General features: G+C 45.7%; 2 protein-coding genes, 1 long non-coding RNA gene, 1 other non-coding gene and 2 pseudogenes across 4 annotated transcripts; 2 read left to right on the top strand and 4 right to left on the bottom strand.

Moving 5' to 3' along the window:
- Window positions 1-894: 894 nt before the first annotated feature.
- CACNA1E (calcium voltage-gated channel subunit alpha1 E) lies at window positions 895-397142 on the bottom strand. The gene is made up of 50 exons (XM_059068042.2): window positions 397031-397142; window positions 375482-375923; window positions 309504-309770; window positions 281092-281197; window positions 280100-280239; window positions 215359-215462; window positions 213871-214023; window positions 212533-212714; window positions 148439-148542; window positions 92727-92842; window positions 87793-87846; window positions 87051-87140; window positions 85894-86103; window positions 85001-85113; window positions 83272-83384; window positions 82796-82927; window positions 82250-82322; window positions 81268-81385; window positions 79149-79216; window positions 77576-77673; window positions 73150-73206; window positions 71385-72038; window positions 70656-70969; window positions 68469-68613; window positions 67164-67293; window positions 66413-66472; window positions 65576-65682; window positions 52043-52054; window positions 50307-50403; window positions 47724-47884; window positions 46843-46980; window positions 45821-46022; window positions 44829-44993; window positions 44101-44211; window positions 40274-40357; window positions 39398-39523; window positions 35588-35653; window positions 31482-31573; window positions 30564-30729; window positions 25499-25626; window positions 20269-20365; window positions 18089-18194; window positions 16874-16981; window positions 15537-15637; window positions 15158-15264; window positions 11048-11159; window positions 8281-8409; window positions 7077-7257; window positions 5935-6125; window positions 895-4142 (listed from the first exon to the last, which is right to left on the bottom strand). The coding sequence occupies exons 1-50, from the start codon at window positions 397116-397118 to the stop codon at window positions 3600-3602; spliced, it is 7461 nt and encodes a 2486-aa protein (XP_058924025.2). The 5' UTR covers window positions 397119-397142; the 3' UTR covers window positions 895-3599.
- Window positions 131783-132587, top strand: LOC131759361 (large ribosomal subunit protein eL8 pseudogene; annotated as a pseudogene).
- LOC131759347 (large ribosomal subunit protein eL34-like) lies at window positions 274220-274632 on the bottom strand. Its single transcript, XM_059068306.2, has one exon. It carries the CDS (start codon window positions 274605-274607, stop codon window positions 274254-274256), a length of 354 nt encoding a protein of 117 aa, XP_058924289.1. The 5' UTR covers window positions 274608-274632; the 3' UTR covers window positions 274220-274253.
- LOC136793961 (uncharacterized) lies at window positions 311522-323853 on the top strand. Its single transcript, XR_010840067.1, has 4 exons — window positions 311522-311781; window positions 320580-320642; window positions 321221-321572; window positions 323708-323853. It is a non-coding gene; the product is annotated as an uncharacterized lncRNA (long non-coding RNA).
- A 69688-nt stretch (window positions 397143-466830) lies between the features above and the next one.
- Window positions 466831-466902, bottom strand: TRNAE-UUC (transfer RNA glutamic acid (anticodon UUC)). The gene has a single exon. It is a non-coding gene; the product is annotated as a tRNA-Glu (tRNA).
- Window positions 466903-515678: 48776 nt separating this feature from the next.
- LOC131752561 (antizyme inhibitor 1 pseudogene) lies at window positions 515679-517026 on the bottom strand (annotated as a pseudogene).
- Window positions 517027-576716: the final 59690 nt, after the last annotated feature.

The raw sequence follows: 576716 nt of genomic DNA on the forward strand, positions 1-576716 counted from the left end.
GCCCAGATTAGAAACAGATTCCTCAGCTAGAAAAGCACACAGCCCCACATTGGGCAGCTATGTTCATGGCTCATGTTGAGCCTGGGGGACCCTCAAGGGTACCGTCCCTTCACAGTGTAGGTAAGTCTATCCTGACCCTGGCTCACAGGGCACCTTGGCCTAGAGCCTAGAGCTCTGCCCCCTTGGTGGCTGAGACAGGCAGAGGTACACACATGTGCGTACACGGAAAGAGAGATGAATTCCCCACCAGAAGTCTGTCTGGAGCCTTAAGTGAAAAGAGGAGTATCTAAACACAAACCTAGTTAGAACATCTCTCTGCCTTGGTTTCTTTTCTTTTCCTTCTCCTTCCTTCCTTTTCCCCTTCCTCTCCCCACTACCTCCCCTTTTCTTATTTTGAGGGGATCCTGAAGGCTCATATTGGCAAGGGAAACTGGACATACAGCTAAAGATTCTTCTGAGGGGACCTACAGTGCTGAGTTTGATCACGGTGTGTATCTCAAACACTGGTGGTGTTCCTGTTTTGCTTGGAATTTCTCAAGATGCTGCCATACTTTTTAATCCAAAGAGAAGCACAGGTTTTGAGATTTAAAGGTGGCGGGGGGGAACCTCTTTTCAAGGGAAAGAGGCAGAATCTGACACCTAGGAATGGATCTCCAGGTTGGCCATGGGGGGAAGGTTAGGGTTCATATTTATTCAGAGGTGGAAGGAGACCATTGTAAGATTATGCTAATGCGTTCCGTGACTTCATAGAAAATTGTCTTTTATTCTCTGGTCTTAATAGAAGGGTAAATGCAGGCTAAGGGGTTAGAAACCTGATTTCTCGGTCAGGGGGAGTTGAATTAAAGAGACGAGTTCATAAGTTCATGGGTACTAAAAAAAAGCCCAAGGAGTTCGTCAGGGGCCTGCATCTACGGTGCAGTACGCCACTTTATTCAGGACTCAAGTGCTTGTGTGGATGTGAGTTTAAGGAGTTCAGATGTCCAGGAAGGTTTCCTGGCACAGCAAATTGAGTGTCTGTAATGTTGTTTGCAGGCAAATCCCACTTCTGGTAATTGCTCTGCCAGCCTCAGTGTCTCCTGTTGCAATGGTGTAAGACGTCACTTCAACACCCATTCTCAAAACACAATGCAATAGACTCGCTGGTGCAGAATGGCCGTCCCGTGTCAGCCTTTCCCTCAGGAAAGCTGCATTTCCGAGGTGGAAGAAAGCAATTTTGTGCGAAGCAGCCCATAGCAGCACTTTGGCAGGAAATGACACGGAGCAGGGGAAACCTTTAAGACCGCACAAGGCCCCGAGTCTGAGTCTCAGGTGACAGTCCCGCCTGTTAGGATCAGGGTGTTACAGAGTCACACTCCCAGTTACCCCTGAGCACACACACGTGTGCTGAGTGGGAGAGGAAAGGGAAGAAAGACGAGGGTTTCAGAGTGGGAGGCCTACGTCTCTGCCTCACTGGTCTCCTGCCCCAGGACTGCTTTGGTTTGGGGGCTGACTCTGGGCCGTGAAGCTCCATCCATGTCTAGGACAGAAGGCAGGGCCATCATCACAAATGATTTTTTAGCCACAGGGTTGAATCTGGCTTTACAGAGCTGATACGACGATGCCTTATTTCTATTTCAACAACAACAACAAAACAAAAAAAACCCGAGTTCATAAGAAAAATAACAGCCACTGACCGCTCCTACCCAAGACGTGAAGTCGGCCTGGGCTGGAGGAGAATAAAGAGTGTTTATCCGCTGCGATCTCAGTTGGGGGCCTCTGAGCCGCCCCGTGGAGGGTCCCGGGAGGCAGGCTTCATCTGCAGGCTGGGCGAGGAGGGCCCTGCCTGGTAACCCCTCCAGGAAATCCTTCCACCTAACGGTGATGGTGCCGGAGGACTGGAGAGGGACGTAAGGGGGGTGGTGTGTTTCCACCAAATGGATAATCGATACAGTGAAGGAGAACTGATCAGCCAAGAAAGGGCTGTCTTTTTCTCAATGCTTATGAGTTTTGGGGGGTTAGGAACAACGTCCTGAGGTTGTCTTCTGCTCAGCCCCTACTTTAAGGATGGGGAAAGCCCAGGGCAATACTCAGGGACCACTGGGGCCCCAGGCCTGTCACCTTGCGTACTGAGGCCCCACTGGAGCCTGCTTTGCTAGAAGGAGCAGCCCAGGTCTAAGCTGAGGTATATTTTACTCATCACCTTAAAGTACCCTGACAAACTGACCCTCTATCACAAACTAGCTGCAGAAGCTGCCCGTCCGAGGGTCCCTCCCTCACGGGAGCTCCTCAGCAAACTCAGAGGGACTGTCTCATCGAAGCTTCTCTGGTTGCAATCTGTTGGCCTTTCTCATCTCTACGGAAGAAGTCCCCTGCCAGGTGATGTGTAGCTCACCCTGGATATGTGTGTGCTGCCCTCTCGGGGAGTGGCTGGGAAGTCGAGGCCACTGGCACTTGGGCTCACTGGCCTTGGCACGGCACTGGCCTTGCTGCTGGGCAAAGAGGTCCTCTCTGCTCCTGGCCCAGAGTCTGGGCTGACATGCAGCCGGTATGTGCTGGGCCGGCTGCAGCACCGTTCCACATACTGAATTACCTCTGTGCTGGCTGGAAAACGGACTCTGCCTGAACCCCTTAAGTGCCCCCCTGCCACACTCAGCCCACCCTCGGGGCTCCCCCGTGCCCGGCATCTCCCGGGCTAAGTAAGGCCTGTCGTGGCATGGGGCGCCAGCGCTAAGGCGGGACTCCACTCTCATCAGCTGGTGCCCTGGTCACACGCGTGGTTAAATACTTGGAAAATATCACCCTTACCAGAGCCTTCGGCACCTCCCCGGACCTCAGGGGACCTCCCCGGCCTATCCTAAATGAACACAGCACCTACTGAGTGGGTGACAGGCCTCAGATGGGACTGTAGCAACCAGCACCGACAGCTCTCCGCTCCTTTGCCCCCCTCCGCTATGGTGAGGGCTGCCGGACTCTGGCTCTGCTCACCCAGACCAGCTCTCGCTGCTGCCACCACAGCGTCGCGACCCCTTCCCCTTTCTCCTCCCTCTCTGCCTCCTACCCTGGACATCCAATGCTCCTGAACTCAGCCTGTGCTTCCTCTGGGGACGCAAGCCACAGGATAACGCATGAGATGCCATCGTGGTTGGCCTGGTGGCAGGGGTGCTGGCCGAGGAGGAGGGGCTGGCGAGGGAGGAGAGTCCTCTCCCAGGGTCTCTGTGACTCCCCAGTTAAGAGCCAGAATGTCTTCCAGGCTTCTCAGGGCAACAGGCATAGCCACAGGCCGGCCCGACATCCCCACGGCTATAGAAAAGTGGGAAGGGGCAAAAGGGGAAGCAAAGCCGTCCTCGTGTCCCTTCTTCCCTGGGAATAACCCTCCATGTTCTTGTCTGTTCTTTCCCCAGCAAAGAGGCAGAAGTATGGCAGCGCCCATCTTGCCAGGGGAAATACAGCGATTTGGTGGGTTTGACCGGTTTCCCTTCTGTCCTTCCCTTCCTCTTCTCTGAGAATGCACAGTGTCCTTCTATCTTCTTCCTCCCCCCCGGGCCGCACTGGCTTCCCAGTTGGGGTCTTGGTTTTCTCCGTGTTGAGAGAAGAGCATGCATCGGAGGGGGGAGCGGCCTCTAGCACTTGTCGTCTTCTTCCGTATCGCTCAGAAGGTCGCTGACAGCTCCACACATCACGCCTGGCCCAGGCCCCCCGCGCCTCCGCCGCCGATAGTGCCCATTGGGCATCTGCCAGCTGTGCCGCAGGGGCGGGGCGGAGCCGATGGTGTTGGACCGGCCGAGGCTGGTCGCCACAGCTGCTTCAAAGGTGAGCGTCTCCTCCTCGCCACAGTCCGAGGCGTGGGAGTCTTCGTGCAGGGCCAGGTAGGGCTCAGAGATGTAGCGCTGTGGGGAGGAGGGGTGGCCCCGCTGTACGTACCGGGGGTTGGAAGACTCGGGCAGGCTGGCGTCATTGCCCTCGAGAGCTTGGGAGGTCAGTGGGGAGCCACCCTCGCTCCCATCGGCAGGTGGGGAGATGCTCCCAGGGTGTCTTATCAGGGAGCTGTAGGAAAGGAGGGGCCGAGGCTTTGGAGGGACAGGTGGGAGCTGCCGACGACTTCGTCTTGGGGTGCTGGTGTCAGAGACGGAGGGGATGGAGCTTTCACTGAGGGACCCTGTGCCCTGTGTGGCAGGAAAAACATGGCATGTTAGCCTGGGTTTGGCATAATTCCTACTTGGGACCTAACCAAGGTCCCTAACCCCTCCTACAGAGAGCCACCAGAGTCCTCTCTGCTACCAGTCACATCCACTCGGGGACGCAGAGATTACAGGAGACTCAGGAGCCAGTACCATCGAGACCAGGGTATGTCAACTTTCAATATGCTTATGCAACTCTGGGGTCTTGTTAAACTGCAGATGCAGCTCAGAAAGTCTGGGGTGGGGCCTGAGATCCTGCATTTCTAACAAGCTCACAGGTGCTGCCGGTCCAGGGAACAAACACGTTGAGTAGCAAAGATCCGGAAGCTCACTCTCTCTAGCACATGGCAGGTTGAAAGAAAGACTTGAAGCTTTTGGAAAAGACAACTATATGAAAGGTAAACGAATGCTCTAGAGTTGCTCTGTCTGGGGAATGTTCTTGGGAATTGGATCTAAGGGCATGGCGAATACCTTCCCTCATCTTCTCTTTTTGCATCTGTGTTTTCAGTGGCGTGCTAAGACTAACTTGGCTTTGACACACCCCCCCCCCCACTCATCTCCTGGTTCAGGCCTGACTTGACCTGCTCACCTATTCCCAAGGGTCTCTGAGCCCAGGGGTTGGTAAATGGACCTCCAGCTCGGCGTTGAGGCTTAAGGTGTGCGTGTAACCTAGGAACCACATGCTCAAGATCTCCTGGGAGATTCTGGGGTCCTTCCAAGTGCAGATTTCTGGGTTCTACTTTACAGCGGGTCTCACTACTGAAGCAGAAGCCTTGAGGTCCCAGGAACGTGCACTTATAACAAGCCCTAGGTGACTCTGTTCTGCACTAAACCTCGACACCACTGCTCTAGAAGTAAACTTCTCAACTGCGTCTAAAAGTTGGCTGTGGAAGCCCTTCCTGTTCCCCTCTGCTCACTGCTGATGGGTCTCACATCTGGACTCCGAGAGTATTGGAGCCAGGTAGGGCAGGGAGTGAGGGATGGTAGGAGGAAAACAGGGCCAGAGAGTGTTTTCACACAGCTCTGGTAGTTATATCTTAGACCTAGGCTGATGTTTCAGCAACAGACCAGAAGGAGAGATGCTGTTCCTCTTGGGATGGCTGGAAGCTAGATAGATGAAGTTGAATCGATCTGACTTTTGAATCCTGTGTTGAGAGAGGAATCACCATTCCAACCAATACTAAGGGTCACGTGACTGGTCAAAACTTTTCTGGCTAAAAAACCATCCTTTCGGGCTTCCCTGGTGGCGCGGTGGTTGAGAGTCCGCCTGCCAATGCAGGGGACACAGGCTCGTGCCCCGGTCCGGGAAGATCCCACATGCCGTGGAGCAGCTAGGCCCGTGACCCATGGCCACTGAGCCTGCGTGTCTGGAGCCAGTGCTCCGCAACGGAAGAGGCCACAACAGTGAGAGGCCCGCGTATGGCAAAACAAAAAACAAAAAACAAAAAAAACCCCAACCATCCTTTCCTCTGAAATCTGCCTGAGATATTTATGAACTTATTTGTTGTGACTTCGTAACTCTGGATTCTGAGAACCCAGATGGAATGACCCCTAGACATCACTGTCTTTCTTGGGGGACTCTTTGGTTTCCTGTGATTTCATATCATTTCTGAGTACACAAGTGTTAAGTAAAAAGCTAAACCTCTATGCACAATGGATGCAGTTTCTTGTGAAGCTGAGGTCTGTGTGGGTGCTGGATGCCCACATTTTGCACCTAATGTTAACAGCCCGCCCCTCCCTGTCTTCTGCAGAGGCTCAGCTTCCCCTCCATGCTCACCGGTCTGTTGGGGGTCTGTGACCTGCCCTCGCTGGGAGACCGGGACTGATGACGTTCTGGGGACTCCCAGTCGGCCTGGGTCCCTCGCTCCTCGGAGTTGCAACGGGAGACGTCGGGAGAGAGAAGATGCTTTCGCTCTTTCGATCGTCCCCGCTCTCTGCCCCCTGAGCGGTGGGTGTCGGACTTGTGGCCTGTGAGAGATGACAAAAGCAGCTATCGTAACCCTGCCCATCCTGGCCGCTGAACACAAAGGTAAGTCTTACAGCTTGGGACCAGGCCCCTCAAGGACCCTGGCTTCTGCAGGCATGTCAACAGGTGATCTCAAAGGAGAGAAGGAGAGAAAGACTGGAAAATTACCCTTTTGTGAAGAGGTAAGTGTGCAAGCTGCCACTGGAAAGACTTGCAAATTCCAGGATGCAATCACTCTCTTCTTCCATTTATGCTAGATACAATTAAGGTAGAATCTCTGCCAGCAATGTGGCCCAAGAATCCTCTATGACCTAAACATGGGTGTGTAACTTTTTAGAGGGAAAATGGCACTAGGAGAAGGGAATTAAGAAGTTGCTATGAACAAAGTAAACACAGTTACTGTAATGCCCTAGGACTGAAGTCAAAGGATTTCACTTCTAGTCCCCTGTCTGCCACCTGCTGGCCCTATGATATGGGACATGTCACTGCTTTTTTATCTTTGTTTCTTCACTTAGTAAAATAGTTGGAACCAGACTAGTGATTTTGTTTCTATCAATATGACCCTTTTCCTTAAAAAAACAAAACTCAAATGCATAAAACAATTCCAGGTAGCACTGTCTGGGTCGAAGTGCAGTTAGTGGGTAAAGCTCCGCCCTTGCCAGGGGGTCTCTAATGCATCCCTAAGGCAGTGGAATGGTTTTGTGGAAGGCCCTTGGGAAAACTCTGTTTTAATGATGTCTATAGCCCTGCTCTGGAAGAAAGAAATCTCATCAGCCTTTGTGATGACTAGAGAGGGTTTTGTTGCTGTGTTTCATGATTTGAGTCAGACAGGAAACCCCCTTTGTTAAGGAGCATTCTTCCTTCACTCTCCGCAACCCCATCTTTATCTGGATTCTGTTCCTGTGATTTTCAGTTCTTGTCAGAAAAGAGGCAAACGGTGAAGACTCCCTCACCTGAGTCAGAGTTCAGGCGGTGGGCTGACAGCCTCAGGGAGGAGTGGTAACTCCGGCGACGCGACTTGTAGGTGTTTTCGCTGCTTCGCTCCATGGAGAATTCCTCCAGCCAAGAGGAATTTGAACGCTTTTCCCGAATAGTGGAAAATGAACGTCTCATGGAGCTAGGGTCTGTCACCACCTGGAAACATGAGCCCCCAGAAGAACACAAGGTATGGATTAATTACTGAAATGGTCAAAAAGTAAGGAAGATGTAGGACTGAGATTGTTGAAGATTGCAAACTGTCACCTCCCATAAATCCCCCTTGCTCGGACCTTAGCTGGAGGAGGCTGTTCCAGAAAGTGTCTTTACGTTAGCATAGTCACTGGGCTGGTGCAGGGCTCCTCTTCACGCTCAGGAAAGCAAGGAGCTGAGGGTCCTGTGCAAGCTGCCCATAGAGCCATCTGCCCTGGAGACTCAGCCAGGACCTGCCATGAACCTTGAGCCACTTTGAAATAAGTGAGGGCAACTGTCAAAAAGTCTCCACCAGGAAAGAAGCACGGCTTTGCCTTTTGTTTTTTGCCCTCCTCAGAGAAGGCGCCACCCTATAGCGCTAGAGCTTAGGAGAGCTTGTAAACGAATAGCTCCTGAGAATGCACTGCTCTCTCTCGATCAGTCCCACCCCAGCTCCACCTTAAACTCTGGCATTTTGACTTGCCACAGATGTTAAAACAGACCCACAAAAACTTCTTGTCTCTGTCAAAACTTGATGTAAGACAAACAGACAGAAAAAAGAAGCCAGGAAAACAGACAAAGAAATGAGGCGTGGCCTGCGCTGGTTAGGACAGACAGTCCTGACACAGAGCTGTGTGTGTAAGTAACTGCGTATGTGCTAGAGGAACCAGGAAAGGAGAAAAGGAAGGAAAAATACACAGGGGAAATCCTGGAAAATATTTCTTGCATGGCTGGTTGAGTCTTGAGGATGTTGAGCCCATCCGGGGGCCTGCCCTTTTGCTGGCTAGGCTGCTGTGGTTAGGGTTTCATTGGAAACAGTGTGAAGGAGCAGGCTCTGTAGAGAAAGCCCATGAGCCAGGTTTTGCTTATAGAGAAGGGGTGGGGGCAAGTCAAGGGCTCACCTGAAAATATCAGATGTTTGTTCATAACCCACCAGTTCAATACAGCCCAGGATGCCACTGCATATGGTAGGTGGTGGTTGCGTTTTACCTGGGGATCCATAGTCAGGCGTGGCATAGAGGATGCCCTCCCGGATCCCGCATGCTCCTGGGTGTCCGAAGGAAGGTAGATGCCATGGTTAGAGGGCTGCACGCTTTTTAATTCACTAACCTCTGGCTCCTAGAAATAAACACACAGCCAAGCTTGTGGGACTTGATTCCATCCCATTGCTTCTCACTTCCAGTGGATGATTCTGCCTCCTCCATGTGAAGAACGGCTTTCAGAAGAGACACTTGCATCTCTAAGGTCTCAGTTGTATGTGTATGTACGTTTGTGTCTATGTGTGCACATATGTGGTATACCAGATGTCCCAAACAGAAAGCTCTAACTAGGACTGAGGGATAAGGATCACCTTTTCTATGTAAGTATCATCTTAGTTATCACTGAGCAATGCTTCAGATTTTATAGCTTTGTAAAATTTACCTTCTGCAAGTTGACAGTATGGGGTTTATTCTTGTAATCTGAAGAAGCCATCTGTCAATTAAATAGAAACCACTGTTTTAAGGAAAGTCACCAATTTCTGGTGTCAAGTGTATCTTCTGAAACCTTAAGACACGTGATTTTAAGAGCTTTCTTATGATTGAAACCATCCAATAATGGGGGTGGGTAGCCATCTTTCAGGAATGCTTTGGACTAGTGCAGTCTAATAGAAATATAACACAAACCACTTATGTAACTTTAAATTTCCTAGTAATTACATTTGAAAAAGTAAAAAGAAACATGAAATTTAATAATAGATTTTACGTAACCCAATATATCCAAATATTCTCATGGCAACATGTAATCAATATAAAAAATTAATGAGATATTTTACATTTTTTGGTACCAAGTCTTTGACATTGGTATGCATTTTACACCTATGGCACATCTCAATTTGGACTAGTCACATTTCAAGTGCTCAATTACTGTATGTGGGCAGTGGCTACTGTATTGGACCATGAGAGCGCTTGAGAGCTTTATGAAGGTTGGACTGGAGATCTCTAGGGTCGTGCCCAAATCATTTAATTTTCCTGGTTAAAGAATGTTAGTTTGGCAAATGTACATGCTCTGTATAGACAGTTAGTGTCACTGTGCAAAGAGTAGAGCTGCTTTAAAAATGTTTACGTGGGCCACCCAACAAAGAGACCTAGGAATATCTTGGACATCTGGAGATTATACCAGAAAAAAAGCATTTTACATTTAGGAAATGACACCTAAACACATGGGTTTATGAGTAGGGTACTATTAAAGGAAAGGGGGCCTGAGACATCCCCTTGGCCTCAATGATCATTTGGCTGAGTGGTTCCTGGTATGAACGGGAGGACAGCCTTCAAAGGACATGATGTGTGCACCTGAAGAAGTTACAGTGTTTGCAGTATGTGCTTTATATAGCACCCAGGTCTGACTCAAAAACAAGATGTGGTAACAACAACTGCAGTCAACGGGTATCAGAGGTGGTGCAAGACACGCCCACACACACAAATCATGGCCATGTCCCAGGACGTTGAGCAGGGGGCCCCAAAGGATGGGCAGGAGTACACAGTGGTGAGTGTACAGCATGGGCTGACACCTGAATTGAATTACAGACACCAGGATTGACAATGAGATGAACATATATCCAAAAAGTCCTGGCACTACAGCTCAGCCCTGGGAAACCTGCAGAAAGGATGATGTAATAAAGCCTCCCTGTGAAAGAAAGGACACATTATTGAGATTTTTCTCACCAGACAGACACATCACCAGGCAAGCCATACAATGATGACAGGCCCTTTTAAAAATTAAACTATCTGTACCAATTAGTCCCTGGGCTTTGGTGCTTATCTCCTCAGACAGGAAGGCAGGGAATTGCTCCAAGCATTCTTACCCACTTTACCAAGAACACCCTCAGGCCACCACTCATACACTGGGAGGGGGGAGTATGGCTGTCTCCCCAATACAACTGTGTATAATTCCCTGTCTCCTCAGTCACAGGAGATGGAATCACTCATTTGCTGGAGTTACTGAAGTGCTTTTTCCCCTCTGAAGGGTACCCGTTCCATCAGACATGCCCTCCACGAGCAGGCCACACCCGCACTCCACCCACACAACCATTCAGGAAGGCGCTGGGGTACACTAACAGTGGGGAGGGGTCAGGGAAAAAATGAAGGGGAGAGAAGAACACAGGTGAATTAGAATCAAAGTGACATGGAACTCACGTAATACAAGCTGTCTATATAGACTATTGCAAAGGTTGGGTTTTATCCTTTTTCTTTCCAGACCAATAACCACCTAGACTTTAATTCTAAGCTCCAGAGGGAACTTGATCTCATGGCTCCTAAACTAATAGTAAAGTCCATCACCTCTGGGAGTCCCATTTTAGCTTTGTATTATCAAAATCTAAAGTTCCATCTGTCATCCATTGGTGCCATCCATTCTTATGATGATTCATCCTAAGGCTCCCTCTCAAAGGCAAGATTTCATTTGTGACTCCTGCCTCTCCATTTGATGCCCAGGGGCATAAATTAAGAGGGCTTGGCCTGAAGCATTATAAGTTCCTGAAGCAGGTAAGGAGCCTCTGGGGTTGTAAAACCTGAAGAGGGAGCATTTGTCAAAGAACATGAGAAACTCAGCTATGAAAGGGGAGATGGCAGGAAACTTTCAGGGTAATTGGCTGGACTATCAGAAAGGTGTTTTTTTTTTCCTGACGGAGCAAGGCTATGGAATAAAGTTTGAAAATGAGAGTGGGAGGAGTCAGGAAACCAAGGAAGTATTTTTGAGGTCATGTAACTCATTCATTCACCAGAGATTGCTGTTCCTGGAATTGTCCATCATCAGCTGGGTCCATACAGGCCAACTGGAATATTTCCTGCGGGGAGAGTGGACTCATCGAAGGGTATCCACTCCGGCCACTCCTGCAAAGCAATGCCAAGTTCAGAGGTAATGTGTGCATGAGAGAAAGAGACACAGTCATGACGTAGTTGTCATTACCAATTCCCACCCAGACAAGACTTCCTTCCCAGCAAGGGCAATACCCTTTAGCCTTGGCTGGCTTGCAAGCCTGGTAAACTTACAGGTGGCTAGCCCTAGAATAGAAAATTTTTAAAAAAAAGCACTGGAAAAGAGGAACCACTGTTTTCAACCTGCATTTGGAACCATTCATCATTTTGCTGGCGACTAGAATATCTGTGACAAATGACATCATTTGTCACACTCAGCCATATGGAAGACCAATGCTAGATTGTAAACCTGTTTCTGCTCAGTTTCTCCATTCGGCAGAAAAATGCCATAGTTTAAACAGTGAACAGTTTGTTTAAATATTAAGCAGTCATGGTCTTTTACAAAATTTCCTCCACTCTCAGTAAGAATATTGGTTTTATTGTGCCAACATCCCTGGCCAAGCCAAACAATTCAATGCCATGAACATCTATTGAAGGACTGCTCTGTGCCAGACACTGTCTGTTGGCGTATGAACTGAATGGAACGATCTCAGAAGAGGTGAAAGAGGTGACAACGTCTGGGTCGACGGCTATGTAGGAGGATATGCTTCAATGGTGATGAGGTAAAAGGACAGGGGCAGAGTTGGCCAAGTGTTTCGGGGCCTCTGAATGAAAAGCATGGAGAGCTGTTGCAGTGTGCCTGCTATTAAACCACGGTTTGGTCCCTGAAAGACACTCTCAGCCAATGGGACCCACTGGGCTGGTTAGGAAAAACAAGAGGCAGCCAATCTTTCCTGGGAATTTGGCGGCCGCCGCCACACATGGCTACTAGTACAGTTAACAGTTCCTCTTTGACCTAAGCCAGCATGCAGACTGAGCTTCCTGATCACGGGAAGAGGAAAGTGGTCAGTGACTGGGGCAGCAGCTCCCTCAGTGGGGGGGTGGAATTAGGAGGGTGAAATGGGACGCCGTCTCTGCCAGCGTCCCATCTGCTCCAGAGAGAGCCACTGCAGAGTCTGCTGCTAATGACTGTGAATCCAGTGGAAAATCTGAGACCTAAGCAAGGATTTGCCAGTTACCGAAAAATAATCCATTAGACTGGGCTCATAGGGGAAAATCTGAAGAGCACACTTTTCACCCAACCTGTCCCCTTGCTGCTAAGTGAGGGCTTTCGCTGAATTTTTACAACTGCTAGAGAGCAGTCTGCTGTTTAAACGACTGCTTAAAAGAAATGTCAATCATCTTCTTCTGTGTGCCTTGGCCTGAGAACCGTGGTAAACAAGATAAGCACTGCTCTATAGGAAATGGGCCCCCTTTTGTCCTGCAGAAAATGAGTAACTCCAGGATCCCCAATAGGTAGAGAGGACACTTAAAAGCACTGAACAACCTTATAGACTTGAAGAAATTGAACCCTGAGTAACCTCTTACTTTGAAAACCTTGTCTGGCTTCTCACTGTTACTAGGAGAGAGTCCAGAGGCCTCTTTCATGACCCACTCCCTACCTGGCCACCCTCCTCTTGCATTACTTTCCCTTATTCCCTGAATTCCAACATGCTGGGCTCTCTCAGTTGGTTGAATGTGCCAGGCTCCTTTCTGCCTCAGGACTTGAATAAAGGCTGTTCCCGGAGTGCAGGATGCTTCTCAAACACCCGGTCCCTTGCAAACTCTTTTTTGAATTCATCCTTCAAAATTCTTCTTAAAAGTCACTTCCTTATGGAAACCTTACCTGATAAACTCGTCAGAGGTCTCTCTCACATGCACTCAGATCGTAATGCATTTTTTTCCCATCCTAGCACTCACCAGAACTGTGATTAAGTCATCAAACATGACAAGTTTTTTTCTTTCTGATAATTCTGTTTCATGTTTGTTTTTCTACCAGCTGTAAGCTCAATGAGAGAGGAGCCCCGTCATGTTCACCACGCTACCTCCAAAGCAATCTCTGCTTGAACAATTCAGGGCTCTGGAAACACAGATGGTTCCAAAGAACCAGCCTGCTGCTCCACCAGCATCTCTGTTTCAGGAAATGGACCAATATCCACCTAGAAGCTCAAACCAGAAACCCGAGGGTCATCTTGGATTCCTCCCTGTCCTTCACACCATGTAGCAAATCAATCAATCACCAAATCCTATCCCGTTCTGTGTATTAATTGCCTCTCAAGTCTGATTCTCTCCCCCCATTTCAATCCTGTTAGTCCAAGCCACAGTCTCATAATATTCACAATTGCAGCCACGTACTAAATGGTGTTCTGTCCCTCCAACTGCTTCCCTCCAATCCACTGAGCCCACACTGGATTAAAGAATGATCTTTGGAAAGCCCAAACCTGATCGTGTCACTCTGATGATCGTGTCACCCATTTTCCTTGGATGACACTAAAATCCTGCCTGTAGACTTCTGTATCCCTACATCCTGGCCCCTCCAAATCCATCACGTGCCACATCCCCTGATAGCTCTGTGCTCCAACCATCATGACAGTTCTTAGGTTCCTTAAACTCACCATACTTTATTTCACCTCTTGAAGTGCTTGGTTTTGAGTCTCACTCAAATGTTACTTCCTCAGGGAAGCTTCCTCAAATCCTCAAACTACGTGAGTTGCTTCCTTTACACAGAGTCATAATAGCCTACCCTTCCACATTTTAACCTTTATCACTCTTGTAATTTCTTTTTTAAGAACTGTGTCCATGGGGACTGTGATCATCTTGACTGAATCCCCAGTGTCTGAGCCAGTTTTGGGGTCACACTGACTCTCAGTAAATATTGGTCAAATCAATGAGTAAATGAATTAATAAACATATGGGAGAGAGGCTGGAATAGTCCAATAACGGGAGTTAATTGGTACAGCAAATTGTTGTGGCTAAAACAGATCTAGATGGTGGAGGGTGTCCTCTATTTCTAAGCCAAAGACCCTTGAAGAGCACTGTAAACTCTTCCACGGAGGCAGTCCTAGAACTCTAATCATACCTCTTGACCACCTTCCTGCACAGACCAAAGATAAACATGTACTTGGTTTTTTTGTAGACGGGAGAATGCATACCTGCTACTTTAACACCTCACATGTTTTGTAAAAATGACCGACAGCCTTGGTCGCTTTTCTTCTTTTCCAAATGCGTTGGACTGTGACCTTTGAAAACAATGCTTTTCAAAAACAGGTCTCCAGCGCCACAGGCAGAAAGAAACTTATGGCGTGAGAGATTCCAAATGGTATTCTGACTGAGGGCTCGTTCCTAAGCCTGGGATTTCGCTCCTCTGACAATTACTGAAGTTGTGATATTTAGTGATTTACTGGTTCCACGAGAGCTAGACTGGAGAAAAGTCACTAATCATAACCGACAACAACGAGCCATTTACGTTGGGTAGAGCGACCCTTTGGGTACATCACTTGTGATGAGAGAAAGAAAGCGTTAAAATGAAGTATGTATATGATGTTAGATCCTTTATGGCTAATTACCACATTGGGGCTAAGGCTATTGGCACATTCCTTAATTAGGGTTTCGTTTCCACACTCTCAATATAGAAAATTAACAAAAAAATTGTTTTGCCTGATTTAAGGTTCTTTTTGTTCATTACAGATAACACAGTGTAGTGGGAAGACTCTAGGCTTGGAAATAACCGACTTAAATTCCAATTCAGCTTCCTACCAGCCATATGGCTTTGGGCCACTTAGTGAACCTCTCTGAGTTCACTCTAAAGTGATGATACTAATAGAGCCCCTTTCTTCCTTTGTCCATTCACAGCGCTCCCTGTCTCTCGAGCTGCCCACAGCACCAAACACGCCCAGTCTGCTTTTCTATTACCCCTGCTGAATAACCATCTTAAGATACAACATGTTGTCTTCTCACCCTCAGAGAGGGGATCATCCATGCATCTCAGCGTTAGTATTAGCTCGGGCACTTCTAGGCAATGAGTTTCTGGGTCTGCCTGATGGCACACGTGATAATGCAAGCAGGGGAGTCATGGACCCTCTGGTTATACTCACAGGCCTGAAACGGGGTCCTGCTGGAGATAAGGCAGGGCTTTGGCATTAGCAATGATCTCCTGAGGCAGAGATGACGGCTCCATCCGCTGGAACATGGGTGCGTTTTTCTGTGTTAAAAGTGGAAAGGAGGAAAAAGGAACTCAGATGACTGTGGGGGAAAAATACCATTTGAGTAAAACAGGAATATGACTGATACCCTGTTTGACTCTCTGAACCTCTGCCCCACTTGGGTTTCTAATCCCTTGATCCTAGGGAGGTTCCTGGACCCTGCAAAGCCTGACCTCTGCTTCTAAGCACTTGCAGGGCACTGTGCCCCCGGGATGCACAGGCCTGTCCCTTCAGAGGCCTACCCACCCACCACGCTGTCATTGACCTTCACCTGTTCCTCGAGCTGCTGCCTCTGCTTCTTCACCTTGCTCTGTTTATAGTAGTCCATGATCATCATTGCTGCATAGATTTTGCCCACAGTCAGGTCGGAGGCTGAAGACACAAGTGTGGCATGGAGGGGAACAGGGAGAAGACGGGGCGGGGGGCGTAGAGTGAGGACACCTAGGAAGCAGGTTTGCCCCTTCGGCCACCCACCCGTCCAACATTTATTGAGGGTTCCATCTGTGCCAGGCACTGAGGCTACAGAGTGAATAGGTCCCCATGTCTAGCCTCAGGGAGCTTCCACGGCCACCCAGGGAGGGTGATGTTACCAATGATGTGGAACACATTAGTAAGCACCTCCCCACCCCCAGAACGGTCTAGGTTTCCATCTCTTAGTAACACCACCTTTCCCCCAACGGCTTGAAGGTTTAGCTGAACTGTGTTATGTGGAAGGACAGAGCTGTGTAGCCAAGAAGTTTCATCCACAACCACAGTGACCTAGCTTAAGAAACTGTTTTCCAGTGTGGAGGTTCCTCAGAAAACTGAAACTAGAACTACCATGTGATCCGGCAATCCTACTCCTGGGCATCTATCCAGACAAAACTCTAATTCAAAAAGATACACACACCTCAGTGTTCATAGCAGCACTATTCACAATAGCCAAGACATGGAAGCAACGTAAATGTCCATCAACAGATGAATGGATAAAGAAGCTGTGGTACATATATACAGTGGAATACTACTCAGCCGTAAAAAAGAACAAAATAATGCCATTTGCAGCAACAAGGATGCAACTAGAGATTATCATACTAAGTGAAATAAGTCAGAAAGAGACATAATATATGATGTCACTTATATGTGGACTCTGAAATATGGCACAAAATGGAAACAGACTCACGGACATAAAGAACAGACTTGTGGTTGCCAAGGGGGAGGGAGGGTGAGGGAGGGAAGGATTGGGAGTTTGGGGCTAGTAGATGCAAACTGTTACATATAGGATGGATAAACAACAAGGTTAGTATAGCACAGGGAACTATATTCAATATCCTGGGATAAACCATAATGGAAAAGAATATAAAAAAGAACATATTTATGTATATAATTGAGTCACTTTGCTATATAGCAGAAATTAACACAACACTGTAAATCAACTATATACTTCAGTAAAAGAAAAAGAAACTTTTCGATTAATGACAAAAGGAAGTTGAGAAGTGAGGGATTTTTGTTTCCTAAGAATAAAAGAGCACCCTTCCCTTATCTCCTTGATCATTCTGTGTTCCCCCCAAAGGTGTGGGCTTGGCGTGCTGGGCCCACAGTGACAAGGATACCCTGGAGGAGACCCCACACCTTTGGGCATGGGCACAAGCAGATCTAACATCTTCTGGGACAGGTGAGGCCAGATGGCCAGGGTCTCCTTCTGTAGCTCTGAGTCTAGCTGCTGCCTGTCCGCACCACCTAGGGGAAGATAAATTTATTAATAGCGCAAACAGAACAGACACAGAAATAACAAGGATGGAGGGAGGAGGTGGGGCAGGAGCTGAGTCAGCATGGCACCTTCTATTCTCAGAGGGGATCTTGGTACTTAGTGATAGTGAACCTTGCAATACTGGGTCTTTCTGCTGAAGAAGCAGAACACATTTTGGCTCCGTTTTCAGTGACTCAGGGATATCCTGTCACAGCGAGCTGAGGCCCTGGGACCAAGATCAGCCTCCTCATTCATTCGCAGAGGCTCCCAGCTGCTCAATATATCAGAAGGGGAAATGCAGAGAGCCATGAGCCAGCCTCCTCTGCCTTTATACGTGTATCCGTTCTTCCAGAGATCTGACTCCAGAGTCTGAGTGACCTGATTTTTTTTTTTTTTTTTTTTTTTTTTTTTTTGCGGTGCGTGGGCCTCTCACTGTTGCGGCCTCTCCCGTTGCGGAGCACAGGCTCCGGACGCGCAGGCTCGGCGGCCATGGCTCACGGGCCCAGCCGCTCCGCGGCACGTGGGATCTTCCCGGACTGGGGCACGAACCCGTATCCCCTGCATCGGCAGGTGGACTCCAACCACTGTGCCACGAGGGAAGCCCGAGTGACCTGATTTTAAAAAGGATTTGGGTCAGGCAAGAGCAGGAAACTGGAGGCCCATCTGGAAGTAGTAAACGCCTTCTCTCCTAAACCACTGAATTAGAAATCAAGAGGAAGAAAATACTGCCATGACAGCACCTGCCACAGAAGCCTTCCAAGTTGTTAAAGGCACCACATAAGGAAAAAAAAAAAAAGAACTAAATTAAAACTCATTTGTTCAATCAACAAATATTTCTAAAATGCCTACTATGTGCCAGATACCAAAGACCACATACTGTTGAGGTCAAAAGGAGGCTTAGTGATTATCAAACCATTCATTTCACCAAGAAGAAAGGGCAAATATTATAGTTATTGTAGCTCAGAGGTGAAACAGGGACCCTACTATTTGATCTCCAGGTCACTGCATCATCAGATGGATGAAAGGTCAAACATTTCCATCCTGCGCCACCCTGTGTGAGTTGTTTCAGAATCTTTTTCCTTCCTAAGCTTACTGACCTTTGGCGATTTTAATGTCCAGAGCTGTCCGGATCAGAGCCATAAGCGTGGAAGTGAAGTGGACAGTCATGTCCTCAGCCACCGGCATATTCATCAGGACTAACCTCTGTGTGAAAGAGAGAAAAGAAACAGCAGGAGGAAAAAAATATATCGAGAGAAACCTTGGTGAGAAGGGAGGAAAAGTGCAGAGGTCAAGTGCAGAGACAAAAAAGAAGGGCAAGGATACCCCTGTCCCCTGTCCCAGTCCTGTCCTCTCCCTGCTTCTCACTTAAGGCTCATTGGCTGCTGTTTTGTTTTGCTTTGTTTATTTCTAGGGAATGATGCCAAATTCCAAGGGAAGACGGACTAATCATTCTGTAGGACTCCTTCACAGTCCTAAGAATGTCTTTAATAGGGATTCCTAAAAGCAGTGGCTCAGGGGAAGGAGTGAGCTCCGTGAGGTGACTCCATTCCCTGTTTCAGGGCTGCTCTACAATGCCACTTGTCCCATGAATACCCCCAAAACTCACATGGGGGAGATTTTGCTTTGCTTATCTGACTTGAAAGATGCATCCTGATGCCCCCTTTTTGAGTCTTTAAAAGATGAAATTTGCCAGCACATGGTTGAACATGCAGAAGTCCAGCTTATCCAAAAGATGAAGTGGAGCAGAATGGAAAAGTGGGAGAGTGCAAACAAGGTCTAGGGGAAGAGGGCTGGGGAGAGCAGAGAAGAGAAGGGTGACCAAGGCAGGAGCACAGTGGGCAGGCCTTGTTCCCCTCACCCAAAGGAAGGGGGGGTCAAACTGAAATGGCCAAATCCACTTTCCAGAGAGTATCTTGCTTTTGGAATTCTTTAACTTTTCCTCCAGTCCCCACACCCCTTCTCCCATTGAGCTTCACCCGAGAAATTCAAAGAACTTAGGGCCACATTCCACCACCTGGTACCGTTAGATGTGGAATCATGAGCGAAAAGGATGCCAGCCCCTAAGCTGCAAAGGAGGAGCCATGTCGTGGGGTGGATAAGGGTCCCTAATGGGCGCCCCGCCCCATTCCAATGAGATGCTCTCTGGAGCTTTAAACTTGGAGGTAGCAGCAGGAGAAGGTCCTCCAACAGAACCACCAGCCTAGCAGGAAGGCAAGTGTTTCTTCCCAAGACAGGGTTTCTAAAATTCCATTGGAACATCTTGCTTAATGTGATGCCACAAACACGGTGTCTTAGAGTGTAAGGCCAGTTTCTTGTTTGTATCTGACTTCCATCTCTCTCCCACTTCTTTAGGCTTCTAGAGAAGTGGCGACATTGCTAGGGTGTATTCCTAGGTGAATGAAAGAGCTCCAGAGTTCTGGGTCAGTCTAAACAGCAATGGGGAAGTAACAGTAACTATTATTCATTGTGGAGAAAACGTTCAGGCCCCAAGGCTCTGAGCACCCCATGGCAGTTGACTCCCAATGTACAATGCTGTCCTAGGCAAGCTGAGGGGAATCCACCCATAACTCAGTCATGCCAAGAAGGCAAATCTAATGCTGAATGCAACTTGTGTCCATCGTCACCCTTTCCTTTGATGGCCAGGAAAAACGGGTAGCTGGGCTAATGGGGAAGGGAGCTGCATCCTTCATCCTATATCATGGGATGGAGGTTGTTGTTCCTCTTTCTTTTCTGGTACCTAGAAGGAACCATGCCATCATTCCTCCCTACGTCATGGAGGAAGAAATTTGTTAAGAGTTTTCCTCTCTCCTAAAAATTTCTTCTTGAACCATGTTTAGAGGAATTTCTGCATTCTTTCCTTAGCGTATCTGACTGAAGATTTTTTTTATAAGCTCTGATAGCTGTCTTGCTGTAGGCTTTCTTCTTGCCCATATATGCTTTTTCACAGCCCACCACTCTGCCTTCTCTAGAAGGAAACATGCTACTTAACACTTCCTTTCTAGCAACCCACTCACAAGAAGCCACACACTTGTAGAAACAGAATAACATTAAAAAAGAAAAAATCCACGTCGAATAGTCTAACACACCCCCTTGTGTATCGATTCAGGACTTCATCCTTCTGTGAAGCTTCATGACCTCTTCATCTCATCATTCGTTTTTTCCTTGGTTCCCTCCTCTCCCTCCCCAGCCCGGCTTCCTCCCCACGTTCTGACCTCCCCACAGCTGGCGCCCATTTCCTGCTGGTCACTAGCCCAGAACAAAGGAAGGGGTGGTCTACCTTATATGCCACCTTGGAGGGACATCTCTTGCCGAGGCCTAGCGGTGGTGACATGAGAGTCAGCATTTCATACATCTCAGTGTAATGGATGCGGCCACTGCTCATGGAGGGGTGGTAAGTGGGGATGGGGGCAGGGTGGCAGGGCAGGGAGGGTGGCAGGGAAAGGATGCAGACAGGGAGGAGAGGAGAACAGGCATTCCCGGGGAGCCAAAACAAACAAACAAAAGAGTACAGAAAACAGGAGAAGAAAAACGAAACAAAATGGACAAACAGGAAAAGAACAGGAAACCCGTTAATCAAGGCAAGTCGTACACGTGTCTCCATCCTGGTGTGGATTTATAGCACACCCAACACAGACCCGGGAACGTGGCAGCAACCTTTGGTCTCTCTGCGCGGCTGTCACAGGGACCAGTTTTCTCCTCCAGGATGAGCACCTCTCTGTTCACTCATCCATCCCCCATACAACACAAGCTCGTCTTCAATTCCCAGGGCTGTGTGAGAGTGGTATAAACCAGATAGACGGTGTTCCAGCCGTGGGTTAGGATTTCTGGCCCCGGCCGGGGACGGGGGTGCTGGCCTGGAAGTCAGGCCTTTCTCCTGCTCTGAACCCGCAGGCGGAGCATCGTGTATCCCCGTGTGGTGTGAGTGCAGCAGGAGACGGCGGCTCGCGCTGAAAGTGGCGCGCTATGGCTGCTGCTCAGAAGTCGGCCCGTTGCTTCCACCTGGCTCCGGTGGCAAGAGTGCTCTTTGTGCCCCGGCATGCCCCGGGGGCGACGGCATGCTGGGGACAGAAGAAACAAAACCAGGAGGAGGAAGAGCATCTCGCATGCCATGCTGCCCTCCCCGGCTCTCCCACATGCGGCTGCAGGTTTCACCAGGGTGGAGTTTAAAGAGTCTCTGCAGAGGCAGCTGTTTGGCCTCCTGAGTATGGGAACCACTTGTCACCAACCCAGGCCAGCTCCTTCCCATCGCCCAGCCTGGCATCTTCCTGGGCCTAAGTCGTCTTCCAGCTGCCAGACTGTGCTACGCGCCCGCCCGGGAGCCTGCGCATCCCTCCTGTAACACCAGGAGAGACTTCCTTATCTAGTGGGCTTGGCCTTGGACAGGGGCTGGGTGGAGCCACTGTGCTAGTTGCAGAGGGAGGTCCTCTGTGACCCTGAACAATGTCCTTGGTCTCACAAACAGTGACTCGGCAGTTACAACAGAGCCCTCGGTGCCTCCAACAATACATGGCAGGACCCTCAGGCAAGAAATCTGCTCCGAGCCCTCCGTCCTCTGCTGAGACCTTCCCAGACCCTCTGAGCTATTAAATTCTCCCACCGACTCTATCCTCTTTGCCTTCTTGACTTATCCTCCCCTCCTGCCCTCATTTAAAAAAATTATTTCTCACCTCCCTTTTGTCCTATAGCTTTTATAATCACTTGTGGGCAAACTATCCAGAGCTGGACAGAGGTAGGCATGGCTAGAATCACACTTTTCTACACCGTATATGGGATGATGCTACCAGTTTGCTAAAAGGAGGCTCTCTGTCTCCAGGGAAAAGAAACCAGAACTCCTTGCTGGATTCAAAAGATTTCTGCATTCTCTGGAGGAGGGAGAAGTCCCTCTGGTTAAATCCACAGATTAAGGTGGAGTGAGAAAGAGAGAGAGGAGAATGTGTGTGTTATACGTGCACGAATGAGTGTGTGCATGTGAAGAAAACAGAGGTCAAAGCAGCCTCCGTTATTAAGTCCTTAACTCTTTTTTTATCCGCCTTCCCCCCAAAACGTGCCCTTCTTCCTTGTGTAACAGCTGCTGGTTCTGGGAGGGTTTGGACCTCTTTAAACTCAAAGGAAAGCAACATGAAGGTTCCCTCATGTGGCGCAGTGGTGGTGGAGCAGAACGGAGAGGAGGGGGGTTGGAGGCTGCACCCCGCCGCCGGTCACGGTCATGGTCATGGTCACAGCTGGGGACCGGAGGCAAACCTTGCAAGCCACCCTGTAGGGGCAGTTCTCTCCCAGGCCCAGAGGTGGCGAGATCACCCGCACTAATTTGTACATATCCTTATACGGGATCCTGCCGCTGTAAAGGAAGCACAGGTGGGTTAATAGGACACTCAGAGAAGGGTAGGAGAGAAATGACAGCCTAGCCACGAAGGGGATGGCTGGAAGAGGAAGGGCGGCTTCTTTCCTTGGGCCCGGCAAAGCCAGATTAGGAGAGACTGAGGACGAAAAGCATCACAGAACCACCACCTTGCAAACAGCATGGTAAGTATCAGAGAACCATCACTGCAAACTGCACTGCCTCCAATTTTCTAAGGAATCAGAGCTCATTCAACGCCTAGTGGCCACGAGCACCCAGAGATATCTGTTGGGCCTATACCTGGCCAGATGCAGAAAATGGAGCCTGGCTCCAGCTAGGCCTCTAAGAACAAAGCCCACCAATTCACAAATACCTCTGACTGCCACCAAGAGCAGACCCCAGGCTGCCGTGAAGCAGGCTGCAGAACCCTTTGCTTTTCACAGACACTGATTACAGTCAGTTACTCAGACCCGCTTGTCAGGGCAGTGGGAAAGTCAGCCTCCTTCTACAGACTGCGAGAAAGAAATTTCCCATTAGGCTAATTAGCAAGGAGCACAGTTGGCATGAGGGAATTCGCAAAGGGCTTTGCTTCTCTTTGTGGTAGATTTTTCCCCGAGTTCTGCTTGGGCAAACTCTTCTCAATTTGGCTGGAGCCTGCCGGGATCTGTGCTCAGAAAGCAGCCTGCAAGGGAGCCGAAATGCTCTCCCGCCAGCCCTGCTCCTGCAACCCAGCCCGTAGGCAGCTTGGTCAGATCTAGTCAGAATTCCAGGAACACTGTGAACACTATCTTATCACTCCCCTTTCACAGAGCCTGCTAGAGAATTCTGATTTCCTGTGTAAAGGACAGACTCAACAGTTGATTCATTTTCAGTGGCTAAAGCATCTGCTCCCTCAGGGGCCAGAACAAGTCAGCAACGGCCAGGGATCTGAGGATCTGGACACATCCTGGTACAGACCAGAGTTTCCACCGGAAATGATAAGCACGCATTCGCCACCTCCAACCATCCAATCCTCGCCAGTGATGTCGAGACTACAACTTTGCCCCAGTGTCACTCTTCCTAATCTTTTCTTGATTTTGCTGTTGATTCCTCCTCTTCTTCCAAATAGCAGCGCAGCCGTACTTCCAAGTCTCTTGACTCTTGAGGAGAGGTTCATTTTACCATGTGTTCTTTTGTTTCTTATTGTGGATGGGACGTGGGTGTGTTGGTCCTGCTGTCTACAGGCTGATGTGCTCTGCAACCTGTCTCCTTTTTGAAGACGTTGGCTTACTTTACCTTGGTTAGTTTCCCCTCTCATCTCATAGAGAAGGCCAGTAAAACTATAACCAGGACAAGTTACGATGTGAATTTCAAAGTAGACACAAGAGGTTCTCCTTGGTCTTTTTGTTCTCTCGCAGCTCATGCGACTGAGTCCCGTGATTAGTTCTCGTGGAATTGTTCTTCCCAGCAGATGGAAGAACTGGGGAGCAGCATGTTTAATGCCCAAGGCACTTGGGTCCCCAAATAATGTGAACCCCAAGAAGCTGGGGTTTCTGAGAGCCAAGGGCACCTGACTGAGGCTAGGTGAGCAATGAACTCCTTTGCTAGCAGCTGCTTTCTCCTCTCTCAGGTGAGTGAAGAGGTCCCTTCTTGGTCTCCCGATCCCATGGCCATCCAGCTTTACAGACACCAGTTTTTCATATTTTCTTTCCCATATGGTAATTAATTGTAACATCAGTTACACACGTGATTTAATATATTCTTCACAACCAGCCTTCAAGGTAGGTAGGATCATTACCACTATTATACAACAAATGTGGAAGCTCAGAGTGGTTGAGTGACTCGTCCAAGGCCACAGAGCTGACAAGATACAGGCCTGGCTGCATTCCCCTGTAACACAGTGCCCACTGCATTCTAAGCAGCCTATCCTGCTAGAAAGAAGGCCCAGAAAGTAAAAGCCATTGCTCAGCCATTGTAACAGGAATGGATTTAGAGAACTCTGTGCTAAGTCATTAATAATTACTGAGGGGAAGAGGAATTCTGATTCACTCTTTCAACATCTAAAGCAGTGACCCAAGTTCAACAAGCCTCATAGGGGAGGACAGATTTGGGAAGAGTCTTAGATTATGAAGTAGTTCCAGGTGGAAGCAACGTGGTCCATTCCCGTGAAGGATGGAATTTCTTGTAGTATTTTCAGAGGGGGACCAGAATGGACAGATTGGTGAGATAAGATCCTAAAACTAAGATGACTTGGGACAGAAAAGTTCCCATGGAGTGAGTGCTCACAGCACGCTTACCCTGTCTTCAACTGTGAGGACCAAAAGACTGCCTTTGAACTCTAAATCAGGGATTAGCAAACTTTTTAAGTAAAGAGTCAGATAACACATATTTTTGAATTTGAGGGCCATGCTGTCTTTGTCACAATATGCAGCTCTGCCTTGTAGTGTGAAAGCAGCCGTAGACAGTACATAAATGAGCATGGCTGTGCTCCAATAAAACTTTATTTGCAAAAATAGACGGCGAGCCACATTTAGCCCATGGGTTATAGTTTGCCAGCCTCTGCTTGAAAGCCCAGAAGGCACAATATCACTTGAGAACTATTGGAAAGTGAAAAGGACCTAGGGAGGTCATTCCCGCAAATTCCTGCCATTTAACTCAGTTCCATGCAATAAAAATCCACAAGTATTTAAGCAGTCAGTTAGAAGAATAACTTGCTTGCTTTTTTATATAATCTCAGCGTTATCTGAAACTCTACCTTTTGAGAGGGATGAGAGAGAGAAAAGACTAATGTCACTGACCATGGTGGCCAGATGTCCAGCTGGCCCCCAAAAGCCCTTGTCAACCTCCCTGGTGACTCAGAGGGGTCCACTAACGATTTTGGAAGCTCCTCTAGGGACTGACTCAAATACTCTGAGGTGCAGACTGTGTACTGAGATAGGCAAAGAAAGGGAAAAGCCTGTCACAGAAGGAAAGAGAGGACAAAGGAAGATAAAGAAGCTAAGTGGTCCAAAACTGGCTTGATCCCAGAGCCAGTCTGCGGACCTGGCCTCTTCCACGGGCCACAACCAAGAGGAATCTCCTCTCCTTCTCTAACAGGCAAGCATGGGTGGCTCCAATTCCAACCTCTTCCTTGAGAACTCCAGAGGCCCTTGATATGGGCCTCACGGGGGGCGCCGAGAGGCCTACGCACCATGCCGCTCTGTCATACTCTGCCCAGACACGGACAAACTCGTCCAGGTGGTGAGGCCCCAGGATGGATGAGTCCCGAGTCAGGTACTCAAAGTTGTCCATGATGACGGCCACAAACAGGTTGAGCATCTGGAGGGCAACGGGGGAGAAGAGGAGTTAGGAGGGACCCAAAGCAGGAAAACAGGCTTCAAGGCAAATAAAGAATTCAGAGGTTTGTAAGGCTGAAGCTCCTAACCAAAGCACTGTTGACCCTGCTGAAGGCAACGTAGCGTTTTCACTACGGAACTACACATGTCGTTCTGCGTGCATCATGATTTCACTTTCCTATGCCGCTTTGTATTTGCAAAGTACTCCTCAGTCGCTTTTGTTATCTATTAAATTTCTTTGTTAGTGCAGCAGCAACACGTTCTCAAAGGCTAGAGGAAGTCAAGACCCGACACCAAGCCTCCCTTCCAGCTTTGCTCCCCAACCCTTGCTCCCCAAAGCGGCCAATGAGAGAACTGGTGGGATGCCTTATAGCGGGTGAAGGGCTCACTGTGCGACAACTGGAAGCTGTTCACAGCTCTTAAGTGCTTCCAAGACCCTGTTCTCCCTGCTTATTTGTCCAACGACATTTATTGTGCACCTACTATGTTCCAGACAGAGCTCCAGGTGCTGGGGGTGGGAGTTAAGAGAGGTCTGGTCCGAGATACATTTCCATAACTAGCACGGTGCTTAAGGCAGAGCAGGCGTTCACTAGATGTTGTTACCTGAATATTCTTAAAGACATTTAGTATTTAGCAGAGACTGTGATGTGTTGGAAACATACAAATGTTACAGATTTTTTTAAGAGCCATGAAAGAAGCATGTACAGCAGGGACATAAAAGAGTATGGGTTCGAATTTCATATAATTTTCATGTCATGAAATATTATTCATCTCTTGACTTTTTTTCTCAACTATTGAAAAATGTAAAAATCATTACTAGCTCATGGGCCATAGAAAAACAAGTGGTAAACTGGATTTGGCTTGTGGGCTATAGCTTGTGGAGCTCTGTATAATCTTATCCAGATTATACAGGAAGCAACAGGAGCCCCTAAAGGGGTTTAAACTAGGAGAGAGACCAAGGGCTATGTGCATTCAGAAAGAACACTTGGTCGCAATGTGGAAGGTGTGGAAGGTGGGTAGGAGACCAGGGGGAGAGTTTTGCGATGTTCCTGAACCAAGCCAGTGCCAGGACAGCAGCCTGGATAGAGAGTTTAAGGAGGTGGATTCAACAGGCCTCGACCACAGTGAACAGCACTTCTTTGTTGTTTCCTGGCCATCCAGCACCCATGTACTGTACTTCCGGTCTCCTGGGGACACACCCCTTACCTATTCCCCAGTTAATATGGCTTAGTGGGACACCACCATGACCCAGGCCTCAACCAGCCATTGAATCCCATCCCCCTGGGCTACAATGACTGGTGAGCCAATCAAGGCCAAGAAAATGGCATTGAATCTTCCGAGCAAGAGACTTGTTCTTCCTTGCTGGCCTTGCATATGTGGGGAGTGAGGTATACAGCTGCTGCTACAGCCGTCTTGGAGCCAAGGACTGGAGGTGTTGGAGAAAAGAGCTCACATGAAGAAGCCAGGGGAAGAGATCTGTCAATAAAGAAGGAAACCTGGTCCTGGGGATGTCATCTGAGCCCCAGATCCAGCTTGCTTAAGCCTGTCCTGCCAGACTCTTCATTTATATGAGCCGATAAAATCCCTTTTTGCTTAGGTTGGATGCAGCTGGACTTTCTCCCCTTGCAAGTGAAAGAACCTTGCCTGACAGAGATGAATTGTCTGTGAAGGTGAGCGAATAGGAGCCTCTGCTGCTGATTCCCAGGTTAAGTGGCTGGGTGGGTGGAGGTGCCAGATATGCAGACAGGAGACACAGGATAAAGAGAAAGTCTGCAGGGTGGAGTTGCTGGGAGTCTTCTCTTTAACAGAGACTGCTGGCTGCATCCAAATAACCAGTCTCTTCTCTTCCTTTCTCCCTTCCTCCCTTCCTTCATTCTACTGCCTAGAATGGAAATGGATGCCTGGAATCCAGCCATCCTCTTACCATGAGGCTGAGGGACACTCCCTGGAAGTGTGGGAGCAAGAAGAGGGACGGGGTCTGGGGCAGCAGCCACTCTGTGGAGCCACTGTAACCAGACTCACTGCCTCTTTCCAGGCTTCACTAACATGCCGGGAAAATAAACATCCCTCTTGGTGAAGCTACTGTTATTTGAGGAGCTCCGTTTCAAGCAGCTGAACCTAATCCTAGCATGGACTTTTCTTTCTGTCACTGTGAGTGGAGCCACAGTGAATTTACTCAATCACTGTCCGGGTTATAAAGATGTTTCCATATACAATCACCCCTCGGCATCTGCTGGGAATTAGTTCCAGGACCTTCCCAGATACTAAAATGTGCAGATGCTCAAGTCCCTTATGTAAAATGGTGTAGTACTGGTAATTCTCTTGTGGTCCAATGGTTAAGACTTGGCGCTTTCACTGCGGGAGCCTGGGTTCGATCCCTGGTTGAGGGGACTAAGATCCCGCAAGCCATGAGGCGCAGCCAAAAAAAAAAAAAAAGGTGTAGTATTTGCATATAACCTATGCACATCCTCCTGCATACTTTAAATCATCTCTAGATTGCTTATAATTCCTAATACAATGTAAATGCTACGTAAATAGTTGCTGGTATGCAGCAAATTCAAGTTTTGGATTTCAGAACTTTCTGGAATTTTTTTTTTTTTTTTTTTTAACATTTTCAATCTGAGGTTGGTTGAACTCACGGATGCAAAACCCGCGGATAGGGCCGACTGTATCCACACATTTTCTTTACACTCCTTTCCGGATACCTATTATTAATGTTAACAAAAACTATTTGTATTATTATTGCTTTACATTTGCATAATCTTCTATAGCGTTGTGTGCGTACTCACACCTACCATACATTTAATGCTTGCTCTAACCTTTTGTGAAGCAGGTTTAATTACCACCAGCCTTTCAAGGACACAAGTGCTTCTTATACACATCTGTGTTCTTTAGCTCCAAGCACATAGCCGGGCACATCCCAAAGCATCGGTAAAGCTTTCTAGAGTGGTTGGCTTGAGTTGAGAAGCTGTGTGACTTGCCCAAGGTCACAGAGTCAGTGTAGGGCTGAGATTTGAAAGCAGATCATCTCATACTGAATATAGCCTCTATAAAAATAACATTAATGTGAATTATGCAGTAGCCTCCATCTCAAAATTCTAAAAGTACATTTAGAGTCGCTAATTAATTTTCCAGTTATATCTCTGGTTTCTTTTAAAATATTTATTAAACACTTAAATGATGCAGGATAAAATGGAGATGTCTGCATGGCCTTCTGTATGCTCCACTTTCCCCTATGATAAGCGCTGATACTCCTGTACGAGTTTCACCTTTCAGTTCTAGGTAACAGATGCACTGAAACTCACTGATGGCTTCACCCCAGTGTCTAGCTCAGTGTGAGCCTTTTAATGGCCACTCAATAAAAATGTGCTGAAAGTGATGAATACAGGAATGAATAAACAAAAACTCCAATTTATATCATCATTCTAAATTTCCTTGCAGTTATTTTCATTATAGATTATACTTTCCTATTTCTAAATAAGATAATATTTTCTGTTCTTTTTTCATCAAACAACCTTTCACATCCTTGAGAAGGAACACATGTATCAGCTCACTATACCGATAATACTCTTCTCAGCAAGTACTTTTTCTTCCCATTTTACAGAAGCCGCAAATGGGAAGGTGCCTTGGCCAAGGCTAGAACAGCAACAACGCCAGTGTAGGCTCCCCATGTCTCTGGTCAGTTCAACCCCTGCTACATCGGCCTGCCCACCACCCTTACCAGTCTGTTAGCCTCTTCCCCACACGCGATAGCTGGACACATGGCAAGTCCCCTTGGGATCACTTTAAAGAGGGAGAAATTCCTGGACACCAAACAATTCACTTTGGGATTCTCAGCCATTAAGCTGACCACTTTTAAGTGGCATTGCTTTAGTTTTGGATTTTTTTGTGTAGCCGGTGGCATCAGCAGTGAAGCCGAGCTGAGGGACGTCCGGGTGGCCAGAAACGCCAGACTGACCCTTTCAGTGATCTGGTAGCACCTCGCCTATTATTCTCTTTATCACCGCTTGTGTGATCGTGCAGGGTAGAGATTTCTGGATGCTGCTGTGCCGAGCCATGTTTTCTCCCAAAGAAAGAATTAAGAAGGCACCTAGGGGCTTCTCTGGTGGCGCAGTGGTTGAGAGTCCGCCTGCCAATGCAGGGGACACGGGTTCGTGCCCCGGTCCGGGAAGATCCCACATGCCGCAGAGTGGCTGGGCCCGTGAGCCATGGCCGCTGAGCCTGTACGTCTGGAGCCTGTGCTCCACAACGGGAGAGGCCACGGCAGTGAGAGGCCCGCGCACCGCAAAAAAAAAAAAAAAAAGAAGGCACCTAGGGCTTCTCACTATTTTATGGGGGGGGGGGCGTGTGCCACGTTTATTACTCAATATTTACTAATGCCCAAAGCAGTCATATCCTTTCATGTCTATCAAGCTGGCCAACTGTCACCAAACGTAGCGACATAAGAGAGAACCGCATCTATTACATTGTATATTGTCATCATCCTACTCTGATTAATGCTATCCCCTTACAGTTTCAAAGTACGTTTTCTCAAACAGTTCAAAGGTCTCCAAAACAGAGATAAAAGATTCTGAGCCCTGCTTGTGAGATAAAACACTGGAGATACAGAAGAGAAGGATTCACTCTGGGTCACAACTGATTCCACGTGATATTCAATACTCTATTCACTGAACCCTACCTACTCCCCTGATCAGCTCTTCTCACACAGTCCTCGCCTAGAAGCAGCAGAGACATCTCTCAGCCATGGAAAGTCACCCACCCTGGCCTGCAAGAGCCTCCTTGAGGAGGACTTATTTCTCATCATGGGCTGGGGCTTGTGGCAAAACGTACACCGACGGAAACCTCTCGTCTGTTTATCAGAGGCGGGGGGTGGGGGGGACTGGGCCACGTCTCAAGCCAAGAGCACAGTGTGCTGCTCACCAAGAAGGAACAAAAGAAGATGAAGGAGACGAAGTACACGTAGGCCAGGTCGGTGCCACAGCGCTCGCTCTCACTCTGCCCTGAGGGTGCGGTGGTGTCAGGCTCACAGCCCTTCTCCCCGAGGCACGACAGCATTATCTCCTGCCAGGCCTCACCCGTGGCACTCCTGAGCCCAAAAGACAACTCGGTTAGTAGCAGCAGGTCTGGTCCTCCGCACTCTTCCCGACCCACCCATCTAGGCCCCGCTTAGGCTCAGCCTCCTTGCAGTGCGATGGGAAGCACCAGTGAGGTCTCTCTTGGGCTCTGCCACCTCACCCACGGCCTCTCCATCTTCTGTTGACAGTGGCAGAGAGGGCGGTAGGACTCTCTAAGACCCCACGTAAACCTGGTCATCCGTGGTTCCAGCCCTTACATGGAATCTGGCCTGCAATCCATCCTCACCTTCCCCCTCTCAAAGCCCTGGAGGAGGGCTTCCCTGGTGGCGCAGTGGTTGAGGGTCCGCCTGCTGATGCAGGGGACGTGGGTTCGTGCCCCGGTCTGGGAAGATCCCACATGCCGCGGAGCGGCTGGGCCCGTGAGCCATGGCCGCTGAGCCTGCGCTCCGCAAAGGGAGAGGCCACAACAGTGAGAGGACCGTGTACCGAAAAAAAAAAAAAAAAAAAAAAAAGCCCTGGAGGATGTGCTGAAACTGCATTTTGCAAATTGACTACTGAGTCAAAGATGTGGCGGAAACGTTCTAAAGCCAAGTCATCGGAGCAGTGTTTCGGAGGTCCTGCCCCCGCTTCCGCCCCCATCACACTGTCTATCCTCATAGGAGGAGAGCGAGCAGAGACAAAGGGGAACGGGCGGAAGGGGCAGGCTGACTGTTTCTCTCTCTCGCAAGAGAGCTCCAGCCACCACAGTTACGGATCCAGGTACCTGAAGAGTAGCATGAGGGACCCAAAGAAACTCCGGAAGTTGTTGTGTCGGTTGATGTGACTCTCCTCATCTAATTTTATGTTTCCAAAGACCTGGATGAGAGAAACAACAGAAAGCCCTGAGCATTATCGAGCAGAGTGGGATGTGGCCAGCGCAGGATATTAGACGCACCTGCAGGCTTGGTGAATTCACACGCAGGGCCCCTCCCGCTGGCCTAACCGTGAAGCAGACAACTCAAAACCCAGGCAGGCTGGTAGACCCCACGTTCTTGGCCTGATATGCGGGAAGAGTTATATTCTCCAGTGCAGCAAAGAGGATGAATGCTTGCAAGGACCACAGAAGGCAAGATCTTTGAAAGCCATTCTGCTTAGATGTAGTTCCTCCCACACCTAATTGGGTCTTTTTATTTCTATGATACCTATTCGCTATGGTACTCAAGCAGTCTGTCAAAGACATTACCCTATAATAGGCATGCAGGGGACGAGTTACCCACTCCTCTTCCTGTCTCAGCTGGCAATGATGAGAACACTTGTATTCGCAGAAGATGTGATTTATCCCTTATAAAGGATAAATAGGCAGATGCTGCCCTGGAATTTGCAAGCAGTTTAAGTCAGAGAGGGGTATCTCTCTCTTCCTTGGATACGTTCCCATCCGGAGAGTCACATCTCTGAAGTGTGATACATCTATAACCCAGAGTCCATGAGAATGAACACACACCAAGTCCAGGCCAATAGGATGAAGAAAGTCTGGAAAACTGGATACTTGGAAAAGGAAAAAGAAAACGGATTTGGGCAGATCTGGCTAGAGAGTGAGTTTACTAATCTGCTGTGGGTCTCTGGGCTTAGAATGAGGTCACTGTGCAACTTCATGTGAAAAAAACGAGGGAAAAGTCAGAGATCTTTATCTACAGTGAATAATGATGAGCTCTCAGACACAGTGCTGTTTGGAGCCAAGGTCGATCCCATGTCTCTCTAGATGGGAAGGGTGCCCTTACACGGGTACTTTCCTCCCCAGCCATGATTCAGATCTCAGGATCTACTCTCACGAGGCAATGTTTGTACAACCGAAGGCTTACAGGTCACTTTTCTGGCCTTTTGAGATTATTTTCAGCCTGTATTTAACATGCTTCAGTTTACCTAATATGTGCTAAATGGAACACCCCCCCCCACTCCAACAGTATCTAGAATGTGCAATTGAAGAATAGTCTCTGCTATTTTGCTCAAATAGCTCCCACGGACACCTACTTGGGGAATTTGTTCTCAATGCTGATTTTCAAAACCTAAATACTACTTGTCTCTCAGGGAGAATGGAGGTGGCAAGCTAGGCAGTGCTGGGGAGGAAGGGAAGGAGGGAGATAAGGCTGAGGGCTCCGCGTCAGACAAATAGTAGCACTGAAAAAAATCCCACCCAAACAATCAAACCTAGTTCTGGCTGCCCCTGGAGGAAACTGTCATATATCCTTGCCCATGTTCACATCCCCTTCTGTCTTTCTTTATACCCACTTCACTCAAAATCCATAATTTATCCCTGATTCATCACACACACACAACTTACAGTGTACTTCCTCCATGTGACACTCCTGAAGCCATCATCAGTTGTCCTCTTTATGATATTCTCGAATACCTTACCCAATCGTGAACTAGCCGGAGGGCACACTGTGATTTTACAAAAGTTTTGTGTGTAATAGTCAAGGAACTACTGTCCAGCCAATAATGTATATTTATTATGAAGGTGGTGTTTCAATTCTTCCACCTTTTAAAAAAGCTTTTCACTTAGTCCTTGTCATTAACCCAAATCTCCTACATCAAAAGGAAAGGTTATGGAAGAGAAAGAAGGTTTGATGAGACCCATCGGAATACTTAATGTAAGTATAGGCTTAAATCTGTTTCACTTGGGATTACAGAACTTTAGAACTAGAAGGGACCTGCAAAGCTATCTATCCAACTCCTCTACTGCACCGGTGATGGGGTTAAGGCCCAGAGAGGTTCAGTGACTTGACCAAGTTTGCACAGCTGGTCAGTGGTGGAGCTGAGGCTGGAAGCCTGTAGCCCCAGGACTCTCCCAAACCCAGCAAGTTACTCCTTCCTTCCATCTTCAGATTTCTCTGCAAAGCTCTCTTCTTCTAAGAAGCCCTTGAAAGTTCAGAATAATGGTGCTTCTCACAGATACCTCCTATTGCTATTTATATCTTTCCAATGTTTGTCTACTTTCCTTTTGCTTTTCTGTTTGTATGGATCCCTCTTTTTTGTTATGACTGTATGAGACACAACCTTTCTAGGTACAAGCTAGCTGTCTGCTTTGTGCACGGTGTGGGGTCTCTGTCATGGGACAGGATGAAGATGGCCAGCTAAAGGTAAGTCACAGTGGGAATGGCATTCATGTCTTGGTGGAATGGAAACAGTGATCTTACTTTTTTGGAAATAAGTCTAAGGGCAATAAATTATTACACATTGTGGTTATTGTAAATATCGCAATTTCACAACTGAAGAACTCTTATCTCCCACTAAAGGGTCAGAGAAATACTTGTGTTTGCTTGTTGGTGGGAGGAGAGACAGTGCAGAGAACTTGCAGTACAGTAGGAACATGGGCTGCAGAGCAGACAGAGCTGAGATTTAAACCCAGCTCTCCCGCTTACTATCTGAGATCTTGAGTGCGTTACAAGTTACTTAACCACGCTAAGCAACAGTGGAGACAATGAAACCCACATACAAACATTTTCACATCACTCCTGAACACATCAGTCATGTATCTTGCATGTGTGTGTGGTCTGTGTGTGTGTGTGTGTGTGTAATATATATATATTTGCGGGGAGAGAGAGAAAGTGAGAGAGAGAAAGGGAGGCAGGAGTGGGTAAGAATATCTATTTAGCACAGTGTCTGGAACATTCAGGAATTCAAGTGATGGTAAACAGTATATCATCATCATCAGTAGTATTACTAACGGGTTAGTAGTAGAGAGGGTGTTATTCTAGTTTATTTTGCTGGAAGATGAAAAGGGGATAAGAACTATTTTAAGCATGGACCAAAAAAAAAAAAAAAAAAAAACCATAATTTAATCAAGCTTCATTTGGCCGTTCAAGAACATTTTAATTCTAGAATCAAATATTTGAGAGTTTGGATGGACTTAATAGAAGTCATCAAGCCAATCTTCCACTTCAGCTGGGATTCAGCTTGCACCCACCTCTGACATCATCATTAAAAGCTCTACCGAAATATCCTCTGTGAAGGAGAACTCATTACTTTTCAACCAAATCTCACATTTTTTTGACACTTGACATTCTATTGTATTTGGGGAGAACAAAACTCTCCAGTAATGGGATCAGAAGATGAACAAAATTTGGAAGTGCAGGCAAGAGAGAGGAACAAAAAGAAGACGTTTCAGAGAAGCGCTCGAAAGGGCTGCTGATATGGCAAGCCCGGGGGATGCGTGCAGTGGCTCCAGATGGCAGCCACCATTGAGAAGGCAGCTGGCCATTCAAAGGCAGCCAGACCACCTGACTGCAGAGACTCCCACTTGGCTGAGGTCGTACGCTGGGGTTTAGTCTCCAAATCTCCAAGTCAGAAAATCAGCCTCTCGGAGCCCAGCAGAGAGCCTGTGTATCCAACTAGACAGGTGCATGGGTCCCAGGAGTGGGTCTTAGGGCATCAGTCTCAGCCATTTGAGATGTAACTCGCATACACTTTGTGTTGCTGTCTGCAGAAGAACAACCACCTGACCTTCTTTTAGGTCTGGCTCAAGTATGGGAGGGTCCTGAGATATGGATCATCACGAGCCTCACCCTATTCTTAGTCTCGTGGGGGGAACCCCTCTGGCTAAGAACAGCGGTGCCATCTTCACTGGAGTCCAGCCGCTTATGAGGCAGCACCAAGACCTGACAACCTCAGAGGAAGCCCCTGTATCAGACCGCCCTGACCATCTGGGCAACCCAAGTGGGGAACCCTGCACATGTGAATTCCCAAGGTCATATTGCAACAAGACCTTGGGAGCGAGCCTCAGGGCAAGAAGGGATTCTTTAAAGGACCTCAATCCTGTAGGCTCAGGCTAGAAAGCCAGAGACAACCTGGCCAACAACTGTCCCCCACCAGAGCCCTGATGCACCCTCTCACCTGCATCCCAATGATGGCATAGATGAAGAAAAGCATGGCAATCAGAAGGCAGACGTAGGGGAGGGCCTGGAAAGAAAGCAGAGACACGACCATGAATTTAAAGGCAGGCAGCTCCGGGGTCAACAACCTGCAGCACGGGCAGTAGAGGAACTCTTGTCCTGAGACTGACTTAAAACACAGGGCTGGGGCTTCCCTGGTGGCGCAGTGGTTGAGAATCCGCCTGCCGATGCAGGGGACACGGGTTCGTGCCCCGGTCCGGGAAGATCCCACATGCCGCAGAGCGGCTGGGCCCGTGAGCCATGGCCGCTGAGCCTACGCGTCCGGAGCCTGTGCTCCGCAGCGGGAGAGGCCACAACAGTGAGAGGCCCGCATATCACAAAAAAAAAACAAAAACAAACAAAAAAAAAACCACAGGGCTGGGGCTCTCTATTCCCCCAGGATGTTCTATTTTGGGATTCCATACTTCTGCAGATGTCCACATCCTCTGACAGATATGTAAGCTGGTGGCCCCAGAGAGGCTTGTAATTTCCCCTCTGTCGAGAATATTCCCTGACCCACAAGTGTGTGGCCCATATCTCCAAGGGAGAGCTGGGAAAACTTCTTGGGATTGGGATTCATCTCACTCTCTATGCAGAATATTAATAACCTGGGCAGTTGTGATGCAAATTACACAGCAAGCATCTAGCTTTGGCTCCCAAATCCCTTTATTACCCTTCCCAACCCTCGCTCAATGTGAGGTTCATAACGGAGCATTTGGAAGCAAAATGAAATGGCTGGCGTCGTTTCTGGTCAGTTCCTAGCAGGCTCCTTCAAGCTCTGATGAAGCATCTTTTTCCGATGTTTAAGCGTCCTGACCTTTCACTCTGTGTCACGCAAAATTCCAAAAAGGCTTTCAAAGTGTGATCCATCACAAAACCCTGCCATGAAGCCACACGGCACAAAATTCCATCCTGTGCAAGCTAACTGCCACCCTGGGATGACAACACTTTACTGATGAGGGTGAAAGGGGGAGTGGAAGAGACAGAAGGCAGGGAACTGCCCTTGGTGGCTGGGGGAGGATGGAGACATAGGGCAGTTTGGTTTGGAGGCCAGGGTGGGCATTATAATTCTGGGATGATCTCAGTGCTGACATGGAAGCCCCTCTTCTTCACCACCCAGGAAGCCTCCCTGGCAGTTCATGCAACTCCGAGTCTCCACCCTCTCTCGAGTGTGTACAGCACAACTCCCTGGAGAGCAATTGAAGGCTTTCAGACTGCACGAACCAGGCAGAGCTTATCAACAGAGCTAACTAAATGAAGAGCCCTGGGAGACTTCCACAACTTGAATAAAGAATAACATTAAAATGCAATAGAGCGGGCTTCCCTGGTGGCGCAGTGGTCGAGAATCCGCCTGCCGATGCAGGGGACACGGGTTCGAGCCCCGGTCTGAGAAGATCCCACATCCCGTGAGCCATGGCCGCTGAGCCTGTGCTCCGCAACAAGAGAGGCCACAACAGGGAGAGGCCCACGTACCACAAAAAAAAAAAAAAAAAAAAAAAAAAAGCAATAGAGCGGTTTCCCTGGTGGCGCAGTGGTTAAGAATCCGCCTGCCAATGCAGGGGACAAGGGTTCAAGCCCTGGCCCAGGAAGATCCCACATGCCGCAGAGCAACTAAGCCCGTGCGCCACAACTACTGAGCCTGTGCTCCAGAGCCCGCAAGCTACAATTCCTGAGTCCACGTGCCGCAACTACTGAAGCCTGTGCGCCTAGAGCCTGTGCTCCGCAACAAGATAAGCCAACACTTCTCACAACAATGAGAAGCCCACGCACCGCAACGAACAGTAGCCCCCGCTCTCCGCAACTAGAGAAAGCCTGAGCAGCAACGAAGACCCAACGCAGCCAAAAATAAATAATTAAGTAAATAAGTTTATTTTTTAAAAAATGCAATAGAGAGTTGGTGGGAGAATCCCTTCTCCAGTGGAGTGCTGATTCTCAAGATCTGTGAGAGGAGCTACTACATCCCGAGGGTGCATGTGAAGACACCATCTGCTGAAAGGAGAGAGCAGGGAGGCAGGTTTCTCTCCCAGCTTTGTGGAGAGACCAAAGAGTCATCCTGATCTCTCTTCTTGTCATGCTGTAAATTGCAACACAAAATAAGGAAAAGAGAGCAGAACTGAGTAGGGGTCAGTGGTGGAGAACTGGGTGATGTTCAGGGTGGGGAAGGGAAAGGTGGAGGCAGAGGCAACGCTGTTTACACAGTGTTACTTTCGGCTGTGTGTGCGCAGAGGCGGCCTTTGTTAAACCAGCTTCAAGAAAACAACTTCTACACTGTCTCCCAGGGCTGCACCCATCCATCACAGTGTCACCTGGAGGCAGATTCAGCTGTCTTCACTATTCTCTCTCTATTCACTGGAATAAGCCAACCATTTGGTCATCAATTTTTGACATGCTTTTCTTTGCCCTCGACAGTATACACTCTTACAGAGAATCAGTGATCATGAGAATAGGACAGGCTGACACATATTTCTTAAGAGACTCACTAACAACTGTAACTTGTTGCACAGGCCTCTAAAAAGATTTTAAGACCATCTTGAGTTTCAAATTCTAAATCCAGATCCACCCGAGACTCAAATGGTAAATTCTTGCTAAGGTTTTTGATTTCTCCTCTGGCATTGAGCTTTGGAGAAATAGTTTTCATTGAGGTGACACCTCTGTGGGAGCCATAGCACCAAACAATTATCTGGATCCAATAAAAGTGTCAAGGTTGCTCGTGGGACCCTGAGCATCCTTGCCTCACATCTGAGATCCCCAGGACTTTGCTGAAGAAGTAAATCAGTAATGATGGTGTGGCATGAAGTCCCTTTCAAGTGACAAGAAACCATGAATTCACCGACAAGCTTTCTTTAGTTCAATTTGCAATTAAAATGTACAAACGATTAAAACAAAGAAGGCAATTCAATAAATTCATGATTTTTCATCTTTGAATCAATTTCATCAACTATATTTTTAAAGTACATTCATTGAAAGACTCTTTTTTATAGGAGGAAAATAGTAGGCTTTTGAGCAGCAACAATGTCCCCCAAAGCTGAAAAACAAACTAATTATATTTGCTAGAGCTTGAAGATATTGAAATATGTTTGGAAAACTTCTTTTACTGGACGTCTCTGCCATTAAAGTGGATCTCAGGTATCACTTTTTAACTTGTTTATTACATATACATCTCTGTATGGCTCCATGAGATCATTCAAAAGAAGCTCACCATATTAACCTTGCCCAGATACCCTATTGGTTTGTGGGACGCAGAGGTGACCATTAGCATGACATAAATTCAGTGGTTCAGGAAATACACACTAATGATGACATGGGTGGGACTGGTATGAGTCATCTTGTTATAAAACACAAGTCAAGGAGTCCTTTGAAAAACCGTTCTGTGAAATAAAGCCATGGGCGAATCCCTGAAAAATGCAGAGGATATGTGACTACAGGTGGCTGGCTCTTGTCCGTGGATGGGATTGGCCAGGGCATATTGAAATACCTTGGGAGGGAGCACACCTCATAAAACGAGCCCCTGCCTCAGTGGACAGAGAAGGTAACTGAGTTACAAAGTTGGGGTGATTTTTTAGCATGAGATTCTAGCCAATTAGTCATAAGCTAATCGCTGCCTGGCCAAGTTGTGTTGTAACTAAGAACTGCTGTGTTTATCTAACGCTTCTGACAAACGCCCATCCCCAGAGGCGAGGGGACTTGTGGAATCATGCTGCGTTGCCTGGTGTGCTGTCTGATGTGACAGGGCCGCTGCAACCCTCAGAGGGGAGGAGCTTGTGCCCTTTACCTTAAAGGACTGCACGAAGGTCCAAAGTAAAATACGGATGGTGTAGCCTTGACGCAGAAGCTTGATGAGGCGGGCGGCTCGGAAGAGCTTCAGAAAGCTCATATTGAAGCCACTGGTGTTCACCAGCTGGTGGATCAAAAGGAAACATATCATTAGTGACATTATGGTCATTTAGAACATCTAAGCACTGGTATTTGTGTATTTGTCTCTCATTCAGATCATAGAATGGAACATGGATGCTGTCTTTTGTTTTTAACCCCATTTTCAGCTGATGGGCCAGTGGGGACCATCTCTCAGAGCCTCCCCAGGCCTGCCCTCTATTCCCAGAAGGAAGGCATGGAAGTACCACAGACGGATGCCCCGCATACAACTGACAAAACTGGCCTCCCCAGTCTTCTCTAAGTGCTCCTAACTCTGCACTTGGATGCCAGAGGGCAGACCTAACAATCTCTCTTGCACATGATGGCCCTCCAATATTCAAAGACTTGTGATGAGCTCTCCAAGTCTTCCTTAGGGTGAGCCATTTCAGGGAAACAGTTCAGGTCTAACAACTCTGAGGGAGAAGACCCTGTGCCTCTTTTGTGTCTCCCAAAGAATCTAGCAGGACACTGTGCACACTTGGCCTCTCCTGGGCCCTCTATCCCATTCACCCACATTGGATGGCTGCTACCTGAGTCGTGCAAATGGCACCAAGCCTTGCATGAGATCCAGCGCCATCCAATGTTCCCATTTTCTGGCAAAAGCTCAGGAATGAGGAAATGAATAGGGGGCTGCACATTGGGTTTGTGAAGTTTAAAATGGACTGAATGTGCAGAGAATTTTTTTTAATGCAACTCCAGGGCCAAGCCTAAAGAGAAGGATCAAGGAGCCATTCACCTTGCTGTCTGTCAGAATAATTTCTGTGATACTGCCGATCACGGTGATGAAGTCAAAGATATTCCAGGTGTCTCGGAAATAGTTCTGCCAAATGAGTTCAGCCATGGGAGCATCAGGGGGAAAAAAAAGAAAAGAAAACACGGGAGAAAATGGAAAAAAGACATCTTTCATGACATAACTTTGTCACTTGGAATTAAAACTTGTCAATTCCAGGACACGTTCATTCTAACTTTGGCTTTAGTTTCCTATTTCTAACCAAAAATGCTGTTTTTCCTTCACTAATTTGAGAGTTTCTCATTTGGGAAGCAGTTTCATCACTATTTGGAGACCTTGTTTTTGAAGCTGTCACAAAAAAGCTACATTTTAAAAAGTGTAAGATTTTTTTAATGTAATATTACATAAAAATATGTAAGAAAGAGATTTGTGGCCTAGAACATTTCGATGTCCAAAAATGAAAGATCATAATTGTCACCTACAAGACAATAAAATTATTTACAGTCTTACTCTAAGGTTTTCTATAACTTTAAAATTACTATTTATATAGTATCATGTGACCCTATAAATATACAGTTCTGACTTTCAACTAACAATAAAAGTCACAGAGGCGTCCTAAGTGACTAAAGATCAAAGATGTGTCAAAAATCTCTTCCTAACTCCACTGAGCCTTTTCACACCAACTGCTGATTGGCAATAGGATGAACAAACTCATCTTTCCCCTCTTCCCCTGCTCTGTTACACCTTTCGAGGAGGTGTAACTAAATAAATACAAGGAAGCAGTAATAAAATGAGTGGGTTAAAGGAAACGAAGAAGTAAAGAACCTGGATAATGCATCAGCCATCCAACGTTAAGCTTAATAGAGAAAGTGGGCTCTGTTCCCATCTCCAGTACTCCGGTGAAAACAGACCTTGGACTATATTCCTTAAAAGAAACAGAACGGGGCTTCCCTGGTGGTGCAGTGGTTGAGAGTCCGCCTGCCGATGCAGGGGACACGGGTTCGTGCCCCGGTCTGGGAAGATCCCACATGCCACGGAGCGGCTGGGCCGCTGAGCCTGCGCATCCAGAGCCTGTGCTCCGCAACAGGAGAGGCCACAACAGTGAGAAGCCCACGTACCACAAAAAAAAAAAAAAAAAAAAAGAAAGAAACAAAACGCCTGGGACTCCAAAACGTTACCCACTTGCCCTTGGGTGGCACTTCCCGTAAGAGACCCTCAGAGCACTGCAAAATACACCCTCTTCCATCCCTACAACTGGCATTCATGAATCCTTGATGCACATGCCAGATTTTGTGCCAGGTCCTCCCTTGGCATTTTTTCAGTTCGTTTATTCCTCCCATGGATGCTATAAGTAGGTAGTGATAAATACCGCATAAATTACTGAGTTGTAGGGCTAGCAAGAAGAATGGGTAGAGATATGCGATAAAGAGAGAAATGTTCTCGGGAGAGAGAAGGGACATTTATAAGCACCTACTCAGGACTAGCCACCTTAGGTATATTCCCCCATGGGACACACACACACACACACACAGTATCTAAGGCTATATGGCAGCTATTGTTATCCTCCTTTTACGAATGAGAAAACTGAGGCTTAGAAAAGCCTGTCTGATTCCAAAGTCACAGGCACCTGCCAGGCATGTACAGAAACTAAGCACACAGCCTCACAAACTCACTGCTGTTAAGGGTGACTACCTCAGGAGTGGGGTCAAGTTGAGTCTCTGAGCTCCTCAATTCTCAGTGCTCTCCTATTACCATCCTGGGGTGAGCTTCCTGATTCTTGGTTAGGTCCCTATATAAGAGCTAGAATATAAAACTAGTTCTCAGGGGGACAGAAGCCCTAGATGCCAGTAGAGGAGGCCTTACAATACAGTATGGTAGAGCACAGCATAGCACAGTACAGACTAGTAGATTATAGTGGACAAAGTGTGGGCTTTGAAGCCAGAGAGACCAGGATCTGAACACTGGCTCTGCCTTTTAGTAACCTTGTGCAAAGTACTGAATCTTCTTGAGCCCTAGCTCATCCGTATAAGAAGAAAACCATAATGGCCATCTAATAGAGTTCTTATGAAGCGAAAATGAATAATACATAAAGCTTTTGGTACTTAGTAGACAACCAATGTATGTCAGTTCTCTCCCTCTTTCTTCTTCCTCTTCCTTCCTTTTCTATTCCCACCCCACTTTCCAATTCTGCTGCCTTTTATTCTGTAATCTTCAAAAAGCGACACAATTTTTCTGAATTTCAATTTCCTCATTTAAAATAACAACAACAACGATAATGACAGCTTCTGCCATGCCTATTTCAGAGTCACTGAGAAGATCTGACAAAAACAGTGTATATTAGGGCGTTCTGAAAAATCTACAGTACTATATCAATGAAATGACTTATTTGGGACTAGTGGTGCCTTTTATAGTGTGAGAATGCTTCTAGACCTTGAAAGAAAATACGGGGGTGAAGGTGGGAAGGAGGCAGGCTTTGGGGCCGAATCATCTAGTTAAGCCTGTAAGCATGTATTCGGCATTCACCATAATTTGACACAGCACTGGGGACTTAAGTCACAGCCGATGTCAATCCGACATGCAAATAATCAAGATGCAGAGAAAAACTTTCCCTGTTTTTACACAGGCTTCCCCCAGCCCCTGCTCAGGGCCAGACTGTATTATAATGGCATCTTTGTTGCTGGTAGTTTACTTTTCTTTATTTCTCCAAGACTCAGAAGGGAGTCAAACAACCAACAATACAGCCACCTGCCGTGGGTTCCCTTCAACTCTCCTCCCCAAACCATCAAATCAATGACTTTTCAAAGAACCACCAGAAAACCAGAAGCAATCTCCACCATCAACACTCACAACCATCAAGCCGAGGCCAGAGTCCCTGTTCAAGCTGCCACCAGACAAACCCATATTCAGATAATCAGCTGAGTTTCTCTTCTTGCAGGGAAAGCCATATACATATAATTTGAAATGGTAGCTCACACACAAAATAAGTGTGAAACAGCTGTCGGGTGGGTTTATCTGCAGCCCACTGATCTCGCTGTAAACACTGAGCCAAGGGTGGCAGAGAGGATTATTTTGTTTACAGGACACTGAAGTGAAGGGCTAGGTTTGCTTAACACTCTTGATGGCAGATGCGAGAATCTGCCAAACAACTATAATTAGTTGAGGAGAAGTAAAAGGAGGACTCATGCCAGAAAAACTCAAGCCAACCCTCCCCAAACCAATTCCAGAAACTGCCCCCCACCGACCCCGCACTTTCTCTCTCTCTCTCTCATACACACACTTTAAAGGCCATTAGCCTTTGAAAGCTTAAGTACTAAACGTTTAATTTTTCGTGGCAGAAATCACTCTTCACATAACTAAAGGGAGGAGGACTATACTAGGTAAAATCTATTATTTGCTATGTTGGAGGCTAAGCGGGACAGATATTTTCCCATTTGAGTTATAAGATTTTAAACCTTTCACCACTAAATAAGCACTCAGGTTTATTCGTCCAATCCTTGTTTTGCTCTTCCTGACAGATAAATCTTACTAAGTTCTAGTAAGACTCAATGATTGTCGCCCCTTGACAACTGACAGACTTTGACAAGAACAGAGCTGATGGTAGATGGGTACGGAGCTGGGCATCTGGTTCTCTTTCTTTTCTCCTAACACCCTCACACATCATCCTGTCTCTATGGCAGTTTTTTGAGCAGTCGAAACAAGCCCACAGTTGGGTGGGCAAGTGTGCGAACTCTTTCTGGAATGGCGGTGACCGCCCTCCCTCCCAACAAAGGCTGGAAATGTACCCAAAGAGAAGGGAAGACAAGAATGATGCCGGGATAAATTCCATGACGTACCAAGAAGCCAAACGCAATGATCTTTAGGACACATTCCAGGGAGAACACCATGGTGAAGGCGATATTCAGGTACTTCAGGGCCAGTTCATAGGTACAGGGAGCAGAGTAGTACTGTCAGGAAGAGAAAAGAGGAAAGAATCAAACCCCTAAAGGTGAGAGGGTCCATGAGACAGGCTGGCCATCTCGCGTCCCTGCCCTTGGGGGACATTCTGGCGCATGATGCAGGAGGATGGTCATCTAGGGCGAGAGAGGAGAAGCACACATCCTACGTAGCAAAACAAAACGGGAAAACACAGGTCTTATTAGCAAAATGGCCAGTCTTCCTAGAGTTGAAGGTGAGAAGGGCAGAAACATTTCCTAGAGTTCATTACTTTACCATTTAGCATGAAGATCCTCTTCCGACACTCTTTTAGAACCCCATGATCATCTCCATCTCCTGACATTTCCACCCTTGTCTGTGTCTGATTGCCATCACCCACCTGTGCTTTCAGAGTTCCTGGACCGCTACTATATATTTCACTGCATTTTGCCCCAAAGACCCAAAGGCTGGGCTGTTGATGGAGACACGATGAAAGAGAAATTCCACGATGGAAAAGTAGGTAAGGAGGCAACAGACTGGTAAGCTGGAGTGTTTCCTCAGTGTCTCGGGCACACACGCAAGTGCTCTGCGAGGGGACAGTTGCCGAGGCTCAGCCTGCCCGAGCACCTCCCAGCCACCGCCTTCTCACCTTCATCATCAGCACGACGGTGTTCAGGGCGATCATGGCCATGATGGTGTACTCAAAGGATGGAGACACCACGAAGTGCCAGACGCGGTACTGGAAGGTGTGCCTGTTCTGGGGCATGTAGCGGGTGAGTGGTTTGGCACTGATGGCGAAGTCGATGCACGCCCTCTGCAGGAGAGTCACACTGATTAGCCAAGCTCAGATTCCCTAAACCTCGCACACTGGCGAGCTCTCTGTTAGATGGTTAGAAGAGGAGGACAGTGTGTGAGAAGAGGCTAGGGCTGGGCAAGCAGAGGTAAAAGCAGCAAAAGAAATTATCTGGACAAAGCTACAGGTGAGATGTCACCTTAAATGAATACACAGAGCTAGAAGGGTTCCGTCCCATGCGGTAAGGACTTGATGGTTATTAATAATGTCCTCTTACACAGCACAAGACTTAGATATTTGGGCAGGAAGCTCACAGTCAGAAGCAAAAATCTATCTCCCTGTGCATTCCCATAGCACTTTATTTGCATTTTTCTTATAGACGCTAACAATTTCTAGTTCAGTTCCAGGATAAAAACAATGGACCCGACAATGTGCCAGAACTACACTTGTTCCTACAAAAGCAGTAATAAGTTAGACAGGTTCCCTGCCCTTACAGCAAATATACACCATTGAGGGATGCAGGAAGGGAAGCAGTCGTGTTAACGTTATAATGTTGGCTCACGTCTTTCACCCCCACCTCCAGATGATATGTGCCGCATAAACGTAGGGGCTGCATCTTAAACACCTTACATCCTTCCCAGTTCTGTGTGTCTCACACCTGGGCTTTAAACAGAGCGGATACTCCAAAAACATTTATTTAATGACTGGCTAATACATTCCCCTCCCCCCAATTCTCTCTCTAATTCACAATAAAGTGGAGAGCATCCTGTCTTCCTTCTAACACCGATGGTCTGAGAGTCCTTTCCAGAGCCGCCCCCCTGCCCTACACTCCAGACCCCTCGTTTCACCTCGTTCTTCTCCAGGCTGCACTCCTCCATCATCTTGTCCCCTTGCTCCTGGAAGGTGATGATGATGAGAGCCACAAAGATGTTGACGAAGAAGAAAGGAAAGACCACAAAGTAGACCACGTAAAAGATGGACATCTCCATGCGGTTGCTGCGGCTCGGGCCTCGGTCTTCCTCTGTCACATCGACAGAATGCTGCAAAACTCTGGGGACAGAATGAGAGGGCACGGATGGTGGACGGAGATCTTGGCAGCTGCTGTGACTCAAGGCTTCATTAGCAGATGTGCCATCTACTGTATTTTCTTATCTGACTTTTTAAACTTTGTGGATCCTCCGTGAATTTGGGGCTCCACAACCAAACTGGTGGAGGTCCAGTGACCCCCAATCCACGGCTCTTTCTAGCCCCGGTGCCATCATGCATCCAACTCCTAAACACCAGAGTGACATTACTTTATAGTTGAGGTTGTCATAACATACCAAGAGACTCCTGAATTTCCCTTTGGCATTTTGCTGCCACCAGAAAGTGGTGTCTTGGTTACTGCCAAGTCTCTGAAAAAATAAGCCTGCAGCTACGAGCAGCATAAAACCTGCATTCTGTTGTCTATGACCACAGAAAGCATCTCTGGGTTCCGCCACCTCATCCTTAACCCTTGACCCTCATGTCTAGGGCCAACTCGGAGGATACATCTGTCTAAAACAGTCCTCAGGGACTCTCCTATGGTGTGGAGAGCTGTTCAAAACTCATTTGTTCTGTAGGAATCAGATGGCTCTATTCAACTCCTTGATCATCGGCTGAAACATTGTGATTCACATATTCGCCTGACCTCGTCAGCTCCCTCCTGATTCCTGCCTGAAGGATTTTCATTCTTCCTCTCTCCTGCCCGTCTCACCTACTCCTACCACTTACTTTCCTTGGTACAACAACAAAGGGTTAGCCTTGTTTATCTCGAATCAACTTCTCAAGGCAAACACATGGCCCTAGCCCAGCTCACAGACAAGCATGCCAAGCCAAACCCATCACTCACTGAGGCCATCCTTCCCCCGTGGAGACGGTGAAGAGGGTCAGCAGGGCCCAGATGATGTTGTCATAGTGGAATTCATGGCGCTTCCATTCTCGGCCTTTCACCTCCATCTTGTTTTTCTCATGATCTACATAGTTTCCTCTAAAACCAGAGCAGACGTGAACCAGAACCTCTTCACTATAGCTCATGGAAGAGCAAAGAAATTCTAGGGACTTCGATAATGTACAATAGTAATTATCAGCATTCAAGCGCAAGCAAGAGGGGACTTTACTAAGGCAGTGTATTATCATGGAACAAAAATGAGATTTGGGGGCTTCCCTGGTGGCGCAGTGGTTGAGAGTCCACCTGCCGAGGCAGGGGACACGGGTTCGTGGCCCGGTCCGGGAAGATCCCACATGCCGCAGAGCGGCTGGGCCCGTGAGCCATGGCCGCTGAGCCTGCGTGTCCGGAGCCTGTGCTCCGCAGCGGGAGAGGCCACAGCGGTGAGAGGCCCGCGTACCATAAAAAAAAAAAAAAAAGATTTGGTGCCCAACAGACATGGAAGGTTAAATCCTAATCCTTTCACTAGTCACTGTGTAACCTTGAGTAACTTCCTTAAACTTTCTGTGCCTAGGCTTCCACACCTATAATGTGCAAATAAAACTTATCTCAAAAGGTCATTAGAAAAATTTAAAATTAAAACCTGATACAAAATGCTATGTTCCATGTCTGACATAAAAGAGGTACTCACTCAAAATGTAGCAACTTCTTATTTTGCTTTTTTTGCCAAAAGAGGAACGGATTTAAGAAAGGGAGAAAGAAAAGACCTATCTGTAAAGGGTTACATGGACCTTGGCAGAACACACTTTAGCAGAAAGTGAGTGGTATGTGCTGGTGGCGCTTACATGCACTCCTTCTCTGTGTCCTTGGAACTGTCTGTGCAATAGAAGAACTTGCCCTTGAAAAGCTGAACTGCGATGACAGCAAAGATGAACATGAAGAGCTTATAGACAATTAGTATGTTGAAGACATTTTTCAAGGAGGTGACCACACAGTCGAAGACAGCCTGTGAACAGAAAAAAAGAGTCCTGGTGTGTGAATCCCTGGAATGGCCTGTGTCTTTGCCTACAGATGAGTTGGACCTACACTACCACCAGCCAGCCCACTGAGAAGGTGCCCCAGGAGATATCACCCTAGTGAGAAGTGACACTCATGGGATTCGGACCCGTTTTCTAAGCTGGTCATGACTGCAGGAACCTATAATTTAGGAGGGGAACACATGTTCTGAATCTGAAAGGAAACCCAAAGCAGTAGAGACCAGATGGTATCAGGCAGTGGAGGGAGTCCTTTGTGGAATCCTATTACATGCATTCCACGTAGTGTGAAACAGGAATTTATTCCAGAAAAGGGATCCTTGAAATCATTTAGCCTGTTTTAGCATTAAATAGCTTATCCGTAACTTCATCTATTTGGGGCACATTCTTAGATTTGATTTATATACTGAATATGTATTGTTTTCTCTTAGCCTTTCTAAATAGATCAGGGAATGATAACAAACTATCATCTTTGTTCATTGTAATGACATTTTATAATAAGTTCACACATTTACCCCAATTACATTCCACACTTCACGTAAATGTTCTCTAGTTTAAAGCTGGCTGTGCTGGGGATGAAGATTCAACAGGTGATGTGGGAAGGGCTAAGAGCCGCCCTCTCTTAGAGATGGGAGGACCAGATGGACAGAATCAGGAACTTGCATTTCAGTTCAAGGCAGTGAATCTCCCTCTGAAGAATCCATTGTAGGCCCTAAGCCACGAAGAGTTACATGGGAATTCAACACATTTCAAACCACGTTTAGGTTATTTTCTAGGTTTGTAGGTTTAGCTCACTGGAGAGTCTAGCCCCACAGTGGCGCTGCATTTGAGCGGTTGCCTCTTCACAGCGCTGGGTGAACACTGCTGGTTTAATGAGTTCAGCATTGCAGGGAATGTGAGTGACGTGCAGCCTCGTGGAATGATCAGATCTACCTACATTTCCCTCAGGTTATGGAGCTGCAGAGCGAAGAGCCAGCCCTTCCTAATTAGTTGGAATTAACCAAGGTTGGGTCGCCTTCTTCAGCCTGTTAACCAGTCTCATCATCCTGTCCAAGCTCTTCTCAGGACCCCAACATAGCTCAGAGGAGGAGACCAGTGGACCTGGGCTGCAGCTAACAACATTGGTTAGGGCCCCAGGCCTCCCGGCCATAATCTTCTGGGAGTGAGGCAGAAAGGAATGAATGTTCACAGGCACTGACCCCAGCCAGGCCCTGTGCTGGGGCCCGTCACCAGGTGGAGGGTTATAATGAACAGCATGTGAAAGATTTCCCGATACCGTGGGAGCTGCCTGATCCAGGAGGGAAGGCAGGGCAGTGGAGGAGGAGAGCAGGCAGTGAGGGACACTTCCTTTGGAGCGTGAGTACCTCTCCTTGGGAATCCACACAGGAGGCCAGGGTCCTGGGCTCTGAGAGGAAACCATATCTCAGCCACTTAGGGGTCTTCCCCAAAAGACTTTCCTGCGGTCTTAAGCCTTTGATCAACCTGGTTGGTTTAACACCTCTCTGCAGAGCCAGAGGGCTCAAAGGGAAGCTGTTGGGGGCGGTGGTGGAGGGATTGGTGGGGAATATCGGAGGTGATGCAGACCTAATGGGAAAGAGGAACTGGGGAGCAGGGGAGTCCCTTGTTCCCTCCCTGGTGGTGGCTGGCTCTCATTCACAGGAATTCAGGAAGGAAGAACGTTTCCCCCCATGAGGCTTCAGCTTCCATAACAGCAACGGATGTGTGTGGGAGAGGCGGGTTCCACAAGCCAGCAACCTGAGGGCAGGAAGGCTCAGGGAAGGAGCTCAGGGTGCGTGAGCAGGTCAGAGGGCAGGAGAACCCAGATAATGGACCTATGAAGACACAGGTCCTGGCAACAGGGAGAACTTAGTTGTGTGAGCTCACTTCCCCATTTCTTCTCTGCTTGTGCCAAAAATGACTCTGTGTCCTTGGGCAGGTTACTGGCCTCTAAAATATGAAGGGTCAGGGCTAGAAGATTCTTTCTTTCTCTAGAATCAGGAGGAAAGAAACCAACGCAGGTGACTTGGTCTGACCTAGTATGCGGACCACAACACGCAAGGCTCCTGCTCCTTCCCTTCTGGCGTCTGACCCACCTTAATGACACAGGAGGCTCCAGGATAAAGCCACACAGACTTCTTCCTATGACTTCCCACAGAGGGTAGAACATCCCTCCTGGGTTTGGACTCAAGGGGCAAAAGTCCTTAGAGATAGATTTCTTAGGATATTGGTTATTTTCCTTTGAAACTCAGACCCTTAGTTCAAGCAGATGCAAAGAATCTCAGTCTCTGTGTGAGCAAAAAGAACATCCCCAGAAATAATTCTCCAAAAGCAGGCCACCTAGGCTTCTCTCTCTAGATGAAGGGGAGCTGAGGGGAAGAGATCGGCGAACGTTACCTTGAGCTTGGGCAGGCGCTTGATGGTCTTTAGCGGTCTCAGCACACGCAGCACCCGCAGGGACTTGATGGTCTTGATGTCCCGGCCCTTGTTGGTTCTGCAGGGAAGCAACCCCGGGAAATCACAGGACAGGGGAGAGTTAAAGGGACAGTCACACCACTACGTTAACAACAACAGGGAGAAGGGGGAAAGAGGTGGGCAAGAGGCCTGAAATTGGGTCAGAGTAGACCCAACACTCTCTGGGAAAATTTTCCAATCACTCTCCAGTGTGCACACACTCATATGCACGCACGCTCATGCATACTCACAAAGAGGAAGACACAGGCACACCACAGAGGCACCCATGCACACACGTTAATCAACACTTCCTACCCCTAACAGCTGGAGCAATGCTGCTCATGACCACACTGACCAAATGGAAATGGAGGATCAGTCGACGAGGGAACATGACCACAGCCCATTGTGGACCAGCATGGTGCCTAGCCTAGGGAGTCTTCAGTAGAAGGCTCTCAACTAGTATTTACTGAACTGAATAGGGAGCCATGGTTGAGAGCAAGTCTCATCAGGGGACTCAACCTAGTCCTTCCTTCAGCTCTAGGTTTGTCACCTCTGCACAGTTCATGAGTTCAGGGGAGATCAGGGTAAGGAAGGCTGGTGGGGACATGACACCCGTGCTGTGCTGGGCTGCTGGCTCAGAGAAAGCATGTCATGCAGGCTTCTAGCCAGGACTTTGGCTCACACTCTGATTATCTCTGTGCGAGCGGCTCTTCCAGCAGTCCCTTCCCATTTCCAGCCCTCTGCACCTAGCACAAGCTGCAGAGAGCATGCAGTTGGAGGAGGCCCAAACTGCAGCACCCGCCCACCTTTATCCTTGCCCTACAGCTAATGACCCTCCCTCTTCAGCTTCTCGGAAATGTTTGCTCCTAGTAGACAAAATGCATCTTTCTATTTTTAGGAAGGAAATGAATAAATCAACCTGCATTTCTCTCTCCACCCTGCCCATCCCCTGAGATCTTTGCATTCAAGTCAAACAACTGCAATTTGTACAACATGCAGATGGTAGAAAATGAGACTAAATAGTGAGCCCAGGTTCTGGTTCTTTCCTCACATTGGCCCAGATCACCATGACACCAACTATCGGAGAAAATGGGATCCATCTAGAACATCAGATGGGAACTAAAAGGCTTCTGCCTGCTTTTCACCCTGTCCTTCCTGCCATACCCATCCTCCAAATAGGGAGATCAAAGGCCATCCATTCCTTCATACAAGGCAAGGTAGGAAGACATTTAATGGAATGCTGACTGCCTAGAATGTGAATTTTGAGACCCTCTTAAATGGTTACAATCCATGATCTGTAAGTGGCTTTTACTCAGTTCTAGATCTGAATATATATAACCCAAAAGTATCACATTGGTATCAATGGCCTCTTGCATCCATGGGCTTTGTATATTTTATAAACTCTTTTACTTTAGTAGGTTCGTCTATCTACCTTTCTAAAAAGGCAACATATAGGCCTAATACATATCCAAACCAATAAGAATGATCATTTCCCAAGAAGGCTTGGTGACTCCTAGTTTTTATTCTCTTGGATATCAATGAAAACACACCACTCACATAAACTCACCACTCCTTTCTTAGTGAGCCAGTTCCTTCCCTCTCAACCATACTTTCTCCCTCCTCCAACCCACTCCCCATATTTTTTTACTTCAAAGAAAACTGAAGAAAAAAATATTTACCCCAAGGCATTCCTATGGAGGATCCAAGCAGAAAGCAGTAAAAAAAAAAAAAAAAAGGAGGAGAGGTAATGGAGAGAAGGGAGATAGTCAGTAAATTCAGGGAGAAAAGAGAACTTCAGGACAATGGGAAATTGGAAATGCCCAGACCCTAGAGCTCCCTCTTACAGTCTTGGCACTTGCAGAGTCCACACTCTTTGTGAAGGAAAGGAAGGGCCAGCACACCATCGCTCCACACCCAACTCTCCACCCTGCAAAGGCAAAGGACCTCTGCAAGCGTTAGGGACGCTGCCTCTAACTATATGGCATTCCCCATGTGTACTTTATTCCATGGAGCCTTGCTGAATTGAAGTTTTCTAAAGGTAGTCTTTCACTTCCACTTCCTTAGTAGCCTTCAGACAAACTCCTTCTGTTTCCAGTGAATTTATAAGAAGCCAGGCTAGAGGAAAAATGCCTGCTCTGGGCCAGAAACTGTCTTGGAAAAGGCGTTTCAAGACATAGTGGCATACTTACGCTTATGAAGGAGTTCATTTGAAGAGGGAGACACAATGTCCAGGAGAGGGCTACTCTGACATCTCTCAAAAGCACAGATGGGCCATACCATAAAACCACCTTGAAATATGGGGGAAGGCATTGTTTATCAAGGTCCTGATGTCACATAAAGGGATGTCTTTTGATAAATTAAATGACCACCCGTCCTTTGTGAGCTATTTACCATGTAGCTTACAGACAAATCATCCCAGTTCTATTGGTGAGGCTTAAAAATGACAAAAATAAAGATGGAGAGCATAAACATGAAACATTTGAGATAGAAATAATAAAAGCTAACTTTCTGAATATTTATTCTTGGCCAGACTCCGTTAAGCACTTTTAGTGCAACTCTTTATTCGGACGTCCTAATAACTTTCGGACAAAGGTATTATTATCTCCATTTCACAGATGAGATGCCGAGAGGTTAAGTGCCCAGCAGTGGCAGGGCGAGCTGGGATTTGAACCCAAGTCTGTATGATGCTCAGAGCTCTTGCTCTGCACCATTAAGCTTCTGTGCCAGCAAGTTTTTGGTTCTAGGCTCTGTCAAACAGCTCACCAAATTCTAGAGCTGGAACAGATCCTTGAAATCCACTTAACTGCAAACAAAACTGCAGCCCGAAGAAGGTGTGCCTTGCATAAGATCTCAGTAAGTGAGCCCCAGTGCCACGGGTGAACAGGCCGGCTGCTATGAAGAAGTGCCTAAAATTCAGCCTTTGCTTCTTATTTGACAGTTGGCTGTGAAGGGTACTTTTCCTTCCTTTCTTTTAATTTTTTTACTTACCACAAAGCTATGTTACACCACCATATGCCACAAGCAAAGATTTCCAATGACCATTTTATTCAGTGAATGATCCCACATTCAAAATTATACTAATTTTCACTGTAAATGCCAAATGAATGGTGGTTTGAGAATTAAACCTAAGGCCTTATAAGCCTTAAATCCCTCATGTGATAATCTCCAAATGCTCAGAAGGCAGAAGAAATATCTTCCCCTGAGTTATAACAGTGTCTTCTCATGCATGAGACTGGGCATGTGGTAAGTCAGCCAAATATACTTTTATCCATTCATATAACAGCACTGATGGAGTCCTTAATAAATGTCTGGCACTATTCTAAGTACTGACTACACAGTTGTGAACAAAAAAAATGAGGTCCCTCCCTAATCTAGGAGGGAAGACAGGTCTTAAATAAACAAGCAAAGAAATGAAGGTATAATTGCAAGCTAAATGCTTGGGAAAGATGGAATCATTTGATTGAAAATTTTGCCAGAACAACTACATAGGTCACCATCTATTCCCCAGGCTACATTCATCTTTAGCAAAAGCTCAGGGAGAATCTTCCAAATCCTTGAAATGAGAGAACAAAGTGGGATCAGTGGATGGACAGGTGGTCCAGGCTTTCACCTTCCATTAGCCCAGGTCCTTAACCCCAAGACCTTTATATCCAGTAGAGTCTAAATGGGTTCATACTCACAGATGCCCATTGTATTGAAGGAAAGTTCAATAACTTTTTCTCCTCCTACACACCCAGATAAAGGACAGAATTTGCTCTCTACAATTAATTTTGTCCCAGGATCCTAGTAAAATGTCATGCTATGGAACAAAGGGAATCTCTGACGTGTGTGTGTGTGTGTGTGTGTGTGTGTGTGTGTGTGTGTGTGTGTGTCGTGGTTTGGGAAGTGGAATTCTTCGATGGTACACTCTGATCTTAACAGCTGACTGTGGTTGCCAAACTACTGGGCTATTAGTCCCATTCTGACTCCTATAGAGTTGAGCCAAGGATAGTAATCAGACACAGGCCAAAAGTAAAATAAAGATTAGTCATTGCTCTGCACATCTTTCAAACAAGTCTGTAGAAGAGCCACTGAAAAGCTAGGATTTTGAGTGGCTGCAAAAAAGCATGCTTGGGTTCTCAGTTTTGATAACATACATTCAGTATGAACTTGAAAACTGTCATTTGAAATGAAAGGAATACTGGCTAACAAAGCCACAGGGTCAGTAAAAGCATCAACAACGTAGTCCCCATTAATTAAAATATATCATAAATTTAACATGGTCTAGGCTAAACTACCTCTCCCAAATCCCTGCATACAAGAGTCATTTAAGCCATTATCCAAGTCAACAAGATTGCAAGGGAGTGGTTTTATCAAACCAAGAGAACAGACTCTTCAAGTACTTCAATTGTGGCATATTGTTTAAAAAAAATTCATGAGCTTTTTACAGCTCATTTAAATATAATAATTTGATAACACTTTGCTACACTTTGTTACTAAATGTATAAGTAGATTTTTTTTTACACTGCCTTGCTAATTGGTGAAATTTTATCAGGTTTAAAATTGTCTCTAGAAGTTTTAGCCACAGCAATCAGAGAAGAAAAAGAAATAAAAGGAATCCAGATCGGAAAAGAAGAAGTAAAGCTGTCACTGTTTGCAGATGACATGATACTATATATAGAGAATCCTAAAGATGCTACCAGAAAACTACTAGAGCTAATCAATGAATTTGGTAAAGTTGCATGATACAAAATTAATGCCCAGAAATTTCTTGCATTCCTATACACTAAAGATGACAAATCTGAAAGAGTAATTAAGGAAACACTCTCATTTACCATTGCAACAAAAAGAATAAAATACCTAGGAATAAACCAACCTAAGGAGACAAAAGACCTGTATGCAGAAAATTATAAGACACTGATGAAAGAAATTAAAGATCATACAAATAGATGGAGAAATATACCATGTTCTTGGATTGGAAGAATCAACATTGTGAAAATGACTCTACTACCCAAAGCAATCTACAGATCGATGCAATCCCTATCAAACTACCAATGGCATTTTTCACAGAACTAGAACCAAAAATTTCACAATTTGTATGGAAACACAAAAGACACCCAATAGCCAAAGCAATCTTGAGAAAGAAAAACAGAGCTGGAGGAATCAGGCTCCCAGACTTCAGACTATACTACAAAGCTACAGTAATCAAGACAGTATGGTACTGGCACAAAAACAGAAATATAGATCAATGGAACAGGATAAAGCCCAGAGATAAACCCATGCACATATGGTCACCTTATTTTTGATAAAGAAGGCAAGACTATACAGTGGAGAAAAGACAGCCTCTTCAATAAGTGGTGCTGGGAAAACTGGACAGCTACATGTAAAAGAATGACATTAGAACACTCCCTAACACCATACACAAAAATAAACTCAAAATGGATTAAAGACCTAAATGTAAGGCCAAACACTATAAAACTCTTAGAGGAAAACATAGGCAGAACATTCTATGACATAAATCACAGTGAGAGGGGTTCCCTGGTGGCACAGTGGTTGAGAGTCCGCCTGCCGATGCAGGGGACACGGGTTCGTGCCCTGGTCCGGGAAGATCCCACATGCCGTGGAGCGGCAGGGCCCGTGAGCCATGGCCGCTGAGCCTGCGTGTCCGGAGCCTGTGCTCCGCAACGGGAGAGGCCACAACAGTGAGAGGCCCGGGTACTGCAAAAAAAAAAAAAAAAAAAATCACAGCAAGATCCTTTTTGACCCACCTCCTAGAGAAATGGAAATAAAAACAAAAATAAATAAATGGGACCTAATGAAACTTAAAAGCTTTTGCACAGAAAGGAAACCATAAACAAGACGAAAAGACAACCCTCAGGATAGGAGAAAATATTTGCAAATGAAGCAACTGACAAAGAATTAATCTCCGAAATATACAAGCAGCTCATGCACCTCAATACCAAAAAAACAAATAACCCAATCCAAAAATGGTCAGAAGACCTAAATAGACATTTCTCCAAAGAAGATATACAGATTGCCAACAAACACATGAAAGGATGCTCAACATCGCTAATCATTAGAGAACTGCAAATCAAAACTACAATGAGGTTATCACCTCACACCGGTCAGAATGGCCATGATCCAAAAATCTACAAACAATAAATGCTGGAGAGGGTGTGGAGAAAAGGGAACCCTCTTGCACTGTTGGTGCAAATGTAAATTGATACAGTCACTATGAAGAACAGTATGGAGGTTCCTTAAAAAACTAAAAATAGAACTACCATATGACTCAGCAAGCCCACTACTGGGCATAAACCTTGAGAAAACCATAATTCAAAAACAGTCATGTACCACAATGTTCACTGCAGCTCTATATACAATAGCCAGGACATGGAAGCAACCTAAGTGTCCATCAACAGATGAATGGATAAAGAAGATGTGGCACACGTATACAACGGAATATTACTCAGCCATAAAAAGGAACGAAATTGAGTTATTTGTAGTGAGGTGGATGGACCTAGAGTCTGTCATACAGAGTGAAGCAAGTCAGAAAGAGAAAAATAAATACCGTATGCTAACACATATATATGGAATCTAAAAAAAAAAAAAAAGGTTCTGAAGAACGTAGGGGCAGGACAGGAATAAAGATGCAGACACAGAGAATGGACTTGAGGACACGGGGAGAGGGAAGGGTAAGCTGGGACAAAGTGAGAGAGTGCCATGGACTTATATATACTACCAAATGTAAAATAGATAGCTAGTGGGAAGCAGCCACATAGCACAGGGAGATCAGCTCAGTGCTTTGTGACCACCTAGAGGGGTGGGATAGGGAGGGTGGGACGGAAACACAGGAGGGAAGAGATATGGGGATATATGTATACATATAGCTGATTCACTTTGTCATAAAGCACAAAGTAACACACCATTATAAAGCAATTATACTCCAATAAAGATGTTAAAAAAATTCATTAATTAAAAAAATTGACTCCAATGTTAAAATCTGAGGTTAATTTCACATGCGAGTATGTACTGGCCCTACTTTAATTGGGGCTCAATTGGGCTAGCCATTTTCCCATTTATTTCCTACTTATTTGTTAAGTTCCTGGCTGCTCTCCAAAAAAAAAAAAAATTGCCACATTTCTCTTATGTCTCATCAGTAAAAGATGAGAATCTTCCAGCTCAGTTGTCAAGCTGCCCTTCAGATCTTTCATGTGTAATCACTCATCATTCCCTGTAATCTTGCTTTTCATCTTCTATGTCCCCCCTTTCTCAAAGGATGTGCTTTCAAATTGATTTCTGCTAGGAACTGACTCTCCTTCCATGGTGGGAGGCGTGTGCTGGGGGGCAGAGCCAGAACATCAGTTTCTGAACAGTCCTTCCCTCTTTTAAGTGGAATGGTCTTCTTCTTCCCTTCCCCATGAGCCCAGGAGGGAACAGCACAGGGATTTTAAGGAATCTCTTGCATTGGAGGAATAGACAGGCTTGCTGGAATGTAAAGGGGGTGGCGGGGTTATGCTGTGAGGAGCCTTGAACCTTGCTAAAGTGTCTGGACTATTATTTAGTAGTCAATAATAACTATCACTTATTATGTACTTACTAAGTGTTTGGCACTATACTGGACACAATATATTTTACCTTAGTTAATTCTCATAAGACCAAAATAGAGGGGTTTTTTTTGTTTGTTTGGTTGGTTTTTTGCGGTACGCGGGCCTCTAACTGTTGCCGTGGCCTCTCCCGTTGTGGAGCACAGGCTCCGGACGCGCAGGCACAGCGGCCATGGCTCACCGGCCCAGCCGCTCCACGGCACGTGGGATCTTCCCGAACCGGGGCACGATACCCATGTCCCCTGCATCGGCAGGCGGACTCTCAACCACTGCGCCACCAGGGAAGCCCTAGAGTTATTTTTATTTTTTACTTACAGATGAGCAAGTAGAAGTTCAGAGAGTTAAGGTAGCTAATAATTAACGGTGCTAAGTTTACCTGACTCTGAAACCCAGGCTCTTATTTATGACGTTACAATGCCTTTCCACGTGGGAACAAATGGAGGGTTTTAACCAAAGAAGGAAATGGCAAAAGAAACGAGCAGTTCCTGAGCTCAAATACTGAGCCATCTATCCTAGTCTTCTTCATCAGTCTAGGGCCTGTGAGGGTTCATGGGAAGAAAAAGATACAGATGGAACAGCAAGATTGACAAAGTCAGGGATGCCTTCTCCATTTGGTCCATAGGTCTTGTCTGTTTCCAGGCAGAGACAGAGGATATGTGGGATAAGGAGAAATCCATACCAGGCCACTACTTTTGAGTTTACAGAGGTTAATGACTTGGAACTAAGTTGAACATCAGAGGTAGAAGGGGGCTTAATGTAATGGAGAAAGCCCTGAACTTGAAATCAAAATGATCAGTTGTTTAAGAACTGGCTTTGCTACTTACTAGTCAAAAGAGTCAAACTAGTCAAACCTCAGGTGATCCGTTTCTCAACTGTGAAATAAGACTGTAGAGTGACAAATGAAATAAAGGGTGTGAAAGCACTTTACAAATTCTGAAGCCCCATGGAAGTGAGGAGGAAGTTTCCCCCTTCGCATTGGCCCTGCTTGTCTCTGGAAACCGAACTCTCTAGGCAAGGCTAGTTCATCTGCACGAAGAATCTAAATCCAGCACTTTGACCTTGTCACTGCTTGGCTGCTGCCATTTGGGGATTATTTCTCTTCCTGACCCATACCTCAGCATCTCTTGGGATCACCCAGGGGCCATAAATCCTTTGGGACTCTGCCATCTTTGCTCTGTGACCAGAGCACTAGTTCTATGCTAAGCGGTTAGCGCGTAATCCTTTTCTTCTTGCATATGGACTTCAACAAACTCCCTGTAACACACTCATCATTGCCTTTGCAAAGTTTCTCCTTTGCAAAACTCGAGCACTATACTCTTACTGGAAGATATTTTTGTCCAAGCACTGGGAAGCAGCAAGATAGCAAAGCATTCTATCGCCTAGCAGTTCTGTTGCTCATTCTGGTGAACAGTGACCTGATTTGTCTTGCTTCTTAGTCTTCCTAATCTAAACGTACCCCAAGACCCCTCATCTGCTGATCTTTTTAAGAAGACCTTCATAGCAGCTGAAGTCCAGCCCATCCACTCCCCCAGCTGGAGACTAACTCATAATGCTAGCCTGTGCCTCTATGAGTGTGGATTAAGCAGACGGCTGGCAGGTCACATGATCTGAGCAGATACTTCCCAAGTCTCATCATGAAATCTTCTGACCCAAATTACTCTAAAACCTACTTTTAAACCTGGAAGGCACTGTGATGAGTTTCTACTAATCCTGCAGAACTGGGCTCTTCCCACAGCTGTGAAGCCTCACCTTTCTGCGCCGGGTGCTTTTACATCTGAGTCTCGTTAGCCGAATTGTCAATTATCACGTGGACTGGACCATTTCATTTTGCTTGGTTCTGTGGCCAAAGGCTGAGATCCTATTTACAACCAACCATCTCCCCAATTTGTGCTTATTAATAAAGAGAAATATTAAGATGTTCTCACTCACTGTCTCTATGTGATAAAGGTCCCCAAGCGCACATTCTACAGCGGGTTCCCCAGCAGCACCAAGGGCATTTGTCACAGAATGCATTTTCCAGTGTTCATCAAAAAACATGCATGCTGGGGCTTAAAGACAAGAACAGGTAGACTGGGAACTTCTGTCTTTCTTTTAGACACTTCCTTCGTGTGGCTGCCACTACGACCCTCCTTTTTCCCTCCCAAACCCTGTTCGCAAGGCAGCTAGGGTGTAAAATACAGCAGTGGGAATCCCAAGAGTCCATGGACATGAATCACCTTTAGTGTCCCTGCTGGGGTCCAAAGTCAGATAAAGTCACTCTTGGGGTGACTCTTAAGGCTGGAGTCTCAAGCAACGACATCCTTCTATCTGCTCCCAGCTGGAAATTTCCAATTCCAGCTCAGCTGGCATCCTAAATCCTAAATCCACAGTTAATGGGCTACCTGACGGCTAAATTTAATTTTAATCCTTCATTCTCTTCCACAGAGCAGTGGAACTGGATGTACTGTCTGGCTCAGTGGTAATTGGGTCTTCTTTGCATGAAGCAGGACTCTGTCCACCCTTCTTCCCCCTACAAGATTAATGAGTAGTCATAGCTTCCTGTGGGAGACACCCCTCTCACTTTTAAAAGAATGGGGGCTGTCAAGAAAGAAGCCCCAAAGGCAAAACTTGAGGTTTGAGGGGACTGCCTCAGACACAGGCAGACAGCAAAGGACGGGAGAAAGGGTCAGGCAGGTGTAAGGTGAAATGTCAGTTCTATTATTACCAAGCTCCGCTGAGTGTGAACACGTACCAGCATTTCAGTTCTCAGCTGTTGTCACTCCTTTCTCATGTATGCACACTCCCACCTTCACAAACACAAAGCCTCAAATGCAAAACCAGAACCAGAGTACCATTTGCAAGTCTAAAATTGTCTGTGCTTGTGTATTTCGCTGAATGAATTCAGAACCAGCTCTGCTGCTGTGGCTGGTTCTGAATGCGTTCAAAAGACCTTATCCATCTTAGAGACTAGGGCAGACTGTCAAGTGTCAGGAAAGTGACATACTTCAATGAAAAAGAATGTATTAAAAGCTAACGTGGGAATTGCGGTTCCTTCTGGCATCAAGAGGCGACTGACTCATGCTTCTCTTCTCTGGCTAAGGACTGAATAATGAAAGGCCAAGTGCAGCTGTGATCCAGATCCCCTGCATGCCAGGCAGTCCTGACCTTACCTCGTGCCCTGCTATGATGGAAAATGGTAACGGGAAGCTTTGGCGTCAGCTGCCTGGGAGCCTGCATGACTCTGACTGATGTACACACCCATGCTGGGGAGGAGGTGGGAGCTGAATTGCTAGTTAATTTTCTTTTTAACTGTTTGTGTTGAGAAGCCATCATAAGCTGCGAATTTACTATTTAGAATCCAACCCAGGACAGCTCACCTGGTGACTTGACTTGAGCTGGTCAAGTAACATGTTGATGAGCAGGAGGGAGGGGCCTGGGCTGGAGCGCAGGCTCACACCCTTCCCGTCCTCCCCTGCGGTCCCTACTGAGGTGCTGGCCCGGCCCCGCCCACCTGCCTGCCAGAAGCCCTTCACTAAACATGGAAGACAGGAAGCCTGAGGGCCAGACAGCATCGCCATCAATAGGCAGGATCCCATAAGGTTCATGTACTCCACCTGCACAGTGGACACATGACCCCCCTACAAGGCAGCCGACTCTGGGGGGTGCCCCAAAGTGAGGGGGTGTGTCCAATGTGCAGATACCCAGAAATGCCAAGGCTGGAGCCATCTCTGCTTTCCCACCCAGCAGACCGGGAAGCAGAAGTGATGGCAACAGGGTGTGAGAAAAGTGGGAAAAGCAGTTTCTGGTCTTTCAGAGGACAATAATTATCAAACAGAAGAATCTCTCTTTTTCAAATAGAAAAAGATAAAAGAGAAAGGTTTCACAGGCCCAGTCACTCACCAGACTTTTCTTGAAACCACAGAGAGGAAAAGGCACAGTCAGGATATTTATAGTTGGCAAACACTCTGTGTCCCCACGTGGCCCAGAAAGCGGGCTGTTGTGAGGGCAGGTAGGGATGAGGGAGAGCTGTAGCCACAACCTCTGTCAAAACTCTGCCCCCCTCTACACAGGTATCGGGCTTACAGAGGGAGACCTGAGTGTTCTTATAAATGCTTTATAACGGAAACGTGGGCTCGGAAGAACAGGAAGGGTGCGATACAGGTATCTTTCCATTTATTTTCTTATCCCTTGCTATGCCCACACTCGGAAAATAAACCTCCTTCCCCTCCTCCTCAAAAGTCAATAAAGTGCCCCCATGGAATCTGTCGAGTTAACATGATAAAGAATCCCTTCACTTCACATATGCAGCTATAAAGAGAGATCCCCTTTCAGCCAATACATAAACAACATACATGCGCCTAGGAAATATACATGATGGCAGGTGCAGACCGCTGCCGCAGAAGGGCTCAGCCTTCTCTGAGAATTCAGCTAGAGGCCATTTTCCACCTCATTTGGGGTGTTGCTCCTGGGACTTGGGCTGGGTTCTGAGAAGGCTCGGGCTGCCAGTGGTGGAAGAGACACCAAGTCACTTCTGATTTCTGAGGAGCCACGGAAAGGTATGACCGTGACAATCACCATGAGTTCTGCTCAAATTGAGCAATAACCTTTGCAGAAGTCTCAGTAAAACAAGGTTCAGTTTCAAGGAGAGAGAGAGAGATAGGGCAGGAGTAAGGTTATATGAATGGTGGACATTCTTAGGGGCAAAAATATGGGATATGACAACGAAAGTTGTATCCACAGGGAGGGAGGTCCTTGACAAGCCTACAGAAAAACTCACATGTGGTTCTCTTGGCCTGAGCCCCTGACCGCAGCCCCGCAGGGGGACTAGGCCTTATTCCGATGTCAAGCCCTTTCAGGCCAGGCCCTTGCTTTGCTGGCAGGGGAAACCCTGGCTAACCCTACCAAAGTGATGGGAGAGCTGAATTCTCTGTGCCCTTAATGAGGAAAGGGAGAGAAAGGAGTTGGAAAGCATGAGCATACGAGCAAGAGAAAGCATTACCTGGACCTTGGCAAAACGTGATGAAGGCCAGAGGAGGGGGGTGTGAGCCTGTCCCATGAGCAGGAGGAAGGGGAGAGGAAATGTGCACGGCAAGCTTAGAATGATGCTAACAAAAGAGAGAGTGTGGATGGAGAAGGATGAGCAAGTACCACTTACATTTTGGAGAGAAATGAATAAAAAGCTCAAGAAGTGAAATCACTAAAAGCAAGCCATGGATCATAACGCTCAATCCATCACAATACGCGTGGACCCCAGAACCAGGGGATTTCTGGGATACCCTGCACTGTATCTGGTCTGAGGACCAACAGAGAGGCTTCGGCTCCAGGGCTGTTAAGGCTTCCCCCCGCCACAAACACCAGAGCTACCACTGCCATGTTTCAAAGGGCACAAAGAAGGAACAAGACAGAGGACAACCCTCCAGCCCGTCGTCACTGCTCTGGATCTGAGGAGACACAGCTGGACTGTGGACAGGGGGCAGGCATGCAGAGGCTTCCTTTAACACACACTTCCTTCCCACTGGCACCAACACAGGCCAGGTGTGTGTGCACAACAAACAAGTCTTGGAAACCAGCCTGCGTTCAACTTTTTGTGTACGTTATGTCTCAACACACATTTTGTTCCATATTCGGATTTCATGATGTGATGGAGAATCGTAAGGAAGGGAATTCACGTTTACTGATCTCTCACACTGGGTCAGGCTCTGGGCTAAGCCCTCGACACACATTATTTTGTCTCCATGTCAGAGATGAGAAACGGAGGTTAAGAGGTGTTAATACTTTGCTATGTTGCTCTAGGCCATGAAACTGGTAAGTGGAGGAGCTGGGCCTTCCTGACTCCACAGCCCACTCCCCTTCCTCCCACTCTGCCCTGTGACCCCAATGAACTCCGTTCTTCCTCAAGATGAGGTGGCTCCTTTCCCATATGTTCCTCTCTCCTTGTCCTTTATTTCTTCAAAGAGAGACAACGTATTTTACTGAGATCAAAGTAAGGGAGAAGAACAATATGGTGAACAATGTACACAAATGAGTTGGTAAAATGAGACGGGAACTTGACTTAAAAAACTCAAGGGTTAAGATTTATCTCTAACATAAAAAGGTGGACCTCCTTAGGATGAAGGCAGACTTTGGTGCTTCTTTCCTTGAAGGAGGAGGAAGAGGAGCTGGGAGTCCCCTTACTAGAGCCAGAGTTGCCTTTGTTTTTATCTTGCTATGAGAGTCCATACAGGGACCAGATGCTTGGAAAAATGTCATACTTTTGTGAAATCTCCTTGGGAACAGTTCAGAAACGTCTGATAGGAGGTTTCCTTGTGAGGGGCACAGGTGACTCCACGTGACTCTAATGGGGTCAATACACTGGTGCACGTAAGGACAAAGGACACTGGAACTGTCCTGACTGCCAGCTCAGGGTCACAAGTCACATTCAGCCTGGTTCTCCTTTGGAGGGTCCCCCATGGCTGGGGCAGCAATGGACACAGTCTACTTCCAGGTTCTGGGAGGTCTCAAATTCTTAGCATAGCTGGGGACCTTTCATCTCTCCTCCCACTCTTGGCCACCTGAGGAACATTCCTTCTTAACTCTTACCCCATTTCTTTCTCTGCCAGACGGATAGGGACAGAAGCGGACAGTGTCTGGGGAGGAGGTGGGACAGACGATCCCTACATGACCACTTGGATCTGGGAAGGTCAAGCCTATGGAGGTGTTTTGCTCCTACCCTTCTGTAGCTGTCATCAATGACAGAAGCTCCCCAATGCTTCCCTTGTGCCCCATCGCACAGTGTAGGCCGTCTTGCCTAGAAGACTTGGCTTTCTCTAGTACTCAGAAGGCTGGAGGGCATTCTACTGTGCCATGCGGCAAAGGGTGAAGCTGCTCCGACAGTGGAACAAGGTACAGGCAGAACCCAGAAGGCTGTCATTCATCTTCTGGGGCCCTCTACCTACCAGCTTAGGGAAAATGCTCTGACAATATGTCTACTTCCTAGCTACACCCTGGAGGGCTAGGAAACCCCTTCCCTGGATCAGTGTTCAGAAAAAAAAAAAAAAAAAAAAAATCCCCCTAATGTAATAAACATGGTTAGTCACCTGCATGGTTTAAGACGGTTTTCCTAAGTGTGTTACCGAGGAAAGTTGGGAAAGTCTTTCCTTCTGGAGTTCATCGTATTAACATGCTTCTTATGTCCTTGGACTAGCTCTGGTATATTTCTGCTCATGAGCAGAGGATATCCCCACAGCCAGGATTCAGTGATTCTCCAGCTCTGCTCTACCCGCTGCATTCTTCTTTCAAGCTGATCCTTGGTTTGACAGAGTCAAAAAATGAAAGGTACCTCAACTGTCCCTGGGTCCCGCGCTGAGCCCACGGGGGCACGCAGGTGAGTGCCTGCCCAGGCTCACTCGTCTCGAAGGGAGGAATGCCAAGGCCTTTGACTTCTCCCTAGAGACTTGCTCTGCTTCTCCTTCACCAGTCCCATGACTCAGGGCGTGTGAGCTGAGGCTGTAAGGCTCTCAGGAGCTCTGTCGAGGGGCAACTGGGAAGCAGACTCCCAGGGCAGCGTTCATGGGCACCGCTGAGTGAACTGGCCCTGGAGAAGCCCTCAAATCAGCCGTCTCAGGAAGGAGGGAGGGAAGGGAGTTGAACGAGAAAAAAAGAGTCACTTACGCCAGAGCAAAGGCCACCAATGCACCAACCACCACCACAAAGTCGAGGATGTTCCACAGGTCTCGGAAGTAGGACCCATCCTGCAGGATCAAGCCCTGGTCTATCATCTGCAGGAGGAGGATGGGAACAGCCACCAATGAGCCCAGGAGGTGCCGGTCATACGTGCCCTGAGCTCTGGGCTCCCCATGGCAATGCCCCCGCTGCCATTGCCTCTGAAATAGCAACCCCACACAGGGACCCAAGGAGCAGGAGGACAGGTCCCACAGGCTCTGTCCACCTAACTGTGAGGCCCAAGGCCCTTCTCATAGCCACCAGGGTTCACTTAGACTCCCTGGCTCCTCGAAAGCCGCCACATCCCTCCTTACATTAGTGGCTCAGAGCCCCAGGCATCGCCACATATGCGCAGATGAGAAAAATCTCAGATGGGTGAGACTGCGAATGAGATGGTAACATGGGGTGTTATGGTGGCAGGCCAGGAAGACATCCCTACCTAACCCTCTGCCTTGGCAGGTACCCAGGCTCAAACCAGGAAGCGTGTTGGGGAGGTGAGAACAGTCCCCACGCCTGGAGCACCTCTCCTGCCTGCCTGAGAGGGGGCCTGCCTTCTCCCCGGGCCATGGCCACAGGTCTGCACCAGTCTAAACAGATCCCCGCAGTCAGGTCCTGCTACGACAGACCTCGCTGGGATCTGAGGCCGGAGGAGGGGTCAGTAGAGGTACCGCCGAGGTTCTGTCATTGATCAGGAGGTGACAGTCCTGGGGAAGGGCACCAGACTAGAGAGGCAGACAGGTGGCCCATCCAAGCCCCAGAGCCCAGGTTTGCTCTAGAGGCTCTTACCTTTATAACCATCTCAAAGGTGAAGACGCCAGTGAAAACATAGTCAAAATACCTCAGCACCTGTAAGACACATAAGGTAGAGACCACCAGGCTACACACACCCCTCAAACACGGGCTCTCCTGCACGCCCACCCCAAGCCCCGCTCATTTCTACCCTGAAACAGAAGCTCGGAGTTGTAACTGCTAATCAGATGCAGGGAAGAGAGGAACCGTGGATACTGCTGGGGCCCTGTGACCCGCCGGCCAGTCCCTGGCCCTTCCCTCCCCTGTGGTCAGAACTTAATGTCTTGGGTCCAAATTGCCCACAGATCTCTCCCTCCCTGGGATCCTTGTCCGTTCCAATCCTCCCCACCCTCTTGACCCCACCCTGGCCCTCCAGGAGGTGCCTCAGCTCCCTGGGAGGGGCTGCAGCGCCCCGACGTCACCCACATCACCCATGCCCCTAGGTCAGACCCCACATCCAACCCATGGGTGACTGTAGACCCCCTTTCAAAGCCCTGGCTGGCTCTGGGTGTAAGGCCCGCTGCTGAGCATAGAGGTAAGCAGTGTGGTTAGGGTTGGCATTGGGGGTGGGGATCGGCCTTGAAATGCTTCACGCTTTGCCCTGAGGAATGGGACCAGGCAACCTCTCAAGCCTCTCTCATTCTCCAGGAGCCTTCCTTAGCTCATCTCCAATGTTGGGATGGGAGGGGCTAGGATGAGGTGGTACCAGGGCACGACGGGGGCTGGCAGTCAGCCCCCATGCACCCACTTTGTTGCGCTCCGAGTTGGTTAGGACGGGGTCCTCGGCCGCCAGGGCGATGCTGCTGGCTGCAATCACCAGGAGGATGCACATCTCAAAGTAGCGCAGGTTCACGATGTAGTGGCAGGCCCTGCGGATCCTGTGGGGTGGCGGATGAGCCCGCTGAGCCGGCCCCCCTTCCCTCCCATATTCCCATCTTTCCTCCCCACCCCCACGCACATCAGCCTCTTCCAGACAGCCAGGCCCTGGCCAGAAGAAGCCAGGGGGAGAGCCATTTAATTTCTCAGGCCCCGCCCTTGATTTACAGTCCCGGTTGGGGAAGGTAATCAGATTGGTTAGAGGCTGCAGTACGCAAGCCAAGATACATTATCTGCAAGCACATCTGAGCTGTGGGGAGTACCAGCCAGCACCAGGTGACACACGCTCGGGGCGCTACAAGGTGCCTTCCACTGGGTCTCAATGTCTACTCCCCAACTGTACAGAAACTGGGGCACAGCAAGGAAATCCTAAGAACCAATCAATGTAAGGACAGACCTTGATCCTAAGATGCCTGATGAAAGCAGCAACAGGCTTCCCTGAGCCTCAGGTATTCTGATGAAAGTGACTGTTCTATAGACAGCATCCTGGCCTCGGTTGGCCTGACATCTCTTAGCCCCGGTTCCTTCCTTCCCGGGGCCGTGCCTGAATACTGCCCACATGGTCACTGAAAGCCTTCTCACCTGCCTAGACTCAGAAGCTGGTCTACGTGTACATCTTGCTCCTTTCCAGGGTGGAAGGCAGCTTCTCTTTCACAATTCCATCTTCCCTAAATCTAACCTTCCAGATTCTTCCTCGCCAACCCCATCTCATGCCCTGCCTCTGCTCTGAGGGACACACCCACTTCAAAATTCACACGTAGGGCAGCCAACGGATGACCTAGTTATCCTAGGCTCCCTATTCTCAGCTCTGTCCACCTCTGGAATATTTGGTGACACATCCCAAGTCGATTTCCTTCCTTCTCACCACGTCCCCCCACCCCCCAAACTGCTAACCAGAGAGTAGGTGAAGGGCCCTTTCCTCATGACATTTCTCATTGTGTACTGTCTTAAATTACTCTTTAGACTACGGGCACAGAGTTCCGAGGCCGTTCATCAATTCCATGACTCACCTCAACTAGTGAGCACCCTGGAGGCTTCAGATGTCTGGCCACATTCCAGCAGGAAGGCTCAGGAGGAAGACTGGACCCCCATCCCTCCTTCTCATCACCCCGCCCTGGCTCAAACCATGGCTGTTTACTGCAGCACCAAAGGGAGGTGGCAGTGGAGGGTGTCTTACGGGTTGGTGGTGCTGAAGATGAACATGGAGCTGTGAGGCACCATGGCTTTGCCCGTCTCCCGCTTCTCCTTCTCCACCTCCTCCTCATCCTCTTTGATCTCTGACTCTTTCAAGGGACTGGCTTCTCCATCAGTCTTGCTGCTGACTGCAAGAGGAACGTGTTGAAATCCTCAGAAACCTTGTTACGTGCAGAACGGGTGCCCTTTGTTTTCCACTGGGGATGGGATGGGGGTCATGGGAGAGGGAGCTAGGGTTGTGCCTGGCAAGGCAGCTGAAAACATCGGGGTGTTTGCTAGATTATACTGAGTTAAGCCCTGCTCTCTTCCTAGCTTTACCCCTGCCCTGATTTCAGGTGGTATATCCTTTTTTTTTTTTTACAATATAAATGATAATCATGTTTCCCTGGGTAAAACAGAACGGTTGTTTCTGTTGTAAAGTTTACAAAGTTTATTTCTATCTAAAATCTGGACTCTTTGTATACATTCACTTATGGTAGTTTTCACATCAGTACACCCTGGACGGCATACATTATTATTCCCCTTCTACAGATGGGAAAACTGAAGTTCAGGGAATTCAAGGAGTCAAGGTCATGCAGCTGGTATGGGTTCCCAATTCCCAATTCTTTCTCCTTTCTAAGAAATCACACTGCAATGGAAGATTTTAAGAAAGCATTACTCTGTTTGTGGCTGCCTTTCTGGCTGTGCTTTTCCCTGTCATGATTAACGTAGAAACAAGGATGCAATATTCACACGAAGATAGGTCCATGACTTTATGCCAGGATTGAGAGGATGAAGAAGCAGAGACAGAGTGGGGCTGCTGGACCACTACTCTCTGTTTCCTTACACAAGTCCCAGCGCGGGGTGAGTGGCAGAGAGGATGAGGCTATCAGAGTGGGGCAAAGGAACGTCTCCCCCATTCCCATTCAGTGAAGGCTTCTGCCCTGGAACCTTGTGTAAGTAGCAAACCTCTGAGGTCCTGACCCCTTCCAGGTCCTTCCAAAAGGTAAGTCATCCAAAGTGTCCAAAACCCTCTGATGACACGCTCTTACCTACGACCAAGGACAGGGACTAGCCCCAGAAAGAGAACAGAGGGGGGGTCAAACTTTCTTAATGTTGTGTCTCATAAAGGAGGGCCCCCAGAATTTCATTATTAGAACATAAAATTAAAAAAGACAGCAAAAAAAGGTTGTGAGTCTGAGATCCTGAGACATGCCCACTCAAGTCAACCCCAGGGGCACCGGATATGCGAGATGGCACTTTTTAAAGTCGTACTGGCACTTTGCAGAATAACTCTGAGACATTTTCTTCACTTTGAGAAGGTGATGAAATGGAGACAGAGAAGTGGGAGAGAGAAAAACAGGGAGAGAGGACTGCTCCGTGAAAAGAGAAAAATATGGGGAAAGAAAGAGAGGATAAAAAGCCAGAGTGGAATCCTGTGGTCACGATCCAGTGACGATAAGGTAGAGGGTGGGATAATGCAGAGATGGGTGGGGTGTCAGGGCAGGGATGGGTGTGGGTTAAGTGCTTTCGGGTTGTTTCCATTTAAGGTCTCGCAGGTGAACATCCATTGCCTTCAGGAGCTATGAGAGAAAGTGTGACTAAGAGCTCCTAGGAGAAAAAGAGTAGATAAGAGTAATAGATTCATAAAATGTCAGCACAGGGAAAGATCTCAGAGGTCATCTGGTTTGATGCCCTCACTTCACAGATGATAAACTGAGGCCTCGAGAGACACAAGGTTTAGGAGGTTACACACTGAGCACAGCCAGTGCCGGCCCGAGCCCACCTGCCATCTTCTGTCCCAGCAACGGTCCCCAAAACTGTCAAGTGGCAGAGCACCTGGGGGGTCCCAGAGAATGCCATCAGATATTCATACAGTAAATCAAAGAGCTCAATATACAACTGGGTAAAAAATCACACGTGATCTCTCTGAAGACTCTAGGATGGTCAACAGGGGCCAAAGGCCTAAGGAGGTTTTATGGGCAAAACTTAAGGCTGAGAAAATTCTAACTTATTTTTCTTGCGAACTGGGACAAAACCGCTGCTATGTTTTTTACATGTTGAAGAGCGATTTCATCCCACTGGTGGGGTTTTCCATGCAGCTTTCCAGGGATGACTCCAGAGCCATGACTCCCCCAGCCCCGGGCACAATGGGCAGTGGGGGCGAAGGCGACAGGAACTGCGTTCTCACTGTGCACCACGGTCGAGTCCACCAAGGGGCCCACGTCGGGGATGGCGACGGTGACGCTGGTGCTCTCGGTGGCAGCCTTGTCCGTGTTGGCCGTGACGCAGGAGAGGTCGGGCTCACTCTGGCTGATGACCCGGCCCATGTCCAGCTGCACGTCCCCCAGCAGGGCTTGCTCACTGCTGCCCTCCGGCTCTTGCTCCATCAGCACTGCATCCTTCTCCGCTTCCAGCTCCGGTTGAGGCAGGACGAGGGGTGTGGTGGCCTCGTCGAGTGCTCCTGCCAGCCCGGAGCCTCTGGGCATCATCAGACTATTGGTCCTGTGAAGAGAGGAGGGGGACGCAGCTGGTGCTCAGATCGAGAGGCTGTTCCGCAACGGCTGATACGCCTGGCGAGAGGGAGAAGTGCGGGGAGCCAGAGCAGCCCTGCTGGAGAGCACGTGGCATCCGGTGCCTCCCATCCCACCCAGCCAGGCAGAGGAGCTAAGGTCCACGGGCAGTATCCACTGCCTTTACTCCTATCCATTCATCCACTACCCACTCCCAACAGGAGATGCCCTGGTTTTCAGAGGGGTAGACGCCATCGCCGTCCTCTTTACACATGCCTCGTAAAAGGGGCATTAGCATCACCTCCGTTTTACTACGGGGGAAAGCGAGGCTTGGAAAGGCTGACGTCGAGGAACCCCGGATGCCAGCCGCGCGACATGCCTCCAGCACGCTCCTGTGTCTAATGTACCTCCTTAAGTCCTGGGAGCGCCCTTCTTCCCGGATGGCGGGCTCCTTGCCCCCGTGGCTGTCCCTGGGCTCGAGGTTCCTCTCCCCCTCACCGGGCACAGTTTCATCCAGACTCCGCTCCTGGCTGGCAGACCTGCTCCTGGAAGCGGAGGAGGACTCCTTGCCCTCCGTCCTGACGCGGCGGTGCCGGCTGCGCCGCTGGCTCTGCCTGTGCCTGGCCCGGTCCTCGAAGGCCACCACGGTCTCCCCGCCCCCGGCCTCCTGCTGGGTCGGGTCACAGTTCCCATGACAGGGCCTGGCCAGCCAGGGCGGCTCCCGTTTGCCCAGGGACAGGGGGCTCCTCTGGTTGTCCAGGGCACTCGACAGGTCCCCTCCGTCCCCCTGGAGGGACCCCCCGCGGCTGACGCGCTCTTCCTCACACTTCTCCAGACCCAGGCCCAGGGCCGGCCCCTCGATGGGCCTGGGTCTCCGGTAGAGGCTGGGGTGGGCATTGAGCGGGTGGAGGGAGCTCAGGGGGTTGAGGGGGTTGAGGGGGTTCATGGGCGGGGCCTCCTCCTTGTTGAGGGCCTCCTGGCTGGGCATCTGCATGTGCCTTCTCAGCTGGCTGGTGCGCTGCTCCCACACCGACATGTGGTGTCGGCGCCTTCGCTCCCTCCTGGCAAAGGGGAGAGGGCGAGGGCTTGGTCAGAACTGATGGCTACGGGCCAGGGAGGGCAGCCACGGGGCAGAGGCCAGCCCTCGGTGGCCGTGGCATGGGGGGGACACACAGTGCGGGGAGCGAACGGGAGAGCCCAGGACCTGCAGACAGGGTGCACAGAAAGACGCGAGGGGCCGAGGGGGTGTGGTCAGCCCAGGACTGAGTCCCGGTCCCCAGGACAGTAGTACGAAGGCTTACCAGATCTCCACTCCCCCAGCTCCCCTTTGCTTTCAGGGCATCAGCCTGTACCTGCTCTGTGCCCACCAATGGCCCTTAGTTCAAGGTGAGAGGCCTTTCTTCCTCCTCCTCTCCCTCTCCTGTTTCCCTTTCCGAGGACAGCCTGGGAGAGCCAGGGCTGATAACTACAACGGTCAGGTACTATCCAAGGGTGACGGATGACAGTGGCGAGCAGACCCATGTTACACGAGGTCTTGGCATCACTCTTGCAGTGATGCGGTGGGGTCTCTTCCACGACCACTAATAACATCCACGGGACTCTATGTCCAGGGATTACCGGCAACTCATACTCAAAACAACCACTGAACAGTCCAGCTCAGGGGCCTGGCTGAGCATTCACGTGGCAGTGGGAACACACAAACGTGACACAGAGAGTGGGGGTGGGGCTCCCACAGGAGGGGGGAGGGGGTGGACGCCTATGCCCACACTCACACACGCCTGCGGGCGCACGCCTAGAGCCCGTGCAGGGCATGCTCACATGTGCCCACACGCATCCTCACTGGGGCCCACACGTGCTGTCCACAAGTGCCTGCGTGAAAGGCACCCCACCGGCACTGACGACCCACGCCGACACATGCCCACTCACAGGCCACACGGAAGAGCAAACTGCACACGGGGTCACATACCTGAGACGCACACTGAGATAGGCACATGGTGAGAGGTGCGGAGGGGCAGATCCACACACCATGTGCACGGAACGCCCACGCACACACCATGGCACACACCGACACGTGCACGCCCGGTGCCACTCTGCCCACGGCAAGGACAAAGACACGGTGTCCCCGCACCCACACGTAACCACTCACAAACACGCAAACCGGTACACACATACAGGTGGCTGCTGCGTGGCTCCCACATCGACATGTGGTGTCTTCTCCTTCTGTCTCTTCTGGGGAAGAAAAATGGACAGGTTCAGTTCATCCTGACCTCTAGGACCCGCAAGCCCCACGGCCACCAGCTGATCTCCAGGGAGAGGTGCAGAATCCCCTACGTGTCTGCTGCCCTCTGTAGACTCCCAACCTTCAGCTCTCCAGGGGAGCGACCTTGGTTCCTTGCTGTGTGCAAACACAAGGATCTAGTACTGAAGCAAACATGCAGGCACGCAAAGGGTCTATTGTTTCCCAGAGGTGACAGCTTCGGATACTCAGTCATCAAGCCCCACTGGCACTCACGCTTTCACCTAAATATCCTTCAGAGACCTCTTTTGGAAGCCCTGTAAACTTGGACGAAGAGTTGTATTTCCCCCTGATCATTTCTAGGATATTCACAAGGGTGTGACTCCCCAGCTCATCACTCCAATCTCACACAACATGCAGGGAACAAATGCACTGCCATGCACATCATCGAGGCCACCAAGTAGCCCACGGCCAAAGGCGGGGCCGCCACTCCATGGGCTGCTGTCCACATACTTCAGGATGTAAGCAGTGTCCTCTGCACGCGTGCAGTGCAGTGGCCCTGACCAGAGGCCTTGAATGTTCAGTCTATTGAGTTGGGTAAAGCACAGTATTAACCTTCCCGGCCTTGCACAGGGAAAAATCTCTTCTTCACAGATCTCTTCTTCCATCTGTATCTTCACAGATACACATGTGTTGTGTCCTTTCAAACCCAAGGAAGGTCAGAATGGTAGGGTCGAGGCATCACCCACAAAGGCTAACAGGAAAAATGAAGCTGTCAGTGCTCAGGTGGAGGACTATGCGTCTTGGACACCTGTGGAATGAGCTTGCCCCGGTTCCTGGGCTGACAAACCCAGTCTGGCCCAATGGGCCCTGCCTGGACCTGGGAGGTTGGCAAATGCTGCTCCTTCCCTGATGGAACTGACACCCACCAGGTGCCACCACGCAGGCAAACTAGCACTGTTCAAACACCATGTCCACGTCTGCAGAGAAGCGTGGTCCAGGGCAGGCAAAGGGAGCAGCGGCAGCTGGTCTGAGCCTGAAGAGGCGCAATGCACATAAGCACCCATGGAATGGATGTGGGTATCGCTGTGGAGACACCTGAGAGCTCCGCAAATGAATGCACCCCTCAGCATTGACGGCTGCAATGCACGTAGAGCAGCCATGCCAAGAAGCGTGGGCAGCACAGAGAAAGAGAAGCACACACTCTAGACGGGCAGCATGCCCTCCCACCAGGAAAAGCACCTTCCACTGGCTATTTGCAAATTCTCAAATATTCAAATGCCAGCCCTCCAGAAGCACATGTGTAAGAGTGTAATTACATGGAAGAATTCTCTCTCTCTCTTACATGCTCACGTGTGCATACCCACATACACGTGCATGCGCACACACGCACGCACACGCACGCACGCACACACACACACACACACACACACCAGGCAAAAGAGAGAACCAACCTCTAATTTCCACACAAATCAGATACACACTTCAAACTTCACTTCTCCAATCGCGCATACAAAGATCAAGATTCACATCCCATCACAACCATTAATATGTCTTCATACCTAAAATCACAGAGAAGCATCTCTCCAACTCATGCATATATGACCTCACATACACCCTGCAAGGACCCTGTGGATCAGGAAGGGTGGTTGGTATTCTTCATTTCGAAGATGAGGAAACAGGGATTCTGAGATGCCAGGAGGTTCCCTCAGCGTGTGAGGGACCGAGCTATGACTAGCACTTGGGCCTTTTAATTTGTAACAATGTTCTTTCCACGTTTCTCTATGGACGCCACGTTCCCACTTAGTTATACCGTAGCCCGGAAGTCAGGGCTCTGGCCTGCAAGCCCAGGCAGCGCACACACACCCTGACAACGTTCCACCTGCAGCACCCACCTCGCAGCACAAGCACCGCACCCAAAGCCTGGATCTCTGCTCATCTTGGATGGTCACAGCACCTCTCCCACCTCACTGTGCCTGGATACGCACACAGCTCAATGCCTACTGCCATGTGCCTACCAGCATCTCATTCATTCTTTCATTCCATAAATAGTGATTTTCTACTCTGGGCCAAGCATCCTTCCCCCGCGTATCTCTAAACCCACTCCTCCTCCAGGCTTCCTCATCTCAGTAAATAGAACCACCCACTGCGAAGTGACAGCCAGCCCTACCCACCAGCATGTTTGGATACCTGTGTATAAGTATTTTTAGGCCAGACTCATGAGTGCAGGGAAAGTGGAGTAGAAACTGCTCAAGGCCCAGAGAATGCTCTTGGGAGGAAGGAGCTGTTTCACCTTTCTTCATCAATCTTTATTTTTTTTATTTATTTATTTTTTTTTTTTTTTGCGGTATGCGGGCCTCTCACTGCTGTGGCCTCTCCCGTTGCGGAGCACAGGCTCCGGATGCGCAGGCTCAGCGGCCACGGCTCACGGGCTTAGTTGCTCCGCGGCATGTGGGATCTTCCCGGACCAGGGCACGAACCCGTGTCTCCTGCATCAGCAGGCGGACTCTCAACCACTGCGCCACCAGGGAAGCCCTCTTCATCAATCTTTAAAAAATTTGCCGGGGCAGGGAGGGGAGTTCTTTTCTCAAGCAGGGGAGGGAGGTCCCCACACATAACTCTGGAATATTCCTACAGGGCAAGGCCGAGGACATTCACAGGCTTTCACACGAGCTCTGGGCAGAGAAGGGCTCCTCCCTGATCAGCTTCAAGTAATAGATGACAGGGTCTGGGGCCAGGATAGAAGTCCAGCTGCCAGGGGTCTCAGACCCTCCCCAGTGATACCCCAGGACCCCTCACTCAGTCCTCAGGAGGGCCAAGAAGCCACAACAGGAATTCCGTGGTTCTGTGGTCACTTCTCAAGGCCCTTCTCCAAGCACCATACAGTGGTCAGCCCCCCGACGGGGCCCATGGCCTGCCGGTTCCACCAGCAGCCACAGGGCCAGGCTGGATCCTCAAAGAGAGTCTACACTCGCCACTCTAATTTATCACCTCCCATTCTCTCCCTAATCCGCTCCAACTGGATTCTGTTGCCACTGGGCCACTGAAACGGCTCTCGGGAAGGTCGCTAACAGCGTTCCTTTTGCCAAACCCAACACTCCCTTTTCTGTTCTCATCTTACGTGATCTTTCAACGGTCCTGAGCTCTGCCGTCCACTCCCTCCGTCTGGAAGCGTGTTCTTCTCCACGTCTCCAGGACACCACGCTCCCTTGTTCTCTCTCCCACCTCCGGGCTGCTCCCCGTCAGTCTCCTCGCGGGTTTTCCTCGAGGCACGGAGCGCTCTGGCCTCTGTGCTCAGCTCCTCGCTTCTCCAGCCCACCTCTCCCCGGCTCAGCTTCGCCCGGGCTGACAGCTAAAATGCCATCCAAATGCGAATGCTCCCCCAAATCCTTATTTCTAACCCCGACTTCTAAACTCCAGACTCACAGGCCAACAGCCCGTTCAACATCTTCACTCGCATGTCTTATAAGCACCTCAAGTTTAACGTGGCCAAAACGAACCTTGGATTTCCACTGTTCTCCAGGCTAGCAGTAAATACCACCATCATCTACCCAGTTGCTTAGGTTCAAACCTACAAACCTGGGAGAAACGTTTCTTTTTTTTCATCTCCACCTTCATCACGTTTATTCCATCAGCTCATCCTATTGGTTCTCCCTCCAAAATACAGACCACGTGGGATGACTTCTCATCTTCTCCATTGCTACCATGGTCTAAACCACCACCAGCTCTCACCTACTTTACTCTAAGAGCCAACCTCTGTCTTGCCGGCTCCGGTCTGGGCCCCTACAGTCCGTCTCCACAGAGCACGGTGACCTTTTAAAAGTGTAAATCCTAACCTATCCATCCTTCCCCTCTAGACCCTCCTATGGTTGTAATTAGAACAAAAGCTAAAGTCCTTCACCTGGGCCTTCAGGACCTCCTGGCCGTGTCTCCTTCTCTTCCCCCTTGCTCCCTTCATACCAGCCACACTGGGCCTGGCTGGGCATGTTCCATCTTTGTAATGTCACACGACCATCTTCTACACATTTAGGTCTCCGCTTAAATATCATCTCTTCAGAGAACCCTTCCCAGATCACCCGAAGGTACTCCACCCAATTCCTGTTCCTCTGCCTTAGTACCCTGTTATATTTATTTTACAGCTATTCTCACTATCTAAAATTATTTCTGTGTATTTATCAGCTATCTTACTCACTGAAATAAAAGCTCTGTGAAAAAAAGAGACCCTGTCTTGCTCACTGCTGTATTCACAGGACGTTTCCTGGCATGGAGCAGGCACCCTCCGAGAGTTCACAGCTTTGGAATTGAGCAACTGGCTGTCAGCACAGGAGCCCAGGGGTCTGTGAAGTGGGGACAGCGACTCACTCGATGGAAGGCATGTTGGGTGCAGACATCGGGCTGACCTCCTTGGCCTTCTGCAGCGCGTGTTTCTGGTTGAAGGCCTCCTCTTCTTCTTGTTCATCCTAGACACAAAGCAGAGAGGGCTTTGTCTGGGATCCTCGTGAAGGACAGCAGCTCCCTTGGCTCTCCCCAGAAGGCGTTCTGGAGACCAGGCGAAGCGAGACAAGCAGGGGAAGAGGTGAAACAAGGCAGAATGAGGTCAGGTTGGCTCACCGACCTCAGGTGGCCAGCAGCCAGCCTCCTTGAGACAGCAGCCTCCTGGCCAGCAATTCTGACCTCCACCCTGCCCCACCTCCTCAGGAGAGCTGTGCAGTTCTACCCCAAGCCCAGTCCTCAGGGGAGCTGGCCGGGGAGGTCAGAGGCCAGAGCCGACACTTCTCAGATGCTCTGCAGTGTCTGGAAGTGATGGAGGGGGACCTTCCAGGCAGAGCCCCTGAAGTAAACACCACGCTTCCCATCACGCCCTCTTCCCTGCACAGCTAAGTGACCCCACCCTGGGGCTCAGGCAGGGACCTCATCTCCTCACCCACATTCCTGCTCATAAATGTCCCTCTATGTGATGGCACCAAGGAAAGCCGGTTCAGGTAAAATGACTAGAGCTACTAAGAATACATACATCTTCACAGCCTGATCTGGTTTTCACACACTTCATTTTACTTGATCCTTGCAGTACTCCTGTGAGATGTGCAAGGCAGATATATCATTCCTTTTTTTACAGATGAAGGAAGCGATGCTAATGGAGACCAGGGGTCAAGCACAAGCTAAAAGAGCCAGTAAGTGGTAGATGCATGACTCACAGCCAGCTTTTCAGATACTAGAGCTGGTATTTTTCCCTGCCTGCAGATAAGAAGACCCTCAAGGACGTAGGGAACAGCAGTTACGGAAACGTCACCAGGTTGCTATGGGCTCTGCCCCAAACCAAATTTGTATTATGTGGGGAGAAGTTTTCACTCATCTCCCTAGACTATCCCACTGCAATCAGTATTGCCTCCACCCCTGAAGAAATGACTCCAAGGAAAGAAAGGAACAGTTCTTTGAGCAATGTAGCAAGTAGCTTCATTGAAACTTCCTTCAAGATGACCATGGCCACTGGAATACCCCAGGAGACACAATCTAGGAACAGAGATGCTCCTGGACCCTCTCACCCCCAAACCCAGAAGTGTAAACGCACATGATTGAGGTCACACAGCCACAGGTCACAGGAGCAGAGGTGGGACTTCAATCCAAGACTTTGGTGCTTTCTTTATTTTCCAGGGCATAATTTTGCAAAGGATATCTTTGGGAGTTTGCAGTGATTAAGTGATTATCTTCTACATCCCATGAGAGATCCAGTCTGCTCCAAGGCTCAGCAAACTCAGTGAAAGTGAACCAGGCTCCTTTCACGGATGTGTGGCTCTCCAGCGGTCCACAAGCTCCCAGAAGGGGCCTTCCTGGCAGGCTTGAGCCAGGCAACGCAGACTTTTGGAAGCAGCCCCAAAGCCCAGCAGGCACCCAATGGCACTAGAGAACCATTGGATCCCCGGAGAACAATGCTTACCTTGGTCAGCTCCTGGGCATTGGCCAGATTGTCCACAGCAATGGCCAAGAACACATTCAGCAGTGTGTCTGGGGTGATGAGTTAAGGATGGGCAAGTAAGAAAAGCAAAAGGCTCCAGCAAGGCTGAGAGGGCATCTCCAGGCCTTTCCTGCCTGGGACACCAGCAGGAACAGAAACCAACCCAAAGAGTCACTTAAGCAGGGGCTGTCGGGGGAGGGAGAGAGATGTTATGCAACTCTGTTTGATGGAGAATATGTCTTCTCTCCTTCCACATGTCATCTCTTTGTACAGGACAAAGAAATACCTGAATCAAAGCTCCCAGAGGGCAAAGTGAGCTACTTTGTGACAAACTGGCCTTCCATTTCTGTGACTTACTGCCTAGCTTTCTTTTTATGGATTTCTCATGTTTAGTTTATAGTCTGCTCTGGCCCCTAGAAGTTTTCAGGGCAGAAAACTTAAAGGAATATCACTGTTCTGTGAGACTATGGAAAATGCAAAAATATAGCTGCATCACATGACCGTCCCTTTTCATTCTAGCAATCCCAATTCAAGGCAAGTTCCACCCCCCAAAACTTCTAATGATCGTGTAGAAGTTTGCAGTTTACAACGTAACATTCAAGCAAATTATCTCATTTACTATTCATAACCATCAAAGGAGAGAAGATATTGCTTCTTCCTTTCAGATGTGAAAATTAGAAGCTGAGAGAGATTAAGTGACTTTCCCAAGGCCACACAGCCGGTAAACAGAGTTGCTGGGATGAAAACCTAAATCTTTCTGGTCTAGAGCCCATGACCAGCCATGGATTTTGGAATTAAATGCGCTTAGTTTCTAGTCTCCCTTCACAACTTAGTAATTGTTTGACTTTGATTAAGTTATTTCCTCTAAGTCTTATAAGGTAAGGATTAGATGCAATAGTGCCTGGAAAGCATTTAGTACAGGGTCTCATGAATAGCACAAGTATGATAAATGTTAGCTATGCTCAGTAGTATCAGCATTAATCATAATACTAATATTTTTGAGAACTTACTATGTGGAAGGCTCTGTTCTATATTAACATATAGAGCTGCCGTATGATCCTGCAATCCCACTCCTGGGCATATACCCTGAGAAAACCATAATTCAAAAAGATACATGCACCCCAATGTTCATTGCACACTACAATAGCTAAGACATGGAAGCAACCTGAATGTCCATTGACACATGAATGGATAAAGAAGATATGGGATATATATACAGTGGAATACTACTCAGCCATAAAAAAGAATGAAATATTGCCATTTGCAGCAACATGGATAGACCTAGAGATTATCATACTAAGTGAAGTAAGGCAGACAGAGAAAGACAAATATCATATGATATCATTTATATGTGGAATCCAAAAAGCATGATACAAATGAACTTATATACAAAACAGAAATAGACCCACGGACAAAGAAAACCAAGCTTATGGTTACCAAAGGGGAAAGGGGGAAGGAGGAATAAATTAAGAGTCTGGGATTAACATATACACAGTACTATATATAAAATAGATAACCAACAAGGACCTTCTGTATAGCACAAGGAACTATACTCGATATTTTGTAATAACCTATAAGGGGAAAGGATCTGAAAAAAATATATATGTGTAACTGAATAACTTTGCTGTACACCTGAAACTAATACAACATTGTAAATCAACTATACTTAAATTAAAAAGTCTTTTTTAAAAAAGTAAAAAAAAACAACCATATAATTAATTCATTAGTATTATCATCTTGTCACTATTTCAGCCCATAGCGATCTCTGTCCTTTCTTATTTTTCCCAGCTCATAGTATCTCCAACCATTTACTATAGCAGACTCATGTTTTTATTTGTGATGATAATCTGATAACTTGGATATTATGATACCTGATAATTTAGATGATACTCTATCTCGTTTATATTTATCTTCTTTACCCAACTAGCAGATGTTTCTTAAGATCGGGATCCTTGTGTCTCTTAGTACACCTAGCAATGGTCACACCCCAGTGCTACCCCCACCCCTACTATTACCACCATCAGCACCACTATGATCACCTCCTCCTCCTCACATGCTGGGCCGTTCAGGCGGCCCAAGAGAAGCCTTTTAAAAAGGATACAGTTTCCAAACAAGGTGAGCACAATGAAATAGATAGCTGACCACATGCCGGAGCTGACCCCACCCTGGGAGCGGATCCCATTGTACATCACCTCATTCCAGTCCTCACCCGTCAGGATCTACACAAAGCAAACAACAGGCAAATCAGAGACCTGGGTTGGAGGAGAAAATGGGGTCAACAGAAGGGGGAAAATTCTGCGCCTGGGTCTTTTCCATCCACCCCTTGCTCGATTATCCTGCCAGAGAGAAAAAAAAAATGTCACGCCCATGAATAATCCTCAGCTTTCTTCTGATATGTAAGAGACACTGCAAACAGAAGGAGAACATCAAAAGGAAAGATTCGATTCCTCAAAATATAGAGTCTCCCCACCCTGACCCAAACCTCAGCTTTGCCCGGCCTGTGGGAATCACACAGATGAGGTGGTCTGGTCACTGCCTGACTGTCCCCAGGAGCTGCCAAGATACAGTTCCTGAGGCAGCAGGATTACTGGAAAGGGCCTCATGGGCTCCAGTTCTGGAAGCCTGGGTTCTGGTTCAGCCTCAGATTCTGGTGAAACAGTGTTCTCCTTTAGCTCTTAGACATTATTGATTTTGAGTTTCCCCCATGATTTAAAAAAAAAAAAATTGGCGGGAGTGGGGGGTGCGTGGAAAAGATACTTCTTTAAATGGACACGTGGGTTTGAAGATACTTCCAATTTCATAAAACCAGAAATGCGATGTTGCTGGATGACTGACTAACATCCCTTGCAAACTCACCAGTGTAAGGAGAAAGCCAATTAGGTCATCACAATAGAGATGTTTCATTATTGGTAAGGACATAGCTATAGAAATTCTAGGAATTATAGTGGTGATGATTACTCAATAAGCAAGAGTACCCAGCTGCCTGAGAGGAGCTTGGAGAGGAAAGGGAGGATTCTCTTAACACATCATTGTGTAGTGTGTGCACCAAGGGATCCCAAGTAACATTTTTTAACATCTCATACCTGGAATACAGTCATGATGGCTGCAGGGAAGGTGTCAAAGTTTGCTGAAGGAGTCCCATCGTTAAAGTTGAACCTGAAAAAGGAAATTCAGAGAGAATGAAATGAAAATCTCACACACCAAGTTTTCCTTTCCCGAGATTATGCCCTTTTCATCACTACTTTTCCCCTTTCTCCACACCCCCCTCTGCCCTACTCTCCCCTCATTCCAGTAACTTATGAAGACAGTTTTAGTGACTACTACTGGGGGACTGTGCACTTGAAGGGCCCTGGTAATGGGACGGGGTCTGGGCTGATACTGAGTTACAAAGCCCCAGGCTGTGCCTTTCAGGGACAGCTCCAGAGAGAGGGGTCCCCTCAATAAGAACCCTATACAGTGTGAACGGATTAAAAACAGAGATATTTGTTCCACACACATGCTCGTGGTTGATTTGAGCCAGAGACACGATTGCCATAGTTAACATGGCAATCAGATTAGTGACCCCAGCGCTCACAGGTTGAAGTCTAGGATTTGAGGCTCCTTTGGATGCAAAGTTCATTGGTGCTTACCTGCCTCCAAACAGCTGCATTCCTAGGAGAGCAAAGACAACGATGAAGAGGAAGAGAAGGAAGAGCAAACTGATGATTGACTTCATGGAACTCATCAAGGAGACCACCAAATTCCGCAGGGATGCCCAATACCTACAAAAACCCAGACAGCATTACAGCAGTGAACACTAATACCAAATTATCTCCATGCACAGCTGGGCATCTGCCTGGTGGTCTGTGAGATAAGCCGCATCTGCATACTTGTAGGAAGGAGAGATGACGGCAATAATGTGGCGCCCCTTGGGAACGTGGCACAGGATATGGCATCATGGGCATTTTTCTGGTTTAATCTTCGGAGAAGAAGAGGAACTGAAGAATGGAGTGGGGGATGGAGTCGGGAAGGGCATGTGGGGATGGAAGGAAATAAATATAATAAGGCAGAGAGAAGCGTCCACTCTCGAAGGTGGTTGCGAAGAGTCTAGATTCTGATCACTTACTTGGTTATTTTAAATATTCTTAGAAGCCGGAGAGCTCGCAAGACACTGATTCCAAAAGATGTACCAGGTCTGAAGATCGCCCAGACCACTTCAAAGATGCTGCCCACTGTGACCTAAAGAGCCAAACCCAGCCACGGTGAGAAGAGGAAAAGGAGGAGGAGGTGAATGAGGAGGAGGAGAGAGGAGCAATCTTGTATTCCGCAACCAACAGTTCTCACTGGGCCATTGTGAAGTTCAAACCCTCCCTTCCCCCAGCAGGACCACCTGTTCGTGAAGGCTGCCAAGGAAAAACAAGACTCTACCACCTCTCTCCCCACTGCTCCCCACTCCCCTTGCTAAATTTCCTCCTGCATACTATAGATTGCTTTACTGACTGCTCTTCTGTCCTTTGTGAAAACTGCAGTAGTCATTCACCACTTCTGCACACATTTGACAGCCATGCTGTTCTTAGAACACCTTGAACAGACAAAAGAGTGGTCCTCAAATGAGAAAACAAGTTTAAATTAATACAGGTTGCATTCCAATATAAAAACCTCTGAGAAGATCCACGTTCTCTCATTGTCCTAGAATTTAGTGCTAACAACGTTTCAGTCACCTGTACATGAAATATCTTTCAGTCACTCAGGACCTCATACCCCAACGTGATGGTACTACTTGGTGACATAGAATCTGACTGCTATAGAAATACCAATGTCAGATTAACCATCCAATTTGCTTTACGCTTTAATTATATGTTTATTGAAAGCCTACTATGTTCCACACATTGCACTAGGAGAAAGAACAAAAATTTATTCTTACAGCAATGCTGAAAAGTATGTATGTAAGGGAACTAAGGTGAAAATGGTCTTTCACTAGTTATTATGCCTGAAAATTGCCTGTACCCAGAAGCATATGTTCCAAGTTAAAATGCAGATTGGCAAGGGCTCGGAATCGTTAGCACCTAACTGGAGATTTGGCAGAAAAAGAAGTAGTTTTGGCAGAAGGAGAGGTGGTTCAGGAACCCAAAGTTTTGCAACCTACTTCTGCTGCTAACTGGCTGCGTGAACTTGCACACGAGGTCTCCTATTTACTCATGTGTAAACGGGCGGCCTAACTCCCAACACCTAGTTTCGTGGACGTCGGACCCCTGCAAGCCGTGGAGGACGAAAATGTATGTGAAAGCACCTTGAAGACTGTTAGTAACGCACACATTTATATATCAATATTATTTAGGTAAGTGGGCACTGGGTGAAGTAGTCTATGTGGGGACTTGCTAACGCACAAGTGTGTATGTGCATATGTGTATGAATGTTTAAGGGTATGCCCAGATAATGTCCCCAATTTTAAACTGGACTCAAAAAATAAATATATAAGTTTCTCATTTTTGATTGAACCACCTTCTGGAATCAAGCCTTTTGTCCTTCTCCCCCAGGCTTCCCCCAAGATAATAAGTGGTTCAAAACTTTGGCTACGGGTAGCTTTGTAAAATTTACTGAAGTGCTCACTCTATGGTATGTGTGTTACCATTCAGTAAAAACATTAAAAATAAAAGAGCATTTTAAAAACCCAAACAAACCCTAGTACGGCAAGGATTCACTCATTCCTGGCCTCCCTTTTGCTAATCCTATCTATTCCCCTTTTATAAATTCTGATTTCAGTGCTCCACACCGAGCCCCGGAGCAAGCTGCTTATCTCAAACCACGGCATAGCAACACCTGACAGAAGGATGGGCGGGCTCCAGAGCACTTACCCCAAAATCAAAGCAGTTGAACGAAGAGTGAAAATAAAGGCGAGGCCCCATGCCGTACATCTTCAGGGACATCTCCAGGAGGAAGAGTCCCAGAAACAAAAATTCTGCATAGTCTGAAAGCATTAAAGGCAGAAGCGTTGGTTCCATGGATGGCACGGGCTTCTGCCCTCCCCGGTCCAGTCGCCCCACCTACAGAGGAACCCTCAACAGCAGCAGGACCTACACAAGCGGGACTTTCAGTGACCATGCCAGCTCAGTGCCAGGCAAAACCTAATGATGTCTGAAAGCGCTCAGACCCAGAATGAGTCCCAGGCACACTCCACAGGTCAGCTTTGCTCTCTTGACAGGTGGCTTTGTCATTGCCCTTTAAATGGTAGATGGCTCTCAGGAGAGAGAGAAAGGGCTTAAGCATGGCTTTGATGAAAGAGCTGGATTCGCTCTCCACACTCCGGGCAGTGACAGCCTCTGGGAGCCCCACTCGCACCCAGGGGCAGCCTTACTCAGAGCTGACCTATACGTTTCCTTTCTGGTCTACTGAAGGTATCCATTTCCCTAGGAACTTCTTCCCTAGGACTTTGGTGACCAAGACTCCCTACATCACTGAGCCTACTTAAGGCACTAAGCTGGCCTTAGACTACCCAAGGTGTAACACCATCTTGTTGACTCATCAGCAAAGATTTGTTGATCTGATTCAATAATGAATGGCAGCTAGGAATGGTCATGGGATAACCCCGACCCCTGGAGGACAGCTCTGGCCTCGGTCACAACGTGGTGGAGAGGTAGAACTCTGGATGGGCAGGACCGCTGCCAGGCCCACGCGACACCTTGCTCTCTTGACATTCACACCCCAATCGAGCTGCTGCCGTGAAAGCCAGTAGTCACCATTCACTTACAGAGAAGGTGGGTGAGCCACTGGGGCTGGTTGTGATGGACGATGGCCACACAGGCGGTGTTGAGAGCCACAAGGCTCAGCACAATCCAGTAAAACACCTGGGATTTAACCATGTGGCGGATAGAGATACGCAGAAGCCGCTCCTTGTGCCGGAAATAGGAGGCCCCGTCCACCTTTGTACTCTTGATGCTGGCTCGGGCGAGGGGTGTGCCTAAGTGGGGAGAAGTAAGGAGGAAGAATGAGGCTGCAAAAGAGATCACCCTCCATGGCGAGCAGGTATTCGCAGGGCAAGGTGGGCAGCTTTGGTCCCAGGGCTAGGGTACAGCCACGTGTTATGAGCTAAGAGTGTCCACAGCACAGCAGGGAACCCTGCTTTTCCTCTGGGCACCCTCAGTCCTAGGAAACGGAAAGATTCCCCAGGCAGGACACCAGGCATCCAGCCGGTATCTTGAATCCTAACAGGATCGTGTTTATGTCTGTAACAGATTGGGCTTCTCTCTGGCTTTTCTTTTTAAATATGCTTCAGGCACTGGTATCATCCTGCCGCATTTGTGATTTTTCTGCCACTGGAAGCCTAAAGCAGCGATGAGCTCTGTACGCCTCTTCTGCTTTTGAGGATGAAGTCAGACCCTTCCCTTTTATCTGGGGAGGAAAAAATCTGCCATCAGCCAGAATCTCTAAGGGAACCTGAGGTTGAACACCAGTCATGTTAAAGGGTTGTCAGTAGGAATTTGTTTAAGTATCACATGGAAGCAGGCGATGGAAGTAGGTAGATGCTACTATGATTAAGCAAATGATTGCAGGTTCTCAAATGGGTGTCCTCAGGATCCTTTGAGCAATTTCCCAAAGTGGGTTCTCATTATCACATCCAGGAGAGATAGGATATATATGCCGATGGGATACATCTGCCACACTTGAAGAATCTGGGTTGGATTCTTGGCCCTAAGCCCCATGTTTCACATAACAGTATCCCCTGGTCCATCTTTTTCTGTAAGTCATTGTCAACTAGATTAGATTCCAACGCCTTTTCCTAATTACATCCCAAAGTTCTGGATTCTTTGGCCTCCCTTCCTCCTGGTGGTGTTTCTCCAAAGACAGGATGTTCCCTTTCAGAGGAGGTTCAGAGCAGTGAAAGGAGATCTGACAGCCTCCACTCACCCACAGAGGAGATGTCGACACAGTGCTCGTCACTGGAGTCCCGCGTCATGGCCTCTGTCCGGCTCCTTTTGATGGTTGCCCTTCGGAGCACTACACCAGGGAAGGCAGAGGCCAGGGAGAGGACACAAGAACAACCGGATCAGTCTGGTCAGAACTGAGGACTGTGGGCAAAGAGGCCCCGCTGACACAGGCGCCTGCCTTTAAATACCCGAGCCAGGGTCAGTGAAGTCACAAATGTCTATGGAAACATGGCTCCCATGCTCAGCAGCACCTCTGACACACGAGGCTCTTGAATCCCATGGGACAAGGCTCCCGAATCCTTGCTAGAGCTTATCTAAATGCAGTAGGTAACAGGTACTCCGTATCTATTTGTTCTGGTTCTTCATAAACAATGTCACTTCCTGCCAATGAAAGTGGTCCCAAGATGATCCCCACAAATTGTCAAAGAAGATCCCTTTCTGTGCCATTGGTTGTACGATGGCTTTTTCACTGCCCGTATCAATCACACGCCCTGGAACAAAGCAACTCTTGGATTTCATTTTCATCACTTTAAAAAACATTTAAATCCATGACTCAATTCCCTTCATTTTAAAGCATGAGGAATTTTATGACAGAGAGACTTGCGTTTCAAATCCCAGAGCGCCCCTCTTTTACTTCCTTCTCCTCTTTGGATCGAGAGAGATTGCCTCTGCAGAAGAGGGGGCAAATGCGAAAGGAATGAAACCTTGGAGCACTTCCTTACCTTCTAAGGCTGACGTTCCAGCATTTTTATTTTCTTCAGCGAGCATGACTTCCTCTATATGGAAACAAATGGTTTAGTAAATTATCGGTAAATGCCAAATTATTCTGCAAAATGAAAATCCCTCAGGAACGGCTCTGGCTCCAGGGCAACAGAGAGAGAGGAAAAGAGTTCAGAGCTGGTCACAGGCATCAGCAAGACATCAAGGGTCATGGAGGGGAGCACCCGAACGTCAGAATAGAAAGGAAGGTCTTCAGTGAGGGGGTGTTGGGGGTGATCGGTGAGATTCAGCTCTGTCTCTGATACACTGTTTAGGAGAATAGCCCTGGGAGCGAAAGCTGATCTTTTTAACGAAAATCCCCTAAATTGATAAGAACGACACATTTCCTTTTCTGTTTTTTCTTTTATCCAGGTTCCTTAAACCTTTTCTAGCAGCAGGAGCTCCCTTAGTTTTGCTTGTCTGCAGCCCCTAGGTCATAACGCCTACCCCTTCATTCTGAAGGTGAGACCATGTTTTGGGTTCTAGACTACTTCTTTAAGGAAGGGGAGGAGGAAGATGCTCACAGCCACCCCAAAGAGAGGAGCAGGGCTTATGGGCTTGCTTTCTCTCCCCGCCACCACTTCCATCCTGCCTAGCTGAGCAGAGCCTGAGCTGAAGAGGCTAGGGCCCGTCATGAATTTGTCCCTGTGATATAATAAAATATAAATATTTGGTTTCTGTCCACCTTCCTGGCACAGAGCTTCCAAACCCTTGGAATTTACTGTCTTTTGTACGCTAATGAGACGACTCACTGTGGGAGAGGCCTAGTTAGTGTAAGGATGGGGGCTGGTCCCCCCCAAAAAACCAACCACATGATTAGAAGGTTGTAACTTTCAGTCTCATCCCCATCCCACCTCGCAGGAGGGGAGAGGGTCTTGAGACTATTCAATCACCAGTGGTCAATGATCTAATCAATCATGTCTACATAAAACCTCCATAAAAACGCTACACGACGGGGCCCGGGTTGCTTATGGGAGGGTTAAGTGCCTGGAGAGGGCATGTAGGATCTGCACGCCCCCGCAAACCCCACCCTCAGACCTTACCCTATGTATCTCTTCCATTTGGCTGTTACTGACTTGTATCCTTCATAAGAAACTGGTGGTAGTTCTTCCTGAGTTCTGTAAGTCATTCTAACTAATTATCAAATCTGGAGGCCTCTGAAGTTTTAGTCAGCCAGGAAGAGGTGCAGGTCACCTGGGGACCCCACCGTGGCTGGTGTGTAAAGTAGAGGCAGGCTTGTGGGATTAAGCCTTTCACCTGTGGTGTCTGCACTAACTTCGCGTCAGAATTGAACTGAATTGTCGGACACCCCAACTGGTGTCAGAGAGTGGAAGGCCTGGTTGGCACTGGGACGATGTATTTGGTTGTTGGCATTTGGAAAACAACCACTTAGTCCCCTGGACGCCCCTCTTGGCCTCCCCAGGAGCAGCCTGTACTCCACAGCGGTGTCATCAGCGGCAGGAGACTGTTTTTTGCTAAGACTTATTAGAATGTGCCTCACTGACATCCCTCCAAACTTATCAACGAAACAGCCCTTCTGTCCCATGTCTGCTGGGATTCTGAGCCCAGCTTTTGGGAGTGGTGTGGAGGAGTTCCGATCCTCGCCCCTGTCTCAGCCACAGGCGAGGGAGCTGGAGACCCCAGCAATCATTCCCTAAGATCCCAGCTGCTGGGGAAAAGCTGGCAGCAGGGTCTATGAAGCAATGGTTTAATTTAAGCACTTCTAACAAGTAAAAGGACAGGCATAAGAGGGTAAAGTTATTACCATAATTCCACCTGCATATAAAACTGAGAGTATATAATGTATATAATTTCCCAGGGAGGGGAACATTTTGAGGCTCGGAGGGTACCATGCAGGATGGCCATTATAAAGTCATAACATTTAGCTTTCTTTTTTAAGTACAGCCCTCCGGCAAAACTCAGTTAACAGGTTAAATGTTATTGGTGGGATGCTCCTTGATGAGGACAAAGAGGGTTTTAAAGTCATGAATAGCACTTGCTTTTGGAGAGCATCCTTTTAAAATTAGGTACTTGTTAAAATACCTCATAGCAACATGAATGACCTCAGCCAGAGAGTCTTTTTCGCTCTGTGCAGTGTCGGGGCTTTGGGATCAGCAGATCTGAGGACCCCCAAGGCAGCCGGAGGGTGTATGGTGCTGCTGAGTACCTCTGGGAAGCGCTCGAGGCCTCTGGATGGGCTGGAACGGCCCTCCCATCCCCCCCATGCCTTTTGCCAAGTTCGCTTTCGAACTTGAGCATGTCTTTCCAGGCAAATGTAACCCATATGTCTCTGAATCACTCACGCTCCACTTGTAAAGGGAAGGGCCAGGAAGCACAATTTGACGTCGCAGTGTGTCTTTTTTTCTTAGAAGGAGAAGAGTGCTGGCTTTGCCAACTGGAAGAGAGTGGAGCCTTGGGATTCTGCAAGCGATTGAAAAGCAGAGCTGCAAAGAGCAGCATCCCGGGCTGCCTGACCCTGAGCAGGGCTGTGGCAAGGGTAGGGAGAGTCGTCTTCCAGCTCTGCTGCCAGCCTACTCCCTAGGGTGGTCTGTCAGACGGCTCCCCTGCCCAGGAAGCCAAGGGCAGTTGGGGACTTCAAGCTGCCGGCCTGGCCTGGAGGCAAATCAGCTGAGATACTGTTCCTGGGAAGAGGGAGGGAAGATTCACATTCACCTCCACTCAAGAGCCTCAGAGGAAAAAGGGCAAAATGGAAGTACAGTCACCACTCCCACGGCTCTTGCTTCCAGAAGCAGCAAAGGAATGCAGATAGTCCCAAATGAGACGTGGCTTTTATCTGGCTTTGACATGGCACTTTCCATCACACATGCCCTCTCACCCCTGGAAGATAATCCAAAGTTGACTCCTGAACTGCGAGAGCTCTTGTGTGCTGTGATCTGAATAAGAGTCATAGCATCATTTCAATGCTTAGAGAAGAATAATGATCAGGCACCTACGTATCCAATCCTATTCCAAATTTTTCCAGAGAGACCTCTTTGTTCTCTGCTTTCTACCAGGAATAGAGCAAAGATGCTGGCTATCATGTGTATTTTTTTTTTTATTAAAAAAATTTTACTCTTTTGCTCAGGAAGATATACAACACCAATGCAACGCAACCTTTAAAATAATAAGGGAATCAAATACATCCTTTTTACTGACAGATGTGGGGTGATCGATGCCCCTCATAAGCAGCAGAGCCACAGTCAAACTTGCATCTGGGGTCTCTGTGGGTTAATGAGATCGGGATAAACCTGGACCTATCCTCAGGGCTGGGCAGGAATTTTTCCCAAGGCTGAGCCACAGAGTGAGGAGCTGATCACAGTGCAGGGAACAGGGAAAACCAATTCTCACCATCATCTATTAGCTGCCTTACTGCAGTGGCCTCACAATCAGTCTCCCTGCCTCTGGCCTTGTCTTCCTACTATCTGTTCTCAGGGCAGCAACCAAGCGCTCCTTCAAAATCTTAAACCGAGGGCTTCCCTGGTGGCGCAGTGGTTGAGAATCCGCCTGCCGATGCAGGGGACACGGGTTCGTGCCCCGGTCCGGGAAGATCCCACATGCCGCGGAGCGGCTGGGCCCGTGAGCCATGGCCGCTGAGCCTGCGCGTCCGGAGCCTGTGCTCCGCAATGGGAGAGGCCACAACAGTGAGAGGCCCGCGTACCGCAAAAAAAAAAAAAAAAAAAAAAAAAAAATCTTAAACCGAGCGTGTCCCTTCTCTGCTCAAGGCCCTCCTGTGGTTCTTGCCTTATTCACCGGAAAGCCCCAAGCTTTACAATGGCCCGTAAAGGTAATACACAATCTACTGTCTCTGCCCCCAGCACAGCTGCCCTCATCCTTACTCCTGACACCTTCCCCTGCTATTCCTGGAGGGCTCCTGGCCCCTCCTACATTAGAGCCTGGGCACTGGGGTTTTCTTCCCTCAGAGCTCCTTGTGGCTCATGCCCTCATCTCTTTTGAATCTCTCCTCACACAGGTCTACCCTGACCCTCTTATTTAAGACTGCAACCGGGCTTCCCTGGTGGCGCAGTGGTTGAGAGTCCGCCTGCTGATGCAGGGGACGCGGGTTCGTGCCCCGGTCTGGGAGGATCCCACATGCCGCGGAGCGGCTGGGCCCGTGAGCCATGGCCGCTGGGCCTGTGCGTCCGGAGCCTCTGCTCTGCAACGGGAGGGGCCGCAGTGGTGAGAGGCCCGTGTACCACAAAAAAAAAAAAAAAAAAAAAGACTGCAACCTACCCTAAACCCCTAACCCTACCTTGATCTGTTTTCACTGTACTTATCACCTTATCAAAAGTTATTATTTTGTTCATCGCTGCCTTCCCCAGCTACAGGGTAATGAGTTCCACAAAAGTAGAGCTCTGGGGGAATTCTCCGGCAGTCCAGTGGTTAGGACTCAGCGCTTTCACTGCGGTGGAGGGCCTGGGTTCAATCCCCGGTTGGGGAACTAAGATCCTGAAAGCCACGTGGCATGGTCCAAAAAAAAAAAAAAGTAGAGCTCTGGCTCATTGCTGTATCCTAAGTGCCTAGAACAGGACTTGGCGTCAAGTAAGCTCTCAATAAATATTTGTGGGATGAACAGACTGTTATTATTAGTAGTAACAGTAGTAGTACAGAATGTCATCAGCCCAAACTCAGCTCTAGCACTGGGTTGTTTTACCTTTTACTCAGTTCACCTCGCTAAAATGCCTGCCTCGTGAAAGGCGTTTGGCTGAAGAACAGGGACAGACTCCAGAGGGAGAAAAAGGGACCAGTGGGGAATCCAAAAAGCCAACAAGTCATCTCGAGCTTCTCTCTGCTCTGGTCTAGGCTGCCCCCTTGAATGGAAGTATTGGAGTGGGAACTGGGGCAGGTCCCTGATGTCTGGGCAGCCCATCGCCAACCTCCTCCAGCCCCCAGGCCTTACCTGCTTTGTCTATCCAGGCGCGGTACCCATTCAGCTCACGCTCGATCTGCTGCTGGCGCCGCAGTTTCATGAAAGCTCTCCGGTTCTCCACTCTCTCTCTCTCTTTGGCAAATTCCCTGTGGACAAAGCAGATAAGATTCACTAGGTTTGGGCAGTGCCATGACTAAAAGAAAGGGTGAAACAAGCAGGAGAGAGAGCGTGTTTGAACAGGCACTGTGTATACCCCATTTCCTTTGTCCCAGGCTGCAACGGGGATCCCCTTAAAATGTTGCACAGAAATGCACTTCGTTCAGCCTCCTGCAGGAAGCCTTCGCGGATCAGTTTCATTCCAGTCAGCACTAATGCTCTCTGCTTGCTCTATTTTGAAAGGTATTGACTTAGTAATGTGACCAGCTAGCTTCCAGAATGCTATGTTATGTCTCTCCGGCTACAATGGAAGCCCTTCGCCCTCTGAGGGGCCCAGCTACCCTTTCTGCCCTTAATAACAACAGTGACTGATGTACATTGACTGATGATTACATGCCAGCCTATATGAAGTTTTTCATACCCATTAACTCCTTTAATCCTCACAATCACCCTATGAAGTAAAGCACTATTAAAATTCCTATTTAACAGATGGGGAAATCAAGGTTTAGGGGAGGGAAGTAACTTGCTGGGATCTGAACTCTACCCATAATGCTGTGCTTCCTCTGGTGGCCTGTATCCTGTGATGCTCATACGGGCTGCCATGGAAGACCACGACACTGAGGACTGGAAGGGCTGAAATGCTGTTTGAAGATGGCTGGTCGAGATTAAACAAGAAAGGTAAGGACACAGGAAGGGCACATGGTTCCAGTAGAAAGACAGTAGGAAGACGGGGTGGTGTGGAGGGGAAAATGAGGCAGACGGAAAAAGCCAGCATGAGAGTCAGAGATAAGACAGAGTCCACTAACAGGCACAGGGGACCAGAGCCACTCTGTGGCACAAGATGATTAAAAAAAAACAAAACAAAAATGAAAGCTCCATGGGAAAAAGAAGACAGAAGAGGAATGAGGGCTCCCTGGCAGAGAGGAAGATGATCAGATTCAACAAGTGAGCAAATGGGGATCAAGAAATATTCATTTGGGCTTCCCTGGTGGCGCAGTGGTTGAGAATCCGCCTGCCGATGCGGGAGACACGGGTTCGTGCCCCGGTCCGGGAAGATCCCACATGCCGCGGAGCAACTAAGCCCGTGAGCCATGGCCGCTGAGCCTGCGCATCCGGAGCCTGTGCTCCGCAACGGGAGAGGCCACAGCAGTGAGAGGCCCGCGTACCGCAAAAAAAAAAAAAAAAAAAGAAAGAAATATTCATTTGCTAACAGGCCCCTCCAGATACCGCCTCTGCACCAATGCCCGTCTCATCACCAAACACCCTTCCAGCCAGAACACCCCTTGCTAGGTAGTGCCTCCCAGCCACGGCTCACGCTCTCTCCTACTGCCCTGGAAGCTGTTGCACTTATTCAAGGTGTTCCCCGTCAATAAAGGGCAGCAACCTGAAGATAAGAGAGTCTAGCACCCACTGTGGGTTCTGCCACCTACTCCCTCACGTCCAGGGAGGAGAAAATGAGCCAGGGGCTGAGGGACGTGCCCAGCCCCGGTGCAGGGAAAGGAGAGGTGCCAGTCTACCGTGAGGTAGAGGGATATACCGGTTTGGGTCTCCTACAGCCCCTCCTTCCAAGACAGAGATGGATTCCTCGGGCACAGACACCTTAGAATGGTCACAATCAGGCTAAGGGCATGGGCATAAGGCACACGGGCAGGGGAAGTTCTCCTGGGCTTGGTTTCCAGCTCAGTGGGTTCTCCTAAGGCTGCTGTGGGGGAAGGAAGAGTTGAGCAGGGCCAGCGAGAGTCAATGTAACAGAACTTAAGCCCTGGGACACCTCCTTTTTTCACCTGCCCTTCTGGATTTAGAAAGTAACAAAGAGCTAGCTTGGTTCATGGCATCACCATCTACCAAAGTTCTTACCTTTGGTTCTTTGTCTTCTTTCTATCCTTCCTGTATGATTAATGCCATTGTTCTGTTGGTTCTATCTTCAGAATGGCACTTGGATCCACCCTCCCTCTTCATCCTTACTGCCTCTTGGTCCACAACCTCATCCTTTCCTGTCTGGACAACTGCAATAGCACCTACTTGGTCTCTCAACCACCTGTCTCTCTTCCCTTCATTTCACCTATTTCACAGTTATTCCAGTTAGCTTTCTAAAACATGTACTGGATTTTACCACTTCCAAACTGAAAATAATAATCACGGTGAGTGATATTTATGGAGCACTTTCTAATTTCCAGCACCTTCATCCATTTTGCGCATTTAATCTTTACAACCAAAATGAGAAGAAGGTAGAACATGTATTTTCAGCCTCAATTTAAAAGATAAACAACTTGCTCAGGTTCAGGTAAGAGATGAAGCCAGGTTTGGAACCCAGGCCTGTCTGCTCTAAGAGCCCAGGCTCCCCACATATCTGCCGGCCCAGTGGCATATTTATATGCTGCTTTCTTTATCTTTTCATATGTATGTGACTTCATCTCCCAACTATGCTCTAGGGAAATCCAAGAGGGTTTTGCAGGAGGCAGTGTTTTGAGCAAGACATTGAACAAGGAGAATTTAAGCAAGCTATGAGCAGGGGAACACAATAATCTTTTAGCATCTGCATTTGTACCAACATCTCAATTTTCCAGCTCAGAAAACTGAATCTTGGTAGTGGTATGAATTGGGAGGTTGGGATTGACATATATACACTAATATGTATAAAATAGATAACTAATAAGAACCTGCTATATAAAAAATAAATAAAATAAAATTCAAAAATTCAAAAAACCCCACAAAACCCAAAAACTGAATCTAAGGGGAGTTAAGTGGCTGGCCACTAAGAGGAACCACGACCCTCAGATCTTCTAAATTCCCTCTTCTCTCTTCTCTAACCTCCCCTCCTCCACAGTCTCCTCCACCATCTGCTAAACACCTAACAGACCCTTCAAAGGCCTTCACGGCTGGATCTGAACCTTTCATTCAAACCTCACCTCCCATCAATCTGATCTATCTCTTGCCTACTTGCAGCCCACCACGGCCATGCTCGAAACACAGCGCACTTCCCACAGTTCCTGAAAAAGCAGTGAGGGATCCCAAGGTTTAATTCACACTGCCCAGAATCCGTTCTTGCCTGAGTCTTTTAAAATCCTTCTTCAAGGCCAGGTTGAAATGTCACCTCTAAAGTTTAGCTTTCCCCTCCCCCTCTCCCTTGCCCCCAGTCTTCTGGCCTCCTTTCTACCTTCCCTCTATCTCTTCACAGCTCATGTTACAGCCAGACCTCTACTGTGGTGAGTTGTACATGTGACCGTCTCTTTCCCTCTATGTGAGCTTTTTGAAAATATTTTGTCTTACTCAACTTTGCATCTTCCAGGACTAGACTAGGTCTGGCATATAGTACTTACTCAATAGATTTTTAAATTAAAGATACCCAGGCTGACTTGAGGAGCACACTGATAGCTCTGACCTGATTCCCAAAGGCTTAAATGAAGGGGCGCAGCATCTCTTCACTGACCCAAATGGAGCCAGGTGAACTAGCAGGAATTTAGCAGTTGCCAGGTAACTCCTGGACACTGCCACCACTATTTTTCTTTGTTTGGCGCCACTAAAATCTCTGTAGCATTCATCTATGAAGTATGCAGTGTGGCACCTCTATCTGACCCCCAGGATGACCACGTGGCTCGATTTCCGGTGGGACAGCCCAAGACACCGCAGCCTAACCTCCCTGTATATTTGGAAGTTTCCTGGCTCCAGTCTCACCAGCTGGCTTCCTTGCTCTCCTCTGCCACTGCAGGCCCCCATTTCCTCCCACCCTCCCACCTGGCATCTTACAGGCCCAGAGCCCAACAAATCTGGCTTGGTGGCATGGACATATAGACACTACCAAACGTAAAATAGATAGCTAGTGGGAAGCAGCCGCATAGCACAGGGAGATCAGCTCGGTGCTTTGTGACCACCTAGAGGGGTGGGATAGGGAGGGTAGGAGGGAGGGAGATGCAAGAGGGAAGAGATATGGGAACATACGTATATGTATAGCTGATTCACTTTGTTGTAAAGCAGAAACTAACACACCATTGTAAAGCAATTATACTCCAATAAAGATGTTTGAAAAAAAAAAAAAGAAGAAGCCTCTTGGCTAAAAGAAATAAAGAGTATGCACCAACGGGGCTACTTCCTAAGCCGCTCCGACATGTCAGTGGGGGAAAGAAGGGCTGTGTTTGGGGTTCTTCTGTACTATGTTTATCATTTGGCTTTCTGTGTTTCTTTGGTTTTTTTTTCATCTTTGCTCTTATTTATTTATTTATATTTACAAAAATTGGATCATAGCATACTGTCTATAGCACATGGCCTTCTGTGTTTTGTTTTGCTTTGTTTTGTTTTTCAACTGGGAGCCTAGGGCAGAAAGTCTGGCACCAGTGTCTTTCGTGACACTTCTTAACCCCCTCCCTTGCCATCACAGTGTTTATGCCCATGGCTTCTCTCTGACTAATCTGAAGGTTCCATGAGGCCAAGTAGAGGCTGAATCATATCACATTCTATCAAAGACCAATGAAGTTTAACCCACAGCCTAGTATTATAGTAGATTCCATAGACTATAAATAAAATATTAAGCTTTTTAAGCCACATTTGTAAAATTTTTATTTTCTAAATCACTTCCATGTAAATGATTTCATTTAGATTTGCAAAAACCCTGGGAGATTCAGAAAGGTTACTTCCCCCAAATTATCAGGAGGCAGAGCCAGAATTCAAATGAAAGCCTTTTGATTCCAGATTAAGTGCTGTTTCTACGAGGCCTGAGTTGTCTTCCATGTTATGTAGCAGTCAACATTTAAAATCCACAAGAGGGATTTATTTTTCAGCCAAAGGTTGAGGAAAGTAAGGACATAAAAAGAGAGTTTTGTGTTTTTTCTAAAAGGACTATCTTTTTAATTGAGAGAGCAGCATAAAAATCCATTGCTCTGTGTTGGGTTAATAAGGACTTAGTATCAATGCTATTAATTTGTAGCATTAGTCAAGCTAGTGATGTGCTGCTTGATTTTGTGTCTATATCACGGTCATCATTTATTTATACACATATTGCATTCTGGAGAACACAGGGACAAACAGGATTCGGCTCTATGACCTGCCAAAAATAAGTGATTATTCTAACCTTAGATTCAACATGTCTGCCAGTCTCGTGAGTATATATGTAGCCAGACGGAAGAAAGGGAAATGTGTTCCTTCCACTGGTCCCTCTCTTCCCTGAGGACCGGAGTACTCTCTCCTCTTCACAGAGGATTATCCTGGGGTTATTCAGATGATGATGCTTTTGCAAAGATAAAACATATGGCCATTACCTTACTTAGCCATCTAGATGACCACTGCCTAACTTCTTAATGAAAGGTGCCTCAAGGAGTGGCCCTATGGATATCTCAATTTATCTAGTTTCCTTGGATCAAGCAACAGGAAGTTCAAAAGGAGAAAAATCTGGCTTACATTAGAAGAGTGCTCATGTCCCCTAAGAGCACTTGGCATTAGCCTGTGGCTCAAGGTAAGAGGATGGGTAGTCAGCTCCTTTTCATTTGCTCCATCCAGTGTTTCTACACCACTAGATGTAACAGAACTCAAGCTGGGATGCATCCAGACACTCAGGAAAACAAAAGTAAATCCCCACGTGATGTGGCATAAATACCACCAAGTCAATTCTCAGAGCTAGGTACCCAGGTAACCTTTGCTGCTAATAAACTGGGCAGTAAACCTCTCTGTCTCAGTTTCCTCTTCAGCCAGTGTTGCCATTAGAAAGACACAAAAACCCCCTACTCATAACCAGAGCAGGAATAAATCTGTTTTAGTCTGGAAGTCCTGAGTGGATTCTTGTAAGAGACTGTAAAATGATAAAAATTCAATGAAATGGCAACCTATGGAATGAAAAGGCAGCCTATGGAAAGGAAGGAAATATTTGCAAATCATATATCTGATAAGGGGTTAATATCCAAAATATATAAAGAACTCACACAACTCAATAGCAAAAAAAAAAAAAAAAAAAAACCATTATAAAATAGGCAGAGGAGCTAAATAGACATTTTTCCAAAGAAGACATACAAATGACCAACAGGTGCATGAAAAGGTGTTCAACATCACTAATCATCAGAGAAATGCAAATCAAAACCACAGTGAGATATCACTTCACATGTATTAGAAAAGCTGTTGTCAAAAAGACAAGAGATAACTGTCAGAATGTGGAGAAAAGGGAACCCTTTTGCACTGTTGGCGGGAATATAAACTGGTGCAGCCGCTATGGAAAACAGTATGAAGGTTCCTCAAAAAATTAAAAATAGAATTACGATATGGTCTAGCAATCCCGCTTCTGGGTATATATTCAAAGGAATTGAAATTACTCTCAAAGACATTATATACCTCCGTGTTCACTGCAGCATTATTTACAATAGCCAAGACATGGAAACAACCTAAGTACCCATCAAGAAATGAACGGATAAAAAAATGTGTGTATACACACATATATACACATGAACACAATGGAATATTATTTGGCCATAATAAAGATGGAAATCCTGTCATTTGGGACAATATGGATTAACCTTGAAGGCATTATGCTAAGTAAAATATGTCAGACAGAGAAAGCCAAGTACTGTATGATCTCACTCATTTGTGGAATTTTAGAAAAACTGAACTCATAGAAACAACATTTTGGTGGTGGTCAGGGGTGGGGTTAGGGGGTGGGGGAAATGGGTGAAGGTGGTCAATAGGTACATACTTCCAGTTATAAGTAAGTTCTGGAGATGTAACGCATAGCATAGTGACAGTAGTTAACAATATTGTGCTGTGTATTTTGAAGTTGCTGAGAGAGAAGATCTTCAAAGTTCTCAGCACAAGAAAAAAAATGTAACTATGTGAGGTGACGGATGTTAACCTACTGTGGTGATCATTTCACAATATATACAAATATTGACCTAATACAACTTAAACTAATACAATGTTATCTGTTAATTATATCTCAATAAAACTGGGGGGAAAATCCATTGCATTTCATTCAAATATTTCTTACCCAATTCTGCTATCCATAATTTTTGGCTGTCTTTTTTTCTTTCCTGGGAGGAGAAATGGCAGTTCCCCTCAAAACACAGCTGTCACATAGATGGAAGGATGATGATGTGGAGATGAGCACAGCTGAGCCTCTATTCTGGTTGTCTCATGTGTATGCAAGGTTTGGGATTTTAAACTTCAGTTACCAGAACAAAGAAGGAGGCTGATCTATCTCCCCATACTGCACGGTTACGTACAATTTTCTTCTTACATCTGACTTAGTGAATTTACATTTGTGACTGCTTTTGTTTTTTAGCAGTTTACATGAGAGGCATAATTTGTACAAAATCAACTATTCATACATAGCCAGTTCCATATTATTCACAATTAGATAACGTGGAAGAATATGATGTAGATAATCTCAGACAAGCTACAACATCCATGTGTGTTTTATCATGTTTGACTGGGGGGCGGGTGGTGGGGAGGAGGTAGAGTTGTCTTTCAAGTCATATTTAGGTCAATATTAAAATTACTTTATAGTTTATGAACTTCTGAACCTATAAAGGAGCCATAGGTAATTCACAAAGCGGCTCATCTGTATATTGATAAATTAAAGTGATTGGTTTGGGTCCATAGGGTGATGGGAGGGGCTTGGAACACTCACGTTGCTAGAATTTATTACGAGATGACTAACTGTTGCAGATTAGGAGTGAGGTTCGCTGAAGCCTTTGCTCCAATTGGAAATTCCTGCCCGTGTTATGTCACCTCCGGATCACAGCGCACCTGAACAGGTATCTCTATATTTACCTAGTGGCGAAGATGTTCTGGTAGGTCTGCTGTGACAAGAAATGGGAATAAAGACACAGACCTACTAGAGAATGGACTTGAGGATATGGGGAGGGGGAAGGGTACGCTGTGAAAAAGTGAGAGAGTGGCATGGACATATATACTCTACCAAATGTAAAACCGATCGCTAGTGGGAAGCAGCAGCACAGCACAGGGAGATCAGCTCGGTGCTCTGTGACCACCTAGAGGGGTGGGATAGGGAGAGTAGGAGGGAGGGAGATGCAAGAGGGAAGACATATGGGAACATACATATATGTATAGCTGACTCACTTTGTTGTAAAGCAGAAACTAACACACCATTGTAAAGCAATTATACTCCAATAAAGATGTAAAAAAAAAAAAAAAAAAAGAAACACTCTGTCGGAGGATTAGATGGCTCCCAGTTTTGGCTTCTAGCTCCAGACCCCTCCTCCCGGTTCGGTCCACATAGGGAGCTTTGTTTAGGGATGCGGAGGCCCTCGCTGTTGTCATGGCAACCGAAAAGGAAGACAAAGCCCACCAGGAGGGGCTGGCCCCTGTGACTCAAAGACCTGTTTACCCACACTCCTGTACACACTTGTACACTTCGTCACACACACACACTGGCACAAACGCACACATGCTCACACTGGCACGCAGAAGCACATGTGGACAGACTGCCAAGCTCACAAATGGCCACGTGGTCATATTTCTATTAATCTTCAAAGCCCATATTTCCAAAGTGCTTCACTGCCCCAGTGGAACCTTGCCAGTCTTCCCGTAACATGGTTGCTTTAGGAAAGAGGAATCTGGGTTAGACATCAAAAAAAAACCAACCCCTTTGACCCTAACGGTTCTAAAACTAACAAAGGAATTGGGGGAGGTCAGATAGGCAATTGTGTGTTGGCAGTGTTTTCATTTCGATTTCATTGGAGAATGGCATGGGTGTGGTGGGGTGGAAGGGGGTTGTAAAACAGTCTTTCAGTGTACTTAGGAGCCTGGGGAACATTTTCTCCCATTTTTCAGAGGAGCAAACACAGCCCAGAGAAGGTAAATACCTTACTGAAGGTCACACAGTTCAGCTGTATTACAGTTATTTACACCTTATCCCTTGATTTGTTCCAGAAAGGATTTAAGGAGACTTAGGTTGTCAATAAAGGCCAAAACAGCACCCGGTCCTCTAAATGCCATCCAGTGTTGACTCTAATAAGCAGAATGGATGGGCATAGAGGAGGGTGAGGGATGCATTAACGCAGGCACTGCATCATACCATGTCGCTTCCCCTTAGAGATCAGGGGGCTCCAATGAGCAGAAGTCCTTCCCTAAAGCAGTGAAGGCAAATGAATGGCCTTACATAGAGGACTACTGCCCACCCTCACTCCTCCACGCTATACCCACAGCAATGAAAGAAAGGCCACGAGTCTCACAGGCCAGAATATCATGTGGGAAGGACCTCAGAGACCACTTCCCCAAGTGTCGCCTTTTACATGCAAAGAAACTAAGGCACAGAGGGGTCAGAGGGCTTGCTGGCCCGAGGCTGACGGGGTGCTCGGAGGCTGACCTGGAGCATCACTTCAATCCCCAGGTTCCAAAGCCAGTGCCATTCCACATCTTCATGATATTTCAGTCATGAGACCTCAAAGAGGCAGATTCTTTTAGGATCTTGGGAAATTTGCTCGGTCTTTTTTTTTTTTTTTTTTCCTTGTTCTTGTTGACATTGAGATCTTGTTTATTTATTTGTTTCAGTAGATGCAGGGGAAGGACTGGCAACTAACATAAAGGAAATAATGAAGGAACTATGTTTCCTGTTTTGCCTTTCAACCTTGAAGTTGGTATAATCCAGACTCTTATAGCATAATGATTAAAAGTTCTGAGATGTGACCGAACTGGGTTTCAATCACGGCTCTGTCAGGGACCTGGGGCAAGTTCTTAACCTCTCTGAGTGTCACTTTCCTCATTTGTAAAGTAGGAATAAACACTGTACCTCTCTCAAAGCGTTGTGAGGATCAAATTAAATAATAGATGGAAAGTGCAAAGTATAGTATCCAGCACAGAATAGGTATTCCAAGTGTCTATTTTAAGTACTGCTGACATTCCTAAGAATGTATCATAATACACACAAACTACTATCAAGGTCTCTATCTATCTATCTATCTATCTATCTATCTATCTATCTATGTATCTACTTATTCTGCTTCCAAAATATAATTTATTGAGTGCATACTATATGGTTGGCATTGCTTTAGCATATGGGGATACAGCAGCAAACATAAAAGTAATAATCCTTGGCCTCATGGAGCTTACATTCCAGTAGAGGAGACAGACAATAATAACAAAGATAAGTACAAATACAAAGCATGTTATATACTGATAAGTGCTGAGGGGAAAACAAAGCATGAAGAGGAATAGTAAATATGGGGGTAGGGTCTGGGCTTTGGGGTAGAGTGGCTGGGAAAGGCTTCGCTGACAAGACTTGAGAAATGACAGAAGTGTGACATGCAGATTTCTGAGGAAGAGCATTCCAGAAGAGGCAACAGCCAGGGCAAAGCTGTGGGGCAGGAACATCCTGAAGGAGCTTCCGAAGAACTGAAAGGAGCCAGTGTGGCCGCGCTGGATGGAGATGGGAGGCTAGACCAGGTAGACCATGGATAATAACCTGACTTTCACTTGGTGTGATCTGGAAACCATGGGGTGGGGGGGGCGGGCGGTTCGCAGCAGAGAACTCATGTGACCTGATTAAAGTTTTCAAAGAATGTCTCTGATTGCCCTGTTGAGAACAGACTGACGAGGGCTAAAGGTAGAAGCAAGGAGACCTCCCAGGTTATTTCCCAATCATGACTGCCTTGGCCGGAGTGGGGACACTGAGAAATAGTGGGATTCTGGGTATATTGTGAAGTAGAGCTAGGAAGACTTGCTGACACATTGAATGTGGAATATAAGAGAGACATGAGTCAAAGATGACCCTCAGGTTTTTTAGCTTGAGCAACTAGAAGGATGGAGTTCAAAAAACTGAGATGGAGAAGAGCAGTTTCTGGGGGGCAGACCAGGAGTTCAGCTGTGTATCAAGTCAGCTGGACATCCTGACACGTTTATATGAAAGATCATTGGGCCCAATAGCACCAATTCTCTGTTATCCACACGAGATCAGCCAGCTGCTTCAAAAATCATCTGCTGTGAATGAAAGAGCCATCCTAGACTCCTTCCACACCCTGCTTTCTCCTCCACTGCCCGCAGGTGCCAGAAAGATGTTAACTGATTTTTCAGCAAGATATAATCAAGAAATTGTTTTAGGGCTTCCCTGGTGGCACAGTGGTTGAGAGTCTGCCTGCCGATGCAGGGGATATGGGTTCGTGCCCCGGTCCGGAAAGATCCCACATGCCGCGGAGTGGCTGGGCCCGTGAGCCATGGCCGCTGAGCCTGCACGTCTGGAGCCTGTGCTCCGCAACGGGAGAGGCCACAACAGTGAGAGGCCCGCGTACCGCAAAAAAAAAAAAAAAATTGTTTTAGCTATTGCTGCAAATACAATTCAAAACAAAACCCTGCACAGATTCTTAAATGCTGCACTATTTCACTCCAACTAGTTTTATCATTTCCTTCTATCATCAGAGATGACCATGGAGTAGCAGGTACTAAGAACACAGTGAAAAATTTTGAGTTCTCACAAGCTTGTCCTTACAACTTTTCAGGAAGGAAACTAAGGGACCCTCACACTTTTACCCCCATTTTTCCAACTGGAAAAATAAAGCCCTGAAGGATCAACTGACTCTTTTTTTTTTTAATGAAAAACAGTTTAACGTACATATTGTGCCTTAGTTTCATCTAAAGAAATAGTAAGAAAATGCAAAAATTCTTTCCAAAGTCTACTTTTTAAAATATACAAGCATGTCAAAATAACCATCTTTACTGTGTATCTAATATAATCAATGACCACTACCTTTCTTTGTAAAAATGAAACCCCCTAGATTAAAAATTGTTGTAATAATAGAAACACATTTTTAACATATTCAATGTGTTCTATGCCACAGGCATTGTTCTAACTGCTTTACTTCTATTATTTCATTCATCTTCACGACACTTTTAGGTATATACTATTCCTATCTTCGTTTCCAGATGTGAACATAGAAATATTGCCAGAATTTATGTTGAGGAATGTGTTCATTCTTCTTTAAAACCTGGGATAGAGGCTAAATCAGTTGAACGTGACTCTTGGAGAGGCACAGGGTTACAAGGCAGAATTCTGATCTCCCTACTCTGTTGAATTTCCCCACAGGCTGTACCCTCTCACTTTAGCACATAGACACCATGGAGGCAGAAACTCAGGGGCACACATGTTGCTTTCTCCCTCTCTGTGGGAGAGGGAGAAAGAAACACACACATATAACAGTGTGTGTTTCAGTCACAATATTTCAGTGAGTCCAAAGCCCTGCGGTGCAGGAAGAATAAGCCGCGAGGGGAAGAAAGAGCGTTTCATATTCCTCCTTCTCCCCCATTTCCACCCCCCTACAGCACTCTAATTACAGTATGAAAGAGGCATCTTGACAGAGAACAAATGGCTGTGTTCTTTTCAGAGACACTTTCTGCATTTCTCTCAGAAGCTGCCGCAATCAGTACCCTCCCCGAAAGATTCTGAGGCGCGTGAGGAGTGGGTGCGGCTGGGTTCAAGGGAGTGGCTGACAGTTTATTACCAAGTTTAGCCATTATACACTGAACTCTGTGTGGGCACTTTGAATTTCCCAGAATCCTTTGTTCCACCTCCCCAGATCATTTAAACATTAAAGATGCCTCTCAGGAAGGTCAAATCTTCTTGGTTCAGCATCAAAGGGTTCTTCTCTGTTAAAATAAGCCATTTCTTCTGCTTTGGGATGGACAAGCAGAACCAAAGAGAAGGCCCAGAGCTGACAGAACAGCAATGGTGAAGGGTGAGGAGAGGAGCAGACATCTGAAGGAAAAGTTGGAGACTTGCTGTAGGCTAACACACCAAACGTGAGCTCACCACACAGAGAGGCTGACCAGGCCTCCCCACTCACTGCCATTTTAGATGTTCCACGAGGGGCTAGACAGGAGTTTTCATTCACACATCCATCCATTCACATCCTCGGGGTATATTAGAAAGCTCCTCAAACTTAGTTCCATTTCTCAGATGGAAAATCAGGGCTTAGAACAGCAGCTATACTTGCCCGAGTCTCACAGTCTATACCAAAAAAAAGCTGTACCTCAACCATTTCTGTTCATTGTAATTGTCCACTTGTTGGTGACCCTATTACATTATAAACTCTCTGAGGGGAGGGGCTGTGTCGAACTATTCTCATTCGGTGTTACAGCCATGGTGCCAGCACAGATGGGCTGCTCAACAAACGTTTACTAAGTGAAGGAAGGGCACCACACAGTAGAGGCAACCACTGGACACAGAGCAGGTTTGGATTTTGGAACAAGAGGCAAGACTGGGTCCAGTGGAGTGAGTGGGGCCTGTTCTGTGTCTCAGTCCCTGGGTCCTGGATGTGCAGGGTCAACAAAGGGTGGGGGGCATGTGTGGGTGTGTGACTCCAGCTTATTCTTTCAGGAGAAAGAAACTTCTTCTCTTAGGCTTCTCTGCTTTGCTTCTTCTCCATCTCCTTCCTTCTCCTTGACACATGGGAATTCCTCAGCATCCAGGCCTAGGTCTTCTCCTCTAGCCATTCTCCCTCCAGACGATCCTGTACAGGCCCACGGAATCAACCTCATCTCTATATTATCAAAACTATAGCTCCAGCCCCAACTCACCAATGAGCTCCAAACACGTTTATGCAACTGTCTACTTGTGATCAGCAACTGGGATGGCAAACAGGCATCCCAAATTTAATATGGCCAAAATTGAATGTTTGATTTCTCCCCCAAATCCCTACTCCTCTAGACTGTCCCACCTCAGTAAAGAATATCAGCGAAGCTAGGAGTCACTTTCAGTTCTTACCTTCTTCTCACTGCAACCCCAATCCAATCCAATTCCTAGCCATCCAATTGCCTCTCTCCAACTCCACTGCTGTCCCCTGAGTCCAAGCTACTCTGCTCTCTTGCCTGGATGCTTCCTTCCTTTGGTGGCCTAAAGTAACCTCTCTAACTCACTTCTTGTTTCTACCCTTGCCCCAATCCCCCTATTTCCCTCATAGAAGAAAAATAAGGAGTGACTTTTAAAATAAACCATGTTACCCTCCTGCTTAAGACTCTCCCCTGGCATCCCACAGTTGTCTACGAGACCCTACATGAGTCTGACTCTTGTCTGTCTCCTTGACTTCAGGGAAACTTCTCTGATCACAGAACCAAAATTAGTAATCCCACGACCTGTCACACACTATTACAACTGTTTGATTTTATTAATAACATTTGTTGCTAAACGATTACCTTGTTCAACTATTTGGTTTTTTGTCTTCCCATAAGAATGTCTTATGGGGAAAAAGGGGGTCTCTTCTGCCATGTTCACCATTATATCCTCAGTGCTCAGAACAGTGCCTGGTACTTAGAAGGAACTCAACAGATACTTGTTGAATGAATGAATAAAGGTATTAGAACATGCAGAATTATACATTCTTTTCTCTGGAGGTAAGTTACCATTATGAGTCATGACCATTACATATCCTATCTACTGGTAGTGTGATCAGTTCCTCAGCCTCCAAGAATTAATTCTCAACCAAATCTAAAACTAAAATCTGCACCTTTTCTTAGAACATGAACTTTCAAAACCACTCCAAAGCTGTAAAGCATCAATCATGGCAGGAAATTCTTTAGTGTATTCTACTTAAATATTTTCTACTGCAATTGAGACCTTATCCTTCTGCAGTCTCACTTAAGTTGATGGTTATCATCTTTTATTCAGAAATCTTTCTCAAGTTGAGGATATTTAATAAATCACCATCTTCTTTAGCTTGTCTTATAGTTAAGCGGGGTTCTTTGTGAAAATGTAATTAATTATTACCTCATTGAAAATTTCAATGTCTCTTAGAGACAAATGCTACAAAAGTAGGTGATGTATAAGCAAAGATGTTCTCCTGTAAGGCTGGCATGTGGTGGACATTACTGTTTAGGACTATGTAGGCTATGCACTTTCCAACGAGGACTCTGTAATAATACGTACACAACCAAAGAAACAAGATGTTCTGAGAGATAAACATGCACTATAGTTTAAAAGAACTGTATTTAGACTCAGTACACCTAGCTTTGAATCATAGTCCATGGGAAAGTCATTCAAGCTCTCTGAGGCTTGATTTCCTAATAAATGGCACTGATAAAAACAACCTCACTGAGCTGTTGTGTCAATGGGCTCAAAAGAGCAAAGGTACCCATCATGGTGTGGAGCGTGGTACATCTTAAATATACACAAGCAGAATTTGAATCTGAAGCTCCAAAGTAGCTAGTTCACTTAAAGTATAAAGCACTGTGAGTGGATGACTCTCGCTGTTGATATTTTATCACCTTGGGATATTAACTCAAAGCAGGTATTTGGGTCAAGAATAATATAAATCAAAAAAAAAAAAGAATAATATAAATCAACACCAGAAAGGAAGGAATACCAGTGAACTTCAGAGAGGAGAAAAGTACGTCTTTTGACAAGGTCTATGTTACCAAACATTAGTAAACTATTTGGCTACTTCTCAATTCTAACTGCTCATCTCATAGATTTCTGGATAACTCTGCCACCTTCAGAAGAAACCACTCCTGCATAGGACATTTTTTTCTTTTCTTTCTTTTTTTTTTTTTTGCGGTACGCGGGCCTCTCACTGTTGTGGCCTCTCCTGTTGCAGAGCACAGGCTCCGGACGCGTAGGCTCAGCGGCCATGGCTCACAGGCCCATCCGCTCCGCGGCATGTGGGATCTTCCTGGACCGGGGCACGAACCCGCGTCCCCTGCATCGGCAGGCGGACTCTCAACCACTGTGCCACCAGGGAAGCCCGCATAGGACTTTTTGATGAGAATTTCCTTTGGAGAAGACATTCCAGAGTTTGGAACAATCAGGATCATGTGTGCAAATGAATGCATTAATCGGGGTTGGGGGGAGCTGCCAGCTTGGATCATAACCCCTCACCCTAGCATAGACTTCTAAGAACTTCCAACCCCTTCCCTTACCAGAGTTTATCCTAATATGTACATAGCCATCTGCTCCTCACAGAGCAGTGGTGCTCAAAGTGTGGTCCATGGACCAATGCCCATCTGCACATTGTTACTAGTTCATGATAAAATAAATTCAGAAATTAAAAGTGCTTAGTAACTTCTATAACAATTTGATAGATATTTTATGTCAATCAAATTTAAGAATAAAATTTAGGGCTTATATTTATGTCTCTGTGTATTTTTATTTATGATGGTAATCCATTTTTGTTACAAATGCATTTCACAAAAGTATCCATACACACTAGACTGGGAATGTTAAAAAGTGATTTTTCACTACAGATAGTTGTAGAAGCACTGTCTGTAGCAAAACGATTTTTTTTGCAGCTAGAAGATGTGGTATTGAGATCATAATACTAATTACCATTTATTTTGGGTTTATGATATAACAGAAACTCCGCTAAATGTTTTATAAGCACTGTATCATGTAATTTTCATAAAAACACAAAATACACTCTATCATCTCACTTTTAAAAAGAGGCCAAAGGATATTAAAAAACCTGTTTGAAGTCATAAAATGAAGCAGTGATGGCACCAATATTCTTTTGACCACAAATAGCTCTAGAGAGGCAGATGAGAAGCCAGGAGGCTAGTGCCATTGATGCCCTTATGATTATATTGGTAGCATTTAGTCACATCTTTTCAGTGTATCTTTCTCTTCTTTCTTTTTTTTGCACCCTCCTCTGCTTTTTGTTTTTCTTCTTTTTCATTCTTTTCTTTTCTGTTTTCCCTTCTGTCTCTCATCCCTGAGGATGGACTCAGCCAAAAGGATAGAGCCTGAGGTCACAAAATCCTCTGAACTCCACTACAGGATGTCCCTGCCCTACTCTGCTCTGTGTGGTTGAGCCGTTGAAGCCATAAGGAGGCATGAAATTCACATTCTCATCCTGTGCAGAAAGTATTATCAAATGGTAGTTAAGAGAAACAAATTCTCATTGAAAGCACCAATATTCAATAGCATAAATCATAGCCACATCCTTTTGTAAGTTAAACCTGTTCTGCTAATAAAGACTAATCATTTTTTCACATATCTTGCGTCCAAATATTACAATGAATTCTAAGTTTAAGTTAAAATATTACTTATTTCCAAATCTTCATTATTACCAGAAAATACACCTTATTTGAAAACACTATCTGTGAATACATGTGGCTACAGTCATGAAAAGGTACATGCACACAATGGGTCTATACATAACACGTGTATAGCCAGAGCCCCACATATAGGAAGGCTCACACCTCAAAACATATACCATGCCGACATTACTTCCAGAGGTTAACCTACTGCTTTGCAGTCATGCGTCCTACCTGGGGAAGCAGTAAGTACAGGCTTTATGTCTGAAGGGGTAACTAGATAGGTTCTGACTAAACAATTTTGCTGAAGTGTGAAGTAAGGTAGTCACATCAATGCTAGAACTGTATTTCCACCTCATGCTGCTCAGGACACTGTTGTATCTCACAGGTAATCTGAAAAGTAAAAACACTGACTTCTACTTCTGGCAGACTCATGCACTAATGTTCTGAAATACATTTTACACAAAATATCCAGATGCTGGATAAATTACAACACGCATGCTAATTAATACATTCCTAAGCTTACAGGAAAGTAATAGAAATCTCTAAGGTTGAAAAGATAAAAATGATACATATTATGTAAGTATTGTCCCCGGTCTCATCTTTTGTCAGATTGGTTCCTAGATGTTTGATTTTTTTTTTTACTTTAAAATTCTTCATTCCTCTTAATTGATTTCAGTTGAAACTGAAGTATTTTCAGTTGAAATTGAAGTACACTGCAAATATTATTAACCTGATTAAAATTTTGAATTTGACCTATGTCCTATGATCTTGCTAAATTTGCTTATTAGCTCTAGTAGTTTGTAGATTCTATTGTTAGATTTTCAAAACATGCAATCATATTGTCTGTGAAAAAATTACAGTTTTACTTCTTCCTTTCTGACCTATGTGTCCTTTATTTCTGTTTCCTACCTTTATTAAAATGGCTCGGATCTACAGAACAATGTTGAACAGAAGTGGTGAAAGTGAAAGTTCTCACCCATTTCTGGATCATAAGGGAAAAAAGAGACTCATATTTCACCATTAAGTATGACATCAGCTGTAGGTTTTTAGATGCCCTTTGATCAGACTGAGAAAGTTCCCTTCTATCACTAGTTTACTGTGAGTTTTTAATCATAGAAGATTATTGGATTTTGTTATATTCTTTTTGGGCATCTACTGAGTTGTCACATGTGCTTTTTCCCTTTAATACTGTTAATGTGGTATATTACACTGCTTGATTCTCAAATGCCAAGCCAACCCTGAACTCATGGATTAAACAACATTATCCTTTATAGTTTGCCAAATTTGACTGATAATATTTTGTTAAGGAATTTTGCATCTATGTTCATAATGAATATTATTCTGCAATTTTCCTTTCCAATTATATGTTTGTCAGGCTTAAGTACTGGGGTTATGCTGTCTACATCAAATGAGTTGGGAAGTCTATCCTCCTCTATATTCGAAAGAGTTTGTGAAGGTTTGGTATTATGTTTGGTAGAACTAACTGATGAAGCCATGTGGACTGGAGTTTTCTTTGTGGGAAAATTCTAAATTACGAATTTGATTTCTTTAATAGATATGGGTTTAATTAAATTTTCAATTTCTTGTATAAGTTTTGGCAATTTATGTTTTCAAGGAACATGCCATTTTCTCTAAGTTGTTGAATTTGTTGGCATAAATTTATTCATACTATAGCCCTATTATCTAATGTCTGTAGGATCTATAGTGATGATCCCCTTTTTGTTCCTAATGTTGATAATTTATTTCTCTTTCTATGAGATTTAAATTTCAAAGATAAGTTATACAGTAAAGCAGACAGCATTGAAAGAAAAAGGCAGTGAACTGTAAAGAGATAGGAAAGATGAAAGGGAGGTTAATACAAATGTTAGGCAGGATAAAGATCTTAAATAGGTCAAGTCAGAGTTCCACAAAAATAGAGGAGATAGAAGAAGAGGAAATATTTGAAAAGATGCCTGGATTTCTCAGAATTGATGAAATACTCAAATATATAGATATAGTAAGCACAATACATATAAAAGCAGGATAAATAAAAAGCAACCCATAACAAGAACTATTAGAGTAAAACCATACAACACCAAGGACAAAGTCTTTAAAGAAGCCTAAGAGATTTTTAAAAATTATCATTTATTAAGGGATGTCAATTAGGTCTCATCAGTAATGTTGGAAGCCAAGATATAGGGATTATATGTTTAGAATGCTGAGACAAAATAATTGTCGCCTTTGAATAATGAATCCGGACAAACAGACTTTTAAGAATGAGGGCAAAATAAAGATATTTTTCAGATAAATAAAAACTGAAGGAACCTGCACCAAAAGATCTCTGCCAAAGGAAACTCTGAAGGATGTACTTTAGAAAGAAGGAAAACAGAGTATTGAGTTGAGTTCCCTGTGCTGTACAGCAGGTTCTTATTAGTTATCTATTTTATATACAGTAGTGTGTATATGGGAAAAGAATCTAAAAAAAAAGGTGGATATATGTATATCCACTTTGCTGTACACCTGAAACTAATGCAACATTGTAAATCAATTATACTCCAATAAACATTTAAAAAATAAAATAACATGTTGAAAAACTAAAAACAAAAAGAAAAGTTTACAGTGGAAGAAAGAATGGTAAGCAGAAAATGTGGTAGACATGCACGTAAATCTAACAAATATATTTGTTTAAAATTGTAAAGATTATATCTAAATTGTTTAATTAAAAAATTAGAACTTCATATTGACCAATAATAGTTTATAAGCCAAAAATCAGGTAATACAAGTAATTGAGCTTTTATGTTATGAGGTAGGAGGGTTAAGGCATTGAGTTTACAAAAATTTCATTAATTTAGAATGCCTGGAAAAAATTAAAATTTATCCATGAAAAGAAAAGAAATAGAATGCTACCTTCACATCTGATAGAAGGTATAAAGTAGACTAAGTGGAAAAAAGAATTTAAAAGCTATGTGGGGCTTCCCTGGTGGCACAGTGGTTGAGAGTCTGCCTGCCCATGCGGGGGACGCGGGTTCGTGCCCCGGTCCGGGAAGATCCCACATGCCGCTCCGGCTGGGCCCGTGAGCCATGGCCGCTGAGCCTGCGCGTCCGGAGCCTGTGCTCCGCAACGGGAGAGGCTGCAACAGTGAGAGGCCCGCGTACCGCAAAAAAAAAAAAAAAAAAAAAAGCTATGTGATCTTTGGATGATAATACTATGCACTGAAAACCCCAAAGGAGCTACATATAATCTAATAGAATTAAGAGAGTATAACAATATTAATGAATACAAATGATCAATTTCCAGAAATCAATGAAAACTAGATACCAGAGCAATTAGAAAATTAATAATAAAAAGTTACTATTTGTAACAGCAACACAAATCATGAGGTACCTAGGAATAAATCTAACAAAAGATGTGTAAGATCTTTCTGGAGTTATGAAATTATATTGAAAGACATTAAAGAAGGCACAAAAAAATGAAGATATCTATATGTTCGTGGATAGACTTCTTATTGTAAATATCAGTCTCCCTAAATCGCACTAGAGGATGAGAAGCATTCCAATAAAAACCCTAACAGATATTATCTTGGGACCTGATAAGGATGTTAGAATTTATATGGAAAAGAAAAGCACCAAAAAGAGTAAGCTGTTTTCTTATAAGTGGTAGGTCCCTAAAATGAAAGTGGGTCTGTTTCCCAAATCATTCTCTCTCTCTCTCTCTCTCTCTCTCACACACACACACACACACACACACACACACACATCTAAGTCAGTTAAAGACTTACATGTAAAAAGCAAGATTTTATAAAATTTTTAGAATAGAAAAAAAGAATATCTTTATAACCTTGAGGTAGAGAAGGATTTTTTTAAAACAAGTTTTAAAAAACATAAACCATAAAAATAAGACAAAGAAATTAAAACTTCAAACTTCTGTTCATAGTTAGGACATGACAGAACAAAATAATGATGTGCTACAAGCTGTGAGCAGTTACTTCAAGACAAAATACTAACAGCAACAAAAGTAATGTTTACCTAGAGTATACAAAGAACTCCTAGAAAAAGACAAATAATTCAAAAGAAATATAGACAAAAGATGGAAACAGGTAAAATACAAATTGGCAATGAACATTTGAAGATATGCTCAACCTCATTAGGAATCAAGAAAATGCAAATTAAAACCACAAGATGCTATTTACACACATTAAGTTGACATAAAATCAAAAGTCAAAAAGTTTAAGTGTTAACAAGGATGGCGGAAAATCAGGACCTCTTATAAGCTGCTGATGAAATTGTAAACTGGTACAATCACTTTAAAACATAACTACGCATTGTCTCATAGAGTTGAAAATGCATATGACCTATAACCCCAGAAAACCACTTCCAGAATCTTCATGGCAACATACTTGCATTAGCAAAAAACTAAAAGGACCCACCAACAGGAGAACGGATAAATAACTTGCAGTACATTTACACAGTGGAATTCTACACAGCAATGACCCAAGATGAATAAAAACATAACAGTATGTTCCAATTCATATAACCAAACAATGATTTATTGTTTAGGGAAACATCCATAGGTAGCAAAACTAATGAAAAGCAAAGGGATAATAAGCACTACCCTTGAGGGGAGGTGGGAGAATATTTTGGAGAAAGGCCATTGGGCTCCACAGGTACCAGTAATAATGCTCTCTCTCCAGCTTCATTGTGAATACCGACACTCATTTCATTTATGTTTGTAACACATATATGGTACTAAACCTTATATAAAATTACATGTATATTTTTTCTTTTGTGTATATGAAATATTTCAGACAGAAGGGTTTTTGTGAGTCAATGAACCATGAGTCGCGAAAACACATTGCTTCATGGTTATGAGAGTGTTGAGTTACCTTGAATAATAAGAAAAATAGCACTGACTAGAAGGAGAAGAGCTGGTTTCCAGTCCCGACTCTGACATAGCCTAACTGCGTGACTCTGGCTAAGTCAACAGTCTCTGTTTCTTACAAAATGGGGATAATAATGTCTCTTGAAGTTATGGTGCAAATAAAAGAATAAAAAATATATACAAAGGTGTTCTGGAAAAGGTAATAAGCCATATATATATATGAAATATATATATATCAAAAGACCCTAAAAACACATGCAGGAAATAACTTTTCTTCCAGTTCAAGAAACTGTGTCTGTCAGCTGCATTCTTTCATAGTTGACCCAATGCCCCTTCTTATAAAACTGTATGTGGCAGTTGGAAAGCACGTTAATATTTACCCTCACCAAGTTCAGCGGGGAGCATCTGGGCTCTCAGACCCAGCTGCCTGTGTTCACTTAAACAGACCCTTTGGCATGCCTTTCTCCCAAGCCTGTGGCGACCCACCTTCTCAAAGAGCCAAGCTCCAGCCAGCTGAGGTTGGGCTTGACAAGCCAGAAGAGCTGTGAGGAACCCCAGGCCATTTAAGTCCCTAAGTAACACACCTGATTTCCCAGCACATCACCCTGAGCGACTTTCCAGAGCAGACTGTCATAGATTCCAGAGTTCATTAAAGGAATATTAAAGATCAAGACAGAAGACAGGAAACCCCCAATGGAAGACTGTGAAGGCTGGGGCGAAAGTGCCATCTGTTCTCCCTGCCCCGGCACCTGCTTCCCTGATAACTCCAGGGTCTCTGTTCCCATCTGGCTGCTGGGGGTTAGATGTCATACTTCTTCCTTCAAGGGGAGCCCTTCTGTACCCACGCCAACCACCTCTCTTGAAATCTGTGAATTAAGGGTAGCTTGTTGAAACACCCCTCCCGTCCCCGGTCTCATGTTCCCAATCAAGCCAATCACATTTCTCTTGCCAAGGAGATAGCAAAAGACACGCAGCAGCCGTAGTACCAATAGGCAGAACAATAAAAATTAGCATCACAAGTCGCCCAGGATCTCCACCCCTCTTTGAGGGGAGCTAGAGGAAAGTCCATTTTAGAGTCTTTTTAGAATTCCCTTTGCCCCTCCCCCACAAGCCTGCTTTCCTAAACACCTCCACACAAGAGAACTCTCCAAAGGAAAGTCCTGCTAGCATCCCCACCTTGGTCCGTCCCCTCTGGCATGTCCTCCCTGGATTAGGAGGTCCTTATGATTCCTACTAGCCGCAATCCGAGCTGCAATATCTGGATAGCAATAAGGACTAAAGGAGGCTCATCATCTTGCTACCAGCCTGAAAGGCCAACACTCAGAGACACGAAGCTTAGAAACCTGGGTTCTTATTGACCTCCAAGGCTCTGCAATCAATTTAATATGGGATGAAAGTGTGGTCCTCGGCACCAAATGAAGGGCTGGGGATAATAAGGATGGAAGTCAAATATCAAAAGGCACATCTGACAAGGGCAGATAGACAATAAACATCAAAGAGGAGTCAAGGGGCCTGGATTCCAGCCTTACTCTCACACTTGTCACCTCTGGGTCTTAGTCAAGATAATTCATGGGGTGGAGGTGACTCTATGACCTCAGCCATGAAACATTCTCTAAGGTCCTTGCTAGCCTGAGCACTTTCAGATTATAACTCAAATGAAACCCAAGGTTAGTTACATGTGATGCTCCCAGGAAGTGAAATTTACAGAACTAGGATGCAGGGTCTGAAGCATATGAAGAAATAGTCCAAGTTATATAAAAAGCAAAACAATCAGGGTACAAAATGAGTAAACGCTAGAAACCAGGGATAGTAAAACAATGAGATATAGGTGAATTATTCTAAACAGTCTTGGAGATAAACTTTGAGAGGGTCTCTTAAAAGTAGGTATAGTCATGCTTTTCCCACAGAACTGAACATAGCACCTGGCTCATAGTAGGAACTGTATTTATGCATTGAATGAATGAGACCAGGATGGAGAAAATCTGCTGGAGAGGGAAACACCTGCCCAAAACATGGCAATTTAGAACATTAAAGGAAAGACTTAAGATCCTTCCAGAAGTAAAAAAGAGGTATCCAAGAGAGTCTGAGTCAGAAGGGGTAAGGGGGCTGACCCCCAAGGAGGAAGATGGTACAATGCGCTGCTGTTGGTAGGAAGTAGACGGTGTTGGGTTAGTCATCCACAGGGTCCAGCTGTGTTCCCCTGGAGACTTGTACAAGGCCTTCAGAACACAGCACTGACTGACTTGAGGGGTACAGTTTCTGGCTGCAAAACAGCTTGTCATGAGGACAACATGAAATAATAGACGTAAAAACAATTTGAAAAATGAAAAGTGAGCTATGTACAACCCAGTTAGGCAAGGAAATATCTTCTTTGTAAGCATGCACCTAGGGGGAAAAAGTCTTCATTTGCTCATCAAATTCTCATTCAGCATCTATCATGCACCAGACATGATGCTGGATGATAAGTAGAATATAACATTAAGTATACTACTTATAACAGTATGTTACTTTACAGTTTGTAAAAAACCTTCACACAGGGTATCTCAAGAGTAACTCAGTCTTCGACTTTCCTAGTGGTGCAGTGGTTAAGAATCCGCCTGCCGGGCTTCCCTGGTGGCTCAGTTAAGAATCTGCCTGCCAATGCAGGGGACACGGGTTCGAGCCCTGGTCTGGGAGGATCCCACATGCCACGGAGCAACTAGGCCCGTGAGCCACAGCTACTGAGCCTGCGCATGTGGAGCTTGTGCTCCGCAACAAGAGGCCACGACAGTGAGAGGTCCGCGCACCGCGATGAAGAGTGGTCCCCACTCACCACAACTAGAGAAAGCCCTCACATAGAAATGAAGACCCAACACAGCCAAAACTAAATAAATAAATAAATTTAAAACGGAAAAAAAAGAATCCGCCTGCCAATGCAGGGGACACGGGTTCAAGCCCCGGTCTGGAAAGATCCCAAATGCTGCGGAGCAAATAAGCTCATGCGTCACAACTTCTGAGCCTGCGCTTTAGAACCTGCAAGCCACAACTACTGAAGCCCACATGCCTAGAGCCCCGTGCTCCGCAATAAGAGAAGCCACCTCCATGAGAAGCCCACGAACTGCAACGAAGAGTAGCCCCCCACTCACCACAACTAGAGAAAAGCCCACGCGTAGCAACAAAGACCCAATGCAGTCAAAAATAAATAAATAAATTTATTTTTTTAAAAAAAAGAGTAACTCAGTCTTTGCAAAACATTAAGCCCCCAAAGCCATGTAGAATCCTTTAATTCAGGCTGTCAAATTGCAAAGTAGAATTAATCTATTTCTTTCCTGTAGAATGATCCTAAAAGGGCAATAAACAAAACAAAAACTCAAAAACGTTTGTTTAGGGGCTTCCCTGGTGGCGCAGTGGTTGAGAATCCGCCTGCCGATGCAGGAGACACGGGTTCGTGCCCTGGTCCGGGAGGATCCCACATGCCGCGGAGCAACTAAGCCCGTGAGCCATGGCCGCTAGGCCTGCGCGTCCGGAGCCTGTGCTCTGCAACGGGAGAGGCCACAACAGTGAGAGGCCCGCATACCGCAAAAAAAAAAAAAAAAAACAACTTTTGTTTAGGGAGAACACCCATCTAGAATAAGAAAGTGGTATTATCACCAAATGAGTAACAAAGCAAATTGGCAAACCTAATGAACAACAGAGGAGGAAAATCTGATAAGAAACAGTCTCCTAAACCCAAGAATAAGCACATGGTACACAATTCTGTAAGAGACTAAAAAAATTACAAGCTGAATAAAATTCAGTAGAAAGTGGGAACAAGAATCAGGAGTCTTAGGTTTTGGTACCAACTCTTGTCTGTTTGTGTGGCTGCGGGAATTGTTTTTGTTTCCGGTCATTCAGACACAGAATCTTATCCAGTGGCACTGGATAAAGTGCCGCATGTTAGATTGGAAAATACAAAGATGTATAAGATACCATTCCGTTACTCAAGTAAATCCAATCTTCCCAGAAGACATGCAAGTAAAACAATAAAAAATGGCATATGCTATAAATGAGACATGGATGAAACAGGGAAGAGAGAGGCTCCAATTCTATGGGAGTAACTAGGGAAGGTGTCCAGGGAAGAAGAGATGTTTTGAAAGATAAGTCAAGAATAAATGGTAACACCAGCCACTGAGAAAACACGGGTTGAATGGTGGGATTTGCTGGCAGAGATAATGAGGGCTCAGGATGGACATGCTGAGTCTAAGATGCCAGGGAGCACTAGGTGGGGATGTTTCACCCTTCTTGGTCCTTCAGTTCCCTCATCTGTGATGAGCAGAACTGGCTAAAAGATAGTTTGCATTCCTTCTAGTTAGAGTATCTTTGAAGGTCAGTTCTTGTCTTAAAGTCCTTGACATACTTAAAACTATTGTGTCCCATCCTCTTTGGAAGGAGGCTAAGAAAAACTTGACAAGGTTGACTAACTAGTGGTCCCATGGAGTCTTTGTGTCAGAGCTTGATCAGGCAAGGAGGCGATCCAGAGGCCAAGGGTCTAAGGTAACTGCTATGGGGTAATGGAGCAGTCATTCAAGCTGCTCACATCATGTTTTTGGCTTTCTGCCTTCTTAGCCCCTGAGGCTGGATATGGTCATACGGCCAGTTCTGTCAAATATGTTTGAGGACAAACACTTCACTGCCAGGATTAGAGACTCCAGAGCTCTCTTTCCCCTCGTCATGGTGTGAGGAGGTGGCTGAAGTATAGTAGGCAGAGGGGGAGGCGGAGGGGATGAGGTCAGAGGATGGCTGCTCCATCAGCCCAGGTTTGAGAGGAAGCATAATAACAAGCCCCCAGCCAGCTGGATGATGGACATGAACATGAGCAAAAAATAAAGCAACCCTGTGCGGTAGGTATTATTATCTTCTTTTTATAGGTTGGAAAACTGAGAATCAATGAGATTAAATAACTTACTCACAGCTAGTAGGTGGTAGACCAGGATTCAAGCTCTTGTCGGTCTCTGTTCAAATACAACTCCGTTCCCCTCAAAGAGTTGATGTGATTTACTTTATTCTGTGGGTCGTAGGAAATTCTCAGAGGTTTTTACATAAGGGAGCAACACAGTTAGATCTATTTTTAGGAAAATCGCTATGTTTTTGCCAAAGACTAAAGATGAGGAAGAGACACTATTTAGTAGACCATGGTGGGAATCTGGGCCTGACGTGACCAAGGGCATTGACAATGGAAAGGAGGATGGATAGGCCAACAGACATTTCACAGAATAAAAAGGAATGTGTAGACCAGACAAGGAAGAGCCAGAAATTTCAAAGGCCCCCAAGATGGCTAAGTGGGTGTGTGAGCAGAGAGAGGAGGTGGGGAGTTTGGTATCAGAAGTTCATTTGGTTTGCAGTATGATGAGCTTAAAGAAATTCATTCAGATCTATCACACAATTGGGAATATGGCTTTGCAGCAGAGGAGAGAAGCAAAAGTTGGGGATGTGGATCTAAGGGTCAGAAGGACATGGAAGGCTTATAGCTGGGGGAGTAAATGAGACTTCCCAGGAAGGGCAGGGCGATGTGTCTCAGAATGGCTCCCTATGGGGACCCAGTGTTTCACCAGGACCTAGAAAAAAAAGGCCAGCAAACAGAGTGAGGGAGACATTACTGACAGTTCTCCTTGACTTCCGGGCACATGCAGGACTGCTCATCTTCCAACTTTGACATTAGGCCAGGCTATGTGACAGGTTCTGACCAATGAAATGTGAGAACTGTTGGGTGGCACTTCTGTGCCAGAATATAGAACTGTCAGCCTGAGTCTCTGAGAGGCATCTATGATATGCAACCTCGACCACGTAGCTTGAGTAAAAAATAAACTTCTATTATTTCAAGCTACTGAGATTTGGGGGTCGTTTCAGCCACATAGCTTAATCTCTACAAATACTGAGAGGGAGCGGTCAGAAATCTAGGCAGTGAAAAAGAGAAACCTAAGAGAAGAGGAAAGGTCTCCATGAAGTCATCAACATTTTCAAATGCTGCAAAGCGTGGAAGAGTTTCATGACTGAAGAGACTATTGACTTGGCAATGGGGATTCCCTGGGAATAACTAGAGACAGGTACAGGGTGTGGTGAAGTGTGCGGTCAAGTGGACCGATGTCTGGAAAACTGTAGAAACCACTATCAGGAGGTTTTCTTTCTTTTGGCTCTTCCTTTCCAGACGCGGGGAGCCTGAGAGGCAGGGCGGCCTGGGCTGGTTTGCACGTGAATCAGAGAACACCCGGTTCCTTGATCGGCTTTGGCCCTGTTGGTTGGCAGCCTACACACTTCTCACTGTGGCAGTTTTCCTTCGCTCTAGTCCATTGGGTTGCCACATCCTTGGCTTGTGCTCTCACCCCAAACCACATTCTTTTGCCACTTCCCCGCCCCTGGGGTGAGTTTCATGCATGATAGCACATCAGATCTGGCTGCTTGAGAAGTGCCCAGCCTGCCTTCACAAGGAGGACAGAGAAACCACAATAAAAGCCCACTCTCTCTGCCCATGGAACCCTTCCAGAGCCACCTCCCCCAAACCGTGTTCATTCTCCTCGCTCACTGACCCCTCCTACCCGCTGGGTCCTCCAGCCTGTATCCTGACTCCTGTTCTCTCCGTAGCTCCTTAGATTGGGGACCCAGATGTAGAACATCAGCCCTCACTCTGACTTTGGTCCCCTTCTGGGCATGGATCTGTGTGTCAACTCCGCACACTATTATGCTAAATAACGAATGGCCTGCCTATCCTAAGCTCCCCCCACCGCCGGCCACTGCCCACTCAGACCTGCTCCTTGCCCAGCCAGGGAGAGGAGACAGATGCTGAGCAGCACCTCTCAGAACCCCAACCCTGCTGCACTGTCCTGATGGGTGATGTGCCTCGGGAGTGTGGACAGGGGCTCACTCTGTCTCCCCCGAACCAAGCCAGCCCTAAGGGACACAGGAAGTAGAAGCTGTGAAAGCATACCTTTCCTCCACTTTCCCCCATTTCCCTGTTAACAAGTCTACCTCTTTCACATCTTTACACTGGCCCCTTTGGCATTATGCCCTTAGCCTCTCCTTGGCTTCCCTGGGACCCTTGGCCCCCCGAGTTTGCCTTCTTCCAATAGGCATCATCGCTCTGTGTATTTCCCAAGGGCCAGCAGAGTACAGGACAAAGCACACAGTCTTTGGATTAAGAGAGCCCTGAGTTCAAATCCTGGTCCCTCCACTTGCTAGCCGGGGATCCTTGGGCAAGTTACTTAATCTCCTGTAGGCCACATTTCCTCATTTGTAATATGAGGAGAACACAGGCTGCCTTACTGAGTTGTTATGAGGATTAAATAGATAATATATAAAAATTATCTACCATATTGTGGTTACTCAATACATCTTGTTTGGAACAAGATGTTTTAGCTTTTTCCAGACTCCTTCATCTTTTACAACTCCATTCCCCAACTATTAAAATGATTCTGGGACTTCCCTGGTGGCACAGTGGTTAAGAATCTGCCTGCCAATGCAGGGGCACGGGTTTGAGCCCTGGTCCGGGAAGATTCCACGTGCCGCAGAGCAACGAAGCCTGTGCGCCACAACTACTGAGCCTGCGCTCTAGAGCCCACGAGCCACAACTACTGAGCCTGAGTGCCATGACTACTGAAGCCCATGCGCCTAGAACCCGTGCTCTGCCACAAGAGAAGCCACCACAAATATCAAATGTCCATGCACCGCAACAAAGAGTAGCCCCAGCTCGCCGCAATTAGAGAAAGCCCACGCACAGCAACGAAGGCCCGACGCAGCCAAAAATAAATAAGTAATAAATAGATTAGAAAAAATAAGTAAGTAAATAAATAAAATGATTCTGTCCTGCCTAGGTACCACTCTTCTGGGGCTCTGTTAGTCTAAGATGCTAATAAATGAGTCATGCAAAGCTGATGAAGGAGTATGAGGGAGAAAATGTGTAACTTTCACTATGTATTGTGTGTTAGTGATTTAGAGGCTCTTACAAAGCCTCAATTCAAAGATACAGTGGATAATAGAAAAATTATGTTTCCACAGGAGGTTACTTAAGATGCCCTTAATAATAATAGCTCCATGCTATTGAACATCCATTATGTGCCAGGCACTGTTTAAAGTTCACTGCATTTATTATCTCATTTAATCAATGCCAAAAATAATTCTATGAAGTATTACGATCCCCACCTCAAAGATTGGGAAACTGAAGCTTACAGAGGTTGGAAAATTTGCCCATCATCTTACAACAGTAAAATGAAGAGTTGGGATTTAAACTTGAGCTCTCCAGTTCCAAAACCACTATGCTAGACAGTCTCCTAGTTTTGGTAAGGGACTCTTCGAAAACATTCCCATCAGGAGTTGCCTTTTTTTGTCTGTATTTACCCCCAGCACTGTAAAATCCTAATGAGTGTTCATTATGTCCTTGTTAGAAGCATATATGTTAGAGATGCCCAAACACAGTAAGAAAAGCCCTAACACTCAGTTAACACTTTATAAACAGGGGCTTTATTATTACTATTACTGTTATGACATACAGTCCTTTGCTACAGCTCCTAGATGTGTGTGTTTACAGGGGAATGGTGACTATTATTTCTGATTTTTCATTTATCTTTAAAAAAAGGCCTTTCTTTTGAAACAATGTGCTTCCTCACATGTAACCGCAAATCTCAAAGCCATGGTCTCGGTGGAAGGAATGCTCTTTCAGTCCTTTCAGAAGCATCCTAGCCTACCTTCTGTGCCCGGCCTGTTTTTCACAGTGCAGAGTGGCTGACAGAGGGACACAGCCATAGTACTCCTGAGAGACAGCTCAGAGCTCCTAGAAGATGAAAGAGTCGGGGAGGTGTCAAAGGAACTAGATAAGCAGGAGTCCTTGCCCACAGGACAGGTCTATAAGTCCATCTTCCTAAAATACTATGTCCCACATGGTCATCCTGTATCCTCCATCCAGTATACACAATGACTCACCCACCTGGCAGGATCAAACCTAATCCCCTCTTTTGTGAGCCCTGCCATCATCTGGCCAGACCCAACTATAAGCCAACCTTGTTTGCACCACTGTCAAATGCAATGTTCTCAAATAAATTAGGGCCTCAAAGCTGGTGCTCATCCTATCCCTCCAGCCTGAAATGCTCCTTCCCCCCAACCCTACTCCACACCGTTCCTGGCTTACCTAAATTTTAGCCACCCTTCAAAGTCCAGCTCAAATCCCCCTTCTTTCCACAAAGCCGCTCTTCTGATAGAAGCCATGGTTGATCCCCAGCCAGAGAACGCCTGTTACGGCGATGGCCAACATGAAAGAACGGCAGGTTTAAGCTTCTTGGGGAGGACGTAAGTCCCAAGAGAAAGAACCAGTTCTCAGACTTCTCTTTCATTCGCCTATTTTTGGTGATCAGAATGTCATACACCAGTCACGTGTGCTATAAAGATAATTTCTGTTCTGTAACTATGCTTTCCCGACTGACCTTCAATATAAATATCTAAGGGATGCACACTGAAATTTCTGGATTCCTTGAATGTGACAAAAATCGCATCTGAGATTGTACTGTGTCATTTTAAATTGCATGTTTAAGGGGGGAAAAAGACTTTCCGATCAAGCCTAACAACAGGACTGTGGGGATCAATATATTTCTTCTCCTCCTGATTACGGAACCAACTGAGATAAACAGAATATGCAGGCGTCTGATACAAGAAGACAAAAACATCAGCTTTATTTCGGATCCAGCCCAGTGGAGACATGACTTCAGCTCCATCTCTAATGTTGGCTTCCGAATTTTGAGTCACCCAGTCATAGGCACAAGCTACGAGTCTAAGCCCGCCCTATTACAGGGTGCTATCCTTGTAAGCCAAGCGCCAGAAGAGGCGAGGACACCCACACCTGGAGGGCAGGCCGGCCCTAAAAAAAGAGAAGAAGATTGAGGGAGCCATACCCAGTTCTTTTATTCTTACCAGTTATGAGTCGGAAGGAATGAATGAAGGGTAGGGAGAGAAATGTAGTGTTTTCTGGAGGAAGGTCCTCCGCGTGGATACATGAAGCCAGAGAAAAAGGAGGTTCCCTCACTAATAAATGGGTCTAAAATATAGGAAGTGCAGTGCAATACTAACAATGTAACTGGTTAATATCTGAAAGGGAGATTGGTAGATTAGTCTCTGCTGATCCAAAGAACTCACTCAGTGTGATTTGCTAATTTCAATGGCATTGCTGTCCTTCTTAGGGGTACAGGGGCTCACCTATATGTCGTCTGTTGAGCTTGATGTGCATTATGGCCAAAGAGCCCTTTGTTAGAGTCTGGCCAGAGCACATATAATAAAAAGGGCCTGAAACCTGAACCAGAATCAGGCACTCATTCATTCATTCAACAAACATATATTAAGTAATTATATTATAGTGTGCTAGCTACTGTGCTTGGCAGCAGAGATATAATAGCATACAGACTAATGGGTACCCATGTCAAGCAAGCACAAGGTGGCAGCAGGATCCCCAATTTCACCCAGTTCTAAGAACAAGGCTGTTAATTCACTGATTGGTTCAAAATGCTGTAAGATAATCGCTGATTATACGAGGGAAGGATATGTATTGAAATGTCCACAGCTATTCTAATGAGAAAAAAAATGAATGATATTTGAACAAGGATAAGAGAACACCGAGGGGTTGCTTCATTAAATATACCTTTTTAAAGAGTAAACAATTCTAAGGTGCTTTGGGTGCATTTCCAATTTGAGTATGGTAGACAAACCAACCATTACCTACATACAAATCCTTCTCAGCCCTCACATTTTATGCTTCTCAATGCTGCCTTCTTTTGTCTGAACCCTACACAGTTCTGGGACTGGGGAGAAGAGCTTTCTAGTTATAATGAGTGCCCCGTGATGGAGACTTTCTGTTCTAAACTGTTGTGGTGAGAGGGATACAGCGCACACCGTCACTTGAGTGCCAGGGAACCCACTGCAAGGAGGAACGCTGAGAGGGGGGCAGGTGGGAGGAGAGGAAGGGGCAGCAGAGCAGGACGAGAGCCCGGCATTCAGAGGCTTCTCCCCCCAACAATATGCCTCACACACAATGCAGTTTCCTTTGTCAGAATCTCTTAGCCTAGCATTGTCCGGAGCCCAGGAGGTTGCGGGAAGCATTGTATGCGGCCCGGCAATCCCCGCAGTCTCTGCCGCGCTCGGCCAGGGGCAAGCAGCTCCACAGTCCAGGTACCCAGAGAGTGGCAGGATGTGTTAAGAGCCTCTTCAGACGTGTCCTTGGCCTCATGATCACTGCTTTATTATTTGTATTATTTAAATTCTTTCCTTCTGGGCTCCCCTGCCTTCCCCTGCAAAACTAGTTCAGAGATGCCATTTTGGAGCTCATTATGTTGTTATGGCAACTAGAATTCTCAAAGTTTATTTCTCCTCCACTTCTCCCTTCCATGAACTCCTTTTCCCTCTTCCATCTCTCGCCGCGTATATGTTTTGCACATGAAACAAAACATGGAAGAAAATACAACCAATATCACCGCCAGGTAAATTTTCTCACACACTTTCTACTTCAGCACTGCTTGTCCCCCTGGGTATTTGAAATTGCCCGTGTTCTCACAATATCCAATTAATATTCTTAGGCTTCAAATCCCTGTGATGTTTGGGAGCAAGGCCTTGGGTTAACAGCCATCAGCTGGCCACTCTCTTCTCTCTTCCTTCTCTCTTCCTGCAGAGAGAAGCAGATTTATTCCTCCCTGCTTACATAAACCATGCACATGCTGTGTCTTATTTATCATTTGTTAGCCCTTGAAAACAGCATTTTAAAAGAGAAACAGCCACAACTGTACATGAAGGAAAGCGAAAACACCTTGCATGTGGGCTCTCTGGAGATCAAAGGAGCTACCGTTGCCAAAAGGAAAGGAAAGGCAAGCCCCAAAGAAAATTTGCTACATTGATTGTTTAATTATAACATTAACCTTTGCTATGAAGAACCAGATGGAGACAGAGAGGGACAGGAAACCAAAGCGGGGAGGAGAGAGCCTTAACTCCCACACTGAACACAAGCCATCGCGAGAGGCTGGCACTTGCTCCCACCTGCTTCATTCACTCGTGAGGAGGAAGCTCTGAGCTCTGGCATGCTGGGGCACCTGTAGGTGAAATGGTTGTTTGGGCCACACTGCTGCTAAAGGAGCTGTCACCCCAAGGACTCATGCTCTGGTTCTCTGCGCTGGGGTCTGGGTGACCCAAGAGAGGTGATCAGGACAAAGTACACCCACGAACTCCTTCCTCCTGACAGCCCCACGCCTCTGCTGCTCTCCCCACTGGGGAGAGGGAGGATGACTGGGCCAGAGAACATAGGAATTCTAGGCTGAGGGGGCTACGAAACTGACAGAAGGGGCCTGACCCAGATTATGGGACAGTGTCCTGAGGCTCTAAGATTGAATGACCCTCTGGCTACTGAGACCCAATATTTTAAATCCACGGGCCAATTGAGTTCGAGATTAGACTTTGTGACATCACCAGTGATGGATGAGTATTTTAATTGAGACTCTGCTTACTTATTATATCATTCATCACTGTTAACAGAAGGAGATCCCCACTTGCTTAAGTCATAAACGCTCCAGACTCCAGCATTGCTTAAATTGGCCCATAACAGGATTAGCTGTGTAGATGAGGGAACTAAATAATGATAAAGGGAATACTGTACTTCACAGAAAGGGGAGGGGAGGGTGAAAAGGGAAGGAAGGCTGAGTAGGACAAACGCATGTTGGGATAAACTGGAATGGTGGGTGTGTTGGGGAGAGGAGAAGGCAGAGAGAGATGGGTAAGGAGGAGAAGCGTGGGGTCACGTTGACCTCAACTTTCAGGACTTGGGTTGGCCTTGTGGGATATGACAGGGGTGTCCTGCCCAGCCCATGGCTTCTAAGCAGCACACCTACCCCCAGAGCACCTGTCTCCTCCCCACTGAAGGATGCTCTTATTCTGGGCAGTGGACCGACCACCTGCTCCTCCAGCCCACTCCATACCTCAGACTCTATTCTCACTCTGCTTCTTTTAACTTACCTGGACATTAACCTCAGAAATACTGTTCCTGGCACATAGTAGGTGCTCAACAAATGCTGGATGAGTGAAATATTCCTTGAATGGGCAGCAAGCAGTGTATGCTTTGGATGGCCCATTTCATATCCCCTCAGGTCCCCTCTGAGTTGTCCTGAAACTGCGGTGGACGGGTCCTGCGCTCTTTGACAAATGTGACAGCCCCCCCCCTTCAAGTGCCCACATCTTTCTGTTCCTCTGCCTGAGGGATTTCTCCAGTCCCCCAGGGGCTTGATCAGCCCACAAGCAGGGCAGCCCCAAAGTGTCATCATTCAAGGAGGGCCAGGGATTAAGGGAGATTATATGTAAATATATATCCCAATGGCTCAGTCCTCAGTCGAGCAATTCTGAAATATATCCTATATGGTCCCTTAGAAGGTTCCCAGTGGGTTAAGCCTCAGCAACCCATACTAGAAACTTTCTCAATTAATACATATTATTTGGCTTTTCCACTTCTGTCTCAATTTCCCCATTCTTTCCCTTTTGCAGCTAGAGATCACTTCCCAAATAAACTACCTAGCCCCAGTCCTTTTCTTAGGATCTTCTTTCAGAGGAACCCAGCCCCAAACACTACCTGTGAGCCAGTTAGTCCAGCAAATCACTTTCTCCCTGACAAAAGGATGGGAAAAAGGAACGGGTGACATTAAACTTGGGGAGAACAAAGGTATGTCATCTCAAGTATCAATGCCTACTTTTCAAATTTTGCCAGGACCAAACCTTGACCAGGGTTGAAAGGTTATATACATGGACCAGAAATTCCTAGAAAGAAAGGTTAATTTTTGTTTAACTCATCTGTAAAAATGACCAACCTAGAGATAGCTATTTGTTACTGCTTCTAAGGATAGTGCTGAGAAAAGGGGCCAGAAATGAGTGACTGAATGAATAACATCCTTCTTCTCTGGGGAGTAGACAATCTGGGACATGACTTGGCCTTGAGGTTCCCTCTGACTGTTTTAGACTTTTCCTATTCATAGGTGTATGCAGAGGGAATGTAGAAGGCAGAGATATCAATAAAAGCATAGTCCTGGATGCCGGCTCATTATCTCTGGAAGGAATATTAAGTTGCTTGACCCACTGGGGCATCTTTCACTGATGGTTAACACAGAGGCACCCTTTTTAACCCCACTGAGTGCAGAACAGGGGGTGCCCCACACAGATTAATTAACACATTCATGATACTACTGCTTGGTAATTTTTTGTAGCCCCATTGGTTGGGAAGTAACATTTTCAGAATAACAGACACTGTCCTTCTAGAGCAAAACACATGCCATCTCTCCAGTGAGGGAGCTCTTGTGTCAGGCTGAGAAAAGTATGTCTACAGATCTGACACCTAGGTCAGACCCATGTTCTCCCAAGTCTGACGTTTTTCATCCTAAGACAAGAGTTAGAGCTGTTATTTAAAGCCTGTTCATTTTCTTCATAACATGTACCATTAATATGGAGCTACTTGCTTGTTTTCTGTCCTGGCCATTAGAACTTCATGACTATGAAGTTCATGAGGGCTAGGGATTCCACTTCTCATCCACTATCAAACACAGGCGCTTAATAAATGTGTGCTGAAAAATAACCTTCATAAATCATTCAAATGGGTGTTTCTTCTCCTTGCGTTCCTCTACTTAAAAAAATTATCTCGTATCTCCTTCTCTCAGTTCTGGGTCTCAGATACCTGCTGGCTGAGGCATTGATGTCTGCTAATAAGATCTTCCCTCCCTTGTGTTATATCTGACCATTGGGTATTGTTCTAAAGGAAGAGCATAATGTGAAAAAGCAGGAGCAAGGTGATGGAAGAGGTACTTCTCTGTGTACAGCACACAAGGTTGTGGGAGGAATGGAGAAGATTCGTGTCCCATTTTACTGCCATTTCAGTCAACTCTGGTGAGGGTCTCCTCTGGTCTGGTCAACTTGAGCTTATGGATTTGTCAGCTGGTAAACAGATTGGTTATCAAGTTTAGTTTAACATGGGTAAGAGTAATGTGGCCCCTTTAACAGGCTTTGGGGTCCCCTCCTGTACTCTCAAAGCTCTCAATAGCTGTTCATTTCCTGGGTTCTCTATGGAACACACCGTCTCCGTGTTCTCCCTGCGTAACAGAGTTTGCTTCTTCACCAGGAAAGAGGAATTTCAATATTTTTGCTAAATGAGGAACGTCTAGGGATGCAACGATAATTAAGTGTTGAGAATGTGGTGATGCACCTGACACAGAGGGGAAAAAAAGAACTCTTAATTCAACTACAACTCTAACGGCATTGGAACTTAACAGCTAGAAATGCCAAGCACCCAGTATATAACCAAGTTATAAAGACTGTGATTATCAACCGGGGAAATTGGGAGGTATTATTTCAGCCACCTCAGTGTGCACATGTCTGCAAGCACACAGAAAACATGTCTAATTATAGGCGCTTGACTGTGGGCTTAAGCTCAGAATGAAGTGAGGCTCTAATACTATTACAAATTTCTATGTGGTGAAATTGGTTACTATGAGATTCCACAGACCAGAAAAAGAGACATTGGTTCAAGCAAAAAAAATTTTTCTAATGTTGAAAAGACTAAGATTTTGGCATAAAAGCCACAGTGAGATGAGCATATGGGATAAATTTTGTCAGCAAAAAAAAATCTGTTTAAAAGCCCCTCAAACAGCAGTGATTTGATACAGTGGCTTATGTCCATCACTCTGATAATGACAAATGTTCCCTCCTTCTCCCTGTAATGGAGAAGGTCTAAGCACAATTCTTAGAGTTGTTCCTTGACACCAGCAAAAGAATGGAGTTCTGCTACAGTCACCTGTGCTCCGCTCTTCAATTAATGTTCAACTTGGGTTTCAGGGAATTATAGCCACTGAAAACAGTGCCCAAAATCTCAGGAAAATTTCTAACAAATGCGGACATCCCATACACAGGAAGACGGCCTTTGATTTGTTCACTAGAGGGTATCTACTGGGAGCCCACCGAATGCTTGTTAATTACGCTTGCCAAGTGCTGGAGAAAGGAAGGTAAGCTCACCATGGTGCCTGCTTTCATAACCCTATGAAAGGGGCAGAGACCTCCACAAATAGCTATAAAATAAGACAAGTGCTCTAATAGAGGATTACCTATAGTGCAAGAAAAACACAGATGAGGGTACTTAAGGGGAACCTGACCTTGAAAGATGAGTCAGAGTTTCCTAGTCAAATAAGGCAGGTGTGTGAAGGGGGGGATATGGTGGTTCTTTCTAGGCAAAGGGAACAAAGGAATGGAGGTGTGTGTACCTGGGACATCCAGGAACAGCGAGTGTGTAGCAGGGCTAAAGGAGAGGGAACATAGCATTGAGGCCAGAAAAGTAGGTTGGGCTAAGCTTTGAGAAGTTTTGCAGGACAAGGACCATTTCTTTGGACATTTTAATAAATTGATGATTAAAGAAGCTAGCAGTTGAAGATGTGTTTGTGATTATCCTGTTTTAAAGCCTTTAACTATTAAAATTAAAAGTTATTAACTCCATATTCGTCTTTCCAACCCATCCAATGTTGGTTTTGTTGTTGCTGTTTATTCTCTTTTTATGAGAACTTCCTGGTCCATAATGTTTAAAAACATGATCTATCTAATAATCATTGGTTTACATTACTTATATTACCTTAAAATTTCCACAAAAATTGTGATATTTTTTAGTGTTCATTGTATATTATTATTTAATTTTTAAAATCCAGCCAGTGAGGACAAAGAAAAACCAGAATTCTCACTTTTGCTGGCAGGAATGTAAAAGGATATAGCCACTCTGGAAAGCAGATTGGCAATTTCTTATAAAACTAAACACACACTTACCCTATGACCCAGCAATTATACTCCTGGGCATTTATCTCATGGTTACATTCACACAAAACCATGTAGGCAAATGTTCACAGCAGCTTCATCTGTAATAGCTCAAAACTCAAAACAACTCAAATGTCTTCCCAAGGGGTGAATGGATAAACAAACCACAGTACATCCATACCACGAAATGCTATTCAGAAACAAACAGGAAAAAGCTATTGATACGTGCAAAGATCTGGATGGATTTCAAGGAAACTATGCTGAGTGAAAAAAAAGTCAATTTAAAAAGGTTAGCTTTTTCTTTCTCCGCCAACCGTTCAAGATGCCGAAGGGAAAGTAGGCCAAGGGCAAGAAGGTGGCCCCGGCCCCTGAGGCCAAGAAGGTGGTCAACCCCTTGTTCGAGAAAAGGCCCAAGAATTTTGGCATTGGACAGGACATCCAGCCCAAAAGGGACCTCACCCGCTTTGTCAAATGGCCCCCACTATATCCGCCTGCAGCGACAAAGGGCTATCCTCTATAAGCGGCTGAAAGTGCCTCCCACGATTAACCAATTCACCCAGGCCCTGGACCGCCAAACAACTACTCAGCTGCTTAAGTTGGCCCACAAGGACAGACCAGAGACAAAGCAAGAGAAGAAGCAGAGGTTGCTGGCCCGAGCTGAGAAGAAAGCTGCGGCCAAAGAGGATGTTCCCACCAAGAGGCCACGTGTCCTCCGAGCAGGGGTTAGTACTGTCATCACCTTGGTGGAGGACAAGAAGGCTCAGCTGGTGGTAATCGCACATGACATGGATTCCATCGAGCAGGTGGCCTTCCTGCCTGCCCCTACTGCGTCATCAAGGGGAAGGCCAGGCTGGGGCGTCTGGTCCACAGGAAGACCTGCACCACCGTGGCCTTCACACAAGTCAACTCGGAAGACAAAGGTGCTCTGGCTAAGCTGGTGGAAGCCATCAGGACCAATTACAATGACAGATACGATGAGATCTGCCGTCACTGGGGAGGCAACGTCCTGGGTCCCAAATCAGTGGCTCGCACCGCCAAGCTTGAAAAGGCAAAGGCCAAAGAACTGGCCACCAAACGGGGCTAAGTGTACACTATTGATTTTTCTGTACATAAAAAAAATAATAAAACCCTCTTCTTCAAAAAAAAATAAAAATTAAAAAATCAAAAGGTTATATACTGTATGATTCCATTTAAATAACATTCTTAAAATGACAAAATTAGAGAGATGGAGAAAAATTGAGTGGTTACCGGGGGTTGAGGAGTGGAGGACAGTGGGTGTGATTATAAAGGGGTAGCATGAGGAAGTCTCATGGTAATGAAATAGTTCTGCATCTTGATTATGGTGGTGGTTACACAAATCTACACTTGATAAAATGGCATGGAACCACACACACAAACACACACTTGCACACACACAGGAGTGCATGTAAAACAAGCTAAATCTGAATAAGCTCTACAGATTGCACCAATGTCAATTTCCTAGTTTTGGTATTGTACTAGAGTCATGCAAGATGTTATCATTGGGGAAACCAGGTGAAGAGGATACAAGTCTTCCCTGCACTTTTTTTTTTTTCAACTTCCTGTGACTCTATAATTGTTTCAAAAAAAAAAAAAACTTTTAAAAAAAGCTAGCCAGGTCTTCCACATTGAAAACTTCAACAGCTATTTTTTAGTCATCTTTGTATTGACTCTATGATTCATTCAGCATTTGGGATTTTCTCATTCCTTTTAGAAATCCTGTATTTCTTTGCCCTCTATGATGTGATGCTTTTGTGGATATCCTTATGACCAATCTTGATATTCTAATTCTTTAATAGCTAGTGTTCTAGAAGTCTTTATCCTTGGCTCTGTCTTTTCTTCTCTACATGCCCTCCACAGATAACCTTATCTATTTGTGCCATCTTCTCTACTATGTTCTGAGAGTGTGTCGCATCTGTTCTCCCTCTGTTCTCAAAACACAGATATTGGCCGATCCTATCTACTTGTTAGGCCCTCCTGAACCTCAAACACTCTCTGTCTGAAATTGAATGCATATCCCTCCCAGAACAGAGATGTTTTTCTTCCTATATTATTCATCTCAGTAAATGGAAAACCAAAGTTCTCCAAGACATTTGCAAGTGAATCTTGGGATGTATCCTAAATGATCTTCCCTCACCCATTACAGCCAATCATTTATGTTGTCCTGACTATTTTACCACCTAAAATCTTCACTTCTGTTTTCCGTTTTTCATTTCAGCCATCAGTGCCTAAGATCCTCACTTTCTATCCACAGCTAGAGCTTTTCACAGTCTTATTACTAATCAATCACCTTTTTTTAAAAACCACCTTCCCTAAACCTCAATCTAAAATTCAAAACTAACTCAAGTTTTGTCTTTTGATCTTATTAATGAATTATGGTAGTCAGCACATTTTTATTTTTACAAATTCAATTTAACAATTGTTTCCTTAATGGCTTACTGATTTGTATCATGCTTAGAAAGGCTTTCCCCCTTAAAGAGTTTTAAACAGTCCATAATCTTTTTGAATATTTACAGTTTCTTTTTTTTTTGCGTTACGCGGGCCTCTCACTTTTGTGGCCTTTCCCGCTGCGGAGCACAGGCTCCCGACGCGCAGGCTCAGCAGTCATGGCTCATGGGCCCAGCTGCTCCGCGGCATGTGGGATCCTCCCGGACAGGGGCACGAACCCACGTCCCCTGCATTGGCAGGCGGACTCTCAACCACTGCGCCACCAGGGAAGCCCTATAGTTTCATTTTTAAAACATGTGTACTTGCTCCACCTGCAATTTACTTTGGTATAAGATATAAGAGATGGGGAGCCAATTCAACTTTTTCTTTACAAGTGACTGGCCAGTTATCAACACCATTCATTGAATAATTTCACCAATTTGAAAGTGACACATACACTGTAAATTCATATATATATATATTTGAATCTCATTTTGGTGCTCCTATTCCTACATCAGGCCACACCATTTCAATTACTGCAGCTTTGGAATACATTTTACTACTTGGAGAAAAGTCCCTGTTCCTCACTGTTCTAAGAAATGTCTTGGATATTCTTATATACTATAGTTATCAGATAAATTTCCACTTAGTAAAGTAAAAATCTTATTTGCATTTATTAATATTCAAGTTAAAGATGAAACTAGGGAAAACAGACATCTTTGTCATCTGAAGCATTCCTTTTCGAGTACAGTATTTGTCTTCTTATTTACCTAAATGAGAATAAACAACTTAGAATCTCCCCATGTTGGAATTCAAGCTCCACAAGGGCAGGACTTTTTGTTTTGTTCTGTACTATATTCCCAGTTTCTAGAACACTTTCTGGCACAGTAGAAGCACAATACCTATTTGTTGAAAAACGGAACAAATGAACACATAAATTATTCTATTATTTAGGCAATAGAAAGCCATTATAAATAATTAAGGTACACAAACTGTGTAATTAGATGTCTAGTTAGGAAGGACTGCTTTGATCATGAAGAGCAGGCTGGATTAGAGTAGGCAGAGCACTTAAAGAGGCAACTGCTACAGTCCAGGATACAGCTCATGAAACCTTTCAAAGGGGGAATCAGTAGGTCTTGATGAGCAACTAGATGCAGAGAATAAGTAAAACGAAAGGACTAAGGTTAACTAAGGTTACTATCTTGGATAACTAAAGTGATAAAAGATAACAGAGGGAGAGTATGGAAGAGTAGTGGGTGTTTTTAGTGGTGGAATAGGGGAATGAGGCAGTTTAGAGCATCCTAAGTTTGAGACACATAAGGGATACCCAAGTGAAAATATCCCTTTTGGAGCTTAGTAGCAGATGGGTAAATTAAATCCAGGCTGGCCTGGTAATAAGCCATCTTCTTAAATATAACTTTATATTATATTATTTTATTAAACACAAATTAGCTCCTCCTCTGAAAAACAGATAACTTAAATGGGATTTTAAGACAGAAACAGTCTTAAAAGAGACTTAAATATAGTGTGCAAGTGTGCAATACAGTGTACACTGTATAAGGCAAATTCAGAGAACGGTATAGTCACCTACGGGGTCCTTAAGTACTTCATGGAGGAACAAAAACTGGAATACAGCATGTATATAAAGTTTGAGCATGAATATAAGCATCATGTACATGTGTGGAAATATGTGTATGTGTGTATGCATATAAATATGTGTGTATATTTGTGTGTGTGTGTACAAATGTATGTATGTACACACACATATATAAATAAAGGTATCAGAGTGTTCGAGAATGAATCTCAAACCTAGTTATTCAAGTTATGGCAGAGGAGATAACAGTATTGTTGCAGCCACCTAAGAACTTGGCCAACGAAAAATTTAATGCATGAAAAATCCTTCAACAGAGAATGGAGGCATTTTTATATTTAGCTCTAGTCTTCATCACCAAAAAGGCACCTAATGAATTCCAGGTCTAATTGTTCAAATTGCTCTAGAAAAAGTATGGGTCCATGTAAAACAGTACCTTGTTTTGATGATTTATCTTGACTGTCCTACTCACTGATTTCTCTATTCCTTTTCTGTTAACACTTTGACCCTGCCTCTCGGAGTTGATCTTTCTTGATAAGATCATTAGCTTCTACCAGATATGACTTCACTGCTCCATCCCCACCACATACATATTCAGACAATGATCCTCCCACCTTGGTCCAGGCCCTCAGAACCATCTATCCCAGTGCAGCCCCTGCTCCCCCAGATAAATCAAAGAGTGCACGAGAGCTTGACTTTTGAGAGGGAACCAAATTTTAAACAATAAAAGAGACCTAGAGCCTTTTTCTTCTCAAAGCATTACATTTCACATTCACAATCTCAGCCCATAAAGTTATCAACAAGGGTGATTTCAGGGTACTGGCACTGATTATACTTCTTCATATTAGTACATCTTAAAATGGGGAGTAATATTCTAGAAAAGAGAGATTACATGTGCAACACAAAAATATAAGTTACACGTGGGGAGGAATTTTTCAATTCCAGCATCTAGAACAGTGTTTGGCACATAGTAAGTGCTCAATAAATATTTGTCAACCTAATGACTAAATTCAAAAGAGCATTTTGTGGTTTGTTGGAGCATGTATATAAACCACACCGCTATGTCTTGAATAGAAGCTGAGCAGCAAAGATTCTACTGGCAATACCCAACTCCAGAATGGGAAAAAGTGTTTTGTGTAACCAGGAGCACTGGACTAAGGGTCAGAACACCACACTCTTAGATTTAGGATTTAAGGCATGTCTCTTGCTCACTTTTGAACTTCAGTCTCCTTAGTTGTAAAGTAACAGCACAATTCCTAGAGTCACTATGAGAATTAAACAAATGAATACCCATGAAATGCTTTCTAAATGAAGTGCTCTACGGTTAAAAAAAAAAAAAAAAAAAGAAAAGAAAGAAAAAGAAAAGAAAAGAATAAAAGAATAACTGCTTTAGTCTTTCTGTGCTTCCAACAGACTTAGTTGCCCACAATTCTCACTAGGATGACAGCTTGAACTCTCCTTAAGTGACTGTTCCCTAAATATTTGCCACATGTGATATATATGGATTAATAGCCTCACTATATAAATAGAAATTTCAAGTTCATGTGAAAAAGATAAATATGGCTAGAGGAAAATGGGCAAAGGACATGAGCAATTAACTAAAAGAAAAAAAATCAATAGCTATGTGAAAAAATGTTCAGTATGTGACAATTTCATGTTTGTAACACCCATGAGATGCAAGCAGGGACCACCACTCTGCAAAGTAAACAGCCTCTCTTGAGCTTTCCCCTGGATCTCCAATGCTAGTGATTGTGCTCCTGACTTTCAAGATACCAGCGTCTTCACAGTACTCTGCAGTATTATTCTCCAAAATGTCACAAGGGGGTAAGAAATCTTCTAAGAGGGGCCTGGTGTTAGTTGGTTTCCCTTCAATTCAGCAAGTATATACTGAGCACAAGATAAGGCACTAAGATGTTAAGAGAGGTCCAATTATGTGGAAAGCCATCTCCAACATAGGAAATAAAACCTGGACTTCACACACACACAAAAAAAGCTGAGAGCTCGTCCTCTTGTTTGGGCCTCCCTGATGGCGCAGTGGTTGAGAGTCCGCCTGCCGATGCAGGGGACGCGGGTTCGGGCCCCGGTCCGGGAGGATCCCACGTGCCGCGGAGCGGCTAGGCCCGTGAGCCATGGCCGCTGAGCCTGCGCGTCCGGAGCCTGTGCTCCGCAACGGGAGAGGCCACGACAGTGAGAGGCCCGCGTACCGCAAAAAAAAAAAAAAAAAAACAAAAAAAAAAACCTGGACTTCCCTGTGGCTAAGTGGTTAAGAATCTGCCTGCCAATGCAGGGAACACGGGTTCCATCCCTGGTCCGGGAAGGTCCCACATGCTGTGGAGCAACTAAGCCCGTGTGCCACAACTACTGAGACTGCGTGCTGCAACTACTGAAGCCCACGTGCCTAGAGCCCGTGCTCTGCAACAAGAGAAGCCACCGCAACGAGAAGCCCGCGCACAGCAACGAAGAGTAGCCCCCACTCGCAGCTACAGAGACCCAATGCAGCCAAAAAAAAAAAAAAGAAAGAAAGAAAACCTAACAGGTGACAGGGACATACATAACTCTAATACAAGGAAGACAGTGCATCCTGGGCGGGACAGGAGAGTTCTGCCCCCTGATAACAGTCATATTCAAGACTCAAACTTTCTCAGCCTCCATTTCCTCATTTATTATAAAATGGGGTTAACAATACTACCTTACTCATGAGGCTGTTATAAAATTAATCAAAATAATGTGTATAAAGTATTTAGCACAGTATCAGGCAGATAACAAGCGTTCAATAAATGTTAGCTCTTTTCTTTAGCATTATTATTATTATTAAATGCCATAACAAAATAGTGTAATGTTATACTGAGTAATAGGTTCTAATGGACAGGTACACAGTGCTATAAGAGCATATGGGAGAAAGATTTTAATCCTAACTGCAGAATGCGGGTGGTGGTATGGATCTGGAAAGATCTCATGAAGCAAGTTAAAACTGAAACAGGTGATGAGGGATGAGCAGGAATTCAACAAGGAAAACTAAGGGGGCAAGGCTTACTCCAGACCACAGGAGCAGAGGGCATTGCTAAGAAACTGCAAGAGGTATAGTGTCCAAGGTGATGGCCACATGTGGAGGTACAGGGGGGGTGGTCCAATGATCCATCATTACTATTCCCTCTAGGGAATAGGGTGCCATGGATGGTCAGCCCTACCAGTGGTATCTGAAAACTTCCGAGTTGATACTAATTGACTCAATGGGGGGACTTGGTAAGTAAAAATGACTCTTTCTCAGCCCTACCTACTGAGGTGTAAACCAAGGTCTGGAGAGAAGAAATCTGCTACTCAGAGCTAATACTGATTAAGTATTTACTCTCTCCCAGGTACTGAACACTTAACATGAATGATCTGATTTAGTTTCCCCAACAATTCTACATGGTGGATCCTAGAATCTTTGTTTGCAATCAAGTAATCGAGGGTATAGAAATGTGGAGCAACTGGCCTAAGGTCATGCAGGTGACAGTGATGGACATGGAATTCGAACCCAGGTACGCTCTCTATAGAGTCTATATTTTACTACTAAGCTATCCCCATTGTGCAGAGGAAATAAGCACTCTGAACAGGGAACCAGAGGACTAGGCTCTAGTCAAGATCTGCCACTAAATAGCTGCGTATGACTTCAGGAAGTCTCTCTCAATTTTTTTTTTTTTTTTTTTTTTTTTTTTTTTTTTTGCGGTATGTGGGCCTCTCACTGTTGTGGCCTCTCCCGTTGCGGAGCAGAGGCTCCGGACGCGCAGGCCTAGCGGCCATGGCTCACGGGCTTAGTTGCTCCGTGGCATGTGGGATCTTCCCGGACCAGGGCACGAACCCGTGTCTCCTGCATCGGCAGGCGGATTCTCAACCACTGCGCCACCAGGGAAGCCCCAGGAAGTCTCTTGAGTCTCTGGTCAGATTTCTTCGGTTATAACATGGAGGCCAAGAGTAAACTACACTTACAGTCCCTTCTGCCTCAAATAATTTTTATCACACTCTAAGGTACAACTCTGACAACTGATACGCAAAACGGCTTCTTGGGGAAATGCAGACTCTTTCCACAAACCCTCATAGCTTTATGTGGGAGTCTCATGGGAAAGCAACTCATCCAGGAGCATGTTTCCAGTCCAGATGGGAATTATAAACACTCTACTCTGGTCATTACAGGTGTTTGACATGAAATCTCTGTCTGCAGGACTGGAAAGCTCTATGTGTCCCACCAGCCACCAAGGGCCCCTTCATTTCCATCGAGTTCTGCGATACTAGATCCCAGATAAATTCCTTTTAACAGGACATTTAAACTATATGCGAGATGTATTTGGGTCTGGCCAGACCTCCATCCAAATTCTGAACCTGCTGTTTTGTGGCCTCAGGCAACTTACCAAACCTTCCCATCACAGCTATCCTATTTATAAAAGATAGTAATAACTCAAGGGTCATGGTGAGCATTAAATGAAACAATGTGTGTCATGGGATTAGCACAATGCTTGGTGCATACATAGCACAGTCTCAATAAATTACAGCTTAAAAAAAAATCAACCTAAAACAAACCCTACACTACTGCTGTGAACTAGCCAAAGGTGTAAAATGCGTTACGCTTTCTCAAACCCTAGAGGTACAAAACCTAAACTCTTTCCCTCAAAACCTCTTTGTCCTGTGTTCTCCCTTGGCCACCTAGTGGCTCAATTCAGAATGAAAGAGACTCACAGACAGAAGACAAACTTAGGATTACCAAGCGGGGAAGAGGAGTTACGGGAGGGATAAATTTGGAGGCTGGGGTTAACATATACATACTGCTATGTATAAAATAGATAATCAACAAGGACCTACTGTATAGCGCAGGGAACTATACTCAATATTATGTAATAACCTATAAGGGAAAAGAATCTGGAAAAGAATATATATGTGTGCATGTGTTTATATATATATATATATATATATATATATATATATATATATATATATATATATATATATATATGCTGTGCTGCACACCTGAGACTTACACGATATTGTAAATCAACTATACTTCAATAAAACTTTTTTTTTTAAATCTAGAAGTAGTCCAAGACACTTCCCTCTTATTTCCACCCCCAGTACACACTCAAACACACCCACACAGTCACCAAGTCATGCAGATCCCATCCCACCAACACCTCCTGGATCTGGTCCACCTTCTCCATCACCACTCCCCTCTGCCTCACTGCTTCTCTGCTTCTTTCTTCATCTGTTGCTCCAAACATGTCTCCCTGCCTCTAATCTCGCTTCTCCAGGGTAATCATCTTCAAATGCAAACTGGCTGTCTGCCCCGCTAAGCTTGAGAACCACCCCCACGAGCTCTAGGGGTCAGGTTTGAACTCAGGTTTAGCCCACAGGAGGGGCCCTGCATGATGAGCCTCTGCCTCTAGTTTCACGTCCTCTACAGCCCCCGACATGTTTCACTCCAGTCACTCACAATGGCCTCTCATTATACATCTTCCTGACTACCGACCTGCTGGAAATTCCCTCTTCCCTTCCTCTTGCTGGCCATTACTCATTCTTCAAAAGAATGCATCAATGTCACCTTCTTCAGGTGGCCCTGGCTGATCCTTGCCCCCATCTAATATAAATGCTCACCTTGTGCTATCTCTCTACCTCTCCACCTAGACTATAAGCTCCCCGAGGGTGGCAGCTCTCTATCCCTGTCTGATCTCATTCCCAGCCCCAGGAGCAAGTGACATATAGCAAGCACTCAGGAACTGCTCGCTGAATTTCTCCCAGTTGATTCCAGTGTTGGAATCCTGGCAGGAGAATTACCGTGTGGTTCATGCACACGCTTATTTTAGCCAGTCTCCTTCGAAGTCAGTCTGCCTCGGGAAGATCACACACAGGCCAAACTGATACCCACCAACCCCCTCATCTGGACCACTGATCTGGGCGTGAACAATTTCCTTCTTAAGACCACCAGCCATTCCTATCTCAAGTCAGGCCTGGGAAATGCTCGGGTGCCACCTCCTAACATCCAGAGGGAAGCAATGGCAGGTGACTCAGGATATCCAACATTGAATATTGAAGGTACATTCATTAGCCTCTTCCCTGTGGACAGGACCTAGGTCCTACTAACCTTTGTATTCTCAGCAATGCTTCACAAGATAGTAGGTGCCCAAAATACATGACATACGAATCTTTAACTTTTGATAGGGCTAGAATTCTGGATCTATTGAATTTAGACACCATTACATGTATTTTGAATGATTTCCTTAATTAACCTACAATCTCTTTTACTCATCTTTGTAAGCTCAGAGTCTAGCGCGGTGTCTTAAGCATAGTAGCCACACAATCAGCTTTTGCTGAATTGCACTGAATCGTCAAACCTACCCAGCAAAGGAGGTGGTGGCAAGACAGACAGACCACAGTCATCTTGCCAGTAATGGGAGCCACTCCACTCATTCAAGAGATGCAACCAGAAGAATTCCTCCTCTTACACGGACAGTCCACCACTCCCCATTAGTCTTGAGGGCAAGAGGACCTGGACAGTGGGCCTTGGCATCTTCTACCTTGTATGTACCAGGTCACATTGCGTACTGAAGACCAGTGTATGAGAATAAGTATGTGCTTCAATGTAGGTACAGATTAAAACTCGTACCAACATCTGTATGGTCAGGATGATATTCTAGGTTAACCACCGGCCAACTTGCTCTAGTTGTGCCACATTGGGTGCCTTCCTGGATGGAGGCCACCTGGTGTAGGTGTATTAAAACAAGTCCCTAACCAGAAGGTGGGAAATTATTACCTCTGGCCACACCTCTGCCAGCAACTACTTGGAGGATAGCACCTCTAAGCCGCCCTCTTCCCATCTGTAAATAAAGATGGTGTCTACCTAAGCAAAGGTGCTCTGAAAACTATGACACGCTTTACATACACTCTCCCTGTGTGCCTGCGTAAGCAACCCCCTGGCTTGGTTGTCCCTGCCCTGGTTTGGAGACAGCACAGCTGCTCCCCCAAGCCTACCTCCCTCTCTCCAGAAGACCTGGGAGCAGAGAGTAAAGGCGATGGGATAAGGGTCATTTTCTGTTTGCCTGAGACTTCTGCCCTGTAGCCCCTGACTGCACTTCAGGATGTGCTTAAGCAGCCCTGTTTGTTTCCATGGAGACAGGAAGCTCCGCTTCTCTTCAAGCCTAAACTAATGGGTTTCATCAAATCCCATTTCCTCTGAGACAAGTAAAAATGCCACAAAGCGTCTATCCACACTTCCTGTTTAAATACACGGAAACTGACAAACATACCTCTGAGCCCTCCTTCCACTCAGGCCCATGCTCCTGGGACAGGTGCATCCATCACTTCCACACTTGGTGGGCCATAAGCACCAGTGTGGGCTGCCTGCCCGCACTCACTGGACTCTTCTTCACTTGCCCAACAGAGGGGTTCCTCCCTCCATTGCCTTCTCCCTGCTATAGGAAACCTCGGTACCTAACGTTCAAACTGCCTGCAGGTCACTGGGAACGTGTATCCCAGAGATAAAACCTTCAGAGCTTTTCCCTGGCTTATGAGTGCAACTCCCAAGCAACCTTTTACTCGAAGGAGAATGCCTCCATCCCTTCCAGGGGCATGTGAGAACCAGGCAAAGCAGGAGAGAGAGCCCATGCCCCAACCCCGCCCAACCCTGTACACAGAACTAGCTGCTGCCGAACCCTCTGCAGACACCAGTGAAACCCAATACATGTTGAGCATCAGGAGGAGAAAAAGAAACCAGGACAGAAATATTTCAGCCCCAGCCTGTAAGGCCCCTATTGTTAACACTCTTTTAAATGTTGGAATTTATTCACAACAGCTGTTCCCAGCTGCCGCTGTCCCTTCCTAGGCTTCTCCAGAAGTGCTAAGGAGGCATATGCCATGCAGTTCTGTTTCATCTCCCAACCTCCCATGCTTTCCCACCCAGAGAAGGATGTAGGAGAATTCAAAGATGCAATTCCAAACTAGAGCTAGTCCATCAGAGTGGACACGGTCAGACAGGAATTGTGTTTCAGGGCAGTGCTCTGTCCCATTTCCAGCTCTGTTATGACACATCCTCAACCCACACTAGAACCTTATCTGGAACATCAATGACCTGTTTTTCAATATTGACAATCCGACTTGAATTTTCTCAACTAAAACATGGACAAGACAAGTAAGGACAAAGAATGTCGGATAAGATTATACAAACAAGAGACTATCCCCTCAGTAGAAATACAAGAAGAAAGAAGTCTATGGTCAGGTCCCTCCTGGGCAGTCACTGAGGTAGAGCAGGTGAGTTGCAGCTATAGGCTATGTGGAGAGAATTACCTATTGAGCATAAAGGATGTCAATAAATGCTCACTGAATGAGTACATACATAAGAAATCACATTATGTCTTATGACTCTCCACTCAAGATACACAATATTAAGAACTTCTTCACACTGTCTCTTGCCCTTCCTTCATAACCATTTCACAAGTCACCCAAGGCTCTTAGTACCACAGAGTTGACTACTATGGCTGTTTCCTCCTTAATCCTCCTGTATCTGGTCTCTCTCCAGGCCAATCTTCCCCCCACGATGCTAGATGAATAGTCTTATACACTCCTTTCATCCTACACTTTTTGTGTGTGTGCAGTAATTTTAAAATTTAATTTCTATTTTTCTCCAAGTCATGCATGTTGAGATTTAAAGTCAAAAATTTTTAAAGCGTGTAATGAAAAAATAGCAGCCCACTGCCTCACCCCTTCTCACCCCTGAATCTGACTTCCCAAGGCAACCACTTATAACTTTTTTACCTGGTTCTTCTAGTATTCATTTACAATTTTATAAATATTACACTTACACAACTGTTCTTTCTTGATATTCCAGTTTTAGTTATCACTTAAGGACTTCCCCACTGTGGAACCTAAGATTTTAGTCTTTGACATTCCCTTCTCCTCCCCCATCCTTATTGTCCCCTATCCTCTTAAGGCAATTATAGCACCATAGGGGCTATCTCAAAATCCAGTGTGAACAATGTACATCTGATTGACAGCTGAGCGGTATGGAGTACTTACTTTGCTTATATTACTTTAGTGGTAACACTTCTGTATTTTGTGGAATTAATTGCTTAGATTGGTGTGTGTGTGCAAATACATATAAATATTTATATATTCATATACATAGTTTTAGAAAAAATTAAACCCTTGTAGGTAGAATAATACACATTGGGAAACATATTAACTTCATTTTTTTCTTAAACATATTTTTAGAGCCCTCTGTCATCCTACTCAAATCTGAACTTGCTGCTCACTAGGCCTTCTGACAGTTATTATCCTTAAGTTCCCTTCCTCATCATCCTGGAAATCTCCTTTCTTTCTCTCTAATGAATCCCTTGTTTCCATGAGTCTCGGGTCCTTCTCTGTCTTCAATTAATTCTTTATTTTTAGTGACTCACATACTCCAGTAACTTCTTCAGAGAAAGTGTCTCAAACTATTGCTATTCCATCTTCACAAATAACTGCTGTTTTGGCTAGGTATAAGCATTCTATCTTGGAAATATTTTCCAAAAAAATTTTTAGGGACTTCTCTATTGGTTTCTAACTTTCAATGTCATGGAGATGTCCAAAGCCATCCTAATTCCTGATTCTTTATAGATAAAATTCATCTCCTTGCTAAGCACCAGAAGCTTGCAGAATATTATTTTACTCAGATGCTCTGAAATGTCATGATTTATCTTGTAGTCTCTTCTCAACTGTTGTGTTGAGTGCTCAGTTGGCATTTTTATTATTAATTCACTTGTTCCCTTTTTTCTCCACACCCACCTCCCATCTCCTTGCCATACAAACAACCGTTACAATACATTCAATGCATAGTTTTTATTTGAATGAATTTTTACAAACTGTATATTATGTGTACATGTGTTTTTTTAATTTATATGGATGGTATTATACTGTTTCCTTCTTGTTTTCACTAAACTCTTTTTTTAACGTGTACATGGTCTTTGTTGCTCCTGACTGGCACATAGTATGTCATCCAACATACACCTAACTACTCTCCTAGTTATAGGTACCCAGGTTTTCTCCAAGTCCCCACCATCAAAAACTAATGCTAGAAAGAATATCCTTGCACGTGTCTCAACAGATCTTTTAATCGGGCGGTATGAGTTTATTAGTTCTGAGAACATTTTTGGTATTTTTCTTTGTTAATTTCTTCCTCTCCATTTCCCTATTTTCTTTACGGAATTCTTATTAGTTCAATGTTGAACCAATCCTCTAATTTTCTTATTTCTGTTCTACTTTCTGGGTGATTTCATCAACTTTATAATCCAACCATTTACTATTTATTTTTATTACATTTTAATATTTTTACATTAATATAAATTTTACACTAATTATTTTACATTAATTTCCAAGAGCTCTTTTTAACTGCTAAATGTTCTCTTTTTTTTAATAGCAATCTGCTGCCTTGTGGATAAAATAATTTCTTTTCTATCTCTGTTGATATCAATTATACTTTTAAAAAGTTATCTTCCGCTCCCTGCATTATTCATGTTCCCTCAAGTTCCTTTTTCCTATTTATTATTTTGATTTTGTCTTTTGTGTTGGACCTTTTCTTTGAATGCTGATGACCCCTAGCTGTGTGTTTATATTTAAGAGCAAAGTACAAAAGGCTTACTGGAAACTCCTGCATGAATGGTTGGGGATTGTAGGATGCTGGGTGTAGTGGTTTGACTGGTGCCCCCCTCCCCCAAAGATAGGTCCACATCCTAATTCCTGGAACCTGTGCATGTTCCCTTATTTGGAAAAAGGATCTTTGCAGATGTAACTAAGTTAAGGATCTTGAGATGAAGAGGTCATCCTGGATTATCCAGGTGACCCTAAATCCAATGTCAAGTGTCCTCATAAGAGAGAGGCAAAGGGAGATTCTAGACAGAAGAGAAGGAGGCAAGTTGACCATGGAGGCAGAGACTGGAATGACACAGCCACAGCCAAGGAATGCCTGGAGCCACCAGAGGCTAGAAGAGGAAGCAAAGAAATTCTCCTGTAGAGCCCTTGGAGGTAGCATGGCCCTGCCAGATTTTGGATCTCTAGCCTCCAGAACTATGAGACAATTTCTCTCACACTTTTTCGTTGTGGAGCACAGGCTCCGATGCACACGCTCAGCGGCCATGGCTCATGGGCCCAGTCGCTCTGCGGCATGTGGGATCCTCCTGGACTGGGGCACAAACCCACGTCCCCTGCATCAGCAGGTGGACTCTCAACCACTGCGCCACCGGGGAAGCCCTCTCTCACACTTTTAAGCCACCTAGTTTGTGGTCATTTGTTGGGGCAGCCTCAGGAAACTAATATGGTGAGACTCACTGAAGGTGAGGGATGGGACCATTTCTCTGATTACCCTCAAATATCAGGATACAGACGTCTTTTCTCTTCAGATGGGTAGTTCTCCCATAGAGGAAGGCTGTGAACTACCACATTGCTACATTTTTGAGAGCCAAGCAGTAGAAGTGGACTGGGAGCATGACATTCAGTTTGTGGACTTTCATGTAACACTCCTGTTTTCAGTACAGAATATCAACCCCACCCTGATGTTACTATTCCAGCCTCCTCAGAGAGGAAGTCTTCTAACTTTGGCTGGTGGGGGTGGGGAGGGTTGGGTGGACAGGCACCTGTGAGCAGTGTCTCGGGGAAGAAATCTAAGGTACCGGGGAGAATGCATCTAGGAACTGGGAAAAATCCTCTTGTTCTAGAACCACCCCCCATACCCCAGCTTTTAGACATACCTGGTGCCTCAATTCCCGACCCTTTCTAGGGCTCTCATTTTGCTTTTTTCTTGGCATTCCTCGCTGGAGGCAGTGTAACCTCCACTTTCGTGCCACTAGATTAGTTACCATTTACTGTCTTCAAAAGTTCTGTTGACATCTCTCATCTGTTTTCATACCCTCTCCTGTTCTCTTTGTCACTGTGTCCTTTCAATATTTACTTCCTGTGTTAGTGGACTTATAAGAGATGTCCAACTTGGTTCAATCTGCCACATTTAAAGAGAAGGACCACCTTATAAATTTCCATTTCAAGAATGTGTGCCATTCAGACAAGAGATTATGTTCAATTTTGCTTAGAAAAAGGAAAGACTCTCTAAGGCCCTGTTTTAGCCCTCCTATTTTATCCTTTCAATTCCCAAATGAAATTTCCACTCAAGTTAAATTTGGTAGCATTCTAGTCTCCTCACTCTCCATGACGAATCCCATTTCTTCATGTTTGCTTATGGTGTGGTGCTCAACTTCCTGGAATATTCATTCCCATATATTCTGTCTTATTCTATTACATATTTTGTATCCCAAGCAAAATCCCAATCCTTTATGAAACCATTTCTGATAGCTTCAGACTATATAGATTTGTCCCTTCCCCCAAACAAATGAACTGTATCTTATATTAGTCAGTAAAAGAACTCCTGTTCCTTGTTTCAAGTGTCTGTGTTGTCTCCTCAGCAAAACGTAAGTTTCTTAAAGGCAGAAACCGTGCCTTGTACTTTATGTGCTCTTTGCAATAGCATTGAACATTCAGTATTTGTTAACTGATGTATACTAATTCAAGTCACAAATATGGAATTTGATGTCCAATACACAGTAGAGTAAGAACCTTCTGAGGGTAAAGCCTGTTTCTTATTAAACATTGTATGTCTATCAACCAGCACCGTGTTTGACACAGAAGGTCTCTGTTGAGTGACAGAATGAAAGGATGGATGGATAAATGGACTCTCATTAGCTACCATGTTCAAGGTTGTACCAGTCTAAAGATTTTTTGATTCCTAAGAATACTAAAGATGATTAAGACGACGGTTCACGACTGCATTCCCCAAATCTAGAACAGCTTTTGGCACATAGGGGCTGCCCAGTTGATGAAGGTTACATGAATGAATCTGCAAGGAGTCAGGAGCACTAGTTTATCGTTAGAAAGAAGAGGAGAGAGAAACATTTGGCTTACCCAGAAAGCACTCCCAGGACGAGGTTGAGAACAAAGAAGGATCCAATTATGATCAGGGGGATGAAATACAGCCAATTCCAGGTGGCTCCTAAGGCATCATTGGTCTGAAAGGAAGAAAAATGGTTCCTTAATACTTCATCAGAACCATCTGCCAGGTGAAGGCCCCCGTTCCTGCAGCACATATAGGGTGATGAAAAAGCGCAGTGCAATACAGTTAAACACTGCCTCACTTCACTCCCAATTTAACGTGGCTATAGATTAACTCGTGTTCTCCATGTACACTGTGAAGGGCACCGTGTGAGCCACACATAACATCCTGAATTGGAATTGGTCTAACACCCTCACTCAGCAGGTAACTGAACCCAGCAAGGTAAAATACTTTTCTAAGAGCATGCAAATCATCACTGGTTTTACAGTGTTTGGTGATGTGGGTTCTAAGCCTTTGTACTCGAAACTGGGCAAGTTCTCAAAAGACAGAGGCAGGCCGTGTCCATCACTTTATTCCAGGGATGCTGGCAAACACCTTGACAGGTTGCTTGGGAGAGATTAATGTCATCCACATCCTGCTCAGCTCGTGACCCTGGGCTCTGGCTTTCCTTCTTCCATCACAGTCCAATAGTACAGAGCTGGATCAGGCCTGGCCCTGGGAAGGCTCTGGTAAAAGAAGGAATAAATCTAGATTTGAAGAGTGATCCCTTGCTCTCTCTCTAATGTAAACACACAGTGAACTAAAAACTGCATGGATTCTGGATTCTTACACCACAAGTGAGATGCAAGGCCCTTGAATGGTAGGGGGCTGAGGATTATACGATGTCTTAGCCAAAAAAAAAAAAAAAAAAACCCAAAAAACATAAAGCAACTGTCAGTAGGATGTCTCATTAAGGACCTTTAAACAGTTTTGGAGAATTCTGAAAAGTCCTAACACATGGACCTCTCAACTAAGCTTTGCCTTGACTCTCTCTCCTCATGATATCAACCCCAAATCTTCCTAACAAGCCCACCTGAATTGCATTTTACATGTACAGAGCTTTGAACCCCCCCAATCCCACTCCACCCCTCACACACAAACTTTAATACCTCTTTGAAACTCAGAAGTTTCTGGAAAGATATTTTATTCCCAATTCACTGGAGAAACAAGGCCATCCAAATCAAATGCCATGCCTAAAATTCGCATGCTAAATTAGTAAAATGAAGATCGATCTGAACTCGGAATTTCTATTGCAAAGTGTTTCTTATCCCCGTGATTTACCTTTTTCTCCCTCTCACTACTAACTTTGCAAACATATTTTGATTCTTTGTCTTCCTGCTTCCCATGGACTTCTATGACATTCTATCTTGTTTTTCCCCAAATTATCTCATTTTCCCTCTGCCTCCCATTCAAATATGTCAGTCTATAAAATATAGCCTCCCACTGATCATGGCAGCTATCACTGTACAGGAGATTTTTCCATTAAAAAATAGCTTCTAAGGCAACCTCTTTCACCAAGCTCGTGTCTTTTTTATCTTGTCCCTATGCTGTTCAGAGAGATACGTTTGCAAATGAAGCAGAATAAAAGTTAAAAACAAACACCTTCTGAACTGTATGAACAAAAGCAGAGACCTGCCAATTTCAGTGTATAAGATCTAGGCTCTTTGGTTCAACCAGGTCTGGTCAGTCAAATGTAAGCAGGGAAGGTTTGGGTCAGACCGCAGAGAAAATTTCTCCTGATAGCAGAAGGAAGATGCAGAAGAACTAGACGCCAAGGGCCACAGGGGGTTTTAATGGATATAGGAAGCTATTTTTTCTGAGATAATTGAGACATGGTTCTTCCTGTGAGCTACAGGATGGACTGAATGATCTTTGTATAACTAGCTCTATCTTTTTTTTTTTTTTTTTGCGGTACACGGGCCTCTCACTGTTGTGGCCTCTCCCGTTGCGGAGCACAGGCTCCGGACGCGCAGGCCTAGCGGCCATGGCTCACGGGCTTAGCTGCTCCGCGGCATGTGGGATCTTCCCGGACCAGGGCACGAACCCGTGTCTCCTGCATCGGCAGGCGGACTCTCAACCACTGCGCCACCAGGGAAGCCCACTAGCTCTATCTTTCTCCATGACTATAAATGCAACATTTTGTAAAGACTGGTTAGCGCTGATGGTTCACCGGTGGTGCTCCAGATCAACAAGTTTTCATTCACTATATGGCTTAGACAGTCAGCCCCACCTTTAGCGTTCTTTGGCAGCAAGAACTGAATCTGCTCCCAGCACCCAGATCAGGGCTCAGTTGCCAATAAACATTAGTTGGTGTCAGCAATGGCAATGATGAAGTTGTGACTTTTAATCTGTTTTTGGTCCCAGGAGTGACTGTGCTATGTTTTGAGGATGGCTAGAGCAATCTCAGTTGGGTGACTATTTGCCAGAGATGCTGTACAGTGAAGAACAATTCCCAAATTGTGTTCTTCTCATTGCTAGCAATCTGTAAGATGTTCATGCGTTCTGTGGAAAATGAGCTTCTGGAACCAAAGAAACTGGGGAAACACAGCAGATTATATTTTCGTGTCAGCCTGTGAGAAGACCCACCAAAAAGGAACACTATTAACTTTATTTCCTCCATCATTTCTTACACTTCCTTGATTACAAAACCTCCTTTTCAACGGCAATCTATTAACATATCAGGAAATACAACCTGTGAAATACAGGGAGAGAAGGACTTCCCTCACAGGCCCAGAGTCTGGAATGTGCTTCCCAATTCTCTAAAATACTGCTGATGGAGAGTGTCCTTTTACACAGTGTGCTGTGAGAATGCTTTGGTTTCGCTTTAACCTACATTAAGGCAAGAACATTCACTGTCTGCTCATTTCTGTATCTGGCATCTGACAAAGTGTTTGGCACACAGAGATGCTCAACCAATCAATAAATGACCACAATTTGAGTAAGATGATTCTCGTGTTTAAAATATGCCAAAACAAAATTCATTCTGATATTCTCCCCAAGCTTTGTCTGAATTGCTATAAAAGAAAAAAAAAAAAAAAAAGTCATCCACCATGGTACTGGGGCCTGTTGGATGAGAAGAACAGAGGAGAAAGGGAAGAGAAGGAGAAAAAGAATATCTGGGAGGACCCAAGCACCAGTGGCTAGGGGGTAAATAACCCTAGGGGGTCATTAAGGATGATTGACAGCTTAAAAGGTTCTTCTGGAGAAAGCAGCTTGACAGCTCCCCGAGATTATTCACAAACCTTTTAATAGACTTGCCGTACCCTCTCTACACCTTCCGCCTCTCCCTCTGGCTTCCTCTTCCCTCGGCCCCTCCGTTCCTCCTCTCCAGGTGGCCTCACACCCTCACCTCCCATGCCTGTCAGTGGATCAATGACAAGGCCACCAGGACAGGGGAACAAACCTCAGCAGGAAGTGGGCAAGCCTAGGACTTCCTGCTTCCCTCCTCCAAAATGGCAAGGTTCTTTCTGATGCTGATCAGAGCTTCAATCTCCTTCTGATTCATCGTTATTAAAACCTTAAAACTGTCCAGTGTTGGAGAGACAACTACTGAAGTGTCTTTTGAGATGAAAAAAGGAGAAAGTAATCGAAGGCAGCAAGTGCCCTGATACCATATGAGGTGAGACTCAGGAGTGCCAAGCAGAAAGGTACCACTTCAACGCCAGAGTTGTGACTGTGTTCCCTCTGGGGTGGGCATGTGTGTCTGTGACACAGCAGGATACGGGAGAGAGGAGGGGCTGCCTGTGTGAGAGGGAGAACCTCTCCCTTTCCTTCTCTCTCCCCTGTACCCCCTGCTTCCCAAGCACCTTGCCTGTGGGAGCATCACACTTCACTCTCCCTAGCAACTCTTCCTGCAGGGCCAGGGGACAGCTGTGCTAAGTACTCTTTGCAAGATCCTGGGGAAGGAGACCTACAGCTTTCCAAACATGGTCCACTGGATTCTGGCCCCAGGAGAGTGGACCCTTCCCTGCCCAGACCGCTACTGTGGAGCAGCTAAAGTGTAAACCAGCCACTCACTGCAAAGACGGCCGCACACAGAGTACCAGCTTCCTCCTCCCCACCATTCATGGAACACCTACTCTGTGGCAGGCAGTACATGAGAGCGCTTTTCTTCGGGGCAACGTCCTCTTATTTAAGATGCTGATTCTCCTCCCGCCGAGCCAGTCAAGCCCCTAGACTTGGCAAGCAGGCTGCCCTCCATCTCTCTCACCTGCTGATTCCCCGAGTGACACACACACATGTGCACACGTGCGCAGGATGGGGCTGATGACAGAGAAGGCAGTCGGGGGTGGCGGCCCACCCTGCACAGGGAGTGCTCAGCGGGTACCAGGCCTGACACAGTGGGAATGTGTTCCTTTGGGAACCTGCCTGACTGGGGGTGGTGAATGCACCCACTCCCTGCGTAAACAGGCACACATGGCAATTATCACATTAATCTCCGGGTGATGATGGTGGAAGGCAGGGGTGGGAGGAGCAGGACCGGAGAGAAAGATGGGGATGGAGATGACAAGAGGCAGGGGGTCCCTGCCCAGTCCTGGCCTGGGCTGTAAAGGCAGTGCTAGCCCCCATCCTTGGAAGCAGGTCTCCATCAGGGTGCCACAAGGCTCTGCAGAAAAACGGGCTGAAGGGCCTCCTCTTGGATGTCCACGCCTCTCACAGAGCAGCTCTGACCAGGGAGGCTGAATGACATATAGCTGAGTGGGGAGGCTGAGTGAATTGGAACTGGGAAAAAAAAATGAGGATACTTATTCCGGGGTCATTTCAGAGGAAAAAAAAAAAAGGTCTCTCAGGTATACCTGCTTCCCAGGCTGGAGGTGGCACCCGCTGGCAAGCCCTGGCCTGGCCTGCTGCAGGCTCAGCCTGGGCACCATCAGCATCGTAGGCAGGATAATTCTTTGCTGTGGGAGCTGTCTTGCATGGTGCATTTGCAGATCCCTGGCTTCTACCCATTGGATGCCAACAGCACTCCCCTAGTTGTGACAACCAAAGGTGGCTCCAGAACTGCCAAAATGCCTGGGGGCAAAAACGGCTTCCAGTTGAGAATTGCTGGCCTAGAGGCTCTGCCTCAAAGAGAAAGCTTTGGAACTGCCAAGTGAGCTCAGGTCAAGGGAGGGCTGGAGCAGCCACCCTGGGCTGTCAAAGAGGCCAAGCCATTCGTCTCAGCAAAAGCATCTGTCCAAGGCCTCTGCAGACCATCCCGGGGAGAGAAAATTCAGAGAGGGCAAGAGGTGGAGGAAATAAAGTTAACAATGTTCCTTTTTGGTGGGTCTTCTCACAGGCTAACACAAAAATATAATGAGGAGGCCAAAGACGATTCAACTGCTTACCACCTTCCCTGAGGGAATGACGCCTGGGCATCCGGCACTGCGCAGCTGACTTGCCTCGCCTGGGCCCCTCACTTCATTCCAGCACCAAGTGTACAGCTCCTTTTTTTTTTTTTTTTTTTTTTTTTTTGCGGTACACGGGCCTCTCACTGTTGTGGCCTCTCCCGTTGCGGAGCACAGGCTCCAGACGCGCAGGCTCAGCGGCCATGGCTCACGGGCCCAGGCGCTCCGCGGCATGTGGGATCTTCCCAGACCGGGGCACGAACCCGTGTCCCCTGCATCGGCAGGCGGATTCTCACCCACTGCGCCACCAGGGAAGCCCTACAGCTCCTTTTCATCCCAAGGGGACTTGGGACTCGGAGTCCATGTCTCAGAGCCTAAAGGCCATCTTTTGTTCAACAAATTTGGGGACCATGTACTAGGCAACAGATATTCTCCTAGCTACTGGGGATAAATGATGAACAAAACAGTCTCAGGTCCTGGCCTTCATGAGCTAGTATAATGGGGAGACCCACATTAAATAAGTGAGCTCACACATACTGTGCGGCTTTAAACCGAGGTGAGTGTGATGAAGGGACCACCAGGGAGCTAATCCACAGGTGCGTCTGATCTGGTCCAGGGCGTCAGGAAAGGACTTGCTGAAGCTTTCAGAGTAAAGAGTCCCATGACAGTCTAAGAAACTACCTTGGCAGGAGGCAGCAGGGGTCAGAAAGGCAGAGAAAAGGTTTATCATGGAGGCGAAAGAAAGAGGAGAAGGTTAAGATTAAGAAGTCATAAAAAACAGTCATAAAAAACAAACTTATGGTTACCAAAGGGGAAAGGGGGGTGGGGAGGGATAAATTAGGAGTTTGGGATTACCACAGACACACTACTCTATATAAAATAGATAACCAACAGGGACCTACTGTAGAGCACAGGGAACTCTACTCAATGTTTTGTGACGGCCTATAAGGGAAAAGAATCTGAAAAAGAATGGATATATATATATGTATATGTAACTGAATCGCTGTGCAATGCACCTGAAACCAGCACAACATTGTAAATCCACTACACTTCAATTAAAAAAAAAAAAAAAGATTCAGAAGTGTCAAGAGGTAGGGGACATGTGAGAAGAAAAACCAGGGCAGGCAATGCTCTCTGGGAATGAACTCCTGCCTTCCTGCGATAGCAGCCCCCAGGTCCCTGTGTGGATGTTGTACTGAAACATACATGAATCATAAGGGCACTCTTAGTGGATTTTTTCAAAGCGTACATAACCGTGCAGCCAGCACCCAGATAACCCCAGGGCTTCCCTCTCACCCCTTCCTAGGCACCATCTCCCTTCCCTCAAATGTAACGTTCTCCTGACTTCTATAACCATCAGTTACATTGGCCTAATTGGAAAGTCACATCTGAGCATTTCCCGGCGTGTCCTGAGACATCCCTGTTCGCTCTTTGCTCAGGGACTTATATTCAGAATAGCTCCCTCATACCCTGCCTCCTAGCCCCCCTCCCTGTCTGGCTCTCAGCAGCCCGGATGTGGCAGATTCTGTGCTGCCCCCATCAGGTCTCCTTTACCAGCAGGTGTACCCCCCGGCCCTGCACACCCCAGCAGCTCTGAGTGTTGGCTGCTAACGGTTCACACCTGGATCTTCCTGAGAAGTTGGCCCCTGGCTGACAGGCCCTCCTCATCTGGGAGGTTATGCCTGTCCACGGGGGGGGGCAGTGACCTGGAACCAATAATTCACTGATGCAGGGGTGTCAAGGACCCAGCCCTTTCACCTCTGCATGGGACAACTTCTGTGGTGCAACTCACTGTGGAGCCGCCTGGGGGATAAGACTGAGGCTAAAACGCCTGCAACTACACCCTTGTCTAGTATTTTCTTTTTTTTCTTTTTTTTTTTTTTTTTCTTTTGTGGTACGCGGGCCTCTCACTGTTGTGGCCTCTCCCGTTGCGGAGCACAGGCTCCGGACGCGCAGGCCCAGTGGCCATGGCTCACGGGCCCAGCCGCTCCGCAGCATGTGGGATCTTCCCGGACCGGGGCACGAACCCGTATCCCCTGCATCGGCAGGCGGATTCTCAACCACTGCGCCACCAGGGAAGCCCTGTCTAGTATTTTCACCTGACTTATTCTACTTCCCTCCTATCGGTACAGGCTTCTCCCAAAAGCAGTCCATAAATAAATCATTGCCACAAAAATCTCTGTCCCAGAGACAGTTTATAGGGAATCTGACTTAAGGCATTAAATCCCTTTCTCATCAGGGTTTTGACCAGCCTTACAAAGCAGGTAACATCCTGCCCCTGAGTCACACAGATAGATGGTGGATGGTGATTCTAAGGGCAGAGTCACTGCCCTTTGACCACACCCACATTTTAGGGAAAGGACACAATGCCCACCCAGCATACCGTACAACCACTGGGGAAGTAAAGCTTGTGGATCATGCAATCTGGTTTCTTGTATACCAGGAATGCTAGCCACAGTCTTGGAAGATTATGAGAACACACTATCCAACCCATCAGTTGGTAGAAGAGGAAACCAAGGTCCAGGCGAGCAAAGTGAAGGGGTCCCAGTCTAGAACCACAATGGGTCAACTTATTGAGAACACTTGACTCTCCATATCTCGTTTGGTTACAAATCTCTTAAAAGCAATCCTACCCATACTGTCACCACCTTCTAGGGGGGAAGCACAATAAAGAAGAAAGCCAACACTAGGATCTGGCAACCAGAACATGAAAGCTGTCTTCCCAGTCCCCAGGCAAGAAAGAAGGGTGGGGGAAGCAGGTGAAAAGAGTGAGGACAGAGAGCCCGGAGTGCAACACAGCCACCTGCTGCCACCCAGCAAGGAGGCAGAACCTGTCACTCCTGGAGGCAGGGCATTTCATTATGTCTCAGATCCCTGAGCATATCTAATGAATATGCTAATTCTCCCCACACAAACAAGCTCCAAAGGCAGCATCTGGCTTAGCCAGGGGCCTGTGATAAGTAATCAAGACTCTCCACACATTCTGGTCCTCCCAAACCGCCCCCCACCCCGGACTTGATGGCCAGCGGCCACTTTCTCCACTTGCCTGGACTGCCAGTGACCGTCACTGATGCGGCAGTGCCTTAGCCCATGTGCAAAGCACCTCCAGGAGGACTTCCTATTGGGCATTTCACCACCTGTTCTTCCCCTTCTCTGACTAGTGGAAAAACAGAGCAGGACCAGCCAGCCAAAGAGGAGAACCAGAAAATAACAGCTCTCCCACCCTGGTCCACAGGCAGTAGCGTGATTCCAATGAGACCACCCTTGGGAGCTCTGCTCAGCATCATGGACCAGTAAGCACTGCCTCATTTTGGATGTGGGCGGTGATCACCACGTCTGCTGGGCAGACAGGTATTGACGTGTCCGTGAAAACCCATCCACACGCCTGGGAAGAAGACTCAAGAATAAATGTCCAAGTGAGGGAGGATGAGCAGAGACACATCTGACCAGGAAGGCTGCCATGACATTGTCCACGCAAGTGAGAGCCTCAAAACCCACAGAGCCCGGAGCCCTGCTGGGCCTAAAAACTCTTTGGTTAAATCCTAATAATTCCAATATCGTTGTTATGTGGGGTTTATTGTCACCTTCCTTTCTGAGCCCTGGCCCGGAAGCCCAAAATGGAGATGAGAGATCCTTTCAAGATCTTTTAACTGTTGAAGCTGGGTTTGGGTTACACAGGGGCTCAATATTCTCTCTACTTGTGTGTATGCTTGAAAATTTCTACAATAGAGGGTTTAAAATTTTCCCCAAATAAAACTGTATAGGTTATTTATATGGTTCAGGGTCATATGGGGATTTTATGATAACTGGGGGTGGGGGGTGGGGGGGTAGAAATTAGTGATTTTGTTTAAAAATCTTTTTATACTTTTCCTATACTTTGCAACTTTTCTGCAGTAACTAAGTGGGTTTTGTTTTGTTTGTTTTCATGGTCAGAGAAAACATATGGGGGGGGGGGAAAGCCAAAGAGGAGGTCCTCCTGCCTGGTGACTGCAGCAGGGTGCTGAGGAGGCTGACGTTCCTGGGGCCACTGGGAAGCCGGAAAGTTGACCATACAGTGAGCCATCCAGGCCAGGATGCTGCACTGCTCTGGGAAAAGGCGAGTGTGTTGTTCTGATGCCGCCATATGCAGGCTGGCCAAAGTAGGCCACTTAAAGAGGATGCTTCCTGTGATGACCAGCTAACACACATCACCCTTCTACACGGAGGGCTGACCAGAGACTGAATGTATTTTTGCAAGAAAGTCAAGCACCAGAAAGAGCTCAGAGAATGAGAGAAGACATGAGTCTCAGAAGACCCTTCCTTTGAGGCCCAGGGACAAAGGGTGCACAAGGCTTGACAGATCCTCTGCACCGTGAGAGCTCTGTGTAGGGTCCACTGTATTCTAGAAAGACTGTGCTGCTGACACCAGGGCAACAGGTCTTCAACCAGTCCCCAGCTGGTTCTCGGCTCTATCCTACAGTCCTTGGGGATCAATCCTTCTGGTTACCAGCATTTACTGCATTTCCATGAGTCCCCGGTCCCCTCCAGCTAACCAATCACTATTTCCCATTCATCTAACATGAATACTGTAACTTTCATCATCCTGCAGTATATAGAGCTAGGAGGAATCACAGCATCTTGCACAAACCCCTCATTTTATGGATGAAGAACCAAGGGTCAAACGCTAAGTGACTGCTGAAAGTTACTCCACTAGTTGATTACAGAAGCCGAACTAGGACTTCTGATCCCCAGGCTACCCTGTATAGCCCTTGTATTCTCTACCGTATCATTTAGTACTGATAAATATGTATGGCTCTGCTCTCTCTGGTGGTTATTTTGTATGTAGTAGTCTAGCTTCATGCTTTCCCTTGGAAGCTACTTGAAGGTGAAGACAATGACGATGTGTCTTACTTCTTCTGAAGGTTTGGAGCACGGAGCTGTGAACATAGCTATCGGATTTCATAAAGACAGGAGTGAGGCTAGAGATATTCTGGAAGGCTTCCTGGGGCTGTGCCTTCACCTGGACTTGAAGTAGGAGAAGGATGTACATTGGCCCATCAATGGAGGAAGAGCGTCCAAGAGAGGGTAAGAAGTGGGGATGATGAGGCCACAAAGAGTGGCTGTGGGCAGTAGCAAGGAAGGCAAGATGAAGAGAAGCAGGTCCTGGAGGACCCTGAATGGTGGTCTAAATGTTTGGATTTGCTCACTCTCCAAGAGCTCTTCCTTCCTTCTACCCTCTCCTCTCTGTGCCAAGCCATGAGTTCCCGCTCAGAACACTGCTCAGTCTCTAGAAGGCTTCCCCAAGGCGTATCACTCTGCTTCTTTCCAGAATTTCCCAGCACTTAGGCATACCCCATCGCAGCATATATATTCATTCAACATTTTTGAGTGTGTACTCTGTACAAGATGAATGAGAAAGGAAAACAGTCCTTAACGGCCTTGGTATCCGTAAGAAGGCTAAGTCATGAGTATAAATGCCTATAATTGAAAACAAAACATTAAGTGCTGCACTTGGGTTTTTATTTGTACTTATTTACAGGCCCTCTTTAGATGTATTCTGTCTCTTTCGCATATTGGTCCTCCCTTTCCATCAGGGTTGACTGGTTCTTAAAGACAGAACTGCATCTTTTATTTCTCTGCTCACTCTCTAATGCCTAGAATATTATTCTACAAACAAGAGATTCTCAGTAACGTTGTGGACTACCAGGTCTTCTGCTTCACAGGCCTGCGTGAGTTTCCTTCTCTGGAAATAAATATATCACCTGTAAAATGGCATCTCTATTGACATATAGCAAGAACACTTAGCTAACTCAAATATTCAGCACAGCATATAAGAGCAGACACTCAAGAAAAGAGCTTCAGGTCATCATTTTTCTTGGCTTTCATTCTCTCCACAAAGAGCAGGTGAATTAATTTATCATTGAACATCCCCGTTTTAATTAACGATTGCGTGTCAAACACTAGGTAAGGCTGGTAAGTGCAGCTGGTTCCCTGAAGAAGCCCCAGGCCAGTTAGTTTCATTTATTTTGTGGCCACAGGAGCCACTCTTACTCCTTGATAAGAATGGCTTGAAAGCAAGAAACCATGGCTTTGAAGTCTTTATATCTTCAGATTTCAAGAAAACATGCTCAATTAATCTGCACTGGTGCTGATAATTGGTGATAATGAAATGCCCAGTCCCACATGCCTATTTATCACCTGAGGGTCTGAGAGTACCTGGGTGAGGCTCTTCACTCTGGTCCTGCTGGATCAGAGTTTCTCTAAGCACACTGGGCTTGGAGAAACACAAGTGCCCCAAACATCACTCCACTCAACTCTCAACGGCCGCTGGCAGAGCCTGGCTCAGCCAGAGTCCCCAAGGCAGTCACCTCCACTTGTGAACAGCTTTGTCCATTCACCCCAGCGTTAGACAAATGTTATTTTCTATTTGTTCCATGATGTGAAAAAAAATGGGAATCACTGTGCCAGACGACCATCTGTCGGGGACATTGAGGAGGGAATTCCTCGCTTGAGTAGGTGCCTACATCAGACAACAGATGTGGGGTCCCTTCCCACTCAGACCCAGATTCCTCACTGTGCTTCTCCTCTATCTCATGGACTCGAATTCTCCGGTTTCGAGTCTACCACTCCCTCGAAACCTTCTCTTTTCTCATCTCTTGATTTTTCCTGTCTTGTTCACTCTGCTGGTTCTTCTTCTTTCCCCTAAGATACACAGAGCGCATGCTCCAACGGAGCTCTCCCATTGGTTTGGGGGCATAACAAAGTTGAAACAAAATATAGATAATAAAGTAATAATGTTCACTGCTTCCCCAATCTAGGAACCATTGGAAAGAAAAATCTCTTTTGGCCTTTCCCATTCTTTGCACAACTTTTGTTCCTGTTCATTAGGGTGGAATGTACTGAGAGCAACCATGATGGGTGACTAATACAAGACTGCATATAAACTGTTGGATGGCAAATCCAACATGGACCCAGTCAGATCTACTTCTGGAAGCACTAAGAAGACCTGATTAAAACATTTTATCTCCACATTTTCCTTTACTTATACCCTAAGGCTCCGGTGTAATTGAGAAGGAGAAAGAATCATGGCTTCCATTCGTTAAGCATCTAGTCTACACTGAACAATGAGCCAGGTGCATAACAACCATGTGTAAGAGAGGTGCAACTGTAATTTCACATGTTAAAAACAAACAACAAAATCCAGGCTCAGAAAACCTGAGGACTTGCCCAAGGCCCCATAGTCAGTATGTTACAGAACCCAAATCCAAACCCATGTCTGACTTCCTCTCAAGACATGACATTGTGTTGTCTCTTGTATGGTGGGAAAGGGGGAGAGAGACAGAAATAAAAATGTTGTTTTAACGTGGAACATATCTGAGAACAGAGCTATGGGTGCAGGTATTTACAATAGCAGTGCCAGCAGAAGAAATAGTTTCTGACCAACTGCATACTGCAATCCCATCTGAATGTTATGTTGTTTCAACCCCTTTGATGCCTACACCTAAACGCAGTGGTTTCTTCTCTGCCCTCCATGTCTGATAAGGCTGGAAGAACTTGTCACAGCAAGTTCCCTGGCTAGTGGTGCAACCGTCACTCTGTTGCCAGGGTGATTTTGTAAAGTGGGACGAGTGATTCCCAGAGCCACGACTGGCTTCAGTCTTCAGAGCAGGGGAAGGTTGTCATTTCTAACCAGCATCTCTCACCCTGTCTCTCTTCTGCTTAAAACCCTCCAAAGGCTGCCCTTGCCAAATCCCCTACCACGTGCGACCCCAGCCCAACCTCTCTGGCTCACCTCACAGCCCCTGCCTCCTCGTATACCAAGTCAAGTGGCCACACCCCACTTCTTTCAATTCCCCCATATGCCATGTTCTTTCATAGCTGCATGCTTCTGTTCACATTGTTCCCACTTCCTAGAATACTTTCTCTGCCTTTTTCACCTGGAAAGCCTCTAGGCAGGCCCTGATTAAAGGCTACTTTTGCCAGGAAGCCTTCCCAGAGTTGGTTGCTCTCTTCACTCTCTGCACTTAAGGCTACCATGCCACTCAACTCTACTGTAATCATGGCTTGCTGGTATGTCTTTCTCTACAAGACTTGACACCCCACAGGAACAAGGAGGAGGTCTTATTTTTCTATCTGCCCCAGAACCCAAGTTAGCTCTCAGTAGGTGCTCAGCAAGTGTTCATTGAGTGAACAGATAAATGAATAAGTTAATAAGCTGAATGTATGGCTCTGATTCAATCCAAGACAAGCAAAAGAAAGAAAAGGTGATGAGAAAAGATTTCTTAAAGAGTTAATTAAATGCCTAGAGGTTTCTTTTATCACTAAGAGGGCAGAGTCACTGGATGATCAGAGGGGGTTTATCAGGAATTATCACTTAGTAAGCCCTTCCCAGGTGTATCTTGCCACGGAAGGACTTCATTCTCTAATCCTCTCCGGAAGAAGAAAGGCTTTATCACTCATCTCTGATGAGTTCAGGAAAGAATTAAGAACAAAACTGGTAGCTTCTGCCACTTCATTCAGCTACAGTTTCAGCTGTAAAGCTGGGTTTGAGGGAGGCAGAAAATACAGACTTGATTCTCAACACGAATGTGGACAGTGGTTTCTGCAGGGCCCCAGGCAGAGATTAGGGGAACTCTCCCTAATCTCGAAATTAGAATAGTGAAACTCATCTCTCAGCCAACGACGGGGTGGAGTAGGGGGAGGTAACCAAGAGGGGAGAGAGCAGCCCCTTTGGGAAAGCAGCAAAAAATGCAGTCTCTTTGCTGTGGCCTCTGGGCACAAAGGTGATAGGGAAGAAAGCATGTCTCAGGGAAGGTGACCCTGGTTCTCTCAATGTCAAAGGTAAACTTGAAACTTTCTAGATGCCAGCCGGAGGGCTCTGTGTTCTGTTCTCTTAAGCTTTGTGAGGTAGAGATGTTCTTTCAGCTGGGAATTCTTTTAAGCCTCCATCGAAAACCGCCACTCATCCTCTCAAAAATAAGAAATGCTTTGTCAAAAATCCTGGCCATCCTTCAAGGCCTTTGTTATACTCTGGATGAAATGATGCCCTGGATCACCCAGCCAGGGCCCTCTGGTGCCCCAGGAGCTTTGGGGACTTGTTCGGAGATCCTCTAACTCTCACATTCAGAGCCAGCCCCCAACCATTCTCTTGGCTAAACCCTGGTGATTTATTTAGTCTGAAGAGTATAAACTTCTCTAGGCAAACTCTCTTGATATTCAACATGAGGTCACACAAAATCAATAAAAGTCAACACTTTTTGGAGAAATTGTATGTACATTTTGCCCACATTTGCACATTTAATCTTTTTAAGAATGCTTTAAAGCTGATAGTAGTACTGTAGCCTTTTTCTCCAATGAGGAAACTGAGGCACAGAGTGCTTAGCTAACCTGCCTGAGGTTGCACAGACAGTATGTGACAGGCCTAGGACTACAGCCAGCAGTCTGAGAACTGAAATATAGAAAATGCTCCGCACATTACATATTAATATTATTTAAATAGGTTAAGCTCAGTTCCCTTTAACCCTTGAAAAAGGGGGAAAAAAAGAATGGATGAATCACTATTTTTTTTTTTAACATCTTTATTGGAATATAATTGCTTCATATTGTTGTGTTAGTTTCTGCTGTATAACAAAGTGAATCAGCTATACGTATACATACATCCCCATATCTCCTCCCTCTTGTGTCTCCCTCCCACTCTCCCTATCCCACCCCTCTAGGTGGTCACAAAGCACCAAGCTGATCTCCCTGTGCTATGCAGCTGCTTCCCACTAGCTATCTATTTTACATTTGGTAGTGTATATCTGTCAGTGTTACTCTCACACTTTGTCCCAGTTTACCCTTCCCCCTCTCTGTGTCCTCAAGTCCATTCACTACGTCTGCATCTTTATTCCTGTCCTGCCCCTAGGTTCTTCAGAACCTTTTCTTTTTTCTTTTTTAGATTCCATATAAATGTGTTAGCATACGGTATTTGTTTTTCTTTTTCTGACTTACTTCACTCTGTAGGACAGACTCTAGGTCCATCCACCTCACTGCAAATAACTCAATTTCATTTCTTTTCATGGCTGAGTAATATTCCATTGTATATATGTGCCACATCTTCTTTATCCATTCATCTGTCAGTGGACACTTAGGTTGCTTCCATGTCCTGGCTACTGTAAATAGTGCTGCAATGAACATTGTGGTACATGTCTTTTGTTGAATTATGGTTTTCTCAGGGTATATGCCCAGTAGTGGGATTGCTGGGTTATATGGTAGTTCTATTTTTAGTTTTTTAAGGAACAGCCATACTGTTATCCATAGTGACTGTATCAATTTAAATTCCTACCAACAGTGCAAGAGGGTTCCCTCTTCTCCACACCCTCTCCAGCATTTATTGTTTCTAGATTTTTTGATGATGGCCATTCTGACCAGCAGGAGGTGATACCTCATGTGGTTTTGATTTGCATTTCTCCAATGATTAGGGATGTTGAGCATCCTTTCACATGTTTGTTGGCAATCTGTATATCTTCTTTGGAGAAATGTCTATTTAGGTTTTCTGCCCATTTTTGGATTGGGTTATTTGTTTTTTTGATATTGAGCTGCATGAGCTGCTTGTATATTTTGGAGATTAATCCTTTGTTAGTTGCTCCGTTTGCAAATATTTTCTCCCATTCTGAGGGTTGTCTTTTTGTCTTGTTTATGGTTTCCTTTGCTGTGCAAAAGCTTTTAAGTTTCATTAGGTCCCATTTGTTTATTTTTGTTTTTATTTCCATTTCCCTAGAAGGTGGGTCAAAAAGGATCTTGCTGTGATTTATGCCATAGAGTGTTTTGCCTATATTTTGCTCTTAAGAGTTTGATAGTGTCTGGCCTTACATTTAGGTCTTTAATCCATTTTGAGTTTATTTTTGTGTATGGTGTTAGGAAGTGTTCTAATTTCATTGTTTTACCATCTCATCTAAATATTTTGCTTGCCTTGTACAAGGAGATTGGTGTCTACTTCTAAGTCTCTTATCATTTGCAGGTGTTTGTAATATTTATGACACAAACAATGATTATTTACTTGTCAGTCCCCTGTACAAATCTGTGAAATCTTGGAGGACAGGATTTTGTGTTTCGTTGTATAGCATACCTGCTATAGTACTCTGAATACTGCTCATTTAACATCTGTTGCACGAACGGGTGAATGAGCTAATCAAATCCTTTAGAATCGAAATGTAAAGGAATATTCCAGCCATAACTAGTTCAAATTGGACGAACACAGTCTAGAACAGTGGTTCCCAAAGGTGGTCCCTGGTCCCCCAGCATCAGCAGCTTTGGGGGCCTTGTTGGAAATGCACTGATCCGAAGGTACCAGTAGAGACCTTCGGATCAGAACTCTAGGGATGAAGCTCAGCACTCAGCCATCTGCGTTTTAACAAGTTCTTCAGGTGATGCCTGCTAAAGCTTGAGAACTAATGGTCTAGGGAAAAAAAATAAGTCTGCCATGGTAGTCTCAGTTGCTATGCTGTTGTATCCAGGAGTGCAAAAGACAGATCTGAGGAAGGAGAAAGTCTGAGGTTGAGTGGGGAGGAGGGAAGATGACAGAAGGGTGTGGGGAGAGATGGAGAGGGAGGAGAAAGAGGGTGGGTGAGAAGGAGAGATTCATCTCCTGAGAATGAAATGGGTTCATGATCTCAGCAGCATGTTGCCACAGCAACAGGTCCAGCACCTCCCCCCACCCCCTCCCCAGGATGACCAGGCATTAGACACACCTACGCTGAGGCCTGAGCCCCGCAGAAAGATTTAAGCTTCAGCAAGTTCGAAAAACACAGTGAGGGGAAAGCTTATAGAAGTAGCTCCCCACAGAGGCTCTGGCCCCAGCTGCACTCCTGGAAAGGTCGGTTCTCCCTAAGGTCAGTGATCAATCCCAACAGGCAGGGAAGACACAGCCCTGTGGATTTGCTCCTCTGCACCCCAGCTCACAGCCTGGCTAGGATGGTTCTGCTGCCCTGCAGAACTCACTGTGAGAAAGGATGAGTGGATCAAGAGGATAGGGAGAGAGCCCACCGTGCTACAGGGGTGGAAGCAGAGGAGGGCATAAGGAGACAGGGCTCAGAGACCAGGGATGGATCACTCCAGAAGCCAGGGCGGGAGACCAGATGGGGAAGGAGAAGAGGAGCGGAGCTTGCATGAAGATTCAGGGGGCTCGGGGGGAGAGCAAAGGGGTAATGAGGAGCCAAAAGGCTCTCAGGAGCGTCTCGGCCCGTTGCTGGGAATGGCTGGAGCTTCCAGGGCACCCACAAGGCAAACGCACATCCGACTGGCTTCCCTAATAAAGGCAAGACAGGGGCTGCAGGAGGACACTGAGATAAGCAAAACGCACAGTGCTCCATATGCTCGATGGAAATAACTCCGGGAAAGCGAGTTCACAGCCAATTAGACATTAAAAGTAAGATATAATTGCTGTTGCTATGTTTGTTTCCAAGAAGAACTGTGTTATGATTAGACTAACAGGCTAGTGTTAGAATTCTGAGCAAACTACATGGAAGACTTAGTCTCTCTTTGTCTCCGCGTGAGAGAAGAAAGAAGGTGAGAAAAAGCTGAATCAATAAACCACCACGATGTTCAAGGTATCCACCCTCTGAAAACCCCTGTTTTCAGCCCTGAACCCTTTTTTGTAGGGGGAGAGGGGGACTAGGGGAGAATAGGCAGAGATTTCTCCCATCGGATTCCTTCTAATCCGCATTAACAACCCAATGAAGTCATTAGGGCAACTCCCATTTTTATGGATGTGGACACTAAGCCCAGGAGCATGCAGGTCATAAAACAAAGACTGGGGTTCGAACTTACCTCTGCCTGACTTCAAAGACCATGCTCCTTTACCCACAACAAAGGGCACAATTCTGTCCACAAAAATGGAGGCGGGGAGAACTGGTGGTCCATAAGTTACCCAAGGGCTGTGTGCTATTCCAGCCAGAACTGAGTGTCTCTCACCGGACAGGTTATTCCTGTGAGATGCTATAGTGTAATGGGAAAACACTAGCCTCACCTCTTATTAGTTCTGTGACAGTGGGCAAATCATTTAAACTCTTAGCGCCTCAGCTTCTCAACTTGATTAATGCGGGTGATAATCTCTCTCATGAAGCAGCGCTGGGAAGAGTAAATGAGGAATATAGTGTGATAGTTAACACCCACCCCACCCCACAATGTATTAGCTGTGGGATCTTAGGTACGTTGCTTAACTTCTCTGCCCCTCAACTGCCTCATCTCTAAAATGGTTGGACTAGGAATAATGCAGCTAAAACACTCAGCTCAAGGCATGGCACGGCACACAGAAAGCATGTGATAAGTGGATGCCATGTGTTCTACTTCTAGCCAGCTCTCCTCCTCGGAGAGCACAAGCCCATCCCACAGCTGCTGGGACCATCTGTCTCTGACAGCTCACAGCTGCATCCCTCACTGGGCATTGCCCTGTACCTCTGAAGGGGCACCTAGCTCAGCTGGTGTGGGTCAGCCTCTCCTCTGTCCGACTTTGGTCTCCTCACTTCCTCGGGTGTATCTCCCAAAAGCACACCCCGATCAACACTCTGCACACAATTCTCCAGTGCAGAGTTGCTTTCCAGAAACCCCCATCTAATCTATAGGATCTATATCTCAGTGCTCAGCCAAGAGTAACTGATAACAGCAATTATGAAGTCTTCAAACTCAAAAGGCTATGATGTTGTACATGTGACTCCTGGAAGCTTTATAGAATGATTGGCTGGACTGTACATCCTTTAAGGAGCAGGACTATGTCTTGAATGTCTTTTAGTTTCCTTCAGGCACCCTCAAGACAGTACATCCTCTAGAAACATATTTGACTCATACAGACTATATTTCTATTCAGCCCAGAATCATATCTATCTGCATGGGTCCAGGGGGTACAGATTTCATTTCCACAGCATTGACATACATGGTTTATAACCAGGGCATGCGGAGTCTCAGAAGTAAGGAACTTTATAAATGAAATCCCTCTGACAGAATAACTTTGTAAAAATGGGCCACACAAATCAAACAAGGGAAGTAGGTTATATGAACTATTATTATTAGTTTTTGAAAAATTAAATATTAAACAAAGCTCACACCTGTAAAGATAGATGTTTCTGACCTGACCCTCCAGCCTCCCTGAGAGAGAGACGTAAGCTCCTTGGGGGACAGCCGATCCCAGCACAAGTCTCCTTCTACCCCGCCTCCTACCAAGGTGACACAGAAAGCCAGTGACAGTGCTTGGAATAGAAACTAGTTCCCCTATTCCCAAACCTGTATTCTTGGGTTACACTATACCCTCTATAATTTGCTCCTCTGGAAACGTAAGTATAAGAAAAAAGGGGAAATGCACAAACTTGCTCTTTCGGTGCCGTGAAACAGGTTAACCCCCTGCTGTCGATATTCCTCAGCGATGTCCATGTGTTAGCTGCAGGGTGGAAAGAGGCTGAGAAAGGATGTCTCAGGCCGAGAATGTGTAGCTGCCAATATTGCATCAGCTCATTCAGTTCAAGGTGACTCTAGTTCGGTCTGAAGTCCGTGGGGCTACACAGGGATGAGTTCTTTCCTCAGGACTCCCAGACAGACTTGCTGCTCTTTACATCTGTCTGAGTTCTGGTGGGTGGGGTCTTGAGATCCACCGAGCAGTATTCCTGTCACCACACGAAGCCTGGGCTGAATCTCATCTCCCTGGGCTTGTGGAGCCAGACAGGAGGCCCTCGAAAAGGCCGTGTCGATCGTGTGGCTTCCCTGGGGCCCAGCCAGAGCCATCCATCAGAAAAAGTGGTCAAACCAAGGGTTCCTCGACTTTCCCTTCAGCTTGCAACGAGAGACAGGAAAATAGGCATTTTAACAGGTGAGCTTCCGGCACGCTCCCTGGAAGCCGAGGAGTGAGCTTCTCCTTCTCCTCTTCCCCTGGAGTGCAGGTCGGTGGGTGTGTTCCCTCTTTCGCTCAGCTGCTCCGGGGTTCCCTTCGCTCTGAGGGGCAGCATCCAGATGAGGGGCCAGCAGGAGGTCCTGCGATGAAAGGTCCATCCCTGCTGCCCTGCCTGCTGCCACAGGTCCCTGGGAATACAGCTCCAGGAACTCCCCGGAATCCTCACACACTCCAGGTATCTCTGGGCTGACTGAGCACTACCTATGCCCAAAGCACTATGCTGGGGGAGCAAATTGTTCGAGACACTCCTGGACCTCAGGCAGCCTAAGATGCAGTCAGGGAGGCTGGAAAGTGCAACAAATCAAGGCCAAACAAATGATACACCAAAAAAAAAAAAAAAAGAGAGAGACACTCAGAGAAGGGAATAGGACCTGAGGGGTCCTACAAGATGTTCTCAAGAGAAAAGTCATCCTGGGACCTGAAACATTAGACATTAGAGCTCTCTGCAGAGGACGTCCATTCTCCGCCAGAGGTCTCCACATCAGCCCAGACTCCTTAGCACCCAGCCCGGGCCGGGACAGCATACAATCACCTAATTAACTGAGCATCACGCACCTGGCTGGCAACTCGGCCGCCCTGGGCACCGAGCCTGAGAAAGCGCCCCTGTGATGTGGTGTCGGGCTGGGTTTGTTTGCTCTTGGAGAGTAGGCCTCCAAGGAGCACCTCGCAGCTGAGGGGGACAAGCCAGGCTCCTTCCAGTCAGGTCTTCCGGCTACCTGAGGACAATTCCAGAAGACGCTAGCCTTCCTGGCCTGAGAGGCATCAGGTCAGAGTTGGAAAAAACAACACTAGCACTTGGAAGGGAGCAGGGCTCAGAGTCAGTACAAGCGGCAAGTCTGGCATATAGTAGGCAATTGTGCATGTACGTGTGTGTGTGTGTGTGTGTGTGTGTGTGTGTGTGTGTGTATTTTAAAATTATAACTAAGGTAAGGGCTTCCCTGGTGGCGCAGTGGTTGAGAGTCCGCCTGCTGATGCAGGGGACACGGGTTCGTGCCCCGGTCCGGGAAGATCCCACATGCCGCGGAGCAGCTGGGCCCGTGAGCCATGGCCGCTGAGCCTGCGCGTCTGGAGCCTGTGCTCCGCAACGGGAGAGGCCACAACAGTGAGAGGCCCGCGTACTGAAAAAAAAATATATATATATATAACTAAGGTAAGAAATTGATAAATGAACGAATGAATGATAGGGCCTCAAAATGGAGAGGCTAAAGTAAAACAGGTGTAGTGGGTAGTGTCAATTACACCACTCTGTTCTAGGCATGATACTAAAGTCCCTGGCAGGAGGAAGGACGTTCACCTCACTTGGCATCATGTAGCTGTTTTCTAGCTGGTTTGAACAACCGTATGGCCAGAGAGGAGCAGACGGGAACAGAAAAACCATCCTAATCAGTTCTTAATCTTTAAGTACTTGTGAAATTTTAAATTACAAGAGCAATGTGCCTTAGGAATAAGTAATAAACAATACAAAGAGGTATAAAGAAAGCTTTAGTTTCCCCTCACCTCCACCCCATCCTACTGTGTTTACACCATGTCCATGGCCTGATGGGTATACCTCCCCACCTATCTCCATGCACATTCAAACTGACATATAGCACTTTGCTATTTGTTTATTCTTTAAATGGGATCACACTATACACATTACTCTGTAACTTGCTTATCTTATGTAAAACACGTTAGGAATGTCCCTCCAGGACAAACACATAGATCAAACTCATGAAAACACGCCATACACACACCACATGGGCACAGACATACACAGAACCACAGCTATGTGACAGTCCACAGATCTCCCTACTGCTGTTTGTTTTTGCTTTGGGTGCTGTAAAATAAGGCTGAATACTCTCTCTTGCATATGATATCCATATTGACTGGTCTCTTAATTTCAGTAGGTGCATGTCTCAACAATTGGGCTTACAGGGTCAAAGGGAATACATATTTTCAGTATTAATTCCCCTAAAGGTTGTAGCAATGGACCAAATACTCCACCAAAATTTCATGAATGCCTCTTACTCCATATCCTCACAGGTACTGGATGTTATTACCCTTAAAAGTTGGCCAATCTGATGGATGAAAAATGGGTTTTATTTAATACTTTATTTTGCATCCTTCAGGGGTCTCAGCATCATTTCAGGTGTTTAGTAGCCATTTAGATTGCCTTTTCTTTGAACTGCTTACTCATACCCTTTGTTCTTTTTTTAAAAATGTGATTATCTTTTTTCTTATAAATTTGTTGGGGCTCTTTGTATATCAGTTACATTAGAATTTGCTTTATGTGTCATTTTTCTCAATCTGTCAATTGTCCTTTGACATTACCTAAGGTGTCCTTTGCCACAGAAAATTTGTAATTTCTTAAGGTTGCTGAGTCAAATATTAGAGTTCCCACTGGAAATTAAAACATTCATGTTCTTTTTTCTCTCAGTCTTGTTTGGGGGTGTCCCGCTTCATGAATAATAAGGTTTCAGTCTTATAGACTGAAATAAGGCAGTACATAGTACAAACTCCACAAGTATACTTGGACAGAAAGGTTGAGAGAAAAATAGTAAAATAACCTCTCCTGATGATTAGGGAAGCAAACGTTGTGAACAACTTTTCACCAAAATTCACTCCACGTAGAAGGCTAGGCAAAGACCATCAACTGCTGATTGCTTGTCCTGACACCTGAACCACTCAACACTGAAGTCCACCATGCCTCTGATCCTGGTCATCTTGGGGGGTGGTGGGAGCCCATCACCCAAGCAAGCTCCTCCTCACATTTTCATCTCCTTGAGCACTCAGCTCTGGCAACATCTATACCTTCCCTCACTGCCCCAGGCCAAGGGACTCTGATCTAATGGGCCTCCCCGGACTCCTTGGTATATCACACTTACCTCTCGTTTGGTAATTATTTACCTGTCATTTTTATGTATATTCCCAACACCTATTACTGTGCCTAACACACAGTATTTGCTCCTTAAGTAGCCGGTGAAAGAAAGGGAGCAAAGAAAAAGCACAAAACTGAGGAAGAAGCATTGAAATCCAAAGCTGAAGGTTCGCAGTTAACTGCCAACTCAAGATCAATCAGGAATGAATCTTAAACATTGCTGAAATTACAGGGTAAGTTAATGAAAAAAAAAAAAGATTCCATTTACAAAAAGCTGATTGACACAAAATTTCAAAAACATGCCTGGTTCATAAAGAGAAGCCCGCCTACACTTCAGGCTTGTTGAGCTGCCATTCTCCAGCTACCATGTTTCACTCTGGGACGAATGGGTTTTGGTCAAGGATAAAGTCTAAATATTCATTTTTCAGACTCTTAATGAGTTTTTAGAATGATCACTATCATTCAGCCCTAACTGCAGCCAATTATCTCTGAGTTAATCTTGACATCAATACCCCACCTAAAGACTTTTCTATGATAAAAATGATTCATGTGATAGTGTTCACACAATCAAGCTTGCATCTTCCAGAAGCAGAAGTGACACATTTTTGAACTGACTATCAGACTACAAAGAAGGCCACCAGCAATGAGCTCTTGGGAGAAAGGATTTCAAATTTTTAATAGAGGAAAGATAATCTGGTTATACAGATTCCTCCTTTAGAAAGAGAGTCCTGGCTTCCTCTCTGTAAGTGCTATGGACACTTACTCTCCGACTTGGCCTCATGTATGCCCTGAGAGTGAGTGTTTCCATTCCCGAGGAATGCTGAAGAATCTAAGAAAATGGAAGGCTCCTGAGACACCCACAGTGATCAGAGCTGGACACATGCACTTGCAGTAAGACAGTTGAACTTTTCACCTAGGATGGGGTTCAAAGGTTGCTGACACTGGCCAGTTACTTAAGGGACACACAGCCCATCTCAACCCCCTCATCATACCATCTAGCTTCTTGGTGGTTTTTTTCTTTCTTCAAAGTATGACTTACGCAGTCCCATGATTCTAGCTTACAGCATTACAGAAAATTTCTAATGATCTAAACATGAATTGCCTAATAGAGAAGTTATTTAGTTCACTTGAGAACTAAAGTGAATATGAACGAAATGTCAATAACGAGATGGAAGAAGGCTAGACAGAGAAAGCAGAGGTGGGGTGACAAGACATGACATTAAAACAATGAAATTATTGTATCACAATTCCAAAAAGTTTAGCAACCTTTAGCCTCACCCACTGGATAAGCATGTTAGTGACATAACTTAAACCTTATTCTCCCTAATTTGTAATAATTAAGGACAGTGGGGAGAAGCCTGGTGCTCACAGAAGTATCTACCAATTTGAAAGGCCTTTCTCAAAAACTAGGATCCCTAGACAACATTCCCTTATAGCTGAATTACTGTGCTGACCTGATGATTCCCCTCCAACCCACTCAGCAGCCAACACACTGCTTTATTACAGCCTTCCTCTGCTCAGAACTCTGCACTGGCTACACTCTGTTCACCAACTAGAGGCCATGAGAGCAATGAGCTGGGCCCAATCTGTCTGTTGGACTCCTACCCCCACTCCCAGCTACGATCCCTCCCACATACCAAAACCTGACCTTTCAGTTCCTTGATAACACACTACATTTTCCAGATACAGGTGTTGTTTGCTTTGACAGAGAGATCTACTTTCCATATTCTATCAATTGCTAACTCTTCCCATGAGGCCTAGTTCAACAGCTTTCTCTTCTGTGAAACATTCATCTTGTGAACAGCTCTCCATCTTGAATCATAATTATCTGTAACCCTCACAGTGCTTGTAATATTATAAAGGTTAAACAAATATTTATTGAATGATACGGGTGTTTGTTGAAATGAACTGAACTTTGAAATTTTTCATTGTTCTTTTACCCTGCTAGGATTTTTTAAAATAAAATTTTGTTCTTCTGCTTATGAAAGTTAATACATGAACATTTGAAAAGTACAAAAAAGCAGAAACAGGAAAGCAAAAATTACCCATAATCATCACCTAGAGATAACCACTCTCATTACTCTCTTACTTGCACATTTTACATCAATGCAATTTAACAAATTTACGTATGGAAGTCCTACACCCTGTGCATCTTTTCCTGAATTTAGATCAAGTCACATACTATGTACTCACCCAGCATTTGGTTGACCAGAAGTCTCTGCCAATGAGCACTCCTACATATCAATAGTACAATGCAAGCAAATGTTCTTGGTGATGCAAGTCTCTGAAGTACTTCCTCCCAAATCATAAATTCACAGAACTTTACTGCTCAGAGTGACCTCAGAAAACATCTCCATTAACACCACCTCTCCTCCCTCCTGTGCATTTGGTAGACATGGCTAATCATTTAAGATACTCTTCAAAGATGGGTTTGGAAATGATCTCAGAATCCTCTAGGAAATAATATCCATTGGCTGAAAACTGCATGCAATGTGAAACCCAGTTGTCATCTGAGATTCCATCCACTCATTCCGCACATGGTAAAAGGTCTTGAGAGAGACTGAGTAACTTCCCAAGGTCCAAAAGCCCATGAGGGGCGGAGCAAGAGGCAGAACTCTCCAACTTGCCTCTACTGTCCTTTGCTTTATGTCACCCATCTAAGAAAGATGAGATTAGATCTATCTGGTTTGAATTTAAAATGTATTTTATTGCAATCTGATTGTTTCAAAGTTCATAATTTGCAAAATCTATACACCAGCCTATTAAGCACTACATTTGATTAAACAGAAATTTCTAAGTTTATGGATCAAGAAATACTGCTGCTTCAGACAAGTCCTGTAATCATGTAATCATCCAGCAAACATTTGAGAACCTGCTCTGTGTCTACTCTCTGCTAAACTGTGGCAGAAAAAAATATAAGGAGTGATCATTGTCCTGGAAGAACTTATGTAGGGTTTCTAAGCAACCACTTCAGATCCCACCCTTTTATCCTCTGGAAACAGCCTAAATGGACTCCCAGAAAAAGGTTGGGGGGAGTGGAGACAACAGAAGGATGAAGTGTGGAGTAAGGAAGAGCTTCCCCACTGTTATGGGCTGCTCTGTGCCCTCCAAAATTCCTATGTGGAAGTCCTAGCTCCCAGTACCCTAGCATGTGACTATACTTGAAGATAGGGCTTTTAAAATGGTGATTACCTTAAAATTAGGCCATTAGGGTGGGCCCTAATTAAATCTGACAGATGTCCTCATAAGAGGAGAAATAACAGACACATGAAGCAACACCAGGGATGCACACACAGAGGAAAGACCGTATGAGGACACAGCAAGAAGGTGGCCATCAACAAGCCGAGGAAGACGTCTCAGGAGAAACCAAACCTGCTGACACCTTGATCTTGGAATTTCAGCCTTTGGAGCTGTGGGAAAATATATTTCTATTGTTTGAGCCACACAGTCTGTGGTATATTTTGGTTTCCCTAGCAAACTAATATACCTACCAACTACTCTAACATTGCCTTCCTAATCAGAGAAGGTTCAACAATGAAATTTGACTCCTTGAAACAGAGCAGCCCTCTACTAAGCCAAGAGCTGGCTTTCAAAAAGATCTCAATGATTGTGAAAGACTCTCAGGGGAAGGAAACAGAGGAGCTCACCTTGGATATGCCAAGCATTACCTGATAATAGAAATGGCAGAGGCAGCTCTGATGGATCAGTGCCAAGGAGAGGTGGTGGAGCTCTGGTTGACCTAACTCATCCAGGAGAAAGGAGTAGGGACTCTGCTGCTCAAGGACACTATTAGGGCAGGGACATTCTGGGCAGTGAGAGAGGCCCTGTACTGGATGCCTTAGCTCAGCAGGGTCTTATATGCCCTTTAAGGAGGGTATACACTCATGACAGGGCTGGGCATGACCCACACCACAGCTGACAAAGCTGGTTCTGTGAGTAGATACTCCCTTACCTACACAGTGTAGGGAGACTAAGCTTGATACAGGCAAAAACTCTGGCCAGTAGTGGAGAAAAACAGAGCTAGTAGTAGAGAAAGTTCCCCTCCCCTCCTTACACATATACAATCCTACCTACACTTTCTGCAGGGTCTTCCATGGCTGTAAAGGAGATACACAAAATGTAGCACAAGGCATTATGGGAGTAAAAAAAGCATTTATCAGCAGTCAAGAGTTTGAGACATGCCCTGCTACTGCCGGGCTGGGTGACTTAATAGGTCATTCAGCCTTTCAGTATCTTTGTTACCTCCCTGACAGATAGGGTTGATAATACCAATCTCACAGGGTTGTAGTGAGAATCAGGTGTGATAATATATGGTCATGTTTTAAGCCATTATGGAGCTCCACAAATGCTAGCTGAACTGACAATTATTAAATTTCCTTACCATAGCTCTTTCTGCTTATCTAAGTTCTGTCTTCTTTTATTGGCTAGTTGACTTGCAATGTGGACATGCCCTTTATATTCAGTTAGACTTTGAGCGATTGAGGGAGGAAGCCATGTGTTCAATTTTTTTCCGTCTCCCATCTACATGTATTAGAAAGCTACAGACATGGTAAGCACTAATCATGCACCTATTTGGTTAACGTACAGTCAGCCCTGTGGTACACGCTTGGAAATGGTTCTGTGTCTTTCCATTAACCCTAACAACATTGTTTTAACACTCTCAATTCTCCTTCTAGCCTATTCTCTTCCTTCACTTCACCACCACCAGACATCTCACGACCCCAGCCTGCCTGCACTCTGCTATGAAGAGATCTGTCTAGAACACATTTTTAAAACATTCAATCTCTTATCCAAAAACTTCTAGTCAGCTGATAACTGCCAATATGGTGAAGTTCTAACTCTTTAGCTTGACAGTCAAAGCCTTACATAATGTAACACCAATCACACATATTGGTCACATATTTGTCATGAATCTTCTGCTATGGTCAATGTGGCCTGTTCAGTGGTGACAGACAATATTTGCTGCATAAGTAGATGGATGTTTGACTAGCATCAAACAAATGACCGTATCATGGCTGATTCTACCTCCTTGTTTTTGTCCAAGCTCTTTTTCCCTCCTGGAGTGTCTGTTTTGGGGCCACTGATTACGCACATAAGGCACATGATTAGGATATATATGGTGCTGTATGAAGTTGTGTAGGTATTTCCTGCACAACCACAAAGAGGAGCCTTCCCCCTCTTTCTTTTACTTATTTAAGTCCCTCCATTTCTCAAAGGCCGGTTCAATCCTCACCTGCTGTGAGAATGAGCCTTTTCTGACTCCATGGTACCCAGGAGTTTCTTTCTTCTCTGCATTACTCATGACACATATTACCTTCACCATGCCCTTGCCTTCTAGCACCCTCCATCTTGCATTATTATTTGAACTATGCAATGGATGTAAGTCCACCAGATAATAAGTCCCTTCAGGAAACTCTCTTAGTCTTCTACCTCTTTGCACCCACCACATTGCTATGAATGTAGTGCAATCCACTTGGGACTCCTAGGAAGAGGACAACAAGCTGGGAGCATCTGTCTTCTCTCAGATTCATGAGCTATCCAGTGTCGACCAGTCCTAAGCATGCTCTGATCCATGTTATCTCTGGTCCATTTGTCAACTCTACCTCAAAGTCTCACCCTGAGATGAATGAACCCTAAGAAAAATCAGAAATGAATTCAACTGCACATGTCAGCCCATGACTCAACATATGGATGAGGGGTGTCAGCATGGTGAAATGACATTCTCCAGGTGACTTGTATCTGCATATCTGTCAAAGCAATCAGGACGTGCTCCCCTTCACAGCAAGGATGATGACACGTTGACTCACCCCAGTGAGGCTGCTTTCCCAGTAGTGAGGCTGGCTGATGCTGATCCATCCCCCTACTCTCCCCAGGCTCACCTGTAGACTTGATGTGCACGTGCGCTATACAGCTAGCTTGGGCTAGTGGCTCTGAAACTAATCAATGGCCCCCCAGTAGAAAGACCTATTTGGGTCACATACTAATGGAACACATGACATCGGCTTTGTTCTCATTGAATTTTCATGGCCATCTATATGCTATAATAATAATGTGATACTAAATATAAAATATGTATAAATAACAATAAGACAAAATAACAAAAAATATATAATAAAAACTTTTTTTATATACTATAATAACCCAGAAATATAAAGGTTTACCACAAACCTCTCCTCTGAACTCCAGAGTCATATGTCCACCTGCCTATTCCAGATCCTCCGTGGAGGTCCAACAGTCATCTCAAACTTCACATGTCTAAAACTGAGTTCCTGATATGCCCCTCACAAGTCTGTTTTTCCTACAATTTTCCCCATTTTAGTTAGTTACAATGCCATTCTACTAGTTGTTCAGGCCAAACACCTTCAAATTACCCTTAACTCCCCTCTGTCTCTCACATCCAACTTCTGGTCCATCAATAAATCCATCAGCCCTTTCCTTCAAAACTCATCCAGAATTTTACTCCTTCTCCTCCCATTCTCTGACCACCCTGGGCTAAGCCACCACGATGTCTTACTGGGCTTAGAGCCCCTTTCAGTCTATTCTCAACACAGCAGTCAGCATGTTACAGTTAAAATTTAACAGTGTGACCCTGTTAAAACATAAGCTGACTCATGGCATTGGCTTCTTCTAAGCTCTCCAAAGGCTTCCGAGCTCACTCCAGGTAAAAGTCAAAGCTCATCATGACCCACAAGGACCCTCCAAGACCTGGGTCCCCAGATCTCACCCCATCTCCTAGATTGTTCTCTTGTTGCTAAGCTCTACCCACACTGTCCTCTTCTCTCTTCCTCAACCTCTGCAGACCTATTCCTACCTCAGGGCTTTTACATGTACTATTCTTCTCAGGATGCTTGTTGCCCAGATATCCATGTGTCTTAATCCCTAGCTTTCTTCAGGTCTTTATTCAAAAGCCAACTTCTCTTTGAGGCCTTTCCTACCTATCCTATATAAAATCACAACCTCAGGTCCTTCTACCAAAATTGCCCATGCCTTCTCGGAGTGTACCCCTTTCTATCACACTATGTATTACTTAATACTAACATGACTAATATTACTTATTTATTTTACTTTTTAAATTGTTTAGAATGTAAGTTCCATGATGGCAGGGATTTGGATTGTTTTGCTCCTTGCTATCTTCCCATTACCTAGAACAGTGCCTGGTACATAACAGATGCTCAATGAAAATGTGCTACATAATTTAATAAATCTAATTCAGTAAACTGAAATTCACTTATTTTACCCATTACTACTGTGTATCTATGAACCAAAAATTTGATAATCTTTGAGGTAAATACTTTAGGACCAGATTAATCAGATACTCTAAAGAATATCTTAGAGTAGCCTTGAAGGAATTTTTACTAGCAGCAGCTATGCATTTGGTATTCATTCAACATTTATTGAGCATCTACCATGTGCTAGATATTGAAATAGGTGCTGGAGATACAACAGTGATCAAGGCAAATATAGTCTTTGACCTCTGAAATTTATAAGCTGGCAGAATCAAATTTTAACTTCTTTACCAAGTAATGAAACATCTCTGAACGTCAGCTGTGTTGTCTATAAAATATGGATGAGGATACTTCACCTACCCAAGAACAGAAGACTCAACCAGATGATTTTTGATGTCCCTTCTACTATTATGAATCTAATCTGCCATGCCCGCTATCATCCCTTCTCTGGTATCTTCCTACTCTTCCCAAGAATATTTCCCTCTGGTTCATCTAGCCCCCTATCTCACATATCCACATTGATACAGACACACAGTCACTTCATAGTTGGTTTTTCTAAAACATTGGAAACACCACTGCAGGCAAATTAAATGTCATGCAGGGACTCACTGTCTATAACTTTGGGTCTCTGGAGCAAGGCAGTGGGGACAAGCCATACCGAGTTTGGAGTTTTACATGAGAAAAAAAAAAAAAAAGAGGAGCTGCCATGCAGATCCAAGAAGCCTTTCTTCCCACACTGAAAATAACCTCCCTCAGTTCTAGGACTCACCCAGCTAAATGTGGACAAAGCAGCAGTCATCTAGATGACATGAAAAGCCCTAATGGCACTTCCAATAGAGTCACTGTGCTGATACATCACTCTGTCACTGTCACAAAGCTGTGCCCCTTAAAATACCCAGAGTCATTTGGGCTCTTTTGTAATGCAGAGAGGGGTGGGAGGTAATCCTTCCTTGGGGGAACACTGAAAAGGAGGGGCTGTCGGGAATGCTGGCAAAGAACACGCGATATACTTAAGCCTGTAGCACTTCTCACTGCTTTCACTGTTAGTGATGGGGGTGGGGGAGAGGGGAAGTAGAAGTCCTTGATAGGGGGACTGCTAGGAAACATATAAGCAGAGCCGCCTAAATCAGAGAGGCAACTAAACAGAAGACAAAGGTGCCCAAGGGAGTTGCACTATTCACTGGTGGCTGAACAAACTCAGATTTCAGATTTCCGACTACCTCTGTCCAAATCTCCTGCTCTTAACAAAGAGTCAGTGCTTATTCACTCATTCATTCAACATTTTCTCGTGGAACACTAAGAATGTGCCAGGTACTATTCCAGGTGCAATTTACCATGGTGAACAGACAGACACTAAAGACGTTAATTAAAGGACAAAAATTACTTACAAAAAAACACACCTTAGATATAAAGATGCACAGAAAGGTTGAAACTGAATAGCATATTAAACCACTCCCCAAATTCGAAGAAAATAATGAAGAAATTTGCAATACAGAAAATCAACAAAACCAAGAATTGGTTCTTTGAGAAGATTAATAAAATTGATAAACCTCTAGCAAAACTGATCAAAAAATAAGTAAATAGAAGAGAGAAAGCAGAGATTACCAACATCGGGAATGAGAAATAAAAAAAGGCAACGTCACCACAGATCCTATGAACATCAAATAACATAATAATGTATGATTAACAACTTTATGCAACTAAATTTTAAAATTAAGATGCAATTATTTGTGGAGTCTAGAAAAATGGTACAGATGAACTGGTTTGCAAGTCAGAAATAGAGACACAGATGTAGAGAACAAACGTATGGACACCAAGGGGGGAAAGGGGGGGTGGGATGAATTGGGAGATTGGGACTAACACATATACACTAATACGTATAAAACAGATAACTAATGAGAACCTGCCGTATAGCACAGGGAACGCTACTTCACTTTGCTGTACAGTGGAAACTAACACAACATTGTAAAACAACTATACCCCAATTAAAAAAATAAAAATAAAAAAATAAAGATACAATGGATACATTATTTTAAAAACATGACTTAAAATAACTGACACAAGAATAAGTAGGAAAGTTTATAATCTGATGTCTAGCAAAGAAATTAAATCTGTAATTTAAAAAATCACTAAACAAAATAAAACTTGAATTTACTAAATTCTTTTTCTCTGTTGGTCATGTTTGCATTGATCACAATTTTTCTCTTTCATTCTTTTAATATAGTGAATGACACTGATTGACTTTTCCACTGCTAAACAAACAAACTTGCAACTTGGATAAAGCCAAAACAAAACTTTAAAAAGTAAAAGAAACCCCACAACTGCCAGGCCCAGATGACTTCATGGATAAATTCTAAGGAAAGAAGTAACTTCAATCCTTCAATCTTACAAATTCTCCCAAAGAATAGGCAAAGAGAGGGAACATATAGTTTTTTGGTTTTTTTAATTTTTATATTTATTTTTTTCTGTGTTGGGTCTTTGTTTCTGTGCAAGGGCTTTCTCTAGTTGCGGCGAGTGGGGGCCGCTCTTCATCAGGGTGTGCGGGCCTCTCACTATCACAGCCTCTCTTTTTGCGGAGCACAGGCTCCAGATGTGCAGGCTCAGTAGTTGTGGCTCACGGGCCTAGTTGCTCCGCAGCATGTGGGATCCTCCCAGACCAGGGCTCGAACCCGTGTCCCCTGCATTGGCAGGCAGATTCTCAACCACTGTGCCACCAGGGAAGCCCGAACATATAGTTTTGATATCAAGGTTAGGTTTCATGAGGGAAACCTAACCTTAATATCAAAATCTAAGTAGGATATTTTAAGAAAAGGAAAATTACAGACTAATCTCTATTATGAAAATAGATAATAAAATCATAAATTAGAATATAGCAAATTAAACTTGATAATATAAAAAAAAGCATACACAAAAAAATTGGTGTTAGTCTAGGGCTGAAGGTTTAACACTGAAAAATCAGTGTAATTCACTATATTAAACGAATATAGGATGGACTTCCCTGGTGGCACAGTGGTTGAGAATCCACCTGCCAATGCAGAGGACACGGGTTCTGGGAAGATCCCACATGCCACAGAACAACTAAGCCCATGCGCCACAACTACTGAGCCTGTGCTCTACAGCCCACGAGCCACAACTGCTAAGCCCGCACACCTAGAGCCTGTGCTCTGCAACGGGAGAAGCCACTGCAATGAGAAGCTTGTGAACTGCAATGAAGAGGAGCCCCTGCTTGCCACAGCTAGAGAAAGCCAGCGCACAGCAACAAAGACTCAATGCAGCCAAAAATGAATAAATAAAATAAATTTACTTTTTAAAAAGTCAGTGTGTCGACTGAAAAAAATGCACAACCTAAAAGTGGAGAATTATGTAAAAAAAAAAAAAAAAAGAATATAGGAGAAAAATCATGTGATCACTGCAGTAAGTAGAGAATGAATTTAAGGAAGTTCAACCTCTGTTCATGCTAAAACGAAAAACAAAACAAAACTTTAGCATTTTAGGAACAGAACTTTCCTAGCCTGAAAAGTGGTATATATGAGAAACCTACAGCAATCATCATATTTAATGAGGAAATATTGAAAGCTTTTCCACTGAAATTGTGAATAAGAAAAAAAAATCCATTTTTATCACTTCTATTTGTACTAGAGGTCCTAGGCAGTGCAATAACAAACAAAAGGTATAAGGATTAGAAAGGAAGAAATAAAACTATTCTTATTTGCATGATGGCATGAGTATGTATGGAAAAAATCTGAAAGGATCTTCAGATACACTATTAAGATAAACAAGTGAATTTAGCAAGATAGCTGGATACGAGTTCAATAAACAAAATTCATTTGTGCATTGATATACTAGCAACAAAATATTAGAAAACAAACTATAAAAATAATACCAATCATGAACAAAACATCAAAAACATTGTTTAATAAAAGATGCATCAGACCTATATACAACATACTATAAAACATTACTGAGAAAAAATAGATATAATAAATACTATGCTCATGAATGAGATGGCTCAGTATTGTAAAGATATCAATTCTTTCCAGTAATCTACAGATTTTATACAGTCTCAGTCAAAACCCCAGTAGAAATTTTTAATGAAAATTGATAAGTTAGTTCTAAAATATGTATGGAAATGCTAGGAGAAAAAAAATAATAGCTAAGACAAACCTGAAAAGGGAGAACAAATTTGGAGAAATTACATTACCACATATCAAAATTTATTATAAAGCAACAGTTATTAAGAAACTGGTATTTGGGGCTTCCCTGGTGGCGCAGTGGTTGAGAGTCTGCCTGCCGATGCAGGGGACACGAGTTCGTGCCCCGGTCTGGGAAGATCCCACATGCTGCAGAGCAGCTGGGCCCGTGAGCCATGGCCGCTGAGCCTGCGCGTCCAGAGCCTGTGCTCTGCAACGGGAGAGACCACAGCAGAGAGAGGCCCGCGTACCACAAAAAAAGAAACTGGTATTTGGAACAAAGACAAAGAGACACAATGGAACAGAATAGAGAATCCAGAAACAGGCTCATACACATATGGTCACTTGGTTTATGATAAAGGTGACAAAGAGTAATAAAGTAAGGATAGTCTTTTCAGTAAATACTGCTAGGACAATTGGATATCCAGTAGGCAAAAAAATGAATCTTAACTCCCACTCACAACATACCTAAAAATCAATTCTGGGTGAAATGAAAACTAAATATGAAAAATAAACCAATAAAACTTCCAGAAAATAAGACAGGAAAATATCTTCATGACCTTGAGGTTGGAAAAGTTCCTCAGTCAACCTGGCAGTTTTGTGTATACTCAAGAAGTGAATGAGGAGGTTATCTTACTTGGCACTGTAGATGATAGTAGCTATGGATCAGAACTTTTCACTCTGTTACAAAGAATGATTAAGAATATTTGGCATCTTAAACCTAAAAACCTTAGATGCACAATACTGTACTCTGTGCCTGGCTGTGTTACAGAACAAGCAAGGTAGAAAAGTGCTGTAGAAAAAGATATGCTCTTGGGTATCTCCCAACACAACTCCTCATATATGCTCTGCTAATCCCCCAGTTACGCAAAGACATGTTTGGAAGGAGACTTCTCAAGCTTACATGTTTAGGTTACTGGTCTATGATTTGAGACAGGGGTAAGAGGAATGGCTGGAAAAATTATCCAAGTGGTACTATATGCAGGGCCTCTAAGAGGGCTGACCTTCAGGAAGTCTGCTCAGGCCACAGACCCTCTGCAGTACTGGAGGCAAAAGGCTTGCCCCCTTTTCTTGTACATCATGGGGAACAAACCATCATGGCTTTTAGACTAAGAGGATCTGCTCCAGCTCAGGAAGGTGCCTACTACACACCAAACTGACGGGGGGCCTTCCCCAGCCTTTCGTGACCATCCATCCAATGAACGCTTGTGTTGGTGCGTCTCTGGGCCAGAACGTGGGGGGCTGGGGGGTGGGTGGAGATGTGCTCTGTCCTGGCAACTCTTCCCTAACTCCATCCAACCAGTTAAGAGTTCTTGCTAAGGACCTAGGTCCAGGTGGAACAATCCCTCGACAATCCTGGCTTTGCCCCTTTGAGTTTGGGATCCACCTGTGCCACTTCCCAGCTGTGTGACCTTAAGCAAGCTACTCACTCAGCCTTGCCATCTCTAAACTGAAGCTAATAGTAGTTCATCTCATAGAACTGTTGTTGAGAATTAAATAAGATTATGCATAAAGGAGCTAAATACAGTGCTTCATGACATGATGAATAAACGATGATGATGATTTGTATTGGCTCATTAGCAATTTTTCTTACAACTTGCACACAAGCACCCAGGCAAATCCCTCACCGATTCCCCATCCTGACCCAGAGCTCCTTCTACCTCACCGAGTCTGGTGTGCCCCGGTCACCTGGCCCCTCTGTTCTTTTCTTCGTATTTCTATTCGGCCACACTTGGGGCTACTATTCCTAATGCTTGCTTCCCCATCACACCTGACACCACCCCCTCCCTGCCACCGCTAAGAATGCATCCTTTCCAAACAGCTCGCCTCCATTCTCTTACCACTGACCAAACAAACCGAAGCAAATAAAGAAATAAAAAAAATACAAACATCTTCTAAATAAGAGGTTTTAGAGGCAGGGAGAGTAGAAGAGAAGGCCAGACAACCAGAAAGCAAGCCAGCGAGCCCCACTGCCAATTCTCTCTCCCGGGGCCCTCATCTCCTAGGGTGATGTTTTATTTTCTTGTTTGTCTTATTTCAGGTCTAAGCTCAGGGAACACCACTAGTATTTCGCTTTGTTTCCATGTGGCCCTGATGCACCTTTTGTGCTTGGCAGATGTTAAATAAGAATTGGCATTATACAGAGAAATGGCACTGGATAGATGGGCAGGAGGTGGCCCTGCTTGGTAAAGCATTCATTCCATCAGGTGTAAGGAAAAAGCCAGGGGGAAAAAAGTGCCCTCTCTTCATTTCGTCTTCCCAAGATTAATGCCCTTTGCAGACCCTGGGGCTCTCCTTGGAGTCTAAAGCTGCCAGCGCGGCTGAAGGGTTGAAACACAGTCAGGAGACACCACTGCCCCAGCCCCACAGGCTCAGAAGCCTCAGTCCATCATTCCTGAGTCTTACAGTAAGAATGCACCATTGGGAATCGGGAACGTGGAAGAGGACTCCAGAAACAAGAGAGCAGGCAGCTGTAGCACAGATGTCCCAAGGAAGAGAAGAGAAAAGCACCCGTCAAAAAGACCCCTGGCATGGGACTAGATAGAGGGGAGGGAGGTACAGGGGAAAGTGAAGCAATTCCGCCCAGAACTGGCAGGACTGGGGGCCTCTCTGTGCCCCTGGGTCCCCTGAGGACATACATGGTGGCTGATAACCTCCACATCCAGGTCTCATCCATTCCCAGCGGTCCTGTGTTCAGCCTGCGCTTTCCAGTCTCACTCAGCTGTCATTCAGTCCAGGCCCCCTGTCCCCTCACATCAGGGCTCCTTACAACAGTCTTCCAGCCACTCCTTGCTTCCCTCCGCCCACATACTTCTGCCTAAAACATTCTTCCAAACGTAGGTTTCCTAAGGGGTCTTCTCTGCTGAAACATCTTCTATAACTTCCCTTGTTGGCAGGATAAAACCCAACCTTCCAAGCGTAACAATCAACAGTGGTTTGGTCGACGCTACCTACTTCTTAAATCCTATATTTCCTGTTGACTTCTTCCGCTGATCCCTAAATGCTTTCCAGACTTTCTGCTCTTTTTCTTACACCGTGATCCTCACCTGGATTATCCTTGCCGCCCCTTGTCCCTGTCTTCCCAAATTATACCCACCGGTGCTGGTTCTTCTCCACTTGCCTGCCCCTCCCCCATGTACCTCCTGCCCTTCTCTGTGCCCGGAGAGCTATAGCCCCTTCGAACTTCATCACGTGGCTCCCTAAGCTTCTCACTTCTCACGAGAGGTACCAGCTGGAGGAGAGAGCTGGAGGCGTGTCTTTCCCAACTCCCTTGGACTTCGCTGCGGGAGCAGCTCTGGTTGGACCAGGTCACCCTGTGATCGCAGTCTGGCAGTCCCTCTTCCTTGCTCCCAGCAATTACTGGGCTCTGCTCACCCCACCCCGATCCCTGCCTCGCCCCTCTGGACCCAACCGTGGAAACGGCCTTTCACTGAAGCCGCCCCTGGGGTCTAAACATCACTGGCTGGCTCTGACCACATCTCTTAAAATGCTCCCTTCATGAAATCTCTCCCTACCCTGGCTGAAGGTGCCTTCTGTTTCCTGTCAGGATCCTGCCTGAAACACCATCTTTCCAGCCTCAGTCTCAATCCCACCCCCTCCAAGAAACTTTCTTTGCCGCTGCAGTTGAGTGATGGCTCATCTCTCGTCACTCCCCAACCTCCTCACTTAATTCCAACACTCTTATGGAGCTGTACGGTTTTCAAAGTATTTGACATAAATGAACTCATCTTTTCCTCACAACAACCCTGAAAGATAGACAAGGTATTATTACCATTAATAATCTCATTCGCATTTTGCAGAGAGCTGAAGCTTCTAGAGAATAAGCGCCGTGGCTGAGAACACGCAGCTATTCGGTTGTCTTAACGCGGTGGTTTGGGCCACAGGACCTTCTGGGATCGCAGGGATACAAGGCCAGTGGGGAAGGGGAGGAAGGATACATCTTGGAAGACAGGGGCTGGAAGGGTCTCTGTGTATAGACGACATCCAAGAAAACAAAACCCAGTGAATGTGTGTCCACAAAGTTTAAGACACAGTCCTCAAGGAGTACAAACCTCTATTTGGAAACACGCATACGTGCGTGTGCGTGCACAAGTTGATGACACAAAACAGATTAGGGCCAGGTGGGAAGGGGCCTTAGGCCAAGGACTCTTGGTAATCCCTTTCTGAATGTCCCGCCCCACCCCCACCCTGTACTTGAATCAAAGCCCCAGACACAGAGGTGTTCAGGGCAGATTCTTTCATTTGTTCAGCCTCTACAATGGGCCAGGCAGGGTGCCGTATGTATTCTGGAGACAGCACAGTGAACAGGACAGACAGGGCCCTGCTCTCGTCGAGCTTGCACTTATTAGCAGGGATGGCATTACTTAAAACATTACAAAATGCCCAGAATAGCACAATGGTGGTAAGCACTCCAAAGAAAAACAGGAAAGACTAATGAGTGAGACTTCTGGGGAGAGCGGACTTTGTTTAAGGTCGTACCAAGGGAACATTTCCCTGAGAGTATGTCCTTAAAACTGAGATCTAAAAGAAGAGCAGGAGTTGACCAGCAAGGGAAGGGGCTCTGAAGGAAGAAATTCTATTACATGCAGAACAGCATGTCCAAAGGTCCTGAGGCTGGTGCAGCTGGGGGCTGCGTGGTTCTGACAAAGGCCAGCGTGGCCACAGTACAAAAAGCAAGGGCCAGCAAAGCTAGAAAGGCTCACGGGGGCCACATCCCTCACAGATCATGTTAAAGATCTCTGTCTATGTTTCAAGTGCAACAGGAACCAAATAAAGGGAAAGGGAGGTGACGTGGGAGATGTGCGTTGTTTAAAAATCATTCCGGCTACAGAGTAGAGAATGGATTGAAGAGGCACAAGAGAGAAAACTGGGAAGGCAGGAGGCGACGGCAGCAATGCAGGGAAAGAACGCGGCAGCTGGACTAGAGGGGCTGTAGCAGAGATGGAGACGGGGAACTGGAATGCATTTTGAGGGTAGAATCCATAAGATTTGGGTTTGATGGGAGACAGAAGGTGAAGGAGTGGGATGAAACAAGGAGACAGGAGGCTTCTGCTTGTGCCACTAAATAGGTGGTGGGGCTCTTGTACTGGGATGGGGGAGACCGGAGCAAGAGGATGGTGGCGGATCAAGCGTTTAGTTTAAGGCTCGTTAATCTGAGGTATTTCAGGATGGTGCAGGCAGTAGGTAATTAGATATATATGCCTGGAGCTCAGAAGAGCGTTCTGGGCTAGAAATATAAATTCCAGTCATCAGGGGCTTCCCTGGTGGCGCCGTGGTTGAGAGTCCGCCTGCCAATGCAGGGGACATGGGTTCGTGCCCTGGTCCGGGAAGGTTCCACGTGCCGCAGAGCGGCTGCGCCCGTGAGCCATGGCCACTGGGTCTGTGCGTCTGGAGCCTGTGCTCTGCAACGGGAGAGAGGCCACAACAGTGAGAGGCCCACGTACCGCAAAAAAAAAAAAAAAAAAAAAAAAAAAATTCCAGTCATCAGCGGATCGTCAAGGGACTTTCAACAATACCTCCCAGGGAAAGAGTGTGTGAGAAGAAATGAGGGCCCCAAGGAGAAGAAGCAACCAGAAAGACAGAAGGGAACAGGTCAGTGTGATGGCTCTAAAGCTATAGGGAAGGAGCATCCCATAAACCAGGATGTACTGGTCCAGAGCCACACACCAAAGGTAACATGACTGGGTTTTTAAATGCTCAGATGACCTCATGTTTATATCTAGTACCCCAGGAAAAAAGTCTACGCTAAAATCTGCACGTACATAAATACCTACTAGGTAAAGCCTGAAACCTCCCTCTGCTGAAAGCTTCCCAAGAAGATCACGGTCTCTTCTCCCACCCAGGACAGAGGCCAGGACAGTGAGTCCCAGGCGCTGCGCCCTGGTGGGTGTTGCTCCGAGGGCCCCTGGGAGGGGACGGAAATAGCTGCATAGATAATAAGATCTGTGCCCACTCCGAACTGCTAAGAACACTGGGTGTTGATTAAATTTTCATACCTCCATGACAGATTCCGTCCCCCGCCCCCCATCTCTTTTCTCCCCCCTGTGTTTCTTTCTTGGTGGTTATTCCTTTTTCCAAAACCTAAAGAAAACACAATAAAAGGGGTTCTTTTCTTGCATGAGTTTTGGCTTGAGGTTTGAGGGCTGCCCGGGGCATCAGTCTAGCTTCCAGGAAAAGTTGTGTCAGCATCTGGGAAACAGTGCAAGCTCCCAACCTCCGAGCTCCCCTCTGCCTTCTGTGCCCCTTCCTCATTCCCTTCCTTACCTCTCCCTTTCACTGCCTCTTCAAGCAGCCTCTCCTCTGTCCTCTTGTCCGTGTTATGTCTCCTTCTCCCCAACCTCAGTGTTCTTCCAACTTGTTCTAATTTCTCTCTCTGTGTTTTCCCCTCAATCGCCTCCTAAGTTTAAATCCACGATGTTGAAGCGTGCACGCACACAAGCAAAATGAGGTTCTTTTCTCTCCCTGTCCTCCCTTGCTTGCTTAGTCTCCGGACAGCTCTCCTTATTTCCATTCTCAGAGAAGAACTCTAGAGATTGTGGCTCTCTGAGAGAAGACAAATAATTGCCTGTGCCTTCCTCCATGCTCAGAATGACAAATGGGGCCATTCTCATCTCTCCCACACCAGGAGGGGTTCAGGGGCACTGCCCTCGCCTTGTTCTACAAATTGGACTTAGCAAAAGAGAAAAGATTCACTCTGACCTCTGTTAAGAGCCCCTGTCCGGGGCTTCCCTGGTGGCGCAGTGGTTGAGAATCCGCCTGCGGATGCAGGAGACACGGGTTCGTGCCCCGGTCCGGGAAGATCCCACATGCCGCGGAGCAACTAAGCCCGTGAGCCATGGCCGCGGAGCCTGTGCGTCCGGAGCCTGTGCTCCGCAACGGGAGAGGCCCGCATACCGCAAAAAAAAAAAAAAAAAAAAAAAAAAAAAAAAAAAAAGAGCCCCTGTCCTAGGTGAAGGGACGCAGCCTTGGCCACGCCTCCACCCCGAGGAGGTCAGAGTGGCCCTGGGAGGTCTCCTCTCCTCCCTCCAGTCGGGATGTGGGATCAGATCCAGCTGGAGGTTAAAGTAGGGCAAGGTGTGTAGTAAGCACAGGTCTACCTCATCCCACAGGAATCGCGACAGGCGACCCAATTTCATCTCCAGTGACTTGGTAGCAGCCTCACCCTTGTCAGTAGAAAGTGGCATCAGGAGCCTAATCACATGAGTGTGACGCTGGTGCCATGCAGACAGGACCTACTGGTCCTGATGTAGCTACTGCCTCCAGGGCCACACCCAACCGGTCCATCCCTTCACCCTTCCCAGTCTCAGCCCAAGGAAAGGGGAGCCAACCTCAGCTCCTTTTCCCAGACGATTCCACGGCTGCCCACTCCATGAGAGGCGTTACTCAAGGCTGCCTGCAAGATGGGTGGGATGTGCTTGTGTTGTGTTGAAGGTAGCGGGGTGTGAGGATCCTGATTACTCCCCCAAAAGGAAGGCTGACTAAGGTGGGGAGGGTTCCTCAAAGGCCCACACTCTGGTGGCAGATGGGACCCCCGTCTGAGACAGGGTCAACGTGGAACTCCGCATCTGCTCAGGCCTCAGAAGGCAATGGTACTTGAGGGCTGGACGTCAGGGTACCATTCATGGGAGTCACAAGGACCTTTCTTTCAAATCAGGATGAGTCCAGCAAACACAAGAAGCCTGGCCATTCTCTTAAAGTCAGTGCTTCTATTAAGATGTTACGGAAAAACTCAAGCAAACTTTTTGGCCAACCCAATAGAGTAAGAAGAGCTGGCAAGCTCTGTTACCCACAGCTCTGTTACCCACAGTGCAGGGCAAAGTGTAGAGGGGTGTGGGGCAGAGGTCAATCCCCAAGCTTCATTATCACCAAGTGTCACTGATCTATCATCAGTCTCCGCCCTCAGAGGTCCACAGGTGGGCTGCTGCAATCCTGACCCCCTAGCCCTGGACACCTGATGGTGAGTCAGCACACGTCTATCACCAGGGATGGAAAACAGTTGGGCAGAGGCAAAAACAGGAGAGGACAAGAAACTGGCTCCTCTAATCACTAGAGAATCCTTCCTGGGTAATCAAGTATTTCTTAGTACAGAGGATCAAAGGGGAAAAATGCTTAATAGCATCTAACAGGTCTTCAAGGGTCCCAAACCCTCCAGGACTTTCATCAAAAGGACAGCCCTACTTTAACATTCTCTCTTATGAAAATTCAAAAAAAAAAAAAAAGTGTCATAAGCAAAGTCTCCAGCTAGGCGCAGTGGGGGAAAAACACCTGTTGTCTCTTGGAAATACTAATTACAGTGTTCACATATGCATGCCTCATAAAAACATCAGTGTTCACACACAGCTACTCCCCACAATAATATCACAAATCAAAACATAACATGTAAGCATATTAAACAACCTCTCCATTCTCCTAAATAGCCGGTTAGCCACACATTTTGAGACAGTTGTAGTATAATGATTAAGTCTGCACAGACTCTGGGAGCAGATGGCCTTGGTCTTCTCAACTGTAAAATGGGGATGTAACAGTCCTATCTGAAAGGGTTGTGGAGACTATCAAGTGAATTTATACCTATAAAGTACATAGAACAGTGCCTGGTGTACAATATATGCTATATAACTGTTTGCTGTTGATGCCTCACCCTGGTCCTTTCATAACACTAAATATCCCCAAGGATATAAACAAGAGGTCTCCCAGTACTTACAGCCACTAGGTTTTCCTTCCGGGTTTTAAGGTTCACTGACCTCCACTTCATTCACAGATTCAAACTCTGCTCAGTGGGGCTGGAGGCTTGCTGTAGCACCTGGATGAAGGCGTCATGAGGGCTCCCTCAGGAATTTGGATCTCCTCCCTGTCTCCCAGCCAGAGATCTCAGTCATCTTCATGCATAAAAATAGATCTCGTGAACCCTCAAAAGAATGACTTGCTTTTGTGAATAGGACCTCAGTGAGCCCCCGTGTGGATTTATCTAACCTCATACCTGGGATGGTCAGTTTGCTAATAATACTAAGGACACCCTGGGTGAATGGCGCACACACACACACACACACACACACACACACACACACACACACACACACACCCGGGGTGGCCAGCTGCCTTCTCAAATGGGACACCCTGGGTGAATGGCTCACACACACACACACACACACACACACACACACACACACACACACACACACACACACACACACACCCGGGGTGGCCAGCTGGCTTCTCAAATGGGAATACTGTTCTGAGAGCACAGATTAGGTCCCTTATGGCAGCCAACCATCTCACAAATGCACTCCACCCATCAGCAGAGGTTCTGGTGCAATAGCCAGGGGAGTAACAGTAACTATAACAGATACGGTGCATTGACCACAACCCCTCCCTTGTGGGCTCACGTTCTGTCATGTATTCATTCAGCAAATAGTTATTAAAAACTTATCTTGTGCCTGGTATTGATCTGAGCAGCAACTGTTCAAAGCAGTGAGTAAGACAGAATTCCTGCCTCCCGAGGCTTATTGTAATGGGATAAGTTAGTCTTCAAACAAATAAATGGGAAAAATATATGCTGTGGTAAAAGGTTAAGTGCTCTGGAAAGAAAGAAAGAAAGCAGGAAGGGGGACAGAGACTACTGGGAAGGGGAAATTCAACCTTAAATAGGGTGGGCATTAAAGGCTGCACTGAGTAAAGACCCGAGGAGGGGACAGGGCGAGCCCACTCTGATCTCTGGGGAAGCACATTCCAGCAGGACAGCACAATTGCAAGGCTCCGAGGCAGGGACGTGCCGGGTGTGTCTACTGCAAGAAGACGGCTGTGGCTGGAGGAGGTGAGTGAGGGGGAGAAGAGGAGAGGAGCAAAAGGGGGGAGGGGCAGATGGTACAGGGTCCTGTGGCTTCCCGAGAGAGCGTTGGCTTTTTTTCAGCGGGAGAGGAGGAGCCGCTGGAAGGTTCCCCGCAGGAGAGACGCGCGCTGCCTTACATGTACCAGGGTCACAAGGGCCAGACTTTTTTGTTTTGGTTTGGTTTTTTCTTTCTTTTTTTTTTTTTGGCTGCGCCACACGGCACGTGGGATCTTGGTTCCCTGACCAGGGGTCGAACCCGCGCCCCCTGCATTGGGAGCCCGGTGTCTTAACCGATGGACTGCCAGGGAAGTCCCCAAAGGCCAGACTGAAGTGGGTCAGTGATGCACTCAGGGAGACACTGCAGTAACTCAGGCAAGAGATGTGGTGGCCTGGGCCAGGGTGCGGGGCTGCAGGTCAGAGTCTGGATAAATAGGGACTGTAGAGCTGACGGGAGTTAGTGATGAATTAAATGTGCGGTATGAGGAAAAAAAAAAAAAAAAAAAACAGAAGAATGGTTCTGAGGTTTGGTAGCTACAGTATCTAAAAAAATCAATGATGTAACAGCTATGAATAATGGTGTACAGGTGAATAATACAAGGAGTGCGAACAAATCAAGACCAGCTGGGAGAGAGCAGGTGACTGAGAGCAGTAAAGAAATTTTCAGAGGAGCCCTGTGTTGGAAAAGGGAGCATTCCAGCCCTCAGCCCAGTGTCTAGCACATAGTAGGCCCCCGATAAATGTCTTGAATGTAAAGGAGTACAGTTACACAAATAAAAACCAAGCTTTACAAGCAATATCATCTTGAGGGAAAATATAATTTTTATAGAAGAGGAGCAGACAAAAGGAGAAAGAACCAAACCAGAACAGACTTGGATTGAAGAGCTTTCTCCACACCTGAAACTGTATCTGTCCTAAACCACCTCATTGGCTGGTGGTGGGAACTCCTATCTGCCTTCCTTATAGTAAAGAAGTCCTTGCCATAATCGACAAACTGGCCCTAGAGCATGTTATTATCCTGCTAATGTCCTAGGAGGAGTAATAATATTACATTTGGGCTAAATTCCAAAAGAAATAGCTCTGAGAGAAACCCCCGAAGTTCTTAGGGCCTTAATAATAGGGCCACTGCTGGGCTAATACACATTGAGTTGTAGTTCCTCGGAGCTCAGTCCTTAATCCTCTTCTCTTTTTTAAAATTATTTTTATTTATTTATTTATTTATTTTTAATTTTAAACATCTTTATTGGAGTATAATTGCCTTACAATGGTGTGTTAGTTTCTGCTTTACAACAAAGTGAATCAGCTATACATACACATACGTTCCCATATCTCTTTTCTATCTATACCTTCTCCCTATGCGGCATCAGCCAATCAAGCCCATAACTCTAAAACCATTAATAAGTTGATGCTTCTCAAACGTGTATCTCCTGTTCTGCCCTCTCCTCTGAGCTCCAGGCTTATATATCTAACTACTCACTCATCGTGACACCACTAACTTGGATACCTAAGATGCATCAAATAGGCATACCCCCAACTGAACTCTTGACCCTGGTCAATCAACCTGCCCCTTCTCTAAGCTTCCCTGTCTGGGGGAAATGGTACCGCTGTTAATACACTAATGTAGCTGAGGAGCCATCACTGGTCCCCACCTTTCTCTCTCACCCTACATTCAATCCGTCGGCAAGTCCTACCAACTCTACCTTCAAAATACAGCCCAATCTGACCACCGTTCATCACTGCCAGTGTGATGAAATCCCAGATTTCACCACCATCGCCTTCTATTACCTCCACCCTTGCCCACCATGGCCAGTTCTCCACACAGCAGCCAGAGTGATCTTTCAACATATATCAAGTCGCACCACCCATCTGCTCAAAATACTTCAAAGACTTCCCATCAAACGTGAAATAAAACCCAACGAGGCCCGATATGGGATCTGGCGCCGACTGGCTTTCTGATACCTCTTCCGTCCATGCCCTTCTGGGGTACTCCTGCCTTCCTGCTGTCCCTTGAACCCACCAAACAATCACTGTGCCAAGCAAGCCACTGTGAGGTTACTCTGCGAAGCCTTTCTTGACCACCTCAGACAGAATACGGCCATCGTCTGGCTGTCCTCACAGCACTCAGTCCACAAGGGTGGAAGGGATGATAACACGTTATCATGGCATCCACTGAACACAAGTCTGTCTTCTGTCCTCAAAAGGAGCCACAAAATACCTTCTACCATCCCGGCAACGAGGAGGCTGTCTAAAGTTTGTTGTGTAAATTAAGTTGAACTGAATGCCCCAACCATCCACCACCTCCTCTGCCAATCTATTCTAACGGATGGCAGCAGGTAGTGGAAGGAGCCTGGGCTTTTCTAGTGACACAACACTAGGTTCCAATCCAGACTTTCTACCTTAATAACTGAACAACCCTGGGAAGGTCACTTAAACTCTCTGTGCCTCAGCTGCCTCATTTGTAAAACAAGGAATGATCAGAGTCAACTTCAAGGCTACTGTAAGAACTAGAAGCCACACAGGTGAAGGTTCCGGCACAGTGCCTGGCATACAGTAGGTATATGATAAATGGTAGCTAGTATTATTATCCACATGTGTCTTGTCTTTCATCTCTCTTTATGGCATTACTGAATGTCCAGAGATTCCAACAAAGCGTGTTTTGTCCTTCTAGAGGAGAAGTAACACAATGAGAAAGACATCAAGACATACGGATGGGAGGAGAGGCTTCACTCCAGGTGGTGTAAGGGGAGGTGGCAGACTGAGGCCACGGGAAACAAGATGACTGACAACAGCAAGATAACCCCCTTTTCCTCTCCAGCCAAGCTCTACCCACTTCTGAACTGTCCATGACTGCAAAAGCCACAGAGGACCCAAGTCCCCACTGAGGTCTCAGTGCCTGAGCGCCAGGGTAGGCCTCATAAGAAGAGATTGGTTGCCACAGCAGAAAAGGATATGCAAGCTCTTCCAAATTAGAACAGGAATTTAATTAAACCAGGAGAGAAATGAGAGATAGGGAGATGATTAAGGCCCCAGGATATTTCCTTCCTTAGAGGCGAGGGGAAGAGGCAGGGCCGAGCTAGAATTCACCCCCACTCACAATCTGCCCCTTTCCTCCCCGCCCCTCAGCCAATCTCCCTCTACACCCCCTACTTCTGACTCCTGGGCAATCTTCTTCCTCCGTTTTGGAACCCCGGGGCCCCTACCCCAAAACCAGCTCTGCGCAAAGCTCTCCCTCAAGACATATGTGCTGCTGACTCATTCTCCCAGCTTGTAACAAAGCTTAAAAGTTTTAATTCCCCAGTTTTTATTATCTTTTCTCACTCTTTCTACTTCATCTTGCTTCATGTTATGAATTATGTACAGTACTTCTGGTACTCAAGAAAGACCCTTTATCAAATCTGTGCAAAAGAGAATTTATGAGTGATTTTGATCCATGAACAGTCTCTTGAAACGACAAAGAGTTCCCCGGGCCTGCAGGGAGTTCGAGCTTGATAGACACACAGGCTTGATAGGTGGTAGGGAGGGACACTGTGCTGTGGAGATGAGACCCCTGAGACCTCATTTGGATTCAGTAGCTATAATATGTTCTAAGGACATTCTCCCTTGCATGTCTCCCCTCTGTGAGGCTGCTTAAGACCACGGCATGTAGGGAAGAGATGTGATCATGCCAGGCGGTCACAGAGATGGGGAGCTGCCTTACCAGGTAGGGTAGCTCACTGCAGACTTCACGCAGTCTGCAGGGCATGCCTTCGTTTTTTTTATCCAAAAATTGTAACTCAAGATAATGTCCACTGGAGGCTGCTTCCCAAATGCCTGAGACAGAGAAAGTGCTTCAAGGTCCTCCAGCAAAAGGGCTCCCGGTGGACAAGCCACAGCACACGCATGCCTTACCCATCTGAGGGAGGGGAAAAGCCACCTCTTGTTCCTCTTGGCCCCTTTCTCTGAATCTCCTCTGCCCAAGCTCCCATCTTTCTCCCTCCTCACCGCCCACTTCCCCACTTGCTGAAGACACCCGAGATCTGGCTAAATAACCCACTTTGCAGTTTATTTAGCTCTAAATGGAAGTCGTAAGACAAATGCAATAAATAACTTGGGTACAAAAGAGAGGCACGCGTCCTCCTTCTCACCCTGTCACACACGTGCACACAGACTAAACAGGGGCGGGTACTCTCTGCGGTAACCTTTCCCAGGCTCAGTGGGCCGACAGTCACAGCTGCTTCTAGTAGCGCAGGGTGACAGGCAAGGTTCGTGTTCCCGGGTAGACTGGGGTCCTGGAGGGTAGACCGAGACTGCTGGCCCAACGAGGCCACAGAGTCTGTAATTCCCAGGACTGGAACCCCGCTGCCCACTCTTTGGGGAGCATGACCTTGGTGACTTAGCTATTAGCCATGGGTGCCTCTCTGCTCTTCCCAACCCATTCAGGTGGCACGCTCCCTGAGGGGCTGTGTCATGCCACTCCAACGCCATCTGCTAAGGAAGAAGAACCTGTCACAGAGAGAGAGGAGAGTGGGAGACCTGGGGAAGGGAAGGAAGACGGAGAGAGAGAGAGAGAGAGAGAGAGAGAGAGAGAGAGAGAGAGAGAGAGAGAGAGAGAGAGAGAGAGAAGGAGAGAGAGAGCGAGCCAGCCCTGATTGGAAACCCTGGGAGAAAGGGAGGCTGTGACAGAGATGTGCCAGCCTGGCGAACTACCCCAGCCCCACCTGGGTTTGGGGGACACGTTGCCAAGAGCTTGAATGTGATCACGACTGGCAGTGAGGGAGGTGTGATCACCTGGGTGTGCGCGTGCCTGCTGCCCTTTCAGTCCTGCCTTTCTTTCCAAATCAGGAAGGGCAGTCTCTCTGATTCAACGGCACAGCTGTAATTAGCAGCACCCCCAAAGGCAGGTGGAGGCACACCTTGGTCATTCAGATCAAGGTGGGGTCCCTCGGAAAAGGGCTCACGTTCCCACACTCTCTTTCTTTTCTGCTTCATCTAGAAATCTGCTCTTTTTATACAAAAGACTCCGGGAGTGGTGGCTCTGTTTTTACATCATCAAGGAAACAGTTGGAAAAGGTCACAGTACCATGTTTTGTGCACAAAGGAAAGAGAAAGATCCTAACGATATTTTGAATATATATTCTGCCTTACTTCCTAGGGATACCACTGACCATATCTGCCAAAACACATTTAAAGATGATGTGAAAAATCGATTATTGTGAAGCTCAAAACCAGAAATCCTCTAAACATCACTGTTCATAACCTTAAACTATTTTAACAATACCTTAAATTTATAAAGCATATCTTGGTGCACAAAGCCCTTTCATACATACATTCTGATTTAATTCTTACAACCATAATATGAACTAAGTGTTCCAATTTAACAGAAGAGGAAGATGAGTCTCACTGAGGTCATGTGACTTGCCTAAGATCATGGTATGGGGCAGGGGGGAGTAGACAGAAAATAAAACCTGAGCTTGAACCCAGATCTTCTGAGTACAACCCCATGTTGAACACTACCTATTCCTTATGGTGTTCGCTATGCCAACCTAACTCGTTTTCTAAAACATTCATTCTTTGGTGACAAGTCACATAAGCAACTACTAATTCCTGTTAAAATTAATGGAAAAAGCTCACTGTCACCAGAATGGGGAAAAACAAACAAACAAACAAAAAACTCACATGCCAAGCTGCTAATAGCAATATTATGCATTCACAAGTAAACTATTTACATCAATGTAATTATATTAATAGATTAATCTATTATATAGATAAAATCTATATAACCATAGTTTTTTTTTTTTCAACTTTCACGGATCAGAGAATTTTCACAGAACAAATACAAAAGACTATGGGCTTGCCATACAGTTGTTAACTTTTTCTTCTGCCAAGAAAAGATATTAACTTTGAAAATTCAACTTCAAGTTGAACAAATTTAGCTTCCCAAAGAACTGTATTGCTATTATTTTCTCATTATGCCAGACTGCGAAAAACTTCATCAAGGGCTCAGTCCCGGCCCATTCAGGAACACTGCCAGAGATAAATGTCAGGTCTGCCCTAACACAAAGTGTAGAAAGTCCTGAAGTGTGTTAGAATTTGAGAGCAGCTGTAACGTCGGCATTTTGCCAGTTATCCAGAGGTAATTCAAGTAAGAACTGGTATGAATACTTAAAATGTGTTCAGAAGCCATTTTAGCGTCAACTACAGGAATGTTTTTCAACATGCACATAATATAAATAACATTACACTTCAAAGCAAAAGCACAGGCCATGAGAGCTCCCAATACATAGAGCAAATGGAAGCCAAGGAAAAGGAAACATGATGGGAGAATTTGCCTTACATGCCCCCAGCAGCAATCAGATACTCTATTTGAATAAGCAAAACAAAAAACACACAAAAAAGCTCACTTAGCAAAATCGAGTTTATAAGTACACAGCTCTTATAAGCAAAAAGGAGGGAGACGCAAGAGGGAGGAGATGTAGGGATATATGTATATGTATAGCTGATTCACTTTGTCATACAGCAGAAACTAACACACCATTGTAAAGCAATTATACTCCAATAAAGATGTTAAAAAATTTTAAAAAAAGAAAGAACTCATAAAGCAAAGAATGAGGGTCTTTTTCAAAGCACTTTCATATGTTTTATCTCATGTAATTGCTATAAGACTCTTGAGGTTAGGAACAGCTGGTGGTATTACCTGCGTATTACTAATGAGAAGACCAAGGCACGTTTATTTATTCATCTGACACTTACAAAGAGACATAAGTGTTTTGCCTGTGATCACAGGGCTCATGGCAGAAGGGGGTCCAGTGGCTACCCCCCTATCCTCAGTGTAAGTATCAAATCCCAAGCTGATATTCACAAAGGTAAAAAATGGAACTTGTAAAAGGTGGATTCAGCCGCAGAAAGTGATCCCAGAAACTGTATATGTGTGTGTGTGTGTGTGTGTGTGTCTGTGTGTGTTTTCCTGGTCATGTTTCATCACAGAAAACAGGGCATACTTTCTCTTTGTTCTGTTTCCAAACCCTAACCATGTCTCAGATTGCCATCTCTTAGGTCTGGGTCTCTTTAAGAGCATTTCAGAGCCAGGTTCCAAGCCAGGAAGGCCAACTGTGTCACAGAAATTAACTACTAATTACACACAAACCCTGTGTAAACATTCCAATAAATTACAGTCCCCCTACCTTTCACTAGTTGGGTTTTTTTGTGTGTGCCTCTACCTGTCACAGGAGAAGGGAGCATGGCGCTGAGCTGGAGCACAGCAGGGAAAGCAGACGGCAGTAACAGTGGGGACAGCCCACTGCCCAGCATTAGCGGTGTCCTTACCGACAGCAGCTCCTTCATCTGAACCTAGACCTGAACCATGCTGCGCATGCTGACAGCCGGGCGACCCGGAAGCCAGGGCACCCTGGGTGGGTTCACAGAGCCTCTCTGTGAAATTAGCCTATTGATGGATATTTACTGAATACATAATCATGTCTGGGGAACCGTGGTTGATGCCAGAAGACAGAATGGTGTTTTGAAAGGGAAAAGGGACAGAGGCACCTAAAAGACAACTCCTGCTAGGGGAATCTGGTTAAAGCACCAGATGAATGCTACTGACGTTTAGGTCTGGGGGAGAGGGCTTAGAGGAAAGATCTCTTTTCCTTTGAGTTTTCAGGGATAGTCAGAAAAGGCTCTGCGGAGGAGGTGGCCAATGTTTTGGAAGAAAAACTAATTCAAAAAACATGAATGTAAGATTGGTAAAGATGCATATGAAAGGTACTAAGTGGCTAGCCTGAGAGACAGGAAAGGACCAGTCGGAGAGGAGATCTGGACAGCAAGTGGGCAGTGGAAGAGGATGTTCTGCTTGTCTCCCCTATATGAGTGGTTTTCACAAAATGTTCTAAATGATTATTTAACACCATTAGTGCTTCCTATGTGCTAGGCACATGTCAAGGGCTTTATCCAAGATATCTCATTCAATTCTTACTACAACTCTGTGAGAGGGGTACCGAAATTATCCTCACATTACAGATAAGGACAGTAAGGCACAGAGGTTAAGTTGTCCAGGTCCCACAGGAAGTAAGGGTGGGACCAGGATATCTAAACACTGTTATACCACGTCTAGTAACAGAAATCATTGTTTCAAACAAAATCATCTGAACATCAATGCAGAAAACTTACAGAGAGGAACACCTTTGGTATAAATGTATTTTTGCTATTTAATATATATATATATATGCATTTATAATACAAAACATGTATGTAATGTAGAATCAATCACTCAAAACATAAGGTGGTTTTGGGGAAGGTAGGAACTGAAGCCGGGGGTAGGATGACTGCTGCAGTCTTGAATCAGCTTTGACATCCAGTTTATTTCTGTATTTTGTTTTAGTTTCATAGTACCGAGAAAATCCTGAATCATACGGAAAAGTAATAGTGTGCTCATTTATATCACTGTCTGTGAGCAAACAAGCGCAGGCCTGAATTTTTTAAAAAGACTAACACAGAACTACCAGCCTTCTAATAGCACATTTACACAAAGTTCAAACGAACACAGAGATGGCAAAGGGAACTTTACTCCAAGGTCTGTACAAATAAGACAGGGTGATCACGAGCAGTCTCCAAGTATGAAAATTTGGTCTCGAACACATTGATTATGTGTGGCTTTTTTTTTTTTTTTTTTTTTGCGGTATGCGGGCCTCTCACTGTTGTGGCCTCTCCCGTTGCGGAGCACAGGCTCCAGACGCGCAGGCTCAGTGGCCATGGCTCACGGGCCCAGCCGCTCCGTGGCATGTGGGATCTTCCCGGACCGGGGCAAGAACCCGTGTCCCCTGCATCAGCAGGCAGACTCTCAACCACTGCACCACCAGGGAAGCCCACGTGTGGCTTTTTAAATTAGCTTTTATTTTCATCATTTTCTACTTCCTCAATTCTAAGATACACCTTTCTTTGCAGACAAAGGTTTTAGAACTAAGAATATACAAATATGTAACATAAAGAATGTAGTAGGTGTTCCCCCCTGAAATGCCATTATTAACTTTTTAGTAGATCTTATAATCAATGGTATTTATCCTGTATTCAAGGAAGTGTGACAGTTAAAATATATATTTTAACTATAAACAAAACGAAAAGACAAACCACGGAATGGGAGAAAATATTTACAAATGATGCAACTGACAAGGGATTAATTTCCAAAACACACAAATGGCTTACAAACAACCCAGTCAAAAAATGGGTGGAAGACCTAAATAGACATTCTTTCAAAAAAGATACAGATGGCCAACAGGCGCGTGAAAAGATGCTCAACATCGATAATCATTAGAGAAATGCAAATCAAACCTACAGTGAGGTATCACCTCACACCAGTCAGAATGGCCATCATCAAAAAGTCTACAAATAATAAACGCTGGAGAGGGTGTAGAGAAAAGGGAACCCTCCTACACTATTGGTGGGAATGCCAACTGGTACAGCCACTATGGAGAACAGTATGGAGGTTCCTCAAAAAACTAAAAATAAAGTTACCATATGATCCAGCAATTCCACTCCATGGCATATATCCAGAAAAGACAAAAACTCTAATTCGAAAAGATACATGAACCCCAGTATTCATAGCAGCACTATTTAATAGTCAAGATATGGAAGCAACCTAAGTGCCCATCTACAGAAGAATGGATAAAGAAGATGTGGTACATATATATATATATATATATATATATATATATATATATACAAAATGGAGTATTACTCAGCCAAAGAAAAGAATGAATTAATGCCATCTGCAGCAACATGGATGGAGCTAGAGATTATCATACTAAGTGAAGTAAGTCAGACAGAGAAAGACAAATATATGATATCACTTACATGTGGAATCAAAAAAAAATGATACAAATGAACTTATTTACAAAACAGAAATAGACTCACAGACATAGAAAACAAACTTACAGTTACCAAAGGGGAAAGGGCGGGGTAAGGATAAATTAGGAATTTGGGATTAAGAGATACACACTACCATAGAGAAAACAGATAAACAGCAAGGACCTACTCGTAGCACAGGGAACTATATTCAATATCTTCAAATAACCTATAATGGAAAAGAGTCTGAAAAAGAATACATATATACATACATAACTGAATCACTTTGTTGTACACCTGAAACATTGTAAATCAACTACACTTCAATTATACAAAAAGTCAAAAAAGATATATTTTAAAAACAACGCAGATGTAGAGAATGGACTTGAGGAAACTGGGAGGGGGAAGGGTAAACTGGGACAAAGTGAGAGAGTGGCATGGACATATACACACTACCAAACGTAAAATAGATAGCTAGTGGGAAGCAGCCGCGTAGCACAGGGAGATCAGCTGGGTGCTTTGTGACCACTTCGAGGGGTGGGAGGGAGATGCAAGAGGGAGGGGATATGGGGACATGTGTATATGTATAACGGATTCACTTTGTTGTAAAGCAGAAACTAACACACCATTGTAAAGCAATTATACTCCAATAAAGATGTTAAAAAAATTTTTTGGAGACAATTTTGTAAAGCCACCAAAGTCACCTATGGATCTCAGCTGACAAGTCCCTGATCCAGGGCAAAGGCCAGAGGTGTCAGGACGGGAGAGGGAGAAGAGACCCTGCAGGTGTGGGAGGGAGGCAGCCAGCAAAGTGCTCTCAGGAGGATGGAAATGCCACTGGTCCTGGTCCTCTTTCCTGAGAGCTCACTGTGTGTCAATCACTTTATATTAGACAAATTTTGATTAAAGTAGGACCTCGTAGAAATCCATGTAGTGGGGGAGATGGACACTCTGAAGGCTTTCTCTTTAGTATGCTCCCACTTCACCCTCCCCAGGCCCAGTCATTAAAGCCACACGGAACTGTCACTGTCACACTTCACTGTGGCCTCAGAATCGCAAGGGAGCTTGTTAAAAATACAGATTCCTTCCTCCTAGCTCTGTAGCTGCCAGTTCATTAGACCCAGGCAGAGCCCAGGAATCTGAAATTACATTAATTGCCCCCAGGCAATTCTAAGACGGCCCAAACTCTGAGAGGCACTGAAAGAAAGTCCTCAATAAATATTTTTCTAGTGAATGATAAATTGAGGGAAAAATGAATAAGAGACCTTTTGGCTGCCTAGTGCCAGAGGCTGACATTGTGCCATCCCGTCTGGCTGGGATTCCGTAAGGATTTGGCCTCCAGAGTGAGCCCGTTGAAAGTACCTGAAACAGCCACTGAGTCACCAACACACCAGCCCCAGTTAATTTCTGCCCCTTAGTCCTAAAGCCTGGGGTTGCCTCAGAACAGAGAGATCATAGCCTAAAGGCTGCATGACAAACCAGGCACCTGAGGCCTCTGGCCAGGGATCAGAAATTAAACTGTGTATTAGAGTAGGCTAAAAGAAAGGCAAAGAGCCCTGAGCCAGCTTTATGGTTCTGCACAGACAAAAGATATGGAGACTGGCCTGGTGTGTGCGTGGTGTGAAATTCAGGCACCCGATCAGGAGGCAAACTTTGCATATTTGGAATCAACCCTAAACACGATGACATCTCTGGTTTGACAAGTTATTAAGAAATCAAAATGGATATGAAAGAATAGGAATAATTTCAGGGTAGAAGCAGCTATGGATGGGAAGGAGAAAGAAAGCAAACCACAGGGTTTTTTTTTTTAATCCCACGGAGGGAGCCAGGGACTGGAAACTGTGGACCCCGGGCTACAGCCCAGCGGGCGGGTGGGGAGCAGGAGAAAGGCATTGCAGGGTTCAGAGGGAGGACAAGGGATTCACATGGAGAATAGGCTGCCAAAGGCAGCAGCAGAAGCTACAAACATACATTTTTTTTTCCACCTGAAAAGCCGATATCTTTATTTTTTTTAACATCTTTATTGGAGTATAATTGCTTTACAACGGGTGTGTTAGTTTCTGCTGTATAACAAAGTGAATCAGCTATACATATACATATATCCCCATATCTCCTCCCTCTTGCCTCCCTCCCTCCCACCCTCCCTATCCCACCCCTCTAGGTGGTCACAAAGCACGAAGCTGATCTCCCTGTGCTATGCGGCTGCTTCCCACTAGCTATCTATTTTACATTTGGTAGTGTATATATGTCCATGCCACTCTCTCACTTTGTCCCAGCTTACCCTTCCCCCTACCCGTGTCCTCAAGTCCATCCTCTATGTCTGCGTCTTTATTCCTGTCCTGCCCCTAGATTCTTCAGAACCATTTTTTTTTTTTTAGATTCCATATATATGTGTTAGCATACGGTATTTGTTTTTCTCTTTCTGACTTACTTCACTCTGTATGATGAACTCTAGGTCCATCCACCTCAATGTGTTTTTAAAAAGAGACACTCTGAGGAGGAAACCAGGATTACAGAGTACAGTGCTAGAGAGGAAGGTGGGCGGGCCTGGTAGGTTTCAGTCCCCCAAAGTTTCCCCAGTCAATGCTCTGAATTGGGCTGATGCAGGCCGAGACGCCCAGGAGTGAAATATGGGAGGGCCCAGGAGGTGTACCACACCTTCTGTCACAGCTTACTCTGCTCTTGGAGACACACCCCTCACTCATTCACTCTCCCTCTACTGGGGGCAGTTCAAGCACAGAATTAGAAATCAGAACAGCTGGTTTTAAAGCTCACTTCCTACTTCTTCTATGCAATGAGACAGGTTTCTCAAACGCATTCCATAGACTGAATTCGTCCAGGAGGTTCCAGAGTAACATTTGAAAAAAGGCCTATAATCCATTTACTCCCTTTTCACAGTGTGTGTCCCCCCCCCACCGCCTCCCCACCTCTTTCCTCCCTACCCAGCTCAAATTCCACCTCTCTTGATTCTCATTTTATTGTGCTCACCAGTTAGAACTACTCTGATGAAAGCCAACTTTCCACCTACTTCCTTGCCTGAACTTAAACACAGCACATTCGCTGGTCTCACTTTCACCCCAGCACCATTAACCCAGAGTGGGTCCTGAATGCTGCCCGGCGATCAGATCTCCACTACACTTAGTCCCTCGCTCAAACTTCCAGCATTTCCCTCCTTCCACCTTCTGCTGATGACCTGACTTTCTATTTCATCGAGACAATAGAAGCAATAGGGGAATTTCTACATGTTTTCGTCACCCCGTCTACCCCCATTCCAGCCTCTGCGGCCTCCCTCCTAGGACTATGGATGAACCATGAAGCTGGGCTCCAAGCCCGGCCCTCCACCTGTGCTCTGATGGGCTAGGAGCCCACCCCCTCTCACCTGCTTTAGAAGGCTGCTCTACCAACTGTCCTCTCTCTCCAGCAGCAATGATTTTTACCTCGAATGACTCATTCTCACCAAAAAGCAAATGGTATTTCTTCTACCTGCCCCACTCTCTGCTTCTCTTTCAATAAAACTCAACACAACAGTCTGTATGGCTGTCTCCAAACCTCTCTTAAACCTTCTCCAATTGGGTTTTCGCCCCTCCCACTTTCCCCTCCTGGCCTCGGATGATTGATTCTTAACCCATATCTCCCTCGACCCATCTCTAGGCAGCATTTGACTCAGCTGATCACTGCTACTTCCTCCTTCCTGAAGCACTCTCTTCTCTTGGCCTACAGGACACCACGCCTCCCTACTGTTCCTTCTCAGTCTTCTTGCTAACTCCTTAACTCACCCACATCTTAACACTGGAACTTAGTTCTGGAACCTCTTCTCCATAGTTAGATATTCCCTTCCTTGATGGTTTATCCAGTTTTCAGACTTTGAATACTATTCTATACACAGAAAACTCCCAAATGTATTATCTCCAGACTAGTCTTCTACCCGGAATTCATTTACCCAACTCTCTCCTTATACCACTATATCAAATAAGCATCGCAAATTTTTCATTCATGTCCAAACTCAATTCTTTGTCTTCCTCCCCATCTACTTCACCTCTCAGCCTTCATGGGAAAGAGGCAGACTAACTTCCGGTATCCACTTCTCAATCCCTTTGTGTATTAGACAAGTCGCAGGTGAACAGACACTGGTATCAGATTCCAGGTGTCATCTGTATTACAGGGATCCAGACAACTGCACGGACACAGGAACAGGCTCGTACAGACAGGGATGTGGGGAAAAAGCCTATTCCAGAGCATGACTGATCGGTTACAGGAGTCTACAAATTTTACCAACTAGACACCTTATCCTAGGTCAGCTGGTATACCTTATCACTCTGACACCGTAAGAGGATGGTAGGTTCCTGGCCCCTATCTGTCAAATGAGCTCTGAGTATGTTCTGTTCCCAGAGCATGTGGAGGAGGTGGTGATGAAAACTAAAGCAGAGATGAGTAGACAACATTCCCTAGTCGCATGGAACTCAGCACTGAACACGTTCTCTGCAGATACTATAAAATCAGAGAAACTTCAGGAAGCTGGAGATGGCTGTTTTCCAGCAACCCTCGGATATGGCATTATTCTTTCAACATACATAAGCAAAACAGCAACGAGGCAAGAAGTGAATTCTCTCTTAACGATTTAGCAAATATTAACTATGTGTAGCTGGGAGAAGGCAACTTAAAGGAGCGTCACAGGCTCTGTCACAGACCAAAGGACTTCTGAGAGTGAGCAAGACTCTCAGAAAGCATCAGACCACAGGTTGCCTCTTCTTTCCAAAAGCCAGGAAAGAGTATAAAAATCTTCCCCACAGCAGCATAGAGCACCAAGGCAGTCATAACAGATACAACTGGCGTACCTGCAAAGCCGAAGAACAGCACGCCTCCAAGAAATGTCCGCATCTGCATGAGTTATCAACACCAGGTGAGAAGAGAAATAGCCTGATGAAAAATATAGATGAAATGTAGAAATACAGATAAAAAATACTGGACTTGAAGAGCACAGATTGGAGGAACTGCAGACAGCGACTGGGAACCCCTGAAACCTGTATGTTATATTCCTGGTACCACAAACAGCAGAGAACATAAAACCAGAATGACAACGGGGAAATCAGACTCGGACCAGAATCGGGAGAAAGCCAGATCTGAGAGCCACATCTCACCCAGGTGAAGAAGGTTAGAAGTTAATAATGGAGCCACGGTAACATCTGTGGAGTGAACAGCACTGAGGGAGAAGGTGCTGTCCTGGAGAAGCGACACCTATCCAGATTAGAAGAAATGAAAGGAATTAAACTAGTAAGAAGAGGGGAGAGTCTGCAAATGGAGGAGACCTTTGGAGAGACAGTCAAAACAGGAAGAAGCAGCCAGCAGAACCGTAGACTGCTTTGCATCTTTCTACCACAAGAGGGAGGGAAGCCAAGAATACAGTTGGAGTGTGACCAAGCGGAGTTGAAATTTGGGGAGAGACTAAATTGAGCACAGCACGCAGGACTCCAGGTTGCCCTGACAATGGGAACTCTCCCCCACCCTTACAATCATGCATGCTCATGAGAAAAGCTACATGCAAATGAAGTCAACGGTAATCAATGGCAGAGCTATACAAGGTCACCGGAGGCATTTAGGAAGGGTCTGTGCAGCAGAAAAGGGATGCAAACACCAGGGAAGCATTTAAGTTACACAGAAAAAGGTTAAACTGAGTCCACGTGTTTGAGAGAGCTTCTGCGTACAGTGTAAACCTGAAGGTTCTCCTAATGGTTTGGTTATAACTGGCGCCGATAAATCTTATGTTTTTGTTGTAACCACTGAATAGAAGAGGCATTGGACGGGGAAATAGGGACTCCCTTTTCTTTGTGGTCTTTGTGAAGAAATACAGTGGCTGGGTGAATTGGGCCTTCCAGGAATAGTGGTAGAAAGGGAAATCAACACAGTTATATCTGCGTCTTATTAGCAGTGGTAATAATAAAAGGCACAGTGGGTAATTTTTCTCTATGTAGAAACATACATATATACATGCATCTATTTAGAGTACTCAGGTGACTAGTTGTTCATAGTTAATTCAGTGGTGTGTAATCAGTTCTAATAGATATGTAAAGTTTTGTCATTATAAAATCTTAAGTTAAAATTACGAGAAGAAAAATAAATACTCAGGTATCATTGACATGGGCTTTCAGAATCTGCACGTTTTCAACCAAGATCCTAGGCATCTCTAATCTCATACTTTCAATGGGCATAAGCGGGAGAGGGGAGGTAGGTGAATTAGTCTGTACTATTTATTTTTTTTTAAATTATTTTTTAATTTATCTATTTTTGGCTGTGTTGGGTCTTCGTTGCTGCGTGCAGCCTTGCTCTAGTTGCGGTGAGCAGGGGCTACTCTTCGTTGAGGTGCGCAGGCTTCTCATTGCACTGGCTTCTCTTGTTGTGGAGTATGAGCTCTAGGTGTGCAGGCTTCAGTAGTTGCAGCACACGGGCTCAGTAATTGTGGCACACAGGCTCAGTAGTTGTGGCACATGGGCTTAGTTGCTCTGCAGCATGTGGGATCTTCCCGGACCAGAGCTCGAACCCATGTCCTCTGCATTGGCAGGCGGATTCTTAACCACTGCACCACCAGGGAAGCCCCGTCTGGACTATTTATTTATTTTTTTTTATTTTTTATTTTTTTTTTGCGGTATGCGGGCCTCTCACTGTTGTGGCCTCTCCCGTTGCAGAGCACAGGCTCCGGACGCGCAGGCCTAGCGGCCATGGCTCACGGGCTTAGTTGCTCCGCGGCATGTGGGATCTTCCCGGACCAGGGCACGAACCCGTGTCTCCTGCATCGGCAGGCGGATTCTCAACCACTGCGCCACCAGGGAAGCCCATGTACTATTTAAATTGTTATTTTCTCCCATCCTGGATCCTCTTTCTTGTCCAAGCTAAATGGTTGAATTTGGGTAAATTGAAAGTGTTTAAAACAAGACAACAGGTCCAAAACAGAGTCACTTATGCTAAGCCCCATGTCACCAATCCAAAACTTCATTTCAGTGTCAGCCTCTCCCACAAATGGGCTTTTAAACCAGTCAATCAGGAATCACCTGTTCAGCACTAGTGATCAGGTGAGTCATCTGCACCAGCATCTTCCTGATAAAACCCTGCCACACCCCAAAGGAAAGTGACCTTGCCACAACTAATCCACTTTTTACTAACTTCCTGGTCCAGCGCCCTCTGCCTATTAAAGTCTTTCATTTTTTGTACAGCTCCTCAGAGGTCCTTTCCAGCTGACAGACAGGATGCTGCCCAATTCATGAATGGTTGAATAAAGTCAATAACATCTTTGAAATTCACTCAGTTGAATTTTGGTTTCTCTAACAAAAGCTTGTATGATGTGACTCCACCATATATTGCAAGCCCTATGCCCACCAGACTGAAGAGTTCACAGCTCTGAACCTTCCTCCAGTAGCAGAAAACCCTAACTCCAGGATGTGCATCCAGCTCCTACAAGAGAGCTCTGCCTGGACCATGCTTTACACCCCAGTCTCCTGCTCAAAGGAAGCCCAGACTTTGATGGCTCCTTCTCTTCCTAAGGAGCCAGACTTTGTCCTTGTTCCACTGGCTGAAAATTGGATGCCTTTTTCATCCAACTTCTCCTGAATCAAGGGGTAGTTATCCATCACCTCTGCCTGTGGACTCTTGGCTCCATGCCCTCCCCCTAGATCCAATGCTTTGGAAAGTGATGTCATTTCAAAGTGGGCATGAGTTCATTCTGTCCCATAAGCAGCCACTTTCTGGAAATCAGCCCAACAGCTCAATGAGTTCCCTCAAGTCGGGATCCAGCCACAGGGGTAGCAGGAGGCCTTCAGTAAACTGAAGTTCAATGACTGATGTCATTGTCAGAGGTACTGTGAGTCTGTGGCTCTGGGAACCCATGCAATCAAAGGTTTCAGAGGATTTGCAGCTTGACCTCTTCTCCCTGCTTCTTCGGTACAGCACAACTAGAGAGGAGAGCAAGTTCACTGTCTCTGTGTGACCTCCATACCTATGTTGGATAGATAACCTGAGAGAGACTGGAATTTGAAGAGACCACCAGGAGAGCAGGGGTCATGTGACTTTTTTCTCCCTCCGTTTCCCCAGTGCCTAGCACACTGCTTGACACATCACAGATGCTCACTAATATATGTTGAAAGAATGAATGAATGAACAAAGGAACTAATGTCAGTGATGAGTGATTCCTGTTTATCTCAGTACCTTCTGAGCCTTGGCTCCGGAGGACCAACAGATCTCGCCTTTATCTTCAAATGCAACACTTCTCCCTTCAGGCTTTCAATGCATTTATCACATCACTTAGGTGAGTCTACGCATATAATTGAAATACATCCCTCCCAAAGCCCCACAAATGACGCCAGCCGCTGTGGGGCCAGTGCTGTCATTTCCAGAGGCGCCTGGTTAATCTGAGTGACAGAGCTTCAAGACAACCTTCACATCTCAAATGAGGAGCAACTGGGCTCATCAACCTTGCCTCCCTGCCCTCCTCCCTGCCGCCCCACAACTGGTGAGAATCCCAGAGTGTCCGCAAGGGTTTTCTAAGTCACATATAACCCCTGGGCTTTCTGGGCATACGCTGGTCCTTGGAGACCTTCACCGCCCTGTATAGCTTCCGCATAATAGCCTGTGGCTCTTTTCTGCAAAGCTCTACCTGCCTGGGAGCTTGGGAATGGGTCCAGGTTAGTGATGGACATTTACTAGGTACCTACTTGTATGGGCTTTATGCAGACCCTGGCTCTTCCTCCATGACAATCTGGTTGAGTCTCTCCTGAGACAGCACTTCCTTTCCTTCCAGTATAGATTATATCCAGAAGTCCTTCTAAAGGGGGCTTTTTGTAAACCACCACATGTTCCACCCATTATTTATATAGACGGAATCAGGTTAGAAGGAAATGTAAAGGTAGACTGTGGGAGGGCAAGGAAGATGGATGATTGCTCCAAAGGGATCTGCCTTGGGGTGGGCTGGCTGTATGCATAGGAGGGTACAGACCTTTATGAGCACCTGTTTACAAAGACAATTTGCCCAAATTGCTTTGCCCCACTAGGCCTCCTATGCATCAAAGCACACACCTCCCCACCCTTTCATTTCAGAACTTAGACTCTGCACCATGCCTTTCAAAACTTGTTGAGATCTGACTCTGGGAGGTGGAAGACATTTTAGTGGTCACCCTAACATCCCACACAGACAGTTAGATAGCCTTATCTTGTACACCAACTCAGAATTTCCCAACATGCCTGATCACATGAATCACCAGGGGCACGTGTAAAAAATGTAGCTCAGCTCACCAACTATTCAAAGCCACATGAAATCAAAATCTCCAAGGGCCTGTGAATCAGAATTTTCAACAAGCATCTCCAGTGAGTCTTACAATTAAGCGTGTTACTTATGTGCATGTAATGCAATGGTTCTTGAGGGAAGCTACCTATTAGAATCAGCTAGGAAGTTTTAAAAATAAAATCAATGACAGGTCTTTACCCCTAGCTATTCCTACTTAACTTGTCTGGAGTAGAGCCCAGGCAGCGTAAATTTTTAAAGCTCTCTCCCAGCTGATTCTAATGTGTGGCCAGGGGTGGGAACTACTGGAATACCTTCCCAGACCAGTGGTAAGCTCTTTGAAGACAGCAACCAACAAATCTATACCTCTTGGTGCCCATCACTGGATCCCACCACCATGTCGAACCAGTAGCAGAACAAAACGGCTGAGTTGATCTGATTTAATTCGCAGTTCACCCATCAAATATGGCATGTAATTTCCTAACTATATTAAGAAGCTGTGTACTTAGCAAGAGGCCAATAAACAGAGGTAAATAAACTGCTAAGTATAGATTATGTCCAGAAGTCCTTCTAAAGGGGGATTTTTGTAAGCTACCCCATGTTCCACCCATTATTTATACAGACAGAATCAGGTTAGAAGGAAAAGTAAAGGTAGCCCGCGGGAGCATTCCGGAAGCCCCATTCCACGATCCTTCCCTGCTGCTCTGGCTCCTCGCCAGCTCTACTCACATTGTACAGCACGGTGGTCCACCCTTCCATGGTGATGCACTGGAAGACAGTCAGCACAGCAAAAAGGATGTTATCAAACTGGGTGATCCCATCATTAGGGCCGATCCAGTCCCGGCATTCATAACCAGCTGGGCAGCCCTGCACACCGCATGGATGAGGGGGGTCAAATCCTTCTAGAATACCTGCAGACACATTTGGAGGGTGGGGGATAAACCACACGATGCTTAGCACGAGCTGGAAATGATCCCAGGAGGCCACAAGCATGCAATTCTATTTCCCACAGAAAGGTTTGTCCTTGTCTCTGGCTCCTACCCTTCTCTGGCATCTCTACACCTCACAGCTCACATACCATGTGTTCAACCCAATGTTTCCCAACCTCCTGTGAAAATGAAGCCTCCCCCACATGCCCCTCCCACCCCCTCTTTCCTCAGGTCACATCTTCTTCCTTCTCCTGAGTCCCACGGGAATTTACAGGACTGGGTCACCCAGAAAGGTCTGAGCTGAAGGCAGAATCTTACTGATTTTCTAACTTCAGACTCCAGGATAGACCCTTAGTTCTTTCTGGGTTCCTTGGGAACAATTATAAACTACAGTCCCTTCCGTGGATCTTAACTCCTTGTTTTTATGGCCTAAATTCCTCATCTTAAATAAGACAAAAATAAAAAATAAAAATCCAATGTGAACGGTGTCCTTTGAAGATACTTTTCATAAAAACATGGTACCTAACTGGGCTCCTTCAACCTCTCCCCTGCCCCCTTTCCTCCTAAAGCACTCTACTGAACTTGAAAAGAACAAAGAAGATACAGGGAGAGAAGAATGCCAGATCTGTGTACCCTGCTAATCTCCCAAGCACCCCTGCCAAGTCATGCTCAGAATTCCCTCAGTTCTTCCACACTATGTGTGGGTCACAGCAGAAAGGGGGAAGGTCATGAGCTCGAGCATGGATGGAAAATGTCCCCAAGATCTGGAGGGCCCCAGATCTGACTCCTGGTCTCTCTGGCTGTGGGCCAAAGAGGCCATACACAAAGGGCAATTCTTCAGGCAGAAGGTTTTTGACATGCATTCTGATAGCGTCCTACCAAGGGATGCGGCAGCTGAGACCTTCTATTGAAATAACCTATAAACCTAAGGGGTTATTCGCTTTGCGATATCAATGTACAATGGGGATCTTTAGGCTGGTTGTGCCCCATAAATCTGCTGACCAGGAAGTCTCTGATTCTAATTCTAGGGTTGGGATAGGACATACTTTTCCAAGCAGCCTCCAAATGCCCTGAAATTACCCCAATGACCAGAGGAGAGAGGAGGGAAGAAGCAGAAGTCAGAAAATAGTGACCCTACCTGAATTGTTCATGAAGCAAGCTCGGTGCAACTTCCCACTGTAGAACTCCAAGCCAATGATAGCAAACATCAGGATGGCAAAGAAGAGCAGAAGGCCAATCTGCAGAAGAGGCACCATGGCCTTCATGATGGACTTCAACACAATCTGCAGGCCTAGAAGGAAAGAAAGAGAATGATAAATGCAACCCTCGCTTAGCACCACCTGATACGGCAGGCTGACTTCTTCCTGGGAGAAGAGGGGCAAGTCTTTGAGGGAAAAGAACCATTGATCCTGAGATGATAAAGCAATTCACAAAGGGACAACCAGGATAAGTCAAGCCAAAGACCGCCATCACCCCCTCCCCTAGGGATCAGTTCCTACCTCTTCTTCACCATTCCTTGATCATTCCCATGCCTATCACCCTTCCCTTATTCACTGCACCCATGCTGTCTTCTGGATTCCTCTTACAGATGAAACTTATTAGAATATGCTTCTTTCCTAAAGGGAATTAGGCCCAGCCCTGCTAGGCTATAAATCTGTAAGAACAAGGACAAAGTTCATCTTCCCCACAACTCTATCTCAGACCCAGCTCTCCCACCCACTGTTGGGGAAGCAGAATTAGTACAACCACTGTTCATGAAACACCATATCCTTTGACCGAGAAATTGTCCTTCTAGGATTCTAGCCTAAGAAAATAATCAGAGATTTGAATAATATTTAAGGAAAAAGATGTTTGTTGCAGCACTATCTCTAGTTAGAAAAAGATAAATGGAAATAACCTAAATGAATAGCAACGTAGAAATGACTATCCAAGTCAGGGACCATATAAGACAGACTATAATACAGATTTAAAAATAATATTTCTGGGCTTCCCTGGTGGCGCAGTGGTTGAGAGTCCACCTGCCGATGCAGGGGACACGGGTTCGTGTCCCGGTCCGGGAAGATCCCACATGCCGCGGAGCGGCTGGGCCCGTGAGCCATGGCCGCTGAGCCTGCGCGTCCGGAGCCTGTGCTCCGCAATGGGAGAGGCCACAGCAGTGAGAGGCCCGCGTACCAAAAAAAAAAAAAAAAAATCAAGTTTCTGAAGAATTTTTAATGTCAGGAAAATCAAATGCTTATGATTGGATCCAATACCAAAAATACAGCATGATCCCAATCACATTAAAATGCACAGGAAAAAATGAATGAAAAAATATGCTAAAATGTTAACAAAAGTTATTTCTGAGTGATAGGATAATGGGTGCTCTTCATTTTCATTTTGTATTGTTTCCTTTACTTTCCCAATTTTTTACAAAGATCTTTCATTATCTTTTAAATATGAAAAAAATCTGCTAAATTTTAAAGTGGAAGGTGACGCCAGATTGCTGCAGGTCCTCTATTTATTACTGCAGGGGCTTCCTCTCAGGAGATATTATTTCTTGTTTATCCCTAATTCTCTTCAACCCTGGATCTGGTTGAGGACACATCAGTAAAGCTATCAGCAGAGGAGAAAGAAGAAAGGTGCTCACTAGGTATCCCCGACACGAGCTTCAGGGGCCTTAGGACACGCACAGCCCGGAGCGTCCTCAGGTCCACGTGTGTGTTGAAGTGGGTTCCCGCAGTGGCCAGGATGCTGCAGATGGAGACACAGAAGGTCAAGGTTACCACAGTCTGCCTTTCTCCCCCTGTTCCATGGGGGAAGCTGGGTTAAAGAAGGATGATCAGCCTGGAAAGCACACAGAGCTGATGCCAGCTGCGTGTGGGCGCACCTGAGCTTGGGTGAATCACCAGTGATTCCGAGTAGAATTAAATTTAGCCGCATCTGGGTTTCACTTCGAAAAGGAGGAAAACTGATCATCACATTGGAATCCTGGCTCCAAATCATCAGTAAAACACAAGGTCCCCAGCACCTGTCTCATTCCTGTCCCGAAACCGTGTCCCCTACCCTCCTCTCTGCCCCTTGCCAATTTCCTTCCCCTCTTTCCAACCTACCAAGGGCCTCACATATTTTATTTTAAATTTTTCTTAGATTCCCCTGTCTCCTATTGCCTTCAGGAAATTTCTCTGGATTAACTGCAGTAAAGGAGTAACTCACTCTTCTTTACCTTGATGCTTAGAATTTTTACCAAACAAAATCAATCACTCTGATGCTTATACTTAGGGAATAACGTCACTGGTCCCCATGCAGTATTTTTATAATCACCCCCAAATCACTGTGTGACCTGGATTTGGTTTCTTTGTTTCCATTTTTCTATTTCCACAGCCATACCCAGGAACACACACACACACACACACACACACACACACACACACACAACAAAAATCCATGAACAATCCTATTAGATGGTGTACACCAAGTACCTTGTCTTGAGGAGACAACTTATTTCATATAATCCCATGACACTGCAGGTACTTTGGAGAGAAAAAGACACAGGTATTTATGACAGGTACAGCAGAAGACTAACAGTCAGAAGAACTGGGTTTCAGTCCTGACTCATGTACTTGTGAACTGGGTGCCTTGAGGCCAGTCAACCTCTATGAGCCACACTACCCTTATCTACAAACTGGGGGAGTACCATGGCCTAGTTACAAAAATAAAACGACATGGAATTGAATGTTATGAGTGTTCTGTAAACTATAATGTGCAAAACAGATATTATATCTACCACAAGTGTTAATAATATTGCCTTTACAACTTTGTCTAATTTTAGTCTTCTTTCTGTAGGGTAGTGCTTTTTCTTCCTTACAATTTCCAGGACAATTTCAGCCATGTGGAACTATTGGGGAATGACTCATTCAGAAAACTGAGTTTTCTATATGGTCAGAGGGTGGCAAGAATGATTTATTTCATTTAATTATTTTAAGGGGTTTTGGAGGACTGGGGAGAGGTTGGTTCAGCTGAGGGTAAACAGGGCCTGGACACATCTCGTGGCTGGCCACGCAAGGCCCCTGCATCATGTTTTTGCTTCTCTCTTTGACGTTAGCTTTACTTTTGTTCTCTTTCCCATGTCATCAACCCTGTTTCTCTGACATTTGACATTCAAGATACCTTGAAGTCCCTTTAATACGTGAACAAAAGGTTTATGCTCTATTATCTCTACAAAGCAGATACGGGATCAACAAATTACGCAGATCCAGATTATAATAACAAGCAGTAACTTTGATACAAGCAGTGTTGGCCAACAGCCAAGTGGGCTGCTTTATGTGGTAGTGACTTCCCGACATTCGAAGTATTCAAGGACAGACAGAAGAACTCTCTTTTACGAAGGTAAGAGGGTTCCAACATTGGCTTGAAGGTTATTTAAATGACCAATAGAGATTTCTTTCAACTTTAAGATTCTATAATTCTGTATGGATCCAATCTCAAAATCAGAACCAGAAAGAAAGTTTAGTCTCATAAAGAATCTCAGGAGATAGGTTTTCTTTGTCTCTCCCAACCCAAACTTCCATCCTCTCATCTTAAAAGGAGGGAATTTAGGAGACACTGCTTTTGACTCTATCTTCCAAGGCCAAAGAGCAACATGAGGGAGGGGAGTGATGTAATTTCTAGTAAGTAGGAAAAAACTGAAGAGAAGAGAGGACAAGGAGAAACATGGAAAATAGGAGTGAAAACCAGGACAGAAATAGAAAAAAAAAAACAAAGGAAAAAAGAGAGAGAAAGAGAAGCTTCAAGGATAGGTATAGTGATAGAGAAGCAGAACCTCAGGAAAATGGTGTCATTGCTCCCCTGATTTTGCTAACAGGGCCAGAAGCACTGTACTCTCAGTCTTTGAAGGGGCATACGTGGAGGCTGCTTTCCCTTTGGTTCGCTGTCTTACGAACACAGTGGATAGAATCTGCCCCGTTCAGAAACCAGAGTTCTGTTTCCTAGGATACCCAGATACACGTGAGATGCTCTTTCATATCATAAGAAGGGCCGCTGAAAATGAAAATCTCCTCCCCAGCCCAGAGATGAACAAGGTACATTTTGGAACACGGAGGTAGGAGGCCAAGGACGACTTTAAAGGGCAAGAAGGCACAGGTGTAGAGAGAAAAAAAAAAAAAAGCAGTAGAGGGAAAGGAGAATGAGAAGATGGGCAGTGAGCAAAGGAAATGTGGAGATGAAAGCGATAAGGGAAATAAGAAGAAATGAAAGCTGGTGGAGAAGCAAATGTCAGAGAAACAGAGATGATGACATGGAAAAGAGAAGAAAAGTAAACGTCAAAGAGATAAGCAAAAATATGGTGCAGGGGCCTCGTGTGGCCAGCCATGAGATGTGTCCAGGCCGTTTTTACCCTCAGTCGAACAAACCTCTCCCCAGTCCTCCAAAGCCCCATCACACTTCAGGCAGGGCTGTGTGCCTGTGGCCCTGTGCTCCCCTGGCCCTCAGAATTTTCTTCTCTTTCATCCAGTGGCAGGAGGGCTGTCAAGTGAACCTCTGGCTGCTGCACATTGGCCACTGGCTGCCTGCTAGTATTCAAATCGCCTTTGAGGGCAGAAATCACAATGTGGCTCCCCGATCCACCTGTCAGAAACAGGAGCAATGGGATCCTTAGAGGAAAAGATAATTAAGGAAAAGGGCCCTATTCTGAGCTCCCATAAAATTCTGTGCCCACCGCCATCACTGCCCTTACCACATCCCAAAGGAAGTCTCTATGTTCTCATCTGTCTACCCTCTGAGACCCAGAGCATCTCACCTGGAGACACTGTCTTCCTCATCTCGACAGGCCCCACACCTAGCTCGGGGTCTGGCAAGTAAAAGGTACTCAATAAATGCTCGACACTGCACTGATGAAAGTAATAAACGTGTTGAAGCAGAGACCAAATGCTGAGACAAGACATACTGCAGAAACCCTAGAACTTACCAGTGAAAAGATTAGGATAGCACGGCTGATTTGCTACCCAAACACGCTCCCGTGTGAGCATACAGGAGTGCACTGGAAATCTGGCCTCGAGCATTGTAGGGTCTAATGAGGATCTTCTGATGTACTGCTAAGACTCCTGCTTTCAAACAGATCCTACTGGACAGGATCTGCCCAGCCCTCAGTGGGAGAGTTAGAGAGGGAGGGAGGAAGGAGGAAGACTCAAAATTCAAAGACTTGCCTCCTAGCAAAACCCAAGTACTGTAGAGCACACAGCTCAGCACAACTCCAAGCCTTGTCTGGAGCAGGCCTGCACGAGAGGCTCTGGGAAAGTGAACCAGAGGGAAAGACCCTGGCCCTCAGGAGACAGACACGGAAATGAAATGATTATAATTCACCGTGAAGAGTGCCAGAAGAGAGGTGTTTACAAAGTGCTATGAGAATGGGAAATACTGCAGTGGACAAATAGAGCTTACTATCTGCTAGCATTTTCCAATATGTTATCTCATTAAATCCTCCAAAATACCCTGATATTACTATCGACTCCACTTCACAGGGGAGGCAACTGAAGCTCAGAACAAAATTAAATTTCTAATAAATGGCAAGAACAGGCATTAAAGTTAGTTCTCCCGTGAGATCAAAACCAATCGTTTCCCTCTCTGCCATGATGCCGGGCAGCGTCTTCTCGGTCCCAGGCAGCTCCACTGTTCCTTAGTCCAGGGAGTTGCTAAAAATACCAAGGTTGCGGAGTGTGGTCACCAAACAAGCCAGGGAACTTGGCTTCCTTCATTCCAAGGCCACAAACTGCTAACTCCTACAGACTTGACAGCAATCACTCTCAGGACCAGCAGGGTAGGAGGCCCCTTGCACCCCAGGTGGTGACCGCCACAGCATCTACATATACACACAGGAAGGGACACGTGCATCACAAGGTCGGAGAGAGGCCACTGAGGAGGAGTTCAGTTCTGAGTTAATAAAAGCTAAGCTCTCCGCCGTCCCAAGAGGCATACGCATGTGCTTTTCAGGAGTGAAGGCTGTGTTCTCCATTTTGTTAACATGAGCACAGAGTCTGGTGGAGAGCTCTGGACACGGAGGGTGGGTCTTAATTACTACTTCATCCCCCAAGCAGAGCACAATCGGACAGCAAACAAACTTCTGACCAGCACCAGCACAGAGACTGTGTTCTATAGGCTGTGAATGTTCAAAAAGTGTTTCCTGATGGATGTCAGGGCTCAGCCCTGCCTCTATTGTTTTTGCTTGTAGGTGTCAGCAGGTAAGAAGAGAATGGAGGCCGATATGATTCTGAGGATGTGGCCTGACCATCACACAGTGACACAGCACAGCAGACGACGGGAGTGATGCTCTGGGCAATTATAACCAAAGGTCTCTTCCCAAGTCGTCACTCAAAGAATTCTTCAACGCTGTATTCCTTTTGACCTTGGGGTTCTGCCATAACCTCCTTGTCGATCCATCCAGATCTAACAGCCTCTTTGCACACATGTATTTCACTATACACTCCCATGGCTGAAGGTGCCCGGAAGCACTGTACAAATATTACACTAAAAATGATTCGTTGCTTATCTGAAATTCAAACTTAACTAGGAATCTCACATTCTAATTTGCTAAATCTGGCAACTCTACTTCAGTGATGACCAGAAATGACCAAGTAAAGAGCCTCCCTCTCAGTGGTTGCCCCAGCCCTAAATGAACATTCAAGTCAAGTTGTCTTCTGAGAAGAGACACATGCCCAGGACTGTTTAGCATCAGGCCTAGAATTCCCTCCTGAGCTCCAGAAATCACCAGTTTTGTCTCTGACCACATAAATCCCCAGGGAGAACCTCATTAGCATTTGAAAGCCAAGTTGTTGATATCTGTGCAAATAGACTGATTAACAGTAGCAAAAGGTGTTAGGTATTTATCCAGCCCATGTTATGAGGAGACCCAGAGGAGGCAGGAAGGCACCTAATTCAAGTTGGATTCCAACCCAGAGTTGAGTCAGGATATCATTTCCTTGGGTAGTCAACAGAAATGAGTTGCTGTGTTCACTTAAAACTGTTCCCTGGGAGGTTGACTCCTTCATCTCTTTTACTATTTTATCTCCAATGAGGCACCGAAGTCCATCTTCCCTTTCCTCTACTGCATCTCTTGGATTTACCTGTTACTCTCCAGCCTCGCTCTTGCCTGGAATGCCCTTCTTATGCCATCTCTCTCCTGCCTCAATAATATGATCCAGACTTCAGGGCCCAGATGAAATCCTGCCTGTCCTTGAAAAAAGGTCCACCATCAAGAGAGACTTGAACTAGGATTCTGAGAAAGTAGTTGAGCCCATGCTCTCCAGTCATACTGGCTGGTTTTAATACCAGTTCCATCACTCACACTAGCTGTCTGGCCTTATGCAGTTGTCTCTCTGAGTTATAGTTTTCTTATCTGTAAAATGGGGACAGTGCCTCCCTAAAAGGGTTGATGTTTAAAAGAGGTTGCTTGTAAAGTTCTTCACACAGCGCTGATTTACCACGTAGGGCTCCTGGTTGAAAACGACAGAAACTAATTTTAGCCGTCTTAAGCAAACAAATCAAAAAAGAAAAGTATATTGAGAGGATATCAGGATCTCACAGAACTGAAGGTATATTGGAAGACCAGGCTGGAAAAACAGAAAAGCAGGAATCTTCATGTAGTTGGCTGAATACTGCTCCCTAAAGATACCCAGGTCCTAATCCCTGGAACCTGTGAATGTTACCTAATACGGCAAAAAGAGGTTTTGCAGATGTGATTCAGGATTTTGAGATGGGGAAATCGTTCTGGATTATCTAAGTAGGCCCTAAAAGCAATCACAAGTGCCCTTATAGGAGGGAGGCACAGGAAGACTTGACTAGAAAGAAGGCAATATGGTGAGTGAAATAAGATGCATGCTGCTGGCTTTGATAGATGGAAGAAGGGCCCAACAGTCAAAGAGCACAGGACATACAGCTCTAGAAGCTCAGAAAGACAAAGGAATGAATTCTCTCCTAAAACCTCTGGTGGGAGCACAGCCCTGCTGACACCTTGATTTTGGCCCAGTAAAATGGATTTTGGATTTCTGATCTCTGGAACTGTAAGAAAACTAATTTTCTTTAAGCCACCAAGTTTTCAGTAATTTGTTACAGCAGCAATAGGAAACTAATACATTTGGCAAAGGTCAGCGAATCCAGGACATCTGATTTTTAGGCCACTGTGGATATTCTTAGGACCATTTCTGCCAATGAAAACTAATGTCAAAATGTCACTAGCTTAAAAGTCATGTGGGAAAAAGCCATGTGGTTGAGCTTAAGTCACATGTCCCCTTATACCTCATCTGGCTGCACTGGGACAGTCCTCCGCCACTTCCAAGGGGAGCAAGACCCCTAGCAAGACCACAAACAATAAAAGATTCTCCCAAACGGGAGATCAGGGACCATGGAGGAAGCTGGATGTAGGATAACTTAAAAAAACAACAATGTCTATTAAGTAATAAATAGGTGTTGTGGAGGAAAAAGAGAAAGAATATATTTGTTTTCTTATCTATAAAATGAGGTGGTCAGATAGAGAGCCCTCTTGGACCCCTTCACGCTCTCAAACTCTGTGAGTCAAAGTCTACCCACATGGTGCTACACTCCTGCAGCTCACACCAATCTCCCCTTTCTCTGACCATCCAGAGGGCTGCACAACATTTAACACTTGATTGCATACTGTTCTTGCATCTTAGAACAAAAGTCTGATCATTAATGATAATTAGCAGGATCCTCATAACTCAGTTCAAAACCAGCTCCTTGATAGCAGGAACTGCTTTACACATTTCCATCTACCATGGCCCTTTCCCTAAAAATATGCAACAGTGGTGCCCAAGAAATCCCCTTGACTCAGGGATAAATGAGTACTAATACATCCCCCCATTGAGACGGATTGGCTGGACTTGTCCATGGAGCTGTGAGTGAGCCCACAGGCACCTGTACATGTAACTGGACATCCATTTAAACCACATGTGCACATAATGATGATCTATCAAAAATCTACTGAATTACACCTTATGTTTGGCTTTCCGTTTTTTTTAATGAATTACTGAAAGTGTGATTTGATCTGGGAATCAATTTCTAAACACTTTACTTCATCTACTCAAAACCAAAAATGTCAGTATATATTCAATTATTTACATGGAGACAAGTCTCCCCCCTCCAATGTTCAACTTGACCAAAATATACTTGAGGGAAGACAGTGAGGCTGGGAAAGAGACAACAGGGGTCAGGCCCAGCCCAGTCCCCAGTCTCTGCAAGTTGCCTCCTTTTCCTCCCCAGCCCTTATGCTGGGTCCCCTAGATCCCATTCAGGCTTAGCTCCATCCCAGAGCCCAGAACCCATCTACAATCTACTGATGCGTATTGAGTGTATGTATGCCATGCAGGAGATGCTGGCATTACAATGGAGAACAAGATGGAGATGGTGGTTGTCCTCATGAAACTTAATGAAGAAGACAGGCACTAAATAGATCACAATTATAGGAAGTGGAAGGTCAGGAAAGAAAGGCATATGAGGGAAGTGGAAATAGCACATGATCTCAAAGGTAAGGTATGAGTGGCCAGAGGAAGCAATGTGGGGAGAACATCCCAGATGCAGGAAAAGGCACGTGCAGAAGGCCCAGAGGCAGAAAGGAGATTGGCATACTTGAAAAATTCAAACAAGGGGTTTTGTGGCTGGAACCTAGTGGTCCAGGGAAGGATGGAGAGTGGAGAGGCTGCAGAGACTAGAAATAATCTTCCCAGATAACAGAGGTATCCTCTGGTTGTGCCAACTAAAGAGGCTGGGCCCCTCTCCAGCCCAGAGAGTGCACCTAGATTAGTCTAAGCAAATTAGTCTAAGCACAAGTCTAAGTCCATTGTCCAGAGTAGTGACTGGTTAAGGAATGGGCAGGGGATGGAACTCAGGCCTTTGGTGTAAGGGAAAACATGCTTTGGGGCTTCATCTGACCCACGTTCTTAGAACAAACGTAAAAGCATAAACAGCAATGATTTTCAAAGCTTTTCTGACCACAGCCAACAGTAGAAAACATATTTTACATCAAAAGCCAGGAGGCATGTACATATATGATTTTATAATGCTTCATAAAATAATACCTACTCTTTCTATGTGTAATGCATTCATATTTTCTCTTCAATTCTTCCTTTCTACCTTTTGTTTAATGCTGGTTGCAACCAAATATATTGCTTTCATGACCCTCTAATGGGGTTTGGCCCACAGTTTGAAAAACCCAGATGTAGAAACCAGCCAATACCCACGCTCATTCTCTCCAAGGAGAGGATGAGATGGAACAACATGAATTGCTGCTGTAATAGTACCATTCCTGGTGTTTTCCCAGAAAATGAAACCATCTGCCTTGAAAGGTTTAGTGATTTTCTAAGAACTACAGATACAGCATTCTAGGAGGGACCCTGCTCCCTCCTATGGTACCTGAAGTAGCATTAGCATCTTGCTGTCCCGGGGAATGGGCAATGTTAAAGAGATCACACACACACACACTAACTTCAAAATCATCCTGAGGCAGCCACTTTTTTCTGTTTTGGTTTTTTTGGGGGGCGGGGGGCGGGGTTGGTTGTTTTTGTTTATTTGTTTTGGTATTTGGCTTGGGTCAGAAGAGTGGAGTATGGACTTTCTTATAAGTCCACAGATAATAAATCATACCCAGAAGCCCTAATATTTCTTAGGAAGATGGGAGGAGGGCAGGGTCAAATTGCCCCTTTCCAATAGAGAAGATCTATTTCCAGGAGGGAACAAGTAGCTCTGTATTTAATAAAGATAAGGCAACCCTTTCTGGATTTTAAAATGGGGTTTCTGGGCTTCCCTGGTGGCGCAGTGGTTGAGAATCCGCCTGCCGATGCAGGAGACACGGGTTCGTGCCCTGGTCCGGGAAGATCCCACATGCCGCGGAGCAACTAAGCCCGTGAGCCATGGCCGCTAGGCCTGTGCGTCCGGAGCCTGTGCTCCACAACGGGAGAGGCCACAACAGTGAGAGGCCCGCATACCGAAAAAAAAAAAAAAAAAAAAAAAAGGGGTTTCTAATTAAGTTTCATAAGAATCTTTGTGGATATGAAGGAGTCCCAAAATATGCCTTTTGATGAGCAGTAAAATCTTAGCCTAAAAATCCTCTCTTTCCTTTCCCACCAAAAGAAAGTTCAATGCAAATTGATACAGCCACTATGGAGAACAGTATGGAGGTTCCTTAAAAAACTAAAAATAAAATTACCATACGACCCAGCAATCCCACTACTGGGCATATACGCTGAGAAAACCATAATTCAAAAAGAGTTAGGTACCAAAATGTTCATTGCAGCTCTACTTACAATAGCCAGGACGTGGAAGCAACCTAAGTGTCCATCAACAGATGAACGGATAAAGAAGATGTGGCACATATATACAATGGAATATTACTCAGCCATAAAAAGAAATGAAATTGAGTTATTTGTAGTGAGGTGGATGGACCTGGAGTCTGTCATACAGAGTGAAGTAAGTCAGAAAGAGAAAAACAAATACCGTATGCTAACACATATATATGGAATCTAAGAAAAAAAATGTCATGAAGAGCCTAGGGGTAAGACGGGAATAAAACACAGACCTAATAGAGCATGGACTTGAGGATATGGGGAGGTGGAAGGGTAAGCTGTGACGAAGTGACAGAGTGGCATGGACATATATACACTACCAAACGTAGGGTGGATGGCTAGTGGGAAGCAGCCGCATAGCACAGGGAGATCAGCTAGGTGGTTTGTGACCATCTAGAGAGGTGGGATAGGGAGGGTGGGAGGGAGGGAGACACAAGAGGGAAGAGATATGGGAACATATGTATACGTATAACGGATTCACTTTGTTGTAAAGCAGAAACTAAAACACCATTGTAAAGCAATTATACTCCAATAAAGATGTTAAAAAATAAAATTAAATAAAAATTAAAAATAAAATGGGTAAAGACAATTTAATAATAAAGTTGGATAATATACATGAAAAAAAAAAAGTTCAACAGTCAAACCATGTCACACCAAGGAGAGGAAGTTGTACTGACATTTGAGACCATACGTTTAGGGAGTTGTGCTGTGCATTGTAGGATGTTGAGCAGCATCCCTGGCCTCTACCCACCAGACGCCTATAGCGTTCCCTCCTCCATTCCCCCCTCCCCAGGTTATGACAACTATGAATGTCTCTAGACATCATCAAATGTCCTCTGAGGGCACCCGTGGTTGAGAACCACTGCCATAAGAGAACCTCTCAGACAGTGATTCCCTCAAGCTCAGCAATAGTCTGACCAAAGGCAATGTGCTTCACAACTAGTCCCCACCCACTCTGGGAGAAGTACACATAGCCTCTCTCAGGCTGAAATGAAGAGGTTGCCAGGATGACCCCCAGACACAAGTCATAATTTTAAGGGACCTCCAGCACTGATGAAAATTCCCTTCTGCTTTCTTCTTTAAACATCCCCTAGGGGATGCATAAAACTTAACCCCACAGTGTGTCCAAAGGAAGCCTTAATCCAAAAGAAAAGTTTCCCCAAATGATGCAAAGTGAAGAACAGGAAATGTAAAGGAGGTAAATGTAGTTCCTTAACCTCAGTGTAGTGGAAACAAAGGTCAAGTTCCTACCAGTGGTCCCTGGTTTCTTTCTTTCTTCCTTTCCTTCCTTCCTCCCTTTCTTTCTTTGTTTCCTTCCTTCCTTCTTTCTTTTTCTCTCTCTCTTTCCTTCTTTCTTTCTTCCCTCCCTTCCTTTCTTTCCTTCTTTCGTTCTTTCCTTACTTCCTTCTTCCATCCATCCTTCCTTTCTTTTTTCCTTCCTCCCTTTCTTCTTTCTCTTTCCTTCCTTCTTTCTTTCCTTCCTCTCTCCCTCCCTTCCTTTCCTTCCATCCTTCCTGCCTGCCTTCCTTTCTTTCCTTTTTTTTTTTTTTAGAAAGTCCCTGATTATTCACTCAGACATAGCAAAGAGAAATGCCAAGGCAATGGGTAGAAACTCTGACTGTCATTCAGGACCTGGTGATGACTATGATGATAAGAGAAAACTGCCCCAATGTTGTTTCAAAGCTTACATAACCCTGTTCCATAGCGATACCATTATCCCCCATTTTATAAGTGTGAGAATTAAGGCTCACAGAGAGAAATTGGCTAGCCCAAGGTGACTGAGATAGTAAATGGTCAAACTGAGACTCAAACCCAGAAATTGAGATTCCAAATTTGGAGTGATTTCAGTAGCTACAAAAGATAATGGCTAATAGCTACAAATATATCCCAAAGGCACACATATTTGACAAATGCCTTCTCTTGGACAACCACAGAGCTGCCTCACTGCAGAGCCTTATGGTGTCCTGTGACTGCAGCATCATATGCACATTACCAAAACTGTGCTTCAGAGAGTTGGCGAAGAAGGAGAACTGCTGGAGAGGGAAATCCCACATTATTATAAATCCCATATTATAAATCCCAGAACTGCTGGAGAGGGAAATCCCACATCGCTAACATAAATACATGTTCTTTGAGTTGTTTTGCTAGTAGTGGCGAGGGATTTCTGTTGATCTACCACCCACACACTTTGTCTCACCAGGTCTCCTGCAGGACCAGGAACAAGCTTCTGTGAGATGGCTAGCCAGGGAGAGAGCCCAGCTGAGGAACAGAATGCAGCTACTTATCCTTGTGGGGGCCAAGGCCCTAATGTCAGCCTCGGCAGAAGAATGCACTAGCAAACTCCAATACCAGATTACAGACACCAGCTTTATAGTCCAGCACTGCCCCTACTGAGTGGCTGCCTATGGTTTGTACTGCCTTTCTTTCAAAAACACCACTCTATCCCTACAGTTCTTTTCAGAAATGACAATGTCCTTATGTGGCATGCCTGGCCAGTTTACAGGTTCAGAGACAGGGAGTGCCCTGGGATGTTTGGACTTAGGACCAGAGTTTGGTTGAACTGTTCTGAAGCAGCTATAAAATACAATATAAGCCATAAAATAAAAGACTGCCATTGTCCATGTTTCCTCTCACAAAACAAAGCTGACTGCAGTGAAAGAGAAGAATAAAGCGGATCCCACAGAGGTAAGAAGAATGAAGGAAGGAATTCTGCTGGAGATGGCACCCTGATCCTACAGTTCCTGAGGCCCTACTCTTCCTAACATTTCTGCAACTTGGTGGTCCTGTGAAACCAGGACCCTGAAAAGCCCCTCTTTGCTTAAACTAGTCCAAGTTTAATTTCTGTCACTCACAATGACCTACTCACCTATTCTGTCCAGATAATACCATCTGGATAAGAAACCAAAGTGAAGAACTTGAAATAACTGGCATACTCAGGCAAGAGCTAAGTGAGATTCATGAAAAACAAGGAAAAACTCAGAAACCTAACTCTGGCATGGTACCAATATATCAATTAGAGGATGTACAAGCTTTTTTCTTGATGTCACCTTAGCAAGTGGCTTAATTCCTAAGATATTGAAACTTCAGTCTCTCTACAGCTTCAGAAAGACTGGAAAACTACACACATTCATAATCCTGGGGAGAGTCAGAGGCCTCTTCTCAAGACATCAAATGCTGATGAGTGCAGGTTAACCCTGGATGGAGGGTTGACTGAAGGGATCCTTAAAAGTAGAAGGAAAAGAAAAACCTAAGTAATAAAACTCTGCTTTCTCATAGTGTGTTGAGGTAAGGAGCACCTCCCCCCTTTTTTTCTGGATGTCTGGGAAATACTTGGCTGAAAGAATCTGTTTGAGTTTATAAAACATTCTCAAATCAATGACTCTTTGAGACAAATCATGGATCCATAAATGTTAGAAAAAAATGTATTTATCCATTGTTCCACTTCCTAGTTCTGCCTACAATGCCTGAGACGCTGACTTGCATGACAGGCATATGCTTTCTGTCTTCTAGGATGACAAGTATTAAAAAAAAATACTTAGATAATTTCCCATACTTGCATAGAAGACAAAACTACAATTATGGTGCATGATGAAGAGGCAGCCACATAGTTGTTCTAAAATATCAACTGTCCGTAGAGCACCCAAAGGAACTACAGCTATTTGTCAAGAAAACAAAGTGTTTTTTTACTTTTCAGAGTCATTAAACCAAAATTCATTCCAGTACTTCTGAGTCATATCACATCCCATACCACCTATTTGGAATACAATAAAGAACAAACAATTTTAATGATTAAAAAGAATTGCACTTATATACAGGAACCCTTTGTTACCCAAATCTATTTGATAGAGTACGTAAGCACAAACAAAGTAAGTGGTTTTAATTGCACTTTCATTGTGAATAAATAAAATGCTGAGATGTTAAAGGAATCAAGAGGTAGCTCCTCCAGCTGAAGAACTACGTAGCATGGGCATTTTCTCAGAAAGGAATTTAAAAGAGCACCTTTCTCTATTTATAAGGAACAATGGAGTGTGTTCATTAATAATGGAGTCTAGACGAAGGAACTGCTGCCCCTTGTACAAGTGCTGACACCCAGGGTCCAAATTTAACTCGAAGGCAATGCTCTTTCTTTTCAGATCTGAAGTTATTTTTACCTTGCCAGCTATGCAAATTAACTCATGGCCTCCGAGCATGAAAGTGAGCAGGCTGAGATTGGTTAATATTTTATGAAAAATGAAAATACTGTAAACCACCATTCCTAGCACTGAGCTTCACATATGCTATAACTAACCCTGTGAAGATAGAGCCATGAAAAATTTCTGTGCTATTCTAGCATCAAAACCAGCAAGGCTAGAGATGATTTACAAAAGAATAAAAAGAATGTTTAGTGATATGAAAAAGTTCCATAGCATTACAGTCAAAGAAATTCAAATGAAAACAACATGATAGCCTGTTCTGCCTATAAAGTTACCACCACTAGGAAGATAGTAAATTGGTACAACCACTTTGAAAAATTCTTGAACAATGTGTATATAAAGACATTGAAGATGTTCACACTTTGATCTGGTGGTTTTAGGAAATTATTTTAAGTACAAGCTCCAAACTGAGGGCAAAGTTTTACATATAATGTTGTTCATGGAAGCACTTTTTATGATAGTAAAAAATTTAAAAATTACCCACAACTAAATAATAAGAAAACAAATAACCCAATTAAAAAATGGTCAAAAGAAGTGAATAGATGCTGCACCAAAGAGAGATGTGGATGGCAAATAAGCACATGAAAAGGTGCACCATTATTAATCACTAGGGAAATGCTAATTAAAACCACGATAGTTATTACTACACCCCTACTAGAAGGCTAAAATAGAAACGAAACAAAACAATTAAAAGCCTGACAATAGCAAATGCTGGTAAGATTGTGGAGCAACTGGAACTCTTGTATATTGCTAGTGGGACTACAAAACAGTACAGCCGTTTTGGAAAACAGTTTGGCAGCTGCTTAGAGTTAAACATACACTTGCTATATAACCCAGCAGTGAATGGTTACTTATCACAGTTAGATTCGTAATTGCCCCAAACTGGAAACATTACAAATGTCCCTCAAATGGTGAATAAACAAACTGTGATACACTCATACAATTGAACACTCGGCAGCAATAAAAAGCAATGAATTTTTGGCATATGCAACAACATGGATGAATTTCAAAAGCATTATGTTAAATGCAAGAAGCAAAAGTGAAAAGGTGACATGCTAAATGATTCCATTTATATGATATTCTGGAAAAGGCAAAACCATAAGGACACAACAGAGCAGTAATTGCTAGGGGCTGAGGCCGGGGAGAGAGGATGGACTAGAAACAGGTTTGAGGGAACTTTCAGAGTGAAAGAAATATTCTCTATCTTGATTGTGGTGGTGGTTAGCTGACCACATACATCTGTCGAAACACACAGAATGGTATACCGAAAAAGGATGGATTTCACTATATGTAAATTATACCTCAGTAAACTTGACTTCAAAACATATCAGACTCCTTAGTGGGTTTTTTTTTTTTAATTGTGGTAAAACATACATAATATGAAATTTACCATCTTAACCATTTTTAAGTGTACAGTTCTGTGTCATTAAGTACATTTACATTGCTGTGCAAACATCACCACCATCCACCCTCAGAACTCTTTTTTTCACCTCATAAAACTGAAACTGTACTCGTTAAACACTAAGTCCCCATTCTCTCATTCCCCCAGCCCCTGCTAACTACCATTCTATTTTCTGTTTCTACAAATTTGACTACTCTAGGTACCTCAAGTAAGTGGAATCACAATATTTGTCCTTTTGTGACTTGGCTTATTTCACTCAGCATAATGTCTTCAAGATTCATCTGTGTTTTGCACATATTAGGATTTTCTTTCTTTTTAAAGCTGCATGATATTCCACTGTATATCTGTACCACATTTTGTTTATCCACTCATCTGTCAATGAACACCTGGGTTGCTGCCACCTTTTGGCAACTGTAAATAATGCTGCTACAAACACTGGTGTACAAATACCTGTTCAAGTCCCTTCTTTCCGTTATTTTGGGTATATACCCAGAAGTGGAACTGCTGAATTACATAGTGATTCTGTGTTTAATTTTTTGAGGAACCACCATACCATTTTCCACAGGGAGTCTTTAGTGTTATAACAAGAGGGGAATGGTTGAGCAAAGTATAGTGCACTCAGTGAAATAGTACGCAGCCTTTAAAATGCTATTTCTATATTACTTTTAATAATATGGGAAAATTCATCATATAGTCTTAAAGGGAAAAACAGTGTAATTTTAAAGGAAAAATATTTTATGTACAAAATAAATTCAACAATGTGCAATGTGTAAGAGCAGAAAAAAGACTGGAAGGAAATACACCCAAATGGGGACGGTAATCATCGTTAGGTGGTGGGAACTACAGGTTACATATATTTTCTTTATGCTCATCTGTAGTTTGCAAATTTTCTTTACTGAGAATGTATTCCTTCTATAATCAGAAAATCATAACTATAAAAAAAAGGCAAGGTTGCTTAGAGTATCTCCCCAATCTTCTGAAGTCAGCATCACAGAGAACAACTCAAAGGGTTTCACAAAAGCACTCTTCATGGCCCCATCCAGGAGGGCCACTGAACTGGGTGGGGATTTTTACATTCATATCAAGACATGTTTTGATTGATAAATCTGAAAATATGACTAAGATATGACACATGTAAAAAACAAAACCTCTCCAATAGTCATTGGATCCTTAACTTAAAACAATCCAACCCTTCTAGTCCCAACACGGACTGGGCAGAGGTGACGCTGTTCCTCATGTCAAATCCTCATCTGAGGCCCTTTGTTCTGCATCCTCAGGGGTCCTGCGCTATGAGTGCCCCTCTCCTATTTCTTCTACTCTTTAATCTCTATCTGTTGGCACAGCTCTTCCCTGGGTACTCAAGGTGCCCTTCTTCACCTTACTTCACTGTCCAGCTTCTGAAGCTGGTCAACATAGCCATTCTACCTCCTCCGTCCACTGCTCGCTGGCCTCTTCCCTCACCACTCTATGAGAGTGATTCTCATTAAAGGTCATCAATGGCCTCCACGTCCCCAAATCCAACATGTACTTGTTGGTATTCTTATTATAGCACTTTCTAAATCTGTAGGCTTTGGTGCTCTCTCTTTGAAATTCCTCCTTTTCCTTCTGAGTTATCTTTTCTCCTCTGGCCACTCCTCCTCCTCCACCCTCCTTGAAAAGCAGTGTTTCCCAAGGTTTCATACTTGCACCCTCCTCCCTTTTTTTTCAATCCACACATTGTCCCTCAGTGAAACCAGGCTTCTATCACTTAGATACTAATCACCCCACCCCACCCCACCCCATCCCCTCTTTATTTGCAGGGCAGACCTCTCTCCTTGCATCTCCAGTCCCAGTTGGGCACTTCCACTCTGCAGTCCAACCACCTCCTACAGGGCTTCAGGCATGCATGCACCCTCCACAGTGCTTTCTCCACATGGCAGAGTGAAATTCTGTAAAGCGTAGATCACATCAACTTGCCTAAAATGCTCTAGCTTCTCCCCACACTTACAACAATGACTTCCCACGAATCAGATCCTGCATGATTTGGGCCCTGCCTCTCTCTCACCTCGTGTTCCTCCACTTTCTCCACCACCCTCTGTGATCCAGCCATACCAGTCTCCACTCTGTTTCTCGAACATCCCAGATTTATTTCTGTTTCAAGGGCTTTGCTGGTCCTTTGGTTTGGAACTCTCTTCGTTCCACATTTTCAGATGGCTGATTTCTTCTCATCATTCGGGTGTCACCTGAAATGTCACCTCTTCTGTCTTTCTCTAGATATTGTCTTACAGTAATTCCTGTAGCTTTGTCTCCGTTAGTCTCTCTATCCTCACTGCCAATGTCCTCATCGTTTTTCACGTCACTACCTAGTGGTTTCTCTCTGTCTTCCTGCCCTCTTCTCCCACAGTCCTATCTCCAGACCATTACTAGAATGATCTTTCTAAGAGGCAAGTCTGATATGCAACTTCCCATTTTAAATCCTCCCATACCTCCATGTTGACTTTCAAATAACACCATGATCTAGCCCAGCCTGTTCCCACCCCACCCTCCAATCACCTGAACTAATTATGGTTTCCTACAGGTGTCAGGCTCTCACATGTCAATGCCTCTGCATGTACCTTGCCTTGTCTGGGTATAACCTGCTCCTCCAAAACATTTCCCTAAAAAGTCTGTTCAGCGTGAACTTCCTTTAGGAAGTCTTCCCAAATCACCCTTTCCCCCATCTTCTATCTAGTAACTCATTCTTCTTATCTGTCTTCCCTACTAGACTGAGTTCTCTGAGGGCAAGGCTTGTGCCATAGTACCAGTACAATATGGAATAAAGTACGTCTTAGTCTGTTTGGGCTGCTATGACATAAGACCAGACTGGGTGGCTAAAACAACAGAAATGTATTTCTCACAGTTGTGGAGGCTGGGAAGTCCAAGATCAAGGTGGCAGCCTATTTGGTATCTGGTGAAACACGTTTCCTGATTCATAGACTACCATATTTTTTCTGTGTCCCTACATGGAGGAAGGGAGTGGGGGAGCTTTCTGGGGCCTCTTCTTATTAGGACACTAATCCCATTAACCAATCACCTCCAAAGTCCCACTTCCAAATAACATTACCTTGGGGATTAGGTTTCAATATATGAATTTGGGGGGGACATGAACATTGCCTATGACAAGGTAGCTGGCACACAGTAAGTAGTCAATAAATGTATGTTGCAGGGAAGAGAACTAGATCAACCTTAAGTTGGAAACGATCTTGGAAGACATCAAGCCCAAACTCCAAGCCACTAAATAGTGTTCCTAGGCTAAGATCATTCCAGCCACTGTTTGGACCCTCACAGGGATGAGGAGCTACGTTCTTCCAAGGCAGTCCACCCCTGACCTTGAGGTTATATAAAGGAACCGCCTCTTAATGGAGCTGCAAGACTGTCCTTCAAGTGTTCAAAGGTCCGCACTCCTGGTCTTCTCCAGGCTTACATCCTTATTTCTTCTCTCATGTCCTGTAACTTTTCTTTGGGCCAAACCCTAGTTATTCTGGACAATTTTATCTGTAACCACTCCTTTTTGTCACTTGTTTGGGACCTTAAATTCTGGTTACAGAAGCCTGGATGGCCTTATCCCCTTCTCAGCAGCCATTTCACTCCCTTCAGGTATCCTGAGTCCTTTCCCACAACCCACTGCTCAGCCAGCTCCAAGCCGTCCTGCCCTGAGAGAGGGGAGCCATGGATGGTTCTTGACCAGGGGGACAATGTGAGCGAAGCTAGGCTTTGGAAGGTCATCCAGCAGCGGTTGAAAGAGTGGCCAGAGAGAGGAGAGACGCCTGGGCAGAGGAGCAAGGAGGCTCTGAACTTGGTGACAGTAACTGGATGTCACCTACATCCAGGATGCACCTACTCCACATGGTTGTCAGTAGAAGGACTATTAAAATGCCCAAAGCTGTCAAAAAGGATGCAAAGGGTGACCGCAGGAAGGTTCGATTCTCCGGTGTAACTTTCCAGAGGGGAAACAAAGGCTCTAGAGAAAAACCAGGAGGTGCTCCTGAGCCAAATAAGGAGGCTTCCCACACGTCCCTCTCTACCGGCCCCTCCACACCTGCTCTTTGCACCTCTCAACAACCTCATCACTAGAGGAGCCCACATGACTGTCAAAGAAAAGCCCTGCTGAAGGCCGACAGGCTAGGCCTTCTGGAGGCCAGGAGCCAGGGTCCCAGGGAGGAAAGCTGTGGGAATGCCGACCTCACGCTCCCCCTGAGCTGATCCCCGCCATCCCCAGCCCTCGCCAGAGCCCTGCTCCCAGAGCTGGGCGGGGGGGTGCCCCACAGCTCCCATCCTTACACTGCGTGAGACCCCTCCCCCTCATCTCACTGTCTCTGACACATTTAAAAGAAAAGCCGTGGGGATGGGGAAGGGGGACTAAAACTTCTGTGTGAACTGTGAGAAAGGCTGTGAACTAGCAAGTTATGTCTGGTTCTCCCTCCAAAGTCTCGTTTTACACCTCTTGGTAGCAGCAGCCGCGGCAGCGATACTGCACGCATGCCGGTCTCCAGCCCAGGAATGAGGAACGTAGGCCCGTCTGAACTGGAAGCTTCAGCATCTTGTTTCCTCAAGATGACCACCCAACATACCCCACCCGACTTCTCCCCACCAGCCCCACAATGTGGCCTGAGGCCACGCACCCTCCAAGAGAATCCGCAGGAAGTGGATTCGCACTTCAGGGTGACCCCTCTCTGGGGGAGAAGGTCCTGATACTATTATGGGAAGAAGTGCATTCAAAAGACCAGTGTCCGCAGGGCTCCTCTGGGGATGAGCTGTCCAGGGGAGACAAACTGCTGACTCCACCCACACGCCACCCCCTCCACACCCCATCCCTTCCAACAGTTCAGATCTGCTGTGATTCCGGAGGAAGCCTGATTTTTTTGCCTCTTATTTATATTCTTGCTTAGAGGTGACTATTATGGGGACATGAGGAAGCAAGACTCTCTCCCAGAGATACCGACGATATCTGGACGATAATGGATGAGAATGCAACGTCTTGGGAATTTAGTGGTTAGTGCAAACCTGCATGAAGGTACACCGCACCCCTTCTGCCCCAGAGGGATGAGGTGAGGGGTGTTGATGCCACCCTGCAAGACATCCAGTAAGAAGATGCCCTGGAACACTCTAGTATACCCACATTTGAAGCAGAAAATCCATCCTGCATCTTACTCCTGCAGTGCCCTTCACCCATGACAGAAGCTGGAGACCCAAGCACTCCTATACCACTCCAAAATCATTTGCTCATCTAGGCCCGTGTTTCCAACAATCTCAGAACATTTCCATTCTTTTGGACAGTATTTAAAGAGTGAAAATGGGCTTCCCTGGTGGCGCAGTGGTTGAGAGTCCGCCTGCCGATGCAGGGGACACGGGTTCGTGCCCCGGTCCGGGAAGATCCCACATGCCGCGGAGCAGCTGGGCCCGTGAGCCATGGCCACTGAGCCTGCGCGTCTGGAGCCTGTGCTCTGCAACGGGAGAGGCCACAACAGGGAGAGGCCCGCGTACCGCAAAAAAAAAAAAAAAAAAGTCTATAAAGAGTAAAGATGGGTGGAGCTTTTCTGATGAACTCCCTTTCTGGGACCCCTCATCACAAAGCTTAAGAAAGATTACATGTCATGGCAGAAGCCACAGTTTCCATGAAAAAGATTTCTCCCTTCATTCCTTTGTTCATTACTTCCTGCATGAATGTACGCTGACATTTCACGTGTACCAGGTAGCAGACAATGTGAGGAGCTAGGATGCAATGGCAAGCAAGATGGTCATGAGATCAGGGCTTACAATCTAATGGAGCGCATCTTCCGAGAGCTAGGACCAGGGATAGAACACGGCAGCTCTGCTGAGGTCACGACACCATGTAAGCCCATTCTTTTGCGTCTTAGTTTTCCCAATGAGAAAATGAGGCTGCTGGCCATAGGGGAAAAAAGCCGGTTGCTCTCTGTATGCAGTCCACCTTCCCACAGTAACGCCAGAAGAAACTGCAGTGGTAACCAAATTATTCTGCTGACACGAGGAGGGTGGAAGAATAAAGAAAAAAAAACGAAAATCTATGCATATGGTCCCCTCCTTCTGGGATTAATGTGATTTGCTTCTTTGAGGACTTCTGCCGGTTAGGGACTCCTTGAGTCTGTAACCCCATTTCTTGCACCTCAAGCTAAAACAGTAGGGAAGATGGCTAGCGGGTACCTCTTTCTGGGTCTGGCGACTAATATTCGGCCATACCTCTGTGTGCCTTATAAATATATAAAATAAATTTAAAAGGGTAGGGCAAATTTTGTTAAGAGAAAAGTGAAACCCAGGTAGGAGATAATATAAGAGAGAATCCCTAACCATTTTAGATAATAACAATAGCTCAAATATGTCTGGAACTTTCAAGTTTGAGAAGCATAAACATTCTCCCAACACGAGTATTTCAAAATCCCTAGAAATATTCTGCATAGGATTACTGTCCCCATTTTAAGGATGAGGAGACCAGAGCTCAAGAAGATTGAGTAATCTGCTGTTAGTCCCGTAGATAAAAAGCTACAGTAGAACTGGACTTGAACCCAGTCTCCAGCTCCCACGTTCAATGCTCGTTTAGACTCAGCACTGAAAGAACATCCAAACTGCTTGTGAGAAATTGGGGCTAAAAACAGAGGCCTTAAAAACCTGAACAAATGTCTTGATTGCCAAAGAGAAGATTCTAGAATGGTAACAAGTAAGCTCATTGTCAACCCTGGAGGAATTTAGCAATACATTGGTAAATAGTTTGTGAGCAATGAGAAAGCAAGATGATCAAATAATGCATGGGAAAGCTTAGCTCAGTTCCTAGCAGAGGTGAGGAGGGCTCGGTAAATGTGAGGACTGTTCCTATCACTATTATCATTGTTTCTTATTACCAGGAATTAGCATGGGATTGCTTGGAACACACTGAACTAAGCTAACCTTGTTTCTTGTTTTTAAAGGGTTATTGGATGAATAAATCAGGAAAATGCTTACAATTTGGTATCCCTATATTTCAGTAAGCCCTCTGACAAAATCTCTTATGCTATCAGAGTTGTGGACAATACCACTGGGTGAGTTACTGACATTTGAAAAATCTTGCCCAAATTATACTGATCAGTGAATAAAATATGGAGTTCAAATTCTGACTTTGCTATTTAGAGCCTGTGAGACCTTAGGTAACTTACTTAACCTCTCTGTGGGGTTCCATATCCTCATCAGAAAAATATTATTATCATTAAGTAATAGCAACCAACTCAGAAGACCACAGAGGTTGATAAGATGGATGGATAGATAGACAGATAGATAAGCAGCAAACATTAGCTGTTAATGTAATTATGTTATCAATTTCAACCTATAGGGAGGCCTCTAGAGGTGTGCCACTGAGTTCCATCATCATTATTTCTGTCCATTTCAACAAATTCATCAACAGCTTAGATGGCAACAGCAAAAAAAAAAAGTAGAAAACTAGAGGAGAATGACAGCTGTTCATATGTTAAAGATCTGAGGATGACAGACAATCAGCCAATGGTGTGATGACGGGACTAAAACGTAAGCCCCGACTGTGTTCACAGATGTGTGGTACCATCTGCAAGTTTGCTACATGGGTCAGACCAGTGGAGTACAATGTTCAGTTCTAGGTGTCATATTTTAAGAGCAATACTGGGAAACATGCGGGATGGGGTAGCACAAGGAGTCTTGTCTTGAAATGTCAGGTGAGAAGAAATTGAGAAAAGCATGAATGTTTTGTTTGGCAGCGAGTGGCTATCTCTTGGATGAAGACTTACACTGCTTTTCTTCTTGGTGTTACTTGAGCCAGTGGATCAAATTAGAAGAGGGCCGATTTTGCCAAGAAAGACAGAAAGACAGACAGAAAGGAATGAAGGAAGGGAGGGAGGGAGGTTGGGGAGAGGGATACCTAGGAACTAACAATGGAACGGTGTGCCTTGCCCAGTAGTGAGCTCTGCATCACAGGGAGAGTCCAAGCAGGGGCTTGATGACCAGACATCAGGGATGCTCTTGAAGAGTTTGATGAACTAGATCATCTCAAAAGCCATTTTCAGTTCTCAGGGGCTATAACCCCACCCCCCTGCCCTGCTCAGAGCTCTCTTCCACACACCCCTTCCTCCATCAAAGTCACTGTGGAGCTCCTAATCCCATGAACACCTGCCAAAATTTGGCCTGCAAGATGCATTTTCAATAGTGACGGATTCAGCTGGCTGAACTTGGCTGGTCTGTCTGGAGACTTCGACACTGCAGCAAGTGACCCTCTGGAATCCCAAATGAATTGTGGAGAGCATCAGAGCCCGGACTTCAAGGTGCCTGCTCTGGGGACCTCAGCCACACAGGCCAAACGCTGCATCACTACCTCCCCTCAACTGCCCACCATCACCATAGCAACCACAGGGGCTGACTACCTCTCAAGGCATTTCAATTCAGGCAGTTTTTCCTGCAATTTCCCAAAGAGTGAGCCCTAAGGGGATGCAGGGAGGAGAACTGGAGAGGGAGAGTTTCTCCTGTCCTCCCCCAACAGGCTGCCCTGAGGCCACCTTGAGTCATAGCCCATCATCCATAACTTGACCTTGGCATCCTCTCACGCTAACCAAGAAACAGGAGAGAAAGCCACTGGGGAATTTCTTTATTTTTAGAAGCACAATCAGGTAGCAACCTAAACATCCCATTCTTCCCCACCCCTCCAGAAGCCCAAAGAAATAAACAGTATTGAGGACTCCAGCGTTTGGCTCTGATACAGCATGAGGATGTAATAATAATAATACTTTCCATTTATATAGAAATAAAGCTTGCCTTCCAAGGAGCTCAGAGAGTCTTGGTAAAATTAAGGCACTAACCCCTTGCACCTGGCCCCTCTGCCTCCCAGTGCAAACTTCCCAAGGGTGACTTCTCTGCTCTTTCAAGAAAGCCTACACCCAGAATGGACCTTATGTATGGAATCTAAGACAGGGAACTATAACAATTCATTCCAGAGGGGCAGAACCCCTGTATATTACTGCCTCCTGCAAAGAAAAGGCGCTTATCTCTAGCAAGGAAGCAGAAAAAGGTCAGGGTTTCTCAAGCAAATGCCAGCAGTGATTTCCCTCCTCACATTTCACCCTGTTAACCATTTGCTTCTTCTGTAAACTCCTCCCTGCTAATGGTCTCTGCTAATCTGTCTCCCACTCTCTGCCTGCTGCCTCTCAGCCTCCGCTCCGGGTTGCCCATGTTTTCTGCACCTGTTTAATGCAGGGTCCTCTGGAGTCCATCCTCAGCCTCTTCTCTCTCTGCTGCTCTCCTGGGACAACCTGATCCATGTCTATGGTTGCATATGGCGACCACACACCGATGAACCACGGATGTCCACACAGACCCCTGAACTGACCTCCAGCCTTTTGACCAGGGTGCCATACCCAGTGGTCCAAAAGACATATCCAACCCAACAAAGACAGAATCACCCTAATCTCCCTACTCCTGGGTGCTCCTCATCTAGGGGGTTACCCTCTCTCTCAGGGAAGGAGTCCACCCCCCACCTCGCCAAACCTGGGACTCATCTTTGATTCTTCCCTCTCCCTCATACACCCAATTGAAGGATCCCTAAATTATATCTGTCCCCTCTTCTCTGGTCTCACTGACAGTCCAGATTCATACCTCCATTTTTTTTCCAGACAGTAACACGCGTAAAGGAGAGCCTCCTAACTGGTCCTCTGGGCTCAAGTCTTACTTCCTTCTCCCTAACCAGCATCACCCACTCACGTGTACCATGGCAAGAATCTAAGCCTTGATGAGTTGGAAGGTTTATCTATCCAGGAATTCTTCCTCTCTTGCGTTAACCCTTTAATGATCCTCTGTTGCCCTCATAATAAAATCCAAATGTGTCATCATGGAACACAAGACCCTAAGGTTCCCACCTGCCTATTGGTCTACCTCTGCAACCACCATGCTTGGCCTCCCGATGGTCCAGCCCCTGCACACCCCAGGCATGCCACTCTCCAAATACAGCAGGCTTGTTCTCGTCTCCATGCCTTTGCTTGTTTTCCCTCTGTATGGCTCTCTTCCCCAGCCCCACCGTGCAGCTGAGGAGCCCCTTCTGAACGTCTCCATTCAAGCAACAGCTCCTCTGTGTGGCCTCTTTCCCTGACTCCTCCAAGAAGAGCTAGATGCTTCCTCTTTCATGCTCCCTGAGCACCTTGTACTTACCCATCTTACAGCCTCACCACCCTATGGTAATGGTTGGAGTCCAGGTCTAATTTCCCAAGATACTTGGACTCCTGCAGGAAGAGGCCGTGTCTACCATCTGTGTCCCCTGAACTCATCACAGCGTTCGCCATTTACTAAGCACTTAAAAACACCCGTTAGAAAGGTACTCTGGTTTCCAGAGCGCCACACTCTGCTGCCATGCGCCTCTGATGGGATTCTAGACAGTCTGCATCCCTTACACAGTATACAGGAAACAGTATATACCTTGAAGAGTATGCGTCTTGAATTAACACATCATTTACATGGAGAGTGAAGTCAAAAGAACACACATACTATTACTGCCTTTCCTTTCGACCCAGTATTTCTACAATACTAATGCAAATTAAGATGACATTAGTTAAACCAGAAAACACCAGTCTTTCTCATATGCATCGCTGGAAAGCCACAGCTCTGCTACCTGGTTCTTAAGTTACTCAATTATGAAATCCTAACTCAGGACTTTACAATTCTCCCTTTCTATTTCATTTATGTAGGACTTTGGATCTACTTAATTAGGGATTTGGGGAAATCTAATCATTATTATCTACTCCGTGCCCCCACCAGGAGATACGCGTCCAGCCCCGTGGAGCTTCTGCCGATGCCCCTTGCTCCAGCAAGTATGATGGGAACCCAAGGGTAATTCCTCCTCTTCCCTCCTCCCCCTTTGGAAAGATTCGCTCCCTAGAAGTTTCCAGAAAGCTCTACAGTTGCGGCAGTATCATTATAAGGGAAAGAGATGAATCTGGAAGCAGCCTGGTGGGGAGCTGTTTAGCTACACCTCCCCAGCCCTGATGCTTGTGGCATGATTCTGCCTTCTCTCATTCTCTTACTGGCTCCTCTTTCCAGAGGAGGGAGGTATCCTGAATCAGAAGCAAACACAACTCGCCCCTCTGTCTTTTTTTTTTTTTTTTTTGCAGTATGCGGGCCTCTCACTGTTGTGGCCTCTCCCATTGCGGAGCACAGGCTCCGGACGCGCAGGCCTAGCGGCCATGGCTCATGGGTCCAGCCGCTCTGCGGCATGTGGGATCTTCCCGGACCAGGGCACGAACCCGTGTCTCCTGCATCGGCAGGCGGATTCTCAACCACTGCGCCACCAGGGAAGCCCCGCCCCTCTGTCTTTACTCTTTCTTCCTCCCCTTCTCTCCAGCCCTTCTGTGATCACCTGCAAGACTGTTCTAATCCATTCACTTCTATTCCTCTCTTAATGCCCTCAAAGCACAAAACAACCCAGTTGTGCGACATTTCCGCTAACAACCTGACAGGGCTGTGGTATTAGGGGAACCGATACCTGAGAGCCAGGAGAGGGGCCCAAAAGGCCGAGTTCTCTCCTCCCCCCTCCCCTGGGACTTTGGGCTGGCTTTCCTTCTTTGGACCTCCATTTCTTTATCTGTAAAATGAGGTTAGACCTTCTAGCCCTCAGGGTTGGAATTCTCTTTCTTCCTAGTTCTCCCTTTCTGCTTCCCCCAGACACACCTTTCCTTCCCAGACCACTGCAGTTTGGGTGCTTGGAAAATGCTGCCTGTGCCCTGTTAACGGGAATTTGCTTTATTCTCTGTGCCACAGAGTAAACAGTAAAAATGTCATTTCTTCATTATCTGGGCTGACGGAGGGAGGAAGAGACTTAGCCAAGTAATCATGATGGATAAAACCAAGGTAATTTATTGTGTATTTGACTTTGAAAGGAGGTTCGAGACACACTCACAGACATACAACTACCTCTGCCCATCTGGAAACCAGCCCAAACCCTCCCAGCCTGGCCTGCATCCCAGCCTGGGGTTTGGCCGCATTGGTGGAAAGAGGCCCTGGGCTGTGCAGAAAGACCTCATGTGGATAAGGTGGTGTTCATTATCTCATTATTCATAATATTCAATTCAACAACCATGTATGGGGCACCACTTCTTAATGTCTTGGGACACTCGGAATCCAGGAGAAGGCAGGACTTTGTAATTATCCACATGTTTTGAGCCACAATCAAGGTACTGATCAAGTGCTATGAGAACAGAGGGGAGGGGGCTACCTGATTCTAACCAGGTGGTTCTGGGAAGCCTCAGGAGAAGAGTTCAGGCAAAGCCAACACTGGTATGATGGGGTGGGTCCCCCTCACAGCTCCAACATGAGCCTTGCCTGGAACTGCCTTGAAATTCAGTGAATCTCCAAATAGAGAGTAAGTTCCATTCCATGCCTGGAACTGTGTGAGATGTTCCAGGCTACAAAAGATATTTAAGACAGTTTTGACTACCAGGGCATAAAGTAATAAGTGAACTACACGGTGTTATATTCTGATATAATAAAGGGCTCAATGTGTGGAACTGACAACAAGAATGAGATCAGACTATAATAAAGTGCTAAGAGCACAGAGAAGGCAGTGAATAAGAAATCCTCCACAAACATTGTTATTTACTTCCACTGCGTCTCCCTGGCTGGTGATGACAACATCCCAGCTAGCTGTGGGTGAGAACACTTCCTCTACATCTGTAGGCGGCATGTCACGAAGGGAGCGCTGGACCAGGAACAGGAGGCCTGGCCCTGGAATCGCCTGGTGTGTATCCCAGGCAGGTTACTTCCCCTCTCGAGGCCTCGGAAGAGAAGCAAGACACAAGGCTCTCGAAGATCCCTTCCAATCCGCGTGAAGTGTGGTTCTGAAGGCAGAGGAACTAGCTGACGTCATGGTGGAAGGTGCCGAGGAGAGGAGAGACTGAGGATGAACAGGAGATGAAGACGGATGGACAACAAAAGGGGTTTCCAATGAGGGCAGACGCTGAGCAGGACTGTGACAGTCAGAGTGATGGAGGTGTGCTTAAAAGAACAGGGCTGAGCAGGCGGCTACAGTGTCAGGACAGGGATGGGGACAGCATCACCAACCAAGGAAGGTTTCACAAGCCATGCAGAAGAGGTCAGAGCTGGGACCATAGGAAACAGGTGGCCATTCTAGGTTCCCGTTCAGGGGCCTGTAGGGAGAGTCTCATAACAGTCAACAGACTGAAACTGGGGACAAAACGAAGGCAAGGAGCCAGCGAATGAGCTATTAAATCATCCATGTTATTGAGATGATGTGGATGTGGGCTGCTGGCTGGCAGGATGACATTGAATGGAAGAGAAGGTTGCTTATTTTGAAAGGACAGGTAAGACTTCGGAAACTCAGGTATGAAGGATACAGAAAAGGGATGAGTCCAGTACCTACCTCACCACTTCAGAACCCAGGCAAACACCCGACCCCCAGTGTGAAATAGCCCAACACCTATATATCTCATGCTCCAAAAGATGGGCCGTTGACAGGAAGAGGCAGAATAGGAATTGATGAGCGTGCACTGACCCTGCAGACTCTTTCTTATGGAGAAGAAGGCCCTGTTTAACATTGCATCTCCCACGGCAGCTGGAACAGTGCTTGGCACAGAACGAAGATCAGCGCTTATTTATTCACTGAGAGCCACTCTGAACCTTCAGTAATCCCTCACGTAACCTTGGAAACATTAAGAGGCATCAAACCTATAAGAGAGCAGATCCGGGAGGGGACCATTTGGGATAGAAAAGAGAGGGCACACAAGAAGCATATGAAAAGCTGCTCAACCTCACTAATTATTAGGGAAATGCAAATCAAAACTACAGTGAGGTATCACCTCACACCGGTTAGAATGGGCATCATCAGAAAATCTACAAACAACAAATGCTGGAGAGGGTGTGGAGAAAAGGGGACCCTCTTGCACTGTTGGTGGGAATGTAAATTGATACAGCCACTATGGAGAACAGTACGGAGGGTCCTTAAAAAACTAAAAATAAAATTACCATACGACCCAGCAACCCGACTACTGGGCATGTACCCTGAGAAAACCATAATTCAAAAAGAGTCATGTACCACAATGCTCACTGCAGCACTGTTTACAATAGCCAGGACATGGAAGCAACCTAAGTGTCCAACGACAGATGAATGGATAAAGAAGATGTGGCACATATATACAATGGAATATTACTCAGCCATAAAAGGAAACAAAACTGAGTTATTTGTAGTGAAGTGGATGGACCTAGAGTCTGTCACACAGAGTGAAGTAAGTCAGAAAGAGAAAAACAAATACCGTATGCTAACACATATATATGGAATCTGAAAAAAGAAATGGTTCTGACAAACCTAGGGGCAGGACAGGAATAAGACGTACATGTAGAGAATGGACTTAAGGACATGGGGAGGGGGAAGGGTAAGCTGTGACGAAGTGAGAGAGTGGCATGGACATATATACACTACCAAATGTAAAACAGATAGCTAGTGGGAAGCAGCCGCATAGCACAGGGAGATCAGCTTGGTGCTTTGTGACCACCTAGAGGGGTGGGATAGGGAGGGTGGGAGGGAGACTCAAGAGGGAGGGGATATGGGGATATGGGGATATATGTATACATATAGCTGATTCACTTTGTTATACAGCAGAAACTAACACACCATTGTAAAGACATTAAAAAAAAAGAAGAAGAAGACACATGCACCCCAATGTTCATTGCGCACTATTTACAATACCCAGGTCGTGGAAGCAACCTAAATGCCCATCGACAGACAAATGGATAAAGAAGATGTGGTACGTATATGCAATGGAATATTACTCAGCCATAAAAAGGAACAAAATCGGGTCATTTGTAGAGACGTGGATGGATCTAGAGACTGTCACACAGAGTGAAGTAAGTCAGAAAGAGAAAAACAAATATCATATATTAACGCATATATGTGGAATCTAAAAAAAAATGGTACAGATGAACTGGTTTGCAAGGCAGAAATGGAGACGCAGATGTAGAGAACAAACGTATGGACACCAAGTGGGGGGCGGTGGTGGTGTGATGAATTGGGAGATTGGGATTGACATGTATACAGTCATATGCATAAAATAGATAACTAATAAGAAGCTGCTGTATAAAAAATAAATAAATAAAATTAAATTTTACAAAAAAAGGAAAAAAGAAAAGAGAGGGCCCAGCCCCAGCAGGGGCTGACATGGGGAGACCAAGGGTAGCAGGAAATTGGGAGGGAGGGAAGGAGGGCGGTTGCAGCAACTCTAAAATGATCAATCAGCCATCTTCCAAATGCCCTAAGTTGTTCTCAGCACCTCCGTGCGGTAGACAGAGAGCAGCAGTGCCTGCTTTCAGAGAAGAGGGCAGAGGACTGGGGAAAGAGGAAGCTGGCAAGAGCCCAGGTCTCTGAATTCTCAGGCCAGCATGCTCTGCCAGACCTTCCTCCTCCTTGGGGACGGCACACGCTGGCAGGCTTCTCAACTGGCCTGAGACTGCTTTAAAACTTGATGACTTGGTATTCATCCCCTTTGAAACCAAGCTCTGCATCCGCTGGATGCGGACTCTCCATTTACCAAAGTGTCAAAGGCCAGCCGGCTGCTTCCCATCACCTGTACTCCTCACTCAAAGCCTCAGCTTCCTTCTCCACGAGGCTGGCCAGCCCAGCTCTCCTGCAGCCGAGACAGAGCCCCACGGCCCAGCAGGTGGCCACCCTGGAGTCTATTTGGTGACCTCCTCTGCACCTCCATGCCCAGCCATATAAAAGGGGAGCAAGGAAAGAATACACCTGAAGAAAACAGCAAAGAAAGAAAGTAGATTGGGGCGGGGCAGCGGGGAGCTGAGGTAGCCTTTGACCAAGAAACAAAAATTCCTCCCTCCTAGAGATAGGGGGAAAAGGCAGCGGTCTTAAAACCTAGGAGGGAAAAGAAAAAAAAAGTGACAACTATTATGATCCAAACATGGCATCCTCCCCAAACTCTCAGAACAGATATCTCCTGGGACCAAGCAGGCAGGCTGTGGTTTCCTCATTTCTCCTCTCTTTCCTGTTCTGTCAGTAGAAATTCTATCCTGGGGCTTCTAGAGTTTCTGCGTCCTGCCCTGATAGAGGCTGTGTGGAGCCAGGAGTGGTCACCAGGGGACCCTCCGGGCAGAGGGCCTGTGGGAGGAGATGGGCAGGGCCAGGCGCACCAGTGGGCTTGCAAGCTGAGGGCTGCCATCACCTATAGCCCCACGGGAAACACGAAGCCCGATCTAAACTTCCAAAGGTGATAAAGCCCTTTGACATATTTCTTATTATGAGATATTTCAGGTATTCAGGACATAAGGCAATGTACATAGTGATACATGGTCCCATCTTTAACAGGGGTTACCATTTTCTGCTATTTGCTTCAAATCATTTTTTTAAAACAGGAACATTTCAGAAACAGCTGAGGCTCCACCCCAACCTGTTTTCTTCCCCACCTCCCTAGAGTAACTACTGTCTGGAGTTGCTCACATCAGCCGCATACAGATTTACGTACTTTCCCAATATAGTTTAGGTGTTTTTCTAGCTCAGATGTTTTCAACGGGTGTCCAGGAACCACCTGCATCAGGGTTATCTGGGCGCCTCCTTAACGGGCAGATTCTCGATCCTCTCGGGGTTAAGGCCAAAGTTCTGCTCTTTAAACAAGAGCCCCAGGTGATCTTAATGCACACCAAAGCTTCGAGAGCCACTGTTCTAGCTTAGAACTTTAAGCTTCTTAAAGTGCAAAACAAACAACAACAACGACCAAAACCAACCAACCAACCAACCAACCAACCAATCCCCGGAAGGGTAAGGCACGAAATTGCTGTCACTTACTGCCCCATGTGAATGACAGACCCGAGGCAGGTTTTATACTTTCTCCAAACTGCCTGAGGTCACCCTGCTGCTTCACCATCACTGCCTCAGCTCACTCAGAGCCACAATGAAACAACAGTAACATTTATTATCTCCTTGGGGAAGGAGGAAGAGAAGAGAGCCAAAGGGCCGTCGGTACCTAAATGTCCTTTGTATCAGCCCACCACTGCCTCCAAGTCTCTGGCACCTTACAGATTATAAGAGTTACAACATATGCCGCAACTGGATATCTGTATTTTTGTTATGTTAATTTAGAAGCTATACACATTCCTTTTTACAGCTTCTTTGAGTTATAATTTACAACCACAAAACTCACCCATTTAAGGTGTACAATTCAGTGGTTTTTTTTTTTTTTTTTTTTTGCGGTATGCGGGCCTCTCACTGTTGTGGCCTCTCCCGTTGCGGAGCACAGGCTCCGGACGCACAGGCTCAGCGGCCATGGCTCATGGGCTTAGTTGCTCCGCGGCATGTGGGATCTTCCTGGACCAGGGCACGAACCCGTGTCTCCTGCATCGGCAGGCGGATTCTCAACCACTGCGCCACCAGGGAAGCCCAATTCAGTGGTTTTTAGTGTAGCCATAGAGTTGTCTGACCATCTGCACTGTCTAATTCCAGGATATTTTCCTCACTGCAAAAAGACATTAGCAGCCTCTCCGCCACACCCTGCCCTCCAGCCTTGGGTAACCACTATTCTACTTTCTGTTTCTATGGATTTGCCTATTCTGAACTTTTTGTCTAAATGGAATCATACAATGTATGGCCTTTTTGTAAAGGACTTCTTACACTTAGAATAATGTTTTCAAGGGTCACCCATGTTGTAGCATGAATCAAAACATCCTTTTCATAGGTAAATAGTATTCCATTGTATAGCAGATCACATTTTGTGTATCCATTCATCAGCTCTTGGACACTTGGGTGACTACCATTTTTGACTATGATGAATAATGTACAGTTTTTTTTTGTATGGGCACATGTCTTCATTTCTCTTAAGAATATAGCTAGGAGTGAACTAGCTGGGTCATGTGGTAACTTTATTTTGAGGAACTGACACATTATTTTCCAACATGGCTGCACCATTTTACATTCCCACCAGCAAATGTTTAAGGGTTCCAATTTCTCCATATTCCTGCCCAACACTTGTTACTGTCTGTCTTTTTTACTATAACTATCCTATCGGGAGTGAAGAGTATCTCACTGTGGTTGTGATTTGCATTTCCTTAATGGTCAATGATGTTGAGTATTCTTTCCTGTGTTTATTGACCACTTCCATACTCTTTCTTTAAAGCTTTTACTTAGGAGCCTGGAATCCAGTGTTTACAGTGATTCTCAAAAGGTGGTCTCTTCCCTTCCCTGCACACACTCACATACCAGCAGTATCACCATCACCAGAGATCTTATTAGAAATGCTAATTCTCAGGCCCTACCCCAGGTCACCTGAATCAGAGATTCTAAAAGTGGGGCTCAGCAATCTATGTTTTAACAAGCTCTCCAAGTGCCTCTAAGCTCTCTCTCTTTTTTTAACATCTTTATTGGAGTATAATTGCTTTGCAATGGTGTGTTAGTTTCTCCTTTACAACAAAGTAAATCAGTTATACATATACATATGTTCCCATATCTCTTCCCTCTTGCATCACCCTCCCTCCCACCCTCCCTATCCCACCCCTCTAGGTGGTCACAGAGCACAGAGGTGATCTCCCTGTGCTATGCGGCAGCTTCCCACTAGCTATCTAATTTACATTTGGTAGTGTGTATATGTCCATGCCACTCTCTCACTTCGTCACATCTTACCCTTCCCCTTCCCCATATCCTCAAGTCCATGCTCTAGTAGGTCTGTGTTTTATTCCCATCCTACCACTAATCTCTTCATGACATTTTTTTTCTTAGATTCCATATATATGGGTTAGCATATGGTATTTGTTTTTCTCCTTCTGACTTAGTTCACTCTGTATGACAGACTCCAGGTCTATCCACCTCACTACAAATAACTCAGTTTCATTTCATTTTATGGCTGAGTAATATTCCATTGTATAGATGTGCCACATCTTCTTTATCCATTCATCTGTTGAGGGACACTTAGGTTGCTTCCATGTCCTGGCTATCGTAAACAGAGCTGCAATAAACATTTTGGTACATGACTCTTTTTGAATTATGGTTTTCTCAGGGTATATGGAGGCTTAAGTGGAGGCTTACGTCTAAGAATCAATGCTATAGAATAATGTTTCTTACGGGGTGTTCCACAGCATTTTACGAAGTGATATTTGATAAAGAAATTTCTTGGCAATATAAGTTTGAGAAACATTGGGCCAAACAAAAAATTCTTTACTCAGAACTTCTCAGACCCTTTAACATGTTTATGAGCATTGTGAATCTACAAAAGGAGATCCAGTGTACAGCATTTCCCAAACTTATACGAACATCAAACCCCTTTTATATGGAGCATCTTACAGGACCAGTGTTCCATAGAAGTTACTTTGGCAAACATTCCTGTTTAAGTATCCTGTGCCACTATTTTCTTTATCAAATCAAAATCTGTTAACAGTATCCTTTAAACTAGTTCTTTACAAAGTCTTTTGCTTCTGCTGTCTCCCACTGCACAGCAAAATGGAGCGGCTTATGACCACAATCAGCATGTGTTATCTCACACGGCGGTCAGGAATCTGAGAGTGACTGAGGTGCCTGGTCCTGGAGCAGGATCTCTCAGGGTCTTGTAGTCAGGATGTCAGCAAGGGCTACAGTTATCTGAGGCTTGATTATCCTGGGTTTTCAAGATGGCTCACTCACCTGGCTTTGGCAGGAGTTCCTCACCACGTGACCTTCCACAGGGCTCATTGAGAGTCCTCAGAATATGGCAGCTGGCTTTCCCCAGAGCAAGTCATCCAAGACAGCAAGGCAGAGTGGCGATGTCTTTTATGACTGAGCCTCAAAAGTTACACTCTCCCTTATGCCATGTTCTCTTGGTCATGAAAGACCAACACCGACACAATGTGGGAGACGACTATGCAAGGGGGTGAGGAACAGGAGTTGAGGATCGCTCTGCTAGTAAGTGACTGGGCTACGATGGACCCCAGGCAGTCTGGTTCCAGAGTCCAGGATGCTATGTCCTGCTGCCTCTCTGTTAGTCTTATTAAACATGCTCTCTGTTCTCTGATATTCCTTTAAGAATGGGTAACTCTGGGCTTCCCTGGTGGCGCAGTGGTTGAGAGTCCGCCTGCCGATGCAGGGCACATGGGTTTGTGCCCCGGTCCGGGAAGATCCCACATGCCGCGGAGCGGCTGGGCCCGTGAGCCATGGCCGCTGAGCCTGCGCATCCGGAGCCTGTGCTCCGCAACGGGAGAGGCCACAACAGTGAGAGGCCCACGTATCGCAAAAAAAAAAGAATGGGTAACTCAAAAAGACCAGCCTTTGCAGGTCAGAACTCAGCATGGGTTCCTCTGCTTGGTGTTATCGTGTCCATACGCTTTTGCAGCTGCTGTTAAGCACTGCAGCTTGCCCAGAAACTGAGCTTTTCAGAACACAGGACTGGAACTGTTCATTAGCTAATTAGGCTGTTCTTAACTAATCTGGGATATGAGCATCAATTTACTTCTGTTTATGCTTGCAACAATCCTGTTACTACTAAACTAGAAATCATGCCCCTCTCCCCTTTTTTCCCTTTCATTGTCCACCTGACTAATTGGGAGACTCATAACTCCTCCAACCTCTAGCTTCTAAAATCCTCTCCTTAGAAATTCCCTCCATCTTTTTTTAGGTGTATCTTTTTTTTTTTTTTTTTTTTTTTTTTTTTTTTTTTTTTTTTTTTTTTTTTTTTTTTGCGGTACGCGGGCCTCTCACTGCTGTGGCCTCTCCCGTTGCGGAGCACAGGCCTCCGGACGCGCAGGCTCAGCGGCCATGACTCACGGGCCCAGCTGCTTTGAAGCATGTGGGATCTTCCCGGACCGGGGCACGAACCCGTGTCCCCTGCATCGGCAGGCGGACTCTCAACCACTGCGCCACCAGGGAAGCCCTTTAGGTGTATCTTGAACTGCTATTATTATGGCAATGGAATGTTGAGTATAAAGCCTCAGCTCCTTTCAAAGTGAAATGTTAATATTTTTGACTAAAACCATGTTAAATCTTAGGACCCCTAGGACCTTATAAACATTCTTGAAATATTTGCCTGCCCTCCTAAAATCTCCCCCTTTTCATATCCGCCATTCATTCATCAGCTTGTTCAATATTCATCAAATATTGCTGAATGACTTCTAAGTGCTATGCACGTGAAGGAATAAAAACAATCCTATATAAAATCCTATAACATACTGTGTGCCATAGAGTATGGAGACCATGGTGGTGAACACAGGAGAAATCAGGTGAGGCAACAGGAAATTCCTGATGACGAAGCACCCAGTCGAAGACCTCTGATGTTTATTGTGTGTATGTGCATAGTTATGGTCAACTCCACAAGGTATGTAGGAAACGTGTTTACGTTAAGGTGGGTTTTGTGAAGATCCTCCATTTCCCTCGTCATAAACAGCCTCTAACTATGCATTGTGTCACCAGCACATCATAACCACACAGCAGGTATTCACTGAGTATCTGTTGGTGGTCGTGATAAGGAGGATGGAGGCCAAACAGGGACTAAATAGAGAACACTTTTATTTATTGTAAGACTGGGGACCTGAAATCAGAAATCTTGGTTTCTAATTTCACCTCTGTCCTATCTGAGCTTAAGACCCCTGGTCAAATAACACAGCTTCACCGCACACCACTTCTTACCTACGGCAACTGAGAGCAAAGTCTAGACTCTCCATCAGTCTTCTACAGAGCAAAGGTAAATTTTAACAGGAGTTTTATCCATTAAGTAATGTAATGGTTTTATATCTAATATTCAGAGGTTATTGACCTGAGGAAGGATTTCTATTAACTAAGAAGAAAGCTTAACAGTTTTTTCAGGTTGCTTTTATTCAGCTCAAGGAAAGCTTCAGTGGGACTCGTAGGACACATGCAGTTGAGCGGCTCATGCAGAATTAGTAATGTTAAAGGACCACTGGAGAAGGAGAAAGAGATGGGGAATGATACATTCTTCCTCCCATGAAGGTTACCCTTGGACAAAGATTGGATCAACTCAGCATTTCTTCATTTGGCCTTAAGAGCATCCTTGAAACATTTGCCTGCCTTTTAAAATTCTTCCCCCTTTTCCTATCTGCCATCCAGTTATTTCACTCATTAGCTTGTTCCATCATTCATCTGTTTTTCAGCAATATGTGCTGAATGACTACTAAGTGCCAGGGACACAAGGAGTTCAGATAAGGATAAGATATAACCCCTGCCCTCAAACCCTCAGCAAGCAACCAATCTAGTGGAGGAGACACTAATGTCAATCATGGGAGTTAAGTTCCAAGTGAGCCTAGCCAAGGAGGAAGGGAAGAATGGAGGGAAATGAAATTAGCCAAAGGCATGGCAAGCATGGTGTAACAACAGGCAAAAGAGCACGTTCAAAAGGAAGGAGGCATGAAATGCATAAAACTCAAGGAACTGTAAGTAGTCCAGTATAACTGGAGGGCAGGCTGCATACGGTCAGGTTAGGAAGGATCTTGAAATGGCTCTTGTACTCTGCTACAGATAACAGCTAACGACTAAAGGGCTTTAAGCAAAGAGTTGCATAATCATATTGCATTTTGAAAATCCATGGTGATCCTCTTCTGCAAGATCTTTTTTCAAAATTCAGCAGAAGTCTTTTCAGATTAACATGATACCATTGACCAGATTTCATTTTGTAGATTCTTAGGGGTTTACAATTCAGTTTGCTTTATATTGGGTGATATCCTCCACTTTACTGACTGAATACCCTTCTCCACATTCTCTTTGGCAACCCCTTATCCATCTTCAACAACAACCAAAAACATCATCTCTCCTGTGATTTTTTTCTTCCCCCAAACATAGTCATCTTCTCTTTCCTCCATGCTCCTAGGATACCTTCTATAGAGCATGACTGCACTGATGCATTCTGGTTACTTCTTACAAGTCTCTCTCTTCCTAGCCTCTGGGTCCGTCCCATGAAGGCAGAAACTTGCATTTAATTTACATATATTACAAGCTCATTTTTCTCATCAGTATTTGATCGAACACTTGCTCTGTGACAAACTCTGTGCTGGACACTGGTTTTTAATACAGTACTACTGAATGAAGGAAAATTTTCTCATGCAGTATATGTGTTTGTGATGTATAGGTATATGGAAATTAAAAACTGATTCCCTTAAAGCAAAAGTTAATGTCTTCTTCAGTACTCTGAACATGAGAAATTACGAACAACTGATTTTCTTTAAAACTTATTAACTAAGTTACATATTTGTGATCACACCCTATGACAAAGCAGAAAAAGTTGAAATGGTCTCGAGCACCAATACCTAAAAATCTACAATGTTGAGCTGGTAGGGTGGGAACCAAGTGGCCAACATCCAGAAACCCACATTTTTTTAAATTACAAAAGAAAGCACCAGGATAGAGGTTTCTATCCAAAGACTGCTACATGACCTTCTGCAGACCAAGTGGAATGTAACTTTTTGCTGTCTTTTCATTCATTCACCATGTATTTTTTTGTGCCTGTTATCAGCCAGCTCTGTTGTTAACTCTGGGAAAAATGTTAATTGCCATTTTTTAATGAATTTAACACATTTCAACTACCATGTTAAGTGCTTCGTGTGTATTAATTCAATAATCCTCACACTAACCCTATGAAGTAGGTCGCCGCTTATTTGGGTAAATTACTTAACCTCTCTGTGCCTCAGTTTTTTCATCTATGAAATGGCGATAATAATACATATCATAGGGTTGTTGAGGAATTAGATGAGTTTACACATGTAAAGTGTGAACTTAGGATAATGCCTGACATATGCTATACTTTCAAATATTAACTAAGTGTCACCACCATCACCACCTGGTTGTGAACATGAGAAAACTGAGGATCGGTGAGATTAGAATAAGTTGTCCCAGCTTCTCTCTCTCAGACAGGCATACGGCACACACACTATGGCCTCTTCTTTCCAATTCCTAGAAATCATTTTACAAATACATATAATAACCACACTGGAAAGCAAGAAGGGAAATAGGCCTTTGGTCAACTAGAGATTGTAATGAATGCCCTTAGGACAGAAAATAGATGCAATTTGATTTTTAAAAGAAAACCACAGGGCTTCCCTGGTGGCGCAGTGGTTGAGAATCCGCCTGCCGATGCAGGAGACACGGGTTCATGCCCTGGTCCGGGAAGATCCCACATGCCGCGGAGCAACTAAGCCCGTGAGCCATGGCCGCTAGGCCTGCGCATCCGGAGCCTGTGCTCCGCAACGGGAGAGGCCACAACAGTGAGAGGCCCGCACACCGCAAAAAAAATAAAATAAAATAAATTAAAAAATAAATAAAAGAAATAAAAGAAAACCACAGCTCCCAGACCTGAGAGGAGGATGCCACTTCCATAAATGCAGGCTCGCTCCATAAGTGCTCCTGTCTGCAGGTGGTGGACATCGGAGCCCAGAGGGATCCGGGGTGACCAACAGGGTGACAGTGAGTAGAGTAGCAGTTAAGATCAAGTACACATTTTACTCTCTCCTCCTTACCCTTCTTTCCCTTCCTTACCTCCTTGGACCAGGAAGCAATACAAGAATGTCTGCCTATAAGCCAGGGCAATGGGCATGGAAGTTGGGTGAGAAAGTGGGGCAGTGCCCTTTGTGCCTTTCCATGCCTGAAAGGGACAGGCGACTGGCCATCAGAGCGACCCACCCAGCAGCAGGTTGCATCCCTCCACATTCTCACTAGACTTTTAGCCTCTGAGCCTCATAGTCTAACGTCCCTTCAAGCAGTTTGCACAAACAGATATGACAGGTGACGTTACAATCAAGAACCACAAAATACTTGAGGCAATTCAACACCACAAAGTGAGGAAACAAATTCAACAAAGAACTTACACTCAGTGAGAATGAATACATATAATTACTAGCTTAGGGGAAAGTGTGAGACCATTACAAGCATTTAAAAAAATTGCTAGAGATAGGGCAAATAAAGATTTCAATAACTGAAAAAGTTTTAAGTGGCTAAATAAACTGAATGGCAAGATAGACAGTTGAATTAGAGACCTGGAAAATAAAACTGAGCAGTGTTCCCAGAAATCAACACAAAGCAATAAAAAGATGAAAAAAGCAAAGTTAAGAGATATAGAGGATATACAGAAAAGTCCCAACGTTATATATAACGAATGCTAGAAATGAATAGATAAAATGGAGAGAAAGCAATATTAAAAAGAGAGAGAAAAGGAAGGAGCAATTTGAAGGAAGGAAAAAACAATTCAAAAGTACTTCCCAGAATTAAACAATAAAGATATGAATCTCTGGATTGAAAGGGTCCCCAAAACCGGCATGAAAGATAAAAATAAATAAATAAAAACCATCATGTAAAGCACATATTAGTGAAATTTTACACCACCAAAAATAAGGGGAAAATGCTAAAACTGTGTAAAGAAATAATCAAGTTGATATTAGAACTGTCATCAACTACATGGGATAAAAGACAATGGTAGGAAGGTTTAAAATTTTAAAGGTAATCGTGTGTGTGTGTGTGTGTGTGTGTGTGTATGCATGTGTGTGTGTGTGTGTGTGTGTGTGTGTGTGTGTTGAAATGGAATTGAACCTTCTTGTAAAGAAGAAATTTTGGTTGCATTTTGTTCAAAACCTGTTAGAAATCTCTTTAGTAGCTACCCTTTAATATTAAGGATACCCTTAAATTAATATTAATATTAAGCTACCTTTAAATATTTAACACATATTTATGCTAGTGATATATAAAGATGTAACTTTTACATCTTCTTGATTTTCCTTTTATCAGAATGGAACAGTCATCACTGTCCCCTTTAATGCTTTTACCTTAATGATTTTTTAAAAACCGTTATACTTCTTTTTATTGAGACTTTCTTTTCATTGACATTGTCTAGCATATTTTTTACCACCCTTTCTATTTTCAATTTATTTAGTTAAATCTTTTAAACATGAGTTAAAATTAAATTAAATCACAGGGTTTATATTTTACAAAGGAAGTTTAATATATTTACATTTGTTCTGATTGCTATTAAGCTAGGACTTATTTCTAAATTCATATTTTCTGTTTGTCTTATTGTTTCATTTCTCTCCTTTCTTGCTTCTTGATAGACTTTCTGGATTTTCTTTATTACCTTTTTTCTTTACTGGTTCTATTTGTCTACAGCTTCTATTTCAATTTAGGGAATACCAGACCTTGCTGGCTGTGATTAAGAATTATGTGTACCTCGCAACTCCATGAATTTCCATTCCATAGGCTTCTTAATTTAGTAAAAACTTTATTTCTACAATAACACCAACATTATACCAAAATCATATGCATATTATCACTCCAAAATAAATGTTTCTTTTTTAATAAGAAAAATGGTTATAATTTTTTAATTATTTAAAAACAAGGTGCGGGCTTCCCTGGTGGCGTAGTGGTTGAGAATCTGCCTGCCGATGCAGGGGACACAGGTTCGTGCCCCGGCCCGGGAAGATCCCACATGCCGCGGAGCGGCTGGACGCGTGAGCCATGGCTGCTGAGCCTGCACGTCCGGAGCCTGTGCTCCGCAACGGGAGAGACCACAACAGTGAGAGGCCTGCGTACCGCAAAAAAAAAAAAAAAAAAAAAACAAGGTGCAATTTTTCATTTTACTATACTCCAATAAAAATTAATTTAAAAAACTGTACGTACTCTAAAAGTTTATTGTTAATGCTAAACTTTTTTTTTTTTTTTTTTTTTTTTTTTTTTTTGCGGTACGCGGGCCTCTCACTGTTGTGGCCTCTCCCGTTGCGGAGCGCAGGCTCCGGACGCGCAGGCTCAGCGGCCATGGCTCACGGGCTTAGTTGCTCCGCGGCATGTGGGATCTTCCCGGACCAGGGCACGAACCCGTGTCTCCTGCATCGGCAGGCGGATTCTCAACCACTGCGCCACCAGGGAAGCCCAATGCTAAACTTTTAAAATGAATTTTCAATAGCATTCACAATAATTTCAGTGTTTAACCTTCTAAAGAATGAACTTCCAAATCCTTTGAGTTTATAAATTAAATGAAAATACTGAGCTATTGGTGAAATTAATTTAACTGTTATTCTTTACTTACTTTATTGTTTTTTGTTTGTTTGTTTTTTTGTGGTACGCGAGCCTCTCACTGTTGCGGCCTCTCCCGTTGTGGAGCACAGGCTCTGGACGCACAGGCTCAGCGGCCATGGCTCATGGTCCCAGCCGCTCCACAGCATGTGGGATCTTCCCGGACCGGGGCACAAACCCGTGTCCCCTGCATTAGCAGGCAGATTCTCAACCACTGCGCCACCAGGGAAGCCCTTTACTTACTTTATAAAGGGTATCTACAATAACATATAGTGTTATAACAAATATCTGTCTTGATGGTGAAGCTTTAAAAATATTCCCTTCAGTATCAGAAATAAGATATGAATGCCTTCTATTACTGCCATTATTCAACATTTTCCTAGAAGTTCTAGCTAGTGTAATAAGATAAGAAAAATTATAAAGAGTGCGTGAAATGGAAAGAAAGATATAATAACACCTATCTTCAGCTGATGTAATGTTCTACATAGATAATCTAACAGAATGTCAATTAAAGAAAGGGTTTGACATGACTAGAGGGTATACTACCAACAAACAAAAATAGTAACATTCCTATACACTAGCAATGTTTGATTAGAAATGAAAACAATATTAATTCATTCACAAGAACAGTAAAATTATAGGGTACATACAAATAACTCTAATAAGAGATGTACAAGTCCTAAATAGAGAAATTTCCAAAACTCTTATAAGACCTAAAATATATCCCAAATAAACAAAGACATATTGGTAAGACTCAATATTATAAAAATGTCAATTTTCCTCAACTTATTCAGTAAATACACTGCATTTCCAAACAAAATCTTAAGATTTTCACGTTAATTCCAAATTTGTATGAAACTATAATGTCCAAGATTAGCCAATTTTAAAGACAAATGGAGAAGGGATGATTAGCACTGTCAGTTACCAAAGAGCATTATAAATACATAGTCATTAATAGGACAAATAATAACTGATGGGCTAGAACAGAGAGCCTAAAAACAAACAATGCATATATAGGAACCTGGCAAGTAAACAGAAGTGACATCAGCAGTCAGTGGGCAAAAGATGTACTATTCACTAAATGAAGTTGGAAACCTATGGAAAAACATATAGGTATATTCATACTTCACATAATACAAAAATAAATTCAAGAAGGATTAGAACATAAATATGACAAGCATAATTTTAAAATAGTACTAGAAAATATAGGGGAATATCTTTATGACCTTCCTGAAAAAAGCCCAAATGACCAATAAACATACTGCCATATCTTCATCAGTCTTTCATTTTACTTATACACTGCCTCTGTCTCAACTCCCTAAAATAAAATGTGGAGTCTGACTGCCTAAGAAAAAAAATGAACTGTTTAGGTAACAAAATTATTTTTTCTTAGCTGGCTTCCAAAGATCAGGGTATATTCAGGAGTCCCAATTTTTCCCTATAAAATGACTAAAACTGAGAGGGTTTGTAGGTAGAGAATGTCACTCTTCTACAAGCTAGGCATCAGTCCTACTGTCTCAGGCACACAAATATTTAATGACAGTTTTCAAAGATAAGGAAGAGCTATAAAATGAATGATAACCAGGTGTTCTCTGTCTTCAGTGAAGGAGATATATGAGGAAACTGAATTAGCGTGGCAGCAGAAAGTAACTAGGTTAAGACTCTGGGTTAAGAAAAAAAATGTCCCTTGACTAGGAAGGTCTGAAATACTGTATCGCAAAGGGAGGAAGGCAACATACTCCCTTTTTTTCAAATGCTTTGAAAATCAAATTAACCATTCATCTTAGGAAGAGTGAATAGCTGGTAAATTTAAAGGCGATAAACTTCAGTTCCCTGATTAATCTGACCAAAACCAGAACCACTGATCTAGAAGGACTGAAATGCATACATACACAGAGAACCTTGCTTTCCTGGGAGAAGCTCCAACCCTCTCACCTTTGCTAGAACACAGAGAGGAAGACCACATGCAGTCTGTTCTGCCCCTGGGGGATGGTCTGTACCATCCCCTCCACAGAGCCAGGGAGAAGCCTCTGACCTTTTGTAGGAGGCGCTGATCTCACACACACACACACACACATACACACACATCCTGTTGCCCCACCATATGGGCCATGAATCATCCACAAAGCTTCTGAATCAATTACTCATCCAAACGAAAGACCAAACACTTTGCTAATTGTCCAGGAAGGAGGGGTGAAGGGGGAAGGGAGACTGATGGAAGGAAAAGGAATCTGAGCCAATCTGACAATTGGCAGTATTAATACTTTATTTATTTTAAAGAAAAAACAACAAAAAACAAAGAGAAAGAAAATAGCTTCCTCTAAGTTAACTGGATAACTAATATGGGATACGGAGCTGAAAGAGAAGAGGCCCTCCCCCCAGAGTCCGGATCAAAGCACTCCACCCCATGGGACCCCATTCTCCACCTTTAGCTTCCCCACCCTCAGCTGGACTAACAGCTCAGCACCCACACACACCACTACTGGGCCTAAGGTTCAGCCACGGCCTGCATTTTTACTCCTGCTGCATGGGCTGAGGATGAGAAAACACATCAGGGCTATGAAACTGGAGTTCAAGGCTTCAGCTGGGTCCGTGTTTCCCTCCCCACCCTCCCCACTCAGCTCCATGGGCAGACCCTTGCTTTTCACCTCCTTATTCATCCCACTTTTGCTGGGCATTTATTATGAGTCTGAGAAAACCCAAGTCACCCTAGGGAAGAAGGAAGGAGTACATGTCCCACCCTCAATCTCAATGCAGAGACAAGAGGGCCACAGGAGTAACGAAAGAGGAAACACAGCACCTGCTGATGAAGCGAAAAATGCAGCTAAGTGCTTAGGGAGCCTGGAGAAGGGGGTCTATCTTGCTGAGGAGTCAGGTCTTGAGCTGGTTCCCACAGAACATCATGGCACGCAGGATATAAACAAAGCAGGGTGACAGCAAGTGAAGGAATACAGAAAGAAGCTTTGAGATGAGAAAGGCACCTCCGAATCTGGCCCTGCTGGGGTGAAGGAGCCTTCGGTGACAGTAATGACACAAGAGAGGCAATGGGCACGAGGCGGGGAGGAGATTCAGCTGATGGGTGTCCGGATGCAATGCTAAAGAGTTTCTTTTCTTCTTTTCCATACCAAAGAGGAAAGAAAAGTTTGTCAGAAGGTCCTGATCAGGAGAGCGGTATACAGAAAGAAATGATTCAAATGCACGTGTGAGGACAGAGGAGAGCTGGGGCAAACCTGCGGCCAGAAGTCAAGTTATGATGGCCTTGCAGGGCAGGGACTCATTGATGACAATCCCAATGAGGGGAGAGATGACAGAAACAGGCAGGAGGAAAATAAGGTCTTGGGTTGATGAAGACATCAAACGTAACAGAAATGTCTACATGACGGGAAGGCTAATAAAACCCAAATAAATTCTCAAACTTGTAAGTTCCTTAGAGATCATTTAAAGGAATGGTCCCAAAATGTGGGTCACAGGCTCCTTTGATAAAAGCTATGGACCCTTTTCCTGGGGGAAAATGCTCATATATATTAACTTATTATATGATTTTAGGTGATGCAAGACTCCCTAAAGCCCATCCATCCAAACTTTCCAGGCTGCAGCTGGGGTTGTGGCTCTGAAGGGTCTGGTGGTGCCTGGAGCAGATCCTAGTATTCCTGACATGTGTCAAGGTCATTTCCTTGTAACCACACAGACTACTGACACCACTGATAGAAATGGTGATGCTGGAAAAGGTGTCATTTTGTAGGAAATAACTTAATCAAAGATAAAAATCAAGGAGGTAGAAAAAAATAAATAAAAACTGTGTTGTGAGAAGTTACCTTTCTGGAATGTCTCTGAACTCAGTTTTAAAAAATCACCCTTTTTTCAAATCCCTTGATGTTTGTTTTTGCTTTTGTTTTTAATACACAATTAAATTTGGAGGAGATGTGCCCTTCAAAAATCATCAAAGAGGCTCTCCTTCCTCCCTCCTTTCACATAAATACAGGGAAGATATTCTCAGCTTACCCCATTGGGAAATGGGTCTGCCCTCAAATAGCAGACCATGAGTGAAATAAAGGCTGAGGCGCTGTCCTTGCTGTGACAAATTCATTTTCAAATGTCCATCTAAGCCCGGCATTTGCATTCCAGAAATGATGACCTGTGGGAGTTTACTCCCAGGAAATTCTAAGGGTTGGGTCCTCCTGGCAAAGACAAAACCAAACCGGTCAGGGTTGGGGGCTGAAGATGCCACTGAGGTGGAGAGAAGGAAAGAGACATCGCCTTGTAGCAGTTTACAGAAAGGCAGGGAAACCCACCCCTAGAACAAGCTATGGTAATATTATAAACCAATGTTACATCAACTAAAAATAAATTCTTTAGGCCTTCCCTGGTGGCGCAGTGGTTGAGAGTCCGCCTGCCGATGCAGGGGACACGGGTTCGTGCCCCGGTCCGAGAAGATCCCACGTGCCGCGGAGCGGCTGGGCCCGTGAGCCATGGCCGCTGAACCTGCGCGTCCGGAGCCTGTGCCCCGCAACGGGAGAGGCCACAGCAGTGAGAGGCCCCCGTACCGCAAAAAATAATAATAATAATGTAAAAGATTCTTTAAAAAAGGAAAGAAAAGGCTTTTAAATCCTTTTAACAAAATCCCTGATAAAGAAAAACAGCTACTAAGAGAACACAACTGTCATGCTGTTTGCATTTAAGAGTTCTCCTTAGGATAATACATGATATGGTGGATACAGATGAAAGTATAGATGCAGATGTACTTTGACACAACATCAGGCAAGAATATATATGACACATCGGCAGGCACACATATGGGCAGATCATAAACCATAAGCCTGTGCCTATCTTCTTCAAAAGCTGTACAATTTGATTCTTATTCTTCTCTTCTTTTCCATTTCACCTCTCCAGCCCAGCAGTGCCCAGGAGCACCATCAAACTTTAATGGGCTCCCTCCTCTGCAGCACCACGGCCTGAATATAGATAAACTGCATAAGGGGCCTCCACGACTCCTCCTACTGATGCACGGAAGTCAGGAGGAAGGTAGACGGGAAAAGGCGGCAGCAGCAAGGAAGGTACCAGACACTCTCACATATGTCATTGCATTTAATCTCCTCAACACTTCTGGAAGGCTAATATTGCTCTCTTTGTAGAGCAGAAGATTAAGACTCAGGATGGTTACAAACTAGCCCTACATCATACCAAAAATAAGGACAGGTACTAAGAACGGATCAGTTTTGATCTGGATGGGCTTTGCACTACAACAAACAATTTCTCACCAGCACTGACTCAGTTTGACAGTCAAATTGTCAGTGATACAATAAGTCTTAAAAATCAACTATAGGGGCTTCCCTGGTGGCGCACGGTTGAGAGTCCGCCTGCCGATGCACGGGACATGGGTTTGCGCCCCGGTCCGGGAAGATCCCGCATGCCGCGGAGCGGCTGGGCCCGTGAGCCATGGCCGCTGAGCCTGCGCGTCCGGAGCCTGCTGTATGTGTATTCATGCTTACAGCCTGCAAAGGAGTGGGGGAAGTGATCGGGAATAAAACAAAAAAGATGAAAAGTAGTATCTCCACCATAAGACTTAATAATTTGGTTGACAATTATAAGAAACTGATTATAAGATTCTGATCAATACAGAAAAAGATAAGGAAAAAAACATGAAAAAGAATAAGGTCTAATGAATAGCAAATACTGTATAAATGAAAGCAGATAAATCATTCATTATAATAAATGTTAATGTTTTGTGTTCTTTCAAAAGGGGAAAACTCAGCTGTATAATCAGAAAGCAACACACACACACAAAAACAGAACTATCATGAGATACTGACTCCAATTTACTTGTTGTAGTCATGCATAGTTCACTAGTAAACATCTGACTTCTCAACCTTCTTTGTGCAAACTAAGGATAGAAAAGACATTAGTAAACTAAGAAGCTGGTTTTCCCTCTGACACTGACTCCTGATCCTCTGTCCTACCGGCCACAGAGTTTGGAGTTTGACAGATGTTAACCAGCAGTGATATCCAGGCCAACATGGACATTTTATAAATAGCCTCAGCTGGCTGACTACCTCTGGGTTTTGTCATCTTGAAGAGAAAAAAACAACACTAAAATAAAATAAAATGAAATAAACTACTTGCTTCTCATCCTTATCTTCAAAGCCTGATCGAAAGAGGTGGCAAAAAGTGTTCAAGGGCTGCTGACACCGGCTTCTAGTATAGGTGCCAACAGTAGCATTAGAGCAAAATGAAACCAAATTCCCAATGACCTTCCATCTCCTCCTGATTTAACTCTATCACTGTCCCTATTACTACTCACAACTATGCCGTGTACAGAGTAAGCACTTAAGAAAAGGTGGGTAGACAGAGAGACGGAAAGCTGAATGGACAGAACAGATTTATTTGCAAACTTTCCTCCTGATCAAATGGTTTGAGCACAAATTAAAACTATCTGTATACAGATGCTATCTCTGTATTAGACTGACACTCCTTGAGGGCAGATATCTTATTACTTATCTTTTTCGTCCAAATACTTAGTAAAATGTTTTATACATGCATAGGAAATATTGCTTGAATCAATGGGTATTACTAATAATTAGAAGAAAACATTTATTATTATATTTATACAGATAGTGGTATCGCTATCTGTCCAACAATTTACATACATTTTCTTTTTTAACGTTCATATAGACAATGAAGAGGTCACTACCTGTCCTCCAAAATTGATGCTCACCTTTCCACAGGGTAGTGTTGTTGCTAGGAAGCAGCTGCCCAATTAGAGTTTAGATCTTCTAGTCTCCTTTGCACCTAGGTTGAGTCACGTGGCTGGTCCTTGCCAATGAGATGTTAGTAGAAATTATGTGTGTCTCTTCTATGCCAATGAATGTAAAAAGTGACTGTGCCTTCTTCATACTCTTTCTGTTTCTATTGGGATGTAAACCATGAGAACCTGGAAGATGGCAGAGGCACCAGACAGAAGGAGACTGGGTCTCTAAATCACAAAGTGAGTGAAAGCCAAGAGCACACTGACCTATTCAAGGAGACAGAGATAAATCTGTTGTGCTAACCCACTGAAATATAGGGGGATGTTTCTTAGAGCAAGTAGTGGTACTCAGTCTAGCACATAAATCTTGCAACAGAGGTATTTTAGACTTAAAAAACAACAATAACAACAAGGTTCCAACAGGCTAAATAACTTGCTCAAAGTCACACCCGAATGGCAAAGCTGAAGTTCAATTTCAGGTCTGCCTAAACCTAAAGTCCTTCGTCTTTCCATTAAGGTATGATTTGATGTTGGTAATGGATGGGTACACATCTACGAAACAACCACTTCTCCCCTACCAAGTGCAGTAGAGGCAACACCAGGCTAAGCTTCCTTATTCCTCCCTAAGCCTGGATTGATGGTAAGTTCCATGAGGAAATGGACCATAACAGTTATATTACTGATATAGTCAGCATCCAATATAGTGCATGGCATTCCATATTTACTTAATAAATAATGCATGATGGTTTGTTAGATGGATGAGTGGATGGATAGGTGCATAGGTGGATGGGTAGGTGGGTGGGTAGATGGATGGATAAGTGGATGGGTAGACAAATGGATGGATGGATGGATGGATGGATGGATGGACGGACGGACGGGGAAGAAGTATCACTAGGAGAAATCTGGTGGAAAAAGGACTAACAATCTTTTTCCCCCCATCCCACATCCTATTGCAGCAAGAGCCAAGGATGCTGAGAGTCCTTATATATACTATTATACCTTCTTTCCCTGTTCAGTTCCCCACAAAGTCTCTCTCAGCCTTGCTATGAATCCATAAACTTTCATTGGTGAATTTCAGGGAACAGATTTAAAGAGCTAACATTGTGCTCCTTTATCAAACAGTAATCAAATCAAGATCTATAGTCAACCTGAAAATGCTTGAGCAAAAAGACATTTTCTTTTAGGACAGTAATACAAGGTGTATATACACACAGGGTCAAGAAAAGATGGGCAAGCAACCACCAAAAAAGACTTAACTATCCACGTTACCTTGGATCAACGGTGAAAGACAAAGAATCCAAAGGCTAACTATGGAATACCTAATCTTGGATACAGATCTGGGTATCACTGGCCCAACTTACATCTTTCCCTTCTAGCCACTCCTAGAGACTGAACCACCCGACCAGAACTAGGCTGTGTCCTGATCACACTGTGCTGAGCTGCCTTATGTACAGATATACATACATATGTATTCTACTCCAATCAAACCATTTCGTTCATGAGTGCACGCACTGGGTCTAACTTCCACTTCTACTTCCCCTCCATATCTATACTGCCAGACTGAATACAAGAAATTATAAGCCTGACCAAAATCAGGTGTTATAGCTATAGGCAAGTAACCTCCCAACCAGAGACAAGGGTACTAGGCATACACTAGAGTTCAAGCTCTCAAAGCCCTCTCTGGGCCTCAGCCCCTTCGTCTGTAACAATGGGTCAGCCATTCTTACCCTTTCAAGTGTGAGGCTCCTTTTTTAATGTCAAGAGTCCAAGACCCACTTTGACCCTCCCAGAGGAGTTATTTTCGTTAATATAGCCCCATTACAACTCTGTCAGACAGATGTTATTATCCATCACCACCTCCCCTTTTTTATAGAGATGAAGACATTGAGACTTACAGAAGCTGGATCATTTGCCTACAACCACAGAACTAGTAAACAGCGGAGCAGAAACAGGAATTCAGGTTTGCTTGTCTACAGAGCCCAAACTGTTAACCGCTATGCTATACTCTGGCTAAATGAGAAAAACAATGCCACCATTTCTTCAAGAATGCTTCTAAATCTGTTTATATCTAATAAATTACAATGGCACCCGCACACATTTTAGAAAAATGATACTGTGGTACCTATTTGTGGGAAACACTATTCAGGAAACAGCCAATGCTAGGTGCAGCTGTGGAGCTGCATGTCCTCTGCAATAATGCCAGGGGTCTCTTAAGGTGTATTCTTAAGATATATTCCTGCTTTAACTTTCTACCTGTGGTCCTAAAATTTGAATTCCTGGGTGACTTCAAGGTGCTTAGCTTTAGTTTGGTCTCAGGTCAATCACAGCTGGTGGGGAGCTGAAGTACTCATGGAAATTCCTCCTCCTTTATTTTCAGTAGTAGCTGTTCAAACTGTGAGCTATCAGATTCCCAGTAGGGAGAACCCTCCTCATATATGGATTTGTTTGCTGGAGAAGAGGGGTTGAACGTCAGACTAACTCTACAGACAGAGCTCTAAGAAGGAGTCTGTCAGAACTAGCAACACATACAGACACACACACACACACACAAATACACCACCTTCTATGGCACCTGTCCTCAACTCACCCAGTCTTTTATTTTGACCCAGGGTGAAAAATGAAAACAGAGAAAGGTTAGGGAGAGTATGAAGAGAACAAAGCAAGAGCAGGGAGGAGGAAGCTGGACATTAAAGAGCTGGCTGCACGCATGTGAAGAGAGGATGTGAATTTAAGTACTCAGTGGGAAAGCCTGGGGTAAGTAGTGAACACCTCCCATCGCTAGCACAAGAGCCCAGCTGTGAAGCCTCCATCCGGGTGACCTGTCTCTAAAACAGAGAACACAACACTTACTCAGAAAATGAACCGGGAGGGAGGCCTCCATTTCCTTTTTCCAAATGAGAAGTGGGAAGAGGGTGAATTACAGAGCGCTTTGAGCTCCCCCCGGAAGGGGCCCCTATATCACAAAATGGTATATTTATCATGGTTATTAACCAGAGTTCAACTTGCATCCAGATGCAGCATCATGATGTGTCATGGGCTTAGAAAGCAGGAAAAAGAGAAACATCCCATAAACAAGCATGTGGGTTGGCTTGCTCTTCTGACTATTGTTCTATCAGAAAAAGAAAAATCATAATAATCATATAGCAGTTTTCTCAGAAAAGCATTTTTAAAATAATTTCTCTGCTGAACATCAAAAATAAAAGCCCACACACTCATCAATCCTTACCCATTATTTGAATCAGTAGGAGATGCTGAGAGTGTGAACCCAGAAGGCAGCACTATGTCTTTACTCTGGGCAGGGTTAACAGATTTTTAGCATAGGATGGGCTAGATCCTAAGGTCTAGAGACTGGGTTTTGGTACAGTTCCAACAGGTTAAACAAAATTATAGTTGAGGGCCAGTGTTGGAAGGAGGAGGCAAGAGGAAAGAGAAAGGGACTCTTCGAAAACATTAATTCTATCCTAATTCTGAGCAGACTTGGAATCATTCCGGGAAGTTCTATTTTCTCAGCGAACATCACCCATCCCCAGTCATTTTCTGCAAATACGTCTACTTCCCTGCTTCAAACCAGTCAATGGCCTCCCATTGAACATCCTTGGTGATGCCAATGAGACCCTGAATGATGTGGCTCCTCCCCCTCTCCAACTCCCCTCAGGTTACTGTCACCTCAGACACTACAGGTTGGGCTCCACTGGCCTTTCTGTTTCCCAGAGCTGCCAGGCCCTCTCCCACCTCCAGCCCTACCCTCCACCTAAACCCTCCTCGTCCTGCCCCCTTCCCTCTCGTCGTCTTCTCCTAGCCAAAGGCTACTCCATCTCCAGGTTTCAAGATTAACATCAACTTCTTGACCTCCTTCCCCTCAGATTAGGTTAGAGTCCCAATTTCAAACCCTCCCGGCACTGTTAACACTTCTCCTTTGCAGCACTTTATACACCATTGCATTTAAATTTAATTTACTATCTGTCTTCTCTGCTAGACAGCAAGCTCTAAGACAACAGAAACTCTATCTCCATCCAGGGCTGTACCCCTTGTAGTCAGCACGATATTTGGAACATAAGAGGTCCTCAACTAAAACTGGCTGCCTCTAGCCTTCCCTCTCCCTTGTCGTCTCCTGGCTCCTCCTATGTCTTTCCCCATAATTCAAAGTTTCAGATATGGGGGCTAGGGATGCTTAGCTCTGAGTGGGCCGGGGCCAGGAGATACATCATTCTGGTTATCACCCCTCACCCAGAGTTTTGATTAAGACCCAACAGCAAAGATACCCCACACCAGTTCTGTTTCAGCTTCAGCTCTCCATGGCCACTCATGTGGTCCTAGACTAAGGAACGACTCCTCAAGGACTGGCCCTAGAGGGCTGATGGGGGAGGAGGTGAGACGCATGGAACCGCCCACAGTGACGTAAATCATGAGACTTCACCGCAAATGTCATCTGAAGTGTGAAGCAGCCACACCTGTCACTCTGCCCCCCAGTCACTGTCCCAGAGTTTGAGGCCAGGGAGAAAAGCCATGACCTTGAGCCCCTTTCCTAACCATTCTGTCACCAAGGTCCAGGCTCCTGACAGAACAGTGGCAGCCGAGACGGAAGGAAATGAAAGACAAGGGGAAGGACATCAGAACTCAGCCTTTCCTGTCAACTCTCCTCAGAGCGAGGGCTAGAGTTCTGTGCACGATACTCCTGATGCGACATTCCTCCTTGGGGGGGAAAAGGGCATCCTCTTCAGCCTTCCTCTGTAGCACTCAGAGCCTTCTGACTTGTGTGTGTTTGTGTGAAGCGGGAGGCCAGAAGATGAAGACACAGACAGGGAATATTAAAAAAATAAAAGTAAGACTATGGAAAAATGTAACATTTTCATTGCTGATAAGGCTAAAAATGAAGGCCCCTGTTTCCCCTTTTACTTGGAATTTCTTTGCTGCTGTTGATAATAACCGTAGAGGAATTTGACTAGTTCTGATAAAATTAGATACTTCTAAAAGGAAATAGGATATATCTCACGTTCAGACTAAACTTCTGCCTTGAAGCAAAATGACAATGAATGGGAAATTTTTAAATCAGTCACAGCCTTGGAATTTGCAGTAAGTTGCAGTGAAACCTGTTTTTGTAGTTGCAACTTTTATGGAGGTAAATGACTATTCTGAATGAGCTACAGAACTACAGTATTTTGAATATTTTTAAACATCTTTTTCAAAAGGCACTCAAGGTGCTTCATGTGTTTTGTTTTGTTTTTTGCGGTACACGGGCCTCTCACTTGCTGTGGCCTCTCCTGCTGCGGAGCACAGGCTCCGGACGCGCAGGCTCAGCGGCCAGGGCTCACGGGCCCAGCCGCTCCGCGGCATGTGGGATCTTCCCGGACTGGGGCACGAACCTGTGTCCCCTGCATCGGCAGGCAGATTCTCAACCACTACGCCACCAGGGAAGCCCCTCTTTATGTGTATTTTAACATTTATCTTCACAATATCACTGGGCGGGCAAGTATTTCTGCTCACTGCTTTCGTATTTTGCTTCATTGTCTTCCCAAACACTTTTGCTGAGGCAGCTGTGCTGTATAGTAGACACCTCGTGGGCTTTAGAACTGCTAATAATACAATGAAAATGCCGATCCTTCCCTTTAGTAAGTGTTTGGCCCTGAGCACGTGACTTAGCCTCTGAGTTTTGAATTCCTCATCCGCAAATCAGAGATAATATTTGCCTCGATTTATGTTTCTATACTTAAAATGATATATGCAAGTGCTGACAATAGTATATGAAGGCTTCCACATTTAAAATAAGACATGTGAGCTCCTGGTAAAATGCGAGCCATCATCACCACTGTATTTGTTTGTCACAAGACCTGGTGAGGTAGCTCGTGCAGGTGCTACCTTCATTTCATAAATGAGGTTTCATGAGGAAAGCTGAGATGGTTTAGGTATCACCTAGTATCACACTGAGGTATCAGAGAGAGAATGTATATTAGGGTCAGAACCAAGACGCAGGGCCCCTGAAATCATTTAGTCCACTAAACTAAATTCTGTTTCCATGTAAGTTGCATACACACACACACACATATATATTGCAATATATATATATATTCCAGCCAACCAATTACAAAAATCATTTATTTCTTAACACCCCAGTTTAATGGCCTGAACACAATCAAGAAGCATCAGATTCTCACTGCCGGTGAGTGGAGAGCATAGCTGCAGCCAAGTCCTGGATTTGGAGTTAACAAACCAGTATCTGAGTCCCCGCTCACCACGTTCCAGCTCTAAGACCCTGGACACGTGGCTTAGCCACTTGGGCCTCAGTTTTCTCTTCTGGGAAAAATAATAAATACAGAAAGTGGGACAAATTTATCATTCCCCCAGGTCTAAAATTCATTGGTTAAGTTTTAGTAACCTTAGACTTAACCTTCCTTTATATGTCCTCCTTAAGCCCCACATACCCTCGTTTTCCTTTCAGCATCTGCACTGCTCCCTGTGGTAACCACTCTGCACTCCTCACATCTGCTATTTTCTGACTTCAGGGAATCATACATTGAATAGTACTGTTGCATTTCGCGTTTCACACTGAACTGTGGACTATATTTACAGTACAGACAGAAGTGCACAAAAGCTCTATCCAAAGGAGGAAACGTGTATCACCCACAGAATGGAAATGTAAACACTCCCTTTAATTCTCAAGTCTCCCTTGTAAATTTAGAGAATGAACATTTATGCTATAGCCATCTCTGCTTTGCAATCCTGCCTTGGAATTTTCACCCCTGCTGCTCTCTTCCACATACAGTCATGCACATGCCTAAGACTGTATGAACTTAACAGCCTTCCAATGGCAGCTCCAGGCCCAGGGCGGTGGTCTGGCTTAGAAAGCATCTGGCCATCATTTCTTCCCCTTTGAAAAATGCTCTGAAACCAACCCACCCAGGGGGTCTGGACCTTCCTCCACTTGCTCTGGCTTTCCTTCTTCCTTGTTGACACCAAGAGCAATTCAGGCCCCCACTCAGTTCTCTCCAGTTTGAGCTTCTATCAGTCAACGGAGGTGACAAGAAGCAATGTTTCAGGAAAGAGAAACCATCCCAACAGCAATGTCTTACACCCAGAACACAGTAAGTAGTCAATAAATACCTGTAGAATGAATCAACGATGACTCTCAATACAGAAAAAGGATAGAGTACATATGTAAGAAGAAATGATCTCCCACCCAAGGAGCAGCCCCAGCTCAGCTGCCTGTCAACTACTACCTGGGACTCTCATCTGGGGTCTCCCTGAAAGAACTGGGTCTATCATTAGCTCAGAGTGAAGAAGAGACCTCCAAGCTCCACATTTTGCCTTCTGCCTACCTCTCCACTGAATCCAAATTCCATATCCTAACTCTATCTTTTCCATCATGCACCCATCTGGAGGGAAATGGAATTAAAAGAGAACTAATGTTCTGACAAACAGAGATGCTGCAAGTAGCAGCTGTGTTCCCCCAAAGTGAAGCTAGAAATGAACGAGGAACTGGTGAGGAGGTGGAGGTCTTTCAGACAAGCAGCCACCAACTCTGCTGGGAGAGAGAACTTGAGAAGCAGTCAGAGCTTAAGGACTAGCGAAGCACCCCAACGTCAGCATGAAGGCACCGAAGACCTGGCCTCCTTCTACGGACTCGGGTCTTCTGAGTAGCTCCCAGCCCCCCATATCACCTCACTCAGCCTCAGTTTCCCCGTCTCTGAAAGGACAAGCTCCAATGTCTTTACCCAGCCCTTCCCTGCTCCCCACCTTCCCTGCTTCGCCCACTTAGAGCAGAGAGGATGAGTAAAAGACAGGTCTGTAAAATCTCGCCAGGCTCACTGGCACGGAGATGCTATATAAATACCAAGTGTTATCATACTATCACCACAGAGATTTAAATTGGGCTGGGGGCCCCGGGGCTGCGTTCACAACACCTCCCGCACATTCTCAGCACTGGAGAGACGGTGCTGGAGAAGGAAAACTGTGCTTTCCTCGATCTTTAGCTGCTCGGGAAACTCGTGTATATTAGGGCAGCCTCCTTACAGAAACCCTCTAAAAATACCTACCGATGTATATTTAGCTCCAGATACCGTCCTCCTACCAACAGGCTCTGCTTGTGTCACTGGTGAGAAGCTGGGGACATCCAATAGCAGCTCGCAGCTCTTCTGCAGCATCTCCTCGGGCTCTTCTCCTCCCCGTTCCCTTTTCTCTTCATCCTTCTTTTCCCTGCTGGGTGATGCACCTCCTCCCAAACTGCAACTAAGGGTATGGCCATGGCTTCCCTCTCCTTTCCATGCCCTTTCCTCAGAGTTAATTCCAGGATGACAAAGACCTGTGCAGCGTCCAGCACTGAGTTAGAACTAATCATTCCACCCCTGTTCAGTGCCTTCAGTGGCTCCCCACTGCCTTCTGGCTACGGTACAAGCTCCTCCTCATGGCCTCGGCTGGCCCCTGCTGACCTCTCTGGGAGCATCGCTCACTATTCCACTGGCCAGCTCCCCAGAAGCGTGCTCTCTCTCAGCTTCAAGGATTTGTATGTAGCATTCTTTCTCCCAGAAAAGCTCTTCTCCTTCCTTGTCTAAGTCCTAACGGCCTACCCTCACATCCCAGTTTCAATGTTACTTCCTACAGGAAGTTTGCCCCGGTCCCCAGAGCTAGGTTGGATGCCCTTCTTCTGGGTTTTCATGACCTGCGGCCTCCTGGTGGGGACACTCAGCCTTGCCCCACCCACATCTAGCACAGTGCCTGGCACATTGTGGGTCGTCAGCAATTTCCCTTGAAGGGAGACAATGTCCCCTTCAGGACTTGAAGGAAGACAGAGGGACAGGTGATCACCTGGGCCCTGGGGTGATGGTCTTGGTAGAGGAAGGAGGCAGAGCCCCAGGCTCAGATACACGTGCCCACTCTTCAGATTTTGTACCCATGTTCTTGCAGTTAAGAAAATAGTCAAAACAGGTCATCTCCCACAGAAAAGCTGGCAAAACTGATAGTAAAGCATGTTCTGAGCAATAGGTATAAATATGGATACAGATATAGATAGAAATGTAGTCTTTGCAATATGGCTCAATAGATGGAGGCTTTCATTACATGGCAAATGCCAGGTGAGGCATTCTTCTGTTCTTTCTGCTTCTTTCTCCATACGCCTCCCCCAACCCATAGCCACCTCTAGGAAGTTGGGTCTTCAATATTCAGCCCTGACCCCAACCCTGCACCCATCATCCAGGAAGCAATTCCCGAAAGGTAACACTGCGAACCTAGTAAATAGGCCCAAATGATATGAAGTCCAATGTCTTACTCACCTAGAGGCTGAGTCCCCAGCTCTCATTTCTCTAATGGAGTGATCAGGATGTGAGCAGCCAGGCTGAGTCATAGCTACATGAGAGAGATGTAGATACTGCCTGGCTCAGCCAGACCAAGAGGCAGGACTGGGAATAGGCAACCCCTCTACACAGCCAGTCCCAGGCTGCCCCCAGCACTCTCCTTTGTATCCTATCGGTGACAAGACAATCTGGGATGGAACAAGTGATTCCATTCTATTAGCATTTATTAAGTACCTACTCTGATGAGGCACAGACATGAATAGGGTTCAAAGACACAGTCCTGGCCCTCATTTCCCTGTTCCTACCCATGGGTTAGGAGTACCTTTGAGTTCTCATCCTCCCCTATCATTGCCCATCTATTCCAGGGACTATGACTTATTATTAAGACTAATATATAGCAACGACTTTGAGTAATTTAGAATTCTCCAGGTGGCCTAACAAATGGTTAGAAATAGCATCTCTTGAATTGTCACCAGTACAAGAGAGATCCCAAGTTATGTAAGGTAATAATTTGTTAAAAGAATAGCAAATTCCACTGTCTTTTATTTTTTTTTGCTTTTTGATTTTTTTATTACTCAAAGAAGCTTCATTTTTTTATTTAGCTTTCTGACTCTGTGCTTGTGCTTTCAACACTTTCACAACGATTTTTTGCTCCTCAGTGAGGAAAGCGTGCTTGATCCTGTCACGGACACATTTAGCACACATGGAACCACCATAGGCCCGGCTAACATGTTTTTTCATTTTAGACAACCTCGTAAGAACTTTAGGTCTCACAGCACGAACTCCTCTAAGTCGGCCTGGGCACACACCACATGCGGATTTTGGTGCTTTCCCAACTTTCTTGGTATAAAGGTAAACAATTCTATTACCAGGGGTTCGGGACAGCCTGGTTTTGTTAGAGGCTGTATTGTAGGACAGCCTACGACGGTATGTCAAACGCTGAACCATCCTGAATGCCTCTAAGTACCGTCCCCGGAAGAGCTCCACTGTCTTTTAGAAGAAATGAGAATACATTAACCTTGGTGTTTCTCAGTCCCAGAATTTGCTTGAGTATTCAACAATACACGTTTTGTTGAATAAATGAATGGATGGATGGGTGAAAGAATGAATGAACAAGCCAATTAATGAAACAAGCTGGAACTTCGGGTTTAGTTTTTACGTATTCAACCATGAGAGTTAAGTAACGTGCCTTCTTAACCACAGAGCAGGGAGTTGGTTGTATTCCAAGCCCATGGAGAGACGTCTTAGGATGGACACATGGGGCTCTGGTCCTCTTCAAGTCATATGTGAAGCCTCAGCTCTGGGTCAGGGACATCTGCCGGATTATGCTGCTCCCTAAGCCCATTCCACATTGCTTCAAGGGGACCAGAGGAACATGCAATCACAGAGCTACAGAACCACGGAGGCTGTGAGGTTACTGATGGTGTGGGGAAATGAGCACTGAAGAAGGAACTTGGATCCAGAAGATACGGGCTCAAGTCCCAGCTCTAGTACCTCCTAGTACATCATGTACCGTCTCTAAACCTCGGTTTCTTCATCTATAAAACAGGGATAACAAGATCCCATTTGGGGGATTATGAGGATTAGATGAATAATGTACATAAATTAACCTTCTGAACCATGGAACTCCCTCAGCTTACAGACCTAAGAATTCTAAAGGGTAGAAGGTCGAGAGTACAGGCAGAATGCAGTGGCCCAGGTCTCCCAACCACCCATCTCTGAGCAAAAGGCAGTGATGGAAGGTCTTTGGCTGAGCCAGCTGTCTGGCACCTCAGTCCCCCACCCCTCCACCTGTCATCACACACTGAGAGCTGAGAAGTTATACAGCCTCAGCCTGAGGCGGTGTCCTGCTCTAGTACCTGTCACTCCTCCTGTGCGCTGGTGGCAGATGCGAGGTGACACCTGGAGCTGAGGTAAGAAGTCAGAGCAGCCAGCACGGGCTGCTGCAGGGGCGGGTTTCAGGAAGCCTAAAGGAGGGGCTGCACCGGGCAGAGGTAAAACAACAGCCTTGGGTCAAAGGGCACAGTTCCACCTCCTGTATCTGCTGTCAAGGAGCTGGTGGTCTTGGGCTGAGCACTTAACCTCTCTGAGTACTGGATGACTCCTATCTAAAGCCTGATCTGCCTGCTTCCCTGGGCTGTATTACAACATATTCACTGCATCTAAGACCCCAACAGTTGTAAGATGCCCCGTGGTTTTATTTACCACTAGGAAAGACAAATGCTGTCAATTAAACGATATCATGCCATTATTGTAGGACACGGGCTGATTTTAGAGATGCTCCAGCAAGAGAAATATGCATTTTAGAAGCCATGCAATGTGGTAGGTGAAAGCATCGTGTGAACAGAAGACAAAATCTGATTACCCATTCCTGCGGGGTAGAACCGCAACCCTGAGCTCGGATCTCAAGAGTGCCAAGCCCTCTCCCTGGAGAGAAAGAATGAGTAGGTTCAGGAAGAACAGGGGCAAAGTCCTACTGGTTCAGATGGACAGCAGTCGCCTTTCAGCAAAGTTTGAAGAGCCGCTAAGAACAGCAGATGTCTGGGCTTCGGGGAGAGAGAGCAGAGAGGACAAGTGACTTGGCCAAGGGCTCAGCACCTGCACCCACTCGTGTGCACCCCACACGTGCAGGCGAGGACACAGAGGGCCTTCTTGGCCAAGCTGACGAAGGACTCTACAAATCTGCCCCTTCAACCATCTGGCAACCCTCATTTGAAGGCAGTGCTTATGGCTCCCACCAGCCTTCTCTCGTTCCATCAAATGGCTGGCCCATTTCCTCCACCTTCCCTCACCCATCCTAGTTCCCAGGCCCCACCCCAGAAAGGCAGATTCTCCTTTAGAAGTACTTCAACCTGTCAAAATGTCTCTTGAAATGGGACATCCAAAAGATGTACATTGAGCATCTTTAATAGTTATTTATAATAGCCAAAACCAGAAAGCAACCTAAGTCTCAGATAATTGCAAAAATGGAGAAGTAAGCTGGGTACATCTATTTAACAAACTGCTGATCAGTCCTTACAGATTTTTACCAAAATATGGAGTAATATGTACTATGCCCATACTATACTGAGAAAAGGTAGCACAATTACAGGCATTGAAAGAAGAGCTTGCTTAGCATTAAAGGGGCTGGAAGGAAATACCACAAAATAATCAGGAATTTTTCTTAATCAGTGACCATTTTTCTTTTGATTTTTCTGTATTTTCCAAATTTTCCTTAATGAACATAGAATACTTTAAAATAAAAATAAATAGACTAGATGAGAAATTTCAAATGGCCTCTGACACTTACAGGCCTCAATGAGACCAAGAATTCACACAATTGTAGCATATAATCCATATACATTACAGTACTCTTCTTTTAGACAGAATCATATTTCTAAAATGACTCAGACTCATTTAGGCCTTTTACTGTACATATCTTCCTTGACTTACAATGAGGTTACACCCTGATAAACCCATCATAAACTGAAAACAACGTAAGTCGAAAACACATTTAATACACCTAACCTACTGAACACCATAGCTGAGCCGAGTTACCTTAAACGTTCTTAGAACACTTGCATTAGCCTACAGTTAGGCAACATCATCTAACACAAAGCTTATTTTTTAATAAAGTATTGAATATCTGTTATTTATTGAATACTATACTGAAAGTGAAAAACACAATGGTTGTATGGGTACACAATGGTTGTCAGTGTATCGGTTGTTTATCCTCATGACCTCAGGGCTGACTGGGAGCTGTGGTTGCTGCTGCCCAGCATCACAAGAGAGTATCAAACTGCCTATCGCTAGCCCAGGAAGAGATCAAAATTCAAAATTCGAAGTACAGTTTCTACTGAACGCGCATTGCTTTCACATCATCGGAAAGTCAAACAATCATAAGTCAAACCATCATAAGTTGGGGACTACCTGTATAGTATATATTATTTATTTTAGGGACATTTAAAACATCACCCAGTTATTAGCAAAAGTCAAAAGATAACAATTGTCGGTGACGATGTGGAGAAAAAGGAACCCTTGTGCATTGTTGGGGGAAATGTAAATTGGCGCAGCCACTATGGAAAACTGTATGGAACTGCCTCAAAAGAATTAAAAATAGAACTACCATATAATCCAGCAATTTCACTTCTGGATATATATCCAAGACAATGAAATCATTATCTTAAAGAGATATCTACAATCCCATGTCTATTGCAGCATTATTCACAATAGCCAGATATGGACACAACCTAAATTTCCATCAATGAGTGAATGGATAAAGAAACCATGATACAGGTACACACACACACAGAGGAATATTATTCAGCCTTTGAAAAGAAGTAAATCCTGCCATTTGCAACAACATGGATGAACATGAAGGATATTATGTGAAGTGAAACAGAGAAAGACAAAGGCTGCATGATCTCAATTATATGTGAGGTCTAATTTTTTTAAAAGCCGAAGTCATAGTAACAGAGGAAGGAATGGTGGTTACCAGGGGCTGGGAGTAGGGGAAAAGGGAAGATATTGATCAAAGGGTACAGACTTTCAGCTACAGATGAATAAGTTCTGGAGACCTAGTATTTACCATGGTGACTATAGTAAATAATAATGTATAACATACTTAAAATTTGCTAAAAGTGTAGATGTCAAGTGTTCTCACCACCAAAAATCAACAAAAATGTAACTATGAGAGGTGATGGATATGTTAATTAGCTTGATTGCAGTAATCATTTTACAATGTATACATATATCAAATCATCACATTGTACACCTTAAACATATAAATTTTTATTTTTCAATCATACTTCAATTAAGCTGGGGAGAAAACCCCACAAAACATCATCCAGGTGTACTGCAGTCTTTGACCATGTACTTCTGAAACACTATGCAGAAGGTGTATCTTTATACACTAAATCACATTTTAAATGCAGTACTAGAATTTTCTTTTAGAAAAATAACCTTCAGAAAATCCTTTTGTAAGGCAACAGATGTTTTTAAACATAAAGAGTCATCTCCATCTACTTATCTGTTCCCTATATTAAAGGGTTCGATGCTCGTGAGCTTCCATTTATACATTCTAGTCAATTGCCCCTTCAACTTTTTCCCCTTCACTTAATCACAACTGACATGAAGGTTAAACATATGAGGATTATGTCTATTGCAGAAGACATAATGAAGAGATGCAAATAGTCTCAAACTCACTCTTTTTTTTTTTTTGCAGTATGCGGGCCTCTCACTGTTGTGGCCTCTCCCGTTGCGGAGCACAGGCTCCGGACGCGCAGGCTCAGCGGCCATGGCTCACGGGCCCAGCCGCTCCGCGGCATGTGGGATCTTCCCGGACCGGGGCACGAACCCGTGTCCCCTGCATCGGCAGGCAGACTCTCAACCACTGCGCCACCAGGGAAGCCCCTCAAACTCACTCTTGTCAGATTTTACCTACGCCCACTCCTCTGGCTATTCCCTGGGTGGGGGGTGGGGGGGAGGTCCTCTTTGCTCCCCTCTGCCTTTGGTCAATCATAACGGTAGCTCATATATCTCCCCACTCCTCACATTTCTACTCCACTCTCATCTTGTCCTCACGGGTTTGAACAACTGGGCAGCCAGGTAAGGGAATTTCCATGCCACACCCCTTGCTGCCACACCCACACAGGACCCACCTGGCCTGGACTGCTCCCCTCCCCTGCAGGTACCAAGAGCAACCTGATACAAAGACACACAAGCCACAGAAGCCCAGGGAGGCAATGGCCATCATCACCAGTCCCAAGGTCCATCGCATATGCTGCCAGCAGTGCTGGATCAACCCCAATACTGGCATACTATATTCATTTACAAAAGAATGACTATCGAATATTTAAATAAATGTACTGCCATCATATATGCTGCTTATGACACAACACAGTATTGCTATGTTAATTTCCAAAGGGATGCATTGTCAGACATTTCCGTGTGATACAGTTTTATACCTCCTCGTATAATAAATACGTATAAATCTGTAAATCGTAAAAAATCCTGTTGTCAGGACACGAGTCTCAATTATCAGTTCAGAAAATATACTTAGAGTCTTTTCCAACCTCCAGAAGAAAACTGCACCTAATGGCATCTTCTGGCCCATTTTTTTTTTGGGGGGGGGGGCCCTCAGGCTAGGGCAAGCCGCTTGCTTTAGTGAAAAGACTCACTTGGAAACGTCTGTGCAGCCCTAGCCAAACACAGGATGGGAAACCAGAAGCAGCAGCGGCCAGACCTTGGGTCCACGGCCTCTGCCGAATGCCACGTGCGTCTCCAGCGTCCTCGCACTCCCCTGCAGGTGGCTCATCTATGGCTCAGCCCCGTGGGAATCTCACCCTTGAACTCCTTCCTCCACCGAATTCTGCCTTCCCACCCCCAGGTTCCTTGCACCGGCCGCTTCTTTACCCCACAGGCCCCTCCACACACAAAGATGAGACAGGAGGAGGACTCACCCACTGAGGACCACGATGAAGTCCATGACATTCCAGCCGTTGCGGAGGTACGAGCCCTTATGGAAGATGAATCCCAGGGCTACGATTTTGATCCCAGCTTCAAAGCAAAAGATCCCGATGAAATACGGTTCTGTCTTCTCCTGTGGGATACAGAACAGAGGTGCTGGTGAGCAGAGGACTGTGCTTCATCAGACACGGGCCAAGGCACACCCTGGCTAGCTATCCTCTCTGCTCTGACATTTCCTCCCTCCTACGGGACACCTGGACGTCTGCGCTGAGCCAGCCCCATGTACGGGTGAGGGTGCTGCAGGACTCACGGAGAGCACACGAGCAAGGGAAGCCAGGGGCAGAAATGGATGGATGTGGGTCTCATGCCCAGGACCGGCCATCCTCCCACAACAACCAACGGTGCTGGCTTTGCCTTGAAGGGGTCAGCTTTTCCATTGCTGGCCTTCACTTACGTTGGAAGCTTAAGAGTTCTTTCTCATCCATGGGTTATCAGGCTGGAGCCACTTACCCGTACATTTGGATTTTAGGCATTTTGTTTGCCCTCTTTAGAGGGAACACTTTAGACACGTGGATGATTTCTTTATAGAGAACACGGACAGACGTTTAGGAAGTTCAGAACAGTGAATGCACATGGGCTTTGAGCATCCTTCATGCTCTCTCCTTTACTCTCCCCTCTTCCTCTCACTCCCAAAATCCCTCAGAAAGAGGAGAGAAGTGTGTGTGGACCCCGTGTCCTCCCTTTCTTCTTGCCTGGCTTCCATGCAGTGTATACACAGAACTTCCTGGGAGCAGGAATTTAAAAGGTCAGTCCTCTTGTTTTTATGAATCCCAGTGGGACTTGTTACCAACTTGTCCCTCAGCAAAGAACAAACTCACAGAACTGTACAGAAGGGAAGGGAGCCAGGTGAAGAAGCAAAGGAGAAGGGAACCAGGCAAGAGGAAGAACAGAGGGAAAGAAAGATGAGAAGGAAGGAGGCACCTACCAGTCTGCGGGACATTGGGGTCTTGTCATCCTCAGGAAGATGCTGCTCCAGGGCCAAGACGATGCAGTTGGCAATGATGGTGGCCAAGATCATGTACTCAAACGGCGTGGGAAAGGAGGAGTTAAGAAACAGATGCACCAAAGAGAGAGGGACACAGCCTCCAAGATGGCTGTGTACATCAATGCACAAACTTTATCAACCCACACTGTGTCTGTGCAGTCTGCATGACTGATATGAGCAAACAGGCATGTAGGACAGTGGATGGTCCTTAGCATGTGGAATTGTAACCATTTCTGATTAGGCTCTGAACACAAAGTATCTTCTCAAGAAAAGAAAGAGTGTGGCCAATAAATATTAGATATATGGCAGACACTCCAGATACTTAGTGAATTCCGTGACATATCCAGGAATTAACCAGGACTAAAAAGGAAGTGGGACAAAGGGAGGAAGAAACACTGATGCTCTTGCAGGCCCCCCGTTCTTCTCAGTCTTCAAACCACCGGACTGCATAATGATGCTTCAGCAAGGATCCAGCTGTGGCTGTTCGTTGCTGCCTTGGGGAATCACATCTGTAGTGCCCTCTTCTAGAACCTCTGCTCGAATGAATAGAAGAAGAGCCCTTGGAAAAGGAACAATTCTCTCCATGAGCTCCCTTTTATTTTAATATCCAATTCAGGAAAATCTATAATGGGGCCAGGAGAAACTGGCTTTGTCCCACCTTACTTTCTCCTCAGCGTCTACATCTATAGGAAACAGACAGACAAATCATTAGTCTGCATGCAGGGCAGCAAAGTCGGGGTCCCTAGGAATCAAACTACAAATGAATGGACAATGAATTCAGGCTTCGTTTTCTGTTGCATTTTTCTGAAGACAGGTGGGTGGGCTCCCTGCGACTTTTTGAAAAACAGGACTATGATTCTAGGGTCAGCATCCTTGACTCCCACAGAAAGATTGTGCCGTTGCCCTAAGCCTAGGGGAAGGCAGGAGGGGGGGACTTCTAGAAAAGAGAGAGGGAATCACCGGCTCCAGGATCACTCTGCACGTGGGATTTCATTCTATAACTATGGCTGTGACAAACAGAAGTGAGCGATTGCCACTGGTCTTGCTGAGCAACCTGGGATCTGGCAGCTTCTGGAATCCAGGCGGGAGAGATGAGTAGTAAGTCTGATAAAAGTGGAGGGAAGGGAAGGGATCTTGTCTCCCCACACATTCAAGCTGGCTGTGTAGGATGTAGGGCCCAGAGCCCTCGCTAGGGAGTACAGAAGGAGGGCAAATCATAAACACGCCCCCATGCCTCCCCATCCCCACCAGGATATGTGTGTCGGTGAACATCCGTGGCAAAGAAGCACTCGCGGCATCTCTGAGAGGGGTTAGGGCAGAGGTGGTACGTGCAAGACGTGAGCTGCCCCAGCGGCTGCTCTGGTCCTGGTGCTGGAATGGGAGGCTGCAGGGGGTGAGATGGCCGGCCGCATCCGAGCCTCCAGAACTGTTCATTCTCATTTAGCAGCACCGCTCCCCGCCCCCTGCCCCCATGCAACCCTGCATCACAGACCATTCTCCAGCAGCTGGCCATCCTCCCATCCCACACACCCCAACACTCCCCCCGGGACTCATACCCTGCGGACAGCTCTGCTGGCCTCTAGGACCCAGCCACCGGATCAGAAAACTGGATGGATGGGGCTCAGAGGACCTCAGAGCCAGCCTCTTGCCTCCATACTCTACCGTGCTGGCTGAGACCCTCTCAGTCAGAGGGGAGCATCACCACATGGAAAGTCCCCCAGCACACCTCGTCACTCTTCCTCCTTCCATCCTTCTGGGCACCGAGCGTGGCCCCTGAGAGCTAAACGTGCCAGCAAATACACACCAGAGATGCCCACCGCACTTACAAGCCTGCTTTCTTGTGACAAGTCGCCACACACAGCTCACCCAGGGGTACCGGTGCTCACCTATCACAGGGAGACTGTTCTCCTCCTTCCCATCATGGGCTCTAATCCAGAGCTCTGAACAAGTGCAGGATGACCGTGACCACACCAGGATCTGGTGTCCCATAAGCCCTCTGAATAGGCTAGCCCGTCCTCGGCCTGGTTCAGACACCCAGAATTCCCCAGACCCGAATGGTAAAATGAAGGTGGGAACATGGCAGAAGTGGAGGCCCAGGAATCCATGCCCTTTCCTGAGAACATCCCCAGGGAATCGGTACAGATAGTGAACCAAGAACATGACGACAAGCCAATGACAAATGGCAAAAGAAGTGAAGGACACTTGGGGCACGTTTCTAAGTTGCAGGCCACAGGATACTAGTGCTACAGGAACTTGCGATCAAATGAATGAGGGAAAGCCTGGGTTCGGTCAAGGTGAGCAGGTTTCCTCCCAGCAGGGTGCTTGGAGCCTTTAATACTCTTGTACACAGCATGCACCCCCTCCCCTGAAGGGGGCTGGGAACAGGACACAGCACTCCCAAACTTCTTCACCATATAACCCTTCTGTCAGAGCATCTCTCCCGGGGATGCTGTTCGTAGGAACACATCTGGGGAGCCCTGATACAAAGGGCAGAGCTCCAGGTCAGTCCCCAAGGGTCCGGGGGATGCGAGGGATGGCGGCTCTGACAGGAGTGAAATTAATGCCTCTCCCGCTTCACGCCCTGTCCTTGTCTCTAACAAAAATATTCACAAAGTGTCAGGCTTGGCCAGCCCTTTGCCATGGCTGGAAGGCCACACACAAGTTCAGAAGGCTACTCGGCGGGTCCAAGGGGCCCAGCACGTGACCTGGGAAGCAGGACCGGGGACATGCATGTTCACATTCAAGCTGCAGATGTCACGCACTCTCACTGATCTACTGGGGGGGACAGGCTTCTTCTCCTGAACACCTTCGAGGGACAAGCACAGACTCAGAAGTAAAGGAGCTCTTGGTTGCTGACCTTCAGTCAAGGCAGCTCCTGTTGGCTGTGCATCTCCAAGGCTTTCCACCTGGCAATGCCCACTTGGGCTGCCACAGCCCCTCTGTCGCCCCATTTCCTCACGCCCACTTCCACACCTGCATCCTCCTGGCCAGACAGTCTAAGCATACAGCTCCCTGCTAGGACCGGTAAGCTCACCTAGCCCAGAATGTCCAGGTGCAGATAGATGAGGCTTCTGGGGGACACAGGGCTAGCTCTTTGGCCATTACCATGAAGGGCGCTCAGTGCAGGAGAAAGGCTGATGAGCCAGACTTCCTGTGACCAGACAGGTATCTGGATGGCCGAGAATTCATGAGGGCTCAACAACTGGCACCAACTATGGCCCAGGGGGCTAGAATCTAAAAGTGAGGGTTTGCTTAATTCAGTTTCTGAGAAGACCCCGTTCCCACATCCTCCCGACTCAAATCCTCTGCCTGCAGTCTGATGGCTAAGGACCCATTCAGAGCAGTGATCCTTTGGTTTGAAATTCTGAAAACCTCAGGAAATTCCCTGGCGGTCCAGTGGTTAGGACTCTGCACTTCCACCGCAGGGGGCACAGGTTCGATCCCTGGTCAGGGAACTAAGATCCCACCAGCCGCGTGGCAAATTTTGAAAACTTCAAATGCACATACCCTGGAGAGGGATGTCCCTTTAGGCCTTATAGAGCATCGCGACCTCAGGATGAATTCATGTCTGGGGCAATTAAGGATCTGAGGTGAAATTTTGGTGCAGAAGTAAAGGTGAAACTATGGGAATTCTGTGTATCTGTGACTAGGTGAAAGAAAGAAGGGGGACAGGGAAATTTTAGGAGAGGAGAGCAGGAGAGAACACCCAGCTCGGCCCAGGCCCTAGCCACTCCCCCTTACAGCCCTTTCCTTTAACCTCTTGTCCACTTCCCCTTTCTGAAGAAAGCACAAAGAATGGGCACTGACATCTTAGTGATTTTGCTTCCTCCTGCAATGGCCTTTCTCCTCCTTTCTGGTCATATATGAAGATGCAGGTGAAATATCACCTTGTCTGTAAAGGCTTCTCCCTACGCCCCACAGCTCTCTGCATGGTACAGTTTTATCATCCCTCCTCATACTGATCTCCCCCAAGAAACTATACCTAGAAAGCAGGGAAAGTATTTTGTTCACCTCCCCACTGGTGGTTCTCAGCAGAGCTCCTGGCACACAGTAGGAGCTCACTCTGTTAAGCGCAGGCATGAATGAAAGGGAGGCATCCCCGTCCGTGAGCAGTAGCTCCACTGAGGAGCTGTCACGAAGACCAGGTTGCAGTCACTCCCACTGGCTCGGGCCCCAGGCTTGGGATCTGACTCAGGGGCCGCTCCCTGTCTTCCTGAAACAGAAGTTCAAGCCCCTTACCGAGGGCTCTGCTACATCTCCCAGAGGAAGAGCCTGGACTGCAATAACAGCCCACAGGGCAAAAGGATGCACCTCGCAGGCTAGGCAAAGATGTGCTTGGAAAGGTCAAAGGAAGCTCCGTGTTGCAAGGCCTCAAAGAACAACACCCTTCATGAAACAGAATGGAAGTCTGTCCAGGACGCCGATGCCTTGTGCCCAGGAATTCAGAGACACCCATTACATTCTGTGCCTGACACCAAATGCATGTTTGGTGAGAGAACACTCTCTCTCCCTGGTGTCTGCACTGTTTGTGGCTTGAGATCTTGATCATATGGAGCTGAGGGAGCAGTGAGAGAGCCTGAGGGCAGGGGCTCTGTTTGACTCAGGGACCTCTGAACCCCAGTGTCCAGCACACAGTGGTCACCCCATGACTGGTTTTTAACTAATTAATAAAGTAATCAATCAAGTCATAAGTGAATAGCACAGGAAAACCAGAGCCTGAGCTATCCTTACAAAAGCTACCCATACTTTCTCTACACAGTACACCCATTTGAACTTTGTGTTCTGTGTGCCGGGTACACACATTAGCTCTTCAAAAAAAGAAACCAGCATGCATAAAAGACCCCTTTAATGTAAAAGACATTTTTTTTTTTTACGAGCAAAGGAAAAAAATCTGTCTTGCTAGAAGGATCATGAGTTTTCTTGGGGTAGTAGGATTTCTTCTTTACTCCTTTACTCATTGTGTTATAATGAGCATGTATTCATTTATAATTATAAAATCAATTAAAGCTATATGTATTCTGAAAAAAACCAAACCAACACAAAAACCCATGCCAACCTGAGGGTCATGGAAATCAGCACTAGATTTCTGAGCAGATCGAATGCAGGAGAACAAAGGGACTGGACCAAACGAGGAAATGACCACAGAAATTCTTTGAAACCTGCAAAGATGCCTCTTCTCTGCATCAGTCTCGCTGTCTGCTCGCTAGGGGCCTCATTTTATAAACTTCCTTGGCAATCTCCCCAAACACCCCTTCACTCCCTTCTCGCTCTGAGCCTGTTAATGAGGACCTGTGTCACTCCAACACTCCCTTTCCCATCTCGCAGCTTCAAGACAATCATTAGGGAAATGATAAAAATAGGTTCCCTTATTGATTTATCTCCTTTACCCAATGCTCCTTCCTTCAAATGGTTGACTTGTTTCCTTAGCAACACAGCTAATTTGAGCAGCACGACTTGGCCTGCACACCTGCTATTTGTTCATCTCCTTCCCAAAGCCCAGAAAGCTGGGGCAGGGGGGAGAGAGAGGACTGCCCTACCAGCTAGCTACTGGCTACCACAGTGGCACTGGCTCTGCTTGCCAACAGAGCCCTGGGGGCCTGGCCTGGGAGCTAAGCCCTCCCTTTGCTCACCCAGCAGAGCTTCCCCATCCACACCTCATAGGGACCGATGTGCAGGTACAGGACTGGGAAGGACTTAGGGCCCGAGCAGCAAACCTGGGGTGTCCCCAGGGAAACATGCATCTCTATACCATCAGGAGGCTGATCCTAGACCCTTATACTCTCAGCTGCTTCCTCTCAGAGCTGTAACACTAGAATACCAAGGTGGAGACTGAAAGGGCTCAGAGGGCTGAGATCCCACCGGGAACAGGCAGTCAGATGGAACACTGTGCCCCCTCTCCAACTCCTGGCCTAATGGAGAATGTGCTTTTTGTGGGGGGCAGCCTGTGGCCACCTAGGCACTTGCTGTAAACTCCTGGGGAGTCTAGAACAGCACAGTCTGAGAGGCAGCAGGCCTCAGGACCCATCACCACCCCTCACCCCGGGCCGAGAGCACGCCCCCTACGGGCAGGTCTGCCTCCTTTCCTCCTGTCCATCCCTGCCTCCTGTTTGGGGATGTCTAATTCTAAGAGATGGAAGAGTCTCAGAACTCTTCCATTGTGGGAGCTCACTCAGTGTTAAGCGCAGGCATGAATGAAAGGGAGGCATCCCCGTCCGTGAGCAGTAGCTCCACTGAGGAGCTGTCACGAAGACCAGGTTGCAGTCACTCCCACTGGCTCGGGCCCCCGGCTTGGGATCTGACTCAGGGGCCGCTCCCTGTCTTCCTGAAACAGAAGTTCAAGCCCCTTACCGAGGGCTCTGCTACATCTCCCAGAGGAAGAGCCTGGACTGCAAGTAACAGCCCACAGGGCAAAAGGATGCACCTAGCAGGCTAGGCAAAGATGTGCTTGGAAAGGTCAAAGGAAGCTCCGTGTTGCAAGGCCTCAAAGAACAACGCCCTTCATGAAACAGAATGGAAGTCTGTCCAGGACTCCGATGTCTTGTGCACATCCTTCCACTCCTCCCTCACCTGCACAGAAATATCATTCTAACCAGTGGAATGTTGACTCAAAAACAGTCATGGGGTGAGGGGTGCTGCCTAGTCTGTAATTCCCTCAAACACAACACCAAAGGGATATTATAAATATGAAGAATAGTGAAATCCAGCTATCCAAGACCTTCGTGCTGCCTTTTTAATATGAGAAGTATTAGAATCTTCCTCAAGACGTGGACTGCAATGGAGAAAACCTACCTTGGCAATGGAAACCAGAGCCACAGCTCTCCATGCAAAAGTCACCACGACATGATATTCGAGTCAGAGAAAACCACCGCCACCCGTTCCCCCAGAACCAAAGGAGGACAACAAAAGGATCAAAGTCTAAGATGATACATGAATATGTACACACTACTATATATAAAATAGATAATCAACAAGGACCTACTGTATAGCACAGGAAACTCTACTCAATACTCTGTAATAACCTATAATGGCAAAGAATCTGAAAAAGAATAGATACATGTATATGTATAACCGAATTACTTTGCTGTACACCTGAAACTACCACAACATTGTAAATCAACTATACTCCAATATAAAATAAAAAAATTTTTAAACCCTTTGAAAACTGTAAGGTGCTAAACAAATGCACAGTCGTTTTTATTCTCCTACTAAATCAATCTTTAAGCACTGCTCTGGCTCTAAGCTTTGGGGGAAGCATCTGTTAGGGGTCACAACCTCCGGAAGCGGGCTGGCTGGCTGCAGCCACGGGCTGACATTGAAGAGACCCACCGCAATAAAGGATTTAAAAGAAAATTATGGTAATGGGCCTCCGGGAAGAGAGCAAAGACATTTGGCCCAGAACCTCCTGGGAATATGGAAAGCATATCCAAACGCCAGTCCCCAGAGGAGGATTTATGAAGCTGATGGCTCTGATGCAATCTCTCCCAGTGATTAGAAGGGACATTCATCACACCCAAGGCCAGGGCTAAGAACAGGAGGGGTTGAACCGCCACAGAGGTCCGGCTCTGGCTCCCACAGACCCTGATGGAAATGCAGTGAGCTCATGCTGGTGAGATCATATCCCCCAGCCTGGGCTGCAGAGAACAATATCTGCCCTGGAGGGACCAGGAATAGTGAAGTGATGAGACTTAGGCCTAAAACCCAGACATGGCCAGAGCCACCACCATCCTTTCCACATGCAGTGTCTGCACCCCTCCCTAGAGGCTGACATTCTCACAGGAATAGCTGTCTCCCAGCCTTTCCACACACGTTATGTGTACAGTTCTTCAATGCCTCACAGACTGAAAAAAAAAAAAACAAATTAAAACCAGCCCTGTTAGGCCTGGGGCCAGCTCTCCTTCCTGGAAGGATGTTTCACCTTTTCTCCAGATTGTGGAATGAAGTAGGAGGAAATATGAGATAAAAAGATTGAGCCAAGAGGGCTTTCTAACAGCTCTCAGCAAGCCTTCTCAGCCCTGCCCCAATGAGGCCAGGTTCAGAGGTTAGCCACGGTCCAAGGGAGCCTCGGCCCAGTGGCTAATATGCTCCTGGATGGGCTCCTCCTGGACTTCTCTGAACTTGCTCCCGTGGCTGACTTAGGAGGACAGTGCATCCAAAGAGGACTCATCCAGAAAAGGGAATAAATAGAGACACTGTATTCTGTGGGGTTCTGAGGGGCTACAGATAAATCTTTCAATTTCCTGAAAAGCAATGTTAAGCATCTGAACTTATCAATGTATGAACCACCGTCATCTCTGGGGCAAGTCACACCCTCAACTGCATTCCCATCTCTTTTCTCAGTCCTTATTTTTAGGTTTCCAGGCTCTGTCCCGGGCTCATCAACAGAGGGTGGACCACATGTTGCCACCGCAGGGCAGGAGGGCTAAACCCCTGTGCTTCCTCATGTGACAGAAGCATCAGTACACAATTCTGTCTGCAAATCTGGCAATCCATCCTGGATCTCTCCTTCCTTTCCCACCCCCATGGCAGCAGAAACGCACTGTTAACAAGCAGAAAAATGGGGTGGAAGGCTCTGCGTACTTCGTGTTGTCCCATTGCATTATCTCATTGCTTTCCTTACTAGAATTTTTCTCGTCTTTAAAAAAACAAACCCAACTCGTCTTAAGAAAAAAAAAAAACAACAAAAAACAGATTGAAAAACCAAAACCCTTTTCTTTTTTTAAAACAAAACAAAACAAAATTGTATCATGTGACTTCCAGTCTTAACATTAGTTTTTTAACTTTGGTTTCCATGGTGGTGGGATGCAACCTGCCATCACCATGACAACAGCTGCCTCTGTTCATATTCACCGTATGACAGGCAGTCCTGAACACACCTCTCTCCCTCTCTCTCTGTCAAGAAGATGGAAATGACATTACACCTACTCCTAAAGACTTAAATCCTAATGAATGAAAAACAAAGGAAGCAATGTTGAGAATACAGCAAAGAGGCAAAGACCCCCCCACCCCACCGAAAGAGGCTTTCTGTTTGCTGGTACAGTCTCACTGCTCTCTTAGGGAGGTCAATGGACTCAGTTACCCAAAACAAAGATCCCTAGCATTACCCTTGCAATGTTGGCTGTGTAGCTGCATTGAACTTTTCATTGCTTTTAGACCAAACAACTCCAGTCTGACTCCCATGTCCCTGCTCTCTATATAAGATGACTAAAAGGAAGTTCACATTATTGTCAATTTGGTTAACCCATGCTGAGGCCAGTTCCAGACTCAGCTGAGCCCCAATTTCAAAAGGATGGGGAGTGGCGATTCTGCGGAACTCAGCAGTGGCTTCCTTCTCTCTTTTGTCTCACTAACAGTCAGCTGGATAAGTCTTAACAAATTCCCTTTTTGTGTGTCTGACTGAATCCTGCACTCAAAACGCTGTCATTCGACACAGAGTTTTGGTGATCAGGAGACAAATGATTGAACGCTACAGAAAAGGGAAGAAAGAAAGGGGGAACATTAAAAGCCTCTGGAAGGAAAACAAAACAGTGGTGGGAAAATTACCTGTTTCAGAAACCAGAATCTGTGTTTTGATGACACTCTGATGAATTCAAGCCCATCAAGCATTGTGGCAGCAATGTGCATTTTGGGGAAAGAATGTGGGCTGCAGTCAGCAACCACACCCAAGACTGTAGCCTACTCCACATCCACACTCACTCCGTGTGGCTCAGATGGTACTCTGAATGTAGAAAGAGAATGAAAAGCCTTTTGTGAAAAAGTCCACAGATCATCTCTGGAAGAAGTTTTCGTTTTTCTCTAAAAACCCTGCAACTGCACCTCAATATTCAAAGACACCTACTGAGCCTCCAAACCACATGAGAAAACGTTGAACACACTAAGGATACTCAGCTTGCAAAGGGAAGACTTGAGAGAGACATCACAGCTGTTTTCAAATATCTGAAGGGCTAGCTTGTCAGAGGGGGCTTTGATGTCGTCTAAGTTATTTCGAAGGGCAAGGCTGAGACCACTGGGTGGAGTGCCCACCCAAAAGCAGATCTGCGGCAATACAGAGAAGTTCCACTGTTCCACAAGTGAAGGGACTCTTTTGTTAAGTAGTAAACTAACTGTTGTACGAACAGATGTTTAACAACCAGCCTCTCTGAAGAGAGAAAAGCCCTGATGTGGAGCGTGTGTCAATTTCTGGAGTGTAAAGACTGTCTCCGTGGCGACTGAGGCTACCAACTTGACACCAATGCACATGGAGTTGGGAAGAGATACACACAGTTGAAACCCACAAGCTGGGACTAGCCAGTTCCACACACCACTTACTGTAAGTTCCATGTCTCTGGGAGACCATCAAGGATATTGAGGAAGAGATTCCCGTATTTGATAGCAGTTGAGCTGGATCGACCCTCCTATGCGTAAGGAGTTAACAAATGGGAAGGAAGAAAGTCAATGAGTCTTCGGTCTCTTGCTCAAGGGCCTCATGAGTCAGCGTGCATCCCTCTGTCCCTTAGACTCAAGTTGTTCTCTTAGCTGGACCTGCCTTCATGAAGTCTGAAGCATCACCCGTATCACAGAAGGCTGGTACCTGTGTGGCGGGATGTGTGCCAGAAGCAGCCACGGGTGAGTAGTTTGCCAGCACCATGAAACATAAGAATTAATCATTCCATTCTCTCAGGTTGAATTCCGGGAGGCCCAGGGGGCTCCTGCTATATCACCTTAGCCTATAAGAGAACTGAGAGGAACCTACCAAGACACATGATTAAAAGCACAAGCCAAGGAGACAAATCAGGTAAAGGCTCACCTCTTATTCTGGAAGATCAGTGGATCTCAGCCTTTGCTACACAGTAGAATCACCTGGGAAGCTTTTAAAAATTAAGGATACAGGTATTCCATCTGTAGAAATCCTGATTTAATTTGTCTCAGCTACCATCTGGGCATTAGCATTTCTAGAAGGACCTAGGCTGATTTCAATGTGCAGCCAGGGAGAAGAACATTGCCTTCAGTGCTGGAGGCCATGACAGCTAATGGTGTCCTCAACTCAGCTGAGATACCAAATGAGGAAACAGAATCCCAGAGGCACCTCGGTAAGAACTGAAAGGTGCCTTAGAGCTCTCTTAACTGATCCAGCACACTCATTTTATAGAAGTCGATACTGAAACCAGAGCAGGAATAAGACTTTTCCGGAGCCAGGACTAGAAACCTCTATGGATTCCTGAAAAGCTTAGGAACCGATTATCAGAGCAATCAAATAAAACTCCCTAGCTTTTTGCATTGAATTGACAGTTCTAAATAAAAGGTATCTTCTTATTGAGTTTACTGCCCCATCCCTACTCGACTGTTCTCAAGAGCGTATCTCTTAAGGTAGGGTGTGGATAGTTTACCTTTGTCAGGACCACTGAAGAGTCCAGAAAACATTCTGAGATGAGTGCTCGCCTCAGCAGCCATTCTCCCATCTGCTGAGATGTGAGCTTGGTTTTACGCTGGGTAGAAGCCCATTGCCTACGGAGCACTACCACTTCATAACATTCTCCAGCAATATTTTTGGGAAAGGAAAACATCGAACATTGTTCTGAATCACTGCTTCCCATTCTCATTGGATCTGTGCTGGTTGGCGTCTCTTAAATTTTCCTTCTCTTGTCCATTCCTTCTCTTGTCTACTTTTTCTTAATTAAGTCCTATTTTTTTTTTTTTTTTTTTTTGTGGTATGCGGGCCTCTCACCGCTGTGGCCTCTCCCGCTGCGGAGCACAGGCTCCGGACGCGCAGGCTCAGCGGCCATGGCTCACGGGCCCAGCCGCTCCGCGGCACGTGGGATCCTCCCGGACCAGGGCACGAACCCGTGTCCCCTGCATCGGCAGGCAGACTCTCAACCACTGCGCCACCGGGGAAGCCCAATTAAGTCCTTTTTTATTCATCATGATCCAGCCTCCTATGCCCCAACCCAGAGAAACGCTAAAAACATATACCTGCTAACGAAAAAAAGGAGGAAAACATCCCACAAAGAGGATGAGGGGATAGAAGGATGATGACCGAGGGGAGAAAGAGTACTGAAGAAAGCACAGAGGAAATGTGATAAAAAGGAGCCCTGGACTGAGTCAGGAGCCCTGGGTTCCAGCCCTGGCTCTGTCACTTACTGAGAGATCAGTGACAAGTCACTTAACCTCTCTGACTCTCAGCTTTCTTACATACAAAGGAAGTTTTGATAAGAGTTTCTCTTAGGTCCCCATAACTCTAACATTCTATTAGTCTGTGGTGCTAATAAGTAACATGATGGGGAGGGAAGTGAGACAGAAAGGGGGAGCGCCCATTATTACAACTGAGAGAAGCCACTTTTGGCGAAGCTACTAATGAGTACATCCAACAATAACACCCAAAGCAGAAGTCCTGGCACACCTAGGAATACCCTTCAAGTGTCTAAAGTCAATGGAAACACTTGTAAATTTTCAATAGCAGGAGCTCCATGACAAGCTGGACTGGCTAGAAACACCTCTAAGAGATAGTTAATAAAAAAGTCAGAATTTTCCAAATGGTAGCCTGGGGCTTCCCTGGTGGCGCAGCGGTTGAGAATCCGCCTGCCGATGCAGGGGACACGGGTTCGTGCCCCGGTCCGGGAAGATCCCACATGCCGCTGAGCGGCTGGGCCCGTGAGCCATGGCAGCTGAGCCTGCGCGTCCGGAGCCTGTGCTCCGCAACGGGAGAGGCCACAACAGTGAGAGGCCCGCGTACTACAGAAAAAAAAAAAAAAAAAAAAAAGTAAGCATTCCAAATGGTAGCCTGAAGATGAACCTGAGGCTGCTTTTCCATAAACCTACTGTAAGCCTTTTCTACACTCTCTGTTGGGATAGTAAAGTCTTTTCTGCAGTCTCTCTGTCCCCACAGCCCCCATGTCCTTAACAAGTCGCAAAGGTAGAAACCTTCAGTGAAAGGTGAAAGTTCAAAAAAAGTCATAAATGTTATCTCCTCCACACTATCACTCACACTATGGGTGCCCCGGAAGAGGGAGGGCTGAGAACAGACCTTTTGAGGGCTGGAAAAAAGAAATGGACTTGATATGCTAATATTAAAAAGAAAAGGAGAATTGGCACTTCCAAAGCAAAAGTCCTTTTGCAGAGTGATGACATCTGACAGTGGAGCTTCTGGTGAAGACAGAAGACAAAACAGCAAAGGGCCCCAGTTCCAAATGAAGCTTGCCTTCCAATGACACAGGGCAAGCTGCCTCAGACCCATTTCATGATGATGGGTAAGAGATCTTTGTGCTTTTCTCATCTGTCGCTCCTTTACTCCTCCATGGGTTTAGCCTCATACCCAATGGGTGCTACTGATACAGGCAAGCAGTTCACAGTGTCATCCGAAAAGATGCTCTGTTAGGAAAGAGTACTTGCTACTCTTCTGGTCTGACCTGAGGCAGTGTGGTACAGTGGAAAGAGAAGAGCCAGTGGAGTCGTTCAGACCACATCTACCTGTGACCCTGGGCTAATCATCTGTAAGATGAGAACAATAATATCCACTTCACACAGCTTTGGGTAAAGTGATAATATGGCTCTAAAGCACACTGCAGAGTGTCTGCCACACAACAGGCATTTATGAAAGGTTAGGTTCCTCTGAACACTCCCAGGGATGTGTACTGAGGGACAGATGACTCTCCAGGTCTGGATCATGGTCTCTACAGCATGTTGGTAAAATGATATGAAAATAAAAATAAATGAAGGTAAGAGAAGAGAAAGGGGTGATAAACCTTATAATTGTGCAGGGTTGTTCTAAACCCAGCCTCTTCCGCAGTGGAAATGTGGAAAGCTGTTGGACAGTTCTCATTTCCCAGAATCTATTCCCTTGCTTTGCTCCTTTGAGCCTACCTACTGATGTTTGTGACAGAAGTGAGCTCAGTCTTTCTGAGCCTGCACATTCAGGGGTGGGCATTTGTTTGTTACTTTCTAATCATCACCAAGGAAAGAGGTTACCCAGAGAAGATGTACCATCCCTTATCCATAGAACTTTGGGGGAGGAGGGGCAGATGGTGATCTCAAAAATAAATAAATACATAACTATCGATGAGAAGGGATTATCATGTTGCCAAAATGCCCAGATACTCTGAATTTACATGGGCCCATATCCCCCAGAACTGCCTCTCCTCATGTTACCACATCCACCTACCCACCCCACCTCCAGAAAAGCCCACACCCTTCAACTTCTCCTCATATCAGCAGACCAGGAGAACACATGCATCCTTGTACATCCATATGGCTCGGTTATCTCATAAATACAAACTCCCTTGCAAAAACAATCCAAAGTTAGCAGAAAGAAGAGGCAGTCCCTTTCATTTTTCTTTAGGCCCACTCCCTAATTTCCTATGAGTCCTCCACCTGGTTTCCAGAAGCAAAGTGGTACATCCTGGTTCTCCATTCACATCCACATCAGTGTCCAGTTCCCTCAAGTAAAATGCTCTCCAGTAACCCGGTCAGATGACCTTCCCTAAGCTCATTATGCAAATGGCCAAGGGCTCCAAGCCATGCAGGCTCCCCCTCTCTGCCACATGCCTCTAACCCTTTCAGAAGTTTCATCCACAGTTCATGGAATCCCACTGTGACTCCCTTCTCCGACAGAACAAAGATGGAGACTTTAAATACCCAGAAACCCAAACAGACGAGGAGGAGATAGCTAGAAGGCTGGCAACCTCTAGGAAGAAAACCTGCCCAGAGGCCAAGCTGGGGTTCTAGGAGGGACACTTCCACACACCATCAATCAGGCCATCTGAAACTTGTGGCTACCATTTATGTACAAACAAAATCAACTGACTTTGTCTAAGGTTGATAGTTTTGAATATCTCACCTGCTTTTATCAAAAGTTTGCTGGAAAAATTCTGCATCATTATTGCTGCTACAGATATTTTTTTTTCTGGATTGTAAATCCAAATGTGTCCTCAGGGACAATGTTGGTATAAAACTGGCATCAGAGACCCATGAAGAAAGACAGCTTTGGATGTAGATATTTTTAATGTATCTTTTAAAATGTAAACCCAATAACTTCGAGAAGAAAAACAAAAAGGGCTGGTGGGCAAACCACCTAGTTGCAGTGGTTGAGAGCACGGGCTCTGATCCAGGCCTCCAGGTCTCACTTGCTGAAATGAGTAAACCTCTCCATGCTGTAATCTTCCCAGCTGTGAAATGTAGAAAACAAGCATGCATATCTCTGTAGAAGTGTCATGGGGAATAAATGCAATAATCCATGGGATGCACTTAGCACAGGAATCTGGCACATAGTAAATACTCAATAAAATGTTGGGTATTTATTAATAACCCTATTGACATTAACGCTAGTGCTAATATATAACATGTTTACAAAGGGTTTTCATACATATTACATGATGCTAGCCTCACAACAGTCTTGCAAGGGAGGCAAAGCAGGGCAGGTGACCTCTACCTCACACCTGAAGATGCTGAGGCTCAGAGAGGTTACAAAACCAATGCAAGGTCACATAAACATCTGGTAGTGCTAAGGTTAGACAACCGACAAGAGTCAGGAGAAAGTAAATGGTATGGTTAGAAGGAGAAAACTTAGCTGCAGAAATTTAATGTTGATTCAACTGAAATTAACCAGATACTAACAACTAAGATGTATTCATGGCTTACTATGTGCTAGACATCGTTCTCACATTTTACATGTGTCATCTCATCTGATCATCACAAAAATCCTATAAGACACCCCTTATAGGTAAAATTCCTATTTCCATTTTATGTTTGAGGATTCTAAGGCACAGCAAGGTCAAGTAACTCCCAGAGGCATGAGCAAGGAAGTGGTGGAGACGGTACCAAGATTTGAATCTAAAGGCCACATTTTTAACTATGATACTCTAATTCTTCCAAGTAGGGACTGGTAAATCCTAAACCCTAAGGTGAAGCTTTCATCAGCTGGGCACTGGACCACCTGACGTCTAATATCACTTCAACTCCTACGATCACTTCAACTTCAACTGTCCAGTAAAGAAATAAAATATAGTCTAAGTGAGTCTCTGAAAATGACACACTGTGTGGAATTTGGAGAAAGCAAGATGCTATATCCTGGCCTAAGAAAGGCATGAAATAGGCATAAAAGTGTGTATTGATTTCAGCAAAGCATGTGACAAGGATATCTCGCACAATATCCTTACAGGCAAAATAGAGGGCTAACACCTGGCTAAAGCACCGTTCAGGAAATGTGAGAAAAGCTGAACACTTACCAATGTACTAGTAGTAAGCAGAAGGGAGGTCCCCAGTTCTAACCATATTTCTATCAATTAATTGAATGAAAGCATAAAGCACATGCCTATCCAGTCTGCAGTTGATGTAGCCCTCAAGGTAAAGAGCATGCCCACTACACAGCAGGGTCTAGAGACAATGTGCAATGGAAACCACCTAAGCTTTGGAGTCAGACCACCAGGTTCAAGTTCACTGGTGATGACCTTGGGCAACCGAATGAATCTTCTTTAGCCTCAGTTTCCCCATATATAAAATGTGGATAATAATATGTATGGAGTCTGAAGTTTATGGATGCTCAGTGAATGTTAGTTCCCTGTCCCCACTTGAAAAGGATCTCTACAGGATGGACTGCTGGACCAAAAGCAAGGAGATAAAATGTACTTGAAATAAACACGGAGTCCTGAATTCACATTCAAAAATTAAATTGAATGAGAACAGTTTGAGGGAAAATTAACTGTCATCAATTCATAGTAAAAGATCCAAGGTTTTAAGCTGACTACAATCTCAAATCAAGTCAGAATGCCATTTCTTCACAGAAATAAAAACTTTAAAAAATTATTTTACTTTAAATAAATGGGGACTTCCCTGGTGACACAGTGGATAAGAGTCCGCCTGCCAATGCAGGGGACATGGGTTCGAGCCCTGGTCTGGGAAGATCCCACATGCCGCGAAGCGACTAAGCCCGTGAGCCACAACTACTGAGCCCACGTGCCACAACTACTGAAGCCCACGCGCCTAGAGCCCACACACCGCAATGAAGAGTAGCCTCTGCTCGCCGCACCTAGAGAAAGCCCGGGTGCAGCGACAAAGACCCAACACAGCCAAAAATGTAATATAAATAATAGATAGATAGATAAGGGTGTTAAATGTCAATGTTAGTAAGCACTGTTCTAAGTTCCGGTAATTTAAAAACTTATAGATAATGGCCCTTCGCCTGTAGAGATTTTACACCAATTCTAAAGCTATGTGGTAAGTGAGTGTTATAAGAAAGTAATAAACTAGGTGGCATATGGGAGCCAGAAGGAGGGAGTTGGCCTTACTCTGCTGAGAGAAATCACGGAAGGCTTCATGGAGGAAATGACCTCTGAGTACAGTCTTAAAGCCAGGAAGTCAAGGGGAGACAGAAAACATTCCAGGTAGAGGGAGCAGCAAGTACGCAGGCATGGAGGACTGGGAGAGGATGGTCCCTTCAGGCGGCCCATTGGAACAGCTGGAAAGAAGGGCATCATGGCGGTTGACACAGGTTGGTGCCATGTACAGAGGGGATCATAAGAAGCCCTGCGCAACAAGCTAGGGAAATGTTGTCCAGTTACAAAGCAAACAAAGAACAGAACCCAGACAGGAACTCAGACTTTCTGACTCTACCTAGACTCTCTACTTCTGCTGCCCTGTACTGCAGCTACTAGCCACATGTGGCTATTTAAATTTGAATTAATTAAAATGAAATAAAGTTTAAAACTTAACACTCGGTCACGATAGCCACATATCAAGTGCTCAAGAGCCACATGTGGCTAGCAGTTACAGCACTGGACAGCACAGATAAAAACATATCCATCATCACAGAAAGTTCTAGCCAATAGCACTGCTCAGTACCATAGTACCATTAAGTGAACAAGAAGTAGATTCGGTCTGTGTTGATTTACAGAACAGAAACAGGAAAAAAAAAAAAAAAAACGGGTGGAAACTATAAGGAAGAATATTTCAACTTCCTACACTTTAAGTTTTCTAATAATGGAAGAGCACCCTGACACTAGAAGCTTGATGGCCATCTATCAGGGTGATGGAGAAAGAGTTCCAGTATTGACTTAATGCTCTTCGGTTAGAATGTTTGTTTCATCATGGTAGCATGGCTGATGCACTCACACAAACAAATATCTGTAGCTCTTCCATGTGAAGTCCTATCATACTTGTACCTAAAGGATACATTGTTGGGCTGGGAGTCCCTATTCCTGATGGCCCAGCATCCCAACATGCCAGAATGTGGGAATTTTCTAACATAGTTAGCATTTTAAAATTGTGATCCATGGACCACCGCTCCATGAAATTTAATGCAAAATTGTATGTGTATTTTTCAGGAAAGAGGGGTCCACAGCATCACTTGGATTGCAATAGGATTTGTGATCCTGATACAGAAAGCAAGAAAACACTGTACCAGAAGGACATAACTGTCCCTATACTCCAAGAAAAGTCACCTAGATGTCATCTAGACAGTCGTTCGGGTCAGTCCCAACTCTAAAGTTCCATAGCCTTAAGCATCTAAAGACCATCACCCTGCAATGAACAGTTTCAAACCAAACATCTTCTGATCCTGATCAAGGAGAAATGAGATGGGAGTATAAAAGAGCATGGAACAGTCCAAAGCACAAAAGTTGGGTAATTCAATCAAGTTGCGGAAGGTGTCACCTGTCAACCTCCTGCTGAGATGCCTATTGGAGACCCTCTTAGAAATCTTGGTGATTCATTTTCAATGTGAGCCCACAGAACCAAGCACACCCAGTTAGATGCAATGCCAGCTTGTCAGCTGGAGAACTTGCCCACTAAATCTAAACCTTGCTGAGCTATTTTTAAAATAATGACTTTCTTCTAACCACCACCTGACATTATGACAACTGTACCAGGATCCATCTTCAGGTCCTACGGTATTACTAGAGTTGAAAGGACTCATTTCCAGAACAATGCAGAAATTCCTCTATTATCTGGTGTAGCTGGAGAAGAAGATTTTGGTTAATTTAACAAAAAAGTGATAAAGAGCTACTTTATATAATCAATATGGATTATAGTTTGCAGCAGCTCTGAATACAATAAGTACACACACCATTCAAACCACGTTGACATAATGGAACGAATGCTTCATTGGCCATCATATTCAGAAAGCACTGCAGCATTTTGTGGTGCCTAGGGGCCATCAGTATAAATGTCAATTGCCATTAAACCATAGATCTCTGGGTGCCAACTAATAGAGTTTTGTACAACCAAATGTCCGATAAAAACAGACACCATGAAAAATAAAAAATAAAAAACAGACACCATGTACTTTCTGGACAGCCTGTGTTGGATATTATAGAAACTAGAGCGACCCTTAGCAAGGTTCTAAAGTAGGTAAAGCTACTTTTCCAACCTCCAAATTCCCATGTAATGACCTTTCAATCCCCTGCCAGCCATCGAGTGCCCTCACCACCTCCTAGCATTCTCCTCTTCCCCCACTAAGGCTATGCCTGGTCCTACAGGTCCCAGTCAGTGCAACACTAGACACATAACAGGCACTTCACCGATGCTTGTGGTTTTAATCAATAGCAACTGATTAATTCGATCATTCAACAACAGTTTACTGAATGCTCACCAAGTGCCAGCATTGTGCTAGGTGCTGGAATTAAATGGGCATGTCCTTTGCCTATTCTCAGAACAGCCTGCTCTCAATTATAAGCCCAGAAAGAATAAGAACTAACTCTAAGGTGATAATGTCATATACTAGCTTACTATGTCCCTGCTCCCAAGATCATCTGTATTTTGGTAAAGAAAGTCTCAAAGACTCACTACCTGAACCCAAAGAACCCCTGTTAACAGCAAGGCTCCAGGCTGTTATATGAGAGAGAGAGAGAGATTTAGGATGGGTGCTTTGTAAGACTGGTCTTCTCTAAAGGCATTGCCAGGCATAGCAGTGGTTCTCAAAGTACGGTTCCAGGGCCAGCAGCATCAGTGTCCCCTGAGAACTTGTGACAAATGCAAATTCTCAGGCTCTACTTCAGACCAATGAAGTCAGAAACTCCAGGACTGAGGTCCAGTAATCTGTATTTTAACAAGCCCTTCAGGAGATTCTGAGACACAATGAAGTTTGAAGACTAACAGTAGAGATGAAACAGACAGAGTCCATATGTATGACTTCAACACAAAGACGCTAAATGAGGAATTAGCCTTGATGCTGACAGAAATCTCCTGCTGGCAAGGAACATCCCTGACATAGCAGTAGCAAAACAGTTCCCAACAGCACACAGCTGGAAATCGTCAGGACGTCAGTGAGTGAGTGCTGAAAATCCATTTCATGCTTTTTGACTCCGACCAGCCCCATGACCATGATGTGTGGAAATTGAGAAAGAGGTACAGAAAGTTTGCAACACTTCAAACCTCCAACTTAACTGAAGGCTGGGAAAGACTTGAGAGCACGGAATTCCTCCTCACGCAGGTGTGCAGAGGCTCTCCTCTGGGTCCCTGAGGCCACTTCCAGCCCCCTGTATCTTGGCTACGGAAATGATACCACACTGATTACTGGCAAACCTCAGTTCCTGACACTGACCAGAGCACTTCTCCCCTCTAACCTGTTACCCACTGTCTGGCCACATCCTTTTCATCTCCCCGAAAGGAAAAGAGGAAAAAAAATAAAAGACACCCCACTCCACCGCCACCTTCTGGCTTTAATAACACAAGCCTTTAGAAAGCCCGTGCATACATCTGAAACAGGCTTTCCAAAATCTCCAGAGATGGGGCGAAACAGATGCAGCAAAAATGCAGCAGGACCAAATGCAGCACCGCCCCCCCCCCCCCGCCAAAAAAAAGCCTCAGAATTAAGCAGAGTTGCAACAGAGATTCAAATCAGCCACCTACAGGCACAAAGGTCACACTTGGCACAGGAGGGTCCCTCCCTGAAGCCGCCCACTTGGCTGGACCACAGGAGACTAGAGCTGGAGCCTAGCCTGGAGTTACATCCCCAAGCCCCGCCCACCTGCCTCTGGGATGAACTACTTTACAAATGGATCCATTGCAGGCCTTAAAACAAAACAAAACAAAATTCAAAAAGGCTCAGAGTGAAATTGTTCAGTCCTACAAACTTGGAACTCAAAATACAGTAAGAAAAGAAACCCCTAAGGGATAACCTACTGCATTGCCAGGGACAGGGTGGGGTATGGATTGGATAAGAGACACTTTTTAAAGTCATTCAGTGCTGTTCTCCTTAATCTGGCCCATTTCTGCCTCTTAAGGATATATCTTCTAGCTGCTCCTTGCTTTCCAGAGATGGGGACGTAGGGGCTCATAAATAGGGTTAAGAGTTTATAGCCAAAGACTAGCCAAAGATGTCGGGAATGAAAAACTCAGTAAACATTCTTGGGGAGCTCAGTGACCAAAAATACACCATAGACAGCACCCTGAAGTAGGCTTAACGCGTAAGAGACCGCTCGGTCGGAGGAACCTATAAACTTTGTGCTGTACTTTCCGTCCTTAATTAAGGGCAATGCTGGCAACAGGGCCGGTGAACCTCCACCGGCCCTCTCTGCGTGGGTTTAGAACATTTGGGAAGAGAAGCGTTGATAGAGGTCCCTGGCATTTTTATACCTCTTTGAAAGGACTGCTTTAGAAGTCACATGGTGATGGGGGGCGTGATACACTAATTTAAGTGCCTGCTCCTCACTCCAGTCCTATGTGAATTCACACTGGAATTTGAAATGAAGCAGTTACAGAAGCCTGCTTCTTAGCTCAGTGGCTCAGCATTTATCAGCGTGAAGACCTAGGAGGATGAAAGGATTCAGAGTGACAAGTGCTTGGGGACATAAATATCTTCTAGTTAACCACGTTCTCTGAATACAGGAGCAGAATGGCTGCAAACTGCACCCAAATGTAACAGGACTGGGTAGGAAGCAATCATTACAAAAGCAGCAAGAAAAAAAACGATTTAAAAAGATTCTTCTCCCCAGCTACCTTTCTCATGTGTCCCAATCCCACTGCAAAAATACAGAGGACTTAGAGAAAAAAGGTGATTTGTGAAGTTGGCCCTCTGCAAGAGATCTTGCTCATAACCAAGAAGAAGACGAATAACCTTCCTTCTCCAAAAAGCCTAGGAAAAACCCACACATATAATGAATTATTCACAAAGGCTGAACCTAAAAATGAGAGAGAGAAATATAGAAAGATGAAAAGGGCGGAGGACTGGGCAGAAAGAGAAAGTGAAGAAAAGGCCCTGGTCTCTCTCTCCGTGAATAAAAGGGTATTAATTACAGTCACGTATAGGTTCCCCCTTTTAATGTCTTAGTGGTCAGTGATAAACAAAATTAGATCAGCACAGTTGCCTCTGATGGGCTGCACCACATGCTGGCCTTGGGGAGATGCAGCCTCCCAGGCAGCCCTGCAGATGACAAGAGGAAGGCTACTGATGACATGATAGAACACAGAGAGCCAAAGAGTCTGCAAGAGTTCTGATGGTTTTGCACATCTTGACTGCATTTTATTTCAACTATGAATATGAAAATGGAAAGAAACCAGATGTTCCTATAAAGAGGGGGAAATGCAGCAGAGTTTGAGGGGGAAAAAAAAACACCTACATTTTGTACAGCAGCAGCTAAAACGAGATAAGCAATTCTGGATCGAGCTACTAATCCCAGAGTCCGGATCTCTCAAAAGAAGATAAAAAGAAGGCCTGGTTTGTGACCACCTAGAGGGGTGGGATAGGGAGGGTGGGAGGGAGGGAGACGCAAGAGGGAAGAGATATGGGAACGTATGTATATGTATAACTGATTCACTTTGTTGTAAAGCAGAAACTAACACACCATTGTAAAGCAATTATACTCCAATAAAGATGTTAAAAAAAAAAAAGAAGGCCTGTTCTCATTATTTTCTTCTTCCTCCTCCTTTAATTCATAGTGTGCCCTGCACCTAGCGCAGGGAAAGCAAGTGGAGAGAAGTGGGGAAATAATGACATGCAAACCAACAGACAAAACTATCACATCCAAGATATTTTTGTCTCCATCCTCAAGTCATTTCATTTCTGTCAAACTCCTTCACTCCAACTTGCATTCCAGGCTGCATCCCAATTACAACTGATCCCCACGACAAGTCCTAGCCTGGTTTCTGGAGGAAACATTTCTCACACCTTATTTCAAGGGCAAAGCCACTAGGCAACATGGAAATTGTCCTGGGAGACTCAGAAAATGAAGACCTTTATCCCACAGCATCAGGGCCAGTTACAGTCGCTATCTGTTTCACTGCCTCTGTGGCCAGGTACACAGAAGATGTGAAGACTTGCTGCATTATCTGATCACAGGATATAATTACAGACTTCATTCTTGGTAGCTGCCACTCTCTGCCCTAATCAAGGTGCTCTGACTCATGAGCTATTAGAGTTACATCAAACCTGAAATTCTCGCCAGGATTACAGTCTACTATCTTTCACGGTGCAATATATTTATAGGCAACCAAACAGGAGACAAGTATATGCTGTAATGGGATATTGGGGAACTAAAGCTTTCAGTAATCTTCAGCAAAATCCTCCAAAAATAATGGATAGGGCTTCCCTGGTGGCGCAGTGGTTGAGAATCCGCCTGCCGATGCAGGGGTCACGGGTTCGTGCCCCGGTCCGGGAAGATCCCACATGCCGCGGAGCGGCTGGGCCCGTGAGCCATGGCCGCTGAGGCTGCGCGTCCGGAGCCTGTGCTCCGCAACGGGAGAGGCCACGACAGTGAGAGGCCCGCGTACCACAAAAAAAAAATTAAATTAAATTAAAAAATAAAAAAATAAAAAAATAATGGATAACTGACAATGGGAAATTCTCCACAATAAAGCACATAACCTCTGACTCAAAGCCAGAGTCCTTTGGGGCTATAAAGAATTTCTCTGCAACAAGAAATCACACATGAATATCCACAGGTTCATTATAATGAGCTTCATCAGCTCAGTGGCTACAAACACATTTGATCTTCCTGCTTTAAACCATGTTCATTTCCACATGAAACATGTGCTCCCTGTTGAGATAACCCACACCGTCAGTGGGGGAGAAATCTCTCACTGCCCATCAATGGCACAAAGTCAGACATGCCATTTCTTCCCTTCATCCTCTAACCTGGAAAAGTGCCAACGTGTGGGGAACATCTCACAAACCATGAGGGAGAGACCCTGTAGATCCACAGGGCAACTGGGCCTGGGCACAGCAGGGTTAGAGCCAGTGAGCTTATGACACAGTGAATGCGGGGTGACATTCACAGCAGCCAATTCCCTGAGAAAAAGAGAACCCTTTTGTTAGATCTATTAGATGAGCAAAAAAGAAAAAGAGGAATCATATAAAATGTAATATCACATTTTAAATCAGATTAGCATTTTCAAAAAGGTTATGGCATCCACTGCAGAAGAGAGTGCCATAAGAAAATAAAATTATCTCCCTGTGCAGATGTAGCTTCCAAGAAAAATGAAACACATTCAGAGTGGGCTGTTAACTTGCCACCATTTTTCTTGCCAAATCTAGGTTATCCTATGCATTTCTTCCCATAAGAACGAGACCTTCCCTGTTAATAACTGGATGAGGTTATCACCACCCCCATCCAAGTCAGAGAGTGGCAAGTATAAATTAAATCATTCCTTCTATTTAACTGATCGTTTCAGGCTAATCTGATTAAAGACCAGTATGATGTGGTGTTCAGATACCACTAACACAGCACACAGAAGTACATATTATCCCCCTAGTTCTACACTGACTTCTTGCAGCCAATAAAAGATGTATACATCTCAAAAAGTGTACTACATGAATAATCAAAATCCTCAAGCATGTTGCATATGAACATGACAGTTCAAAACAGGTCTTGACATGTGTCCTGAAGCTTCCTTTCTGTGAAAATCTGGCCCTTACGTAGAACACAGAAGTACTTGCCAGACTTGAACGGGCATAGTAATCACCTGAGGATCTTATTAAAATGCAGATTCTGATTTAGTAAATCTGAAGTGTGGCTCAGGATTCTGATTTTTTTTTTTTTTTTTTTTTGCAGTACGCAGTTCTCTCACTGTTGTGGCCTCTCCCGTTGCGGAGCACAGGCTCTGGATGCGCAGGCTCAGCGGCCATGGTTCACGGGCCCAGCTGCTCTGTGGCATGTGGGATCTTCCCGGACCGGGGCACGAACCCATGTCCCCTGCATCGGCAGGTGGATTCTCAACGACCAGGGAAGCCCCTGAATTTTTTTAAATTGAAGTATAATTGATTTACAATATTATATTAGTTTCAGGTGCACAACATAGTGATTCGATGCTTTTATAGATTACATGCCATACAAAGTTATTATAAAACACAGACGATAGTCCCTGTGCTGTACATTACATCCCTGTGACTTATTTATACTATAACTGCTGATTTGTACCTCTTAAGCCCCTTCACCTATTTTGCCCCTCTCCCTTGTGGAAAACACTGGTTTCTCTTCTGTGTCTGGGAATCTGAATTTTTGACAAGCCTCCAGGTGATGCTGGTCTTTGCTGTCTGTGGGAGACAAAAGCCTAGAAGACTTCATTCACCTAGAACTAAAATCCCTCCCTTCTGGTATGCTGAAATTTCTGAAGGACTCCATTAATAATAATAGCTAGTGTTTACAGGGAATTAGGCAGTGTTCTAGGAACCTGACATATATTAATTCATTTAATTCTCCCAGTAACTCATTATTACCATCCTTGTTTTACAGATAAGGAAACTGAGTCACCGAGAAATGAAGTAACTTTTCAAGGTCACAGAGCTGGTAAAGGAACTGAGATTTGAACCCAGACAGCTTAGCTCCCAAGCTTTACTGGTAACCAGTGCTCACACTGACTCCCAGTAAGAAAAAGGAATATAATTCCAGGAAGGAATTAGAAAGGAAGAGAGGTGAGACTAGGAACTTATATGCCGTATTAGAGCAAATGCAGAACCCACAGAAGCGCAATGTGTCCACATGGTCACCACCAGAGGGAATATATATTAGTCAATTACATTGTACAGCCGGGAATAAACAGCAAACATGGTGTATTTTAAATCTGGGAACAGGGCTCCACTACACACCTTAGCAGATGCTCTCCAAACACTAACAGCCTACATGCTGTAGAAGCACTGTGAAACTTCCAACTGTGGGGATGGAAGAGACCACTGGGACGGGGCTCAAGGCCAAGGCACTGAGTAGGATGCCGAAATCAACTTCCCTAGTCTCTCCTTTGAGTCTCTTTGGTGCATTCTGGCCGAAGACAAGGAAAGAGCGCGGTGAAACCCACAGTCGCACCTTGCACCGCTCGCAACTCCTGCTAGAAAGGCGGCGTTTTTGCAGCGGAAGAGAAAACGTGAAAAGCGGAGAACGCGTAGTGTAGGAAACGTGCTTAATTTCCCCGCCCGGGAGCCTGGGCCCGGCCGGAAGTGCCCGACGTGCTGAACCCCGGGGACGGTGGAGCCCAGGCCAAGGGGCAGTTTCGGTGGCGCTGTCCGAGGTACCAACGCTGGCTGCTGGCACACTCTGCCACCCGCGCGGCGGCTGGGCGGCTTTGTCTACCGCCGGGAAACGGGAGGGCGCCTGTCTAGGTAAACAGGCCCCTAAGAGAGGCAGCACCTGGTGGGTGGGAAATTTTAGAGCATTGTAGAAGATGGGCGGGCGGGGAAGGGGGTGTCGCTGAAGAAATCCGTAGGGACCTGACTAGAGCAGTGTTCGCAGCCGCAGCACGAAAACACAATGAGAGCTGTCGCTTTGTGCAGCGCACCGGCGGGCGGGGCTGCAGGGACCGGACCCTTCCCCCTCCCCAGTCCCCCTCACCCTAGGTAGGTTTAACTCTGGTACTGATTGGCCCCAGGATCACTCTGTGCGGGTAGGAGAGGGAGGGGAGTGCAGGGAGAAGGAGAGTAGAAGCCCGGCCAGCGGTGGCTGTGGGAGGATTCAAGCAGCAGCAGGAAGAATATTTGCCTAGAGATGCTCCTCCGTTTCTAATGAGGGGTACTGCCTAGAAGCACCACGAGCCAGCCAATCGCCATGCTGCTGAGGCAGGGAACTAGGGAGGAAAGAGGGGAAGGCCAGAGACTAGGGTGGGGGTAGCAGGGAGATGCCCAGGCCCCGAGGGGAGTGAGCCACGAGCCTCGCTGCTACTAGAGACCCAACGTGGCTCCAGCTGTCTCCCTGCGGCACACCTGGAGGGTGGGGGTGGGGAGGAGGGAGGATAGGGAAGAAGAGGAGTGGCCTCGTTTGCAGGTGCATCCCTCCCAAGAAATCTCTCTCCACAAGCATCAAAGTCCCATGTCTCCAAGCCTACCCCCATATATAACACCATCCCACGGGCTTACTCCCTACTCATCCTCCTCACCATCCAGCAACCCCCAATTCGTAGAGACCTTGCCAGACGCCCATATTCTTAGTGAAGAACGAGGCAGTGAAATGCCTAATCAGCAGCCCACATTTGGTGCACTTCATTAAACCTGCAAAGAACCTCCCTCTATGCCCGTTCACCCTGACACCGTTACCATCAGAGATTCCCCCTGCCAGCTCTTTGTGGAGAGCAGTTCCTCGGGAACTAGGGAGAGACAGACTGCTTGCACACCTCTGGGCTCAGCTGATGCAGCACCCCGCTGATGAATTCAGGCCCAGCAGATCTGCCTGGATCCTGGGCACTAGGAGAGCACTCAGCTGGTGAAACATTAAGAGGCAGGAGTACCCAACCCAGGACTAAGGAAAGGATGGGCCCTGATGAGCTGCTCTTTCATGGCTGAGAAGAAAGCCTGAACTCTACATTGTTTGGGCTGTGTCATTAAGGATTGCCTCCCTGACACACTCATTCACTCCACTTCCAGTGGAACTTCAACTCAGTCCCCAGCAGTTAGCTGGGTCCCAAGCCAAATGCCTGCGTTATTTATCCATTTGTCAACTTGTCTACAGGGTTTTGGCTCAGAGCTCTTGAAGCTTCTGAACTGATAAATGCCCCCGTGGAGTCTTGACTTTCCTACAGATAGTGTAGGGGTCTTCCCGGCTGGTGGTGATGGGGGAAAAGGGGATGGCTTAAAGGGAGGGAAAAGGGGGGCTGGGTATGAAAGAAAACCCAGAGATTAGGGGCAACCCATTCTATGCAGCTTGTGAAGGGACTAGGGGGCTGAGAATCGAATAAAGCCCAGCCGCGAAAGGGGCAGACACCACAACACCACGCACCCAGCGATGCTGGAGACTTCCACGTAGGAAATATCAAAAACCAAAAGTCTTACCTTGCAAAACACTAGTGCCCACATCGGTTTCTACAGCACCAAGCTTGCCTCTTAGGTGCACCAAAGTACAGAGTGCACTTCAGCAAAGAGGCAAATCGGCACCAGGAAAGGAATGGGGGTGCAAATTCCATGCTAGGTTTCCCCCCTTACCCGAAGAAATGCAAAGGGGGAGAGGGGAGTGATAGTGGGTAAGAAAGGATATGGCCAATCGATGAGCTTCTTGGCGTATTTCCTGACAATGTTATCTTCTCCGAAGATGAACAGGGATCTGTTGACGGTGAAACAGTTCTGCCGGACGGGAATAGGGTTGTACAAAGCCATAGTCCGCGCCCTCTGCGCTTTCGACTGCTTGTAGGCGGCCGCCGGCCCGGAGGCCGGCACGGGGGTTCCTTGCCGGTTCCTGCTCTGGTCCGAATCTCCATCTCCCGACCCCGGCCTGCCGACCACCGCCTCCCCGAAGCGAGCCATCCTGAAGTTTAAACAGACAGAATACACACAAAGGTGATCGTGGCCGAACACCCGCACACAGCAACAAGCAGAAAGACACACGGAGTCTCAGAGCCGCATCCAGATGGACACGGGGACCACCGCCTCCGGGGAGCCTCGCGAGCTCTTCGGAAAGGCGGCAGCAGCAACCTCGCCGCTCCGAACTGTTGAATCTAAATACAACCTCTGCGAAGCTCCATTCCTCAAGGAGGAAAAAAAAGGGGGGGGGGGAGAGCTTGGGTGTGCTCAGTTTCTGGAGGCAATTTTTTTTTTTTTTTTCAAAATGCCAGTGTGTGGTGGCGTTCAGGGACTGGAGAGGAGACGGGTGGAGTAGGCTGCTCTTCAAACATAGCTCCTCTTCTGGCAGACGCACCACCTAGTTCTGGGAGAGAGGCAGGCACCGGCCCGCTAGGTAACAGTTTGGTAATTTATTGGTGGGGGGAGGGGAAAAATGAAAACAAAAGAACTTTTCAAAAAAAAAAAAAAAAAAGACAAGGACGAGGTTATGGTGACATGCTTTATAACGCCAGCCCCCGCAAGTCCATCTGAGAAATCCCACAGCCAAGACTTGGGTCTTTACATCTGCCAGCACAGACGCATCCAAAGGTTGAGAGAAAGGGAGAGAGGGGGGAGAGCGGTATTGAGGTTGCTGCGTAAACCGCAACGCCCAAAATATCAAAATAAGAAGTCGATCCAACCGGAGAGGGACAAATGACTTCAAAGCTCCTGCGCTTGGGAGAGAAGTTGAGCAGCATCCAGAGAGCCGCGAAGCTCGAGTGCCAGCATCCGCCCGGAGCGCTCGCCGCCGCCGCCTCCCCGGATCAGCATGCAACAGCGATCCGCGGCTGCGCCGGGGAGAGGGCGGGAGAGCGGGAGCGAGCCGGCGGGCGGGCGAGCGAGCACTTGGGCGAAGGAGGAACAGGTTGCAGCCGAGCCCAGCGGTAGCCTGGCACGGGAGTTGTCCAAGGACCGAACTTGCTCACTACCGACTCAGCCTTCCTCTTCCACCCTGGCAGCCCGACTCCAAGGAGCAGAGGAGAAGAAGGAGGTGGCCAGGAGGGGGAGAGCGAGCGGAGCGCAGAGGCGCAGCCAAGCGCGCACTGAAGAGCCAGGAGAAGCGGGGGCGGGGCTGGCGAGCAAGGGCGGGGCAGGGATGGAGCCGGAAGGACCCGGCCAACCGCTGCAGGAGGTTCCTGGGACCCGAGGCTGGCTTGGGCTACTGATCGATGTAGCCAGAGGGTAGCGGGGCCCCTCTGCAAAGATCCCAGGCAAGAATCGCCTTTCCCCAAGTACTGCAGAGAGGAAACACGCTGGCGCAGCTGGCGGCGCGGCGGACTCTCCGCCTGAGAGCCGAGGCCTGGCGGGGGCGCACACGCACACGCGCACGCTCTCGCGCCTCCCGTCCCCGCCGAGAGGCGCCCGCCGGAGCTGTGCCCCGCGCAGTGACCGGCGCGCCGCCGCCCTAGCCGTGAGTCGAAGCCTTTGCGCTCTATGCGCCCTGCGCCGGGTCCGGGTCGCCGAGCCTCCGCACCTCCCAGGCTCCGAGAGCGCTGCCGCAGGGTTTCCGCAGAGAAGGCAGCACCCTCTTCTGCCCATGCCCCCACTTAGCAGCCTGGAGGTCCCACGAGGGACGCTAGGACGTCTGGGGGCTCCGCACTCTGGTGTTGGAGCCAGCTCTGGCGGGAGCTTCTGCACCCCGCCCCTCTCCAAACGCGATCTGGGACGACCTCTTGGGTTTGGCTCTAATAGAGCCCTGTATCTCTGGGATACTGAGTTCCGAGGTAGTGAGTTCTAGGCTAAAACTACCTTCTCAATCAGGGGGATCCTCCCACCTCTATTTTTTACCCCCAAGTCCTCTCCACTAACTTCCTCAAACCCAACCCAATAATGAAGAAAAAAATAGAATTAGCGTCTGAGCTGCAGAAGCGGGAATGGTGGACTTCACGCCCCAGAGAACGAGCCCCTGGGTTTAGCAACCAAGCCCTTGCGCACAGGTGAGTCGGTGGTTCGAACTGAAGATAGGTACCAGCTGCCCCCCTGCTTTGGCCTGAACGCACAGCCTTATCCAAATCCTCCCCACCTGAGCCATGGAAGAGGCGGGGGTGGGGGTAGGGGCAGAGGAAGGAAACAAAGGACTGACCAGAGCCCGGAGGCTGGAAATCATGGGTTAGTGTGGTTTCGCTGGTGCGGAAGGCAGTGTCGGTGTGTGAGATTAACTGGTGAGAAGAGAGGTGACATTTGAGTGAGAGGCAGCGTGTGTTCCTCGGTGAACGTGTGTGTGCTGGGCAAGGCCATGTGAGCACTGACACTGGTCTGCTGTGTGAGAATGTATGTGTGTGTGTCAGTGTGAAGGGAAAGTCTCTGCTGCTGGAAAACGAAAGGAATGGTCTCAACACGTCCTCCCCCAGCAGGCACTGCTGCCCTTGGGCATGGCGTGTTGACCTTTTGATTCAGGAAGGCCCATTTTAAGCCAAATTACTATTCGAGGTGAATCGGAGTATTTTGCTTTTCCCATTACTGCCTTACTCAGTCCTTCTACCTACCTCAATTGGAGGGTCCCTTTTCTGCCTGAACACCTAGTCAGAGTGAAAGGGAAGGCGATACTATGAACCCAAAGTCCCGTCAGCTGTCAGTCATTTAGAACCAGTCACAAGTGGCTGTCTCAGTAGCCCTGTAAACTATACAGAATTAGAAAAGACTTTCAGAAATGATCAAATCCATGCTTTCAGAGGTAGGACCATAAGCCTTAGCACAAAATTCATTCAAATCATTTGACAAATATTTCTGAGCCCTAGGCACTGTTTTAGGAACTGAGAGCACGATCATGAACAAAATAGATGATTAAAATAAAGTATACGCTCCTGGGATTAAATTAGATTGTATAACTTTACTGGCTAGAATGCTTGATGGACCTCATTCTCATGCTGCACCTTCATCCCTGTGCTTGCGTGTCCTGGCCTTTGCAGGCTAGAGGGTGGCATGCCTGTTAATTCTCAGAGGAAGCAGCGCTCACCAACCTATTACCTCCTGGAAGAAGTTCATGGAAGATCAGGAACCCTTGGCTTGTGTCGTCAGTGTCACCTACTAAGCAGAGATCCAGTACTAATTCCTTTTGCTCTCTCTACAATGTCCTGTGTTCTCTGTTGCTGCTATAATTCTAGGGACCTAGAATTCCCAAGACAGGATATTATTCATGGAAATGTGAGGACCCACTGCAGTTGAGGCTTACCTTCCTACCTTCTCAGGAGGCAGGGGTCACAAAGGCATGTGTTGGGGATGATGTAAAGTGTGCTGGGTAACGTGAGCACCTCTGTAGGGGAGTTAAAAACTGGGAAGTCCTAGAGGGTGGAGCCCAAGAGGACAAAGGCAAACGTGATGCCATAAGTGGCTTTGGGAAAGGACTTGGCCTAAGGACAGTAATGCTGGGAAGAAGGCACTCTCTCATATTCACCCCCACCTGGCTGTCACAGCTCTTGAGCCCTTTGAGATCTGTGAACTTCTTTCATGCTTTCCGACGCCCCCATTCTCCCAGTCACCAGAGGGCTACAATTTCAACGGCTGAACAATATCTTATGTGTCATCAATAGTTTTCACTTTATGTAAATCTAACTCCAAACCTCTGAGGTCAGCCTGGCAACACATGTATTACAACCCTGATTTGGTGAATGAATTAGAGTTTCAGAAATGTTAAGTCGTTTGTCCACATCTGATAAGAGGCAGATTTTAGACTTCTAACAGATCTTTCACTTGATGGCTTTTTCCAATACCCAGGCTAATTTCTCAGGGGCAGTAATAGTGTGATCCCAAATTGTTCAACATCAAGAGAAGAAACTATGCAATCACACTGAGCCTATGGGAATGCTGGGCTTACCATCCTCAAATTGAATCTGATCGGTGGCCAAATGCTCCTGGGACCAGGAGCTGGGAAGATGCTTAACTGGGAACCCATCTACTGCCCTCTAGATCCGGGAGGATCCTTAGAAAAAACTTCAGATTAGGTCACTGCCATAATGCTCTTTGTAAGGGGAACTTGGTGGGCATTCTCCTTCCCATGTCCCTAGTTCCAGTGTCCTCTTAAAGACCCACAAATGGAAATGTAAAAAATCAGCAATTGGTCATAACTCTGATTGGAAACCCGTTTCCTAAAATCCCTTTCCAGCCCAGGAGGGAGAGCAGCCATATTTTCATGTTGTTAGAGCACCATCTACTGGTCATTTGTGAGCATATCCCTGTGAGCTCAGGTACTTGGCAGCCTAGCACCTCGGGCGCCACACCTCAGAGCCTAGACATTCCTAGACGTGAGCTCTTGTCACTAGCCCTCTACTCCTGTGGTACTTTGTTGAGGCCCAAGCCCCCAATTTCACCAACAATGCAATCAGCCATCTCACAGTACTTGAAACGTGCAGCCCCACACACTGGGCACGTGAGTACAAGGTACACACACACACACACACACACGAGTTAAGATGATGCAGCCAAAAGGTCTACATGTTTTCCTGCAAGAAATGACCTGCAAACTAGAAACCCAAAAGGATCCAAGGAAGCAAGTAAAAAACTTTCGTGGAGTATGAATCCCATGCAGACAGTTCAATTTCAAAGCATTAACCCCGCAAGTCCTCTACTCCAGGGCACCATTCAAAGTGCAAGCAAGAGAGAAGCTGAGTGGTAGGGGGGTCCCTCCAGCATCCTCTGGAAAAGGAAGGAAACAAGGTCGCCACGCTCCCCCCAGACCAGGCAGGCCGTGGGAGTTTGTACCAAGATGGAGAGATGTGAGTGGCAAAGATGGAGAAGCACTTAGCCTATTTCCCTCATTCATAAAGCTCTTCCGAGATCTGTCAGGTCTTGGGCCATCTTCACAGGAGATTTCAGCCCACCACTGGGGAGTCTGCACACCTTCGCCTCATCTAAAGGTGTGTGCCCTCCCACCAGCCCCACTCCCTCATCTCCCCCTACCCGGCCAGTTCCACTCAGAGAGCTTATGCTTAAGTGATCAGGGCCCCTTTTGTTCTATTTTTCCCCTGTTGAGCCTTTCCAAGAAATAGACTCTTATGCAAAGCATTGCTCTAAGGAACATAATGCAGAGAGGATTTGGGATTGGGTTTTAAGAAGAAAAGTTGGCAGGAGACCATGTGCAAATTCATAGCAGAGCAGAAGAGCATTATGGTGATGCAGACATCTTGGGAGTCTGGCAGCTTCCACAATACCTTACAGCCCTGACTTGGGTGAAAACATAACTTCACATCCTTATGTAATGTCTGTCCCTAGAACCGGCATTTCTCAAACCTATGCCTGAGAAACCGCACAGCTCCAACCCTCTATCAGCTAACTATAGATGTGCAAAGTTTTCTAAAAAATATTTTTTAAACCATTCATTTACGACAACTCAATATTTCCTGGGTGCCAACCGTGGTAATGTTATCGCACTGCATCTTTGCTGCAGGACTGTTGAGACACATTCTATTACCTGGGGCCCAGAGGTTCAGGGACGTGTCCAAGTGCACAGAGACAGGAAACAGCAGAGCTGCATCCCCTGGTAATGAGGTCAGGATTCCTTACAATGTGTGACCACGCTTAACATACTGCATGTCAGGATAATGTTTTCCTTGCTTAAGAGTCCGGTCACAGGCATGATCTTAGACTTTGGAGAAGTAAGCCATGACCTGGAGCCAGAGAGTCTCCCAGAGGGTTAAATTTCTAAGAATGCCCATCACCTGTCCCACTGGGCTGTTATGAAGATTAAGTTAGTTAATACATATCAAGCTCTTAGATCAGTACCCGGCACACAATAAGTGCCGCATAAGTGTTTGTTAACTACATTTTAGCTGTGACCACGGTACACACAGCAAATACCACACATCTGACAGCTTTCTGCTTCTGAAAGCAGACTTCAGAAGTGCATCCCACGGGTGGCTCTGGTGTGTGCAGGATAGATGGAGGTGGAGAGAAGTGTAAGTGCCTAAGACTTAGAAAGACGAGGGAAAAGAGAAAAGAAAGCAAAATATTAGAGACCAGAGTCTGAAGACCCCAAAGGTTTTGATACCTGGGAGAGTCGTGCTTGTTTACTTCTTCGTTAATTCATAAACCCATTGAACAAATAAGCACTAACCCCTTTTAATGTGCCTGGCATTGTACCCAGGGATTCTGAGTGTCAAGGATAAATTAGACACAGTCACGGCCCCTAAAAGCTTATGGTTTAAAAGAGGAGAAGGGGAAAACATCCTTATGAAGAACCCTAAGAGGAGGCAGAATGTGGCGGGCACCCTAAGAGAGCACGGGGTGTGGGGTGGAGGAAGAGCCGAGGAGGGAGGCATCCCCTCGGGCTGGGGCTGGAGGCAGCTGGGAAAACAGAAGAATCAGTGGCACCCCATGAAAGAGACGGCACTGGAGACCTGGAGAAGCGCTGGGGGACACAAGAGCCTGGGCGTGCAGAGGAGGAAAGGTAGGGAATTCATTAACCAGTCAGCATCTTTATTTTCTTTCAGTGTATCTAGGATCATAAACAAGTCTAGTATCACCACTTCAATCCTTTGTTTTCCATAAGATGAGGTCACTTTTCGGCCTGGACAAAAGTCAAACTTAAAAGACATTAACCCCTATTGGGAAAGTCATTTTGGAGGTTCAGTGTCTAGCCCCAGACAGCCAAGGATGCCTGCCCCATCACTGTGCACCTCGGCTCCCACCCGCAGCGTCCAGCCCTGCTGTCTGGCCGAGGCAGAGGACGGCAGGACCACTCCTCAGAGCTCCAGCTCTGACCGACAGGGGTGAGCCGAGGGTGCCTCGCCATCTAAGGGTGAGAACAACTGATGCAAACACGCCCATTCACCTGCCCCCTTGGCCTCTTGACTTGGAAAACAAAATATAGCCCACACATTGCAAAGCTTGCTCAGCCTGGGTGGGCTCGGGCTGATGCATTCATTCAACAGACAGAAAATGAGAGCCTTCCACGTGTCAGGCGTGGCATCGTGCTGAGGATGAGAGGGCGCTGGGCTGCATCCTGCACTGACTGGCCGCTCTTGACCCACTCACTCCTCATGTTTCACTCTTGAAGATGTCCCACCAGCAGGGAAAGCAGCAGCTCAGAGCCCAAACAGAGCCTAGAGGAGCCCTGCCTGTCCAATGAAGAGAACTCGCACCCACCCCGCCCACCAGGCTTGTCTCTCACAGGACTTCGGGTTGGAATCATCGCAGATTAAGCCACCACCTGTCCATCACCACACCCTTTCTCTCCCACTCTCTCCTCCGCTGAACAGCTGGTTACACCCACCTAGTATAAAATAATCAGAGTGAATAAGGCATTCCCATATGATATGGACTTGAGGCCAGCTTTGAAACGTGCATCCAGGCAGACTATACTGGTTCTGCCCCTTCCAACCCCCAGAAATTGCACAAAGACCCCACTGACCTTGTATGGTCCTTGTTTTCCCCTCCTTCTGGACCATCCTGCAGGGTTGGGCACCACTGACCTCCCCTTCTTCTCAGAGGCCTGCCCCTTAGCATCCCAGTCTCCACCCCTCCCAGAATAAGAGTAAGAGAAGGACCCACCTCCCTGCCCAGTCCTTCTCTTACTCCTCTTATTCCTGTCCCTTTATCGTGGGAGCGCCCATGGGTCTGTCCTACCCACCTCCCTGCCCAGTCCTTCTCTTACTCCTCTTATTCCTGTCCCTTTATCGTGGGAGCGCCCATGGGTCTGTCCTCAACCCCTTGACCTTCTCTCTCTGACTTCTCTCCCTTTGGGGTCATGTCCTTACTCACAGTTTCAACTATCCTCTACTTCCCCATCTAGCCTCTATCCCATACCTTTCACCTCATTTCCATAGCCAAAGGCACAATTAAGTCATGGGTAACTCTGTACCGACTGGGGTTACCCACCGTCATCTCAAACTCAATGTATTTGAAAGTGAATTCATTATAATTGCTTCAAAGCAAGCTCCCCCTCCAAAAATGCCACTTTCTACCCAGGGGACATCCTTCTCCCTGTCAATCACTTGACTTCAGTGGCTCCTCGCTGCTAAAACATGGCCAAACTCCTTAGCCTGACAACTCAAGACAATCTGAATTCAACCTACCTTTCCAACACCATCTCCCCGTGTACCAGAGCATTAACAAAGTTATAACACGTTGTGCCCATGCCTACCTCAAAACTCTTACAGCACCTGCTTCGGACTGACCCAAGCACATGCTTCCTCTTTTCTGCTTCCCCAACTCCGAGGTATCCCTCAAGGTGTGTGGTTCAGTTCAATTCTGCCTCCACCATGAAGACTTCCATAACCTCTCCAAGTCAATCTGTGATCTCTACCTCCTATAAACTCACAGAGCTTTTGCATCGCTCATCCGTAGTACCTTGTTTACTCACTGTCATTGCTGCCACGGATATAACTTCAACAGTACATTCCTATTTAAGTTTGCAGTTAGGTATGCCATGTCTCCTCCACTGCGGTATAAGCTTCTCAAGTACGGAAGACATATATTCCCCTTCATTATTACCTAGAGTGCCTGCATGATGTCATCCTCATAGCAGGCCTTTAGTAAATACACAGTCAACGAATGAATGATTGGGTCTCCTGCAACTCTTTTTGGTGAAAAAGAGCTTTGGCATCAACCAGGTAGCTGGTCCCTGTCTGAGGGGCTGACCTTCTCCTAACACATTCTGCCACTGACTTTGAGTCTCTGTTCTGTTGTCTGATGTTTCCAGCTGATCTTTCTGAGTTGAGTGTTCATCTTCCCCTTAATAAGAAGGGATGCTTACCTCTCGCGTAGGAGATCAGGTGATTCTAACTCAGGGGGACTTTTTCCAGCACAATAACAGCCTCACCCTCATTTTATCCATCATAAATTATGGGGTTCATTCCCTTACGAGGAATATCTCCTGCTCTTTAAAAATGTAGTTGAATTAAGGTTTGGGAAATCCGTTATTTAAAAGAGACATTCAGATCCCTACATAGAGAATATTTTCAGATCCCTTTCCTCAGAAAATAAAACATAGCAGAATAAAATTCTGCTTCAAAAAAAAAAAATCGACTACAGAATTAATTGGTTCTATCTCTTCTCTCTACAAAAAAGGCAAATATCACCATCACACACCTCTTTCCCTTATGAAGAATCACATGTGAAAGAGACACACACACTTTTGACTGTTTGCAGACACACGCACTAGCTTCTGATCTGATCTCAAGTTCTGCCAGCCACGTGTCCCAACATATACAAGGAATCTTCCTATGCTGTTGAGAGCTTTCAGACAGGCTTAATAATACAGTACATTCAAAGGTGAAGAATTATAAGCTCTTTTGAAGATTTCTAAATATTCCTTATGTGTCATTTAAAATGGAAAAGGTGGAAATGTAATTCTCAATCAAGAGAGAATTTGTGAAATACTCCCTCAAATACCCTTAACAAGCCAGTCCCTTGGACACACACACACAGACGCACTCACTATACAGCCTTTTCCATTAAAAACTTGTTTTTGTTTTGTTTTGTTTTTCACATAATCACCCCATCACTCAATCACATTCTTCAAAGAAATTCTGCCAGATGTAAAGTGGTCAAATATTAATATAATCACCCAAAGCTTCCTATGATGCTATTTTCCCCTTGTTAAAATAATCTCTCTTCTCCAATAAGTCATAATTTCATATTAAAAATTCCAGGATTATAAAAAACAAAGAGAAAATGGGACATGCGTCAAGCAAGCAAAGAATAATTACAAAGAAAAAGTACTAATTAGTGATAATACTAATTGCAATAGGTATTAAATACATCTTATGTGCAAGGCACTGTCCTAAGCCCTTTACTTTCCTTATTTCTCAGAATAATTCTATGTGGTAGGTATTATTATAATCTGCATTTTACACATAAGAAAAGCAAAACTGAAAGAGACTAAATCATTTCACTTAAGGTCAGATAGGTGGTGAATGACATCACAGAAAATCAACCCTAAGTCTGTTTGACTCCAAAATCCATTATCTTCACCACCACACTGTACGGCCTCTCACTGATATCATTAATAGAGATTTGGGGTGGTCACTTACTTTCATGATGATCCTACACTTCCAAGAGGCAAGAAAATGTCCAGACACTACAGCAGGTTCTCATAGAGCCCAGAATAAGCGAGTTATGTGTGTGTGAGGCAAGACAGACTTATCCCTCAGTCCTGCTTGGGTTTATTGCCCCACCTGCAGAAATGACAGCAGTAGCGCCTGCCATATGAATCTCAGGAGAATATTGACAGACCAACTGTGAAAACAGACTGTCAAGTGCATTGTATTCCAATCCATGCTGGTACTATTAGCCTGACCTGCCTCAGTTCTGCATTGCTACGTCCCCAGGCAAAAACCACGCAAGAACTGAGTCCTCCTTCAAAAACTGTTCAAACTCTCCAAAACTTCTCAAAATCCGAAGTGTGTATTAGTGTGCACAGTTTACTCATGATGAACTGGTTTTCTATCCCATTTACTTGTTATCCAATGAATGGCCAAATCTACCCCAAATGCCCCAGCCCCTGAGCTGCCTGGTGGGTCACTCTAGGTAGCTATCTGGAAAAGTTTTCAGCCCAACTCTGGAGGGGTCACTGAGGGAGAGAAGGGAGAAAGGGAGAGGAGATGACACCCAGCAGCACAGAAGGAGGGTCCATGGCACTGCAGACCCAAATATTAGCCAGTGCTCTGTGTTCAGGAAATCCAAGGCTAGTGCCGTTCCAACCATTCAGGAATATCGATCCTGATCACTCAGTTTGGCTTGAATTTTTTTTCTATTTTTTTTCTATGAATACTTCTGCTGCCAACGCGTGCCACTAAAGGATTCAGCACACTTAAATCCTCCTGCCTTTCAACTTGCTGTTTCCCTGCCTACCCTCCAGCAGGTAAGACACCCACAGACTCACGGTGCTCCAGGCTGTAGAATTCACAGGAGTCTATAATGTTCAGGTTATTTTTAAACTTTCAGGCCACTTTCCCTCCCCACGAACAGCAGGCCTGCCATTTCGAACAGTGTTTAACCCACACCCCACCTACTTTGAAACTTTAGCTTTTTGTGTTAAAAGAAAGGAAGCTATCCCTCACGCTCACGCACGCGCACCCACCCACCCACCCACACCCACACACACGCCCGTAAAAAATGAAGACAGTCACCAGCTCTCTGGAGTGAAAGAAAGACCCAGCTCCCAAAATGATGCTGAGCTTGTTGAGATGATGTGTGTGAAAATGCTTTGTAAACTTCGAGTGTCACACACGGTGGGTGGTATTATTGTGATATTTGCAAGGACACATACCAGGCCTTATAGGTGATGCCAAAAGACAGCTCCCTACTTCCAAAAACGAATTATACCAGAACAATCAAAGCATTCAAGACCCTTCATTTGCCTAGGGAGCCAGACAGGAGCTGGTTAAGTGGTGTTAGGTTATAATTTTCTTCAAACTAATTGCTTTTTTTTTTTTAAAGTGGAAAACATTGGAAGAGAGGGAAAGAAATTCTGAAAACAATTCAACGAAAAGAGAGTGAAGCAGAATAATGAAAGAAAAAGTTTCAAAGCCCTAACAATACCTACCATTGTGGAAGGTCTAACTAATAAGCACCGTGTATGTGTTACCTCATTTGATCTGCATAAGAATCCTCAGAGGCTTCAACCATTTTTCAGATGAGATCAGAGAAACGATGTCCCTAAACTAAGATCACACAGCGAGTATGTGGCAGAGCTAGACTTGGAGCTGGACATGCCTGATGCCAGAGGTCACATCCCACACCTCCCCCTCACTGCAAGAGCCACACGGAAGGAGCAAGTGTGGCCTGAACGGTGAGGCTGGGTAAGAACGGTTTCAAGGGCCCACAGTGGAAGAGCTCAGGGTCACTCTAGAGTCAGTGAGGGTCAGGCAGTGGGCACATAGCCTCCTCCACAGCCAAAAATAAAAACATGAAAAGTCCCTATTCCTGGAGGAAAGCTGAAGGATTTGCGTGAGCTACGTCCACACAGCCATCCAGGCTGTGGGGAACAGGATGGCACGGACAAAATCCATCACAGACAGTCCCCAGTGTCTTCCCGGTGGGGGGATACCTCTCAGGCCAAAGGCTGTAGCTTCTAAAGTCCCCTTGTTGCCACACTGGTACCTACCATAAAACAAATCAAGGCAGCTTTTCCCTCACAGGAAACCTCTTCGCCACAACTCCGCACACACAGGAGGGAAGACCCACTGGAGAGCCTTCTCCTCCCCCTTCCCCGCCCCCCCTCTGGCTGAGGCCCTGAGAAGTGATAAAATGATCAGGTGGCTCAACACTTCTACAGCTAAATACGTTCCAAGGGATTTTTAAAACCAGAGTCTGTTTCCCTGGAGGCTACCAGGGTGTGTACATATTCTGCTGCATCCGGGGCTCCGCAGGAACTGGCTTCCCCGCCTCCCTGCTTCCCTGACCCCTCCGGGAGTATCTCCAATCTCCTGTTCTCCCCCCACCTCCCTCGCTGCCCCTTCATCTTCTTCACCTTTTCTTCTTCCTTTTCTTCCCTTTCTTCTTCCTCCTAAAGGCACGCATCTCTCACGGACAGTTCCCTACCCTCTTCTCTATGTAGACCCTCTCTCTTGGTGATTTCATCCATCCAGATGGCTTCAACCACAGCTAATAGATGGAAGGCTCCCACAGCTTTTCCTTTGGCCTGTTCTGTTTAAAGTGTGGTACCACATTCACAACTGCTCAAAGGCTCCGCCACCTGAATGGCCTGAAAGCGCCGTGAATCAACTGGTTTAAAAATCAACTCATCATCTTTCCCTCCAAATCAGCCCCTTCCCGGGTCTCTAATTCTGACTGCAGCACCACAGTCTCCCCCTAACTCAGGCACGAAACTTTAGAATCAAAGTTGATTCTTCCTCTTCCCCATCTCCTCCACCAACCCTTCCCCAAGTCCTGTCAGTAGGTTTTCTATTCCACTTTCACAGGCTTCCTTTCATTCCATGTGCACCATCACCTCTCAAGGTCAGACTTTTATACCTCCTTCTCCGAAGCTGGGAAGAGCCTCCCAACCCATCTTCCTCTTCCAGGTTCTACCACAAGTGTTCACTGCATAACCCAACTCTGACCCTATCCCCAGCCTGCTGTGCAGCAAAATCCAAGAACTTGTTCAATGTTGCCCTCCCCGTGCCTAGCACACTATCTGCTAAAAAAATCATTACACTTATTTATTGAATGAAGAGATGAGCTTTCTAGTGCCTATCAAATATAACTGTGGAATCATGAGACCTTATAATCTTAGGGTTGTAAGCAAACTTAAATGTCATCCCATGTCAGTCCTTGTTTCAAGGACCAGAACTGAACAAAATTCCCTGCCACATCTATGCTCCCAGCAATATCTCCTACGACTGTGCAGCTCTCACTGCCTGCTCCAGTGAAGCAGGACTCTCACCAGTCCACAGACACATAAATACACACCTTCCACAAATGCAAATCCCCCCTGCATATCATTTCTCATTTTCTCTCTCCCTTCTGTCCCCCTTCTCTTGTACCTACCCGTCAAAAAACTCGACTTCAAAGCCCAGTTCATGCCAAACCTCCTCTGCGAAGCATTTTGTGATCATAACACAATGTGATCTCTTTCTCCTCTTAGAACCTTGGGCACTTTATGACCTCCTGCCTCAGACACTGTAGTGTATGGATGTCTCCTCCCCACTACACTACAAGGGGCTTCATTTATCCGTCCTTTCATTTTCCACACAATTAATGCACTGCCTTATGCCTGGTGGGTACAAAACACATATTTTCTTGAATGACTGAATGAATGAATGGTAACTATATGCGAAGCCAAATGGACACAACCAGGACATGGACTTCTTAGGATCTGTGCCATGTTGGGAAGGTTGTGTGGGAATAGCTAGAAGTGATAAACCTGTTCTGCAGACAAGCAGTTCAGCTCAAAGAAGACAGTCCTTGGCTCTTACTTCACAGGGACAAGTGTGGAGGCAAACACAGTGGTAGCTGTGAACCTGCAAAGCTCCCAGCATTTTGAGGACACAATTTTCTTCTTTTGGCAGAAAATGAGGTATGTTTTTAGCCCAGTTCATTTGATTCATGCTTCTATGGATGTGACATGGATAGATGTGGTCTGTGATAGATAGGAGTGCAAGTCGAATATTAGCGCTTACCTAGTCTAGCCACACACACATCAACCTCCTCTTCAAACCCCTCCTTTTTATATAAGAAAAGGCAGGTAGGGCAGGGTTTTGTCGACCACATGGGCATGTCAACCACAGTACTATCGACCTTTTTGAGTCAAATAAGTCTTTGTCATGGCGGGTGGGCCTGTGCACTGTAGGATGTTTAGCAGTATTCCTTGCTCCTTACCAATAGATGCCAGAAGCACCTCCCAGTTGTGACAATCAAAATGCTTCCAGTTGCCAAATGTCCCTTGAGGGGCAAAACTGCCCCTGGTTGAGACCACTGGTATGGAATAATTAAATGAGTTCCTCAAGACCACACAACTCACCAGCATTGTAACCAGGAACGCAGTAACTCCCAGTAGAATGCTCTTGCCACACCAGCACTGTCTTTCACTTCTCTCCCTCATACCTGATGAGACACAGCCTTTGGGGGCCAGAGTGAATTCAGAGCTGCACATCTGGTTTTCTAATGGCCTCATAGCCCTAAATGGGGATCCACACCTCAATATGAGACATATTCCTGGCAGAGACCAAAGGGAGAACTCAGGCTGAAGCATAAGAGTGATCATAATCCAATATCATCTGCTTAAGGCTTAGCAAATGGATCTCAGGCAAGTAGCATTTCTCCTAATACTTCGGATGCTAAGAAATGTGGTTACCAGGCCCCACGGAGAATAGGTTTTCCCCCACAAATTGGCTTTGTCTTCAGTGAAAACTCCTACACGCATGCTTTCAACTCAGTCCTTTACACCCTCACCCCTGCTTCTCCTTCTGTTTGCTTCCTCTTCTAATGTTTAAATTTAGAGGAGAGCTTGAGTCCTTCAATCTCTCCTTTCCCCAACACCTCCTGTGGCTCCCACTTTGCTTTTAGAATTTACTTTCACTAGAACTTGAGAACCATCTTCCTGCTTCCAGATTCTGATCTTTTATTCCCTAAAAAGATTCAATCACTTCAGGCAAGATATTTTTAGAAGCTGCTTACCAGGACTTGTCAATGATGACTTTTTCTAAGTGAACTGCCATTAGCTAAACACTCAAGTACCATCTGAGGGGGCAGAAAGTAATTGTCCATTAATGCACTACTGTTCCTCCCCCACTTCCTTCCTCAAATCTTCTTCTACACTCAGTCCAGCACTGAGTAACCTCTCCATTAGGAAAATCACACTTACAAGTCTTGAAGGATGCTGTGTATGCCCCCAGGAAATATCTTATGCTTTCCTATTTTAGTGAATTCTCTTTGTAAAAGTCATTCAAGGATTCAGTACTAGCGAGATGGCAGAATAAGAAAAACCTCTTGCTAAAAATTTCTAGAAAACTAAAGTACAGAAATAAATTTTCAAATATATTTTAAAACATATATTGCTGAACTTGCAAAACATAAAAGGAAATCCCTAGGAGGAAATGAAAAACATAGGACTAAGTATGTGAACTGAGACTGCAGCTGTCCCATGGGCAGTGATTAGTCCTGGTAACCTAGAGGATTTAATGGATGGGTTTTAATGCCCATTCAAGAGCAAGAGATAAGGTCTTAAGAGCACCTGTGAACAGAAGTTACAGCTGAGATTCTGCATTAAGTTGGGACACTTGAAGGACTGAACTCTCAGTTAAACAATAAACTGCATAAAATTCAACTCTATAGCAAAAGGAGATGGTGAAGAAGCTTTTATCTCTGAGTGAAAAATGCAAAACCCTGAGAAATCAAAACCCAACATTGTATATGTTGTATGAATTTATGAGCTGAATTCATACCACATGTTCAGGAGGGTTCAGGAACCCTTAAGCCAAAGTAAAAACCAGTCCTAGTAACTTTCCTGGGTTAAATAAGAGAACTAAACAAAACCATTCTATGAGGCTACTCTCACAACCCAGATTCTACTGTATTTCCATAGGAAAAACAAGCATCATTAGACATGAGCTTGCAATCAAAACTTTTCACTCACACAAGGAAACAATCTACTATAAGGGAAACTTAGTTGATATAATAAATAAGATAATTAGAGCACTAGAGCTTGAAATAATAGAAAAGGTATATAGAGAAAGACATTAATAGGATACAATGAAAAAAAGTTTAAAGTGACAAATACAGTATTTTGTAATGAAAAAGCTAATCTTTGAAATTAAAGGCAGTAGATAAGTTAATTATTAGGTTAGACACACTAGGGAGAGTGTTAATGAACAGGTAGACACATTTGAGGAATCTGAGCTTATGGCACAGAGAGATAAACAGATGGAAAATATGATTAAAGAGAAAGGGACAACAGATTACAAAGATCCAAACTATATGTAATGGGAGTTCTACAAAGAGATAATGGAGAAAGACAGTATTTGAAGAACTAAAGATTAAATTTTCCAGTATTAATGAAAGATATAAATCCTCAGAGTCAAGAATTTCAATGAGTTCTAAGCAGGATGAAAAATAAATCCAACCTATACACATTTTAATGAAATATTAAAAGTTCTAAAATTATGAAGAGAAATATTTAAAAAGCATCCTGAGAGAAAATACAGATTGCCTAAAGAAACAACAATTAGATAATCAGCTATGATACTAGAGGCTAGAAATGATAGAATAATACCTTCAAGTGCAAAAAATATTCAGTAAATTGTTACTCAAAACTGAGATTGAAATAAAGCCTTCTCAGAATAATAAAGAAGATTTTACCACTCAAGTTCAGGTGAAATAAGTACTATACAATATTCCTCAAGAAGGACATTTAAATGGAAGAAAAGACTGCCATGAAAGAAAATGGCATGATGAGCAAAAAATAATGGTAAACATGAGGACAAATGTAAACTAAAGATAGATAGATAGTTAGATAGATAGGCAGACAGATGACAGATAAAAGAGATAGTTTAACTTGTGAATACACACACACACACACACACACACACACACACACAATGAAGGCATATCACTAGACAACAGTGCCTTGTAAGGTAGCAAAGGATGACCAGAGTAAGGTATTGTTCAGGAGTACAGACTTGAAGTCAAACCATATATTTGAAGTGAGGTACGTGACTAGGATACCCACTAAAAATGTTTCTATTCATCGTTGTACTTAAAGTACTAGTCAGTGTAATAAGTAAAGAAAATGAAAGGAACGGCATATGGATTGTAAAGGAAAAAAACAAAGCTGTCATTATTCACAATTGATACTGTCTACATAAAAAATATGACAGCCTATAGGGGGAAAACCATTCAAAGTAATAAGAGAGTTCTGTGAGAATGCTGGATATGAAATAAGCACACAAAAGTACAAATTCTGATACAACTACAACAAAGAACCAGAAGACACAATGATAAAAAGTCATCATGCAATAGCATCAAAACTGTAAAACAAATCAAATAACAAGATGTGCAGTAAAAGATGTAGAGAAAAAAATTTTAACTCTCTTGGGGGACTTTAAGGAAGATCCAAGCATAGGAAGAAACATGTCATGTTCGGGGCTGGAAAAATAGCTTGAAGATTGCAACCCTCCCTCAAATAAAACTATAAATTCAGTTTCAATCAGAATCCCAGTTTAAAAATGAAATACAAGAAGCTTATCCTAAAAGTCATATTAATGAATAAAGGCCAATATCCAAGACAATTTGGCAAGGGTGTGGAAAGGATTTACTCTAATATATGAAAACCACAAAGCTATAAAAACTAAATTAGTGAGATAGGGGTGAAAGGGATATACCATTAGACCAGTGCAATAAAAAAGACTCCCAGAAACAGTGGAAACAAATTGAATAGTCACTAAATGGTGACTAATGGGACAAAGGACTAATCATAGGGGTGGGGGGGGATTAAAGATAAAATTAGAGCCTACCTCTACACACAAAAATTAATTCCAGATGAATTAGAAGAGCCAAATGTGACAAGAAAAACGAAAAATTATAGTTTAAAAAAATACAAATGAGGTGGACTTCCCTGGTGGCGCAGTGGTTGAGAGTCCGCCTGCTGATGCAGGGGACGCGGGTTCGTGCCCCGGTCCGGGAAGATCCCACATGCCGCAGAGCGGCTGGGCCCGTGAGCCATGGCTGCTGAGCCTGCGCGTCCGGAGCCTGTGCTCCGCAACGGGGAAAGGCCACAGCAGTAAGAGGCCCGCGTACAGCAAAAAAAAAAAAAAAAAAAAAAAAAAAAAAAAAAAAAACATACAAATGAGGGACTTCCCTGGTGGTGCAGTGGTTAAGAATCTGCCTTCCTGGCTTCCGTGGTGGTGGAGTGGTTAAGAATTCGCCTGCCAATGCAGGGGACACGGGTTCGAGCCCTGGTCCGGGAAGATCCCACATGCCGTGAAGCAACTAAGTCCGTGTGCCACGACTGCTGAGCCTGCACTCTAGAGTCCACGTGCCACAACGAGCCCACGTGCCACAACTACTGAGCCCGCGTGCCACAACTACTGAAGCCCAGACGCCTAAAGCCCGTGTTCCACAGCAAGAGAGGCCACTGCAAGGAGAAGCACGTGCACCACAATGAAGACCCAACGTAGCCAAAAATAAATAAATTTATTAAAAAACAATACAAATGACTTCTTTTTATCTCAGTTTGTGGAAGGAATTTTTAAATAAGACAAAATGAACAAAAATCACAAAGAGAAAAGCAGATAAATCTTACCACACTAATATTAACAACTCTGTGACAAAAAGCACCATAGACAAAGTGAAAAAGACAAGCCATGTGAGGGAGAAGCTATTTTACAACCCACAAATCATATCTGTTTGTAAGAACTCTCACAAATCATAAGAAAACACAAACTACATGATAGAAATATGGGAAAAGGATATGAACCTACAATTCACCTAAGAAGAAATCCAAATGCCCAATAAACATATGTTAAATGCTCAACTTCATTAGTAATGTGGGGGAAGGAAATGCAATTAATACAGTAATTGGATTTCATTTTACACCCATCAGATTAGTCAAATTTAATCATTCTGATCACCTCAAGTGTTGTGGAAGATATATGGAAGTGGGAACCCTACACATGGTGGGAGGGTAGATGACACAGTCACTCTGGAAAGCAATGTGGTGACACCTGACAAAGTTGGAAATGTGCATTCCAAACCTCAAGAATTAAACTTTCAGGCACCTACCCTAGAGAAAAATCTCACATGTGCCAAAGGAGACATGGACAAGGTTGATCATTTTCACATTGCTTATAACAGCAAAAGCATCGGAACAACCCAGCTCCCCTCCGAAGGGGAGTAAATTAACAACCTGTGATTTATTTATACAGTGCAGGTGTAGGCAGAAGGTGAATAATGAACTAGGTGTTTGTGTAATGACACTGGTAAATCTTAAAAATAAACGTTCACTTTGCTGCAAAAGGGCACATTCCATACATCATTTATATAAAACTTTAAAACTCAAAAATTCACATGCATATTTTATGAAAACATACATATGTAGTAAACTTACACAAAGGCACATGGTAATGAAATATCAATTTCAGTAAAGTGGTGATTTCTGGAGCTATGGATAAGGATGAGGGTACATACATGCACCTGTAACATTTTATTTCTTTAAAAATGGGAGAGAGAGGAAGTAAATATGGCAAATACCATGATCCATTTAATCTTCGTGTTAAGTATATGGATGTTTCTTAATTATTTTCTATACTAAATGTCTGAAATATACCATAATTCACATAAATGTTTAAGAGAAGTTCAGGAGATATTCTTACTAATTAAAATACAGAGAGCGGACTTCCTTGGTGGTGCAGTGGTTAAGAATCTGCCTGCAAGGGACATGGGTTTGAGCCCTGGTCCAAGAGGATCCCGCAGGCCACGGAGCAACTAAGCCCGTGCGCCACAACTACTGAGCCTGCACTTTAGAGCCCGTGAGCCACAACTACCAAAGCCTGTGAGCCACAACTACTGAAGCTGACGTGCCTAGAGCCCGTGTTCCACAACAAGAGAAGCCACCTCAAAGAGGAGCCCGGGCACTGCAATGAAGAGAGGTCCCCGCTTGCTGCAGCTAGAGAAAGCCCACGCACGGCAATGAAGACCCAACACAGCCATTAATTAATTAATTAAAATAAAATAAAATACAGAGCTGGCAAATATCTGGGCAATCTTATCCACTACTAGCAGAGCTGTAATTAGTACAAACTCTCCTCGGGGAGACTGGGCAATATTTCTCAAGCGTCATAAATATATGTATTGCCTATGTCCCAATAATTCTAATTTACCCTTATGAGAGCACTGAACTTGCACACAAATATGCATTTGTAAAATTGTCCATGGGATTGTTAATTCGAATATAAAAAGCTACAATCCAAAATAACAATAAGGAATTGGTTAACATATTGTGATACACTCATACAATGAAATATTTGACAATTATTTAAGATCACAGGCTAAAATAAATCATATGGTAAAATAACATTTAATGACACAGGAAATTGCTCACAGTATATTATTGGGAAAGCAAGTTACAAAAGCAATATGTATGCACTATAATCCCCACTGAGTATAATAAACTGTATTTAGGTATATGTATGTGACTGTTCATATGAATGTATGAAAGCAGGGGAGAAACTGATCCAATATTAGTAATTACACATGCAGGTATACTGATCCAATGTGAGTGATTAATTGTACATGATGGGATTGTGGATAACCTAAATTTTCTTCTTGTGCTTTTCCATACTTTCTAAAATAAAGTACTTTTGTAATTTCAAAAAAGCCACATTATTGTATCTAAAGGTCTAAGGTTCATATGAGTTGTTCACATCAGCCACTGTTAGTGACTGATGATTTATCCTGCAAGTGCCAGCATTATTTTTAGTGGAGTAAGGGAAGAAGAGAGCATGGAGGGGGAAATGCCTTAGAATTTGATTGCAAATTGGGAAGGCACAACTGCCTAAAGTATTACAATCTTCCATCTATAAAATGGATTGAAAACACTTGTCTCAAATTATCTCACAGGGGCACCATCACAGTTATTCATAGATGGATGCTGCTTGGAGTCTCTCAGAAGAAAGGGCTAGATTCCAGCCTCCTAAATATCACCAGAAGAATGTTTTATAAGGATCTGTTACCTCCTTTAATGACACAAACTCCAGAATCTCCAGACTAAACCCTGGAAAGTGGTCTGCCAGATGAGGGTCAAGGCTGAACCCATCTCAATTCAACCCCACTGAACTGCATCTTCCATGGGATTAATTTATCGTGAGTGCAGTGACGGGAGAGAAAGAGCATGTATCAGGCAGGTTATACACCTAAATCATTTCATCCTCACAACAACTCCAGGCAGTTGGTGTTTTAGTCTCCATATTGAAGATGAGAAACTTAGACTGAGGTCATATAACTAGGAACTGGTCAAGCTGGACTTGAAACCGAGAGCTCTGTGAATCTAAGACTCAGTCTGGTCTTATTATGGTAAATTACTACTCCTTAATGAAAGAAGTATTTCCTTACACTTTTAGCCATGGATCCCTTTCTGCAAAAGAAATAACCACTCTAAGTGTAAACAAATGAAACAAATGAAAGTGGAGGGCTACTCTGATTCAGCTAAGAGTGGGAAACCCAAACTCCTTCCCCCTGAGCAGGGAGCAGTTCGAATAATGCCATCCCGAGGTGACTGCAAAGGTCTTCAGTTCTCCCCAGCAGTGTTCCCCAAGGGTGAGCCTTCTCTACTCTCAACATAGATGAAGGTCCATCTACGGACCTTGTAATTTGTCATCTTGCTGAACCACATATTTATGAATTCCAAGCATAAAGGCTTCTGTGCAGAGGTGAGTCCATTACTAAAAGCAATCTGACCCACCACCCAGCACCCATCTCACTGCAGCCTTGCCTTATGATTGCCCTCATCACAGACACACATGCTCATGCCCCGCACTGCCCCCACTCTCGTTTGGGTCATCATCCATCATCTCTCACCTGAACTATGGCAATAACCTCAACACTCCTCAGCCTGCTTCCACTCCTGCCTCCCTTCAATTTATTCTCCCAACTGCAATCAGAGTCATCTTTCTAAAAAAATCAGATCATCATTCCCCTGTTCAATGTTCTTTAACTACTTCTCCTAATTCTCAGAATGAAATGCAAACTTCTTACCATGTCCTACAAAGCCCTCCATCAGCTAATGCCTGCCTGTCTGTCTCAGCTTCCCCAGAAAGCAGAGCCTGAGGCAAGGATTTAGGTACAATCACATGGAAGCAGGAGTGAGGGAACAGGGAAGGAAGGCAGGGAAAGAGAGAGCCAATACTAGGGTGTATTACCAAGCTGGCTGCTGCTAAAAGTCCAGGTAACTGTGTATTGGGGCAGTCCATCAGAGGGGAAGAATTCATCTGCTGGGTCTCCTATTGGTCAAAAGTTATCACTCAGAGAGTTAATTTCTCTCTTCAACTTGCAGTTGCCCAGGAGAGTCCCAAGTGTCTCATGGGTCAGCATCAATAGAGAAGTTCCAGGGTAAGAGGTAGGCAATGCACAGTATGAGGTGAGGGGCTATCGAGTTTTACATGCATAAAGTTGGCCAATCACTACAGTGGTGGCTGGGTTGGAACAAGCAGCCAAAGGTCCCAGAAACAGGTGAAGCCAAGAGTCTCTGACATGGCCCATGTTAAGGCCTCTGACATGATGACCTCAGATCTGACCATATCTCCTACCTCCTTCTCCTTCACTCATTCCACTCACACTGACTTTGATATTTCTAAGCACACAGGCTTGCTTCTGCGCTAGGGCATCTAAGCTAGTTGTTCCATGCTGGGAATGCTCCTCCCCCATCTGCCCAGTGACTACTTCCTGGTGCTCCAACCTCAGCTTACATGCCCCCTTCTCAGAGGCCTTCTTAGACCACCCACCCAGAGACCCTCTATAACATCACCCTATGTTAATCTTCCACTTTTTACTATCTGGTATTTTCTTATTTATTTATTGTTGACCTGTCTCAGAAGAATGTAAACTACTTGAGCGCAGAGACTGTCAATCTTGTTCACTGCTGTATCTGCATAGTTGGAAGGTACTCAATAATTATAGGTACTCAGTAATTGTAGTAGGTACTCAATAATTATTTCTCCCATATTTGTTGAAGAGATGGATGAGTAAATAAGTGATTTAAAATGCATCTTGTGAAACATAGCCATGATGTGATAGAAAACCCAAGTGAAAGATGAAAAGGTTAACGTGGTGATGCAATGCACCAAAAATACAGGACCCTCAAAAACTTGCATATTCCTGGGCTCTGAGATTCCCAGCTAGAGGCTGCTTAGCTCCCAGAGGCCAAGGGCCCGCAGTACACCAAATTATGCACGTTTCCTAGATGTGGCTTTTCACAGGCTAAATCCTGGCTCCCTCTCTACTGCGTTCTTTTCTCTTCCTAGTTGTGGATGGGACAAGTAGATCCAACGTGTTTCCTTGGGGTTCTTCCCCCAAACAGCCATCCCATCTCAGCTCTTCCATAGCTTTACCCTGAAGGAGGCAGCCCATGCCTTGCCAGGCTGTTTCTGAAATGGCCAGAATAAAAGAAAGCTGTAACTATTGCTTCCTTTTTTTGCTTTTGCCTTTTGGCAAGCATAGGTTGTGGGATCTGCAGGGCGATGGGGGAAGAGGAGGCCAAAAGGGGTCTTTGTAGCACAAGGAGTTCCAGAAGTGCCATCCCAGGATCACCTGTGTCTTCTGCCTTCATGTCCTGCCAGCAAGACACCCCCAGCCACTGGAGACCCCCAGCCAGCTACCATAGCAACGCGAGGACAAACTGGGGCGAGAGAAAATCATGACACACAGCTCAAAAAAGCAGTTTGAAGAACAGAAACAGGCTTTCTGGTAAACGGCTAGAAAGGCAGGAAAAGGCAGCTAGAGGAGCGAGTGGAGGAGGGGCACAGGTCCACTGTGGGGAGTCACACAGCTGGACCCACACCATGCCCAGAATTTATATGGGGTGACAGCCCCACCTGCTCCCAACTTTGAGATTCCTCTTTTCACCCCTACTCCATCTCCCCTACGTGTCCCTTCCTCCAGCATCCCTGGGAAACCTCCTTTCCCATGGCAGGAACGTATCAAGGTCTTAGAACGTCACCAGTTATTCACCTTCCTATCACTCACAAGCCATGCTGAGTTGAGACATCTCTCCTATTCCTGGTCTCAGACATTTGTGCAACTTACTACATATGTTTGACTCCTGATAGGTGAGCAGGTAAATACGGAGGCTGAGTCAGCATCTGGCAGAGTCCCCGGGACGGAGGCTGAGTCAGTATCTGGCAGAGTTCCTGGGGTAGGAAGCAGTTATGTACCTAGCCATGGGAAATCTGTTCAGCCTCCCCTGTAGGGGTGGTCCACACCGGCCAGCACCAATTGAGACCATCATAGTAATGCCTCACATTTTGTCATTCATGCCCTGTAGTCCCCAACTCTGTAGCCCCTCACCTGTAAAAAAAGTATCCCTTTGGCTGGCAGCTACTCCCCTTCCCGGGCTTCCCAGGGGCTGACCCAATCTTTAGGGCATCTCCCCAAAGCCACCTGCTCAGCAGACTCATCTTCCCTCCTTGCTTTTTAGGACAGACGTTAACACAAGACCCCCGACTCCTCCCAGCTATCTCCGAATTCTCAGCCAGGCAGTCCTGAAGATTACAATGACAATTTTTCCCCTTTTCAAACTTCTAGGGAAAGACAGGTGGAGGAGGAAGAGAGAAGAACGTCCTCTCCACCTCCAGCTGTCACATCCCACAGCCCCACAGCTAATGCAGCAGGTAAATATTAGCTCCCATTGGAGTTGAAGAATACCAGAAAGAGAGTGAGAGAGAGCGGGGGTGGGGGTGGGAGGGGGCATGTGAATTTCTGCTGCTTAGCACTTTCTTGGCAGCATGGGAAGCTGGTGGAAGAAGCAAAGTATGGGCTCTCAACTCCACACACATAAACAAGCTCAAATAGATACCCTGCTTAGCAGCCCATGACAGAGACATAAAGAAGGATGGCCCCCTTGGTCGCTACCCTCTCTGTGCCCTACAGCTTCCAGTTCCTGGAAGCAAGGACCGCTTTCCCCTGAGGAGGAGTAGGAGGCAGGGAAAGGCGTGAAGACACCAAGCAGAGGAGGTGGAGGTATGTGTCAAGGGAATACCTCAAATCACACAGAGGCTCACAAAGCAAGCACACCTCTCCCTCACCCTCAGGCTGCTCACCTATAGTGAAAGATGACTTCTAGTCCTGAAAGGACGGGTCCTTGCCAAAACCAAGTATATGATCTCTTGGTTAGTGGAGTCTCTCATCTTGTCTACCATGGGCTCCCCAGCCCCCTGTGGTCTACCCAGCCCTTCCTGCTCTAATTCCAGCCTTCACATGAGGCTGCACTCTCCAGTTTCCTCCTCCTCCATGCTCTCTGGACCTGCAGCAGTGATGCACTCTCTCTCTAGAAGCTCTTGATCATGAATCCTTCTTGACTCCAAATGGATCTGGTCCTTCTCCTCCAGCCTCCCTTTATCTCCCTTCTCATTTCTGGGCTCAGCAACTTTGAAATCAAATTCTTTGCCTCTTCCAATCAGGCTCTCTTCCTATTTTAATCAACGGTGACCATCCCAGCCCCAGACCCACAGGCTTTGGCCACTGGTTCCTCTCTCTCCACCCAGTCACATATCTTATTGAGACTTTTTCCATTCCCTCAATCTGCCCTGTAATGCATCCTACACACTACTGCTCACTGGGCCCTCCTCAGGAGCTGGGGCTAACTCCATAAGGGTGCTACCCTTAAGGGTGTACATCTGGCCTAGGGTGTATATCTCTGGACAAGGCCAGAATGAACGAGTTCAGTCCAATCCAGTAACGAGTCCAAATTGTGCTCAGGGATGCAAGCAAGAGGTCGGAACTGGAAATGAGTGGCTGCTGGCCAGAGGTGAGTGTTAAGGCAAGGTCAAAGATAAGCATGTGAGAGGGTGGGCCAGAGCCAGAATACCAGGTGGACTATGTCACTGATTCAGTGACTGGGGTAAGGGGTTCAAGACAGTGACTTGGTTAGTTCAAGAAAGCCAGAGATCTGTTGTTACTGTAGTAACAGCTGGGTGAATTTTTTCTGGGCCCAGCAGGTAAATGGACAAGGCTTCCAATCTTCTTCCTATTACCCTAAATGAACCCTCCGATCTTACCTCCAAAGTTCTTCTGACAGTACTCCCTCAAGGGGAAGATTCCTCACAGCCTTCCACTCTATCAAATCCTTTGTCAAACAGATTCAATGTTTGTCCTTTCCCTGAACACTCCAGTACTCAATAATTGCTCCTCCCCTTGGCTCTGGACATGTGTGCACACCAAAGATTCTCTTGCTTTTGAATTTCAAGGATGAGCAAAATTTCTAAAAGAAACATATTATGTAGCCAACTTTTTATTTTTCTAAGTATGGGCTTTCAAAAACAACTACCACTATTTAGACTCCATCATTTTATAAAAGAGCGAGCATTTTAACACTAAAATTTCAGAAGCCTATAATCTCAGAAAATGCTGTAAAACAAATACCTCAGAGATATCGTGGGTTCAGTTTCAGATCATAGTAACAAAGCGATGCAAAAAAATATTGCAGTAAAGCAAGACACCCGAATTTGTTGGTTTTCCAGTGCATATAAAAGTTATGCTTTGAGCTTCCCTGGTGGCGCAGTGGTTTAGAGTCTGCCTGCCGATGCAGGAGACACGGGTTCGTGCCCCGGTCTGGGAAGATCCCACGTGCTGCAGAATGGCTGGGCCCGTGAGCCATGGTCGCTGAGCCTGAGCGTCCGGAGCCTGTGCTCCGCAATGGGAGAGGCCACAACAATGAGAGGCCCACGTACCGCAAAAAAAAAAAAAAAAAAAAAAAAAAAAAAGTTATGCTTACACTGTAGTCTATTAAGTGTGCAAGAGCATTATGTCCAAAAAAGCAATGTACATACCTTAATTTTAAAAATACTTTATTGCTAAAAAATGCAAACTGTCATCTGAGCCTTAGTAAGTCACAATCTTTTTGTTACTGTAGGGTTTGAAATATGGCAAGAATTTCTACTAAAATGAGACACAAAGTGAGCAAATGTTGGAAAAAATGGTGCCCGTAGATTTGCTCAACACACGATTGCTGCAAACCTTCAATTCATAAAAAAGGCAGTACTTGCAAAGTGCAGAAAAGTAAAGTGCGATAATTTCAAGGTACGTCTGTAAATTGAGCATTATAAAATAATCCCTACCTGCCTAGCTTTTCTCATTTCACAGCAAACTGATGAAAATGTTGTCATCAACAGGCACCAACCCATAAATTAGCATTGGAACCATAAATAGAGATGTCTCATTTGACAGTTAATCGTACAGCGCATTGCAGTTTTGCTTAGTTTTATTTTCTCCCATATTGTTTATCCAACTTTTCAACTGTTCATGTTTCTCTGTATGCTAGATGGAAAGACCCTCAAGTTCTGTTTATATTTCTTTGTATCCACCAACACACAAAGCCTTGTACACATGGGATAAATACGGAGTGAGTGAATGTCAGGTCAGAGCAGGGAAACACTTAAGAAACCAAAGGTAAAGAGGGAGCTAAGCTGTAAAAACAGAGGGGAAGACAGCACTTTTCCACCCCCATTTTATGCTACCTTTATGCTACAAGTCCTTGAATGATGCTGATAAAAACAGCATTTGTCTCTGATAAATCTGATAAGTGTGTGTGGTCCAGCCAAAGGGATCATTAGTTCATGATGCATGAATTAACCTCCCAAGCCTCCTCCGCCAATTTTTAGAGCAACTATGTAAAGGAGGAGCATTCTACTAGGAGGCAAGGGCCACATTTTCTGCTTTGCCTTTGGGGTGTCATTTCACCTCTTCTAGGCCTCAGGTGCCTCTCCTGTTAAATACCTTTATTTTACATTGTATTGGAAAATCCTCTCCGACTCTGAGCGTTGTGATTTTTTTCACTTCCATTTTATCAGTGTACAAATAGGACTAACACACGGAGAAGGTTCAGAGGCTTATCCCAGAGGCTTTGGGGAGGATCCCGATCACTAGACCCTCACTCCACCATGCAGCATGGCTGTGCTGACACTTGTGAGAGTAACGTGTGACATCTGTGCTAGGCCACCACAACCTGGGGCCTCGATCCCCTTATGAAGCCCTTGGATCATAGTGAAAGTAATGAAGTACTGTTTATTTGAGTGCCTGTTATACACCAAGCACTTTCCTGGTGCTGTCCCCCATCTTCTCGACAATCCAGCAAGGCAGGCATTATTTCTCCTTTGTACCGTAAGGAAACTAAGGCCAAGAGAAGTTAAGCAACCAACACAGCAGAGTGGGAAAAAAAGAGTAGGGACTTGAACCTGGGCCTCTGATTCCAGAGCCTGTGCTCTCCCAGTGGTAGATCTGGTGGGTGAGCTGTTCCAGGGTAATGTCTCCCAGAGCTCCAGTCTGTCAGGGACTAAGAAATCAAGAGCCACTCATGATCAGATTTTCAACAACACACAACTGAAATATCTTGAGCTCGTCTTGGCACGAGGATTCCACTTGAGTCCAGAACTCTCCACCATCAACCACGCCAGCAGTTAGGAGTTGATTTATCAGTGTCAGCTCTCTTTCGCTGCACCTTTCCTGCCCTCTGTCCCCAGCAGAACTCTACCATCAACCCCCATACTCCTGAAGTAGGATACACAAGGGTCACCTGTCAGGACACCAGTGTTCTCACTCAGAACCTTGAAATCATCTGATTACTTCCATTTTTCAGGCCACCCTCAGTACTCACTCCATCTATCCATCCCTACCTCCTCCTTGTATTATTTAAGTCCATGCCAGGGCCATTAACTCCCTTGAAGGCAGAAACCATTTCTTAAACTCTTTGTATCCTCTACATAATCTAGAACTAAGCTTTGCCCCTCAATAGGTGCTCAATAAGTATTTGAGAAGAAGATAAAGGCCTGAATTTCACAAATTGCAAGTCACGAAGTTGCCACTCAATTCTAGGCAGTCCTCAGAAATGGAAAACACAGAAATACTAATTCTTAATTTTGCTGTATAATCAGGAAGTAAAATTATCGTCTTTGCCTCTGGGTCTTTTCTCTTTAGCCTCTAACGCATACCGACTGGCGCATCAAGGCGAACTACAGCCTTTTAAAAAAATATTTTAATGGAAAAGGGATTGTTTTAATGCAGGTACAGTTTCTGAGGACAAGGGAATTGGTAAATTGATATGCGTGAGATGCAGTGGTTTCAGGAAAACACTGCCACTAAGTGTCCAAACACAAGCCCATCAAGATTTGAAGATACTAAAACTATCCTGCTGACGGTCACAGAGTCAGGAACAATGCATGTCCAGGAAAGAATCCAAGCTGGTAAATTTTGACATTCACTCTTCCAGTGTCCGGAGTGCCAAGAGTCTATAGCAGGAGGTGGAGGGACAAAAGCAAACAGACATCCTGATGAGAAGAACTGGCACCACGGAGCATAGGTCCAGAGGGGAGAAGCCAGAGCTGAGGCCGAAGGGTTAAGGTTAGAACAAAGCAAGTGGCTTGCTAGGTGTTGTATGTGGTAAACAAAGGACCAACACCAACTCTGGGGGATGGTTTGCAGACAGACGTGTCTTGAGGAGTCTTAAAGACAGGCTGGTGTAGGTTCCCCACACTGGGAAATGCTTGCCTGGGAGAAAACTTCCAAAGGAGGCTGATCTAAAAGGCTGACAAATGCCTGAGAGCCTGGCTGAGGTAGGCTGGGAGCTAGCCCTGCCTCCTAGATGCTTCCCAACACCTGTAACCCAATGCAGTCCCTGAAGGGCTCCAAGGAACACAGTTTGCAAACCCTGGGAGAAGTGTGAAAGAGCCAACCCTTGGATCTAAAGACCCAGATTTCAGGCTGGCTCCGTAACTTATTAACCTCAAACGTCTCTGAGCCTCAGTCCCTGATCTCTGCAATATCCTCTAACTCAGCGGTCCCCAAACTTTTTGGCACCAGGGACCAGTTTCATGGAAGACAATCTTTCCATGGACTGGGGGGATGGTTTCAGGATGATTCAAGTGCATTACATTTCTTGTACGCTTTATTTCTATTATTATTACGCTGTAATATATAATGAAGAAGTTATACAACTCACCATAATGCAGAATCAGTGGGAGCCCTGAGCTTGTTTTCCTGCAACTAGATGGTCCCATCTGCGGGCGATGGGACCACCTCAGCTCCCCCTCAGATCATCAGGCTCTCATAAGGAGCGCGCAACCTAGATCCCTCGCGTGTGTAGTTCACAGTAGGGTTCACGCTCCTATGAGAATCTAATGCCGGGGAGGTGGAGCTCAGGTGGTAATGTGAGTGATGCGGAGTGGCTGTAAATACAGAAGAAGCTTCGCTCACCCACCTGCTGCTCACCCCCTACCATGTGGCCCGGTTCCTAACAGGCCATGGGCCAGCACTGGTCGGTGCGCCCAGGGGTTGGAGACCCCTGCTCTAATTTACCTGCTGAAGGGATGAAATGAGTTAATGTACCTCAAAGAGTTTTGTAAACTGCTAAGTGCATACAAAGGCTTTTACTTTTAAGAACCCTTTCCGCTTATTCAAGAATCTAGGCTTTGAAAGGGGACTCAAGTCATTTCGTTCCCGGGTGCTCTCTCTACTATTGAGCATTCCAGCAAAGGCAAATGGATTGACTAAGCCCTCAGCTGACCCTAACCATCAGGTGGAGGGAGAGCCTTCACACCGGGGGTTCTGGGGGCTGTAGGACAGAACTACTTACTGCGGGAGGGTGCTAATCACCACCTGCGGTGAGCCGTTTCCTTCTGAAGAGGCAGTATTATCTTGCCTACCCCAATTAGAGCATAAGCTCCTTGAGGGCAGCGACCTTATCAGACTTCTCTGACACTCTTCTTGGCCCCTGGGGGTTCCATTAGTTGCCTCATGCGTCTGCTTAAAATACCTCATTGGCTCCTTACTGCCTGTAGGGTCGAGTCCAAATTCCTTAACCCTGGGGGGCCCCTCTTCTTATTCTGTACACTCTTCTTGAAGACTCTCATCCACTCCAAGGCTTCAACCTTTAGGCTGATGACCTCAAATAGAGTACAGTCATCTCTCAGTATCTGCGGAGATTGGTTCCAGGACCTCCAGGGATACCAAAAGCCACAGATGCTCAAGTCCCTTGTATAAAATGGCATAGTATTTGCATGCAACCTACACACATCCACTTGTACACTTTAAATCATTTCTATACTACTTATAATACTTAATACAATGTAAATGCTATGTAAATAGTTGCCAGCAAGGCAAATTCCAGTTTTGCTTTTTGGGACTTTCTGGAAAAAATTTTTTTGAATATTTTGAATCCATAGTTGGTTGAATCCAAGAATACGGAACCCACAGATTCCTGGAGAGCCAACTGTATTCCTGACCATTGACCTCTCTTTCCCCTGAGCTCCTGACCTTTTACAACCAACTGCCTGCAGGACACTTTGCTGTCTTCAAGGAGAGATGTTAAAAACACTGAACGGCCCTGGCAAGGGCACTAACCAGTCAGAACAGGAGACCTTCTGTCATGTCGCACATGACCCACATTATCGGTTTAGTTTCTAGATCTTGGGGAGGTCTGAGTGGCTGGAAAGCAAGGCGGTGGAAGGGGAACAGGAATGAGGGGCTGCTCTGGGCGGTGGCTATTTATTGGCAACACAGAAATATTTTGTATTTCAGTAACCAACCAGGCCCAATGAGTCAACACCGATGAAAGCTCCAGCTTGGCCATCCCACAGCCCCTCACATTTAACCTGTCCACGCTTTACTCATCTTCTCCACCCCAGCCTCCCACATCTGTTCTGCCTCTCCAGCCCCTGTAGCTGTGAAGGCGGTACTGTCCATCCGGTTGCCGTGGGCAGAAATCTAGGTGAATTCTTAGTACCACTTCCTCTCCCTGAACCCTACTGAATCAGTCATCAAGACCAAGTCCTATCCTTTGCAATTCCTAAATATTTCGCCAATTCACCCACTTTCTCCATCCCGAAATTTAAGTCAGGCTACTGCTTTTTCCACTTAAGACCCCGGTAACGAGCCTCCCTGATGGCGCTGCCTCCTCCAAGCGACTCTTCACATCGCAGCTAAAATAATCTTTAAGCCAAGCTGGTTTGTGTAACTACTCTTCTAACCTCGTTCAGCAGCTCTCTATTTCCCTGAGGTTGAAACACAAATTTCTTTCCTTGGTCTATAGATTATCTAGTTTTTCAGTTCCTGCTAAGTCTAATCTTTCTCCACTTTCCATCCATCATCCTACTCTGAATCGCACCCATCATCTCTGCTTCTAATTCTCTCGTTTGCCTAATTCTCTCTGGCCTCTGGGCCTTTGCCCATGACATTTATTCTGCCTAGAACTCTTCTTCGCTTTGTCTCGAGGCCCCTACACACACACACACACACACACACATCCTCCCTCACCTGAAGAAAAAAGCTCTGGTTTGCTTTTAGGTCTAGCTTGTATGTCAGTTCCTTTAGGAAGCCTTCCCTGCCCATGCGCTGCCCAGATTGGGTGGGCACCTTCCTGTGTGTCCCCATAACTCGCTATACTTCCCTGCCTCCCATACGGCATTTACAACACTCTATTGTATTTGCCTTTTTAATTGAGGGAGAGGTTTGTCATTGTTTGCCTTTGAATATCCAAAGTAGATGTTCAATCAGTGTTTGCTGAAATGAAACAGAGGAGCCCGCAGCCCAGCACCTTCACATACAGGTGGTTTGTGGGAAGGCACTGGTCATCAATAGAAAGAAGTCCAGGTGTCTCCTCACCCAGGCTCCTCCCTGGGGCCTCCCACCCTCCCGGGTGCAAACAGAAAGGCGCCAACACCACTTCCTACAACGCTCTGGACTCTTGATGCAGAAGTTAAGAGGGAGAAGAAATTAGGATAGACATTAGAAATTCCTCATCAGTTGGAACTCAAAAGCAAGTTAGCAAATTGCAATCCTGATCTGTCAGAGTCACTTTAATCAACGTGCAAAGACAGAATCGTGGTGCCCTCCTAGCCCGTCAGAGCAGTACCAAAATTGGAAGTAAAAACCAGAATACTGAAGCAGGACATAAGCCAATCACATATTTAAAGTGTGTATGTGAGTGTACGTATGTGTGTGTGTACATGAGGCTGAAATAGCTAGAGCCTCCCCAAATTGTTACTGTGGCAGGCATCTCAGGGATGGGACTGCGTGTCTCTAGGGGTCTTTCTAACTGAGGCAGAAACCAGATATCTCTGGCTTGAACTGTGAGCTCCCAAAGGCCACAGCATCAACAGTCTACCCACATCCAACCCAACTGCATCGGCAGGAAATCAATGATCATAACACAGGGGTGTTTTACAGAACTGGTGGCCTCCAGGTGTGGACCTGCTGACAGCCACACCAAACCTGGCATGCCCTTCTGCCCCACCCTGTCTCCCTGGTCCCTGCAATTCCTGCAGAGCTCCTCCAGTTCTGATGCAGCTGGCACAGACACCCCAACCCCTCAGTTTCAGTCAACTGGGAGGGCAGACACTGCTTGCCCAAGGCCAATCTCCTGCAGGGCCCCAGGCATCTCAGATGAGCAGAACAGAGGAAGGAATTCAACCAGCTTCCCAATACCCAGGATAGGAAACCACAGGGACAAGATTCCTGGTTCCACTTTAAGCCACTCTTCAAAGATCTGGAGCTTGGCCAAAGGCCCTGAGACAGAGTTTCCTGACTTCCTCAATTGTCTTTCTTGTCCCAGGTGATATAAGTGATATAAAATTGGTTCTGCTGTTCATCAGAGACAGGAGTCTGGGAGGATAAGTAATCTATACCCCACCTCCAGCTCACATCTCAAAGAGACTTTAATGAATCTAGAGGAAACGTTTATATTTAAACAAGCCTAATTCTGAAGCTCTTGGTTGAGATCCCAGGAGAAACAATATGGAATGACAGAAAGAACAGCATTCAGACTTTGGAGTCTTACCCTCTTGGGCTCAAATCCTAGCTCTATCATTTACTAAATTTTGGATCTTAGGCAAGTTACTGAATTTCCCCAAATCTCAGTTAACTCATCCCCCAAATGAGGATAGTACTTGCCTAATTAATGCACACAATACACGTGCAGGTCTAGCATGGTACTTGGCATACCATAGGTGCTCAAAAGATGTTAGTTCCCCTCCTCCTGATTGTAACCTCTAGAATTTAATGCATATGGGCTTTCTAAAGAAACTATATATGATAAGCATAATACCCAGCCCCCAATGATATCCCCATCCTAATCCCCAGAACATGTAAATTAAGAGGATTAAGTCTGCAGATGGAATTAAGGTTGCTAATCAGCTGACCTTAAAATGGAGAGATTAACCTGGATTATCACAGTCCCATCTAATCTAATTACACGAGCTCTTAAAAGCAGAAGAGGAAGGCAAGAAACGTGGATGAGAGAGATGTGACATGAGAAAGATTCAGCCCACTACTGCTGGCTTTTAAGATAGAGGAAGAAGGTCACAAACCAGAGAAGGTGGCACCCTTTAGAAGGAGACAGCCCTCAGGCTACAGCCAGCAAGAGACTGGACACCGAGATCCTACAACTTCGAAGAAATGAATTCTGCCAACAACCGGAATAAGTAGGAAACACACTCTCTCCTAGAGCCCCCAGAAGGGAACATTCTGCTGACACCTTGATTTTAGCCCAGCGAGACCCACACCAGATTTCCTCCACACAGAACTGGAAGGTAATACATCTGTGGGGGTTTTAAGCTGCTAAATTCATGGTAATTTGTTATGGCGTCAGTAGAAAAACTAATGCACTACACTATGTATATATAGATTTAACTTTTTAATAGAGTTCTATTTTGATAGAAAAAAAAATCCCAAACTGGAATAGCAATCAAGTTTTCTTTTACTCAGTTAATGACTCCTAAGAGAAGCTTGGATATTCTGGATATCTGAACCCTGAGGCTCTCATCCAGGTCCTTTCCTCCTGGTGTCCACTAGCAAAATGAGGCATTACGTTTGGAAGAACTTAAGAGCCTTGGGATTATAGTCTAACCAAATCACCCTATGACATAGGATTACATCATAAGCCTAAACCACAATGGCCCAGATTCTTCTGGGAGGAAGAAAGGCTCCAACAGGTGCAGTTCTAAAGAACACTTTTAACAATGGTGTGTTTGGCCATTTATGCCGAACATGGTATCGGGAAATAACACAATGATCCAGGAGGAACCACAGCCCTACCAGTCACAAGAAAAGCTTTTCTGGTGACATGTATGGCACATTTCACAACTCCCATCAGGTGAGAACCCACCCTGCAACCAAATGACAGGGTACAAGAGTCCCAGAGGGCACATGCTGTAGAAGAATACGGGGGTAAGTAGAGACAGCATGGGGACCAAGATAAATTCTTAGTTTTCAGTCCCAAGAGTCCCAAGGACTTCTAGATTTAGAAAGCCCAAGCCAAGAAGCTATAAACATTAATTCAGCATGGCATTTGATCATCTTATTAAATGTCTCTGAATCTTCATATAGTGCATTAGCCACCCAAATGCCAGGAACAAGAAGAAACTGATGGCAGTAACTCCAACTGACAGGTGCTGAGGGAGCCCACAGCTGCATAATGAAACAGTGGTCTGCCATATTAATAAGCACATCTATAATAGCTTTATCCACAGTAATCAAGACAATATGTTACTGGCACAAAAACAGAAATATTGATCAATGGAACAGGATAGAAAGCCCAGAAACGAACCCATGCACATATGGTCACCATATCTTTGATAAAGGAGGCAAGAATATACAATGGAGAAAAGACAGCCTCTTCAAGTGGTGCTGGGAAAACTGGACAGCTACATGTAAAAGAATGAAATTAGAACACTCCCTAACACCATACACAAAAATAAACTCAAAATGGATTAAAGACCTAAATGTAAGGCCAGACACTATAAAAACTCTTAGAGGAAAACACAGGCAGAACACTCTATGACATAAATCACAGCAAGATCCTTTTTGACCCACCTGCTAGAGAAAGGGAAATAAAAACAAAATAAACAAATGGGACCTAATGAAACTTAAAAGCTTTTGCACAGCAAAGGATACCATAAACAAGACGAAAAGACAACCCTCAGAATGGGAGAAAGTATTTGCAAATGAAGCAACTGACAAAGGATTAATATCCAAAATATACAAGCAACTCATGCAGCTCAATATCAAAAAAACAAACAAACTAATCCGAAAATGGGCAGAAGACCTAAATAGACATTTCTCCTATGAAGATATATAGATTGCCAAAAAACACATGTAAGGATGCTCAACATCACTAATCATTAAAGAAATGCAAATCAAAACTACAGTGAGGTATCACCTCACACCGGTCAGAATGGCCATCATCAAAAACTCTAGAAACAATAAATGCTGGAGAGGGTGTGGAGAAGAGGGAACCCTCTTGCACTGTTGGTGGGAATGTAAATTGATACAGCCACTATGAAGAACAGTATGGAGGTTCCTTAAGAAACTAAAAATAGAACTACCATATGACCTAGCAATCCCACTACTGGGCATATACCCTGAGAAAACCGTAATTCAAAAAGAGTCATGTACCAGAATGTTCATTGCAGCTCTATTTACAATAGCCAGGACACGGAAGCAACCTAAGTGTCCATCGACAGATGAATGGATAAAGAAGATGTGGCACATATATACAATGGAATGTTACTCAGCCATAAAAAGAAACGAAATTGAGTTATTTGTAGTGAGGTGGATGGACCTAGAGTCTGTCATACGAGTGATATACATCAGAAAGAGAAAAACAAATACTGTATGCTAACACATATGTATGGAATCTAAAAAAAAAAATGATTCTGAAGAACCTAGGGACAGAACAGGAATAAAGATGCAGACATAGAGAATGGACTTGAGGACACGGGGAGGGGGAAGCTTAAGCTGGGACGAAGTGAGAGGGTGGCATGGACATATATACACTACCAAATGTAAAACAGAAAGCTAGTGGGAAGCAGCCGCATAGCACAGGGAGATCAGCTTCATGCTTTGTGACCACCTAGAGGGGTGGGATAGGGAGGGTGGGAGGGAGACGCAAGAGGGAGGTGATATGGGGATATATGTATATGTATAGCTGATTCACTTTGTTATAAAGCAGAAACTAACACACCATTGTAAAGCAATTATACTCCAATAAAGGATATTAAAAAAAAAAAAAGCTTTATCCATTAGGCCCACTATATTCCGATGTGCTCAGAATGCAATGTTTAGCATCAAGCAAGCCTGGGCCCTTTGGCTGAGATTCATTTCATCCTCTATTAAAGGCAGAGGCAAATTCTAAGCTGTGCTGCAAGGCCAGGATAGCACCTGTGTGGCGACCTCACAGACGCTGGGAGACCCCAGACAGGTCTGTGGTCCAGCAGCCGCTGCCACATCCCTTTCCTGGTCTGGAAGTCCCTCCAAAGAACACCACTGTCTAGCAAAGTAAATAAGATTGCCCCAGACTCTGAGGTCAGCTCTGTTGGTGAGCATGTAAGGAGCCAGTCTAGAAAAATGATGCTATTTTACCTTGAGAACAAACTGCCAGGTGGGCTCCAAGATGACGTCATGACAGTCATTTTCAGGAAGAAGAATAAGCGCGCACCCTTAACATTCCTCCTCTTCCATGAATGCCGGGGCTGGGTGCTCAGTGTGGCGGGCTGAGACAGCAATCACCTCCCAAAAGTGGGGCTGCTGAGGATTCTCTTTGAACCAACTCAGGAGCCGTATACAGAGACGCAAAGATGCTTTCCCCAAAACGGCGTCTCTCTTTTTGGAACCTGAACGATCCTGGCGGCATGATCCACTAATTTAGCAAGTGAGGTGAGGCTGGGACCAGATGTGTCAAATGCTGCAATTTTTAACTCTCTAACTTGGAAAGTTCCCCAACTACTGTGTGTCAGGCTTATTTCCCTCTGCTCTTTGAGGGCAGGGCCCCTGTGTGGTGCATCACCTGTTATACATCACACTCCTGGTGTATGCTAAGCACAGGGCAAGCAGGCAATAAAAACATGTGGGTGTGCTGGGAAAAGCTCACCCACCACTCAGACAGCTACCCCAGGAACTTCCTCCAGGCCAGAGAACAACCGCCACTCTTCAACCTCACCACCCATCCTTCATCCTCTCCAGCCCTGAAGTCTAGAGTCTGGAGCAGGGGAAATGGCTTCAAGGCTTCAGGTCTTCTGGTGTGTTCATATTTTCCTCATGTTTGATTAAATCCATGCTAAACACAGAAGAGGCACTCAGGACTAGTGCTAAAATTAAAAATTCAGGGGAAGAAATCTTGAGTTGGAAGATGATGCATTGTATTTTTATCTTTTCTTTTATTAATAAGTTTACAAAAGAAGTAAACATACAATTCCTCAAACACTAATTTCCCCAGTGCATGTAAAAGAAGACTCAGTGCTAACGAACAAAGGGATGAATAAGCCAGTTTTCCTGCCCTCAAGAAATTCAAAGTCAGGAAGGAGAATGGGATGCAAAAACATATAAATTATAGAACTGATCAAGAGAACAATCTAAGTACCTGTCTCCTTTCCTTTCCCTCCATTTTGTTTTGTTTAAGAATACATCTATAACTAGGACTGGAAAACAAGAATGCCATCCGTGAAGCAGAGGGGTGAGAAAATTCTAAAAGATCAAAAGCCATGGGTACAAACAGACAGGGAGAGAAGACAGAGGAACCACAGCCAGAAAAATTGAAAGAGGAGACTCTAGATGTGGGAGCAATTCCAGGGAACTCCAAGCAGAGTCAGCTTCAAAGAGCACCCAAGGTAGTGAACTGGGGTGCTGAGCCCCCCAGCAGATGACCGAAGGCTAAAGCAAGGAACACATCTGCCAGGGCCAGACAGATGGGGCCCTAGTAGACAGTGTCTCAAGTAGATAGCAAGGTAGCCCTGAGTTCAGAAAATATATTCTCTTCCCTAAACTCTTCTTCCCCCCACCCCAACTCAAGTCTGTTTCCCTTCCAGAATTCTCCATCTTATTCTACCCTGTTGCTGTAGCCAAAATCCTGAGTCATCCTTTCCTTTTCTTTCCCTGTCTCTCCAGGCAATCCCCAAGTCCTGTAATTCCACCTGTCGGTGTCTCATAGCTATCTCCTCCTCTCTTTCCCCAGTGGCCTTCTCCATAGCTTAAGCCCTCTCTTTTAAGTCTCTCTCCTTCATGCTCTCCCATATGAAACAATATAGAGGAAAATCCTATTTTTTTAAAGCATAGTCCTCCGTACCCTTGGAGGACACCAGCTCTGTTGGGTGAATACTTTGATAAGCCACTTGGGGAGATGGCAGAATCACTGCAAATGCTCACCGGCCTGTGGTCAAAGGGAGTCAGCTCAATGCACTGCAGAGATTCTGCTTGGCTGCCCTGTGTAGGCTGCTAGGGTGGGCGCCGAACTGCTGGGAACAATGGAGGGGGTACCAGGGGCCAAAGGAAGAGAGTGAGAGAAAACAGATGAACAAACCCTGAAATGGAGCTGAGGGAAAGGCATCAAGGAGAAGAACAGAGATGTTAAAAAAGAATTCAAGGAATTCAAGAAACTTTTCCTAAGTGATGTGCAATGCAAAATGTCTTCCTCATCCGGCCCCAGAAAATCTTCAGTCAAAGCTCCATTTCTCACCAACGTGCTGTGAAGCTAGATTTATTCTGCAGATTCGTCCAAGTGCTAAGTCCTGCTTTGAGGTGGGTGCAGGGTGAGAGCTGCCATGTCTAGATCTCATGCATAGTCAAGTACATGGTGCGGCAGTGGGGAGAGGATGGATCCTGGCGTTTGACAGACTTGGGATCAAATCCTAGCTTCACCACTTACCACTGCAGTAGCTCTGTCCGCTCACAAAACCTCAGTCTTCTCACATCCACCAGAGGAATAAGAATCCTGCCAGCACAGTTGTTACAGGACACCCCATCTCAGAAGCTGCTGTCTTCATGAATTTGTAGTGAGATGGTAAGACTGGTGGTCATGCCTGCAATGGGTTGTCTGCCTCCTTTTGAACCTGCAACACCCCTTGTACTTTTCCTCAGCTGTGGTTGGAAGGGCCAGGACTCAAAATGTGTTTAAGCCATTTTCGTAGTTGTCTTCAGTATCTCAGAAACAAGAAGAGCACATTTTCCCATCAATTGGGAAAATCCAGGGAAGAGACAAACCTTGAAGTGTGAGGTCAAGGACCATGGGGACGAGCACCATGATGTTTGTGATAGAAGAACAACTGAGAAGCCTGAGGTTGTCCAAGCCTGTCCAGAACCTTACTTTCATCTAGTATTTAATATTTTGCAAACAGCCTTTGCACGTTTTATATATTAGTGCTGTGAGGGAGAGAAAGTAGAGACATTTTGCAAAGAAAGAAACAAAGTCTTAAAAAGCAAAGTGACTCATGCAAACTTACGCAGTTTGCAAAGCCAGAGGCAGGACTCGAACCCAAGTCTGGTGTGTTTCCTATCACGTTAGACTGCCCCTTTGGGCGTGGCGGGCTCATCTCTGTCTGTGCTTTTCTTCTCCTTGGTTTATGAGTATCCTGCTCTTCCCCCTCTGGGCTGAGGGAAAGGAGCAAAGTCACCCTGAGCCAGAGGGGAAAGGCAGAGGAGGGTGCTTCCAGGGTAGAGTGGGTCTGCAGAAACAGCTCCTCTGCTGAGGGAGTGACCCTCGGATGGGACAGCTGGGCACTGTGGCACTGAGACTCTTGCTCTCTTGTGGGGTGGAACGTCATTAGCTGAGCCCATTGCCCCCAACATCCAACACCTTCTGGGGGTGGAAGAAAGCAAGGGGATAGAAGGATGTGGAAGGACTGAGAATTAAAGGCATTTGAGCCTATCTGAAGACTAACAACCAGGAAATAATCATGTCTTCAAACTCTTTCTAGGATCTTAGAGAACCAGGACATTTGGAAGCTGGAAGAGACCTTTGGGGACCCCTGCCGTCTGGGTGACGGGCAGCTGGCCTGTTCCCAACAGAGGAAGTGGGAAGGCAGACCACTGGGAAGCTCTTTGGGACCAGCTGGGAAGAGAAGGCTCAAGAACAAAATAAGGAGACATGATGAAGGCTCCTGCCCTTCACACCCATGCACTTCACAACCCAATCCCTGCTCGCACGTCCCCCAGTGAAGCAGGAAACAGCACCGCTATTCTTACAGCCAATTACAGAGCATGCCAGAGTCAAAGGTCCACGTGGGCTCTAAAACGCTGTAACTGCACTGACTAAACCTGTGAGGCGTAGATGCAGCAACTTCCGTGTCTGAGCTGTCACATGAGGGGAATGAAGGCTTCCCTAACTCTCCCCCATCCTGTCCTTCCATCACCCTCTCCAAGGCTGCTTCACGTTCCCCAAACCGAGGTGCCCCTGCTTCCAGCCACTCTCTGTGGGCCCTTTCCTATTGCACTCTGTAGAAACAAGCTAAGAACACACAGGAGTTTGGCTCCAGCCCAGACACACTCGCAGCTGCCCACATTCCCAGGCAAGCCAGCAAGGCAGAGAGAACAAAGCAGAGGCGGCACTCGATACATTCCTCTGAGGCCCCATCGGCAAGGAGTTCCTCCCTATCCAATACGATGCACTTTAAGTCCTGAGAACACACAGTGATCCACGTGTTTGCATTAACCAAATGCTACGACACAGCAAACTCGGCACTTCTAACTTGGGTAGGGAAGGAAATGTATGACCAACACCATAGTGTTCTTAAACCAAGCAGCCATCCGAAAGCACATCCTTGGTATCAATAAACAAATGCTGGGCTTCCCTGGTGGCGCAGTGGTTGAGAACCCGCCTGCCGATGCAGGGGACACGGGTTCGTGCCCCGGTCCGGGAAGATCCCACATGCCGCGGAGTAGCTGAGCCCGTGAGCCATGGCGTCTGAGCCTGCGCATCCGGAGCCTGTGCTCCGCAACGGGAGAGGCCACAACAGTGAGAGGCCCGCGTACCGCAAAAAAAATAAAAAATAAACAAATGCTAAAAGCATGAATCATTAACTTAGCCAATTAAAAATAATAAATTGAGGCCTCACCACCCACTGTGCAATGCAGATTTGACATATGCCATGGGGGCCAGGAAGCCAGCTTTTCCAGGCTCTGGGAAGACCTGGGCATCTTACCAGCTGGAGCCCCAGTCAGACCATCTTGAGTTGAGAGTATGGAGTTGACACAGTCATCCAACAAGTTATGTCAACTTTTTCAAGAACACCACCCCCTTCTGCCTCTGCTTAGCCTGCAGGTGTGAACACAGACCAAACACTCCCCCAGATTTGGGGGAGTTTCAGGTGCCTATTGTTCTATGGCTGATTGACAGCTTCTTTGACACACATACAACTTCCAGTCCACCTCCCCTGGTTCGCCCCTGAATAGAAGCACTGTGCTACACAGCACATACGTGTATTTTAAAAACTGAAGTAAATGACAATTAATTTCCTTTGAAGAATTCCAAGACAACCCTAGGGAATCATTAAGCAGGGTTGGGAATCACTGATGTAAGGTTTCACCGCTGGGGGGTGGGTACTTTTCAGCCTTGGCTCCTGCATCTCCTTCTATGGGAGCACACAATTGCCTCTCTCCCCCACACGCTCATGCAACCCAAAAAAGTAGGTAGCCCAATGCTGGAGACCATTTTCCAAAGAAAACATCTACCTGATCACAAGGACTGCCTGAGACTATGGTCGCCAAACCACGCTGAGATAATTGACAGGAAAGTACTTTTGAAAGGTATAAAGCATTCTATAAATGTAAGTCCTTATTATTTCCTATTATTCCTATTATTGCATAAAGGATGGTACTCCATGTACCACACTCTATTTCCCACTCATTCTAGAGCGTTCTGGTCATCTCATTGGAATTGCCTCCAAAGCTTCGACCCTGTTGCACTTAGCATTCCACTTACATTTGTGAGATTGGATGAACTTGAACAGAGCTCCACAAGGGTATTTCCTAAACAGAAAAGATGCTGTCTCCTTGTAGGGATGGATTTGGCCTCATTCAGGAAAGCCCATTTTTATGCTATTTTCTGTGACCAGATTGACATGTTATTCTCTCGGTAGACAGATCATGCTATCTCTGTGGGTGAGACCTGTTTTTGGTGGGGAAGTGCCTAGATAAGCCTCTTGCCAAGGCAAGCATATACACCAGGAAAGTCGCCAACGAGGTGATACAATTGAAAGGAGCCAGCAAATGCTGAGAGCTTGTTCATGGCCGATCACTGCACTGGGTGCTGGGGACACCAAGGTGAGTGGTACAGACCCAGTCCCTAGGGCTCATCCTCTAGACAATAGGGTGACTGACTGTGCATAGTGGTTTCATATCGTCTGCAACTTGGAGCAATTTGGGGACAGAAAGGAACAAAAGTCCAGCCCTAACCGCCATCGACAAAGGCCTGACCCACTCACGCTAGTCCTGGACCTGGGTTTTAAAGGTGGATCTTTAAAAAATAAAAAAATTTAAAAAAAAAGACATTTGGGAAATGTAAATCTAGCATTCTGAAATTCATGGGGGAAATGTTTCAAATCTGAACTTTCTGTCTGATTTTATGCATGCTGTTCTTCCCTCTCCCGGAAATGACTCAGAAGGCACCGGGGCTTTTACATCTTCATCCCTAATTCCCACCTTCAAACCCCTCCCCCTGTACCAACACCTTCTCTGACACATTTAGCATATAATCTTCAATGTTCATTTATCTTTATAAAATATAAGATATCAGGAGGGAGGGATGTTTTCAATTTACCTAAGTCATATTATGTTACGAATTTCATTCAGTTCCTCATTTTTTTCACTCAGTACTGTTCTTCAAGCTTATCCGTGTTTCAGTATGCAGGCTCTTGCTTCCCTCCTGCAGGTCCTATAACTGCTTCCACTGCACTTGACTTAACTGTTTCCTTTGTCATGGGCACCTAGGTTGCCATTAACTCCCTGCTATTACAAGCAACATGACAATGAAATCTTTGGACATGGCCTTTCGGATCTATGCAAAGCATTTCTCTAGGATCTATGTATCTGGGTGGGACTTCTGGGTCATAGGTCATACACGTTTCACTTCACTAGATTCTACCAAATTATTATATTGATACTTTCCAGAGTCGTTGTACCAGTTACACTCTCACCAGCAGTCCATGAAAGTTCCCATCTCCCCACATCAGTGCCAGTGTGGGTATTATCCAGCTTTCTGAATTATTTGAGGATTTCTAGCTTAAAACACCATCTGACTGACAGTGTTTGATTTAGACTCCCCCACTCCCCACCAAAATACCCATGATGATAAATGGACAAAACAAATAATATTTTTTAAAAAATAACAACTGAGAATGGAATTGGTACAGAACAAACTTACTAGCCTGCAAGAATTTCCAGAAATGCACCATCCCTCATCTGCAATTCCTGCTCCACATCACAGGGAGGCAAGGGGTCTACTACCCAGAGAACCTTCTCTTGCCTGGGTATAACTTGTGAGAAGACAGAATACCACTGCCCACTCTAGCCTTCAGCACCTGTTTCTAGAGTCATTACAAGACCAAACTTCCTAAGAAGGAACAGGAAGTGGGAGTGTAGTGGGGAGGGAGAACTGGCCACAGACTTTGGGTTCTGGGACATGTGCTACAAAATAAGGAAGGTCAGATCAGAGAGAAGACAGTCCTGGAAACAGCACCCTTGGGAAACGTAGCCGTTACCTCACCACACACCTTCCTTAACTCTTCAGCATTAACTGGGTTTGGAGCCACAGCGTAGATAGTGGTGTCATTTGTAGAACAGGGAAGACATGGAGGAAGACGAGCTTGGAGGATGGGGTAAGTTGAAAGTTCTGGTCTGGACATGTTAAGCTGAAGATGCTACTAGACCCCTGAGTTAAGTTGTCAAGGATGCAGTTGGATTAAGCCTCAGAAGCTCAGAGGAGAGATAAAGGCTGGATCTATAAATGTGGAAGTCATCACATACGGATTTCTGGAAACCTGTAAGAATGGATGAGATCCTAGCGGATGAGTATAGATAGAGAGGAGAAGAGGGCCAGAACCCAGACCTGAGGCACACCTACATGGGGTATAGAGCAGAGAGGAGAGCCAGCAACAGAGACTATAACGAATAGTCACAGTTAGGAAGGAAACTAGGAGAGCATGCTATCACAAAAGCCAAGAGAAGTAAATGTTTCAAGAATGACAGTCGTCAGCTGTACCAAATACTCTGAGAAGTCAAACAAAATAAAGGCAGAGAAGGAACTTTGGGACTCAGCAACAAGGACACCACTTTACAAGAGCAGTTTTAGCAGACAGAAGCCTATTAGAGTGGGTTAAGGAGGGAACAGCAGATGAAAAAGTGGGGACGACTATTGACAACTCTTTCAAGAGGTTTTGCTATAAAAGAGAGCAGAGAAACAGGACAGAGGATAAAGAGGGGTATGACATTCAGGGAGGGTTGCTTTTTTTTTTGAATATGAGATTATATAGCATGTATTTACACTGGTGGGAATGATCTGGTAGAGAGAGAGTGTGGGAAGGTGAAGAGATGACATTGAGAGCAAATGTTGATATATTTAAAGCCAGAGGGCCCAGAGGACAGAGAGAAGAGAGAAGGTGTAGGAGATGAAGCTGGAGGGGCAGGCGGTGCCAGATCAGGCAGAGCTTTATAGGCCCTGGGAGTTTAGATTTCAATGGGACACCAATATAAACGGTCGACATACGTGTACACAAAAATTACAGCTTGCCTACATGCCAGCAATAACATGTTAGAAAAAAGTATCTTGTTCATAATAGCAATAAAAACTATGTCTAGAAAAAAAAACCTTAACAAAAGAATTTGTATAAAGGAAAGAAATTATAATATTTTATTGCAAAAGGTAAGAGAAACTTTGAATAAATACCATATTCCAAGATGGAAAAAATATAAATGTCCCTTTTATCCAAACCAATTAAAGACTGTTGCAATTCCCAACAAAATCCTAACTTTTTTATATTACTGCAGAGTGATTCTAAAGTATGCTAAAGGAGACTTTACCTTATCAGATATTCTAATATATTATAAAGCTCAAAATAAAAACAGCACGATAGTAGGAAATAATAGATCAATGTAACTAAGCAGAAATAGAAACAGACTCTACTATACCTAAAATTGTAGATGATGATACAGATAACATTAAAAACCAGTGGAAAAAGATTTCTTTGATAAATACTGCTGGGAAAGTTGGTTAACCATTTAGAATAAAATGAAATTGAATATTAACTAAAAATCTTAAACCAAAATAAATTCCAGATGGATTAACAATGTATTTTTAAAACATAATTAAAACATAAATGAAAATTCCTCGGGCTGAAGAAACAATATAGATCTTATTCCATAGAAATGTAAAACTTCAATATATTTTTAAAAATTAAAAGAGTAAAGAATAAACTAAGAAAACATATTTGTACCATAATGACAAAAAATTAAAACTTTTAATATATAAAGAGTTCTGACAAACCAATAAGAAAAATACAAACACCCAATTTTTAAAAGGAGCGTAGGACATGAATAAATAATTCAATAAAGAAAATAAACATATGAGTGATAAACATTCAGTCATTAATAATCAAACAGGGCACCATTTTTTATCTAACAAATTTAGTTTTTTCTTTTTTTCCCCCTTTCTTTGCTTGCTAATGATCAGTATCAGTAAAGTTACAGGAAAGGTGTCTCTTACTGCTGGTGGAAGTATAAATTGGTGAAAACTTTAAGGAGGGAGCAATTAGATGATTTTACGCAGCAATTTCACTTCCAGCAATTTCTCCTAAGGAAGTACTCAGAACTACAGTCAAAATGATACGTTCAAGGATGTTCATTACAGTATCACCTCCATATAATTCATTCTCCACAGAGCAGCTAAAAAAGTGTTTTTAAAAACCCAGATCAGTGTGTTCCAGTGGTGTGCTGGTAAATACTTAACAATGGACCCTCTGGAGGATGAAAGCCCTGATTTCTAGCAACTGCTACAAATTCCTGTAGTGTGAACACTCTCACCATGGTCATTTAAGTCACCAACATGATGTCACTAAACAATTAGTTGGGATGAAATGGGTATAATCGGTTCTCACAAGCCCACGTGAGCCAAGTCCAGCTCACATGACTGAATGTGTGTTTCTCCCCCACAGAAAACCCCCCAGTGGGGGTCCCTCACATTTTTCAATAAAGTCCACACTCCTTGCTCTGTCCCCCAAAATGGTCCATGATGAAGTGGCCCCTGCCCATCTCCCGGGCACCTCCTCTACCCAACCCTTTGCTCACTCACTGATTCTGAATTTTTTTTATATATAGTCATTGGAGTATAATTGCTTTACAGTGTTGTGTTAGTTTCTACTGTACAACAAAGTGAATCAGCTATATGTATACATATATCCCCATATCCCCCCTCTTGAGCCTCCCTCCCACCCTCCCTACCCACCCCTCTAGGTCATCACAACGCATTGAGCTGATCTCCCTGTGCTATGCGGCTGCTTCCCACTAGCTACCTATTTTACATTTGGTAGTGTATATATATGTCAGTGTCACTCTCTCACTTCATCCCAGCTTACCCTTCACCCGCTGTGTCCTCAAGTCTGTTCTCTACGTCTGCGTCTTTATTCCTGCCCTGCCACTAGGTTCATCAGTACCGTTTTTTTAGATTCCATATATGTACTGCTTCTGAATTTTGACTGAACTCCCCAAGTTCACTGCCACTTCAGAGCCTTTCAACTTGCCCTTTCCCACATCTTCTCCTTGTCATTCAAGCCTTTCAACTTGCCCTTTCCCACATCTTCTCCCACATCCTTCTCCAATAGGATCTCCTATTCAGAAAGATCCTCGCTGACCACCCCATCTGAAGTTGCCACCTCTTAGTTCAGTACATTATCTTGTTTCATTTATAGCCCTTGTTACCACCTGACTTAGCTTGTTTGTCATGTCTCTCCAGTAAAATTTTAACTCCGTAAGATGACACCTGTCTAGTTACCCCATGTAATTCCCGGCATTTAGAAAAATACTTGGCGTCTAGTAAGTACTCAATAAATATTTGTTGAATATTGATAAATTGATTTGTTTTTAATAGTGAAAAAAATTTTAAACACATAAATGCCCAATGATGGGGAAATGGTAAAACTAACATTTATTGACCATTGTCTGCCAGGTACTGTGATACATGTTATTTGTTCACCTCACTTAATATGTACAAAACTCTATGGGGTGAGTACTATTGTTATCCCCATTTTACAGATGAGGAAATAACCAGAGAGGTTAAGTCATCTGCCCAAAGCTACACAGAGCCAAGTAAGTAAGTCAAACCCAAGTCAGCTCCACAGGCCCATCTAGATCATCTAAGATTTCAGGGAGGGGGTTGAGGAGGCTTCACTTAGACCAATGAGCGCAGAAACATCCAAGTGCTAGTTTCAAGTGCTCACTGAGATATTATTGAAATAGTTTCTTATTTCACAGTTGGCTGCTGCTCTTCACAGTTGCAGTTCTCTTGGGCAAGATCTTTTTAGGAAGGAAGAATAAGAACCAAGACAGGAACTAAGTTTACATGAGCCTCTATCTTAACAGCAGCATAAACCCCCAAATCTCTCCCTGAACTTCAGCCATTAGCCATTACAAATCCAGTTTTCAAATAATATTTAATGGTATTACTATAATACTCACAATATAATGAAAAGTGAAAGAAGCATGATAGAAAACTATATATTCTGTAGGGGCTCAATTTAGTGGGGGGCGGCTAGAAGTTAAAAACACATTTGTATGTATATAAAATGCTTCGAAAAAGACCAGAGGGAAAAATACACCAAAATGTTGGCAGCGTTTGGATTCGAGTGACTGGATTGTGTGTGATTTTTATATTCTTCTTTATATTCTTTCTCATTTCCCAATTGTTTTCCAATGAATACGTCTTTTGTAATGAGAGGAAAAAGGTCTATATCATTACATTTTTTTAAATGGTTGAAGATTTTAAAGGCAATGGGATGCAAAATTGAGAGAATGTTAAACAGCCCAGATAAGCAGGATTGGGAGACTGCAAATATGGTTTCTCCGGGGCCAGGCTGAGAGAAGCCTTGCGGGGAGAGGCCTCAGGTACTTAACCTGAGAAACAGCAGCAAGAGAAGTAGTCACAAAGGAGGCAAGCACAGGACAGAGAGGGGATGGTGAGGAAAGGTAACAGGGTAGGTTAGGTTTCGTGGGTATGTCCCTTCCCCTGACACTGGAGGGAGGTAAGTTCTAGGTTAGGGTAGAGTTTTAGGTTCCTGGACCCAATTCCAATACAGGATGGGGTGTCCCCTACAATTCAATTCAATCCTGACACTATCGACCCAGAGATACTCTAAGATTCCACAGGTTAAGGGATCAGTCCTGCAAGACCGCCCCACACTGCCTCCGCTTCAGACTCCAATCACAAGCCCAGGTTGTTACCTGTGCTTCTGACCAACCTGCTACAGATCGGAGGTTCCCATCACCTGCTCCTTGGACTTCAGATGCCTACTGCAAGCCCAGGTTGCTACCGGTACTTCATTAAAAGCTACGAAATTTAGCCATTTTCTTTTCTTTTTTTTTTTTTTTTTTTTTTTTTGCGGTATGCGGGCCTCTCACTGTTGCGGCCTCTCCCGTCGCGGAGCACAGGCTCCGGACGCGCAGGCGCAGCGGCCACGGCTCACGGGCCCAGCCTCTCCACGGCACGTGGGATCTTCCCGGACCGGGGCACGAACCCGCGTCCCCTGCATCGGCAGGCGGACTCCCAACCACTGCGCCACCAGGGAAGCCCCTAGCCATTTTCAACAACATGGATGGACCTAGAGAATATCTTAGTAAGTGAAGTAAGTCCGACAGAGAAAGACAAATATCATATGATATCACTTACATGTGGAATCTAAAAAGCAATACAAATGAATCTATTCACAAAACAGAAACAGACTCACAGACAGAGAAAACAAACTTATGGTTACCAAAGGGGAAAGAGGCAGGAGTATGGGATTTACAGATAGACAGTACTATATATAAAGTAGACAAGCAAGGATATACTAGCACAGGGAACTATATTCAGTATCTAATATATATCTAATATATTCAGTATCTAATAATAATCCATAATGGAAAGTAATCTGAAAAAATAATATATATATTACAATCATTTTGCTATACACCTGAAACTTAACAAAATACGGTAAATCAGCCATACTTCAATTTATAAAGAAGAGTCATGATGTCTTCAAAATGATGAAATGACATACCTCTGAGTTCCAAGGTTAGTATGCTGTGATCAAAACCAAGTCAAAAGCAACTGGAAAGCAAAGATGATGTACCCCTGCCACATCAAAAATCACTTCACAATTTCAGCTACTTATTCAAAGCAAACAACAATTTTCCATTCAAATTTACTTTTAAACAGAGCTTAAATTTATCTTTTGCTTTATTTGTACAGTTTGAATTGATTTTTTTTTAGCGAATGGTCATTAATTTCTACATGAAAAATTGAGGAAGAGGCACACTCCTTTGGAATACCATTTTTCTATTTTATGTATGTGAAATAAATCACTTATAATAATTTGTAGGCAAAATTGTTCAGGCTAGTGTGTGTGTATGAGTGTGTTTATGGGTGGGGAGAGTTCCATAGCTTTCCTGGGATACTTGGAGGAGCCCATAACCCTGAAAAGGTCACCACAGTTCCAGATCTAACAATGGCTGAACTTATAGAAAAGTTAAGTGTCAGTGGCCTTGTTCCTTTGTGACAGTGTTAGTTGCTGGGCCCTCTGTGAACCTTACTTGTTTACAGTCATATGAAATTGCAAGGTCCATGTTCAGCAGAGTTGTAACGTAAACGAAAATGTGGGTTCAATCCCAGCTCTAGCTGTGTGAGTCTGGGCAAAACATTTAATCTCTCTAAGCCTTTCATTTTATCCATAATAACTGACCAGGTCATTACAAGCTCAAATTAGATGACATAATGAACATGCTTTGTCCACTATATAATGTCCTAGAATTGTAGGGTTGTATTGTAAGGTACATAATGTCCTACAGATGAGGAAAATGAGGTACAGGAGAACTAAGTAATGTACCCAAGATCAGACAACTAAGAATTGCTGGATTCAAACTGGATTCAGATCCCGATAAGCCTTCCCCCTCCCATTATCCCAGGACCCAGACAAAAGGATATAAATTATCATCCAGTGAGCCTTGGCCCCTTATTTTACATGTACAGAGATGCAGAACCTCTCAAGAGATGCTCTAATTGCCTTCTAAAAGGCCTACAGGAGCGGTCTACCCTCCCAAAAAATGTGGGGGGTCTCAAGAGATAGTCTCAGACAATCCGCCATGTCCCAGGAAAGATGATAGAGGGACTGACTCCTGACAAAGGCTGGACACAGGTGCCTGCCCATCTGCAGCCACAGGTCTGAGTCAAAAGCTCTCAACCCTGGCTGCACCTTAGAATCACCTGGGGAGCTGTAGAAAACATATATATCAATATACATACATACATATACATACATACACACATATCAATGCCAAGACTCCACCTAAGAGTATCTGCATCTGAACCTTTCAGAGTTGGAATCTAGACACCCATATTTTTTAAAGCAAACTGGGAATGGTGTAGGTGGGTCACTGAAGCTCACTGTGTAAATGACGGTCCTGCTTCCTGGCTACAGCCTAAGGAAAGTGTGGGACAGAGAAAGACTGCAATGGACTGAAAGTTTGTGTTCCACTAACATTCACATGTTGAAATCCTAATGTGATGGTATTTGTAGGTGGGGCCTTCGGGAGGTGATTAGGTCATGAGGGTGCAGCACCCATGAATGGGTTAGTGCCCTTACGAGAAGAAGCCAGAGAGCTTGGTGCTCTCTTTCTACCTGTGAGGACACAGTGAGAAGTCGGCCATCAGCAGCCCAGAAGAAGGGTCCCACCAAAACCTGACCGTGCCGGCACCCTGATCTCAGACTTCGAGCCTCCAGAGCTGCAAGAAATAAATTTCTGTTGTTTGAAAGACACCCAGGCTATGGTACTTTGTTACAGCAGCCCAAACTGACAAGCCAAAGATGAATAATAAACGTTAGTGAAAATGAGATTAAACACATCACGAGAGCATAAGAAAGTATGAAACTTATCGGTAAAGGTAAATACATAGACAAAAACAACCCTGAGATGTTGCTGCTGTTAATCCCAGAAACATGAAGAGACGAGACGTGTCAGGCTACTGGGTGACAGGCTCAGGTCTACCTAATTCCAAGGCTTTCCAGCCTCTACTAAGCTCTGCTGCCGGAAGCATCTGAGAGGAGCCCGAGACAGTAGAGTCAAGCCCAGACGCCAGGCAGGTGATCCTGGCTGGTGAAAGTGAGGAAAGACCCAGACCTTCCACCGAGAGGCTCCAAGCATCTCCATAGGTGTGCTGACAGGTCGGAGCAGAAAGGCAGGCACTCACAACAGAGAAGCACCCTTGGGAGAACAGGTCCTGGCTGGTGTTCCAGAAGGTTCTGGCCAGCCCCTGTGACTCTGCTCAGAGGCAAGTCTGTACTGTGTGGACGGGGGGGGGGACATGACGCCCTCCCTCCGTGTGGTGCAGGAGTCCTTAAAGCAGTGTGGCGGATGCCGTGACATGCCCTGTCTCCCTTCAGGACTGCAGGTCCTTTCCCCCAGCTGCTGGGATGCTGTTGGCACACAGGCTGCACTGTCAGCCCCCTCAGGAATTGCCTTCGCTGCAGCTGCCCACCTGGACCAAGGTCAGGACACCTTCAGGGCCGGTGGGGGGCGGAGCTGCAACCAGTGTCTGGTCGACGAGGGAAGAGAAAGGCCTGGCCTCTTTGCCCCAACTCCGGACAACTCTGGAAGACCATCCAAGCTCTAGAGTCCTCCACCTCCACCCCACGAGGTCATCTGAGGCCTCTGTTGAGACGAATCGCAGCCCAACTTCTCCATCAGCCCAAGCCTGCTTCCCTCCCTTCCTCTCCCCCAGTGCTGATCCAAAGAGCACCCCCAACCCTGCATAAACATCCTACACATTAATCCTTGTCTCAGAGTCTGTTTCCCGGAACCCGGTCTGCAACAAGCAGCCTCCCACCCCTGCAGCAGCGTGGGAGCAGAGGCCCGAAAGCAATGTGGGAAGGAGGGCAGGTGTCCTAGGCACCGGAGGTTAAAGGATGGGCTTGACAGAGCCTGGCCCTTAGCCAAGCCAGGGCCGAGTGCAGGAGGAGGCGATGCCTGCATCCCAGCCCAGAGGATGTGGCTCTGTCTTAGCCGCATGGCCCCCAACTGGCTCCATAGCCTACTTGGGAAGACGGGGAAGGAATAGGGCTGAGTCCCAGCCAGGCGGGCTAAGAAATTTTATCTGGAGTCCATGTCAAACAGCGTACAAACGTGGGAAAAAATTATTCTCATCAGATTGGAGTTTACGTCAATATCAAAGCAAGATTAGCTCTAAATAATAAAGGGAGGAGAGAACAGAGACCCAGAGAGGTGAAGTGACTTACCCAAAGCCACCCAGCTCCCAGGTGCTACAGCCCGGATTGAAAACAGGCAGTCACACTTATAATTTGCACTCTGAGCCATCTGGCCACACTGCCTCAGACAGCAAGCAAGGGCTACCTCTAATCCATATTACAAACAGAGCCCAGAGACGTAAAGAGGCTTGGCCAGGGTCACACAGCTTCTTGGTGACAGTCTCCTTTATAGAAACATTTCTTGAGCAACTTTATACAAGCCTGGCACTATGCACGGGCCAGATGTTACACCTCATAGGCGTGCATGTGTAGTGAAGGAGGACGGTGGGGTTAGAACAGTATTTATGTTGAGGCAATCTTCCTGGGCCTCCTCCCCCTAGAGGGAGCCTGTGATTTGAAAGCAAGGCTCCTCCCTGAGACAACTACACCCAACGCAATTCGGCAAGTGTCACTCGCCTGCAGCAGAACCAGAATCACAAACCTGCCACCTGGGCCAGCACACACCAGCACAGCACCACCTGGACAGTAACCCCCAACCCTGCCCACCCCCCTGGCCTGTTTCCATTCCACCCCCCAACCCAAGAGGCACACAGGGTTCCCTGGAGTAACTTCTGAATTCAGCCAGCCCCTTGCAAGGAGGCCCCAACTCTACCCAGGAAGACACCAGGGCTCCCTGCTCTGCGCCGGATGCCACAAGCTGAGCCACAAGCGTCCCCGAAGCATCGCCCTGGCTCTGGATAAAACCGAAGCTGTCAGCATGCTAATTATTGAGAGGAGAGGTTGGGCACACTGACTGACAATTAATGACTCCATCTCTCTGTTTCCTGCTGGCATATTATTAATTCATTGTGCCTCTCCGGTGGGGCCAGAGAGATAATACAGACTGCAAAAGTTCACATTTCAATTTGCAGCCAAGATGAGAGGAGGGGTTTGGGGAGAAGCATCAGTCCTCAGGGGGCGAGAGGGCACAGTGTGGGAAAGCCTCCTCCACCCACCCCCTCCTTCAACTCCATCCTACAGGAAGGAAAACGCGTGTCACAGAGGCTCAATCACAGAGGGTCGCTGGAGCGCGGCTCATAATCGCCAAGCGACCGGAAACTCCCATGGAGAGGGGCTATGTAAATAAATTGTGGTTCTAAGGAAACTGCATCTAAGGAATACAATGCAGCATTAAAGAGACATTGTGGTCATCTTTTTAGAAACTGCCAAGGAAAGATATCCATGATAGGATGTTAACTTTTAAAAAGCAAAATTAAAAGCAAAATGCAGACCTGTATGTCTATTATGATTGCACTGTCATGACAGAAGGAAAGGGAGAGACAAGTATTCCCAGATTCAGCATAGAAACAAGGGGAAGAGAGCCACCACAGGGATATGGCTGGAGAGTGCTGAGATGAGGGGGGAGGGGGATGAAGATGGACTTGACCTCAGCATACCCAGGCCAGGTATGTCCAGCCACCCTACCCCACACCAAAGAGCACGCCCCCAAGTAAGTATTTCTGTACTCTAGAACAGAAAGAGAATTTACCTGACTCCTCCCTGTATTCTTTATAAATCTGGGGAGGGATGCAGCTTTCCCATCACTGAGATCAGCAGGTGATTAGCAGTGTGGCCCGGTAGTGAGATGTGTACACACTGCAGGGGGTCTACACAGGGCTTCCCAGGTAAGAGATGGAGGGAAGGGAGAGAAGCAGAAAGGGAACCCAACCCCACATTTATTCATTCCTTTCCACATTGGTCTTTGAAGAACAAATGAGGAAGAGAGAGGTGGTGAGAGGGGCCAACGGCAAAGAGAGGCGGAAGATGGCACAGGTGGGAGAGCAGGCCTCTTGAGGGGCCATCCTGTGCTAAGAGGAGGACCAACCCCTGAAAACAGCACAGAGGCCAAAGGTCACAACAGACTGGCCGCAGGGCCTAGGGTGATGCACTTCTTTCTCTCCACCTCTGCTTTCTCATCTGAACGTTAAAAGGGAAATTACGTGAGGCAATGTTTTTAAACGTCCTGTTTATCACAATACCTGGAATACCGCAGGTGGTCTGTATGTGTGTGTCATCTTCAGCACCAAGTATTTCCTTTTCTACATGTGTCTTCATCCATTCTGTCACTTCCAAGAGAAAAACACCCGTGATTCATGTAGAACCATGCATCCAGGTGAGCCAAGGGCAAGGCAAGGCAGTGAGGGAGATGGGAAGCCCCGGACTGAAGCCGGAAGCCCTGCGTGCTCATCCAGCTCTGCAAGGCCCTCCATCTTCTGGCTTTGGTGTCCTTACCTGTGATATGATGGGTGACCCCTAGGCTGCTCCAGCCCATTCCAGCTACATAGCACTCTGTGAAAAGCTCCCAAGTGAGAGACAACGGCTGCACTACACAGAAATGACCACTTGGGGGCACCATAAAACAGGAAAAATTATCTCAAGAAGCAGGGGAAGTGTGACAAATTGTGCCGCTGACGGTAGAGGGCGCCCCTTTTCCCATTTTCTTCAAAAAGGTGTCTCAGGGGATAGAATCCCTTCCTATCTTGACGTGTTCAGAAGGCTGAACGTCTCCTTCTGAAGGTACCCAGGCATGGATCACCCTGGCAGAGAGGAGATGGCCGGGTGGCGGGGAGGAGAGATTGGCTCAGCTGTCCCTCAAAACACACAAGACTGATGCTGCCAGAAAGGGAAGCACAGACATGGACGGGACGCCATGGGCTGCAGAGTTGGGCTGCAGGCTCACACAACTCTCCTCCCCTGCCTCCTCCTTCCTGACCTGGTCTTGAAGGGACAAAGCAGGACAACAGAGAATCACCTGACCCCACTAAGTGCTGGCTCCTGGCACCATGCTCTGGAGAAGGTGACAAATTCTGCTTTCCCTTAGGCCAGCCGGTGGCTCAGCGCAGGAGCGGAGAGGGTATGAGGGGTGAAAGTCACCAAGCACTGCGGGAGGGGGCTGGGCACCTGCACAGGGACCCCCACTGCTCACGTTCCCCACAGCCTGCTCTCTGAGGGAAGCTTCCACAGAACTGCCAGAAGGTTTGAAGGAGAAAAAAAGTACGAAAAGGAAAGTCATTAGAGAACAGACCTAGAAAGAGGCCATTTTTTGAAATCCCTGGAGGACAGGTAAAAATTCAAAGATGTGTGCTGAAGCTCCCCCAAAGAGCCATCATAAAGCCAGTTTCTCAGGGTCACCAGAACTGTGTCGGTTCCCAGGGTGGGCTGGGGGGTGGTGCCCTGTGTTGCTCAAAGCTCCAAGAAGGCAGGGCATATGCTGCAGGTCCCTGCTTGGCTCGTGGTTTCCAAACGTGTTGTTGGCTAGTGATAACGCAGTGTGTTGAAGGCTCATGATTTCTGCGTTCCACTGGCACATGTCTTGGTTTTTGCAAGGCTGTTATATATACTACAACCCTAAGAGCCTGAAATGCCTTGTCTGTGAGTGAGGGGGCTGAACTCTGCAGGGCTGCCTGCTCAAGTGCCTTCAGGGCAAAGCTGGTCCTCTAAACGCATGAATCAGCCCTGTCTGAGGCAGTAGGGAGTGATGGGGACCAGCAGTGACCTTCCTGCCTCTCCCCAAAGCATACAAATTTAAATTGTATTAAAATATCGGATCATTCAACTAAGCACTTCTATTCAACTGAGCAAACTCTGCCCCCGTGCCCTTCTGTCAATGACATTTTTACAGACTCTAGTATTCTAAGAACTAACCCAGATGAGCCTGATTTTGCCAGCAAGTGACAGCATGTGGAAGGACATCCCCACTTAGTCTGACTCGTTCTGCATGGGGTTAGCTGCCTTTCAAGAGTTCAGAGAAAAATTGGCCGCATGGCTTTAAAAATTGAACCAGAAAGCTTCAAGATTGAGATGTCTGGGGTTTTTTTTTGTTTTTTTTTATACAGAATTTGTCACGGATGTTGAGTGTGGTGTGAAAGCTGGCAAGAATGTTGGTGGCGTGTTTGAGTTATCGTCTCTCCCAATCTGGCTGCCCCAGTCCCACCTCCCAAGATAGCACAGCTGCAGGGCTGTGGGTGGGAGTGATGGGTGGGATTTACAGGGCTGGGTCCTCCAAGCCTTTTCATTCACCACAGTCCACTGACCTTGCCATCAGAACGGTTTATGTAAAGCAGCAGCAGTCACCTAGCCCTTGGGACCCTAGTTTCCTCATCTGTAAATGAGGCAGCTGGACCAGATGGGAATGAGGAGGAGGAGGAGGGGGAGGAGGAGGAGGAGGGGGAGGAGGGGGGAGGAGGGGGAGGAGGGGGAGGAGGGGGAGGGGGGGAGGGGGAGGGGGGGAGGGGGGAGGAGGGGGAGGGGGAGGAGGGGGAGGGGAGGGGGAGGAGGAGGAGGAGGAGGGGAAGGAGGGGAAGGGGAAAGAGAATGGCAAGAAGGAAATGGCTGATGCACACTGACTCTTTACCACGTGCTGGGCACTGTGCATTTCCTCGTTTCATCACCTGAGAGCTGCTGGGGTCCACTGACTTATGCAGCTGATCCCAACCCCTGACTGCACCCTCTGTACCACAGACTTCAGCAAACCTCTACGCCCTGCTGTAGACCGTGATGGCAAGTCACAGCTTTGGAAGGTGAGGAACCCAACATTAGGGGGAAAACAACCAAACACCGGACTAAGTACTTGACATGTTCTTCAGAAAGGTCAATGTCCTCATCCACAATCTCGCTAAGGAAGAAACTGAAACTCCGAATGCTTGAATATTTTTCCCCAGGCTAAATAACACATGGTTCAGTGTGATCAAAGGACAGTGTGAAGGAGGACAGTGCCCAAATGACCTGCAACTTAACCAACCTGGGTTTTCACGGCCCTTGAGGCTTTACACCCCAAGGGCTGACGCTGGTCTTGACTCAGAGCCCTGAGCTCGCCGGACCCCATAACATGTCTGAGGGCTGTCGGAGGCTAGGTGAGCATCGAGATCATAATTATAACCATATCAACTGTTCATTGAGCAATCATTCATTCGCTCACATATATTCACTAAGAGCCTGGGTGTCTGTCAGGCATCGCTCCCAGCACTGTGACTATGGAGGAGACAAGGCTGCGTGGCACTTGGGGTCGGCAGTCAACTGTGTAGGGTGATGTGACCCAGAGTTCCCAGATGTCTAGTTTAGACTGTGTGGTGAAGGGCAACCTCTCTGAGGAGCTATCATTTTAGCTGAGGTCAAAATGACAAGAATGGACCAATCTCGTGAAGTTCTGGAGAAAGAACATTCTGGGCAGCAGGAGGAACCAGGGCAGAGACGTAAGCCGGCACGGGCCTGGCCTGAAAGAAGGCAGGTGGGCGAAAGTTCAGGGAGGAAGGGAGAGAGTGGTCAGGCTGAGGCCAGAAGCCACCCAAAGACCAGGCGGTGTGGGACTTCGTGAGGCAGAGAAAGGAGCTCGGATTTTACTCTGAGTACAAGGGAAAGCTATGTCACAGAATCACCGGTAAATTTACATCTTTTATCAACATCCCTGTCTGGTGAGTGAACAGACACATTCCTGATTGCAGAGAAGCCAACACGAGGGAGAGGCCATCAGGGAGGCCATTGCAGTGGTCCGAGTGACAGTGGTACAGAAGAGACTGGGAGCCGTGGGGATGGAGAAGTGCTCAGACTTGGAATGTGTTTGGGAGATGTGTGGATAGGGCTTACCAACTGATTGGAAGTGGAAGAGAAGGGCAGGAGAGCAGTAAAGGGTCCTGTGAACCTTTGGCTTGAGGCAATGCACAGATGTGATGCCATTTACAGAAATGAGGAGGCAGGTGGGGTCAGAAGAGGGTCAGGAGCGCTGCTTTAGCCATGTTAGGTTCTCGATGCTGGTTAGACCACAGCGTGGAGATGCGGGGCTAGCATTTGGCTACAGAAGTCAAGAGTTCTTAGGAAATCTCCATTCGGGAGTCATCTCTATATATGCGGACCTTGTTGAGGTCACCCAGGGAGACTGTGTAGGCAGAGGAGAGGCCCAGAGTAACCTCGGGGCTCACCAACATTTTGAGGACCCCCCACACCAGCACATGTGATATAATAAATATGGCCAAAATTTACAACCGATCAGCAAGGCAAGTATTATGACTCTCCTCCACTCTAAAAATGCAGAGAGCTTACAATCAGCCCCAGGTCCCACAGTGTACAAGTTTAGAATCAACCCCACTAGTTTGAACTGGGTTCCTGTCACTCGCCTGTGCTGTGTAGTCACCGCAGGGGATACTAAGGTGGGCAGAACGCCTCCGTGGAACAAGACAGGCGTTGAAGTCAGAGGGCCTGGTGTGAATCCTCATTAGCTGTGAGATTCTGGACAACAAACGTAACCTCGTCAAACCTGAGTTTCCTAGTGTGTCAAATCACATCTTTCTTTTTTTTTTTTTCATTTTGCAAATATCTATTAAGAGTCTATTACGTGCCGGCCACTGTGCTAAGTGATGGAGACACAATGCGATGCAGACAAACTTCTCTGCTCTACAGTCTAGTTGGGGAGACAGACATGTAAACAGGCAATTACAATATAGCGTGATAAGTACTATGATTATGGAAATACTGTTTCCCTCTTCATAGAGTAAGTTGTACCAACCTACGCAGACTTTCAAGTTACACATATTTTCCTTTCTTCCAAATCCATATGCAATAATAGTCCCCTATGAAATGTTTCCATTCTTTATAAGAGTACCTGTGATTTCCATTAGAATAAATAACATGCAAAGCATCTAGCACCTAGACAGTGCTCAATCGATAGTGGCAGCTGTTATTAAGACTTGGGTTTTTTGACCTAACACCACCTCTAACTTTGCAGCTCATTTTTCCTGTCTGTAAATTAGAAATAATAGTAGCTGGTCCATAGGGTCATAGTGAGGGTCAGATAAGACAGTATATATGAAAATATTTTGGAAGCTTGAGGGAATTATATTACAGCACTAGTAGAACATGGTTTCATGCCCACTTGCTAGAGCTATAAAACTTAGTGTTAAATAAAAGGTCTCATAACCAGTACATTGGGCCTAAGGAAACCTTTTAACAGGTTCTTTGGGAAATAACATTCCGCACAAGAAAATCTGCTTCATCCAAATCACCTACAGTCTGTCTTCAGGAAAACGGAGACCCTTTCCTTGAAGTCTCCTCCTACCCTCCCAACTCCCCCTCCCAGCATTTAGCTCCCCCAGGCAAAAGCAAAAATGCTGGAAACAGCCCAGGTTGGTTTCTAGTCTGCTTCGTGCAGCACCAGAGTCCTGAGTCAGTGCCAAGGAGGCAGGATTTGTAAAGCGGGTGGTGTGCGTGTGCCATAGGCTGTCAGCTGTGTGGGCGGTGGACAGGGCCTAGGGAGGGGCTGGAGCTGAGGGAGGAGCAGGAAGCTGGCAGGGCCACTGACAGACTCCTTCCCGATTTCCTACTGTAGCAAATCCATGCTCTGCAGAAAGACCAGGCTGCCCTGTCCTAGTGCCAGGAGGAGCCTGTCTATAAAATGTTAAGTCCGGAGAAGCCAGAAGGCAGAAGACAGAAGAAGGCCCCATCTCTCCAAGGTGCACCACAGACACTGGGTCCTGAGCAGCCCTGAAGGAGGGCAGAGAACAGACTCCCCACTTCCTCTGCTGATTGTTCAACTGGAGGGCCTTGTGCAGTCAGCAACCTGCACAACTGCACAGCTGACCCAGAGAACTCAGTTACCTCTTTCCCTGGAAGCTAGCTGATTGGAATAGATATCAATTCCCCTCAGTGCATTTATTTCATCATTCATTCAACAAACAGTTATTGCGAGTCAACTACATATGGGACGTTATTCTATACACTGAAAATAAGCAGAGTCCCTGCTTTCAAGAAGCTTACATTTCAGTGCAAGGAGACAAATGTACATACACAAAATACGTGTGTGTGTCTGCGTCTGTGTCTGTGTGTGCACATGTATCTCTATGTGCTTGTGTGTGCACGTATGTGTGTAATGTGTGTGTTGGGAAAATGAATAGTAAGGCTATGATGAAAAATAAAGCACAATAAAGAGACAGGGTGACAATGGGGCGAGGCTACTCAACAGAGAGGGGTCAGGAAGGTCTCTCTGAGCAGAGGCTTCAGTGAAGTGGAGGGTGAGTGCTCTGAGGGAAAGAGCATTCCAGGCAGAGAGAACAGCAAAGGCGAGGGTCCTGCGGTGAGGTGGGTCCAAGGAATGGCCTGAGGCCAGCAGAGCTGGAGCAGATGAGTGGGGGAAAGATAAAGAGATGAAGTCGAAGACGCCTGTGCATCTTTGCGGGGGAGAAGTCAAGGTCAAAGTCGAGAAGGGAGGTCACGCAGAGCCTTGCAGACCATGCTAAGGACTGGGGTTTGTTCTGTGGGGTGAGCGCCACTAGAGGGTTCTGAGCAGAGGACTGATGCAATGGGTTTCTGAAGACTCTTTCGTGGACTCTATGCACTATCTTTCCAACTCCTTTGTAAGTCTTTTTTAAAAAGAATAAAAAGGAAAGGCAAAACAGGACAATTCACTGCAGTGAGGGCGACAAAAGCCTGATTGGAATGGGTTACAGAGGGAATTGTAGGAGAAAAATTAGAGATAGAGCGAATAGACAAAACAGGCTTATCATGCTCTACGTGGGCACCAGACCTCCACATGGAGTGTGATGAGGGGTTGGTCCACAGAAACAGGAGGAATGGCCTGGAACGGGGTCCAGATGCAGCAGGTGGTCAATGCGGGTCGGAGCTCATACAAGCCTCTTTGATTGCTCCTATTTTCCCAGTGAAGTAGGAAAGCAGTTGTGGACATGAGCTAGGAATAGGCTGGCAAGAGATGCTGGGGTTTGAGAATGAAGGAAAAAGTGTGTGAAATAATCTCTAAAAGAGTGTGAGGGTGGATGAAAAAGGAAAAGTAGGTGGGATTTCTGGGCAGGACTAAGGGTGGACCTGAGGTAGGGGGTCACAAATTTACAGCCAGACCAATGAGCTCAGCTGTGAGTTTTGCTATAGCAATGTTCAGCTGCCCAGGTGCAGGTGAAGAAGAGGTGGCAGGTGGAATTTAAGCAGGGTTGGAGTTTTGCCAGACCAGTATAATGGAACACGAGAGGGGCAAGGAAGTTGAGGGTGAAAACAAGGAAGTGATCACCACGATGGTGAAGCATGAAGTAGGCTACTGAGCAACTTGGGAGCCATCCAGCATCCTGGCCCTGGGCTGCTGATGGGCTCTATCTTAGAAGGTGGCAGGAGAAAGAGTTGAGAGGGTAGGAGGAGACCTCAAGTGAAATGTCACCATTTTTCTCTGGGAAGTATTTTTGGTGCTTCCAGTGGAGTTTAACTTGATAAGATGGGAAGTGAGGATACGGCTGGGGAGGAGGCAGTGACAAAGTAATAGGACCAACGTCTTGTGGAGGCCAGTGAGATGAAAGAATCTTGGAAATGGAGCACCAGAGGGAGTGAACTGGACAGAAAGGAGGTGATGGTCAGACAGTGGGATGAGTGAAACTGAGACCGTGGAGCGGTGCAGTTACGACACGGTCCAGGCTAGCCAAGGAAATGAGGTCTCAGCTGGAAGCATGGAGCAGAATCATCGGGGAGATAGAGGTTAAGGAACCAAGAGGCCAGGGTACGAGAAGAGTTATAGAAGTGGATATGGAAATAAGTAAGAACTGCTGGCAGGAGAAGAGATGGGGAGAGAGGCAGTAAAGCAAAAGCTGAAATCTTCCTGGGATGAAAGAGAGTGGTCTGGGCGTCTGTAGATGGCTGCAGCAGGAAGGAACAGCACGTGGTGGTGTCTGATGCCATGAGCTCCAAACTGGCGTTTTAGGACAGGTATGAGGAATAATGGTCTGGAAGCAACAGTGAGGAGCAAGGAGACACCTACCCCACCTTCGGGCTCAAGAGCACAAGGCAGTGTGGGAGGGAAGACAGCCATCACATGACACGGCTGCAGGTCAAGCAGCATTCTTGGGGGAGAGGCAGGTTCCAGTTAGAACAGGAGGCGAAGGGACTGTCCAGAGAAGGCTCTTGCTGATGATGGAACACGAGTCCTAGCCAGTGCAATATCATGGAATTTGGGAATCTGGGGAGGAGGAGGAAGGGGATCAGACTAAGGCATGCACAGAGCCTTGTGGGGAGGGAGTTTGTGGTGAGCAAAAGGGCTTGGTGGTATTGACCACAGAGATCTCCAAACAGACTGCAGTGATGGCTGTGAGTGCTGGGGGGAAGGGAGGGTGTGGCCATGTCACTCCCACTTTCTCCACAACCCACTCCATCTGGGACCTTGCCCCATCAGCCTACTGAAATTGTTCCCATTAAGGTCACCTCCATATTGCCAAAACCCAGTGATTCCTCTCCATCCTCATTTTATTTGACTTTTCAGCAACATCCGACACAGATGGTGTTCTCTCTGACACACCCTTCTTTTTGAGTCTTTGTCCCTGTGTCCTCTGGTTTCCTTGCTACCACCCCAGCCACCTCTTCTCACCTCCTCTGTGGGCTCCTCCTCTACCACTACTCTTGGAGGTTGACATGACCTCAAGCCGTTGGTGCGTCTGCCCTGGCTCACCTCCTCATGGACCTGCCCTGATGAAAGCACAGTCTCCCACCATTCCCACAGTCACCCCATCCTCCAACTAACAAACATTTAACTTAGAGAAAGACCTAAGAGTTATTCACAGATTGCAAGCCATGGTGAAGCTAATTTTTCAGTGAGTGTTGTAGGAATTCTTGAGTTAAGTCGTATGACAGGCATTGAGTGACATGACGAATGTGCAAGACAGTCTCTGCCCTCAAGCTGTTCAGCATCCTCTTAAGAAGACAAGACAGAGGTGCATAAAAATATAGTACTTCTGGAATATGAAGCAATGCCAACCATCAGAGTTGTACCGTTTTCCAATGGTCATCTACTTTCTCCTACTCATTTTTCAAAGCCATGGGGAAGAGATGCATGACTTCCCACCTATGAAGTCACACTGGCAATTAGCCCCATGTCTCTCAATCCCCAAGCCCGTGCTCTTGCCACGGCATCTCAATGGGTGGTTGAGATAAGGAGTACTGCGAGAACTAGAATAAAAGGCACTGTGCCTTCACAGTTAGAAGCATGGATTCTAGAACCAGACTTCCAGGGTAGAAACCACTAACCAACCTCAAACCACATGAACAATGCAGTTAATTATCAGAGTGACCTTGGGAAAGTCACTGAACTTCCCTGTGTCTCTTTGGTTAAATGTGGACAATAATTGTTGCTACCTCATAGTAATGATGGGAGTAACATGAGTTAATATAGGGAAGGCGCTTAGAATGTTGCTGGCACTTAGAGAGCTATGTAAGGTTTTAAAAACTAACAGCACTGGAAGATGATCAACAGGAGAGAAGGTTTGTTGAGTGCTGAGTGCCCAACTCCTCTCTGAATCCCAGGAGCCTGGTACATGTCACTGAATGAATGAACTAACCATAGGAAAAGACCACCAGAGATCAGTTAATCTACCCCCATTTGCACCATACAGGATGTCCACCAGAACCAGGTAGGTAAATTCCCCCATGACCAGCACCATCAAAAAACACCTGTTGCTAGTCTAACATCTAACAACTCAGTCTAAGGCAAGAGAGAGAAAGACATACAGATCACAGGACATGCAAACATGCAGAATAAACATTGGCATCCGAAGGACAGAGTCCCTGGGTGGGATGTAAATCTGGAGTGATTGAGAATTAAACGGAATACTATCTTCCTTTAATTTATGACTCCTAGGAATAAAATCCCAGTCCTCAATAAGCATCAATCAGGGTAAAGGTAGCCCAAGACAGAACACAGCTCCTTTGGCTCTACACAAAAAGATCAGAAATAAAGTCATGGGGGGTAGGGGTGGGGGGAATCTTGGTCAATCTCTTCTATCCACTGAAGACTTGTCCCCAGAAGTAATCATTCACTCAAGAATGACACCAGAAAGAGGAGGGTTAGCAGCAATTCCGGAGGGAAAAACGAGATAGATGCTTCCCATTTTGGTGCATTCTCCACGGTTTAAAGAGCTCCTCTTCTCAGGGGCGTTCAGGGTGTGAATCAGAACCCAGTGCCTTCTGCCCAGGCGCTCAGTAAGCTAGGTGTACTTCTTGGGGGAATGGGGAGGGAGGGCTCCAAATGAACCGGCTGTAGGCCTCGGGGAGGTTCCATGCAGCCTAAGGCTGATCAGTGAGATCTATCGGGTCTGACCTCAGGGACCTAGCTCGGAGGGTCAAGCCTCTCTTTGGCGGGAGCAGAGATAGATCCATCTGCCTCGCTGGCCCATCCAATCCCGCGGGACCACCGACCCAGTCCCCACGTTCCCTCGGCTCCTCCCTGGCCACCAGCCGGGCTGACGCCGTTGCTCCCCAGTCCCGCCCGCTGGGTACTCACTCCCACTCCTTGCGCCGCGCCTGCGGGGTGCTCTGCATCTTGTGCGCCTCGTGGGCCTTGATGATGTCGCGCTGCTCGATGAGACCCCCGCGCCGCCGCTTCATCACCTCGGGGCTCACCGGGAGGAAGGGGCTGGAGCCGCCCTCCCAGCCTGGGCCCTCGCCCTCCTGCACCGGGAAGAAGTTGTCGAAGCCGGCGGAGGACGCGCGCGGGGAACCCGGCAGCATGCCCGCCTCGTCCGAGGCTTCGGCCTCGAGCAGGGCGCACTGCTGGGGCCGCCATGCCTCCTCCTCGGGCAGGGCCAGGACGTGGCGGTGGTGGCGGCGGCGGCCCTCGGCCCCGGGCTCAGGGCTCCCACCCGCAGCCGGGCAGAGGGCGGGCTCCAGCAGCCTGCGGCCGGGGCTCAGTCCACGCATCTCGGGCACCATCACAGAACATTGCTCTGCGCGGGGAGGTGGGCGAGAGATAAGGGGTGGGAGGGCAGGGAGGGGAGGGGTGGGCACCAGGGAGATAGAGAAGAGAAAGAGGTTAATGACTTTGTCCTCCAGGGCAAGGCTTCCAGCCGGGCCCAGAAACTAGCACACAGTAGGAACTCAATAAATGATCCTTGAAATCAGGAGCATCCATTGTGGACCAGGCTGTGTGCCAGGTGCTGGGTGTCTAGAGTCAAACAAAGTAGACTTGATTTTTGCCCCATGAACTTCAGTCTAGCGCAGAGGACAGGCGTTAAAGAAATAACCGTATGCAACTGTGATAAATGTCTCAGGGTGCTGCTATCAGGAGAGGAGAATGCCAAAGGCTGCCCTTCTCAGCCCCTACCTCAACTGCTACCTGGCTGTCCTGGCCCGTTGTGGTGAAAGAATCCCCCTAACCCTCTCCCCAACTCCTCTGGGGAAGTCCTACCCACCACCTGCTGCCCTAACTCTCATACTCTCTCCCGCAGGACCGCCACAGGCAGGCTATCTGGGAGAACTGTGTCGCATACATGGGTTCCTTCCTCCTTCCCTTATGCACATTCACGCAGGATCCGGGGAGCATGTGTGGAATCGGGTGCCTCGGCGGGCTCCCCTGAGCCTCATTCTCCTTTTCCATGCCAGGGAGGATGTGGCCGGCTTTGCCTCTGAAAGATGTACTCATTCAATCAACGTTAACTGAGGGCTTACCACATGCCAGCCACTGGGCACGCCAAGATGAGCTGGATGTAGTCCACGTCCTCCTCGTGGGAGAAAGAGGAAGCACATGAATTTGACCACACAACGCGATGTGCTAGGACTGATTGCTACATGAGCTCATAGGAGGGGCCTCCCAGTCCACTTGAAGGCTTTGTGGAGGAAGGGACCCTCAGTCTGGGTTTAGGCAGAGCTTGCCCGGTGAGGAAAGGGAGAGGATTACAGGCAAAAGGGAGAGCATGCGCGGAGAGGATTTAGGGAAACTGAAGGATTCAGAAAGAGTTCCCATAGCAAGTCTGAGGTCTGGGGGACAGTCCTGACTAGAGAGAACCTGAACTTGGCACCTTTTCCAGATCTCTACCTACTGTTTCCCTCCCAGCCAAGAGCCCAACACCTGAATTCCCAGCTTCCTCCCCATCCATGTTCCAAACCATGCCCCTAGTGACACAAGTGGCACACACATGCCCCCTTGGCTCCAAGAAGTGCCATTTGCTCTACACGCCGGGAGGAGCCCTGGCATCCAAATCACTCATACAGGGCTTAGTGAGCTACGAATTGAGGGCTATGCTGGGCCCCCAGGTGAGGCATCTTCCCAGAATGCTGCCCTCCAGACCCCGCCCCACCTTCCCCAGTCTGGACTGCTTATCAAATCGCAAGTCACAAAAACAAAGAATATTAAAATGGGCAGGAATCTTAATGGTTGAGCCATATCATTTTACAGGGGAGGGAACTGAGGTCCAAAGAGGTAGACAGTCTTGCCCAGAGTCACATGATTAGCAATAAAAGTCAGAGCTGGGAGGAGGCTCAGGTTTCAAATTTAGTTCATAGTTTTTCCACCGAATTGATCACACTGCTTCTACCCTATGAAGCAGAATCCCTAGATGCCTCTCCAGGCCCCTCCTCATTACACTAAGGAAGCAGGTAGAGAAGAAAAAGGATGATCTTAGCGCATAGGTGGTCAAGCCTGCTGAGAACATTAACTAGACCCTGACCTCCCTGGAGAGAGGGTGGGAGACACCTTCCTTATTTGTCTCCTCCTGCATTTCGAGCACTTGGACTGGTTGTCCCAGCCCTACCAGCAAGCATCTTGGGAATACTGGGCTGCAGGAATGTGCTGGTCGGCGCCAGATACTCAGCCACCAAGCTGGGTCAAGAGGACAGGGCCAGGGGAGGTAAAGGGTCCAGGATACGCTTGATGAGGAGGTGAGAAGGAGCAAATAATTTCCAATCCTGCGTGCAGTTGGGTGGGTCCCTAGAAAGAGTGATTCATGTTCCTCACGTTGTCATTCTGTCTCAACTCTGCTTGATGGATTTTAAATTTATCCTTCATTCCTACAATGTTTAAATGTCTCTCCTCCACCACACACACACACACACGCACGCACCCCTCCCGGGCTGCTCCCACTCGCTCTGCAAGCCTCAGCACCGCCAGAAACCCAAGCAGTCTCAGGTTCTGCTGCCTGCAGCCTCCTCTTCCTCATGTCGCCCGATGGCAGAGGCTCCTGGGCCACCCTCCCAGCTCCCACCAGGCCACCAGGACCTGGCTCCTTGTCTACGCTTCCTGGCCCACCCTCTCCCTCCTTCCTGGATTTCCCCTTCCCAGACACTCTGCCAAGTTGAATCACATCTTTGCCAAAATTACAGCAGCAATAATATGCACCACAGCGCTCCCGTTTCAACAGAGTCAATTTTACAAATATCAAAACATGAAATTATCTCATCTTTCCTTTAAGAATTCCTGTTAAACAACCCTTCTATTATTGATATAAATGTTCATCAGGGGAATCTGTCATTCCCACACTGCCTGCCAAACTGGCCAGTCCCCAGGTCTGGCTATCATGAAGCTGAGAAAACATCTTTCATCTCAGGCAATTTAGACAAGGCAGAGTCTACATCTTCCAGGGAAGGACATTTGAATCTACTCTATACTTAGATTTCCCCCAGGCCCCAAATTCTGGCATTCCTTGAGTTCCTTGAGATCAGGGATTTTGTCTTACCTTTCTATATCCAGCCCCTAGTGCTGAGTTCAACCCATAGTAGATTGCTGTGGTGGTCATTGGTACTGTTGGCTAAAGAGTCTGGTTACCTCCTTCCTGGGCACATAATAGGATGCACTTTTGGCCCCCTATGGTTGAGCGGGGTCAAGTGAACGTGCTGCCCAGTGAGGTGTGAGTGGAGTATGCATGTCACTTTAGGGCTAATAAGCACTTAAAGCCAGTGCAAGATCTCTAGATCTAGAGGGCCAGGCAAACTTTGTCTGTAAAGGACCAGATAGTAAATATTTTAGACTTAGCAGGCCGTGCAATCTTTGTTGCAAACACTCACATTCTGCTGTTGTAGCCTGAAAGCAACCAGACAATATGTAAAGGAATGTTTGAGTGTGTTCTGATAAAACTTTACTCATAAACTTTTGTAAACTTTGCCCTTTCAAGTGCACCTCTTGGACACCATCATTGTCACTCAGTCTGTGCCCAGAGGAGCAGGTTCTACAGAGCAGCAGGCAAAAAGAGAGGATGGAGATCCACCAAACAGAACCAAGGGTGGACACACCAAGTAAGAAGTTTCCTGAGGGCAAAGCTGCTGTCCTGTGGGCCCCAGCGCCAGTCCCTACTGCTGCTCTGAGATACTGACCTAAGAATGAGCTCATGAAAGCCCCGAGGGCACCTCTCTTATTCCTCTAACGTTGCTTTCCACTTACCTCTCTTCTTTTTCTTTGTTGCTTTTTTTTTGGCTAACGAGCAGGGGATGGGATCTTAAATTATAGGGGTCCTGAGGAGGAAGAGGGCTCAGTGACACATTTGCAATCCAGCAGCTCCATTAAAAACTCCTCCCTTGGGCTTACCTGGTGGCGCAGTGGTTGAGAGTCCGCCTGCCAATGCAGGGGACATGGGTTCGTGCCCCGGTCCAGGAAGATCCCACATGCCGCGGAGCAGCTGGGCCCGTGAGCCATGGCCGCTGAGCCTGCGCGTCCGGAGCCTATGCTCCGCAATGGGAGAGGCCACAGCAGTGAGAGGCTCACGTACCACAAAAACAAACAAACAAAAAAACCAACTCTTCCCTTGCCTGTCAGGCCACATGGGATAGATAGCAGGGTAAGGGCTCTCCTTTCCACCCCTACCCCAAGTACCCTGCACTGCCAAAGATGCTAGAGCCAGTAGTCACACTCCGGCCTGCCTCTGAAACCTTCTCCCCTCTCTCCCCTCAGAGCCAAAGTCGAGATCTTCCTCCACAAAGGAACATTATGTTCTTTGCACCATCTTTCCCTTTATATCCTATCAAGAGTTTTAATTTTATTCATCTATTTTTGATTGCTTTAGTAATAATGGCCCATGCATCCCCTTGGCCTCTCAGGCCCAGCAGGTGAGTCTGCCATGTTGAAGACATGCATCTTCCTCTCACTGGGTTCATGCCCATCCCACTCTCACCCCTCACTTTCTAATTCTTCCAGAACATGTGCGTCTTCCAGCCACCTTCTGAGAAATGGATACACTGGGAAGTCAGCAAAGTCACAATGTTTTTATGAATGTACTGCCTTTATACCCTGAAAGTTTTGAGTTCCGCAAGGAGGAAGAAGTCACCATGGAATACACCACCAAGCAGCATGGGTTGGGAGACAGGGAACAGAAATGGGGCTGATGCGCAATAAAAGGTGAGTGGTGGGCACACATATGTGCCTGAGCTGGACCTGACATATCCCAGCCCTGCGCCCTTTGTCTGCCCTGGGCAGAAAGAGGGCAGGAAGGTCCCCATCCCAACTGTAAGAAATGAACAATCACAAGAGGAGAACACTTTTCAAAATAAGATACTACACAACTAAGATACCGTTCTGAGTTCTTTTCTCAAAATGATGCTCTAGAGAAGAGAACTGACACAATTAATGGGCTTCCTGCCCAGTGAAAGAAAAGGCAAGGAATAACCCTACTCTTCATCTTCACCCACCTGCTCAGAGAGGAACATTCCTGGTATACTGATAAATATTCAGCTAGGGATTCTTTTTTTTTTTTTTTTTTTGCGGTAGGCGGGCCTCTCACTGTTGTGGTCTCTCTCGTTGCGGAGCACAGGCTCCGGACGCGCAGGCTCAGCGGCCATGGCTCACGGGCCCAGTTGCTCCGCGGCATGTGGGACCCTCCCGGAACGGGGCACGAACCCGTGTCTTCTGCATCGGCAGGCGGATTCTCAATCACCGCGCCACCAGGGAAGCCCTCAGCTAGGGATTCTTATCTGAGCCAGCTTGCTACCTGACTACATAGGAGGAGTAAAAGCTGGGTTAGTTCATTTGCTGTAACCTCCCAAGGTTGTGGTTCTCAGGCTTTACTGAACCTCAGAATCATCTCCATTGCTGGTTTTACAATAGAAGATTCCTGGGACCTCCCTCCAGAGATTCTCATACAAAGGTCTTGGGTGGGCTCAGGAATCTGCAATTTTAATAAGCACCACCCTACCCCCTCCACCCCCAGGAATCATTTCTTGAGAAACAGTGTCCTAAAAGCAGCCTATAGTCCTGAGAGGTTGTGCTGAGTTGGTAAGAAGTAATGAATTAGGAGGTTAAAGGGCCCGTAGGTAGGACAGTGCTCCTTTCACCCATTTTCAATCTACATCATGAAGTGAAGGTACCAAAAAACATCCAAGATGAGTTCCTTGACCCACCCACACTCCCTGCAAAACTCCATTCTCCCCTCAACTGGCGTCAGTTTTTGCCCCTCCCACATCCCTCTCCATATGTCTGTGTTGTTATGGTGACTGTTCAAGGATGGGCTAATGTCCAACAGCATTTGACAGCTGGTGCATTTTGAATGGAAACCAAGACCCAAGGAAAACACACGACTTCAAACGTGGAGTGATCGCTACGTCTGCTGGAGTGAAGGAGGCAAAAGAGCCTTGATTTGGTGTCAGCAGCTCGGGGCTCGGGATATAATTCTGCCATTTGTTAGTCAAGCAAGCTTTGGCAAGTCACCTTTCTAGGTCAGTTTCCTCTCCTGAACAATGATAATAATAATCATTATATAATTTATGTTACATTATACAACATTTAATAATAAATATATTCTATAATTATATAATATATTGTCATGGATAATAATATAACCTGTCTTACAGAAGTCTGTGGTGAGAATCAAATAAGATAGCCTCTCGGAAAGAGCTTGGAGATGTGAATTATGTAAATACGGAGCAAAGAAGAGAGGCTAAGAGTTAGCATGCTGAAACCAAGCTGCCTGGGTATGAATCCCAGCTCCCCTCTGACCAAATGAATTCCTGGGCAAATGACATAGTCTTTCATTTCCTCATTTTTAAAATGTCACTAAGAGTAGATACTTCATAAGGTTGTTTTGGGAACTGAATATATAAACACGTAGAACAGTACCTGGTAGAAACGCCCAATAAATGTTAGGTCTCATTTTTTATTATGCAAAAGACATTTTAGAGTAAGTAATGCTAGTAACAACGCCAAAATGTTTGTGGTTTAATAAAGGTTTCTTTCTCTCTCATGTCATAGTCTAATAATGCAAGTTGCCTAGAAGATGAACAAGAGAGACTCTGCTCCATGATGTCATTCTGGGACCCAGATTTATTTCATTCAGGGGCTCTGTCATCCCCTAAGGATAGCATTTTTTTCTTAAAGGGCTGGAAAGTAAATATTTTAGGCTTGGCAAGTCGTGAGTTTCAGCTGCAGATACTCACTGCTGCCTTTGTAGTGTAAAAGCAGCCATAGATGATATATAGGCAAATGAATGTGGCTGTTTCAATAAAACTTTATTTACAAAAACAGGCAGCTAACAACTGAGCCTAGAGCCTTAGAGTCCTCCACTAGACGTTTTCTCTCCAGCCTGGAGACAAAGAAAAAGAAAAAGCACTTGGGGGACACTGCAAAAGGTCTTGAGGCCAGACCTGGAAGCGATGGATAGCACTTCTCACCTCTTCCATTAGCCAGAACTGTCTGCTGGCCCTCCTTAACGGAAGAACAGCAGAAATGCTGTCTACCTGAGTGCCAAGGACAGGGAGGAGAAAACGAGTATTGATCATCTGCATCACACTATTGCTATTTGCATTGTGATATAACCACACAAGCGAATCGAAATGCAAATACTCACTAATACGTCAAATACATGGAATATTGGCCAATCCAATGAAGTATTAATCAATTGCTGAAAATTAGCCACATCATAATGTACACAGAGAGAGATAAACAGATATATTTTACACAAAAGAAAAAGGAGAAACCCTAAGTGGTGTGACAATCAATTCACCAAAGGATCCTGATGATTTGGAAAACAAGACCTCAACAGTGCAAAGTGTTGGTGGGTCCTAATCAATTATGCAGCAGGCTTATACCACAGACACACCTATCTTTACAGTCCTTTGATGAATGACCACCCCCCTCACACACACGCTGGCCTTCAAGATACATGAAGGCAGAGGCCACAACGACTTTATCCACCGCTGTATCCCTAGCACCCAGCCCTGTAAGCATTCAATAAAGATTTATAAAAGGAAGGAACGGGGTGGAGGGAGAGGAGGGAAGGAACATAGGGAAAAAGAAAGATACTCCGCAATTTCCCATACCATAATTTTGCTATTGTGGTAAATTAGTCCTCTTAAAGAGCTGGCTTCTGCAGAGATCCTTACAACTACATTTGAGTGGGTAGGAGTGGGTTTAAGGGGCTTTTGCTTGTAACTTTCCAATCTGCTTGAATATTCGCCTTTACTGTTCTGCTTTAAGAACTGCTTACAATCTCTACAGGACCTGCCTGACTTGGAAAAGGGAAAGGAGATGCTTTAACATGGGAGGGGAGACTTAATACTCCCATGTGCAGAAATGCCCATAGATTCATTCAACAAACATTTATTGAGCACCTACTATGTGTTGGGGAGTGATAAAGGCACTGAAAATTCTTTACAGTAACACAGAAAGAATCCAGAAAGAAACCCAAGGGGTTAGGCACAGTACAGGCACTTTTTTTTTTTTCTTACTTTTTTTTAAAACACAACTGCTTTGGAATGTAGACCAAAAATTACTTCCACAAGAGTATCTTGAAATTCCTTGAGCATTTGTGACTTTTCCAGGGTTTGTTACTTCTGTCACTCCTTCTACTTCCCTAAGGCACCCAGACATAAACAGGCAGACAAAGCTAAAAAGGAATGCATACGTTTTCTGAAGATTTTAAGGGAAGTAGAAATCTAAGGACAGAATACTGTTCTTTGGATAGGATCTGGAAGGAGTGAGTTATGATGACAGCTAGAAAGAAAGCAAATGCCACAACCCCTTGGACTTGCAGAAACAGAGTTGAGGTGCCACAGTTGTCTAGCCTGGGATAGAGAAGGGCTGGGGGGCTTCCAGGAGACCACACGTATTCCCTGAAAGGTATGTGGCCAAACCACTGCAGCATCAGGCTTGGACAGCTGAATCCAAAGTGCTGCAAAAACTCCTCCAGTACCCTTGTTTCCATCAAATACTTGTCAAGTGTCAATCCCAGGAGCACTGTGGGTCTCCAGCTAGTGCCTAATAATATCCCTCCTGCCCAAAGAGACCAAGATGACTTGAGCTGATTTCCCTGGAAGGTGTCTTTTAAAGAGGAATAAGTTACTGCCACAGCAGAGTTTGGGGTGGGAGTCAGCACTATTTGTGCAGCCAAATGGCATCTCTTCTCTGAGCAGGATTCTAATTCCGTTACAGGCTCTCAGAGGCACTAGCCCAGGAGCAGCCCCTCACTCTGCAGATTTAAGCAGGGAGCATGGTCTGCACTGAGAGAGCCGGTCTGTATCACCACCCACCCAGAGAAATGAGCGCAGAGCCCCGAGTCTGCATTCAAGGCTTCCACAGTGTGGCCCCAGGAAGAAGGACAGGCCTACAGCCCTCAAGGCCTTGCATTATGGCCAGCTGTGAGCCCCTGTGGTGGTGGCTGTCCCTTCCAGACGCTGAGCTCTGCCCCATCTGTCTGCCAGTGCTGACCCCTCCCAGGGGTCAGGCCCCCCGAAGTCAGACCTGTCTCAGAACCGAGACTTTGTCCGGCCACCCACTCAGCTGTGATCAGACACATGGGAAGTGACAGTGAAGCCTGCCAGCAAGTGCAAAGTCATGGCTTCTGAGCTGGATGCTTAGGCGCTGACGGAAATAGAAGGATGAACTGATGCCTTCCAAGCGTATCTGGCCTCTGAGAGATTTTACACTCTGTCCTTCATCCCACCCTCATCTCTGCACTCTCTCACTGTTCATTTATGCTTTTTTCCTTCCGGTCATTTACTGTGTATTTTGCCACATAATTATTAATAATGATATTATAATTAACTTGGTTTTTAAGCCAAAGAATTCACTGAGAACAAAATTTGCATTTCCAGGGATAACATGACCTGAAGGATTTTATGCTCAATACATACGCACAATGCACAATGTCGGCGAAACCAGGTGTGCAGCTCAGACTGGTGTCCCCTGGAGTTGTGCACTAGGACACAGAGCACTTGTGAAATTAGACCAACAATTACAGCCATGCTGAAAGTGCCTGCACACCAGCAACAAGCTAAAAAGAAAAATTTTTAGCATTTATGTAGTGGAAAGGTCCAGGAAAGAAGGGGTAGGAGATAGAATATTAGTTAACTCTATATTTAATGTAGTGGGCATTACGGTTAATCTTCCAGATCCTTCCATGCCCCACCCTCATGCAGTCTCTATTCAATCTGGGCAATGGGCTCCAGCACCAGGGTGGGTTCTAGTTAGTCTATGACAGTCAAGGTAACCCTAACCTTTTGCCAGTGACTAGTTAAGCGTAGGGCACGTGACTCACTTAAGGCCAATGAAGGAAGAAATCAAGCTTACTGGGGCTGTGGAGAGAATTCTCCCGGCTTTTTTTTTTTTTTTTTTTGCGGTACGTGGGACTCTCACTGTTGTGGCCTCTCCCGTTGCAGAGCACAGGCTCCGGATGCGCAGGCTCAGTGGCCATGGCTCACAGGCCCAGCCACTCCGCAGCATGTGGGATCTTCCCGGACCGGGGCACGAACCCGTGTCCCCCGCATCGGCAGACAGACTCTCAACCACTGCGCCACCAGGGAAGCCCTCTCCCGGCTTTTAAGGACAGCTTTGAACAGAATTGCCTCTGGACAGTGTCCTACACAGATGTGAACCACGGAACTGCTGCCACCACCTCACTGCCAACCTGAGGACAAAGCTGCCACATGGAGGAGGGCAGGCCACAGGAATGGAGTCACCAGATTCTGTCAGCATGGAAGTCATCCACCTCTAGACCACTAGCAAGATGAGGCATCACAGCTCCTGCTTGATGGCTACAGCCCATGCATTTGAGTTAGATTTTCTGTCACTTGCATCCTAAAGCTTACTAACTGTAGAAGCCCCATAACCACCTGTACAATGATAAGATGTTAACTGTTCCACGAGCTGCAAAATCACTGAATTGTTTTGGTCACAGCAGGGCGAAAGTCACCTCATGCTCCTCTACATGTTTTCTGGTTGTAGTTCATCTTTTATACATAGACACTGGGACTTCGGTCCTGCATAAAATTCTTGAGAGTGAGATTCTAATTCTAAGATTCCCTGGTATAATGGGGAAATGACTCAACTTAAACTGAATAAAGTTAAATTCAACTGAGCAAGCAGTAAGTTTTAGGGGGGGAAGGGAACTGAATTACATGGAAAGGACTTATTGCAATTAAGTGTAGTATAAAAATATTTAGTGGTCCTAGCAGACACTGTCATTATTATCATCATCAATAAATACAATGGTTAATATTTATTGGATTTTTATTTTATGCTCGATACTGTATTAAGGGCCATTCATGCCATAGATCCTTTAAGATTTCACTTAATTTTTGAAAAAATCTTATGAAACAACTCTTACGATTAACTCAGTTTCACAAGTGAGAAAACTGAGACATCAAAGGGTTATATAATACCGCAAGGTTAGGGGTTACATAGTCATTAAGTGGTACGGCCTCTAACACGTCTGACTGACTCCAAATGCCCTGCCGTCATCCACTGCATTGCCCTGGCTCTAATGACAGTAATAATACAACAGTAATAATGTTTTATGACAATAACTTTCACTTATTGAACACTTAGGCAGAGCCAGAAATGCATGTTTATTAACCACCCTATAAGGTAAGAATTATTACTATTCTCATTTAATAATGGAAACTCACCCAAGGTCACATCACTAGTAAACACTGAATCTGGACTTCAATATCAGATTCCTCCCCCAGTGTCTCTCTGGGAAGCTGTACTTTGCAAGTGGAGAAGACCTCAAATGGTCCTATCCCTAGGCCATCTGAATGTTTCAGTGACTGCATATACATGTATGTGCAGTGGGTAGTTAAGTTCATGCGTGTTTGTGCCAGATTCTCCATGGCCCCTCACCCAGGTCTGGCTCTATGTCTTTACACAGGACTGTGCAGAAGAAGCAAAACTATGGGTAGTGGCACTTTCTAAATAAGCACAGCATGGCACCGGGGCAGAACACACTCTTGGCAGAAATGTCCCAGGCCTCCCCAGGCAGCACCAGGCAGGATCATCACAGAGCAGGCTCTAGGACTGCCCAGGGGTGCGGAAAAGAGGGAATGAGTCATCAGTTGTGATCGTGTCATCACCTGACAAAAATCAAGTGACAGCTCTGCTCTGGGATGAAACAAGGAAAAAATGGACAAAATGAGTCTTGGGATCTTTCCACCTCCTTTCCTGGTCCCTAGGCTCTCTCTTGCCACCTTATAACCCCATCCTCCGACTGCCAGGGTCCTTATACTGCCCTCTGGCTGTTGCCAAATTCCTGTCTTCACCATAATTTTGTCCAAAGAACTCCACTATGATTATGGCAACCTTACTTTTCAATCCAAAACTTAAAACTGGTCTGAAAAAAAGAAGATTTTTCTACTTGAAAAGTTATGTATAAGAAACATCTCATATAGTTACCCATACTGGAAAAAATATAATTATACAAAATTGAGAAGCACCAGAAAGGCTGGACCATCTAGTCATCAGACACATGCTCCAAGATAGTCTATCCTGCCTTTCTTCTACCTCTTTTTCCTACCTTAAACTTGAGTTCCCCCAGCAGCAGGCTCTTAGAGGTAAAATGAAAATCACTTAAATACAGTAGCACATTCTAAGGTGCCAGTGTTGCAGGGAGCTGGGCTGCTTGACAGCCAGTCAGTGATAACAGGAGGTGAGGCAAGAAGAGGGGCCTCTACTAGTCGTGTGTAAGAAAGACTTGAAGCTGTAGAAACGTGGCACTGCCCCTTCCATCCAACGAACATTTTCCAAACATTTTAGTCTGTTATTTTTATACAGTTCTCTGGTATAAAAATCAGTGCCATTTTCTCTGGGACTAGTTGAATTCCAGACAATACAGAAGTTCCATGGCAAGAAGCCCTTCCCTTATTATACAAATTATAAATTCCCTCTTTTTGAGCCAGGCACCATGCTGAAGGCTCTACAAGCCTTCTAGTTATTGCAACAATCTTTTTTTTTTAAATGAACTGAGTCATTCATTCATCCGTCCAATCATTTATTTCTTCCACACATGTATAATGAGCACCTAGTACGTGCCAAGCATTGGGCTAGGCATCAGGGATAAAAACAGACCAGTAAAGAGATTCTGACACAACGCTATGATAAGTGCTTACATGAGAAAAAGAATAACATGCTTTGGGAGTCCACAGAGGGCACTGGGGAGTCAGGGAGGCTGCTTGGAGGACAGGATATTTACTTAAGCTGGTAACTGTACCTTAGGTAAGAGACGGCCATGTGCAGGGTGGGGAGAGTTGGGGTGGGCTGCAATTTAAATAGCCTGGTCAGGGTAGGCCTCCTGAGAGAGGTGACATTTGAGCAAACTTGAAGGAAGGAAAAGAGTGAGCAATTCAGATCTCCAAAAAGACAGAAAAGGCAGTGCAAAGGCCCTAAAGAGGGAGCAGGCCTAGAACATTCCAGGAGCAGGAAGGAGACCAGTGTGGCTAGAGCAGGAATAGCAAGGGATAAACTCAGAGAGATAACATGGAGGGACTTTGCTTTTGCTCTGAGTGAAATGGGAAGCATCGGAGGGTCTTAAGCAGAGCTATGATACTATCCTACTTAGCTTGTATTGAGAATAGGCTCTAGGGAGCAGGGGAAGAGACCAGGAGACTATACTAGTTGGAAGCTATTAGAGCAATAATACTGTAAGTGTGCCTGCTTCCTCTCTGGAACCCTGGGCAGAGACAGCCAGTAGAAGTTCCCTGATCAATAGGAGCTCAATGTGCCACAAGGAAAAGCAGAGGCAAGGCAGGACTGGGGAGAGGCAGAGGGTGGGCCTGGGATGGCCCCAGCCCACCCCTAAAGCTCATGTGTCCTCTGAGTGGTACAGGAGAATCTCTGAAGATTTCCCATCTTCAGCACACACTCCTGCCCACAGAGAGGAGTGGTGGAATCTTGCCACTGTCCTGAAGGGGCCTCAAGGTTTGGGCAAGGAAGAGACAGGAGACTAGAGGCATGGCAGGGCACGCAGAGCCTCCAACAGCTAAATGCAGTGACACCAGTGCCCGCCTACCAGAGGACATCTACACTCCAGTCACGGCCAGTCTGCAGCCAGCCCCACAGGCCACATACCCCATGCCAATGTCAGGCCATGTAAGGTCCAGGAAAGAAGGGGTAGGAGATAGAATATTAATTAGTTAATTCTATATTTAATCAAAAGAATGATAAATCTTGAATTAACTAGAAAATCTCTGGCTAGAACCAAGGAAAAACATGACTTTGAAAAATTCAAGTTGTTCTCCATTAAAGTGACTGGGGATTCAGAAATCAAATAAGGTTCTAGAAATAATGAAAACCATTTCTGAGTTTTGTGGCTGTGCAAATTCAAAGCTGTGTCACAATGTACCCTTGAAAAGAGCACTGAGATATAGCATAGAAATACTGTACATATGATTCTGTATTATTTATCCGGATCATCTGTACAATTCACCCTTTGGACTAGTTAGAGCTGAAATTCAGCAATGAAGGATTTAAATGTTCAAGGTCATGTCTTAGGACCCCACCTGTAATTTGTGTAATCTTTTTTTTTTTTTTTTTTTTTTTTTTTTTTGTAGTACGCGGGGCTCTCACTGTTGTGGCCTCTCCCGTTGCGGAGCACAGGCTCCGGACGCACAGGCTCAGCAGCCATGGCTCACGGGCCCAGCTGCTCCGCGGCATGTGGGATCTTCCCGGACCAGGGCACGAACCCGTGTCCCCTGCATCGGCAGGCGGACTCTCAACCACTGCGCCACCAGGGAAGCCCATTGTGTAATCTTAACGTGGGTTACCATGGCATTGATTGTCTTAGCTTCATCCTAGGCAATAATATCCATAAAATCTTGATTTGATGTGCTGATTCTATTTTTACTTTTTTTTCAGTTTTTTAAAAAGACTTTAATTTTTAGAGCAGTTTTAGGTTCAAAGCAAAATTGAGAGGAAGGTACAGAGAGTTCCTATATACCTCCTGCCCTCACACATGGACAGCCTCCCCCATCGTCAACATTCCCCATCAGAGTGGTACATTTGTTACTACTGATGAACCTACACTGATGCATCATTATCACCCAAAGTCCAGAGTTTACATTAGGATTTATACTACTTGTCCTGCATACTATAGGTTTGGACAAAATGTATAATGACAGGTATACAGCATTATAGTATCATAAGAGTATTTCGTTGCCTTAAAAATCCTCTGTGCTCTGCTTATTCATCCCTTCTTACCCTTTTGACCGCTGGCAACCATGGATCTTTTTACTGTCGCCATAGTTTTGCCTTTTCCAGAATGTCATATAGTTGGAATCATATAGTATGTAGCCTTTTCAGATTGGCGTCTTTCACTTAGTAACATGCATTTAAGCTTCCTCCATGCCTCTTCGTGCCTTGATAGTTCATTTCTTTCTAGTACTGAATAATATCCCATTGTCCGATGTTCCAGTTTATCTGTTCACCCACTGTAGGACATCTTGCTTCCGAGTTTGGGCAATTACGAATAAAGCTGCTAGAAACTTCTGTGTGCAGGTTTCTATATGGAGATAAGTTTTCAACTCCTTTGGGTAAATACCAGTGAGCATGATGGTTGGCTCCTATAGTATGTTTAGTGTTGCAAGAAACTGCCAAGCTCTCTTCCAAAGTGGCTGTACCATTTTGCACTCCCACCAGCAGGGAATAAGAGTTCCTGTTGCTCCACATCCTCGTCAGCATTTGGTGTTGTCAGTGTTCTGGATTTTGGCCATTCTAATAGGAATGGAGTGGTATCTCATTTTATATTTTTCCTGTTTTTAATAGTAAATTCTTCAACCAGTGAAAATCCTCTAGCATACCACCACGTGGGAAACATTATCCTGGTCGAGATGCAGGCTCTACCTAAAATGATTGTCATCCAGGGTTTTAATGTTGAACACGAGACAAAGGACATTAAGGATTACCCAAACTACCCTCCCAGTCATCACTTGAGAGGGTCCTAAATATTCCCTGCACAGTCACTCAGCCTATATTTGAACACCTGTATTGACAGGGATCTCACTGCCCCCAAGGCAACTCTTCCAATTCTAGACAGCTCTATTAGGATGCTCTCTCTTATTCTGAGCTGAAATCGATGTGCATCAACACAGAAATCAATAAACTGTGAGGAAAAGTAATTCATTCACCTCTACCCAATGCTGACAATCTAGAAAAAGAGGATATAATCAGCCATAAAAACAATGAAGAGAAGCCAAAAATCAGTGTGTCTCCTGTTGGAAGAGCTCTGCACTAAAATAATTCAGAATCTTCTCAGTTGACTCAGAGGACCACAAGATTTTTCAGTTGCTTCTTTTTTCTTTTTCCACCTCTTTTCCTTTAAAAATACATCTCTTTTATCTTTCTTCCCAGTGAAAAGCTAATTGTAACTTTCCTAAAAGCCATTATTTTTTGATTGAGGTTATTTCAGGAAGAGTCAGCTCCCACAACTTCAGAAGGGCAAAAAGGTCACAATATGAGGACAAATCTTTAAGAGATTTGGGAGGTGGGCTAAGGGGGCTCACTGAAGGATCGAGGTTTACCTAGAATCTGCAGAGGAGGTTCTCCTAATATTTATGTCCTCTTGGTGTAAACAGAATTTCTGAAGTGCTGTTTTTGCACAGCAGGACCATGTGGAGGGGAGGAAGGGTTTCGTTTCTAGTTGGTTCTCCATTGCTTTTTGCCCTTTGATCAAGCTAAAAGGCTGATTTTTAAAGATGGGGCTACAGATTTCAAAGAGGTACTTGGTTTTGCATGATGAAGTGAAACCCCTTAGAAACATACCAGAGTAGGTCCAGCAGTGCTGCTAAGACATTTTCCTGAAAATGAGACAGAATGAAAAGCTGACACAGTGAAAGGTGATCCAGGTGGGGTGTGGCAGAGGCACAGAGGTGCTGGTGCTCCAGGAGCCCCAGTCTCCTTCAGCGAGGTCTGTGGAGAGAAAGCACTCTCGAAGCCGCCTGCCTCCAGCTGCCAGGAGGGTTTCCTCCAGGGTTTACCTTTGCTTTGAATCACCTTTTACTGGCCTTTTATCTTCTCCTTCCTCTATTCCTAGCTTTGTCATTTACCAGCTTAATGTCATTGAGCAAGTCAGCAGCCTCTTTCGGCCTCAGTTTTCTGATCTGTAAAATGGAGATAATTGTCCTGGCCTCCAACAGACTTATTATAAGGATTAAATAAGATAAAATGTGAGAAAGTACTTTCTAAGCTATTAAGCTTATGGAGGAAAATGTTGTTGTTATTATCATCTAATTTAAAGTTTTAGCACACCTTTGTCCTATTTTTCAGGAAATAGGGAGGAAAAGAATAGCTGTTCCTCACACTCCAAAGACTGCATGAGAAATGGGAATTAAGCTGCCCTCTGTCAGCTGAAGCATCTGGGTAGGGCCTGTGGTCTTCACAGATGTTGAGATGGCAGCAGTTTCATTTTACAACTGACCTCAGAATAGACAGAGGTCAAGAATCAGCCCACTGCAGGAATCCTGTGGTCCGTGGAGCCTTCCAGAAGCCGGGGGTTGATGCAACAATGGAAAATTGAGCGCCAGAGCATGGATAGAAGGAAGAGGCAGCTCCGCTGAGACATGTACCAGCTTGATAAGGTGGCATTAGTACATTCGCATCAGGCTGGCTAATTGATTTGTTCCTCTTACAGGAGCATCTGTCTCTGCAAAAATGAGGTGGCCACCAGCTCTGGCACAGTTGCTAGGAGAGCATCCAGGATCTCCAAGGTTACTTTCTGCCCCAGCCAATGGGATGAGGGCTTTGAGGGAATCAGGAAAGTGCCCATGGGAATTGCCTACAGGACAAGAGGAGCAAGGACTGACCTCATGCTCAGGTCTGCACATGGAGGTCACAGGGCCGAGGAGCCAGGCAGGGGGAAAAGAGGACGAGGAGAAGGTAGAGGGAGGGGTGCCAGGTCTTAAAGCTGGGTTCTAAGCATCACGGGTGTGGTCCATTCAAAAGCTTCTCTCACTGTCCTCCCTCTTCCTAGAGCCTTCCTAGTGGACTCAAGAGAAGACCAAGTCACTTGGCCCAGGCCGGAGGCTGGGCTGCTTAGGGGTCCAAGGAAGAGTCCTAACCACTATTTATTCCAGTGAGATCTAATAAGAGGAGAGGATTTGATCATGTAAGCCCTGCTGGGAGCTTGGGGCAGGGGCGTGGGGGTTAGTTGATATTCCTGCTTCTTTCAGAGACATTCTGAGGACTCCAGCAAGTCCCTGTGCTTTTTCATTATGCAGTCTATTTGGTCAGCTCTGTAATTCCCTCATCTTGAAACAGAAAGTCTGACTATCTTCAGGGCTCTGAACTACCCTGGAAGTCCCAGCCAGTCATTCGCTAGGTCGACTACAGAGATTTTCCAACCAGGCTGCAGGCTGACCAGATATGTTCTACTCCTGAAATAAAGAGACGCCAGTCTTCTCCTGATTCCCAGAAAATAAATTAGTCAATGAAAAGAATTTCCTCAATATTAAGATTTCTTCCCTGTAATTTTTCTCTTAAACTCTTGAGATCTGGTACCTCTTGTCTATGTAAGAATGTGTAGCTGATTTTATCTGTTTTAGCATAAACTATTTATTTGGAGTTAAAGAGACCTTTGTTTCTATGTTAATTTGCAAAGAGTACCGTGACTTCGCAGATGCCCCACCATCTGGACAAGTTATGAGAACATAAGTTCTACCTTTGGACCATAAGCAAAAGGAATCATGAAGAAGGTGCCTTAACTGCAGCCATAGTTACCCACCATCATCAAAGTCATCAAAGGTATCAAAGCCACAATTTTTAAAAATATATACCATCTAGCCAGCCTAGCTGATGACCTCGCTTCCCACTTCACTGAAGAAAAAGGAATCATCAGAAGACAACTCCACACGGTATGATGAATTGGGAGATTGGGATTGACATAGATACGCTAATATGTATAAAACAGATAACTAATAAGAACCTGCTGGATAAACAATAAATAAATAAAATTAAATTTTTTAAAAAAGGCAACTCCACAAACTCCCATAACCATATCTGCCCACCTACCACGTGGTTTGTGTTCCTGAACCCAGCATGCTTCTAGCTAAAGTCCACTCTTCCTTGACACAAGCTCTTATCTCTCTCTCCTACTCAAGGACAGTGCTCCAGTAATTCTTGCTCTTCTATAATACATCAACAATTTTTCACTCTCTGTTGGACTAGTCCCATCAACATACAAACATAGTGCTATTTCTCTCACCTTATAAAAAATACTTTCTTCACCAGCTGTTACCCCATTTCTTTGCTTCCCTCTTCAGCACACTCTTCAAAAGAGCTGCATACTGATTGTCTTAGTTCCTCTCCCCCCATCCTTTCTTATACCATCTGTAATCAAACATTTCTCTTTGTGGCTTTTGTTAAGGTCACCAATGACCTCCACATTGCTAAATCCAATGATCAATTCTTCTTGTCATACTCGATGTGGTAGCCAACTTCCATGATGTCCCCCACCTCCTGTATTCACACCTTGTGTAATCTCCTGCACATTGTGCCATGTTTGGTCTGTGTGACCAAGAGCATCCAGAGGTGATGGTATGACATTCCAAAGTTAGGTTATAAAAGGCTATGACTACCATCTTGGGTGCTCTCTTGCTTGCTCTCTCTCTCTCCCTTGGACCACTTGCTCTGCGAGAAGCTGCTGCCATGTCATGAGGCCACTCAGACAGCCTACGGAAAAGCCCACATGGTGAGGAAATGAGTTGTTTGGCCAACAGCCAGTGAGGAACTGAGGACTGCTAAGAACTGTAAGAGTGAGCCTGGAGTAGGATTATCCAGCCCCAGTTGAGCCTTGAGATGACTGCAGCCCCAGCTAACAGCTTGATGGTATCCTTGCAAGAGATCTTGAGTCAGAACCACTCAGCTACGCCACTCCCAGATTCCTGACCCTCAGAAACTTTATGAGATAATAAACATTTGTTGTTTTGAGCTACTAAGTTTTGGAATGATCTGTTACACAACAGATAACTACTACACTTGACCCATCACATTATCTGACACAGTTGATCACTCCTTCCACCTTGAAACCCTTTCTTCCTTTGGCTCCCATTACAGCACACTCCCTTGGTTTTCCTTCTACCTCATGAATCACTTCCCCTCAACTTCCTCTGTTGGTTCTTTTAAAGTTGAAGGCCCTAAAACTCGGTCCTTGGTCCTCTTCTCTTGTATGTCTACACTCTCCCCCTTCGGGACCTCATCCAGTCTCATGGCTTTAATTATTACCATCTATATATATTGTCAACTCCCAAAAGTACATCTCAGCCCAGATCTCTCTCCCAAACTTCTAATGAACGTAGCCAGCTGTTTACATGACTTCTCCACTTGGATATTTAATACACAGCTCACATTCAACATGACCAAACGTGAACTCATAATTTTTCCCATCCAAACCTGCTCCACATTCTTCTGAACTGATGGCAGTTCCATCCTCCTAGTTACTCAGACTGTCCTTAATGCCTATCTTCCTCTTAGTCCTCACATCCAATCATCAGTGACTTCTACTGACTCTACCTTCCAGAATATAAGAAGATCTAGTTGCTTCTCACCAACCACTGCTACCACCGTGGTTCAAGCCACCATCATCTCTCACCTGGACACAGCAGTAACCTTCTAACTGGTCTCCTTGTTTCCATCCTTGCCTCTCTCAGTCAACTTTGGACACAGTAGCCAGTGTGCAGTGTAATTCTCTTAAATAAGCAGATCACACCATTCCTCTCTGCTCAACATCCTGCAGTACATCCTCATTTCACTTAGAGTAAAAGCCAAAGCCCCACCCCCACCAATGGCAGCAAAGCCCTACACGGTCTGGTTTCCCTTTTACTCCCTGACTTTGTCTCCTTCTCTTCTCGATTTACTCTGTTCTCGCCACACTGGCCTCTGTGCTGTTCTTGCAACACGCCAGGCACAGCCCCACAGCATTTGCACTTACTGTTTCTTCTGCATGGAATGCTCTTCCCCTAAACATCATCATGACTAAGTTCCTCATCTTCTTCTTCAAGTCTTTGCTCAAACACCACCTTGTCAATAAGAGGCCTGTCTTGGCCATCTTATTTAATATACACACTGCCCCCCACCCAGCACTCCCAAGCTCCCTGATCCTACTTTTGTTTTTGTTTTTTTCCACAGCACTTAACATCTTCTTACACACTAGAAACTTTATTCATTTATGTTAGTTTACTGTCTATTAGTTTACTGTCTATCTTCCCTCGCTAAAATTTAAACTACCAAAGGGCCAGTATCTTTGCTGTTTTATTCACCGATATGCCTTAAGCCCTTAGGGCAGCATCTGACATCCAGTCAACACTTAAAAAAAAAAAAATCTGTTGAACGAATGAATAACTATTATCTATAATTATGATAAAAAGCCTCACAAGATTTTTTTAATCCACATTTCACAGATGATGGAACCAAGGAAAAGGGAATTAACACTTAGTCTTACTATGCGCCAGACTCTCTATATACATTATCTTAGATATTCCTCCCATGTTCCAAGGCTCAGAGAAGTTAAGTCGCTTCCTAAAGTCACATAAGTGGTGATAAGCCAACCCCGATTTGAACCCAGGTCAGGCTGGCACTAAAGGCCCGAAGGATGCCCCTACCGCTCTTCCCTCTCTTCCACTAAACACCCACCACACGCTGGACTGGTCAGGGATCTGCTGTCACCTGAGACAACAGTTTTTGGCCCAGAGAATCCACTGCATCACACCCTCATGGCATCCCTAAGGGTCCTGTCTGGAGACCAGCAGCCAATCTCTACCTTTCCTCCTGTCTCCAGGGTGCAGGCATCCATCCCACCGGTGACACGTGGTGACGGACAGTCACACAAACAGAACCAGCCCCTCAAACCCATAAGCCCAGGATGAGGTTTTTGGTATTCACCTTTTGAATGTTGCAAACGTTTTTGCAAATATTTGAAATATCGGGGCTTTCTAAGCCTTTGAGGCCAGATGAGTACACATTGGTCCATGACTTCTCACTGCCTCCATCAGGAAAGAACACCAGCTCTTCCGTCAGTCCCATCCTCAAAGCCTTGAAGACGCTGCCAACTGATGGTAATAATAACTAACAGTATATTGACTCCTGCAACATGCTAGACATTCCTGAATGCTTTACACCTCATTGAATCCTCACAGCACTATGAGGGAGGTGCAATTATTAACCCCATTTTACAGATGAAAAAAACGGAGGCAGAGAGAGGTTCAGTAGCATTCCTAAAGTACCATAAGTGGTAAGTAATTGAGCCAGGATTTAAGCCCAGGCAGCCTACCCCCCACATCCTGTGTTTAACTGATGCACCACACTTCAGCATGGAAGCGTGTGGAATGTGTAAACAACACCTAGGGCTGTTTAAGGCTCCAGCACTCCACAGAGCAAGTCCATTCATAGTCACAGACAACATTGAGATTGGTAAACAAACTGACATTATATCTTCCAATAAAGCTACCCACAGTTAACTTCCTTATCACTTCACAGACCCCATTTTTACCTTCCTAAAGAACAAACCCTGCATTTTCCACTAGATCAGTCATCCATTACTCATTGCTAAATGTAACATTTTAAAATTGCCAACATCACACAGTATCTTCACGCTAAGCTTTCTCAGCCTGCTCCCCGTCTCAGCCTCTCTCGCCACTGTCTTTTCTTTTTCCAGCTACCCATTAATTAAGGGCAGCCTCCCTTCTCCCCAAGGGCCACAGTTTCACATTTGCTGCCAATGACGGTATTGCTCTGTCTCGTTCCTAAAGCACTCTCTTTGGGGGACTCATTAATCATTGACCACACACATTTCTACCTGCCTCGCTTTTTTTCTTCTTTTTTAAACACTGATTGCTTGATCTTTAGGATTGCATAAATTTCCACTCACCAGATGTTGGTCAGACATCCACTCTGTGCCTGCATATAGTGGTGACATCTCTGAAATATCTTTCTTGGGAAAAGCTGGTTTAACCAAGTAGTGAAAGCAACTTTAATCCTTTGAAGAATTCTGAAAAGGAGAGAAAGATCTCTGTGGGCTAGAGGAAACCAGGAAGGCTTCATGGAGGAGGTGAGGTTTGAGCTGTTCTTGAAGGATGGATAGGATTTGGCCAAAGGGATTCTTATATACAAAGGTGAGGAGATTGAAGTTAGTAAGGCTTAGTCTAGTATCAGGAAAAAGATTCCAGTTGGAGAAACATGGGAGATAAGATTGGATGAAACCCGAAAAGGCTTTAATGCTGCCTGAAAAGTCACTGAGATTATATTCTGGAAGCACCAAACTGCCTGTGTTTTGCACTTTCTCTGCTAATCTGCCATAGAATTCTCTTAAGAATAATAATCGCTGCTTATCGTCCCAGGGTCAAAAAGAGGCTCTCCGGGCTTCCCTGGTGGCGCAGTGGTTGAGAGTCCGCCTGCCGATGCAGGAGACACGGGTTCGTGCCCGGGTCCGGGAGGATCCCACGTGCCGCGGAGCGGCTGGGCCCGTGAGCCATGGCCGCTGAGCCTGCGCGTCCGGAGCCTGTGCTCCGCAATGGGAAAGGCCACGGCGGTGAGAGGCCCGCGTACCGCCAAAAAAAAAAAAAAAAGAGGCTCTCCATCATTTACTCAGCCCCTGGACCAGGAGATACCTGTCCCTCCACTAGACACACACACACACACACACACACACAGAGAGAAATGTGAAGAGCTGAGCAGATTCCTGGGCTATGGTACTTTCTGACAGACAAATTCAGCAGCTTTCTGTTCCACCCACGAGTCAGACTCAGTCTGCAGCAATAGTTCAGCCAGTGCCTGATATTCCATAAGCTAGCAGTTTACCACACAGCCTCCTCCAGGATACAGTTTGGCTCCCAGGCCACCTGCCTTAGCCCTCAGCCCCCAGCCCCAGCCCCTACCCGTGTCCTGACCGCTGTGGGACATTTCAAAGTACCAGTGGTGAACAGCTTGGTTCACCACTAGCTAAGCTTAGGAATCACCATGTAGGGATCTTTAGGCAGGGTCTCCAGGGTCTTTTCAGTTTCCATCTACATGGTGATTCCCTAAGCTTAGTTAGTTCTCACATTGTGACCAGCCCTTGTTTCACCCCATGTGCATCCCAGACCCATGTTAGGTGGGAATAAACCCACCCTGCTTTGCCATTCCAACACTGCCTTCCTCCACCTCTCCCTACAAATGCACAGACTGCCTTTTGAAGAAGGTCAGTGCCAGCTCCCAGCCGCAAACCTCCAACCTCTCCCATCCCCATGCCTTGCCCTTGGCCACCAGCCCCGCCCCCAAGTAGAGAGAGCCAGTGGAAGGGGGGTGAGGCTGCAAAAGAGAGAACAGAATGCGAAGCTTGTAGAAACTGTCATCCCTGACAACATTTCTTAGTATTTTTTTTCATTGTGGTAAAATACACGTAACACAAAATTCACCATTTTACAGTTTACAATTCAGTAGTATTTAGTACGTTTAGTATTTATAACATTGTGCAACCTTCAGCACTATCTAGTTCAGAACTTTTTCATCACTCCAAAGGAAACTCTGGACCCGTTGAGCAGTCTCTGGACAATCCCCCTCCACCCCAGCCCCTGGAAACCACTAATTGGCTTTCTCTCTCTATGGATTTTTTTTTTTTTTTTTTGGCTGCGTTGGGTCTTCGTTGCTGCACGCGGGCTTTCTCTAGTTGCGGTGAGCGGGGACTACTCTTCGTTGCGGTGCGCGGGCTTCTCATTGCGGTGGCTTCTCTTGTTGCGGAGCACGGGCTCTAGGCACGTGGGCTCAGTAGTTGTGGCTCGCGGGCTCTAGAGCACAGGCTCAGTAGTTGTGGCGCACGGGCTTAGTTGCTCCGCGGCATGTGGGATCTTCCCAGACCAGGGCTCGCACCCGTGTCCCCTGCATTGGCAGGTGGATTCTTAACCACTGCGCCACCAGGGAAGCCCCTCTCTCTACGGATTTGCCTATTCTGGGTATATCATATAAATACAATCATACAATATGTGTCCTTTTGTCTTTGGCTTTCCTGATGAGGTTTTGAATCCACCCTAATGCGTGTTGAGGACCCTGAGGGTCTAGGCTCTAATGACAAGGAGAACAGGGTCTTGTCTGGTGGACCCATGACACCAACCATATAGAGCCTTGGGAAACATGGTCCACCTGCCTCTGCTCTCCTCACCCCAAGGAGAGCCAGGCCCACCTACCCAGTCAAGGCCTGTGAGGCCCCAAGAGATCTAAATCAGAGGCGAAAGCCACAGCTTCTCTGAGCAACCCAAACAAAGGGCTTCAGCTTAAAGGAAATGACAGGAAGGCAAAGGAAAGGCCTGTGATGGTCAAGGAAGGCTTCATGGAAGAGGCAGCACTGACTCTGGTCCTGAAAAGGTGGTCAGGACAGAGACAGCATTTAAATGCTATTTATATTCGGACACCCAAATGTCTACTTCCACCTTTGACTTCACCCCGGAACTCCTGGCTCCTGCAACCAGCTGCCCAGATGGCATCTCCACTTGGGGGGTCTGACAGGCTTCTCCAGATGACAAGTCTTCATCCCTCTGCTCTCTACCCCCTGCTCGGTTTTCCTGTCAGTGTCTCTCGTCTCAGTAAATGGCACCACCAGTCACCCAGTTACTCAAGTAAAAAACACTGGGAACCACTTTTGACTTCTCCCTTTCCCTAAAACCCCACATTTACTCCATCAACAAATTGTATTGACTCCACATGCAAAATATATGTGGAATTTGACCATTTCCCACCAACAGCACTGCTGCTCAGCTGTACCAAGCCACCATTATCTCTCACCTGTACCATAGCAACTGTCTCCCCACTTACCCCTCGACCGCCACCTGCCCCATTAAGAGCCTACTCCTCAGAAGCAGTCAGCGTGATGCTAACACAATGTAGGTCACGTTACATCAATCCCCAGCTCAAAACCCTCCAATGACTCCTCATCACACTTAGAATGAAATCCATAACCTTGTCTGTTACTTACAAGCCTACCATGATTGCTCCCTGACTTCTCCCTCCATTCCCACCCCTCTGCCTTCGTGCATTGTACTCCAGCTTCCCCGTCCTCCTTGCTCTTCCTGGAATATCTCCTGTCTCAGGACCTTTGCACTTGCTGTTCCCTCTGTCTAAAACACTCTTCCCCACGATATTCACATGGCTTGCTCCTCACTTCAGGTTTTTTTCACATGTCACTTCCCACAGCACAGAAAGACCTTCCATGACCACCTAAGCTAAATAGAAATCCTCTCGCTTCACATTTTAATTTCTTACAAAGTTTGATTTTTCATAGAACTAATCATTAACTTGTCAAAGAATATATATATATATATATATACACACACATACACACGTATGTTTTCATGAAATTAATCATTACTCGGCAAAAAATACACACAAATACTATGTATACATATATATATGTATATATACACACACATAAAGGCATGTGTCTTCCTTGCTAGACTATAAACTCCACAAGGAGTTTACCTTATTTACCACCATATCTGCAATTCATAGAATAATGTGTGGCATATAATAGAATCTTATTAAATATTTTTTTGGAAAAAAATGAACAAATGGGTGAAAACTGGGTGTGTCAGGGCCACAAAGAGACCATTTCTGCTAAAAGCAGAAGTCAGGGAATGGTAGGAAATAGTCCTCCTCTTCAAACTCCTTACGTGGTGTGGAAGTGCTTTCATCACCTGGCCCCTCCCAGCTTATTGACCGCTCACCTTTCATCATGTCCAGATCCCTTGCCCATCCCCCCACCCCCATACACTCAGCCCCCAGAGCCACTGCTTCCTGTTCTCCCGACAGCCATGCTCTTGTACCCCTCTGGATTGCATACTGTCCCTCGGCTTTCATTTCCCTTCACCTTCCAAGCTGGCCCTGGGGATAAGAGCAATCTTCGTGACACCCTGGGAAGAGCTGGCTGACCCCCGGCTCTGGCCCCAGCGGCTTGCACAGAGTTCTGTTAGCACAGATCACACTGCACTGTAATCATCGGTTTACAGGTTTATGTCCCATATTAGACAGTGAGCCCAAGGGAAGGGACCCTGGTTTTACATTTACATTAACACCCTGTTTTTACCTTTAAATGTCTCTCCCCTTACACTGGCAGAACCCGGTTCTTACCAGGCATGCCAATCTTTGATGAGTAAATGACTCAATCAATTAACCACACTAGAATTCCTTTTAAGTTCACTAGTCTTTGCTAATGGCATCCCTCTGTCTAAACCAATTGTGACTAAGATAGTTACAAAATTTTCACTGGAGTTAAAAATGTAGTAACTCTTTGGACACTTTTTATGCATCCTTCAAAGTACAGTTCTGAACACGCTGCTCAACAGCTTTCCATGGTTCCCTATTACCTAGCTGAATAAACCCATTAACATAGCTTTTAAGGTCCTCTATGATCTGGCCTCAATCTGCCTCTCTGAACCTAATTCCTACTTACTGCTCATCACTTTCTTTACACTCCAACAAACCAAAGTTCTCATCTTTCCTGAAATACACACTTTCCAATAGCTCTACTTTTATTTTTGTTATTCCACTGTTCGAGAATGTTCTTTCTTCTCTCCCATCACTGCTTATTGAGACTCTACTCAATTTCAGCACTATACATTTATTCATGCCCCAGATATTCACTGAGTGTGTACTACGTCTGGCATCCTTCTAAGTGCGGGGAATGTTCACAACAGTTCACTCTCCTGAACAGCGCACACAAAACCCCTGTCTCCGTGGAGCTTTCCTTTCAAATGAATAAGGTAAGCAAGCTGCTTTCATGCAATTTAGAGTCTAGTGGGGAAGATAAATAAGTGTGTGTGCACACACACCAAGTAATGACTAGCTCTATAAAATAATAATAATAAAGCTGTGTAATGAAATAAAACACGATGGGTGAGGGGCAATACTTAGCTTGGGTGGTCGGGGAAGGCCTCTCCGTGGAGGCAACATTTGAGCAGAGACCTGAATGAAGTGAGGGTAGACAAGAATAAACAACAAACAAATAAAACAATTCTGCTGAAAACAAGTACCATAAAAAACTATCAGGGTGGGCTTCCCTGGGGGCGCAGTGGATAGGAATCCGCCTGCCAATGCAGGGACACGGGTTCAATGCCTGGTCTGGGAAGATCCCACATGCCATGGAGCAACTAAGCCCGTGCACCACAGCTACTGAGCCTGCACTCTAGAGCCCTCAAGCCACAACTACTGAGCCCACGTGCCACAACTACTGAAGCCCGCGCACCTAGAGCCCGTGCTCCGCAGCAAGAGAAGCCACTGCAGTGAGAAGTCCGCTCGCCGCAACTAGAGAAAGCCCGCGTGAAGCAACGAAGACCCAACGCGGCCAAAAATAAATAAATTTAATTTAAATTTTAAAAAAATTAAAAAGAAGAAAAAAGATCTTATCCACAAAGCCAGTGCAAAAGAACTAAACATTAATTCATCAAAAAGAAGAAAGAACTATCAGGGTGATATTACAGAGTAGGTGATATTATATCAGGGTGCTATTATAGAATAAGGTGAGGGGAGCTCCTTTACATGGGTTGGTCAGGAAGGCCCCTCTGGGGAGGTGCCATTTGAGCTAAGACTGAGGATGCAAAGATAGGAGCCAGCCAGGAGGGTAGCCAAGGGATGCATATTTCAGAAAGAGAGGGCACTGTCCTAAGGGATGAGGAACAATGGGCCTGGGGAGATCCACGACTAGAAAGAGGGCCAGCAGAGCAGGCCTGCTAGGAGGAAGGGTACAAGGCAAGTTGGTACAAGGCAAGGGTGGACAGGTAGCCGGGGGCAGATGGTGCGAGTCCCCACCGGCAATGGCAGAGAGCTGGGAGGGCGCCAGTCTTTGCCTATTTGCTGTCAGTCTGCTTCCACCCTTGCACGCTTGGCCTTCAGCATTTCCCAGGCTCCCTTGACGACGACTTCTGGCAAAGTTCAGCCACTGGGAGGCCCTAGAGAGAGACCGCAGATAGGGAGAAGGGAGAAGCCAGAGTATTTCTCCCTCTCCTTCTTGGTGCTAGCCAGCATTTATGGCAACAGCAGTGTCCCCTTTTGTCACTGCAGCTTCCCACCAGATAGCCCCTCCCTCTGAGGTCCCAGCCCCCACCACAGGGGACCCACCAGAGTTGAGTAACTTCTGGGTTCTGGGTTTGGGTCCCTCTAGCCTAGAGTTGGTAGTGGCTTCCTGCCCTGGGTTGCCTCCCATCCTCTGTTTGTTTCTATGCAACAAAATCCTTGTATTCTTATTCCGTTTGGAATACCTAAAGTTGTTTCACTGACTAATACAGGAAGCCACAAAGGTTTTTGAAGAGGGGAGTGGTAGGATCTTGAATTATCTTTTGCAAAGATTACTCTGGCTGCTGCAAAAACTACTGATAGGAGAGGAGGTTGGGTAGAATTTTAAACCACCCAGGAAGCTCTTTCAATAGCTCCAGCAACGGGTGGTCGTACCCAGAGCTTCGGTGGTCGCAATAAATAAAGAGTGCAAGGGATAGACTCGAGCTCTATGCCAGAGATAGACGCTAAGCAAACTGGAGAAGGATTGGATGTGGGAGATGAGGAAAAGAGAAGAATTTGTGATGGATCCACTGGAGTTTTGGCTTGACCAACTGGGTGGGAAGCACAGAGGCGGGACTAGAAGGGCAGGGGCGGCATGGGGGTCGAATACCGCGTCAAATCAACTCCTTCTTCAGGACGCATCCAACAGCCCATCCAGTAGGGAATAATTTTTCCCTCATTTGTAATCACATCATGGTGGGAAAATATTATAATTATATAACTATATGTCCATCTGACTTACTTCCGCTGCCAGACTGTAATTTGCTGTAGCTCACTGTATCTAGTTCATCTTTGTGACCCCCCTAGCACCTAGGACTCTCAGATGTGCAGCCATAGTGCAAAGCACTGAGCTGACAACCTCACAGAACAGAATCTCCCCTAGGCAGAAGGCCCCAAGTTCCATCTCTTACTACACAAAAGGGTACGAATTTCAGCAACCACTTTGAGCCCTTGCTAACCGTCCTGGATGTCCTTCCCCAACTCACAGATGAAGCCCGTTCCCCTGTTGATGGGCAGCTGTCCCTGACCATATTCTATCTCTGCCCAGCCTATGATTCCATCCTTTCCAGCAGGAAGGATATAGAGAGGCTCAACAAGTGACTACCAAACTAAATCAAACCGACACCACCAAACAGCACGAACAGCATGTCTTCTTTTATAAGCTCTCAACGTCCTCCACTTTCCTAACTTCTCATTTAAAATAAATAAAATGGTGTCCTCTTGTCTGGCCATCACAGAAGTCAGCTGAAGCCGTTCCCTATGGTCAGGTCAGTGATGGTGGGAGCCCAGGTTCCTGTTCCCTTGGGAAGGTGGCTTAATCCCCCCTCCCCACCCCAGGCCCTTTGCTCATCTGAACAGTGGGCATCACAGCCCAGGCGTCTCAGGGAGCTGTCGCAAAGAGCAGCCATCCTTTATGTGGAAGGGAGGCCTCATGTTTTCAAAAAGGAAAGTCCTCCCAGGGAAATGGAAAACAACAAGCCTCTGCCTCGCACCAGCCCCATCCCAATACACAGAGTCTGTTTCTCCCCACATCACCCTTCTGTGGCTGCAGCCACTTCAGTCTCCTCCCGCAGGTCCTTCCACTGCCTCTTCATTTATTTTTTGAACGACTCTTAAGCTTTGTATACTCACTCTAAATGCTCCTTAGGTCCTCCGTGCATCCCTTGTCTCATCTCGTTCTCTCCCTCCACTCTGAACCAGCGCTGACAACATCTCCACAGCCCTCGCAGCAGAGTCACCCAGTGCCCACTCTGGGCCAGATAGTGAAGATGCAAATGAGAGGCATGTCCTCCCCAAGCTGAGTCCATCCAAGGACATGGAACAAAAAGCAAGACTCACTCACTATACGGTCAGGACCAATACTTTAGACCTTCCTGCTATACACACTTGCATAGGATGTCATACAATTTCTGCCCGGGCATTCACTCTCCACATCTCTGCGTAAAGCTAACCATTTTTCTACTTCCTCCTCTTGATTACGATATAATCAATCCTCATTATTCACAGATTCCATTTTTATGAATTCACCTACTCACTAAAATTTATCTGTAACCCCCAAATCAATACTCGAGGCACTTTGGCGATCAACCACAGACATGCCCAGGTTGGCAAAAAATTTGAGTCACCCAATGCAGACCTCCCAGCCAAAGTCAAACAAGGTGATGCTCTGCCTTCTCATTTCAGCTCATACTGTAAACAAGTCCTTTTCACTGTCTTTTTTAAAAAATAAAGTTATTTTCTTTTAATTATTTTCGGCTGTGTTGGGTCGTTGTTGCTACGCACGGGCTTTCTGTAGTTGTGGAGAAACTCTTCGTTGCAGTGTGTGGGCCTCTCGTTGAGAAGGCTTCTCTTGTGCAGCATGGGCTCTAGGTGCGCAGGCTTCAGTAGTTGTAGCTCACGGGCTCTGGAGCACAGGCTCAGTAGTTGTGGCGCACGGGCTTAGTTGCTCCACAGCATGTGGGATCTTCCCAGACCAGGGCTCAAACCCATGTCCCCTGCATTGGCAGGCGGATTCTTAACCACTGCACCACCAGAGAAGCCCCTCACTGTCTCTTTAGAGCCATGGTTTTTACATTTTTGTGCTTCCTGTTGGTGATTTCACTGTTTAAAATGGCCCCCCAAGCCTAATGCTGACGTGTAATCTGGTGTCCCTAAGCACAAGAAGGCTGTGATATGAAATACATTTGGTAGATAAACTTTATTCAAGCATCACTTTATAGCGCTGTTGGGTGTGAGTTCAATGCTAATGAATCAAAAATATATATTACATAAGGTGTCTTTAAACAGAAATGCACATAAAACAAGGTTATAAAAAAAAAAAGGTTATGTATTGATTGGTTGATGAAAACATGACCAGATGCTCACAGGAACCCTAACCCTGTATTTCCCCTAGGAACCGTGCTCTAGTATTCACTAATTCAGCAACTCTATAGAACATAACTACCACAAGTAACAAGGATGGACTGAAATTGAAGTTCTACAGTCCCCCAGGGTGTGTTAACGAAGGAGAGCATCTAGAATAAGGGAGGACGTAGCTCTACTCTACGTGGTCTGCTGAGGCCACCAGTGGTCTGTGACGTTTTAGCTCTGGGTGCTCCACTCTGGGGAGAAATGAAACACTGCCAGCCAAGATGACCATGGGGCTTGATTGCTTATCCTCCAAGAAATAGGGAGCCTACCTGGAGAAGGAAGACTCAGACTATCATCAAACACCCGGCGGTATTCATGTGGAGGACGGATGATCAGGCTGGGTTTATAGGGTCCCCTGGGGAAGGTCAGGATCTACGAGTGAAAGCTACAAAGGGGCGGATTTTAGCTCAGCCCCGTGAAGTGTGTTCCCAACGTCAGAAGGACCTGAAGATACGAGGGCAGCCTCGTGCGGTAATGAGGCCTCTGTCACTGCAGGTGACAACCAGAGGGGACCCTGAGAAAATGCAAGCACTGACAAAATGATATTTGAGAGTCTGTTATTCTATGAAAATAAATTTCCCAAGTGGGAATCAGGACTCTGCCAGGGCAAAAATCCCAATTCCATCACTAAAATTACCACATCTCCAGTCTCTGTGTACTCTGAAAAGGCGGCGACACTATCTGCACTACCAGAGAGAGGAGGACGAGCCCCGGCCACCGTGTCACATGGGCCTCCTGCTGACACACAGAGACCTGCACTCAGGAATGGCTCTCCCTCGGGGTAGGAGCTCTACCATCTTTGGCTCTGATGGTTGGGGGAGGCTACAAAAGTGGCAGATCATTGATTATCCCCAGATTGATTGAGAGCAATTACCACAAGAATGTTTCCTTTTATGCCTCAAGCTGAGCCGAAAACATAAGCGTGGAAATAAGACTATTTCTCAATCATTTTAAAACTGTAAATCTCAGTGGGAGAGTGATTGGACTGTCAAGAGAAAATGCAGGAATGGAAAGCAAACTCCCTGTCATCATAAGGCTTTCAGAAGAGCAGCCCAACAGTCCTTTGGGGGTGGCGACAAGGTCCCATGAGGTGACACCTCGCCATTCCCTGAGGAAGCAGAGAATCCCTCCACCCCACTGCACTCACAGCACTGAAGTGTCCCAGGGATGGGCAGACGAGAGAGTCTGGGGCTCCCTGGAAGGGGTCCCAGAGGCCTTGCATTTCAAATGCAGGTATCTTCCACGTACCCTCTGGGGGCTGGGACACAAGCCGGTATCTGCATCCTTAGAGCTTTCTATCCATTAGCTCACGAAGGAAAATAGGAGCCAACCAGTGAAACAAAAATTATTCGATGAATACAGGCTATGTGGCCTGCCATGCGGTGAAAACAAAAGCCAAGAGCAGTCCCTACTCTGAGAATATAAAGACTCATTGAAGAGGAAGGGAGACACACAGAAAAACCGGGCCAGCATGGGGGTCCTGTGCAGAAGAAATTCCATTATATTTATGTTTATATTCCATTATATTTATATTTCTGGGTATGATGAGCAGACAATACAGATGTGTACTATCCAATACGGTAGCTTCTAGCCACATGTGGCTATTTAAATGTAAATAAAATAAACATTAAAACTCAGTTCCGGGCTTCCCTGGTGGCACAGTGGTTGCGAGTCCGCCTGCCGATGCAGGGGACACGGGTTCGTGCCCCGGTCTGAGAGAATCCCACATGCCGCGGAGCCGCTGAGCCTGTGCATCCAGAGCCTGTGCTCCGCAAAGGGAGAGGCCACAGCGGTGAGAGGTCCACGTACCGCAAAAAAAAAAAAAAAAAAAAAAACTTCAGTTCCTTGGTCACGCTAGTTACATCTCAAGTACACAACAGTTACTGTGGCTAGCTGCTACCTTATTGGCCACAGCAGGATTTCCACCATCAGAGAAAGTTCTATTGGACAGCTCTGATCCAAACTGTCCTTACCCTCTCCAGCATCCTTCAGATGCCCTAGAATGAATGGCAAACTCACTATCGTGGCTTAGGTGGCCCTTAGGGATCAGCCCCTACCCGGCTCTCAAGTCTCATTTTTGCCACTCTGGCGCCACAGGCCACAGGCACCGGCCGTGCTGAGCAAGCTCCTTTCCATCCTTCTCACAAGCTGCTCCCTCCAGCAGCAGCTAGCTGAACCACGATCCCTTTTGCCAACCTAATTTCTTCTCAACCTGCAGGGTTCAGTCAAAGAACCCTTTCTCTGGAGTGCCTCCTGAACCCTTAGATGAGACAAAGTCCCCTGCTTTGCAATCCCAGAGAAGTCTGTTCTTTGCTCATCACAGCCCTACTATCAGTTGTTCATGGATGTATCCCAGTGCCTGTACACTGCCTGGCTCACAGTAAATTCTCCTTAATTATTTGTTGAATGAATGAACAAATGAATAACTCTTTGTTAGAATTCCTTGTTTGTCAACCGCTGTAGTTTGCAATTAAAAGGGACCTTGTTTATTTCATTTACCACCTTATCTCCAGTCTCTTCATTATAGTGAATGATCAAAATTATTAAAGAATTATTGATAAGAAAGGAAGGGCTGGAGGGAGGGAAGGAGCAAGAGAAGGAGAGAGGGATGGAGAGGAGGAAGGGAGGGAGGGAGAAAGGGAGATAAAAGTAAGAAAAACAAAAGGAAGAGGTAGGTGAATGAATGATGGATGTAGTTTCTGCCTTAGAAGACAGGGAAAATGATGGCATTATTGAGTAACAGGATAGCTGGGAGCTAATGGCACCAAGCAACCAAGCTTTGACTATACAATGCAGGAACGATTATTTTCCCATCACCAACTAAAGGACAGGCTTACAAAGCCTCCCTGAATAGCCCCATCCTTGCCACCCCTACTCGCCAACCCAGTGGAATGAGAAACAGAAGCACAAATTCAGCTTTTTATTACAATTAGCAGCCTAACACAGGCATCGCCTGTCTTGCTGAAATGTGGTATTTCATCTAAGACACTCATAATCATAGCCCAATGGGGGAGAGACTGTGAATCAATTCACTGCCTATTTTTCAACAGCTTTATGTGAAATGATTTTTATTCTTTACACTTGCTAGTTATCCCCAAGGAACTCAAGGCAATTTACCAACTTTTTATTTATTTTTTTAAATTTACAAACTTTTAATTCTCCTGACACCCAGGGAGTGCAGGAGGTGAGAGCCTAGAATGTAGAAGTGGCGAAGAAGAGCCATGTAACAGGATTAAGGCGCCCAGACAAAAGAGACTCACCCGGTCCCCAGAGCCCACCCTTTTGAAGCTGAACAGAGAATCATTAGAGCGATATTCCTAAAAGCCACCTCAGCAGAGAAGGTGAGGCAGAAGCTGGGCTGGAGAGGCTGAAGGTGAGCAAGGCGTCAGGCAGTAGCAATCGCAGGTATGCCCGTAATTGTTGGTAAAGAAAACAAAAGAAGTGAACCAGGCAAGAGGGCTAAGTGCTAAGGCTGAAGACAGGGGCACAAAACAGAATGTGGAAGGGCCTGTCTGTGGTGGGGTGGGTGCAGGGTGGCTGGAGCCAGGGCCACTGGGAGTGAGAACACTTTCAAAGGAGGAGGAGAAACAGAGGCGGAAGAAAGAGGGCAGATATTTATCATTGTTTCCCTTTTGTGTGTGTATTTTTAATTGTGGCTTTAAAAAAAATCATTAGTGGGCTTCCCTGGTGGCGCAGTGGTTGAGAATCCGCCTGCCAATGCAGGGGATGCAGGTTCGAGCCCTGGTCTGGGAAGATCCCACATGCTGTGGAGCAACTGGGCCCGTGAGCCACAACTACTGAGCCTGCGCGTCTGGAGCCTGTGCTCCGCAACAAGAGAGGCCACGATAGTGAGAGGCCCTCGCACCGCGATGAAGAGTGGCCCCCACTCGCCGCAACTAGAGAAAGCCCTCGCACAGAAACAAAGACCCAACACAGCTAAAAATAAATTAATTAATTAATTTTTTTAAAAAAATCATTGGTATTAAGTACATTTAGTGCCATGCAACCATCATACTGTCTATTTCCAGACTTTGACAACATCACAAACTGAAACTCTAGACATAAATGGTAACTCCCCTCCCCAGCCCCTGGGAACCTCTAGTCTACTTTCTGTCATATGATTGGACAACTGGGATACCTCATAACTGGAATCACACAGGATTTGACCTTCTGTGTCAGGCTTATTTCACGCAACCTAACTCTTCAGGGTGCATCCATGTTGTAGCATGAGTCAGAATTTCCTTCCTTTTTAAGGCTGAATAATATTCTGTTGTTTGGATGGACCATATTTTGTTTATCCATCCATGAGAGAGCAGATATTTAAAAGAAGCATTTTAGGGACAAAAAAAAAAAAAAGGTGGGTGAGCACACCCAGAAATCACAATTTTATGGGTGAGGAAGTCAAACCACAGAAAAAATGTGACTTGCCCAAGCCCACATGGTGAGCCAGGATGGGGGCAGTCTCTGCTACCCTGTGCAGAGAAAAGAAGTAGTGTTTGCCTCCTGAGCTTCATTCCCCCCCCCCCCCCCCCCCCGAGCAAGATAGGGTGGGGCAAGATTGGGAGCTCAAGAGAGGAGAAAGGAAATTGGACTGCCCATTTAAGAATGACACTAGAGGGGCTTCCCTGGTGGCACAGTGGTTGAGAGTCTGCCTGCCAATACAGGGGACACGGGTTTGTGCCCCGGTCCGGGAAGATCCCACCTGCCACAGATCGGCTGGGCCCGTGAGCAATGGCCGCTGAGCCCGCGTGTCTGGAGCCTGTGCTCCGCAATGCAAGAGGCCACAACAGTGAGCCCGCACTCACTGCGGTATGCCCGCATACTGCAAAAAAAAAAAAAAAAAAAAAAAAAAAAAAAGGACACTATATAACTGGGTTTGATATTAGATCTTGAGTTTGTCCAGCCACATTGTTGAGCAGCTAAAGATGGATACCATATGAATTTTTAATGTAGCTGAATCAGCAGGTATCCCTCATTTTATGGAAGAGATACTGCATCTCAGTGTCTTAACACAGTAAATATTTATTTCTCACGCACTTTACCAGGTAATGCAGATAGGCTGGAACTCTGCTCTACCCAGTCACTCAAGGACCAGATTCCCTCTAAATAATGTTGGGCTATCCGGTATGGTAGCCATAGCCCTCTGTGGCTATTTAAATTCATTAAAAGTAAATAAAATAAAAAGTTCAGTTCCTCAGTCAGACTAGCTACATTTCAAATGCTCATTGAGCACACGGCTACCATATTGGACAGCAGAGAGTTCGAACGTTTCATCATCGTAGAAGGTTCCACTGGATAGGGCTGCTCTCCACTGGAGCTCTGGCATGCAGCCAGCAGGCAAAGGAGAAAGAGCTTGGATAATGATGCAGGAGTTTTATCAGCCAGGCCAGAAGGTGCCACACAGCACTGCTGCCCCTATTCCACTGGCCAGGGCTCAGTCACACTGCAACACATCACTGCAAGGGGACCAGGGAAATGCAGTCAAGCTGTGTGCCCAGGGGGAAGAGGAAATGGGTTTAATGAGCATTTGCCAGCTTCCTCCACAGATACATTCTAAAAAATTCCTAAAATAAAAACTCATTCCCCAACTACAGTTCTGTAATAAAATCAGACTGATGATCCTAAAAGGAGAATACCTCCCCATAGGCTGTTTTAAATTTGAAGCAAGTTGGAGTTAAGATGGTAGTCAGAGTCATAGTTCTCTAAAGGCATTTCAATACACATACTTTCCTAATTCGAAGCACTCCCAACTGCTCCATTTGTGCCCTCTATTTCCTCTGTGCCCCCCCACTCCCAACCCATCATTTATACTAGATACAGAGATATTTGAATCAACATTCAAAGGGGAGGCAACAGTTCAAAAATAAACAAGCAAAACTACATCAAACTAAAAAGCTTCATTCTACACAGCAAGAGAAACCATCAACTGAATGAAAAGGCAACCTACTGAATGGGAGAAAATATTTGCTAATCATATATCTGATAAGGAATTAATATCTAAAATATATAAAGAACTCATACAACCAATAGGAAAAAAACAAAAATCCAAGTGAAAACTAGGCAGAGGATCTGGACAGACGTTTTTTCAAAGGGAACATACAAAGGGTCATCAGGAAAAGGTGCTCATTATCACTAATCATCAGGGAAATGCAAATCAATACCACAATAAGATATCAGCTCACATCTGTTAGAAAATGGCTTGAATCAAAAGATAAATAACAAGTGTTGACAAGGATGTGGAAAAAAGAGAACCCTTGTACACTGTTGGTGTACACTGTTGGTGGGAATATAAATTGATGCAGCCACTAAGGAAAACAATATAAAGTTTCCTTAAAAAATTAAAATAGAGCAACCATATGATCCAGCAATTCCACTTCTGGGTATTTATTCAAAGCAAATGAAATCACTATTTCCAAAATATATGGACAACCCCATGTTCACTGCAGCATTATTTACATTGGTCAAGACATGGAAACAACCTGTGTCCATCTATGGATGAATGGATAAATAGGATGTGGTATATACATACAATGGAATATTATTCAGCCAGAAAAAAGGATATCTTGCCATTTACAACAACATGGATGGAACTTGACAGCATTATGCTAAATGAAATAAGACAGAAAGACAAATACTGTATGAACTCACTTATATGTGAAATGTTAAAAAAAAAAAAAGCCCCAAAACTCATAGATACAGAGAACAGATTGGTGGTTGCTGGAGGTAGGAGAGGGGGTGGGAGCTGGGAGGGGCGCAAAATGAGTGAAGATGATCAAAAGGTATAAACTTCCAGTCATAGGATAAATAAATCCTGGGGGTGTCCTTGAACGAAACTCACTGCAGCCTTCCAGCCCAACCAGGTCATGCTACCTTCCTCCTTCCTGACCAATGTGAGTCACACTGGTCTCCAAAAACAGCTCCTAGAACACATCAAGGTCTTTCCCATCTCCAGGCCTCTGCAGTTGCTGCCCCTCAGCCTGGAAACACTGTTCCTTTTTTTTTTTTTTTAAACCTCTTTATTGGAGTATAATTGCTTTACAATGGTGTGTTCGTTTCTGCTGTATAACAAAGTGAATCAGCTATACATATACATATATCCCCATATCCCCTCCCTCTTCTGTCTCCCTCCCACCCTCCCTATCCCACCCCTCTAGGTGGTCACATAGCACCGAGCTGATCTCCCTGTGCTATGTGGCTAACACATATATATGGAATCTAAAAAAAATCAGTTCTGAAGAACCTAGGGGCAGGACAGGAATAAAGACGCAGATGTAGAGAATGGACAATGTTCCTTTTGATCTCCACATGGCTGGTTCAGCTCAAATGTCACCATTTCAGATGACCTCTAATTGCCCTATCCCAACAGCCCCTGTCCCCAATTACTATTATAAAATTTGCTGGGAGTGTCCGCAGACTTCTGCTCTTCCCTTGCTCCCTGCTGTCCTTCCAGGCATCTCCTCCACTCTCCTGTCTCCGGCTCTCACCTCTGAGCCCATCTACACATACATGTGGCAGCACTCACCTCTGCGGCTGCAGCGCCACATTCCCAACTAGCTCCTGGGTGTTCCCACCTATAGGTCACGTTTGGCAAAACAGAAATCACTATCTTTTGCAAACCAGTTCCTATCCCTTTCTCCCTTATTTCTGCTACTCCTACCATCACCCTTCCAATTTCCTAAGCTTATAATCACACGGTCTTCTTTAATTAATTCCTTAAATATAATTAAAAACTAACTTTTCTGTAGTGTTATACAGTATATAAAAGACTTTCACAGGTCATCTTAATCACTTAGGTGGTCATTATTATTTTTAACATGCTTATTGAAGCAGAATTGAATAAATATGAAACCATTACCAAAATCAAGATAATGAACACATCCATTATCCCAAAATGCTGCCTGGGGTCCCTTGGTAATCTCTAACTCATTCCACCCCACTTCTCCATCCTCTCCTGGAAACCAGTGATCTGTTTTCTGTCACTACATTCGTGTGCATTTCCTAGAATTTTACATAAATGGAATCATACTTTATATACTCATTTTTGTCTGGCTTCTTTCACTCAGCATGATTATTTTGAAATTCATCCCATGTTGTTAACTTGTGTCAATATTTCCTTTTTATTACTGAGTAGTATTCCACTGTATTGATGTACCAGTTTGTCCACTATCTGTTGATGAATATTTGGGGTTTCCACCTTGGGGCTATTACAAATAAAGCTTCTAGGAACATTTGTATGCAAATCATTATATGGATATGATGAAATAAAATGTATATTTTAAGGTACAACAAGAAAAAATTAAACAAAATTCTCTCTGTGTGTTTGTTTGGGCCTCCTCCCTCCCTATTGTGCAATGTGCATTTGCATTACACATTAACCAGAGCTCCTCAAAGACGGGAGTTCCTGCTCAACCACAAAAAAATTTTTTTTTCTTTCTTGTGCTCTAGCAATGTAATTTCTTGAAAGAACAGTGTTCTTTCCCAGCTCTGTAAGGGGGTCATGGTGACTTGCTGCTCACTTTGTATATGCTTACCTGGACTAGGTATCCTTGGTGACGTTTACGTAAAATATCAGTATGTCACTTTGATGTACAATCCTTTGTCTCAAAAATGTATCTGACTATGCCTTTGACTTCTAACAGGTAGAAGAATTCTCAGAGTTTTCTGAGAAGCTGCTTCCTGGGTTATAATCCTCAGTTTGGGTTGAATAAAATTCCCCTTTTTTCTTCTTAGCTTGATAGCTAGTTGAATTTTCATTGACAGATATATGCTTTCATTGCTCTTGCGTAAATCACTAGGGGTGGAATGGCTGTATCATATTGTAGAAATATGTTTAGTTTTTTTAAAAAACACTAAACTGCTTTCTTTTTTCTTTTTTTTTTTTTTTTTGCGGTATGCAGGCCTCTCACTGTTGTGGCCTCTCCCGTTGCAGGGCACAGGCTCCATATGCGCAGGCTCAGCGGCCATGGCTCACGGGCCTTGCCACTCTGCAGCACGTGGGATCCTCCCAGACTGGGGCACGAACCCCTGTCCCCCGCATCAGCAGGTGGACTCCTAACCACTGTGCCACTAGGGAAGCCCCTTTTCCTTCATTTTTGAAAGATACTTTCTCTGAACATAAAATTCTAAGTTGACAGGGATAATTTTCTTTCAAATATGTTCCACAACCTTTCATCTGTATTGTTTTCAAAAGATATCTGCTGTCATCCCTATCTTTGTTCTTCTATACATATCTTTTTCCTCTGGTACCTTTTAGTACTTTCTCTTTACCAGTGGTTTTGAGCATTTGATTATGATGTGCCTTGGTATAGTCTTCTTCAGGTTCCTTGTGCTTGAGGTTTGTGAGCTTCTTGGATTTCTGAATTTATCATTTTCATCAAATTTGAAAATTTCACCCATTATTTCTTCAAATATTTTTTCTGTTCCTTCTCCCTCTCCTCTCCTTTGTGGACTCCAGTTACATGTATGTTAGGCCACTTGAAGTTGTTCACAGCTAACGAATGCTCTGCTCTTTTTAAAAAATTCTCTCTTATTCCTGTGTTTCATTTTGGATATTTTCTATTTCTAGGACTTCAAGTTCACAAAACTTTCCTTCTGCAAAGTCTTACTTACCATTAGTCTCTCCAGTGTATTTTTTGTCTCACACATTGTAGTTCTCATTTTTAGAAGACGGATTTTTATATCTTCCATGTCTCTAATTACCTTTTTGAACATATGGAATACAGTTATAACTATTTTTAATGGCTTTGTTTGCTAATTCTAACATCCAGGTCAGTTATGGGGCAGTTTTGGTTCATAAATTTATCTCATTGTGGGTTGTATTTTTCTGCTGCTTTGCATGCCTGGTAATTTTTTATTGAATGGCTGATATTATCAGTTTTACCTTATTGGATGTTGAAAACATTTTCCCCATAATTATTTGTGAGTTTCTTCCTGGGATGCAGCACCTTGGAAACTGTTCAGTCCTTTTGTGTCTTGCTTTTAAAATTTGTTATGAGGAAACAGAGCAATGCCCTTGAATCTTGAGGTTTCCAACTGGGCTATTGAGAACAGGTACTATTTCTGGACCTGTGTGAGTGCTGGGCACTGTTACCTCTAATCCTGTCAGTGATTCTTTCCCCAGCCGTGGGTAGTTTCCTCACACACATGTACTCATAAGTACTCAGCTGAAACCTCAAAAGAGATTCTCTAAAAAACTCCTGGAGTCCTCTCTTTGCAACTTTCTCTTCTCTGTTACTCTGTCATGAGAACTCTAACTGCCTTCCTCTCCCTGGACTCTCAGCTTTGTCTCTTCAATTCAGGGAGTTGGCTGGGATCTACCTGGGTTTCCCTTCCCTGTATGTGGCCTGGAAACTCTCTCAAGACAGTAAGCTGGGACAATGATAGAGTTCACCTCATGTGTTTCTCATCCCTCAAGAATTACTGTCTTTTTCTCATGGAAGCAAACTAAATGTCCATCAACAGATGAATGGATAAAGAAGATGTGGTATATGTGTGTACACACACACACACACACACACACACACACAATGGAATATTACTCAGCCATAAAAAAGAATGAAATCATGCCATTTACAGCAACATGGATGGACCTAGAGATTATCACATTAGGTGAAGTAAGTCAGACAGAGAAAGACAAATATCATATGATATCACTTATATGTGGAATCTAAAAAAATGATACAAATGAATTTATTTACAAAATAGAAATAGACTCACAAACACAGAAAACAAACTTATGGTTACCAAAGGGGATAGTGGGGGAAGCAGGGGGAGAGATAAATTAGGAGTTTGGGGTTAACATATACACACTACTATATATAAGACAGGTTAACAACAAGGACCTACTGTACAACACAGGGAACTGTACTCAATATCTTGTTTTAAAAAAAGGAATTACTGTCTTTTTCTGCCTGATGTCTAATTTCTTGCAAATAATTATTTCATATGTTGTTTTCTGAATTTTGGTGTTTCAAGTGTAAGTTAAGTATGATCCTTTTACTCCATCTTGACCAGAAGCAAAATCTGTCATTATTATTATACCCATATTATGAATGAGTAAATTGAAGAAAGGATCAGCCCAAGATTCCAAATTTTAAGTGTTCTTAAGCTTCCCAGCAAATCTAGCACCAAGTTCTGTCAATTATTCCCTTTTCTAATTACCATCATCATAGTTTAAGACTTAATTATCATCTGAACTATCAAAATATCTACCTCTTAACTAAGTAATGAAGAACAAAACTAGGTGTATTTTATTTACATTTATATGTTGCTAGCAGCTCCTTGTGCATTGTTGGGGTTCAATACATCTAGGGATAATACATAGTGCGGTATTAAGAGTACGTAACACTGGAGGCTGACTGCAGAGGATTGTTGTGAAGATTAAATGATTTAATATATGTGAAATACATAGAATAATGCCTGGTACACAATAAGCATTGTGCAAGTGTTAGCTAGTATTACTGACTTGAATTGAATTGGTCTCTTTGCTTTCAGTTTCTCCTCCCTTTAATTTGTCCCCCAGAAGATACTTCTAATAGAAGATGCTTCCTAAAATCCAGGTTTTATTCTAATGTATCCCTGCTATAAAATCCTCTATGGCTCCCCAAGTAACCCCCAAAGTATTCCCACTGTCTAGCCCCAGCCCTCATCTCTAAATTCATCTCCCCACCACCACTACCACATCAACTCTTCTCTCCAATATTGATCCTTTTGCCTGACCCCAAATGCATCTTTCTCCTGACCTTTGCTCACACAATCTCCTCCACCTGGAATTTCATTCTACAGCCCCCTCCACCCAAGTCCACTCTAATCGAGATCCTATCCATCCTTAAGAGTCTAACTCAAACTCCATCTCCCTATAAAGCCTATCCTGATCACTCTCAAAATATTCAATCTCTGTGTCCTCTCAACAACCTTGGCCACACTGTCCATGATTTTCATAGGACCCCTGTTGACTTCCTTTTTTAGTAATTGTTATAGACCTGTTCACCTAGCAGGCACTCGATAAACAACCACTCACTGAACAAATAAATTAATTTGACTCAGAGGACTAATGGGGACATTCAAGGCAAAGAACTGTACAGTCAATTCTTTCCTTAGCCAGTTCTTCCTGAGAGAAGCTGAGCTCCTCATCATGCAAATGGCAGGAAGAACTGAGCCCCAAATAGCCACATTATCCCTGGCAGCCCCCCGGGGGTACAGAAGTAGCAAAGACCACAAAACTTCAGTTGCCAGTTTCCAGGCTCTTGAACTTGTCTAATTAACACAGCCTCACTGAGTCAAATGTGCCAAAGAGAAGCAGAACATCCCACCAAATACAGACTGCTGCCATCCTCCCCTGGAAATAGAAAGTAGGAGGCAGCAGAAGCTCAGGATGCAAAGGAAAAGTGACATGGTGTCACAGGGTGGGAAACCGGCCCATTCCTGCCATCCCTGCAGCAGCAAGAGAGAAGCCAGGGGTGGGAATCACTCCCCATCCCCTCCCACCTCAAGCTGGAGGGACTTTCCTGAAACGTTGGGAAAGGAGGGAACAAAGGAAGGCACCTCACAAGCCACCTCCCAGCACGAGGTCCTTTCTGCATCTGTCTCCTAGAGACTGAAGGAGGAAAAGAGAATTAAGATATCAAAATGTGGAATCTAAAAAATAATACAAATCAACTTATTTACAAAACAGAAACAGACTCACAGATAAAACAAACTTGTGGTTACCAACGGGGAAATGGGAGGGGGAGGGATAAATCAGGAGTGTGGGATTGATAGATACACACCACTATATGTAAAATAGATAAACAATAAAGATTTACTGTATTCCTGCAGGTTCTGCACCCCTAACCTGGCTCAGGAAACATCCGATAGGCCAAGGCTGTCAAAGAATGCAAATTGGCCCTGTCCAAGCTCCTTCCCTGTTTCTCCTCTCTGCCCCAGCAAAGTAAACAGCTTACCCTTCCTGGGTGGGTCATCCAGGCTGAGGTTTATTTTAAAGCAAACAACAAAAAGAGAGGCATCCATATAGGTGGCAGGCATAATTTGTAGGGGTTTTTTTTTCTTTTTTTCTTTTCTTTTTTATTTTTTTTAACATCTTTATTGGAGTATAATTGCTTACAATGGTGTGTTAGTTTCTGCTTTATAACAAAGTGAATCAGTTATACATATACATATGTTCCCATATCTCTTCCCTCTTGCATCACCCTCCCTCCCACCCTCCCTATCCCACCCCTCTAGGTGGTCACAAAGCACAGAGGTGATCTCCCTGTGCTATGTGCTATGCGGCAGCTTCCCACTAGCTATCTAATTTACATTTGGTAGTATGTATATGTCCCTGCCACTCTTTCACTTTGTCACAGCTTACCCTTCCCCCTCCCCATGTCCTCAAGTCCATGCTCTAGTAGGTCTGTGTTTGTCCCAAGTATCTCCACAGCCTGCTCCCACCTCCCTGCCACCTTGGGTTTTGACCACACATTCTTCACGCAGCTCAGGCCCTTTCCAGGCTCCACTCACTCAACGAATATTTGTTGAGTGCCTTACATGTGCCAAACTCTTGCACTAGAGATTAAATAGTAAAAAAAGATGCACACACAGTAATTCTGCCCCAGTGGAGACTGTGGTCTACAGGGAGAAGCAGACATTAAAGAATTTCATGGATAAGTGTGTAATTATGTAATGAGTTCTAAGAAGGAAAAGTATACAGTGCAGTTAGAGCCTGCAGCCAGGAAACCCAGACTCATGTGGGGTCTCAAGAGAAGTCACCCAGAGGAGACAAGAAAGATGGAGGGGCTCCAGGCTTGACATCACTTCCCAACAAGGAAATCCAGGGCACGTTGCTTAGCTTCCCTGTGCCTGGGTCTCCTTATTTGTGAAATGGGTGGGGATCATGGTCATACCTCCTTCACAGAGCTTGTTGTGAGGACTGTGAGTTAATTCAACACATTTTATATGCACACAGTGTTTGGAGTAGTTCCTGACAAAGTAAGTACCAAGTGTTTGCTGTTGTTCTTTGGGCTGACCCTGATCCTTCAACTCAAGTTTCTCCTCTTGGTAGACCCCTCCTTGACTCCCCCTGGGAGAATCAGACATCTCCAGAAATCTCAGCTAGTACCTCTGTAATAGCACCCACCATAATCCACTCTGACTTACCTGCCTATGTGTGTTACCTTCACGGCTATGGGAGGTTCTAGAAAGCCTTGACTCCAACTGATATTCATCTTTATGTTCTCAGGGTCTCCCACAGTATGACACAAATAAGGGCTCATAAACATTTAAGGAATAAATAGATTCCTTTTCAGTTTCATAGCTGCTCCTATCAAATTTAAATACCAGACAAGATGATTAACCGACATGAATTTGACCCCTAAAAACCTCTTTTGCCAGAACTGCTTTTAAGGTTTGTGCCCCCAGCCTGCATGGACAAACCTATAGGAAACAACTCCCTGAAACTCAATCCAACTGTGAGCTCTGTGAGGGCGGGGCCTGAGTCTCATTCTTTGTTTCATCCCCAGCACCTGGCATGGTAAGCATGTTGTGCACATCATATAAATATTGGTTGAATGAACTAACAAATGCCCACCATATTGTTATTCATCCACTACATCACTCAGCACCTTCTGGTCTCTCCATCTTTGGTATCTGGAAACCTTTCTCCAGAGCAACTGTTCTTTCACCTTATGAAAATGTGACACCTATGACTCACTGTGTTTCTCTTTTTACTCCAGCTACAGAGAAGGTCAGAGCCAAACTTGAAGTCCACTAACTGTGAAGGCACTTAGGGTATGCAGTGGACCAGCTTTCTGTTTGGTCTTAACTATGTTGTATTATTTTTCCCTTCACTCTAGTCATTCTTTTATGTCTTTTACCTTTATTACTTGATATACGCAGAAGTGCAAAAATTATACACAAATCCTAGATGTGTAAAAAGTATTTCTTTTTAATTTTTTAAACTTTATTTTGTATTGGAATATAGTCGATTGCAATGTTGTGATAGTTTCAGGTGCACAGCAAAAAAAGTACCTTTTTAATTTTCAAACTGAATTCATTTTTATCATTGCCCCCCAACCCCTTGGATAGTGGGGGAAATTTTTAACTTGCCATTTCTAGTTATTTTAGACTCTACTGACATAAAACATTTCTTTCAGGTTATCTCAGGCTTTTAGGGGCAAAATCTGAATCAACTGAGAGTTGAATTTCCTACCAAGCCTATTTCCACTAATCAGATGATGTCTGAGATGGAGGAGGCCATTCAGGCATCTTGATGGCCTTAGAGAAGGGACCCGAGGTCTTCACAGGTCTCCAGTGCAATGTGGCAGCTACAGCCTGGCTCTGGGGAGCTGGAACTTCTTGGCTCTTCTGAACTCATGTTTCATGCTAACACCAGCTGCTGAGGGAGTCCCTCCAAGAGTGAGGGCCCCATCTTCGAGGCCTATGTATTGGAACTATAGGACAACTTTCATACAAATTCACTGGAGAGAAAGTTCTGTGATGTGGCTTTTTGAGCTTCATGTGACTTTTGCATCCCAGAATGCCTTAGTTAATGTGTGGAGAATTCCATTTCTTCTTAGGGGAACTCTGATTGACAGTCAGAGCAAGGCTTGTGACATAACAGGCATCAGTTTTCTCCTGTGGCCCAGTCAGACCCGGAAACAGAGACTGGAGAATGCTGCCATTAAAAAGCCTCGGTCAGAAGCCACATAATTTCTCCAGTTCTCAACCTCCACACTGCATTTTGTGCAAGGTTTAAATTAGTGGAAATCTCCAAGCTAGAAATATCTCAGAGTCAACTAGCTTTGAAATGCTGACAAACAACTATTCACCAGTTTATTTGCAGGCCTTTCTTTTTTTTTTTTTTTTTTTGTGGTATGCGGGCCTCTCACTGTTGTGGACTCTCCCGTTGTGGAGCACAGGCTCTGGACGCGCAGGCTCAGCGGCCATGGCTCACGATTCCAGCCGCTCCACGGCATGTGGGATCTTCCCGGACCGGGGCACGAACCCGTGTCCCCTGCATCGGCAGGCGGACTCTCAACCACTGCAGCCACCAGGGAAGCCCAGGCCTTTCTAATTAAGTGAGGAATGTCCCAACTTGACCTAGAGAACCACTTAGACAAAAGGATCCACTCTCTTCTACAGCATCTGCTTCAACCTGTCTTCATGATGCTTCCTTTAGTATAGAGTCAGAATCCTGACAAATCAGCATCAATACAAATCCTGGTGGTAATTTAAAACGAACCTACTGTGTGCTGAGTACTTTACATACATCATCTGTACTCCTTGAAGAATCCACAGGGACAGTGTTATGAGATCCACTCTATGGACATGGAACTAAGAATTTGACGCCAAAGCCCATGTCATTCACACCACTGCCTCCAAAATATTTCGATTCTCTCCCCCTTGGAAAGTTGGAAACAAATTTAGTGTAAATAGAGACCAACCAAAAGAAAACTTTTTTTTTTTTGCTTTCTTTATACAAAATTTTTTCAAAATTGGCTCCATGCAAACTTAACGGATACCAAGTGGGAAGGGTGGAGGGAAGGGATAGTTAGGGAGTTTGGGATTGACATGTACACGCTGCTATATTTTAAATGGATAACCAACAAGGACCTACTGTATATATAGCACAGGGAACTCTGCTCAATATTATGTAACAACCTAAATGGGAAAAGAATTTGAAAAAGAATAGATACATGTGTATATATAACTGAATCACTTTGCTGCACACCTGAAAAAAAAATTAACTTAAAAAGAAGAAGAAAAACAAAATTGGTTTCACAGCCTCTTGTATTAATGCTGACTGTGGGCAAAATACTACCACTCTCCTCACTGGTCCTGTCTCCGCCCCATCGGCTTTTCTCTGTCCTCAGAAGACAAAAGAGGAAAAAACGACAGATGTAAATTTTGAAAAGTGCCTTTTATTAAGGCCCCATCCAAATTGTTTCTGTCACACAACTGAACTGCCTTTTTCTTGCTCAAACTGATATTCTTATTTCAGGCTAATTGTGATTTTCAGCTAGCTTTTATTACTTCTAATTCAGATGTCTTTAATAACTTTTTAGAAACCTTTTTGACAATAAAATTTGTACCCCAGGTTGTCTGTGGAAATAGTTTTCATTTGTCACCTAGTTATAAATACCTCCTTTTCAGTTACTCTGGCAGATCTGTGATGCATTTTTCTCTTTGCCAAGAGCTTCACACTGCTGTCTATCAAAAGTGGCACATATATACAATGTAATATTACTCAGCCATAAAAAGAAACGAATTGAGTTATTTGTAGTGAGGTGGATGGACCTAGAGTCTGTCATACAGAGTGAAGTAAGTCAGAAAGAGAAAAACAAATACCGTATGCTAACACACATATATGGAATCTAAGAAAAAAAAAAAAAGTCATGAAGAACCTAGGGGTAAGACAGGAATAAAGACACAGACCTACTAGAGCATGGACTTGAGGATATGGGGAGGGGGAAGGGTAAGCTGTGACAAAGAGAGTGGCATGGACATATATACACTACCAAACGTAGGGTGGATAGCTAGTGGGAAGCAGCCGCATAGCACAGGGAGATCAGCTCGGTGCTTTGTGACCACCTAGAGGGGTGGGATTGGGAGGGTGGGAGGGAGGGAGACGCAAGAGGGAAGAGATATGGGAACATATGTATATGTATAACTGACTCACTTTGTTATAAAGCATAAACTAACACACCATTGTAAGCAATTATACTCCAATAAAGATGTTAAAAAAAACAACACTGGTAAGGATTTCTGAAAGCTCTATGAGAAATAAAGCCCCATTTTCAAGGAAAGCAGAGTAAATTACAAATAAGTGGTCATATTTCTCATGGTTCTGGAGCAGAATCATATTTGTTGCATTTGAAAATAATTAAAATATAAAAGCTAATTTACCATATCTTACCCATCCCTTATGAAACAATCTCTGAAGTAGTTCGCTAGTGACTCTGTTATTTTCACTTCTAACTAGTACAAACATAATTATTATCCCAAATCAAGTTCATCTGGAGAGCTTCAAACTTTGATTTATTTTTTATTCATATTTTTCTACAACTGTACATTCGGTACCCCTTGGAGGGGGCAAGCTTCCTAAATGGTTTTCAAGGTTGCAGTGCACAACAAAAACAAATGTCCAGGTGGTCCTGGAACAAACTAAGGGAAAAATTCTTGAAGCCCAAGATGGGAAAGAGAGAATGTGAAAGGAGAGATGAGATGGTGACAGTTCAACTCAAAACCGAGTTTCTGAAGCAGCACTTTGGATCGGGCACGAGGCCAGAGATCTTTGACAAATTCTAAATTTTGCTATGAATCTGCCTCGATCCTGAGGAGCAAGAGGGTCTCCACAGGCTGAAGGTGATGCCGCAATACCCTTGAACGACAGCTCTCCAGGGATGGAGGAGGCAGGAGATGCAGATGCATCCCAGGAAGTCGGGGTGTCCTGGGCCCAGATGGGGCTCACCCCTGGGGTAGCCCTAAAAGGAGCTAATAGGATGTGTTAGGCAGAGGGGTACCTCCTTCAATACGGACACAGGATCACGAAAAGAGGAGGAAGTCTTAAGGGATGCCAGCCTCCAAACCATCATCCTTTCACTTATAAACTTGAGCTAAAAGTACTTCAAATGGCTGTTGTGAGAATTATAGAGGATACAGGTAAGCACCTGGCACAAAATAGGCCTTTAAGGGATGTTAGATATAATTACTATGATCAGTATTAGTCTATCATCTCTTCAGTTACCCAATCTAAAGGCATGTGTTTTCTCTTCCATTTTTGTGAGAAAAAGTCTCCGGTTCAGAGAAGTGAGGTAAATTGCCTGGGGTCACACAGCAAATGGGTGGCAGGGTCAGGGCTCACACTGCTGCTCCTTGCCTTTGCAGTCTGCCCCTTAGCCCACCCACGTGCAGGATGCCCTCTCCTCCTGCAGCAGCTCCCGTGAATGCCGTCCCTGCAAGATTAGATGTGTGGAAGCAGTGTGGTGGCTCACCTCTCAGGAGGTGGGAGAAAAGCAGGGAGATTACTAGGGAAAGCAGAGGAAAATGACTAGATTATGCTGGGAACCCTCAAAATGCCATAGGTCAAATCAGTCAATTGGAGATATTGAGTCCTACCCTTGAGATAACTGGGTCTCATGCAACCTGCAACTCATATGGATCTAATCAACTTATAGCACAGGGCATCACCCAGTGTCTGATAAGAGGGATCACAGAACATCAGAGCCCCTGTAGTAAGACAAGGGGAGGGGGAGGGGAAGATGCAACCCAACAGCTGTAATACGTGCAAGGTATCAGTCCTCTCCCCCGACCCTAAAACAAAAGGTGTTAAGATGGGAATAAAACATCCACAGAGGAGAGTCAAATGAGACTATGGTCCAGGGCAGGGAATGGGGAGGCTCATTCTCTGGGGACACCAATCCCAGGCTCCATGTGACAGCCTATACTCCAGCTCTCACCAGCCCGTGGATGTGGCGTCAGAGTGACAACAATAACCCCAAGTTCAAAGGCTCTGACAGGCCTCTGGTCCTCACAGGGTCTTCCCAATCACAGGGGAAAGGCTCCAAGAGCCATCTCGACTGTGCTCACCAGCCAGTTTCCACAGGGCATCTGTCCCGATCTTCCCCTCCCACTCTGGCCCCCTCGACCACTTCCTCCCATGACGATGTTTGTGGCTGCAAGCACTGCCGGTTTCTGCCTCAAAAGACTCTCCCCTGCGCCTGGGGTGCAGTATCCTGCTAGATGTCAGAGCTTGCGGCCCCCAGACACAGGGGGGAAGTCCTCTCCTGCCACCAAGGCAAATACAGCTCCTGGAGCTTCTGCCTGAGGCACCCCTGCCTCTGCTGTCCAGACCACATGTCCCGGGTTTGGGGTAGAAAGAAAGATCAGTGACTGAGGCAGTCTCTGAACTGTCCACCCCGGCGCAGGACTCCCCGTGCTAATTTTTCAGGAGAACAGTAACAAACCATGCCACCAGGCTGCAGCTGCCCCACCCCAGGCTCCTCGGACTTACCTGAGGCTTCTGAACTCCAGATAGCTCCAAAGGTGGGTATCCCCGTCCCAGTAGGGGCTGTCCCCACCTTCCCTCATACTCACACGCACTCGCTACTAGCCGGCTGGATGCTCAGTGCTGCTTCCCGACCATGCCAGGGGGCTTGGCTGATGGTGCCAAGGGTTGTGTACAGAGGAAAGGCCCCAGGGGCCACTCACTATCCCAGCAGCCCTGTCAGCAGGAAGGAGGCCACAGGCAGGAGGGTGGGAAAATCCTCTACCCGCCCTGCTGGGCACCTGGCTTTCCCCAGCACAGGAGTCAGACTCAGGTCCCAGTGCATGGGAGAGCAGACTTCCCCTTCCCCAATCCCCTGCCCACTCCTGGGAAAACCTGCTCCCTAGACCGTCACTGCATTGTTTATTCTTCCAACATGCTCCACCTAGAATCATGTCCCGGGGCAGAGCCACGCACCAATGACACAGCATCGCTCTGCTTTCCTTGCCCAAATCTTCATATCCTTCTTGTATTCTCCTTCCACTCAACCCTTGTGTCGACCCATTCCATCCCTGCTACTTCTTCCCCAAGGTATCTCTGAGGTCCAAGCTTTCCCATCTAGCTCCTTCCCTGGCAGCCTCCATCCTACCTCTGGTGAGCAAAACAGAGGTCCTTGTCCACACAGAGCTCCCATCATAAGAAGAGACAACTAACAATAGATGCAATAAATAGGTAAGTTACAAAGTGTGTTAAAAGCTCCTAAGTGCTATGGAAAAAGGAAACTGTAGAGCAGAATAAAGGAAACTGGAGCATAGGGTGCAGGAGAGCACAGTGCAGAAATCAGGGGAGGGGTCAAGGTAGACCTCGGTGAGAAGATGGAATCTGAACAAAAACCTGAAGGAGGTCAGGGAATTCACCAATCCATGGGGGAAGAACATTCCAGGCGGTGGGGAACAGCCAGTGCATAGGCCCTAAAGGGAAGCACGTGCCCTGCCTGCCCAGCCTCTGGGCTCTGCCACCTCCATCTCCTTGAGCATCACCGTTGGGTTAATCTTTCTGTTTCCCTGCGCCATCCGACTGCTCAGGAATTTAAAAGGGCTTCCAGTTGAACGGAGGACCCAGTCTGGACTGCTTACTCGGGTAGTACTGAAGACATCCCATACCCTGGCCCCACCCCGCTATCTGTAGGTGCTGTTGGCACTCTGCCCGGATCCTCGTCACTGCTACTGTGCGCCTCCCTCCTTGTCTTGTTTCTGACCGCTGGTACCTGTGATATTATGGAGAGCCCTGCCACCACCACGCAGAAAGTCAGAAGTACCTGGGGTCCAGGTCACCTGCCCTGCAGCAGCCTACAGACACTGAGTGAGACTGTGAAGGGCCAGGTCCCTGCCTAGAGCTTGGACAGAGTCAGCTGTGTCATTTATGCTCCAGAGCTCCCAGAGGGACCAGGTGGAGGCTGGGATGTCACCTGGAATAGCATCCTTGCTTGGTGCCTTCCCTGCCCTGTCCTACTCCCCATGGTCCCTTACTAGTTTCTCCTGGAAACATTTTCTATCTTTTTTTTTTTTTTTTAGGTATTTTCTTTTACCTTTTTTTTTATTCAGGTATAGTTGATTTGATTTACAATATTATATGTTTCAGGTGTACAACATAGCAATTCACAATTTTTAAAGATCCATTTATAGTTATTATAAAATGTTGGCTCTATATTATATATATTCTCTGTGCTGCAGTATACAGTATTCAGCTTATTTATTTTATACATAGTAGTCTGTACCTCTTAATCTCCTACCCCTACCTTACCCCTCCCCCCTTCCCTCTCCCCACTGGTAACCACTAGTTTGTTCTCTATATCTGCAAGTCTTGTTTCTTTTTTGTTATGTTCACTAGTTTGTTTCATTTTTTGGATTCCACATATAAGTGATAACATACAGTATTTGTATGTCTCTATCTGACCTTCCTCACTAAACATGATACCCTCCAGGTCCATCCATGTTGTTGCAAGTGGCAAAATTTCATTCTTTTTTATGGCTGAGTAGTATTCCATTGTGTGTATACATACACACACACACATATACACATATATGTATGTATGAATCTCACATCTTCTTTATCCAGTCCTCTGTTGACGGACACTCAGGTTGCTTCCATATCTTGACAATTGTAAATAATACTGCCATGAATACTGGGGTGCAGTAGTGTTTTCATTTTCTTTGGATATATATCCAGGAGTGGGATTGCTGAATCATATGGTGGCTCTATTTTTAGTTCTTTGAGGAAGCTCCACACTGTTTTCCACAGTGGATGCACCAATTTACATTCCCACCAACAGTGTACGAGGGCTCCCTTTTCTCCACATCCTTGCCAACACTTGTTATTTGTGGTCTTTTTGATGACAGCCATTCTAACAGGTGTGAGGTATCTCATTGTCACTTGCGTACAAATCTTTAACTCAGGGTCTGTCTCCAGAGAAGTCAAAGTGACCTAAGGAACTGTCCCAATTTAGTTCCCACTATTTCCAAACATGGATTCTCTCCTTCCTTCCTAAACCGTTCTGGCAGTACTATCTCTCCCCTTTGGATGACAGCAATAGACATCTCACACACGTTTTGGCAAGCGTTAACAAAGGGGTGTGTTTTGTTACAGTTTTCATAGATCTATTTCTTACCTTCCTAAAGAGATTGTGAGTGCCTTGAGAGCGTTCCTTGTAACCTTCAGTACCAGACCAGGCACAAAATATGCCCATGAAACTTGAAATGAATGCAGGTCTATTTGTCTCCTGTTCATGGCTGCTTTGAAGCAATCTGGTTTCAAAGAAAGCAGCAAGAGGCGACCATCTGCACAGCTCACCTGTGTTAGAAACACAGCTGCATCCCCTCAGGGAAACTGTGGCCTTTGAGGCCTGATGCCAGACCTGAGATGAAAGATTTAACCCTTGCAGTCTCCTCCTGGCCTCTCCGGTAAACTCATAATGGGGTGTCTGAGGAGGCCTCAGGCCAGGGGTTGGGTCAGCTGGAGACAAACTATACAGTTAAAAGAGCCTCTGGATTCTCCCATCCATTCTTTCATAGTCCTTCCCAATTCCCCAGTTTCCCTTCCTAGATGTGCACTTCTAAATCTTATTCCTATCATGCCTTGCTCTAACCTATTGATATAAGGCTTCAGGTGAGGTGCCTCTGGGAGATATTTGTATTTCAAGAGGGGTGGCAAAATCTTCGGTAGTCAGGGAGTCTAAAACAATAATCCCTTAGAACTGTACAGCATTTTACAAAGTATGTAATATTTTCACATTCAGTGTTCCACTAGAGGTAACAATCCTGTAAGGGTGGCAAGGCAAAGAGCATCATCACCCCATTCTACAGATAAGGAAAACTGAGGTCTGGAGAGGTTGGGAGCCTCACCTAAGACCACACACACCTACCAAGCAACAAATCTAAGGCTAGGTGAGGAATGTACCATGTGAGGAACAGCAACAAAGGCAAAGATTGTTGCCATAATGAGGAGGCCTTGCTGTCAGCCAAGGCAGACAGGACCGCAAGTGAGTCCATTTCTCCATTTCTGCAGCTACTGGGAAAACACATGAGACTCTGGGCCTCTGGGAAAACAAGAGTCTGGAGTAAAACAGACCCAGAGTTGTGAGATCATGATGGGGACAAGGAACCTCCCTTTTCTGTCTCTGATGAGAAAGGACCAGAAGCTGTTAGAGAAGCCATGGGAAAAGGTGGATTAAGGTTCATCTGACACCTACTGAACACCAAATGCTGGCATGCAACCAGTCTTCAAAACTCTCCTGTGAAGTAGGTAATATTAGCCCCATGTGACAGATGAGGAAACAGGCTCAGAGAGGGTAAATGAGTAGCTCAAGCTCATGACGCAGCTAGTAATAAGTCAATATAATATCAGCCATTTATTGACGCTTGCTGTGTGTCAGGCACTGTGCTGAGTAATAAAGATACTTAATAATTCTAATAATCCTTAATCTATAGGCCAGAGAGTCTTGAATGCATTAAGTAATCAAATTACCATTTCCAGATGTGGAAACTGAGTCTTGTCAAGAAATTTGCCCAAAGGGGCTCAACTTGTGGGTAGCAGAGCCATCCTGAGGACTTCAAGATCAAGTCAAGTCCCCTTCCTTCCCCATGACATCCTCAGATACATATAACTCAGTGATCGGTCACAGGCTGCTCTGTGGGCTACCAAGGCCCACACCTGCAGGAGGGGACAGGTGGCTGAAGAAGATGTATTTACAGGTGAGGGGGGAGGAGAGTAAACAGCTGTCTCCATGGGACTGGTTTCAGGGGCATTAAAAGGCCTCTGTTCGGGCTTCCCTGGTGGCGCAGTGGTTGAGAGTCCGCCTGCCGATGCAGGGGACACAGGTTCGCGCCCTGGTCCGGGAGGATCCCACATGCCACGGAGCGGCTGGGCCCGTGAGCCATGGTCACTGAGCCTGCGCGTCCAGAGCCCGTGCTCCACAACGGGAGAGGCCACAACAGTGAGAGGCCCACGTAACGCAAATAATAATAATAATTAAAATTTTTTTTTTAAAAAGGCCTCTGTTCATGTTGCCTCTGCCCAAGGCCAGCCCCTCCTAATGACAATCCTTGAGGCTTCCAGGGCGTCATGAGGAAATCTAGCAGCTACATCTGGCCAGTGAACCTCTGAGACCTTCCCTGCTACATCGGGCAGGGGCCTCACACAAAGTAGAAGACTAGGCGGCATGTGGTAGGATGATATTCTGAAATGTTAACCGAGGTTTCCAAACCCAGCTCTGTATCTCCCCGTACTGCTCAGTCCTTCCCTCACTGGGTTCACTGAGACAGTCTGTGTGCGCTGCCTCAGGAAGGACAGAACAGAAGAATCACAGAGGAAGAAAGAGTTAGTTCCAGCTTTTGAGTTTTCCAAGCCTGGCCCTCAGGAAGGAGCAGATAGGATTCAGCAGCTAGACCACAGACAGAAGGGACCTACATGAAGAAGTAGCTCAGAGCTTCCCATGCTGGGGGATCCGGGAGACATCAGGGGTGAAGCAAAGATGGAGAGATGCAGTGGGTCCCTGAGAAAGGGGAACGCTATGCCCTGCTCCCACCACTTGAGGGTCCTTGTACCACCCTCCCCATGAGTTTACAGGATTTGAGAACATCAGGGGTCCTTGCCCCCTTACCCAGGTAGAGTCCTAAAGAGGCTACAAGGTCTCAGAGAAGAAATAGTTGCATAGGGTATGCAGAGAGAGAGTGGATTTTTCACTCTCTCTCTTTTTTTTTTAATCTTCAAAATAAAGATATAATTCACATAAGATTCACCATTTAGCCTGACCTTATTTGGCAAAAAGAAACATATGAGAGATATGTGGTTAAAATGAAAGTGAGGATGACTCTACAGAAAAATCTTTTGACTTCAGGCAGTGACTTGTGATAATTTGTTACAGATGAAGAAATAAGTAGAAAAAAGTTGCTTTAAGGGTTTTGATATTTCACTAAAAATGATGGTTTTTCTTAAGAAACACATGGCTCAGGGCAATCAATGATCCATTAAAAATTGCTACCTGTTATTCCACAGAGATTTATTTTGCACACAATTATGCACTGATATCAGAAAATGTTATTAACATCTCTGGGGTTTTTTCATCATAACCTCAGTAAAAACCATGTGTCCACACACTTAAAAAAATTCACCATTTACAAATGTACAATTCAGTGGTTTTCAGTATGTTCACAATGTTACACAACCATCACCACTACCTAATTCCAGAACATTTCCATTCCCCCACCAAAAGAAACTCCACACTGTTAGCAGTCACTCCCAATCCCTCCCGCTCCCCGTACACACAGCCCCTAGCAACCGCTCATCTACTCTCTGTCTCTATGGATTTGCCTATTCTGGACATTTCATAAAAATGGAATCATACAACATACGACCTTTATGCCTGGCTTATTTCATTTAACATAATGTTTTCAAGGTTTATACCCAGTTATAGCATGTAAGCGTACTTCATTCCTTTTTATGGCTGAATAATATTCCATCGTATGGATAGGCCACCATTTGTTTATATATTCATTAGCTGATGGTCATTAGCTGATGGACATTTGTGTTGTTTTCATTTTTTGGTGATTATGAATCACGCTGCTGTGAACAGTCATGTACAAGTTTTTGTGTGTCCACAAAACACACAAATTCTACTGGTTATATACCTAGGGGTGAAAATGCTGAGTCATAGCTCTATGTTTACCTTTTGGGGGAACTGCCAAGACTCCTTTCCACAAAAGGCTGCACCAGAGATAGGGCTTTCGACAGCCCGTGGGGCCACCCATGGCCAAATGAGTCATGGACGCAGCAAAATAACTATGATTCCTATTTGCCAAGGGAGAGAGCCAGACATGAAAAGGTCTTATCGTTGAGAGAGGGAAAACCAAAACCACTCAGCAGTGGGTTGCAAGGCTGGTCAGCAGTGCTGACATTTCAGCAACTACCAGGGTGAATGTTTATGCCAGCTCCCTCCGTGCACCCCAGATTTAGCTATAACCCTAAAGAAAGGAGAGGGCTCCAAATTAAGTCAGATTAACTTTCCTCTCTAGCAGAATGGGAATTTAGTATAGAAATTAAGTTCAATTATAGAGAAATAAAATTACATTTCTTGCATACCTAAATTGGTGAATAGAGAGAATTAACTACTACACAGCTGAACCTTGGAAACATCTCAGAGAGGAAGCCAGGGAAGCCCATGAGGAGTTGTAAAACCCTCCACCCCCCAAGCCTCTGGGTATTTATCCAAAAGGGAAGAGTAAGCTCAGATCCATAGCCTATCAGAACTAGAAGGCCCTTAGTGGGAGTGCAAGCCCACAACACGCCTTAGACTGGCCTATTCAACCCAGCTTCCTCTCTGGCATTACGTCCCCCTTCAACCACACTGCGCTGCTTCCTGTTCCCCACATCCATGATGTATGTTTGAACTTCTGTGTCTTTGCCCACACTGCTCTTTCTGCCTTTCCCCCTTGTATACTAAAAAAAAAATCCTACTTCAAGGCCAAGTAGAAAAGCTACTTCCTGCAGTGACTCATTTGCCGTCCCCACTCAGGCAGAATTCATCCATCCCTCATTCACGCCCCTTAGCATGCTGCACACTTGGCACTGTATTTATTTGTTTATTTGTCTCTGTCTTCTGTCTAAAGCCCCTCCAACCACCACCACCTGCCCACCCAGCCAAAGGGCAGTGTATTATTTGACTGGGCATCCCATGCATTTAGCACATAGCTGATGTTCCATAAATACCTGTTGAGTGAATTCATCAGGCCAAGCCTCTATTACACAAATAGGGGACTATGATCAAGAAGGGTAGGGGACTGGGCTTCCCTGGTGGCGCAGCGGTTGAGAGTCCACCTGCCGATGCAGGAGACATGGGTTCGTGCCCCGGTCCGGGAAGATCCCACATGCCGCGGAGCAACTAAGCCCGTGAGCCATGGCCGCTGGGCCTGCGCGTCCGGAGCCTGTGCTCCGCAACGGGAGAGGCCACAACAGTGAGAGGCCCGCGTACCGAAAAAAAAGAAGGGTAGGGGACTTGCCAAGGATTCCAACAGATAGCGGGTGGCTGAGCCAGCGCTCGAACCCAGCACATTCAGGGTGATTTCCAAGGAGTGGCCAGAAATTGCATCCAAATAAATACTCTAGTGTCAACCAAAATACCGCATGGTTCCCACAATTGCTTCCCTGAGTTTCTGATAAAATGATAAAAGTAAGGAAGTGTTATAAGTGGGGAACATTGCTGGCATATGCATCAGACTGGTATTTGAGGAAGAGATATATGGGGGGAAATGTTACAAGGACATTATGTAGTGTGCCAGGTGTACCTCTGAGGGAGGACAGTTTCTAGAAGCCTACTTTACATTGATGTGAAATGATAGCTCGTTATGAATAAATCAGATCTAACACACAGCTCTGTAATGGCAAGATTCTCCACTTACCAACACCCCTTCTGCAAAACAGGACATTGCCATTCAACTCATTCCAGAAAAGCCACTACCTAGGCTTTTCCAAGAAATCTCCATGGAAGGATTAGCCTTAGTGTTCCTTGGTTCACTTGATCACCAGCCCACAATAACAAAGCTCTTTCAAACATCTAAAACAAATCCTCCCTGCAACCTTGTAAACTTTCATAAGATTATACATTGAATAAGATTTCACCAAATACTCTTTCAAATGTCCCTTTATACACTAGAGTAGAAATCATCACAAACCCCACTGTTGCATCTTGCAGCAAAACCAAACTGAGTGTGTGACCTTTAGCATGATTTTGCATGCTTCCAAGGTCTTAGCTAAATCTCAAGAAATAGCTCCTGACCAAGGAACAGGAGGAATGGGTAGAACTCACCCATTCCAAATGAAAGAAAGGCTACTTCTCCCTGGTCCCCGCAAAATGTGAGGAATGTGAGATTGCTCGGGTCACACACTGAAGAAGACGTGGCACCGACCCTCCACATGGAGAGCCGGCTGTGGACAGATGCAGTCCAGTCTGTTTTTAGAGCCAGCACTTTCCTGTCCTCCTGAAAGTCATGTCAAGCCCTCTCTACTCCACCTCCCCTTACACTCAGCAGATGACCAGACCTCCCACTCTGTGACAGAGAGAGCCCTCTACCAGCAAATCTCTCTCTCCCTTCCATGGCAAATGTCCATAGCCCACCTCTCACCATGAGAAGTAGATGTCCATAGCCCACCTCTCACTTTCCTCCTCTCACCATGAATGAACTACAGGAAAATACCCCTCACTGGAGTGCAATCGACCTCTCTGCTACCCTCTCTGCCCTGCGATAGACAACGCCAAGGGGCAGAGATTCCAGGGATGGTATCTAATCAGGACACCTCAGGGGCTGGGCGTTCATAGCATGTAGGTTGCAAATGTCATTCAGCTGTTTGGGGGTTAATCTATATAGCTTCGAAATCCAGGAAAAACCAAATACCCTCTTATTTGCCTCAAACTGAACAGTGATGGGTTAGGCAGGGCTGACGTTCCTGGTAGAGCAGGGGGAGGTGTCTTCTGGGTAACACACAGGCAATCCTGTCTGTGAATTACCATCATCAGCCGACTCTGAGCTCACACAGGGTGCCTGGAAGCATCCTTTATTTCAAATTGAGAAACAAATAAAAATAGGAAGACCAGAACAGGAGTCTGTCCCCACCACAGAGGCTAACGGCCCCGGAGGGACAAGCTCTGATCACCGGGGACCCTGAGAAGAGTCAGAATTAGGCACCTTTGGTTTTCTCGTACAGAGATGGGAATAAATAATGGTTTGGGCATTAAGAAGTCCCCAGAGTGTCTCACTGAGGACTTCTGAGCATGGCAATGGGAGGTCGTACCCATCCCTGGGGGCCCTGAGCCCAGCAAAGGAGGACTGGGCGCCAGCGCCGTCAGCCAGGGCTCCCAGGGACCTGCCCATCTTTCTGCTCTGCGAGCTGCTGGGGTTAATCCAGGAACAAGAACAAGAGTAAAGACTCCTTTCAAACAGTGGGCGGTCGAGGCAGCAGCAGGTGGGAAGGCAGGAGGGGAGCAGCTTCAGTGGAAACAATTACATTTGCTGCTAAAAGAGAGGCAAAGAGGAAGCCTGGGAGAGGGCAGCTCCGATGATTGGTAAAATAATCAGAAATAAACAGTTGTTTACCCAAGTACAACTTCTCCACACCCTCTAGCTGAGCCTCTTTGCTGCACTGGTTATATTTAGAGCCAATTTGAGCAACCAGTTAGTTTGTCCTCTGGAGCCAGAGAAGCCTCTAAGGGCTCCCATCAGGGCTTGGGAGTAGAGAGGAGGAGGGGACAGGAGGTCGAGACGCCAGCCTCCCCCGACCTGGAGCCCCGGGTTGAGGAAACCCCCAGGATATAGCAGGAGTCTCCCTGGGAGGAACAGAGCCCAGCAGGGGACCCTGGAATAGCCTCCAAGGCGGCGCTGACTGAAGCCAGTGGCAAAGGAATCTAAACAAGGCTGAGGCCTGCGGGGCCTGGATATCTTCTCCCAGCAAGGCCTGGTGCCAGGCGGTGCAAAGGCCAGAGCGCGCATGTCTTCTAGGTCCAGCAGGGCTCTGGGGAGGGTCCAGCCACTAAGAAACCAAATCAAACCAAGAGTCTATCGTGCATCTTTGTGCCCCAAGCACCAGGCACAAAGTCATACGTTAAACTAGGGGCAGGGGAGATGCTACGGGTTAGATACAGAGCAAATAGATGATATGGGAACCACTTTCTATGATGTCACAGTCAACCTGGGGGGACACACACACAACTGGAAGGCAACAGCCAGGGAATAAGATGACTAGAGAGTCCCGCTAGCCTTCTCCATCCCTGCATCCTCCTGCTCCACTTTCCAACAGTTCAAGGAAATATAACTCCGCCACAAGCACCTCCAAGTCATCCCAGACATTCTTTTTTTTTTTCTTTTTATTTATGTATTTATTTATTTTGCTGTATGCGGGCCTCTCACTGTTGTGGCCTCTCCCATTGCGGGGCACAGGCTCCGGACGCGCAGGCTCAGCGGCCATGGCTCACAGGCCTAGCTTCTCGGCGGCATGTGGGATCTTCCTGGACCAGGGCATGAACCCGCGTCCCCTGCATCGGCAGGCGGACTCCCAACCACTGCGCCACCAGGGAAGCCTATCCCAGACATTCCTGATAAATCTGTCCGCAGGTGCACACCTGCATAAGGGAAGGAAATCACAGGTCGGTCCATGAGCCAAGAGTCTCCACGCATTTTCAACATGCCTGCTACCACTGGGTGCCGCAACAGCCCTGGGAGCACAAGGTGAGAAGACTTGCCTGCTTTTGCTCACAGGCCAGTGCGTTGTCAGGTAAGAGCTGTCCTTGACCTTAGCAGCATAGGGTCAGTTCAGGTGCTCAGCCCACTTCTCATGAGAAACACCCATTCGCCCTCACCACTGTTTGGTTACGTCATAGGAACCCCCTGCCTGCACAGGTGCCTCGGTTCATCAATAAATGTGTTCCTGAAAAATGAGCTGTGGGAGGTATTATTAAACAAGAAAAACGAGAAGTAGAAAAGTGTATATACGATGATCACCTTTTTATAAGATGCTGACGAAAACAATCCCCGATCTATACATGGCTCTGTTTTAAAAATGATAGCATTGGGCTTCCCTGGTGGCGCAGTGGTTGGGAGTCCGCCTGCCGATGCAGGGGACACAGGTTCGTGTCCTGGTCCGGGAGGATCCCACATGCCGCGGAGCGGCTGGGCCCGTGAGCCATGGCCACTGAGCCTGCGCGTCCGGAGCCTGTGCTCCGCAACGGGAGAGGCCACAACAGTGAGAGGCCCACGTATCGCAAAAAAATATAAATAAATAAATAAGATAGCTTCACAGAGAGAAGGGCTCAAAAGATGCATTTCAGGTTGTAAACACGGGGGGTGGGGGTGCTCCAATGGTGTCAATAAAAAGGTAAAAGAGGGGTACTGCAAAAAAGGAAGGGGGGAAATGAACCCCTTACACCAACTCGGCATATCTTATGTGAAATTTTGGATCACCAGGTAGTGTGCAAATTAACTGTCTTATGAAGCGGGCCTCAATGCCCCACTGGTTTGCCGCACAGTCTTAGACGTGCTGCGCCTTCATTTCTGATGCTCCAGATTTGGCAATGCCTTCTGTCAACTTCGCTTTAACATCCTCTGTCCTCTAGCAACTGTCAATCAGTTACTGATCTGAAAACAAGCATGGTGGGGGAGAACTCTCTTTGAAAGGAAGCCTTTCCAGATTTGCGTTCTCATTATCAGTAAAATGAGCCCTTAGTCCATGGGGTACCCCAGGCTAGGAACTCGGTACACAATGCCTCATGTAACCCTCACCTCCACCTGTGACGTATTTCTCCACATTTTCCAGATGAGGAAACAGATGTGAAAAGGATACTGACTTTGCCCAACGTCACCAGCTAGTGCACGGCATGGCCAGGATTCAAACCCAGGCCGTCAGCTCAGGGTCTCACCCAGCTCAATCACCTCGATGGACCATTTCCCCTAGGAACTGTTCTGTTTGGTAAAGTCACCCCTTCCTCCGTGGGGTTCCTCCAAGTGCGGCTCATCCCTCCTCATGGAACAGGGTCCCAGCAGACACTGGCCTCTTCCATCTCCTCACACAATGGAACACAGCTGGGATTTCTGGAGGTCTTGGACAGGAGGTCGTAAGATCCTGAACCACGTTTACTAATGCCACTTACTAGGCTTGGGGTTGGCTGTTTCCATTTTTCTGTTTCGGTTTCTTCATGGGCAAAACCCTCCTTTTTCTCCCTCCCCCACATTCCTCCTTCCATAGGAACTCAGCCCCCGGCCCTCCCACGTCACGCCCCGCAATGCCATCTCCTCACCGGAACACTATGGGGCAGCCAGGGCCTCACCGCTTTGCCCCTTCTCCCTCTAGGAAAACTTACGCTTGGGGTGGGGGTAGGCTGAATCTTCCACACTGAGCTCTCACAATCACAGCTCCGTGTCCCTCTAAAAGAACAGGGTAAGGTACAGACAACCCAAGCTGCAGGAGGGAATCTCTAATTGTGACTTTTCTGACCCTGGGAAGCTGGCAAGGAAGGTGTGGATTTTGATGAGGTGGGTTCCCGCTGTCCCAAACAAACCATGTAAGCTCATACATTCATTTCTTCAGATCTTCACACAAAAGTCACCTCCTCATCAAGGCCTTCCTTGAGGGCCCTATTTGAAAGAGCAACCCTTCCCTGGCACTCCCCATTCTCCTGCTTGGGTTTTCTCTGTAGCACTTATCAGCATCTGACATGTTACAGATTTTACTTATGTATTCTATCATGTGTCTCCCTCGATGCCCATAATGTGGCCAGCACATGGTAGATATGTATATCTACCATGATAGATATTGATTTCACTCATTTTTTTCATTGAGCAACACTGATTAACAACTATGTGGCAAACGTGATTACAATAGACATTGGGGGCTTCCCTGGTGGTGCAGTGGTTGAGAGTCCGCCTGCCGATGCAGGGGACACGGGTTCGTGCCCCGGTCCGGGAAGATCCCACATGCCGCGGAGTGGCTGGGCCCGTGAGCCATGGCCGCTGAGCCTGCGCGTCCGGAGCCTGTGCTCCGCAACGGGAGAGGCCACAACACTGAGAGGCCCGCGTACTGCAAAAAACAAAACAAAAACAAAAAACAACGATAGACATTGGTTTTAAAAAAAAAAAAAGTTTGCATCCTTATTCAGCTTCCAGTCTGATATGGAGATAAATATCACACTTGACAAATACACAAAGAAAGTAAAATTGCAATTTCTGTGTACAGGAGAGGGACCAAGTCAGCCAGGGCAGTTAGACAGCACTCAGGAGCTCAGGGAAGTGGCTCTTTACCAAATATGTATGGAAATATTTCATTTAACAACCCAGTATAGCATTACTGGTGCCTACCAATTAACTATCAACTTTAGGAGTCAGGGGATCTCTTCAAATTCCTTACCTGTAAATAAGGGTAGCCCTGCCATCACCTTCTGTCCTCAGTATGGTGGCCATAAATTTGAATATCTGACACTCCTCCAATCAAGAAGCTGAGTTTTTACCACATACCTTGAACCTCAGTGGGTGGTTCTATGGCTGCTTTGACCAATGAAATGCATTGGCAAAAACTCTATGCCAATTTCTGGGGCCAGGCCTTGAGAAATTGACAGTTTCTAATGCCTCTCATGGGATACTCTCTCTCTGGGGATCCTGAGCTTCCACGTAGGAAGTTCAGCTACCTTGAGGTGACCTTACTGGAGAGTCCCAGCCAAGCCTGACCTTCCAGCCGTCTCCAAGGTGGCAGATGTGTGAGTGAAGCCTCTTGTACCTCCAGACCAGCCCATCTGCCAGCCGAATACAACCAGTGACCTGTGTCAACCCCACATGGAACAGAAGAACTTCCCGGCTGAGCCCTGCCCAAATTCCTGACCCACAAAACAGTGAGATATCACTGTTGTTGTGTTAATCCCTTAAGTTTCTCTTTTTTTATACAGCAATAGATGATCTCATCTCCTCTCACTCAGTGTTATTCCTGGAAGATCTCATCTCTCTATCAGCTTCAGTTACCATCTATGTGCTGAGGATCCAAGTCTGCCTCTTAATGTCCTGCTCTGTCTCCTGTGTTCCACACCAGCGTCATCTCCACGTGAAGCATCGCAAGCCCAGTATCTTTCCTTAAAAGTCTGCTGCACCTCTTGTATTTCCTATCTGAGCAAATGAGATCATCATTCAGGCCTGTTGCTCAGAAAATGAAGTCTGGGTGTCATCCTCTATTCCTCCTTCTCCCTCACCCTCCACAATTGCAAAGCCCTGTCACTCCTTCTCTTTTAACATTTCAAACATCTTGTCTTCCCACCATACCCCCTGCCAAGACCTTAGTCTATCCCACTAATGTCTTTTGTCCAGATGACTAACAGCCCTTGAACTGGTGTCCCTACTAAAGAATCCTAACACTTCCGCAAGCCATTCTGCACACGACAGCCAGAGTGATTTTTCTAAAATAATTGTAAGTGTGAGTCTGATCATGTCACTCTCATGTATAAACCTTTTATGATCCACTGCCCTAATGCCCCATCCGAGGAGTCTGTACCTGGTTCACCCTCAACCCTTCCCACCCCCGTACCCCACCCAACACTACATTCATGCCAAACTGCTTATGGTTCCCCAAACACATCATGCTCTCTCTCTCCAGAGCTTGGCCATGTGTTATTCCCTCTGTCTGGAATGTTCACCTCTACCTTTTACTTGGCTAATCCCAAATTCTCTCTCAGACTTCACAGTAGACATGACTGCCTCCAGAAAGCCACCCTTGACTCTGTGCTCTCAGATCACCCGGCACTCAGGCCGGTAGCAGCCCTTATCCCACTCTATTATGACCGCCTGTTACTTGTCTGTTTCTCCCATTAGACAAAAGCTACTTGGGGACCAACCTCGGGCCATGCCTTGTGGTACCCCCAGAACCTGACCCAGAGCAGACGCCATTAAATGCTTGTGGGATATATAAATGAAGACCCCTTGCAGGACCTCAGAGAGATGATCTCCTGCAGGTCCTTCTAGATTAGCAGAGGAAGCCCTTAGTTCTTCAGAAGCCAAACAGCTACCTGTCCCATTAATTCCGAATATGTGTAGCTGGCAGTGATCTGACAGGGGCACAGCCAATAACAAGCTGCTGTCCGGAAGCCAGGGCAGCATGACTGAAGCCCCAGAGACAACTCTGACAGGGGCACTGAGAATCAGTCCAAGTCCCTGTCCTGCCCTCCCTCAGGTCAAAGCAGTGCTCACTAGTCCTGCCTGGGGACAACCCCAGCCTGCACTTAACCCCACCCTCCTTCTTCCCAATCAGAAAAGTTGCCTTATTTTAAAGGGCTCACCAACCTGAGTCCTGCACTGAGACAGATTAATGGGAGCAGACATTGGCACAGACCCCCGGGAGCTTAGAGACGAGGACCCTCACCCTCCAATCATAACCACCACCTCGACCTGCAAGCCAAACGAGCAATTTAGCCTATGTCTACAAATTGCGCTGCCACGTCTCTGATCCATCTCCTTCCGCTCAAGCACCTTCAGATGATACGGATGCTAACAAGTGGTAGAGAAGGCAGTGAACAGAGAGACCAATGCATTAATTATTCAAGTGTATTCTTGTTTAACTTCAGAAATAATAAAAAGAAATTCAATATTTCTGGAAAGACTGTCTAGGTAGGAGACCTTAATGCTTCTTTGACAGCTCTAGGAAATACAGAGTTCGTATTTAGTTAATCGCATCTTATGTAATTATTCAAATCCATGAATTCTCAGAATCTAACAATAAAAACTCAGAACTGAAGACAACAAGGGCCCCCCTGTTAATGCCAGTGGAAGTCCCCCAGCCCCGCCACCGCCCTCCATCCTCCTCATCACCCCCACTTGCTTGGACACCGTCATTCCCCACTGCTCTGTGCCCTTTCATTCCATGTCAGGAGGCTTTTTATTTAAAACATAAAAAATTGATGTAACTGAGAGGCCCAGGGTTTCTGCCACCCCAGACTTCTCATCCCTCTTTCCTGCTGGCCAAATCCTCTCCTGGGAATGACAGGATTAAGATACAATGAAAAATTAAAGTATCATAGCTGGAGGTATAATTAAATACTTTTACCAGTACTCACTGGGGCTTCAAACCAGGCGCCAAGCATATCTACTTCAGACACTGAAGACACGCTCTCCCCAACCTCCTCCTTCTCTCCTTCACCGTCACACCTTGGGTAGGCTAAATAGTAGCCTCCAAATATGGCCACATTCTAATATCCCAGAACCTGCAAATGTTACCTTATATGGCAAAAGGGACTTTGCAGATGTGATGAAGGGAGATTCACCTGGATTATCCTGGTAGGCCTAAATGCAACGATAAGTGTCCTTATAAGAGAGAGGCGGAGGGAAATTTGACACAGAAGAAGACAGTGAGACCAGGCAGCAGAGATGGGAGGGGAAGTGGCTACAAGCCAAGGAATGCCAGCAGCCACTAGAAGCTGGAAGAGACGAGGGACAGACACCCCCCCCTCGCCCCCCAAGAGCCTCCAGAGGGCGATCAGCCCTATGGACACCTTCATTTCAGTTCAGTGATTCCGATTTCTTACTTCTGGCCTCCAGAACTGTGACACAATAGATTTCTCCTGCTCTAAGTGTCCTGCCACTGCAGAAAACTGATAGAACATCCAAATCACTTTTTCTCCATAGTAAAATCCAAAGTTCTGCAGCTCCAGGACTGAGGCCATTTTCCTCAGTCTTGGAGAGTCCAGGATGGGACCATTCTTTACCTGCCATGTTCCATGATACACCGTGGACCCTGAGCACTTCTTGTGAGCCTTGGGACTTCAGCCCTAGAGGTGGTCCCGGCTGACACTCAGTACATTCCCTCCCTACTGCATGAACCACCCACCCTGCCTTAATTCCATCGCTGCACATGAGTGAGGAACCCAGGCACACCAGTCCTCCTTCAGGTATTCCAATGCTCCCAGCCACTCCCTCGATCTGAAATTCTCTTCATCCTGCTCTTCAAATGGCTGGCTCCTTTCTCAAATCTAAATTTAAATGTCACCTCTCAGAGAATTCTTTCCTAACACAACATCAAAAAGAGCTCCCCTCCTGGATGGACCTAGAGATTATCATACGAAGTGAAGTAAGTCAGACAAAGAAAGACAAATATCATACGATATCACTTATATGTGAAGTCTAAAAAAATACCACAAATGAACTTATTTACAAAACAGAAACAGACCCACAGACATAGAAAACAAACTTATGCTTACCAAAGAGGAAGGTGGGGGGAGGGATAACTTGGGAGTATGGGACTAAAAGATGCACACTACCATAAATAAAATAGATAAACAACGATTTACTGTAGAGCACAGGGAACTATATGCAATATCTTGCAATAACCTATAATGGAAAAGAATGTGAAAAAATATACAAATAACTGAATCACTTTGCTGTACACCTGAAAGTAACACAATATTGTAAATCAACTGTACTTCAATTTAAAAAAAAGAATTCCCCTCCCGTTTTTCTCTTCCAGCTCCTTGTTTGTTTTTTTTCACAGGACTTACCACCAATTATAGCTATTTCATTTCTTGGTTTCTTTAGTTGGTTTTTTAATTGTTTGGTTGCTTCCCTCCCAAAGTATAGGAACTGCATTTGTCTTGTTCTCCCCTGTATCCTCAGCACCAACACGTGCCCAGTAAATGGTAGGCACTTAATAAACATTGTTGAATTAATTAATCCCTTAACTGTAGAGGTTATGGATAGAAAAAATAGGGACATATAAGGCAAAGGAGGTGGGGAGATATTTCTGACCATTTCCAAGTCTGAGACATGGGGGATGACTCTGCTGAGACAGGAACCCAGTCCAGATGGTTAAAGTTGTATGTGCTCCCTGACTCTTAACTTGCACACCCGTTCTAACTCTGTGCCTTTCTCCACTTTTCCTAAATCCTCTCCACCATCCTTCAAGGCCCATCAGCTCCCAGCTCCTCCAGCCCCTTCAGCCTGTCTCCTATAGTCTCAGCCCTGCCTAGACTACAACATGACAGAGAAGATCAGGGCAGCTTCAAGGAACAGAGCCATCGTAAGACCAAGAATATATACACCCAGGGTTGGCCTCACAGGCTCTCTGGACTGGCAGTGTCCCCTCTTCCTTTGCTAGATTTTGGTGTAATTTTTTTTTTTCTTTTGCGGTACGCGGGCCTCTCACTATCGCGGCCTCTCTTGCTGTGGAGCACGGGCTCCAGACGCGCAGGCTCAGTAGTTGTGGCTCACGGGCCTAGTTGCTCTGCGGCATGTGGGATCCTCCCGGACCGGGGCACGAACCTCTGTCCCCTGCATCGACAGGCGGACTCTCAACCACTGCGCCACCAGGGAAGTCCTGGTGTAATTTTTAAGGCTACCTCTATTTCCTGATTTGCACTTTAGTCCCTGTCCTGCTCCAATCCAGAGAGCTGACCACAGGAACCACGGCACCTGCACGCACTCACGCCTACCTGATGAGCACGGCCACTGCCTAGAAACTCTTGCTGCAAGGCCCGCACACTCATCACATGCCCCTGGACCCAGATCAGAATGGAGGTCATCAGACCCCTCTGGACACTGTGATGTGGACCTGAACCAGGGAAGTTCCTTTCAGCCCAAATCACCCAGTCCCAGTTTGCCCTCCTCCTCTCATCCGGTTCTGCTTGGGTCCCAGGGCACCTCAGAGCTGAGTCACTATCATTACCTCTGGGCCACTGAAACCCCACAGTGGGCATCTAGTGCTACTGTCTGGCCAGCACCCTCTCTTCTTTAGAGGCACTGCTCCTCCCACCTCAGTTATGTGATTTATTTATTTATTTATTTATTTATTTTGCGGTACGCGGGCCTCTCACTGTTGTGGCCTCTCCCACTGTGGAGCACAGGCTCCGGACGCGCAGGCTCAGCGGTCATGGCTCATGGGCCCAGCCGCTCCGCGGCATGTGGGATCTTCCTGCACCGGGGCACGAACCTGTGTCCCCTGCATCGGCAGGCAGATTCTCAACCACTGCGCCACCAGGGAAGCCCCAGTTATTTGATTTTGATGGGAAAGGCGATCATAGAACCTACCTGACCAGGGTCACAGGGTGGGCCATGAGATGGAGGCCCAGCCAAAGTCATTCATTCTCGTACTGGGCCGGAGTGCTTCCCTCAGATTTTATTTATGGGTACTGAAAGAGAAAAACTCTCTCTTTTGCTACACTCAGATTAAGGAGCCTGGAAATACCATCCCTCTCCCCATACAAAGTGTATTTGTAATACTGAGGAAGAATGTCAATACCCAAAAAGAAGCAGAGGAGAAAACATGAGTGAGGGTGAGCAAACCAAGAGAAAAATGGAGAATGGCAGTGTTTGAACTCTTGGTCCAGTTGAACCTGATCTAGATCTACCCCTCTTCTTCCCATTTACATGAACTAAAACCTGCCTTTTTTACTCGCAGCCAGCTGGAGCTGAATTTCTGTCTCTTTTAACTGAAAAAGCCCTAATACTTCACTGCCACTTCTGCATTGATCTCTTTGCACATACACCTTCTGGGCCACTTAATGCAGTGCTGTGCCTTCTCATTGGCTAACTGCTTCATGATAATCCTTGCTTCCTCCTCCGCTGGTTGAATGTGCCTTTATGCAGGGCTGTTGTCCTAGAGCTACTCTGATGCCCAGGAGTCAGGGTCAGTGCAGGCACATGACATGTGTGAGGGCTCATTCGGTCTTAGATTCTCTCCATCCTGGGCGAGCTGAGATCCACGAGCCCATGTGAGGTTATATCAGAGACATGGAACCAGAGGGCACATCGAGTCCCCCCACTCTTGGATGTGAAGGGAGGGATGAAGGAGGGGGAGGCAAGAGGAGGATGCTCAAAGCCCCAGAGAGCAGGGCTCCCCCATGTCTCTTCTTTCTGCCACAGGACACCCCTGTTCTCGGGGATCAGCTACCAGGGACCCGCCCCCTCCCAGCACAGGGTGATGGAGGGCTCCCAGTACCAGGCGCCATCACTTACATCCTCCACTGGGGCTCCAGGGAAGTGTTTCCAGCCTGAATGATGACAGATCAAGAGAAGAAGAATATCACATACCTGAGTTTCCCAAAATTAAAATGGAGAATAGGGCCTCAGGAAAGGCTGCCTGGATAATTAAGGCATTAATTCAGGCTCTGGATTGCCTGAGAGCGCCACTGAATTTCTCCCAATAAATATCGGCGGCTCCAAGGCAGTCTCCCGGCCAGGGTGCAGGATCATAAAAGACCCCCTTCCTCTCTGTCCCCTGCCTGTCATCCTCAGGTAAGATCTCAGAAGCAGTAAAATCAAGGAGTTGAGGGTCTTTACTCAAAATGCCTCTCTTATGAGTTAAGGCTGGATAAGGTCTGGAAAGGCAACTAAATACACCCCAGAAAACTGAGGAACAGAGAAGGAACAGGATTTGCTTGAGGTCACACAGCCGTTGGTAAGTAAGAGTGGAATCAAGAATTCAATATCCTGGGCTTCCCTGGTGGCGCAGTGGTTGAGAGTCCACCTGCCGATGCAGGGGACATGGGTTTGTGCCCTGGTCCGGGAAGATCCCACATGCCATGGAGCGGCTGGGCCCGTGAGCCATGGCCGCTGAGCCTGTGCGTCCGGAACCTGTGCTCCGCAATGGGAGAGACCACAGTAGTGAGAGGCCCGCGAACCGCCAAAAAAAAAAAAGAAAAAAAAGAATTAAATATCCTGATATCAGGATAATACATTTCCAACTTGGTTCCATCAAACATTTCTTGGAGCCTCATTCACAACACGCCAATATGCACGCACACACACACACGTATACAAGCACGCACACGCACACACACATGACACGAATCTGTCCTTTCTACACAGGCCTGTCTCCTCGTTGTCACCCAGCATCTCTGCGCTTTTGTTCGAGATGCTCCCCCCCCAACCCCCGGCAGCCCTCATACCTCCCCTCCCTCTCCAATTTCACCCACCAGGAAGCCTTAGTTCAAGATCTCTCTTCTATTATCTGCCAGGGCTCCATTCCCTTGTTTGAACAACTCCAGCACATGGAGTTTTCATACAACACATCTTTAGCCCTGAATCCTATGGTGCTGATCTCATCTTCCCAACAAGACGGCAAGTTCCCTGCAGATTCCTCTCGGTAGCCCCTGCCTCCTACCCCAGCCCAGCCCAGCCCACAGCGAGAGCTCCGTCACTCCCCGCTCCTTGGAAATCAGGGATCCAAGTCCAGACCAGGATTTTCTGACTTTTCATGGCCTTGGATAAACCCCATGGAGCACCTGCGCCTACGTCCCCACCCAAACATGGGCATCAACTCTACCACGGGCCAAGTTTATGCCACACTGTGATGTCTCTCTGACCTTCTCTCTGTCCCGTAACAGCATCCAGCCCAGTCTTACCACAGCCCTGCTCTCCCCACGGGTTCCCAAAAGCCTCCAAAGGATGCTGCTGTCTGTGGAACTCTGTGAGGGCACGTTCACCAACTGCTCTGTCCTCCCTGCCCACCTTCAGGGCCCTCTCTGGGCTCGCACGGGAGATGAGGAGGAACAGCATACCCAGTGGAGGCACTGGACGGGAGCTCTGGGTTGGATCCTAGGTTCTGGTCCTGTCCCCACCCCCACTGCCTGTCCACGTGCCCTTGTCCACTCTCTGTAGGCTCACGTCTGTTAAATGAGGATGCTAGAGTTCACTGCTGCTCCCTAAAGACTCAGTGCCCCGTACTTTTTGATGTCTTTAAGTAGACATCAGTGTCTCCATACACAAATGACAAGCAGAGCAGCTGAAAGCATGGCCTTAAATGTCCTGGGCACGTAAGAGGAGAAGAAGGAAAATTAGCCCTTTTCTTGGAAATCTGGCTTGTATCTCCCAGAAGAGAGTGTGCAGTCAATGCTAAAAGCTACGAAAATCCCTGAGGCAACAATACACCCACCTGACACATATACACACTCATCACCGCCATGCACGGCTTCCCAAGAGCATGGCAATGGTTAATCATATCTGGGATCCAGCAACTTGTATCAAGGCCCTCATTCAGATAGTAACAAAGAGAACTGCCGTTGAGCAAACCACACTGACTCTCTAAGTCAGCACCTCAGATCACAGATGTTTTCTTCAACTGTAAATGAGGGACGGACGAGACTTGGGGGGGTGGGGGAGATGAGATCCAACCTCCCGCAGGATAGGCAGACCTTGGGTTCTGAAGCTCCAAGTTATATATGCCCCCCTCTTTCCCCTGGTGTCCGAGTATGCCCAAGTGTGACCCTTCATCTCCACCACAAGGCTGACCTGTCCACCTAGACCTCACCTAAGCTCAGAGGATAGTTCAGTGCTGGGCGCAACTGGTGTTCACATCCTCCGTCCCCGAAACCAATGACTTCGAGGCGTGGGACTGAGTCTATTATTACAACTATCAGTGTCACTGCTCACTTTAGAGCCACAAGTCACCGGGGTGGAAGGCACCTGGAGAAGGTGACCCTGCCCATTGCCCTCCCACACTCCAACCCCACCAACTTCAGTATCAGTGACCAGATGGTGGTCACAGTCCAAAGAGGTGGTCCAGCAGAAAAGTCAGCCCATCTCAATAATAGCCAAGTATCACCTGCTGCTCACCTGAGCAGGTGAGAACCAAGTTCCTCTTCCCACCGCCCCAAGCCTGGCCCTGAGTAGGTTCTCCCTGAGGGCTGCCTTCTTCCTCGTGGCTGTAAAAGTGAGCAGGTGTCTCTGGACCAGCACCCTGAGGTGAGCTGCTGTCCTGCAGCGCCAATAATTAATGCTCTGCAAAATGCCTTTTCTGCCTTCAGCTGGGATTGTGTTGTTTCTTGATAAGAAGGGGAAGTATTTACTGTCATGGAACACGTCTGACTAGGATCCCACAGAGCACAAGACCGAGGAAAGCCCTCTGTGGTGAAACGGCCACTCCCCGCTCCACCCGGCAGGCTGCAGCCATTTGCTGTCACCAACTCCATCACCCAGGACAGTGGACACAGTCACACTGAGTTTAGACTTCATGAGCCCACAAATGACTAAAACATACAAAGTAAATGAAGGCTTGAGGCCCAAAGACCCGGAATCATGGATGGAGGAGGAAGAGGTTCAGAGGTGACGATGGGTCCTTTTATCCCCGCCCCTCATCTCTGAACCTGTGGGGTCTTTAGTTTGGGGATGGAGATGTAAGCAGGTCTCTGAGGCTCTCTGGATGGGAGCCTTCTTGAGAAGGAACCCGTCTGCCTCCCCGTACAAAAACAAGCCGCATGTTGATTCGGGGGCCAAAGTGCCAGACAACCATATGGGGATGGGAAGAAAGAAAAGGAAGGGTTGGAAGAATATTCAGATATGTTCTTATTCTAATCATTCCTTATTTTGTATCTCTTCAGCTTGGGAAGTTGCTTGGAACTTTCTGGCTTCCTGAACAGGCATGCTTTAGAGATAATTAGACCAATCCTAAGAGAAAGCAGGTTAGAGCTAAAATAAATGAGGCTGTGAGTCAAGCCTGTGGGATGTTTTATTTCTGTGCAGGAAGGTAGTAGCCTTTCTTCAAAGTCGAGGATAAGGGAACTGAACAAAGGAATTGGGGAGAGTAAATATTTCCTTGTTTTCAACTCTAAGGCAATACTGGGAAGTTCCCATTGAGAGCTGTGGTCCTCCTTGATTAGGCCACATTCGGTCAGTGAGCATGTCTTGGGTGCCCGGCTCTGTTCTCAGGAAGTCTGTAAAGAACTCTGTACCCCAGGTGCAAGGCAGGCTGCCCTCAGAGGGCACTGCCCAAGGTCTGCTTCCATAGAATGGAACAGTCCAAGCAGTGGTCCTGCGGCAGGTGGGGTCAGCAGCCACTGCCTTCTGGCATCTGAGAGGCAACCACTGGAGGCCTGGAGTCAGGAAGGCCCTATCCTTGGCTGTGATGCCTGGAATTCCCACCATTAGAGATCCAGCCCTTTGCATGGAGGGAACATAGTCCCAAGAGTCTTCAATTAAAAGCCAATAGAAAGTAAAGGCATTAACGCACACCCCAGACTGGCTGACTCCCCAGGCGGAAGCAACTTGAGCAAATGGAACCCTGCCCGGAGAGTTGCAAGAAGGGATTTAGGAAAGATTAGAGGAGAGACTTCCTGGCCATCCAGTGGTTAAGACTCCCCGCTCTCAATGCAGGGGCACGGGGTCAATCCCTGGTTGGGGAACTAAGATTCCGCATGCCACAAAGCCAAAAAAAATAAAATAAAATAAAATAAAGTAACCTGCAGTAATTAGGAAGAACAGGGTCTACAATAGCAGCCTGCAAGGTTGGTGACACCCATGGTGGCCCTCTCCCTTCGACCACAGGCTGCCAGGCAGTTTGGGCTTATATAAAGTAACAAATCAGACACAAATCCCCGACCTCCCGTCACCTGCATTCTAATGGAGGATATAAACAATCACAAAAAAAATTTTTTTAGGTATAACAAATGGCATTTTAGATGGTGGTAAGGGCAAAGGAAGAAAAATAAGGCAGGGAGAGGTAGTAGCCTAAAGTTTAGAAAGAATGACCGAGGGAGATCGTCCAGAGAAAGTTACTTTTGAGTAAACTTCTGAAGGGAGTGGGGGATAGAACTATGGAGATATGCGAGGAAATACATTCCGGACAAAGGGAAGAGCTAGTGCAGGTGCCCTGAGGTGAGAGCAGGCCTGGGAGGGAGCGGGGGAGCGGAAGGGGACTGCTGGCTGGAACAGAGGGACGGGCAGGGTAAACTGAGTGATGGCGTTCATGGCCCTCACGGACCGCTAATGTCTTCAGCCGTGCAGGAGTCTCCATCACACACCCTACTAGAGCTTGCCTACTTTGGGCAAAGCCCCAGGCTTAACCCTTTCGTGCCCAATCGCCCATGGAAAACGTCAGATGGGCTTTCCCTCAGGCTCTGCATTCAAGAGAGGTGTGAGCTAATAAGGACCTACTGTATAGCACAGGGAACTCTACTCAGTACTCTGTAATGACCTATATGGGAAAAGAATCTGAAAAAGAACAGACATATGTATAACTGATTCATTTTGCTGTACACCTGAAACTAACACAACATTGTACATCAACTATACTCCAATACAATTTTTTTTTTTAAAAAAAAGAGTGAGGTGTGGGGAGGCGGAGCTAGCCCTGCAGCCCCCACTTCCTGTGACCTCGCTACCCCCCAGTATCACCTGGTGGCCCCAAGAGCCCACTCCTCCCTTCTAGTGGAAACTGGAAGGTGTTGAGAGGGCCCCTGGCTGGGAGGAAGATCTAGGCTCAGCCCTGGCTCGGACACTCAAGAATCAGGAAGACGTGAGCAAGTCATCCGACGTTCCTGGACCTAAATGAGGACACTGGGTAACTCCTCTCTGACATCTCTTCCAGCCCCTGGTGAGCCCCCTGCTCTACCGATAGACCAGCCTTGCCCATGTGTCCATTTGTGTCTCCTCTCAGACCGTGGGCTGACATTCTAACAGTAGGCCTGTAGTCACACAGCCAGATGTCTAGGGAGCCTCCATAGCCAGCAGACCCTGAGGTGCTACTTTAGGCCCCAGACCTTCTCAGTGGCACGCTCACACCCCAGGTACGGCCACCTGGGCTGCCGTCTCAGCGTGTGACCACACCCAACAGTGAGGAGGAGTGAAGCGATTCCATGTCTTGCAGGCCCTCCACCAGTGGTGTTTTCTATTGCCCAGGCTCACACCAACTGCAAGGGACCTCAAGCCCAGGGTCCGCAGAGCTCTTATGAAAAGGCTTTACAAGGAAATAAGCCACCAGCCCTCCAAGGCGACCGCCTTCAATCAGGATGGCAAGTGGTCACTCACCCTGCAAGGCAGCTGCTCTCCAGCTCCGCTCACCAGGAGCCCAGGCTGAGTCTGCGGTCTGTGCCGGGGCACCCACACGGTTCCCTACTCTGGCACCTCTGCTGAGGCAGGTAGCAGAGAGCTGGCTGGGACTATGGCCAGTTCTGCCAGCCTCAAGCCACTGTCTTTCATTCCAGGGTCTGGGTTGGCTCGTTTTTTTCTTACAGGGATGAAATTCAGTCTATCATCCCTAGGGATGGCAGGTATCAGTGGAACAGGAGGAAGGAAGTAGCAAAATTGCAAGAATGACCTCAGATGTGGCTAAATCCTTAGGCCGACCTGGCCAGTGTGAACCGCAGAGGCGTTCAGGGCTCCGTCAACAGATTCTTTTTTTTTTTTTCCAGAAAAATCACAGAGTTTTATGAATTAACCACTTGACAAACATTTATACTTTTTCCCTATATTTTTGGCTGCATATTCTTTGGTCATTTCTTTTTTTATTAATTTTTATTGGAGTATAGTTGGTTTACAATGTTGTATGCCAACAGATTCTTAAAAAAAAAAAAAAGACTTAAGTTTCCCAGGCAAACAGCGCAGAAACCTCATCCCTATCCTAGGCCCACAAAGGCCACCGTCCAGCGCACACTTTATGGGGCTCTTCTTCCACTTGATGACTCCTTGAGAATTCATGGAAGTGGGAATGCTGGTCAGGGAAGATATACATGTAATGTCATTTGATTGGCTTTGCCAGATGTCTTGGAGAACAAACAGCATTGGCGGCCACTTAGACCCAGTGTTTCCCCCAAGGCAATTTTTGGATCATTTTGTCTGGGAGGGACCAGAAAAGCTGATTTCTGTTCTCTCTTCTGTTTCTCGCAGCTGCTCCGGTAACATCTGTGCCTCCTCCTTGGTGACCGTCCAAACCCTTAGGTAGTAAAGCACCTGCACTCTCAGAAGACTTGGGGGGCCGTCTGTAGCCTGAGACAGGATGCTTGTGAAAGGAGCAATACGAAGTGTGCTTTGGCATGGACGGAGTCCAGGAGGAAGTTTTGTGGGTGAAAGAGAAAGAGCAAGTGCCTGGAACGTGTGTGGGAGAAGGTATGTATTAAATACTAGTTTATCAAGAGGTGTTTGTTGGGCTTCCCTGGTGGCGCAGTGGTTGAGAGTCCGCCTGCCGATGCGGGGGACGCAGGTTTGTGCCCCGGTCCGGGAAGATCCCACATGCCGTGGAGCGGCTGGGCCCGTGAGCCATGGCCGCTGAGCCTGCGCGTCCGGAGCCTGTGCTCCGCAACGGGAGAGGCCACAACAGTGAGAGGTCCGTGTACCGCAAAAAAAAAAAAAAAAAAAAAAAGTGTTTGTTGAGCATTTGCCTTAACAGGTGTGGCACAGCTGTGTGGGATGCAGCTGTGAATAGGACCTGGCCATTGCCCTCAGCTAGCTTACAGTCGACCAGAGGAGATGGAAATGAAGAGCTACTTCAGGGCGGTGGGATGAGTACTAATAGGAGAGCTAAATGAAGGAGGAGTTTGAGAGTACACAGGACGGCACCCCACTCGGTCCTGGGGGCTAAGAAACATGGAAAGGCTGTTTGGGGGAACAGGTATCCAAGGTGAGACTTGAAGACTGGGCACAAGATGAAGGGTGAGGGCTAGAGAAGAAGCTGGAGACAAAGAGGACAGTACATGTAAAAGCCTGCCGTCCTTTTATGTGGCCAGTATGGGATGATGGAGGAGCCACTGGAGACAAAGTTGGAGAGGCAGGACCCGACTGGGCATGGTGGCTTGAGGCGACAATGAGGAATTTAGCCTCTACCCACTGGGCAAGAGTCATTGGGAGGATTTGGGGAAAAGAAGCAGCATCATCAGATTCATTCTTTAGATAGATCGCTTGAACCACGGGGTCAAGAATACAATGAAGGGAACCAGGCTGGAGGTCGACTAACCAGTTAGGAAACTGTTGCCTACTTGATTTCTCCATTAAATACACAATATGCGTCTCAGACTTGACAGAACCAATGCAGAATTCTTTATCTCCCCTTCAAGCCCACCCGCCTCCCCAAGTCTTCTTTCTCAGGAAATGGTACCAGACATGCAAGCCAAATACTCAGGGGGCATCCAGGTGGCTATTTCCCTCATCACCACCACTTACCACCCAATCTGTTGGCAAGTCCTACGGACTTCACCTCCAAAGCACATCCCAAACCCATTCCATCGAAACCGCCACAGTCCCAGCACCCTCGCCACTTGCCGGGACGTCTGCAGTCAGCAAAGTGCTGGGCCTCCCCCGACTCTTGGTTCCCTTCAACCCATTTGTCACATGGCAGCCAAAGTGCAGTGTTTACACATTTTTTTGTAAAATACAACACATATGCAGAAAAGCACAAAAAAAGAAAAGATGTAACTCTGTGGTTTGTCACAACATGAGCATACGTGCAATCACCCCCAATGTCAAGAAGTAAAACATTCCCAGTTCTCCCCCCAAAAGCCCTCCTTTTGACTCCTCCCTATCACTGCCCGTCCTGTCGTGCCAAAGACAACCCCTATCCTGGCTCTTAAGGTAATCACTTCTTCAACTTCTCTTGTATTTTACCACCTAACCATGAATCCCTAAAAAGCTATTGTTTTGATTTTGGCTGATATTTGAACTCTACATAAATGGGATCACACTGCATGTATTATTTTGCATTGGACTTCTTTCACTCAGCATTTTCTTTATGGGATTCATCTGTGTTGTGTGTATAGCTCTAGTTTGTTTATTTTGATTGTTCTATGGCAGTCCATTATTTATCCATTCTACTGTTGACGGGCATTTGGGTTGCTTCTAGTTTTTCAGCCAATAGGAATAATGTTGCTATGAGCCCCTTGATATTTGTCTCTTGGTGCCAGAATAGCCTTAAAATATGGATCAGACCATGTCTCTCCTCTGCTTAAAACTCTCCAAAATCTCCCTGTCATACTTAAAATTCAAGCTCCTAACCTTGGCTTATAAGGCCCTTGCTTCCTTCTCATCCCTCCTCTTGTATCTTCCTCCTTTTGCTTACAACTTTCACACCTCATCAGTCTGTCTGTTGCTGGAACATGCCATGTTCACACCTACCTCAGGGCCCTTGCACTGCTCTCTCCTATCCCTAGACTGCAGATCTTAGCATAGTCAGCTTCTTATCATTTAAGTTTCAAACCAAATAACACCTCCTCAGACAACTCCCTTGACCACCTAATTTGGGAGACAGCCCAAATCTCCCTCCTTCACATCCCCTTGTTTGGTTTTCTTCATGGCACTCTTCACTATGGGAAGCCATCTTATTTACCTGTCTGGTAGCTTGTTTACTGTTTATCTCCTCCCACTTCCCTGAGCTCAGGGACTCTGTCTTTTTAGCTGCTACATCCTCAGCAACTGTAACTGTGTCCGACATAGAGCAAGCATTCAATAAAAGCTTGTTGAATGCACAAATGAATGAATGAATCTCCAGGAAAGATGGCAGCATAACTGGTCTGGTGGAAGTTGAAGGAAGTGGGCAGATAGAAAACAGTGAATATTTTTGAGAACGATGGAGGAATTAAAAAGGAAGGAAGGGAGGCAGGAAGTGAACACTCATTGAAACTCTGTGCTCTGCATCCTGGGCCGAGGGCTTCCCCTTTGCCCCTGTGGCCAGGTCTCACGTGTGCCGGAGGGCTGCATGCCCCTTGCAGCCCCGCTGATCCTGGAGCCCAGGAAAAGATGCCCTCTGAGGGAAAGAACACTGAACCTCCTCCAGAGCACAAGCAAACCCCTGCTGAAGCAGTCGAAGAAGCAAGGCTGCCTTTAATCCGTGTCTAGACGACAGGAGAGGAAGGCGGGGGTGTTTCATTGCTCTCCCTGAGAAGTCAAGGCAGCAGAATGAGATGATTTGGATTGTCAACCTGCCAGAATGACCTCTGGAAATGACAAACTTTCCCAACTACTGCCTCAGTAGACATCCAGCGAGCAACAGAGGCCGGCACCAGACTCCGTATCTCACAGCTGGGTGCTGGGGTATGCTCCGAGTGGTTTCGGGTCCATCCCTACACAGACACAGAGCAGCCAGTCTGGGGCTTCAGGAGGGAAGACTGGGATGGAGAGCAACCCTGAAGGAGAGACAGAAAGACTCCTCCTGGAGATGGGACAGGAGTGTGGGGCTGTGAGGCAAGGACAGTGATTGGAAGAACCTGGATGAGAATGGGGGGCGGGGCAGGTCCAGCCCCACCCGTGTGAGCTCAGGAGAGCACCTCAATCTGCCTGACCGACAATGACTTCCTCCTTAAAAAGGACATGAATAAATACCCTCTTTGTTAACATCTCAAGGTTATTGTAAGGATCAAATGAAATCACATATATAAAAGAGCTTTTTAGTAAGATGATAATAATGGGCTTGAAAGAGGCCCATTACTCAGAAAGTAAAAACAGATAGTAAATCATAGGCCAGATTTGGAATAAGTGGCAACGTCTGGGAGGATATTCCTTTCAGGACACTGTAGCACCCCAGGCCAGGAGGGTGGGAAACTTGTAGTGACTACATTTCTAAGAGCACAATGAGCTCTCTAGTAGTAAAAGAGGAAGGATCCTTATAATAACAAATGAAAACACCACTAAAATGCTAGGAACAAATTTAATAAGAAAGATGCATGAAGAAACGTTTCATTTAAAACACTACTTAAGGACAAAAAAGAACTTGAACAAATGGAAAGTCATAACACGTTCATGGATAAAGAAATTTAACATCCTGAAGATGTAAATTCTCCCTAAAGTTTACTTATGAACTGAATGCATTCCCAACATAATCACCAATCAGTTTGGGAGAGAGACAGATAAGTTTAATCTAAAGTTCACATGGAACAATAAATAAGCAAGAATATCCAGGAAAATTCTAACAAAGAAATGTTATGAAAGATAACTCGTCCCCACATATTGAGGCACATTATAAAACTGCATTAATTAAAACATGCATTCTGGCATATGAATGGACAAATGGATCAACAGAACAGAATTTAAAATGTTGAAAGAGACCCAAATATCTATAAGAAACATTACATTTCAGATCACTGAGGAAGTACGAATAGTCGATAAATGGTATTGAGACAACTGAGTAGACATATGGGAAAAAATTAAGTAGGATCCTTCCCTCAAGTCTTATGCCAAAATAAATTATCAATGAATCAAAGAGCTAAATATAACAAATGAAACCATAAAAGTGCTAGCATTTCTAATGTCTAATTTTTGTAGTTGTGAAGGACTTTGTTAGCAATATAAAACCAAAACACAGTAATATAAAGGCTGATACATTCAACTACATAAAAACTGTCATAAAAACATAAACAGGTTGAGAGTCCGCCTGCGGATGCAGGGGATGCGGGTTCGTGCCCTGGTCCGGGAGGATCCCACATGCCACGGAGAGGCTGGGCCCGTGAGCCATGGCCGCTGGGCCTGCGTGTCCGGAGCCTGGGCTCCGCAAAGGGAGAGGGCACAAAAGTGAGAGGCCTGCGTACCACAAAAAAAAAAACATTAACAACTTCAAAAGCCAAACGACAAATTAGAAAACTATTTTCTGCATCTATACTGCAAAGGACAAATTTTCTTAACATATAATGACAAACTAACATGAAAAATGTACAAAGGATATGAATGACCAATTCACAAATGAGGAAATATAAAGGGCTCTTAATATTTGAAAAGATGTTCAATATCACAATAAGAGAAATATACATTTAAACTAGGAGATAACCATTTCTAATATCTTAGATAGTCTAGAACCAAAAAAGTTTGATAACACACTATGTTGGCAAGGATGCAAGGAAACAGCCACCACGTTGGTAAATGGATAAACTGATACAACTTCCATGGAAGGAGATTTGGGACTACAATGCAAAGTTTTAAACTCACTCTTTGGCTCCACAGTTCTACTTTTAGGAAATTTTCTTCATGTATATTTTCATATGTGCAAATGACATCTTTATACGTTTATTCATTGAAGCATTAATAGCAAAATATTACCCCAAAAAAGAAACTTATATGTCCTTCAAAAGGGCATCAGCTAAATAAATTATGGAATGTATACAGCCTTTAAAAATAGAGAGGCAGATTTCAGTGTCCTGATCTGAAAGGATCTCCAAGATCAATTCTTAAGTGGAAAAATACCTAGGTGTAGAACAGTAAGTTATATATGTTACTATTTGGTTCTGAGAAACTTATACGTTAAAATTTTATTTAGACATATATGGAAATGGAAGGATACATAAGAAAATGGTAACAGTGGTTACTTTATAGGAGCGGAACTAGGTGGCTGGGGGAAATTTTAAATAAAGAAAAAAATTTTAAATAAATACACTGAAAACTATAAAACACTACTAAAAGAAATTAAAGAAGATACATCAGAAGACTTAAGAGTCTTAAGATCTCAATACTGCCCAAAGTGATCTACAGATTTAATGCATTCCCTATCAAAATCCCAACATCAGCTTTTGCATAAACTGAAGAATCAAGCCTAAAATTTATATGGAAATTCTAGAGGTCTTGAAGAGCCAAACAATCTTGAAAACAAGCAAAGTTAGAGGTCTCACACTTCCTAATTTCAAAACTTACTACAAAACTACAGTAACCAAAACAATGTGGTACTGGCATAAAGACAGACATATATATCAATGAAATAGATTAGAGATTCCAAAAATAAACCCTCCCATATACAGTCAAACGATTTTCAACATGGGATCCAAGACTATTCAATGGGGAGAAGACAGTATTTTCAACAAATGGTGTAGGGAAAACTGGATATCCACATGCAACAAATGAATTTGGACCCTTAGCTTACACCATATACAAATATTAACTCAAAATGGATCAAAGACCTAAATGTAAGAGCTAAAACCATAAAGCTCTTAGAAGAAAACATAGGGGAAAAAACTTCATGACGGGGCTTCCCTGGTGGTGCAGTGGTTGAGGGTCCGCCTGCCAATGCAGGGGACACAGGTTCGTGCCCCGGTCCAGGAAGATCCCACATGCCGCGGAGCAGCTAGGCCCGTGAACCATAACTACTGAGCCTGCGCGTCTGGAGCCTGTGGTCTGCAACGGGAGAGGCCGTGACAGTGAGAGGCCCGCACCGTGATGAAGAGTGGGCCCCGCTCACCGCAACTGGAGAAAGCCGTCACACAGAAACGAAGACCCAACACAGCCAAAAATAAATAAAACCTTCATGACGTTGGATTTGGCAGTGATTTCTTAAATGGGACACCAAAAGCACAGGCAGGGATTCCCTGGTGGCGCAGTGGTTGAGAGTCCTCCTGCCAGTGCAGGGGATGCGGGTTCGTGCCCCGGGTCCGGGAGGGTCCCACGTGCCGCGGAGCGGCTAGGCCCGTGAGCCATGGCCGCTGAGCCTGCGCATCCAGAGCCTGTGCTCTGCGGCTGGAGAGGCCATGGCAGTGAGAGGTCCGCGTACCGCAAAAACAAACAAAAAAACAAAACAGGAAACAACAAGTACTGGTAAGGATGTGGAAAAACTGTAACCCTTGTACATTGCTGGTGGGAATGTAAAATGGTACAGCCACTGTGGGAAACAGTATGGCAATTCTTCAAAAAAATTAAACTTAGAATTACCATATGATCCAGCAATTCCACTCCTGAAAGTAGGGATTCAAACAGATATTTGTATCCCCATGTTCATACATGTTCATAGCTGTATTATTCACAATAGCCAAAAGATGTAAGCAATCCACATTTCCATCGATGGATAAATGGATAAACAAAATGTGGTATATATACATACAATAGAATATTATTCAGCCTTAAAAAAGAAAGAAATCCTGACACATGCTACAACACGAATGAACCTTGAAGAAATTATGCTAAGTGAAACAAGCCAGTCACCAAAGGACAAATATTATATGATTTCACTTATATGAGGTACCTCAAGTAGTCAGATTCATAGAGACAGAAAGTAGGATGGTAGTTACCAGGAGCTAGGGAAGGAAGGAATGAGGAGTGGTTGTTTAATGGGTATGGAGTTCCAGAGTTTGGGAAGATGAAAAATTTATAGAAATGGAAGGTGATTACGGTTGTACAACAATGTGAATGCATTTAATGCCACTAAACTGTACACTTAGAAATGGTTAACATGGCAAACTTTACGTTATACATATTTTACCACAATAAAAAAAATAAAGAGAAAGAAAGAAACCTTAAATAATATACAAAGAAGAGTGAACTCTAGAGTCCACACTTCTGGGTGTGAATCCTCACTACTTCCATTCATAGCTATGTCACCTTAGAAAGGTACTTAACATTTCTCAGATTCAGTTTCCTCATCCAAAAACATGGTAATAAAAGGACGGCCTACTATTTGGGCTATTTGGAGGTACATAAAGGGCTTAGAGCAGTGCCTGCCAAACTGTTAATGCTTAATAAGCAGTAGTTCCTCATTCATAATTGTCTTAGACATTTATTGAGCATCTATTAGATTCAGACATTATGCCAAGTGCTGGGAACACAGAGATGGATAAGATGGATTCCTGCCTTTAAGAACTTCACCACTTGGTAAATGGGACCTTAACTGATTCTACCTTCATGCAGCCCTCACTGTAGGAGTAAGTGTTGAAATAGTCACTATGGAAGTACCCTTCAAGAAGAGAAAGAAGAGACTCAATTAGACTGAACGTTCTAATAAGACCTATCTGAAAGTAGAATGAGCTACCCTGAAAAGTAGTGAGGCAGCCTGAATAGCCACTTCTCAGACACGTAGCAGAAGAGACTTGGAGGGTTAGACTAGGTGATCGCTGGGGTACCATCTGGCTCAGAGAGTCTCTGATGCTACAAAGTGAGGACAAGGACTGACTGACGAGTGGCCTGGCTGGGGAAAAGCTCCAGGGCATCAGCCTTGCAGACATCACCACTTCATGACATCATCCAAATTACCCCCAGCAAGGACCAGAAGTCTCCAGATGGCAGGTGTGGATTCAAATTCAAAATGACAGACACAATTTTCACATAGATGAATGGAGAGGCACCAAGGCACGCTCATCCCTGGATGACAGACAGAAGGGAAGAAAGGCCCAAAGAGGTCACTGCAGCCTTTTTCTGGGCCAGCATGAGCTCCAGAATAAAACAAGCAAGATTCATCAGTGAAGACGTGGAAGAAAACACCCCAATGCTGGCTGTGAATCCAATAAGGGTCCCCACACCAGCCCCCAGCTCTGAGACACCCCAGCTGGCCTAGCAGCCCAGAAGAGTCAGAGAGCTTATTTTTTTATTTTTGGTTGCACTGGGTCTTCATTGCTGCATGCAGGCTTTCTCTAGTTGCGGCGAGCAGAGGCAACCCTTCGTTGTGGTGCGTGGGCTTCTCATTGCAGTGGCTTCACTTGTTGCAGAGCAGGGGCTCTAGGCACGTGGGCTCAGTAGTTGTGGTGCACGGGCTCTAGAGCACGGGCTCAGTAGTTGTGGAGCATGGGCTTAGCTGCTCTACGGCATGTGGGATCTTCCCAGACCAGGGCTCGAACCCGTGTCCCCGGCATTGGCAGGCAGATTCTTAACCACTGTGCCACCAGGGAAGCCCCCAGAGAGCTTATTTTTTAAGGAAAGGGAACAGAGGTCTGTTTCAGAGGGTGGAGGGGTTCAAGGGTATCCTGCATGGAGGGAGAGGGAAAGGTAGGACTCCCCTCACCATCTTGGAGCTTCACCTACAGTCCAGACCAGCTGCACGTGGGAGTCGGGGTTGAGGAAGAGGACAGGCAGGGAAATGCTCCCGTGTGGTCTCAGCCGGGCAGCTTCCCTATTAGGGTCTCAGAGTATAGACAATCCACCTTCTCTTGGCTGAGATCTTGACTTTCTTCTTCCCTGGAGTACAGGGGTGGAGGGAACAGTAGTGTGATCAGCGAAGGCCTCACTGAGCAAAGACCTGAAGGTGGTGAGGGGCAAGCCACACAGATATCTGCAGGAGACCATCCCAGGCGGAAGGTGCAGCAAGGGCAAAGAACCGGAGGCAATGAGTGTGCTTAGCATAATGGGTACAGCAGGGAGCCTGTGTGACTGCAGCAGGGAGACACATGGGAAGGGTTATAGGACATGAGGTTAGAAAGGCAAGGGGTGGAGGTGGGGTTCAGGCCCTGTAGGGTTCTGCAGGCCACTTTACTTTTTTTTTTTCTGGCTTCTACTCTAAATGAGATGGGAAGCCCATTGGAGCGTTCTGAGCAGAAGAGTAAGATACCCTGATTTATGGTTTTTAAAGGGTTCCTTGGGCTGCTGGGTTGAGAATGCACTCCAAGTAGGGCGGCATGACCACCTGCTTCAGTTAGTAGCAGGTGGTTGCAACAATCCTGGGGAGGGGTGACAATAGCTTGAACCAGGTTGGTAGCAGTGGAGGTGGTGAGAAGCAGATATATTTTGAAGGAGGATTTGCTGACAGATTGGACGTGGGGAGTGAAAGAAAAAGAGGTAGTAAGGATGACACTAAGATTTTTTGGCCTAGATCCTGGAAGGACGGAGTTTCCATTAACTGAAATAGGAAAGATTGGAGAAGGAGCAGGTTTTATGGGGAAGATCAAGCATTCAAGTTTAGACATGTAAGGTTTGACATTTCTCTTAGACATCCCCAGGGAAATGTTTCATGGGCAACTTGGAGAGACACATGCACGGTTCACAGAGAAGACCAGGCAAGAGCTACATATCTCGTATCATATTAAACATAATATTTAATATACCTATAATTTAGCTAAATATGTACATATTTAGAAGTCATCTATGTCTAGAACCCTGCAGAAGAGATTCAGATAAAGAAGAGAAGAGGTCTAAAGACAGCTTAGGGGATCCAAGACTCACAGATTGATTGATTAGGAAAAATTAACAAAAGCCACTGAGAAGGAGTTACCAATGGCAAAGGAAGAACCCAGGAGAGGTGGTGGGTCCTGAAGTCAGGTGAAGTGTTTCACAGAGGAACAAGTGATCAGCTTTGTCAAATGCTGCTGGTAGGTCAAGTATCTCAAGATAAGAACTGGAAACAGAACAACGGATTTAGCAACAGGATGGTCACTGATGATCTTAGAACAATTTTGGCGGAGTGGGGCAGAAGGGAGCCTCATCAAAGAAGGATCAAAAAGAACGCAATAGCCGAATAGTGCAGGGAAAAATCTCTCTTTGTAAGAGATTCCAACTAATAAATGAAGAAGGAATGACAGGATTAGGATATCAGCATTGTGCAAGCCCATAAGGAAATAAACAATCCAGGCAGGGGTCAGCAAACTATAGCCCTTGGGCTATATCTGGTCTGCTTGTTTTTGTAAGTAAAGTTTTACTGGAACTCACCAGTGCTCATTCACTTATGTATTGGCTCTGGCTGCTTCCACACTACAATCGCAGTGTTGAGTGGTTGTGATAGAGACCCCATGACCCACAGACTAAAATATTTACTGGCCATTAATAGAGAAAGTTTTCCAACTCTAACCCAGGCAATAATCCTCAGTGACTGCTGATGTCACATGAAGGGAAACAACCAGACATTATGTGCCTCTGATGGAAATACCTACCACCCCCTAGGAAGTAATCTTACAAAGTAACAAAAAAGCAAATCTGAACCAGATGGAACTAAATGCCAGCTTACAGGAACTACAGGGAACAAAAACATTCAACAACCCGATGGGGATGCAAACTCCAGAATGTGGGAAAATCTACATAAAATATGACCAAGTTTCTTCAACAAATAAACCATGAGGCTGAAAAACAAGTGGGGTGAAGTAACCTACAGATAAATGACTTATGAAACCTTTCAACAAACTATGAGGTGTGGCCCTTATTTGGATCCTGATTTAAACAAACAAGCTGCTTCTTAAAAAACAATACAATTGGAGAAATCTGAACACCAACTAGGTATCTGAAGATACTAAGAAATTATTGTTAATTTGGGGGAGTGTGGTAATGCTATTATGGTCTTTTTTTAATCCATTATCTTTTAGAGCCTAGTACTTAAATATTTATGGATGGAGTTATATGATGACTGGGATTTGCTTCAAAATAATCCAGTGGGGAGGTAGAGTAGGGAGATTGAGGTAAAAAAAGTTGGTTATGAGTTGATAATTATTGTGTTTTGTTTGTTTGTTTGTTTGTTTTGCGGTATGCGGGCCTCTCACTGTTGTGGCCTCTCGCGTTGCGGAGCACAGGCTCCGGACGCGCAGGCCCAGCGGCCATGGCTCACGGGCTTAGTTGCTCCGCGGCATGTGGGATCTTCCCGGACCAGGGCACGAACCCGTGTCTCCTGCATCGGCAGGCGGATTCTCAACCACTGCGCCACCAGGGAAGCCCCATGAGTTGATAATTATTGAAGCTGGGTTGTGGTCACTTATAGGTTCATTACACTACTCTCTCTACTTTAGTATATGTTTGAAATTTTCCACAATAAAAAGGTACTTTAAAAAGAAGAGAGGGCTTCCCTGGTGGCGCAGTGGTTGAGAATCCGCCTGCCGATGCAGGAGACACGGGTTCGTGCCCCGGTCCGGGAAGATCCCACATGCCGCGGAGCGGCTGGGCCCGTGAGCCATCGCCGCCGAGCCTGCGCGTCCGGAGCCTGTGCTCCACAACAGGAGAGGCCACAACAGTGAGAGGCCCGCGTACCACACACACACACACAAAAAAAAAACCACAATACTCCTAGACTTATTGTGGTGGTAATTTCTCAGTGTATACAAATATCAAATCATTATGTTGTACACCTGAAACTAATGTTATGTGTCAATTATAAAAAAACAAAAAACAAAAATGCAACCCACGGTCATCTCCACTAGACTCTCCCTTCACAGTCCCCACAGCTTTCACTGGAGCTTTCTTGCCTCTCCCAGGCTGCTCTCCTAAATAACATCAATTTCGTTTCTTTTGAAACTTTCCACTCTGAGCCTCTAGGTAGCGAGTCAGAAGGTGAGTCTCTGATCTTGAGAAGCTGCACAGTCAAGTCTAACTATAGCTGAAAAGTTAACTAAAAGACAAGGAGTGTGGGAACATGTAAGTCAGAGGATGTGAGGGCCTTAAGGATACTCTGGTTCAGAGAAGAATAAGGAGGGTAGGGGCAAGGGCTGGGAAAGATGCCAAGTACTTGCTGGAGGAGATGAGACACTGGAAGATGGGCAAACAGGAGAGAGCAGTGCATTTTAGGAAGGAAAGTAACGCGAGCAAAGATTGAGACCAGAAGGGAAGCCCCTTCCACAGAGTTCACGTTGGAAAGGACTGGGAATGATGTCATCCACCCTCCACGCCACACTCTGATGTGTCCCTGTGAATTACTTCCCATGGACCACAGTGACCCACTGCCAATTTTCTGGGCATCAGGGCCCACAGCTGTGGAAGGGAGACCCTGTGCCTGTGCGAGCCATCCTCAGGGATGGCAGGTCTGCACGATGAGAATGGAGACGCCCCTGGTGAGTCCTGACACCAGAGAGATGCACTGGCAAAGGTGGGGCCCAGGCCGACCTCTCCACCTGGCATCTCTGTCCTCTGAGTTCTGCCCAGTCCTCTCGTGGATGACTCATGATGCTGAGAATATTCTCCATCTGACGTGATCCACTCAGACTCCAAGTAGGATGGGCTTCATGAGGCTCTGGCGTCCTGATATTGTATGAATATTTGAGGTATCCATTTTACCAGGTCGAGTCCACAGCCTTCATCAAATTTTCAAGGGATTCTATGACTCCAAAGGTTAGGAATCACACGACGAGAGGCTTAATAATTATTTAATGTACTGTATTTGGGGTGAGGTCTGAGGTATAATTACATCTGTTGGGACTCATTCAAAGGTCCTCCTACCTCTCAAAATAGACGATTGCTTCAGGATCAATGAAAACAAGAATTAAAATTCTTCAATGGCAGGCTAATAGCAATGCAAACCTTAAGTACCCTCTACATTTATAGGCCAAACAAAATAGCAACCCTATCAGGAGCTACTTCCCACATAATAGCTGACATCATACATATTTCAAGCCATATGGTTTACAAAGCAAGTATTTCATTGGTACTTGCCACACCAAGCGGGATCTGAGTTCCCTGACTAGGGATCGAACCCAGGCCTTGGCAGTGAAAGCGCCAAGTCCTAACCACTGGACCACCAGGGAATTCCCGTCATGTACTTTATATTTGGACTTTGAGAATTTTGCTCTGAACATTTTAAAAAGCAGAGTAAAACAATAAAATGGAGTGCAATTTGTATTTTTCACAGAATTGTGTTTGTCTTAATGGTTTGAATGGCCTCTACAAATTGGCATGCCCCAAACCCTCGCAACTTTACATCCCCATCAAAGGTCCGACTAAAAGGATATGGGACCCAAGACAATCTTGACTCTCTGCCTCCCTCAAATATTTTACATGTTCATTTAATCAACTTTTATGGATGCCTAGTGGGCTTGAGGTTCTGAGATGCCACAGGATAGCAGAGGAAGAGGGTGGGCCACAGGTACCTTGGCAGTGCCCAGCCATTCTGCCTTCTCTCCCCTCCCCACAGAGTTCAGCACCATCCCCTGATCTTAAACAAGTCTCAATCATCTCTAGCTAATATTTGTTGATTGCTTATACTGATTCAAACTTCACACAAATCCTATATGGTGGGACCTACTCCTGTATACATTTAAGGAAGCTGAGGTTCAGGAAAAGTAACTCACCTGCTCAGAGCCGCTTAGGAATGAATGAGGGAGCCAGGACCCAACCTGAAAGCTGCCTGACCCCAGGTTGGTAGAGGCTCTAAGCCCTCTACCACAGAACTGAGTCCCCATCCACTTGGTTACTACTCGTCTGACACCCTCTGGACTCACCCATCCACGAAGAAACCCTGTCATAGCGACCTGGGCAGCTCTATGTTTCAACAGCAGAGTTTCAACAAATCTAGGATGCCAGCAAGCCTCACCCCACCCCACAGGGGAGAGAGCAGGACAGAAGCAGGGGCCAGAGCTGCTGCAGCCATGCATCACACTTGGGCTGTGTCCACCCAGTTCCCCAGGCATCTTTCTCGGGCTCACCTGGCCAGGTACTCCACCCTGCTTACTCTCTGGCCAGCCAGCCTTACCACAATGAGTAATGCCTGTTGTGACATTTCATTTGAGATGCCTCCGCCTTTCATTTCAGTCATAATGAGCTGGAGGCAGGCAGAGAAGAGGGAAAGGGACAGAACTGGGAGGAGGTGGCCATGGCAGGGAGAGGGGGTGGGCAAAAGCCAGATATTACAGGCTTGGTTCCAGACCACTGCAATAAAGCAAATATTGCAGGGGAGGGATAAATTAGGAGTTTGGGATTAACATATACACACTACTATATATAAAACAGATAACCAACAAGGGCTTACTGTATAGCACAGGGAATTATATTCAATGTCTTATAATAAACTATAATGGAAAAGAATCTGAAAAAGAATAGATTTATATAATATGTACAACTGAATCACTTTGCTGTACATCTGAAACTAACACAACATTGTAAATCAACTATAGTTCAATTTAAAAATGAAGGGAGGGCTTCCCTGGTGGCACAGTGGTTGAGAATCCGCCTGCCGATGCAGGGAACACGGGTTTGTGCCCCAGTCCGGGAAGATCCCACATGCCGCGGAGCGGCTGGGCCCGTGAGCCATGGCCGCTGAGCCTGTGCGTCCGGAGCCTGTGCTCCGCAACGGGAGAGGCCACAACAGTGAGAGGCCTGCGTACCAGGAAAAAAAAAAAGAAGGGAAAAAAATAAAGCAAATATTGCAATAAAGCAAGTCACCTGAATTTTTTGGTTTCCCAGTGCATATAAAAGGTATGTTTACACTATGCTGTAGTCTATTAAGTATGCAATAGCATTATGTCTAAAAAAAAATGCATACACCTTAATTAAAAAACACTTTATTACTAAAAAAATGCTAACCATCATCTGAGTCCTCAGTGAATCGCAGTATTTTTGCAACAGTAACATCAAAAATCACTGGTCAGAAATAGAGACACAGAAGTAGAGAACGGACATATGGATACCAGGGAAGTGGGGGTGGGGTGAATTGGGAGACTGGGATTGACATATATACACTACTCTGTATAAAATAGATAACTAATAAGAACCTACTGTATAGCACAGGGAACTCTACTCAATGCTCTGTGGTGACCTAAATGGGAAGGAAATCCAAAAAAGAGGGGATATATGTATACGTATGGCCGATTCACTTTGCTGTACTGTATAAACTAACACAACATTGTAAAGCAATATACTCCAATAAAAATTAATAAGAAAACAAAAATCACTGGTCACAGATCACTATAATACGGAAAAATTTGAAATATTGCAAGAATTATACGAAAACGTGACACAGAGACACGAATAAGCAAATGCTGTTGGAAAAATGGTGTCTAAAGACTTGCTCCATAGAAGATTGCCACAAACCTTCAAATTGTAAATAACACTATATCTGTAAAGTGTGATAAAGCGAAGTGCCATAAGATGAGGTATGGCTAATGAGTTAGGAGGCTGCTGTGTCATCGAAGTAAGAGACGATGGTGGCTTGGTCTAGGTGGGGGAGTGGGGGAGGGGTTGTGCAGATAAGAGTATGGATCAAGAGGTATTCAGACAGTTAGACTGTCCAGATTTCATAATGGATTGCCTAAGGGCATGGAGAGGTGCAAGTATCAACAGTGACCCGGACTTGTGACTGGATGAAGGTGCCACTCATCAAGACAAGAAAGCTGGAGGAGTAGACTTGGTTGTAGAGATCTAGAGTTCAGTCTGAAAATATTAAGCCTGAGATGGCTCTGAGATAGCCAAGTGGAGACATTAAGAAAGCTGATGGATCTAGAGGTCCAGATCTTAGAAGACAAGTCTGAGCTGGAGGCATAAATTAGAGACTTGCAATAAATTGTTTGAGCAATGGCCCTGTAGGTGGCTGTGAGAATGTGCCTGGAAGACGTCTAACTACAGGGTGCTTAATTGACCAAAAAGCCCAGCTGCTGGGCTCTGAAATCCATCACCGAATTTGCGCAGAGGGAGCAGGACAGGGACACTAAGGCAGGCCCACTCCGGGGAGACACGGGACCCCTCTGATGGCTGACTTGGGCTGGAGAGCTTCCCAGCAGCCTTGCCGAGCATCCTTAGATTGCAGAGCAGGTTGAGACCCTGGTACCAACCTTCTTCCCTCTACATCACTCAGGGTCAGACTTGCACGGTGCTCTGATAGTTCTTCCAGCCTTTCCCAGCTCCCTCCCCATTACATTTCATAGGAGTTTCCCCCCAACAAAATCTTTGCACATTGAATCTGATCTTGGTGTCTACTTTGTTGGAGGACCTTCCCACACTGAATCTCACCTTGACCCTGTGACTTGCTTTAGGCAGTGAAACAATAGCAAATGTGATACAAGCGGAGTATTGAGAAAGGCTTGTGCATTGGGGATTGCCTTCTCTCTTGCTTCTGGGAACCCTTCCACAACCATGTGAACGAGCCTTGGCTAACCTTTCTGAGGATCAGTAGCCAAGAGGAGAGAGGCTCCAGCCATTCCAGCTGTCTCACTGCCTCAGCTGACGACCCATACAGGTAAGTGAGGCCAAACTACACAATCCAACTCCAGCCAAGTTGGCCCAGGACAAACAAACCTACCCAACCAACCCAGAGAATTGTGAGAAATACTAAATGTTTGCTGTTTTATACTACTGAGTTTGGAGATGACTTATTATACTGAAAAAGTAAACTTACATAGGAGTCTGGGGCATAAGATGGTACTCAAAGCCATGGGAATAAGTTGGTCCTATCATGGACTCATGGATCCTGTCCTCAGGCTCCCAATCCAAAACCTTTCATAGGGCTCTTTCCATTGGCTAAGTCCCTTCTGAGAGTTTATTTAGCACTTACTATGTTCCAGATAGCATACTGAGGAGCCATGGGTATACAGTTATAAGTGAAACACAATCTTTATCCTAAAGGAGAAAAATGGGGGAACCAAAGAAACCCCTTTTTCAACTTTCTATATATTAAAAATTACTGGATACAAAGTTAGCAGGACTATAGAATCTACCTGGATTCTTCTACTTCAGGCTTCATGGGACCACTTTCAAACACACACACACACACACACACATACACACTCACACACACATATACTCACACACACTCCATGGTATCACAGCCTTCAGTCAACTCGCCACTTTCTCTGAGAGAAGTTGATGGGTTCTTGCTGTCATTTCAAAGTCAACAAATGATGAAGACTCTGTTAAAGTCACAGTTGGTGTATAATGACCCAATCACAGGGAAAATGGTACACAACAGAGGGAAGGAGAATCAGGATTGGTGAAAGGTTCCAGAGTGGCTTCTCTACTTGTTTATATATTCAAGAAATGTATCAGTCACCAGCTAAGTGCAAAGCTTTGAGGAGACATAGATAAAAGAAACAATTCCTTCTCTCAAAGATTTCACACTCTAGGAAAGAGGCTGGCAATGACAACACTACAGCACAAGACACTGAGAGAGTACAAAGGAAGAGGTTCTGGCACAGCTTGAAGAGAATCAAGGAAATCTTCCTGGAATAAGTAACTGAGTTTGGTAGAATAGCCAAGGATGAGCCAGCCTCTTTGAGGAGGGGCTAGGAAAGGTCACGTTGAACTAGCACTTGTGAAGGTATTAAGGCTTAATAGAGGAAGGCAGGTCTAGGTAACTGAAGCAGTCCAGTGGGGCAGAGTACAGGGAGAAAATGAGTGGAAATATCTAGAAACAAGACTGGAAAGGCAGGCAGGGGGTTAGACCATGAAAGACTTTACACATCATGCCATACATACTTTATTCTGAAAAAAGGAACCATGGAGTGTCAAAAAAAAGAATGACATACTCACATCTGCATATCAGAAAGATGGTTGTGGCCACAGTACAGAATATGGAGACAATACAGGTGCAGTAGACCAGGAGAGAAATGATGAGTGCAGTGGTAGTGGAAGAAGGGAGAAGGGCTGGAATTCCATAGCATTAAGGAGGAACAGTCAGCAGAATGTCCTCACTAACAAGATGTAGGTGAGGAGACAAGGCAAAAAGGAGGAAGAAGAGTCACAGATAACATCCATATTTCTGGCCTGGTCAACTGAATGGATGGTGGTACCACTTGCTGAAAGAGGCTCTATGAGAAGAAAATGAAATTTTGTAAATGATGATGGGTTTAGTTTGGGACAAGGTAAATTTGAGATACTATGAGGTGTTGAAACAGAAATGCCCAATAGTCAGCTGGAGAGAAATTCTAACACAAAAAAGAGAATCCTGGGTTGGAAAACCAATTTGGAAGTCATCATCACATGGGTGATGGCTGAAGCAAAGGGAGAGGTTCAAGTCCCTCTAGGAGAGTGTACTGGGACCAGGGAGCTCCTATATTTAAGGATCAGTCACTCAGTTCCCATCTGGAAGAGGAACCCAGCCAGAGCTAACCAGAGGAGAGATTACCAAAGCAGTGAAAGCATCCACAAGATACCACCACCTACTGAGCTGCTCCAGCTCTCTTCTCAGAAGTCTATTGTAAATGGCCAGGAGAGTAATTAGCACTAAGGTGTTAATGGTTAGTAATAGATGTCTCCAGATATATGTGCATTTTAATTAGGGGTCTAAAGTTCATAGTGATTCTGGCTTTGGAACCAATGCTTGGATTCTAATCTAGGGCTCTACCACCTACTGTGATCTTGGATTCTAGAGGCCTTTGTTTGCTCCTATAAAAACAGGAATAACAATGTCTCTATCTCAAAAGGTATAAGATGTACCAAGTTTCTGGAGCATTCCTTCATCATCTATGCCTCTAACAGTGATTCTCAAACTTCAATGTGCATCACACTCACCCAGTCCCAGGTTCTGATTCAGGATGTCTGGGATAATGCTGATGCTGCTGTCCAGGAACCACACTTTGGGATGGGATGTTCTACTTAAAGGACTCCTACCACATGAGTGAATGCCCACTCATATGTACCCCATAAACTGGTCTTGAGGCCCTAGAGAAGGGCTGTGGGATGGGAGATCTGGGTCCTCAGTGCAGGGAGCAAGACAAAGCAATGGGAAGGTGAGGGACAGGGACAGGCACCCAGTCTTCTCCCTCAGCTGTCACCCAAGACATCTCAAGGGCTACAAGATGAGTGATTCACACCTGCATGTTTGAAAAGCCGTGACTCACAGGATTCAGTAGGTGGGCTGCATTAACTCAACCCCCAGGGAGGGTGACAGAGAGGAGGGCAGGTCTGTAGAGTCACAGCCACCAGTCAGCAGAATGGACTGAGGTCCCCTTGGCACCCGATGAGCCAGGTTCCAGACTGGAGGGAAGAGAGAGATGCAGCGGGGCTGGAGGAAGGCAAAGGTTTCGGAAGCATGGGAAGGGAAGCCTTCCAGCCAGCTGTGGAGGGCGAGAGGGAGCCTATGGCCTCTCTTCACAATTTCAGATAAGTTAGCCTCTGCTCTGGGTTAAGAAGACCCTGAAAAGCAAGAAAAGCAATCTGGAATTTCCCTGGGAAGTCTACACTCACAGTATTGTCCGTTCTTCTCCATCCCTCTGTGCCCTAGTGATGTCCAGGGAACCTGCTCTGCTCTCCCCAGGGCAACATGGATGGAAATCACCAGCAAAGCCCAGTAGTGGCGTGGCAAGAGTGGATGGAATATTGTCTTCTTTCAACAAAGGCCTGTCACAGACATCATCTTATTTCTTAACAATCCCCTCTGGACTCCCAGTTTTAGATACATAATTTTTTCAACCTGCAATTACTACCATGCTAGGTACTGAGATTGCAAGCATTAATTAATCACAATGCTTGCCCTCAAGGATTTTTGCCCGATGAGATATAAAATGTGCTACATTTATTACACAGTCTATAAAACACTTTCATATACAATGGTACTTATTCCTCATAATGGCCACATTATGAGAATTGGTGACATGGATCCTATTTCATTTTTTGCCATTCTGATCTTCAGCTTAAATATTACCTCTTCAGAAGCCTCCCTGACGTCCAATCTAAAGAGCTACCCAATCAAGTGCCACGTCACCCTATATTAATTTTCCGAGTGACATGTATCGCACTGCGATTTTTTTAAAAGAAATTTACTAGTCTATTTATTGTCTCTCTCTCTCCCTGCAATAGAACAAAAATTTCACAAAAGTGGGAAATCTGTCTGCCTTGGTCACTGCTGTATTCCCAGTACCGAAAGCAGTGCCTGGCCCGAACAGGCACTTAGGACACATCTGTAGAAGGAAGGAGGGTGGGGAGAGCAGGTGGGAGGGGAGAAGCACTAAAATGACAGAGCTGAGGCTCGCATCTGGGGCTTTGCCCCTCCCCTCCCCCAGCCCAGGCTTCTTCCCATCCTTGGGGAACCTTGGGGGGCCACTCTGGGCCAGTGCCAAGGTTCTGAGGTTGACAGGCTGACTTTCTTTGCCTGGGCACAGAGGCAGAGGTACCCGGGACTCTCAAACTTCAGCGCTGAACAGCTCATTAACCCCGAGTCAGAGATTTGACAAAAAGGAAATCAGGGATAAGTGCTCACCTGTCATTACACATCCCTTCCCTAAAGAAGGCCTGGAACTCCGTCTGTATTTAGGATCCTCACACTCAAGGAAACATCAATCAAGGACCAAAGAAGTCAAGAGAGATTCAATTTACTTTCTTTTCAGAGGCAGAAATATAAAATGATCTCCAGTACTTTTTAAATTAAGGACAAAGGGGCTTCCCTGGTGGCGCAGTGGTTGCGAGTCTGCCTGCCGATGCAGGGGACACGGGTTCGTGCCCCTGTCTAGGAAGATCCCACATGCTGCGGAGCGGCTGGGCCCGTGAGCCATGGCCACTGAGCCTGCGCGTCCGGAGCCTGTGCTCCGCAACGGGAGAGGCCACAACAGTGAGAGGCCCGCGTACCGCAAAAAAAAAAAAAAAAAAAAAAAAAAAAAAAAAAAAAATTAAGGACAAAGAATAAAACTCCTACTCAGTAAATATAGCAAACAAACCAAAAAAAAAAAAAATCTATTGTATGACTAGGTAAGAGGGAGAGACAAAGAATAAAGAGAAGCGGAGAGAGAAGGGATGGAAAACAAAATCACAGAACAGTCATTGCTCTTAAAATGGAAAGGGGCCTCAGGTGACTGTTGGGTCCAGGCCCCTTCTCTCCAAGATGGGCTACCGGGCCTGCGTATTGATAAAGTAGCTGAGGCCTAGGGGGTTAAGTGATTTGCCCATGGTCTGTAGCCAGTAAGGACTGGGGCAAGACCAGATAACACATAATTTGGTAAAAGAAATGAAAATTTCTTCAAAGGACTGTACTCAGAGCTAGAAACCAATTATTTGAGAGAACCATGTCATTTTCATCTTTATTTTCCCATTTCTCCCAGCAAAAGGCCTTGTACACATCTGATTCATGTGGAACCCCAAAAGATACATAAAGGAGGCATAAACACAGATACCCTCTGCTGAGAAACAGAAAGCTGCATCAAGTTACATTTCTGCAACTACAGTGATATTTCCATCATTAAAAGTTGCGTCCATCAATGTAGTCCTAGATTTTGTTACTCAGGTTAGAAATTACATAAAAGCCCACCAGGCTGGATGCCCTGCCCTGCCACAGGCTGCAGTGCCTGCCCCGTATCCAAGACAGCATCACGCCTTCCTCTTGGGCCCCGGCTCTGTGCCCTCCCCCGACACCCATTCAGCTGCTGCTGCCACCCCTAACCCTACAGTGAGAATCTGAAGCATTCTCTCTCTGCCACAATCCCAGGCTAGCGTTTATAGGGGGAAAGATTTTTTTTTTCAAGTGAGGTCAATGTAGTTGCAAAACCTCTGTGATTCCAGAGGATGTATCTTTCCAAGTGCTACTTGTGAACGTAGAAGGGAAGGTCTTTCCTTGGTAAAGCCCAATTCTGTTCTAGAATCTCATTCATTGCCATTCCCCCAAGTCCACACATATACAGCAGACAACAGAACCCTTTAGAATCCTCATGTCAGAGATGAGGATTACACCCCTAACACGTTTTCCAGGTTACAGGGAAAGAGGTACCACACTTCTTTGCTTCTGCCAGGAAGTTTCTGTACTATAACAAAGAGCTTTGTAATGGACTTTTTGGTTCCAAATGGCTTTACGGTTTGTTACTATGCAATGGCCTTTTTGTGTGTGTGTGTGGTACGCGGGCCTCTCACTGTTGTGGCCTCTCCCGTTGCGGAGCACAGGCTCCGGACGCGCAGGCTCAGCGGCCATGGCTCACGGGTCCAGCCGCTCCGCGGCATGTGGGATCCTCCCGGACCAGGGCACGAACCTGTGTCATGCAGGCGGACTCTCAACCACTGCACCACCAGGGAAGCCCCTCTTTTTCTTTTTGTAGACCACCTTCTTCCATCCTCCTGCCTACCACCCCTGCCCTTCCCCCAGCGCTCAGCTCATCATTCAGGGAATACTGTAGATGTTGGTTAGCATAGTGTTGTATTTCCTGCTCTTCCCAATCCTCTGTCACTTATTGCGGGTACAAGGAAATACAACTTCTTGGGGATTCAAGAAAACACAAGGCAGACAGGAGGGAAGGCCAGATAAGCCACCCCATTTTTCCAGACCAGAACTGGGCTGAGGCCTGCCCACAGGAGACCAGGGGGCAGTCACTGCTCCTTCCCATGATGTCTCTTTCATAGCCCCTCCACCTAACTCCTATCCATCAGCCTCCTGTGCTTCCCCACCCAGGGAGAGGAAGCAAGGAGTGGCTCTGCCTAGGATTCATGGAGCTCAGAGCCCAAAGCTACCCTCAACTGTGGGATCTTCACCTGCTGGAGCTGGGAAATACCTGGGGAGCATCTGCCCAATCTCCATTTTCAGGCAAGTTAAATGAGGCCCAGGGCAGTTCGTGACTTGCCCAGGGTCACATGGCTCCTTAATGGGGCTCAGTTGGGCTAGAAGTCAAGTCTCCCAGGCCAGTGCTCCTTTATCCACCCCACCCTCACCTGATAACGCCCTGTTTCCCCCAGGCAAGCTGTTCTTGGGCTGATTACATACTATGGGGTAAATAGGAAGGATGAGCAGGTGGAAACAAGGTCTAGAATTACCTACTTAAGGCTCTATTTTTGCCTCAATGATAGAGAAAGGATCTAAAGGACCGAACCAAAACACCATCAGCTGGGAACGGTCAGGATCCCCTGCTAGTCTACAGAGTTACTTCTGGGCAAACCAAGGGGTGGGGAGGCTTTCTCCAAGTCTAGGCCATTGTTAGTCTCTGAGACAACTGGACTCAGTCAACTGCGATCCTGAGAGAGACAGGCTTCAATAACTACAGTGTAGACAGACCTTCAGTACCAGATGGTGACACATGCTCTGCGCATCCATGAGACAATCCTCTCACCACAGGCATTCATGGGCAAACTGGAGAGGGATCTAGGTGAGAGGGTCCTCCAGTGATGGTCCAGGTGGCAGGGCAGGGGGTGGAGCACACAAACTTCACAGATGCCAAGAAAGGACGACGTGGACAGAAAGAACGAGGCAACGTGAGTCAAGAACGAGGCAGGACGGACAAGTGGATTGTCTAATCCACCCTACTCTGAAACCATCCATCGCCCCCAGGGCCCCAAACAGGTTGCCCCACATGTGTGAGCCAAATACTGACCACATCAACTTCAGCACAAGAAGGTACCCATTGCATGGAGAGAGTCAGCTCGCCTCCGGGTGAACTTAAGCAAGTTACTTAACTTTTCTGAGCTCCAGTTGCCTCACCTATAAAATGAGGATACCTACTTAATAGGATTGGATACAGATTAATTATGATAAAGTCTGGAAACTCTTTGCTCTAGTATCTGGAAAATAACAAGCACTTAATAAATGATAACTAAATTGTTGAAGCCCTGCAGGGACTCGGCTGTCTGACAGACTCTTAGGCTCCTAGGGGGCTGGAAGTGTCACTAACACATCCCCTAAGAATCCTCAACACTCCCTCACACAACCCAGGAAGTAAAAGCTGGGCACTTCCCTGCAATAGGATGCTTCTCGAATATATATATGTTCAAAACCTATATGTGTTCAAAACCCAGACACATAGAGGATTCTTTCCTCTCCCTTCTCCTCTCTCACACCCAACACACACCCTACCCCAGCCTCAGGACAGCTGAGGAGTTACGACAGCAGTGATCCAATCACTCAACTGTGGGACTCTGAGGGTCACTGTATATCATCCTGCCATCAACGTAACACTCACAAGTCCTGGCAGAAGGATGGCCTCCTGGGAGCCCAGGCTCATAAATATCACAAGGAAGCAGTCAGAGGGATAGAAACATGTAAATCATTTCCATGGAAATCACCCTCTACTTGTAACTCATGCAATCAAAGCATGAAGTTCCCCTCTGGAAGTGGGATTTTTGAAGGGTTTCGTGGAATTGAGGAAAGAGGAGTCGTCACAGGAAAGAGATTTGTATTCAGTGCTGGTTTCTCAGAGGCAACCGAAATAAAGTCCATTTGCAATTTGAGTCAGGAAGAACCACGCCAATAAGGAAGATGCAAGATCCAAATGACATGAAAGCATGGCATGCTGCCTCATGAACTGTCCCTCACTCTGACTGTATAGTCACTCTCAGGGCAATCATTCATCCCTATCTGTCTAGATGGTCTCTCTTGTCCCTGTCTAATTATTACTAATGTCTCTATCTACTCTCAAGTGTCCCAAGCTTGGACAATAAATTATATGATTATCCAATACTACAAAGTGGTTAAAAACAAAAAAATACATCTTAGCTGGCCAGAGACAAAGCATGTGAGAGAACAGCAGAGTGGAATCAAACAAGAAAAGGTCATCTCCTTCTAGGCTCTAGAGACGGCTGCACAACCCGACCAGACGCACACATTTGCAGAAGGGAAAGTTCTATTATTTTCCACTAGTAATTCCTCTTGGAACTGTCAACTGGGTAAGTTTTCCCCAGTGCCTACCCTAGCTCCCGGTCCCAGTAAAGAAAACCCCTTTTTTCTAGCTCAGGTGTCAGTGGAGTTAAAGCGATGCTCTTATTTAAGCGTCAGAAACATCTTTCCTTTCATGAAAACATTTCTCTGAGTGCAGGTCTCACAGTCTCTAGTCTGGCCTAAACTGCTTGGCTTCTCCAGCCTTTCCGCTGACCATGATGTCTCTGAAACACAGTGTAGTTCTTGGCCCCCAAGATTAAGAAAGAATTAATGTTCCAATACCATGGCCTCCAAAGGTAAGAGAGAGTGAATCATTACAATCCCCCTGATCTCGGTCACTCACCCACCTACGCAGCGTGAACCACCTGCTCGGAGCAGCCACAGAGTCACACCTGGTGAGAGGGAGGATCCCTCCTTGGGCAAGTGGCCAAAGTGCCACCTCAGTCCCCAGAGTGAGACGGCGGAAGCCTCGATCCCAGGGGGATGTGGCAGAGGAGGGGGTAGTGTCCCCCATCATTCTCTCCTGGGCACAGGCATAAAGCAAAGAGGCTCGGAGAACTGGGTGTTCATCCCTGGAAAAGGACACGCAACTCACCCTCTCGCAGGGAGACCCAAAGCCGGTCAAAAAGCAAGTCATTCTAAATAGCCCGTCTTCTTCCCCGCACTCCCCTTCCTCCTCCGAGGCCCAGTTCCCAGCTCTCTCCCAGGATAGGGTCCGCCTGGTCGACCCGAGGCTCCAGAAACACCCCAGCCTAACCTGCACCAATCCCGGGACGCTTCCAACGGCGCACACAGCTTCCTTCCCAGAAACTTCGCTGGAAGCTTAGCCCCTGCTCAGCGAGCCTTCCCCAGGAGTGGTCCCCGCGCCCCCAGAGAACTTCCCGGCGGCGGGGACTGGCAGAGCCCCGGCTGCCGGCCGGCACCCCCTCCTCCGAGCTTGTTTCCGCTCTCCTGGCGGCACGAGGCTCCCTCGCTGCCGGCTGAGCGAACACGCAAGCACGAACGAGGTGCCAGCCCCGGACGCCCTGGCAAGGAGCACACCACTCACACCCCGAAACGCCCACCGCGCGGGGGCTTTCTCACGCCCGGGAAACGAACACGGAAGTTGCAATGAAAAGGGCAGCGCGTGGAGAGGAAGAACCGGCTCAGGGGAAGGTTTGGGCAAACTAGGAATCTCCACGGTCCATGCAACGCCAACAGGTAGCAGCACCGGGGACACGGAGCCGGGCGCCCGGCGCCGGGGAGGGCAGCACAGCCCTGAAGACTGCGGGCGCCAGGGCGCAGACGACCATTTCCTGGGCAGCAAGAACCGGGGCTTACCTTGAATTAACGCAGAGTCCCGCGCTCGGCTGAATGAGGAGCGTGCTAGTATTCCCGAGACATCACTGAATTATTTTCAAAGGGCACAAGGGTAGGGGAAGGGGCACGGAGAGAGGGGGCAGGAAAGATGGTGAAATTGAAGGGGGAAGAAAGAGGAATCAGGAAAAAAAAGGGGGGGGGGGAAGGCAGGAGGAGGGAAAGGACAGAAACAGAGAATAAAATGAATAAAAGAAACGGGAGACAGTTCGCGGGGGGAAATCTGTCTCCTGCCCACACAGTGGAAAAGAAATGTCTGACAATCAGAACGAGAACTCGCACACATGCCCCCCAGAGGGGTCAGACGGAGACGAGAAGACTGGAGCTGTACCCAAACAGAGAAAGAAATAGCAGTCGGGCCGGGCAGCACCGCGAGGCGGGAGGCGGGAGGGCGCGGAGAGGGACGCCGGCGCGAGCGCGCACACGGGCTGCGGGCGGGGCCGGGGGCTGGATCGCGGGCGGGTGGGCGGGGCTCGGTGTAGTAAAAGGGCCTGGAGGCGAGACATTTCGGTCGGGGTTTCTGTGGAAAAGTTCAGTGACCTCAAACTTCCACGGGCGACTTCCACTCAAGAACACCGTCCCCGTTTGTGGGCAGGAGCGGCACCTCCCAAGGTTCCGCCGGTGGACCTCACCCCGGCTCCAGGGTCCTGGCCGTTTGCCTCGCTGGCCCGGGAACCTTAATGGAAGAGCGTGATTCCCCCTAACGGGAAACAGATGCGAATGGAGGCTTTACGGATCAAGTTGAGGGACAGAGGGAAGTGTGGGAGGACCAGTACCTGAACCAGATGCTGCCCAAGGAAAGGGGACCCCAGCCCGAGTGGGGAGCATCTCTGATGCCTCTGGGGGGACGTAAAGGCCCTCCGAGGGTGGCCAGGGGCCAGCTGAGGGCTGGAAGCGAGACTCTGTTCCCCAGGGGTAGTTAAGGGGCACAAAAAATTAACAACCCTAAAAACAGTCGGACTGGCATATCTCCAAGGCTTTCTAGACCTGAATCCCTCAGAGGGCTCCCTCTCCCCCCATTTCTCTGGCTCTTTGCATATCCTTTCCTGGATAGTAGCAGAAAGGCCTCCCAGAACGCTTGCTGGTGAAGACCTCAGGTCCCACCAGCCCATCTCTTCAATCCATGTAGGTCCCCAGAGGGCCTTTGCCAGGTGGCTATACTCCTCTGCCCGCCCTCCACCAAAAACTCAGAATCAGAGGACACAGGGCCCCAGAGGGAGAAAGGAGGAGGCAGTAGGACTGAAAGGGCCAAGAAGAGAAACAGAAGGGAAGAAGAGAAGGAGGAGAAAGAGAAGGAGATAGGAGAGCATTCTCTCCCCTGTAGCTCTGGTTCCTTAGGCCTGGTCTTGGCACAGAATGATGGGGCAGGTTTTCTGAAGACTTCCTTTGGGGGTTGCCAGAGTTGAATGAAGACATTCAGCCTTTCCTACTTAGCTGTGAGCTAAGGCTAAGAGCAGGGATTTTATTTAGTCAACTGTGTGTGCTCTACACCCACCTACCCAGGGCCTGGCACATCTCAGAAAGCATGCATTGACAGGAACTAAATGATCACAAGGCCAAAGGCTCCTCTCCCCTTCCTCTTAGCTTGGGATGGGAAAGGAAGTGAAGATCAAGGGCCGCACAGCCTTCTTAGCTAGTACCTACTTCACCACACCCTCAAGAGGCCTGGTTGGGAGATTCCAGAACCTCAGCCCCAGCATCAGGTAAGTCCTAAAAATTATCATCAACCCTGAAAAGAATTAGTCTGGTCTCTATGAAATAGACTTGGAAAACCAGGCCTTTAGCCCTGATATTGAAAACTGCTCCAGCTGGGCATTAGGGGGTAAAAAAATCAGGGCTTTACATCAGTTTTTTAGAGGCTGACAGATTTTGGGGAAGTCTTACAGATCTGGTTTCTGGTTTCCCTTATGAAGATTTTTTTTTTTTTTTTTCAGTTCAAGCATCAGTGGGAGCCGCACTCATAGAGGAGATCATGGGCCCTGCACAAAGGGGGGTCAGAATCCTAGGGCCTGGGGAATTAACAGCCCTCCGCTCAAGGGAGAAGAAACACAGAGGACACAGGGAGAGATTTTCCCACTTTAGAAAACTAACCTCAGAATCTATTGAATCTATTAGAGGGAAGGAGAATGACTCCATTAAACCCAAAGTGGACTCTTCATGCCCCCACTGCACCCCAACATATGTACACACAGACACGAGGCAGTTACCAGCCGCTGAAGCCCTTCTTCCATCCGCCCATAAGCAGGAACAGTCACACTACAATGTCTGGGTTTCTTTTTATAATGAAAAAGTTTAAAGAGCTGGGATACCAGAAGGCTGATGGTTTTCCTGGCTTGGAATCTCCTTAAGAGAAGAGCAGCCACACTCACTCCCCTCCACCATCAAAACAAACAACAATTGTGCCCACTGTGCCCACAAACAAGACTCTCCTTGACAGACCATTCTTATTGCTGGGAGCGGGCCATGCCTACCAACTGCACGACCCCACGACAGATTCCCCTTACCCATCCGAGGAGGCATCACAATCCCAGATGCCCCAGTACAACCCCACCGACACACCTGCCATTTTATTTCTTGCCTCTCTGGCTACAAGTAGCAACTAATTCAAACAATATGGTGCCCTTTCAGACATAACAAAACATTGGTTTTGGTTCTTCTTCCATTTGAATGAGTTGTGGCTGTTGTCCAGTGCCTTTTGCTGGAGGAGTTGGGGGTGGGGGGGAGTAGGCTGGGATGCAGGGAATCAGTTCAGCACACAGGGCCTGTGTCTCTCCAACTCTTCACCCCAGCAGATGCACCTCCTCCCCACGCCCAGGCCTCTACTCTACTCAGCAAGGCGGGGCAGGAAGGCCTCAGTGCTCAAGGCACCACTCTCCTCTCTTGAGCCAGACCATCAAGGGAGCACCTAGGCCTGCCCAGGCGCAGACCTGTGCTCCATACTGCGCCCTGCGCCCCCTAGAGGGACTTCGTACTGGAGCCCTGGCTTCAAAGACCCTGGTTTAATAATTCAGCCTGCTTGAATGCCATTTGGTAGCCATGGCAACCAGTTCCCTGACATCTAGTTGTAGGAAGGATGTGGTTAGAAGGGGAAAAGAAAGGGAGAAAAAAGAGGAAAAGGTAAAGGGGAAAGGAAAAGAAAGAAACCCAGCTCAGATTTCATCTAAACTTTCCTTGCTTTCACTCCACGCAGTAATCTTGACAGTGTGCCGTCCAGGAATCTCTAGCTGTCTGCGCCTCTCCCTAGCTCTTGTCCCTTTTTTCTGACTCCTCTCTCTCCTCATCTTGTCCATCTCTAGCTCTTTCTCTCTCAAACCTACTGGAAGCCATGAGATCTAGGTTTCTTACTCAGCATTTTAACTAAACACATTTGTGACTCTGGCAATGCCTTTCTGTGTCTCCGTTTCCTTATCTATAAAATGAGGGGATTGTAGATGTTCTCTATGGCTTCGTCCAGCTCTGACACTCCACGATTCTCTAGTCCTCTCTCTATTCCTCTCACCTCTCCACCTTCCAGCCTTTCATCTCTGTCCAGCTGTCTCTGTCTCTCTCTCTCTCTGCCTTTTTGTTTCTTATGTTTCTCCATCTTTTTCTCCTCTGCTTATTCTCTCTCTCTCTCTCTCTCTCTCTCCCTCCCTCCCTCCCTCCCTCCCTCCCTCCCTCCCTCCCTCCCTCCCTCCCTCTCTCTCTCTCTCTCTCTCTCTCTCTCTCTCTCTCTCTCTCTCTCTCTCTCTCTCTCTCTCTCCCCACACACACACACACACACACACACACACACACACACACACCTCCATGAATACCGTTTGCCATCAGGTTTCACCTGTAAGGCAGTTTTTAAATAACATTCCATTCCCACTTGCTGGAAAGTATCCCATCACCTCCCTTTACCCAGCTAATTCCCCCTCATCTTTCAGGTTGCAGATCAGACATCAGTTCCTCTAAGAAGCCTCCACACCCCCCCTTATCAGCTCCCGTAGTGCCCTGGATTGACCCCATTGTACCTTTTCTCACCATATTGTTGGTACCTCAGCTGCCGTATGAGCTCACTAGGGGCAAAAAGAGTGCCTCCTTCATTGCTGTACCCCCAGTGGCTGCCATTTGGGGGGCACATAAGAAGTAGTGGTTGAATGAAAGGGTAAGTCACCTCAAACCAAGGGTTTCTGAATCACTGCTCGTTAAAGACTCAAGGCGCACCCCAGAAGTGGCATAAGGAAGCCACAGTGGGAACCCATTTGAGTCCCAGCCTTCCCCATACTACGGGCATGGTGTGAAGGAGACATCCTCCCCAAACTGTTTTGATGAGATGGGCAGCCAAGAGCAAGAGTGCCTTTCAGACATTTTGGTGGGACGGTCCAGAATGGAAATAGGGATTGAGAATAGACTCGAGAGGGAAAGGGGAAAGTGAACACCTCCAAGTGGGAGGTTCACGTCTGCCCATCTCTGAGGTTGCTCAGGCACCATTTGGGTGAACTCAAAAGGTAACTGTACCTGTGCAGAAATGGGAGCTCCCTTCAAGGTGTCAGAGCTTCAGGCAACCACCAGACACCAGATATCTTGCAGCCTTTTAGCCTAACTGCTTTATTCCGGGAGCAGGGCCATGAGGAAAGCAGACAGAGTCTGGGATGGTGCTGCCAGAGACACATGGGCCAGCAACAGAGGAGTCAGGGAGGATATGGGCAGTGTTTCAGGTCCCTGATGGGAGACACCAGGGTGGGTTCCTGTTATCCAGGAAGTGGCTACTTTAAAAAGAGAAAAGAAAATATTCTTTTGATAGTCATCTTCTGATGGACAAACAAGATCTACCCAGTTAAGAAACCTTCGCTATAAATATGAATGGGAGACAACGGTTTCTTCCCGATCCTCCCTAATAAATTCTCTTTTATTCATACATTACATAGAGGGGGAGGGACAGAGCTGAGAAACACACAGACACGCAAGCCCTTGTACTCGTGTGCACGGAGCTCCCATTAAGTTGAGACGCAAGTACAGGGCCAGACTCTGTCCAGTGTGCTGTCCCCATTCATAACCCAGAAATCTAGGCCTGCTGATCTGAGCCCCAGCCTTCATATAGCTTTTACTCCAAGTAATCTCTAATCCAGATGGAGCTGCTGCACTGTCAAAGATCTGCCAAATGACGCCCAATCTTCTTGACATCGTGCACATACTAAATAACACATCTCAGCAGCAGACTTCCATGAGTTGTCCCCACCGTCCCCCAAGTGCCCCATTCTCAACAGCCCTCATGCCACAGGCAGGCTAGCCCAGGCTTCAGAAAAAGGGAAAGCTTTAAAGCAGAAAGCTAGAAGTGAAAGAAAGAAAGTACCAGCACATACTCTGAAAAAAAAAAAGACACTTCTTTGTAAAAATGAGACCTCCTAAACCTGATTTGCATCCACGCTAGATCATTTGAGAAGCTCAGTATGGATCCACACTGACGTTTCCCAAACCGGGGGAATCATACCTCCCAGCTAGTGAAAAATCCAACCCCTGTACACCTTTGTGCAACAGAAACCTGATACAGGAAAAAATAAGTTAACAATCGTCTTGTATGCCCAAACCATGCCACCACATCACCCTCCACTAAACTGAAAATGCACGTCCTCTCCCACATGCTCTAACCAGCTCCAAGTACAGCACCCAAACATTAGGACAAACCTACGCTCTTTCATCACCCCGAGAGCAGAACCAGAAAACATGTGGTAGTGAACGCCCATGCTAGTTCCATCTGATACATACACACACAAACTGTCAAGGCATCACACAAACACACCCCACATACCCAATAACTGAAACATATGCACATGCACACATACTCATACATACACATTGCCCTCCCAGGGCATGTGTGTGTGTGTGTGTGTGTGTGTGTGTGTGTTTTGTTCAGAGACTGATGATGCTTTGGATTATGAGGTTTCCATGGTTACCTTCTGTGGAGGGAACTGGGGTAACTGAACTCTTGGGGTTCACCATTCAACAGATGCAGCTTGCTCACTCCTGCATGTTCGCTTGCTAACTGGCTTGCTCTGTCTGCATTTTATCACTATCAGTGTTTAGTTACAGTTTCAAGTTGAGTACACTGCAATACAGTGAATCTTCTGAGGGCTCTGGCTTTACCTTGGAAGGAGGGTATTGAAAATTCTGACTTCAGTATGTGGATTACCCTGGAAGAGTCTCAGACTAACTAGGGTCTGGAGGCAGCCATGGTCCTATAGACCCACCCTTTCTCCCCTATGCAGAAAGGACAACCACCCCAGAATGAGTGAGAAAAATCATATTTACTAGTTCATAAAAAGCTCTAAGAGAATAAAATCTAAAGACCCAGGCCAGTATAAACCGCAGGGATGGGGACAGGGCTCCAACATCCATGTTTCCTCCCCTTTCCACAGCCTTTCCCAGGAGGCCTCCCTAAATGGTTATCATACATCAATTTAGAGCAAAGTAATTGCTCAAGATAGTGTTAGCATCAGAGATAGCGCCATCAATATATATGAGAAACTGCCCAAACTGGCTTGTCAAATAAAATACTTCAACACACATTACATCCTAATGTCTCATTTCCTCTGATGAGTCTAAAAAGACAAACAGAACTGGGAGTCTATCGGAAAGTAATTGCCAGACTCTTCTTCAGACTTTGCTGACCTAAAGGAGCAAAGAAATGAAATAATTTCATTGCATCAATAGAGCAATATGGTTGGGGGCTCAGGTAAGGGATGGGACCAGGGAAACTCTTTGCACTGAGTAGTAAATAGAAGCATGGAGGCCTCAAGCAAGACTCTTAGCTTCCCTCAGCCTCAGCATCTTATGTTTCTATGATTCTTGGTTTCTAGAAGTTCCAAATTGTTTTCCACATATAGGAGTAACCCTTTGGCCTGTTAATTCAACATGTGGCACAGGACAAAAAGGACCAGCTCAAATGCTAAGGGGGCAGCTGAATGGTAGACTAAGATAGAAATCAGAATTATTTTTTAAATGTTCATCCTCTTTTCTACTCTTTTATCTCCTCAATCTCTACACTAAATTTTCTCCTCCAACCCAGAATGGGCAATATTTCTATGAATCAGTTAAGAGGAAAGAGAAAAATTAGATGTAAATGAACATAGTATGCTTTCAATTTGGATCCAACTACTTACAAAGCAGAACATGAAATTGGACACATCTATGGGCCAAAGAACCATAATCAACCAGTTGGAAAAGAAGACCTGGGAGGCAAACAGCAGAGGTGGGACTATTTCCTCACACAGAAGAGAAGAACAAGAGGCAATCGAATCATTATGGACTTCAACAGGACCCACATTCTCCATCACCCTGTGTTATGGGCTAAATTGTATCCCTTCCCAAAATTCACATATTGAACCTCCAATACCTCAGAATGTGACAGTATTTGGAGATAGGGTCTTTAGAGAGGCAATTCAGGTTAAATGAGGTCATTGGGATGGGCTCTAATCCAATATGACCAGTGTACTTATAAAAGGCGAGTAGGACACAGACACAGAGGGAAGACCATGTGAAGACAGGGGGAGAAGACAGCCATCTATGATCCAAGGAGAGAGGCCTCAGGAGGAAGAAACCAACCCTGCCAACACCTTGATCTCAGAGTTCCGGCCCCCAGAACTGTGAAAAAATACATTTCTGTTGTTTAAGCCACCCAGTCTATGGTACTTGGTTATGACAGCCTGAGCAGACTAACACAGCCTGAGGCCAAACTGAAGAGGTGCCCTGAAATGAAACAGTGAGGAGTGAGTCCCACGCAGCGGCCCAGAGGGTGGGCTCTGGCATCAAACCACCTGGGGTTCACCACCTGCTCAGCCGCCAGCTAAATAACACGTGAGCTTGAGCCAGTTGTTTAAGCTCTCTGTGCCTCAGTTTCCTCATCTGCATAATTTGGATAATAACAGTAGCTTTCTTATAGGGCAGTTGTGAGGCTTGAAGGAGATAATGCCCGTCAAGTACTTAGAACAGTGCCTGGAACATAGAAAATGCTCAGTAAATATTATTACAAGCCAAGCAATTTTTTTTTCATTGAAGTTTTTTTTTTTTTTCCAGCTGGAATTGAGTCAGGGGTCTGGGTTGGTCCTGCCTGCCGATAAAGAAATGGGTAAGATAACTTCCCATGCACCCACCTGGCTCTGAAATTATGCAGATGTCTGAGAACCACCTTGCTCCCTTTCAGAGAAAGCTGCAAATTTGAATCCTTCAATCCCACACATATTGATTACTTTAGAAAAGATCAGTAAGCCAGGAGTATCCATCATTTTTCAAAACCTTCACAGTCCGTGAACTGTTTCCCACAGATGCTCTCGTTCCTCCCCCATAGCCCACTGGAGGTTTCTCAGGTTCTCACTTTCCATCCTTGTGACCACATCATCCCTGACAGATCTTTCTTTGAAGGAAGCCCCTCAGGTCTCTTCACTCCAAGGACAACTGATCTGATTTGTTCTCCACTCTGTCCCTGTGGGATGTTTAGAATCAGAGGAGGCAGGACCAGGGATTTAACCTAATGAAACCAGAATAACACAAGCAGGAATTCATTTTCATTGATTGGGAACAGATGGCATCTACGGGATCCTGGAAACAGTAGGTGGTACTCCCAGCAGCCTCTGCCTGAACCTCATGAACACTCTGATGATGACTCATCAAATGCCCCCTCGCTTTCCATCACCTAGACCCCAGGCTGCCCAGTCAGTTGTCCACTTTGGAGCCTTTGATTTGGTTGCTTCTGATTCTGCCCTGCAATCTCTTCAGCCTCCGTTGCCCTCAGAAACCCTGGCAGGAAACCCAGACCTACAGTTCTTGAGACTCTGGTAATACGCAGACTTCCACGAGCCATATTTGCCCACGGAAAAGTCCAAGGCCAAAGAAGCAACATTTATTTCCACATCTCCAGGGAATGCCGAAAAGGGCAGTTTGTCCATTCATAGAGACCAGTGGTACCCAAATTATCCAGGCCCAGCATCCTTGAGCAAAGAGCAAATGTGTTATCAGAGGAAGAGTTTAAAATGTTCTCTTCTCATGCCCAGAGTATGCACTTCCCTAGAGCCTGTCTAATCAGACAACCCACTGCTTCTCCAGTGTGTGCCAACCCTGTCCTTCTAGATGGACACTCTTAAAATGTAGTTACATGCAAAGATGACAATTTTGAATCTGTGGCTTTCCAAGTCCATGGAGGTTGAGAACAGGAGAGAGAGGAAGAAAAAACAATAAAGGCATGAAACCTTTGGGCAAGGAGATCTCTCCTCAGTTGTTCGTGTACAAGACAAACACCACCTTGCTTCTCTCACCATGCTGAGATATCAATGGTATTGGCATATTTTCAAAGAGCTTTTTGGGGAAGGAAGAAAAGGGAAGGTCAAATATTGGGACAGGTGACTCTAGCTCCTTGTCCACTAGAATCTGGGAGTTCCTGAAGCACCCATTAGCTTTTTCTTCCCAGAAAAAAAAAAAAATAGGAATAACCCAATCATCATAATAGGAAGGTTTGGACTTCTTTCTATCACATCCTTACCTCGCTTCTCCCTGTCTCTTCAAGTCTTGTAAAGCACCTGTTTGGGCTTCAGTGTCACTTTACTGGCTTTGCTGTGTCCAGCACCTTCCCCCTTGCATCAGCTGGCTCTGTTGTGTTCATTTAATAAAAAGTGAGGGGCTTCCCTGGTGGCACAGTGGTTGAGAATCCGCCTGCCGATGCAGGGGACACGGGTTCGTGCCCCGGTCTGGGAAGATCCCACATGCTGCCGAGTGGCTGGGCCCGTGAGCCCTGGCCGCTGAGCCTGCGCATCCGGAGCGTGTGCCCCGCAATGGGAGAGGCCACAAGAGTGAGAGGCCCACCTAGCACACAAAAAAATAAATAAATAAAATTTAAAAAAATAATAAAAAGTGAGGAAAGAGACCCACACTCTCACCAGCCCCCAAATTATCCTAATCTTTACTTCCCCTGGTCCTGAATCCTTCTAGTCCCCATGGCTTGTTGTATGTAATATTGAGTCAATTTACACAAATTAAGCCAGTTTCTAAATTGATCAAATGAATTTAATTCTGCAAATAAAATTCCATTAGAACATGAAATGCAAATATTCCAGACTTCTGCTTCCTTCTCTCCCCATCACTGAGATACAGAGGACTTCATGTCAGAGAGACCTCATCAGCTCAGCAACTCTGATGCCCCCAGGTCTTTCTAAAGATCTGATGACCAAGCCTAGCAACCACATCCTCTCTCTCTCTTCTTTGATTGTGGTAAAACATACATAACCTAACACTTAACCCTTTTTATCATTTTTAAGTCTACAGTTCAGTGGTTTTAAGTACATTCATGTTGTTGGGAAGCCATCACTACTATCCATCTCCAGAACTTTTTATCTTTCCCCAACTGAAACTCTGTACCCATTAAACAATAACTGCTTCCCCGCTACCCCTGGTTCCTAGTAACCTCTATTCTACGTTATGTATCTATGAATTTAACTACTCTACATGCTTCATATAAGTGGAGTCCTACAATATTTGTCCTTTGTGACTGTTTATTTAACTTAGCACAGTGTCCTCAAGCTTCATCCATTTGTAGCTGGTGTCAGACTATCCTTTCTTAAGATTGACTAACATTCCATTGTATGTATATAGCACATTTTGTCTATCCATTTATCTCTTGATGGACATTTGTGTTGTTCCCACCTTTGTCTTGTTATGAAAAATACTTCTATGAACATTGGTCTACAAAGTATCAAGTCCCTGCTTTCAATTCTTTTTTTAAATTGAAATATAGTTAATTTACAATGTTGTGTTAGTTTCAGGTGTACAGCAAAGTGATTCAGTTTTATATATAATATATATATTCACCTATATATTTTTTCATATTTTTTCCTTATAGATTACTCAATATTACAAAATATTGAGTACAGTTCCCTGTGCTATACAGTAGGTCCTTGTTGGTTGTCTATTTTATATATAGTAGTGTGTATATGTTAATCACAAACTCCTAATTTATCCCTCCCACCCTTTCCCCTTTGGTATCCATAAATTTGTTTTCTATATCTGTGAGTCTATTTCTGTTTACTTTCAGCTCTTTTGGATGTCTACCTAGGAGGGAAATTGCTAAATCATATGGTAATTCTGTGTTTAACTTTTTGAGAACCACCAAACTGTTAACACATTCTCTTTTAAAAAGTCCTCATCTGCAGAACCTTCCCAGGGACATAAATAACACCATGTTTCCAAGAATTCCAAATTGGGCCTGGGGTGGATTGCCTTAATGTCCTCGGTCCTTCACCCTCCTGCACCTATATGCCCTCTGCTGGGTAGCTTGACGGCCCCTCCCACATGGCTCAGCCATGTGACTTGCTCTGGCCCCTGAGACGCCACAGACATGACACATTAGGGCTGTCCCTCTGCCACCAGCATGAAGAGAACATGCCCTGCTTGGCCCGGTGCTCCCTGGAGAAACAGGAGGGGCACGTGACACAGAACCAGCCTGGCCACTGCTACTGGAAGCAAAGCTGCCCCAGTTGACCTACTGCTCCTTGAGAAGAAATGATGATTGTTTTAAGCCCCTAAGTTTGGGGCTGGCTTATGACTGTTATCATGGCAACAGTTGACAGTACAGGGACAGGCCCATATACTATTTAGCCTGAATCCAGGTGAGAACGAAATTTCTGCAGAATAAATAAATTGGCATAAAAATCTCATTGGCGGGAATTCTCTGGTGGTCCAGTGGTTAGGGCTCGGGGCTTTCACGGCTGTGGGTCGGCCTTGATTCCTGGTCGGGGAACTAAGATCTCGCAAGCTATGTGTGGCAGCCAAAATAAACCAAAATCTCATTGGCTCCAGGATTTTTAAAAATTCACTCGAACCTGAATTAAAAGCCAGGCACCCCCTCTGTCTCTCAGTTCTCTAGGACTGCCTGGGGGCCTTCTTAGTCTGTCCTCTACCTGACCTTATCATCAAGCCTTGTTAGCCTTGCTAGTACCAAACCCAGCCTGTGAAAGAATTTTACCTTGGCATAAAATGTGCAAAACAGAAAACACTGATTAAGTAACTCTTTGAAAGGTTGTGATTAGTTGGAGCTGTTGCAGTTCAAGAAATCTTCATAAATGGCCAAGAGGGAGGCGGGCTGCTGCCTAAGATGTACCCCACAAGGCAATCATGAGAGTCATCACTGTTTAGAACCTGACCTCAGCTGGGCAGTTTCAGAAACTCAGCTTTGTTAGTTTCCTTGAAATTAACCAGTACCAGGGGGAAAGTCACATAAACCAAAATGTCTAGAGACTGGAAAACTAGAATGCCGGTTTATTAATTTACACACAGGAGGTTGTCCTTTCTGGGGCCTGGAGTAATGTACTTAAATTCTGTAGCCAGCATACCTCCTTCTTGCTATCAGCATATCTGCAAGACCAAATTAGTCATCAGAGGCTGCTGCCTGGTGAGCACAGAATCATTACAAAGGAAGGAGGACAGTGTTGGTACATTTTAATCCAGGCTATGGAAAATCCTTGTAAGTATTCCCATCCCAAAATAGAGCTCGAGTCTAGGAAACCACATATTAGCATAGTATAACCCACCTTAGGGGCTAATCAAATCAGTATTATCTTGGTAAAAGTAAAAAAATAATAATTGAAGAAATAAAGCATAATCTCTAAGCATAAAGACCTGAGCCACCTCTGGATTTCTAAAGTTAGGACAAATATCTTATCACCTTTATCAAATCCCACTGATTCTACCTCTAGAACGTCTGGAATCCAAGCCCTCTGCCACACCTGAGGCCAGGCCACTGTCATCTTGCCTGGGCAACTGCACCCCGGTCTCCCTGCTGCCACTTTGTGCCCTCCACTCCATTCTAGAACCAAACTGCACCCCCAGCGTGATTGTTCTAAATCACAGCCCATGTCACACCCTTGCTTAAAATCCTCCAAGGTATGAATGGATAAAGAAAATGGGGTATGTACATACAATGGAACATTATTCAGCCTTAAAAAGAATAGAAATAAAGCATTATACAGAAGTATCATATTATTATTGTTGTTGTTATTGTTACTATTATACGTTTATAATAATAAGTGTGAGCAGTGCCACGTAGGTAGAAGTATACTGAACTTTCGGTGAAGAAGACTCAGATTCTCATCATGGTTTTGTCAATCAAATTACTACATGACATTGGGAAACTAACTGTGGCACTCTGGACCTCGATTTTCTCACGAGTAATGAGAGTGAGTTGAACTAAGTGAGCATCAAAGACAGAATGACTTAAGTGTGGGGGCTGTATGGACAATAAGTGTTGGGATTTCAGAGGAGGGAGAAATCAGTGAGCTTTATTCACAAGATGGTCAGAAGAAAAAGTACATGGAGTAAAACACAGCCAGTAGCACTCCTGGCAAAACAATTTAAAGAATATATCCTGTTGCGTCAGGAAGCAAATTTTGGACACAGAATGTCCAAAAACCACTTGTGACTAAAATAACAATAATGTAACTATAGCTGCTGAGTTAGAGGTACCCAACTGGAAAAATCCTTGGGTCACAGAGCCTTTGAGGTAAAAAAAAAAAAAAAGTCAAGTTGACACTTAGTGTCAATATTGTGTGCTTACTTTATTGATGTTAAATTTTAATTTCAATTAAAGTGTCAGGATCATGCCCCAGGATTTAACTTGGTTAAATCCCTAAGCTGTTGAAATAGCCATGTTTACTTTCTCAATAATTCTCATCTTGGCTTTAAGCCCTTCAACCTAAGTTGAAATCTTCAGATACTCAGGTCCGTTATGTACTCTTTTCTTTTAAAGTTTCACTCCTAATATCCAGCATTGCAGGCACTGCATACTTGGGAGCCTTGAACTGGTAAAACTGCCCTGGCCTTTCTGGTGTGCCCTCAGCATGATTTTAAGACTACCTACTGTGAAATTTACAGACATTATTTTGTGCTGCAAACCCAGAGCTCTGAGCTGTCAAAATTCATTCCTGGTTTCAAGTTCAACTCAACTCTACTTTGACAACATGTCTTGTGCTAGCACTGCTGGGTAGATAAATTGTGTTAGAAATAGGACTCAGACCCTCAGAATGATTACAGACTGGTAGAAAAGACGGACATGTACATATGAAATTATTAGAAGACAACACAGGGGACAATATAGTTCACAGACTCTCCATTCCTCGAGAGATTTTAAAAGAATGCCATTAGTGACACTTAGAAAAGGCTTTATGAACAAAGTCGGAATTGAAAGACACCATAATATAGCACGAACGTCATACAAAAAGCAGAAGACATGTGTTGGACTCAGTGATTGCATTTCTCAGGATTCAGGAAATGGAACTCCATCCCTGATCCCCCTTCTCTGTGCTTTTGTGGACACAATATTCCTCTGATGAAGATGAGGTGGTCATCTCACTTGTCAGACTGAGGGACATCCTCTAACATGGGAGATTTAAAGAGATGTTGCTCATGTCGGCTATACACCTGCATGCTCAGAGGTGGGAGGTGTGACCCCTGACCCTGGCATGCAAAGGAACAAAAGGGACAGGAAATACTCCTTCAGGGACATGCTTGTTAAACAGAAAGCCTCAACCAGAGCCTCAACCCAGACAAGGCCAGCTTTGCCATAGATGGAGTTGAGAAATCACTGATGAAAGACTCTCAACAACCAAAAATGATCCCCTCTGGGCCTGCCCCAGGCTGGATTCCACCATGAACTTCACATTTCCGGGGCCTTTTCAAGTACTAAAAGAAGTTCTGTTTCTGGTATGGAGGAGTAATCACTAACTAAACCAAATAACAGCTCTAAACCCTGGAGAAAAGTGCAACAAAAAACTACCTGGAAACTCTGAAAACAGAGCAAAGGCAGGCCTATTTTGAGGGGAGTAGAACTTGGAGCAAGTGGCCAGTATGCAATGAGCTCCCTGCTTACTGTGGCTCTGCCCTGGGAGAGACCACGGTTACAGCAATGCTGGTGTGGGTGGCTTAAATTCTGGTGCAAAGTCCCCCCATCTTTCTGACCACAGGAACCATGCAAAGGAGCCAGGACAACCAGGGCTGCCAGAAAATAAGGCGGGAGCTCTAGAAAGGAGAGAGCAAGCAAAGGAGAATTTCAAATTCTATATATAACTGCAGCCTAAGTCTCTGGGTGACGAAAGCAGATTATAGGTATGGCTTAAGGAACTGAAGATCTGCACCACCACCCAGCACAGGCATGACAACTGGCCATCTGAGTCTAGATCAAGTTAATCGTCTGCTAAAACAAAACATCGCCACTCCTTGGAGAAATATAACAGAATGCAGAGTCTCTACAATATAACATTCACAATGTCCAGGGTACAATCCAAATTTATTCAACAAGAGAAGACTCAGGAAAATGTGACCCATTCTCAAAGAAAAAGGTAATCAACATATGCCAACCCTGAGATGATCCAAATGTTAGAATTCTCAGACCGAGACTTTAAAGCAACTAGTATAACTATATTCAGTAAGGTAAAGGAAAACTCACTTGCAATTAATTAAAAGTAGGAAACATCTATGATAGACGTGATTGTTTATAGAGAAAGTCCTCGGGAAACTACAAAATACCTCCTAGAACTGATAAATGAATTATAACAAGGTTGTAGGATACAAAATTAATATACAGAAATTCTACTTTTATACACTAGTAGCAAGCAATTTGAAAATGAATTTTTTAAAAACATTAAGTGTATATTTATTGATAAATCTAGACCAAATTATAGTTACAAAGGACAGTATATACAAATACGTAAGGTGATATGAAGTCTGACAATTCTTATGCAGTAAAACCATTACAAAACAGAGGCTGGAAAGAATATGTGAAAAGTAAAACAAGCTCACTGAATGCCTTACGGGAATTAACTGGGAGTAAAAGGATGTTACTTCAAAATACCTTTAGTGGAGGGAAGGGGAGGGGAAAGAAGAGATTATTAGATAATTTCAGTGTTGAGCCAATACAGAAAGAAACAAAGAGACAAAAATTCCAAATCCAGCATTTTACAAATGAGGAAACACCAAAGGCTTTCCTGCTTGTCTTTCCTGCTAAAGCCCTGGGATGTATACCTTAAGACAATAAACTAGCTTCTTCCTTCACACACACACACACACAAACACACACACCCACAAGAAGACAAGCACTATCTCTTCCTCTATTTAATACTGTCTTGAGGGCTTCCCTGGTGGCGCAGTGGTTGAGAGTCCGCCTGCCGATGCAGGGGACACGGGTTCGTGCCCCGGTCCGGGAGGATCCCACATGCCGCGGAGCGGCTGGGCCCGTGAGCCATGGCCGCTGAGCCTGCGCGTCCGGAGCCTGTGCTCCGCAACGGGAGAGGCCACAACAGTGAGGCCCACATACCACAAAAAAAAAAAAAAAAAAAAAATACTGTCTTGGAACTGATGCAATTAAATAAGAGAAAGCATCTAGAGGAATAAGAATTGGAATGAAAGAGGAAAAACTCTATATGCATGTGATATAATTTTGAAAATTGAAAAGAAACAATGGAAAAACTACTACACATAATAAGAAAATTTAGTAAAGTAGCAGGTACTAATATTATCATATAGAAAGAAAACCAGTTAGAAGTCTAATGAGAGAGAAAAAAACCCATTTCAGTGTAACAGAAGATAAAATACCTAGGCACAAACCAAAAAGAAATGACCAAAATCTATATGAGGAAAACTATAAAATAATCATAAAGAAACAAAGTAGACTTGAACAAATGAGATGACTCAGCATCCTAAAGATGTCAGTTTTTTTATAAGATAATTTGTAAGTGTAATGCCATCTCAATAAAAATACCATCAGATAATTGTTTTTACCTTGAGTCAGACAAGTTGATGATAAAGTTCATTTGGAAGAATAAACAAGGGAGAATCACCAAGAAAAATACTAAAATGAAGAGCAATGCCTATGTGGGTGGAAAGGGGCTAGTCATGTCAGAATTCAACCCTACTCTAAACCTCTAGAATAAAATATTTTGATATTGTTACATGAACAGAAAATACATATCTGAAAAATACCCAGATATAAACATTTTATTTATTACATGAATATTAAGTATATGGTAATGAAAGCATTTCAAAGTGGAGAAAACATGGTATAAAATTACTGTATAACCGCATAGGAAAAGATAAAATCAGATACATTGCTCGTACTCTATATTCCAGAATAAATTCCAAATGGATCTGAGATTTAAATATAAAATTAAGTCATGTGGGTATTCGAAAAAAATATTTGTAAATTCCTCTACAGTCTTGGAGGAGGAAAAACCTTTCTAATTGTGACTTAAAACCCAGAAGCAAGAAACATACTGATAAATTTTATTACATAAGAAATTTTTTTAAAAAATTTGCATGGCAAAAAATAATTATTCTAAGTAAAGAACAAAGGCAAATGACTAATAGGAAAAACTATTTGCAACTTATTCATAAACAAAGGCTTAATGTCCTTAATATCTAGAGACCTTCTAAAAACAGAGAAGAGGCCAACAACACTTTAAAAAATATAATATGTAATAAAGATATGAACTGAGAGTTCATAGGAAAAAAATGCAAATGGCTCCTAACCACATGAAAAAATGTTTACCCTCACTCATAATAAGAGCAAAGCAAATTAAAACTACACTGATACTACTCAGCCATAAAAAAAGAATGAGGACTTCCCTGGTGGCGCACTGGTTGAGAGTGCGCCTGAAGATGCGGGGGACATGGGTTCGTGCCCCAGCCCGGGAAGATCCCACATGCCGCGTAGCGGCAGGGCCCGTGAGCCATGGCCGCTGAGCCTGCGCGTCCAAAGCCTGTGCTCCGCAACGGGAGAAACCACAACAGTGAGAGGCCCGCATACCACAAAAAAAAAAAAAAGAATTAAATTTTGCCATTTGCAACAACATGGATGGACTTGGAGGGTATTATGCTTAGTGAAATAAGTCAGAGAAAGACAGATGCTGTATGTTATCATTTATAGGTGGAATCTTAGAAAATAAAACAAACTAGTGAGTATAACAAAAAAGAAATAGACTCACGGATATAGAAAACAAACTAGTGGTTACCAGTGGGGAAAGGGGAGTGGGGAGGGGCAATTTAGGGTTAGGGGATTAAGAGGTACAAACTACTATGTAGAAAATAAATATGGTACAAGGATATATTGTACAGCACAGGGAATAGAGCCAATATTTTATAATAACCACAAATGGAGTATAATCTCTAAAAATTGTGAATCACTGTTATATACCTGAAACATATATAATATTGTAAATCAACTTCATTTAAAAATATAAATAAAAATAAAAGTTTTTTAACTACACTGAGATACCATCTTCCCCCAGTCGAGTTGATAAAAATCTCGTGTGACATCATATTCTGTTGAAAATCTGGTGGGAAGGCAAGACAATATAACCCCTATGGTTAAGAATTTGACAACATCTAGCAAAATTTCCAGAAATCGAGGAAGATGTCAAAGACTACAAGAGTCATGTCAAATGGACATAGAAGCCAACTTGAAGAGGCTCCTACTAGCTAAAGATGGGACAATCCAACTACCAGTAAGAACAATTACAGTCAATTGAAACACATTAAATAAGTTTACATCCACAAATTCATTATGATACTTAAAAAAATAAATCTTTATTGATCACACTTGTATATCTACTCATTCTTTTGAAAATGGGTAATAAAAGGAAAGAGTCAAGCATTTATTCTGCTTTTCCTATACAACCTGATGAAGGAAAGTTGATGAGGGAAAGTCTATACATTAAAGAGTTAAGGATATTAACTCTTTGTTTACAAATAACTTGCAAATATTTCTTCTACTTTGTCATTTTTCTTATGGTAATTTTTTGCCATGCAAAAGTTTTTTTAATTTTTTATGTAATAAAATTGATCAATTCTTTATATTGCTTCTGGGTTTTAAGTCATTGTTAGAAAGGTTTTCCCTTCTCCAAAAAATACAGAGGAATTCACCCATTTAAAACAAATACTTGTATGGTTTAATTTTTTATATTTAAATCTCTGATCTGTTTAGAATTTCTTCTGGAGTACAAGTGTCTACTGCTCTTGGAGCAGCTTTCAATCTATTTACCATTTAAATTGCCCATCCTGGGGCTTCCCTGGTGGCACAGTGGTTAAGAATCCGGCTGCCAATGCAGGGGACATGGGTTCGAGCCCTGGTCCGGGAAGATCTCACATGCCGCGGAGCAACTAAGTCCGTGCGCCACAACAACTGAGCCTGCGCTCTAGAGCCCATGAGCCACAACTACTGAGCCCACATGCCACAACTACTGAAGCCCTCACACCTAGAGCACGTACTCTGCAACAAGAGAAGCCACCACAATGAGAAGCTGCGCACTGCAACAAAGAGTAGCCCCCACTGGCCGCAACTAGAGAAAGCCCACATGAAGCAACAAAGACCCAACACAGCCAAAAATTTATTTCTTTATTTATAAAAATAAGATAAAATAAGTTGCCCATTCCCCCCCATAGTTCAGCCCAGGAGATAGGGACGCTGAGGTTCTTCACAGAAACTCCTAAGTTCTATCATCTATGTCCCAGCAATAGCCATTTGGCTTCCATTCTCCTCCCTTCCCCCAACTGGTCACATTTTCATCACCTTTTTTGAATGGGAAACAAATTGTGCCATCCTGCCTTTTAAAACTTCAGCTCTCTGGACTTTGGCTCTTGATATTTAAAATCAAACATTTTTAATGTAAAGCCACAGCTTTTAAGATTTTTGTTCATGCCAGGCAAGTTCAGGTTTCATCAGAAATCCAATGGACTTTTTTGTTCTAGCTCCATCCATCTGCCCCCTGAGAACAGTGTAATGAAAGCCCTCTGTGTACTCTGAATGTGAGTGAGAAGGAAAGAGAAAAGGAAAGAGAAAAGGAAGTTTGGGGATGGGAAGCAGGGACTCAAATTCTGAATACCTGAATTATTATATTCATCACTAGAACACCTTTGGCCCCTCCCTTCTCATGCTCAAGTCTGGCTCCATCCTGTTCCCTCTGAGGTTCTATCTCTAATCCCCTCTCCCCCAAGCCAAGACACGCACCACTTTCAGAACATTACTGACAACCCGCCTCCTCCAGGGAGCCTTCCCTGACTACACTACCCATCCTGGTCACCCCTTCACACCAGCAGCCCTCCCCACAGTTTTGGCGTGTCCAGACAGGGCTTCTCTGCAAAACCATCTCGGGCCTCTGGACTTCTGAGGCAGGCTGCAAGGTGCCCTGTTTGCCTGCGGGCCCCTAAGCCAGATGAGAGAAATAGAAAAGAAGAAGGCTTTGGGACTGACAGGCTCTCTGAACATAGCAATATGAGAAGATGTAAGAAAAAAGGAAGGAGAGGGCTTCCCTGGTGGCGCAGTGGTTGAGAATCCGCCTGCCGATGCAGGAGACACGGGTTCGTGCCCTGGTCCGGGAAGATCCCACATGCCGCGGAGCAACTAAGCCCGTGAGCCATGGCCGCTGAGCCTGTGCGTCCGGAGCCTGTGCTCCGCAACGGGAGAGGCCACAACAGTGAGAGGCCCGCATAACGAAAAAAAAAAAAAAAAAAAAAAAAAAAAAAAAAAAAAAAAAAAGGAAGGAGAGAGCTAGGCTACTCCAATTTGTGGTGGGGAAAAGTGTTACTGTACCAAACTTGGGTCCACTCGCCCTGCACAATAAAGCCGATCTACTGACACCGGGTTGTGGTGAAGGAAAGTGCAGTGTTTATTGCAGGGCGCCAAGCTAGAAGTTCAGGGCAGCTAGTGCTCAAAACACCCGAACTCCCCATGGGTTTCAGGAAGGCAATTTTAAAGGCCAGGTGAGGGACGGGAGTCCCAGGGTGTGTGATCAGCTCATGTACAATTCTCTGATTGGTTGATGGTGAGGTAACAGGGCAGAGCCACAGCGGTTAACATTATCAATCCTTACCGGCCAGTAGGCCTAGGGGCTACATGCTCAGGGTCATCAAGTAGTTAATTCCTTCCATTTGGTGGTGATCTTAGCATCTGTAAAAACAACTCAGGATATGTGCATCAGATACTATATATCTAGGTGCTTCGGAGAGGAGATAAAGCAAAGGGTATGAGGGAGAGGTCTGTCCAGGGAAGGCCCCGTAGGGTCCTACTTGGTTACAAAAGGAGTTGGAAAGGAATAAGAAACCTGAGAGATGGAAGGCTGTCCCTAGCCTGTTGCTCAAACCCTCCTCCTGTCCAACCTCTCACATGCTCATAATTTTTCTGTTTTTATTTTCTATCTTGATATTTAAAATATGATTTTAAAAAACATACATTCATGTATAGCAAATGAAACCATGTTTATGTGACCCGGTTTTTATAGCTCTTTTCATGTACTTTTGACACTTCCATCATAGCATCAACTATTATAATTCTGAGTTCTTTTGAGAAATTGGAAATGAATACACTGTGAACTCAGGGAGCATGCACAAGTGCTCTCCTGCATCTCCCCAGAGGGAGTGCTCAGTAAGTGCTATCAGCTCATCAATTCACTAAATGCCAGCAAGAGACATTTGGATTCAGCAAAATGAAGAACTTCACAGAAATTGGCTAGGAACTAGGGCAATATATGGAATTATTCCTTGGAGATCTTTTTAAAAGAGAATTGTCTTCTCACTAAAATGAGTTTGGTATCATTCTCCTCCACCCTCCACTCATTTCCCCTTTCCTCAGGCCAAAGACCGTCAAGGGCATGGACTACTGCTGCTAAGTTTCCCTTAAAGCCCTAGAAAAGAGGCCCCATGCTTGAGGTCTGTTTGCCATTTCCAATAATCCTATAATAGCAACACTTTGAGAAACCAGCTGTACACCTTGGGATGTGCTCAGCTGTTCTATGGAGCCCCACAAATTAGACCCTGAATCAGCCATTTAGAGCCTGAGGTTCCCAGACCCACCTGGTGATCCTTTCTATATGATCCCGGGCAAGGTTAGGAAAAGACCCTTCCAGGCCCAGGACAATGAGTAGAGGACCCTGGAGTTAGCGATCAAGAGTCAATATTCCTGGGGCTTCCCTGATGGTGCAGCGGTTGAGAGTCCGCCTGCTGATACAGGAGACACGGGTTCGTGCCCCGGTCCGGGAAGATCCCACATGCTGCGGAGCAGCTAGGCCCGTGAGCCATGGCCTCTGAGCCTGCATATCCGGAGCCTGTGCTCCACAACGGGAGAGGCCACAGCAGTGAGAGGTCCACGTACAGCAAAAAAAAAAAGAGTTAATATTCCAAGAGAGGAATTTTGGGAAGCATTTTAAGAGGAGCATGGTATGGTCACACTGGCCATCATAAAAGATTTAGCAGTGGGTAACTTCTTTCCTCACATATTTTGTAGTTTGGGGAGTGTGTGTGTGTGTGTGTGTGTGTGTGTGTGTGTGTGTGTGTGTGTATTTGTAAATTTAATGAAAAGCTTAGAATATAGAGTTAGGCTTACCCACTTAATAGTTTCATGGTTTTAAATAAATCATTTAGTATATTCTCTGTTTTCATGTCTGATTCAAAACAATGGTGTTGGTGGTAATAATGCTTAATAATAATATAAACAATAATACTAGCTCTACCTACCTCACGGTGCCATTAAATTAGGTAGGAAAATCACTTTTATAAATGTAAAACACTATAAAGGTGTAAAATATTATTATTGCAATTTCTGACATGCTATTAGAGTATTTTTCTTGGAATTGAACTTAAATCGGTCCAATTTCCATCAATAATGTACTCTAAAAGCACAGAAACAAGCCTAATTCTTCTTCCACATGACAGCCCTTTAAGTATTGGGAAATTGTTCCAATGCCATTCCCAAGGCTTCTCCTTTCCAAGTTAAAGGTTCTTAGTATTCTTTGTTTCCCTAGTCACATGTCACATTGTACCATAGGACTTACTGGGCTTTTATTAAGTTTCCTTTGGCCTCTCCACATCTCCGGATTGCTACAATGGAGGCTGAGGAATACTGCACGGCCCAGGTAACTCTGGTGCTTCCGTGAGGCAAGCAGGCTCCATCAGCAATGCGTGCCCAATGCCAGGCTACTGTCCTATCCGTGGGACACCACACAGCCCTAGACCAGCTTTGGCCCTCAGTTGCTCCTTCTTGTTGTACTTCAATTAGAAGGATCCTTGAGCAACACAAAAATCAAAAGGGTGTGAAAAAACTACATCCCAAGCTTGAACACCAATGAGATCTCACTTTAGCCTAAAGAAATCCTATGAATTACAATGAGAGAAGAATCATTTCCATATTAGATTTCTATAGCTTCTTTCCTCTAAAATGCTCAGGGCACTGTACTGGGAAATTTTCATGCATTAACGTATGATTTCTTTAGTGCTACAGGGCTCAGCTTCTCAGGGCTTGGCAAAGCCCATTTCATTCACTCAGGCTGAGTTCTCCCTCCCTTGAAATGGAACCATTTCTTGTTTATTGCACACCCAGGGTGCCCTGTGGTACAGAGCATGGGTGGAGAAAGCCAAGCTGCAGCAGAAGCACAGATGGAACCTCTTGAGACAATCCAATCCACTCCTCACCCCCAAAAAATGATAACAAATGAACTTATTTACAAAACAGAAACAGTCACAGACTTAGAGAACAAACTTATGGTTACCAGGGGGGAAGAGTTGGCGGGGAGGGATAGACTGGGAGTTTGGAATTGACATGTATACCCTGCTATATTTAAAATAGATAACCATTCTGGCCGGTCAGAATGGCCATCATCAAAAAATCTAGAAACAATAAATGCTGGAGAGGGTGTGGTGAAAAGGGAACCCTCCTGCACTGCTGGTGGGAATGCAAATTGATACAACTACTATGGAAAACAATATGGAGGTTCCTTAAAAAACTAAAAATAGAACTACCATATGACCCAGCAATCCCACTACTGGGCATATACCCTGAGAAAACCATAATTCAAAAAGAGTCATGTACCACAATGTTCATTGCAGCTCTATTTACAATAGCCAGGACGTGGAAGCAACCTAAGTGTCCATCGACAGATGAATGGATAAAGAAGATGTGGCACATATATACAACAGAATATTACTCAGCCATAAAAAGGAATGAAATTGAGTTATTTGTAGTGAGGTGGATGGACCTAGAGTCTGTCCTACAGAGTGAAGTAAGTCAGAAAGAGAAAAACAAATACCGTATGCTAACACATATATATGGAATCTAAAAAAAAAGAAAAATGGTATTGATGAACCTAGTTGCAGGGCAGGAATGAAGAGGTAGACATAGAAAATGGACTTGAGGACATGGGGTGGGGGGGTCGAAGTGAGAGTGACATGGACATATATACACTACCGAATGTAAAATAGATAGCTAGTGGGAAGCAGCCGCATAGCACAGGGAGATCAGCTCCGTGCTTTGCAATGACCTAGAGGGGGTGGGATAGGGAGGGTGCGAGGGAGGCTCAACAGGGAGGGGACATGGGGACATGTGTATGCATATGGCTGATTCTCTTTGTTGTGCAACAGAAACTAACAGTATCGTGAAGCAATTATACTCCAGTAAAGATCTATTAAAAATAAATAAATAAATAAAATAGATAACCAACAAGGACCTACTGTATAGCACAGGGAACTCTGCTCAGTATCCTGTAACAACCTAAACGGGAAAAGAATTTGAAAAAGGATAGATACACGTATAGGGAAAGGAAGGAAGGGAGGGAGGGAGGGAGGGAAGAGAAGAGAAATTGTGACCCTGAGAAATGACTTCCTCAAAGTCACAGCTACTTAGGGACAGCATTAGGCACTTTATTTTACTTCCTCTCATCTGAAAAACCAAGAAAATGAGGTAAGGCTGCACAACACCCCCGAGAAAGAGAGAACTGGGAGCAACAGGAAATTTCCTCACAGCTATCTTAGCTTTTACCATAAAAACCTGTAAGTTTCCCAAAGAAGAACAACCATAATAACTAGGTGAGGACATGGGCCAACTGAAGGCAGGATCAAATCGCCCAGGTTAGCTCTGTCAGTCATGATTTAAAAGGGTGGGACAGGGGCTTCCCTGGTGGCGCAGTGGTTAAGAGTCCGCCTGCCGATGCGGGGGACATGGATTCGTGCCCCGGTCCGGGAAGATCCCACGTGCCGCGGAGCGGCTGGGCCCGTGAGCCGTGGCCGCTGAGCCTGCGCGTCCGGACCCTGTGCTCCGCAACGGGAGAGACCGCAGCGGTGAGAGGCCCGCGTACCGCAAAAAAAAAAAAAAAAAAAAAAAAAAAAAGGGTGGGACAAACAATGTTCAGTGTTTCACAGTTGTTATGTATCAAGGAGAAAAAATAATTTGAGAGGCACGAGGGGAAGGTAATTGGGCAACAGAGATGAAGAAGCTGAATCAAGAGAGGAAAAATTAAGACTGAGCATTTGAGAATGCTGCCCAGCACAGCCTCCCATAAGGACCCTGGGTGCTTTGTTGCAGACAAGCTTCGTTTTGGCAGTAAAATGAGCTTGTCATGCTGCTGCTGCTGCTGTTGCTGCTGCTTTAGTTTTCGTGATGATTTACAGGATATATATATATACACACACACACACACAAAGATAATGTTCAAACACTCCTACAGTCATGAAAATCCTTCCCTCTAAGCCTGTTCTATCTTTTTAAATTAATACTCAAAGCAATTAAATCATGGCGTGCTCCCATTACCTGCCAAGTTTTGTTATTTTTAAAATACAACACGGTTTGGGATTCTATTCTTTGGTCTATATGCAGCCTTTCAAAGGTTGTTTCCTTGGTTTCCCCAAAGATGAACTTTCGTCCAGGCAGTAAAAACAGCCTCACTTTCAGATGGCTTGGTTTTGCTTGAGAAGAGACTCTCCTTCAAGTGGTGCCACACTCTCTCCCTTTACGGGAAGAGGAAAAGAAAAGGACCGAAGGGATGTAATGTGCAAGGTCGCCATCACACTGCAACCCACACAAAAGCGAGCACTTGATGATGGCTCTAGCTGCCCCCCTCTCGGCTACTTTTCCTTTTGGACACTTAGGGACTTAATAGGCATGTATAGCTTCTTGGAAAACTTTCTGTTTGTTGTGCTAGAAGTAACAGCCCAAATCATGAGGGGGCAAGTAGTGTATTGTTGACTTTGAGTAGACTCATGTCATCAGCAGCAGGATCCCCAAAACTCACTGTAACAAACAGATCCAAAGAGACCTCAAAGGTGATCCCCAATGCTGGGCCAGAAGAGACCTCAAGGTGTCCAATACCTACCCCAATGGCCAGAATTTTCAAATGATATAAGCCACCTGAAGGATTTTTTATAAAGAAAAGACATGATGTTCACTGATTAACATTCACAATGAAGAGTCCACAACATCTCTAGATTAAAAACTAGCCAACATCATGTCATTTACAAAAAGATCTACTTTGACAAATTAGTTTTTATCCTTAATGCTTGAGTAAGCACCTTCATTACACAAGGGCACTGGGCTAGGTGCCATGAGGGACACATATAAGTATAAGCCAATCCTTACCTCAGGACTGTTACAATTTATTGGAGATAGAAGACAGGTACATGTGAAAAGAGAACCACCAAAGGCAGTGAAAGAGGGCTGCATTAATGTCAAGTGAGTGAAAGCATCAGCAGCAAACTCTAGGCAACTCACCTGTACTGGTGATAAGGCCCTACCTTCTAGAGACCAGGAAAGTCCTCATAAGCCAAAGGGGGAGAAAATAACTGTGACTATCAGGAAATATCAAATACAGCTTCAGAGCTGTAAGCTCTGTCTCCTATTATTCACAACAGACCTATATTCATTTCACCCAACACCCCAGGGGCTAATTACGCCCCCCTCCAGATGCAGAAGAGAGGCTGTCCAAGATCAGCCTCCTGCCTTGGGAAGTACAGACAGATAGAAGGACCAGGGCACCAGAGGCCATTCTCCCTGCTGGAGGGCTGCATCAATCTGGTGGTGCTGTTTCAAATGTTTGCCAAGAGGAACAGAAGGTGTTTTCCCTCTTGGAATTTTTCCTCTTCCTCCCTCCACCCTGCCTCTAAAGGTAGCTCAAACATGACTCATAATTGGGGCATCTGGTAGTCACCCTCTTTACCTGCTTATCCAAAGTCCCCTGGGTTCCTATAAGCTCAACCTCTCACCATTCAGAAGGCACTGAGGTATGATGGGATTCATCACAGAGTACAGAATCACAGAAGTGAAAAATCTTAGTGTCTTTCAGATATTGGAATCCTTCCACATTTCCCCCAGATGTACATCAAACCTATGTGTATCAGCAAACTTACTACCCACAATGGGCAAGCTAGCCCATATTGGAACTGTTCTGATTGACTTCTCTCCCCTACTTGAATTTCCCTGATACTTCTTTGAGTTGCTCCTAATCCCATCTCTTAGTTTCACCCAGATACAGTCTAATTCCTGTTCCACAAGACAGCCCACCAGATATCTGAAACCTCTCAGATCCTTTTGAGAACTTTCTTCCACTAGATCAACATAGAGACTTCCTTCAACCATTCCAGATATCACCTGGTTTCAAACCCTTTCATTTTCTCATTAAATTTCTTAAGACTATAAGAGATCAATTTGCCTATTTCTCTCTTTAAACTTAGCCCCTAAAAAGGAATAAAACACTCTAGACATAAACTGGCCAATGAAAGTAAAATGGAAACTTGTTATTTTAGATTCTTAGATACTCTAATTTATATAAACTAAGACTGCATTCAACTCTAAGTTGTGGTCACATGGCATGGCACGTGGTTATTGTAGACTAAAATCCTTTAGCTGCAAGTGCTTCCCACCTGTGGGTGAAATCATTGATTTTCATTGATTATGCCTCCCTCACACAGCTGGGTGTTATCCCCAAAACTATGTAAGAAACTGACATCTTTAATGCTCTTTCCACTCCTTCTACTTGACCCCCAACTATAGATTTAAATGACCATTTCAACAATCTAGGAAAAGAAACCGTTCCTCCCAAGAAATCTCCCTGGGAAGATGTCAACATGGAGTTCTGAGATATGAAAATAAAAGCTTCAGCAGTTTCAGAGGACCCCAAAACTGTTCCTGATTTCCATTCTGAGCCTTTCCTTCCAGTGTCCCTAAACAAATCAGAAAGCCCTGAGAAGAGGCCCAGAGATGTGAGTGAACCTTTCCCGTAGCCAAGGGAGAAGGGAGAGTACCTGCATTCAACCAGCCATTTAGTTCAGTCCATTCTTTTTTGTTGTTGTTTTTTGTTTTTTAACTTCTTTATTGGAGGATAATTGCTTTACAATGGTGTGTTAGTTTCGGCTGTATAACAAAGTGAATCACTATACATATACATATATCCCCATATCCCCTCCCTCTTGCATCTCCCTCCCACCCTCTCTATCCCACCACTCTAGGTGGTCACAAAGCACCGAGCTGATCTCCCTGTGCTATACAGCTGCTTCCCACTAGCTATCTTTTTTACATTTGTTAGTGTATATATGTCCATGCCACGCTCTCACTTCGTCCCAGCTTACCTTCCCCCTCCCCATGTCCTCAAGTCCATTCTCTACATCTGCGTCTTTATTCCTGTCCTGCCCCTAGGTTTTTCAGAACCATTTTTTTCTTTTTTTGATTCCATATATATGTGTTAGCATATGGTATTTGTTTTTCTCTTTCTGACTTACTTCACTCTGTAGGACAGACTCTAGGTCCATCCACCTCACTACAAATAACTCAATTTCATTTCTTTTTATGGCTGAGTAATATTACATTGTATGTATGTGCCACATCCTCTTTCTCCATTCATCTGTCAATGAACACAGGTTGCTTCCACGTCCTGGCTATTGTAAATAGTGCTGCAATGAACATTGTGGCACATGTCTCTTTTTGAATTATGGTTTTCTCAGGGTATATGCCCAGTAGTGGGATTGCTGGGTCGTATGGTAGTTCTGTTTGTAGTTTTTTAAGGAACCTCCATACTATTCTCCGTAGTGGCTGTATCAATTTACATTCCCACCAACAGTGGAAGAGGGTTGCCTTTTCTCCACACCATCTCCAGCATTTATTGTTTGTATACTTTTTGACGATGGCCATTCTGACCGGTGTAAGGTGATAGCTCATTGTAGTTTTGACTTGCATTTCTCTAATGATTAGTGATGTTGAGTACCTCTTCATGTGTTTGTTGGCAATCTATATATCTTCTTAGGAGAAATGTCTATTTAGGTCTTCTGCCCATTTTTGGATTGGGTTGTTTGCTTTTTTGATATTGAGCTGCATGAGCTGCTTGCATATTTGGAGATTAATCCTTTGTCCGTTGCTTCATTTGCAAATATTTTCTTGCATTCTGAGGGTTGTCTTTTCATCTTGTTTATGGTTTCCTTTGCTGTGCAAAAGCTTTTAAATTTCATTAGGTCCCATTTGTTTATTTTTGTTTTTATTTCCATGTCTCTAGGAGGTGGGTCAAAAAGGATCTTGCTGTGATTTATGTCATAGAGTGTTCTGCCTAGGTTTTCCTCTAAGAGTTTTATAGTGTCTGGCCTTACATTTATGTCTTTAATCCATTTTGAGTTTATTTTTGTGTATGGTGTTAGGGAGTGTTCTAATGTCATTCTTTTACATGTACCTGTCCAGTTTTCCCAGCACCACTTATTGAAGAGGCTGTCTTTTCTCCATTGTATATTCTTGCCTCCTTTATCAAAGATAAGTTGACCATAGGTGTGTGGGTTTATCTCTGGGCTTTCTATCCTGTTCCATTGATCTATATTTCTGTTTTTTGTGCCAGTACAACACTGCCTTATTTAGTTCAGTCCTGTCTGATCACTAGATTGTAAGACACTGAAGACATGGACAACTTAAGCATCATAAGATATTGACTGAACAAGTGAATGAACAAATGCTGAAGCTTTGTGTAATGGTTACAGTCTTAAAATTTTATTACAGGTTTTAGTGGTGATGATCTATTTTATGGTTTGTTTAAAAAATAAAATGTAAGCATAAAACTTATTTTAAAAGCTCTTTAGTGTCAGAAGTAAATTTAAAATTAAGCTCACATGAAAGTGGAAGAAAAAGAAGGGGACAGAATACATAGGACAAAATCTTCCATCACTTTGCTGCAGGCAAACCTCCCACAATTCTCTCTCTTTGATAGTTGTTGCATCAAGTCCACATGCCTCGGACAGGCCTTAAAGATTTCTATTATCTGGGGTCCTCCTTTTATCCAGTCATATTTCCCAAATATGACTTCTACCGTGGTTGGGTCAGCCTGAACTCCTATGATGGTTGCCAGGAGATTTCTGGAGCCCAAAGGAACTGCCACCTCTTCTTCGGCATATCTTTCAAGAAAAACACTCAAAAAACCTCCTCTGAAAGTCTTCTCTGGCTAGTGCCATCTCACACTGACTATCCTGTTTCTTTCTCTAAAGCATATGGACAATGTGTAAGACAGTATGGTGGTTATCTTCTGACCAAAGAAGGTATAAGAATTCACTTTAAAAGAATAATACCAAAGTAATGAATTATTATTATGATTATATTTTAACTTATATGTTTGTCTCCCTTCCCCAGGGGGTTCATAAGCTCCCTAAGGGTAAGAGCAGTAGTCTTTATTTTGTATTCCTTAAAAATGCTAGATAACAACAGTTAAATAAAATAGATGCTAGATGACTAAATGAATGAATAATGCATTTCAGCTTATGAGTCTTTGAAGACTTCTTCACTGCTAGAGTTATCTGAGGCTCTAGTGCTGAGATAATGATAAGCTTGGGCACAACCAACTAAGCAAATGACTAGTGACAAATTCTGCTGACCCCCAACCCTGACAGAATTCATCAGCTGGTGACCATAATAATCATTAAATAACCTGCTGTCCCTGTCACCCTCCTACATTTAGTCCTCTATACTTCAACACCTAAATCACCATTTCATCATGTCAACTCCCTGCTCAAAAACCTGGATGTAAGGATGCAGTAATTACTGTATGCAGTAATTCTCAATCTGCATAGCACTAATAGAATAGAAGGTGGGAGTTTTGTCACTTAAATCCTAAAACACATCTTAGCAGAGTGGCTACCACATAAGTTGGAAAAATTTATTGTGAGTAATGAGACATATTTCTGAGGAATGTGTGCCACGGACCGAATTGTATCCCCTCAAATTCATATGTTGAAACCCCAACCCCCAATACAATGGTATTTGGAAATGGGGCCTTTGGGAGACAATTAGGTTTAGATGAGATCATGAGGGTAAGGCCCTCATGATGGGATTAGTGCCCTTATAAAGAGAGACACTAGAGCACTCTCTCTCTCTCTCTCTCACTCTCTCTCTCCCTCCCTCCCTCCCTCCCTCCCTCTCTCTCTCTCTCCCTCCCTCTCTCTCCCTTGCATGTGAGGACATAGTAAAAAGGAGGCCATCTGCAAGCCACGAAGACAGCTCTCAACAGAACCCAACTATTGTGGCACCCTGATAATGGACTTCAAGCCTCCAGAAATGAGAAAAATAAATTTCTATTGTTTAAGCATCTAGTCTATGGTATTTTGTTATGGTAGCTCAAGCCAACTAAGACAATATGTATGACCCATATTAACTGTATGAAGGCACACACAATACACACATACACCTCATTACACAAACTCAAATACACATTGATAAATACTGTTCTAGACTTCAGTTCCACCCATGAATAAATAACTGCTATGGAAATTGCTCTCCTGACTTAAACAAATAAATACCTAGATAAAATATATTAAGCAACTATTTTCAGATATTAGACTATAAGCAATGCAAGATTATGACCCTTGAAAAAAGGGAGTTAAATATAATAAAAGTTTTATATTCATCCTGACTATCCACCTGCAAGGAAATCCCAAATTGCAGCACAAGGAGGGGGAATCCAAACAAAGCTTGCTGGTCTTGCCAAGTTGAGGAGACACAGACTGAAATTTGAGAAGGCCAAAGAAGCTAGAAGTTGCAGAGTAGAATACTGAAAATAAGGGAGCTATATGAAGGTAGAGCTCCAGAAATTTGCATAGGGGTTCCCTCAAATCTTTGCCTGAATACTAACCTGTACACACATAGGGTCAAGTTCCAACATGGCGGAAAGAACAATTAGCAGAGAGCTGCAAGCCAAGAAATTCCCAGAGCTCAAACAGATCTGAAAATCATTTGAGTTTTCATCAGCCAGAATGGACAGATCTCACTTAATTCAGGAATCATTCAGTAAAGTCACTACAAGGGTCATAGCTTAGTAATGTAGCAAATAGACCCTACTATACTGGAGCTATAGACCTGCCCTAAAAAAAAACCTTAAAACAAACCTCAAGAGGATCGATCTGATCTTCAAGCAACTTAACTGCCTGCCAAAACAAAACCATCACTCTTTAAAGAAATACAACAAAATCAAGCACTCACAAAAAAATTCACACTGCTCAGTTTCCAAAGAAAATAACTATTCAAAATGCAAAAAGGCAGAATATTGTGACTCAAAACCATGAAGAAAATCAGTCAATGGACACAGATCTAGAAATGACAGATTTGATGAGGAATTTTTGGACAAGGATGTAACACAACAATTATAAATGTTACAACTATGTATAAGTATTTAAAAGAAAACATGAACATATGAAAAGAGGAATGGAACATATAAGTAAAAATAACATAGATCATCTGGAGATTAAAATGCATTATTTGAAATGAAAAGTTCACTGAATGGCATTAAGAGCAGATTAAATACTGCAAAAGAAAATATCAATGGACTTGAAGACATAACAGTTGAAACTATCCCAATGAAGTACAAAAAGAAGAAAAAAATAAGACAAAACAAAATACCCATACCTCAGTAACAAGTAGGACAATATCACACTGTCTAACATATGTGTAGTTAGAGCTCCAGAAAGGAGGAGGGGAGGAATAAAAACAAATTTGAATACATAAATGGATGAATGTTTTCTAAATTTTGTAAAAATTATAAATCTACAGATCAAAGACACTGAATAAATGGTTTAAGCATATAGTCGAAGCAGTCTAAACACACCAGAGAACCGTCATAATCTATCTCTCAAAACCAGTGACAAGGAGAATATCTTTTCAAAAAGCCATAGAGGAAAAAAAATGCCATATGGAGGAAAAAGGTAAGATTTATGCAGACTTCTTTTTATTTCTTTTTAAGTTTTTTGATGTGGACAATTTTTAGTCTTTTTGTTACAATATTGCTTCTGTTTTATGTTTTGGTTTTATGGCCACGAGGCACATGGGATCTTAGCTCCCTGACCAGGGACTGAACCTGCACCCCCTGCATTGGAAGGTGAAGTCTTAACCACTGGACTGCCAGGGAAGTCCCTATGCAGACTTCTTATCAGGAACAATGCAAGCCAGATGACAATAAAATGACATTTTTTAAGTGCCAGCCGAGAACTTTAAATCCAGTGAAAATACCAAAATGAAATATTAAAATGAAGTGAAAGTATATATTTTTTAGACAAAGGCTGAGAAAATTTGTTGCCAGAGATCATCAGTCCAAGAAACGTAAATCCAGTTATTCAGGAAGAAGGAAAATAATACCAGATAGAAACTTGAAGCTACCCAAAGGAATGAAGAAAGTTGAAAATAATAAGTATGAGGATAAAATGTAAAAATCATTTTTCCCATATTTTTAAGATAACTATTTTAAAAACTAACAAGAATGTATTGTGAAAAAAAAGACTGTATTGTGAAGTTTATAATATATGTTTAAGTAAATATATGACAACAATAATATGGAGTACAGGAAGGGAAACACAGAAGTATATTATTCTAAAGTTCTTGTATTATATATGAAGAAGTATAGTATTATTTAAAGGTAGACTATGTTAAAGATGCATATTGTAAACCCTAGAGCAAACACCCACACACACATATACATACACACAAGAGGTATAGCTAGTAAGCCAATAGTGGGGAGAAAAGAGAATACCACAAAATATTCATTTAAAAAAAGGTAGAGAAAGAGGAAAATATGAAAAAAGAACAGAGTAAAGAAAATATAAAGAGAAAACAAAGAGACAAATGTAGATTTAAACCCAACTATATAAATAATTACATTAAATGCAAGTGATCTAAATTGTCCAATTAAAAGGCAGAGGTTGTCAGACTGAATAGAAAAGCATAACCTGGGACTTCCCTGGTGACACTGTGGTTAAGAATACACCTGCAGGGGACACAGGTTCAAGCACTGGTCCAGGAAGATCCCACGTGCCGCAGAGCAACTAAGCCTGTGTGCCACAACTACTGAGCCCACATGCCACAACTACTGAAGCCCGTGTGCCTAGATCCCATGCTCTGCAACAAGGGAAGCCACCGCAATGAGAAGCCCACATACCACAACGAAGAGTAGCCCCTGATTGCTGCAACTAAAGAAATCCTGTGCACAGCAACGAAGACCCAATGTGGCCAAAACTAAAATAAAATAAATAATTTTTTAGGGCTTCCCTGGTGGCGCAGTGGTTGAGAGTCCGCCTGCCGATGCAGGGGAAACGGGTTCGTGCCCCGGTCCAGGAAGATCCCACATGCCGCGGAGCGGCTGGGCCCGTGAGCCATGGCCGCTGAGCCTGCGCGTCCAGAGCCTGTGCTCCACAACGGGAGAGGCCACAACAGTAAGAGGCCCGTGTACCGAAAAGAAAAAAAAAGAAGCTAAGTGAATAGCTAAAACAAAACAAACCCTAAGTTTGAAATCACTGCAATTGAGAAATTAAAAATAGGTGTGCTTCACCGTACCCCACCTCACAATTTTCAATTTAAATAATATTCCGTGCAAAGGAGCATCAGGTTTCTGGATATAGATGTAGCCCTTCTTTAAGATTTAGTGAGCTGCAGAGTTCTCTGCAATTTTATTTCCCTCCCCCAAAGTTTATTCAAGGTACTTAAGAGAATCTTCCATTTCAGCCAAAAGATATGTGATTCAAAGATTTACTAAGGTACTCTATGCATTCTATCTGTACAGAAACAGCTATTAATTATTACAATTGGTTTATGAAGGATTAACATTTTTGGTGTTAAAATTGTTAAACATCATGCTTACTGCACATCAACTCTCCATAATGAATCTCAACTTCACAATGCTTTACCAAACATTTTACTTAAATTACTAATTAAATAACTGAAAAATGTACTGAGCCAAACTAAACTTAAATGGGCTATAAAGGAAAATAAACTTCTAAACAGTCCATATACACATCTCTTTCGGAACTGCCTTTGCTAGCTAGCCCCTTTCCCAACGTTTTAGCCTGAAAAAACAGTAAAATCTACACAAAATTTTATTGCAATCATCCAAGGGTAACATTAGGTCAAATACAACAAATACTATGATGCAATTTTACATTTATTAAACTACAATTCAAAGCACAAATTTATACATTCTAAATACACTAAACATATCGAATGAAGTCACACTGGTCTTCCACTGATATTGGATATATCTGGGTGAAAGACATTAACTTTACGAGACTTTTTAACACAAATCCTTAGTATAAAAACTGTGTACTTGTATGTAAACGTTTTAATGAGGAACCCAATTAACGGGCTTCCATCTCCACTAAGTCATCCATTTTGTTGCATATTTTATTTTAAACGCTTAAGGGGTAGGGCAAACTGGTAAGTTTAAATGTGGATACATTATCTTCATCTCAATTACCCCCAGTGAATTATAGATAAGAGCTAATTTTGTCTGGTCCCAAATAGCTATTACTAGTAGTTTTTGTTTCCAAGAGAATTAACTGAATAAGATTGTTCAAATTTTTTCCACACTGGAATGTAGACCAGACAAGCTTTACCTGCAACTTCAGATTTTAAAAAGCGTTAATGCCTGCTTAAGCTTCAGTGGAAAAGCTGTCTTCTTGGCTCAACTGAATGCAAGAAGGCACAAAGAAGTTCTTCATCGTGTCTGAAGTAATTCCAGAATCTTGCATCTCATATCAATCACCGTATGACATCATATAATAAATAGCTGGCCTCTGAAAATCATTAAAAGCAGATGGTTCACGGAAAGAATCTGCTCCCAAGTTATCAAAGATAAGCCAATCTCCCACATTCAGCTCAGGAAGAAGACAGTTTTCCACAATTCGATCAAACTCATCACAGGATGGACCCCAAAGGCTGCTTGTAAACAGAGGCTCAGCTTCCTTGTATTTCTTGTGAACCTCTGGAATGGTATTTAAGTCCTCAGACAGTTTACTTGCAAAAGAACCATAAACACCATCGTTCATATAATACATGAAGGTTGGTTCATCACTTCCGGTTTTTCCTACTCCAGAGGAAAACTTATTTTCAACAACTTTCTTTGCAATGCTATTAACTGCAAGTGTAAATGCAGAAGACACATAGTAGCTTCCGGGTTCACAAATTATCTTGATGTCAGATCCTTCAGGAAAGTAGACATCCAACAAAGGGCTGATAACATGATTAACCTCTTCCAACTGAAATTTGTTTCCTGTGAAGCCTCCACCAATGTCTGACATGTTCATTGTGAAGCCAAATTCTCCAGCCATGTCAAATACGCATCGAGCATCAGATAGAGCATGTACATATACTTGAGATTCTTTGCAAGTATTTGAAACATGCAATTTAACCCCAATAATTCGGACATCAAGTTCCTTAGCACGTTCCAAAAGATGCCTACAGTTCTTCAGGGCAGTGCCAAACTTTGTTACCCTCTTCACCTCCAATATTATCTTCTGTTGCCATGTGTAGTAAGACCTTGGCATTTGGGTGATTACGTGCAATTTTCTTCAGTTTGACTTCATTGTGACATGTCATGATATTCACTCCAACTTTTGCTGCATACTTTATCTGAGACACTTGCTGGCAAGGACTTATGTAAATGATGTTTTCTGGAGATACACCCAATTCTTGCACTAAAGCCCTTTCAGTTTTACTGGAACAAGCAAATCCAGTTCCAAGAGCTGCGGACATCTCAAGTACAGCTGGAGTGGAGTTGCACTTTACCGTGTAGAATGGCTTTAACTGAGCCACTACGTTCTGCCACTGACTGTGTTCTTTTTCACAATCTTTCCAAGATCTCCCACAAAAAAATGCATTTTTCCCTGTCAGGGTATGTTCATAAACATAGTTATCAACAACGTTTCCAAGGTTTGTTCCTTCATCCAACGGGCCAACGGAGTAGTTTGCATCGTCAATAAATCCTTTTATCTCAGCCATATTCCACAAAGCCGAAAGTCATAAACCAGGAAAAACAAGAGACGGGCCACCAAGCCTTACATCTGGGTCCTTAGAATATGCAACAAAATGGACAAGTTAGGACATGGAACCCCCCTATCATCATCTAGGTTCCCAAGGTGGCTCAGCGTTGAAGTCGAACTGCTCTCTATAGAGCACTTCTCCTAGGCTCTCTGGGTAGCTGTATACTTGTTCAGAAAGTTTGCCGTGAGATAACGGCCCAAAGAGTCGGGTAAAGAGTCTCCTCTTTTTACGAGGAATTTTAAAAGAGGGATGTGGTTACCTTGAGCAGAAATACCCAAGGCGGCCTGGGCCATAGGCTGTGGGGACGACGTTGGGGGAAAAGCGCGGCACAGACACCAGTTGTGCAGCAGTGGCGGCAGCGGCGGAAGGAGAGAAACAGAACAACGGCACGGGCAGGAGAAGAAAGGCGAGGGCTGGGTGCCCAGAGGATTCAGCCTCGCCACACCGCAGAGCAGAGAGCAAGAAAGGATGAGAAAAGGCAGAGAAGGTGAAAAAACGAAACACTGCAACCGAGCGAAGAGCCAGAGAGTGTGGGCAATACAAAACATTTTTGAGTAAATTAAAGTAGACCTAAATAATTGGAAAGATATCCGATATTCATAGATTGGAATTAACATCTTTAAAATACTATTTTTAAGATGTTAATTCTCCTTAAATTGATATGTAGATCCAGATTGGGATTCTGATGAAAATGCCAGCAGGCTCTCTTGCAGAACTTGACAAGTTGACTTTAAAATTAATATGTAACTTCAGAGAACTTAAAATATCCAAAACAATTTTGAAAAAGAATTAGGTTGGAAAACTTAAGGGAATTCAAGACTCACTGCAAAGCTACAGTAATCAAGACTGTGGTTTGGGTATAAGGATAATCATATAAACCAACAGAACTGAATTGAGGGTCCAGAAATAGATCCATACATACATGGGTCAGTTATCACTACTGACAGAAGTGTTAAGGGAATACAGTGGGGAAAAGAGAGTTGTTTCAACAAGTGCTACTGAAACAGCTAGATATCCATACAGAAAAGAATGAACCTCAACCCTTCCCTCACATCATATATACCAAAAACTAACTTGATATGGATCATACACTTAAATGTAAGAGCTATAACTATGAAACTTCTAGAGGAAAAGATAGAGGAGAAAATTTTTGTGACCTTGGGATAGGCAAAGATTTCTTAGAGAGGATACAAAAAAGCATGAACCATTAAAAACATAAACTGACCTTCATCAAAAATATAAACTTCTGCTCTTTGAAAGACACCATCATAAAAATGAAAAGCCACACAAGAAAAAATTCATAATACATATGTGTGACAAAGGGCCAATATACAGAATATTTCAGGAATGTCTTCTGGCCAATAATGTCTTCCAACAAACAACCAATTTTTTAAATGGCAATATATTTGAACAGATACTTCACAAAATAAGATATAAAATCTCAAATACGTGAAAATATGTTTAACAGCATTTATCTTAAAGAAAATTTAATTTAAAACTACAATGAGATACCGCTACACATCCATTAGAACGGCAAAAATTTTAAAGACTGACTATATTAGACCAACTATATTAGTTGTTAGGATATGGGGCAACAGAACTTCTCATACATGGCTAGGGTTATATAGAATGCTTTAACCACTTTGGAAATAGTTTGGCAGTTTCTTAAAAAGTTAAACATACACTTATCTTATGACCCACCAGTATTACTCTTAGATATTTATCCAAGAAAAATGAGAACATATTTCCACAAAAAGAGTTGTACATAAATGGCCAGAGCAATTTTATTTATAATAGCTCAAAACTGGAAACAAGCTAAATGTTGTAACAAGAGGCAAATGGATAAGCAAATTTTGGTATATCCATAAAATGGAATATTGTTCAGCATTTTTTAAGAAACTATATGCTATATACAAAGTGGATAAACTTCAAAAACATTATGCTGAGTAAAAGAAGCCAGTCTCATAAGAACACTTACTATTTCATTTATATAAAATTCTGTAAGAGGCAATTTATGCCATATCTTTTGCCTAGTATTATGAATGATAGGAGTGTTGATTGCAAAAGAATATGTGGGAACATTTCAGGGTTGTAGTAATGTTTTATATCTTGATTGTGGTGGTGTTTACATGTGTCATAGTTCATCAGACTATACAGTTAAAATGGGTGCATTTTACTTTATGCAAATTATACTTCAGTAAAGTTATTTCATTTCTTTTTCAAACAACTGGTCTAAAGAACAAACTCAGATTCTCTCAGACTAATATTCAGGACCCTCCACACTACTTTTCTACTCCTATTTCTCATACGCCTCAGATTCAATATTACCCTGAAATTCAAACAAGTTGGCTTTCAACCTCTCCTCCCCAAACAAGACTACTCCTCACTCCTACTCTTAGCTTCCTGGGTCAACATATGCCCTCTTCATTCTGCCCAGACTTATGACCACCGCTTTCACAAAGCCTTCCTCTAGCTTGCCCTGATTTTTTTGATTCTTTGGTATTTATACCACTTATACTGTTTACGTTGTTCATTATCTGTTTTGTGTGCGTTCCTCTCATCTCGCAAGGCAAACTGTCACCCTTTGATATACAGTCAATTCTGGTTATTCCTGCTGGTTATGTTTCATAGTTGCTGTAAACACTGAATTAGCAAATATTGAAGCATTGTTCCTAGGGAGAATACAGGGTTAGATTTTTGTGAGACTCTGGTCACAACATTTTCATCAACCAATCCATACGTAAGCTTGTTTTATGTGTGTTTCTGTTTAAAGACACCTTATTTAATATATGTTGTTGATTCACTGAACTCAGCCAATAGCACTATATCTCATGACTGAATAAACCTTATCTAACACACATTTATTTTCCCTAATGCACATCAAAGCTTTCTTGTACTTTGGAACACTAGACAGCATTTCAGCACTACCCTTGGGGGCTATTTTAAATAGGGAAATCACCAAGAAAAATGCAAAAACATGGCATTAAATGCATTGCACAAAGGACGTTTATTTAGAGTATGAGAGATAAAATAGAGCAACACCTTGTTCTGCCTCAGCTGGGAATGTGCATTTTGAGCAACTCAAATTTTCCCTGTACTACATATGTCCACAAATAACCATAAAAGAGCCATTGATTACGATTACAATAAATTTTAGCAAGTAAGCAAACTCATAAACATGGAATCCATGAATAAGGAAGCTTGCCCATACTTCACAGCATCTTGTACAGTGCCAAGACACTTAGCTGGCATTCAATAATTAATTTATCCAGACAATTGGAAGGACAAACAGAAAGAACTAACTCATGACTTTACTTAAATCCCTATCAAGAACCCTTGTTTAAAATTCATTTTAGGAGGCATGTTCAAGCTTGAAGACAAGTTCTCCAAAGTAAGATTTTGAGACTCTTGCAGAGACATATTGGGGGCCATTGCTAAGGAGAGGCTCAGGAAAATCTCATAGGACCATCTGCTATTTGCAATATCATTAAAAAGAAGGGGTTTCTTGTTGTTTATTAGCAACCTAAAAGTTTTCTACTTCTGACTGAGGAGAATGGATAAAAGAAAAAAATTGACTGTCATGTTTCTAAAGCAAAGTGATATTTCCCACCTTACTTTTGGAAGAGAAAACAGACTCTTTCGCCCATTAAAAGTTACTTTCTAAGAATCAGTTGTGTTTCTATACACTAACAACAAAATATCTGAAAAAGAAATAAAGAAGACAATCCCATTTGCAATAGCCTCAAAAACAACAAAATACTTAGAAATAAATTTAACCAAGGAGGTGAAAGATCTGTACACTAAAACCTATAAGACTTCTGAGAAAGAAATTGAAGAAGACACAATTAAATAGAAAGATATCCCTTGTTCGTGGGTTGGAAGAATTAGTATAGTTAAAATGTCCAGTCTACCCAAAGCCATGTATAGATTCAGTGCAATCTCTATCAAAATTCCAATGTAATTTTTCACAGAAATAGAAAAAACGATCATAAAATTTGTCTGGAACCACAAAAGACCTTGAATAGCCAACACAAGGCTGAGAAAGAACCAAGTAGGAGGCATCATGCTTCCTGATTTCAAACTACATTACAAAGGTTTAGTAATCAAAATAGTATGATATTGGCATAAAAAGAGACACATAGACAAATGGAACAGAACTGAGAGCCCAGAAATAAACCCTCACGTATATGGTCAACCAATATTTGACAAGGGAGCTAAAAATACTCAATGGGGAAAGGATAGTCTCTTCAATAAGTGGTGCTGGGAAAATTGAATAATCACATGTAGAAGAATGAAATTGGACCCCTATGTTACACTATTCACAAAAATTAACTCAAATGAATTAAAGACTTAAACATAAGACCTGAAAATGTGAAACTCCTAACAGAATACACAGGGGGAAACCTCCTTAATATTGGTCTTGGCAACAATTTTTGGATATAACACCAAAAGCACAAGCAACAAAATCCAAAATAAATATGTAGGACTACATCAAACTAAAAAGCTTCTGCACAACAGAAGAAACAATCAATAAAATTAAAAGGCAACCTACAGAATGGGAGAAAAATATTTGCAAATTAACCTGATAAAGGGTTAATATCCAAAATATATAAGAAAATCATACTCAATAGCAAAAGACCAAACAATCCTATTTTTTAAATGGGCAGAGGACCTGGATAGAGATTTTTTCCAAAGAAGACACAAAAAGGCCAACATGTACATAAAAAGATGCTCAGCATCACTAATCATCAGGAAAATGCCAATCAAAACCACAATGAGCTATCACCTCACACCTGTTAGAACAGATATCATCAAAAAGACAAGAGATAAGTGCTGGCAAGGATGTAGAGAAAAGGGAAAACTTGTACACTGTGGGAAAGAATGTAAATTGGTGCAGCCACTATGGAAAACAGTCTGGAGGTTCCTCAAAATATTAAAAATAGAACTACCATATGATCCAGTAATCCCATTTCTGGGTATATATCCAAAAGAAATGAATTCAGGATCTTGAAGGTATATCTGTACTCCCATGTTCATTGCAGCACTATTCATAACAGCCCAAATATGGAAACAACCTATGTGTTCACCTACAGATGAATGGATAAAGTTTTTTTTTTAAATTTATTTTTATTTATTTATTTTTTTTTGCGGTACGCGGGCCTCTCACTGTTGTGGCCTCTCCCGTTGCGGAGCACAGGCTCCGGAAGCGCAGGCTCAGCGGCCATGGCTCACGGGCCCAGCCACTCCGCGGCATGTGGGATCTTCCCGGACCGGGGCACGAACCCGTGTCCCCTGCATTGGCAGGCGGATTCTCAACCGCTGCGCCACCAGGGAAGCCCATGAATGGATAAAGTTTTGATACACACACACACACACACACACACACACACACACACACACACACTCATACACACAATGGGATATTATTTAGACATGAGAACAAAAGAAATTCTGCCATTTGCAGCAACATGGATGAATCTTGATGGCACTATTCTAAGTGAAATAGGCAGAAAGACAAACACTGTATGATACCAATTTACATGTGGAACCTAAAAAGCTGAACTCGTAGAAACAGAGAGTAGAATGGTGGTGGCCAGGGGCTAGAGTGTGGGGGAAATGGGGAGATGTTGGTCAAAGAACATGAGCTTCCAGTTATAAGAAGTAAATTCTGGGGGTCTAATGCACAGCATTTTGATTAAAGAACAGATCTTAAATGTTCTCACCACAAAAAAAGAAATGATAATTATGTGAGATGTTAGAGGTGTTAACTAACACTACTCTGGTAATCCTTTCACAATATATAAGTGTATCAAATCAACATATTGTATACCTATAACTTACAGATGCTATATGTCAATAATATCTCAATAAAACTGGAAAAAATTATTTCTAACAATAACCTAGAAAAAGAGCAAAGAAAAAGTAAGAAGAGAGCCAAGAATTCTTTTTAAGTTAAAATGCCCCATGGGGCTTCCCCGGTGGCGCAGTGGTTGAGAATCCGCCTGCCGATGCAGGAGACACGGGTTCGTGCCCCAGTCCGGGAGGATCCCACATGCTGCGGAGCGGCAAGGCCCGTGAGCCATGGTCGCTGAGCCTGCGCGTCCGGAGCCTGTGCTTCGCAACGGGAGAGGCCACAACAGCGAGAGGCCCGCATACCGCAAAAAATAAATAAATAAATAAAATGCCCCATGTTGTCAGACATGTGGGAACGTGAGCAATCTTGTACACTGCTAATGAGAGTATAATTTGGTACAAATTTTCTAGGAGGAGGTGGTTAGTAATATATGTCAAGAGCCCTAAAAATCCTCCCTTCGCTGATCCAGTAATGCTACTCCTGGGAATTTGTCCTAAGGAAATAATCCTAGATGCAGACTGGGCTTTATATGCAATAATGTCCATGCAGTGTCATATAATAGAAGGACCTTGAAACAAACCAAAGGTCTCACAAAGGAGAAATGGTTCAATAAATGAATAATGGCATATCCACGTGTAGCTCAGGTGTTAGACCTTCCTTCCTTCCCGAGCTCCTCTACCCTGTATTTTTAAGGTCACCTTTATTATATGATGGAAGGAGAATGTTTTATCCTAAGGGTACTCACGGTACTTGCCATGCCATTTCCCATTCTACCTGGGACCGTCATTCACTTCACAGATGGTCTCCAAAACTGGCAAAATGATCACCCTCCCCAACCACTGCTGGGCCTGCCCCTTTTCACCTTCCCCTGCAGAGGACTGAGCTGGTACAGAGGAAATAAATGTCTGCTGCTGAACCGATGTCAAGCTTTGGCCCAAGGAGATCAAGCTGCTGAAACAGGCTGCAAGGTATGGTTTTCCCATTTTACAGATGAGGAAATTGAGGCTCAGGGGATCAAGTAGCCCAGTGTTACTTAGGTGATAAGCAGTGATGCCAAGATTTAAGCCCATGTCTGACTGACTACAAATCAGAATCCTTTTCACTACAATATTCCCCTCTTCTGCACCTCTACCACTTTATTCCTCTTCAACTTTCCAAGTGGAAATTTGTCCCATTACTTCTAGGAATTCACCTTCCTGAATTGGTTATAAGGATTAGTCTCTCCACTAACTGGCAACCTGTGAAAATTTACCCCAACCACAAATGTCCTCATACTTTCACCACCTCCAAAATTCACTTCTAGGGCTTCCCTGGTGGCGCAGTGGTTGAGAGTCCACCTGCCAATGCAGGGGACACAGGTTCATGCCCCAGTCCGGGAAGATCCCACATGCCGCAGAGCGGCTAGGCCCGTGAGCCATGGCCGCTGAGCCTGCGCGCCCAGAGCCTGTGCTCCGCGATGGGAGAGACCACAACGGTGAGAGGCCCATGTACCTAAAAAAAAAAAAAAAAAAAAAAAAAATTCACTTCTACACATACACCCATGATACTGCAGTTTATTGGCGTTTTCTTTTCTTCTTTTTTTTTTTTTTTTTTGGTTGTCACAATTTTAAAAAATTCTACCAAGTGGACGGGGGGTGGGGAAGTTAAATAGTTACTATATTTATACTGAGAATGGATTTAGGTGATAATAAAGGCAGATGTTGCTATAGCAACGAACGTTCTAGGATCCCATACACATCTTTTTGCATGTGTGCAAAGTGCACTGGATTGTAGCTAACATCTCCCCGAATGGTCTGTGCAGAGCAGGGCACATTGAACATTGTGTGGTCAGGTCAGGGCCAGCTTACACACGTGGGTCTCCTCAGCTACCAAAACACTGGTTCCAACCTAGGGCTCCAGGTAGACCTGGATGCCAGCATAGCTTCAGGGAGAGCCATCGGGAAGCTGTGCTGTCTCCCGCCTGGGTAAACTCTCTCCCTTGCTCCCCTTTTCTTTCGCTCTTTTTCATGCTGGTTCTAAATTACGCTAACTTTAATGACAGCCTGGGTTATTTTCTGAACACCAGTGGCAGGAGGAGGTTAGGGTATTCACTCTGACAATAACCCACCTTGGTGTGAGGGAGGGAACCCCTGTGTGCTGTGCAGCAAGAATAGCCCGGGGCCTCTTCCCCTGGGACCCCTCCTCTGTTGGCTGGGAGTTCTTGCCCGAGGATCTCCCTACAGTCCTCCTTACCCCAGGATCCCAGTAAGACAGGCGCCCTCCTTCACCCGCCCAGTCAAAGCCATGCCTCTATGCATCACACAAAGGGGAAAAAACCTGGCTAGAATGTAAAGGCTGTGTGTTCTAGCCCTGCTCTGCCACTTAGGAGCTGCCACCTAAGAGGTGCCACCTAGGAGCTATGGGACTTCTCTGAGTCATAGTCCCCTCCCCTGTGAGAGAAGGCTGCATCTCTGGAGAAAGTGCTAACCTGATATACTCATTCACAAGTAGGTGAAAATGATAACACCTCGTAAATGCACTGTATTCACCATTTTTACACAAAATATGAGCCTTAAACCAAAAGAATGAATGCCAAATTGTAGAAATTTAGCCATCAAGTAACAGGCAAGGGATATGATCTCACAGCAATGGGCTCCCATGGTGACCATCTACACATAGGGCCATCATTTAATGACATGAACTACATCTGCCCACCATGAAGCCACTAGATGCTCAAGAGCTCAGAGCTGGTACCAGAGGCAGGTAGGAAAATGGCGGTAGACATACCTTGTGATGGATGCCATGGTGGATGTGTGCTTTGAGGAGGGACACCAGAACCACAGGGAAGTACTAGCTGTGTGAACTTGGGCAAGATACCCAATCTCTCTGAGCCACAGTTTTCTCGTCTGTGAATTGGAAAAATGTCTGACCCCTGAGGCTGTTTCTGGGTACACTAACCTTCGAAGCTCTGCTGGATCAAAGATCTTCCAAAGGGGAGCACACGTAGGAGCTCTTCAGATGTCTTCACTTTACAGTAGCTTTGCAGCATCCACAAGAAGTGGGAGGCTGGTGAATATCATGCTCCCTTTGCTCCAGGAGAACCTCAGTTCAACAGCTTTACGAGATGACATAGTGGGACAGATTGTCAGGTATCTCATCTCCCCGGCCAGGGCTCCCCAACAGACCAAGTCTGAAGCGTCAGTAATTTGTATTGATGAGAAGAAAAGGCTGCTGTAGATTACTGAACTTGGCCAGTTAACAAGTAAACAAATACACAATTGCAAGCCAGAGCCCTGGCTAACCCAATGTACTCCGCTTATTTAATTTGACATGAGTCGTTTAGTTTTAATTAGGACAGTACTTCACGGTATATTAGTAGGAGTCCTGTAGTATATGTTGTGGAAATAATGAAGGCTTAGCAACGAGACCTGTTTCAGCGCTCTGCTATTAAACCTTCACTGAGAAGGGAGGTGAGGCTGCCAGGCTCTTTGTGGAAATGACTGGGTTTGGAAATTAGCACTGTTAGAAAGATCTAGGTGAGACAGAGTCTGGCAAAGCCTCCAGACTCCAGCAACCCAGGAACGCTCAGCTCATGGGACTGAGGACCAAGCCCACTGCTGAACCCCAGGATCGCCCAGCTTTGCAGCTCTCAATAAGGCCTGGAACACAAGCCCACTCTCCCACCCGCAGTGGTACACAGGACAGGATGGATGCTGCCCAAGAGAGCAGCAAGGCCCTCACCAGAAGGAGAACGTCCCAACTCGGTCACCCTTGACTCCTCGAACCAGAACCCGCCTCAGCAGACCACTTGTTCCCCTAATGGGAGAAGATTCAAGATTCATACCCCACTCTCACTAGCTGGTTGAGAACGGGGCCTCTCTCCCTTTCTTCTGCCTTTCCAATGTACTCAATCCAGTTGCTCCATCATGAAATGGTTCTGTTCATGCTCAGAAGTTAGATAGCTAGTTGGCTCCCCTCCCTCTCACGTCTCCACTTAGCCTTCAAGGAACAAGCAAGGGATTCAATTTCAGTTTGAATTCCACACCTCTAGCCTTTCCTTTCTATCCCTTCCGTGCTCTCTTCCCAGCAGGCACTGGGATAGCACCCCCTTCCCTGCCTCCCCTAAGGAACTGCCCTCCTTTATCCCTCAGCAGAGAGGCATTCTCCTCACTGTTCTCTCCCCATCGTTTGCAATTTCAGCCTTTCTCCTCTCATTTGTGGAGCAAGAAGCTTGTCTTTTAAAGCAGCTCCCTGTGTCACTGAATAAGTAGAAGATATTTGCCTGGAAAAGGAGACAACTATCCTGTCTCTAGAGTTACCACCATGTTACAAAAAGTGCACTGAACTGACAGACACAAGGAATACAGTCTAGGCCCGCCCTGCCACACCCCCAATGCCAAAATCTTGAGTAAGTCATTCACTTCTCAGCCTCAACTTCCCTTTTGTAAGAAGAGGGGGTTACGCTAAAGCATTTCTGAGATGCCAGAGGAGAAAAAGCTCATTTCCCCAAGGCCACCTCTTTCATACTTACTGTGCCACCACCTCTGTCCTGGGTCTCTCTCCTTCTCCCTCCCTTCCTCTTCTTCTCACCTCCTCCTCCCCACTTCTGTCTCTTAGAATTCAGTAAGTTATCACCAAGGAAGACACTTTGTAAATCCCTATCTCCATGTTTCTGCAGCTCCATCCCAGGGTACGTAGGTTGCTCAACCAGGGAAAATGGTCCCAGAGGTTCCCAGCATCATAAGGAGGGGGAACATTGGTGGGGCCCCAACCACTAGAATGGAAATGCTTAAAAGGAGCCTACAAATCTTCAGTCCTCTGCAAGGTGAAAAAAAAATAGGAAACTTCAGCTCTTAGGAGTAAAATTTGGAGCCCTGGACAGTGAATGTATTGGGGGCGGTGGCTGGGGGAATGAGTGTGTACATCATCTTGATTGATTCATGGGGTTTGTGTGTGTGTGTGTGTGTGTGTGTGTGTGTGTGTGTGTGTGTGTGTGTGAACTAATGTTAATTTAACTCTACTAAGTGCTTGGCATTGACTTCGGTGTGATTAATGAGTAAGACACCTGCCCAGCCCTCAAAGAACTGTGTATAGCCAGGGACAGCGACATGGCAGAAGGTAATTACAGTGCAGAGGAGAGGCAGTGGTGTATGAGAGCACATCATAAGCTCCTGAATCCACTCTGGGGGTTAGAACAGACTTCTTAGAGGAGGACCAGTCAAGCTAAGACCTGAAAGAGTGTCTTCATCTAAATCAGTCTCTCAGCAGCATTTGATGTACTTAATACCTCCTTCTCCCACTTGAAACACTTGCTTCACTTAATTTTCCTCTTGTTCAGCTAATCCTCTGAATCTCCTTTGCTGGAGGCTCCTTATCTTCTGGACTTTTAAATGTTAGAATGCCCTGCTTTTGATCCTGAGACCTCTTCTCTTCTCTACTGCTCTCACTCTCTAGGAGAGCTCCTCCATATCTTGGCTATAAGTACCACCTACCACTAGAAACCAGCAAATTTTTGTTTCTAGATCTGACCTCTCCCTCTCACCACTAACTCAACAGCTCATCTTCATGGTCTAACAAGTATCTTTTTCCCTTTTTTTTTAATAGATCCTTACTGGAGTATAATTGCTTCCCAAAACCGTGTTAGTTTCTGTCGCACAACAAAGCGAATCAGCCATATGCATACACATGTCCCCATGTCCCCTCCCTCTTGCATCTCCCTCCCACCCTCCCTATCTCACCCCCTCTGGGTCATTGCAAAGCACGGAGCTGATCTCCCTGTGCTATGCAGCTGCTTCCCACCAGCCAACTATTTTACATTCGGGAGTGTATGTATGTCGATGCTACTCTCACTTCGCCCCAGCTTCCCCCTCCCACCCCGTGTCCTCAGGTCCACTCTCTATGTCTACCTCTTTATTTCTGCCCTGAAACTAGGTTCATCAATATCTTTTTTTTTAAGATTCCATATATATGTGTTAGCATGCAGTATTTGTTTCTCTCTTTCCTAACAGGTATCTTTAACTTCATATGATGGAAACTGATCACAATTTCACCTCCCCCCAAAATACCTCCTCAATCTTTCCCTCTCAGGCCAAAACCTGGAGTCATTCTTTAGTTCTCTTTCTCTCTCACACCAACATTCAAGCAGTCAGCAAATCTTGTATCATCTCTACCTCAAACACGTAACACTAATTTGGCCCCTTCTCACCACCTCCACGGCTCTCAACTTGGTCCGAGCCACCACATCTCCCTCTGAGACTCCTGCATTAGCCTCCTAACTCATCACCTACACTTTATCCCCCAAATCAGAATGATCCTTTAAAACTGTAAGTCAAGGGCTTCCCTGGTGGCGCAGTGGTTGAGAATCCGCCTGCCAATGCAGGGGACACGGGTTTGTGCCCCGGTCCGGGAAGATCCCACATGCCGCGGAGCAACTAAGCCCGTGAGCCCTGGCCGCTGAGCCTGCGCGTCCGGAGCCTGTGCTCCGCAACGGGAGAGGCCACAGCAGTTAGAGGCCCGCGTATCACAAAAAAAAAAAAAAAAAAAAAAAAAAAAAAAAAAACTGTAAGTCAAGTCACGTCATTCACCTGCTCAAAACCCCCCGTGGTTTTCTATGTCACTCAGAATAAATCCAAAATCCTTCCCATCCCCTAGAAGAGTCGGATGTAATCTGGGCCGCCACCTCCCTGGTCTGGAGCCCTCCTGCTTCCCCGCCAGCCACACCTCACCACGCTCATGGCTCCAGCCACACAGGCCTGGCCCCTCTTCCCTGAATGTGCCAAGCACCACCCTCCACTCCTCCCCTAGGTCTTCCCTGTCTGCTCGACCATCTTCTGCCAGATACCTGCTTGACTTTCTCCCTCCCGTCAAATGTCATCTCCTCTGCGGAGATGTGGCACGCGGGCCTCTCACTGTTGTGGCCTCTCCCGTTGCGGAGCACAGGAGACCTCTGCGGCATAGATAGCTTTACCTATTGAACCAGGGGGTCCTAGCCAGATGTAGATGGAACACCCATCTTTGAAAAGATCTTTTTGTGATGGTATTCACAGAGGAAACCAAGAAGAGGTTTTAAGGCCTCAAGGATTAGCAACGCTGGGAGGCTAACACCACCCTTGCTCACCCTCACTCCTGAAGGAGCAAGGCCAGGAAGTGGTGCTACCAGAGCCCTTCTGAGAGCTGGAGCCGTGGGTGTGAGAGTCCCTGGCGGAGCTGTGGCTATAGGAGAACAGTCACTGCAGAGCTCTGGCGGAGCAGGGAGCACAAAGAACATGGGCCCGCCCTTCCCCACCCTCGGCTCTCCTCCTGGTGTACCCTTTTGGCCAAAGCCAAGCGGGAGTCAGAGGGCCAGGGAGCCTTGGTGATGCAGTCCATGGAGTTTAGGCACCAGAGCACGGAGCAGGGCAGACAGAGAAGGACAGAAAGCAGATCTGGGATAAATGAAGGTACTAAACACATCAGTATTTCTGGCTCCTCTCCTTCCAGGCACAAGGTAGGTCCCCACATTCCCCGCTACCCTTGAGGTCAAGTACAGCATGCAACTTGCCTTGGCCAGTGTCACTTCCAGACATAAGTCTTCATGTTCCCCCTTCCAGCTCCTATAATGACCAGGGACAGTCCAGAGGATGAAGACAGTCAGCCTGGGTTCCAGAGTGATAAAGATGTGGAGTAGAATCCCCGCTGTCCCACAGGAGACACGCAGCATATGAGCAAAAGGAAGCCCCTGAGATTTGGGAGTTGTTCTGTTATTGCACTTTCACCTAGTTTATTCTGATCCACTTCTTCTGCTGAAATAGCAACCTGCCTCACCGTGATACCTTCCTCTGCCTTGCTTTCCTCATCCAATGGATCACCATCCGATGACCTGCAGTATTTATTAGTTGTCTGTCTCCCTCCTCTCATATGTAAACCATGGGGGCAGGACTTTGGTTCACTACCAATTCTCAGCACCGAGAGCAGCACCTGGTTGAGAGCAGATGCTAAAATTCTTTGTCAAATAGATGAATGAATAAATGAGCGCATAATGACGAACATATATTATTAGTTATGTCCTAGACACATTCTCAGGAATGATGTCTAGGTGATTCTGAGGAAGCGAAAGATGAAACCATTCCCTAAGGTCACCTGGCTTAAGTCATGGAGTGGCTTGTGAAGGCATTTTGCCTCCAGAGCCCAAGCCTGTGACCACTTTGCCACTTCCCAGTATGAAGGCGGCTTGGTGGGGAAGCGCAGGAGAAGCCGTTCTGGCCAGAGACTGGAGAGGCCCAGGCAGCCTACCTACTGCAAAGTGTTAGTTCCTGCTGGAGCCAAGAGTGACAACCGATAAATTACACAGGGTAACAGGGAAAACTAAAACTATGTTGGCTGTGTAAAAATAATGCTAATTACAGTCATTTGTGTGAATTGCTTACCATTTCTGCCTAATTACCACGCAGCACAACAATTATGTAGATCTTTAACTAATGTCAACCTAACTTTCCTGGAAGTTTTATTTGACTATAACTGTAAAAGCTAAAAAACAAGAGCCTAGTCCATCCATGAGTTGTTTGCTCATGGAGACTGGTTCTCTGCCCAGAATTTAAAATTAGAGAGGAATTACCTTGTCTTTACCAGCCACTGCCTGTATTGTTACTGATCTTCCAGGTATAAGCGTTTCATCTGGACTAGAAACTCCTTGAGGCTGGTACTACCTCATTTTTCCTGGTATCATTATCCCCTCCCCACTTGGAGCCCAGCTCAGCCCTGAACAGAGGGGAGCTCCTACACCATTGTTCATCTGTTGGAGCTCTGTCTTTGGAAGAAATGGTCCTGCCTCATGTGCCTCTGAGTCTCTTCTCATTGCCTGGAGGCTGAGGAGTGAGATTGGCTGAAGGGTGCCATGTCTATACCAGCTGTGACCATGGCAAGAGACTTTCCTGAGCCCTGTAACAGGCCGTCAGAAGAAGTAGGGCAAGGGTGAGATAGAATGCTTAGTGGCCTAGGAATAGCTGAGAAGAATCCAGGAAATGTAATAACAGAGAGTGCCAGCTGTCCGCCTAGTATCTACTCTCTTTCTTGAGTGAAGAGAGTTTTAGCTGGGCACATGGCAGCCCAGATAAAGGCCATATTCCCAGGATCAGTGCAGTGAGGTGTGGCTAAAGGGATGTCAGCACAAGTGATGTATGCAAATATGAGACCATGACTTCAAAAGGAAAGGAGTGAACCTCCCCCTCCTCTTTCCCCTGCCTGGGGTACAGGCAGGATGTTAGAACTCAGGCAAGCCTCCCTGGACCCAGGATGGAATGCAGATGTTGAGATGCCGGAGCAGCAAGATCAAAGGAGCCTGGATGGTCAGAACCTTGGGACTGCAGTAGCACACCACTGCAGAGCGGTACAACCACGCTCATGCAATCCATGTATATCACTGTCAAAGCACAGCAAATAGTAAAATAATTAGGGAGTGGTGAGTTCTGAGTATTCGTTGCCTTTGTTTTTAGCATAGTTTCTTCCTTTTGAAGTTTATATAATTAAACTGTTAATGATGGCTATGCTTAACAACCAGCTCGTAAGAATTCTGAAACTTTGTGCCAGCTCCGGCTTCAGGTCTTTGTCAGACTAGCAAAACCTGCATCCTAACTGATACAAAGGTAATGCAGGAAGTGGGAGGTGGGTTTGAGATCATATTCTCAGATGTTTGTGATATGTAACTCAGCCCATGGCTGACCCAGGGCTGCCTGAAAAATTATGTTGCTCCAGGGATAACTTCGAACCAAAAATTCTAAAGCTTCTATCAGTTATTATTGAAAAAACTTCTTGTAGCCTAGCCTAACTCCAACTTGAACATACCCACGTCTGTGGAGGGCCATGGTTCTAGATGATGGCTAAGGCCCTTCCTGTCCAAAGCCTGGTGCTCCTACACAGCCCAGTAGGGCATTTCTGCCTCTTTCCCACCTGCCTCTCTTGGGACCTTCTCTTGCCAGTTTAAGGGCAGAGAGGACAACGCTGGTGAGAGGCATAGAGCCCGATCTAACCTCTCACTTTTGCCAACACAGGATGAAAGGCAAGTAAGTCACTGATTCAATAAATCTGCACAGATTAAGTGGAACAAAACACATCTCAGTGTAATGTGCTCTGTAGAATCCTATGTTGTTGGAAGAAGGAAGGAAGGAAGGAGGAAAGAAGGAGGGAGGGAGGGAGGGAGGGAGGGAGGGAGGGAGAAAGAAAGGAAGAAGGAAAGTATCTATATATGCTGTATATATGCTTGTCTGAGCCAAGAGAAAGGTGTGGAAGGACACCCACCAAACAGGTAATCTCCTCGGTTACCTGAGAAAATAGAACAGGCTGGGGGGAGGGTAACTTTTCTTTATATGCATCTGTACTATCCAGATTAATGTAGCAAGTATTACTTTTAACTTGTTATTTTATTTTTTTTAATTTTACTTGTTTTATTTTTGGCTGTGTTGGGTCTTTGTTGCTGCACACGGGCTTTTCTCTGGTTGAGGTGAGTGGGGGCTACTCTTCCTTGCAGTGTGCCAGCTTCTCATTGCAGCAGCTTCTCTTTCTGTGGAGCATGGGCTCTAGGCACGTGGGTTTCAGTAGTTGTGGCATGTGGGCTCAGTAGTTGGGGCTCGCAGGCTCTAGAGCGCAGGCTCAGTAGTTGTGGCGCATGGGCTTAGTTGCTCCGCGCCATGCGGGATCTTCCCGGACCAGGGCTTGAACCTGTGTCTCCTGCATTGGCAGGCGGATTCTTAACCACTGCACCACCAGGGAAGCCCCTAACTTATAATCTTAAAGCACAAAAAATATGATATGAAATACTGTACACGAGTTAAAAGTGAACGAACTAGAGCTATAGTATATCAACATGAATAAATTTCAAACGGTAATTTTAGGCAAAAGAGCAAAGCTAAGGAATAATACCTACATTATGAAAACAATTACATAAAGTATTAAAACAAAAAAATTTATTATATATTGTTTATGGATACATTTATACAAAGCAATAGTATATAAGAATATACATGGGGGGCTTCCCTGGTGGCGCAGTGGTTAAGAATCTGCCTGCCAATGCAGTGAATACAGGTTCGAGCCCTGGTCCAGGAAGATCTCATATGCCATGGAGCAACTAAGCCCGTGCGCCACAACTACTGAGCCTGCACTCTAGATCCCGCGAGCCACAACTACGGAGCCTGCGAGCCACAACTACTGAAGCCCACGTGCCTAGAGCCTGTGCTCCACAGCACGAGAAGCTGCCGCAATGAGAAGCCCGCACACTGCAAGGAAGAGTAGCCCCCGCTCGCCGCAACCAGAGAAAGCCCGCGTGCAGCAACGATGACCCAACGCAGCCAAAAATAAATAAATACATTTTTTAAAAAAGAATATACATGGGGATAATAAACCCAAATTCACATTAACAAGGGAATGAGATCTGAAGAAATATATAGATTCTTTCAGCTGATCTGCAGTGCATTTGTGGTGTATGTTTTCAGGTAATATGGAAAATGTTAAGATTTGATAAAGTTAGATGGTAGATACAGAGATGTTCTTTATCAAATTCTTTATATATGTATGCTTGAAATATTCCATAATAAAAATTACCTTAATTTTAATTTTAAAAATGTATTCACGGAGATAATTTTTTTTTTTTTTTTTTTTGTGGTATGCGGGCCTCTCACAGTTGTGGCCTCTCCCGTTGCGGAGCACAGGCTCCGGACGCGCAGGCTCAGCGGCCATGGCTCACGGGCCCAGCCGCTCCGCGGCATGTGGGATCTTCCCGGACCGGGGCACGAACCCGTATCCCCTGCATCGGCAGGCGGATTCTCAACCACTGCGCCACCAGGGAAGCCCTCACGGAGATAAATTTAATAAGAAGAAAATGTGCACATTATACATATGTCCATCAAAGTAAGTATCTCATTGTGTTGTCTTTACATAGCTGTATTTCCCATATCACCATTAGATTGTGAGTCTTTGAGAGCAGTGACTATATATTTCAATCCATCTACAGAACCCGTGCTAATCCCTGGTCCAACAACTCTTGTGCCCCTGTTATATACCATATGTTCTACTAGACTCTAGGAATACAAAAAGGTCATTCAGAATCACCCCATGCTTTTGATAATCTTACACCTTGCAGGAGAGACGGATGAATAACTAACTGTAATTCACCAGGCTTGCTCTATGGTACACACATCGTCCTGGCAGTGCGTCTTCTGCCCATAAAGTGGCAAACAGCCGTGGAGAGGCAGCATGTGGGAGGAGCTCACCTCCCAGCTCCCTGGCCCACAGACATGGGACCTGAGTAAATTACACAACTTCTCTAAGTCCTATTCATGCACAAACTCTTCACGGGGCTTTAAATAATTAAGAAGATAATCTCATTGAAAACACTTGGTACTTTGATAGGGCAGCCAAGGCTTAATAACTGTTAGAACAGGTGCAACAACTGAGGCTCGAGAAAGGTGAATGATTCATCCCAGATCAAACTACAGGGGGTGACGGATCCAGGATTCCAAACTAGGTGTGTGTTCCCAAAGGTGCCTCGGACACAGTAAGTTTCCTGGGTGCTCCGTAAATGCTTATTGAATTGAGACTTCATGTCCAGCTTAAAGTCAAGTCTTTAAGCATGGAATCATTTAAAGCATTTAACTGTTATGGCGATCGTAACAGTTAGGAAGGTTAAGACAGAGAGGTCCACGGACTCCAAGACCTCACAGCAGGTGGGGCTGTCTCCAGGTCTCCCTCCTTCCACCACAGCTCACCTCCCAGGTCCACAGGCCCTCTTCTGCTCTCCCTGGATGGCACAGCTCCCTGCACACTAGCTCCTGACGCTGGTGACCACTCCTTTCTCATCAAATCCATCCTCCCAGGGCATTCGAGACACAACTTGCTCCCGGTTTCCTCCTACTTGACTGTCAGCACCCTGCCATCCCCTGCCTGGATGTCTCCTTCTCTACCAATGTGGTATTTTGCGTGGCTTTGGGGAACTCTGGACATCCTTGTGCCTCTGGAAATCCAGATCAGGCCAGGTTGGGGGCCTGGAGAGAACACCTGGAAGGGCCAGGTTATGTCTCCAGAACAGAAAAGGCTCCACTGAGAGAAATGGGACATCTACCGTGTACCTAGTAGTGTTCTTGGCTTACATCATTTCACTGAATCCTCTGACTAATCTTATGAGATAGACTTCATTATTCTTCTGCTTCACAGATGAGAAAACTACCAGTAAGCAAAGTCAGAGTTCTGGCCCAAAGTCACAGAGTAAGAGGTAGAAGCCGGGGTTTGAACTCCTGAGGCCAAGACTTACCCACTATGCAACCGCCTCTTTGCAACAGCGTATACAGCATATCCACAGCACTGGTGAGTCCTCAGTTTGACATAAACCTGCAAGATGGAGAAAATAAATCTGCACATGAATTTACCTTCTTGCATTAACATTCAAGTTCAATTGCTTGTGGCCCAAACCCTGAGCAGTTGGGTCTAGAGTCTACAGTCCCATTCCCAACCCCTTCCTTCTGATTTTCATTAGAAAATTTATCAACTGCTTCCATGTCGCTGCATATGCCATTGATCATATTGAGCTTTCCAGGTTTTTTTCTGGGCATTTTTCTCCACAGTCTCAGATGCCCCTTTAAAGTCTTCGAGATGGGTTTGGCAAGCATCCAGGCCAAAACCCACACTTCCTGGGTTTTCACTCCGTCCCTGCCGGCAACCCATCCCTCTAGTGTGTTAAGTCCACTGATCTCATACTTCAAAACCCTCCCCAGAGCCAGCTGCGCACGTCCCACAGCCCCCTCTCTCTTCCAAGGTCACAACCTTCGACAGGAAGGAGGGATGAAAACACATCGTTTTCAAGTCCTCAAGTCCTTCTATCGCCTGCTCAAAATGTCAAAGTCTGTGGAGACACGTTCAAGGTTGTCTTTCACCCTGACTAGATCATTTCTCCTGTGTGAGTCAGCAGAAGTGGGCAGTTGTGTGAGACCTGAACCAGCAGGCTAAACCCTGTCACTGCCCAAATTAAACGAGATGATGAAGATGTGTGTTGTGTAAGTGGTAGAACACTAGTCAGACGTTAGATGGTGGCGGTTATTTGGGACGAGTCATCCAGGAAGAGGGCGCATATCTCCTTTTTAGTCCTGGCTGATCGGACACAGCTGACTTCGTACCTCAGGGGAGGGGTCACAACCCCACCTCCAGGGAGCCCACCAGGATACCGCCTGCCTTCCAGACAGTGCCTAAGGACACTGTTCTTCTGGGGGAGCCTCTGTTCAGCCAGGTCAACACAGCTGCTCTTGGATGCGCCTTTGTCAGCTCTGATTTGTAACACTGAGGCCCTTGGGCTCTGGCACCAAAGACCTGCCCCTCCCATCACTGGCTATCTGGCCCAGACCTTCCCACCCAAGGGTTTCTTGCTTTTTGCTTTTCTTCACGTGTTTGCAAAATAACAAATGCAGTTAACATTTATAAAACAATGTACATATTTTATCTCATTTGACCCTTGCACCTGTGTTGTGACTTCATTAATACATTCTGTTTTGGAAAACTGAGGCTGAGAAAGGATAATTGCCTTATTTATTTATTTTAGCTGCACAGCTTGAGGGATCTTAGTCCCCAACCAGGGCTTGGACCCGTGCCCTTGGCAGTGAAAGCATGGAGTCCTAACCACTGGACCACGAGGGAATTCTCTAATTGCTTTTATTAAAGCCCCAAGATAATATGTGGCAGAGCTGAGATTTGAACCCGTGGCTATATCATGTAACAGCCCATTCTCTTAATCATTTTGTTAACCCCTCTCATCCTCATAACTTAAAAGCTAGGAACACAAACAGTTTACAACTTAGAACTAAGCACTTTCACTTTATGCTGGAATACTGGGAAGGGGGCAAGCTGCCCTGCTCACGCTACAGGCCTCACTTAGGTAGCTCACAAAACATCTGATGCTTCTCAGACTTTCAAGTACATAGGAATCACCTAGGGGTCTGGTCCAAGCGCAGATTTTGAGTCTAGGTTCGGGTGAGCCTGAGAGTCAGAGTTCTAACAAGCGCCCTGGCAATGCCATGCTGCTGCTCTGAGGACCACACTCCAAGTAGGAGGCCCTAGAATCTGGTGCTCTGACTCACCCGGCTGTGAGTGACTGCTCAGACCATCCCAAAGGCCAGCTCGGGAGGGGCTTTCTGGGCTGAAGGTACAGCAACAGCTAAGGCACTGAATCCTGACTGTGTGGGGGACAAAGTATGCCAGGCAATCAGCAGAGCTGGGACCCAGGGCATGTGGGAGAATGCAGTAGAACACAAGTCTTAGAAAACAAGTCTGGAAGGAAAATTTGGAGTTAAACTGTGAAGAGCCTTGAATATGATGCTAAGACATTTAAGAGTCCAAATTTACATCTCTTTTTAACCACACCTCTTTTACGGTGAAATTATCCATTTCTAGCTTTTTTTTTTTTTTTTTTTTTTGCACTGTGCGGGCCTCTCACTGTTGTGGCCTCTCCCATTGTGGAGCACAGGTTCCGGACGCGCAGGCTCAGCGGCCATGGCTCACGGGCCCAGCCGCTTCACGGCATGTGGGATCTTCCCGGACCGGGGCACGAACCTGTGTCCCCTGCATCGGCAGGCGGACTCTCAACCACTGCGCCACCAGGGAAGCCCCATTTCTAGCTTCTTAATACCTATCCTCCTTATTAGAAATAAGGAGTGCAGTCTCTGAATCATCTTTTTATGCCCTAAAATGCCTGGCATCTGGATCTTCAGTAAAGACCAGAGAATGGGGAACACCAGAGTTCTCTGAAAGGAGATATGATGGGACTCAGTCTGTGCCTCAGGCATTAGGGATGGTGGACTGGAGATGCAGAGATGTGTTAAGAGACTATCCCAACATTCCAGGGCTGGGATGATGAGGTTGGAACAGAGGCAATGACTGGGGGGATGGACAGAAAGGGGGGAGGCACTCTAGAGGCAACTGATCAGACTGCACACTGGTTATTCTCCACTGCTGCCCTCCCCTCCCCCCATCCCTCCGGCTCTCTTTGCCCTGTGCTGTTCTCCAGAAGACTGACCCCTGTGGGCTGCACCATCCAGGCCACCTTCCCTTCTGCTTCCAGTTGAGGTCAGCCAATGAGAGGCACCAGGAGCAGACTGTAGAAGGAAGAAATAGAGGACAGAGGTCGAGGTCTGTCTTTCCACACCCCCTATGCCCTCACTTCTTCCCTACCTCACTGAGGTCTTGGCAGACTGTATTCATCCATGGCCAAAGCTTTAGTAGGGCAGTCCCTTTTCCATGGTGCCAGCTGAGGGGCCACACTCTGTAAGGTGCAGATGCTATCCTGCAAGATGAGGTACCCTGGCCAATGTGTATTCTTTCCCCTTAAGTCAGATAACCCAGGTCCCTGAACCAAGAGGCAAAGGTAAGAATGACTCCTCTTTCTGCCCAATAACCCACTTTAGGGATTTTTTTTCCTTCCCTTGGGCTCAGTGGTGGTGACACACACCACTCAGGCTATGCCTCACTTCTCTTGGCCCACCTGAGACACCCCGAAGTGGGGCAGGAAGATCCTAGCATGCCATAAGGGCCGAGTGCACACCTCTCTTCTTCTCTGCCAAAGGGCTTTCTCCAGCACTGTGGGAGCTTGTTCCACCACAGACACACCTAGAAGTCAAGGTCAAAACCTCTACCAATGGTGGACGGGAGTCCCAGCCCCAGCCTCCCTGTTCTCCGGTAGGATCATTCTGAAGTGTGTTTCACACTATTTCTCAGAGTCTCCAGCAGAACCAAGCCCAGTGGCCACAGTCATTTGATCATTAATTCACCTTTCATTGGCTCTTCTCCCTTCCTTGTCTCATTTCCCCACACCCTCACTCATGTTTTCTGAGATCACCTCCCAGATAAACTACCTATACCCTAGTCCTTGTCCCAAGGTCAGCTTTTGGAGGAACCCAAAATAAGATACTGCATTTGGAGCAAGGCTGCCACCAGAGAACACACTCTGAGCTACATTTGGCCATTTGGAGCTCTTCATGGATGGTCAGAGGAGGAGATGATTAATGAATTAATTTAATGAAAACAAGAGAAAGTTGGTTGCTGCTACATGGGGCAAAAGGGACTAAGACTGCAATTGAGAGGATTCCCTGGGACATCTCTCAGTGCTCCCATGGCCAGTAGTAAGGGCCAATGGGAAGCCATGGCAGCCCGGTAAAGATGAGACCACTAAAATTGTGGATCCTGCAAAAATGAAGGTTTGGATAATCCACCAGGTGCCCAACAGTCAAGGTATGGGCAGGGGCTTGGGGGAACACAAAATGAGTGGTGGAAAAAGAAAAGCTTTATGTTGTTTCTTTCCCCTAATTTTTTTCTGCTGCTTTATATGAAGAGCAATGGCCAACATGATAGCTTTCGAGATTGGAGTGTTATTGAATCAACATCATCCTATGATGATAGCGGGGTTCATGAGACTTGGAGCTTTTCCTGTGTTGGAGAAACACACATTTCTTCACTAAATAAAGGACAAGAAAGATGCCAAGTGACAAACAGGTTACACTGTGCTGATTATTCTTGATTTGTCCCCCAAATCCCTTCCCCACCCTGTTCTGCGCTGACCTCAGAGGCTGGCCGCCATGGGCTCTACACTTGGCATCCTGCCCTCCCATTTCTGGTTCAGCCAATACAAGGCACCAGCAGGAGATGTGAGGGCAGGCGAGAGAGATGCTTGGGTATTCATTTCTCTGCTCCCTCCACGTCTTGCCACAGTTTGGGAAATGCAGCGGCCGCATTTCTATAAGCCTCTGAGTGGTGACCCCTCCTCCAGGCTCCAGCTCTTCCGCCCGCTCCAGCACTATGGCTCCTTGGAGGCCTGGCGGTGGTAACAGCTTCCAGATCTCACTTGTCCCTGATGGGTCACCATTCATGTGGATTCCCTGAACCCCGTCCACACAGAAATAGAACCTTTATTAAACTTCCTTTAGTTAAACCATCTCTTTCCTACTGGGAACTGGGCTGATCAAGACAGGTGGTGAAAAGCAAGTGGAGAGAAAGGAGGAGGAGGGGATGAGGATGGCCGAGCTTTCCAACCATGAGCTGGAGAGGACACTGTAGAGCAGGTTTGTCTGATACACGCTTTCAACCACATCCCATGTGATATCAGCTTCCTATTCTCCCTAAAACTTCTTTTTCTGCAGTCACTCGGGCAGATTTGAGTTTTGCCTGAAAAGTCTTCTTAGAAGAGGTAGGTGGCACCTTAGGCTTGCAAAGTTAAATAAAAATTACTAGCCATTAAAAAAAAGGAAGAGGTAGGGGCTTCCCTGGTGGTACAGTGGTTGAGAGTCCGCCTGCTGATACAGGGGACACGGGTTCGTGCCCCGGTCCGGGAAGATCCCACATGCCGCGGAGCGGCTGGGCCAGTGAGCCATGGCCGTTGAGCCTGCGCGTCCGGAGCCTGTGCTCCGCAACGGGAGAGGCCACAACAGTGAGAGGCCCGTGTACTGAAAAAAAAAAAAAAAAAAAAAGAGGTAGGTGGCTTCTAAAAGAAAGAAACAAAACAGTAAAATGGAAGCACATGGGGTCACATTTACTCTGACTCGGCCCCATTGAGGTTATCATGGAGGACTGAGGTGCTGGGTCCACAGAAGGTACCTAAGTGGGTGACATTGCATTTCCTTCCCCTCCCAGACAACTGAGAGTGTCCATCGCCAGTCCAGCTCCAAGCCTCAGCCCGAGGATAGCAGTAGCAGTTCATATTAGACACTGTTTATTCAAAGACATTAGTGGTTGTGCAAGCCATGCACCTGTTTGTTCTTAGACCAATGCCCTGCTCTGTTCTGCATCACAGAAGACTCATTTTGCAGGTTCCTTTGCCCTCGAGCAGGCTCAGACAATGGGGGCATCTCACCGAAGCTTCTGCTCTCCATTGCAGCCATGTCTCTGTCCTGGGGGTCAGGGTTTTCATATTTGGATTCAAAGGTTCTTGTGCTGGTGACCTGATTTCCCTAGTTCAAAGCTCACTCAGGACCTAAGACACAGCAGCTACCAGGCCTGGAAGGAAGGCCTCTCTTTTTTTTTTTTTTGTCGGTACGTGGGCCTCTCACTGTTGTGGCCTCTCCCGTTGCGGAGCACAGGCTCCGGACGCGCAGGCTCAGCGGCCATGGCTCACGGGCCCAGCTGCTCCGCGGCATGTGGGATCTTCCCGGACCGGGACACGAACCCGTGTCCCCTGTATCAGCAGGCGGACGGACTCTCAACCACTGTGCCACCAGGGAAGCCCGGAAGGCTTCTCTTTGCTTTTGTTTATTTCCTTATTTTTGTTTATTGGTGTGCAAGAAAATCTCAAGTGAATTCAGGAGTTCCCACCAAACCACATATGAATGTACTTCAAAATCTTCTCAGTTTGAGGGAGTTCTGGCAGTTCAGTGGTTTGGATTCGGCGCTTTCACTGCTGTGGCCCCAGGTTCAATCCCTTGTTGGGGAACTAAGATCCCACAAGTGGCATGGGCACAGCCAACAAAAAACACAAACTTCTGGGTCTGAAAGAGAACTTACTTACTTGCAAGTAAGAAAAAGACGGTGCCTTGGCCAGTGCAACCACCAGAAGGGGAAGGCCCGCTCCACTCCACTGTGTGTGGAAGATTATACAACAGCCCCAAAGGATTCACCATAATTGGCTTGGGTGTAACTCTTTCTGATTCCCTTGCCGGGTGGAAATGATGAGAAACAGCACATTCCAGCTTCCCTAAGGTAGCTCCACGGGAACCCAGACCTGACATGCACCGCACTGTGGGATAATAAGACCTCATCTAGCAGAGAGGAGGTTATGTAACTAGAAATCAGCCCATCAGCCATAACAAAACAATCAGGGAGGGTCAGAAAGACCGACAGCACCATTCCAAGTGACCTGTTCTAGTTCTGCGGGTGGGACGGGGGGTGATGAACAGAACCCCCTAGAGATGCGATTCTGAATTCGTCAACTTGACCCTCCTTTCAGCGGCACCAGCAGGCTGTAGGGCTCAGAGGAGGGACTCTTCTTTCTCCACGTCTCAGAAGCTCTCCTGCTCTCCGCACAGTAAGCTCAGGCCTCATCTTTCTGCTTTCCTCTCTGACCTCCCAGAGCAGCTACTGTCAGTACTGCTGGCCCTCAGTTATTTCTACCTGACTCAGAAAGGGATACAGGCGATGGTCAGGAAGGGCGTATCAGGCCCGCATACCTGCTGCACACGGAGGGGGCTGGGAGCACAGAGCAGGAAAGCTCTCTACATCCTGACAGGAGCACCAGAACCAGAAACGAGCTTTAGTCACCGACCTAACAATGGAATGAGCTTTGGCACAAAAGCCCACATCCAAACCTGTTGTTCCCAGAGCTCTGTCAGAGCAGGTGGATGACAAAGGATTACCTCATACACATGTGCACACGCTCCGCAGACAAAAGTCAAAATTAAACACAGGCAGAAGAGACAAGTCAATACTATCAGTGAGTGCCCTAGCTAGTTAGCTACCAAAATCTCCCAGGCTCCTTTTAAAAGCTCAGTCCCAGGGCTTCCCTGGTGGCGCAGTGGTTGAGAACCCGCCTGCCGATGCAGGAGACACGGGTTCGTGCCCCGGTCCGGGAAGATCCCACATGCCGCGGAGCAACTAAGCCCGTGAGCCATGGCCGCTAGGCCTGCGCGTCCGGAGCCTGTGCTCCGCAATGGGAGAGGCCACAACAGTGAGAGGCCCGCATACCGCAAAAAAAAAAATAAAAATAAAAAAAATAAAATAAAATAAAATAAAAGCTCAGTCCCAGTTCCTGTCCCCAGACACTGGGCTTCAGTAGTCTGGGGTGGAGCCAGAGGCCACATGTAGATGACCACTGACCACTGGTGTCCCCCCAGGAGCACTTGGGATCCCTCTCTCCTTCTTTCATCAGCCCTTCAGTTCCATTCACACCCAGTACAAGGCGATTCCAAGAATGGGGAAAGAACCTCACAAGATGAAGAGACATCATTGGAGGTTTCAAGCTTCCTGCTTTTCATGCACCAAGCACTTAACGTGACATACCTCTACCCCAGGAACTGCTCTAAACACTTTACAAATTCGTGTCGTTAATGCGACCCTTCTAGCAATTTTCTGAGGCAGGTACTATTACTATGCTCCCATTTACAAAAAGGAGCCCAGGCAAGGAGGGTTCAGTGGTTTGTACAATGTCATGCAAGTAAGTGCTGGAGACAAGATCTCAACCCACAGAGTCTGACTTGAGAGCACACACACACACTCACACACACGTACACACGCACACATGTGTGTTTGTTGCACACGGGCTATTTGAAAACTCACATTCAACAAAACTGTGAACTCCTTGGGGCGGAAATGGAGTGCTAGTCACCCAGCACACAGAGCTAGCGCTCAATAAACATCACCGGTTCGAGGGCCTGCTCTGTGCCAGGCACCGGGCTAGGTGTTGTCACATCGAGTTCCACGTTAGTCCCCACCACCCCTGCCTTACACACGCGCCCTCATGCTCTTTTTCTCTCCCTCGGGGAGTGCTGACAAGTCTCAGAGACAGGTGAGTGGATATTCACAGGTCCACCCCTGCTGTGCTTTTCACACCGCTTCTGTCTTCCACGGTTCAGAGCCATTGCTGCCTTCCCTTCTGTGGGTGCCGGTGACATGTCTTTCTCGACAGGGAAAGAAGGGGTGACAGGAGGTGCTCAGATGAGGGAGGAATGGAGGCGCTGGCCTAAGCCCGAGCTCCCAGGCTCTCCAGGTGTGTCACCTGCCCCGCCTGGCCCCAGCATCCTCAGCAAACGCAGACACATCACACTCACCTCCACTCTCCCTCTTGCCCACTGGTAACCACTGTGCTGTTTTTGTTTTTTTAACCTCTTTATTGGAGTATAACTGCTTTACAATGGTGTTAGTTTCTGCTGTATCACAAAGTGAATCAGCTATACGTATACATGTATCCCCATATCCCCTCCCTCTTGCGTCTCCCTCCCACCCTCCCTATCCCACCCCTCTAGGTGGTCACAAAGCACCGAGCTGATCTCCCTGTGCTACGCGGCTGCTTCCCACTAGCATCTATTTTACATTAACCACTGTGCTTTTAACTCCTGGCAAATCCTTTTGCAGGATGAGGCAGACATGCATCAGAGCCCTTGTGCTTTAGTGAATCTAAAGTTACACTTGTTCCCCAACTCAGGATGCTACCACGGCCCCTTCAAAGTCCAGGATCCCCAGCGAGGCCTCCAGGCAGTCCCTGGCCAGGTGGCAGTCTCAACACGCACTCTCAGCCCTCTCCAGCCCAACACCCCACTAGGCCTCCTAACTGGTTACCTTGTGTCCATTTATGCTCCCCTCAGTCTATTCTCAATGCAGAACCAGAGTGATCCTGCTGAAACGTAGGCCAGACCATACCCCTCCAATGCTCGAAGCCCTCTCTGGTAGGCAGAATTCTAAGATGGTCCCAAGATTCCTGTCCCTGGTATGGGTGGGCCTGGTTTAATCAGGTGAGCCCCTTTAAAAGAAGGTCCAGAAGTCAGAGACAGAGGAAGTCAGAGAGATTTGAAAGAGCAGAGATGCCCTCCAAAACAGCCACATTGTGGAGAGAGCCACCTGGCAGGGAATAGTGGCCTCTGGGAGCTGAGAATGGTGCCAGGTGAACAGCCATCAAGAAAGCACGAATCTCAGTCCTACAACTGCAAAGAACTGAGTTCTACCAACAGTCAGTGAGCTTGGAGAAGGGTCCCACGTCCCAAATGAGACTGCAATTTCAGCTGACACCTTGATTCAGCCTCGGGAGACCCTGAGTAGAGGACCCAGTGAAAGCATGCCAGACTCCTAACCCTTGGAAATGGTGAGACAGTAAATGTATGTCGCTTTGAGCCATTAGGTTTCTAGTCATTTGTTACACAGCGATAGGAAACTAACATACCCTCCCATGCTTCCCCTCTTGCTCAGAGTAAGAGAAAAAGCTTGAACCTAATCTCCTATTCTTCTTGCCCTAGTTCTCTCTGAACCAACTGCATAGACCAGGCATACAGGCACCTCAGGGTCTTTGCACTTGCTGTCCCTTCTGCACACAAGTTCTTCCCCTAAAGATCTGCATGGCTCTCTACCTCACTTCTCAGGGAGTCCAGCCTTTCACCCACTCCACCTGCTGACCCTCTATATCACTCTGCTTTGCCTTATTCTTCTCAAAACACTCTATGCCTACTAACATACCATAAACATTTATTCTTTGTTACTGTCTATCTCTCCCCCCAAGAATTAAACTCCACGAGGACAAACACTGTATTGGTCTCTTCCATTCACTGCTGCATCCCAGGCACCAAGCACAGGACCTACCCACATGGTAAACACCCAGAACTTATATGTTAAATGAATGAATGGGTTTGGGCCCCTCTCAGCCCCAAATGTTCTCAGTTGTGTGGACATTCTGTACTGTTCAAGGCCTAGAGGAAATCCCACCTTCTCCGGGAAGCCTATGCTTCACTGATCTCATATACCTCCGACCTCCAAAAACAGTGACAGTCTGTGCCACAACATTCACTTAGCAGTTAAGTATATCCTTAAGTTTTTATGTAGCCCAATAATTGCTTCCCAGATTTAAGTCTTCTCCTGTCCCCCCTCATTTCCATCCCACAGCTCCATCCCTGCGCTAGGCAGTGGGCTTCCTGAGGACCAGGATCAGTCCTTCACTTATTTTTGGAAGAATAGTTGATTTACAATGTTGTGTCCATTTCTGCTATACAGCAGAGTGACTCAGTTATACATATATATTCTTTGTCAGATGCTTTTCCATGATGGTTTATCACAGGATATTGAAAATAGTTCCCTGTACGATACAGTAGGATCTTGTTGTTTATCCATTCCATATATAATAGTTTGCATCTGCTAATCCCAAACTCCCAATCCTTCTTTCTCCCTTGGGAGAAGATGAAGGGAGAGAACTGGGTCTGTTGAAAGGAATAGAGACAGGGGTGGAAAAGTTAATCATTATCCTTAGTGGAGAGTCAACAGATAATGTCTCAAACTGAAAAATCAAGAAATAGCAGTACACACATGTCATTTAGAAACATGGAGGCTTGGACTTGAGGATATGGGGAGGGGGAAGGGTAAGCTGGGACGAAGTGAGAGAGTGGCAGGGACATATACACACTACCAAATGTAAATTAGATAGCTAGTGGGAAGCTGCCACATAGCACAGGGAGATCACCTCAGTGCTCTGTGATCACCTAGAGGGGTGGGATAGGGAGGGTGGGAGGGAGGGTGACGCAAGAGGGAAGAGATAATGGGAACATATGTATATGTATAACTGATTCACTTTGTTGTAAAGCAGAAACTAACACACCATTGTAAAACAGTTATACTCCAATAAAGATGTTAAAAAATAAAAATAAAGAGGACAAAAAAAAAAAGAAACATGGAGGCTAAAAACCAGAATAAATAGCTAACAGAGTTGAAAGACATTACCTCTGAATTTGAGATAGGAAGAAGTAGGATGAGGACTGATGATCATCATTATAATCCTTGCAGTACTTTTTTTTAACTTTTAATTTCATGTACATGTATACATATATATGTGTGTGTGTGTGTGTGTATGTATATATATATATATATATATATATATATATATATATATATTACTTTAATGAAAATAAGAATTTAAGATATGGCATAGCTCTTACTGAGCTCAGTTCAAAAAATATCCATAGGCCTAGACTGTGGTTCCAACTCTGGCTGCATATGAGTCTCCTGGAGAGTTTTTGTGGGTTTTTTTTTGTTTTTTGCGGTACACGGGCCTCTCACTACTGTGGCCTCTCCCGTTGCGGAGCACAGGCTCCGGACGCGCAGGCTCAGCGGCCATGGCTCACAGGCCCAGCCGCTCTGCGGCATCTGGGATCTTCCCGGACCGGGGCACGAACTCGCGTCACCTGAATCGGCAGGCGGACTCTCAACCACTGCGCCACCAGGGAAGCCCGCCTGGAGAGTTTTATAACAATACCTTGCTTGGGTGCTCACCTAACTCTAAAGATTCTGATCTTATTGAGGTGAAGTCTGGGCATATAGGTATTTTTTTAAACTCCTAGGTGATACTAATGTGTAACCAGACTGGAAATCACAGTGCAAACTACCTCGGGGAACTGGAAAGCGGCCTCGGGTCTCCTTTCAGGGCCTGAGCTCAGCCTCTCTGTCCTGACCCATCAACAGACCCAAGAACCCCAGAGCCTGGGTGAAGGTGGGGACCAAGCAGAAGGCTCAGTAGGACTTGTTCTTTTCCAACCTGGCTGCCTGGAGCCCTACACCTGCCCTCCTCCCAGAATTGGGCTGGAGTCTTGATTCTCCCAAACACAGATCTAATTAATGCACATCCAGTAGGAAGGGAATGAAAAGGAGACAAGACCGGTGGGAGACCCTGGAACAGAAGAATTATGGAAAAGCATAAGGATCATTAAACCCATCGTGGTCTATCCAAGAAGAAGGAGAGCTTCACAGATCCCTGATCATATACACCCTGTATATGTGCCACCCCAGTCTCAATGCTCACATTTACACGCTCACATGTACACATATGTGCAAACTCACCCCTGGCCCACCTCTGGGAGGACAGGTATGCAAGTGATGAAGCTGGCAGTGAGAGGGCTAGAGTAATAATTAAATAGTTTTAAAATCCCACTAGGGGACTAAAGACACAAAGGGAATTTTAAGGGTGTTTGGGAGACTGTTGTAAGCTAATGACCATTCAAGAAAAGAATCCAGTAACCTAGCAACCATCTATACCACCTTGAAGGAAGACCAGGTGTATCCAAGTGCCAAACACACCCAAGCCACAAACCCTGATAGTTAAAACACAACACAGTAGATATGGGGTCTGAATCTTGTTACATGAAGTCAGGGAGTTAAAAGTCCTTGAAGAGTAGCATTTCTGCATGTAGCCAAGACAGAAATATAAGTGAAAGGGGAAAAAACTAGGTGAAAAGGGACATTATACTGAAACCTGAGATGAATTACCATATTTTAGTATACGTTACCACCCTTCTGCTAACATACACATGATTTAAATAGCACCATGACAGTCCCGGTTAAACCATATAGGGTCAAAGGAGGAACTAATGATGTAAGCCTTGATATTTGCCCAAGAATGAGGAAGAAGATGGTCTTCTCCCCCTCCCCACTTTTCTTTTGTTTATAAAAATAAAGTCCTCTCAGTCCTCGGGGCATAGCCTTCTCACCTGTCTGCTTGTGTCTCTCACAAGCATCCTATGCTAATAAACTCACTCTTTGCCTGCCACTTTGCCTCACGCTGAATTCCTTCTGCGATGAGACAAAAGAATCTGAGATTCAGTAAGTCCTGACCCCAGGTGAGTGGTTTCAATGAAAAGACAGTGGTTTGGAGCCCTCTCCTAGTCAGGGATCGTGGGTTCAAGTCCCAATCTGAGTTCTGGCTGGATTCGAGTCCCACCTGAGGAGTTGCAGTTGCAGCAGCATAGGAAGACACAAGCCAACGGTTCTATACCATGCCCGCTATACAAAGGAGCGCTTCTGGGCCTCCAAGGGCTGGGAAATGCCAGTGCCTATAGTGTAATCTGACTGCCTGAGGCCATGTCACAGTTTTCTGGGAACAGAACCAATTAGGCATGACAGAGCTCAAAAGTGACCTCTGGGGCTTCCCTGGTGGCACAGTAGTTGAGAGCCCGCCTGCCAATGCAGGGGATACGGGTTCGTGCCCTGGTCCGGGAAGATCCCACATGCCGCGGAGTGGCTGGGCCCGTGAGCCATGGCCGCTGAGCCTGCGCGTCTGGAGCCTGTGCTCCGCAACGGGAGAGGCCACAACAGTGAGAGGCCCGCGTACCGCAAAAAAAAAAAAAAAAAAAAGTGACCTCTGGGGCTTAGCAGCTGAAGGCAGCAACCAGCTGCCACTTGGAGCCAGGAGAGTCCTACTGAAAGGCTGGAGTGGTCACTCTGGGACTGGCCTCCTGCTTTAAGGCTGTTTACTCAATCTCAGACCCTGAGGCCAAGAGGCTGCAGGGTTCAGAGGTTAAGAGCATGGCTATGGAACATACCCCACCCTTGACCTTCACTCACATGCTGAGACCCCCACCTGCCCAGTGTGCCTGTCTGAACCAGGAGGCAGGCAGGTTTGCAGGCAGGAGCCTGAAACGGCCTGGGCCTGAGAAACAGGTTTCTTATTCTCAAGACAGCTGTGTGGCCTGGAACAAGTCACTTCACCTTTCTGGGACTCCAATTCTTCACCTGCAGGACGAAGGGGTGGGACTCAGCAGCCCTGAGCCCCTTCCTGAGCAAAGTTCTGTTCAACCAAATTTCTTACTTTTTTTCTTTTTCTACATAATATATTGAGTTAGTTTTTCAGGTACTGGTATTTTATTAGCTCTTCAAGTACCTCTGTATCTGTAAGCTACCACCAGCAGACTACTGCTCACCAGCCACAAAACCCCAGTGGCACACAAAAGTAAACAATTCTAGCTCACATGGCGTTGCAGAGTGGTTGCTGCAGGCTGGCTCCCCAGGCGTCTGTAGATCTGCTGGGGGCTCTCTCTGGGATGCTTGGCTGGTACCTTAGCTAGGGCAACATTGCTTCACACGTCTCTCATCCTCTTCCTCTCATCAACCAGCAGGTGAGCCCAGGCATGATCTTCCCAGGGAGAGAGAGAGAGGGCAAGCCCAAACACGCAAGGTCCCCTGAGGCCCAGGCTGGAAATTATACTTCTGCCTTATGCTATTGGCCAAAGCGAGTCACGTGACTAATCCCAGATTCAAGAAATAAGGAAATAAAATACACAAAGTTACATGGTAAAGGGCATGGATAAAGAGAGAGGGAAGAATAGAGGCCATTCTTATAGTCGAAGAATAGGAGCATTAAAGCAGTCGACCACAGCCTCTCTGGGAAAAGAGAAATGCCATCCAAGTCAGGTCAGTGGTCCACCCTGACCTTGAATGAGGTTTCGATGGGATCAGCCAATTCTTACAAACATATAGGCTCTCCATCCCTCTGATGGCATAGCCTGAGATAGAATGCTTGACTCCAGAATCCGCCATCTTTCTCTGCCCCAAATCCCACAGTCTGGATCTCTTGGAGTGCCGAGTCCGGGGTAAGGAGGGTTACCTCCGGGACTGATTTGGGTCCTTTGAAGCCTCTCCGTACCTGACTTGATTGCAAATGAAGATGATGGACTTGATTTGGAACTGAGGAGGAGGAAGACCCAGCAAGGGAGGGTGGCCATACCCTCCAGGGGGCGCTCTAAAGCTCACAAAACACCTCTCTGGCTTAGCAGAAAGGACCAAAGCCTGACCTCAGCCTCAGAAAACCCAGCTTCCAATCCTGTCTGCCACTCACTAGCCAGGGGCCTCAGGTAACCCATTCAGCCTCTCCAGGGGCCTGTTTCCATATACTGGGAAATGCAGATGATACATTCCTCCTAAGCTTGAATGAGGCTGTCTACATGAAATGGGCTTTGTCAAGCACCACTAAATATCCTCCAAAGTCGCATGACACCCACCTCCCGCAGCAGCCCCAGGCATCCATGCCCACCCAGCTCTGGGGTGGAAGTAACATTTTGCATCCCCTCCCTGGACACTGCTGTCTTTTTGCTGGCATGACTTTCAGGCCTAGTGTGGCTCCCACTGTTTCAACACCCCCACAAAAGCCCTCTGCATTCACTGGTCCCACTGCAAACATTTGATTGCTGTTTTTTATTTCCCAGCTCTCAGGCCACCCTCCCCACCAGGCTGTGCCCCCTGGCTGTTCCACCCTTGGCTGGTTTAGATTTGCCATCAGTATCTCTTGGCTTGATTCTTCTAGTCTGTCCCAGCAGGTTGGCCTCACACGCCCACATTAAAGGTCAGCTCTTGGACCGTATTATGACTGAGCAGCTGGAGGAAGCCTCAGAAGCTGATTTCCCTTTTTCTCTAGCTACTAAATCATTCTTTTATCCATGGACTCCCAAGCGAGACCCCGGGCCCGAAAACGGGCTGTTCTCTGTCACCTCAGACAATAGCATCTTTGAAAATCCCATCTGGACTCATCTCCCTGAGTGATCCCACATCCCTGGAGATGACAAACCACCAAATCCATTCTGTCGCTAAGTGACAACGCTCACACTTGGAGGCCGCAGGAAAAGACGGGGCTGCGAGGGGCAGTAGGGGGCGTCTCCCAAACCACACTTTTTTCCTTTCTTTTTTTTTTTTAACATCTTTATTGGAGTATAATTGCTTCACAATGGTGTGTTACTTTCTGCTTTACAACAAAGTGAATCAGCTATACATATACATATATCCCCATATCTCTTCCCTCTTGCATCTCCCTCCCACCCTCCCTATCCCACCCCTCTAGGTGGTCACAAAGCACCGAGCTGATCTCCCTGTGCTATGCGGCTGCTTCCCACTAGCTATCTATTTAACGTTTGGTAGTGTATATATGTCCATGCCACTCTCTCACTTTGTCCCAGCTTACCCTTCCCCCTCCCTGTGTCCTCAAGTCCATGCTCTACGTCTGCGTCTCTATTCCTGTTCTGTCCCTAGGTTCTTCAGAACCTTTTTTTTTTTTTTAATTTTTTTTAGGTTCCATATATATGTGTTAGCATACAGTATTTGTTTTTCTCTTTCTGACTTACTTCACTCTGTAGGACAGACTCTAGGTCCACCCACCTCACTACAAATAACTCAATTTCATTTCTTTTTATGGCTGAGTAATATTCCATTGTATATATGTGCCACATCTTCTTTATCCATTCATCTGTCAATGGACACTTAGGTTGCTTCCATGTCCTGGCTATTGTAAATAAAGCTGCAATGAACACTGTGGTACATGATTCTTTTTGAATTACGGTTTTCTCAGGGTATCTGCCCAGTAGTGGGATTGTTGGGTCATATGGTAGTTCTATTTTTAGTTTTTTAAGGAACCTCCATACTGTTCTCCATAGTGGCTGTATCAATTTACATTCCCACCAACAATGCAAGAGTGCTCCCTTTTCTCCACACCCTCTCCAGCATTTACTGTTTGTAGATTTTTTTGATGATGGCCATTCTGACCGGTGTGAGATGATACCTCATTGTAGTTTTGATTTGCATTTCTCTAATGATTAGTGATGTTGAGCATCCTTTCATGTGCCGAACCACATTTTTTTCAGCCATACAAGCAGCACCTGCTGCTCACCAACTCCCCGCTGGCTTTCTCAGACCTGCTGGATGAGGCCACTGAGAGGGTGAGAGGAAGGCCTATGACTCAGTCTAGACAGGGGCTAGAGCAGTGAGAGAGAGGAGACCACTGTCCTGCCAGCCAGGCCAACTGACTGCCTTCATCCAAAGATGGGCACCTGTCATCAGGTGGCCTCTCGATCTCAACTGAGCCTCTTATGACCAAACTCTGAGAGGTGGGTCCTGTGCTCTCTTTTACCCCAAGATCAACAAATGACATACTTCTGTCCTCCAGCTGACAAATATATATTGAACCCCTGCCATGTGACAAGTAGAGGTGGGAGCGGGGATAGTGCAACAGTGAATAAAACAGACAGGGTCCCTGCCGTCACAGAATCCATTCCTGGGAAGACAGATCATAAACAGCTGAAGAGAACAATAATCAAAATCGTTTCAGACTGTGAAAAATTCTGTCCAGGAAATAAATTCAGTGCTGTGATAGAGTCTAGAAGAGCAGGGATGTCTTTGTGATGGGTGGTCAAAAGGTCCTTTGAAGGAGGATCCTTTGATATTTAAGCAGAGACCTGAAGGATAAGCAACTGGAGAAAGAGCAGGCAGAGGGGCTGCACATGCAGAGCTCTTGGTGTGTCCTAGGAAGCGTAAGAAGCGCCACTAGAGCAGAGAGAAGAAAAAAGGAATGCAGGAAGAGCCAGGGAGGCAGGCCAGGCTGACTCACTCAGGGTGGAAAGTCACTACATGCTGGTTTTCTTTCAGCTCACTGGACGATTTTAAGCAGGGGGCTGACACAGCTAGTGTTTTGAAAAGATCTCTCCAGGGGTGTAGGGAAAATGCAGGTAAACTTTGAATCAGAACAGAGAAGGTTGAAGGTAGCCAGAAGAGAAGGTTCTCTGATAAACAGGACCAGCTGGAAAGGGACTTGCTGGAAATTTCTACTTTGGGGAAAAAACTTAAAAATAAGATGGAACCATCTATCTGAAATGATTTAAACCTGTCTTACCTTGGAACAATAGTTCCTACATGAGCTGTATCTCGGCTGAATTTTTCAATTATATAAAACAGAAAATGTCTACCTATTTTGCCTCTTTTAATTGAGTAAGGTAGTAAATTTTGGAAACACTGTAGGCATTATTCAAACAAACTAACAGGTGTGTGTTGAGAAGTGTACTCGGAGCCAAGCTCTGTGGAAAATACCATTCTTTTTGTGAAGGCGGCCCCCTGTCTTCAAGGAGCTTACACTCTGATTTGGGGAGATATGACAAAATAACATAGAACGTTAAATAACAATCTGGTACTGGACTTTCAATTCAAGAGAAACAACAAAAGAAATATCATAAAGTTGTACATGAGAACTCCCTAAATGGACTTTAAAGAAAATGTCCAGAACTGTTGGAGGTGTGGAGAAATCACATCTGGCCACACCTGGAGTGGCTGGCTCAGATGTGGGCTTTGGAGCCCCTACAAGGATGGAGAAGGCACTCTGGAGGGGGAATGGGCTGGACCAAAGCACCAACAATGGAAAGTACAGGGTGTATTTGGGAGAATCCTGTACACACTCCTGTCTAGTCACTGATGGTTGCAAACATATCCCAAACACACGTGTGTTAACATAAGCAGGGACAGATATGGGTTTTGTGATAGCTGAAGCCTACAATATTTTTGTGCCCTCTGCAAGAAAAAGGACACACAATAACTAATATAAAATTAGGTATCGGGCTTCCCTGGTGGCACAGTGGTTGAGAGTCCGCCTGCCGATGCAGGGGACATGGGTTCGTGCCCCGGTCCGGGAAGATCCCACATGCCGCAGAGCCACTGGGCCCATGAGCCATGGCCGCTAAGCCTGCGTGTCCGGAGCCTGTGCTCCACAACGGGAGAGGCCACAACAGTGAGAGGCCCGCGTACCACAAAAAAAAAAAAAAAAAAAAAAAAAAAATTAGGTATAAAAGAGTACATTTATTTCAAATAAGGTAAGAAATAATAGCAAGTTATTATTGGAGCCTTAGAGATTCAAGACCTTTCTCCCCAAATCTCTTTATGCTTCCATAGAAATTCCCCTCTCCACATAGAATATTCTTCAAACCCAAGTACCTCCCAGAGCCTGGAGCCTCAGCCTCATGAATTCCAGGTCAATCTGTCCCTGAGCGCAAGAAAATCAGCCAGCAATTGACTTGGATTCAAGTTTGACAGAAAAGGCAGCGTCAAGTCTGTGGAGCAGGCCCTGGAGAAGACCTTCGTGTGCCGCTGGCCAGTGAAACACAGAGGGCAGCCACTGATGTGACCAGGCATATAAACACCTCTAGCTCACGTATGCATTCATGTTGTTAGTATGACCTCACAAGAACCCCACCTGAGCCCCCAGTGGGGCCAGTGGCTCATTTCACTTGCAGGAGCTGCGCCTTTGAGTAACGGCACCAAAGCTGGAGAGTTCAGCTGGCCTGGCGGGTCAAACATATAAATTCCCTGAGCATTTCTAGTTATCAGGGAATCAGTGCTCGTTCAAGCAAGCCAGGATCCAGGTTCTCCAACCACACATCCAGCTCTGCTGCTCCCAAAGTCTCATGTACACTCTGTGAACTGGGTTCCAAATCTGTAGGAGGACCCTTTTAGACTCCCCAACCATGGCTGAACCTCTACAGTTTCCACAGATGTGCCCCCTGGTACAGAGCAGAGCTGGGGAGGATGTAAGAGGATTTCCCCCAGTTGGAGACACTTACCACCCTTAAGTCACCATTAAAAGTACAGTGTCATAGACTGTCTGCTCTAGAAAGAAACTCAGAGGTCATTCAGTACAGTGGGTTGTAAATGTTTAGTTACCTTTTCTCTAAAAGGACTTTTATCTAGAAGGCCAAACAAGCAGGGCAAAGGAGGCCCTCCACATCACTCACATTCCTTATTCTTCTAGAGTACAATAAATTGGGCACCAAGTGTCTAATCATGGTAGCTAAGGAGTCCAGTATGAATAACAGCCAGTTACTGAAGCACCCTCTCCCGCATCCCATCCCTTGGGTCACTGGGGCCGGGGCTTCATCTCCACATCTACTGTTGCTCCTTGCACAGAGAAGACCACCCTCCACAACTCTCTTCTAGGTTCATTCATCAAGACATACTTGACCACAGAAACCCACCCATGGCTATTCTCAAGGCCAAAACACTGGCCTCCAAAAGCACACAGCAGCCATCCAACCACCAGTACCATTACCTTGGCAGGTGAGACAGGTCTCCACCCCTCACTGGCCCCTGCCAGCTCTGCTCTCCCAGGAAGGACCTCCCCAAGCCCAGACTCTCTCTCCTATCCTCCCACACAACCCACCTCCAAACAAAACTTAGGTTGGGTAAGCTGGGACGAAGTGAGAGAGTGGCATGGACTTATATATACTACCAAATGTAAACTAGATAGTTAGTGGGAAGCAGCCACATAGCACAGGGAGATCAGCTTGGAGCTTTGTGACCACCTAGAGGGGTGGGATAGGGAGGGTGGGAGGGAGACGCAAGAGGGAGGAGATATGGGGATATATGTATATGCACAGCTGATTCACTTTTGTGATACAGCAGAAACTAACACACCATTGTAAAGCAATTATACTCCAATAAAGATGTCAATAAATTAATTAATTAAATTTAAAAAATAAAACAGGTTGGGGGAGAGTGATCCACCCTGTGCACGACCTTTTTTGTCCTGAATCTCAAATGCTGTTAACAAACCCCTAGGGCCAGGAGACCAGAATTCCAGATTATGGGAGGAAAAAAACCTCACCTCATTCTTTGGAATCTTTCATGAGAGCCAGAACAAAGTATGAATTCATAAATAGAGTAGTTAATGCATCGATGGATTATCCCACCACACAAACAACATAAATAAAAGCAGGGCTTTTCTAGCAAAGAGAGTCAGTGTCCTATGCCCCATTACCCAGCCCTATGATCCCTGAGGGTAAGTGGTTTGAAAACTACTAAGTGTTACATCACCCCACCCCAACTCACACACTTCACTTCACACACAGGAAATGGGACTGGCTTGCCCAAGGTCAGCCAGCTAGTCAGACCCTGAGGAAAGCAAGAGGTCCCCTTCAGCACTAACAGGATCTGTCATTTGACAGCAGCCCCTGTACCCCAGCACAAGCCCCTTTCCCCTCAGCAGCTACTACAGAGAAGGGCCTCCTTTACCCTTTAAATCAGGGGTCCCCAGCCCCCGGTGCCGGTCGGCAGCAGGAGCCAGGCCCCACAGCAGGTGTGCGGCGGGCGAGTGAGCGAAGCTTCATCTGCTGCTCCCCATCGCTTGCGATATCGCTTCACCCATATCCCCCAACCCCCGATCCCCCGCCATCTGTGCAAAAATCGTCTTCCACTAAACTAGTCCCTGGTGCCAAAAAGGTTGGGGACTGCTGCTTTAAATGACTGTTTAAGGGATTTTTTTTTCATCTGCTCCGGGTCTGAGCCTTTCAATTCTGAGTCTTCTGAATAATTGGAGGCAATCAGGGGCTGAATGGGATGTGTTTTCTGCCCCAACTCACCTGGAAGAAGTCAGATTGAAGGGTGCACAAGACACTCCAGGGATCGGCCAAGCAGAACCTCTCTTCCATAAGCTGTCAGAAATGCCACCAAAGGCTGGAAGATGTTTACTTAACATGAAACATTGCTCCTGGAGGAGGGGAAGGAACCTGTATCGAGAGACCTATGCAACCAAATTTTGACAGGATCTATGGTGTCTGAAAATCACTGGTGGGATGCCTAGAATTCTTAATACAAATTTCAGAAAGTCTGAAGCCATCTGGGTAACAGGGATGAATTTAAAACGAAATAAATATTTTGCTTTTGAGGAAACTGAATCATGAGGACGCTTTCACGTGGCAAAAGAGTATTAGTCAGGACAGTCCATGATATGGCGCAGTAACAAATAAATCCTGAAATTTTAATAAGATTAATCTCAGTCCTAAGGTTTACCATAACAAAGATTTATTTCTCAGTCACAAAAAATCGGCCACATGTCAGGAGGCCCTTCTCCATCTTGCAGCTATATCCTATGGACACATGTTCTTCAACATAAGAGGAGAGATGAAAAAGTCACATGCATCTTAACTGCCTCCCCGTGGAAATGGCTCCCATCACTTCCATGTGGTCCATTGGAAAGAACCAGGCACATGGCCCCAGTATAATTACAAGGGATGCCAGTGCATATAGGGAACACATGGATATTTGATGAGCACTAACTATCTCAGCCACATCGAACTCCCAGCTTCTGCCCAAATGTCTGATCTTTTACCCAAGGGCCTTGAGCTCCTTACCCCTAAATAACCCATTCATTTCCCTTTGGAACAGAGCTGTTGTCAAACATGGACTAAAACACATGTCCTGACAGGCCTGTCTAAGCTCAGGTTTCACAAAAGCACAGGCCAGAGAGGCATCAAAGGAGAGTGTGACTTCTACTTTCTGAGGTCCCTCATGGGAACAGCACATCCAAAAAGGCTAGAAAATTGTGACTCATGATAGTTTGCTCATGCGACAAATGTTTACAGAGCACTCACTATGTGCCAAGCACGGTGCCCCCTGCTGAAGATATAGCAATGACTCAACAGACACGGTTCCTGCTCTCAGAGAACTTAGAGTCTAGTGGAGAACCAATCAAATCACTTCCCAAACGTGACGGTAAGCTGAAGTGTGTGCTATGAAGGAAGAGAACAAGGAGCCATGGTAGGATATAATCTCGCCTGGGAGGGTCAAGGAGGATTTCTCTGAGGAAGTGATGTTTAAGCTGAGCTAAGAAGGATGAGGAAGGGGAACTAAGGCAAAAGCTACAAGGTGAAGGAAAAGTGTTCCAAGGGTGAGGGCACAGCACATGCAAAGGCCCCAGGAAGGGAGGGAACACAGAGTGTCTGAGGAGCTTCAAGGTGGCCAGGGTGGCTGAAGCTCAGAGGGCAGGAGTGCCACTGGGTGTCACAACCCCAGAGGACAGAATTCATGTGGAAAAATGTGTTTTATTTTTAAATGAGATTTTTGTTTCCAGATTGCTTCAGTGTGGAGTGGCTAGAGTTTGGCACTGGCTCTTGGGTCTTCCTGGCGTTGGCACTATGTGGTTCATGATCACTACCCCCTGCTCCTACACAGCCTTCTCACCAGAGTTCAGGGTCCAGCCAAACCCTCAGCAAAACTTCCAAAGAAAACATGCAGGGAAAGATCCAAACTTACTGGGAAAATAAAACTGTGCAGTTATAAAAGACCCCCTTCATGTCATCAAATGCCTCAGATGCCTCAAATCCCATAAACATCTCTTCAGGAAAATAAATGGTTAAAAGAAAGAAATTAGGGGTAAGCAGTTTCTCAGCAGAGGTCAAATATAAAGGGGTGCTCCAATGGCCCAGAAGGCAAGAGGGCCTGAGCATAAACTAAGGGGGACCTGGGCTGGCTACTGAGGACCCTGAACTTGGGACTGCCACCCACCCCCAGGCTAGGGTCTGGCTCTAGGGGCACCTCACTCTCTAAGGGGGTCCCAAAGGCCCTGGGTCTCCCTGTCCCCATCCAGACTTCATGGCCTATGACTCTGGTAAGCTGTCCCCTGCCTAGATTTCTCCTTCCCCTCATCCCCGACCCTGCTGCACCTCTCTTTCCCAGCTCCAGCCACTTCAGACCCTTCCCAGTTCCTCACAGCTTCTCAGAGGCTCTTCCCTGGCCCAGAACATCCCTTCCTTCCCTCCTCCTCCTCCTTCCTCTCAACTCAGCCTTCTCCTCTCAGGAGACTGTCCCTGACCCTCAGACAGGGGCAGGTCCCCATGCTCTGCCCTCCAGCACCCTAGCATTCCTGCTCTTCACCCCGTCACAATGCAATAAGGACCCTTTATAGTGATCACTTCTTCCCTCTCGGATTGCAAGCACCCCCAGAGCAGCACCCACTTCTACGTGGGCCACCACTGTCTCCCCAGTGCCCACACAGTGCCCGGCACATAGCAGAGGCTTAACCACTAATTCCTGTGTGAATGAACAATCCAACTACAGAACTAGGATTTAGGTTTTTCAAAACCAAAAGTTTGTGTCTAATTTATTCAAGGCTACAACCTCAGCACCTAGAACAGATATTTGTGGAATGAATGAATGACCTTCTGAGCTGGAAAGGACACCTTAAATGCCTTCATTTCACAAGTGAAGAAATGGAGGTCCAGGGAAGCCAAAGACCTGCCCACGTTTTCACGGCTCAAACAGCCGGGCTGGGCTCCTGGTGCCAAGAAGTGAGGTCATCTGTAACACTCTGCCTGTCCCTCTTTTTTTCGAGGAGAACATGCACAGGTATTAGTCCTTTCCAGAAGCAGCTGCCCAAAGTATTTATGTAGATGTGGATGTATTTATTTGTTTATTCCCTGCCCTATTCTCAAAAGAACTAGAGGCAGTTTGCACACTGTAGCTCGCGGCAAGTCTGTATTTTCCAAACTCTAGAACAAAACATGAGCAAAAACAACCTGTTCCAGAAGGAGGGGCGACAGCACCTTAAGCAGAACAAGTTTCCTCAGCCAGAGCACAAAAGCTCCAACAGAGAGGGTTTTCCCTGTAATCAAATTACCAAAATTAGTGACTAAGAGGAATAGAACAGATGTGGAAGATTTCAATTTTGCTGAAGGATGTGGCACAGTGTCTCAAGGAACTGAATTTGCAAAATTCTTGCGTAAGAACAGCATCACGTGGAAGAAAAATCTGGCTGTGGGACCACAGATGGGGGCGATGCTGACAGCCAAACCCTCCAAATGATGTCACGGTCATTGACACAAATGTTATCCGCCTCCTGATCTGCAAGGGGCAGCAGACAGTGCCTTGAGGAAGCTGCAGCCACGGTAAGAATAAAACACCACCTATTTCTATATGGCAGTTAACTTTCTAAAGACCTTTCAGCCACACCATCTTATCTGATCCTCGCCATGGAAAGTAGAGGCTCAGAAAAGGTAAGTAATCGCTCAAGGTCACCAAGCAAATGAGTGGCTGAAGCCCAGCTCTGTGGTCCACTGCTTCCCTCCCACTCATGGTTGTAATAAGGATTGATGGAGTGGCTCATTGTGGGGAGGACATTTAACTCTTCCAGGAAACGAGAGCATCATATTTTTTAATGCCACATGGCACTAACTGCTAACCTGACAGATCAATTAGTCCCCCTAATGAGCATGTTTTCAGCGATCATTTCTTACAAGGGTTCAAGTGGACCAAGGTAAAGAGGAAAGAAAGCACAGTGGCTCATCTCTGAATCTAACCACAGATGCTTCTCTAAAGAGCCCCGAGGTTTTTCCTGAGCAATGTCCTTCCCTTGAGTCCCAGGAAATAGGTGCAGTCATAACCCAAACTGAACTCCTGATGCTCTTTCCCCAAACCAGGCTCCCATACATGACAGATGCCACCACCCGATGTTATAAACCAGAAGCCTCAAGTCATCCTTCACACCTCGTTCCCCTCACCCCCCAAATCCAATCCACTGCCAAGGCCATCTGACCTCCCAACTACTACCCATATCCACCTTCTTTGCCCCATCTCACTCCCTGCACCTCAATTCAAGCCATCATCAAGTTTTGCTTGAGATGATTCTAGCAGTTTCCCACTGCTCTCCTCATTTTCCTTCTTGCACCCTCCAATTTCTCCTCCACACTGCAGCCAGAACGAGCACTTGAAAATGCAAATTTGGACATGTCACTCCCCTGCTTAAAATGCTTCCGTAACTCCCACTGTACCAACATGGGCAATGAGGCCTGGTGAGGCGCCTGCCTGCCTTTCTGGCCTCTCCATTACCACCGCCCACCTCCACTCTCCAACCTCCAGACACACGGACCTTCTCCCTGCTCCTTGTTGAGGCTACATCTCTCCCACCTCATGGCCTCCATGTGTCCTGTTCCCACCATTCTCTGCCCCCACATATCTCTACCGACCAGATTCCTAGCTATCCTTCAAAGCTCAACTCAAATGCCATGTTCCAAGGAAACCAGCCTTCCCCAGCCCTCGTGGCTGGGTCAGATCCTCCTGACAGACAGCGTCATAGGACTGCGTGTTTAGCTTTTCCAGCACCTATCACAATTTAAATCGAATCATACTCCATGACAATGGCCCGTGTTCATTCAGTCGCTATTTTATTCCTAGCAACCAGAACATCACCTGGCACGTGATAAGAACTCAGTAGATGTTAACTGGGAAATACTTTAATGAATGAAGCCCAGACCCAGTAGATGGGGAAATGGAGTCTCACTGAGATGAAGGACCTTGACCAAGCACATGAAATCTGCCAGGATTAGGCAGACCATGGGCATTATCCAACCCCTGGAGATATATCTGGGGATTATACCCTCCTGAAATTAAGTGAAATGTTTCTATTGAACAGGATTGAAAGCTGAGGGAAGGAAACTCCAAAACACACACAATGTCAGGCCTATTGGTGAGAATGGCTGTCAAGGGAGGGCCCAGCTCTCCATTTCTTCTCAATTATCCACCCAATTAAGGCTCAGTAGACCTAGGAAGAGTCAGAGCTGTAGCATTCAGGAAAGTAAAACTGCAGCTTTGGGCCTCCAGTGGCACAGAGGAGGCAGGCAGGAAGGTAACCCCATCCTGGTTATAAAGTTGATCGGGCTCTCTCAAGCATCATCAGCTCATTAAACACTTACTAAGGGCCAACCACGTTCCTAACTGAATACCTGGATGAAAAGCACAGTCCTTGGCCTTATGGAGCTCTGTGTCTAGAGAAGAAACAGATCTGTAAACACTTCACTACAGTTTAGTAATTAAGTGTTAGAATTGTTAGGAGTCCAAGCTCATACTGCTCCCCACACAACCGGCCAATAAACTGAGAGACAAGCTGATGGGGCAAGGAATGGCAACTTTACTCAGAAAGCCATCAGACGGAGAAGATGGTGGACTAGTGTCCCAAAGAACCATCTTGCCTGCGTTTGGATGCTAGTGCTTTTTTAGAACAAAGAGGGGGAGGTGAGGAGGTAAAGTAAAAAAGACAGTAAGTTGTTGCAAATATTTCCTAGTTCCAGCCAGACTCTCTAGGGGATGTGTTAATTTCTTCCTTCCTGCAACCATTCACAGGTGGGACTGGTTAGGATGTTTCCTGTGAGCTAAACAAAGGTATTTTAGTTTAACATTCAGGCATGAGAAGCAGGGTCCCCAGAGATGGGCCATCATGATACTTTAAGCTATAGGCAACATCCCTTCAGTGATTAACTTGTAGCAAAAGCAATAGAATAAAAAGGTCAAAGTAAAAGAAACAGATCCAATATGGAGTCAGATTTGTTCCCCCTTATCACAGAATAAAGGTATGTGTCAAGTGCTGTGGGTGCTCAGAGGAAGGACAATTGACCTCTGGGGTAAGTCAGGGAAGGGGCTGCTCAGAGACAGTGCCACTGAGGGCTGCATCAGATGCAGAAGAAAAGTGCATCCCATACGCAGCCTATGCCCACCACAGCCTAGGGCAGCATCAGTTTTGCTGCAGTGACACATGGAAACAAAACACCCAGAAGAACAATGATTGTCCCCAAGGTGGCCCTTCAAGTAGCCAAACCAAGACCATAAAACTGTGGTGCCTCCTCTTCACATCCAGAGAGCTGAAGGAGGGGTGAAACGCCACCAAGAGGAAGAAACTTGAGGGTAGAAGTCAGGAGGGCAGCAAGTCTTAGGACACAGAGCCACTGGTCCAGGGTTGCCCATCCACATGCTACATTGGGCTGGGTAGTGTCCGCCCCCCACCCAGATTCATGTCCACTAGCAACCTCAGGCTGTGACCTTATTTAGAAATAGGGTCCTTGCAGATGTAATCAAGTTAAGATGCAGCCATACTGGATTAGGGTGGGCCCGAATCCAATGACTAGTGCCCTTATAAAGAAACACATGGATGCATAGGTGACAAGAGGGGCAGAGATTGGAGTGATGTATCTACAAGTCAAGGAGCGCCAAGGATTGCTGGCATCCACCAGCAGCTAGCAAGAGGCAAGGAAGGATTCTCCCTTAGAGCCTTCAGAGGGAGCATGGCCCTGCCAACAACCTGATTTCAGACTTCTGAGTTCAGAGCATAAACTTCTGTTGTTCTAAACCACTCAGTTTGTGGTAATGTGTTACGGCAGCCCTAGGAAATTAAACTGGTACCTAGAGACCAAATATATAAAGCAATGAGGTGAGCCAGCATGGCAATCAGAAGTGGGCCCCAAAGTGGACCCCACTGCAGAGCGCTGCCTGCAGCATGGGGCAGCAGTTACTCAGTTCTAGCCAATTGCTGCCAAGAGGCAGTGATGTTGCCAAGTATGCCAATTTTTCTAGAGAAGGAATAAAATCCATACTTTTATATGAAACCTCTAACTTTCAAATGTTAGCTCTAATGGTTTAATAGTTTGTTTGTTTCATTCTTGTTTTTTGCTTTTTGGAATCAGTGTAGGCCAGAGAAGTTCAGACCAACCTCCCCATTTTGCAGATAAAGAAACTGAGACCCATGAGACAAGGTGATTTATGTCTGAAGTGAGAATCAGGGGTGAAACCCACATTGACATCTACTGTGCTGCAGCCCTGCCATCTGCCCCACCACTGCCTTCTCTCCCCACTGGAGAAGCAGGCATTGGCTCACCCTGCTCAAGATACATATCCCTCATGAAAGGGGCTGACTCCTGAGCTGGAGGAATGGGCACAGACCAAAAATATGCCCTCATTGTCCCAGCTGTCATGGTGTCCAGCGGTTCCTGCCAGTCTGGGTTCCCAGCAAGAAGTTATATGTGTTCACAGTAAAGTCCTCAGCCACAGAGAGAGAAAGGGATGGGTTGGGGCCTGGAGAGGCATGAGATGGTGGTGGTGGAGACTGGACAGGAAGGGCATTTTACAAGTGTGACATCTACTTGGCAGCATCTGTGATGCTCCAGCAGCAGGTGTTTCCCACCAGGTTATGGGGCAGGCTGGATAGACAGGGGGAGCTGTTCTCAGCAGTGAGCACAGAGACATCCTGGAAGCTCCAGCCAGTTACTGTGGGAGAAGGGAAGGGGCAGCAAACCTATGCTAATGAGATGCCAGGGAAGACAGGCCTGGAATCACATCAGAAGTGTGTCTTCGACTCTCTCAAGAATGCCATGCCTGACTTCAGACTATACTACAAAGCTACAGTAATCAAGACAGTATGGTACTGTCACAAAAACAGAAATATAGATCAATGGAACAGGATAGAAAGCCCAGAGATAAGCCCACACACCTATGGTCAATTTATCTTTGATAAAGGAAGCAAGAATATACAGTGGAGAAAAGACAGCCTCTTCAATAAGTGGTGCTGGGAAAACTGGACAGGTAAATGTAAAAGAATGACATTAGAACACTCCCTAACACCATACACAAAAATAAACTCAAAATGGATTAAAGACCTAAATGTAAGGCCAGACACTATCAAACTCTTAGAGGAAAACATAGGCAGAACACTCTATGACATAAATCATAGCAAGATCCTTTCTGACCCACCTCCTAGAGACATGAAAATAAAAACAAAAATAAACAAATGGGACCTAATGAAACTTAAAAGGTTTTGCACAGCAAAGGATACCATAACAAGACCAAAAGACAACCCTCAGAATGGGAGAAAATAGTTGCAAATGAAGCAACTGACAAAGGATTAATCTCCAAAATTTATAAGCAGCTCATGCAGCTCAATATCAAAAAAACAAACAACCCAATGCAAAAATGGGCAGAAGAACTAAATAGACATTTCTCCAAAGAAGATATACAGATTGCCAACAAACACATGAAAGAATGCTCAACATCATTAATCATTAGAGAAATGCAAATCAAAACTACAATGAGATATCGTATCATACCAGTCAGAATGGCCATCATCAAAATATCTAGAAACAATGAATGCTGGAGAGGGTGTGGAGAAAAGGGAACCCTCTTGCACTGTTGGTGGGAATGTAAATTGATACAGTCACTACGGAGAACAGTATGGAGGTTTCTTAAAAAACTAAAAATAGAACTACCATACGACCCAGCAATCCCACTACTGGGCATATACCCTGAGAAAACCATAATTCAAAAAGAGTCATGGGGCTTCCCTGGTGGCACAGTGGTTGAGAGTCCGCCCGCCGATGCAGGGGACGCGGGTTCGTGCCCCGGTTTGGGAGGATCACACATGCTGTGGAGCGGCTGGGCCTGTGGGCCACGGCCGCTGGGCCTGCGTGTCCGGAGCCTGTGCTCTGCAACGGGAGAGGCCACAACAGTGAGAGGCCCGCGTACCGCAAAAAACAAACAAACAAACAAATAAAAGAGTCATGTACCAAAATGTTCATTGCGACTCTATTTACAATAGCCAGGACATGGAAGCAACCTAAGTGTCCATCGACAGATGAATGGATAAAGAAGATGTGACACATATATACAATGGAATATTACTCAGCCATAAAAAGAAATGAAATTGAGTTATTTGTAGTGAGGATGGACCTAGAGTCCATCATACAGAGTGAAGTAAGTCAGAAAGAGAAAAACAAATACCGTATGCTAACACACATATATGGAATCTAAGAAAAAAAAATTAAAGGTCATGAAGAACCTAGGGGCAAGACCGGAATAAAGATGCAGACCTACTAGAGCATGGACTTGAGGATATGGGGAGGGGGAAGGGTAAGCTGTGACAAAGTGAGAGGGTGGCATGGACATATATACACTACCAAACATAAAATAGATAGCTAGTGGGAAGCAGTCGCATAGCACAGGGAGATCAGCTCAGTGCTTTGTGACCACCTAGAGGGGTGGGATAGGGAGGGTGGGAGGGAGATGCAAGAGGAAAGAGATATGGGAACATATGTATATGTATAACTGATTTACTTTGTTATAAAGCAGAAACTAACACACCATTGTAAAGCAATTATACTCCAATAAAGATGTTAAAAAAAAAAAAAAAAAGAATGCCATGCCTGTTTGGACAGGTTTTGGCTTTGGCTTTCCTATCCACATTCTGAAAACTCTGGGAAATGAGGAGAGAGGCCTTTTCAATTCTGTTTGGACAGTGCCTGGTATGGCACTGAATGTCAACAGCCCCAGCAAGGGGCTCCTCTGTGCCAATGAAGGTAATGTGCCAACACCAAAACCACACACACCCAGACTTCACACCCTCACACTCCAAGCAGCATCTTCCCTTGTCTGATGGGGAAGCTTCTTGGGAGAATGGCAGAGAAAGGAAGACACTGCTCTGCTTTGCCTTTTTTGTTTTTTGGGGTTTTCTTGTCCTTTGACAAGATGCAAAAGAACTTTTGCTAAAAGTTTTTCATGAAGAACAGAAATGACATTCACAGCATTGCTTGGCTCTAGCAAGCCTGTGATACCATGTAGTTCAACAGCCCTGGCCTCCCACACTGGCTGGTCTTCAGAGAGCTCCGTGAGGCCGGGTCCAAAGCAGACGTGGGCAGGGAGAGGTCTGTGACTTCCACAGGACCTCTGGCTGCTAGAGATGCCTTCATGACAGGGTGGCTTGCTGAGACCCCACAAACACACACACATCCACACGCACAAACACGCTGGCCGCACAGCGACTACTAAAGACGAAAAACAGGGTTAGGTCCGAAAGGATGGCATGCCGCTCCTGTGTTAAAACATGAGTGATAGGCAGACGCACGCCTCTCTACTAAGCCCCAATCCCCCTGGCATCTGGAGCCTGCTATTTGCATAAGTAAATGGCAGCTCATTAAGAACACATTAGTCGCTCTGTAACCATGTAAGGAAACCAACCCACTGAACCCTAAGCCGCTGGAGATTTCTCTAATTCAGTTTCACAGCCTCGGAGGCACGAAGCAGGACAGTCATCTGCAGTCTGTCTGTCCAGCCAGAAGAGGAAGGAGAGACCCTTATGGAAACACAGAAGAGACTTAATAAATATTTGTTGAAGAATGAACGACGGTAGGCCAGCTTTGCAAGGGGCAAATCTTACTAAAAGTAGAGTAATGTTTGAACTGCACTGGCTTGGAGAAGCATTTCTCCCCGTGTCTAGCCACCCACTAAAAGCTTGAGGATGGTGATTTCAAATCACCCATTAGCTTTTCCGACATTTGGCCATACGATGACTCTGATTCAGGGGTTCACAGACAGAGCTCAGGAATCTGGAGTTTTAAAATGCCTCCCAGGGATTCTTATTTTTACTCCCCTGTTTGAGAACCATTGCCCTTAAGGCTTCCAGGAGCTTGTCAGAAATGAAAAGTCTCAGGCCCCATGAAGCCCTGTGGAGTCAGAACCTGCGTTTTAACAAATGCCCTGGGAATTCTTTGGCACATAACATTTGAGGAGCACCAAACTAGAGGCCGTCCAGGCAGCCTCTGTGTGAGCCGGGTAGGCTCTCTGACAGCCAAGCAGGCTCCTGTCTGAGACCTGCCAGGGGTGGCCCGTCACCAGGTGTGTGGGCCTTTGGTCACAGCCTCAAGTCTCCACATCACCCTCCTACAGGGCACAGAGGTTGTACTCAGTGGCCCACCTCAGAGGTCCCTGTTCACAGTGCAGACCTAAGTAATCCTCCTCTTTCACCATATGTAGACCCAGAAGCAGGGCTGCCCTCAGAGGCGCAGGCTGGAAGCCCGGGAGTAGCAGGGCCTCGAGCTCATGTCTCTGCTACGGTGTGTGTCCCTGCCACATGGAACAAAACAGCAGGAAGCCCCAGGGCCAGCAAATCCCAGGATGGACTGGGCCCAGGCCCAGCAGTGACTGGGAGGGCCTCTTCCACCCTCAGCAGCCACTCAGGGAGGGTGGACAGGCTCAAAGCATTTGTGCCTGTCTCCGGTGCCCTCCGGAGCCACCAATGGTTTGATTATTCCAGGCAGGCTGCCCAGGGGTGACCAAGCTAATGACTTCTGTGCAGTCAAAGAAGGCAGGCCCTGTGTCTGCCAGGGCAGTAGCTGCCCCCTCCTCTTCACACCAGCCCCAACTCACGCCTGCCTCCGCACCAGGGCCATCAAGGTCATTGTGGGTTTTCTCAAGTGCCTGCCCCTCTCACCCTAGGCAGGACCGCCCCCCACACAGAGGATGAGAACACAGTAGGGGAGCGAGACACACAAGGCAGAGACTCCCAAAACCATGCAAGTGCCAATTGTGGGAGTATTTTTAGCCCTGATCCCTCTGGAAAAGCATCTCATGAAATCCTCTTCTGTCAGCACTCTCTTCCTCCCCTGGCCCAGGAGGGGCGAGCGTTGCCTTGGTAACCACAGTGTGGATCTGCTGCTTTGGGGACACCTGTAACCCACCCACAGGTATCAGCAGAGGGACCCCGGAAACCTCACATTCGGGCTCTGGCTTCCTTTCCCTGTGCAGAGTCCCCAGGGAATGGGGCCCCCATGGCTCCAGGATCCAGGAAACCAATGCAGACGTCACAGGGGCCTCCATGGGAGACGCTGAGACTTTGGGTTTTCAAAGATGTCCAAGCCACGGTGAAGACAACATGCAGTGCCTGCCTCAGCTCCAGTCGAAATTTTCATGAAATCTCTGCTTGCTAAAGACCAGCCCCGCTGCTCATTGGGGGGTTAATTATTCCTGTGAGGTGATTCTGCAGGGAGCAGGGCTCAGACAGGAGTAGGCCTTGTCTATCCCCTTCTCCTCACTCTGATTTTTGAAGACCTTCATACTTTTTCCTTGAAAGGAGCTGGGGGCAAGGGGCCAAGTGTTGCTCTGAGGCCCAGAATTTTTCTCAGTGGTGTTTATTCCTTCCTTATTGCTCCTTTGCTTTCCATCAGGCACCTTGGTAAATTTTGGCCCTAAATCTCCGGTTCATTCCCCTTACGTAGCATTGCACCTCTCCACAGTAATGAACTTGAGATGATGCAGATGGGCTGTTAGTTAACTTGCAGCACAGGGAGGAAATGCCCGAACCTGGAACAGCCAGTCGGGCATGAATGCTCCTGGGGCAAAGCAACTGCAGGTTCCAATGTGCATTTAGCCGTGTGATCAATTGAAGAAGAAATTGTCACTTTCCCCATTCGATTAGTTACAGCCTGTTTTTGAGGGCCTGAGTCATAAAATGTACTCACAGAACAAACCACAGAATCTGCAGTAATCACACTGATTCTCTTTTATTCTTCCATGATGAAAACAGTTCTACTGGATTTTCTTCATGGTTATATAAATAATACCTGCTTATTGTAAAAAAAAAATTTAAACAGTGCATAAATGTGTTGGGGAACAAAGTCAGGATCGCTTGCCACTCAGATGTTACCACTGCCTGCTTTTGATGAGCAGTTTTCACACTTCTTGCATACATATGTGTGCAATTTACCATAGACGAAAATGTTTCATGCACACTGCAGTTTTCTTTCTTTCTCGTTGTCACACTGTGTTTGTGAGTTTATCTTGCCATCTCCTCACCTGACCTCCCTGCCCAGGTACCCAATGTTAGGAGCCCATCCTATCACCCAGGCTCATATCTGACTTGAAGGCATCCTCTCCTACACCAGGGAACCATCTCCCCACACTCCCATAGCTGGGGCCAAACACTATTTCAGTCTCTCTTCAACATCTCAGGGAAAGTGACCTTGTAAAAACCCTAGGTCACTTCTCTGCTAGAAATGGTCCAACAGCTTCCCATCTCTCATCAAGATAAAAACAAAGACTCTGGACTTCCCTGGTGGTGCAGTGGTTAAGCACCCGCCTGCCAATGCAGGGGACACAGGTTCAAGCCCTGGTCCAGGAAGATCCCACATGCCGTGGAGCAGCTAAGCCTGTGCGCCACAACTACTGAGCCTGCACTCTAGAGCCTGTGAGCCACAACCACTGAGCCTACGTGCCACAACTACTGAAGCCCGCACGCCTAGAGCCTGTGCTCTGCAACAAAGACAAGCCACGGCAATGAGAAGCCCACACACCACAACAAAGAGTAGCCCCCGCTTGCTGCAACTAGAGAAAGCCCGCGCACAGCAAGGAAGACCCAGTGCAGCCAAAAATAAATAATTAAATAAAGAAATTCAAACAAACAAATAAAAAAATAAAACAGAGGCTCCAAAGTGACCCACGAGGTCCTGTGTGATCCTCCCCTCTCTCCATATCATCTCCAACCAGTCTCCCTTTTGTACCCCCTGCTCTGGACCTACTGGCCTCCCTGCCACAGGGCCTTTGCGCCTGCCATTCCCTCTGCCTGATCCATTCATTTTCCACACATCCAAAAGGCTCATTCCCTCACCTCCTTCCAATCTTCAGTTTAATATCAGCTTCTCAGTGAGGCCTTTATTTGCCACTCCATTCAAAACTGTACAGCCTTTCCCCCAACATTCCTTTCCTGTCCCTTGTTTTTCTCCAGACACCTACCTCCAGCCAACATGCCACACATTTTACTTACTTATGAGCTCAGTCACCCCACCAGGAGGTAGACTCAGAGAGGACAGGGTTACTGATTCTGTCGGTGCACTGCTGTACTCCGGCACCCAGACAGCACCCACCACAGGTAAGGGCTCAATAAGTTATTTGTTGAATGAGTGAATCATGAGATCTTTAGGGTTGAGCAGGGGGCCTGGGTAATCAGCAAGTGCTTGTTCAGTAGTTGCAAGTTCCTCCTACAGCTATACTTTCAAGGTCAAATGGTTTCATGAGCCTTGCTGTTCATAAGAGTAGGCACATGCCTTTTTATTCCTGGGGTGTGCTCTCTGCTTCTTTGATTCCAGAAGCAACAGGTTGCTCCCCTCCAGCTGAGTTAATAGTCCAGATGTTCCAACATGGGCTCCACACAAAATCTGGGGAGACCCCTGCCCCTGAGTTCTTGGAAGGGCCTTGAACTTCCCCAACAGTGTTCCTAACTTGAGCCCCTCCTTCCCACCCCTCCCGTGGGTATGGCTTTTGTGGCTTTCTGTGAAAGCTGGACAGTCTTTCAGCTCAGTCTTGGCTGTGGGCTGCTCTCTGGTGGTCCCCAACACGGGCATCCTGGACTCTTGACCAACACTACAGTTCACTGCATCCCCTCCTGTTCCCTGACTGCAGAGGCCAACCCAGAAATGTCAGCCTCCTTCCTAGGGCACCAGGGAGGTGCCTGGAGCAGACAGCTTGAGCCTGTGGTTGCTTGGTTTGTCTTATGTTTTGGTTTGTGTCGTTGATTTACTATTGAAGATTATTATATAATATGGACTGTCTTTTAAAAGCTTATTACTTGGATAATATATGCAAGGCAATAAATGTATAAAAATTCAGTTTCCTTTGAATTGTAATCTGTTCTACATTTAACTTGTGAGAAGTGGCAGGAACGGGGTATGGTTAGGGAGACAACTAATCAAGGACTCCCCTGCTCTTGGTTTGAGACCTTTTGACATTTGGTCAGAGAGTCTGCCTATGGGAACACACACACACACACAAAGACACACACACACGGCATTCACAACCCAGATGGCAGGAGCCTGAGTGCCAAGTTCTGTCTGGTAAAAGACTGTCTACTTCCACTGCCAAACCATATCCAGGATCAGAGTCACAGGAGACTAGAAATTTCTAAATGCTGGCCCTGCTGTGGCAGATGCTCCCACCGTCACAGGAGGGGAATGGGTGGCCAAGGTGGACATTGGCTCCTTAATCAGTTCAAAACTGGGAGGATTATCTTCTCCCAGGTTGAGCATGATTAGATTTTTTTTAAACTAAAATATAACTGTTTCAGAATAAACATGAAGGTGGGAGCACTAGTGAATCTTCAGTTCTACCAGTTGTAGAAATTTTTCCATGTAATTATATCTCTTACAACTACATAGAGTAATATGAACTCCAGGCTAGACATTAGACCGCTTGTAATACAAGCGGTCTGAAAATATTATAATGTCATTTTATCCTGGTGAATGAACTGATGTTCAATTAGGTTAGAAGCTAACAGCTGGTGAGTAGTATCCCTGTAACTATTTACATTGCACTGATCTTGGATGGATGGATGGATGGACAGATGGATAAGCAAATGAATGGACGGACGGATGAATGCACAGATGAAGAGCAGAAAGAAAAGGCAACTAAACCACTTAACTTCCCAGGTAAACTAACGAAACAGTGGGGTTGTTTAAAGGAATGAATTTGACTGATTAGTAGTTAGCATTTCCGCAGTCAAGAAAAAGAAAAGGGAGACAGGAGGACAAGGAACTACTATTATTAGAATCTGTGCTCTAGAGCCAGACTGCCCAGGTTCAAATCTCAGACCCCCCATTTGCTAGCTGGATAACTTTGGGCTAGTTATTTAACCTCTCTCTGCCTCTGTTTCCTCATCTGTAAAATGGGGCTATTATAACATAAGGTTATTGTGAGAATTAAATGTGTTAATAAAATCATGTGTAAAGCATTTGGAACTTTGCCCAGCACCTAGCAAGTGCTCAATAAACGTTGCTATTGTCATCCCCATTTTGTAGGCGGAAACAGAAGCCCAAGGAGGGAGATAATGCTTATTCTGTAATTAACCCAATCATGCCACTTTCAATATTGATGGTTGGTAACCCTTTTATTCAGTCATGGGGCTGCAAGAACATTTAAGCCAAGTCTAGCCAAACGATCTTCAGCTGTGGTAAGGATCTAGATTTTAAGGAAGATCTAGATTTTTCAACTATAGCTTTTTAGATAACTTTTAAAAGGTGATGAAACAAGGCAGAGACCTCGCTTCCTCAGAGACCGATACACAGTTTCACCATTTGCTATCACAGGAGTTCGGAGAAACTTGATAGTGATTGAAAAAAAGATGGATCTACATATTCTTAAACTGCTATAAACATTTGTTGGGTGAATGAATGTTATCGATTATCATATTACTCAAGACTCCTTACTCAAAGACTATGATAAATTCATCTCAAAATTTAAGGAATTTATTTCTTCTCAAGAAATTCCTAAAACAGATCTGGAATTCCATATCAGAAACCCCTGGAACAGATGCATTTCAGAACTGAGAATGTCTAGAGTTTTGAGATACTAGAGTGCAGCTGATTTATACAATGTGATACCCCCTGGAGGTGTGGGCTGGCACCTCATGGTCAAGCATCCTGATAGTTCTGCAGAGAACTGTATATGTGAACCGAACATTTACATTTAGTAAATACAGAAACACTATGAGCACGTCGGCATCAGCTCAGCTCAGCTTTCGCCACCAAATTAGTTTCTTGCAAACAAATAGAAAGCCCTTGGGCTTTCAGAGCCTTTGGACGTCAGATGGCAGATAGGGGATTGCGGACATGTAGTGAATAGGGAGCCCAAGCTGCTGTGAAGAGCTTGGTTTGTGTCTCACCAGCGTTGACTGAGCACTCACCACATGGCCACCGTTCTAAGCCGGTTTACATGAATTGTCTCATTTGATTCCCGGAATAACTATAAAGGGTAAGTAACAGGCCCAAGGACAAGCACCAGTGAGGCGGAGCTGGTATTTAACCTTGGGCATCTGAGATCAGCCGGTGAAGTTTCCCAGCCAATGGGTCATTTCCAATATTTTTTTCTTCTTCCCTCACTTTAAATTTTTTGGTTCCTATCTTTCAATAATAGTTTTTGATATGATTTTCTCTGTGTTTTTCATTGGAATTAGTAGGTAGAGGAGGTACTGCAAATTTTTTTTTTTTAATTATGGACTTTCATCTCATACTTTTAACAACATGGACTTTCAATCCTTTGTGAGGTTTTGGGATGTAGCAGAGTCAGCTTCTAACAAGCTTCAAACACATATGCAGGACTCACCAAGACAATCTCTGGTAAACAGAATCCTACTGAGAATAAAGCACGGACAAAGGAAGTGAAGCGTTTACTCCAGAGCCTCAGGTGGTTTGAGAAGGTTGAAATCAAGGTCTCTCTACTCAGTTTTGCAAATAAAGGGTCTCTTTTGGTTTTCCCAATTGAGGGATCCCATTTGACTCCATACATTTTAGGAAGCACCAACCTCACTAGCGGCACAGTGCAGGATGCCAAAGCTGTTACTTTGGAGCTGGGGGCTATGAAATAGATGGAGAAGGCAAAGGAGGGCATTCCAGAACAAAGAAATTGCAAGGTGTATTTAGAGAATGCAGAGTGGTCTGGCAAGGCTGGAGCTGAGTGCACAGGCAAGAGGTGGAAATCAAGGGGTTACAAAATAGTCTGGGGCTGATACTGAGGTGCTCCTAACACCAAACTGAGGGGTATGCCCCTCACCCCAGGGGTCCTGGAAACCCCCTGGAGGCCATAGGACACAGCTGCCCAAGGACACTGGAGACCTGTCTGTCTTGCTCATGGCCACACCCCCAGTACGTGGAAGAGTACCACACCCCCAGTACTGGAATAGTACACAGAGCTGGAGTTTGATGTACATTTGTTGAAAGAAGAAATCAAAGAATGAATACGTGAAGAGACTTACATTGGAGAACATACCTGAATGTAGAGGATGGGGAAGGAGGAGAGAGAAGGCCCTGCTAGGAATTCACAGCAAGAGTCCAGGTGTGAACTGATGAGGGAAATCAGTGGTGATGGGCATATGGGGAGGAGAGGACACAGCCAGTGAACAGCGATGGCGGATGCCACAGGACTTGTCGACCACTGGGCTACGGTGTCCAAGGGCAGGAGGCCTCAAAACCACCAGACCAAGTGTCCTGATAAAGAAGAGAGAAGAGGGCTTCCCTGGTGGCTCAGTGGTTGAGAATCCACCTGCCGATGCAGGGGACACGGGTTCGTGCCCCGGTCTGGGAAGATCCCAAATGCCGCAGAGCGGCTGGGCCCGTGAGCCATGGCCACTGAGCCTGCGCGTCTGGAGCCTGTGCTCCGCAATGGGAGAGGCCACAACAGTGAGAGGCCCGCGTACCACAAAAAAAAAAAAAAAAAAAAAAAAAAGAAGAGAGAAGAGGGAGAGGGCTCTTCCCAATGGGCTTCCTGAGAGAAGAAACCTTTCAGACTTGGAGATGCAAGATACCCCAGGGCCACCCTGGGGGACAGTATTTGCATGCTCCACTAAGTTGCTGTGCAGGGAGTAGCCAGAGCTGGTGAGCAAAAGTACATAGTAGCCAAAGTAAGAATGTAGTTATATAGCAGCCACATGCAGAGATCAACCTCCCTGTGGCTCTTTTCCCTGATCACCATGCTGTCCAGCCCTTCACCTTGGAAAACGTACCCCTGGAGACAGTGGGGCAGCTACAAAGTGGGAAGGGAAGCAGGGATGAAGAGAGCTTCAGGCTCGTGGGCAGCAGTGAGTGCTGCCAAGCTGGGCACTGCTGGCAGCAGCAAGGTGTCAGGGAACACAGGAGATTCAGCGAGGGCCCAGCTCATACCAGTGCAAGTTCACAGGGAGGCTTTCCAGCTGCAACCGAGCTAGAGTGGGCGGGACTGATGATAGATTTGATGCTTCCTGGGGAGAAGGCCAGAGTGGATCCTTTTCCCATGTATAGGCATGATTCTTAGGTTTGGGGTGGCAATGTCACTACCTTGGTGTTCCCTCCACCCTGTTCCATAAACTTTGAGAGAGCCAGGGAGGAGCCAGGGGAGCCTCATGGAAAGAGTTCCTTATAGCTGTGACCCAGCCCCCAGCAGCCTCCAAGTCTACAGGCCTGGACAAGGGGCTCCAGGTAGCCCAAGAGAGACATTCAGGGTGATCCTCCTGACAACTGTCTTTCAGACTTGGTCCACAAACCTCAGAAAGCTAAAATCTGATCCAGAAATGCTGGCTCCTCCAGAAAGATCCACACAGAGTCAGCGGGTCAGCCCTCCCCAGATTTATGGAGAAAGCCCAGGCTGAGCAGTGGGTGGCTCACCCAGAATCACAGAAAGAGCTAAAGAGCCCAGAGATGAACCCTAGGGAAGGATCCTCTCTAGGAATGGCTGTTATTCA

This window comes from Kogia breviceps, chromosome 1, assembly GCF_026419965.1.
Source record: "Kogia breviceps isolate mKogBre1 chromosome 1, mKogBre1 haplotype 1, whole genome shotgun sequence".
Lineage (NCBI taxonomy): Eukaryota > Metazoa > Chordata > Mammalia > Artiodactyla > Physeteridae > Kogia > Kogia breviceps.

Excerpts from the sequence above, each read along its gene's own strand:
- LOC131759347 (XM_059068306.2), bottom strand. The coding sequence starts at position 274,607 with ATGGTTCAGCGTTTGACATACCGTCGTAGGCTGTCCTACAATACAGCC.
- CACNA1E (XM_059068042.2), bottom strand. The coding sequence starts at position 397,118 with ATGGACCAATGTGTACTCATCTGGCCTCAAAGGCTTAGAAAGCCCCGA. Across the intron at positions 79,217-81,267 it reads GCTCACCTTGTTTGGAAACT|ACACACTGCTGAATGTGTTC; the intron begins GTATCCTTTTTA and ends TCATCACCCCAG. Across the intron at positions 66,473-67,163 it reads CCAACTCGGAGCGCAACAAA|GTGCTGAGGTATTTTGACTA; the intron begins GTGGGTGCATGG and ends TGTGTCTTACAG.